General features: G+C 42.7%; 2 protein-coding genes and 1 non-coding gene across 3 annotated transcripts; 2 read left to right on the forward strand and 1 right to left on the reverse strand.

The window, feature by feature from the left end:
• The first annotated feature begins 57069 nt into the window (after positions 1-57069).
• Positions 57070-357959, forward strand: HIVEP2 (HIVEP zinc finger 2). The gene is made up of 11 exons (XM_040350578.1): positions 57070-57802; positions 142639-142770; positions 224570-224616; positions 257283-257361; positions 315812-315856; positions 319545-324926; positions 330768-330919; positions 336952-337127; positions 346010-346111; positions 350938-351818; positions 357092-357959. Exons 6-11 carry the CDS (start codon positions 319824-319826, stop codon positions 357875-357877), a joined length of 7200 nt encoding a protein of 2399 aa, XP_040206512.1. The 5' UTR covers positions 57070-57802; positions 142639-142770; positions 224570-224616; positions 257283-257361; positions 315812-315856; positions 319545-319823; the 3' UTR covers positions 357878-357959.
• On the forward strand, positions 285836-285942 carry LOC120938394. The gene has a single exon (XR_005749015.1). It is a non-coding gene; the product is annotated as a U6 spliceosomal RNA (small nuclear RNA).
• A 169981-nt stretch (positions 357960-527940) lies between the features above and the next one.
• On the reverse strand, positions 527941-532578 carry SF3B5 (splicing factor 3b subunit 5). Its single transcript, XM_040350579.1, has 2 exons — positions 532395-532578; positions 527941-528568 (listed from the first exon to the last, which is right to left on the reverse strand). Exon 2 carries the CDS (start codon positions 528449-528451, stop codon positions 528191-528193), a length of 261 nt encoding a protein of 86 aa, XP_040206513.1. The 5' UTR covers positions 528452-528568; positions 532395-532578; the 3' UTR covers positions 527941-528190.
• Between the last annotated feature and the right edge of the window lie 19501 nt (positions 532579-552079).

Below are 552079 nucleotides of genomic sequence, written 5' to 3' on the forward strand. Positions count from 1 at the left end.
AACATGGTCAAAAAGTAACAAAATCCAATTCCAAAAATATAAAAACTCACAACAGCAGTCAGTCATGGTGTGCTTTCACACTGGAACACGCCAAAATTGGAAGATACACACATTCAGTGCAAACTCGCCAAATGTCATTGGTTCAACAGACAAATGGCCACATGTGCTATCTGACATCATGGGTGATCAATGTCTGTGTTTTGTGGGAGCAAACCCTTCCTCTCAACTACTTGAGGATGGAGGAGGGGGTTGGACCCACAAAGCACAGACATTAGATATTCTGTGATGGCAGATAGCACATGTTGGCACACTGTGTGTGTATCTTCAAATTTTGGCGTATTCATTATTCAAACTGTAAAAATGTTTGTGGGGGCGGGGGATGGGCGGGGGGTGTTTCAGTCTTTGACACGGCCCATCATGTCAATAATGTTCTTAAAATTAGATTCGATGACCATCATTCTTTGCCGCATATTGTCCATTTCCGTGCTGCATTCCAAAAGGACATTTGTTACATTCTGTTCCATGAGAAACATCCTTTCACGCATATTGTGCATTTCAGTGCTGCACTCCATTACCTGCTGAATAATTATAGCAGCACTTGCACGTGAAAATATTGGCACACCATCCTCCTCCCCTAAAACAAAAAAAAAAAATGGCATTTACAATATTATTTTTCAATGAGGCCTATCTACATATGTTTTTTTGAATCAAGCTAGGGTGACACTGACCTGATGGGCTTCTCCTTTCCACCTCTTCGACATCTTCTATCACTCCTCCTTCTTCCACCACCTCCCCATCATCTTCAATCACTCCTCCTTCTTCCACCACTTCCCCATCATCTTGGACTCCTCCTTCATCCATCAATCCACCTTCTTTCAATTCGCCAAATTGTTCTTCCGCCACTTGCCCTTCATCTGCTATGACTTCTAAGTCCAAAATTACTTCTTCCTCCTCTCTTCCTTCCTCCTTTCTTCCTTCCTCCTCTCCTTCCACATCCTCCTCTCCTTCCACATCCTCCTCTCCTTCCACATCCTCTTCTCCTTCCACATCCTCCTCCTCCTCCACATGTTGAGATGGCAGATTTTGGCCTTGTCTGGCCCTCTCTGCCTCCTCCAAATGCTGGCGACTTCTTTCCCCTGAAATAAACCAAAAAAAATGTAGACTCATCAGCACACAGATATTGGAGAGCATAAATCGCACACATTGCTTAGAAGATGCTTTCATTTAGTTACTTTTATCTTTCACCAAACCTACATTTTGCAATTACTTCTATATGGCAAGCTCTGATCCTGCCCCTTTTTAGCAAAGTGACACACATGGATGTCCCCCCTAAACTGTATTTCTGGGAGACCCTACCAAAACCCATTTTTGATTTGGGGAGACACAGGTGCTCTGCATTGCAGATGTGAAAACATCTGCTTTATTACCATATTATTTCTAGAACTAGCTTTTACACAATGTTTACAAACAAAGTTTTTGGCCAGTGAGCCATGTCCAGGTGTGTTGTTCCTGGAATAACCGAGCCTTTCTGATAAACTATGTGATGTTACGTTGTTTACTAAGAACACTGTTTGTAAATATGTAGTTATTTATGTTCTAAAAAATAAATAACAACATGTCTTTAAAATTACAAGCAGGCCAAGGAGGCAGATGGTGAAATATACATGGCAACACATTATTGCAGACAATCACCACCCCCCCCCCCAACCCCAATATATATTTACTTACTTTTACGCAGAATTTTAAGTATTTTCTTCATCTGATGTGGCTCCCTCAATTTTAAGTCTGACCAGCGTTTCCTCAGCTGTTCCTTGGACCTGGTGATCCCAAACATCCTCTGCATTCTCCTCGCCACCTTGTCCATAATATGTGCCTTTCGGCGGTTAGGGGTCTTGTATGGCCCTAATTCACCATCATAGTCCTTTTTTCGCATGATGTAAACTAACTCCACCATTTCCTGGAACCGCATATTAGTGGCTTTATATCTTCTTTTCCTTGATCGGGACGTCCCTGCCTCTGTCCCTTCACTTGTGGCATGAGAGCATCGTGCCCGCTCGTGTGACATCGCCATCTTTCCTTTCCCACAGAGATTATGGGCGTGGAAAAGATGAATTCTTACGCCATGGGCGGAGAAGAGGGCGGCGTTTAATACATACGCGGAGTGTAGAGAATGCAAACAACGTGTTTACGTCCGTTACGCGGAGAATCTTCGAGCGCATCCAGAACATACACAGTTAACGCCATATTTCCTAAACTCATTGATTAGGGGCCTCGCAAAGGTGACGAGGGCGGGGTTTCATAAATACGCGGAGTGTTTAAAAGGTTTACGCCGTGATTACGCATCTTACGCGGTAATTAGGCGAGCGTGAGAAACGAGGAGCGAGAGACAGGAAGGTAAGGAAATTAAAAATGTGATCAGCAGAGGCCTTGAAAATGTAGACACATGGGATGGGGGTTTGGGCTGTTGGTTGCACCCTTTTTAAGCTATTCTGTCTATGGGGTACCACAATGTTATTTTGGTATCCAAATGCTTTTGGACACCTCACAAAATAGAGATGTGAACAATGCTGTACCTCATTGACAAGTTTTTGAATGGTGTATTCAGATCAGGCAAAGTATTGTTCAAGTGTTGGTTGTACAGAGGTCATTAGGAAGTGTCTTTTATGTCATCCATTGTCAGGGGTATGAGATTTACACATGAAAGAGTGCCTAGATGAAAACTGTCATTTGTAAGCATTGTTTAATTTAATATATTTAAAATATTTACTGCAATGTGAACAATGGCTCTGCATCTAGCAAATCAATGTTTGGTACAAGCAATGCGGCTGAGCTGCCAATCATTGTTTAAACAAGAGAGACTGTGTTTGGAATTAGATATAGGTAATAAATTTGAAGACACATATTAGATCAAGGTCAACGCTGATCCTTTGGAATATTTATTTTTCTGTGGTTTATGTTTTTGTAATCTAGACTCAAAAAGAAATATAATTTTGCAAAAATTGCAATGGACCTCCTACAAAGCAAGGAATCTATAGAGGCCTTACTTCAAAAATACCAGGACACGCCCATCCTGTGGAATTCAAAACACTCGTTATATTGCAATAAAGAGGTACGAGCGGCAGCACTAGAAGAGCTAGCAAATTATATGCAAACTTGGGTGCCAGGATGCACTGCCAACATGGTGAAGGATAAACTTGCCAACCTCAGAAGCACATACAGGAGAGCATACAAAGCTAATAAAATCAAAAAATCGGGAGCAGCAGCAAGACAAGCAAAGGAACCCAAACTGTGGTATTATAAACAGATGGCTTTTTTGCGGGACGAAATGGAAGGCAGGAAAACGATGTCCAGTCTTTCTTCCAACCTTTCCTCCATGCTACCTTCCAGCGGACATTCCCCAGATGACCACAGCCCTGCAGAGTCGGAGGAAGAGGGCCTGGCTGACAGAGATGCAGATCTGCCACCCTTCGATGAGGAGGTATAGTAGTTTCCTCTATATTTATGGCGTAAATAATTCTTGGTGGATTAATGATTAGATATTGTAAAAAAAAAACCAAGCTGGAAAAAAGCAAACAAAAAGGTGTACAGACAAATAGGTGTCAGGGATGACAACTGCAGGGGTCAGAAGTAGAGTGTATTCAAGTAATAATGAACAGAAAATACTGAACGAAAAACATGAAAATGAGTGTGGTTTTATTTAGCGAAATTGTAAAAAAATTCTTTTTTTTTCCACACAGGAAGAAGAGATCAGCCAGGAGGTGGCAGATCCTCAGGTGTCTGTCAGCCAGGAGGAGGCCGGGGTCAGTGGCAGCCAGGAGGAGGCCGGGGTCAGTGGCAGCCAGGAGGAGGCCGGGGTCAGTGGCAGCCAGGAGGAGGCCGGGGTCAGTGGCAGCCAGGAGGAGGCTGGGCCCAGTGGCCTGCAGCAGGTCCACCCGGCCAGGAGAACCACCACCAGCCAGTCTTCTCCCCCCCAGGTGAGGCCATCAGGCCGAAGGAGGCAGTTGAGGCCTGTGGAGGAGGCAAGCCTCCGCATGATCCAGGAGGCAAGCGCCATCATGAGGGCCCCCCTCAACCCCACAGAGGCCTTCAGTGCCTCATTGGCCCATGATTTAAATGAAGGGGAGGAGGACCAGAGAAGACTGGCAAAGGCCCTGATGAACCAGGTCCTTTGGTGGATGCAGAGGGGCCTGCTGACCCCAGACACTGGGCTATGTGACCCGGCCCGGCTTGCGGAACACCATCCTCCTGCTGCCACATCAACCCCACCTGCAAGACCCCGTGTTCGATCCGCTGGAAGGCTGCCTGGAGGGAAGGCTGGAAAGAGGAGGAAACGTTGATTTTCTGCCTTCCATTTCCTTCCACATAAAGGACATCTTGTTTGTACTACCACAGTTTGGGTTCCTTTGTTTGTGTGCTGCTGCTTCATATTTTTGTGTTTGGCTCCTGAGGCTTGGAAGTTTATCCTTCACCATGTTGGAAATGCAAGTTTGCATATAGTTTGCTATCTATTCTAGTGCTGCTGTTCTTTTTATTTTTTGTGATGACATTTGCCTGAATAAAAGGCCTTTTGCTTTCATTTGAAAACATGTCTATTGTTTGATATACTGTGGGGATTATTAGGCAGCAAACCTTTAATAAATATACAATGGGTAATTTACAAAGGACACACTCCTTGGGGGGGGGGGGGGACATTTGGTGTGCCAACATGGTTTAATATTCTCTAATGAAACACCAACAAAAAAAAAAAAAATTTAAAAAAACATGTAAAAAAAAAAAAGTTTAAATGGTGACATAACTAGAAACAAAAAAAGAAATTAAAAAAATGCACATTCCTTTACAAAAATGACTACTCTAAATTATGGAGGACCACCAACCAAAACACACGTCTGGCATAGAAAACATTATTAAAGGATTACATCACAAGCAAGAAATGTGACATTTCAGTATGGGACAACTCTATTGAAATTGCATCAGCAAGAGAACGGGGTTATTCTAGCAAGAGAAGAATTAATAAAACGAGGCTTTAAAATGTGGTTTAGTGCGCCTTTTTAAGACATTGTTCTCTTGCTAGAATAAAAGGTTTCTAATGACGAATGTGCCATATCCCAAAGAAACGCGAGTTTTACCTGAACGAGCGCTCCCGTCTCCTCATTTGGACTGAGCATGCGCGGGGTTTTTGTACGCTGCTTTTGTGTACAGACGACCGAACATGTCTGACGGACACGATTCCAGCAGACTGTTTTAAAGCAAGACCAGGAAACAGTTGTTCGTTGGAAAACGGTCTGGCCGACGATTGTTTGCTGGAATTCTGTACGTTACTGCCTACACACGAACGAACATGTCCGCTGAAACTGGTCCGCGGACCAGTTTCAGCAGACATGTTTGGTCGTGAGTACGAGGCCTAACTCTTCACTGTGTGCCCACATACTTTTTTTTTGTAGAAACACACTTCTGTGTGAATTGCACTTCACCTACCGTCTTAAGACCAGACTTCAGACCAGACTTTCACCTTACAATGTAGACCTAATACTTCTCTAAGGTCAGGAAGCGTTAGGGCTACCAATCCAAACAATTCTTGACAATCAAGTTTTCAAAGATATCAGGTTCAGAAAGAAACAATAAAACAATCCATAGTGCTTTTGATAAAATCACAATCCTTTATTATAATAATCATGCAGCACTCACATGGGCCGAACACCTCTCTATTCGGTTGGTAGCAGAACTCCCGAACAGGGGAAATGTTCTAACCCAAACAGCGAACCCCATTGAAGTCTATGGGAGCTAAACAGGAAAAATCTAAAGTGCCCATTTTGGAATCATATATGCAAGTAATTGGTAAAAGGGGTATGAAGGTTCAGGTATTGCCCTGGGGGACATATATCAATGCAATTTTTTTTTTTTAAAACTATCATTTTTTAGGAGCAGTAATTTTAATGATGCTTAAAGTGCAACAATAAAAAATGAAAATGTCCTTTAAATATAGTGCCTGGAGGGGGGGGGGCTTAGTCTGTCTGTAAAGTGGTACATCTGTAGCATATATACTGTAGAATATGCTGCAGCAAAAATGAAATGTATAAAGAAAAAAAAATTGTCAAATCTCATTTAAATTGACTCGTGGTTTCAATTGCTGGCACCGAGCTATTGAAAACAATAAAGAAAAAAATGGTGTGGAGTCCCCCCTCCCAGTCCATACCAGGCCCTTCAGGTCTGGTATGGATTTTAAGGAAAGTCTTATGCCAAAATGTAAACAAAAAAAAAACATTGTGGAGTCCCCACCAAAACCCATACCAGACCCTTATCCGAGCAAGCAGCCTAGGAGGTCAGGAAAGGGGGGATGAGTGGGCCCCCCCTCCTGAACCATACCAGGCCACATGCCCTCAGCCGTTCTGCTCCTGTGCAACCACCATGTTGGGAACCGGAAGCACTAATCAGTGTATTTTGACAGCTAGGAAGTCTCCCAGCTATCAGAACACAATAGCTCAGTGGGAATGACTTGGGTTATTTTTTATTTGTTTTAACCAGCTGGTTGAATGAAAAAGAAATGACTAAAGAATGGGCTACCTAACAAGCAAGGCACAAAACACGTAAGGTCAGCGTGAAGAAAAAAACAAATAATTAAAACAATGTCACTGTAAAAATATAAACCTAGCCTACCTTAAAAGATACTTCAGTGAGAAACTTGGCATTCACTTTCATTTACAAATTTTCATGCCTGGAGAGTAATTGGTCATCCTAACTCTGATCAGTGTTGCCAACCGTCCGTATTTTTATGGACAGTTCGTAAAAACGGGCACTTTTTTCCCCCGTTCGTAAATGTCAGTGGTTGCGGGAATGTGCCAGTAAAAATAGCCGAGATCGGTTCGGCTTGGGACTGCGCATGGAGATTGGAGGCAGGGGGTGATGGTGGCTGCGGTGGCAGCAGAGGGGGATGGAGACAGGGTGAGATTGGAGGCAGGGTGTGTTAGTGGCAGGGGGTGATTGGAGGCAGGGGGTGTTGGTGGCACCGTAGAGGGGGATGGTGGCACCGCAGAGGGTGGGGGATGGAGACGGGGGTTGTTGGTGGCACCGCAGAGGGGGGTGGAGGCAGGGGACGATGGAGGCAGGGGGTGATTGGGGGCCTGGGGGAGATTGGAGGCAGAGGAAGATTGGAGGCAGAGGGAGATTGTGGCACCGCAGAGGGGGGTGAAGGCAGGGGGTGTTGGTGGCAGAGGGGGATGGAGGCATCGGGTGATGTGATTAAATAATTTTTCCCTTATTATATCGAAAATAAAAATAAAAACGTTTTTTAACCTTAATATAGCTTAAATCACATTGCTATTTGCCTAGTGTACTTGTTTGTAGCCTAAATACTGAAATTTGCACCTAAAAATTAAATTTAGTAACTTTTGTGAAATGCCAGTAAAAACGTGGCTGTGCCAGTAAATTTTGGGTGTCGTGCCAGTAAATTTCAATCTGGTAGGTTGGCAACACTGGGCCAGATCCACGTACCTCCGCGCATTTTTCAATTCGGCGTAGCATATCTCAGATACACTACGCCGCCGTAACTTTCAGCGTATTTTCCGTATCCTGAAAGAATTTGCGCCGTAAGTTACGGAGGCGTGGTGTAAATGTGTCGGTGTAAAGGCGTGCAATTCAAATGGCTAAGTTGTGGGCGTGTTTTATGTTAATACGTCTTGACCCGACGTAAATTACGTTTTTTCTGAACGGCGCATGTGCCGTCCGTGGGGGTATCCCAGTGCGCATGCTCCAAATTAACCCACAACAAGCCAATGCTTTCGACGTGAACGTCATTCTACGCAAAGCCATATTCGCGAACGTTCGCAACGTACACAACGGAAAATTCGACGCTGGCCCGACGTCCATACTTAACTTTGGCTACACCTTATATAGCAGAGGTAACGTTACGCCGAAAAAGTCTTACGGAAACGACGTAAAAAAATGCGCCGGCCGGACATACGTTTGTGGATTGGCGTATCTAGCTAATTTGCATACTCAACGCGGAAATCGACTGAAGCGCCACCTAGCGGCCAGCGTAAATATGCACCGTAGATCCGACGGCGTACTAAGACGTACGCCAGTCGGATCTAGCCCAGCTTCAGGCGTATCTTGTTTTGTGGATACAAAACAAAGATACGCCGGAGCAACCTAGAAGTTACGTGGCGTATCAATAGATACGCCATCGTAACTGCTTCGTGGATCTGGCCCATTGACTCTGATGCAGAAGTCCATCATGAAGGCAGAACAACTAGTACTGCAGGCTGACTTGCTCAACTAGTTTCAGACCTTTCAGTCTGGTCTGAATTCTGGTCTGACTGGCTGGGTTGCGTTCTGGCCAGTGTAAGTAGTATATAGGGCATTGTACAGAGGTCAATAGTCTGTAGGGTAGTGTACAAAGATCAGTAGTATGTGAGGCAGTAAACAAAGACAACACAGCAATGTTCAAGTGATACAGGACATGATAAAGGTTCTTCAAAACAAAGAGGCGTGTTAACTAATCCAATCTGTGCAGTGTCTCTAAATCCATTCACAGCCCTGCGGCCCTCTTCAGATTTCAGAGATCTGTAATGCTAAAGAAAGCAGGGGACATCAATCTAGACCATTATCTCAATCACCATTTAATAATAAATAGTGTAAGGCTGCATTCACATCTAGGCGGACAAAATCGCGGCGTTTTGTCCCGCGAATTACGGCGACAAATAGCGGCGTTTTGTACCGTGATTTGCGGCGACAAAACGCTGTGATTGTCCGCCTAGATGTGTCCCTAGATTGTCCCCCTATGGAGATGGTTCCCATCTCCTATGCCGAAAGCCGCCTGAAAAAAAGGTCTGGGACTTTTTTTCAGGCGGCAGGCGGCAGGCGGCAGGCAGCAGGCGTGGAGATGTGAACCATCTCCATAGAGGGCAATGTTAAATCATCCCTCTGGCGTGTCGGGGTGGCAGCGGGCGTCACACTACAGGCGACAAAACGCCTAGGTGTGAATGGGCTCTTAACACTTACTCACAGCTGTAAACTCATAAGCATGTAGTAAATTCAAACTGACTTCAAGCTGGTCGTCCAGAAAACGCAAGTGTTTGTAGTACCACAGATTGGGGACATGCACTTTGTCTGCTGCTGCTCTTGACCTCTTTGATATGAGGATTTTATTGTGGTGCTTCTTGTACGTATTCTTCAAGATATTTATTTTATTATTGACCATGTCATAATCTGCCTCGGGGATCCAAGTCTTCATAAATTCAACGAATTTTTCCATTGTTGCCCTCCTTGCCTCGCGGCTATGATACAATCTGTGTTTGAGCTCCCACACATTTCTGAGCTCCCTGTATTTGTTAATGAATGTTCTCATAATGTCAGGATCTTTAAATTTCTGCATCTTTGCTGCAAGTTAAAACACAAGACAAAAACACTACAGGTCAGCCTAAACTGTCCTAATCTTATCCCAATATAGGCCTCAATCATAAAGCAGTATAGTTAAAATTTTACCTTAATTTCTGATGTTCGGAACTTCCGATCCTCCTTACTCCGCACACAGAACGTAGTTACGACACATGTGTGTTAGCATTATATACACTGTGCATGCGTGAAACTCCACCCGCGTTGCCCGCCCCTGACATTCTTTCTGGTATATTCCCCACCCCTTCTTTTTCGACGCACAGTGGAAGACGACATTGCGGAGAGACAGTTGGCTGTTATTTTAACTAACGACGAGGAAAGTCCGGAGCCGAAAACCTCTGGATCCAGGAGAGGATACAAGGCCAGTAATATGTCCTTTGCAGAAATGGCGGAGATGGTGGACATCTTACGGAGGAGAAATTATGATGGGAAAAATGGCCCATAAACAAACCCTAATCTCAGAAAGGCCAAAATAACGAGCAAAGTGGTGAGGAGTCAGTACCAGAAATTTGGGGTCCGAATATCAAAAGAGCAGCTTGTGGAAGATCAATCTCCTCCTTTCTCAAGTGATAGCGCACAAATCCTAATCAAGGAGCTCATGGTTATGAGTCGTGAAATGGACATTATAAGGAAAAAACTCAATTGTTTTGACCAACAAATTAAGAACATGATTGATGTGTTGGGGAGAGTCTAAAGATCTTCGTAATGCCACCATTTCAGGTTTTTGTGGCCTACTTTTAAAAAATGTTTGTGTACAAGCCAAATTTTGAAAATTCACACAGTGGGCCCGATTCTCAAAGAGATACGACGGTGTATCTCCTGATACACCGTCGTATCTCTGAGGCCCCGTACACACGGGAGGATTTATCCGCGGATACGGTCCAGCAGACCGTTTCCATGGATAAATCCTCTCAAGGATTTGCGCGGATTTTGATGCGATGGAGTGTACTCACCATCGAATCGAAATCAGCGCCGAAATCCTCTGGCGATGACGTGTCGCGCCGTCGCCGCGATGATGACGCGGCGACGTGCGCGACGCAGTCATATAAGAAATTCCACGCATGCGTCGAATCATTACGACGCATGCGGGGGATCCCTTTGGACGGATTGATCCGGTGAGTCTGTACAGACCAGCGGATCAATCCGTTGGGATGGATTCCAGCGGATAGATTTGAAGACATGTCTTCAAATATTTATCTGCTGGAAATCCATCGCATGGGAGAAAAATCCGCGGAAACAGATCCGCTGGATTGTACACACCATAGAATCTATCCGCTGAAACCCATTCGCTGGGATTTTTCAGCGGATGGATTCTATCGTGTGTATGGGGCCTTAGTTAGGCCGGTCGTATCTATGCGTAGATATGCCTAAGATCCGACAGGTGTAACTGTGTTACACCGTCGGATCTTAACTGCAATTTAAAAATGGCCCCTGGGGGCGTTCTCGCTGATTTACGGCGAGGATATGTAAATCAGCGATATACGCCAATTCACGAACGTACGCGGGCCCGACGCAGTCACTTTACGTCTTCTATGTAAGCGTTTTCCCGGCGTATACTTACCCCTGCTTCTGAGGTGCAGCCAATGTTAAGTATGGCCGTCGTTCCCGCGTTGATTTTTTTTTTTACGTCGTTTGCGTACGTCGATTCACAAAAGCGCTGGACGCTAGTTACGCTCACGCCGAAACCAATGACCTCCTAGCGACGTCATTGGGAGCAATGCACGCCGGGAAAATTCGCGGACGGCGCATGCACATTTAAATCGGCGCGGGGACGCGCCTGATTTAAATACTACACTCCCCCTAGCTGCGGAATTTGAATTCGCTGGGGGATTTACGATCCGTCGCCGCAAGTTTGGAGGTAAGTGTTTTGTGAATTACCCACTTGCCTCTAAAACTTGCGGCGGCGGATCTTAAATCTAAATATCCGCTAATATCTATCTGAATCTGGCCCAGTGTGTCAACATGTCCTATTTCCCATCACGAGATCTCAATGTACGTGTTTTGAGGGTACAACCCTTTCCTCGCAACTTTAGTAGGTGAGAGGAAAATACCCATTTTTATGCACACTGTGTGCATCTTTAAAATTTGGCTTGTTCAAACAATAAGTAAGTCATCCTCTTGCATTGAACACTGGGATAATGCCCAAAAAATAATTAATAGATGGTACTTAACACCATACAAGTTATCCAAAATTTATCCAACAGCATCCGACATCTGTTGGAAATGTAACGAGCAAACGGGAAACCTCCTGCACACGCTTTGGAGTTGCAAGACTCTAAAAAGTTTTTGGAACTCTATCTCATCCTTTATCGCCAATCTTACGGGCAACCTTACCAAGCTTACTCCTACTAACGCATTATTAGGTATAGATCTAGACAAATACCCCACTTTGTATAGGACTATTGTCTTACATATTTTGATAGCCTCAAGAATTACAGTGGCCTCTCTATGGAAATCCGCAGACGCCCCAAACCTACCAATGGTCATCACCAGATTAAACACCCAAGCTCAATTAGAACTATTATTAGCCTATAAGAATGATTCTATAATCCCCTATCGTAGAAAATGGAAAATGTGGTTAACCCACCCGAAAGCTTCCAAATATTTAAAAGATTCCTTACTTTAATAATCTTCCTATAGTCTGAAGAATAACAGTATAAAATACTGAATCTTTGGTATAGATAATGACTAACGGCAGCCTTTATTTCAGTTTTCTCCATCCCTCCCCCCCCTCCTTTATTTGTCTTTACTTTAGCTGTATAGGTGTACCACTGATCATCTTGGTGACCTCCCAGTCCTACAGTTTGTACCCAATTGGGGTAGGCTGGCCTAGGTCGCTGAGTACCGTATTCTTTTTCTGTTAAATGTTTGCCTGTACATGGTGATTATACTACTCAAGTTGTATATTGAATGCAACTATCTCAAGTGTTGTAAATTGATAAACCCAATAACAATTTATTGATAAAAAAAATAAATTTGGCTTGTTCAGGGCAGGGTGACATCACCCCATCATAGCCTTCAGTTTTTCAAAGGTTGAACTTTGTAAGTTCCATAGTTTTATATGTTTTTATTGTTTAAAACATGACTGTTTATGCAAAACAAAAAACAAAAATAAAAAAAATAACGTTTTGATTTTTCAACGCACATGTTTGCTTTTACAGAGTAAAAATACTTTTCTAATCTACAATGTGTGGCTTTTTCTTTCTATGCTCAATACCATTTTGAAAAATAAGTTCTTGTTTACAGTGACAATGGTGGTTATTTACTAAAGACAAATGTACTTGGCAGTTAAAGTGCACTAGGAGAACCTGGGAAACAGATAAAAGAAACACAAGCAATAATGACAAATCTAGCTTTTCACAGATTTTTTTTATTTTTTTTCATTTTTAGTCAAAAAAAATCAGAGATTGTCTGGCATATCGATGGCCCCCTACCCGTAAAGTAATCAACGTATTTTTCCTGTATTTCGCGTGCGCTTTGGGGGACCAAGCCAGTACGGTCAATGTCCAGGCCCGTCAGTGGATTGTCCGAAAGTCCGGCCTCAGGCCCAACTGTTGTAATATAATTCAAAGAATTTCTCTGCAAAAAATTATGCAGGATGCAGCAGCTGAAGATTATGTGATTCAGTTTGTATTTGCCACAGTCTGCCATTCCTGTGGAAGGAAACAGTGGAGTCAAACAAGAAAAAAAAAATTGTACTTTTGCACATAACATTGCAAGCAGATTACACAAAAACATTCTCGGCTGCGCAAAATCTATATTTTATATCTATATTTTTGGGGGATATTTATTACAGCAAAAAGTAAAAAATGCAATTTTTTTTTCAAAATTGACGCTCTATTTTTGTTTATAGCGCAAAAAATTAAAACCGCAGAGGTGATCAAATACCACCAAAAGAAAGCTCTATTTGTGGGGAAAAAAAGGATGCCAATTTTGTTTGGGAGCCATGTCGCACGACCACGCAATTGTCAGTTAAAGCGTCGCAGTGCCGAATCGCAAAAAGTGGCCATTGACCAGCAAAATGGTCCGGGGCTAAAGTGGTTAAAAAGACCAAAATCGAAGGCCCAATTATCAGATTCCTCACCCCCTCTGATGGCCCATTGGCAAAAATTTAGGGGGGGAGGGTTCTAGCTGAATTTGGGGCCTCTAAAAAAAGACTCTGCCACTCTGCCTGAATTTCATGAGAACAAAAACATTTGTACACATTTTAGGGGGGAGGGAGGGGGTTCTAGCTGAGTTTGAGGCCTCCAAAAAAGAGTCTGCCACTCGGCCTGATTTTAATGAGAAACTTACCGTATATACTCGAGTATAAGCCGACCCAAATATAAGCCGAGGCACCTAATTTTACCACAAAAAACTGGGAAAACGTATTGACTCGAGTATAAGCCTAGGGTGTCCATCTGCATGCCTCACCGTGCCTCACTTTGCCTCACTTTGTCCATGTGCATGCCTCACTTTGCCTCACTGTGTTAATGCCTCACTGTGCCCATGACTCACTGTGCCCATGCCTCACTGCGCCTCACGCTTCACTGCGCCTATGCCTCACTGTGCCCATGCCTCACTGTGCCTCACTGTGCCCATCCCTCACTGGGCCTCACTCTGCCCATGCCTCACTGTGTCCATGCCTCACTGTGCCCATGCCTTACTGTGCCTCACTGTGCCCATGCCTCACTGTGTCCATGCCTCACTGTGCCCATGCCTCACTGTGCCTCACTGTGCCCATGCCTCACTGTGTCCATGCCTCACTGTGCCCATGCCTCACTGTGTCCATGCCTCACTGTGCCTCAACTAAGGTACCTTGATCGGCGTTGTCTCCCGGCGCTGTGCCCATCTTTAGTCTTATTATGTCCCAGCGCTGTGCCAATCTTCAGTCTTATTATCTCCTGGCGCTGTGCCCATTTTGAATCTTATTATGTCCCGGGGCTGTGATGCATTCAGTGTAAGCCGTGCAGTGTAACCAAGCACCGCCACCTTCTCTTCCTCCTCTGTGACGGAACACTGACTCGGTTTCCCAGCAGTGAGTCAGCCTATCACGGATGAGGAGGAGGAGGCAGCGCTTGGTTACACTACACGGCTTATACTGAATGTATCACAGCGCCGGGACATAATAGGCTTAACCTCCCTGGCGGTATGATTAATTCAGATTTTAGGTGCTGAAAGCAGTACCATTATTTTGCATGTAAATTTGGCTTTTATAGGCCTGTAATTCTTAAAAATAACTCACTTAAATCTATCCAAACAAGAGTCTAGTAGACATCCAGGATATAATAAAATTTGAAACAAAAATGATAAATTATAATATAATAATAAATAAATATAAATAATTATAACAAATAATATAATAATAATAATAATAATAATAATAATAATAATAATAATAATAAAAATGATTACTTTTAATTTTTTGATGATGAATTTCCCCACAAATCACTATTGCTCAATTCTGCAAGTGATTCTAATTTATTATCACTGTTTTTTAGCTGGTCTAAAACCACTTTTGACATAAAGGGACACTTTTTGGTTGCTATGGACAATCTCCAGTTTCCAGGCAGAAAGAACAGTTTTTATTATATAAAAGTACATGCAGGACACTGGGCAGACCACTAGGGACAAAGGGGGTGTGTATTTTTTTCCTACAGTACTGTAATCTATAAGATTACAGTATACTGTATGTATTGTGTTTATTTACTTTTTAAAATTTGGCGCTGATCTCCGCCCCACGTGCATCGTAACGTCGCAGGGAATGAAACTCGGCGGCACTCGGTACTGTGAATCGAGCGAGGAGGACACCGCTCGATCACACAGCGGAGAGGCATCACAGGATCCAGGGACAAGGTAAGTAACTTGTGCCTGTGGACACTGCGAGGCGATCCCGAGTCTGGCTCGGGGTTACCGCTTTTGGTCCTGAAATTCCACCACAAGTCAGACTCGGGAATACCGCCAGGGGCGTTAAAGATGGGCACAGCGCCGGGAGATAATAAGACTGAAGATGGGCACAGCGCCGGGACATAATAAGATTAAAGATGGGCACAGCGCCCGGAGATAATAAGACTGAAGATGGGAACAGCGCTGGGAGATACAAGACTGAAGACGTATCACAGCGCCGGGGGATTAGGCTGCAGATGAGTACAGCGCCGGGAGAGACTTGAGTATAAGCCGATGGGGGAATTTTCAGCACAAAAAAATGTGCTGAAAAACTCAGCTTATACTCGAGTATATACGGTAACTTAATATAGTCCATCTGCATGACTTGTATGATGGCAGAACAGGTTTCTGGCATAATGATCCCGGGGGGGGGGGGGGGGAGATGCCTGTTGTGAACTTGAGGTCCTGCAGACTTCTTCCAGTCGCCAAATATCGCAACGTGGCAACTAGCCTCTGCTTGGCAGTGATGGCTTGTCGCATCACAGTGTCCTGCCTCATGATATAGGGGGACAGCAAATCCAACAGACGGTGAAAAACGGGGTCCGTCATCCGGAGATAATTCCTAAGGTTATCAGGTTTATTCTCCTGGATTTTCCGCAGCAGAGGCATATGAGAGAATTGGTCCCGCTGGAGCAACCAATTCTTCATCCATGAACTCCTCCTCACCCTGTTCATGGACTGAGTTCGGGTCAAAGTATTAACCCCAACACCAAGTCCATACGCAGCACGAACTCGACGATGAGAACATACTTCCAACATGGCTTTAAATCGGTCGGATGGTCAGAACAAACTAAACAGAACGCACTGAGGAACAAAAAGTCCTATGAAGAATGACCTGAAAAACAGAAACGAGCAGACAAGAACGCACTGTAAAACAGATACGACCTGACTACACGCCCTGAAAGACAGATACGAACCCACAAGCACCAACTGAACATTAAAAAACTATCTGAAAAGCACGGAGACTGAAAAGCACGAATCGGCTCTCACCAAACTAATTACTAACACGCGGTAACACCAGAAAGCATCCCAAAGGGTGGCGCCGTTGAGTTTAAACTTCCCCTTTATAGTGCCGTCGTACGTGTTGTACATCACCGCGTTTTGGACGGTCAGAATTTGGACTGACAGTGTGTATGCAAGACAGCTTGAACGGAATTCCGACGAAAAATTTCATCGGATTTTAGGCCATTGGAAATTTCGATCGTGTGTACGAGTCATTAGAGAGCCCTTACACGGCCTGACTTTTACCATGTCAAGTAATACTCAATTTAGATGCAGTACATCACTTGGTGTATGGATCGCCCGATGATGCTCAAATATGCTGGAGGTTAAAAGTCCTGTATCCTATAACGTATCCTAAAAGTTACAAACCATAACACGTTAGTAAATCAGTAAAAAGAAAAAGGTGAGTCAGTGGGAAAAACTACTGAGCACAGTGATGGATCAAGAAAATGAACATAGAGTTTTTGGGCCAGATTCACAAATGAGATACGACGGCGTTTCTCCTGATACGCCGTCGTATCTCTGTTTCTATCTATGCGACTGATTCATAGAATCAGTTACGCATAGATATCCATAAGATCCGACAGGTGTAATTGTTTTACACTGTCGGATCTTAGGATGCAGTACCGCGGCCGCCGCTGGGGGGAGTTTGCGTCGTAAACCAGCGTTGGGTATGCAAACTAGGAGTTAAGGCGGATCCACAACGTTTTTTTGCGTTTGCTACGTCGCCGCTAGTCTAGTTTCCTGTCGCAAAGTTTTTTTTGGTGCCCTAACTTTAGTCAGCAAGTGTATTGCTGTCTAAAGTATGGCCCTCGTTCCCGCGTCGAAATTCAAAATTTAACGTCGTTTGCGTAAGCCGTCCGGGAATACGGAAGTGCGCTACGCGCGTCGCCGTTCAAAAAAATGACGTCACGGCGCGCAAAGCACGGCGGGAGTTAAGAAACGGAGCATGCGCAGTAGGTCCGGCGCGGGAGCGCGCCTAATTTAAATGGCACACGCCCATTTGAATTTGCCCGCCTTGCGCCGGAGGCCGCCGGCGTAGTTTTCATCGCAAGTGCTTGGTGAATCAGGCACTTGCGATGAAAAATTGCGGTGGTGTAACGTATCTAGGATACGTTACGCCGCCGCGATTCTACGTGAATCTGGCCCAATGTTTCCCATTACATTTCAGCGAATAATTTTCTCTTGAACGAAGAGGCATTCTGGCAACACATGCAGCAAAAAAGTAGCTATTTTTGGGTATTTTTTTTATTTATTTTTTACTGTTAGGGTATTTAAGGGCAATAGGGTAATGCATGTTCTAATAACTTTGATGTACCCTTAAAATATCCTGTCTTTAAAGTACCCTATTAGTTTAAAGTTGCCATAACCCAAATCCAGCAAGCACCTTGTGCAACATAAATAATTATTGAGAAATATGTAAGATAAGAATTTTCAGGGATGAAAGATACAGCATGATCAGATCATAAACTAATAAAGTCATTCCTTGCATAACTGCAATCTAATTGTTTGATATTTGTCACCATGCAGACCAGTGTCAGGAGGCAGCAGCAGAATTTTTTGTTATTATTATGATTTTGCATGTGTACCTTTATTTAACAGGCAGGCCATTGTTTTTACTTTCAAGGCATCATCCCTTAAATTACAATTAAGACAGCTGTACATCTGGAACAGATACATTTAATAATTCACAATTGAGCCATTTCTATAATATACTGAAAGAGAAAATGATGGGTGCCTTCTCTGGATAATTGTAGGTGACCGGTTATAAATATCAGAAGTTGTCATCTACACTGAGAGGATATGCTCTCTGGATAATCTACACACATTTTAAGTAGATAATTAGTCCTAATTTACTGTATATTCATGGGTGCCATTTGCTTTTACGCTGATGGTATTGTAACTCACAAGAGGACTACTCAATATACTATTTGCATTACAATGCCATTTACTTACACAGTGAATTAGAATTTGTGCACTTAAAGCACATTATATTACCTTTTCATTTTCTTTAACTCTGTATTACTGACCTTATTGTACTTAAAGTCATAAAACAGAGCAAGAGTTTAACACTTTGTAATAATTAAAGCCCAACTCTGCCAAAATATAAACTGGAGAAGGGTTAGAGTCTTTATCAGGCTTTTTTCCCTATGTCTTTTACACATAAATATTTAGTGATTAATATCTTCAGATCTATGTCCTGTCCCTTAGTTTAGGACCCCTAAGTTCCCATGATGAACTTACAATTCCTTTGGTCTGATTTTCTAAAGGAATAGTAAATGCTTACCCTGCAAGGTCATTGTTCACTTAGCTTAGTGTAAAAAATAAAAATGTCCTTACCTTAGGTACCCAAATATTTGCAAAAAAATAAATAAAAAAATCACTATATTAAACCCACATCATAAAAAAAATATCAATAAATGCTGTATTACATGCTGTTCGTACTCACTCAGATTTTGCAGTTGTTGTGGCAGCTCTGCAAATGCTCAGTTTTCAGTGAGTTTCCATGCTGAGCATTTCTTCCCTTTCAAATCTGAGCAGCCTATGTGGGTATAGAGTCACACATGTGGGTGTATACACAGTAATAAATCACAGCCCACTCCCTCCCTCCTCCTCCATGCCCACTAACCAGTTAAACACAATGGGGGCAGAATATTACATGTAGATTGATGGTGGCTTTACCTCCCTCTTATTCTAAGACACGGGCTGGAGGGGCATCACACAGCTTGTGACTGTCAGAAATCTGCCCACACCATGTTACTGCCAAAAAATAATAAAGATTTGATATCAAATATATATTTGTATGACAATTTAAAACAGTTTATTGATCTTTTTTGTTAACATGTTACCAGCAACAGAGGACTAGAAGCTCCTTCTGCTTATATTTCCCTGCAGACAGGCTGGGAAAGATATGAGTCATGTGACAGTTGTATATTGATTAGGAAAAGGGTACTTAGATTTTTTTTTATTAAAATAATTACAATGCTATCCTTCATATACGAAAATGTAAATTAAACAGTGTGTTTAGTATCACTTTAACTACTATGCACCCTGCCCCCTCACCATCAAATGACGGTGGAGCGGTTTGGCTCTTGCTCTGGGATGACGTAAAATGACAGCGCCCAGTTTGGCCACAATCGCGGGCTCGCTGTGTTCCTGGGACACGGCACGACCCCAATCTCGGCGAAGAGCAACAGCCACAGCCGATCACATGTAGACAAGGAAGTGCTATTTATCGGCTTTTCCTCTCTCACACTGACAGAGTGTGGGGTGAGGAGAGCTGATAAGCATCATCTACTTACAGGAGAAATGTGCAAAGATAATCAAGGCACTGATTTTTCCTGGGGGGGAAATTGCCCAGATAATGGCTGGGCTGCTGTTAAATACTCTGGGGGCCTGAGGAGTTCCACCCCCATGGGCATGAATCAGTGAGCTAAGAGAAAGAGGGGGCTGCTTCCCCCTGGAGGCCTTTGAACTGAATATGGGACTAATGTGTGAGAGATTTTACCTATGAACTGTCCGTGTACCAGGATCCAGTGAGTAGAGACTCTTTTCTGTGTTTGATGGTCCCCAGCCATGAACTGTGGACTGTTCCATGTCCTATGATTAAGTAACGTGTGTTCGTTACGATACGCGCGAGGAAGAGGAGGATTGCTGGTGACTTTATCCGCTCGCGGCTGCAGAGCGGAGACCCGATCGTACTACACGCTGTTTATACAGCTCTGTCTAGCATTGCATCGGGCTGGTACTAGAGAGCACTATTCGTTACTGAGGTTTTACTATTGGACGGATGATTGAACCTGTTCCCGCTGTGGAGATTGGATATCTGTTTTTCATGCTGTTTTAAAATTGATTTGCGGTAAGAGTCAGTGTTACTCGTGGGTGGAGGTCTCCTGTCCAGTACCAATCACTACGCTGTGGATTTGTCTAGCACCTTTGGGACTCACTGCTCCTTCATCACTTTATTTGGGACTGTGTTTATGTCTTCAGCCCATTTTCTTTTTTTCATATACTACACTGTGGACTACCTTGATGCATTGACACTGCTATGAGGATTTCAGTATATGCCATATAAGTTTTCACTTATTAATTTATTGTTGTTCACATTTTATTGGTATTTTTATCAATTCATTTTCATATCACATTGGTATCTTATCAATTTATTATACATTTTTTCTAGCGCGACTCACTTTTTTTTCATGTATTTGTTTGATGTTGTATGACATCTTGAGACGCAGCTGTTACACATTTTGTTTATCTTGGTATGCACAATATTTTCTCTGTTTTGCTTGTTCCATGTCTGCCTTTAAAGTAGAACTTTAGGCAATACTTTTATTTTAATTTTGGATAGAATACATAAGGGTTATAATGCCTGTATGGTTTATTTTTGCCATTTTTTGTTCCATTGGGGAGATTTACCTTCACTTCCTGTCCCATAGTTAAAACAAGAAGAAATAGGAAATCCCTGCTAATAAACGGAATTTCTTGGGGACCCCCAGGTCACCAGAACTAGAACTCTATTACTTTTCTGGGGGACAATCCAACATTTGGGATTTAGTTTTACTTTCACTTTCAATGATAATGGCAAACAGGACAAATAGAGAGGGTGAATCTCCCTAAAGGGGATACAGACAACAATACAAACTTACAGGAGTTCTCAGGGCCGGTGCAAGGCTTTTTGTCTACCTAGGTGAAGGTGCATTTTGCATTTTGTAGATGTGGGTTAGTGAGTGGAGGGCTCTAAAAATAGTTTAATCTTTTTAAAACATGCCTGACTCCATTGTGACAACTGTAAAGATTGGTGGGTGGGATTATGGTGTGGGGTTGTTTTTCAGGGGTTGGGCTTGGCCCCTTAGTTCCAGTGAAGGGAACTCTTAAGGCATCAGCATACCAAGACATTTTGGATAATTGTATACTCCCAACTTTGTGGGAACAGTTTGGGGATGGACCCTTCCTGTTCCAACATGACTGAGCACCAGTGCACAAAGCAAGATCCATAAAGACATAGATGAGCGAATTATGGAGTGGGGAACCTTGACCGGCTTGTACAGAGTCCTAACGTCAGAACACCTTTGGGATGAATTGGAGAGGAGACTGTGAGCCAGACCTTCTCGCCCAACATCAGTGTCTGACCTCACAAATGTGCTTTTGGAGGAATGGTCAAACATTCCCATAGACACACTCCTAAACCTTGTGGACAGCCTTCCCAGAGGAATTGGAGCTGTTATAGCTGCACAGGGTTCAAATTCAAAATTGAACTCATCGGACTAAGACTGGGATGCCATTAAACTTCATGTGCGTTTAAAGGCAGGCGTCCCAATAATTTTGGCAATATAGTGTAAGTGTGGCTGAAAATAAGAGGTTCAGGAGCTCATGGAGAACATTTCAGGGAGGCAGAGAAACATTTTAATGAAAAAGAGATTACAGGGCTATTAATTAGTGAATGTATATAGATTATTTTTGGAGAGGAAGAAAATAGTTCAGTGTCAATTTAATAGAGTGCTAAGAACATTTATGAAGTGCAGTGTTTTAAATAAATATGTGTTATATCTAAAGCAGTGGTATAGTCTCTTTGGCTCCTATGTTACCACATTTCATTCATGCACAAAAGCACTGAAAAATTCAAACTACAATGTTATAATTTTAAAGTTAACATTTAAAAAATGGTGTAGAAGGAAGTACCAACAAGGCATGTTATATTTGCAGTTACTGTGCAAAGCATCTGGTAAATTCCTAACATTGTTACCGCATACAGGGGTTAAAATGTGGTTGCGCACCTGGTGATTGCTGCAGGAAATCATATTGTTTTTAATGTTTTGATCTATATTTTTTATACAATGAACCAAGAAGTTTCCTGGAAGAAGTAGGTGAAAGTTATGTAAAGAAATATGCTTCCTACATAAAATGTAATAAATATACTGTACAAAATACAAATGAAAACAGCTAAAATAAAAAAAATATATACAAATGAATCTCATAAAATTAGAATATCATCAAAAAGTTAATTAATTTCGGTAATTCAATTCAAAAAGTGAATCTCATATATTTGATATAGATGTGTTTCACACAGAGTGATATATTTTAAGCATTTCTTTATTTTAATTTGTATGATTATGGCTTACAGCTTGTGAAAACGCAAAATCCAGTGTAACACCCTCTAGGTAAGTAGGTGCTAGAGGTAGGATTTTTGTGGACAGGTAAATTTAGGCAGGCCTGGCTGTCAGTCAGTCAATTTTTTGTTTCATTCTGGGCTGGGAGTGGCTCAGGGTAGCATCTGGTGACTCACGGGCAGCATCACCAAGACATCCTCTTCTTTCCCAAAGATTTGGGAAAGAGAGGAGGAGAGGAGAGGTGGAGCTGTCTGGGGTATTCTAAGGATTCCAATCCCCAACTTGGATTGGCAGGGGGCAGGCCTCCTTAAATAACCAGGGTCAGCCCAGCTGGGGAGGAGTTGTCGGGTGGAAGAGCTGGAGTCAGAGAGTGTGGAGGCTGTCGGGGCCTTTGAGGGAGCTCTGGAAGGGGCAATCTTGGGCCTGGGCTCTAGTGCAGTCGGGACCACCTATAAGAACGCATGAGGAGGTCCTGGACCAGAGGCACAAGAGAGAGCAAGGAGAGTACAGCGGGAGAGAGCACTACTAAGAGACTCCAGGGAGGACAACTGGTCACAGCCAAGAGGGCTAGTGAATGAGGCACAGTCGGGAGGGCTGGGGAGCCACACCAGTGAGGACTGGGAGCATTCAGTCTGAGCTGGGTGCAGAACCAGAAGAGTGGACTGTGGTAAATGGGACAGTGGAGAGAGGCAGCTGCAGCCAGGAGGTCTGGCAGGGCCTGAAGATGGGTTACTGGGCTCAGTAGCTGTGTGTAGGACAGCTAGTACCAGAGACTCTGGCTACACTATATGGCCTGCGGTCCCTGCCTGCAAAGGGCAATTGCTAAAGGCCTGGTTTAGCCAGTGTCAGGACTAACAACTTTGTGCTAGCTGTACCAGAAGTTTAGAGAGGAAGCGATGTGCTGGAGGAAAAAACTAGCGATTAGAGAAGAAGTGATGTGCTGGAGGAGAAAGGCCTGGAGATTAGAGAGGAAGTGATGTGCAGGAGGAGAAATGGAGTGTATATACTGGACTTTATATGGTTGTCCCAAGCAAGTGCTATCAATTATACTGGGCATCCCATATTTCCCTTACCCCAGCCAAGTTCAATCCCCTTGATAAAATACAAAAAAACAAAGCATACGGACTGTTCTATGTCTCTGAGTATCTGAAAGGTGAATGCCGGGCTGGGCAGGGTGACAAACAATCCAACATTTCAGCAGCCCCTATGGGGGTACCACTACACCAGTATCTCAGAAAATTTGAATATTACATTAGACCAATAAAAAAGGGATTTTTAATAAAGAAATGTTGGCTTACTGAAATGATGTCAATGTACAGTAAAGTATGCACCCAATACTTGATCGGAGCACCTTTTGCATTAATTACTACATTTGACTTGGCATGGAGGCGATCAGATTAAGGCACTGCTGAGGTGTAATGGAAGCCAGGTTGTTTTCATAGCGGCCTTCAGCTCATCTGCATTGTGGGTCTGGTGTCTCTCATCTTCTTCTTGTCAATATCCCACAGATTTCCCATGGAGTTTAGGTCAGGTGTGTTTGCTGGCCAATCAAGCGCAGTGAAACCATAATCATTAAGCCAGGTATTGGCACTTTTGGCAGTATGGGCAGGTGCCAAGTCCTGCTGGAAAGTGAAATCAACATCTCCATATAGCAAGTTCAAAGTCAGCATAGCACTCTAGCATGCTTCCCTATGCTGACCAGCTTTTGGAGATGCTAATATCATTTTCCAGCAGGACTTGGCACCTGCCCACACTGTCAAAATTACCTGGTTTAATGACCATGGTATCACTGTGCTTGATTGGCCAACAAACTCGCCTAACCAAAACCCCATAGAAAATCTGTAGGGTATTGTCAAGAGGAAGATGAGAGACACCAGAACTAACAATGCAGATGAGCTGAAGGCCACTATCAAAGCAACCTGGGCTTCCATAACACCTCAGCAGTGCCACATGCTGATCGCCTCCATGCCACGCCACATTGATGCAAAAGGAGCTCCCACCAAGTATTGAGTGCATAATATACTATGCATGGACATACTTTTCAGTAAGCCCACATTTCTGTATTAAAGTCCTTTTTTTTTTTCTTTATTGGTCGTATGTAATCAAATTTTCTGAGATACTGGATTTGGGGTTTTCAATAGCTATAAGCCATAATCATCAATTAAAATAAAAAAATGCTTCAAATATATCACTCTGTGTTTAATTAATCTATTTAATATATGAGTTTCCCTTTTTGAATTAAATTACTGAAATTAATTCACCTTTTGATTATATTCTAATTTTATGAGATGCATCTGTATATAAAAAATATTATTTTGCTAGATTCTTGGATCAGTGTTTGTGTATGTGTGCATAAACAATGTAGTATTTTTTTCGCAGATTTGCCTTGCCACCACCTAATCAGCAGCAGGGAAAAGGGGTGAAAGAAATTTTAGGGCTGCAAAGACAAATCACAAGACTCTCTACAACTCATGCAACATGCAGCCATGTTCTCTTTCTTACAACTGTCAACTTTTGTCTCCAATAACAATTCTAAGTTTTATACCTTAAATTAATAAAGATTTCTTTATTGATATGTGCCAAAAACTTTAAATACGGCTGTGGTGGGGTGGATAAGTTCTTTCCTGTGAAGGCCATTGACAAAATGAATGAATGAATGAATGAAAAACTTATAAAGTGCGGCGCATGCGAACTGAATCGCTTCTGGGCGCTAGTTGTTCATGTCTCATGACATCAAAAGAGCAGAGTTTTGATCCGTCTTCTGAAAGTCAGGTGGTTTTCCTCCAACCGAATGCTGGTTGGTAAAGCGATCCATAGTCTAGGACCCTGAAAAGCAAACCTTCTTTCTCCTTTGGACTTGTATTTGGTTTTTGGAACCTTGACCAGATTTTGGTCGGTGGATCGCAGAACGCGATTCGAATTGTGAGGTTCTATCTTGTCGCAAAGATATTGCAGAGCCTTCCCATGGATGCACTTATGTGTCAGGCAGAGTGCTTTAAATGCAATTCTGTCTTTTACTGGCAGCCAGTGAAGGGTTCTCAACGAAGGTGAGATTGATTCCCATTTTTTTTTCCCAGTCACCAGTCTGGCGGCCGTATTCTGAACGACTTGCAGACGGGAGATTTGGTACTTTGGGAGTCCGAGGTACAGGGCGTTAGCATAGTCCAGTCTGGAATTCACGATTGTTCCCACCACGACTGCTACGTCTTCTTTGGGGATAAATGGAATAAGTCTGCGTAGTAAGCGCAACAGATGGTGCGCTCCGCTGACTACTGACCCTATTTGTGCGTCCATTGTCATGAAGGTGTCGAAGATGACCCCGAGACTTTTGACTTTGGAGCTAGGGGTGATGATTTGGCCCAGAATGGGCGGGGGTGTCCAGGTTGTTGCCAGTTGACTCTTTCGGCTGGCGTGAAACATAAGAAGTTCTGTTTTTGAACTGTTGAGTTTAAGATAACTCTTTGTCATCCAGTTTTCTATCAAAGAGAGACATTTCTCTAAACAGGGATGATGATCCTTTTTGTTGCAGATGCGAAAATACAGTTGCGTATCGTCTGCATAAGAGTGATAGAGTAGTTCTTGGCTACTGATAATATCAAAGAGAGGGCGAAGATAGATGTTGAAAAGCACCGGTGACAGGGGGGATCCTTGGGGGACTCCACATGACACCGTGCGCTTTTCCGACGTGAAAGAACCCAATTTAACTGTTTGTGATCGGTTTTCAAGAAAGGAAGAAAACCATGGTAAATCACCTTCTGCGACTTCTGCTACCTTGGCTAGTTGCATCAGTAACAGTTTGTGGTCTACCGTGTCAAAGGCTGCGCTTAGGTCCAGCAGAACCAGGAGACAAGATTCTCCTTCGTCTGCGGCCTCGAGGGCATCGTCCCATATTTTGAGTAAGGCCGTTTCTGTCCCGTGTCCGGGACGGAAGCCTGATTGTAATGGATCCAGTAGATTGTGGGTATCTAGATGCTGTTGCAGCTGTTGTACCACTACTTTCTCCATTATCTTGGAGAGAACATTTAGGCCTGTTATGGGACGGCGGTGAGTTGGGTCCTTGGGATCCAGGTTAGGTTTTTTCAAGATGGGCTGGATTGTGCCCTCTTTCAACAGGGATGGCACTGTGCCTTCCTTAAATGACTGGTTTATAAGCTGTGTGATGGGTGGTGCCAGGATGTCGGCACATTCCTTCAGCAGTTTGGTGGGGATGATATCATTGGGGGATGTGCTGTTCCGCACCAATGATATTTTTTGTGGTATCGATGGAGATCGGTTTCAGAGTGAACTTTGTTGATTGTAGAGCGTTTCTGTGGGTGTTTTGTGGTTGATTGACGGTGGGGTTGAGGGGGGTATTGTTTTGCAAGATGCTTTCCCGGATTCTTTCAATTTTGTTGATGAAGAAATCCGATAGTTCATTACAGAACTCTTGGGTGTCTGAGTTGGGGACTTCAAGACATCCTGGATTCATGGTCTGGGTGACCATCTTGAAGAGTTCGCGGGGGCGGTTTAGGGCGCTGTTAATCGCCATAGAAAAATGATGTTTCTTGGCTTTGAAGATTTCTTTATGATATCGTGTTGTTATTGCCTTGTAGATGATGAGGTTATCCTCTGCGGGGCTTCTTTTCCAGGCGGCTTCCGCCCTTCTGCGCTCTTGCTTCAGAAGCGACAGCTGGTTGTTGAACCAGCCAGACTTTCTTTTTCGGATGCAGGCTTTGCGTTTCGGTGCTACTAAATCGGCTGACTGTAGCAGGGCTGCGTTTATGGCATCCAGTGTATCTGCGGCTGTTTGATGTGGATGGATTGTTTTGATTCTGTTTCCCAAGGTAGATTTAAAGAGTTCCGAATGGAGCTTCTTCTGAGATCTAGCCCAGTGTATTGTCACCGGCTTGGGTGCTTTTATCACTGGGGGAATTTTGGAGATTATGAAATTGATTGCATGGTGGTCTGTCCATGGCAATGGTTCATTTTCTAAAATGCTTATTTTCAGATTTTGTCTGAAAATTAGTTAGAGTGTGTGCCCTGAAGCATGTGTTGGCCCGCATATAAGTTGCTGTAGCCCTAATCCCTCCAGGTGATCGATGCAGGCGTCCGCAATGGGATCCTGTGCGGAGTTGGCCCACAGATTAAAGTCCCCGAGCAGGAAAAGGTGTTTGCTGTTAAGGGTATAAGTGGATATAAACTCCGTTAAAGATGGCAAAAACTGCGATTTTGGCCCAGGTGGCCTATAGCAGAGGAGAATGTGAACAGTCTCCTGGGGGGAAGTTTGAAGTTGAAGAGTAAGGGTTTCCATGAATGGAAGAGGATTTTGAAGGGCTGGCTTAGTGATTGTAATGTGATTCTTGTGGATCACCGCCAGGCCTCCTCCTCTTTGCCCTATTCTGTTTTCCGTTATAATGCGATAGTTTTCTGGCACCAATTCTCCGAGAATGGTGTTGCAGTCGTCTGAGAGCCAGCTTTCTGTAATAAAGAGGCAGTCTAGATCGTTTTGTAGTAAGAAATCGTGGATTTCTAATCGGTGTTTTACTGCCGATCTTGTGTTGATCAAAGCACATGATATGTGCTTGAGCTGGGTTAAATAGTTAACATTTTTGATGGTCGATCGTCGATCGAATCTCAAAAGTTGCTCTATTTTTAAGGCCTTTTTGGTGACGGCTGGTAATGCTGTTGCGAATTGTCTCAGACCCCGAATAGAATGCGCAGAGTATCGCAGATTAGCCATTGTCGCCAGTCACATTGTCTTCAGTCTTTCCTAATTGCGGCGGCCGCGAATGAGGCCTGGTCTGGCGCGGATGCGGGAAGAGCCGCGAGACGCCGGACGTGATGGGTGGAAGACTGTCCAAGTGAGCCGTCACTCGTTGAGTCTTCTCTCCCCGATTGGTCCAGAGGAAGGCGAAAAACCCCAGGCGTGCTGTGCCAATCTGCAGCGATCGGGGGAAAAAATTCCTTCCTGACCCCTTAACGGCGATCGGTGCAACCCTGGATCAATTGGCTAGGGGGGTCTTAGTCCTGTTTTTTTGAGCTGTGTCTGCAGCACCTGAGAGCTGGGAGGACCCTGCCTGGCTGCACTATCCCTGGGGAGAGCCGACTCGTTTGAGAGCGTCCTGCTCTCACTATCCCTGGGGTGAGCAGACTAAGATGAGAGCGTCTGCTGCACCGCTGAATCTATATAGCAAGAGTTCCAACTTTATTACAAAAGGAAACAAAAGGACATTTCTTTCAAAGTGGTGAAGGTCAGTTCACTGGCACCCTACAAATGAGCATCCTTTCCTTAAATATAATTTAGGTTCTCAACATCGACCGTCAACCACCTCATTTACAACTACTGAAAATAACAGAGGCAAATGCAAACACAGGAGGTAACATCTAGTTACAGGAGCTCACCGAGATTTTATAAACATTTCCTTAACCTCCCTGGCGGTCTTCCCGAGACTGACACGGGGTTAGATTTTCTTGCTACTATCGGTAACCCCGAGTCAGTCTCGGGCTTGCCTCGCTAGATCCACAGGCACTTTTTACTTACCTTGTCCCTGGATCCAGCGATGCCACCGCGCTGTGTGAGCGAGCGGGACCTCGCTCGATTCACATAGTGCCTCCGTGTGACGCCGATCTCCGTTCCCTGCGACGTTACGACGCACGGGGACGGAGAACGGCGCCAAATTCAAAAACGTAAACAAACACTATACACACAGTATACTGTAATCTTATAGATTACAGTACTGTATGTAAAAAAAACACACCCCCCCTGTCCCTAGTGGTCTGCCCAGTGTCCTGCATGTCATTTTATATAATAAAAACCTTTTTTTCTCCCTGCAAACTGTAGATTGTCCATAGCAACCAAAAGTGTCCCTTTATGTCAAAAATAGTTTTAGATCAGCTAAAAAACAGCGATAATAAATTATAATCACTTGCAGAATTGTGCGATAGCGATTTGTGGGGAAATTCGTCATAAAAAAATAAAAGTAATGACAGCGACAATTCTGCAACTGAGCAAATTTCAGTGATTTTGATTTGATTACATTATTGAATAATTTTTATTATAATTATATTATTATTTGTTATAATTATTTATAATTATTTATTATATTATAATTTATAATTTTGTTTTTAAAAAAATGTAATACACGGGATGCCTATTAGAATCTTGTTTGGTCAGATTTAAGTGAGTTATTTCTAAAAATTACAGACCTACAATATAAAACGCCAAATTTCCTTGCAAATAATGGTACCGCTTTTAGCATGTTTTTTCTGAAAGAATCATACCGCCAGGGAGGTTAAAGGGGTTGTAAAGGAATTTTTTTCCTCCCTAAATAGCTTCCTTTACCTTAGTGCAGTCCTCCCTCACTTACCTCATCCTTCCATTTTGCTTTTAAATGTCCTTATTTCTTCTGAGAAATGCTCACTTCCTGTTCTTCTGTCTGTAACTCAACACCGTAATGCAAGGCTTTCTCCCTGGTGTGGAGAAAGCCTCTTGAGGGGGAGGGGCGAGCAGGCAAGTCAGGACACTCTCTACTTTGCAGATAAAGAAAGGAGCTGTGTGTTAGTGGGCGTCCTGACACTCCTGCTCGCCCCCTCCCCCTCAAGAGGCTTTCTCCACACCAGGAAGAAAGCCTCGCATTACGATCAGGGGTGGACTGACCATTCGGGCACTCAGGCACTGCCCGAGGGCCCCATGCCACTAGGGGGCCCCATCTGGGTTGCCAGCCTCAGTAAAGCCAGGGACAGTATGTAAAATTCTGTGTTTTTTTTAAATCACAAGATTATTAAATCACAAGATTAAGCAGCCCTCAAAATTTCACTCTTTTGCTCGCATTTTGCGAGTGGAATTTGTTTCAGGGCGAGTAAGGAGCTGGGGTGAATCAGGCTGACAGTTTCCTGGCTGAAGCGATCATCCAGGAAACTGTCAGCTGAAAGACACAGAGAGCAGCAGGGCTGGACTGCCCTGGCGCCGCTTTGAGCCGAGGCTGCAGCGCTCTCCTTCTCCCCCTCTTGTATCACACACAGCATCTTCCGTTGTGTATCATGGAGCGGGGTCTGTGTTTGGCGGCGCAATGTGACAAGGTCTCGCCCACCAGCTAATGTGATAGTAGATTGAATCGGTGTTCTGCCTATCACATTAGCTGGTCTAGGGGGGCAGGACCTTATCACACAGTGCCGCCAAACACAAACCCCGCTCCATGACACACAGCGAAAGATGCACGCTGTGTGTGTGATACAAGAGGAGGAGGAGAGCGCTGCAGCCTCGGCTCAAAGCAGCGCCAGTGTTTGTGTGAGGTGAGTCTGAAGTGATGATGGGGCACAGTAATGGGGCAAAGTGATGGGGCAAAGTAATGCGACAATTGATGGGGCAAAGTGATGGGGCAAAGTAATGTTGCAATTGATGGGGCACAGTAATGCGGCTATTGATGGGGCACAGTAACGCGGCAATTGATGGGGCACAGTAATGCGGCAATTGATGGGGCACAGTAATGCGGCAATTGATGGGGCACAGTAATGCAGAAATTGATGGGGCACAGTAATGCGGCAATTGATGGGGCACAGTAAGGCTGCACGTGATGGGGCAGTGTAAGGCTGCAAGTGATGGGGCACTGTAAGGCTGCAAGTGATTGGGCACTGTAAGGCTGCAAGTGATGGGGCACAGTAAGGCTGCATTGATGGGGCACTGTAAAGCTGAGTTCACGGGCACACTGAGGCTGCACAAATGGGTACTGATATGCTTTATGTTACTATTGTTAAAGTTGTTAATATTTATTTTTGGAACTTAATTCTGCTTAAAATATTTAACAGTGTAATTTCATGAGATAATTTACAAGGGCGTGTTTAGGGGCGGACTTAGGGGTGGGGCAGGGGAGGTGTTGGGTGGGGCAACTGGTGGCGAGTAACTCTTAAGGCCTGGCTAGTGGCTCAGGACTTGAAATTTTGAGCCCTGGTGTAAGTATACTGTGTGTGTGTACTGTGTGTGTATATTGTGTGTTTGTGTATACTGTGTATGTATACTGTATGTGTGTGTATACTGTGTGGCCCCATAATCTATTTCCTGGGGGCCCCATTATCTCCTATTGCCCAGTGGCCCCATAATCTCCTATTGCCCAGTGGCCCCATAATCTTCTATTGCCTGGGGGCCCCATAATCTCCTATTGCCCGGGGGCCCCATGAGTTGTCAGTCTGCCCCTGATTATGGTGGTGAGTTACAGACAGAAAAACAGGAAGTGAGTAGAAGTGAAAAGAAATAAGGACATTTAAAAGCAAAATTGAAGGATGAGGTAAGTGAAGGTAAAGGAAGATATTTAGGGAAAAAGAATAATAAAGTGGAGTTTAGTGTGTTTTTAGTGTTGGGTTTTTCTGCTGTCCAGGGCTTTATAAGAGAGATTTCCCCTCACTTTCCTGCTGACGATGGTTTCACTAGACAGTAAGTGATGGAGAATCTAGCACTTCCAAGAAGGGCAAACATGCAGCCCCGGATGATTTGGTTGCCCACTGACTGGGCCATTTTTCGTGATTCGGCACTGTGTCGTTTTAACTGACAATTGCGCGATCATGCGATGTTGCTCCAAAACAAAATTGACTTCCTTTTTTCCCCACACATAGAGATTTCTGTTGGTGGTATTTGATCACCTCTGCGGTTTTTATTTTTTGCTCTATAAACAAAAAAAGGCCACAATTTTGAAAAAAAAAACAATATTTTTTACTTTTTGCTATAATAAATATCCCCAAAAAATATATATAAAAACTTTCTCAGTTTAGGCTGATATGTATTCTTCCACATATTCTTGGTAACAAAAGCGCAATAAGCGTATATTGATTGGTTTGCGCAAAAGTTATAGAGTCTACAAAATAGGGGATAGTTTTATGGCATTTTTATTATGATTTTTTTTTTACTAGTAATGGCGGTAATCTGCTATTTTTATCATGACTGCGACAATATGGCGGACACATTGGACACTTTTGACGCTATTTTGGGACCATTGTCGCATATCATTTAAGGATCAAAATGTAGGTACTTTAGAGGAGATTACTAAACACCTGTACTGAGCACTAACAACGCTCCCTATGTGTAAGTCTAATTTCCTCTAAAATACCAAGTTTTATATTGGTTTAGTAATCTCTTCAAAAGTACTTACATTTTTGATCCGTAAATTATACCCAAGGTTATGGATGTTTAATATATTACTATCTATCAAATGCTATTAGAGATGTCTATGTTACATCTGCGCATATGTTTTTTATACTGAGTTATCCATGCTAATGTCTTCTTGTTTTTGTCCAGTTTGGTTGTCCCCGCCCCTATGGCCTTCCGGGGGGATATTGAGGCTCCGTTGTCCCGTTCCTGTGTGGCCACCAAGCGCCGCTCACCCTGTCCCTTTCTGACCGATTGGAGAGTCTGCAGCGAGATTTTCTGTCTCCCTGCTGCCCCGCCTCTGCTGCCGTTCTCTTGGCCACTCGCCGCCACGTTAGGCCGCCGCCTGTATATGTGTGTACCCTCTTTTGCTATTCTCCTGGTTGTTCTGTCCAGCAGATAGAGTGTTGGATCCCTGCCCGGGATACTTACCTGGTAAGCCCCTGCTATATTATGTATTCACTTTTTAAATGTACACCTGCAGTCATTATCGGCCTTATATTATATTTGGCCGAGTGTTAGTCACGCATGCTGCTTTGTTCATTTCATTTGGCATGCATGCTTACACTTTATTAGAAACCATGAATCAGACCGAGACAGAAGTACAGTTAAATCACACTTGTTTTATAATAATAATAATAATAATAAAAAAAAGATAAACAGAATAAATTTAGTCAAAACATAGCCAGAGTTCAGGAATCGGATCGGAGACTCAGACAAACCAAACGTCAGGGAGCCAGAGATGAACGTAGTAGAACAGCAAGCAGGATCAGGAGCCAGAAGGGATGTCAGCCAACCAAAGTCTTCAACAGGAACGAATAAGTCTCTGTGATGTTTGACCAAGGCGAAGGCAGAGAGCAACTGAGCTGGACGGCTTAAAGAGGAGTTCCACCTAAAAATGGAACTTCCTCTTAACCCACTCCTCGCCCCCTTACATGCCACATTTGGCATGTATTTTTTTTGGGGGGGGAGTGGGGGCTTCAGGAGAAGGGGACTTCCTGTCCCACTTCCTCCTTCCGCCGAGGGGCTGGAATGGCGATTAGCTTAATCGCCTTTTCACAGCCCCTCCCTGTAGGCGAGCGCCTATCCAATTGGACGGCGCCGCTCGCGCATGCGCAGTGGGTGCCCGGCCGTGAAGCCGAAAGCTGTCACTGCCGGGTGCCCACACTAAGAATGAAGACGCCTACCGGCGAGAGGGGGGGCGAGGAGTGGAGCCGTGGAGCAGGTAAGTGTCAGTTTATTAAAAGCCAGCAGTTACACTTTTTGTAGCTACTGACTTTTAATAAACTTAAAAAAAAGGTGGAAAACCCATTTAAGTTGGCAGGACTGACGAGCAGGATCATCAACAGGTGAGTCATTGTGGAGAGATAGGAGCTGGTAATTAGCTGACACCTGAGTGGGCAGCTCTGAGAAGGAAGGGCTGAGCCCCGCCCTAAATGTACCCCCTCATCAATGACCCCTCCCTCTTGTAGGACCACTGGGCTTGAGGGGAAAACATCGATGGAAATCACGGAGGAGGACAGGGGCATGTACGCCTGAGGAAGAGACCCAAGAGCGTTCCTCCGGACAATACCCTTTCCAATGCACTAGGTACTGTATGTGCCCACGGAACCTACGGGAGTCAACAATGGACTGTACGTCATATGCCTCATGGTTCTCAACCTGTATAGGTTGAGGACGTGGCATTGAGGTGGTAAAGCCGTTGCAGACCAAATGTTTCAATAAGGAGACATGAAACACATTTGAGATACGCATACTAGAAGGTAGGTCCAACGCGTAAGCTACTGGGTTATTCCTGCGAAGGATAAGGAAAGGCCCAATAAATCGAGGTGCGAACTTCAGAGAAGGAACACAAAGTTGAGATTACGAAATGACAGCCAGACCCTGTCCCCAACCTGGCAGGAAGCCTCCTGGACTTGTGCCCAAGTGGAAAGAAGACCACGGAGATGCTCCTCTAACGCAGGAATACTCTGAGGAACAAACGAGTCAGGCAATCAGGCAACTTTGAAGGTTGGAAACCATAGTTTGCCATAAAATGGGACACTCTGGAAGCAGAATTCAAGGCACTATTGTGAGCAAACTCTACCTACGGTAAGAAGTCTGACCAGTTGTTATGATGGTCAGAAATATAGCAACGTAGGAATTGCTCCAAGGACTGGTTGGCTCGTTCTGCGGCCCCATTAGGCTGCGGGTGATTCGCAGAGGAGAAAGCAAGTTGAATTCCCAACTCACCAGAACCGAGACACAAACTGACTACCCCTGTCTGAGACAATCACCTTGGGTAGCCCATGTAAGCGAAAGATCTCCTGAGCAAAAATGGAAGCCAGTTCCTTAGAAGTAGGCAACTTCTTAAATGTAATACAATGAGACATTTTTGAGAACCGGTCAACCACCATAAGGATAACTGCGTTGTCCTGGGAGTTGGGTAACTCCACAATGAAATCCATAGACAGGTGGGTCCAGGGCCTCTCTCCAATGGGTATGGGTTGTAGGAGGTCCACTGGAAGGTGTCGTGGATTCTTACTCTGACCACACACGGAACAGGCAGCTACGAAGGCGGTTACATCAGCACGTAGACTAGGCCACCAGAATTGTTGGGAAATGGCCCAAAAGAGTTGATTCCTCCCAGGGTGGCCAGCAGCCTTGGGAGAATGGAAAAGTATGGAGCACGCCGGTCTGGAGACTCTCTGGGACAAAGAAGAGGTCACGCGGTTTCTCAGGAGGAGTATCGACCTAAGCAGCAAGAATTTTGTCACCCAAAGGAGAAGTGAGACTGATGCAAACCGTAGCCAGAATACGATCAGGAGGAATCACAGGAACCGCAACCGACACCATCTTGGAAGTGGAGGAAAATTGTCATGACAAAGCGTCAGCCCTTACATTCTTAGTACCGGGAAAGAATGAGACAATGTAATTAAAACTTGACAAGAAAAGAACCCATTGCACCCTTCTGGGAGAGAGGCATTTAGCCTCAGACAAGAATGTGAGATTCTTATGGTCAGTAAGAATGAGACCCGGCACAGTGGTACCCTCAAGGAGATATCTCCATTCTTTCAGGGCTAAAATGATCGCCAACATCTCCCTGTCACCAATCTCGTAATTGCACTCCACAGGTGACAGTTTCTTGGAAAAGTAGCCACACAAATGCATAGCACTCTCAGAGCTAGGACGTTGAGACAGAAGGGTGCCAACTCGTCTCAGAAGCATCAACTTCAAGGATCAAAGGCAACGTAGATTCAGGATGTGCCAACACAGGAGCAGAAACAAAGGCAGCTGAAACTTTCAAAGGCCTTAATGGACTCCGGAGACCAACTCTGTGGGTTACCGTCTTTTCTGGTCATATCAGTCAGGGGCATGACAAGACACTAGAAGTTATGAATAAACTTCTAATAATAGTTGGCAAAGCCAAGAAAACGCTGCAGAGGACTTTAACCCATGGGTCAAGGCCACTGTACGACTGCTGAAAGTTTCTCTGGGTCCATCGAAAAACCAGCAGTGGAAATTATATAACCCAGGAATTTAACCTGTTCACGATGGAATTCGCACTTCTCCAATTTACAATAGAGATTGTTCTCACTTAGTTTCTGAAGCACGCGACAGACATCTGTGTGGTGGCTCTCCAGGGACTTGGAAAATATGAGCATATCGTCAAGATAAACCACCACACATAACTGCAACAAATCTCGGAGGACATTGTTAATAAACTCCTGGAAATCTGCCAGAGCGTTACAAAAGCCAAAAGGCATTACGAGATACTCATAATGACCTGTTCTGGTATTAAACGCAGTTTTACACTTGTCACCCTCCTTAATCCTGACAAGACTGTATGCCCCTCTCAAATCAGGGGGCTCCTGAAAGACGGTCAAATAACTCTGTAATCAACAGAATCGGATAGGGCATAGACCCAAATAATCAATACAAGGTCTCTGTTGACCAGTCTTTTTCTTCACAAAGAAGAAACCAGCACCAGCAGGAGACAAGGATTTGCGGATGAAACCTTGAGAAAGTGCATCTGCAACATACTCCTCCATGACCTTATCCTCCAAGACCGACAAAGGGTAAACCCGGCCACGAGGGGTATGGCACCAAGTTGAAGATCAATTGCGCAATCATACGACCGGTGTGGAGGCAAAGTACCAGCTTGACCTTTGTCAAAGACATCGCTAAAATCGTGGTACTCCTCTGGCAGGGAGGAGAGTGAAGAGGTGCACAGGACCTTGGCTACCTTCTGGAAGCATCTCTTACTGCATTGTGGCGACCAGGACAGAACCTCCGCACGGAGCCAATCAAAAGAAGGGTTGTGCCTCTGTAACCAAGGATAACCAGTAAACAGTGGAAACTTAGGTGAGGAAATAACTTGGAATTTGATTATCTCATGGTCAAGAGCCCCTACGGCCATGGACAATGGAACAGTCTCTTGAGTCACATGGGCAGGCTGTAGAGCTCTCCCGTCAAGAGCCTCAACGGCAAGTGGAGTGTCACGCAACCGCAGCCGAATCGAGTGCTTCAATATAAAGGCAGCATCAATGAGCAGCCCCAGAGTCAATTAAAGTCTGTATCTCGACGGACGACTCAGCCCAAGAAAGGGTAATCAAAACCAGGGGCTTATCCTTCTGGGAAACTGGAGATGAAACAACGCCACATAAGGTCTGTCCGTGGCAGGACCTCAAGGTTCGGGCGTTCCCTGGAAGGGTAGAACAAGACTTCAAAAGTGACCAGCCTGGCCACAATAACAACACAGTCTCTCCCTCCTCCTAAGGGCTCTCTCATCCGCAGAGAGACGCATGAAGCCCAAGTGCATGGGTTCACCTTCACTGACCGACTCGGTATCAGAAGGCATGGGAGATGAGGGAGGCAAGGGTGGGACTGCAAAGCTCGGAGACAAATGTACAGGAGGCTTCTGCAAGCGCTCCTTAAAAATAGGATTTTTGTACTCACCGTAAAATCCATTTCTCTGAGTTCATAGACGGACACAGCCTTCTTTGACATTAGGGTTATGCTTCTTCCTACCAGGAGAGTTTAGGCAGAATTTAACAGCACTTAAAGTGTTAAAACCTTTCCTTTGTGCCGCTCCTCCCAGGGGGCGTGGCTCCCCCAGGCATAACCCACACCCTGATCTAGGAGCCTCAGTCCGTAACAAGCAGTACAAACCAAGGAGGGGTGGGTGCTGTGTCCGTCTATGAACTCAGAGAAATGGATTTTACGGTGAGTACAAAAATCCTATTTTCTCTTCCGTTCATAGACGGACACAGCCTTCTTTGACATTAGGGACGTCCCCAAGTAGTGTCAAAAAAATTCGAGGGGTGGGAAAATAACACAGCAAACCAGGTTACACCCCAAACAAAAACCGGAGTTGCTCAACGGAGAAACTCCAATCATAAACTGCCGCCCGTAACACCTGCGGCTGAAGGAGGCATCAAAAGATGCACACACATCCACCTCGTAAAACTTAGAAAAAGCATGGATTGACGACCAGGATGCATCCTAACACCGCTGTAACACAGAGGCATGATTATCCCGGAAAGCCCAAGAGGCCCCGATCGCCCTGGTCGAATGCGCCATAACCCGAAAGGGGGGCGCAGGCCCCTTTAGGGCATAGGCCTGAAGCACCATCCGTCGGAACCACCTAGGAACGGTGGCCGACGAGACTGCCAGGCCCTCTTGTAGGGCCAGCCACCGACACGAACAGTAAGTCCGACTTCCGGAACGGAACCGTAACATATAAGTACACTCGTAGGGCCCGAACCACATCCAGAGGATGCAAAGTGGCTTCCTCCTGGCATTTTGGCCGAGGACATAAGGATGGAAGAACATTGATGTCCCCATCAATGCGAAAAGCCGAAACGACCTTAGGGAGAAAAACGGCTGCGGCCGCTGCACCACCTCATCCTTACGGATGACCAAGTAGGGAGCCTTGCAAGACAAGGCCGCCAGATCAGACAGACACCCGTCTGATCGAGGTAATCGCTACCAGAAATAAAATCACCATTTGTGACAATAAACAAAAAACCTCCCGAATGTCCTCAAAGGGAGCATCCCGAAGCACCTAAAGGACTAAATTCAAGTCCCATGGGGGTAATGGAGGGCGCACCGGAGGGGCCACCTGCCAGACCCCCTAACCCAACGTACGCACCCAGGAGTGCGACGCCAAGGGTCGCTGCAAAAACAGCCAGAGCAGAAATCTGGCTCCTAACCGTACTTAAGGCGAGAGCCCGAACCACTCTCTGCTGTAAAGACAGCAGAACCCTGTACATCACGTATGTACGAGGGTGCCATTTCATCTCCTCACACGCAGAGATGTAGGCCTTCCACGTATGATGGTAAATCCTACGTGAGGTAGACTTCCGTGCAGGCAGCACGGTAGAGACCACCGAGCCCAATAGGCCTCGGTCCTTCAGCCCCTGGCTCTCAACAGCCACGCCGCTAAAGCCGTTGGCTGTGAAACAGGGTGGAAGATCGGACCCTGTAACAGAAGATCAACTCCCAGGGGAAGACGCTAGGGGGCATCTGCCACCAGACGCACCAGGTCCGCGTACCAGGAACGACGCGGCCAATCTGGGGCAATCAGGATTGATAGAATCCCTACAGCTTCCACTCTGCGCAGCAGGCGAGGAAGAAGCTTCCGAGGAGGTAAGGTGTAAAGCAGACGATAGTGACCCCAAGGAGCCACCAACGCGCCTGACGCATCCGCCCACGGGTCCTTAAACCTGGCCACGAACCGTGGCACCTACCTACAGAGACGGGACGCTAGAAGGTCCACGTCCGGAGTGCCCCACTTTTTGGCACAGACCCCGAAACACCTGCGGGTGGAGAGACCACTCTCCTTGGCCCAGTGTAGTGCGACTTAGGAGGTCGGCTAGCCAATTCCGTACTCCCGGAATGTACCCGGTCGATAGAGCCGGAACGGATCCTTCGGCCCACCGAAAGGATGTGCGCGACCCCCGTCGTTGCAACAGAACTCCGTGTGCCTCCCTGATGATCAACCTATGCCACGGCCGTGGCGACATCGGACAGGATCCCGACCTGTCGGCCCTGTAGATCCAGGGACCACCTGGCAAGGCAAAGCTTGATTGCTCGGAGCTCCAGAACGTTGATCAGTAGGCAGGACTCCACCTGCGTCCAGTGCCCCTGGGTTGACTGGGTGCCCCCTCCCCAACCGGAGAGGCTGGCATCCGTCGTGACCACTGTCCAGTGGCCTGCAGAAAAACGACTTTCTGGCCCAAAGCACCGGAAACGCCAGCCACCACACCAGGGGAGACATGAGCAGATGACTCAATTAAATCTGGCAATCCAGAGATGACGGATGCTTGTCCCAACGTGACAGCAATTCCCACCGTAGTACCCTGGTGTGGAATTGAACATACGGAACCGCCTTGAAAGAGGCCACCAACGGACCCAGAACCTTCCTGCAGAATCGCAGAGATGACCACTTCTGGGTCGGCAACTGCTGCACAGCAGATAGCAGAGTCTGAAGTTTTTCCGTTAGGAGAAAAACACTCCCGCCCCGGCGGAATCCAGGACTAGTCCCAGGTATTCCAGTCCCTGAGACGTAATCAACCCTGATTTCAGGACAATCCAGAAACCAGCCGAACACTCGGAGAGCCTGACACGTGATAGACACGGCTCCACCAATGCAGAGCTCGAAGAAGCTCGTAGGAGAATGTCGTCCAGACATCCCATGATAACAAACCCCCGCTGTCACAGCCGGGCCAGTATCGGGACGAGCACCTTGGCGATAACCCGCCGAATGGGAAGGACACCAATTGAAAATGGTCCCCCCGACCGCAAAGCACAGAATCTCTAGTGCTTTGAGGATATGCAAACATGCAGGTACACGTTCATGATATCCAAGGATGCCAGAAAATCCCCCCTGATGGAGTGCTGCTATTACCAAGCGAATCGACACCACCTGAAAGTTTGCACCTTGACAAAACAAACGAGGGACTTGAGGCCCAGGATTGACCGGGCCCCATCCTTAGTGGGGACACAAACAGAATGGAGTAAAACCCCTGAGACCGTTCCAACGAGGGAACTGGCACAATCATTCCCCTGACCAGAAGATCCTGGACAGCTCCTGACAGAGCCAACCGGCGAACCGGAGGAGGCCAGAGGCCGGAGGGAAAAAACCTGTTTGGCAGACAAGAGAGAAACTTGTACCCCAAGGAAACCACTTCGCAACCCCAACGGTCAGAGAGGAGAGACCTCCACGGAGCCACGAATGTGCGAAGCCAGTCTGCCACCCCAGACACGGGTGGGAGCAGACCTTCAGGCGGAAGCAGGTATGTCCGCAGACTTGTTAGGCATGCGGTATCAGGTGCGCCGCTACCCCGCGGCAGGGATTTAAGCACCATGTAGACCTACCCCCACCGCACAGGGCGGGCGAAAAAACACTCGGAGGTAGGCAAGGAGGGTCCTTGCACAGGGTGAGGTCCCTAGCCCTTCCCAGACTGTGGGAACAGCATGCGCTTACCACCCGTGGCATCCTCAAGATGCCATTCAGGGAAGTCCCAAAAGGACCGTTCACCCTTAAAGGCCATCACCAAGGCCTCCTTAGAGGACTAGTCCGCAGACCAGCTCTTCAGCCACACAAGGCGGCGCAGAACCTTGTTCAGCCAGGTCCCTAGAGGATTCGAAAGCGTCCCCTTCTTCCAGCTCCTGCAGTAGGAGCTTCGCCCTTTTAGTCGGGGCCTAACCAGGGGCCCGGCCAGAGCCGGCCTCACCGCCGAACCCACCACCGTGAATAGAGAGCGGGCCACGGCCTCCACTCTCCTATCAGCGGGATCCTGAAATGCAGGAGCCCCTTTCACAGGCAACGTGGTGGCCTTGCGCAGTCTGGACACAGGGGGGTCCACAGGCGGAGGAGAGCTTTTTTTTTTTAAAGTCCCCCTCAAGGGGGTAACGGGTTGCAAAGTTTTTTGACAAACTTTTTGCGGTGCATCCCATTCCTTGTATAACATATTGTCCAAATAAGGAACACAAGGAAACACTTCAGCGGTGCGTGGCGGTCTGCGGAACCCAAAAGGTACTGACACGGTGGTGTCTCCGCCACATCCTCAATTTTTAGAGTCTCACGCACTGCAAAAACAAGAGCTCCAACAAAATTCTTGCCAGCAACTGACTCTGCAGCAGAGTCATCCTCACTATCCATGTGGGTTAAGCCCGCAGCCTCTGACATAACAGAACCAGAAAAAACAGCGATTCTGTGTCAGAGACATCCCCAGAAGCAGGCACTAGCTGCTTCAAATCTGGCAAGAAACCCAGGACAGCCAACATAACAGATGTGGCAGGGGAAGACACGTTAAGGGTTAACTCAGGCATAGCTGGAGAGGGAGACCTGGCTCAGGTTCCATAGTGTCAGCGCTGAGTCACCCGCCCTAGAACTGAAGTTCCCCTGGAGCAACGGGGCCTGTCGTGGACGTCCCAAAGCTGAGCTAAGGGCCGGCACACGCTCGATGGCCGAACATGGGGGGACTACAAGGGTCGAGGACCCAGCCTGTCACCCAGTCGGCTGTTGATAGAAGAATCACAGGATTCAAAAATGCAGGAACAAAATAATAAAAGCGAGAAAAATCGCAAGAAAAAAAATCCAGAGTACAGGACTCCAGAAGTGCCTGACTCCTCTCCTGTTGTTAGGCAGAAAAAGACTGAGGCTCCTAGAGCAGGGTGTGGGTTATGCCTGGGGGAGCCACGCTCCCTGGGAGGAGCGGCACAAAGGAAAGGTTTTAACACTTTAAGTGCTGTTAAATTCTGCCTAAATTCTCCTGGTAGGAAGAAGCATAACTCTAATGTCAAAGAAGGCTGTGTCCGTCTATGAACGGAAGAGAAAGAGAGTCTTTCTCTGAGTCTGGAGTCAGTGATGATGGCAAATGTGATCAACTTCTGCAGCTCAGTGGATATATCTCGGGCTGCTATCTCATCCTTGATGTTATCCGAGAGACCATGAGAAAAAGCAGCCACGAGGGCCTCATTGTTCCAAGCAACCTCTGCTACCAGCGTACGGAATTCAATGGCGTAATCGGCAACAGTTCTGGTTTCATGTTTTGGGGTTCTATGTAATTGAAACAAATGATGATATGTAGGAGAGAAATGTCACAATTGGCTTTGGTGCTCCAGAACGCCTGAAGGTGCTCCCTGCATGTTGGGCCTCTGTATGTGGCCACGCTGTGTAAAAGTCTCACACATGCGGTTTTGCCATACTCGGGAGTAATAGCAGAATGTGTTTTGGGGTGTAATTTGTGGTATGCATATGCTGTGTGTGAGAAATAACCTGCTAATATGAACATTTTGTGAAAAAAAAAAGAACAAAAAATCTTGATTTTGCAAAGAATTGTGGGGAAAGAATTACAACTTCAAAAAACTCACCATGCCTCTTTCTAAATACCTTGGAATGTCTTCTTTCCAAAAAGGGGTCATTTGGGGGGTATTTGTACTTTTCTGGCATGTTAGGGTCTCAAGAAATGAGATAGGCTGTCAGTACTTCAGGTGTGATCAATTTTCAGATATTGGCACCATAGCTTGTGGACTCTATAACTTTCACAAAGACCAAATAATATACACCAATTTGTAATTATTTTTACCAAAGATATGTAGCAGTATAAATTTTGGCCAAAATGTATGAAGAAAAATTACAAATATTCAAAATTTTATAACAGAAACGAAAAACAATTTTTTTTACAGAATTTTTTCTTTTATAGCACAAAAAAAAAAAAACGGTGATTAAATACCACCAAATAAAGCTCTATTTGTGTGAAAAAAGGGACAACAATTTCATATGGGTACAGTGTTGTATGACTGAGTAATTGTCATTTAAATTGTGAGAGCACCGAAAGCTGAAAATTGGTCTGGCTTTTGTAGCACTACCCTCGAAGTGGCTGCTGGTTTGATTTGGGTGGCATGTTACCTCTAATTCTCCGACCTCTAGGGTACTGGATGAGAGCTGTAAGAAAGTCAATGTCCACACTGTAGGTATCTTTTTCTGTGCTTTATTACCGGGGTAAAAATGGTAAAAGTAGTAGTAGGTGAGAAGATAGAAGAAGTGGTAGGTAATTGATTCAGGCGTATAACTGTGTTTCGGAAGCAGTCCTGCTTCCAACGACAACTTTTGTCGCCACTCTAGTCAGAGTGGGTATAGTTCATCTGGATAGGCCACTCTCACCGGCCTTGCAGAGTGTCACTCTGAACTTTAGCAAAGTCTCTGCCACAGACCTTCCCAAAGGTGGAGATATTCTCGGTCCAAAATCCTTCTCAACACTGGATTAAGCACCCGGATCTCCATTGAACAGCTTGTTTGATTTTAGAACTGATAGGCGACCATTGTCCAGCCTCTCAGAAACAATGTGTCCTTCGATGAAGCAGTAGCCCTCTTCCGAGATACCAGCCTCATGCTCGGTATTCCCTCAGACAGGTTCTTCATCGGTCGGCTTCCTCCCTCACTCTGCAACCGCAGACTCAGTCTACCTACTGAGCCTATGAAGCAGATTATTTGCTCCGGACCAACGTGGTCCCGGAGCCAGGAACACTGCAACACACACCCCAGCCAGGAGGGCCACACACAGGGGTGGTGGGACCACTGCCCGGGCGAATGGCGGCAACGACGACCCCGAACCAATGGCGTCTGCCCTTTAAATACCCCTCTTCAGCATGTACAGTGAGGCAATCAACCCTCCTGATTGGCCGCCGGGGAAGAATATCCATAATACCTTAACCCTACTGCTGCCACCTGTCGGTCCGGGGTGGGACCAGCTCCCCAGACGACAGTGAACACATACAGCACAGCCAAAGCTGGAACAGAGGCCCTGAATTTAGCCAAATAAACACAGTCAGAGGCGACTAACTCTCTGACCACCCTCTAAATTTACAGCAGCACCAGCGATGAACAGTAGCAGGGCGCTACACTTTTTTATGCATTTTCACATTGGAGTTAAGCCATCCAGGACTTTTGTTCGACCCCTTTTACATTTATCACCTAATGGGATGCATTGGCTAATGCCCTTATTTATGATACTTATAAACTGTCCTTTGTTCCTAAGATTTTATCACAGTTCATGCCTTCTAGCAAGGTTCATAGTTTAGGGAAGTTGGCTCTTTTGAAATTCAGTGTCTTTGTAATTCCCCTTGTGTTTCCTATTTGTGTGATTTATACTGAAGCCAATTGACCTTTGATCGCTGTTTCCTAAATAGCTCCTTATTTCCACATTTTTGATCGGGTCTGTATTGTTGGTAATCAGTAGATCCATTAACGCTTTATTTCTAGTTGGTGCGTCTACCATCTGAACCATGTAATTGTCCTGCAAGACATTTAGGAACTCGCAATGAATGCGTGGTTCCCAGTCTATGTCTGAAGAATTACAATCCCCCATTATGATAACATTTCCCACCCTTGCTGCTAATCCAAATTGTGATAGGAGATCCGTCTTCCCCTCCTCCCTTAGATTAGGGGCCTATAGCATACTCCTAGTATTATTTTCCCTTTAGCTTCATCCCTTTGGCGCTCTACCCATAAGGATTACACCTCCTCCCTAGCTCCCTTAGTGATGTCATCTCTCACATTCACTTGTACATTATTCTTGATATATAGGCATACACCTCCCCTTTTTTAACATCTCTATCCCTGCAAGGGTATACTCTTGAATAGTTGCCAGCCAATCATGAGAGCTGTTGAACCAGGTCTCTGAAATTCCCACAAAATCCAAATCCTCCTCGTACAACAGTATCTCTAGTTCACCCATCTTTTCTGCCAGGCTCCTGGCATTGGTGAACATGCCACGTTAAAAACCCCTCTAACTTTTTGGCCTTCTTTACTCCCAGCTAATCTGCACCCTCCTCATTTAGGTTCAGTCCGTCCCTTCTATAGTACTGGTGATCGACTGAGAAGTCAGCCCAGTCCTCCAGGAACCCAAACCCCTCCTTGCTACACCATCTCCTCAGCCACTTGTTTACTTTGCTAATCTCCCTCTGCCTTTCTGATGTGTCTTGATGTACCTGTAGTATTCCTGAGAATACTACCTTGGAGGTCCTTTTCCTCAATTAGCTCCCAAGTCCCTAAAATCATTCTTTAGGACACTCCATTTGCCTCTGACTTTGTTATTGGTGCCAACAGGGTCTTCCCCAGCCCCCCCACGGTAATCTGTCCACCAGATCTGTGATGTGCCAAACCCGAATGCCCGGTAGACAACATACAGTTCGGCGCTTCAGGTCTTTGTTACAGATTGCCCTCTCTGTCCTTCTAAGAATTGAGTCCCCTACCACCAGAATATATCTTTCCTTTCCCTTTGCTTCCTCCCCACTCTCACTGGAGGAGTTCTTCCTCTGGCAGCTAGGGGAGTCCCTCAGCTCCAGCAGTGCTGGTCCCTGACTGGTTTCACCAATGTCACTCAATGGAGTATACTTATTGGGATGCTCCAGCCCTGAATCGGCCTCCCTGGCACTTCCCCCTTCCTGACTGTCACCCATCTAGTGCCTGCACATCTTTGTCTCATCCCGCCTCTGTGCTGGCCCCTGCCAGCACCTGCCGTGTTCGTCCCCAGATCTCCATTAGTATGGAGGGTCTTCTCAGTGCTGACAGTAGCTTCCCTAGATTCAGAACCTGGGCTTTCAGGGAAACAATGTGCTTACATTTTGCACAGCAGTAATCGCCCTTGATCGGATGATCAAGGAATGCATACATGCCGCAAGATGTACACGAGTCGCATCTCTACACCTGCCGGCATCTATACCCAAATTACCTAACAACTAGCTTCCTAACACTAATACTCAACAATACAATACACAAGTATTCCAGTAAACTTTATTAAATTATAAACACACTTGTTGTTTGATTTATTACTGCAAGGTAGTGCAAAGATGTCTGAACCCAGAGTGTCAGGTGGGTTGGAATGTTTTCATGGTCATGGTGATGCAGATGAGCAGGTAAATCCAAGCAGTCCCCAAGGGGGTCGTGCTGCATTTTGAGGCTCATCCGGAATGCCATCTGCAGCCGATCCTTAGTCGACCTAGACAACAGCCACAATCCATGTGGGAAGCTGCTTCAGTGACCGCTGTTGTCTGGGGCAAAAAGCCAGGGAGCTCAAATGGAGAGTGATCTCTGGGGGTGAACACACTGAGAGAGAGTTTACAAAGTGGGTGAGAGCTCTGGCCCCAGGACATTTCAGATATGGAAGCTGAGTACGACCTGGACCAAGTCAGGGTGCTGTTGGAATGGCAGGAAGAGATACATGTGTGCTTTCAGGGGGAAGGGACACATCTAGTCGAAGGGGTGATTGCTAGTGTAATCCAACTTAAAGTGGAGGAAGAGTCTGCTGAGAGGCAGCCATTGTCAAGGGCTCAGGAGAAGGGCCCCTTATCTGTGTGAGCCGACTCTCAAGGGGCCAATGCTGCCCCTTTGTCTTTCTACATGGATATGAGCCGGCTAGTTGACAGCTTAGTGAACAGCGGGTCTGGAAATGCCAACCAGAGCTATTGGAGACTCAGGTTTTTCTCAGGGCAGTTACTGACTTCTATGGTGAAAGATGAATTTGAAACCTGGATGCTCTTCAGGCCATGGAAGAATGGAGTGTTTCAGAGGCTGTGAGATGGCAACGGCTCAGTGAGAGTCTTCGGAGCCCAGAGGCTGATGTGATCCATAATCTGAGGATGGGAAAAAAACTTGTGTTACCATGGACTACATAGATGCTCTGTATTCTGTATCGGGAGGGTTGAAACTACCGCAGACCTGATGTACAAATTCAACCACACTCACCAACAAAAGGGGGAGAGTCTGTTGGAATACATATGCTGAGTAGACAGAATGTTGCACCAAATTATCCTCAAGAGGGGTATTGATCCCAGGGGTGTTGATCAAGCTCGTCTAGACTAGGTTTTGCAAGGGGCTCAGTCAAACCATCCTATTGTATAAGTTGTTACCAAAGAGAAACAAGGTGGTGCCTACGTACCCTGAATTGATAAGAGATGTACAAGAAGAGGATGCTCTATTAGAAGAGAAAAGCCAAAGGACGAGAGAATGAAGCTCTATTTCTGGAAATACAGAGAAAGCGGTGGCTCGAGCTGTTCATTGGGAAATGGGTTTCTCGGACGAGGATAGTGGAGCTGAGTCTGAACTGGTGGGGCTGGCCATTCCTGACAATAATAAGCCAGTAAGTGAACTTCGGCCAATCGAACTGATGGCCCAGGTAGCTCAGGCCCAAACCCAGATGTATCATGCCTTAATGCGAGTGATGGAGACCTAAGCAAAGGTGCAAGAACAAGGGACTCGACAAGGAGAGCCAAAACGTTCCCATGGATGAGAAAAGAAATGTTACGGGTGTGGAGAAGTTGGACACTTTCAGGCTGAGTGTCCCAAGACTAGCATCAGCCCTCAATTACTTCACAGAGGTTCTGAAGGCCTTACAGAAGTTACTCTTCCCTAAGCCTGGCGGGAAACTTCAAGGGACCTCAGTGAAAGAGCTAGTTGAGAGTCCCGAGGGAAAACTGCACTCCAACGTCAAGAAAAAAATCCTCAGGGAAGGAAGGACAAGTGCAAGAAATCAATGCACACCTTACTGAGTGAGTAGCTAGACCAACTCCACTGATTTCAAAGAGGCTGATTAGAGCACAATCTATAGAGTCACCCACTGGAAATCTGCCAAAGAACCTAATGGGGCCCTCCCCTATAGTCTCGCTACAAGTAGAAGGAAACTATACTCAAGCTCTACTGGATACTGGAGCCCAGGTGACGTTGCTGTACCGAGAATTTTACCACAAGTACTAGAGGCATATCCCTTTGTGCAAACTGGAGAAGTTAGAGATTTGGACTTTTGACACATTGGCTGTTGTCTGTCCCCGATCACCTGGGGCAGGCCGAAATTCCTTGTTGATAGGCACCAACACCAATCTTGTGAGGAGACTACTCACTCCACTAGCTGTGCTCCAGTAGCGAAGATTCATCCTCAGTTGCGGTAGGCTTTCCAGCGAGTACTGCAGGAGAAGAAGGCCCCAGCGGAAGGGATAGGAAGACTGTGGCGATAGGATACCCATTAAGGGTGTTGCAGCCTGGTGAGAGGGCCTGCCTGAAAGCCACAGTTAAGCTGTCATGGTGTTATGTGGTGCTAGAAGCTGATTCAACAGAGGAGGAGATTGGAATCGAATTGATCACAGAGATTATACCCACTAGGGTCTTATTAAGAAGCAGGTGGTGAATTCCTGTCAGTGTGAGGAACATCACTGGTCACCCAATCTGCCTGAAGTCCCGCATGGTGATAGGAAAAGTGAGTGCTGCCACCACAGTGGTGGGAGATGATCTAGTCCAGAAGGGAAATGGAAGAGAGACCACCGTCCACTGCCCAAATCTGCCCTCCGGATGGGAGGAGTAGATCAAAGCTCAATAACTTGGTTGGAGAAAGTTTTCCAATGATTACACATGGATGGGCTGAAAATGTCATTAGAGAAGTGTCAGTTCTACCAGACTACGGTCACGTATCTTGGGCATGTGGTCTCAGCCGGGGATATAGCTACAGACCCTCAGAAGTTGGAGGCTTTTACTTCCTGGTCTCGCCTGAGCACCGTCACTGAGCTGAGATCATTTCTGTGTTTCTGCTATAGAAAGATTTGTGAAGAACATCTCACAGATTGCCTGACCGTTGAATGAGTATTTACAGAAACAAACAAAGGGGGATCAGCATAAGGCTCAGAAGGGAGGCCCCAGGAAGCCACGTGAACCTGTTCAAGAGCAGTGGATGGCAAAGTGTGAAAGGGCTTTTAAAGGACTGCAGGGGAGCCTTGTTGAAGCACCTGTGCTGTCCTACGCTGATCCATCCAAACCTTATGAATTACACGTTGATGCCAGCAGATATGGGGAGACTCCGCCCAGTGGCCTATGTGAGTCGCAGTCTCACTCCCCCAGGGAGAAAAACTATCCTGTACACAAAGTGGAGTTCTTGACCCTCAAGTGGGCTGTGGTAGATAAGCTACATGATTATCTGTATGGGGCTACGTTCGTGGAGAAAACAGATAACAACCCATTGACTTACCTACTGTCCATTGCCAAGCTGGATGCAACTGGACATTGGTGGTTGGCTGTTCTGTCTGAATTCCGGTTCAGCTTGAAATACCGGCCAGAAGTGGGAAATTGAGACACTGACGCTCTTTCCTGAAGGCCTCACGCCACAAACGCTGGCCAGAAGAGTTGGGTCCATTTACCTGGAAAGAGTATTGGTTGTGTTTCAAGGAGCAGAGCAAAAACACAGAGGGGCAATAGGGGCTGAAGCTGTGAGAGTCACCTCTGTGGCAGTGCCAAGATATTGCTGTTATTTGACCCAAGTGAGCAGCCAAGAACTGCCTCAGCTAACAAGAGAGGACATGAGATGTGACCAAGGTGAAGATCCATTGGGGAATCTTATAAGGAAATCTTTATCCATCAACTGTGTTGATCGCTCTTTATGTTAGTCAGGGATCAATTTTACTGGCTGTCTATGAGAACTGAGCGCTCTTTATGTTAGTCAGGGTTCGATTTTACTGGCTGTCTATGAGAACTGAGGTGGAAAGCTACTGTCGCTTTTGCATCAGATGCATTCAAAGAAAGACCTTACCAGGCAGGGCAGCCCTGATGGGCCATCTTAAAAGCCAGGAGCCAATTGAGTTGGTATGCATTGATTTCTTGTGTTTGGAACCTGACTTGAGTGGGCGGAGTAGTGTCCTGGTTGTGACAGATCATTTTACCTGTTATGCTCAAGCTTTCCCCACTCAGAATTTTTTTTTATTGTTGGTAATGGTGGCAATCTGCGATTTTTATCGTGACTACGACATTATGGTGGACACATCAGACAATTTTGACGCTATTTTGGGACCATTGTCATTTATACAGCCATCAGTGCTATAAAAATGCACTGATTACTGTGTAAATGACACTGGCAGGGAAGGGGTTAAACACTAGGGGGCGCTGAAGGGGTTAAGTGTGTCCTAGGGAGTGATTCTAACTGTGGGGGGAATGGGCTACCAGTGAAACAACAGTGATCCCTGCTCCCGATGACAGAGAGCAGTAGATATCTGTCCTGTCACTAGGCAGAACAGGGAAATGCTTTGTTTACACAGGCATCTCCCCATTCTGCCGCTCTGTGACACGATCGCGGGACACCAGGGGACATCGAGTTCACGGGTCCCGTCAGGATGGCCACAGAGCACGCGGCGGCTGCACGTGCCCACAATGCCACGATTTAAAGGGGACGTACCTGTACACCCATTTGCCCGTGCCATTGTGCCAACGTATATTGTTGTGCACTGGTCGGCATGTGGTTAAATGCATCTCTTTAGAAAGAAAAGCTTTTCCTTAAAGTAGAACTAACGGCAAAACTTGTTTTTCTATATTGGATAGCTATGAGTTTGACTCGAACCCATGTTCGACTCGAACATCGTCTGTTCGATCGTTTGTCGAATTTCGAACGTTATGGGCCGTTCCCACCAAATTCAAGTGGCGCGTCACGGCCCATAATTCACTGTGAATCGCAGTGCATTGCTGGCTGATGATTGGCCAAGCATGCACTATGACCCGCATGCTTTGGTCAATCACAGCACAGAAAAAACGGACAGCAATAATTGGCCAAAGCCAGGGGGCCCCACGCCTTTCCTTTTTTTAATTTGGGTGCGGGGTTCCCCTTAATATCCATACAAGACCCAAAGGGGGAGGGGGACCCATGCCATTTTCTCAATGATTTTCATCCATATTGCTGGGACCAGACATTACATTAAAGCCGCAGGCAGTTTTAAATGACTTTTTTTCCTATAGAAATGTCATTTTGTGCAGGGACAGTTCTAAACATGGGAAACCTGTGACACTTCACAGGCATACTATAGACACCCAGCAGGTACGATATTTAAATTAATATTTAATTATTTTATTTCACTTTAAGCATCATTAAAATCACTGCTCCCGAAAAAACAACCGTTTTTTAAAACTTGTTTTGCATTGATACATGTCCCCTGGGGCAGGACCCGGGTCCCCAAACCCTTTTTTAGGACAATAACTTGCATATTAGCCTTTAAAATGAACACTTTTGATTTTGAACATTTGAGTTACATAGACTTTAATGGGGTTCTAAAGTTTGCGCAAACGTTCGATCCTTTCGAAGGTTCTGATGCAAACCAAACCGGGGGGTGTTCGGCTCATCCCTAATTATAACCCCTGCCAATTATTTTTTGCCAACTTGTGGAGATTTCCCTTGACCGCTTGTCCTATAGCCAAAACAGGAAGTGAGAGGGAATGCCTGCAAAGCGATGGAATCCATAGTTGACCCCAGGTCACAAGAACTAGGGTGCCCATTGGAAGATTTTCCCTCTATTCCTGTTCTGGTGATAACCCAAAATTTGGAGCTTTCTTTTACTTTTACTTTTGGTGATAAAGGTAAACAGGGCAAAAGGAGGGGGTGAATCTCCCTAAAGGGGGCACAGACAGCAACAACAACTGATCCCTCTCTGCTCTATCCAAACAAAAAAGGTTTTAGTTATACTTTAAAATGATTTATAAAGGTTGCAAACAATGGGGACCTTCAACACCAATCTATTGCACTGGAAATAGGTTCTCCGTGTGACATTTTTGGTGCATTGACATACATTTTTCCATTCAAGAAGCCTGTCAGAAACAGTGCAAATCAGTGCATGTGGTTTAAGAGCATCTGGAGCGAATAAGCTAAACTGGAAATACCCTGCCATAAGCTTCTACCAATAAAAAACAATCAATGTTGTTCTTCCAGCAGAAAAATGTAAGCATTGCACTGCTTCTATGTGTAGGTTGTGTATGTAGCAGTGTAGCTGACAGTGGAATTGATTTACTAAATTCAAATAGACTGTGCACTCTGAAAGGGTATTTGCTCCAGAACTTAGTAAATTAAGTAAAACTTCACTTTGCAAAGAATATGTAAATAAAATAATCAAATGCAGGAAAGTAAAAAAACAGCATTTTTGCTTGCACATAATTGGATGATAGAAGTCAGCAGCGCTTCACCTCATTTACTAAGCCCTGGAGCAAATGGCCTTGCAGAGTGCAACTACACTTCAAAGCTGCACAGTCTATTTGTAGTGTGATATGCAGCATTTAGCTGACACACACTGTGGGTTGACGTCTATGTGTATGTTATGTGTATTGTCCCTTGCAGGGTGACTTCTATGTGTATGTTATGTGTATTGTCCCTTGCAGAGTGACTTTTATGTGTATGTTATGTGTATTGTCCCTTGCAGGGTGACGTCTATGTGTATGTTATGTGTATTGTCCCTTGCAGGGTGACTTCTATGTGTATGTTATGTGTATTGTCCCTTGCAGAGTGACTTTTATGTGTATGTTATGTGTATTGTCCCTTGCAGGGTGATTTCTTTGTTCATGTTATGTGTATTGTCCCTTGCAGGGTGACTTCTATGTGCATGTTGTGCGTATTGTCCCTTGCAGGGTGACTTCTATGTGTATGTTGTGTATTGTTTCCCTTGAAGGGTGACTCTAATGTATAGTGTATGTTGTGTGTGTTGTTTCCCTTTCAGGGTTACTCCTATGCATATGTTATGTGTATTTTCCCTTGCAGGGTGACTTGTATGTGTATGCTGTGTCGCTTGCAGGGTGACTTCTATGTCTATGTTGTGTTCCTTGCAGAGTGATTTGTATGTCTATGTTGTGTTCCTTGCAGAATGACTTGTATGTCTATGTTATGTTCCTTGCAGGGTGACTTGTATGTCTATGTTGTGTTCCTTGCAGGGTGACTTCTATGTCTATGTTGTGTGCTCTGTCCCTTGCAGGGTGACGTGTATGTTATGTGTATTGTCTCTTGCAGGGTGATTTGTATGTGTATATTATGACGCGTTCATGGTGACTTGGATGTGTATTGTCCCTTGCAGGACGACTTGTATGTGTATGCTATGACACTTGCATGGTGACTTGGATGTGTATTGTCCCTTGTAGGGTCACTTGTATGTGTATATTGTGTGTTGTGTAACTTACAGGGTGACTTCTGTGTGCATGTTGTGTGAATTGTCCATTGCAGGGTGACTTGCATGTCTATGTTATGTGTTCTGTCCCTTGCAGGGTATTTCCTGTGTGCATGTTGTGTGTTCTGTCCCTTGCAGGGTGATTCCTGTGTGCATGTTGAGTGTTCTGTCCCTTGCAGGGTGACTTGCATGTCTATGTTATGTGTTCTGTCCCTTGCCGGGTGATTCCTGTGTGCATGTTGAGTGTTCTGTCCCTTGCAGGGTGACTTGCATGTCTATGTTATGTGTTCTGTCCCTTGCCGGGTGATTCCTGTGTGCATGTTGTGTGTTCTGTCCCTTGCAGGGTGATTCCTGTGTGCATGTTGTGTGTTCTGTCCCTTGCAGGGTGATTCCTGTGTGCATGTTGTGTGTTCTGTCCCTTGCAGGGTGATTCCTGTGTGCATGTTGAGTGTTCTGTCCCTTGCAGGGTGTCTTGTATGTGTATATTGTATGTTGTTTCCCTTGCAGTGTGACGCCTATGTGGATATTGTATGTTGTGTCCCTTGGAGGGTAATTTGTATATGTATGTTGTGTCCCCTGCAGGATGACCTGTATATGTGAGTTGTGTCTATTGCAGGGTGATTGTATATGTGTGTTGTTGTTTGTATTCCCCTTGCAGGGTGACATGGAGCAGTGAGTGTTGTGTTGTCCCCTTGTGCAGTGAGTGTTGTCCCCTTGCAGGGTGACATGGAGCAGTACGTGTTGTGTTGCCCCCTTGTGCAGTGAGTGTTGTGTTGTCCCCTTGCAGGGTGACATGGAGCAGTGAGTGTTGTGCTGTCCCCTTGTGCAGTGAGTGTTGTGTTGTCCCCTTGCAGGGTGACATGGAGCAGTGAGTGTTGTATTGTCCCTTATGCAGTGAGTGTTGCTGTGTGCTGTGGTTCCTCCTCTCTCTGAGGGAAGCACTGGGGGATCCAATGACGTCAGAGGCTGCGCCAGTGTCAGGAATAGCCCTGTCTATGTGTGTGTGTCTGTGGGTCTATGTGTGTGTGTGTGTGTGTGTGTGTGCAGCGTACAGGAGACTCCTCATCTAGCACAGCCCCCCCTTGTACCCTGACAAGCCTCTTCCCTCCCCCTCCCTATGCTCTCAATAGCTTATTTTTAGACTCGTGCATTGCCAGCAAAATAGACATTTTTTCTCCCTGCAGAGCCCGCCACAGTGGCAGAGCTGAGCAGATGATCGGGGGGTGTATGCAGCACAGCACGGATCTCCATCATCCTCCTCCTCCTCATCACAGCGATCAGCTGATTGGGGGGACATGCCAGGTGGACGTCACTGTGAGGAGAGCAAAGCTGTCAGTGTGATCACACACAGGTAGTGTATATCTCCTCTTATGTATCACCCTCTCCTATAGATCACACACAGGTAGTATATGTCCCCTCTCATGTATCACTCTCTCCTATAGATCACACACAGGTAGTGTATATCTCCTCTTATGTATCACCCTCTCCTATAGATCACACACAGGTAGTATATGTCCCCTCTCATGTATCACTCTCTCCTATAGATCACACACAGGTAGTGTATATCTCCTCTTATGTATCACCCTCTCCTATAGATCACACACAGGTAGTATATGTCCCCTCTCATGTATCGCCCTCTCCTATAGATCACACACAGGTAGTATATGTCTCCTCTCATGTATCACTCTCTCCTATAGATCACACACAGGTAGTGTATATCTCCTCTTATGTATCACCCTCTCCTATAGATCACACACAGGTAGTATATATCTCCTCCTATGTATCACCCTCTCCTATAGATCACACACAGGTAGTATATATCTCCTCCTATGTATCACCCTCTCCTATAGATCACACACAGGTAGTATATATCTCCTCCTATGTATCACTCTCTCCTATAGATCACACACAGGTAGTATATATCTCCTCCTATGTATCACCCTCTCCTATAGATCACACACAGGTAGTATATATCTCCTCCTATGTATCACCCTCTCCTATAGATCACACACAGGTAGTATATATCTCCTCCTATGTATCACCCTCTCCTATAGATCACACACAGGTAGTATATATCTCCTCCTATGTATCACCCTCTCCTATAGATCACACACAGGTAGTATATATCTCCTCCTATGTATCACCCTCTCCTATAGATCACACACAGGTAGTGTATATCTCCTCTTATGTATCACCCTCTCCTATAGATCACACACAGGTAGTATATATCTCCTCCTATGTATCACCCTCTCCTATAGATCACACACAGGTAGTATATATCTCCTCCTATGTATCACTCTCTCCTATAGATCACACACAGGTAGTGTATATCTCCTCTTATGTATCACCCTCTCCTATAGATCACACACAGGTAGTATATGTCTCCTCTCATGTATCACTCTCTCCTATAGATCACACACAGGTAGTATATGTCTCCTCTTATGTATCACCCTCTCCTATAGATCACACACAGGTAGTATATGTCTCCTCTCATGTATCACTCTCTCCTATAGATCACACACAGGTAGTATATGTCTCCTCTCATGTATCACTCTCTCCTATAGATCACACACAGGTAGTATATGTCTCCTCTCATGTATCACTCTCTCCTATAGATCACACACAGGTAGTATTTGTCTCCTCTCATGTATCACTCTCTCCTATAGATCACACACATGTAGTGTATATCTCCTCTTATGTATCACCCTCTCCTATAGATCACACTCAGGTAGTATATATCTTCTAGGTATGTTTCACCCTCTCCTATAGATCACACACAGGTAGTATATATCTTCTCTTATGTATGTATCACCCTCTCCTATAGATCACACACAGGTAGTATATATCTTCTCTTATGTATGTATCACCCTCTCCTATAGATCACACACAGGTAGTATATATCTTCTCTTATGTATGTATCACCCTCTCCTATAGATCACACACAGGTAGTATATATCTTCTAGGTATGTTTCATCCTCTCCTATAGATCACACACAGGTAGTATATGTCTCCTCTTATGTATCACCCTCTCCTATAGATCACACACAGGTAGTATATGTCTCCTCTTATGTATCACCCTCTCCTATAGATCACACACAGGTAGTGTATATCTCCTCCTATGTATGTATGTATCACCCTCTCCTATAGATCACACACACAGGTAGTATATATCTTCTAGGTAAGTATCACCCTCTCCTATAGATCACACACACACACACACACACACACACACACACACACACACACACACACACACACACGTAGTATGTATCTCCTATGTATGTATCCCCAGCTCCAGGATCACCCTCTCCTATAGATCACACACAGGTAGTATATGTCTCCTCCTATGTATGAATCAACCTCTCCTATAGATCACACACAGGTAGTATACAGCCTAGGTATGTATCACCCTCTCCTATAGATCACACACACACACATAGTATATATCTCCTATGTATGTATCCCCAGCTCCAGGGTCACCCTCTGTTCTGGATCACACACAGGTAGTGTATATCCTAGGTATGTATCACCCTCTCCTATAGATCACACACACACACACACACACACACACACACACACACACACACACACACACAGGTAGTATATATCTCCTATGTTTGTATCCCCAGCTCCAGGGTCACCCTCTGCTCTGGATCACACACAGGCTCTGCATGCTCTGTCCTGATCACTGAGGGATTCCCTAGCGATCCCAGCTGATGACAGATCCCTTGCAGTGTGTCCTAGGCATCCTTTCTATAGATATTTGTTGGTTGGCTGCAGCAGGGATCCCCCCTGAAAACACCACCCCTTTCCATGAGTAGAGCTCCCTCCCTCCTCCTCTTCCTGTGAACTCTCCCTTACCCTCTCTCCTCTGTGTGCCTGCCCCTGATCAGCACACACACACACACACACATACACACACTGACACACACACACACACAGTGACAGGCAGGCACACTCACACACCATGCTGACACATAGATCATGCACACACTGACAAGCTGCTTGTCTCGAGGCAGGAGAAGAGCTCCTCTCCGGCGATCAGCAGGCTGGCCCTCTCTTCTTCTCCTTCTCCTCTCCTCCAGTGACAGGCAGTGGCTGCACATCTAGAGGAAGGATCAGAGGCTGATCAGGAACAACTTGTTACACTTCATGATCATTGCTCTCTCTGGCTTCCCTGGGAAGGAAAACAAGAATAAGACTCATCAGAAGAACAAAGTCTCCAGGATTTGTGTGTTGTTTTTTTTTGTGTTTTATTGTTGCTGCTCTTCTATTATTTTTCGGATTGATTTTTGGGGATTGGACTGTGACAGCTCCAGATCCGGTGAGTCACTGCTACCTCCATTTGCATGTAATGATGTGATCTCATTAGGCTTGCTGCACAGCACTGTAAGGGGTTAATCTCACTCCTATGGGTCATCCTGATAAGGTACATACCATGGCTGGGCACAATGCGACAATAGCATGGCATCTGTCATCAGTCTTGTGTATATTGTATATACAGTATATGTGTGTGATCCTGTATTTAGAAAGAGATCTGGATATTTGTAAACACCTATTCCATGTATAATAAATAAGAGTGCATGTTATTATATATAGCTGGGCAGTATCCTTTCCTTGCTCCTGGTTTCCTTGGCAATGCTTCTAATACTGCACTATGGATTTCCTGATGGAACCTGTGCCTGTTCTAGGACTCCCTAGGATCTGTAAACAAACCCACCCTTCTGGATTTGGTTGTCACAAGGGGGGGGGAACCCCAATGATGCTGCATGGATGGTTAGCCCAGCTAGTGATTCCAGCAAGCTGGCAGAAGAAGGGGGGAGGTCAGTATGGAGAGAAGGTAGCTATTATGGTGCTTTGGGCCTTCAGGTCATCTCAAGTGTTAAAGTCATAACTGATCACCAAGTCCTGATTGGGACAGGCTCAACCTGATAATATAAATATGTTGACCCAGATTATAATCTGGCTTCTATACAATAATGATCAACTAATATGTACAAATTCAGCAACTGGCTCCCCACCAGCTTTTTACATTGACCTCTAGCCACCTTTGAATAGTGAAAGCACTGGGTATGATCATGGATGTCTATGGAGGAAACTCAATGGATGCAGCTAGATTGTCCCACCAATGCAGTTTGATCAATTGGAAATGGGTCTTAGTTTATTTTATTAAAACTCAACATTTAATAAACATGGCTCATCAAATTCATTTGGGATAAAGCGGTGAGAATGATAAGCCTCCCACACCCTTCACACAAGTATTCGGATCACTAGAGTGTTTTACATTTGTTCGAGATGGTTGGGAAATGTGGGGAATACCCAGGCTGTAAATGTATGCAGATTAGGGGGAGGTTTGCGTAATATCCACAGGAATTTGTATGGCTCCTAATGACAGCCAGGCAGAGAGAGGGGGGCAAAGATCAGCAACTGCCTGGGCTCAGTCTATTTAAGGTTTTCTACTCATCTCTATGAACAGAGCAAGGGGATTCAAGGCTACAACCTGACTTCTTAAACTTCTTGCTAAAAAAAAAAAAAAAAAAAAAAAATTGCTTCCTTCCTCCCATTAGTACACCATGGGTGAGAGCTTGGCTGCTCTGTTGTTTTGACATGCCCAGTTCTGCCCTGATGTGACTGATTGCCTTTACAGTACTTTGTATGCTGCACAACTGGCAAAGAGTAGGCCAGTGTCAGTTCAGCTCATCAGAGTATGTTCATTTGGGTCTCTGATTTCTTCCTATTTTTCTCATTTCATATTCTTAGAGGTTTGTGTTTGGAAAGTGTATGTATAGCAGCATATAGGCACTCATACTGGCTCCCAGTCATAGTAAGCCTTTCATTGCTGTTTTACTCTGCTTGTCTGCATACAGCTTGCGCTGTTCAAATATTTATCCTGTACTGTATGTATGCCAAAAATTTACGTAGGGATATATATATATATATATATATATATATATATATATATATATATAGATATAGATCTATCTATCTATCTATCTATCTATCTATCTATCTATCTATTTATATATCTATACAGATCTATCTATCTATCTATCTAGATAGATATTATAAATATAGGGATATATATATATATATATATATATATGCCAATAATTAACATAGTAATATATATATATATATATATATATATATATATATATATATATATATATATATCTATCTATCTATCTATACAGATCTATCTATATATATATATAGATATATATTATAAATATAGGGATATATATATATATATATATATATATATATATATATATATATATATATATATATATATATATGAATATACATATAAATGTAGGGATATATACAATGTGTGTGTGTGTATATATATATATATATATATATATATATATATATATATATATATATATATATATATATATATATATATATATATATATACAATTATTATTATTATTATTATTGTACAAAACTGATATTGTGCCGACAGTTTGCACAGCACTTTACTTAAATAGAAATATATATTATTATTATTATTATTATCATTGTACAGAACTGATATAGCACCAAAAGTTTGCGCAGCAGTTTACAATATAACGGAAGACAGAACCGTTACAATCCAAAAAAAAAAAAAATACAAGAGATACAATACAAGAGAGTTATGAGAGAGCTGCTCATAAGAGCTTACAATCTAATAAATTAAAAGATATTGCAATTAAACATATAATGTACTACATATATAATATGTCAAAACACATACACACACATATCTATATAGTATATATATATATATATATATATATATATATATATATATATATATATATATATGTGTGTGTGTGTGTTTATATATATATAAATATATTATATATATATATATATATATATATATATATATACACAGTATAAATATAGTATATTCCATACCATGAACATCATGCACACATAACTTTTATAATACATATATATATATATATATATATATATATATAAAACATATATGTGTGTGTGTTTATATATATATATATATATATATATATATATATATATATATATATATATATATATGTATTATAAAAGTTATGTGTGCATGATGTTCATGGTATGGTATATACTATATATATATATATATATATATATATATATATATATATATATATATATATATATATGTATATCAATATATATATGTGTGTGCGTTTGACTTGTATGGTTGGTCGCAATACCTTTATTAATGGTAGCTAATTTATTTAATTCCTATATGGTTACTATTATTATTGCATGTTGTATAGCTTGTGTTAGTAGTGATATTGGTAAGACAATATGGCAGTTGCTTGCTCAGTGTGCATGCCTAGTATAAATAAGACAAACATGTTTTGCAGGGAGAGGAGCAGGCCACCTCTTCCACATCCACAGATGAGAGCTGTCTGTGTTGCCTTTGCCTGTGTGTCTTCAGATGCCTGTGTGTTCTCAGGAGTGGGTGGAACATTGGCCCGTTCCGGGAATGTTCCATGACGTGTAATAGTCACAGGAAGGGGGTTAACAAGGGGCTCTGCCTGCCATCAAACCAGATGTTCTCCCTCTCCTTCTGTCTCTCTTCTGTATTTGCAAAACATTGCCCTGCAGGGATGGAATAAAACTCGCTTTCTGTCTGGATATTTGTAATGATGCATCTATACTAATAGCAGCGATCCATTGTAGATAGGCAGGCGTGCAGCTGTCTCCAGTGACATGCTGGGAAGTTGTGCACTGAGGCGGTTATACACCATCCCAGAGGGATTTCCTATTACAAAAGAATGGTGCTGTCCTTGCTTGCTCAGGGGTTCCTGTACTGGAACTGGAAAATACCTAATTGCTGCATACCTTTACTCACACTTCTCTTTTCTTCCTGGAGACAAAGGCACATCTATCTCATTGCTCTTATCTGAAACGTTTGTTTTTATGCCTTTAAAGGCTTACCGTCATGTTAATCACCTCAATACCACCATGTTTCTTCATTTCCCCCTCAATTGTGGCAAAAAAAATGAGATCGCCTTTGGTTGTCTGATTTCTAAAAAGGGGTCATTTCGAGGGGTGTTCATACTGTCCTGGCATAGGCGTGCGCTCAGGGTGTGCCAGGTGTGCCTGGGCACACCCTAATCACCCTGTGTGGTGCAGATTGCATCAAAATATACTGCGTTAAAAATGCAGTAACGCACAGAAAAATACAGCATTAAATGGCACATAACACACCGAAATATACAAAGTTAAACATGCACTAATGCACAGAAATATGCTGCATTAAACGTGCAGTAACACACTGGAATATACTGCTTTAAACATGCAGTAATGCACAGAAATACACCAAAGCTCCCTAATGGGGCTCCTAAAAGAAAATAAATATATAATAAAAATTAAAAACTATTAACACTGTCCACTGCCCTACTGACACAAATCTCTGCCCTACTGACACCGTCCACCGCTCTGCTGACACCATCAGTATACTGTATATACACATGCAAATAGGTTTGAGCTTTGGGGTGCACACCCTAATGCAATAGGCTGCGCACACCTATGTGTCCTGGTATTTGTATTTTACCCAGAAAGTAAGGGGGACTGTTTTTTTTTATTTTTTATTTTTTTATTTTACATAATAAAAAAATAAAACACAGTGGGTATTAAATAATAATAATAATACGTAAGTAATATTAAATACCATCAAAAAGAAAGCTCTATCTAGTATAAAATGTTTTTGGGTGCACTGTACCCAATTTGTTTTGGGTACAGCATAACCAAGTAATGGTCTGTTAAGTTATAACAGTGCTGAAAAATGGAAAGAGGCCTGGTAATAAAGAGGTATATACAGGCTGTAAATGTAAACCACGCAAGTGTGTAAATAAAATGTCATATGTATACAAGGTACATTATAGTAGAACGATTCCTAGAGAGGTCCCCTGTAATTACAAGTAGCAACTGATACTATAGAGCAGGGATCCTCAGACTACGGCCCTTCAGCTGTTGTAGAACTACACATCCCATGAGGCATTGTAACACACTGACATTCACAGACATGACTAGGCATGATGGGAATTGTAGTTCCTGAACAACTGGAGGGCCGTAGTTTGAAGACCCATGTAATAGAGAATACAATTTGATTGAGTATTCAATTATTTTTTTTTTATCTCAACATTTATTATAGTACTATGTATTTTTTTATGATTTCAATGATAGGCTGGATAAATAAATGTGGCGTAGAAAATAACTAAGCATTTTTGCATATTTTTGTTGACTTGCTTGTGATTTAGTACTAACTACACAAGCAAGTCAACAATAATATGCAAAAATGCTCAGTTGTATGGGACATATTTATAAAGGCCACAGACTAAAGCACATCCCTGTTTGTTGTATTTTGGTTGCATTTTTTTTATGTTATCACCTATGCTTTTTTAAGTATACTAATGTTAGCATAACTGAGACCTATCCATAATTTAAATAGCAAACTGCGTCTTTTCAGAAAAGTTTGTAAAATGGTGGAGAGGTGGTGTGTCACACGAAGCTCTCTCTACTCAATGGTGGGCCTCTGATTAGCCACATAATAACAGCCAGGGAGGTCCCCACTTCTTTAGAGTCCAAACAAATAAAAATAGCCCTAGCATAACTGAGACCTACGCAGAATTAAAAAAACAAAGTGTTTGCGTCATGTCAAAAAAGTTTGTAAAATGATGGAGAGGTGGTGTGTCACACTACGCTCTCTCTACTCAATGGCGTGCATCCCTGGTTACCCACATAATGATAACAGCCAGGGCGGTCTACGCTTCTTTAGAATCCAAAATTATAAACAGTAACAAATGTCACCCAATCACAGAGGGATTTTAATTTTGGCACAAAAGTAGCTATGCTACGGTGGCCTTTTCTTAAAACAGTTTTGAATTGTGCATAATTCTCATAGGAAATAACACATAATACCACATCATACAAAACAACACATATTGCCACATGTGAAGTCCCAAACTAAGAAAAAAACGCTGCAAAGACTTTCTCATTTTAGATATAGGAGTCTTTATAACATTTAACTATTGTTACAATTGATTTTATTTATTGCTGAAGGGTGCAAAGCCTTTTATAAAAATGCGTTGTTTTGTTGGAAAAAACACAAGGATCACAACATTTTATTTTCATGAAATTCCCCCTGTGGTATAGCTAAATCCCAGTGTGGACCTGCAGTGACTTAAGCCGCGTACACACGATCGGTCCATCCGATGAGAACGGACCGATGGACCGTTTTCATCGGTTAACCGATGAAGCTGACTGATGGTCCGTCGCGCCTACACACCATCGGTTAAAAAAACGATCGTGTCAGAACGCCGTGACGTAAAACACAACGGCGTGCTGAAAAAAACGAAGTTCAATGCTTCCAAGCATGCGTCGACTTGATTCTGAGCACGCGTGGATTTTTAACCGATGGTCGTGCCTACTAACGATCGTTTTTTTCCCATCGGTTAGGAATCCATCGGTTAAATTTAAAGCAAGTTGGCTTTTTTTTAACCAATGGTTAAATTGTAAACCATTGTAAACCTCCAAAAAAAAACCCCTGCAAGACAAAAGGCATAATGAGCTACTAGCTCATTATGAAATACTTACCTTAGAACGATGCCCTGCAGTGCTGTCCGCACTCCGCTCCCACGGCCAACATCTTTCACCACAGTTTCTTCCGGGTTTGCGGGCTCCAGCGCTGTGATTGTCCAAAACCACGATAACGTTATGTGCGTGGGTGCCACCAGTCACGGCATAGGTACTGAGGAAACAGGACGAGCGGACAATTTCTTCAGTGCGCATGCGCCAACGACGTCGGCAGCAGCACATATAGTGAATATCTCCTAAACTGTGCAAGTTTAGGAAATATTTACAGTACCTACAGTTAAGCATTATTATAGGCTTACCTGTAGGTACAAGTGGTATAATAGAGTTTACAGCCACTTTAAATAGGCTTTGACAAATACTGGAAGCTGATTGGTTTCTCTGCAGAGCTGCACTATATTTTGCACTCTCCAGTTTTAGTAGATCAAACCCAGTGCGTCAAGTGTCGGGTGATCTCACAACTAATAATGTTTACTGAAGTTTAATAATAATTAAAAATCCCATTAAACATATCAGACAGCTTGGATATATTGGTACAGACAGTTAAAACTATGATACAAGATGATCGTTTACCCATAGCTGGCATGCCAGATGGATCGAGTGATGATCTGATGTGTATGCCACTTCTCCCAGAGATAATAATACGTTGAGCAGGTTAACAAACATATGCCAATCAATACTGTTCCCCCAGTAATAAAGAGCAGTGCCAACAGCATCTGGCAGCACCACTCCTACCCATTCCTTGTGCCCAGCACAGCTATCAGAGGGTTGTCAGATTGTGCCTGTATGGACGACCACCCTCCTGTCTATAGAAAAGGCTGACAAGCTTTCTGATTGCCAATCACCAGCTGACTGTTGGAAACGATATGATCCGCGCACAGACGCACATTCCTGGCTGAGGTACACATACTTTTTTTTTTTTTACATATACTCAGTTTTTTTCATTGAATGCCAAGAAGCTTTTCAAGGAAACTCCCACATAATCTGCGAGTTGTTTTTTTTCAAGGCAGCTTAGTGATAGAGCATGAATCAGAATGTCTCAAGCTCATCTGGGATGTATGCTGATATTATTCATGTGTGATAAGAATCCCCGGAAGGAGAAGTCAGTTAAGTAGGTACTCCTTCTTAGGAGGTACTCGTATGTACTTGATAAAAGATTGGTTTGGGTGTGTGTGTGTGTGTGTGTAAATCATCAAAAACCTAATTAGTCCCAATGCATGAGAGTGTGCCCTCTTGTTTTTCACTAAGTGGTGCACTCAAGCTGAGAAGCACACAGAGCACTGTGTGCCTCCAACTACTCTGCACATGAACAAATATATGGGAACAGATCTGGCACATCTTTGTTAAGGGAAACATGACCATATGTATTGAAAAGGCTGATTTCTTCGTTATCTTTTCATTAATAAATTGACACCACAGACTTCTCAGGCCTCGTACACACGACCGAGTTTCTCGGCAAAAACCAGCAAGAAACTTGCTGGGAGATATTTTTTTGCTGAGGAAACCGGTCGTGTGTACATTTTCGTCGAGGAAACTGTCGAGAAACTCGACGAGCCAAAAAGAGAGCATGTTCTCTATTTCCTTGACGGGAATGGAGAAAATTGGCTTGTCGAGTTCCTCGACAGCCTAACAAGGAACTCGACGAGGAAAACAATGTGTTTCGCCCGTCGAGTTCCTCGGTCGTGTGTACGAGGCTTCAGTATTAGCTCTGCCTGTAGAAGGTTGACCACCAAGCAACATTGATTCTCGTCAATACTACCTATACTACCTAACAGGGATAGTACACACTTCAACAACCTTCCTGTTTTCTTTTACTATTCTCCATGTTAATATAAAAAAACAAAAACATTTCTTTATTGTAGGGGTTGACCGATTATCGGTGTGCCTGATATTCACGTTTTTAGAAGTATCGGTCAAAAAACTGACCAGTATTACCGATATTGCTTCAAAGGGGTTTTACCAGGGTGATGCCTGCAACAGCAGGCATCACCCTGGTACCATTCTTTAGAGTGGACAGTAGGCATTATTGTAATAACAACCGATGCGGCTCAGATGCCACTTGGCTGTTATTACAAGCACCGCCTTCCGCCGCTTGCCAGGGCTCTCCCGTCCCACTGGGAGGCCCGAGCAACCAGCCGACACGTCTGCCGGCTGACCGAAGACCTGAACAAATCCGATGCTTCGTTCGGGTCTCAGATCTAGTAAACCAGAAGCGATGTCATGACATCACTTCACGGATTACTGGCATCTTAAAGGCGCCAGTTTTAAAACATTGAGGCCCGGATTCTCGTACGATTAACGCCGGCGTATCTCCAGATACGCCGTCGTAACTCTGAGTCCGAGCCGTCGTATCTTGGCGCCTATTTCAAAGAATCAGATATGCCAGAATTTGTATAAGATATGACCAGCGTAAGTCTCCTACGCCGTCGTATCTTAACTGCATATTTATGCTGGCCGCTAGGGGCGTGTACGCTGATTTACGCCTAGAAATATGTAAATCAGCTAGATACGCCAATTCACGAACGTACGCCCGGCCGTCGCATTACAGATACGCCGTTTACGTTAGGCTTTTCCCGGCGTAAAGTTACCCCTGCTATATGAGGCGTAGATGAGGCGTACCAATGTTAAGTATGGACGTCGGGCCAGCGTCGAATTTTTCACGTTTTACGTCGTTTGCGTAAGACATTCGCGAATAGGGCTGGGCGTCATTTACTTTCACGTCGAAAGCATTGGCTTCTTGCGGGTTAATTTGAAGCATGCGCACTGGGATACTTTCACGGACGGCGCATGCGCCGTTCGTAAAAAGCGTCATTTACGTGGGGTCACATTAAATTTAAATAACACACGCCCACATCTTCCACATTTGAATTAGGCGGGCTTACGCCAGCCTATTTACGTTACGCCGTCGCAACTTTGGTTCGAGAATACGGAGGCGTAACGTAAATAGGATACGTTACGCCCGGCCAATCCGGGCCAAAGTATTCATAAACGCTGATCTTGAAGTTTTGATGACTTTGAAGGGCAGAAGAGGGGTTTGGGGTCCTAAACCCCCGATCTCTCCATAACGATTACCTCTCACATGCCTATTACTGTCACAAGGGATGTTTACATCCCTTGTGATTGCAATAACAGTAATAATAAAAAAAAAAAAAATAAATGACAGTGTAATTTTTATATCTGCTATCGGCAGGAGAGGTGGTCAAAATATCAGTACCGAAAAAACGACATTGGTCAATTCCTACTTTATTGCAACACTTCATCCATTTTTTCTCACAACTGATGTAGAATCTACGGATCCATGTGAGTTATCAAAACAGGTATTCCCTCATCCTAAGGTTTCGCCTACAGCATCATTCCATAAAAACAGCTCTCAGGCCCCGTACACTTGTCCGAGAAACTCGATGGGCAAAACACATCGTTTTGCTCGTCGAGTTCCTTGTGAAGCTGCCGAGGATCTTGGCGAGCCAAGTTTCCTCATTGACTAACGAGGAAATAGAGAACATGTTCTCTATTTGGCCCGACGAGATCCTCGTCGGTTTCCTCGGCCAAAAGTGTACACACGACCGGGTTTCTCGGCAGAATACGGCTCCGATCGAGTTTCTGGCTGAATTCTGCCGAGAAACTCGTGTGTACGGAGCCTAAGTGCTATCCTATGGAGTATAATAGGCATTTATTAGGTGGGGTTTGTTTTCTTGTGATTTTTATAATTATTTTGTGCGGCATTGTAGAAGGAATTTCTAGTAATAGGCAAGTCAGTCCTAAACTGATGTATGGGTTGAGTAACCCAGTTACTTCTTTTATCTTCATGGTTTTCAACAGCAACCATTACAGAGCCTCACACACAAGTGAGTGGTTGAACCTTCTGGCATAAGTCCAAACCTTTGATATCTGGCTTGAAAGGACTGATGTTCAAAGTTTTATAGACCTTCCAATGGAAATGAGCAAACTGAAGAAAATCTGTTCTCATACTAGGCATAGGAGGAACCATAGGCAGACTGTACTAACCTTCCATTTGTTACCCCGCCACCACAGTACACCTTCACAGATTGCTAAGTTTCGAGTCGGTGTGAATTTCCTTTGCTGAACTCCTCTTGCTTCTGTTATTGTCAGTATATACTCCTTTTGAAGTCAGTGTGACTGATAAAATGAAAGGTGCATGCAGCAGATTACCAAGATAAAGAGACTGGATGAGAGTGGCAGATGAAAGTATATTTTTGCATGTATTGTTACCTAATCGCCTTTCATCCAAGACAGAAACATTTTAGATTTCTCTTTATTTTTTTTATTTACAACTACTTCAAGCTCCATTTCTTTGGTGTTTGACTCATTTCTTAAGGCTGATGTCAGACAGGCGTTTCTGATGACAGAGACAAATCACCATCATCAGGATCCCTATGGAGTTGCTCCCTCTGTAGGCAGATGCAGCGTAATATTACTCTCTAGTTGGCCCAAATGATCCTGACTGTTCAGTGCTAGCAATGGGAGCGCCATCTTGCTGCCTTATCTATGGCAGGATCACTAGCAAAAGAGTCGTTCATCTGACATCAGCCTGATGCCCCGTACACACAAACGGTTTTCCCGTTGGAAAACGTCCGATGAGAGCTTTTGGTCGGGAATCCCGACCGTGTGTATGCTCCATCAGACTTTTTCCAACAGAAAAACCTCTGGGAAAAGATAGAAAGCAGGTTATCTTTTTTCCCGTCAGAAAAAAATTAGTTCGGAATTTCCTATCGTGTGTACAAATTCCGACGTGCAAAATTTTGACTCATGCTCGGAAACAAATCGACGCATGCTCAGAAGCATAGAACTTAATTTTCTCAGCTCGTCGTAGTCTTTTGGCAGTCAAAAGTTCACCAAACTTTTGTGTGACTGTGTGTATGCAAGGCAGGCTTGAGCGGAATTCCGTCGGAAAAGCCATCCATTTTTTTTTTCCAACTGCAAAACCGCTCATGTGTGCGGGGCATGAGTGTTTTGGCTAAACATGCACATGAGCGGATTCATTTTTGGGGCATGTGAAACTGGAGCATCAGTAAACCGATTTTTAATGGAGTTAGCCATGTTGGGAACTGTTTGTTGTTTCTCTGTGGGACTTGTGTACCCTCACGTTGCCAGCATCTCCAGTGACTGGCTGTCTGCTGCAGATTTATATGTGAGGGAGATCACCATCTTTATGGTGAATGCAAGTGCACATTTCTCAGAGGTCAGTCCATGATAACTGGAGGTTATAAAAAAAAGCCTGCTAAAAGCTTGTTTAAAGCTACAGCCAGGGGAACTTGGGGGAACTCAGTTCCACCACCTCTGGCTCAGACCCTTTGGTGCCTGCTCACCACAATCACTTGTAAACACAGAAGTCGGGTTTCTGTGTTTACAAGTGACAGCTCTGCACTCTGTAAGTAACCCCCTGAACTCTGCACTCTGTATGTAATGCAATCCTGGTATTTAATGCCCCTTTAAGACCCTCCTACTGTTTGTGAAATCTGAACGGGGTCGTGGTTGAGTTCCTGCACCTTTTTTCTGAGAAAAAAAAGCTCTGGCTACAGCCAATGTTCCATCAATAACTGTATACAGCACTCCTAGACTGGAGTTGAGTAGTTTTTGTAAGGGATTCAAGAAAGCTGCCGAAAGCTTGTTAAACAGTTTGTAAATGTTACTAAATCCGATTATCTTTAGAGTAGCATTACAAGATTAAAGTGAAACTAAACTCTCCATGGAACCTTTTCCCCCGATCAAGGTACAGCATACATACATGCCAACCATTGTAGAAAAGTCCTCCAAAGCATTTTTTTTGTCAAGTCATCATCAGGTTTTTAGAAGGTAGCGTATACCTGCGCTTGTCCAGTTTGTCCTTTATTCTCAGCATCCTTGCCGAGATGACATCAGTCTCTAGCTCCGGCATAAGTGCTTGTGATACTTCTTCTTCCAGCAAACCCAACGTTCTTGGATTTGTTGATGGTGTCACTGATGGGTAGAAGAAGGAGCGGAGTAAGTAGGTGCAAGGACACATCCAAGTTGGCACCAGCTTAAAGCGGTTGTATAGTTAAAAAAAATGTATTTGTTTTCCACCTGTAAAGGAAAAAGCATAATGAGCTTGTACGCACCACATACTAGCTGATTATGAAATACTTACCTTAGAACGAGGCGTCGGTACCTCTGCCGATCCACTCAGGCCACGTACACACGGTTGGTCCATCCGATGAGAATGGTCCGACGGACCGTTTTCATCAGTTCACCGCTGAAGTGGCCTGATGGTCTGATGTGCGTACACACCATCAGTTCAAAAACCGATCGGGTCAGAACGTGGTGACGTAAAACACACCATGTGCTGAAAAAAACGAAGTTCAATGCTTCCAAGAATGCGTCGACTTGATTTTGAGCATGCGCGGGTTTTGAACCGATGCTTTTGTGCACTAACCATCGGTTTGGACCGATGGTCAGCCGTCCATTGGTTCGATTTTAAAGCAAGTTCTCGAATTTTTGTCCCAAGGACAACAGACCGATGGGCCGTACACACGGTCGGTTTGGACCGATGAAACTGGACTTCAGGCCGTTTTCATTGGTTTGGACCGACCGTGTGTACGTGGCCTCAGAAGGAGATGACATTTCCCCTTGGTGTGTCTTCCGGGTATTGCGGCTCCAGCGCTGTGAGTGGCTGGAGCCACGATGTCGTCACTCCCATGCATGCGCGCGGGAGACTTCTTTCCGGCAAGGTCCGGCGTCTGCCGGGCCTTAAGCCGAGAATTCCCTGTGCGCATGCGCCACTGCATTAAGCGGCTTATTGCAAGGGGAATATCTCCTAAACCGTAAAGGTATTTTTTTTTACCTACAGGTAAGCCTTATTATAGGCTTACCTATAGGTAAAAGTCAAAAAAGAGACTATACAACCACTTTAAGAGGGAGTGAAGAAGTGCGGACGACATTACTGTACAGTTTGCTGAGATACACATTCCTGTATTCACCATTTCTAAACCATCTGGAGAACCTTTTGGAATGTGTTTTTTTTAGTTTATTTGGTAGTGGATGACCAAGTTTGTCAGTTCTTGTGTAAAGGAGGCCTAAATATTTCCTAACTTCAACAGGATAATATTTTTTGACAGTTGTACATTGTATAGGACAGTGTTTCTCAACACCAGTCCTCAAGGCGCCCCGGCAGGTCGCGTGTTTTTCAGGATTTCCCTCAGATGAAACAGCTTTGGTAATTACTAGGGCAGTGAAACTGATAAAATCACCTGTCCAAAATCATGGAAAACCTGAAAACATGACCTGTTGGGGCGCCTTGAGAACTGGAGTTGAGAAACACTGGTATAGGAAACCAGCTTTGGAATGAGTTGACTTGTAATGTATAGTCTTTTAAGCCATGCCCCTCATTTTAAAGTACAGCTGACATTAGACAAGTGTGGCATTTACCATTGTTGACCTCCTTCTCAAAATGCTGTCTGCCTGGCTGTTATATGTATTAGTCCCAGACTGGAACAAGCATGCAGCAAAAAAAAGTCAGGAAAGCTTCAGAATTTGTAATCTCAATGTTTGACCACTGACTCAAAAACGACTGAAGCCATCGCATCATCACGACAGCCAATTAACATTTTCATAAAAGGGTCAGCTATTACATTCTGTGTATGCCTCTTCTGACGGGTTTACTTTACTACTAGATTACCTTTAGCATTTGTAGATACATATTGTTGACAGACTTTTCCATCTTTGATAATTCAAAACAGCCTTTCAACTAATGTGTGGGAAAATACAACACTAAAGGTGTGATAACTGCTACCGGTATAAATGCCCAACATTCTTCAGTGTTGATTTATTTTGTGACCTTTAGGGATTTGAGTACATATGTATCTCTTTATCACGCCTTTGATTTTTTTTTTTTCTTATGAAAAAATAACAGTGGCTGGTAGCGCTATAGAGCAGGCCAATAAATATATGCAACAATGTATGATATTTGCTTTATGTTGCAGTTGTTTGACAGTTTTACTGGGTAAAATAAATAAAAAAAGACCAAAGGTTCCACTTCTTAAAAATAATTGAGTACAGAAAAAAGGAACAGAACTTGAATGGTTGCCAGTCTTTACCACTATGGTTTAACCTTTTATTCTCTGAGAAATGGTGCAAGACGTATGATAGGTCACTGTGGGCAACAGCTATGTTTGTTCCCCTTTCCTTTCCCTGTAAACATTTTTTTTTTGTTTTATTTTTTGTTTTCAGAGCAGTCATATGACTGCAGTTTTCTACTCTGAAGGCAAGGGCTGCATTGGAGCGCCACTTCTGCCAGGTTAAAGGGGTTGTAAAGGTTCTTTTTTTATTTTCTAAATAGGTTCCTTTAAAGCGGTAGTTCACCTGCAAAAAAAAATTTAAGATTAGATTGATGCTCATTTTGTCTAGGGGAATCGGCTAGTTTTTTTAAAAACAAAGCAGTACTTACCGTTTTAGAGAGCGATCTTCTCCGCCGCTTCCGGGTATAGTCTTCGGGTCTGGGCATTCCTTCTTGATTGACAGGCTTCCGACAGGCTTCCGACGGTCACATCTATCGCGTCACGATTTTCCGAAAGTAGCCGAACGTCGGTGCGCAGGCGCCGTATAGAGCCGCACCGACGTTCGGTTTCTTTTGGCTACTCGTGACGCGATGGATGTGACCGTCGGAAGCCTGTCGGAAGACTGTCAATCAAGAAGGAACGCCCAGACCCGAAGACTATACCCGGAAGCGGCGGAGAAGATCGCTCTCTAAAACGGTAAGCACTGCTTCGTTTTTAAAAAAACTAGCCGATTCCCCTAGACAAAATGAGCATCAATCTAATCTTAAAATTTTTTTGGCGGGTGAACCTCCACTTTAAGCTAGTGCATTGTTGGCTCCCTTAACTTTTCCTTCGATTTTCCTTCTAAATGTTTTTTTTTCTTTGTTTTCTTTGTTTGAATTTCTCACTTCCTGTTCCTCCTCAGTAAGCTGTTCTGGCTGACTAACCCCTAGCCAGAACGGCTCGGATGATGGGGGCAAGCTTACTTAGGAGAAACAGGAAGTGAGAAATTCAGGGAAAGAAAAAAAAAAACATTTAGAAGGGAAATCGAAGGAAAAGGTAAGTGAACCAACAATGCACTAGCTTAAAGGAACCTATTTAGAAAAAAAAAACCTTTACAACCCCTTTAATAACGCAGCCCCAATTGGCTGATAATGCTGCTCCCATCAGAACTATTGGAAGTTGAGCAGAGGGCGTTGACAAGCTGGGCAGGATAACAGGATGTGGAAAGGCTGTACATCACCACTTAGGCCTGTAGTCCTGATGCAAGAGTGCTGACAAAAGGGTGACACGGGCATTGGTGCATTGCATGCAGGGCATTGATCATTGTCAGGTTATTAAAAAAATGAATTCCCTCTAGAATGTTTTCACCTTACTTGTTATGATGGCTTATCTTCAATTTACATTTTCACCTGGGCAGCGCATCCAGCATTGTCCTGCTGTGATCCTACTGTTCAGGTGTCACAGCCTGGATGCCATTTTGGTCTTCCTTAGTGATTGTCAGCGGGCTGCCAGGTTAGGGCAGCTGGCCCCTGATGAAGCGCTTCAGCTCCGCCCATGGCTGCTGTGTCCCATGGCTGCTGTGTGTTCCCACTCTTAAAGCCTCCTGGGATATAGGTACATGGTTAGCCTGGTTGAAAAAGTCCATCTAGTTCAACCAATAAAAGGAAAACATTTTTTTTTTACAATACTATGTACACAATCCCACAATTGATCCAGAGGAAGGCAAAAAACAGCCTCAGCAAAGCATGCTCCAGTTTGCTCCAGCAGGGGGAAAAAATCCTTCCTGATCCCCAAATGGCAATCAGATATTCCTTGGATAAACTTTACCTATAAATGTTAGTATCGAATTATATTATGTACATTTAGGAAAGAATCCAGGCATTTTTTAAAGCAAACTACTGAGCTGGCCAGAACCAGCTCTTGAGGGAGTCTATTTTCACAGGTCTTACACACGACCGTTTTCCTCGACAGAATCCATCAAGAAACTTGGTGACAGAGCTTTTTTGCCGAGGAAAACGGTTGTGTGTATGTTTTTCGTCGAGAAAACTGTCGTGGAACTCGACGAGAAAAAAAGAGAGCAAGTTCTCTTTTTCCTCGTCAGGAGTCTCAATTTCCTCGTCGTGTTTCTCGTCGGGCTGGTTTACGACGAGAAACACGTTCGTGTGTATGTTTAGAAACCCGTGCATGCTCAGAATAAAGTATGAGATGGGAGCGCACTTTCGGTAAAAGTAGGGTTCGTAATGGAGATAGCACATTTGTCACGATGTAACAGACTGAAAAGCGGGAATCGTCTCCCACCAAACTTTTACTTAACACGCAGTAACATGAGATTAGTAAAAACAGCCCCAAGGGTGGCGCCAGTGGAATCAAACTTCCTTTTTATAGTGCCGTCGTACGTGTTGTACGTCACCGCGTTTGAGAACAACGAGATTTTGTCTTGACAGTGTGTACGCAAAGAAAGCTTGTCAAGATCTTGACAAGCCTAACAAGGAACTCGTCGAGGAAAACAATGTTTAATTTACAACGAGTTCCTCGGTCGTGTGTACGAGGCCTCCCTGTGTTATACCTTTCCGTATTTGGAGATCCAATTTGTTTTCCTCCAGACGTAAAGAGTACCCCCTTGATGTGATGACCTTAAAGTGAATAACTCAACACCAAGTTCACAATATGGACCACTTATTTATTTGTAAATGTTGATCATATCCCCCCTTAAAGCGGGGGTTCACCCTTAGAGGGCACTTTTCCCCCTTAGATTCCTGCTCGTTATTACTAGGGGAATCGGCTATTTATTTTAAAATATGTGCAGTACTTACCCGTTTACGAGACGCATCCTCTCCGTCGCTTCCGGGTATGGGCTTCGGGAATGGGCGTTCCTTCTTGATTGACAGGTTTCCGAGAGGCTTCCGACGGTCGCATCCATCGCGTCACGATTTTCCGAAAGAAGCCGAACGTCGGTGCGCAGGCGCAGTATAGAGCCGCACCGACGTTCGGCTTCTTTCGGCTACGAGTGACGCGACGGATGCGACCGTCGGAAGCCTCTCGGAAGGCTGTCACTCAAGAAGGAACGCCCGCTCCCGAAGACCCATACCCGGAAGCGACGGAAGAAGATGCAGCTCGAAAACGGGTAAGTACTGCTTATATTTTAATATAAATAGCCGATTCCCCTAGACCGAACGAGCAGGAAGCTAAGGGGAGATTTTTTTTTTTTTTTTAAATGGGTGAACTCCCGCTTTAATCTCCTCTTCTCAAAAGAGAATACATTTAGTTCCTCTAATCTTTCCTCATAGCTGAGCTCCTCCATGCCTCTTATCAGTTTGGTTGCCCTTCTCTGCACTTTCTCCAGTTTCCCGATATCCTTCTTGAGAACTGGAGCCCAAAACTGAACTGCATATTCCAGATGAGGCCTTACTAATGACTTGTACAGGGACAAAATGATATCTCGCTCTCTGGAGTCCATACCTCTCTTAATACAGGAAAGGACTTTGCTCACTTTGGAAACCGCAGCTTGGCATTACATGCCATTATTTAGCTTATGTTCTTCTTCCAGAACACCCAGATCCTTCTCCACCATTGATTCCCCCAGTTGTAGTCCCCCTAGAATGTATGACACATGCATATTCTTAGCCCCCAAGTGTTTGCCACACAGTTGCTCAATTAAACAGCTTGTAAATATGTGATGGGGATATCACAGGAGGCTGTGGGAGAAGAGAAATGTACATCATTCTTGCATAGGTGAAAATAGTGGTGAGTGGCCAGGACTGGACAAAAAAAAAATGAACAAAGTCACAAAAAAATCTGCGTTTTTTTTTTTTAACTGCAGAGAGAAGGAGGGAAACAGGGACCATTCAAGGGAGCAATAGTTTGCTTTGGGGAAATGCCATTGACTGCATACAAAATGATAGGATGACCATTTACCTAGGTATACAGTATGTAAAAAAAAATTATATTCAAAGCAGGTTTAAAAGCACAAAACCATATACTCACTTTTCGGGTGTACATTAATCTAAAATGTGCATTAAAAGTTCAAAACCTAGCATTTAGCAATAATTTTAGCACTTCTATGAGGTTTTTAATAGGGGGTTATTTCAGCTTGGCATGTGAGTTCCCGGGTGAAAAAGTTTAGACTGCAGTTATACATTGTTATCAGGCCCTCAAAAATAGAATGAAATAAAAAATATATAGATCCGGCGTGCTATAATGCCATACACACGCACACCGGAAATGTGTCCAATGCGCGTAATGAAAGGCGCACATTGTTAGTAGCTAGGACAATCTTGGTGTTACTTGGTTTGCGTTACTTTTTAGCAAAGATGTTGTGCTCTAATTCATTACCATTGTATGTTGAATATTTAGTTTGAATTTCTGCATAATAAGTTATGTGCAATAGCACTAGCCTTGATACAAGGGCTTGTACCTGTCATTTAGCTGCTTTCACCTCTGTGATTCATCATGTAAATCATGAGAAAACCTTCTAAATGATCTTTTGTAATGCCATGTGATGAATCACTATAATGTCAGACAATTCTGCCATGTAGTTTAAATGACACTTGTTCAGGTGTATTTTATCGCCTCTGTGCTCACACATAATATTTATGGAATTCCAGACTGTTGATCTGCTGCAACAGGTAAGGGATTTCCTGACATACTTGAATAACTGCCCAGTGTACAGAATATGGCTGCTTGGTCAGGTTTAATTGATGGTCTTGATGCACATGGTAAAAGTAATTGAGTAATTAACAAGTGAAGCAATGTGCCAGTGCATAGAACACCATGTTTATTTATTTTAGCTGTTTATATAGGGCCATCAATTTACGCAACACTTTACGTACTATACTTTTACATCGGCCCCTGCCCTCAAGATGCTTAAAATATAAGAATATAAGGAAAACCCAATCCAAGGAATGGGCAGAAGGTCGGACTTTGAGGCAAGCGGAAGTATATAAAATATATTGTTTATTACAAAAATGAAAAAATATTTTACACAATAGCAAGGTATATAGAAAAACGAATAAATACAATTATGGATAAAAACTATATAAATTCATGAGTAGTGGATAAATCCTTTGAAGTCTCCTACGCGTTTCGCCATGGGGCTTCTTCAGGACGAGACAAACAGGATTTTTAGCTAATATGTAGAACTATAAGAAATAACTATAAAATATAAGGTCCCTATCTCACGTACATATACTTGAGGGCCAATTTAGACAGCATACAGTTAACCCAACAAAATGTCTTTGAAGTGCAGGACAAAACCCATACAAGCACAGGGAGAACATGAAATCTCCATGCAGGAAGTGTCTTGACCGCAATACAAACTGAGCACCCTAGTCAAAGGCAGAAGTTCTAAACACTTAGGCCCTGTACACACGGACGGAAATCTCGTCAGGGGAAAAACTTCGCTTTTCCTGATGGGATTCCTGGCAAGCTTTTCTTGCTAAACCGTGCATACAGATGGCCATTCAAAAGAACCACCATTCTTTTGAATGGCAAGAACGCGGTGACGTCATCGACTACGACGAGTCGGCACTCCTCACATTCGATGCCATCGCTTCCATCTTGCTACACCCCACACTAAACTTGTATGCTACCGCGCATGCGTTGAGCTCTTATCGTGCATGCGTGGGTTTTCCCGGGACAGGTAAGCATACAGACGACCGGTTTTCTCGGCAGGAAACCCAACGAGAAAATAGAGAGCAGGGTTCTCTATTTTCCCGTCGGGATTCTTGGCTGTGTTCCTGACGGGAAAACTGCTAGGGAGCATACACATGGCCGGGATTCCCGGGCCAAAAGCTCCCCTGACAGTTTTACTGTCAGGAAAACCGGTCGTGTGTGTGAGGCTTTAGGGCTCATGTACACTGCAGCTCAAAAAAAATTATGCTTTTTGGACTCTTTTGCATGCTTTTATTAAGCTTCCTTGAGCTTCTCTGATCTCCTTTGAGATTTTTTGAGCTGTTTTGAGCATAAGCATTTTTTTTCACAAACCCTCCCCTCCCCTCGGTCCATTTTACCCCCAAAAAAATTGTGTGTGTCTTTGATCTTTTTCATGCTTTGTAATGCCCATTCAAGCTTTTTTGTGCATTTCTTGGCACTTAGGCATCTTTTTTGCTCGAAAGCTCCTCTCAAAAACATGAGTTTGGTAGAGTTTATTTTTTCTGTCTGTAAGTGCATATGCCTGTAAGCTCCTGAAAAAGCCATAGTGTGCATGGACACGTTGGCTAACATGGAGGGGAGTTTCCAGGCTGAAAAAATGACAGCTCGAAAAAGCTCAAAGTCTGTAGGAGCCACTTCTTTGACCCTTAGGGTCTATGCACTCTGGCTTAAAAAATGGCAGTGTTCTTGGCAGAAATGAATGCTAGTTTTGAGTGTTTTTTTGTACTAGCATTTAGGAGCAATTAGCATTTTTTTCTGCCAGAAAACTGCTCTCAAAACGCATGCTCAGGAGTGACGTCATTGCGTCTCCGCACAATCACAGCACCGGAGCCCCGATACCCAGAAGTAACCCGCAGGAATTTCTCACTTCCTGTTCCTCCTCAGTAAGCTTGTCCCCATCATCTGAGCCGTTATGGCTGGGGGTTAGTCAGCCAGAACAGCTTACTGAGGAGGAACAGGAAGTGAGAAATTCAGACAAAGAAAACAAAGAAAAAAAACATTTAGAAGGGAAATGGAAGGAAAAGGTTAGTGAACCAACAATGCACTAGCTTAAAGGAACCTATTTAGAAAATATAAAACAAACCTTTACAACCCCTTAATGGCAGCCAAGATGCTAGCGATAACAAATAGACCCATAGAACAAAGTAGAGATAGTGGCCGGTTCTTAAAATGAAATGGTAATTTTCATGAGGTTCCAGGTTATTGTACATTCAAAATAGAACACGGTGGTCCTCCCTGGAGCAAACTTAAAGCGGACCTTCAGTATTTTTTTAACCTTCCATCTATTAAATATTCTGCACTTCTTTTTTTAATTTTGCATAGTAAAACCTGCCAGTAAATACCTTCTACAGTCCACTTCCTGTTTCTTGTCTGGTCATTAGCCTAGGCTTACGACATCATTCACAGCTCTCTCTCTGACACTCGTGAGAGTTTTCCAGGAAGGGAGGGGGGATGAGTCATAAGAGGGCCAATGAGAGCTTCAGAGCTGGAGGTTTGCCTCTGTGTGTCTGTGTAAATCCAGGAAGTGAACAGGCAGCAGCTTCAGCTGCCCACAGTTAAAATGGATGCAGCCAGCCTCAGTGGAGGGAGATTTCTGCAGCATATTTGGCAAGTACAGAATCACAGTATATATAAAATAATATGAAAAGTGGTTGGAGGGAAGCTTCAGAATGGCAAAGATGTTTTTATTACAAATTTTGTGAGCAGACTGCACTTCCTCTTTAAGCTGCTAAGCCCCTATGAACAAATGCAAGAAAATGTTCTCCCCTGGGACTTTACTGCAGCAACATACAGTACATGTGTATATGAGTATTGATGTATATACAGTTATCTTTTAATGTATTGTACAATAAAGGATATTGTTTTTATGCCAGACATTGTATGTTGCTGCAGTAAAGTCCCAGGGGAGAAAATGTTCTTGTATATTGGTTATTGTACATTAACCCATCGCATTTTAGTAAGGCAAAATAGTTCATGTACAGGGGTACAGGGACATCACTATGCACTGGTTTCAGTATGTGGTAATTTTATAACTGGTGACCATTGCAGTTACTCATAATAAAGTTACGTATAACATTCTTGAAAACTTTCTAGGACCAGGAACCTATATGAAAATATGACTTTAGGTCTGAAAATGACAAGTAAAAATGAAAAGAATTTAAATTGTTCTTCTTTTTTTCTTGTTGGCTCGGTAAGACTTTGCATACCAGCTGTAGCGTTGTGTAGTGGAATGTCCATGTGTGACGCACATTCAGTATCTCCCCGACTCCCCTGACCTGTTGAGCAGCCCTCAAGGCATTTGCTCAAGTCAAAGCCGGAATATGCAAAACAAATGTTTCAAGGAAAGAAGAAAAGTACAACAGATATGTATTTGCTGCTAGGGAAGAAAAACAAGTACTGTCTGAGAAAATACCTGTTTGCCCCATTTTGTTGTGCCTTATATAAACAGAAACTTCTAGAAACCAGAAATTCCTAGTCAGTCTTCCATGAACTCACGCACAATTTGGACAGAAAACCACACTTGGGTTCACACTTGAGAACACAGCGGCCCACAGCAGGAGCCCGGTGTGTGTCCATTCACTTTTTCCGGTCTGATTTCAGTCAGAATTGTGGCCTGAATTCAGACCTGAAATGGACCAAAAGACGCACAGGACTCCTGCAATTCGCTCCGGAGATGCGTGAACCCGGCTCCATAGAGAGCCAGTCACAACCTCCTGCTATGCAAATTGGAATGTGAGGAAACCCACGTCCAATTCGCAATAGTGTGAACCCAGCCTCATGCCGCGTACACACACGATTGGACATTCCGACAACAAAACCGTGGATTTTTTTTACGATGGAATATTAACTCAAAGTTGTCTTGCATACACACGGTCACACAAATGTTGGCGGAAATTCCGAACGTCAAGAACGCGGTGGCGTACAACACTACGACGAGCCGAGAAAAATGAAGTTCAATGATTCCGAACATGCGTCGAATTGATTCCGAGCATGCGTAGGATTTTTGTGTGCGTCGGAATTGGCTACAGACGATCGGAATTTCCGACAATAACTTTTGTTGGAAAAATTGAGAACCAGCCCTCAAATATTTGTTGTCTGCAATTCCGACAGCAAATGTCCGATGGAGCATACACACGGTCGGAATATCTGACCAAAAGCTCACAGAACATGTGTTGTCGGAAATTCCGACCGTGTATACACGGCATTCAGTTATTTTCTCACACATTGCGTGAACACGACTTACTTCAGGCCTTAAAGCCCAACTCCAGGAATTACAAAAAATCTACCCTTGCTGTGGGGCCCCCTGCATTGCAAGGGTTAAATGCTCATTAATTCTAGAGGATGAGGAATATAGGGGGTTATCCTCAAAAGAGATACTCCGACTTAACTGCTGTTCAGTCTGTGTGTAACTTTGGAAACGATCCTCAAAAGGCTTTTTCCAAAGTTACACAGAAGATCCGGCATGTGTAATTGAATTACACTGCCTAATTTTAGGATGCAGTACCGCATCCGCCGCTGGGGGCATTTCGAGTCGAAATGCCGTTGCTAGTATGCAAATTAGCACTTAAGGCGATCCACAAAGCTTTCTAGCTTCCTTTTTGCGCCGTAAGTGTTATTTTGCAAGTGTAAAATTAGGGCTCGTTTTACAAAGTGTAAAGTTAGTAACACCTTGTAAAGGCCCATTCCAGCGACGGCATTTGGTATGCTTTCCCGAGGGAGAACTCCACGGCAATTTGTAAAAAACAAAACCGGCATGGGTTCCCCCCCAGGAGCATACCAGGCCCTTAGGTCTGTCATGGGTTGTAAGGAGACCCCCCCATGCCGAAAAATTGACGTAGGGGGTCCCCCTACAATCCATACCAGACCCGTATCCAAAGCACGCTACCCGGCCGGCCAGGAAGGGAGTGGGGACGAGCGAGCGCCCCCCTCCTGAGCCGTGCCAGGCCGCGTGCCCTCAACATGGGGGGGTTGGGTGCTCTGGGGCAGGGGGGCGCACTGCGGGCCCCCCCACCTCAGAGCACCCTGTCCCCATGTTGATGAGGACAGGACCTCTTCCCGACAACCCTTGCCATTGGTTGTCGGGGTCTGCGGGCGGAGGCTTATCGGAATCTGGGAGTCCCCTTTAATAAGGGGGCCCCCAGATACCGGCCCCCCACCCTAAGTGAATGGATATGGGGTACATCGTACCCCTACCCATTCACCTGGAGGCAAAAAGTAAAAGTTAATAAACACACAACACAAGGCTTTTTAAAATATTTTATTATTCTGCTCCGGACGCCCCCCCTGTCTTCGTTATTAGCTCTTTTACCAGGGGGGGCTTCTTCTTCCACTCTCCGGGGGTCTTCTCCGCTCTCCGGGGGGGGTTTCTTCTTCCGCTCTCCGGGGGGGGGCTTCTCCGGACTCCGGGGGTCTTCTTCCATCTTCTCCCCTCTTCCGCTCTTGACTCGGCGAACCCCGGTTCTTCTGCAGCTCTCCGGTGCCTTCTTCTTCAGCGCTGGCTGCCTGCTATGTTTGTGTGTTAGCTCGATTTCAAACAGGCAGCCAGCGCGGTCTTCTGTGGCGTCAGGGTCTTCTCTTCCTTTCTTCCGATGTTGCCTCGTCGCCTCTTGTCGCTGTAATGATGGAAGCGCGCCTTGCATCACATTTATATAGGCATCACCGTCCCATCATGCTCCGGCAGGTACCCACGTGGTGGGTGCACGTGGGTAGGCACCCACCACGTGGGTACCTGCCGGAGCATGATGGGACGGTGATGCCTATATAAATGTGATGCAAGGCGCGCTTCCATCATTACAGCGACAAGAGGCGACGAGGCAACATCGGAAGAAAGGAAGAGAAGACCCTGACGCCACAGAAGACCGCGCTGGCTGCCTGTTTGAAATCGAGCTAACACACAAACATAGCAGGCAGCCAGCGCTGAAGAAGAAGGCACCGGAGAGCTGCAGAAGAACCGGGGTTCGCCGAGTCAAGAGCGGAAGAGGGGAGAAGATGGAAGAAGACCCCCGGAGTCCGGAGAAGCCCCCCCCCGGAGAGCGGAAGAAGAAACCCCCCCCGGAGAGCGGAGAAGACCCCCGGAGAGTGGAAGAAGAAGCCCCCCCTGGTAAAAGAGCTAATAACGAAGACAGGGGGGGCGTCCGGAGCAGAATAATAAAATATTTTAAAAAGCCTTGTGTTGTGTGTTTATTAACTTTTACTTTTTGCCTCCAGGTGAATGGATAGGGGTACGATGTACCCCATATCCATTCACTTAGGGTGGGGGGCCGGTATCTGGGGGCCCCCTTATTAAAGGGGACTCCCAGATTCCGATAAGCCTCCGCCCGCAGACCCCGACAACCAATGGCAAGGGTTGTCGGGAAGAGGTCCTGTCCTCATCAACATGGGGACAGGGTTCTCTGAGGTGGGGGGGCCCGCAGTGCGCCCCCCTGCCCCAGAGCACCCAACCCCCCCATGTTGAGGGCACGCGGCCTGGCACGGCTCAGGAGGGGGGGGGGGCGCTCGCTCGTCCCCACTCCCTTCCTGGCCGGCCGGGTAGCGTGCTTTGGATACGGGTCTGGTATGGATTGTAGGGGGACCCCCTACGTCAATTTTTCGGCGTGGGGGGGGTCTCCTTACAACCCATGACAGACCTAAGGGCCTGGTATGCTCCTGGGGGGGGAACCCATGCCGTTTTTTTCTTTGAAAATGGGCATGGAGTTCTCCCTCAGGAATGCATGCCGCTGTCATTTTTTTTATCCCCGACGCAACTTTAAGCCGTCGCGATCCTCAAAACTCGGCGTAACGTAACTTCGCGCATGCGCAGTACGGCCGGCGCGCATGCGCAGTACGGCCGGCGCGGGAGCGCGCCTCATTTAAATGGGACTCGCCCCATTTGAATAGGAACGCCTTGCGCCGGCGGAATTTTAGTTACACAGCCTGAAATTTCTAGATAAGTGCTTTGTGGATCAGGCACTTAGGTAGAAACTTTAAGGCAGTGTAACTTAAATTGGATTTTTTAAGTTACGTCAGGTTTTTGTGGATCTGGCCCAAGGTGTATTACTTGCCTTACTCCTCACTCCAGCAGGCTTTGACCTTCTCCTCTGCTTCAGGTTGGAGTTAATCCCTCACTTTCCTTTATGGACAACATAGGGCAGTTGGCCCTGTGTAGTACTTGATGACATCATTATGCAACCGCAACCCAGAGTGCTTTTTAGAAAAGGCTTTGGGGGACGAGTTGCACAGAAGGAGGAAGCCTGCCAGAGATGGAAGTAAAGCAGGTATTACACCGTATATTATACTTCTTGTTCAAGCACTTCCTTATGTAGAGTGACAATGCTCTGTTATGTCTTGAGGTTGTGCACCTGCATTGTCACCCATTAGGCAGCTATTGTCCTCTGTTGTCCCCCTCAGGAAACCCACCATGAGAAATACCATGTGCCCATCACTGGAGTGCATCCATGTAGATGGGAAGGCAGCATTGAGATACAACAAAGGTTGAAAAAATGAAAACAGGTATTTTACGGGGGAGTTGTTCATGATACACAGTATTTTAGCAAACAAAATACCATTGAATTAGGATTTAAAGTGGTTGTATACCCCACTTTTTGACTTTTACCTACAGGTAAGCCTATAATAAGGCTTACCTGTAGGTATAAAGAATATCTCCTAAACCATGCGCAGTGGGGGTCCTCGGCTAAAGGACCGGCAGCCGCCGGACCTTGCCGAATTGAAGTCTCCCATGCGCATGCGCGGGAGTGACGTCATCGCCGATCCAGCCAATCACAGCGCTGGATCGGCGATACCCGGAAGACACGCCGGAGCAAGATGACATCTCGCTCGGCCTGGACCAGGTAAGTTCTCTTCACCTCGTTTTAAGGTAAGTATTTCATAATGAGCTAGTATGCGGTGCATACTAGCTCATTATGGCTTTTCCTTTACCGGTGTAAAAAAAATTACAGGGTATACAACCGCTTTAAATCTACCGTCATAATTAGCTGGCTAGAAACCATGTAAAGTCCTCTACCTTAAAGTTGGTTGCTTACATACTAATGCATCAAAAGTCATACAATATTGCATTTTAAATTATTTTATTACTAAAATATCACTAATTCAGTTGTTGGTGTGGAAAAGGGGACACGATCATTGTGATAGATAATATGTTCTTAAAGAGAGACTAATCTATATACTTTATATAACAGGATGTCAGATCACAGCATCAAAAATATCCCCAAAAATTGGGAAATTTGGAGGAGGCTGAGATAGAAGGTACTTTTTAAGTTAAGAACACATACTTTATAAACCACTATTTCGTGTCACTTTAAGAATTAGTTGTTAAGTTAGTTTAAAAAAAAAAGATATTTTTGGAAGTGCTGTATGTGGATTGGACCAGTTTATTACAGTGCATGGTGGTATAAAGCAGGAAGACTGGTAGATCTGTTATCTGTCAGTTGTCTGGTCTTACTGGATGATGAAGACATATTTTGTCTTAAAGTGGTTGTAAACCTTTGACACAATATATGAACATAACATATGTATCCCTCTATCGTGTGTGCTTGTCTCAATCCAAAACACTGAGGCCGGGTACTCACGAACAAACATGTACGGTGAAAGCGGTCCGTCGGACCGTTTTCACCGTACATGTCTGCCAGAGGGCTTCTGTACGATGGTTGTACACACCATCGTACAGAAGTCCGCGCGTAAACATTACGCGGGGCGTGTCCGCGTCGTCGCCGCGACGATGACGCGGCGATGACGCAGAGACGTGGGCGGGCCTGCCATTTAAAGGCTTCCACGCATGCGTCAAAGTCATTCGACGCATGCGAGGGACGGCGGGCGCCTGGACATGTACGGTAGGTCTGTACTGACGACCGTACATGTCCGAGCGGGCAGGATTCCAGCGGACGGTTTTAAAACACGTCCAGGAATATTTGCCCGCTGGAAAAAGGCCCGGCGGGCAAATGTTTGCTGGAATTCGGCCCGCTCGCGCCTACACACGACCAAACATGTATGCTGAAACTGGCCCGCGGACCAGTTTCAGCATACATGTTTGGTCGTGTGTACGGGGCCTAAGTGTCATTTCTGTCTGATGCTTCGTTCCTCTGCTATCAGCATGAATCACTACTGACACATTTTCCTAAGAACAAGAGATAAAAATGTGACAGGGGAGGGAAATCCAACACCTGTGATCACCCATACCAACGCCTGTGATCGACAGCCTTAGCTCTGTTGCTGTGTGCTGTGTGAATAGGGGGTGTATCCCTTCCTTCCAATCAGCTGTTACAGAGCTCTGCAGAGTGTAACTTCAGCTCCATGACCCCTGCTTTCTGAAATCTCAGACAAGTTGTATAAATTCTAGACTTTGAGTTTGAAGGGATGTAGAGAAGAGAATGCTACAGAGAAACAGGTACAACGTATGTATCCAGTCACTTCATTGGGTAAATGGAAGGATTTACAAGCACTTTGCAAAACCTGCGTATCTTTTGAGAAGATTGTAGTTACATAATTGATTACCTGAAGAAATGGTTATGTTTGAGGGTTTGCTTGTATAACCCGTAGTCATGAGACATATCATAGCTCTGCTGTAAGCCGATATTAGCTGACAATAAAGATAAACAGTTTCCGATGTCCAAATTCCTATTCTGATTGTGCAAGCTTTTGTTTTTATAAGAACATATATTCAATGACTAATAATGAGAAGTCTGGAAAGAGCGATGTTGTTATTTGTGTCAAAAACCTTGTGGGTAAGGAATTTAAGTAGAAAATACTTTTAGAACAAAAAAAACTGCTAATAAGACTGCTTTAAACATCCATATAATATCCATGGATACCAAAGACTATGAGCATGTTATGTCTTGACTATACCAACATTTGACCTATTGTTAACCATGGCCTGGTTGCTGAGGGCACCATGATGACTTCTTTAATATTCTACATACAAGGACATGTTTTAGACATCGTTTTTCTAACAGAGGTTTTCTGCTTTTTTCTACATCTTTTATATGCGAACCAGTCAGACAAGCATGTTGACAGATCACATGCTGGAAAAGATGCAACACTGCCGACTTGTGTGGTGACCTGTGTTTTTCTACACAAGAAGAACTCAGTTCACCACAATACAATGGTGATGGGCAATGTCAGTGTGGTGACTGGCATATTTCTACACCTGATCCACGCCAGTTTATGCAAGGGTACATGGAAAACCATTGTTTTCTATGTGCCCTTTACCCACTGGAAAAACGATTGAATCATTCATGAGACACTTTTGGCCCTTCTGTGCAAAAATGTGCAGCAGTTATGGTGGAACAGGATCACCAGTAAAGGATTATTCATTTTATAGCTTTTTCTTTATAAAAGGGTGTTCGTCATATACTGTACACAGTAGCTACCTTTTACCAGCATTTCTCAATATTTGCCTTCTTCCCATAAGCCCTGTACACACGGTCGGGATTCTCGTTAGGAAAAAAAACATTGTTTTTCCTGACGAGATTCCTGGCAAGATTTTCACACGTACACACGTACGATTCAAAAGAACCGCCGTTCTTTTGAATGGCACGAACGCGGTAACGTCACCGACTACGACGAGCATGTGCTCGTCACATTCGATGCCGTAACGCCATCTTGCTTCAACCGACCTATGCCTTGGAAGCTACCACGCATGCGTCTAAATCATTTCGAGCATGCGCAGGTTTCCATGGAGACAGGTAAGTATACAAACACTCGGGTTTCTCGGCAGGAAAACACTGCCGAGAATCACAGCGAGAAAATAGAGAGCAGGTTCTCTATTTTTCTCGTCTAGATTCTGGGCAGTTTTCTTGACGAGAAACCTGAAACCCTCATACACACGCACGGTTTACTCGGCAAGAAAGCTCTGCCAGCAGTTTTCTTGCTGTTTCTGCCCAAGAAAACCGTGCGTGTGTACGAGGCTTTAGAGCTAGGATTTAGGATACTGGGCCAGATTCACGTAGAATCGCGGCGGCGTAACGTATCGTATATATATGTTACACCGCTGCAAGTTTTCATTGCAAGTGCCTGATTCACCAAGCACTTGCGTGAAAACTTAAGCCCGCATAATTCAAAGGGGCGTGTGCCATTTAAATTACGCGCGCTCCCACGCCGGACCTACTGCGCATGCTCCATTTTGAAATTCCAGCTGTGCTTTGCGCGAAGTGACGTAATTTTTTCGAACGGCGACGTGCGGATCGTACTTTCGTGTTGCCGGACGTCTTACGCAAGAAATTATTTTTTTGAAATTCGACGCGGGAACGACGGCCATACTTTAACACGGGCTGTGTAAAGTTAGGGCAGGTAAAACTAACTTTGCAATGGGAAACTAGACTAGTAACGATGTAACGAACGCGAAAAACCGTTGTGAATCGCCGTAAAACCTCATTTGCATACCCGACGCTGGAATACGACGCGAACTACACCCAGCAGTGGCCGAGGTACTGCATCCTAAGATCCGACGGTGTAAGACAATTACACCTGTCGGATCTTAGGGATATCTATGCGTAACTGATTCTATGAATCAGTCGCAAAGATACTCTGAGAGATACGACGGCGTTTCAGAGAAACGCCATCATATCTCTTCTGTGAATCTGGCCCACTCTGTGTAAACTCCATGTTGGGTAGTGTTGGAATTCACATAGGACTGGTGATCTTCTTCTCCTCATTTGTCAGTGTTCGGGCCTGGTGGGTCGTTTAGACGTACTGCATCCTGCCATGATGTCACCTGCTTTCCCATACCATAAAGCCCCTTATATTTTAGATTGCTTTGGTAGTTTACTATGGCGTTAACTGGTTACATCTATTTTCACCCCAGAGCTGGTGAAAACTGCCTAAATAAATTTTACAAATATTTACTTTTGGTTAGCAAACACCTGATATACAGTATTGGCCAACACTGTGACCATTATTTTATTTTACTACCTTGCTTGGATGATCCACATTGAAAACTGCAAGCGATATCAAATCCCAAGACCTGAGATTCACTTGTGATTAATACATTTTACAACATACGGTAATTAGACATCAAAAATACAGATATAATAGTGTTAGGGGGCTACTGTCCAACTTTAAGCCCCTTTCACACATGCGGACCGTTCATTTCATTAGTTCAGTCACATTTTATATATATATATATATAAAAAAAAGATGAACTGTACATCAGTTTACATCAGTTTCTCATCATTTTTTTATGTCCACCACCAATGCAAAAATTGTCAGTTCGTCCGTTTGCATCCACTTTCCGTACGTTGTGTTTAGCAGCTGTTATGTATTTTGACCAGTAATTTGTGTTGGGAACTTCTGCTCCAGTAACAATGGCAATAAGTTACTTTACAGGCAGTAAAATATTCTATATTTTTCAAGGTAAGTTTACCGCTACGCTGGAAAACGTGAATGACTATGCTGTAAATGCTTGCTTTTTTTTAAAGGAGTTGTAAAGGAAAACATTTTTTTGCCTAAAATTAATGTCTGCAAGGTAGACAGACAGAATAGTGTAACGATTCTGTTAAAAAACGAGTAAATACCTATTAAATTCCTTCATCTATATCACCTCCGGCGTTCTTGTTTCTGTTCTCTCATTCACTTCCTGGTTTGCGGCATTCGTTCATGTAAGAACTACATTTCCCAGTATGCATTGTGGCACACCCAGTAATTCACACCTCCTTGAAGTCTCTAAGGCCCCCGTACACACGTCCGAGAAACTCGACGGGCAAAACACATCGTTTTGCTCGTCGAGTTCCTTGTGAAGCCGCCGAGGATCTCGGCGAGCCAACTTTTCCCATTGACTAACGAGGAAATAGAGAACATGTTCTCTTTTTGGCTCGACGAGATCCTCATCGGTTTCCTCGGCGAAAAGTGTACACACGACCGGTTTTCTCGGCAGAATACGTCTCCCATCGAGTTTCTGGCTGAATTCTGCCGCACAGATGTAGTTTCCAGGAGGGGGCGAGCACGTTACTGACCACCGCAGTAAAGCCTCACTTCACGGTGGTCAGTAACAATCAGACAAGCAGGAAGTGAACAGAACAGAGAAGAACTAGAGGAACTTCTGAGCAAAAACGAACAACGAGGAAGTGAAAAGAGGAATGTCTGCAGGTAAAGGATGCTTATTATGAATAAAAAAAATTCCTTTACAACCCCTTTAAGCAATTCAAGTGTCAGAAGTGCTCACTGTTGTTACTTATTGGTAAGGTTAATAAGTTACTATCTCAACTATGTGTAAATGACAGATACACACAAACAGCCAGGCCTGATTTAACCATAGTGTAGAAGCCATTGTGCAAAGTTACAATCTGCATAAAGACTGTGGGCTGTATGGTTTCACAATTTAGATACTTGTTTTGATATCTAAGACTGAAGCTGGCCTTTTACCTTGCAGAGGTATAGGACATGCTAGGCTGAAGGACCTTGTATTTCTTTATCTTTCATCATTAGCAATAGTAATAAAAATTATGCTTTACTAGATATGGTAGAATTAATGTAGACATTTTTAAAAGGAAACAATGCTGCTTAAAGCGGAGATCCACCCACCCCTTCAAAAATTAAAAGACAGCAGCTACACATACTGCAGCTGATGACTTTTAAAAATCGCATACTTACCTGTTCTGGAGTCCAGCGATGTTGGCACCGCTGGACTGCCGCCGCCATTGAGAGCAAGGGAACCTGGCAGTGTACCATTACGGCTTCACGCCCGCGCGAGGCACCACTGCGATCTCTTACTGGCCCAGAGACGGTGAAGGGAGCCGAGCCTCTGAGGAAATTCCCTGTGGCCCTGTCCCCTGGAAGTGGGGACAGGTTACCTGTCGAAGACGGGTATCAACTCCACCTTCCCCCTGAAAGGTGCCAAATGTGGCATCAGAGGGGGGAGGAGACAAATGAGCGGAGGTTCCACTTTTGGGTGAAACTCCACTTTAAGGGCAAAGCCTTGTGTTAGTCTTTAGCACCTTTAAAATGGGTGCCAACCATTACATTTTATCAAGGGATCACAGACTCATTCCCTGCTGAGTCGGATTGAAGCAGATATCCATGTCTATTCTGCTTTTTCCTTCATCTTGTATCTAGCCCCTATGGTGGCTAGATATAAGCAGTCTTTCATCTGCCTATACCCACCTATGTCTGGTCAGTTAAAGCATATTTTGTGGTAGATCTTGCAAACCTGATCAGACCTAGATGTGGATATACAGTATATGCAAGTTCGCATAGCAATGCATTTTTGATCCATGTAATTTAGGATCAGATAGGGACTGACAGATCGCACACGTGAAAGGGGCCCTAAAACCATTTTCTGTGTCCCTGTGGAAAAATGCCTCTCAAGCACTTTTAAAGCCAGGTCAGGTTCACCTTAAAGATGAACTCTAAAAATAGTGGTTTACATCTAAATGTCTGTCTCCATATACCCTTTCTGAAGATCAAGAGATTGAAACTGCTCTACAACTAGAAACTACAAAGAGCTGTGTTTTTCGTTCTTTTTTCAGTAAATTTTTTAAGGAACTTGCCATTTTGTGGACCTAGCATAAGCTATATTTTTTACGTAAGGTACATGTCCGCTGTGCAGTTGTGCTCCTTGAATGTGGCCCAACAGTTATCTCAAATGTACATTGTTCTCAGAGTGCACTATACGCCTGACAGGCTGTTTAGAATGGGTGTGAGATCAGACTCCAGCTGCCCTAGATGTGCAAGGGATCATGGGGATCTAATTTATTTGTTGTGGCGGTGCCCCAAGCTTCAATTATTCTGGTCAGGGGTCATGGCTCTTATTAACAGGGTTTATCTGACTTCCATACCTATTGGCCCAAAACCATGCCTTCTTGGGATTATGGACGATATCCCTATGAACGATAATAGCAGGCAGGCCATATCGAGAGCTCTATTTCAGGCCCGTAGACTAATCCTTCGGCATTGGAAGGCGGTTGATCCCCCAACGTTGAAGGAATGGATTACCCAAATGGGTGACATCATAAGAATGGAGAAGTATGTCTATCAACATAGGGGTTACTCGAGAAAATTTGAGGGACTGTGGGCCCCATGGTTGGATTCCCCTGGCCTGTCCCTGGTCGATTTGGTCATGGATAGGTTGCTTGTATAGCTGTGATACAGAGAGGGCGGGAAGTACGACTCATGGCTTATACGCGTTTCAAGTGCTGGGGGGATCTTTTACGGGACTTGTGTCTTTAAATGGTAGTGTTAGATATGTGTAATGTGTTATGGCAGAGGCTGTTGTGCTTATTGTTTGATTGTATTTTTTGAGCTGTCACCTGAACTGTTGGAATGTTTTGGTGTTCTATTTGTGAGCTGTGAAATTGCTGTGAATTTCTTTTCTGTTCATTTCAATAAACATCTTTGATTTAAAAAAAAAGGTACATGTCCGCTAATAAATATGTACGTTTAACAGAAATGACACAGTCATGTAAATCATGTGAATTGCACAGACTCCAATAAATGTTGGGAGCTAAAAAAGCATCTGGTACTTCTGAGAATGGAGGAGAATGACTTAACCTCCCTATCGGTATGATTCTTTCAGAAAAAACATGCTGAAAGCGGTACCATTATTTGCAAGGAAATTTGGCGTTTTATATTGTAGGTCTGTCATTTTTAGAAATAACTCACTTAAATCTGACCAAACAAGCTTCTAATAGGCATCCCGGGTATGACATTTTTTTAAAAACAAAATTATAAATTATAATATAATAAATAATTATAAATAATTATAACAAATAATAATATAATTATAATAAAAATTATTCAATAATGTAATCAAATCAAAATCACTGAAATTTGCTCAGTTGCAGAATTGTTGCTGTCATTATTTTTTTTTTTTTATGACGAATTTCCCCACAAATCGCTATCGCACATTTCTGCAAGTGATTATAATTTTTTTTATGACGAATTTCCCCACAAATCGCTATCGCACATTTCTGCAAGTGATTATAATTTATTATCGCTGTTTTTTAGCTGATCTAAAACTATTTTTGACATAAAGGGACACTTTTGGTTGCTATGGACAATCTACAGTTTGCAGGGAGAAAGAAACGTCTTTATTATATAAAATGACATGCAAGACACTGGGCAGACCACTAGGGACAAGGGGGGTGTGTTTTTTTTACATACAGTACTGTAATCTATAAGATTACACCATACTGTATGTAATGTGTTTGTTTACTTTTTTGAATTTGGCGCCGTTCTCCGTCCCCGTGCGTCGTAACGTCGCAGGGAACGGAGATCGGCGTCACACGGAGGCACTGTGTGAATCGAGCGAGGTCCCGCTCGCTCACACAGCGTGGTGACATCGCTGGATCCAGGACAAGGTAAGTAACTTTGCCTGTGGATCTAGCGAGGCAAGCCCGAGTCTGACTCGGGGTTACCGCTCGCAGCAGGAAAATCTAACCCCGAGTCAGACTCGGGAACACCGCCAGGCAGGTTAAAGGAGTTGTAAAGGCAGAAGGTTTTTCTTTTTGCATTCTATGCATTAAGATAAAAAAAAACTTTTGTGTGTAGAAGCCTCCCCAGCACCCCCTAATTACGTATGTGAGCCCCATATCTCTCCAGCTCTCCAGTATTGTCCACGAATTTCTAAGCTGCCCAGGACACTCCTCTCGATTGGCTAAGACACAGCAGCGGTGCCATTAGTTCCCACGGCTGTCAATTGAAGTCAGCCAGCCAATCAGGGAAGTTAGGGGGCTGGGCCAGGTCGGGGCTCAGTGTCTGAATGGACACACAGAGCTATGACTTGGCTCGGGTGCCCCCATAGGAAGCTACTGACTGTGGGGGCACTCGATAGGAGGAAGGGGCCAGGCGCAGCTAGGAGGGACCCGAGAAGAGGAGGATCCGGGCTGCTCTGTGCAAATCCAACTGCACCAAGGAGGTAAATGTAACATGTTTATTATTTATTATTTTTTTTAAAACAAGACTTTACAATCACTTTAAGCCCGGTACACATGGGCCGAAAATTGGCCGGTATCAGCCAGTTCAACAAAAAACGGCCAACGTTCAGCGAATGTGTACATCAGCCTGTGAAAAACAGCAACTGATCGGCATCGGATCAGGGCTCACAGCCAATGGCTGCAAGCACTGACCGCTGGGTTGAACGAAAAAAATTATAAAAAAATTACAATAATAGTGTGTACCAGGCTTTATTCTACAAGGCAGTGCTGAGTCAGTCAGTAGTGTCACACAGGAAATTCTTAGCACTGTGAAAGCTACTACTCCAGTGACTCATATGGGTTCATTTACTAAAACTGGAGACTGCAAAATCTGGTGCAGCTATGCATGGTAACCAGTCAGCTTCTGCTTGCTCAATTAGGCTTTGCCAAACAAACCTGGAAGCTGATTTTTGGTTTTGATGAAGAGCTGCACTCGATTTTGCACTTTCCAGTTTTAGTAAATCATTCCCATAGATTTCCCTGGACTAAATGTTTAATGCCCCGTACACACAAGTGTTTTTTTCCGACGGGAAAACTGCTATGAGAGCTTTTTGTCTGGAATCCCGGCCGTGTGTATGCGCCATCGCAGTTTTTCCAACGGGAAAACTGCAAAAAAAAAAAAAAAGAGCAGGATCTCTTTTTTTCCCGTCAGGCCTCGTACACACGACCGTTTTCCTCAATACAATCCATCAAAAAACTTGGTGGGAGAGCTTTTTTGCAGAGGAAACCGGTCGTGTGTATGTTTTTCATCGAGGAAACTGTCGAGGAACTCGACGAGGAAAAAAGAGAACAAGTTCTCAATTTCCTTGTCGGGCTGGTTTTCGACGAGAAACACGATTGTGTGTACGCTAAGAAACCCGCGCATGCTCAGAATAAAGTATGAGACGGGAGCGCACCTTCGGTAAAAGTAGCGTTTGTAATGGAGATAGCACATTTGTCACGATGTAACAGTCTGAAAAGTGCAAATCGTCTCTTACCAACCTTTTACTTAACATGCAGTAACATGAGATTAGCACAGTGTTTCTCAATTCCAGTCCTCAGGCCCCCCCAACAGGTCAGGTTTTCAGGATTTCCCTCAGATGAAAAGGCTGTGGTGATTACTAAGGCAGTGAAACTGATCAAATCACCTGTGCAAAATAATGGAAATCCTGAAAACCTGACCTGTTGGGGGGGCCTGAGGACTGGAATTGAGAAACACTGGATTAGCAAAAGCAGCCCCAAGGGTTGTGCCAGTGGAATTGAACTTCCCATGCCATTGTATGTGTTGTACGTCCACGCGTTTGAGAACGAGGAGATTTTGTCTTGACCGTGTGTACGCAAAGCCTAACAAGGAACTCGCCGAGGAAAACGATGTGTCTTTTCCGACGAGTTCCTCGGTCGTGTGTACGAGGCCTCAGGACAAAATCCTGGAGGGAAAAACGTTCGTCTGTATGGTTTTCCGACGGGCAGAAAACCATGCATGCTCAGAATCAAGTATGAAACGGGAGAGCTCTTTCTGGTAAAACTAGCATTCGTAATGGAGATAGCACATTTTGACGCTGCAAATTATTGCTTTGTTTAATGCAGCAGATGAAAAGCGCGAATCGTCTCTCACCAAACTTTTACTAACACGAGGATCAGCAAAAGCAGCCCAAAGGGTGACGCCGTTGGAATGGAAATTCCCCTTTATTGTGCTGTCGTACGTGTTGTACGTTACTATGCTTTGGATGGGCGGACTTTTGTCTGAGTGTGTGTATGCAAGGCAGGCTGAGATGAACTCTGTCCGGAAAACCACTGGTTTATTATACAACGAAAAAAAATGCTTGTGTGTACGAGGCATCGTTGACTGAATGGGGAGGATCACGGGGATTGAAAGTGTATGTTTATGTTAGTGACTAACAGGGCTGTGGAGTCGGAGTCGGAGTCGAGGAGTCGGAGTCGGGGGAAATTTTGGGTACCTGGAGTCGGAGTCGGCAAACAATGCACCGACTCCGACTCCGACTCCTACTAAATTTAGATTGGAATAAAAAAAAAAAAAGCAAGTTTAAATGTCCCAATTCACAAAAAGTTATAATTAATGACTTCTCTACTGTAAGAATAAAGACCAATGCATGCAGTGCCTCATGTAACCGCAAAACTAACACGTTAAGTGACCGTGAAGAAGCATGCTTTTCATGTGCTTCACTATATGGCACGCAACGCACAATTAGGAGCTGCAATACTTATACTTTCCATAGTGTTGTGTTCTGCTGTTACAGGGAACGCAGCGTCCATGTGTAACCTAGCCTCTCACTGATAAGGGATTAAATAAATATGTTTTTTGCAGGACTAGAGAGAGACACTTGTATAAGTGAAGGGAATGGAGGGTCAATAGTTCAAGACTGAAGCTGTAAACCATTGGAAAAACTGCTGTCATTTAGCTAAGGCTATAAAAACTTGTAAACTCCGATTGTTAGCTTAAACTTTAAACATGACTATGGGATTCTCCTAGGAAAATCATGTTTTAGAATAAAAAAACTTTGTTTTCATTGTGTCTGTCTTTTGCTTAAACTGTGCAATACAGTAGACCAGGGGTCTCAAAGTACCGGCCCGCGGGCCATTTGCGGCCCGCGGACCGGTTTTAAATGGCCCGCAGGCAGGGAGTGTCCCGCGGAAGTGTAGATCGCATGAAGAGTAGCGCAGGAAGCGTCTGTCATAAGTTCACTAGTCTCTCATGTCACACTGCTACTCCCCGGCGGCCCCTTCTCTCTTCTCGTCCATCCCCATTTGCTTGTGACATCATCTGAGATGGACGAGAAGAGAGGGGGGCTGCCGGGGAGTAGCACGTCAGGGCACATGGCACATCAGGGTACAGGGCACATGAAACAGCACATCAGGGTACAAAGCCCAGCACATCAGGGCACATGGCACATCAGGGCACATGAAACAGCACATCAGGGTACAAAGCCCAGCACATCAGGGTACATGGGGTACCCTGATGTGCTGGGCTTTGTACCCTGATGTGCTGTTTCATGTGCCCTGTACCCTGATGTGCCATGTGCCCTGTCCTGATGTGCTGTGCCCTGATGTGCCATGTCCTGTACCCTGATGTGCCATGTGCCCTGTCCTGATGTGCTGTGCCCTGATGTGCTCTCATGTGCCCCATGTTCCCTGGTGTGCCCCATGTTCCCTGATTGTGCCCTGATATGCTCTCATGTGCCCCATGTGCCCTGGTGTGCTTGTATGTGCCCCATGTGCCCTGATATGCCCCATGTGCCCTGATGTGCTCTGATTGTGCCCCATGTACCCTGATGTGGCCCATGTACCCTGATGTGCCATGTGCCCCATGTACCCTGATGTGCCCCATGTACCCTGATGTGCTGGGCTTTGTACCCTGATGTGCTGTTTCATGTGCCCTGTACCCTGATGTGCCATGTGCCCTGTCCAGATGTGCTGTGCCCTGATGTGCCATGTCCTGCACTGTGCCATGTGCCCTGTCCTGATATGCCCTGCCCTAATGTGCCGTGCACCCTGATGTGGCCTGTTGTGCTGTACCCTTATGTGCTGTGCTCTGATGTGCCCTGTACCCTGATGTGCTGGGCATTGTACCCTGATGTGCTGGGCTTTGTACCCTGATGTGCGCTGTGCACTCATGTGTGCTGTGCCCTGTGCCCTGATGTGCTGTACCCTGATGGTGAGTGGTCAGTGTGTAGTGTAGTGGTCAGTGTGCAGTGTAGTGGTCAGGGTTAATAATGCGTTCGCTGACACCAGTACTGTTTTTGAAGTTTGAAAGTTTGCATGCGGCCCCCCATGGGATATGGAAACTTGTCTTGTGGCCCTCAGGTAATTTGAGTTTGAGACCCCTGCAGTAGACTGTTGGCTTCCCAGCCAGTAGTCCTTTGGTAGGTTGCGTTTCTTTCCCTCAAGGAATGTATAAAATACATTCGCATATTAATACAGAGGAGTCGGAGTCGGAGTCGGAGTCGGAAGTACATAAAACTGAGGAGTCGGAGTCGGAGTCGGAACATTTATCTACCGACTCCACAGCCCTGGTGACTAATGCCTTGTTTCCAAGGAACGGAACGGTTCGGGTCAGTAAAAATGGAGCGGTTAGAATGGGACCGGTCTATTCTCGTGAGCGTTTCCACTGCAAATCGGACCGTCAGGGTTTAGAAAAATGCCTAGCGCGTCCACCAATCAGTGGAATGTATTGTATCTCTGCCCTAATGGAACCGTTCCATTTCCTATGGCCCCACATCCGAAGCAGGACCCAGAATGGTCCGGTACGGTTCGGTTTAATGGCACACTTTCATAATGGAAACACCCAAAATAGCGAACCGTACCGAACCGATCCGCTCAGTGGAAACGAGGCATAAGTGAAACTAATCCAGCCCCCCCCCCCCCCCAACATATACTTCAATTTCCTTCACACTCCTACTGCTATTCTCGGTGTCGGGAGCTGAGGAAAGCACTATGGAGGAGCGTATGATTCGCTCTATGAAGCAAACACTGGGCCAATCAGTACTATCACACAGTGAGTTCATAGCACTATGTAAGCTACTGCTCCAGGGACTCGTAGCTTACACAAGACTTTTCTTTTTACTCCATGTGACTGAATGGAGCACCGGGGAGGAACGAAAGGAAAGAGATACTGGGGAGGGCTAATTTAAAGTGATCCTGTTGCTCCACCCTGCATTGTCAAAGCACAGGTTCCAATGAGGTATTAAAATGGTCAGCAGCTTGCAGTGTCTAGCGTGGCGCCAAGTTGACCAAGGCTACTGTAATCTGTATGTACTTGACATGTTAACTTTATAGGTGTAGTCCTATATGTTTTTTATGTAATGTGTGCTTTCTAAATGTTTTGCATGTCTCTTCTTGGTGTGGCAGTGAACAAATACTTGCTAAAACTTTTATTTATTTTTTGCTTTCTGTGTTACTATGCTGACGTCAGTTTAGCATTAGCCCAAGGCCAAGCCAATTTACACTTCCAAGTAAAGTTAGTTGCACATGAGGCTGATACATGCCTGCTGCTCTAGCACACCTTGGATGCTTTCACACACCTTGCTTCCAAGTTCTGCCTGCTGACATCAGTGCGTGAAGCTCAGCTTGACAGGAGAGGGGAAGAAGTGAGAAGGCCTGCTAACAAAGCTCACAGATTTCTACCAACTTAGCAAGTTTTAGAGGAGCTGCAATTTTTTACACGCTCTTGTTTAGCACATTGTGTTACTGTGGAAGATTTCTTCGCTTCAGCATTTTGGAAGTCGGGGAAAAAAAAACACGTGTACTGTGAGCTAATTACCAGTTTTTGCCTGGCAGGAGAGAGAGGATGTTGCATTGATTGGAAATAATTAGCATAGAAAACAGTAAGGGTGCGCTTGCTCAAATTAAAATGTGCTTAATGTCAGAAAAATGAAATTTGTTTCTTTAAAGGTGTGCCTGTGCAGGAATAACAGATCGACTTCTGTTGAATCAGGACGGTCACACACTGATCAAAATCCTGGTTAATCCCTGCTGAAGTGGACGAATATTCGCCTTTCTAGCTTCTTAAGAAACAATTAAAGTGATTCTAAAGGATACGTTTTTTCAATTTGAAATAAAAAAAAGATGTTATACTTACTGGGCTAGATTCAGGTAGAATTAGGCGGGCGTAGCGTATCTCAGATACACTACGCCGCCGTAAGTTTGAGCAGCAAGTCCTGTATTCACATAGAACTTGCGCTGAAACTTACGGCGGCGCAGTGTAACTGGGCTGGCGTAAGCCAGCCTAATTCAAAATAGGCTGGTTGGGGGCGTGTTCTATGTAAAATACTAGTGACCCCGCGGCATGCGCCGTCCATGGACCTATCCCAGTGCGCATGCTCCAAATGACGTCGGCAAATCGTCATGCTTTCGATGTGAACGCAAATTACGGCCAGCCCCATTCACGGACGAGTTACGCAAACGACGTAAAATTTTAAAATTTTGACGCGGGAACGACGGCCATACTTAACATTGGCTGCGCCATGTATTTGGTGGAATAACTTTACGCCTGAAAACCCCTTACGTAAACGGCATATCTTTACTGTGACGGCCGGGCGTACGTTTGTGAATCGGCGTATCTAGCTGATTTACATATTCTAGGCGTAAATCAACGTACGCGCCCCTAGCAGCCAGCGTAAATATGTAGTTAAGATACGACGGCATAGGAGTTTGAGCATACGCTTAAAGTTGCGACGGCGGAGATTCGGACTTACGATGGCGTATCTACTGATACGCCCGTCGTAAGTCTATGTGAATCCACCCCACTTTATTTTTCGCTCCATTAAACGCACCTAGGTTTTAGAGGAGGAAAACAAGAAAAAAAATATTCTGACCCAAATGGTGTATTAAAATATTTACCAGTGCCCATGAAATATAGCCTGACCAGTGCCAATTAAATGTAGCCTTACCAGTACCAATTAAATGCAGCCTTGCCAGTCCCATGAAATGCAGCCTAACCTGTGCCAATGAAATTCAGCCTTACCAGTGCCCATGACATGCTGCCTTACCAGTCCCATGAAATGCAGCCTTACCAGTCCAATGAAATGCAGCTTTACTTGTGCCCATGAAATGCTGCCTTGCCAGTCCAATGAAATGCAGCCTTACCAGTCCCATGAAATGCAGCCTTACCAGTCCCATGAAATGCAGCCTGACCTGTGCCAATGACTCCTGGTCCCTGGCCCTGTTGTGGCTTGCTGGTCTGACACCTCTCCTGGTCTAACACAAAATTACATTGCGTGGGTGTGCCTCTGCGCACTGGGCCTGCTCACCTCTTACAAAGCTTCCTGGGCTTCTTCTACCCGGACCGGGCCTATTTACCTAGATATATGATCATCATGCATGCTGCTGGGGCCCGGCCGGGCCCAAAAACGATGGCCGCTGTGGACCCCAGTGAGTTCCAGCAGACGGTGTGGGGCGGGTATTCGCTCCATAAGGCACGGAGACATTTTTTTACCGCATTTTTTTGGGGGATGGTATCTCATCTTGGGCATGTCAAAGTTTAATCTGGCTGACATGTTCATTACAAAGGCACTGTATAAAGTGGAAGAATCTTTTGGTATTGGCAAGAGAAGCAGTTTCTTTCACCGCTTCTGTTTGCTTGTTTGTATGCATTATTTTCTTTTGACTTTCCTTCAACCTTCAAACCCATATTCATATTTTTAGAAATACATTTTTCAGTTTTTCTTAATGTGAGTATAAAGAAATAACTGTCAAAAAAAAAAATAGACCATCATTCCTAGTTCTACTTCAGAACTGTGTAGGATGCCCAGTGGCCCATGGGTATATTAGAGCTGCGCATTGCTGTGTTTGTAAAGACAGTCTTATACTAAGAATAGACAGCGGGGTATTTTGTAGAAGTAATACATCTTAAAATATGCTTCAAATTATACAGCAAGCGATCTTATTTGTATACTGCGGTTTTGTAATAATAAAATCTTATTTTAGAATGTTTTTAAACTAGTCTAAGCATTTGATACTTAAGTGTTTTGGGTGCCAAAGGTTAACCAGAATGTCTCCATTAGGTCCAACAAGGGATTTGTTCAAAAATGAAGCTGTGAATAATGCAGAAAAAAAACGACGGTTCATTTTCTGTAGAAGTGGTTTGCATATAAGATACTGTACTACATTTTGGTTCATTTGGTTCATTTCTTTGTATTACTTTCAGATGGGAATAAATCATCATCATGCACACATTAGATGAATAATTCATTATGGATAGATCAATACCCAGAACTTCCAAGGGGCACTGTGACCATCACTGCTCCCCAAAGAGGAGTGCCATCTGTTGCCTACAAAAATATTTTGGAAATGTATCCATCCAGTAAACTCTTAGAGCCGGTTCACACACAGGCGACACGACTTTGGGGGCGACGCGGCAAGGCGATCTCAAGGCGTCTTGAGAGGCAACTTGCAAAATGACTTCAGTATTGAAGTCAATGCAAGTCGTCCCGAATCGCCCCCAAAGTCGTACAGGAACCTTTTTCTAAGTCGGAGCGACTTGTGTCGCTCCTATTAGAACGGTTCCATTGACTACTGTGAACCGCGACTTGTCAGGCGGCTGAGTCGCCCCAGTGTGAACCGGGTCTAACCAAACCTACGACTTCTTGGGCTTTAATAGCAAGTTGGAATTCATAACTGGAATTTAGACTGTCTGTGAACCTGCATACACAGTTAAAGTCATTGGAAACGACCACCTTGTAAAACAACCCATTTCGTTTAAAATAGTAATGAAAGGCAAAACATTTTTGTATAGAAACTAAAAAAAAAAACACACTGGCCCAGATTCACGTAGGGAGCGCGTATTTGTGAGCGGGCGTAACGTATCCTATTTACGCTACGCCTCCGCAACTTTGACAGGCAAGTGCAGTATTCACAAAGCAAAGTTGCGGCGACGTAGCGTAAATAGGCCGGCGTAAGCCCGCCTAATTCAAATGTGGAACATGTGGGCGTGTTTTAAGTTAATTTATTGTGACCCCACGTAAATTACGCTTTTTACGAACGGCACATGCGCCGTCCGTGAAAGTATCCCAGTGCGCATGCTCCAAATTAACCCGCAAAAAGCCAATGCCTTCGACGTGAACGTAAATGACGCACAGCCCTATTCGCAAACAACTTACGCAAAGGACGTAATCAACAGAAAATTTGACGCTGGCCCGACGTTCATACTTAACATTGGCTGCGCCTCATCTAGCAGGGGTAACTTTACGCCGGAAAAAGCCTAACGTAAATGGCCTATCTGTACTGCGATGGCCGGGCGTACGTTCGTGAATTGGCGTATCGAGCTGATTTACATATTCTAGGTGTAAATCAGCGTACACCCCTAGCGGCCAGCGTAAATATGCAGTTAAGATACGATGGCGTAGGCGACTTACGCTGGTCGTATCTTAGACAAATTCTGGCGTATCTGATTCTTTGAATCAGGTGCCAAGATACGACGCCTCAGACTCAGAGATACGACAGCGTATCTGGAGATATGCCGTCGTATCTCCTACGTGAATCTGGGCCACTATGAATACCTTTTTTCCCTTTTTTTTATAAGTGATTACATTCAATCTGTTCTCTGCTACATACGAGCTGGGGGGAGCAGAAGCAGCAGTACACTAAGCTTCCCAGTGAAGTTTTTTAGGACAAGCCTAATCATTGGAGGAGAACACACTGAGTTCCCATCATAGCTAGAGAACTGACTGCAATGTGTTCTCCTGCTTAGTGTGGTCAGTTTGTAATAGGAAAGCAGAGGGACTGGCAGAAACACCAGGGATTTCACATAAAGGAAGCAATACAAAGAGAACAGGATACTCTCTCATACAAGTACATGATACGGTAGGCACATTACAGGAATATGAATTGTTGGTGTAACAAACGCTTTAACTAAAGGGGAATTAAAGTGTATGTATAGCCAAAACTTTTTACATTTTAGCTTTTATTGCTGTATTTGTCTCTGCTGGGGAAAACTTCCCCCACCATAGCTCCTTCTGACCATTGTCTCCAGTACAAAATGTGATAGGAAATCCAACATTTTTTTCATTGTCACAACAAAAGGAAGGGGCATTCTTCAATGGGGAAGCCTGTTTCTGGTACAACTTTCTAAAGTCTCACACACATGGTCGGACTTCAAACAAACTTTTCCGTGGATTTTTGTTTGAAGGGCGTTGGCCGTGAACTTGGTATGCATACATACGGCAGGACTTTTTCAGCCAACTTTCACCAAATCATGTGGTTTTTCTGCTCTTTTCTGCTCTTTACCGCCACCCTTTGGTCAACTTCTGCTATTGTTGGTTTATTTTAACATTGGTTCTGAGCATTCATGTTTGTACTTTGGACTAAAGTCTGATGGATTTCTGTACACACGATAGGACTTTGAACCGTAGGACTTTTGTTGCCGAAAAGTTTGTCCATTTGCAGAGCGAACTTTTGTCCGATGAAAACCGAAACAGTTTGTCCGATGGAGCGTACACACGTTTGGATTTTTTTTAAAACCTAGGAATTTAGAAGTTTGTTGTCAAAAAGTCAGACCGTGTGTATGGGGCTTAAGAAGGGATAGCCTTTACTTTGGAGGGGTCTTCAGAGACATTCTTGCTGTGTTTCTGGACCAGAAATTAAAGGAAAATATTACGGACAGAACACCAAAACCAAAAAGGGAGACTAAGGAATAATCTGCATGGCCAATAATCTAAAGTTGGTTTATTTTTGGATTGGTAGTGATGGTATGTAAATACCTCCTGTTGAGAATGCACATAGTAATTTTATCCTATTTCCTTATTGACCTGATATATCTTAAAGCATATCTAAACCCAAAAATGAAAAATGTTTTATATTGTACATAAGCACTTATTAGATGTGGTAGCTGCATTGTTTTCTTTTTTTTAGGCTTTTTTCCTTATTTTTACCGGTTGATCTGACCAATAAATCTATTATTTGTTAACTTTTGTTACCAAAGGATCAAGCTGCCCCGCTAAAGTGGCAGTTATAGGTTTGAAACAAAGCATCTAACACTGACTGGGGTGCTTACAGTTGTTACCTTTTTATTGATTTATGTAAAACCTTTATCCACAAAAGAAGAAGAAAAAAAAATGTAACAAGTCTTAGCCAGAGTTCATCTTTGACCCTTTGGTGGAGTCCATGAAAGATGGTAACAAATACAAAAAATTCCGCGCTACCTAAAGTGGTAAGCAGCTACAAAAACCAATAGACAAAATGGTAAAAACAGGAAAACATATAAAGTGTAGCGCTAAACATATGAAAATACACCAAGTGATATGAACACCATGCTCGACAGTATAATTGGAATAATCAGTAGACAAATGTCTATATGAAGAAACATAAAAAAAAAAGTCTCTAAATATGCAAAAATAATAATATTGCAAAAAGTTCAATGTAAATCAAGGTGCTGGTTCTCCCAAAATCTCGAGTGAAACAAATGAAGTGAAGATGGCCACCACCAACCTAGGAGAGGCTTACCAGAAACAGTGAACCCTAAAGAGTCAAAGGGTCAACTAGACATGGTATAAACCACTGTAGAAGCTGAATCCTCTGCTGCAGTTCCCACACAACGTCTCACACACCGAACCACTGTAAGGAGGGTATGTTGATAGTGGGTGCTCAGGTCTCGCTGCAGGGTATCAGTCACGAAGGCTTCGTATCTCAGCACCTTCTCCTGAGAGCACGGTGTTCATATCTCTTGGTGTATTTTCATATGTTTAGCGCTACACTTTATATGATTTCCGGTACAAAGAAAGCTACCTAAAGCGGAGTTCCAGCTGTTTATTAAAAGTCAGGAGCTACAAAAAGTATAACTTTTTAATAAACACCCATTAATCTGTCCCATGGTTCAGTGATGCGGCCATCCTAAGCATTGGTTCTCTCCTCTCTGTGGCGCTGGCATCACTACTGTGGGCACCCGGTAGTGACAGCTTGCGGCTTCACAGCCATGTGCACACTGCACATGCGCGAGTCGCGCTGCGCATCCTGAGTGGTCGGGCAATCTAGGTGGCCCGAGCGGAAGTGGGAGCTGGGTACCTGTCAAAACTAGGTACCCGCTCACCCCCCCCCCCCCAAAAAAAAGGACATGCCAATTGTGGCATGTTATGGGGTCAGGGTTCCTTAAAGCGGAAGTTCTACTTTTGGGTGGAACTCAAACCCAAACAGGAAAATCTGTCTGTATATGCAGTAAAGCATACTTGTTATACTAACTGTGTCAACTTTCGAGAGCCAATCATGACAGTTCATGCGAAAATATCCAAAGGGACAAGCACGAAAATGTTTCTCATACGATAGCAGAACAAACGATTTTTGTATAAGTGTAGTATTTGTAAAACAAAAATCATGTGACCAAGACCACACATGCTCTGAAACGAAAGAATACATTACAATATATTACATTATTTCTGAAGTTGTGTTCTGAATTTTTGTAACTTTAGCAACCTATTGGTTTTCAAAATGAGACCAGCATGCAAAAAATTGACAATAATTTGTCCGATATCCTTATCGTGTGTATAAAGGTCTGTAGACAGCTTTCGAGAGCCAATCACAACAATTCATTCAAAATTATCAGATGGGACAAGCACTACAGTTGTTCACAAATACAATACAAATAGGCTACATCACTTCTGAATTTTGATTCTGTCGTACGAGAATTTTCGTAACTTTAGTAAACTCTTAATTTTCGATGTGGAGGCCAGTAGCAAGCAAAATAATCTCATCGTGTGTATCAGACATTAGGGTCAGGAATCACATGCAGCAAAAAACTAAAAATCTAAAGTTCGAACCTTTCTTAAGCCTTGTACACAGGAGGAACTCGACGGGCGAAACACATCGTTTTCCTCGTCAAGTTCCTTGTTAGGCTGTCGAGGAACTCGACAAGGCAAGTTTCTCCATTCCCGTCAAGTAAATAGAGAATTTGCTCTCTTTTTGGCTCATCGTGTTTCTCGACAGTTTCCTCAACGAAAATGTACACACGACCGGTTTCCTCGGCAAAAAAATATCTCCCAGCAAGTTTCTTGCTGTTTTTTGCCGAGAAACTCGGTCGTGTGTACGAGGCCTCACACCATGAAAAATTTGTTTTTGTTTTCTGTTCTGCTGTGGAGCAACTGACCTGATCTGACAGGAATAAGGAGGGACTGACAGAGGCTCTAACCATCCACCTTCATCCACATGTTTGCTGTGTCCCTTACATGACTTCTCAACTTGCAAACAGGACTTCTTATGGCTTTCTTTCAACAATTGCTTTCTTCTTGCCACTCTTCCATAAAGGCCATATTTGTGAAATGCATGACTAAAGCACCGTACACACGATCAGGCTTTTGCCCGACCAAACTCACATCGGAATTTTGACAGGCTTCCATCGGAGGAAAAGAGAACATGTTCTCTATGAAAACTCTGATGGAATTTCTTGGAATTTCCAATGGAAAAACTCTGATAGGCATACACATGGTCGGAATTTCCGATGGAAAAAGTTAGTCTGACTTTTTTCATCGGATATTCCGATCGTGTGTACGAGGCATAATAGATGTCCTGTGGCAAATGCATCGGTAAACAAGGTTTGTAATTGGCACAACCTGTTTATAACGTTGTAGAATCATTATTCTGTTATTTGGAGCCTAGTAGCATTAGTTCCCAAATTATGTGTTTAGACTTCCTGGGGATTCAAGAAAACATCATATGCAAACTGCGCTTACAAACACATTAAAATAAGTCATGCAAGCCCTGACCAGGAATAGACCATCACCATTGAGAAAGTTCCTGCCATCTAACCCAGAGGCGTGCATTAACTCAAATACATCATTGGTGTTTATTTAAACCACCTCTCCATAACTAAGTAAATAAAGTGAAAACAAGCAGCCAGTAAGTAAAATCCGGAAGGCAATCATAAAGTGGTTTAAGATCTGTAAAGTACCTGTTTTTAAAAGTGTACAGTATGTCTGTGCAAAATAAAATGAAAATAAAATGAATAAAACATATTTACTTGGGCCCGGATTCACATGCATTGGCTCATATTTATGCCGGCGTAGCGTATCGAATATACGCTACGCCGCCGCAGCGCACAGAGGCAAGCACAGTATTCACAAAGCACTCGCCCTCAGTCGCTCTCAAATCTACGCTGGGTTTCCTCAGCGTAAACCAGCGTAGGTGGAAGTGGGCGTGAGCCATGCTAATGAGGCGTGACCCCATATAAATGAAGGACTGAGCGTCATAAAGTTACGAATAACGTACGGCGCATGCGCCGTGCCGTGGACGCATCCCAGTGCGCATGCTCAGAATCACGTCGAAACAACTGCCTAAGATACGTTAAATCACTGCCTACGACGTGAACGTAACCTACGCCTAGTCATATTCACGTACAACGTAAACGACAAAAGATACGACGGATTGTGTTCCCTGGTCCATACCTTTGCATGAGTTGCGCCTCCTATATGGGGAAGAACTTTACGCCGGACGTACGACTTACGGAAACTGCGTATATTATGCGCTGGGCGCAACTACGTTCTTGAATCGGCGTATATCCCTCATTTGCATATGTGCATAGAAAATCAATGGGAGCTGCAAATGCGCCCAGCGTAAATATGGCGATACGACGGCGTAGGAAAGTTACGTCGGTCGGATGAAGCCTATTTTCAGGCGTTTCTCAGTTTATGGGCACGGCGCATAGATACGACGGCGCATACTTACACTTACGCGGCGTATCTGGAGATACATCGGTGTAAGTGCTTTGTGAATCCGGACCTATTTCTCTGCAATGTACACAACAAAATGTTGCAAGTTATCCGTAGATCCTGCTTAAAATTCAGTGAGCTCCTAACTTATTGAGCTGAAATGAAATTCCCGAACAATGTTGTAAGCCATGCATGTGCTCTTCTCTGCAGGATTACAGAACAGCTTTCCCTCTTCTTATTTCCATGACATATGGGGAGATGTTCTCTAGTGCAGCAGGCAGGAACTCGGATAGGGCTGACAATACCACTTGGGATTTCAGTGCAGCAGAGGAAGTGTTGTCAGCTCACTACAGGAAGTGGTATCTTACTGGCTTTGGTGCAGGATTAATAGGTCAACATGGTACTTGCAGCCTTTTAACTGCTTGCCGACCAGCCGCTGCCATTATACTGTGGCAGGTTGGTGCTCGAATCACAGTAGGTGGACATTGGCCTCTTAAAGAGCTCTAGGGGGCGCCCACTGCGCGATGCCGGAGCCCTAGCGCTCCTTAGAAAGCCAGAACATGGATCTATTAATGTAATGATCAGGAACAGCGGCCTCTCTCTACTCCTAGTCAGTACACTCCCTCCACAATTAGAAACACCTCCCTAGGACACACGTAACTCATTGATCGCCCCCTAGTGTTAACCCCTTTCCTGCAAGTGACATTCATACAGTAATCAGTGGCTATTTTTACCTCTTAACGCTGTATGACTGTCAACGGTCCCAAAAAAGTGTCAAAAGTGTCAGATATGTCTGCCCGCAATGTTGCAGTCCCGCTAAAAATCGCTGATCACTAGTGAAAAAAAAATTCTAATAAAAAAGCCCATAAAAGGCCCTATTTTGTAGATGCTATAACTTTTGTGCAAACCAATCAATACATGCTTATTGCAATCTTTTTACCAAAAATATGTAGAAGAATACATATTGGCCTAAACTGATGAAGAAATTCGTTTTTTTTTTTTTTTGGGGGGGGATTTTTATTATAGCAAAAAGTAAAAAATATTGGGTTTTTTTCTTAATTGTCACTCTTTTTTTGTTTATACAGCAAAAAATAAAAACCGCAGAGGTGATCAAATACCACCAAAAGAAAGCTCTATTTGTGGGGAAAAAGGACATACATTTTATTTGTGTATGTCACACGACCACACAAATGTCAGTTAAAGCTTCGCAGTGCCGTATCGCAAAAAATGGCCTGGTCATTAAGGTAGTAAATCCTTCCGGTCTTAAGTGGTTAAAGAGACAAACCGTTGAAAACACATATGTATTGCACAGATGTACTTATTTATTCCAAACTTTTCCCAGACATACTTTCATTACTAGTGAATCCCGGGTGTTGTAAGCCAGTGTACCTAATTAAGGGTAAATATAGAAAAATCCAAACTTAAGCCTCAGGCCCCGTACACACGACCAGTTTCCTCGGCAGAATTCAGCTTCCGAGTTTCTGGCTGAATTCTGCCGAGAAACCCGGCCGTGTGTACAATTTCGCTGAGGAAGCCGTCGAGGAGCTCGACGAGGAAATAGAGAACATGTTCTCTATTTCCTCGTTGTTCTATGGGAGCTCTCGGCCCGCCGAGCTCCTCGGCGGCTTCAGGGCTGAACTGGCCGAGGAACTCGATGTGTTTGGCACGTCGAGTTCCTCGGCCGTGTGTACGGGGCCTCATACACACGATCAGACTTCCATCAGACTTTTTCATGGATTTTGTTTCGAAGGGCGTTGTCCGTGAACAAACACGAACGTAGTGACGTAATAGACATACTACATGGTTTTTCTGCTCTTTTCCGCCACCCTTTGGGCAACTTCTGCTATTGTTGTCTGATCTTAAGCATTGGTTCTGAGCATGCATGTTTGTACTTTAGACTATAGTCCGATGGACTTGTGTACACATGATTGGATTTGCTCCATTGGACATTTGTTCTCACAGCAAACATTTGTCCAATGAAAAAGTTTGTCGGATGGAGCGTACACACGGTCCTATTGTCTGCAAAAACAGGTCCGTCTGAGGTTTGTTGTCAAAAAGTCAGATCGTGTGTACGGGTCTTTACACTCCTAAACAATCCTATGCAAATACCCTATGGTGAGTACTATGGTCACTACAACCCTGCCTATGACAGTGCTCAGGATTGATGATTAACTCCTCAGGAGTTGAGTACTATATTCTGGGAGTTCAGTGAGAATCAGTGTTGCCAACCATCAGTATTTTTACTGGCAGGCAGTAAAACAATTGGCACCTTTCTCCTGCCAGTAAGTGCCAGTGACAGGAAAATGTTGCCAGTAAAAAACACGGCTTTGACGCTCGGCTCCGAACTGCACATGTTTCGGTCCGGAGCCGGCCGAGACCATCCGAGTGCATGCTACAGTGTGTTTGGGTGGTGCCCGCGGTGAAGTAGGGGTCTGGCGTAGGTGGTGCCTGAGCTTGTTGTGTGATGTCATGGTGCAAGGGAGTGGAGCGAACAGAGTCTCATGTGCAGTTCTGTGGGACGGGAGCAAGGCAAGCCAGGAGCGGGACTGTCAGTGCTGTTTGGACTGGAGTGGACGGAAGGGACCACCTGGCATGGAGAGAGCCTGTCACTGTGACTCAGGAGGGGATGTATCATGTCAGTGAGGTGTCATCATTATCTGTGCTGCTGCACACTGCTGTCAGGATCACTGTAAGCCCCCGTACACACGTCCGAGGAACTCGACGGGCAAAACTCATCGTTTTGCTCGTCAAGTTCTTTGTGAAGCCGCCGAGGATCTCGGCGAGCCAACTTTCCTCATTGAACAACGAGGAAATAGAGAACATGTTCTCTATTTGGCTCGACGAGGAACTCGTCGGCTTCCTCGCCTGAAAGTGTACACACCCCGGGTTTCTCGGCAGAATTCAGCTCCAATCGAGTTTCTGGCTGAATTCTGCCGAGAAACTCGGTCGTGTGTACGGGGCCTGAGAGTCAATTTCATGTATATGCCCATCCATTTTTTGACCTCCTGTCTCCTGTCCCTGAGCTACTTACTTACTATATCAAAAATAAAATAGGAAACATTTTTTTTTGCTTTAATATCTTCCCTAAATCACATTGCTAATTGCATATTGTCTTTGTTTGTAGCCTAAATACTGAAATTTGAACTTAATACTGTAATTTTGTAACTTTTGCAAATGCCAGTAAAAATGTGGTTGTGCTAGTACATTTTGGGTGTCGTGTCAGTAAATTTCAATCTAGTAAGTTGGCAACACTGGTGAGAACATGCACATGTGCCCATATCTGAAAGTACCATGGCTGCAGCATAGAGTAGACTCTGGACAGGAGTGTAGGCAGGTAAGTGTAGGCGATAAAATGAAGGTAGAAGGTAAGTGTGGGCAATAGATGGTGTTTGGGGGTAACTTGAGCTTTTATTTCCAGTTTTGCTTTTAGAGATTTTTTTTATGGCTCATTAAACAGCATAGATCTAATAATTTTATATTTAAAGGTCAGTCAGTTCTCCTGAATGTGCTCATCCATTAGCTCTTTATACCATCTGGACACTTCCGTGGTGAGATTTCGATTCTGAAGCTGCCACAAGGAAAGTCAAGGTTCTTCTATTGCAATCTCCATAATTTAATAGGGAAAAATTGAGCAAAGAGAGTGAACATTTTTTCCTAGTCACAGCTGGAACTCTCAAACAGAGTGCACAGGAGAGATATGAAGATGGAGAATGATTAGATCAAATATCAGTTCACTGGATGGATCCTTTTATATGTGGTGCCATATAACTCATCTTTCCGGGATACATTTAACTTACGTTATTCGTTTTTATCATTGTAATTGTGTCATAATAGCTTTAATAAAGTTATGTCATAGTGATCTCATACTCAGGAGTAACCTGGATTTATTGATTGCAGAGCTAGAGATAAAACGATTGGGCTTTGATTTTCAGATAAATGTTTTGCATTTACCGTAAAACCTTGGATTGCGAGCATAATCTGTTCCAGAAACATGCTTTTAATCCAAAGCACTTGTATATCAAAGCGAATTTCCACATAAGAAATAATGGAAACTCAAATGATTCGTTCCACAACCATTTATTCATGAATCCTTCAGTTTATAGTCCATTGAAAAAGATTATAGCAATGTGATAAGTTGTGTAACCATAAAATGTCCATCCACAAATGGAAGCCTCCCCAAGGGGATTAGAAGCAAAATCTAGCAGGAGCTACAGAGTATAAAAGAGAAGAGAGGCGCCTCTAAGTTGTAACTTTATTAAATGTAAATTGTGACATGACGCTACTTGTATATCAAGACATTGCTTGTATATCAAGTCAAATGTATTTCAAAATGTTGCTTGTCTTGCAAAACCCTCTTAAACCAAGTTACTCTCAAACCAAGGTTTTTCTGTATCTATATTTATTAGACATGTGCACACTGAAATATTTATTTTCGTAATTTTGTTTTCGTCCGAAAAATACATTTATTTAGTTACTCCCGAAATTCGTTTTTATTTATTTAGTTTTTCGTAAAAAAAATGCATTTGTCCAAAAATCCAAATTAAGGTCGAATCTGTCATTGAAGGCTTATGGTGTCTGTCGAATGTTCTAAAAAAAAAAAGAAGATTCGACAGAATCTTAAAAAAAAAAAAAAAAAATTAAACTCTTCATGTCTCTCTATGTCAAATCTGTCATTGAAGGCTTATGGTGTCTGTCGAATGTTCTAAAAAAAAAAAAAAAATTTGACTCTTCATATCTCTCTATGTCGAATCTTTGTGTTGTACTTATTTAGTCAAAGAAATAGACAAGCCCTGGTTCACACCATGCAACTTGAGAATTCAAAGTCACATTACAAGTCGCACCCCTTTAGCGGCAATGGAAACGCTCAAATCGCTGCAAATTTGAAAAAAGGTTCCTGCACGATTTTTGTGACTTGCATTGCATGGTGTAAGCCGTGTCAGAAGACCATCTTCCTGCTTTACTGTGAGGCCCCGTACACACGACCAGTTTCCTCGGCAGAATTCAGCTTCCGACCGAGTTTCTGGCTGAATTCTGCCGAGGAAACTGGTCGTGTGTACAGTTTCGGCCGAGGAAGCCGACGAGGAGCTCGACGAGGAAATAGAGAACATGTTCTCTATTTCCTCGTTGTTCTATGGGAGCTCTCGTCCCGCCGAGCTCCTCGGCGGCTTCAGTGCTGAACTGGCCGAGGAACTCGATGTGTTTGGCACGTCGAGTTCCTCGGCCGTGTGTACGAGGCCTCAGTCTTCCGCTTTACACCATCTGCGGCTATCGGAAATTACATCTGGGCTCCCACTGAATGGATTGTAGATCCAATTAGGCATTGATTGACCCCCTGAGTAAGGCCCATTTCATACAAGTTTTTCAGTCGGTTTAGCGCTAATAATAGCGCCTAAATACCGTCTGAAAAACTCCTTCCCTGTAGTCTCAATGTGAAAGCCTGAGGGCTTTCACACTGAGGCGATGCGCTGGCGGGATCGCTCCAAAAGTCCTGCTAGCCGCATCTTTGGAGCGGTGAAAGGAGCAGTGTGTTTACCGCTCCTTCCCATTGAAAGCAATGGCACCACAGTAATACCGCCGGCAATGTGTCTCTGCATAGGATTGCCGGTGGTATTAACCATTTTTCGGCCGTTAGCGGGGGTTAATACCGCATGGCTAGCGGACGAATACCGCCGCAATTCCACGGCAATTCAGACAGTATAGCGCCTCCAAAAATAGCAGCGCTATACCGCCACTGCACATCCCGCCTAGTGTGAAAGGGGCCTAAGGGCGGTCACTGGTTTATTGGTAAGCCTCTAATTTTGTTTGTGTGGTGAGTGTCACAGGTGGGTGTTTGACTTACAATTTCAGTATAGATTTTTCCATGGGACTTTTCTTTATGGACTTCAGTTTGATATTTCAAGTTAAAGGCGATTTTCAGGCGTTTTACAGGCGCTATTTTTAGAGCTAAAACGCCTGAAAAGCGCCTTCAGTGTGAAAGCCTGAAAAGCCCCTTTCAAGCCTCTCCACTGGGGTGGTGCGCTTGCAGGACCAAAAAAAAGTTCTGCAAACAGCGTCTTTGGTGCGATGCGGGAATGGTGTAAACTTAAACAGCCCCTGCCATTGAAACCCCCTGTTAACCCCTTCTTTGGGGTTAAAAGCATCCCGCCCGCAGAGCGCCGGTAAAGTGAAGCTAAGACTAGCAGCGCTTTATCGCTAACGCGGCCCACTCCCCAGTGTGAAAGGGCTCTTTGAGATATGCACTTTTTTCATTGCACAGCATTACACTTTATTTATATGCATTATAACACTTGTTCAGTGGTGCACTTTGCCTATATATGTCTAATGTGCCCCATATTTTTTGCTATGGACTTTATTCTGACATTGGTATATGCATTTTTTTTTTTTGATTACACTTTATCAAACTTTATGTTTTGCATCATATTTGTTTAACACTGCACTATGTTTACATATTGTTGTAAGGTAGGCATCCCAGCTAGAAATTAATAATATTTTCAGTAAAGTCGATTTTTCTTTTTTTTTCTAATGCCAACAGTCTTTCTGTCTTTCTCCAATGCCATGCCCTTTTGTACACCTAGTGCTCTCTGTGGTTTTCAGGCACCCCCTGTTTTTAACACTGATGAACCTCTGCTTAAAGTGGAACTTTACTCTTTCAATCAACATTGACTATTTTGAATCCTTACTGCTAGCATTAGTAAATAAATAGGAAAGTATCAGATTTACTTGTTTTCATTATTTATTTATTTTTACATTTCTTCAGTTACTTCCTGGTTTTCAGGCCTAGGCAAATGATGTCATACATCCCAGGAGTCTTCAGGAGAGGAGGAGGGGTTTTCTTAGCTGAGCACACCCTGCTGCCTGCATGACTGAGCTAAGGGCAGATGGATTCCAGGAAGTAAATGCTACATGAATCATCTGCCCTTACTTAAGATGGCCATCTCTAGAAATGCTAGAGGGTGTTTTTAAAAAGGATTTCTCAGCAAAATAAAGCATGTAGAAATAGATGTATGGGTGAGTTTGCTTTGAATATTAAAAATGAATTAAATACTGTTTTTGGTTTGTGGTGCTCAGATGCAGTGTAGTTCCTCTTTAAAGTGGTAGTAAACCGCTGATATATATTTTTTAACCTGCAAGGCAATGTCATAATGTGCTAGTATGCATCTCATACTAGCACATTATGTGAAACTTACCTTAGAACGAAGCCCTCCAGCGACACGCTGTCACAGCTGAAGGCGCTTACATCTTCACCCGGTCTTCCTTACGGGTTCGCGGACTCTGGCTGTGTGAGTGGCCGGAGCCGTGATGATGTCACTTCTGTGCATGCGCATTGGAGCCACAGCTTATGGCACGGGACTCTAAAGGAACGGCACAGGTATGCTGTTCCTTCAGAGCGCATGCGCTGGTGACGTCACCGGCTGCATCTCCTGTAATATCGCCGAAATATTTAGACATATTTACTAGGGTTGTCCCGATACCGATACTAGTATCGGTATTGGGACCGATTCCGAGTTTTTTCCGCGGTTACCCCGCCCCGATACACAAATAGAATACTTGCCATCCCCCGTCCCCCCCCGCGACCGCCGCAACCGAAGCCACAATCCGCCGCCGCGATCCGCCGCCGTTACGCCGCATCCCCGCTACCGCCGACTGTGTAATACGGGCGGGAACATTACAGCTTTGAATCGCTGTAATGATTTGCGCATAGACACTCCCCCTTGCTCGGGTGAACTGCCCAATCCCGAGCAAGGGGGAGTGTCTATACGCAGCGCGGGGCCAATCATTACAGCGATTCAAAGCTGTAACGTTCCCGGCGTATTACACAGTCGGCGGCAGCGGGGATGCAGGTAAGTGGAACATGGCTGGATGGGGGGAGACGATGGCTGCATGGGGGGAGACGATGGCTGCATGGGGGGAGACGATGGCTGGATGGGGGGAGACGATGGCTGGATGGGGGGAGACGATGGCTGGATGGGGGGAGACGATGGCTGGATGGGGGAGACGATGGCTGGATGGGGGGAGACAATGGCTGCATGGGGGGATACATGACTGGATGGGGGGAGACGATGGCTGGATGGGGGGGAGACATGGCTGCATGGGGGGGATACATGGCTGCATGGGGGGATACATGACTGCATGGGGGGATACATGGCTGCATGGGGGGAGACATGGCTGGATGGGGGGAGACGATGGCTGGATGGGGGGAGACGATGGCTGGATGGGGGGAGACATGGCTGGATGGGGGGAGACGATGGCTGCATGGTGGGATACATGGCTGGATGGGGGGAGACGATGGCTGGATAGGGGGGAGACATGGCTGCATGGGGGGGATACATGGCTGCATGGGGGGATACATGGCTGCATGGGGGGATACATGACTGCATGGGGGGATACATGGCTGCATGGGGGGAGACATGGCTGGATGGGGGGAGACATGGCTGGATGGGTGGAGACATGGCTGGATGGGGGGAGACATGAATGGATGGGGGGATACATGGCTGGATGGGGGGAGACATGGCTGGATGGGGGGGAGACATGGCTGGATGGGGGGGATACATGGCTGGATGGGGGGAAACATGGCTGCATCTGTGGGGGGACATGGCTGCATCTGTGGGGGGACATGGCTGCATTTGGGGACACATTTAAAAAAAGTATCGGTATTCGGTATCGGCGACTACTTGAAAAAAAGTATCGGTACTTGTACTCAGTCCTAAAAAAGTGGTATCGGGACAACCCTAATATTTACACATTTAGGCGATATTTACAGTACCTATAGGTGAGCTTTATTATATGCTTATCTACAGGTAAAATTCATGCATGGGAGTTTACTTCCACTTTAAAGAGTAAGTTAACCTCCCACCCTGTGGGTGATAAGCTGTAGCCAGTACAGTGGCCCGGGGATTTAAAATCCCCGCCCTTCTCCCTCTTTTTTCTGCATCACTTCCAGGACAGATCAGAGCGATGCCCTGTGCTGGTGCTGACCAATCAGATTTGCTCTCGTCCTGGAAGCACAGCAGAAAGGGAGAAGAGTAGGAATCTTGAATCCCAGTGTGGAAAGCTCAGCACCCATGGAGGTAAGTACAGAAGAGATTAGGGGGGCTGGAAAGGATGTTCAGTCTTAGTTCACCTTTTCATTTTTCTTTTCTAAAAATGTAAACAAACCCTTTACCTACATTGAAATGTGTAAGTGTGATTTTTCTGACAGCATTTGCTCTGTTCTTTCATTCATTGGTATATAGGTCTTTTTTTTCCATTCATGTGAAATTGTGACTGCCAATGGGCAGGGTTAATGTGTTTTCTGCATGTGTCCCTGGATCTCTGTTGAATTGCTCCCATGTACATTGTTATGTAGGTAGGTGTGTGCTACAATTACAAGCCTACGTTGCTTTTGGAAAGAACAGGATATGAAAAATTATGTAAAAGGAAATCAATGGCACCGGAAAAATATAGACAGTGCTGATGGAAGTGTTGTGTTGTACATATGCTCTCATGTATGGGTTATTGTACTTTGCTTTCTTTTTTTCCACCAAACAGAGAATGCTGTCATCACTCCTTTCTATGTATGGCTTGTGAGCCACTTTTTCCACCGCACCCATAGACAGTTAACATGAAATGATGTTATGCTTGGATCAAATTCATAAAAATTGTAAGAAGGGTTATGTTCTAAAGTAAGGTTTTTTTGGCCCTGTTATTAAATGTCTTAATATTTCAGGCATGTGTGTGAAAAAGATTGTTTAAATTATTCAGCTTCAGATTGTGAGATGATTAATAGGTTCAGTGTAATATTCTTTAGCAAAAATGTAGGATCTCAACTGGATGCAGTCATTTAGTAATTATTTCGTTTTTACAGATTTGTATTCAAAATTGATTAGTCCTGCTACCTTTGACATGAAAGTGTACCTGGCTATACACATATAGGCTGAACGAAAAAAAAAAAAAATATTCCTCCCTCGACTTTAACAGCATGGACGGATGAATCTCCCGCTGCAGGATTTTGTATTCTGACAGCTGGTGGTGTCGGTGTACTTGTCAAAATCTCCATGTATGAGACTTCCGGTGACTCTCCAGCAGCAGTAATTGCAGATTTTCGATGATTTGGCAGTTTTCACAGAACACTGACATCGTACAGGCATACCCCACTTTTAAGTACGCAAAATCAGGCTCACTTCTGCATAGAAACCAATGAGCTTCATAGGCATGCACACAGGGTGTGCCAGGTGTGCCTGGGCACACCCTAATGACCCTGTGCTGAGCAGATTCCCCCTGCTACTTGGCTGCAAAAAAAGGAACTGGGGAATCTCTGTCCTCAGTCCTTTTCTCTGTTTCAAAAGCAAGACATCAGGGGTCTGTTTAGACCCCTGATATTTCACCAAAGCCCCCATTGGGTTCCAAAAAAAAATGTAAAAAATAAAATAATATTGTAAAAAAACTGAATATATTGTAAAAAAATTGTAAAATTGTAAAAAAGTAACAATAAAAAAATAAAAAATAAAAACTAACATCAGTCTCTGTCCTTTCCACATCATCCACCTCTCTACCGGCACTGTCCATTGCCCCATTGCTTTGGGGTGCACACCCTAATGTAATAGGCTGCACACAACTTTAATGAGCTTCCAGGTTCTATTACCAGGCTTAATTGAACAAGCTGGTGTTAGAAGCTCATTGGTTTCTATGCAGAAGTGAGCCTGATTTTGCACTCTCCAGATACTCTCGATAGTAAATTAACCCCATTGTGTACTTAAAAGTGGGGTATGCCTGTACACACTATGGTACATGACAAGTTGGCTGTTTTGACACCGGCTAAGGAGTAAAAAAGTTGTCGCTGATTTGTAGGCAGCCATGTTGGTTACTAGCGGGCAAAACTATGATTAAGCACCTTCATACAGTGTGAAACACGTCAGGGGCTTTTCCTGTTTTCTGTAACAGGAAGTAACTGTATTGGATTTCATCTGCTACACAAAATATCAATAAAGATGCCTTTAACGGTGTGCGGCCGTCCAGGATTTTTTATTTCTTCCTAGTTCGTTGCAGAACCAGCACCTGTAAGTTCCTAAAAAGGCATGTGCTTTAGAGGACTGGGGCTTAGAGCGGCAATCCTTCTTTTTTACTAGCGGGCAGACTTACAATGTCCACTCATTATATCATGTACCGTAGTGCAGTGGTTCTCAACCCTGTCCTCAAGTACCCCAACAGGCCATGTTTTGGGAATTTCTCTTATATAAAATAGCTGTCCAAAATACCAGGCCATTGAAAGCACCTGTGCAAGATAAAGGAACACCTGCAAACATGGCCTGTTGAGGGTACTTGAGGACAGGGCTGAGAACCACTGCCGGTGTTTTGTGAAAACACCCAATTCGTCTAAGGCCTTGTACACACGACCGAACATATCCGCTGAAACTGGTCCGCGGACCAGTTTCCGCGGACATGTCCAACCGTGTGTAGGGCCTAGCGGACAGTTTTCCAGGCCTAGCGGACAGGTTTCCAGCAGACAAAAGTTTCTTAGCATGCTAAGAAACTTGTCCGCTGGAACCATGTCCGTCGGACATGTCCGATGGTTAGTACGACTCATCGGACATGTCCGCTGGTTATGACGTATAACCAGTGGCCCGAAATCCCACGCATGCGTCAAATTGATTTGACGCATGCGTGGAAGCATTGAACTCGTGTGTTAGAGAACGTCGGTGTCTTATACGTCACTGTGTTCTCTGTCCGCAGGGATTTTGGTCTGATGGTGTGTACACACATCAGACCAAAAGCTCCCGTTTTCATCGGACATGTCTGCTCGTGTGTACAAGGCCTCAGTCTTCTGTTTTGAGAGAACACGGGCTGTCAGAGTACCCAAACCGTGTCTGCATCTGATTTCATCAACAAAGATGAATTGAAAAATTTACATTTGTTGATTCGGTGTGGTGTTGACGGAGCCACCCAATGGAACAAATTTCTGCCAATCCAAAAAGGATCAGCCAAAATTGGGTGTGAGCATGGCCAGTTTTATATCCAGGATGAATCAGCCAAAATACAATGTGTGTGGCCAGCTTTATAAATGACAAAGTAAGCCATAAACAAGCATCAAATTCAGGTGCCCAAAAAAGCCCAGACATAGTCCCTTAAAGCACGTTGGAGCCCTAGGGACAAAACACAGACATCCCAAGTTGCATTATTCACTGAATTTGCATAGGTTGGCCACAGTCAGCTCCAATTTTTGCTGTTAGCCTGCAAAAGAGAGAGAAAATCCATGAATTCTCTGGAAGAGATGGAAGTATCTTCACTTTGTTCTTTATGCTTTAGTATGTTTTAGCAAGTCAGTCAATAAAATGACTCATGTGTGGGTATGTTACAATGTTACTTCCTTTACATTAATAACTTGTTTTTATGGAATAACTACACTGATGACATTTACTACCTGAGACCATACGCCATTTTTTTGTTATCAAGATCTCTGAAAAGTATGACACATATCATGGCTAGGATTTTACTGGTTGGACTTTGCTATACTGCTACACCTCATTATGGTAAAGTGAATGAGAAGCATGAACATTGGTCTGTAGCTTCTTTGTATATTGCTGCACTGGTGCCTATGCTATAACATAATTAGACGTATGAATACTGCAGTAGTATAATTTTACTTTGCTATTTAAGTAGAATTGCCAAGTATACTTCAACCACAAGGTCATTTTTTATCCTTATATGGCACAACTATGTTGGGCAAACTCCTTTTGTTGAAGAAAAACCATGTTTTTGGCAGAACTAGCGAAAAGGAAAATGCAGAACTGGCATCAGCCAAAATGCACTGCACCTTTCACAGTTAATTTCTTTGTGTGGAATGTATTCTTTTGGGATATCACTGCCAAAGAGTGTGCTTGGGCCCAGAGTCTAAGCATGACGCATGTCTGAGGCTGAGGTACATTTGCTTCTTTAAGCGAAATTTGAACGTCTTTTGTAATATTAATTTATGTTGTGTAAGATATTTTATTGACACGTTGAACAGGATAATCTGCTGTCGAAAGAGATTTGAGGGTTTTTGGTTGGTAAGTTTAACTATAGGAGATCTTTAGATCTAGATATAAATTCAGAAGTACAATAGGCCTTTAACAACAATGTGTGAATGAATAAGTCATGGTCACTTTGACATTTCCTTTGTGTTCTCTTTTGATTACCTTCCTCCTTAATCAAAGTCACCGTTCAGTGACAGCCCTCCTTATATTTTTTTATAAACATATTTGAATAGCTTTTAGATTTTGTCTGTCTACTCTGTTCATATTGGATTCTTCTTCTATAGTTTCTTGAAATGGGTGCAGGTTGTCCCTGACAACTGTTTTCTATAGAGCAGTAGACTCCTATTTTGATGTAACCCACGCAACGTTTTTTAGAATTTGGTGGTCTCCCAGTGCTTGTGTGAGGCATTACCATGGATTTCAATGCTGAACCCAAAAGGGACTGGTATACCGGGCTTTTAAATTAATAATTACATTTTGGGGTAAATATTTGTTAACTGATACAAATTTCTTATGTGTTTTGGAGACTTCAGGGACCAGATTTGGCATGTAAATTGCTAACATGCTTTATCCTTTATGAGGGAGAGACATAGATTTTCTATCAAGGAGAAAGTAGTAGGGGTCATGAGATTCCATGGTGAGATCGGAGTCATGAACTCCACAAAGCACCAGTGGAAGAATTACTGGAGTAACACCCACTATAACAGAGATATCCATTTTGAATGGATCCATTCAGAAAAGGCAGCATGTCAGATCCCAGTAAAAAAAAAAAATTGCTGTGAAGGTGACATTCAGGCAAGTAATTTTAACGAACGTTGTGTCACATAAGTGTGCTCTGGGAATGACAGGTTTTACTTCAAAGACTTTATATAACTTCTATGTTAGGTTAATAGTATGAATGAGTAGACTGAAGCTGTTCAAGATTAATATGTTTTTAAGTACTATCCATCCTAATGTTTACCTATTAGTAAGCCTTACTTCAATAAACTTAATCCTGTGCTTATGTCCCAGAGCTATGATCTGTAGTAGTTATGTGCTCTAATTATAACTAATCAACATATGTTTTATAATATATGTGTTTCATCAAAAGAACGTTTACACTGTGTACACGAGGTTGGTTTACTAAGGGAAAATTGACTCCTCACTTTTCAAGGTAAGTCTCCCTTAGCTTAATGAATGAAGCAAAGCTCTCTTGTATTTTTTCACTCAGTCATGTGCAAGTAATGCCTCGTACACACGGTCAGACTTTTGACCGTGCAAAAGTCCGCCGTGAGTTGGTCGGAAGTCCGACGGACAAAAAGAAAACAAAATCTCTATCTAAGGTACGTCGGACTTCTGACCAAAAAAGTCAGATGGAGGCTACACACGGTCGGACTTTCCCGAGAAAAAAAGCCTGTCTGACTTTTTTTCTCAGAAAATCCGGCCGTGTGTATGAGGCATAAGAAAACTTTTTTTCATTGCATGTGATTGAGTATTCTTTGCAAAGTGAACTTTTACCACATTCAGCAAGCTAAGGGAAAATCCCCCTACAAAGTGAACAAACTATTTTTACCTCTTTTAAATCAATTCCAGTGTCTATATTATCATTTTTGCATTTCTTTATTCTTGTAAAAAAAACAAAAAGAGCGAACATGTAAACTTATTTTTTTTTTTTGTGAAGTTCTGATCTTATGGCTGGATGATTGTGCATTATTTAAATTACACGTTCATTACCTTAAGCTTTTCATTTTGTAAGACCTGTGGCCGCTATTACCCTGGCCACCAGTCTTCTCACATCCCTGCTGTAGTTCTTCTTACAGGGAGCGGTAATAAAATTCTGTCCCTGTTCGATGTAGTGGGCGGATACAGGGGTCTCAGACTCCTGGTCTGAACAGTCCACTGCTGAGGCAACTTCTGATGGACAGGCCTGCTCAGCCTCAGTGCTGCCCACACATCTGATTGCCACTCCATGTAGTGCGGATTCCCTGCATAGATGTGACTTACGGACAAATAGTTCCCCACCCAGGTCCAGAAGTAGCTTATTGTTCTAAGGACATTATTACATCACTGGGACATAACATCCGCTATTACAAAAAAAGTTAGCCATTTTCATGTTATAGTGCAGAAAACTTCAGTCACTCCATCAACTGGACACTGGTTGATTTACTAAAGGAAAATTGTCTGTTTGAGGGATATTGCACTTTTCAGGGGTATAGAACAATACTTTTTTTTAGCTAAATCAAAACATAGATGTGATTTGTAAGCCACAAACTAATGAATTAACATAGTAGTGCAAAGTCCATTTATACAAATATATCCTCTGAATCGTGCAAAAAATCAAATGTGAAAAAAAGGAAAGTTCAATCTGTAGAGACCTTTTTACAAAAGCCCCAGAAATGTGAAAACATCATATACACAACTTATTATATTGTTATAATCATTTTATATGGACTATAGACTGAAAGACTTATGAATAAATGGTTATGGAACAAATCATTTGAGTTTCCATTATTTTTTATGGGAAACTTTGCTTTGATATACAAGTGCTTTGGATTACAAGCATGCTTCCGGAACAAATTATTACAAGCATGCTTCCACACTCCATATAATTCACAAGTGTCCCCACATTCCAACCTCCTGTGCATTCTCAACCAAGTGACACCACATTAGGGAGCCCCCTACCAGATGATGTGGATCATTGGAATAAATCAGTGGTCTCCAAACTGCGGCCTGAGGGCTGGATGCTGCCCGTTTGCTTGCCTTTATCCGGCCCTTGGGGCAGTATCCCTCCCACTGATATGAGACACTATTCTGACATCTGACACTGACAGTGGAGAACTATTTCTCCCACTGACACCACTAATGGGCCACTATTTCTCCCTATGATACCAATGATGGGGCACTATTTCTCCCACTAATTCCATATGTCTATTCTAACTGATGCTAGGAAAATTTCCACCCCACTGGCCAAAGTCTGGCCCTCCAAGAGTCTGAAGGACAATAAACCGGCCTTTTGTTTAGAATGTTTGAAGACCCCTGGAATAAATGGTCAGGAGCGCTTTTTTAATCCCCTTTAAAAGGGATCCTCCAGACACCAAACACATCTCCCAGCAGGATTACTTCACCAATATTGCAAATATGTCAGGAGATAAAATATATATGCCCACAGTGTATTCCGTAAAAATACTATTTATTAAAAAACATAATTAATTTTAAAAAAAGTGCCTCCGCACTCGCATTGATAAAACACACAACAGCAATTTATACATGGGCAAGGATAACAAAACCACATATAGCGGACGTAAAAATACTTGTCCAAAGTAGTAAGCTGTAATGGCCGCACTGGTCAGCAGGCGTGCGTGGTGACAATTACATTTTCAGGGAAATTGCCCTAGAATTTTGTGAATGTGGTAAAGGTTCGCTTTGTAATACCCAATCACTTGCAAGGAAACAAATGAAACAAAAACATAATTTTTGCTTGCACATGATTGGATGATGGGAATCAGCAGAGGTTCACCTCATTCACTAAGCTCTGGGGAAAATTGCCTTGCAAACTAAGTGGTCTGTTTGCCATTGGTACATCAATCCCTCAGTCTCCCATGCACACCTTGTCAAGGAAAATGAAACAAAATATAAATATTTACCATTAGTTTGCCATTGTCGTCCGCGAACAAATCCTTCTATTGTTTTCTGTTGGCTGACAAATACAGGACATGTGATTTCCAACACGTGATATGATCCTTTTACTTATTTTACTGGCAACTCCTTTTTTTTTATTCTTCACACTCTGGCTGGTCCACAATTGGTCCACAATTGGTAGTTCGCAGCACGGTTTTGTTTTAGTACCCACATTTTCCAATACATTGTACTGACTGATACTACTGCTTACTAGAAGATCTCCTATTATATAATTTTCCTCTGTGAGTAACAGACGCCGGGGGAGAGGGGGCACGTATTATTTATTGTGCAACCAAATTATTATTAAATGCAAGTGTCCTGAATCCTGAAAAGGAATGGGGAAATCAACTAAATGATATGTTGCATAAAATTCATGTGCATGCAGTCCTGTTAGAACATCCCATGTGTGTAAATTCCTTCCCGGGGAAAAAAATCTTCAACCGACCAACAGGGATAATGTGAATATCTTCAATAACAAACACTCCTTCAAAGATAAGTAAATGGCCGCTTACCAGATCGATGAGACCCCAGTGGGATCAAACAGGCTCTGCACACGAGAATATCCTCGGCTGGATCCGGGTGCTTACTCCCACCCTGGGTGGAGCATCAGCAGCTGACGTCACCACGCTCCCAGCTGATCGGCCTGAGCCGAAGCTGGCTGTACTTTTTACTCAGGACTCTTGAACTTGTTGTTCAGAGCTTTTTAGATGTCAGTATTTTGTTTCCATCGAGTGGAATAAAGAGAAACCTTTTTTTTACCAAAGTACTGCACCATATAGCCTTTCTTTTTCTCCTCACCTTACGTTCCTCAATTATCCCCCGTTTAGGAGATTCCTCCTCTCTATTTGACCTGTTTCTCATTATCATTGAAAGTGAAAGTAAAAGAAAATCCCACATTTTGGGTTGTCCCCAGAAATGTAATATACGAGTGTTTCGCAAGATGAGCTATATCTTAAAAAAAATTCTGACTTGATTTGCGAGCGTGGTCGTGCAAGACAATCAGGACTCAAGCCGCTTGTGTATAAATTACCGGATGTGGCCAGAGGTCCGGGGGCGCTCATTTTTATATCCCTTTCCTGTTTTATACAGTTCAACTACCTTTTCCCGCAGATCATTTGACAATTCTTTTGCTTTCCCCATGATTTAGAATCCAGAAACGTCAGTGCAGCACTGGATGAAAGATGCAAGGGTCTGTAAGGAGTCCAGAAACAAATTGACCTTTTATACACACACACTAATTACAAGAAAACAGATCACAGGTGGGGATGGTTACCTTTAATAGCCATTCAAACCCCTTTGTATCAACTTGTGTGCATGTTATCAGGCCAAAATCACAAGGGTATGTAAACTTTTGATCAGGGTCATTTGGGTAGTTTCTGTTGTCGTTATGATTTAAAAACAGTAAACACATTTGATTCATAATAAATGGCTTCAGCCAAACACTAACCACGAGTGATATAAAGTTTTTTGTGTTATCATTCACAATCTCTGAAAAAAGGCCAAGAAATCATAAATGCTGCCAGGTTGCTTATGAGCACAACTGTATATAGATAAATGCAGCACACTCTCAATGGAGGCATCTGTTCTATTCATAAAGCATATAATCTAATTTTATGTAATGCTTGCCATATTTTTTTTTTATGGTAAAAGGTGCCTACTGTGCTGTGTGCCCTATTTATATTGTTGTGTATGTGCCATGTAGAAGTCACGTAGCTGAGAGGGCTGGAGGGGTGTGGTTTGTTGGTTTTGGGAAGAGCTGTTGGATCAATAATTTCTGTTTCTTGCAGTCATCACAATTATGTATTATAAGAAAAGTAGCTATACATACAGGCCTAGTCCAAGAATTGTGATTTCATGTGAATGGGGGTATGACTGAAGTCATAGCATGCTTTTATATCCACAATTTTGTCCATATTTTTGTAGGAATAGTTCATCCAAGAGAGTACCAGACACAGTGATTGGATTTATTTTCACTGTCTTCTCCAAAACCGTGTAAAATGTCCACATTGATGGGCTTTTGTACACATCAGAATTGTTTCTCCCCCTATTGAAGTCAATAGGAGAAGTAGATGAACGCAGTCTGATGTAGCTTGAAAGGAGGTCACACTCAGATTAAAAGAAGGTCAACTGCAGTTAAAATGCACCTGTCAAAGAACTCTAAATAATCTCAAAACTCACATCAAATGCAAGTATAACGAATCTGAAAGCAAGCTGTATTATTTCATTGAAAAAAGTCCACAGGCCTTCGACACAGACCTGCATTATTGCATTATTCCTGATCAGATTGATACAGTCTTAAATTTAATTGGAATTAAAAACTGTCAGTGAAATAAAATGCAATTGCCAAATGTTTTTTCACCTTAATGCATAGAATGCATTAAGGTGAAAAAACATGAACCTTTACAACCCCTTTAACCCCCCTGGCGGTATTCCCGAGTCTGGCTCGGGGTAAGATTTCTGTACCAAAAGCGGTATCCCCGAGCCAGACTCCGGCTCGCCTCGCAGCAGCCACAGACAAAGTTACTTACCTTGTCCCTGGATCCTGCGATGCCTCCCCGCTGTGTGAGCGAGCGGGTCCTCGCTCGATTCACACAGTGTCCCTGTGTGCCGCCGATCTCCGTTCCCTGCGATGTTACGACGCACGGGGGTGGAGAACGGCGCCAATTTTAAAAAAGTCAATAAACACATTATATACAGTATACTGTAATCTTATAGATTACAGTACTGTATGTAAAAAATACACACCCCCCTTGTCCCTAGTGGTCTGCCCAGTGTCCCGCATGCACTTTTGTATAATAAAAACTGTTCTTTCTGCCTGGAAACTGTAGATTGTCCATAGCAACCAAAAGTGTCCCTATATGTCAAAAGTGTTTTTTGAGCAGCTAGAAAACAGCGATAATAAATTATTGTCACTTGCAGAATTGAGCGATAGCGATTTGTGGGGAAATTCGTCATAAAAACATAAAAGTAATGACAGCGGCAATTCTGTAACTGAGCAAATTTCAGTGATTTTGATTTGATTACTTTATTGAATAATTTTTATTATAATTGTATTATTATTTGTTATATTTATTTATAATTATTTATTATATTATAATTTATGATTTTGTTATTCATAAGGATTACAGGCCTACAATGTAAAACACCAAATTTCCTTGCAAAATAATGGTACCGCTTTCAGCACCTAAAATCGGAAATAATCATACCGCCAGGGAGGTTAAGCTTTGACACTGAGGCCGGGTTCACACTGGTACGACATACCCCCCGACAGTAGGAGCACATGTCACATTATGTGTGTAAACATAGGGACGCATTAACTGGTCTGACAGATATTCGGTCCTACTTTGAAAAAGGCTACTGCACTACTTTGGTCCAAGTTTGGTCCTACTTCAGCCCATTGAATACCATTGAAGTCAGATCAAAGTCGGATCCTTGTCCTAATCTTCTGACTTGTGACATTCAACATGGTGATTACAGCAGCAGTAAAAGGAATTTATGTCACACTGGGATTGTATTGATTGGTCAAAGGACAATCTTATGCTGTTCATTCAAGTCGGATGGAAGTAGGACCAAAATAAGACTGATGTTGTAGGGCAAAGTAGGATGACAGTTGTACAACAATTGTGTTGTACCAGTGTGAATCCGGCCTAAAACCTGGAAGCTGATTGGTTTATTTGCAGAGATGCACCAGATTTTGCACTCTCCAGTTTTAGTAAATTAACTCAAATATGTACAACTTACAAGACTTGTGGTTATTATATTTTGACCCTCGCTCCTAATTTTTTAGGAAAGGGTATCGCTGATGTGATTTTTCATGTGAGGAGCTATTATTTACTGTAGCAGGATACTTTTACAGAAACCGCGAAGGTCTCAGATAGTGACTTGGGTTGACAAATACAAAGCAATGCATTGTGTAAGCTTTTTTTGGCAGTACACTACCACTGACTGTCATGTACTGAAATAAACGCTTAGTCACTGGTGACTTCTGTTTATACTGGCAGGTTTACAATGTGAAACTGGAGAAGCATTAAGATACCTTCAGTCAGGTGACTGCTGTCTTTTTAACCTCTCAGCTTTCTAGAGAGGCCTGAAGAGCACTTGTTTCTTTTTGGTCACCAAAACCCAAGCTGGTCGTATAGCCACAGATAACAAATGTGTTTTTCCTGTCCACATTAAGATTATTTTACACCATACTTTTTGTCCACATAGATGTGTTTCTTCAGTACACTTTCGCGGTGATGTTTTTTTTTTTTTACTTTACACAGCTAATATGTTGTAATCTGATGGTTTTGATATCGAGTTCACTGTGATCTTGCACTTTATTTTGTGTCCTCACTCATTTTTTGCTGTATAGTAACCTTAATTGGAGAGTATTATTTTTATACATATTTTTTTTTTTTTGGGGGTTCTCAACCTGTCTATAATTACTTTATCATTAATTACCTAAAAAAAGTCCTTAAAACAGTGGAAAGAGACATGGGTCTGTTTAAAGAGAGATGTCTTTACTCCCCTACTGAGGGAGGCCATCTACATTGTATACATTTGTACATATCATGCATTATTTTAATGTTTTTTTTATTTTGTATATTTTTTTAGGTATTTTAATATATTTATTACGATAATAAACATTGTATTTTCTTTATTTGAGGTGGTTGCTCACTGATTATCAGTTGTGTTTTTTTTAGTCCTGTTTTGAGCATGCCCTATGCTATTGAGGACTTTGACAGTGCTGGTTGTGTTTGTCATCTCATTGAAGGAACACCCTTTACTTTTTGTAGGTTGTGTAACAACTTTTACATTACACTGGTTCAAACAGGGTAATTCTGTTTAATGAATTACATAGGTTTGCATTCTTTGATGTAGTAAGATAAAAAGAAATGGGACAAATCTAACTCAAACCTCATAAGGATAACAGAGCAGTCTTGATAAACAAAGGTCATGGTACTCTTCTATAACCTCCAAAGATACGTTATCTTTAGAGTCAATGAGACATAGATACCGGTACCTTCTAACGAAACCTTTTCACCATAAACACACTATACAATCAGCAAAGATGGTTATAGGACAGGAGGTCTAGATGCATGCTGATTGAAATATTAAAGCGGTGGTTCACCCTCCTTATCATCATTCTAGCATTACATTCGGCATCGTAGCGTGAGCTACAGTATGCCGGTCTTACATTTTTTATCCCCGTACTCACAGTGCTATTGCACATTGAAAATTCCGACTCCCGCGGGGAATGGGCGCGCCTATGGAGAGGGAGGATGATTGACGGCCGGCTCTGGCACGTCACGCTCCCCGAAGACAGCCGGAGTAGGTCTCGGCTCTTCACGGCACCTGCGCACAGGCTATGCGCAGGCGCCGTGAAGAGCCAAGCCTATTTCGGCTATTTCCGGAGAAGCGTGACGTGCCAGGGCCGGCCGTCAATCACCTTCTCTCACCATAGGAACGCCCATTCCCCGGAATCTTCAATGTGCAATAGCACAGTGAGTACGGGGATAAAAAATGTAAGACCGGCATACTGTAGCTCGCGATTTTTTTTTTTTTTAATAGGGTGAACCCCCGCTTTAACACTAAAGATATGATACAAGACGGTATGTAACCAGATTTATTTAGTACTTTTGGGAAGGAACAGAGGGTGGGAGATGTGGTCTCCCTCCACGACACAGTTTGATCCCAGTTGGGGTGTTGAGGAGGACCAGACTATACTCCTAACCTGGTTCCTAATATGATACGCTCTGTTTAAAAGGTCCGCTCATATATTACTACATCCTATTGTACCAATTGTATCTAACCATGTGCCTTGCTAACTATGGTATCTCAATGTCTGTTGATGTATACAACTGTTCTTATGTTGTATGATCTCTGTTATCTGTAAACCTTTTAATAAACATTATTGGAAGAAAGAAAAAATAAATGGGACAAATATATTAATAGGTGCTAAATGTAATAGTTCTTATATTACAATTTTTAGGAATATTTAGAAAATTCAGAAATTAGCTGATCTTCCATGTGAACTACTGAACAAAAAATATATTATATTATCGGAAACTTTTCAGCCAAGCTGCTCGATTTACCCATTTGACGCCTCCATCTTATTCTTCTTGTCTTGGATATGCTTATACAATTAAGCCATTAAGAACCACTTGCCTCTTGGTTTCTCTAGTTTTAAGGCCATGTGGTCAGGGTCTCACCAATTAGGAATGTGCCTAGTGGAGAAAATGTTGTGCTGCCCCTCTCTTGAGGGGAGCAATGCATGGTGCTACCCCTACTCTCTATTTCAGAGGGCATTGTGTATCTCAATGGTTGCTGCTTTTGAGAGTGTTGTAATCCCTTCCAACTACTAGCCATGGTCCCCTAAATGTTAGTACTTAGTTATATACCTTTGCTACACTGCCAAAGCACTTTATGGTTGAAATGAGAAACTGACATTACCATAATCATTTTGTTAATTGTTTTAAGGATGCTGATCAAGCACCTGTGCCTTTGTATGGCTACAAGGTATGATCATAATAGAGCCAGTGTTCTCCAGGTTCAGCTTTTCCAAGCTATGCTTCCATGTGGAGTTACACTGGAAAGCCACAGTGTATCCCCTGCTGGATCCTTAAATGCCTAAATACTGGTTCTGCCTGAAGGGAACATTTTCACCAAGGCTGTGCCCTTAATTATAAAGTGACTAATGCATTGTGGAAGTCAATGTGATTAAATGACAGCATGGTTAATTGTGGTTTCTCCATAATCAACCCATTCCTATATAAGAGAAAGTGGCTGTGACATATGGTTGGGAGTCTCCAAGGTTACAGCTGTCCCCATATGGTTGCTTAAAAGCTCTTTGCCAACAATCAGTTTTTAAAAAAAAATGCAGTAAAGAACTGATTTTCCAAAGAAACATCATTGCAAGGTCATCAGTTTTACTAAAAAATCGTATCTCCCAGTTAATTCTTGCTAATTTAAAGTAGAAGTCCAGTCAAATACTATAATAACTAGGCTTACATCTGCTCCCACTCTATTCTAAGCTCTATACTAACTACCCTGTAAAGGAAATATGTGTGTACTTACCATTTTGAGGGCACTCTGGTCCAGTAACATGATCGGAACCCAGCGCTGGCTTCAGTCTAGAGGAGGGACAGCTATCAGCTGATGACCCATAGTCCGAGCAGGCTCTCCAGCCGTTGTCATCGATCTCTCCTCTTCACTGAAGCCTGCCACTGGAGGGATCACCTGACCAGACTGGAGAGCCTTCGAAATAGGTAAGTATAGGAATTTTTTCTTTACAGGCTAGTTAGTGTAAGGCCTCGTACACCCGACCGAGGAACTTGTTGTAAATTAAACATCGTTTTCCTCGACGAGTTCCTTGTTAGGCTTGTCGAGAAACTTGACAAGCTTTCTTTGCGTACACACTGTCAAGACCAGATCTCATCGTTCTCAAACCTGGTGACGTTCAACACGTACGACGGCAGGGAACTTTTACCGAAGGTGCGCTCCCGTCTCATACTTTATTCTGAGCATGCGCTGGTTTCTCAGCATACACACAAACGTGTTTCTCATCGAAAACCAGCCCAACGAGGAACACGACGAGGAAATTGAGACTCCCGTCGAGGAAAAAGAGAACTTGTTCTCTTTTTTTCTCGTCGAGTTCCTCAACAGTTTTCTCGATGAAAAACATACACACGACCGTTTTCCTCGGCAAAAAAGCTCTCCCACCAAGTTTCTTGATGGATTCTGTCGAGGAAAACGGTCGTGTGTATGAGGCCTAAGGCTTATGGTGGGTTTAAGGTTTAAGCTTAGGTAGTATTTGACTGGATTTTTACTTTAAAGATACCCTGAATAGCTCAGTCTACATGCGTGCATTGTTTTCGTAGGATCTTAGGAATGTATATCCTGTTATTTAAAGAATAATAAACGTTTTTTTTTTATGTTTTGCCTTTAGTTCCACTTTTTTGTGTTTATTTTTATACTGATAGCAGGGGTTCATGGAAACTGGTTTATCACATGGGGTTTGAGTCTTTTTTTTCTTTTGAGTTAGGTAGGTATGAGTTTCCGTTTTCTTTTGAGTTAAGTAGGTATCTGGCATATTCTTTTATTCATTGTCTCATTCAATTCACTTTTTTTTCTACTGATATCAGTAAGTAGGATTTTGCTGTTTTATAACACTCTTTGTTATATGTGTTTTTGCTCCAAAAATGTTTTACATAATAATCATATAGATAAACAAGAATGTCATTAAATATGCAAAAAAGTGTGCTTGATGACCACATGAAAAGTCACCCATGGGACTTTGGTCAGGTAAACTAGATAAAATCCCTTCATTTTTGTTTTAACGCAATAACAAATCAGCAAGCGTAATAATGATGCTGTAGTTATCACCTCTTCTGTATTAGAGCCCAGCAGTCTGAAGTTGTACCCCTGGAAATGAGAATCTAGGATGCTGTGCTTTATTACCTCATTGATTTTAAAGGTAATAAGGAGCCTATTTTTCCCTCTCATTGATAATTGCCTGCCTTCACAGATAAAACTTATAGAAACATCTAACAATGATATCTATGGGGCAACATTTATGGACAGAAGAACCTGGGATACTAAAACTTGACTGTTTCACATTACCTACGCTGTTTATTTGCATGGCACAATCTATACTTGCTTGTTTCTTTTCTCAAATATTTTAACTGTTGCCAGTGTTAAATGGATTTTTTTTAAATGTGGTTAGAGTGTGGTTTACTCATAGCACCTACTCCTTTTGCCGGGATCATCATCAGGCTACTTGCTATCAGCTCAGGGACTTTTGATGCAGAATGAGGCGAGTGTGCAGTAGAATAGGGACTTTAGGACTTTATTTAGGGGTAAGGTTTAGATTATATGTTTGGAATAGAGTTGGGGTTTATGTTTTAACAGCTTACTTTAATGGTTAAATGTTGGGGTGGGGTGGGGCTTAGTGCTAAGGGCATATTACAGGGGTTTGGTTAAGGGTTAAGGTTTGGAGGGGTTAAGTTTGTTGTAAGGGTTTATGTTAAGGGTGAGGCGTTAATGGCTAATATTAGAGGTCAGGTTAGGGGTGGGTTTTTGGAGTTAATTATTAAGGGCTCTTGTTAGGTGTTAAGAATTAATAGTGACATTATGTGCCATAGGTTTATTTTAGTTCAGTAGTTTGTTCAGGCAGGAAACTGTTAAATATACTTTAGTGTGGGAAGTAAAATGATGGCCCACTCACTATTTACACTGGTTTTCAGTGCTAGGACCCTCTGGTCGAAAACTGCCCACACCCATCTCCCAGTCCTGATAACAGATGCATTGTAGTATACTAGTTTCCTTCACACTGCTGCAATCCAAGGACATAGACTTGTATATTTTACGGGCATTTGCCAGACCAGTGATTTCACTGTTCTCTTCTACATCTGCTAATATTGATTTTGCTATTTTATAGTTAAATACATTTTGCATGATTTCTTTGGAACAATATCAAAATTAAGTATTTGACTTCCCGTGTTTATTAAATAGTTTTAGGCTCATAGTCAAATGTTCTCAGACTAAGACAAGAAAAAAAGCTCTCAGTTTCTTCTTTTTTTTTTTTTTTTTAAACATTGGGGTAACTGTTATAATTATTTAAATATTTCTAATTGCAATCTTCTAATTTTACCTAATTTAATTTGTTGGTATTAATGGACATTGGGCAATGCACAGTAGATACATATATATGAGTAAATGATGATTACGTATCTTAATATTTTCTTTATATTCAATGGCTGATTTCAAATCTTGCTTCCATCTTCAATTAGATTTTGATGTGCTTTTTTTTATCTTAAGCATTGCTGTCACTCTTCTGTGGATTTAGTAGCTAGTTTTACCAGCTCTACGTTTGGCAGATGATTAATTTTCAGCCATTTGTTGTTGAATTAACCCTCTTTAGAGTTTATGCATTCATGGCTTCTAAAAGCTATGAATAGAGGTAGCAAGGTGTTTTACAGTACTACTCGATGAGTAATAAAAGGAAAACTGTGTGTTCCACATAGAATAGTAGAGGTACACTTTGCATGAAGTGGAGGATATTTTCCCAACAAAGGGGTTCTGAGATACCTTTAAACATCAGCAGCAAGTTTAATCTATTGTAGTTAAATTGCATTGAAGACTGGTGTCCTTTGGTATTACTATATTAGCAATTGCAAGAACACATGCAAATTCACATACCAGATCTTGTCTGATGCACCAGGAGCATGGCAGAATGATGCAAGGAAGCTTCCGAAAATCTGAGGCCCATATTTTATGTTGGGTGGGTGCAACATTTTTGGAAGAGCTAAATCACATACTTTCACAGCAGTGACCATATTATTTGGCGTCTATTCTCATTGTTCTTAACAACATGATATGAATTTGAAAGGTTTCTTTATACTAAGAACCATAAGGGTCAAGAATACTTTCTGCAGTTGTCTACAGAGTGCCTTCAAGACTTCCAGGAGATCCTATCCAATGATCTTCTTCCTGGAAGCATGCATTTGCATAGGTTTAGGTACACCCTCAGCCGCCATGGAACGTGGCAATAGATTGGTCAGTCAATGGGGATTACATTGTGGTATGGAGGAGCGTTTCTACTGTCCCTATACCCCGGAAGTTGTTTTTTGTTAGGTTGTCTCAGCTCTTTTACCAGTTGTGGTAATGCAGCAGAAGTAATATTAACTTAATTTTTTTTTTCTTACAGGTTTGTTTAAAAATTATTTTTAAGTTCTGTAGTTGTCTAGTTTGTTGTTGCATTCCATTTCTCCCAGCAAATTCCTTCTGTACATCTTGTACTTGTACTGCAGTGACTGTAATAGCTATGTTTGTAATGTGGGATTGAACGTACTCCCTCTCTTTCTCTTGATGTTTGCTCATCTAATAATAATAATATTGAGGGAAGCCTCAATTAAAGAGAAAAAAGGAAAAAATAAAACAAAAGGGTACCATCATCCATTGAATCGAGAATGGGGGGGTGGAGATGATTCCCCAAATCAGTCTCCAAATTTTGAGGAAATGGACTATCTTGGTACCGAGCAAATAATAAAGAAATTGTATAAAATTGTATTTTTATTTTTAAATATAAAAAACGTATATGTATTAGGTATAGACAAACCACACCATTTCCAGTGTTAACAAACAAGAACAGTTAAAATTGTAAAAGCTAGCGGCCGAAAAGCGCTGCAAAAAAGACGTTAAAAATAGTGTCTCTTTACCACCGATGCCCCCAACGCTTAGGTGTGGAAGTAGCCTAATGTAATATTTGATATTTTTGTTCTAGATATCCCCCTGATGAAAAGGTAATACACTGCAAAACATGTAGAGCACCATTTGTTCCATGAGGACTTATTGTTATCCTCACTCTGGAGCACACTAAGCATACTAAGTATCAGTCCTTTTGTATTAAGATACCCCTGTATACAATTTTAACTGTCCTGTTTGTGAACACTGGAAATGGTGTGGTTGGTCTATATCCAATCCATATAATTTTTTTATCTTTATTAATAAAAATAAAATGTTATACAATTTCTTTATTATTTCTTCGGTACCAAGATAGTCCATTTCCTCTAAATTTGGAGACTGATTTGTGGAATCATCTCCACCTCCCATTAATATTAATCAGATATTTCTTAATAATACTTAACAATAATCTTTCTTGAAGTTCCACAGTGATTTGTGGCACTTGGCATCTTTTATCTCGGTTACGTGAGCAGCTTTAAGAAGAATAGCTGCTTGATGAGATGGCCATTGGAAATACATTTGACTTAGTGACGCTAGTGACGCTATTGGAGTTCAATCAGCATGCTATGTCGTCTATAACAAATGGCTCTTGCAGGCAGTATCTAATTCATATAGCTAGTCGGTATTGTTTGGAGTGTCACAACTTTTATCTATGTTCTAGCCAATAAAAAGTAATCATTTTTGGGGGGTTTTAGATATTCTGCATTTTACTGAATAGAATGCAATTGCTTCTATATTGACAGAATGGTACCAATTTAAGGAAGTTGACAGTCCCAGATCTTAGCAATATAGCCATGGTATTGGTCAAATGTGAAGATACTCATGGTGATAGTTGGCTAAATCATTGAGTGGAGGATCAGTAAGTAAAAGTGCTCTTACAATCCCCTGGACCTGTGATGGCGAACCTTTGCAACCCAGATGTTTTGGAACTACATTTTCCATGATGCTCATGCACTCTGGAGTATAGTTGAGTATCATGGGAATTTTATTTTCAAAACATCTGGGGTGCCAAGTTTTGCCATCACTGCCCTAGACGATACAAACAATAAACCATTGTAGTGCAGGCAGCCCCACTGCAAGTTAAGACTTTTAGTTTTCCTTTGAATTCAGTTTAAAGGAGTTGTAAATAAAACATTTTTTTTGCTGAAATTACTGTTTACATGATATAGAGACATGATAGTTAACTGATTCCTTTTAAAACGATTAAAAATAGATACAAATCAATCATATAATGTACCTGTAGTTTCTAGTTTCGTTTTTGCATGTTTCCTGCCTCTCTGCTGTACAGAGCTACAGAGCCAATACAGGGCAGTGATGGTTTGGAAAACGAAACTGTGGGGTTTTGGACACACAGTAATCACACCTCCTTGATTAGTGACCACAGAGAGAAAGCTCCCAGTACTGTGGTTATCAGGAAACAGACAACCAGGAATTGTGGAGATCAGAGAAGAATTACAGCAACTTGAGAGCAAAAACGAACAATGAGGACATGAAAACAGCACTGCATTAAGGTAAAGGAAGGTAAAATTTCCTTTACAAACCCTTTAATTCAATTATCATGTCCTAGGTCCCAGTCACACCTGCACATCATGCTAATGCTCATGGTCTATGTGGTGCATTTTTTGTGTGACGGCATAGGGCAGCCCATAAATGCGACAAACACGCCAAAAAGAAGCATCTTCACCTGGACTTTGTGTGTTTTTATAAACATTTTACGCATTTTGGTGATGCGCATCAAAACAATTATTTGCACTGTGGCCGCAACACACAGATGTGAATTGGACCTTTTTGTAGTAAAGATAAAAATCTTTTTTTTTTCCACAAATATAGCTTTCTTTTGGTGGTATTTGATCATCTCTGCGGTTTTTATTTTTTGCGCTATAAACAAAAATAGAGCGACAATTTTGAAAAAAATTCAATATTTTTTACTTTTTGCTATAATAAATATCCCCCAAAAATATATAAAAAAATATTTTTCCTCAGTTTAGGCCGATACGTATTCTGCTACCTATTTTTGGTAAAAAAAATCGCAATAAGCGTTTATCGATTGGTTTGTGCAAAATTTATAACGTTTACAAAATAGGGGATAGTTTTATTGCATTTTTTTTTCTACTACTAATGGCGGCGATCAGCGATTTTTTTCGTGACTGCGACATTATGGCGGACACTTCGGACAATTTTGACACATTTTTGGGACCATTGTCATTTTCACAGCAAAAAATGCATAAAAAATGCATTGTTTACTGTGAAAATGACAATTGCAGTTTGGGAGTTAACCACAAGAGGGCGCTGAAGGGGTTAAGTGTGACCTAATTTGTGTTTCTAACTGTAGGGGGGTGTGGCTGTAGGTGTGACATCATTGATTGTGTTTCCCTATAAAAGGGAACACACGATCAATGACGGCGCCACAGTGAAGAACGGGGAAGCTGTGTTTACACATAGCTCTCCCCGTTCTTCAGCTCCGGGGACCGATTGCGGGACTCCAGCGGCGATCGGGTCCACAGGTCCCGCAGTCACGGTCATGGAGCTTCAGACCGGGGTCGCGGGCGTGCGCCCGCGACCCACGTCTGGGCACTTAAAGAGGACGTATCTGTACGTGCTTGTGCCCAGCCGTGCCATTCTGCTGATGTATATGTGCAGGAGGCGGTCCTTAAGTGGTTAAAAGCAAAATGGAAGGATGAGGTAAGTGAAGGAGGACTGCACTAAGGTAAAGGAAGCTATTTAGGGTAAAAAATTTTACCTTTACAACCCCTTTAGATGAAAAAAAAAAAAAATGATTTAAATAAAAAAATATATATATTTAAAAAAAATAAAAATCATCGATTTATATCCACCCTGCCCATAGGAGTTTCTGTGGATAAACCTTTGCTAAAGCAGAGTCTACTGCAGGTTATTAGGAAACTCAAGTTCTTGTCACAAGTTTGGAAAACAAAATAAACATATTATATAACGGCATTACATTTGTAAATAATAAACAGAATTTTATGTATGTGCAGGTCCACACTTTAGGCCTCAGGGCTCATGGCCTCTACAGTGGCCTCTGAAGGGCTCTTCAGGGGATGTTAGCAGGTGGCGAGGAGGCATTGTTATCGCTTCACTGCACGTTTTAACCACTAAAAACCAGCCCTATTGCGCTGTAGGCACCTGCATTGCACATGCTTGCGGGACATTTACAGCAGCTGCTCTATTCAGTTAAATGGCTTGCATTCGTTGGGCAGTAGATGGGGATGGGGGGGGCTAATAAGGCCTAAGACCTTTTGCGCGTGGGTGAGAAACGGCTGTGTGTAGCTGAACATAGTTGTATGTGGGCAATGCACACGGCTGTGTAATGATTCATCATGCAGACCTGTAGAATAATAAAAATAGAAAACTTTACATATGAGTACAGCAGTTTTTGCACATATGCATGTATATGTGGGTACATACAAGCGTATACGCATACTGGCAGCTAGAATAGGATGAGTAAGAATTTTACATGCATTATATACGCATGCTGGATTTGCACTCCTGTACATGCATGAGGTGTTTACGGAACATACCTTGTGTTTCTTTCTGCATTAAATCCTGTATATAAACATCCGTAAAGTAATACATCCGTGTGCTAGAGGCCTAATTGAAGGAAAAACACTATGTGCAAGGAAGATAGTAATCTAAATAATAACGACAAATGATTATATGAGGCGCAAACCCTGTTTCTGTATTTTGCTGGCACATTCAGTATTTTGCAAAATGTCAAAGGAATCCACACGAGGAATGAGGTAAAGCATGTCTTCCCTCAAACCGGGCCTTTCCGTTTCCCCCTCTATGAATGACATGCTGTCTATAATATGTGCAGGTGGCACTCCCGTGTCAGTCCACAGTCTGAATCCAAACGTCCTGCGAAAGGAAATGTGAAACAGGTTGCCAGGCTGTTGAAGAGGTTGCTTATACTAAATGCCAAAATGTCCTTTTTATGAGAGAAGTGCGGTTATTCTGAGTGGAATGTGCTTTGCTTGAAAACAATGGTGTCATTATCTGCAGTATCTTTATTGCTTCATCCAAGGGGCAATGACTGGAAAATCCCTAATCCATTACATAACCTTAAGTCAACACAAGGGAACATGAGGTCGATGGTAAATGTTAGCTGTCAGGGCACTCCCCTCGCTTCCGTTGGCTTCCACTCTTACTTTTGGACAGATCTTGTTACCTTTATGTTTGAAGGCAATCAAACCACTTGCACCGGATGTATTAAACTGGGTTTTGCTAGACAAAGCAACATTTGCAATGCAGTGAAACACAGAAGACAAATGAGTCAATGTCTGTCTTTTCTCATTTCAAACTTATGACTATATACTGTAGTTATGCAGCTGTTTTTTTTATTGTTTTTATGTTTATATGACAAGACACCCAAATTATTCAAGAGACATTTTATTATGTTCACAAGACATGCAGATGTCAGAATTTTTTGATTATTATCTAAACCCAAAAACTAAAATTTAAGGAGTTCCAAGCACGGCCTATTTTTACATGCAGCTTGCACCAATGTACCTATGTATAGTTACATTTCAATGCCCCTGGAAGCTGGAAATTACTGCAGTAGAACTCATTACCTCAACAGGCTTCTGGGTCCCATGCTGAGTGGCCGGCCTGATGCTTTGTGAACACATGAGGTTGGCCGCTCAGCACGGACACCATTTAGAGAATGCTTTGCATATTTTCTGAATGAATGCAAAGCATTCTCTGATTGGGTGAGGTGGAGAGGCAGAATGGTGACATCCCGCTCTCCACCTTGTCCAATCAGACAACAATTTGCATTCATTCAGAAAACATGCAAAGCATTTTCTGAATGACGGCTGACGGCTGTGCTGAGCATCCAATCTCCTGTGTTCACAATGCATCAGGCCAGCCACTCAGCAAGGGACCTGGAAGCATGTGGAGATCACTGAGGTAACAAGGTCTACTGCAGTGATTCCCAGCTTCCAAGGGCATCGGCCAGGTACAGTATATACATAGTTACATTGGTCCAAGCTGGATCAAAGTAAATGTATAAAAATATACCATGCCTGGAATTTTTCCATTAATATATTGCAATTTACCAGTCCTTCGATGTGGTGGCTGCGCTGTTTTTTTTTAAAGACTTTTTATCCTTTATTTTCACCTAGTGATATGGTCATTATTAGATCCGATTTAGCTCCTATTCACATTTGAGTTTTTTCAGCTTATTTCCTTATGGCTGACTAAGCTTAACATGCAGAGGTTTATTTTTAACAATGAGAGACAGAATAACATCAACAATATCCAGAAAAAACGCATTTCAATAAAGTTATAAATTGATTTGCATTTTAATGAGTGAAATAAGTATTCGACCCCTTCGCAAAACATGACTTAGTACTTGGTGGCAAAATCCTTGTTGGCAATCACAGAGGTTAGTTTTTTCTTGTAGTTGGCCACCAGGTTTGCACACATCTCAGGAGGGAGATCCCACTCCTCTTTGCAGCTTCTCTCCAAGCCATTAAGGTTGTGAGGCTGGCGTTTGGTAACTCGAACCTTCAGCTCCCTCCACATATTTTCTATGGGATTAAGGTCTGGAGACTGGCTAGGCAACTCCAGGACCTTAATGTGCTTTTTTCTTGAGCTACTCATTTGTTGCCTTGGCCGTGTGTTTTAGGTCATTGTCATGCTGGAATACCCATCCATGACCCATTTTCAATGCCCTGGCTGAGGGAAGGAGGCTCACACGCAAGATTTGACAGTGCATGGCTCAGTCCATCGTCCCTTTGATGCAGTGAAGTTGTCCTGTCCCCATGGGCGAAAAACACCCCCAAAGCATCATATTTCCACCTCCATATTTGATAATGAGGATGATGTCCTTGGGGTCATAGACAACATTCCTCCTCCTTCAAACACGTCAAGTTGAGTTGATGACAAGAAGCTCGATTTTGGTCTCATCTGACCACAACACTTTCACCCAGTTCTCCTCTGAATCATTCAGATGTTCATTAGCAAACTTCATATGGGCCTGTTCATGTGCTTTCTTGAGCAGGAGGACCTTGCGGCGCTGCAGTATTTCAGTTTTTTGCAGCATAGTGTGTTACCAATTTTTATTCTTGGTGACTATGGTCACAGCTGCCTTGAGATCATTGACAAGATTCTCCCGTGTAGTTCTAGGCTGATTACTTACCATTCTCATGATCACTGAAACTCCACGAGGTGAGATCTTGCATGGAGCCCTAGACTGAGGGAGATTGACAGTTATTTTGTGTTTCTTTCATTTGCAAATAATCGCATCAACTGTTGTCACCCTCTCACCAACTTGCTTGGCTATGGTCTTTTAGCCCATTCCAGCCTTGCGTAGATCTACAATAATTTCCCTGACATCCTTGGACAGCTCTTTGGTCTTGATCATGATGGAGAGATTAGAATCTGATTGATTGTTGCTTCTGTGGACAGGTGCCTTTTATACAGGTAACAAGCTAAGAAACAAACTCCCTTTAAGATAGTGCTCTTAATCTCAGCTTATTTCCTGTGTAGAAGACACCTTGGAGCCAGAAATCTTGCTGATTGTTAGGGGATCAAATACTTATTTCACTCATTAAAATGCAAATCAATTCATAACTTTTTTTAAATGCGTTTTTCTGGATATTTTTGTTATTATTTTGACTCTCACTGTTAAAATAAACCTACCATTAAAATTATAGACTGAACTTTTTTTTTTTTTGTCAGTGGGCAAAGGTACAAAATCAGCAGGGGATCAAATACTTTTTTTCCTAACTGTAAAACAACTGTAATACAACTGCAAAACAATTGTAAAATGGATGAATAATTTCTGTAATACGACTGCAGTACATCTGTAAAATGACTGTAATACAACTGTAAAACGACCGTAAAATGCCTGAAAAGTGTCTGAGAAAAATCACCAGGAGTACACTCTACTCCATACAGGTTTAGTTACTAATTTTAGTAGAACAAAAATGCTTGCGTTGTGCACTTAAAAAGTTATCAACATATGTTTCCCTTCTAGATGCCCGCGCGATTCATGGAAATATAAGCAAGGCTGCCCCAGACGTCACCTCTGCATGCTGCTGTGACATGACCCGCAAGATTAGTTGCCTGCTTGGGAACTCTGAGACTAAAGAAGACGGCAACTAAACCTGTAAGTACCTTTTAACAAAATCTGATTTAATCTGGGTTATTTTTAGCACTGCTAAAGTGGTGTTCTGAAAATAGAAAAGGATCATAGATATTTGTATTTTCACAAGGATGAGCAATCATTGACACTCCAGCCTTTGCTGAAATGAATGAATGATCTGCATAGGAGCTGTAGTGGCAGCAGCTGGAGGACTAGAAGCAATTAAAATAAGATCTAAAAACATTCCTGCAAAAGTATACAATGTTTTATATACTTTATAAATATCTATCTATATCTATAGATAGTTATATCTATAGATATATATATATACAGGGCTTTTTTTCTTAGAGAATAGGTGCAGGAACTCCCCCTTTCTGAGTCACCTCTTTTCTCTGCCCCTACCCACCTACAAGCACCATTCCTTGGTTTAACCTCTTAGGCCCCGTACACATGAGGAGACAAGTCCTATGAAACCGGTCCGCAGACTGTTTTCATCGGACATGTCTCCTGGGAGCTTTTGGTCTGATGTGTGTACACACCATCAGGCCAAAATCCCTGCGGACAGAGAACGCGGTGACGTAGAAGACACCGACGTTCTAAAACACGGAAGTGCAATACTTTCATCAATTCGACGCATGCGCGGGATTTCGGGACGCTGGTTACACGTCATAACCAGCGGACATGTCCGATTAGGTGTATTAACCATCGGACATGTTCGACGGACAAGTTTCTTAGCTTGCTAAGAAACTTTTGTCCGCTGGAAACCTGTCCGCTAGGCCGTACACGCGGTCGGACATGTCCGCGGAAACTGGTCCGCGGACCAGTTTCAGCGGACATGTTAGACCGTGTGTACGGGGCCTTAGGCCTTGTACACACGACCGAGTTTCTCGGCAAAAACCAGCAGAAAACTTGCTGGTATTTTTTTTTTGCCGAGGAAACCGGTCGTGTGTACACTTTTCGACGATGAAACTGTCGAGGATCTCGTCGAGCCAAAAAGAGAGCATGTCTTCTTTTTCCTCGACGGGAATGGAGAAATTTGGCTCGCCGAGATCCTCGACAGCCTAACAAGGAACGCGACGAGCAAAACTATGTGTTTCGCCTGTCGAGTTCCTCGGTTGTGTGTATGAGGCCTGACCCACCTACCAGTACTGTAATTTGTATGGAATTTGGTAATGATAACAAGAAAATCACTAAAATAGATCCCCTGCAGCCAGTAACAATAAAGCCTTCCCCCCCAGCAACAATAGATCCCCCCCCCCCGGCAACAATGGACCACCCACAACAAAATTCCCCCCAAGCAACAATAGACTCCTGGCATTAACAACACCTCTCTCACAGCCAGTATCAATAGACTTTATGGTATCCAGCAAAAATAGACCCACTCCCTCATCAGTAGATCTCTCTCAACAACTGACCCCAGCAGTATAAGACCCATCCTCAGCAACAATAGACCTCCTCAACAACAATAGACCCCTAGTGCTGGAGGTGCCGGAACTGCGTTCCCCCGCGTTCCCACTGAAAAAAAGCCCTGTGGACCACATACAGACAAGAGTTTCTTTGGGAGTGACAATTGCTAAAACTGGTGCACACAGAATCTGGTGCAGCTTGTTCAACTAGGCTTTGACAATAAAACCTAGAAGCTGATTGGTTATTATGCACAGTGGCACTTTGTGTGAGCACCAGTTTCAGTAAATCTCCCTCAATATGTGTTGGGTTAGAGCAGCCCGTTCAAATGCATTAAAATGTTGCCAAATAAGTGCTTTTTTTGTCAAAACACACTGCACAGAATGCATTGGTACTTTGTTACCATGCATTCTGAGTTACTAAAACACAGTGTGCGTTAAAGTGCTGTTGAGAATTCAGCAGCAGTAGTATTAAGAAGAGTAAGCTAAATACATGAGCACTAACAGTATGCAAATCACTATCAAGACGTTTCACAGTATAAATGAACTTTTTCAGCCTTAGGCCCCGTACACACGTCCGAGAAACTCGACGGGCAAAACACATCGTTTTGCTCGTCGAGTTCCTTGTGAAGCCGCCGAGGATCTCGGCGAGCCAAGTTTCCTCATTGACTAACGAGGAAATAGAGAACATGTTCTCTATTTGGCTCGACGAGTTCCTCATCGGTTTCCTTGGCCAAAAGTGTACACACGACCGGGTTTCTCGGCAGAATACAGCTCCGATCGAGTTTCTGGCTGAATTCTGCCGAGAAACTCGGTCGTGTGTACGGGGCCTATGATAGAATGTAGAGGGATTTGAACGTCTTCTGGTTTTTATTGCTGTCTGTGTCCCCATTAGTACTCTCCATTTTCCAAAATCAATAGTGAAAAGAAATTCCACATTTTGAGTGATACCAGATCAGAAATAGAAAGGAAGTCTTCCAACTGGTTCTGGTGACCTGTGATTTCACTTACTGAGGAGGGATTTCCTCTGGCTTTCTGTTGCAGCTATGCGACAGTGAAGAGAATTCTACCCAATGGGACACAGATGGCAAAACAATACTGACAAGAGATTTAACCCCTCTTCCTTGCCTTTAGATCTACTTTAAGTCCCATCTTTTTCTATGGTAACCCTTAAAAATGTGTGATTGCGCTATTTTTTTTGTTCCATTTCACTGGTTAAATGGAGGCTGGCTGGTTAAAGCGGAACATCACCCTAAAAGGGCAATTCTGCTTTATGTCCTCCTCCCAATCTCCAATAACACTTTTGGATGTTTTTATTTTTTGGGGGTGTATGCGGGTACCTAGTTTTGGTAGACACCCACTCCCTACTTCCGGCCTGATCGCCTAGGCGATTCCACCAGAAGTTTTCGAACCCCCCCCCCCCCCCCCTCCACCCTGCCTGCAGACTTCTGGGACACATTCCAGGTCCCACCAGGCTGCGGGACCATGCACAGTAGAAAGCCAGCTGTGAAGCCACAAGGAGTCACAGCCGGTTTCCCACACTAAACATGCTGGCTCCAGTGACCCGAAGACCAACCAAGAACTGGCCTGGGTAAGGATGGTGCTGGATCCATGAAGAGCTATGTTTTCTTTTATTAACCCCTTAACGCCCGCCGCACGACTATTTACGTCCGCAAAATGGCACGGACAGGCAGATGGGCGTATATATATACGTCCTTGCCTTCTAGCGGGTGGGGGGTCCGATCGGGACCCCCCCCGCTGCGTGCGGCAGGCGGCTTCCCTCTGGGAGCGATCCGGGACGACGGCGCGGCTATTCGTTTATAGCCGCTCCGTCGCGATCGCTCCCCGGAGCTGAAGAACGGGGAGAGCTGTATGAAAACACGGCTTCCCCGTGCTTCACTGTGGCGGCGCATCGATCGTGTCATCCCCTTTATAGGGGAGACACAATCGATGACATCAGACCTACAGCCACACCCCCCTACTGTTGTAAACACACACTAGTTGAAGCCTAACACGTTCAGCGCCCCCTGTGGTTAACTCCCAAACTGCAACTGTCATTTTCACAATAAAGAATGCAATTTAAATACATTTTTTGCTGTGAAAATGACAATGGTCCCAAAAATGTGTCAAAATTGTCTGAAGTGTCCGCCATAATGTCGCAATCACGAAAAAAAAACGCTGCTCGCCGCCATTAGTAGTAAACAAAATTTTTTTTTATAAAAATGCAATAAAAATATCCCCTATTTTGTAAATGCTATAAATTTTGCGCAAACCAATCAATAAACGCTTATTGCGATTTTTTTTTACCAAAAATAGGTAGAAGAATACGTATCGGCCTAAACTGAGGAAAAAATAAAATTTTATATATGTTTTTGGGGGATATTTATTACAGCAAAAAGTAAAAAATATTGAATTTTTTTCAAAATTGTCGCTCTATTTTTGTTTATAGCGCAAAAAATAAAAACCACAGAGGTGATCAAATACCACCAAAAGAAAACTCTATTTGTGGGGAAAAAAGGACGCCAATTTTGTTTGGGAGCCACGTCGCACGACCGCGCAATTGTCTGTTAAAGCGACGCAGTGCCGAATCGCAAAACCTGGCCTGGACATTTAGCTGCCTAAAGGTCCGGGGCTTAAGTGGTTAAACGTCGGTAGCTACCGTATTTGTAGCTTCTGAATCTTTTTTTTTCAAAAAGGCTAAAGAACCTCTTTTATATTTGACTTTAATATAAACGATATACAGGATTCCTGTACTTTTTAACAGCATGGCTTATAAAATAATTTCTCATGGATGATCATTTTTTTCATGTAGAAATAGGGGTTTACTCCAATCTAAGGTGTTTGTCATCTGTCAAAGCAGCTTCAGAAAGTGGCAATGCAGCTTTAGCTTTTATAATTGAACGTGCTAACAAATCTATTATTAGATTCAACTTCTAGTAAATAATCCTTGAAGCCGCATTGGTTTTAAGAAATCTGTACAGCTTGTAAGAGCTTCTAAGGCAGTCGAGTTAATGTTCTCTGTAGGCCGACCTCAACATGTAACCCCTACACCTTTGAGACAATCTGGGATGCTTTTATGGAGGAGGGGGATATCATATCTCACAATCAGACACTGACACACTACATCAAAGGATCTAGTAGCAGGAGCTACATCTGCCCCGTCTTTCTGTTTTTTTCTATTTTTATACACTTGATCAACTAGTAAAGTCCCAGCTGCTCTTTGTAGTAGATCCAATTTTATTTTATGGGTGCACGGGCTGTCTATTACTGCTTTAACTGTAAATACGTGTGAGCTATATAATACACTTCGAAGCTTATATATGGTGTAATACAATTTTCAATGTAGAATTGGTAAAATTCGATTTAATAGTAATTGAGGCTCCAGTGTTTTGTGTGTTTTTCCCATATATTTATATATCTGGGCCCGGATTCACGGCGGCGTACGCCATCGTAAGTCCGAATGTGCGCCTTCGTATCTACGCGCCTGATTCATAGAATCATTTGCGCTTGAATTCGGCCAAGATACGAGCGGCGTAAGTCTCCTACGCCGTCGTATCTTGGGTGCATATTTCCGCTGGCCGCTAGGTGGGGCTTCCGTTGATTTCCGCGTTGAATATGCAAATGAGCTAGATACGCCGATTCACGAACGTACTTGCGTCCAGCGTATTAAAATACGCTGTTTACGCAAGGCATCCAACCGGCGTAACTTTACCCCTCATAAAGCAGGGGTAAGTCATGTTAGGTATGGACGTCGGAACAGCGTCGTATTTTACTTCGTTTGCGTAAGTCATACGTGAACGGGGATGGGCGTAGGTTACGTTCACGTCCACTAAGCATTGAGCCGGCGTAATTTACGGAGAAAATTAGACGTGATACTGAGCATTCGCACGCATGCGCTGTTCGTTATGTGCGTCATTTACGTAGGGTCACGATTCATTACCATACAACACGCCCCCTACCAGCCTACTTTGAATTAGGCGGGCTTACGCCGGCCCATATACGCTACGCCGCCGTAACTTCTTTCTGAATACACTACTCGCCTGACTAAGTTACGGCGGCGTAGCACATATGAGATGCGCTACGCCCGCCTAAAGATACGCAATTCTTTCTGAATCCGGAACCTGGTGTATACTCGTCAACTAAGCTTCTCATGGTGGGGGACTCCAGCATTTGTATCTGCTATAAAGGAAACATCTGGTAGAGCTTTGGATGTGATGAAGCCTTCATTCCTAGGCCCATATATTACTTCAAAGCCAAACCTCAGTGTTTAGCTGTCCACAGGCATTTTTATATCAGAGCCGACTTATCCTAGGCGGACTCTCTCTCCAGCTCTGTGTGGTATGCAAGGTACATGTGCTGTTTGTTTTGGAGAACCCATTAGGGGACACCCTTCTAGGAACTGACTCAGACAAGCAGGTGCTTTGTCTGTTTTATACCATGGGCTTACTGTACAAAGCCTTCTTGCAATGATGTTGTGTTTAATTGCTATGTTGACTAAAAGTGCGGGAAAAACCTGCTTGGACCATTCCTGTGTGTGTTCCTGTTTTAGAGGTCACTGTTTAATGCATGGTTTCCTGCTGCCAATGCCAACTAAGCCTGTCCCTATTTTAATATGTAGGCATGTTTTGAAATTGCTTATACTGTATGTATGTGAATATATACAGTATCTCACAAAAGTAAGTACAACCCTCATATTTTTGTAAATATTTTATTACATCTTTCCATGTGACAACACTGAAGAAATTACACTTTTCTACAATGTAAAATATTGAGTGTACAGCTTGTATAACAGTGTAAATTTGCTGTCCCCTTAAAATAACTCAACACACAGCCATTAATGTTTAAAATGCTGGCAACAAAAGTGAGTATACTCCTAAGTGAAAATGTCCAAATATATACATATATATATGCTTGATTTCACACATTGCCTGTAGCATATATAATACAGCATGTGCATACAGTGTGAGCATGAAGATTTATTTGATAATGTATAATGGAGATCATTGGCTATTTTATTTAAAAGCAGACACAACTGTCTATATTTACAATCGAGACTGGCTTGAAGTGTCCAAGGCAGTACCAGATGTAATTGAAAGTATATTTGAACTGTCACCTTGTAAAACAACCCATTCAGTTTAATATAAAAAATGTAAGGCAAAACGCGGTGGCGGTATAGCGCCACAAAAAATAGCGGCGCTATACCGCCGTAATTGCCGCGGGATTCGGCCACTAGCGGTGCGGTATTAACCCCCGCTAGTGGCGGATAAGGGGTTAATACCTCGGTTTCTCATTGTTTTTAATGGGAAGGAGCGGTATACATTCAAAGATGCTGCTTGCAGGAGATTTTTTTCTCTCCTGCCAGCGCATCGCCTCAGTGTGAAAGCCCTCCGGCTTTCACATTGAGGTTGCTGGGCAGGAGTTTTTCAGGCGGTATAGCAGCGCTATTTTTAGCGCTGTACCGCCTGAAAAACTCTTTAGTGTGAAAGGGGTCTTAATCTCAGCTTTGTGTGAATGGCTGTGCATGGGCACATGTTAGAACAAGCCTGACTATTGGAAGACAGGCAGCCAAAAAACTGACTACACAGGGATGGGTGAACTCTCATGTATATATATGTGGTCAGTTTGCAATAGGAAAGAAAGGGGGACTGGCAGGATCACCAGATATTTCACACAAAGAATGAACAACAAAGAAAACAGGATACCTTTTAACATAAGTACATGATACGACAGACATATATCAGGATTAAGAAATGGTGGGGGTAATAACACTTTAAAGCTGGACTTTAGCTTTGGCAAGTTTTACATAATTACATTAATCCAGCTTGGACTAATGTACAATAAGTATGTATGTGGCAAACCTGTAGGATCCCCAAAATATGTGTAGGAGATACCGCTACTACAGTAAATGCCTTTAGCTTCCAGATCCTGAGCTGAGCAGCTGCTTACTGAACACAGGTGATTGTTTGCTTGGCATACGCACCAATCAGAAAACACTTTGCATTTCCTCAATGAATGTAAAGTGTTCTCTGATCAGAAGAGGTGGAGATTGTTATGTCAGCACACTGCCTCTCCACCTCTTCCAATCAGAAGATGCTTTGAATTATTAAAAAAATACAAAGTGTTCTCTGAATGGTGTCCATTCCAAGCAAGAGACCTCCTATTTCCACAATGCAGCAGGACAGCCTCTCGGCATGGAACCTGCAATATGGTGGAAATCACTGTAGTAATGGTACCTACTACCGTGATTTCCAGCTTCCACGGGGATCCCACAGGTATGATACATGCATACTTATGCCGCGTACACACGATCATTTTTCGGCATGAAAAAAAACAATGTTTTTCCAACTTCATCATTAAAACGATGTTGCTCACACACCATCGTTTTTAAAAAATGCTCTAGCAAAGCGCGGTGACGTACAACACGTACGACGGCACTCTAAAGGGGAAGTTCCATACGGATGACGCCACCCTTGGGGCTGCTTTAGCTGATTCTGTGTTAGTAAAAGACGATTCGCGCTTTCTGTCTGTTACAGCGTGATGAATGTGCTTACTCCATTACGAATGGTAGTTTTACCAGAACGAGCGCTCCCGTCTCATAACTTGCTTCTGAGCAAAACGTTGTTAACCGCTTGGGATCCGCGCTATAGTCAAATGACGGCTACAGCGCGGATCCGAAAATCCAAGTGGACGTCAATTGACGTCCGCCCCTTTGCGCGTTCCAGAGCGCGCAGCGGGGAAACTCTGTGTTGGCCGTGTGCCTTGGATGCCCGGGATGCCTACAAGACTCTTGTTTGGTCAGATTTAAGTGAGTTTTTCCTAAAAATTACAGGCCTACAGTACAAATCACCAAATTTCCTTGCAAATAATGGTACCGCTTTCAGCACCTTTTTTCTGAAAGAATCATACCGCCAGGGAGGTTAATGCCGAAAAATGATCGTGTGTACGCGGCATTACATTCATTCAAGCTGGACCAAGCTAACTAAAAAATAGTTCTGTGCAACAAAGGTTTTATGTGACAGGCTCCTGCACATTTTTTGACCACATTGAATGGATTTTTTCTTACATTGTTAATAATAATCATTCATTAGCAGGGATGAGCTTTATAGGAGTAATCTGTGTTGTTTGATTCCGATAGTGTTATTTTTTCTCCTATGGAATATGCAGGCCTTGGCAATATGCTTTTGCTTGAGCTATATTAGGGAACAAGATTTTGCTTCTGATACCACTTCGGGCTTTGTAACTCCAATTTGCATGAAAATATATGATTTCGAATTTTTTAACATAGTGATTCATCTTCCAGATGTTCATAGCTGCTCTGGATATATTTAGTGAGAGTTTAAAGCAATCTTCATGGTGGCTATATACAGCACAATAATAATTGATATGGGTATTATATATATGCAGTGCTGTCACATGAGAGTCGTGAGCAAATATGATATTTAAAAAAAAAAAAGAAAAAGAATGGCAGCAGAGTAAAGGCCCGTACACACGATCAGATTTTCCTACAACAAATGTGTGATGAAAGGGTTTTGTCGGAAAATCCGACCGTTTGTACGCTCCATCGGACAATTGTTTCTCGGAATTTCCGACAACAAATGTGGGATAGCATGCTTTAAAACTGTCCGGCAACAAATGTGTCTTGTCGGATTATCCTATTGTGTCTACACAAGTCCGTCTGAATAAAATTCAAAGTACAAACACGCATGCTCCGAACCAATGCTAACCATAACACAACATTAGCAGAAGTTGCCCAAAGGGTGGCACTAAATAACTGAAAAACCATGTAGTTTCGTGTATGTTGGCTGAAAAACTTCTGCCATCTGTATGCATACCAAGTTAACGGCCAACGCCCTTCGCACAAAATTCCACGGATTTGTCCGATGGAAATCCGATTGTGTGTACGAGGCTTTAGGCTGGCTATACATGGGTCAAATTTTGAAAGAATTTTCTTTTGAAAATCAAAAATTTGGTGCGTTTTGTGATCCAATGGTGCCACCATTGATTTAGATATTCGACCAACCAAGCCTTCAATTTAACCTCCTGTTGCTACAGAAAATAAAGCATGCGGTTGTGGTGCATTCCCATAGACCTTCATTAGGGCTTGTTTAGACTTGCATTCGCCGAACATTTTTTGCCACAGCTGTGAAGCACAAAGCGGTGGCATGTATACAGTCATGAGCAGCTGCATGTCACTATTCAACCAAGCGGTCAGGTTGGGGGGGTATGTGGTCAAACCGTGGCTCAACCTCCTGGTTTAACTGCCCCCTTGGACGCACATGTGAATGAACTCGATACACAGGATAATCACCCCCACCTCCTTCATCAGCCGTTGTCATCTTCCCAACCCCTACTTCTGGGTTTTTAATCTCTTGGTTGGATGGTGGGAGACTCCCAGTTAGCAGTCCCCACATTGTGCCTTGTTGGTTTTCACCCCTGTAATGCTGGGAGTGAGTGTTTAGCATTTTTTAAGTCCTAGCAACAAGGCAGACATTACATCCCCTCATCCTGCCTTTTTGCAAAGACATGAAAACCATTGGATGCTCACTTTTTCAGCCAGGTTTCACAGGAGGACCCAAATGGCCTACATGTATAAAAAAATACAATGAATGAACATTTTACAAAGCTGCACCGTTTTCCAATACCTACTGGGGCCCATTGACTGCATAAGCTATGGGGAACCGTTATAAGGTGGACTTCATCTTTAACACTAACAGGGGTGGTTACAAATCTATAGCCCAATTTTGGGCAGGGCAAGAACACCTTACCTCATATATTCACTACCTAATCCCTAAAATAAATAGAATGAAACCTAAAATCCAAAGGTCCTATTAATTCATCTGAAGTTGCGGTCACATGATGTTTGGGTCCTGAGACTCCTCTACTCTGTTTACATCTGGCTGGTATTTCTAAGTGTCCATCTCCATGAAGCGGACAATTCCTGTCGATGGATGTTCAAGTTTCAATGTCAAGATTCCTATGGCAGAGACTTCAGAGAAAGAAGAACTACAGGGAGTGGCAATGGGACCTGTCCCCAAGAAGACAACCAATGGCCATAACAATCTGGTCCATAGGTTAGGACATACAATTTCCAGAGCAAGGAAGAGGTGAGTATTGAAGACTTGATCTTGATATGTGATACGACAAGGTGTTTGTGGAACCCTTCAGGGACATAATGCTGGAGTTGGGGTTTAATGATTAATTTACAGTAAAGATGCTGTATCCATATACTAAACAAACACAACAAACTCAAGGCTATACATGGTAATTGTGAAACTTTGACATACTAAGTTTAGTTACCTTTCTTTTTAGTAATGTTCTTTCGTTTTTATTTCCATATTGCAACATACCGTAGTGACAGTTATAGAAAGCTTTGGTGCCATTCCTGCAGAAAAGTTACAGGTGCAATCAACCCTACAATGACGCAGATTGTGAACAGACAGACATTTCAAAGTACAACATAGACCAAATGACCTTTTCAAGTAAAAAGCCAACATCTTCTCACCTGCACTTGTTATGTTCTTGTTGATTTAGTTCATGGAATGGGCACTTGTAGTCTGGCTAAATACACAGTAGTGAATAGTTACTGGTGACATCCTTTCAGGTGAGTTCTTATGTAGAAAATACTGTTTTTGATTGTAGTTTTCTATATAATAATCCCATTACTTTTCTGTGAAAGACATGTTTTGGTACCCAAGCTTTCTTTGTGTAAGCATTTCTGCAAAAAATTTTACTTTTTAAATTCCCCAGTTATGATTAGGGACCGTCATGTCTGAAATGCGTGAACTGTTACCATCTTACTATTCCTGCTTTTCGTGATTATTTAGTAAAATGCAATCTAAATCTCATTTGTTACCATTCATGAGTGCTAGACACTTTACTAGTTTGTACCCTTCCCTCTTCCCAATCTTAGGTAATATATGTATTCACTACACATATACATGCAGGTTTTATATGTATTACATCACTGTCTTGTGCACATTTTCTCCTTTGTAAGAATGGTTTTATTTCCTGTGGCAAGGGGATGTGACCAAATCCAGTGATTGTCGTGGTCTCTTAAAGCAGTGGTCATCAACCCTGTCCTCAGGGCTCACTAACAGGCCAGGTTTGCAAGATAACTGAAATACATCACAGGTGATATCATTTGCTGCTCAGTGATTGCAGTATTCTAGTCTGCATCTGCCCAAGGTAATACATAAAACCTGGCCTGTTAGTGGGCCCTGAGGACAGGGTTGATGACCACTGCCTTAAAGGGCCTTAATATGCACCTTTACCCAGATTTAACAGGCAGGACAGAGCTTTAAAAGCCATCACCAGCCTCTCTTGCTGTTTGTACTATGAAGTAATTCATTTAAAACTATCTCGGAGATCATAACAAATACTCTAAAGTACAGTTTCCGTTAGTTTCTTTGAGGGTTAGCAGGCTGCAAAGATTATGTTGTGATAGAAAGTAATAGGTACAGATCTCAGTGCCTCTGTTGTAAACATTAAAGGTTACTTTTTCCACAATGCCTATAGCTACAGAGGTGAATGTGGGCTTGTTTTTAAAGTTCTTTCACTGCTGGTTTAGAATATGTGAATACTTTAGCATGGTTCACTTTAAAGAATAAATAAAATAACAAAGTACAGGCGGTCCCCGGGTTACAAACAATATAGGGACTGTAGGCTTGTTCTTAAGGTGAATCTGTTTGTAAGTTGAAACAGGTAACATTTTTAAGTGTAGCGCCAGCCAAAAAATCTATTTTTAAGCTTTTTGGATAGCATAGGGAAGCATTATCACCCCTGTAACATTTGTTTTGCTGTCTGTGCCCCTATTCAGAAGATTTCATCTCACTTTCTGTCCCAATGACAATTGGATTTAGAAAATTCTGGGTTATTAGGGAAACAAGGATTGGTGATAAAGCATCAGTGGAGACACCTTTTTCCCATATTAACTCTTACAGGAGAGAGAATTTCCCTTCCTAGGGATAGATTTTCTCTCACATCCTGTTGTCTCCCTCCCTTTGTAAGTAGGAGTCGTTGGTAAGTCAGATGTTTGTAAGTAGGGGACCGCCTGTATAGAATATGTCAGTACAAATTCCCTTCTATGCTGAGCTCCATTCAGTTTAGGAACTCCTTCCTAATCTGTTGATGGGATGCTCCCCATTCTTTTGTGTCAGCATGTGTCCTGAACTGCAGAAAGTACCACAAATAGATAAACTGTAGTCCAATTCCACAGAGAGTAACTATCTAGACGTCCCTAGGGGTGAACAGTCAGCTATTCAAGGATCTAATCAGAAAACAGAACTTGGGATCTAAATATACAGAAACAGGTTGAAACAATTGAGAAGTGAAGCTTGAAGTATGTCATTTTTGTTTTTTAGTTACACTTTAAAAGATAGTGAGCAAATCAACAGTAGGCAAACTTAAACATGAGTGGGACAAACATAGATCTATACTCAGATAAAGAGGTAAAAAAAAAAAAAAGAATGGCGTAGACATGAAGGACTATTTGGCGCTCCTTCTGTCCCTCATCTATCTTCTGTCTGTCTTCCTGAAACACCATGCGCCAATACATATGTGCCCCCTCAGGTACTTTCATTAATATTCATAATTGTTTTTCTCGAAACCATATGGTAACCTTGTTCTTTGATAAAATAGATATTACAAATATGCTTTTTTTATTTTTTATTAAGGCAACATATGATGATGTTGTCATCACCCTTCATATTTTAAAATGGGTGAATAAATGAATAAAATGATTTGGAAAAACAGGGCTGAATGTAGATAATCATGAAGCATTTTAAAAAGGAAAGCGTGGACACAATGTGCAGCTAAGTAGGGGTTTTCACACTGGTTTTCTTGCTGGCGTACAACACTAGAGGTTTAGCTCCATGGAAACAAGAAGGCTGTTTGCATTGAAAAATACAAATGAATGGATGGGAAATGGTAGTTTGCTGTGCCCTTTTCTGTATAATGGCCACAAGAAAATTATTTATAACAGCACATATTTCCACTCTATATTGTGCCTTACTTTGAGCACATTTTTGTAGTTTAATGTGCTGTTTCCATTAAAGGAAACCTGTCATAGGAAAAACATGAAGGCTACAATGGCTGACCTCATTTAGAAAATTATATTTGCCTATCTGGCGCTGGCTCTGATGCTTACAGTATCACAGACCTTAAAACAAGTTGGAGTTCTGACTTTATTTGCTGCATACTAGGTCAGTAAATTGGTAAGTAAAATAAGCCAGACTAATGCTGGCCATACACTATTTGAAAAATTGGCCAAACTAATTTTCGAAAAACGAACATTCGGCTGGGGGGCAAACGATGGTGCCATCATGTAATGAGCGATAAATCGTTCAGTGGACATAAATAAATGCATTTTTGTTCGTTTTTTTACATATACTTAGTGCAGACAGTTCGGACGGGAAACACATTAACCTTTCAATTTATTATTTATTCGGCAGAAAATTTCCAAACTTGTCCTTCGTTTTTTTGGCTCAAAAACATCCCAACGATTACCGATTTTGTGCCCATTGACCAAAAAACGAACAAACTGTCTAAATGACCGAATTTTTTTTTATATCACGGTGTCCAGTGTTCAATCATTAATTATGTGTCTGTTTGTAAGAAATAAAAGGTGAGGTATGGTGTTTTTTTATCATCATAATTAGTTTTTCTATAGTATCTTAGTGATTTTAAAGCAGTGAATAAAAAAACAAAACAAAAAAAAAACATGATGTTAAGTGCCGGTTCACACTACCACGATTCGGATCCGACTTGTGTTGCCCCAAGTCGCGCGGCATGAGAAATTACATGTTGGTCAATGGGAGCCGTCTCAATTTACACTACTGAAGTCGCTCCGACTTCAGAAAAGGTTCCTGTACTACTTCAAGGTGACTTCTAGGCGAGTTGCACCCATTGATTTCAATGGAACTCGCCTCCAAGTCGGATCCCCTGTCTTTACTGAAGCAACTTTCCAGAAAGTGAAAATAGTTTTCTACGACAAACCCCTCCCTCCCACAGAGTAGATTATAATGTGATTGGCCACTGGAAAAGTCGCCTGTCCTGGAGGCGACTTGAAGTCGCGTTGGTAAGTCACTCCAAGTAGCGTTGAAGTTGCGCTTAAGTCATCTCCAAGTTGCCTTGTAAAGTCGCGCTGGAAGTCGTGTTGCCCCAGTGTGAACCGGCACTAAGTGTATTTCAGCTGAAGATATAAAGCTAAACGCTTAAGTATGACCTTAATTGCATACTTACATTAGTCTAGCTTGGCACAATGTAAGTATGCATATTTCATACCTCATGGGCTGCAGGGGTACCTGACAATCATTGTAGTAGTCAGCACTACTACAGGTATAGCCAAGATTTTCTGGGTCCTGTTGGGGTCTGTGCTAGCAGCTTCCCCTTATGCACGTAAAGGAGGTGTTCGCTTGTTACCACTGCCATAGAACTCCTTGTCGGTTTTTTCAATGAATACAAGGTGCTCTTTGATTGGAGGAGGTGAAGAGGATGGATGGTGCTGACACAATCTCCACCAATGTCTAATCAGAGAATGCCTTACATTCATAAAAAAAAAAAATGCAAAGCCTTCTACTAATGACAACAGTGTCGAACGAGTGTCCTCCTCTAGTCAGTGTGTGGAGGGGCTATCACTGTTGTAGCACCAACTACTGTTGTAATTTTCACTTTCCCCAGAAGTCCACCAGGTATAAGATATGCATGTTTACATAGTATGCAATATATATTGTGAAAATCCTGCGAGCTACTAAATTAAAATGATAACCCTAGCAGCTGACTATGCTGCTGGTACTGTTCACACTCTCATAAATGTGCCAAGTATATTTCAAGTTTAAATTAAAATTTAAAGTAGCGTGGCACTATTTAAATTAGTATGCAATACAGCAAATTCTTGCAGTTCAGTATTAAAAGGATGAAGGGTGATTTTAACCACTTGAAGACCAGGCCTTGCTCTGATGTTCTTGGCAATACCTCACACGTGTGGTGCAATTGCCATTTATCTAAGCATGCAGGACCAATGCATGCAATCACCTTTGCACGTGAGCATGGGGGGGGGGGTGCTTTACATTTTGATTATTTATTATTATTTTATTTTTGTATACTGTTTCTTTCTTTTTTTTCAGTTTTTTTCTTACTTTTATTGCTGTCACAAGGAATATAAAAATCTCTATTAACATCAAGAGGCACTGAAAGGTACTCTTTAAGGAGAGATATGCTGTCTATTATTAGACCCCAGATTTCTCCTCTGCCCCTTTCAAGTATCTAATCACACCAAGATTGGTGTGATCACATGCTTTCCAAGTTTAAAAATTGCGCCGTTTACATCCGGGGGAAACCGGACGCGACAAAAATGTTTGTCGCTTCCCGGTTTCCTATACCATAGGGCTCATTGGAGACCTTCTGGTCCTCGACTAGCTCTATGGAAGTGCCGGCTGAACACTCAGGTCTCCCGGTGGGATGGGAAAGCCACGGAAAGGCTGCAGAAAGGGGGGATGCCCCCACTGCTAGTTATAATTGCAATCCAGCGGATAATTAGCTGCTAGGATTGCTTTTACAAGAAAATTGAAAGTCGACTGAAAAAAACAAAACTGTGATGATGCCTGTAGCTGCACCCATCACCCTGGTGTAACTACTTGAAGTCAAATGATGTACATATATGTGATTTGGTGGCATATATGCATGCAGTCCTCCTGATAGCTAAGTAGCACTTTTATTTAGCAATAACAGGCTTAGTGGTATATATTATGCATAAAGCTTGTAGATTTGCCGCATAGATATGATGTTCTATGTCTTCTCTGGTAGCATATGCATGGTCGCCCCATAAGTGGGTGCTCTGGTTACCACATCATATTTGCTCTTTAAACTGCCTACAGCTTATGAGGGGTTGAGAGCCATGCCTTTTATCAATTTGACAGCTATGGCATGCTTGGCAGAAGGAACACCACTTACATAGTGGCTGTTTCTTTATATTTTCCTCATACTATATGCAAGACTAATACGAAAACAGTGTTGTTTTTACTGAAAGGATGATTGTTCTGATTTTGTATTAGGGTTATCTCATGTAATTGATTTAACCAGAAATAGCTCTTTTTCTTTAAGGAACAGAACCTAATAATTTTTCCAATTTACACCTGATTGTGTCCAGTAATGGAATAATTGTCTTCTGCATGAATGCATATTGGACTGCAAGATGTGTATGTTGATCATGTTTGTCTGGTGACATATAGTATTTAGGGTGGACTGAAGATTGTATTGCTTGAAACTTTTCTCATGTAATTACATGATTACAGTGTTCAGTTTTCTTTTAGCACGCTAATAACAATAGTAAGTGACGGAGGTAATTTACCCAGTTTACAAGAGAGACATAGAAGCAGGGTTGCATTGGTAAAACTGAGCCTTCTAAATCTTGGTGACTTACTTTTAAAGTAAAAAAAACATCATCTTAATGCCTGCTGCCACCAATAGTATAACAAAGTTATAAAAAATTATTTTATTGATTAAGTAAGGCATATCCTCTCTATAATAACAACTTCTGAAATCTCACAACATAGTACTTTTAGTCTTGTAATGGCTTCTTTTCTATACTGAAATAGCTTACTCTGATTTCACTGCACACTTTGAGCTTCTCACAAGTTGCAACAAGCAAGCTAGATTCTGCCTCGTTTCCTGGCCGGAGAATGTCCAACATCATCTAGAGTTTTTCTCCCCAACCCTACTACTGATTCATTGGAGTTCAGTTCCTTAAATTATGGCGGCTCAGAATTACGTGTGGGTGTTACCTAGGGCAGGTTCCATGCAAAAGCACCCAATCTTTTGGACTACCATCTGATCTTCAAGGCATTCTGATATTTGCTTAACTCCTTCAAAGAGCCATGATGCTGTTTGCATCAGGCCTAAGGGCTCTTGGAAGGACTACAGAGGCAGGGCAAGGTGATGTTTTCAGGAAGCTATGTACAGCACCCTTCCACCAGCCATGATTTTCCTGCATTGCATAGATCCATAGAAGATCACTTTTCAGACTGGCGGCAAGTTCTGCCACACGCATGAACTAGACCTTATAAATTAGAATGTTGTCCTGTTCATTGAATTAGTAGTTTGGAATGGTTGCTTAATTTACTTTTGATTAGAAGTAAGCAAAAATACTGTAGCTACTGAGTTTTAATAAAAGGACACTTACCTGTCCAAGGATCCAGCACTGTCCTCACCCTAGCCTGCTCTTCGTAGGATGTGGGAAGCTGGCTGTGACTCCCTGTGGCTTCACAGTTGGCTTCCCACTGCACATGTATGAGTTGCGCTGCGCTTTGCGAATTGACCCATAGCCTTCTGGGGCCTGTTGTCCCTGGAGGTTGGTGGGGCAGGGGTGGCAGGTTAAATGGGTACCAGCACCCCCCAAAAAAAAATAGGGGGTGGGGAGGATTACAAAAGCAGAACTTCTCTTTTAGGGTGAGGTTCCGCTTTATGGTATAACATGATGTTCTTTCCTTTTTCACAGTTATGTCTTGTTTTTTGCATTAAACCATGATGAACCTGTCTTTTCTGCCTTGTTAAATATTATTCATAGGAGCAGCTATTATTAGGAATTCTGTTATGGTAGATGATCTAGTTTCTTCCTGGGTTGACACACTTTGTATTGATCAGGGATGGTGCAGAACCTGTTAGTGTGTGCTTTTTTCAAACTCCGATTTTTTGGCTGAGGTGAGAAGAGGTTATAACCCCTGTTGGGTATTAAATGCCTTTCATAGACGTGTGTGCACAGGGTGTGCTTGGGCACACCCTTATCTATCACCCTGTGCGACGCAGATTTCCCCTGCTCAATGCCCCTACCCCTATGGCAGCTGAACCTATAGAGAAAGAGACTCTCTGTCCTAATTTCCTTTCTCTGCTATTTCCCCAAAGCCCCTTGATGGGGATCCTAACAAATTGTAAAAACAATAATAATAAAATAAATGATATTATAATTAAAAAAAAAAGAATAATAGCAAAATAAAATAATAAAAACAAAGAACTACTGACCTCATCCACTGCTTTACTGCATGTGTGTGTTTGAGCTTTGGGGTGCACACCCTAATGCAATAGGCTGCGCACACCTATGATGCCGTCTGTATCCCATATAACCTTTCTCTTCCCCTTCTATGTAGTCACCATGATAGGAAGCAAGGGGAAATCTCTTTAAAAAAGAATACATACAGAAATAAGATTCCCCTTACTCACTATTCCCCTGAGTAAGATTCCCCTTACTCACTCTATCCAAAAAATTGTTGGTTCCGCTTTAACTATGCTTGTTCCTCTGGCAATGATTATTGCGTTAGGTTAGCATCCCATTTTCAAAAGTGTAAAGTAAAATTTCAGCTGAAAGCTAAACATATATTTTGTGGTGGCAATATAGAAGCAGATGTTTTTCAGTAAGTTATCTATTCCTGACCGCACATTTGTGGACTTAAAAGAACATAAGAAATTAAGGTCATGGGCAGCGAATGAGCTGAAGGCCCAGACATAAAATCAAGCAAAGTCTTCTGTACTAGACTCTAACAGCTTTATCACCCTGCCACAACTCTTCAGCTGCTCCAACTACAGATGAACAGAAGAGCCTGTGTAATGGAGAACAAGGTAAGCAGTGTTCTGTAAAAGGGGATGCTCTCCCACCGTATGTCACCTGGATTACTTACAAAATCCTCATCTGGCTACCAGCATAACAGACCGAATAGAAACAAGATGTTCATGCAAAGGAACATTTCTACTTTTTTTTTTTTCTCTAATAGTTGAGACACCTTGTTCATGGTAAGGCTATAAAATATGGATTTACTAGTGTGAGATGTGAACAAGGTGATTATTACATCTGGAGAACACAAGATGATGGTAAATAGGCCACCATGATGGCAATTTAGATAAACTAAATGACTACAAGCAAAAAAATATTGTATTCTGGTAACGGAATCGGCTTAATGGCCTGCGATGAGCTTCAGTATATGAATTATTATTATTTTTTTATTTCACATGCTTTTATTTATTTTAGTCCTCACAATAACATGCAGGTTAAATTGTCCAGCAAAAGTGACACTGAGAGCCGATTCACACTGGGGCAGCACGACTTGCCAAGTGACTCGGCAAGGCGATCTGCCCACGACTTCAGAGGCGACATGCAAAATGAATTCTGTAATGAAGTCAATGCAAGTTGCCCTGAAGTCATCCCAAAGTAGTACAGGAAACATTTTTTAAGTCGGAGCGACTTGCGTCGCTCCTATTAGAACGGTTCTATAGTACAGAGCGCCCCTGTGTGAACCGGCTTTTAGATGAGTTTGGATAAACCATTTGGCTCTCCAATGGGTGCCTACATTGATTGTCCATATGGTTTAAACGTTTTCTTTATTGGTCATTGAGGGACAATAAACAGTTGGTTTATACTACTGCTCCTAGGAAGTTGGGACGCGGACAAACGAACATTAAGCCAGTTACTGTATACCCTACCTCCAACTGTCAATGTTTTTTGCTAGTGTCTGAGGAGGTTTGTTATATCTATATTTTTGCTAGCATTTTTTTCTTTAGCTAAAATACTCGGTGCACCCTAAATATTGTTTCTATTATGTATTCAATCAAGACTTCAATTATGTTGCTAGAGGTAGCTATCCACTTTGAATAGACTAAATATTGCTACCTCACAATTGGTATTGTTGGGTGCCATTTTAAAATTCCCACCATTTTAATGTGGTAACTGAGGCTAAGGGAACTGAGAGTTGATCTTATCCTCTAGGATTTTCCCACAATTTAGCCTAGTACTGCTACTCTTTCTTCTAAAACACCCCTTAGATAATCTCGTCTCTGATCTAGTTTGCAAATAATGCCCAATTGTGTGAAAGGTAAATGAAAAAAACAACAAAATGTTTGCTTATATTGGATTATGAAAGTCAGCAGAGTTTCACCTCATTCACTAAGCTCTGAGGTAAATTTCCTTCGCAAATCGAACCAGTATATTTGCCTTTAGTACATTTTTTCTCTGTGTAGTATAGGGTTTTTCAACCAGGTTTCCATGGAACCCTAAGGTTCCTTCAGAAGTTGCTAGGGGTTCTTTGAACAATAAGCAGTCTCTGCCTCTAAGGCCTCGTACACACGACCGGTTTTCTCGGCAAGAACCAGCAAGAAAACTGCTTCTTGCCGAGATTACCGTTCGTGTGTACGAGGCTTTCAGGTTTCTCGTCAGGAAATCTGTCCAGAATCTTGACGAGAAAAAAAGAGAACCTGCGCTCTTTTTTCTCGTTGAGATTGTTGTCAGCCTGTTTCCCGACGAGAAGCCAGAGAGTGTGTATACTTACCTGTCGCCGTGGAAACCCGCGCATGCTCGAAATGACTTTGACGCATGCGCGGTAGCTTCCGCGGCATAGGTAGGGTGAAGCAAGATGGCGGAGACGGCATCGAATGTGACGAGCGCATGACGTCACTGCGTTCTTTCCTTTCAAGAGAACCGCGGTTCTTTTGAAACGAGAGTCTGTACACTCGGGCGGCAAGAGATTCTTGGCAAAAATCTCATTAGGGAAAACAACATTTTTTTCCTGACAAGATTCCTGTCCGTGTGTACAGGGCCTTAGATAAGTTCTCACTGACACCATTGATATTTTTAGCTATCTGTAAGACGGTAATTTTTCCCAATAACCAGAATTTGCCACGGACCATCACACCAATGTATTGTGAATTAAAGACATTTTTACCAGTGGTTTTCCCAAGATCCAAATTTTATTTTAAGGTTTCTTCTGTGTTGAAAAGATTGAAAAAATCCTGGCGAGTACATCAAGTTTGGAAAAGGAGACTCTTGCTTCTGCTGCACGTGTTCAGTCCAAACCAGCACACTAAGTTTAAAGTGGAGTTCCACCAAATTTTTTACTTCCGCTTTAAGTGACAGTGACCCCCTGACATGCCACATTTGGCATGTCATTTATTTGTGGGGGGGGGGGCGTATACCCTTTTTTTAGAGGCATCCACCTCCCACTTCCTCCCAGGGCTCCGTGTCGCCGATAGGAAGTTCACCTCTCCCTCCTCCCTCCCTGTAATCATCTGGGACACGTCGCAGGTCCCAAAAGATTGTTGACCACTACTGTGGGCACCTGGCTGTGGCTTCACATTTGCAGTGCATGCCCAGGTGTGAAGCCACAGCCAGGTGCCCACAGTAGTGATTCCGACACCGCAGAGAGGAGGGGGAGTTTCCCTGCATCGCTGGAATGTGGGACAGGTGAGTGTCCGATTATTAAAAGTCAGCAGCAACACTTTTTGTAGCGGTTGACTTTTAAATGGGTGGAACTCCGCTTTAAGTCACTTTTCTGATTAATACTATAGCCTATTGTACATTCACTTTGTGTTATATGACCCAGTCCACTACTTTTCTTGTTTCTTTGTGTCCATCAGCTCCTTTAGGTTGGCAGTGGTGAGAGAGTGCACAGCGGTTGTCAAAGGGCTGCAATTTAACAATAAGCAGCTAAAAAATAAATATTTTTCTGTTAAGCAAAACACCAGTACAATAGACAGCATAGACTCTTCAAATTGTTAAAGTCTTGTCCCTGCATGACATGACTGTATAATTACATTTATGCTGGTACCGCAGATGACTATACTGATAAAATTGCAGTCACCTGCCAATTTTTTTTTTAGGTTACCTATGTTTATTCTCATGTATCATTGCCAAAACATACTCCTTACCTTGCATAGCTGGATGTTCAACACATTTGGAAGAAACTTGATATAACAGAGCTCCAGGGATGGTAAAATAACGCAGCAAGTCTAAGTGATAATTTAGTTATTCAGTGGGATCCAGCCAGTGTCTGGATAGGCACACTATGACATTTGTAGTTAAAGTGAAGAAAAGTTATTTTCTGAAACATTAACAAAATGTAATGGTAAAGCCTGAAACTTTTAAAAATGTTACATTCCGTTCTCAAAAATAATTACCCTTTAATAAGTATATGAATAGTTTTATAGTTTTTTTAATGACCTTTCACAGATTTGTTGCAAATGTAATATTATTGTAACCCTTTTGTAAATTGTTTGAAGTGGAACTCCAAGAACAAGAAGTTAAATCCAGGTTGAAATTTGTATATAAAATCTATTTTACCAGCCCAAGAATTTATATTTTGTTCAGCTGGTCCTGTCATTCACACAACCTTTTCCACTACATAGTTAAGAAAAATCAATCTGCTACTTCTTTGTTTAGCTGTACTGCTGTCCCAAGCTGGCCATAGATGGGAAGAATTGTGAATGAAAATTCTTAGTAAAAGAATGTTGTGAGAAAGTCTGTTCATCTAATCATTAGCGGGGTAAAACGACATTCGCTTTTGACTGCAGTGACGAGAAGATTCAGAGCAGGAAGGAATTTTTTTCTCAAACTATAGGATTGATTTTCTAAAACTGGAGAATGCAAAATCTGGTGCAGGTCTGCATAGTAACCAACCAGCTTCCAGGTTTTTTTGTTAAAACCTAACCACTTGCCGCAAACCGCCATAGCTGTAATTTTTTTCTTTATAAACTTTTTCTTTTTATTGCATTTAGGTGTAAATGTTTGATCTGAGGTATTTTTGACCCCAAATCTCACAATGAAGAGGTCACGTCCCTTGTAATAGGAATAAAAGTGACCCCATTTTTTTTTAAAAAGGACAGTGTAAAAATAAAAAATAAAACGTAAAATAAGTAAGAAAAATAATAAAAAAAAATTAAACCGCCCCATCCCACGGAGTTCGGGCGCATACATAAGTGAAAACAGTGTTCAAACCACACATGTGAGGTCGTTAGAGTGAGAGCAATAATTCTAGCACTAGACCTTCTCTGTAACTCAAAACTGCTAACCTCTATAAATTTTAAATGTAGCCAATGGAGATTTTTAAGCGCCAAACTTTGTCACCAATCCATGAGCGGGCGCACCTTTTAAGCATGACATGTTGGGTATCAATTTACTCAGCATGAAACATTATCTTTTACAATATAGGAAAAAATTGGGTTAACTTTACTGTTGTCTTATTTTTTAATTAAAACAAAGTGTATTTTTTCCCCAAAAATTGCGCTTGTAAGACCACTGCACAAATACTGTGTGACATAAAGTATTGCAACAACCGCCATTTTATTCTCTAGTGCATGTCAGTGTGTTACAATGCCTCATGGGATGTGTAGTTCTACAACAGCTGGAGGGCCGTAGTTTGAGGATCCCTGCTCTAGGTTGTCTGAAAAATATATATAATGTTTGGGGGTGCTAAGAAATTTTCTAGCAAAAAACCTTGATGTCAAAAAGAGACTCAGTGTGGTTAATTGAACAAGCTGAAGTTAGAAGTCGATTGGCAGCCATGGACAGCTTCACCAAAATTTGCACTCTCCAATTTTTGTAAATCAACCTCAGTGTGTATGGTTTTTTGTTCAGTAAATTCCATTCATTCCAAAATCAAATATTAAAAGCAAATGCTCTTTCTATTGATATTCAAAAGTTCTGAGAATTTTCCTAAAACTTTTCCTAAGAATATACATTCAAAATTCTATCCATATTCTTTGGCCAGCTTGAGTTAACTCCCTGCTTATTGGACAAAGATGAGACTGTTGATTCGTTATCCAATGTGCAGGTTGAGGGTGGAGATTAGACATAGGAGGCTTTAAAGCGATAGCAGTAAATATAGTTGTCAACTGGGCTTTCAGATAGCATTGTGTAAACCATAGGAATGGCTTTAAATAATTAGAAACTTAAACAGGGGAGGTCTAGAGTTTGCCATAGCTAACCTCCCCTTCTGAAAATAGTATTTTATTGGCCCCTATGCTGATCCCATGGCTTTACTTTTTAAATCACCAACTTAGAAAAATTATGCAAGTTAGGAGCTTTGACTTTACTTTGGCATGCCTGTGTGTTTCTTCTTCAGCCAGTGTCTCAGAACAAATTGAAGCCAGAGTTAGCCAGATAAGTAGCATTTAAAGGGGGAAATCACTAATGGTGACCCCCTGTATAATTTTTTAGTATATGTTTACATGGACCTTTGCTTTAAGTCTGAGATTTTTCCATTGTTATTATTTCATTATGGGATCAATACATACAACTGTATTACATATCACAAATCACCTCAATGACTAAGTTACAAAATATTTGGTCTAAATAGGAAAAGTATGTCAATGTAACTTTAAAGGGGAGGTTCACCCTAAAAACGACTTTCTAGTACTACATTGGCCCCCCACATTACAATACAATTATGTCTATTATGTTTTTTTGTATGCTGTACATACCTTGGTACAGCTAATTCACCCGTGGCTTCCGGGTGGCGAGTCCCGCGGGAGTGGGCGTTCCTAACATGCTGTTGATTGACGTGATGACCAAAAACGAGCTCCCCCCGTCGCGTAAGCTGCGTCACGATTGCCGAAAGGAGCCGAACGGCGGTGCGCAGGCGAAGTATAGCGCCGACTCGCCATTCGGCTCCTTTCGCCAATCATGACGCAGCTTACGCGATGGGGGGAGTTCGTTTTTTGTCATCACGTCAATCACCAGCATGTTAGGAACGCCCACTCCTGCAGGACTCGCAACCCGGAAGCCACGGGTGAATTAGCTGTACTAAGGTATGTACAGCATACAAAAAAACATAATAGGCATAATTGTATTGTAATGTGGGGGGCAAATGTAATACTAGAAAGTCGTTTTTAGAGTGAACCTCCCCTTTAAGCAAGGTAATATTCTTACCAGAAAAAACAAGAAAACTGCGCTGCAACACAATGATCTTAAGGCAGCAGCTAACGTGCGAAGTACACAATAAACATAAAAAACAAAAAAAACAAAAAACGTCCCCTTTGTGACGAAACGCGTTTGGGAGGCTACGCCAGTGACGTCACCACGCTCGGGAGGAGGGCTCCTGCATGCCGGCCGGCATTTACATTTTAAAACACCTGCTGTTTTTATTTCAACTTGCTGTAAGTACATTACTTTTTATTAAAATTTGTTACCCAACGGTATTACGCTATATGCGTCCTTTCTTTTATATAATTTCCTGCATTGGAGCGATCGATTTCAAAGCGGTCGTGACGCTGCTGGCTTTTTACCTGTGATCCCTGAGGAACCCAAAGGCCGTGGCTGGGCTATAGCCAACTGCTCTGGTTACTTGCCATCTGGTAAGAGGCTCATTATTCTCGGTGGAGGGACTTCACGATATGTATACATGTCACCGGGTGATTGAAAGATCCACCTTTTCAACACTAGCAACATCTTAAGGAACCATTGTCTTTGAATGTTTTGAAAATCACATCAGTAGCTTCTGCATATGAGGATTCTTTTGGACTTTCTGTTAATCTCTGCTTTTTTTAAGTAGGGGTTTATTACTTAATATTCTTACCAAATATATGCAATGCCAAATGCCAGTTGGTAAGGCCAGTTTATAAAAACTTGAGAAAACATCTTATTGTTGTTTATAAAAACCTATTAAGATCCCATTGCAGCTCAAGTAAAAAAATTAGAGCAACATGGGCTAGTTGCTATTGATAATATATTCAGTTCTAGTTTCTTCCAGTTTTTTTTAACTGCCCTACAGTAACGTATTTCACATACCCACGCAGAACTTTTATTGAGAACTCAGATTATTTAATTTCGAAAGACAGTGTAGTGAATTTACTAAAGGCAACTCTGCAAGGGCATCTGCTCCGGAACTTACTAAAAAGGGGGAAGCTATGCTGACTTCCATCATCCAGTCATATGCAAAAATACAGTTTTTTTGTTTTTATACTATTTTATTTGCATGTGATTGGATATTCTTTGCAAAGTGAAGCTTCCTCTCATTTACTAAGCTCTAGAGCAGGGGTCTCAAACTGACGGCCCTCCTGCTGTTGCGAAACTACAAGTCCCATCATGCCTCTGCCTGCAGGAGTCATGCTTGTAACTGTTAGCCTTGCAATGCCTCATGGGACTTGTAATTTTGCAAAAGCTGGAGGGCCGCCAGTTTGAGACCCCTGCTCTAAAGCAACTGCATTTGCAAAGTGCACTGTCTATTTGCATTTAGTAAATCAACCCCAGTGTGTGTTGAGCATGCCATCTTATTCTTACTTAAAGCTGAACTAAGTTGCCATTCCCAGAAGTACTTATCATAACGTACACGCTTACTTCAACTATAGTTAGTAATCTCTGTCAATGATGGAAGATCCATGCTCCTTATTGCCATGTGCTATGCCTCGTCTTCTATTTAATTATGATCCCATGGAGGGGATATTATATTGGTGTCAGATTGAGATGATAATCTTCTTATGTTCTTTCTATCCCTGATAAAGGGGGCACGTAGACCCCAAAAATGCATTGGATATTTCTTAATCCGTACCCCGGACCTTTAATGGAATAAAGTTGTATCTGGACCTCTTAGCAGTGGCACGGCGCTTAACTTTCAACCCTTCTTACATTGCACTACCATCCAAGGAGACTATGGAGATCATTTGGGGTGTAGAAGGAACCAGATCATTTACACCAACATTAATACCTTAAGATAACAATAACAGTAAAATAAACCTACGGGTCCAGCTCTATCTTTCCACTTTCCTCTACTCTTCTATATTGGCATATTCTTTCTTTACCCATTGGGTGGTTACTGATGAGGTAAATCTCGTACATGTGCACTAAAGTTACATAGATCTATCATCAGGCTCCTACAGTGTGCACTGGCTGTGGTGAAAAACAGCTAGTAGCCAGGTTAATGAGTTTTTTTTTAGCAGAAGAGATATACATATTCTCAGGTCTGCCAACAAACTTGGTGTCCAGTAATCAGCTCTGTTGTAATAATCAGAGATTACATAAGTCATCTGGAAATGTTCCAGTCTATCTGATTGATGTCCCGATGGTCAGTGCATGTTGGTTGCAAACATTTCTATTTATACACACTCAGACTGTATGTATGGGTATCTTTTAAAGTATATGCTATATTTATTGATTATCTGTATGCATTGTTTCAAATGTGATAAATAATGCACTTGTATCCAGATCAAAGCAGGCTGCTTTGCACTTTAACTGACACCTAGTGATGGCAAACACTTTAAAGAAGAATGCAAAAGACATCTACAGTGTCTAAGATAGTATGTATAATCAATTATTAACTAGTAAAGACTGTGAAGAGCTACCTTTCTTTTATTTTATGCAATAGAACAGATCCATGTATGTAAGCAAGTAATTTTAGGAATTTGATTAGTATTATATGTCAGTGTTGTGGGACGTCTATATTTGTATCATTGTGATTAAAATGGATAGTCCAGTAGTAGTTTAGAAAACACAATTGTTCTATACAGCCAGAATTTGTGGTAGAAATAATGATAATCCCAGTTCAAATCAGAATTAAAATACTGCAGCTGCTGACTTTTAATATTAGGACACTTACCTGTCCTGGAGTCCACTGCCGTCCGCAGCAGAGGACGAGTGATCGCTTGTCACTCTGCTGCCCCCCCCCGCTATCCTCGGTGAGGGAACCAGGAAGTGAAGCGCTCCGGCTTCACTGCCCGGTTCCCTACGGCGCATGCGCGAGTCACGCTATGCCTGCCGATTGGCTCCCGCTGTGTGCTGGGAGCCGAGTGTTCCCAGAACACAACGGGGGGGGGGGGACGGGAGGTGACGTCATGACCGCAGTCTGCCCATGTGGCCGGAAGTGGGTGCAAATACCTGTCTTTAGACAGGTATCTGTACCCCCCGCCTGAAAGGTGTCAAATGTGATACCGGAGGGGGGGAGGGTTCCGATCAGCGGGAGTTCCACTTTAGGGTGAAGCTCCGCTTTAAGGCAAATAAACTGCAACACATTTTAAACACAGTTTTCTGAAACCCATCTCCATTTCTACCAATTTTTTGGCTGCTTTTATTATTTATTGTTTTATTGTTGTTGCCCTTGTAGGACAGCTTTCCCCACTTCAAAATAAAGCAAAAAAAAAAATTTCTGGAGTTCAAAAGTATAAAAGATATGTGAAGGTTTTACTCATTTTCAAAAATCAGAGTAGTAATGCTGCTATCATGAACTTGAGGCACAGTTGATAAAAAAAAATGTGTTTGTATGAGGGCACTGTTTCCACAGCCACAGAAACCACATTGACTTGCTCTTGTGATCAAAGCTGTCAAGTGATAGCCTAATCACGGGGTTATAAAGAGAAATGGAGCCCCTAGGGTTGTAAAAATTTTAACTTCTAAATAATATTATTTTTTGTGGGATTAGAAAAAGTGGTGTGGATAAGAGACTAGACATGGGTTGTGGCTGAGTTTCTGATGCAAAGGCAGTGGAAGTCCTTATCATTCTCTAGAACTTTAGTAATGTTTTCCTTAGAGCAAATATTATAGGAACTGTACTGCATAGAACACTGATATCTAATAAGGGTGTACTACTAACACTAATGGTGACCTCATACCAAGCATGGTTGGACTGAACAGTGCCTGAGTTTGTCCACCATCCCCTCTCTCCTGCTGGTCTGCCTTCACACTGGGCTATAAGCACGTGTTCCTGGTCACATGTACATCACCACCTCTGCCAACTAGTGTTCATTTTGGCACCAAATTTTGATTTAGTTTCACACGGGCGGATCCCGCGATGACCCGTTGTTTATATATCCGCTTGCTTAGCGGGGATAGCCCTGTTGAGCCTCACTGAGCCGGCAGATGACAGGGCTGTCCCTGCACAGGGAAATACAGGGACCGCCCTGTCAGACTGCCCTGTCAGATCTCCTCTCTCCTCCACAGAAACGGAGAATAGCAGCGACTGATGAGATTGGGTGTCAGCGGATGTAAGGGATACATGTATGTCCCATTTTCATCCATAAACGGATTGATGAAAAAGCGGACATACGGTCCTAAGTCTTAGGACTAAAATGGCATTTTAGTTTTAGTCCCATTTTAGTCTTCTGCACTTGTTTTAGTCGTATTTAGTCGACTAAATCTGTAATGCATTAGTTAACATTTCTCTACAATTTCCAGAAATATGTTATTATTTATGGTATTGAGGTATGAACATGCACTACAGACCAGTGTTCATTTTGACGTCAAATTTCAATTTAGTTTTAGTTCTAGTCTGTTGACTAAAATGGCATTTTAGTTTAAGTCCCATTTTAGTTGTACTTTAGTCAGCTCAATTGTTTTAGTTTTACTCGTATTTTGGTAGAATAAAATAGTATTAAAGCGGGAGTTCACCCAAATTTTTTTTTTTAACATTAGATTGAGGCTAATTTTAGTAAGCAGAATCGGGTGTTCTTTTTAAAATGAATGCAGTACTTACCGTTTTAGAGATCGATGTTCTCCCGCCGCTTTCGGGTATGATCTTCGGGACTGGGCGTTCCTATTTGATTGACAGCCTTCCGACCGTCGCATACAGCGCGTCACCAGTTGCCGAAAGAAGCCGAACGTCCGTGCGGCTCTATACGGCGCCTGCGCACCGACGTTCGGCTACTTTCGGGAACTCGTGACACGCTGTATGCGACCGTCGGAAGGCTGTCAATCAAATAGGAACGCCCAGTCCCGCAGCCCATACCCGGAAGCGGCGGGAGAACACCCGATTCTGCTTACTAAAATTAGCCTCAATCTAATGTTAAAAATTTATATTTTGGGTGAACCTCCACTTTAATTTAGTCGACTAAAATGTTTAAGTCGCTTTAGTCGACAAAATTAACACTGCTGCCAACCAGTAATGCATGCTTATGTGCTCAGTCATCTATGGAGATTTCTGTGCTCAGGCACAGTATATATTTTTTTCACATTAGGGTGAACTGTACCAGACTACAAGTGAACCGTGTCCAGAACACCTCTTTCAAGTGGTCCCATGTATGGTTCAGAGCACTTGCACTACACCCACTAACCAGACCAAGGGGGTGCAGCATGCCCGAGCCAGTCTGAGTGTACCCTAAGGTGCATATTTATGAAGTAGTGACTCTGGCATCCACCAAACAAAGTTGAATCTTCCAGGTGTATGTGTTTTAACTGACAGTGAGGGATTCACCACCAATGAATGTTTAGTAATAGTCAAATTTACTACTTTATACATAGGCCCTGAGTATTGTGCTTTGCTCAAGACGTGCCAGTTGAATTGCTATAAAAAGGAATCCAATATTTTTATTTTACACAATATTTTCTCATTTATTTTAAAGTGTGCATTCATTATTTATATATCTTTCCTTTATAGGAATGTCCTGAGGCTTGAGACTCTTGGCCCATGCCCAATGAGTTGCCTCAGATACCCATCCTGTTTTAAAAAATACTGTTATTTTTGTTTTTCAAAAAGGCTGACTAGGTTTTATAGTCTTTTCTAAAAGTAATCATATGTTTTTAATAAAAAAAAGAAAAAAAAATGAAAAGAAAAGATGTAGCTCTTGAGTGTGAGAAATGTGTGTGGGAATTATGTATATCTGCATCATTCATTGTGGGTTTGGAAACTTATTGGATGTTGTTTTCCAAGAAATTAAGCTGCATGCAGAGCATTAAAAAAAAACAATACAGCAATGTTCATAATATAGAGGCAGTCCACCTAATAAACACAGGTCATAACTAAGCCAGTTGACATCCACAACTTAGCAAGATACTGATATGGCTAGGGGTGCCTGAGGACAGCTTTGACAAGTGCCGCAGCAGACTGACAGAACATGTGCAGAACACAGAAATGTGAACCTATTTCTCGGTTCTGGAGCTAAAAATAATTAGTGCTTGTATTTTTAGCGAGACAAGAAAAGCAAAATCTGTGTTTGTCTGTGGCCTCATGGGCATAGTCTCCTTCCTGCTTGCTAACTAGATGGATTTATGAACGTGTTTGTTTTATCTGGTTTTATCTTTAAGCCTTGTACAATCATTATATAGTGGACAGAGCGTTTTGTTACTGACGTTTGGTTTACTGGGGCACCCTGCAATGCTGCCATCGCTGTAAATAGTTCATTGCTATTTTGTATAGTTCTAATTTATGAGAAAAATTACTGAAGATAGGTTTAGATCAGGCATGTCCAAAGTCAGGCCCGGGGGCCACTTGCGGCCCTTGTTTCATTTTAACCACTTAAGCCCCGGACCATTTTGCAGCTAAATGCCCAGGCCAGGTTTTGCGATTCGGCACTGCGTCGCTTTAACAGACAATTGCGCGGTCGTGCGACGTGGCTCCCAAACAAAATTGGCGTCCTTTTTTCCCCACAAATAGAGCTTTCTTTTGGTGGTATTTGATCACCTCTGCGTTTTTTTTTTTTTTTTTAAACAAAAATAGAGCGACAATTTTGAAAAAAATGCAATATTTTTTACTTTTTGCTATAATAAATATCCCCCAAAAACATATATAAAAAAAAAATTTCCTCAGTTTAGGCCGATACGTATTCTTCTACCTATTTTTGGTAAAAAAAATCGCAATAAGCGTTTATCGATTGGTTTGCGCAAAATATATAGTGTTTACAAAATAGGGGATAGTTTTATTGCATTTTTATAAATTTTTTATTTTTTACTACTATTGGCGGCGATCAGCGATTTTTTTCGTGACTGCGACATTATGGCGGACACTTCGGACAATTTTTACACATTTTTGGGACCATTGTAATTTTCACAGCAAAAAATGCATTTAAATTGCATTGTTTATTGTGAAAATGACAATTGCAGTTTGGGAGTTAACCACAGGGGGCGCTGTAGGGGTTAGTGTTCACTTAGTGTGTGTCTACAACTGTAGGGGGGTGTGGCTGTAGGACTGACGTCATCGATCGAGTCTCCCTTATAAAAGGGATCACTCGATCGATACGCCGCCACAGTGAAGCACGGGGAAGCCGTGTTTACATACGGCTCTCCCCGTGCTTCAGCCTCGGGGATCGATCGCGACGGAGCGGCTATAAACAAATAGCCGCGCCGTCGTCCCGGATCGCTCCCCGAGGGAACCCGCCCGCCGCACGCAGCGAGGGGGGTCCTGATCGGACCCCCCACCCGCTAGAAGGCAAGGACGTATATATACGTCCTTCTGCCTGTCCGTGCCATTCTGCGGACGTAAATAGTCGTGCGGCGGGCGTTAAGGGGTTAATGTGGCCCCACTGGTAATTTGGATATATATCTCTTTTGTAGCCTCCAATGAATCTACGAGCGCTGCATTCATGTCAATGGTGGGGCTGCATTAATTGCAATGGTGAGGCTGCTGCATTCATGGTACTGGTGAGGCTGCATTCATGGTACATGTGAGGCTGCATTCATGGCAATGGCAATGGCCGATAAATACAGTATATTAAAAAAAAATGCCCAAGCTCATCTTTAGACTCTTCAACACACACAGCCACAAAGGAAAGAGAATTCTTGTTGGGCAGTGTATTAGTTAATTTGCATTTAATTTTAATGATTCAAATAATGTCAGGAAAAATGGTCGGCCCTTACGCATGTTCACTTCATTAAATCTTCGAAAATCTTGAAAAAAGTTTGGACACCCCTGGTTTAGATGGAAACCAGTGTCTAACCTAAAAACCTACACTGATCTTGTACATATTAACATACTTTAATATGGCCATACATGTCTTGACTTTCTGCCAATTCCTTCTAAATGAACTGAAATTTGAGCTGTTGGCGGCCCTGTCTGTACCACCCGGCTCAATAAAAGTCAATCAATCGACTTAGCTGGGTGGAAAATTCTTGACCGAACAGTGACCAATCAGTTGTAGCCTATTTGAGTATTCAGACAGCTTCGGCTATCTGAATACAACAGTCAGCAGGAGAGATTCTGTTTAATGTGGATGGAGGAATCCTGTCTGAACATTTTTCAGGAACTGATTTGTGAGAAATTAATGTTTGAATGGCTAGCCTTAACCACTTCCATACTGGGCACTTAAACACTCTCCTGACCAGACCAATTTTCAGCTTTCAGGGCTCTCACACTTTGAATGACAATTACTCAGTCATGCAACACTGTACCCAAATGATTTTTTTGTCCTTTTTTCCCACAAATAGAGCTTTCTTTTGGTGGTATTTGATCACCTCTGGGTTTTTTATTTTTTGCGCTATTAATGAAAAAAGACCGAAAATTTAGAAAAAAAATGTTTTTTTCTTAGTTTCTGTGATAAAATTTTGCAAAATATTAAATTTTCTTCATAAATTTTGGCCACAATTTATACTGCTACATGTCTTTGATAAAAATAACCCAATTTTTTGGGAAATTATTTGGTCTGTGTGAAAGTTTTAGAGTCTACAAGCTATAGCGCAAATCATAATAAATTATCACATCTGATCACACCTGATGTTTTGAAGGCCTATCTCATTTCTTGAGACCCTAACAAGCCAGGAAAGTACAAATTCCCCCCAAATAACCCCTTTTTGGAAAGTAGACATCCCAAGGTATTTAGTAAGAGGCATGGTGAGTTATTTGAAGTTGTCATTTTTTCCCAAAACACTTTGCAAAATTAAGATTTTTATTTTTTATTTAAAAAATTTCTCAAAAGTGTCATTGTAATTGCTTATTTCTCTCACATGGCATGTGCATACCACAAATGACACCCCAAAATACATTCTGCTACTCTTCCTGAGTAAAACGATACCCCATGTGTGAGACTTTTCCACTGCCTGGCCACATACCGATGCCCAACCTGCAGGGAGCGCCATCAGGGGTTTTAGGAGCATAAATTGCACATCTAACTAGTTGACAACCTATTACACGTTTGAAGGCCCTGGAACACCAGGACAATGGAATTACCCACAAAATGACCCCATTTTGGAAAGCTAACACCCCAACGTATAATCTATGAGGCATAATGAGTCTTTTGAACGGTTCATTTTTTTCCAGAAGTTTTTGGAATATGTGGAAAAAAAATGAAAACGCATTTTTTTACACAAAGTTGTCCATTGATAAGATATTTCCAACACATAGCATGTACATAGCAAAAATGACACCCCAAAATACATTCTGCTACTCCTCCTGAGTAAAACGATACCCCATGTGTGAGACTTTTTCACTGCCTGGCCACATACAGATGCCCAACATGCAGGGAGCGCCATCAGGGGTTTTAGGAGCATAAATTGCACATCTAACTAGTTGACAACCTATTACACGTTTGAAGGCCCTGGAACACCAGGACAATGGAATTACCCACAAAATGACCCCATTTTGGAAAGCTAACACCCCAACGTATAATCTATGAGGCATAATGAGTCTTTTGAACGGTTCATTTTTTTCCAGAAGTTTTTGGAATATGTGGAAAAAAAATGAAAACGCATTTTTTTTACACAAAGTTGTCCATTGATAAGATATTTCCAACACATAGCATGTACATAGCAAAAATGACACCCCAAAATACATTCTGCTATTCCTCCTGAGTAAAACGATACCCCATGTGTGAGACTTTTTCACTGCCTGGCCACATACAGATGCCCAACATGCAGGGAGCGCCATCAGGGGTTTTAGGAGCATAAATTGCACATCTAACTAGTTGACAACCTATTACACGTTTGAAGGCCCTGGAACACCAGGACAATGGAATTACCCACAAAATGACCCCATTTTGGAAAGCTAACACCCCAACGTATAATCTATGAGGCATAATGAGTCTTTTGAACAGTTCATTTTTTTCCAGAAGTTTTTGGAATATGTGGAAAAAAAATGAAAACGCATTTTTTTTACACAAAGTTGTCCATTGATAAGATATTTCCAACACATAGCATGTACATAGCAAAAATGACACCCCAAAATACATTCTGCTACTCCTCCTGAGTAAAACGATACCCCATGTGTGAGACTTTTTCACTGCCTGGCCACATACAGATGCCCAACATGCAGGGAGCGCCATCAGGGGTTTTAGGAGCATAAATTGCACATCTAACTAGTTGACAACCTATTACACGTTTGAAGGCCCTGGAACACCAGGACAATGGAATTACCCACAAAATGACCCCATTTTGGAAAGCTAACACCCCAACGTATAATCTATGAGGCATAATGAGTCTTTTGAACGGTTCATTTTTTTCCAGAAGTTTTTGGAATATGTGGAAAAAAAATGAAAACGCATTTTTTTTACACAAAGTTGTCCATTGATAAGATATTTCCAACACATAGCATGTACATAGCAAAAATGACACCCCAAAATACATTCTGCTACTCCTCCTGAGTAAAACGATACCCCATGTGTGAGACTTCTACACAGCCTGACCACATATAGAGATCCAACATGCAAGGAACACCGTCAGGTGTTCCAGAGACACATAGCATGCACATACCAAGAATTACACCCCAAAATACATTATGCTGAGCAAAGCGTAAACAAAAGATTACCTTGGTAATAGTAGCGCAGTTCTACACAGCAGGATAGCACTGGTCCAGGCAGCAGGCAGGGACTTGGTCAGCAACGTCCAGGCAGGGATACTGCAGGTGGTCAGTTCATGCAACAGGCAGAGGCATGATGGCATAGGTCCTACAGGCAGAAGGAGGGCCTCGTTCAGGACAGAATGGGGACAGGGGTAGAGGCTTCTCCCACCCAAATCTCTTTGAAGCCTCCGGGCAACCAGACCCTAATCTAGCATGAGAAAACAAAAAAGTTTTCTTCATCCAGAAAAACTTTTCTGGCGCCCCTCACATATGTGAGACCCCTGTGTTGAATCCCACTAGTCCAGTAGCAGGGTACAAGATCAGTCCAAGAGGCAGGCAAAAGGCATGGTCAAACAGTCCGAGGTCAGTTCCAGATCAGGCAGAGGCAGTACAGAATCGTTAGGCAGAAGAATGGTCGAAAAACAGTCCAGGGTCAATTCCAAATCAGGCAGCGGTATTGCAAAATCATTAGGCAGAAGGGTGGTCCAATAACAAGCCGGGGTCAGTTACAAAAGCAGGCAGTGGCATAAGGGGTGAGAAGGCAGGAACGGAGGATTACGTTTACCATACTAAACTAATACTTTAGTTTAGTATGGTAACGTTTGAAACAGTCAATTATACAGAGGCCTGGTTGTGAAGGACACTCTGCACAATAGTAAACTGTGTCCCGTCTGATTCCTGCACTGGTACACACTCTACATTTTTTTTGAGCTCGTCGGCCTGATGCTGTGGGAGGGACCTTATCCGGGAAGTGCCGTTCGGAGAGCCGACTTAGGACATCTGATCGGATGTGTTGGGGCAGGTCGTTCGGGAATATCAGGGAAGTGGTAATTTCCTCCAGGTAGCCAAGGAAGGGTAGGGGGTTTTGGGTTGATTTGCGGTAAACAACATGGGAGTTGTAGACGGCCAAATGAAAAAAATAAATTGCTACCTTTTTGTACCAATGGTACGTGCGTCTTGTGGCAAGGTATGGTTCCAACATTTGGTCGTTTAAGTCGACTCCCCCCATGAACAAATTGTAGTCCTGAATGCAGGTGGGTTTTTGGATGGTGGTGCCACGCCTTCTGCAGGTTTCAACAAAAGAATCGTTGTGGATGGAGGACAACATATATACGTCTCTTCTGTCCCTCCACTTCACTGCCAGAACCTCCTTGTTCCGCAGACTCGCCGATTCCCCTTTCTTCAGCTTTGTATTTACAAGGCTTTGCGGAAAGCCTTTCCGGTTCTTTCTGGCGGTGCCACATGCTGGCGTCTTCTTTCGGTGCAGGTTGTGGAACAGAGGAAGAGACGTATAGAAGTTGTCCACGTACAGGTGGTATCCTTTATCAAGGAGGGGGTTGATGAGTTGCCAGACAACTTTCCCACTTGATCCCAAGTAGTCTGGGCAATCGGGGGGATTCAGCTGGGTGTCCTTCCCTTGGTACACCAAAAAGGAATAAAGGTACCCTGTGGCTCGTTCGCAAAGTTTGTAGACCTTCACCCCATAGCGGGCCCTTTTGCTGGGTATAAATTGTTTGATTTTAAGTCGGCCACAAAATTTTACTAGGGACTCGTCGACACATACGTTTTGTTCCGGGGTATATATTTGGGGGAATAATTGCGAAAAATAATCTAATAAGGGGCGAATTTTGAAAAGCCTGTCAAAATTGGGGTCATTTCGGGGAAGGCACTGTGTATTATCATTGAAGTGGAGGAACCTCATGATTAGAAAATATCGGGATCTGGGCATTGTTGTGGAGAAAATTGGCATGTGGTAAATGGGGCGTTTTGACCAAAAGGAATGTTTTTCATTTTTTGGGTTGAGTCCCATGCAAAAAGTGAGGCCTAAAAAAATCCTGAACTCATCCACTGTAAGGTCTCTCCACTGGAAGGGACGGGCATAGGACGATGTGGGGTTCTTGATGATAAATTGTTGGGCATACAAGTTGCACTGGGCCACAATGCTAGAAAGCAGTTCCTCAGGGAAAAATAAATCGAAAAATTGAATTGGGGAAAAATTGTCCGTGTTTACCTGGACTCCTGGCTGGGCAGTGAAGGGGGGAATGTTGGCTTCTCCGGAATTTGGAGGAAGCCACAGGGGGTACTGAAGGGCATAGGGAAGGCTGGCATGGGTCCTTGACCTTTGTTGCTGGGGTACTGCGGTGCTGGTGGATGGCAATTCGGTAGAGGTGGATGGCACGACGGTACTGGTGGATGGCACTTCAGTATCGGTGGATGGCATGTCGGTGCTGGTGGATGGCATGTCGGTGCTGGTGGATGCCACTGCCTCCTCACCAGAGCGCCTTCTTTTGGCGGGCTGACCATCTTCCCCCTCTGAGCCTGTCGCTGTTCCACTGGTGTAGATTGGCTCATAGTCTACGTCCGAATCCGATTGGGAATCAGAAACAGGGAGCTCCACATTGCTCTCATCAGGTGCAGAAATAATCTGAAATGCCTCCTGTAAGGAATAGCGACGTTTTGACATTGCTGGCGGTGTGTGTGTGGCACAGATGTACACTGAGGTGGCACAGATGGGCAGAGATGGGGACTGAGGTGGCAGAGATGGGGACTGAGGTGGCAGAGATGGGGACTGAGGTGGCAGAGATGGGGACTGATGAGGCTGCACAGATGTGTACTGATTGCACAGATGTGCACGGATGAGGCGGCACAGATGTGTACTGATTGCACAGATGTGCACGGATGAGGCGGCACAGATGTGCACGGATGAGGCGGCACAGATGGGCACTGAGGTGTTGCAGATGGGCCCTGATCACAGGTGGGCACAGGCGGTACTGATGGCACAGGCGGTACTGATGGCACAGGCGGTACTGATGGCACAGGTGGTACTGATGGCACAGGCAGTACTGATGGCACAGGTGGTACTGATGGCACAGGCGGGCACAGGTGGTACTGTGGCACGGGCGGTACTGATGACACGGGCGGTACTGATGGCACGGGCGGTACGGACGTTACTGATGGCACGGGCGGTACTGATGGCATGGGCGGTACTGATGGCACAGGCGAGCACAGGTGGTACTGTGGCACAGGTGGTACGGTGGCACGGTGGCACGGGCGGTACTGATGGCACGGGCGGTACTGATGGCACAGGCGGTACTGATGGCACAGGCGGTACTGGTGGCACAGGCGGTACTGGTGGCACAGGCGGGCACAGGCGGTACTGTGGCACGGGCGGTACTGTGGCACGGGCGGTACTGTGGCACGGGCGGTACTGTGGCACGGGCTGTACTGTGGCACGGGCTGTACTGTGGCACAGGTGGGCACAGGTGGGCACCAGGTGGGCACTGGTGGTACTAGGTGGGCACTGGTGGTACTAGGTGGGCACTGGTGGTACCAGGTGGGCACTGGTGGTACCAGGTGGGCACTGGTGGGCGCTGATGGGCACTTTTTTTTACTTTTTCACTGTACTGTACTGTTACTGTCACTCACTCTCTCCACACACGCGGCGTCTGTGTGTGGAGAGAGCGCCGGCAATGAGAGATGATCTCATATGTTTACATATGAGATCATCCGTCATTGGCTGTCCAGATCGCGATGTAAATAGCCGCTGTGATTGGCTATTTACCGCGATCTGCGTGCGGCTGTATCCAGGGGACGCGGCGATGACATTAGTTCCCCGCTGCGCGCTCGTGAGCGCGCGCGGGGAACGAGCAAAGGGGAGGCCGTAAAAACACGGCCTGTTAGGAATTTAGAGCCGCGCTGAGGCCGTACAAAGTCGTACGGCCGTCAGCAACTGGTTAAGCCTGTTTACGGCAGCCGATCTGACAGAAGCCGACTTCTGTAGAAGGGCCAAGACGGAAAAGCACAGCAGGGGAGATCTTTGTACTAACATTGGATTGTTAATACAGCGGCTCCAACCTGAGCTGTTAGGTCAGTAGTGTGTATGAGGCTTTAGTCTAACTGAAATCTGATTGGTTGTCATTTGCATGCCATGTTAACAGTTAACATAGAAAACTATGTGCCAGAAAAGCCAGAATATAATTTGGGTTAAAAGTAGAGATGGATGTTTAGCAATGTAGCATTTTGTAATGAAAATGTGAAAAAAACATTGTTATATGCTCATATAATCACGTACTGTGAAGGGTGATTAGCCTTGTACTGTGCGTGATGACGCTGAGGGAGTGTCCACAGCCAAGAACCTCAGAGGGAGAGGAGCAGAACGCTACAGTTGGTCATAGTCGGGTTAAGATGAATAATACAGTTTCTTCAGCTTCCCCTAGATCTAAGGAGCATTTAACTCTTTTGTGTGGCTTTATTTTGTCTAATTACTATAGTCAGGCTTTAGGGCTGCATTTACACCTTCTGGGAACGAGGTGAGAAATGTGTGTTTCTGCCTGTGTTTCCAGAAACGTGAGAACATCCAAAACGTGCATCGAGCTTGCGGTGCTATTGTTTTCTAAGGACACCCTAAATGCAGATAGCAGTCCTACGACAAAACACTCATTGCAAAATGTTCTTGGTTCAGTGCCAATAAAGGTAAATGAGCTACTTTGTTGCATTTGTCAAGTGAATGGGCTGTCCTAGGCTCTCATATGACAAACGTGACGAAAAAACACGGTAACAAAAACGCAATGTGTCGCACAGGTGTGAATTCTAGGTATTGGATAATTTGACATAGTTTCACCCTAGGTTCATATATTTCGGGGCCTTTAAAGTCCACTAGGGCAGTGGTCATCAACCCTGTCCTCAGGGCCCACTAACAGGCCAGGTTTGCAAGATAACTGAAATACATCACAGGTGATATCATTTGCTGCTCAGTGATTGCAGTCTAGTCTGCATCTCCCCAAGGTAATATATAAAACCTGGCCTGTTAGTGGGCCCTGAGGACAGAGTTGATGACCACTACACTAGGGGATCTCCCTTCTGTTTCTAGGTGAAAATAAAGGATAAAAAGTCTTTAAAAAAAAGAAAACAAGCGCAGCCACCACTAAGGACTGGTAAACTGCAATATATTAAAGAAAAATTCCAGGCATGGTATATTTTTATACATTTCCTTTGCTCCAGCTTGGACCAATGTAACTATGTATATACTATACCTGGCTGATGCCCCTGGAAGGTGAAAATCATTGAAGTAGAAACCGCTACCTCAGTGATCTCTTCTTGCTTTGGGGTCCCGTGCTGAGCGCCCGGCCTCATGCATTGTGAACACAGGAGGTTGGCTGCTCATGTGACAGTCATGTGACAGTGACGATACGCGTCAGACACTAGGACAACGGACGTGACGTTTGCACGGTGTGAGCTCGCTGATCGTTTCTGATATACACTGCATTACTGTTTTAAATGTACCCTGTTTGTTATATGTTTGAATAAACCGAGTGTTTAAAACATATTACACTAGAGAGCTTCCTCTATGTTTTCTCTACCCTGCCTGGTGACACACTTTGGAGCTGCCTTACCTTGCTGACCACCCAGCCTGGAAGAAAGCCTTAACCCCCTAGGCGCCACACTACTGGAAGGACGGATAGGAGTTATCCCTTCTACCACCGAGTGATTCCATTGGTTTTATTGAAAGCTGCTTACCTTGCAGCCGTAAGGTAATTTGCTAGCACACCTTCGGGTGTCACCATACACCGAAGATTCACCAACAAGTCACCTTGCCACCTGCTGATGTCATTTAGCACCCAGCACTTCACTCGCGCTTTGCAATTTATTTTGATTAAATTGCATTACCTCCTGGACTGAGTCGCAGTTGCATCATCCATCATTGGTGTATATCAGGTATGTTCAGTCATTCATGTTGATGGGAGCATAACACCATCCTGCGATTTCCTCTGCGACTGCATATATTATCTTTATGCTGCGATTCTATTTCTGCACCCAGCACTCTTCACCTCTTGGACTGAGTCGCAGTTGCACCATTTACACTTTGTAACAATTGGGCAATCTTGCGGTTCCATCCACAATTCATATGATGTGATTTTACTTACATTATACAGTCACCTATTTGTAAGTATTTGCACTCTTATTCAGTTCACTGTTTTATTCATCCATCATTGTTGTATATTAGTTATGTCCAGTTATTCATTTTGATTGGAGCATAACACCATCCTGCGATTTCCTCTGCGACTGCATATACTATTATCTCTACGTTGTGATTTTATTTATGTACCAGAGTCACCTTATCTGCACTGTTTGCACATTCATTCAGTACACCTTTGGATGCACCTTATCATAGCATTTATAGCAATTTTTATCTTTCAGTCAGTCTATTTGCATATTTGAACATTCATTTATTAATTATACTATTTTGGTTATTTATACATTTTTACCAATTACACCATTCTATGCTATTGGAGCGCAACACCATCTCTTGATTTTTCCCATGTCTCACTGTGGGTAGTGGTTGGCCCATACGGTAGTTGCCGCACCTTTACCCTCTGCACACATAGTTTCCACTGTAGCGCAGGAATAACTACTTTACCCATCACCACTAAGGACTGCAATATATTAAAGAAAAATTCCAGGCATGGTATATTTTTATACATTTCCTTTGCTCCAGCTTGGACCAATGTAAATATGTATATACCTGGCTGATGCCCCTGGAAGGTGTAAATCATTGAAGTAGAAACCGCTACCTCAGTGATCTCTTCTTGCTTTGGGGTCCCGTGCTGAGCGCCCGGCCTCATGCATTCTGAACACAGGAGGTTGGTTGCTTGGCACAGGTGCCATTTAGAGAATGCTTTACATTTTTTGAATGAATGCAAAGTGTTCTCTGATTGGACAAAGTGGAGAGGCAGGGCACGGACGTCACTCTCTCAACCTTGTTCAATCAGAGAACATTATATGTATTATGACTCTATAAGGCCCCTTTCACACGGGGCGGACCGCTGAGCTGGCAGATGACGGGGCGGTCTCCACACACTGTGCAGGGACCGCCCTGTCTTTTCTCCACTCTCCCCTATGGGGGGATCGGATGAACACGGACCGTCTGTCCGTGTTCATCCGATCCGCAGACGGAAGGAAAAATAGGGTTTTCTGCCGTCTGCAGAATCGGATCATTGCGGAGGCAGGGGAGATCGGGGGTCAGCGGATGTTCATCCGCTGACATGTGCGATCTCATATGGACCAATGTATGTTCCTTTTTCATCCGCAAACGGATGGATGAAAAAGCGGACATACGGTCCGAACGTGTGAAAGAGGCCTTACTCTATGTTTTTATATGATTATATAGTTAATATATTTGTCATACATTTATATACTTGTATATTGAATAAATGTATTTATATATTGCATTTTTGATTGTGCTTGTCTATATGACGTTGTCTTTATGTTTGACATATCTGTAGAGCTGAACTCCAAATTTAGCAAATATCATCTACATACAAAAGGCATGTGCATTCTTCCTAGAATCTTGGTGTGCTTTGTGTATTTCTTCCAGATCTGTGCATTAGCCCTGGTTCACACTGGGCTGCGGGAGTGAAGCCGTGCGAGTTCAGCTGAACTCGCACGATTTCACTCCCGCTGGCAGTCCCGATTTCGGCCGCGATTTAAGAGACATCTGTGCAGGTTTCGCGGTCCTAAATCGCAAAAAGTAGTACAGGAACTACTTTTTGAAATCGGTGCAGAGCCGCAGATGCGGCGTCGCACCGATAAGGACAGTGTCATTGCCGGCAAATGCCGCCGATTTGAGATGCGATTTCACAAGTGAAATCGCATCTCAAATCGAAGCAAATCGTACCCAGTGTGAACCTGGGCTAAATCCAGTGTGAAAGTTTGTCTCTGTACATGAGCTTTCTGTAATAAAGACCAGTCATTTTAGCTCTCTCTCCTTGTGCGGGTGACTGGTCTTGTAATCATCCTGTTGCACACCTTTATGGAGGACACATCATTTTAGCTCTGCTAAAACGTCTAAAGCCAGCCCATGCTCAATGTAAGGTCTGCCATTCCATAATGGGTCCATAGGGGCAGGACCCCGTTTTCTGGTCCTCGGTGCCCCCTGGTGTTTCCAGGTGGAGTGAAGCAACATGGATTCGCCTCTTTACAATTGGCTCTTCTATCCAGTACAACATATGTTACCTCCAAGGTTGGGTGGAAAGGCAGAAAGGTCTGAGACATGGAATGTTGTTTAATACACCAATGAATGACTACAAGGTTACCGCTTACAGCCCTGATGAAGGAGCCACATAGTATCTGAAACGTGTCGGGTGGTGGACCCCAAATTGTATTATCATCTTGCTGTTTCAGTTGGTGTATTTTCAGTTGTTCATATCATGTTTCTTGACTTTTACTGATGATTCATAATAAATATCTGGCTTTATCAATTGATCTGTTATGTGTTTGAAGTGCCTATAAAGTCCCACAACTGGGGAACCTCTATGTCTACATTCGTATTTAGGGATGTGACACACTCTGGATATTAATCACCGATACCCCCATACTCTTTAATTTTCTGCAGGCAGCCTTTAGTGGGTGGAGTCTGCCATGTCCCTCCTACAGCTCTGCTCTCTGCACAGGCTAAATACAGCCCAGTGATGATGTCACCACTAAATTTACAAGGTAATATCTGGGGTTGCAAGGGTATTTGGTGCACACAAATTGGATTTATATTCTTTGTGTATATTGCGATATATACAGTATTTAAAGTTTTTTTTTTTTACTCAATGTTTAGTTGAGAAAAACATAATCTATTTGCATTTATGGTCTATACATTTGCAATTCTATCAAGTTCCCTTTAAGCTGTTGGTAACTATATGGCAGTTATTTTACCCACTCACCTTTTTCCCCAGTACTATTGTAGTCAGGCCCGGATTGGCCATAGGGCAAACCAGGCATTTGCCTGGTGGGCCGGGGCCGCCAGGCTGCTCTTTGAGCCAATGCCACTCATGCAGCCTCTCCGCGGCCACCCGGCTGCCAGTTAAGCTCAGCCATCGTCGCCGTGGGGAGAAGCTAGATGAGACGACTTCGGCCTCCATGCCCCTGTATCAGCCGTCAGAGATGGGGTTGCGTGACTGTGAAGGGGGAGGAGCCAGAGCAGACACCTTGTTCTGTTGTGAAGTGCCAGAGGATTACAGAAAACGTGAGTGTAGTCCCCTGTAACCTGGATAGGAGGAGCAGTGGGGGGTGGCTGCATAATATAGAACAATCATTCTCTCCATCTTCCTCCTGCACTCCTGCAGTGTCGGAATGCCTGCGAGAGGTAGAGGAGACTGCAGGAGGAAGATAGAGAGAATGATTGTTCTATATGCAGCCGCCCCCACTGCTCCTGCTTCTTTCTGCTGCCCCCCTCGGGTCTCCATGTCACCTCACCCATGCTCTTTGCCTCCTCATGCTCAATGCCACCCCCAGTGCTCTTCACCTCCCCCATACTCTCTGCCACCCCCAGTGCTCTCCACCTCCTCCCATGCTCTCTGCCGCCCCCCCCCAGTGCTCTCTACCTCCCCATGCTCTCTGCCGCCCCACCATGCTCTCCACCTCCCCCATGCTCTCTGCCACCCCCCAGTGCTCTCTACCTCCCCATGCTATCTGCCACCCCCAGTGCTCTCCACCTCCCCCATGCTCTCTGCCACCCCCCAGTGCTCTCCACCTCCCCACAGTGCTCTCTGCCACCCCCCAGTGCTCTCCACCCCCCATGCTCTCTGCCACCCCCAGTGCTCTCCACCTCCCCCATGGTCTCTGCCTCCCTCCAGTGCTCTCCACCTCCCCCCATGCTCTCTGCCACCCCCCCAGTGCTCTCCACCTCCCCCATGCTCTCTGCCAACCCCCAGTGTGTTCCACCTCCCCATGCTCTCTGCTACCCCCCCAGTGCTCCCAACCTCCCCCATGCTCTCTGCCGACCCCAGTGCTCTCCACCTCCCCCCATGCTCTCTGCCACCCCCCCAGTGCTCTCCACCTCCCCCATGCTCTCTGCCGCCCCAAGTGCTCTCCACCTCCCCCAAGTGCTCTCCACCTCCCCCCTTGCTCTCTACCGCCCTCCAGTGCTCTTCACCTCCCCACAGTGCTCTCCACCTCTCCCCATGCTCTCTGCCGCCCCCCCCAGTGTTCTCCACCTCCCCCCATGCTCTTTGCCTCCTCGTGCGCTCCACCTCCCCCCATGCTCTTTGCCACCCCCATTGCTCTCCACCTCCCCCATGCTCTCTGCCACCCCCCAGTGCTCTCCACCTCCCCCATGCTCTCTGCCACCCCCCAGTGCTCTTCACCTCCCCCCATGCTCTCTGCCTCCCCCCAGTGCTCTTCACCCCCCCCATGCTCTCTGCCACCCCCCCCCCCAGTGCTCTCCACCTCCCTCCATGCTCTCTGCCTCCCCCAGTACTCTCCACCTCCCCCCATGCACTCTACCACCCCCAGTGCTCTCCACCTCCCCCCATGCTTTCTGCCACCTCCCCCCAGTGCCCTCCACCTCCCCCCATGCTCTCTCTCGCCCCCCCTCCAAGTGCTCTCCACCTCCCCTTGTGCTCTCCTCTTCCTCCCTGTGTTCTCTGCCTCTCCCCTGTGCTCTCGCTCCACCCCATGTTCTCAAGGTTCTTCCCTGTGCTCTCCAACCCCCCATGCTCTTTCCTGGTCCCACCTCACCCCCCCCACCTCTGCTGGGTTCCACCCCCCTCTCTCAGGGGATCTGTCAGGGTGGAGAGTGGGGAAGGGGCCAGTTAACATGTCATGGGCTGCTCAATCCAAAATGCCCGGGCCTATTTTTTGTCCCAGTCCGGTCCTGATTGTAGTTAACCCTTTAACCACAAGCCCCTAGTAAAACCAGCATAAAAAGTAACCCATGTGTGACAACAGAAGTGCGTCCTGGCTTGTACATAGTGTATGTAGATTCTCTAATGTGAAACAATGAAAAAAATGAATAATAGATGATGTATCTTGTCACTTGATATGGGCAGAGAGGTATGACATTGTTATATTGTTTTGAACACTGTTTTTGTTACCTAGGTAAGGTGCTGCCTTGCACAAATCCCTTGAGCCTAAAGTAATGCGCAGAGTTTGCAGTAAGGAAACTAGAATAGCTTGTCATTCTTGTATCTCCTGAGCTTTAGAGGAGTAGTACTACTCTGGGTTTTATTCCTTCAACAGATTATTGTATTTAATTTATTTTTATTTTTTTAAACTACCTGTTTTGGCATGCGTTCATGTCATACTAGGTAACGTGTATTCCTTTTAATCTGAGGTGTAATAGTGCATGATTGCCATTGTAAGCACGATAAAGTATATGGCACTACAGTGTCACAGCACCTAAAACAGTGACATCATTGATAATTTCCATATGATATCTTTGAACACGGCAATATAGTGCATTCATTACATGTTCAGCTGCTGATTGTAGGAACTGCTAAATTAAGTATACTGGTCGAATTCCTGCAGCCGCGATAACAGAGACAGAAGCACGTTGTTTCCCTTTGACAAAAGAACCACCATATTTTATTTCTCCTTGAAATTTTGATTTATGTTTACAGGACTTGGTGTATATGGTGAGATATCTGTGCTAAAACCCCTATATTGAAAAATATATAGTTGGCTAGATTCACAGACGCCGCCGCAACTTTAAGGCGGCGTAGCGTATCGTATTTACGCTACTCTGCCTTAAGTCAGAGAGGCAAGTACTGTATTCGCAAAGTACTTGCCTCCTAACTTACGGCGGCGTAGCGTAAATAGGGCCGGCGTAAGCGCGCCTAATTCAAATTGGGATGAGGGGGCGTGTTTTAATGTAATGCGATGTGACCTGACGTGATTGACGGTTTTTACGAACGGCGCATGCGCCGTCCGTGTACATATCCCAGTGTGCATTGCTCCAAAGTACGCCGCAAGGACGTATTGGTTTCGACGTGAACGTAAATTGCGTCCAGCCCTATTCACGGACACCTTACGCAAACGACGGAAATTTTTTAAATTTCGACACAGGAACGACGGCCATACTTAACATTGACTAGTCCAGCTATTTGATGGAATAACTTTACGCCTGAAAACGCCTTACGTAAACGGCGTATCTTTACTGCGACGGGCACACGTACGTTCGTGAATAGGCGTATCTAGTCATTTACATATTCTACGTCGAACTCAACGGAAGCGCCACCTAGCGGCCAGCCTAAATATTGCACCCTAATGCCTAATTGTGATGAAAAAAAACGACATTTTTAAAAACGTCATTTAAAATGACAGTGTGTGGGGAAAACGTTGTTTTATGTCTTCTGAAAAACGACCAAATTTTTTTTTGAACATGCTTCAATTTTTTGTGTCGTTTTTCAAAACGTCGTTTTTTGTGTCATTTAAAATGATAGTGTGTGGGCAAAACGACGTTTAAAACAACGTTTTTAAACCCGCGCATGCTCAGAAGCAAGTTATGAAGCGAGCTTGAATGCGTACGTGCTGAACGTAACCACGCTTTGCTAGAGCATTTTGAAAAAATGATGGTGTGTAGGCTACGTCGTTTTTTAAAATTAAGTTTCAAAAACGTCATTTTTTTTCATCACATAAAACGTCGTTTTTTTCTATCACAAAAAACGACCGTCTGTACGCGGCATAAGATACAATGGCGCAGGCTGTCGTATCTTAGCTAGGTTTAAGTGTATCTCAGTTTGAGAATACACTTAAACTTAGAACGGCGCAGATTCCGAGTTAGGTCGGCGTATCTACTGATACGCCGGCCTAACTCTCTCTGAATCTAGCTAAGTATGTATACAAACAGTGGCCCGGATTCAGATACAATGGTGTATCTATCAGCGGGCTTAACGTATCTCAGATACGTTACGCCGCCGTAAATTAGGGCGCAAGTTCCGTATTCAGAAAGAACTTGCGCCCTAAGTTACTGCGGCGTAACGTATGTGGTCTGGCGTAAGCCCGCCTAATTCAAATGTGGATGATGTGGGCGTGTTTTATCTAAATTAATTGTGACCCCACGTATTTGACGTTTTTTACGAACGCCGCATGCGCCGTTCGTGAAAGAATCCCAGTGCGCATGCTCGAAATTACGCCGCAAATCATCAATGCTTTAGACATTAACGTAACTTACGTACAGCCCTATTCGCGAACGACTTACGCAAACAACGTAATTTTTTTTAAATTCGACGCGGGAACGACGTCCATGCTTAACATAGGACACGCCTCATATAGCAGGGGTAACTTTACGCTGGAAAAAGCCTAACGTAAACAACGTAAAAAAATGTGCCGGGCGGACGTACGTTTCTGAATCGGCGTATCTACCTAATTTGCATATTCCTTGCGTAAATCTACAGAAGCGCCACCTAGCGGCCAGCGTAAATATGCAGCCTAAGATACGACGGTGTAAGACACTTACGCCGGTCGGATCTTAGGGAAATCTATGCGTAACTGATTCTATGAATCAGTCGCATAGATACGACCCCGCAACTCAGAGTTACGATGGCGTATCCGGAGATACGCCGTCATAACTGCTCTCTGAATCCGGGCCACTATCTATATGTAAATTGTTAGGTGGAGCAACAAAAAAAAGCTAAATATATAGTTTGTGAAAATGTGTAAACAAATGTGTAAAAAAAATTATGAACCTATTACTGTCCATAGACAAGTGTGCAATATAAAAACAATTGCCAATAAATAGCAAATATTTGATTATTATTCATTTTTTGTTCGCTTCAATATTTGCTATTTATTGGCAATTGTTTTTATATTGCACACTTGTCTATGGACAGTAACAGACAGGTTCATAATTTTTTTGGTAGCGCAATTATTTCTGTTACACATGTTTACAGGACTTCCCATGATGTGGACAGCAAGAATGGAGGTATCCTGTAAATAAAAGATGTACAGTTTACGTGTTATATCTTGTCTACTTCTAGGGATGATTTAAATTGATTGTAAAGGAGAAAAAATAAATAAAGTACACCCCTCACATTTTTTGTAAATATGTTATTATATCTTTTCATGTGACAACACTGAAGAAATGACGCTTTGCTACAATGTAAAGTAGTGAGTGTACAGCTTGCATAACAATGTACATTTTTTGTCCCCTCAAAATACCTCAACACACAGCCATTAATGTCTAAACTGCTGGTAACAAAAGTGAGTACACCCCTAAGTGAAATTGTCCAAATTGGGCCCAAAGTGATAATATTTTGTGTGACCACCATTATTTTCCAGCACTGCCTTAACCCTCTTGGTCATGGAGTTCACTAGAGCTGGTGGATGTTAGAGACCTTGCTCTCCTCCACCTTCCGTTTGAGGATGCCCCACCGATGCTCAATAGGTCTGAAGATATGCTTGACCAGTCCATCACCTTTAACCTCAGCTTCTTTAGCAATGAAATGGTTGTCTTGGATGTGTGTTTGGGGTAGGGATTATGCCCTGCTTCAGTATGTCAAAGTACATGTTGGCATTCATGGTTCTCTCAATAAACGGGAGCTCCCCAGTGCCGGCAGCACTCATGCAGCCCCAAACCATGACACTCCCTGCACCATGCTTGGCTGTAGACATGACACACTTGTCTTTGCACTCCTCACCTGGTTGCCGCCACACACGCTTGACACATCTGAATCAAATACGTTTATCTTAGTCATATCAGACCACAGGACATGGTTTCAGTAATCCATGTCCTTAGTCCGCTTGTCTTCAGCAAACTGTTGGCAGGCTTTCTTGTGCATCATCTTTAGAAGAGGCTTCCTAATGGGATGGCAGCCATGCAGACCAATTTGATGCAGTGTGCGGCGTATGGTCTGAGCATTGACAAGATGACCCCCCACCCCTTTAACCTCTGCAGCAATGCTGGTAACACTCATGCGTCTCTTTCCCAAAGACAACCTATGGATTTGATGCTGAGCACGTGCACTCAACTTCTTTGGTCGACCATGGCGGGGCCTGTTATGGGTGGAACCCCACCTGTTAAACCACCGTGCTGCAGCTCAGGTTTTTTTTACATTTCCGGTTGTGTCTATATTGCAAAACATTATCTTTTCTCCCTATTGGCCCACATATGGAAAAAACCTGGCATGGGCGTAAACCATTCCCTACTCTTTCCAAAACAAAAACATAAAACATTGGCTCAAATTGTTCAATATTAGTCATGCAAATTAGAAAGTCAGAACTTCTGCTCTGCATACTTCTTCCAGGTTTGTGCTTCAGAACGCAATAAAACCAGGCAACTGGTATTTTCAGAAGGAAAGTTCAGCAAAGAAAGATTCAATTTTGCTCAGTATAAGTTTTCATGAAGCCTAGGTTTGCATTGTTGCGAGTTCAGCTGTCTGACTTCAGGGGCAGTTTGACAGACATTTGTGCAGGTTCATGCACAGATGTCTTTACAAATCGCCTCCCAAAGTTGCCAAAAGTAGTACAGAAACTACTTTTGGGAATCGGTGCAGCACTGCAAAGTCGACACTGCACCGATTCGAATGGTGCCATTGCCGGCAACTTAACGTGTCAAATCGCATGCCGAATTGTACCAATGTGAACCAAGGCTAAAAGTAGCATGTTTTCCTCTAGGAGGTGGATGTGCTGAAAATGTATTTGATCAATCTCTGCTAAAATTGCAGTGTTTACAGGACTTCCCATAATGCTGCCAGCAAGAGTGCCGGTATCATGTAATGACAGTTTGCATCCAGGGACTACGTTTCAGTGGCATTTCTGGTTAGCACACAAACTGGCCACAGCTATTGTTTGTATGTGTCCATAGGTGGTCGTGTTTAGCAGCATTTATTTTAATGACTGGATGGGGGATATATTAATGAAATGTGAGGAAACTCTAATGCTAGGTTTACATCTATGCGATTGGTGTGGGTCGCATTTGTGTGGGCACAACAGCCCATTGGCTGCTGTACCTGCAGGAAATGCAAGAAAAAAAACCTGCACCTTTTTAACCCCTTGTCGCTGACGCCTCCTGGCCCTTTAAGGGGTTTAGGATGCTTGGAGGCAAGGTTTATGACCATGTGATCGCTGTGATTGGCTGTCCAGGCGGTCACATGATTAGAAAGATTTCTGTTAACTGCCGGTAACTGTGCCGCAGGGGGCACACCCTTGGCACAGCTGCATTAATGCACGCAAATATGCTGCCGCTTGGCGCCAAGGCTCACTTGCTGAGTTGTCATATATTTGCATGTTGCCCGCGCCAAAATGTTAAAAAATTGCAGCCGCAGGGAAATTGCATGGTGCTTTAGGAGTGAACGAGAATTCTATATAGCAGGACTAGGCAACCTAGGCACTACTACTGTTGTGGAACTACAAGTCTCATGAGGCATTGCAAGGCTCTGACAGCCACAGGCATGACTCCCTAATGCTGGTGCTTGATGGGATTTGTAGTTTCCCCACAGCTGGAATGCCGAGCTTGCCTACCCCTACATCACTGGAATGACAGCTCTGAGTCTGGACTCTCATGGCTTTTGGATATCCATAAGTGAGGCTTTTATGTTAATATGTTAAATGCCCAAATAATCATATGGGGCGACTGAAATGAATGGTCTGGCAACAGAGTCTCTTTAATATCTTTCTTGAGCAATAAAATGATATTGATGTTTGATCATAATAATTTTCCCTTGTAATTGTAACTCTTTATAATAAATCATATGCTTTGAGCTTGATGATAACATGATTCTGGTATTATTAATAAAAAGAAAAGCTTTGATCTTTTCTGCCTGTCATATTTAGAAACAATACAGAGACGATCGTGATTGCCAATACTACAATGCTGTGTGTGCTGCAGAGTTCAAACATTGCACTGCCACCACACAGCTGCAGGTCTCTAGTAAGCATATCTAAATGTGTCTGTTGAAGATTCCCTATGGGGGCCCTGTAGCTATTTTTAAGCCTGGATATGCGTCATCAGTGGGTATTTTCTCTAGTGACTCGCTGACATCAGTAGGTCTCCTCCTGCACCCTGTATCAGTGAGTGACTTATGATTGATGGGAGTCTCGGTTGCAGTTTAGATTTTTTTTTTTGTCTCTTGGGAATGAATAACAAGAATTTCAAGTTCTTCATTGAATGGCTGGGGACACTCGATTGCAGCGTAAGAAGATGCAGGCAATACAGATTGATTTCATTCTGAAAGCGATATGTAATGGTCATTTTAAGGAGAGGGTACAATGACGAAGTGTGGGGGGGGGGGGGTGTCAAAATGTCTAATCGGATGCTAAAATCTGTAATTCCTGCTGCTTTGCTTTGTGACAGAAGAAAATCCAGCCTAGTGTTTTAATTCTTTTCTTCAGAAGTGACTGGCTTGGAGTCTGCCTTTTTAATACGACCTTGGGTAGGTTTATCTACATGCATCCCCAGTATTAACGGTTTCATTGAATGCTGTCTTGATTCATCTTGCTTGTGTGACAAGGGGAACACTCTTTAATCATTGGCTTCATTAATCGCTGTCATTATAGACGATTTAGGACTGTAATTCTGGCTACAATACAGCACAGTTGTGTCTATGCATCTATAAATGTGCAAGTTCCAAAATTCTGGATTAAGATTTTTGCCCAGTCATTGAAAAATTCACAGGGGTTAGAAGTCTTAAAATAGCATGCAAGCTCCGAACCCGAAGCGTCGGCTGATTGGGACAGAAAGATAGTAAGTAGCACAGTATGGCTCTAGACTTAGCAGTACTACACAGACCTGTACCTCTCTGCAATTCATTACACATGGCACAGTGCCTGGAAAGCCTGTTTTGATTTTTGATATGATTCACAAGGCTACCGAGAGATGTTAACGTGGAATGGCCTACCTGTAGTTAATCACTGAAGGGTGTTTAAAGGCCAGAGGTGGCATTAACAAATTGATCTATTAAAACCTGACAAGATTAAGTATATTGGTGCTAAGTTCTAATTAAAACGTAATGCCAAAAAATTCCAGGTCCGTTCAAACAAGGCTGCATGGCCACACCCTGGGACCCCCCTCCTCCTTTTTTATGTGAAAAAATCACAATAAAGTATGGTGGGTTCAATTCATTAAACTATAATACTTACTTTAATGGCATTCTTTATTTTACCTTATGTAGTTCGCTTACCAAAATAGTTCATATTGAAACACATGGAGCAACACACGTGTATTACTGCATGCACTTAATGTACAGTTCACATAAATTGGGAGGATGGACGTGAGGGGGTTAATGTGCAGGATAATGGAGGGAAAGGAATTATCCCAGATAGCAAGCAATTTTGCTTCAAGTTTAAAATGACTTGCTAAGCTATTGCTAGAGTTGCCACAATTGCAGCAAGTCCGCAGTGCATGACTCCAGATTAACTTTCTGTGCAAATATTCTGCAAGTCTGCTGCAAGTTCTGGTTCAGTTATGTTGTGCATTAGTCATCCCACCACATGGGTCACTGTGGCTGAATGTTCATGTTTTAGGCTTTCAGAGCTCTTTCTGTAGACTCATCACTGCAACTTTGATCTTGCCAAGCAAATTTGCTACAAATTGGAAAAGTGTCAACTAGAACTTGTGCTTCAAATGCTCTGCAAGTGCACAACTTTCCAGGGAAAATGTGCAGAAAGTAAACAGACTTATAATTCTACACTGCCACAAATTAGTGGGAAGTTATCCTTGCTGTCTGGGTTATAGCTCAGTAAAGCGGGTACACCAAGCACCAACACCCAAACAAGGAAAGAAAAAGAGAGGGCCAGGGGCATCCCATTGGGACTCTGGTATTTAAACCTTGGCAAGTTATCCTTGCTATCTAGGATATTATAAGTCAGAGACGTGTTGGAGGTAAGTTGTACAGTTTGCACTCAGAGAAGAGGAGTGTGCGAAAGTCTTCTGTTGTGAGAGGAAGGGGAGGGCTCTCAAATGTAAACAGATCTCAATCAATGTTTGCATTTGTGGTCTCTGTGATTGCCCATTAAAGTGATTACAAGACACATTGCCACTCTGATTGGCTCTGTGCATTTTGCCTGTCTAACGACATCACTATCACAGGCGCATACAGATTTAAAATGTAAGGCAGTAGTGAGACCCTATTGCCAGACCATTAATATAAACATTTTTTTTTTATTCGTTTATAAGTAAATTTAATGTATTTTATGCATGTTATTTTTGTCTAAAAGCCTCTCTTGTGTAGACATTCAAAATCCCTAAAACTACTGCTTCTACCATCTTAGATTTGATACCAGCAGCCCCAGCAGACTTAGGCCCCATACACACGAGAGAATTTATCCGTGAATACGGTCCAGCGGACCGTTTCCACGGATAAATCCTCTCAAGGATTTCCGCGGATTTCTATGCGATGGAGTGTACACACCATCGCATTGAAATCCGCGCCGAAATCCTCTGGCGATGACGTGTCACGCCGTCGCCGCGATTATGACGCGGCGACGTGCGCGACGCTGTCATATAAGGAATTCCACGCATGCGTCGAATCATTACGACGCATGCGGGGGATCCCTTCGGACAGATGGATCCGGTGAGTCTATACAGACCAGCGGATCCATCCGTTGGGATGGATTCCAGCAGATGGATTTGCTTGGCATGTCAGCAAATATTCGATCTGCTGGAATTCATCCCAGGGGAGAAATATCCGCGGAAACAGATCCGCTGGTGTGTACACACCATAGGATCTATCCGCTGAAACCCATCTGCTGGGATTTTTCAGCGGATGGATTCTATGGTGTGTGTACGGGGCCTTAGAGCTTTCACCCAAGTGACAATTGTAGTACTCTCCTTCGCTCCTGCCCTGGCAGCTAGATAAAGGTTAAGGAGGCATGGAGGGATGAAGTTGTTCTAGGGAATTGAGTAGTCGTTTTTTTGCAGCAAACCCAGAGGTATTGAAAAGTGAAAAATTCAATAATGGAAAAGAAAGCACTGCAATTTAACATTTTAAATACTTGAATTTTCTGTGCTTTTTACCTGCAGTTTTTTTTCTTAAGTTGGTGGCAGGGATTCTTTAAGGGCTTTTTCACACCAAGTGCACTGTTCTGAAAAGCCATGTCAAATGCAGTCTCAAGGCAACACAAGGCAAAAAGCTTTGTTCCCTATGAGGCCAGTTCACACTACCGAAACGCATGTACTTTTTTAAGCGCAACGTGGTGCAACATAATCCACCAACTTGCACTGTGCTGCCAGCAGTAGAACTGAATGAAATGTCACTTGTGACAAAAAATGGGGAAAAAAAGTAAACAATGAGATGTGCTGGGATAGGTGCACTGGCACTGATTCCTCCCAGCGAACACCACCCAAACAGCATGACTGCTGGTGAGAATGAGTCCTAGATGGAAAAAGATCTAGGTCTGTGCTGTATAGCCAGAAAAGCTTCTTCAGTGGGCCTCATTTATTTAGTTAGCTTTCTTCATCACAGCTTGACTTTCCCGACTTTGCCCAACTGCCTGCATCCTGTCCAATAAGAGTACTACTATTGCCCACTGAAGCACTTTCACTGAATAAGGGGGTTTCAGTTGGGCAGGGATTAACCCCAAGGACAAGCCCTTAGCGTTTCCTGTTACTAATAGTGGTTACTTGTTAGCAAACATGTGTATTCGTTTTTGTCCGAATGCATTTTCGTCCGAATTTCGGGTATTTTCGTTATTGTTTTAACAAACAAAAACGAACGCGCAGAATCCGAAAAGAAAGATCCGACATAAAAAAATGGTTTATTTTCGTTTTCATTGACACAACAGTTCGATATAGATAGAAGATTCGACATGACTCTGACAATAGCAATCTGTGTCTATCGAACCTGTGGTAGAATGTGCCTAACCTTAACTCTATTGGTTCAAGATTATTCTACATAGAGAGGAAAGATTCAACATTATAGAGACAGTGTTGGGGTAGATCATTCGACATGAACGACGAAGATTCGACAAAGCAGCGAAAAACATACAAACGTTAAATCTGTCATTGAAGGCTTATGGTGTCTGTCAAAAGTTCTAAGAAGATTCGACAAGCAGCTAAACTGTATGACGCCGCAATCATACATTTTCAGTCAAATGCTCTGCCCATAGGCTATAGAAGAATTTGAATGTTGACTAGTAATAATAATTCATAAATATAATTATTACTAGTGTCATACAACATTAGAATTCTTCTATAGCTTGTAGGCGGAAGATTCGACGGGAAATGTACGATTGCGGCGTCTTACAGTTTAGCTGCTCCGTCGAATCTTCTTAGAACATTCGACAAACACCATAAGCCTTTAATTGACAGATTCGACCTTAATTAATTAGGATTTTTGGACAAATGCATTTTATAACTAAACAAAATAAATAACAATTTATTTTGGGTGTAACTAAATAAATGTATTTTTCGGACGAAAATGAAATTCCGAAACAAAATATTTCAGTGTGTACATGTCTACTTGTTAGTACTTGCTCTCAAGGTGGACTTTTTGGGCTTGTTCACACTGTGACTTAGAGGGGTAACATTGTAAGTGGTTCTGAGCTTTCCAAGTGCCCCCCCCCCCCGCCCAATTATTTATCTTAATGTACTGAAAAGCTCCATGCACACATTGGTGGTCGCTGCCTATTTTGTGCTTGGTCTGTATCCCATATGGTTCTGAGAATAGCCCTGGTTTAAACTTTTAGGTTGACTAATTGGTTAGTTTTAATAAACCATTCATAGATAGATAGATAATTAGATAAATAATTATGTCAAACTTAAAACGAAAATTTAATTGGCATTTATTTTGGAACAAAAAACTGTTCATGCTGGGATTTGTAACCATTCAATTGCCTAAAGGTTAGAAATTGTTTGAATCTAAGTTATCAGGATTGTGTTTGTGTATCATTTACAGGAGAGCTAAGATGTAGTTATTAGTAAGCTCACTTGCAGCAGCAATATAAAGGCTACAATCACAGACTGTCCATGTGACTTGTAAGTAAATAGGTAGCAGGTCATTTCCACTGTCATTATGATGAATTGCACACTGCTGCAAAGCCAGTTTAAAACAAAGACATTATTTAAGGTGTCCTATTTTGGAAATGCCTGTGTTTTTAGCTCAAGGCAATGCATGTTTTGCAATGAAATTTCAATGTTTCTTTGTCTTTACAATATTTTCATTGGTTGGCCATTCGGAAAAAAACATTATAAACAGCGTTTTTGGATCACTGGTGTAACTTTACATGTGGATCTGATTTATAGTTTTCTATATTAGTTTACATTTATTATAGATGGTTAGTATTTTACTTAGCTATTGTACTGCATCCTCTTTGAAGGAAATGTGAATTATTTTTAATGCATAATATGCAAATTTAAAACACATAAAGCATAATTGTGAGCGGTTTCTTGTGAAAAGTACAATAGTAGGTCTCGAATGAAGGTAGCAGGTCTACATTTTGTATCAAAAATTACTTGTAACAAATAACAGTCTGAGATGAATCTACAGGTGTCTATAGACATGAGATGACTCTCATTCCGGAGGAATTTAAAGCTGGCCATACCCAGCTCCAATTTTGGCTGAATCAGCTGAAATTCAAGCTGTCAGTTACCTTGTTGGCACCATCTTGAAAATTGAGTGGAAAATTGTTGGCCGAACAGTGACTACAGCCAATCAAATGCAGCCACTGTTTGGTTATTCTGACAGTCATAGGTGCTGTGGCTACCTAAATACAGTGGTCGACAGGGGAGTTTCCTCCGTCCACGCTGTTTAACGTGGATGGGGGAGTCGAGTGATGTGTTTAGCCCACTGTGGTTAATGAGAGAATTCTAATTGTGTGTGATTATAGAAAGAGATGACTCAAAGAGTGCAGATCCTCTAATTGGGACTTTAATGTTGGGTGGCTGATAAATCTCATAGACAGTAGTATTCAAAAAAACATATAGTTTAATATTTTTCAAAGATAAAAATACCACTACAGGGGGTCCCCGTGTTACGAACTTTCCTCCTGTTTGTAGATCGGAAATGTTCGTAAGTCGGCATGCGCAGACTGGCAATTACTGACATTTCCGATGTTTTCCAATGTTTCGTCCAATGCCATTCTGCGCATGCGCGCCAATTACAAACATTTACGACATTTCTCGAGGCTCTGTCTGGCCGTGCATGCACAGAACAGCAGACGGTTGGCCGAAAATGGCAGAGGGTCCCGCAGCGCCCGGTTCGTAAGTAGAAGTTCGTAACTCGTGCGTTCATAAGTCAGGGACCCCCTGTATATGACAATCAACACAAATTATTGTGTAGGCAAAAAATACAGAACACAATGCACAAGAAGATTGTAAGCGAGTTGCAGCAATATCCTTGCCTGGTGAGGGGAAACACCAATCTCCAAATTGTGTGTGTTGATTAGCCTTATAGGGGATCTTATATCTGTCAGGTGCCATCAGACAATCCACCAGTACTTTTTACAGGCAAGAAAGTGATTGGAGAAATTGAGACCCTTGGCTGATAACTGTTGTTTTTCTGAGATAGGCAAACATCTGGTAAAAAATGGTACACTCTAGCACAGCCATTTTCGACCAGGATTCTGGGGAACCCTAGAGTTCCACCAGAGCTTGCTAGGGATTCCTTGAGCTATGATCAATTCCTGCCTCTCTGATAAGTAACCACTGGCATTAATGATCTTTTTTAACTATCTGTAAGGGTGGGATTCTCCAAAGTGACCATCACATTAATGTACCACATGCTTTAGATAGAGCAATTATTAGCAGGGGTTCCCTGAGGTTAGAAAGTTATTTCAAGTGTTTCTCCATGTTAAAAAGTTTGAAAAAAGCTGCTTTAGCATGATAGGATTGCGATACAATGAAAGACAATTTTGTGATCAAGATAGTTAGTTAAAGCGGAGTTCCAACCACAATTAGCATTTTTTAAATGTATGTCCTTTCATCCTGCGTTTTTATACTATAAATCTGGTCACTTACTATTTTACAATCCGCCGCTGATCTGCATAGATATTCAAAAAAGATAGTTTATAAAACTATATCTACACTGTTGCCATTTTGCTTGTGGGCATTGTGAAGCCTACAGGCACTTACTTCCTGGAAGTCTTGGATTGGGAGTGATAATTGGACAGCGCACTGCATCTTGGGAAATGATGACACACAGATAGGCAAACATCCGCATGATTACATTATTTCCTGGGAAATTATGACACACATTTCCCAGGAGCATTAGAGGGAGATGATGTCAGAATCCTAGGTGGTTTCAAAGGCAGATTTCGTGGGACCGCATAGCAACAGGCATTTCCAGCTTAGTAAAAAAAAAAATTTTTTTTTTTTCTTTTTTAGTCGTAAGCTACAGTTTAAAGCAAAATTCTTTTTTTGATGGAACCTCCACTTTAAGGAGTAAAACACACAAATAATGTAATCATACAGATTTCCTTACTGTTAGTGTAGCTAAACATTATCATAGTTTTACCATAATAGCTTTAAGCTTCCCATAAATACCTACATGTAGCTAATCACCTAACAACCCACTTAGAATGCTGTTCAATAGGGGCTAAACCACATGGACTTTCATGGATTTCAATTTCATACTACTGAATGAGGTAACCAGTTATTAGTATTTATTGTATCTGCATCACATTAACTTGAATATGTTGAAAATTATGTGATTGCTAATAAGAGGTATGTGCTCTGCTTGAGAAAATGTCAATCCATCACCAACTGCGGTTAAAAAGAAAATCAACATACCCGATTGCTTTTTTACCGATGATTATTCATATGGGATACATGTAGAGATCCACATCCTCAGACATGGACACTGACAACTTATCCAGTGGATTTTGTATGGTTTATATAACAATAAAATATGTCTATTGTTATTGTTAACTAATTATATAAAACCCCTGGATCGACCATGGCCTTCCTTCAAGCTGGGACAGCTCGCTATTAAAACTTTAAGGGTACTTGACCCTCGCTATGCCGTGGCTTCTCACTTGCAGCTGACTCTCTGAACCCCCAATCACCTTGCCCATCCCCCTACCCTCTCATGCCTGCCCTTTAATTCCCCCCAACCCATCTGCAGCACCCCATTCCCTCCCTCCCCACCTGCCCTGTGGCTGCGTGGGTCACCCGCACTTAGTTGTTTTGCACCAGATGGTCATAAAATCAAGAGTAGTGAACTACTAGCTACAGAACCACTTAGGATAGACTGGTTCGCTCATCCATCCCCAAGACTGTGCCAAGCCACATAGCCACAACTCAGCCTTGGGGTTGGTTTGCACATCCTTTCCCAATTATCCCACACTAGGCATCTATATAGCCATGTGAACACTCTCCACTTCTCCTTTGTTGTTTACACAGTAAATATACTGTCTATGTCTTATATATTTTTTTCATTGTTGTCAAACTACGTTCTCCTCACTTGAGGCAAATGTTTAGGATTGTATGTTTTATTACGGAACAGACTTAATGGTAGACGCATGCTAAATTTCTCAGTACACAGGCAACACTGTGTACGGAATTTGTAACCTCCATTTTCTTACGACTGTCATTGATCTGTCAGTAACTTTTTATTGTATTTCAAAACTTAATAAAAACTTGTACAAAACAAAAAAACAAAAACAAATATAAATAACTTTGTTAAAGTATAACTAAAAGCAAACTTTTGGGAGTTTTGAAAAGAGTGGAGATGGGTTAGAACCCCTGTCAGGTTATTATTACTGTCGGTGTCCCTGTTCAGCAGATTTGCTCTCACATTGTCCTGATCACCAATGTGAAAGTGGGGGAATCCAAATTTTTAGTTGTTGCTAAAAACAGAATGTAGGGGAACTCTTATTTCATGAGTGCTGTCTAAGAGGAGATTTTGCTCATATTGGAAAGATGTCCTCTCACTTCCGGTTGAGTTTATTAGAGAGGAACTGAAGGAAAATCTCCCTAATGAGATCCAGATCCAGAAAACATTTTACTTTTTATGGGAATAAGTAATAAGGGGTACTAGTGTAGCCCGTTTTTATTCCCCTTGGAGGTGGGGGGGGTAGGATATCTGGGGCTATGGTACTATGTTTGGGGTTTGCAGACTTCCTGCTTGTTTCGCCAAACCTCCTGCAAATCGAACTTTGCCCAGTTCGCTCATTTCTAGAAATAACAAGCTATGAACGCTTTCCAAGGTATAACATACAGGTACAGAGAAGGTTTCCTCACCCCAAATTCCTAGTGCAGATAGCATGTTTCACGATGCAATATGAGATCAATCGAAGGAGCCTTTTACAGCTCTGTACCCCTTTGTTTATGGAAGAGATCAAAGGTCACCTAGATATGGCACCCTTTTTTCTATTTTGTATTTTTTTATGTTTGGAGAGTAATTGGTCACCCACCACCAGTATTATGCAGGAGTATGTAGGGCAGTGTATAGAGGTCAGGAGTATGTAGGACAGGGTGAAGAGGTCAATAGCATGTAGGGTAGTGTACAGAGGTCAGTAGTATATAGGGCATTGTACAAGGGTCAATAGTATATAGGGCATTGTACAGGGGTTAGTGGTATGTAGTGAAATGTACAGGGCTCAGTAGTATATAGGGTAGTGGACAGGGCTCAGTAGTATGTAGAACAGTGTACAGGGGGCAATAGTAAGTAGGGCAGTGTACAAGGGTCAGTGGTATGTAGAGCAATGCACAGGGGTCAGTAGTCTGTAGGACAGTGTACAGGGTCATTAATATGTAGGTCAATGTACAGGGGTCAGTAGTATGTAGGGCAGTGTATGGGGGTCAGTAGTATGTAGGGCAGTGTACAGAGATCCATAGTATGCAGGGCTGTGTACAGGGGTCAGTAGTATGTAAAGCAGTGTACATAGGTCAGTAGTATGTAGGGCAGTGTACAGTGGTCAGTAGTAGGTAGGGCAGAGTACAGGAGTCAGCAGTTTGTAGAGGAGTGTACAGAAGTTAGCAGATTGTAGGGCATAGTACAGGGGTCAGCAGTTTGCAGGGGAGTGTACAGAAGTGAGCAGAGTGTAGGGCATAGTACAGGGGTCAGCAGTTTGTAGAGGAGTGTACAGAAGTGAGCAGAGTGTAGGGCATAGTACAGGGGTCAGCAGTTTGTAGGGGAGTGTACAGAAGTTAGCAGATTGTAGGGCATAGTACAGGGGTCAGCAGTTTGTAGGGGAGTGTACAGAAGTTAGCAGATTGTAGGGCATAGTACAGGGGTCAGCAGTTTGCAGGGGAGTGTACAGAAGTGAGCAGAGTATAGGGCATAGTACAGGGGTCAGCAGTTTGTAGGGGAGTGTACAGAAGTTAGCAGATTGTAGGGCATAGTACAGGGATCAGCAGTTTGTAGGGGAGTGTACAGAAGTTAGCAGTTTGAAGGGCATAGTACAGGAGTCAGCAGCTTGTAGGGTAGAATATAGGGGTCAGCAGGGCAGAGGACAAAGGGTCAGCAGACAGTGTACAGAGGGTCAGCAGGGCAGTGTAGGGGGGGGGGGGGGGCACTATAATGCAAAATAAATGTTAATGTCTGACAGGTATACATCTGCGTTGTAAGCTGAAGACTTATATAACACTGCCAGCTTAGCACTGAGGACTGCTGCCTTTTCAGCCATACCCAGCCTTCAGTTACCTGTACTACAGCAGCACAAGTCCCACCAGATTCTGCTGTGGCTGCCTTACACAGACAAAGCTTGTGGTTGTACAGTGCTGGCTTCGCGGGGACTCCCATAGCTCAGTAATTGACACCGTCTCTCTCATTCCTGTCCAGCCCAACCCCTTATTTAGCATGTCCCTCAGCTTCATGTTACATATTATAGATTGACACTGTGGTCTGAGAGGTGGCAGGCACAGTTCAGAGGTGTTTGGGGTTGCAATCTAGCAGTTGATCACAACCACCTGACAGACAGATAGATGGGTTGCCGATCCCCATCTTAAAGGGTTAGTTCACATTCACCAAAACAACTATCTATGCAAGTAAGGGGCACATATAGATTAAAAAAAAAACTGTGCAGCTCTGATTAAAGTTGTGATAATGCCCTTATTATAGATATAGGCCTAATTATGTACCTCCTGAAGCCTGGCAGAAAAACTCCCAGAGATGGCATCATCCTGTTCTGCCTTGTTGCTAGTATGTTGCCAGGACACACCCAGCAATTACAGCTCACCCCCACATTTACAGGAGAAAATTCTCAAACCCACGCATATGTGTGGCCCACAATCTTTTCTGTCACAGCATTGCTGAGCTCAGAGCTAGTGCAAGAGGAGAGAGAGTGCATGCGAAATGTTTTGAATTGTCTTAGCAATGTCCTAGTAACAAGGCAGGAGAAGACGATGCCATCTGTGGGTGTTTTTTCCAGCCAGCCTTCGGGAGGTAGGTAAATGGCCTATCACAATATTCCCAAGGCATACGTTCCACAAAGATGGTTTAGTGTTCGTGGGTGCTGCAGTGACCCCAGGCCGGGAACCGTAGACACTCAATGCAAAGAAATGCTTGGTGGGCTGGTGACATTTCTTCATATGTAAATGGCCTACACCTCTAACCACTTTCTTACTGGGCACTTAAACCCCCTTCCTGCCCAGACCAATTTTCAGCGCTCTCACTTTGAATGACAATTGCGCGGTCATGCAACACTGTGCCCAAATTAAATTTTTATAATTATTTTCACACAAATAGAGTTTTATATTGGTGGTATTTAATCATTTGCACAGAGTGGCCCCGAAGCCCCGAATCTGGTCTTCTGGGTTCCCTCGGCCATAGCCATCGACTGTATCACTCAGCCCCGGCGCCCCGCGTCATCGTATGTGATTGACAGCAGCGCGAGCCAATGGCTTCAATCAACCAATGAATGAGCCGGGAAGACGGCCGAGAAGCCTGCACATTCACGGCGCGGGACTTTCGAGGGGTCAGGTAAGTAAAGGGGGGGTTATGGCCTTATGACAATTAAGGTCCGCATGTAGCCATCATTTGGCTATAGCATGGGTGGGAAAAGGCTAATAACGGCATTATCCAGCTTTGGTGAAAGCGTCACATGTTTTTTTTTTCTACAGGTTGTCCTTACCCTCCCATGCAGTTTTTTGATAAAGGTGAACTAACCCTTTAAAGTCTAAATTCTGTCATCTGTTAATGTAAATCTATTGTTGAGAGTTGGCACTCTTCTGTGGCCTTGTAGTTAAAAACACTGATTAAATCTTAAAATTCAGGCATTCTTCATTGCACGACCTTGTAACAGCTTACTGCAAGATTTTACAGCATTTGCTTTGCAGTTCCAGTAAAAGGATGCTTGGATTGCCTGGACATGAACATGAGTAAATCAGAAACATTTGTAAGCAAAGGGAAAAAAAAATGCTACGCATGATTAATGGATCTCTTTTAATATACACTGTTTTCAAAGGACAGTTTGTTTGTAGAACTTGTAGTACATATAGCTCTGCCGCAGACAGCAATCCCAAAGGATGTGCACAGTTTTTTCCTACTACTTAATGCATCAGCTGTTTAAATTACACCAAGCACTCCATTGACAAAGGCAATTTTTTTTATTTATTTTTTTGGAATTTCCTTCTTTCGTATAAAACTGATAAAAGGATGTGGGCACAGCAGGAGTGGAAAATCCGAGGTGTATTACTTCCAAGTCTTCTGCATTCCTTTAAAAATGCTTTGACCCACACAGCAAATCTTCCACATCTGCTGAAAGCCGGGGAATGAGGCTGCACTTGGACTTGAATATGTTCGGCATTTCCACTAATAACTCCTTAATGAATGCGTATTATTTTTCTGTGTTCGTTTCATGTACAGGACTTTTCCTTTACGCTCATGTAATCACTGATGTTATTTTTTATAAACCCTAAAGCAAGCTGTCTTTAAGGAACAGTCAAACCAAGAGTAAGATTTATTGCCTGGCTGCCTCTATAATTTACACTAATGTTATAGATCTATCTCTAGAGAGTCTGTAGTAGTTTGTCTGCAGAAATTAGATTCATGATATATTAGCATTACATTTTAACAGAGGAAGGGAGGTTTGTTTTACAAGGAGATAGACAGTATTGCGCCAGAAGTGGTCAGTTGTGCCAAACATTAGTCGGGATCCCTAGAAATGTTGTATATTAAATGTAAAAGTCAGAAAATAGGCACTTTGGTTTGTTAAGATACATTTATGCCAGGTTTTGTATAAAATGATGTTAGTGGTGCTCTTTTCGGATGTGGCTGACCCGTAGTGAACTGTTTGAAACTTTTGGCGTCAAAGTAATTTTAATCGTAGATAGGCACCTATACGTAAAGAACTACGTTTTTTCATTGGCAAACATGCATAAATGGATTTGCGTCTTTTATTTTAATTTTGTGTTTTTAGATCACTTGTATTCATTTTGTTTGAATTTGTCACATGAAACACTGCAAACGGGATCTGTGTGAGGAACATTCCTTTAGGTACATGAACTCAGTCTTGTCTGTGTTATAACAGTGATTCATTCCAAGCTGCAAGCTGTTCCCAGAGACTTAAAGCTGAACTTCGGTAAAATAAAAAAATACTCTTGCAAGGAGTGTCTTAGGACTGCTATGCATAACATCTCCCGCTCTTTCCCGTAACAGGGAGAGGTGTTTTTCAGTTCATGGAGATAGCCAGGAACAGTGCTAATGGTGTCCATACCTTTATCAAAATTTAGCTGGTTTAGCAGGGACCGGCTGAATTTTTATCCAAATTTGAACACTGAGGTTGTATAGAAGATGATCTACCTGTCTGTACAACCACCCTGTCAGATTTTTCACACTCGACCAGCGCCACAGACTATTGCCTGCATTGCTAATCAGTGTATTCTGACGGCAGTGAAGTCAGTATCTTAGTGGGGGGGATTCCCACATCCACATTGAGTGTGTGGATGATAAAATCAAGTCAGTTTTTTTTGTTCATCCCACTAGTTGGGACACGGGGCCACACGATGAGACTGGAAGAGAAGCGGTTTAACCTTAAGCTGCATAGGGGATTTTTGCTGTCAGGACTGTAAGGATGTGGAACTCTCTTCCACAATCGGCGGTGTCTGCAGGAAGTATGGATAGTTTTAAAAGACTCTTAGTCAGGCATCTTAGCGAAAACAATATAATGGGATATGATTTTTCACACGTACACATACCTACACAGGTAGAACAGGATGGATTGTTGTCTTTATTCAACCTTACCAACTATGTAACTATGTAGTTGAATGAAAAAATCTGACTAATCTGTGGAACTTCTGCTTTAAGGCTCCTGTTTGTGAAATTGAGCTTTTGGGGAGGAGGGAGCAGATACCTGATTTTGACAGCTACCTGCTCCCACCTCTGTTCTGGTCGCCTTAGGCAATTGGAAGCTCTCCCTCACAAAGTCTTCTGGGACACATGACAGGTCCTAAAAAACTTTGGGACCAGTCATAGAGCATAGCACAGCTTGTGCATTACACAGTGGGTACCCAGCTGTGAAGCCACAAGTTGTCACAGCAGGGTGCCCATAATAGAGAGCCTGGCGCCGCCAAGGGAGGACACGGGGGAACACAGTGTAACACAGGGTTAGTGCACCGCTGGATCATGGGATAGCTGAGTGACTGTTTATCAAAAGTCAGCAGCTACACTTTTTGTAGCTGCTAACTTTTACTAAACAAAAATATGACTGGAACTCCGCTTTAATTGATAACAGTCCCAAGGCAGAGAGTACAGGAAGTTATAATTTCATACGATTTCTGGCTGGATGTACAGCTACTTTTTTCACTTGTTAAACAGATATATTAAAACAACCTCAAGGGTATATTTAAAGCAGAGGTCCGGTAAAAAAAAAAACACTGTACCTGCCGACTTTTAATAAGGACACTTACCTGTCCTTGTCGCCAGCGATGTTGGCCCCCGGCGAGGCCGATCCTCGATCCTGGCAGCTCCAGGCGCCGCCATCCACAGTAAGGGAAACAGGCAGTGAAGCCGTGCGGCTTCACTGCCCGTTTCCTACAGCGCAATGCGCGAGCAGCGCGGCGCTTTGTGAATGGGCCGGCTGCTTTCTGGGATACACACAGTTCCCAGAATGCAGCGCGCCCCATTCACAAGAAAAAAACAAGTGTAGGAGGAGGAAGAGAATCCACCGCGGAGGATGAAGAGGCAGATTCAGGACTTCCGCATAGCAACAGCTATTTCGAGTAAGTAAGACATTTTTTTTTTTTTTTTTCATTTTTGGAGGAACATTTTTTTTCAGGGTGGAACTCCACTTTAAGAGCAAAAGGGAGTAAATACGAGAAATGTATTGTTAGAGTTTACACACACTAAAATGAATCTCAATAATATGTGTATAATTGCATTGCAAATTTACTTTGATTTCTTAAAGCTTTTACCTTTTCTCATTGGCTGTACAGGAAGTTACATAGTACTCTACCACAGTTTTTTTTCTATCATTTTTATATAGATTATTTATGCTACTTTTTTTTGACGTGACCCATAGTATTTAAAGGGTTTGTTACCCCAACACTTCATATTCCTGATGTATGCCTGCTGTATCATGAACTTTCATGAGAAAGTATCCTTTTCTCTTTCTATTGCTTCCTTTATGTGAAATCCCTGGGGTTCCTGCCAGTCCTTCTGCTTTCGTATAAAAAAATTACCACACAGGAGAGCACACAGTGGTCAGTTCTCTAAGGGCTCATGTATACGCAGACTAGTTAGACCACCGGCCGCAATTTTGCCACGTTTTGCAGCCAGCGGTCAAAACGTTCCTATCCTCTACACGATTCAGGAGAGGGAGGTTGAACCTCCCCTAACCACAGCCGCTTCTAGACTCTTCTAAAAGCCTATGTGTACATAGGTTTTTATGGAATTGAGTTTAAGAGCTTTGGCAACCACTGGAACCCCAAGAGATGTAATAATACACAAGAGATGTAATAAAGCCCATCATACTTTACTCCTAAATGAAATATCCCTTTTAGTTGGACTGTCCATTTGAAAAGGCCAAAAGTGGACATGTACTGATGCTGATAAACATTACAAGGATGTTATTCACATTACAGAGAAGATACAGTGTCAGATAAGGCCTTAAGAGCGTTTATCCAAAGATCCCAGATTTTGCTGTATTTACAGTTGAACTCCACCCAGTAAGAATACAGTGTTATTACCAATGTGCTTTTTTTACTTTGTGAAAATATTCTATATTCCATACATTTTTAAAGTCAGTTTTTACACTTGTTTACACTTGTTCTTCCATACCCAAACATGCCCCCCTTGTCTTAATTTTTTTGTTTTTTCTTGGTTTGTGCTACCTTATGGAGAAATGCCTCTCGGTTACATTTCCTCCTCAGTGTAGTTTACAGAAAAAGAGTGGTGACCTGCTTCTGTGGGTGGGTATGAGCTTCACAGCACCCAGTCACCACCCACCCACAGCTGTTCTTGTTTGCACAGCACTGTCCCTCAAGGCCCATCTGAACGCTACGTGGCATCTCCATGAGTGCATTTCCACGATAACTATAGTTCAGATTATTCCCTAGGAAACATGTCTGATGGGATGAACACAACCCACCTGGATTTTTCATCCAGCACCCGGGCACAGTTCACGTTACAAAAGACAATGACAATGTCACAAGAAAGAAAATAAGGAATACACTGGAAAGTAGAGCATTCAGTGGAAAAATGTAAAAGGAAGGAGGTCACTTGGCATCAACATTAAAATGACAATGGATAATAAAATTACAAAAACTCACAGCAATCAGTAAGTAAACCACAATATGTCGAAAAAGTTAGGAGACAAGTCCCACAACCATATATAGGAAACAGAAACAATAACTCCTAACTGCAGTCGGGACAGTGGGCAAGCTAAGGGCATCAAGGAAGAGACAGCTGTTGTTGTAGGTTAGTCACATATAAAATATATCCGATGAGCCTTCCCAGATAGCAAGCAAGTGTGCTGATTTGCTAATCTATTGCTACACTTCCAAGGGCTTCACAAGTTTGTTGCACAATTGCAGCAAGTCTGCGTTGTATGATACCAGATCATTTTTTTTTAAAACATTCTGCAAATCTGCTGCAAGTTCTGGTTCAGTTATGTTGTGCAATAGTCATCCCACCACAGGGGGGAGACTTGCAGAGCTCTTGCTGAAGACTCACCACTACAATTTTGCTCTTGCTAATTTGCTAAACACTTGCTACGCAAATTTACCACAAATTGGAAAAGGGTCAACTGAAACTTGTGTTTCAACTGCTCTGCAAGTGTACAACTTGCCAGTGAAAATGTGCAGAAAGTCAACAGACTTACAATTCAACACTGCCACAAATTTGTGGCAAGTCATCCTTGTTGTCTAGCTCAGTAAAGCGGGTACACTAAGGACCCAAACAAGCAAAGAAAAAATAAGGGTGGGGGTAGGTGTGGCCTTACAGAAAGAGAGAGTTCAACCTTACAGATAGAGAGTTGAATAATAGGCTGGTACAGTTTAATCAAGCATCAAGGGAGAAGCAATGATTCATCAAAGTGAGGTGGTAAGTAAGAACGTTCCCAGGGTTGTAAAAATGTTTTTATGTGCACGAGGAGGGAGCAGTAAGGGTCCTAAGTGGGCAAGATCCTGGAGTGTTGCTGTAACAAGAAAACCGGGCTAGAAGTATTTCATTGGTGAATGCAATAGACAGAACAGTTGGGGTTACCTATTGTGGTGTAATAGTTTTGCTAGCCAAGAAAACCAGCTCCTGCAGTAATGTTTGTGTATAACTGGACAACTTGAGGTCAGATGGAGCTGGACAGTCAGTGCTATCATGTACAAATGAAGCTATCTGCTAGCAGAATGTCTTAATGGCAAACATTTATTCCTGTTTTTATCTGATAAAACATGAATTCTGGGAAGGCATAATTATGCATGCATTCAGGCCAGCAGATGTATTCTCAGTAGAGACGTGAAGTGTTAATTAAGAAAAATAAGAATAATAAAGTGTTCTTTCCTCGTTTGTTTTGTGAGTATTGATGCCCAGAAAGAGTCTGGAACACATGACCAGGTAAGCAAACAAACGCTCTCCAAGCAGTTCTAAAAATATACTCCATTGTCTTGCATTTAGCAGCTTGACGATCATGCCTCTCGCATAGGTTGCAGCCTGACAATCATTTGACACATTGGTGCCCCGTGTGCAGTCAGAGTTCTAGTAATACTTTGATATTTCTTCTCCCCCCGCAGTCATGTACAAAGAGCAGGTCTGTTAAGATCATGAAATTGTGGTAGATGATTAATCTTTTGGGCAGGATCCCAAGTTACTTACTCACTAAAACACAAATGATTCCCCAGATCTATCTGAGATACATTTTCTGCCGTCCTTTAAGGATTCTGCATTGCTGCACTATATTGTGTATATCAAATCAAGCAGCAGATGGAAGGGTGAAGGGTGTATTTGATAGGCTCTCATACATGTGCAAGTCTGATCTCGTTCTTCGTTTCAAGCCACTTCCTGGGGTTTTCTCAGGTAATGGCAGAGATTCAAAATACTGTACTTCAGCATTTTTCCTTGATGTGAAAGAGGAAGAGCCAGTGAGCAACATTCAGCATTTTGCCAAACCCTTTACATTTCCATAATTTCTGTGTATGCCCTATGATTGTTGGGTTTTGTTGTTTATAATAAGACTGACATATATTTTTTTAAGAAGAACCATAATAAATCAGCATCTATGGTCTGTATAAAGTGCAGAGGTTTCTGTGTGTAGTGGGAGCTCCATTATGGAAGTTCACACTTAGTAAGGGACACCAAGATTTGGAGGCCTCCAATTTTGGTCTGTAACTCCTTCGATTAGACACAATAAAAAAGCAGTTAAAAAACACTAGTGCCAGCACCCTTTTGTGGTGATGAGTTACATGTTCAGTGTATCAGTTTGAATGGTGTATCATTTGTGGTATAAATCTTCCAAAAATTGTTTAAAATACACAATATTTATTGCAGGATATTATGCGTATATCATGCATTTAGAATTGCCGAAATATGTCATGGGTTTTGTAGTATGTATTTCTGTGTTTAAAACTTCGTATGAGTATGCAGCTAAAGAGTAGATACAATTTTCTTTGACACAAATATATAAATAATCCTACACAGAACGATACATCTCTTGTTTTATCAATCACACTGTTATGGTATATGGCCTTATTGTTGAATTAACTTATACCAGTAAAACATATTTGTCCTCATTCAATAAAGGGTTCTATTTCTTTAGTGCGGAAGCCTATAGAAACCAAAATAATCCATAATTTACTAGGCTGATTTTAGAAGAAGAAATTATTACAATAGTAAAGCCCCGTACACATGATTGGAATTTCCGATGGAAAAAGTCAGACAGACTTTTTCCAGCAGAAATTCCGACCGTGTGTATGCCCCATCTGACTTTTTTTCTGAAGAATTCCATTGGAGTTTAGATAGAGAACATGTTCTCTTTTATGCCAATGGAATGCCATCACCTGATGATGTCCTTGGGATGAAACGCGTTGAGAGGACCCCACTGTTGCTACTACTTTGCACAAAGCGTTTGTACATCCATCTAAATGTAAGTGTTCTTGCTACATTACATTTTCAACGTTCAACACAGAGTTACGCTATGTGGATGTTTTTTTCTTCCTAATCTATGGTACACACCCTTCCATACACATCCGGGATTTTTTTTTAGGCCATCATGTCCTGTGAGACCATCGGGCAACCAGCAATCTTCGTCTGTGGTATACTCCATTCCTCTGCCGTTTGGTCACTTTTTCTACAGCCATTGGAGACACATACAGGATTGCCTAGGTTCCATTGTGGTTTTACCACACAAAGCTCTGTTTGACCCATCTGAACGTAGGTTCTCCTGGGTTCAAACTCTCTGGTAAGCCCCTTACCTATCGGTGGTGGTTTCTCTTTACTTTAATTCATTTCAACGCTCCTTCAACTCTAGCACCTCTTTGAAGTTATCACCAGGCTTTGGAATTCACCAACTACAGAACACCTCCCCATTTCTTATGGCGATGAAAAGAGTGGGAGTTGTTGTCGCTGATTTTTTTTTTTTTGTTTGTTTTGTTGTAGTGTGAAAATGCTTCTCCTCTATGGATACAGTATGGTGAGTGAGTGTTGTCGCCCTAGTGCAGGATGCGTATTTTTGGAGTGTAGGTTTTATCAATGTGAGTGGTTTTAAGATTTTTTTTTTTTTTTTTATGTGAACTGTTGACCATCATGGAGTCTCTTTTTCTGTCTATTCTGAGTAGCATTTGAATCAATTGGAAGTGGTTACTTGAGAAGTTACTTGACGTGCTGGAAGCTGTGGCTTGATGCAGAACTGTGTATGACCTCCAGTAGCTTAGGAGGTCCGTCTGAATAGGTGACAGTACACCCTTTGTGCACTGGTGGCGTGGTCACAAGGAAGAGGATCCATAAAATAATGCATCGGGAGTTGTGTTGCACATTTAATATTATTTACTGTATGTGTACATTTTTGTACTGTCCCTAACACAGTACCTGGTTTGGTTAAATATTGGCACTTTGAACATTATCCAGGAAAAGTTTATTTCACCTATAAATTATGTGGTTGTTTTACATATGATATGTATTGCACCGTTTATGTTATATAACTGGGATTATTTTATATGATTACATTTATTCAATGTAGAGAGTCGCTCTATTTAATGTTTAGGTGTATTATTTTGATAGTGTGTGAATCACATTTGTGCCCGCAGGCTTTGAGTTCAGGGGAAAGAATTTACACATCAGCACAAGCATTTTTACATCAGAAACATAAAAGTGACACTAAACGAAATTCGTATTCTCCAAAAATAATCCATACAGTTCCACTACTTAATGGCCTGTAATCCATTTTTTATTTAATTCGTAGTCATTACTGTTACTTTTGTATGTTTGGAATGAGCAGTGCATGTTAGCTGCAGTCATGTGGACTGCACTATACACATTAAACATCCCATAGTCCTTAGTAGAGGGTGGCTACGTTCCTACATACAGTGGGATTGTAGAAAAAAATTGTAGCCACCCTCTAACAGGAAGTCAGACCACCGTACCAAAAGATAAAAAAAGGTATTTGGAGATCTGGAGTCAGCTGGGAGCAATAGATGGTGCTCTTTTGAGTATTTAAACAAGAGTTTAGTGTGACTTTAAACCTTGTAAAAAAGACTTGACATCAGACAACAGCACAACGAGGCACAGATAGACCACTGCTCAGTTGTTATGCCATGACATGCTTTTACCCATGAAGGACAGGCTCAAATCAGGACCGTGGTCATCAGAGATTGTCAAACATGGCACAAGCTAATGTTGCAACCTCAGTTCAGTAGAGCAAAATTACACAGTCCAGTTCAAAGGAGGTGAGAGCAGCGAGAAGGAAGGTTGATTAAAGGCCTCATCTCCTGTGGCTGTTTAAACTAATTTGATTATTAATGAAACAAATGAATTTAATTTTATATTGGAAGAGCTAAGGATGTGGACCATTACAGGATATATCACTGTACGTTTGCATACTTCATAGACTCTATGTCAGTGCGCAAGAAAGCTTGTATATATGCTGGAATCTATTTTGATTTGTTCATGCTTACAAATACATTATTGCATGGTGGCTTTATTGCATTGTATGACACAATTATGTTTTGTGTTTATTGAGTAATTGCTTCTCTTTTATCATGGTGAGGTGACTTTTCACACTGGCTTAACTGAAGGTTGTCAAGCAAAATTACATTTGATAGTTTTCTTTTATGGTATTGCTGAATTGATACGCATTTAAGAACATGGGTGCTGAACCTGTAGCCCTCCAGATGTTGCCAAACTACAATTCCCATCATACCTTTGCCTTTGGGAGTCATGCTTGTAATTATCAGCTTTGCAATGCCTAATGCCTAGTAGTTCCCCAACAGCTGGAGGGCCACAAGTTAAACACATGTGCTTTATATTAGAAGATACTGCTCTTGCAGTAACTACCACATATTATATTTTTATTATACTTTATATTATCCTTACAAATTAAAATGTTTGTTTTAACAAACCAACTTGAAATGCAGTTTTTGTAATGGCCCTTTAGCAGCCATTGGAGGACACAACGTCATGCATGCTTGCTAAGCAGTGTGAAAATGTAACATTTTCACACCATGTTTTTTTTCAGGCATCATCCAGGGTCAAAATAGAATTCCTGGACTAAGATTATGCCCCAAAATTTACAGGACTATGTCAGTCCCAAGTCCCATGCAAGTTGCCTTTATGATCTGAGCGGTGCACACAAGTCATACACAGCTCACCACCCTGCCTTTCACTTGCAGTTTGTGTGGGTGATGAGTGGACAGAGGAGACTTCTACTCATGGCACACTACTGACATCATTTCCACAGATAGCGCATATCAGCATAAGGCTAGACATACAGTACATGTCAAGATTTCTCTCATTCAGCCTTGTGGGCTGAACAAGATAAATCTATCGACTCCTCTGTCCACGCTAAACAAAATGGTTAGAGGTACCCCCCTGCCTGCCGTTGTATTTTAAACACTTGTAGCCGCCACAGCTGTCTGAATACCTAAACAATGACTGCATCTGATAGGTCAAAATGTTTTCATCTGGCAATTGAGTTGGGTGGTGCTGACAGGGCCACCTATGACTTAAATTTCAGCCGATTCAGCAGAAGCATAATACTGCAAAAATGACCCTTTCAAAGTCTGAATTTCTGTTGTTTTTAAACTAGCGTGAATACCTTCTACTTGAATCCCAGTAATTATCTTAATATATGTAGAATATATAGCATATATATATATATATATATATATATATATATATATACACAGTATATATATATATGGAAAGATATTGGTTATTGTTATACTCTAACGTGCCATATCCCTAATAGCGAGAAATCCGAGAAATCCCCTGGGACTTTGTAGGCACTGAATGGTATTACAATAAAGTATTTAAAAAAAAAATAATTAAAATTGAAAGCATGGAATAAACATGAACAAATCAACTGGAGATACATCATGACAGTAATACATGACAGTACAGATTGATAGCCTTCACCCAACTCATTTCAGAGTTTTTTAACATCTCCTTCATCAGAGATAATGAAGTATTAATTGTCTATGAATGCAAACACAAACAATCAGTCAAAGTTCATTTATATAATGGCTAATGGAAGATCTCCAACTCACATTTGTTCCAGTCATATACATGTACCGGTATGTATTAAAAACAAAGCAAAAACACTGTCTCAAAGAGTCTCCTATAGTTTCACCCACTAATGCAGTTGTTACAGATTGTAGGTATACACAAGAAGCCAGTTGTTGCAAAGGGCCTAAACCAATAATGGCCCAGTTGGGATTTGTTCATGTTTATTCCATGTTTTTTTCGATTTTAATTATTTTTTTATTCAATATATTTTATTTTTATATTTTAAATACTGTATTGTAATATATATATTAAAGTTTGGGGTTGTTTAGCTCATTGTAGAGCTCACCAGTGAGTAGAGTCCTCCCAAGTTATGCTATTTAGGGCTCTTATTAAAGAGAAAGAAAATGTCCAACAACACAGACCGTTACCCATGGGGGGTGGGGTTTCCAGTAGCAACACAAAATGACACGTCAAGTCAGATTCAGCCTCCTGGCCTTGTAACACAGCGTTCCTGTCTTCCTGTATGAATGTTGTACCTCGTTCAGCTCTTTCCTCACAGCTTCCCTGCTGCTCAGGCTGGGCCCCCTGTCTGTTCTATCACAGACTGCACCATGCAGTCATGCACACACTTGTGGCTGCTCCCTTGCATCCACATAGACTCCTTGGGAGGGTGGAGCCCAGATCCCTGGTCTTGACTCTCCAAAAAGTCCCACACATACTTGTATAATTAGTGTGCTGGCAGTTCCCAAAACCTGGTCCCAGGATTGGAGATTTACATAGTTACATAGTTAGTCTGGTTGAGTAAAGACACAAGTCCATCTAGTTCAGTGTTTCTCAATTCCAGTCCTCAGGCCCCCCCCAACAGGTCAGGTTTTTTAGGATTTCCCTCAGATGAAAAGGCTGTGGTGATTACTAAGGCAGTGAAACTGATCAAATCACCTGTGCAAAATAATGGAAATCCTGAAAACCTGACCTGTTGGGGGGGCCTGAGGACTGGAATTGAGAAACACTGATCTAGTTCAACCTATAAAAGGGAAAAAAACACTCCTCCCGCCCAGATCACTGCGAAATCCCTGGGCTCAAGGTCCCTCAGGGGAAAGTGAAATCACAGTTTCTTCTTTTGTGGTGATGGTTTGGGGGAAGGTCCTTCATGAAGACATTGTTTGATAACTTTGATATGAAGGAGCTCAAGTGGCCCGAAAAGTGATTAGACTTAAATTCTACAGAATGTCACTGGAATGTCGATTATGAGCCAGGTTGAATTGTCCAACATTAGAACCTGACCTCACAAATGCTCTTTTGGTTGATTGGGCACAAATCATCACAGGCGCCCCAATCTTCTTGAAAGTCTTCCCAGAAGAATGAAGCCTGTCCAACAAGATCATATAGGTGTGGTGTTCAAGTATCCACAAACTTTTGGCCTAGATTTAAATTATCATACATGTTATTCGGAATACACAAAGAAATGGTTTTAAAAGTGCCAGGGTTTTCTGTGACATTACTGAGATTTAATAACATGATTGAGAGTGATCATTACAAATTATTTAAAGACCATCCCTAAACTAATTTCTCTAAATGTGATTTAGAATTGCAGCACATGTTTTTATTGACTATCTACACTTGAGTTGAGATGCATAAGGATCTACCGTGCCTCCTTTGAAAATAGACATCTGGGTAATAATAAAAGTTTAATGTTTGGTTGGCAACTCAGCCTATCATGGATTTATGTAAAATAGTCAGTAATCCTTAGTAACACTTTCCGTTATATGAAGTGTAAAGTTTAAAAAAAGCTCAAACTCGTTTTCTGTTAAAAATTATTACATGAAATATTAACTTTTACGCCTACTTCTTGCTCACTGCTTTATTAACATTTGAAAATGGAAAATCCATTTTCATGGCTGCAATCCAGTTGGCCTAATGTCTTTACAAAATGCCACTTTTAAGAAATAATAAAAACAGAAGGTAGAGGGAAGAAAAGTTATCCACATTTTAATAATGAAATAGTACAGCTGACTGAAGCATGTTTATAACTTACTGCTTACTGCTTTCTGATTGGTTACAGAGACAGGTAAGTTAAAAATGTGCTGGTTTGATTGTTAGGTTTACTTCTGAGGTGAAAAATAGTCATTCATATTGTGCCTAGTGAATATATAAATTCCTGGATTATTTTATAGAACCCTGATGACTGAAACACAACTGTTTATTCCATTGTGAATATTTGTTTGTGTGTGCATGAGGCTATTTAATGTACATAATGATGATGTCTCATATTGTTTAAGTACACCATCAACACACACCATTTGTGGCTGTCAAGTTGCCAAGCCAATTCATTTTAGCCACCCAATCTACTAGATGCTTTTTAGCTTTCAGATGTAAAACCTATTAGAGTTCAGTTTAATGGGAAGGTAAAGCCTTAATTGGACATAAATAGATTTAACAGTCCTGGTGTTTATCATCTTTCACTGGTTATACAATCTAATTTTTTTTGTAGCAGAAAGGTTTTGCTTATTACTAATCATATATATATATATATATATATATATATATATATATATATATATTCCTAGGAAATTTTAAACGGTAAATAGAAGTAATGCACACCTCAGCAGTAATGTACAAAGTGATTAAGAGTATTTTCAAATACTTGATATTTAATTAATATATTGGTGGTATTATTATTACTTCTATTTTTATTATTATTATTATTATTATTATTATTATTATTAAATATTCAATCATTATCAAATACATTTTTGCATAACAAGCCTCTTGAATGAGAAAAGGTTTACTTTAAGGGCCTATTTGCAAAACATTTTCCCAAAGAATACCAGAAATGTCTACTTATACAATATATTACAGTGAATACATTTATGTGGTCTTTGAAATACATTATTTGTATTACATTTTCAAAGAGTGAGTCTCCCCAAAAGTTTCTGTTTTGGGTAGATGCCAGAAATTTAACACACCTGACAGTACCTTATCATTCTCTGTAACTTTGGTGTGCTCCATATGCTTTAGTTCCATATTCTGTAAACTCTGCATTATGAATGGCTCCCATTACCCCTTTCCTATATTATAAAGAATCTATCGTATTTATCTGTGTATAACACGCACATGTGTATAACACGCACCCTAACTTTAAGAGGGAAGTTTCATGAAAAAAACTTTCCACAGCCCCCTGCGTATAACACGCAGGCACAGTTTAGTTTAAAAAAGTGAGTGTTATACGCCAATAAATACAATAATAAGTAGTGCTGGAAGATGCAAGGTTAGATGAAAACACCTAATAATCCCAGTGCATAGAAATGAAATCTGGAATTATGGAATTGAGATTTCTTTGAGGTTTGCTAGGGTGATTTCTCCATTAGTGCACATAGACCAATCAGGTTTCATCCCCAATAGGCAGATCACAGATAACATCAGGCTTGTTACCAACATTATCCAGGATGCAAATCTCCATGCACGCCAAACATGTCTTCTTAGCCTTGATATTCACAAGGCGTTCGACAGCGTCAGCTGGACATACCTAAATTATTTACTACCCAGATTCGGAATCTCTGGAGCATTTTTGCAGGGGTTTAACGCTCTTTATAGCTCCCCACAAACACGCATCCGTTTACCTGGTATCAATTCTGACTTCTTCCCCCTGGGCAGAGGAACTAGACAGGGCTGCCCATTATCCCCACTCCTCTTCGCCCTAGCTATGGAGCCACTTGCCCAGGCTATTAGAGCCAACCCAGACATAAAGGGCTATGCTAAAGAGCATCAGGAATATAAAATTAGTCTGTATGCTGACAATGCACTGATATATATTACAAATCCCCATACCTCCTTACCCGTGCTGCTTAAAGTTCTAGAACTCTTCCACAAAGTATCCGGACTCAAAATCAATCTAAGCAAGTGCTCCGCTCTACCTATCAACATCCCCCCAGACTCACTCACTCTTCTCCAAACCAACTTCCCCTTCACATGGATCTCATCCTCAATCAAATATTTAGGTGTCAACATCACCCCACTTCATAATGGTCTATTTAAGGCCAACTACACCCCCTTGTTCGCACGCATTACCACCCTCCTGAATGCCTGGTCCAACTATCATATTTAATTTTTGGGCAGAGTTTGTGCAATTAAGATGAATATACTCCCCAAATTATTATATTATTTTCGTACCATACCAATTAATGTCCCTAAATCTAAACTCGAGGCACTACAGAGGATCATTAACAAATTTATATGGGCAGACAAGAAACCGAGATACAGCTACGCTTTGCAATATAGATCTCAACCCAAGGGTGGTTTGGGTCTTCCCAACTTATGGAAATATTTCCTAGCCGCACGTCTCTCCCAAATATCCCAATGGTTCTCCCCAAATAAAAATATCCCTTGGATGAGCTTTGAGACCTCATCTATACAACCGTTGCACCTACAGGGGATTCTTTGGTCCAAATATATTCTTTACCGAGACCTCATTAAACGCAATGTTATAGTAGCTCATGCCTTCAAACTCTGGCAAACTTCCAGAGACTTTTTTTCTCTAGCTTCAGAAGTCTCCCCACTCACATAATTTTTAGGTGACCCTAGATTACCCCTTGCATATACAAACAGTCATCTGTTTTCTGCCTGGATTGATCGGGGACTAACATCTCTGGGTTCGCTGCAGTCCAGGTGGACCTTTAGATCTTTTGATTCCTTCCAAAAGGACTATAACTTCCCCTCTTCAGAATTTGAAAGATATCTGCTGATCAAATCTTTTTTTCGCTCGCACTTCTCACTTTCCACAAATCCTAATATCACGATATTCGAGAGAATATGCAAATCTACATCCAGAGACAAAGGCATGATCTCTAAACTCTATAATTTCCTTAATGACTTCTCTGCCCCAGAAAAATCACATCCCATGATCCAATGGGAAACAGAATTAGATATCACCCTCTCGCCTGACACATGGCACTCCATGTCGGAAAACCTCCGTAAAAGCAATAAAGCGGTATCTTGTAGGCCGGGTACACACGAACAAACATGTACGGTGAAAGCGGTCCGTCAGACCGTTTTCACCGTACATGTCTGCCAGAGGGCTTCTGTACGATGGTTGTACACACCATCGTACAGAAGTCCGCGCGTAAACAATACGCGGGGCGTGTCCGCGTCGTCGCCGCGACGATGACGCGGCGATGACGCGGAGACGTGGGCGGGCCTGCCATTTAAAGGCTTCCACGCATGCGTCGAAGTCATTCGACGCATGCGAGGGACGGCGGGCGCCTGGACATGTACGGTAGGTCTGTACTGACGACCGTACATGTCCGAGCGGGCAGGATTCCAGCGGACGGTTTTAAAACACGTCCAGGAATATTTGCCCGCTGGGAAAAGGCCCGGCGGGCAAATGTTTGCTGGAATTCGGCCCGCTCGCGCCCACACACGACCGAACATGTATGCTGAAACTGGCCCGCGGACCAGTTTCAGCATACATGTTTGGTCGTGTGTACGGGGCCTTAGAGAAAAACCTACAAAGCTATTTACAAGGTGGTACTTCACACCATCAAAAATCCATACCTTCTACCCATCAGTCTCCCCTAATTGCTTCAGGGGCTGCCAGACAGACGGTACTTTACTCCACACATTCTGGAGCTGCCCACGTCTCTCACAAATCTGGCTAGAAGCAGCCCACAGACTCGAAGCCTCTTCCAAACACAAGATTGCCCTCACACCACAAATCTGCCTCCTATACGGTAATGCCCCAAACATCCCACCCCCATGCACCAGACTCCTTCACTCTCTCTGTAGCTCGGTGCAATGGATGATAGCACTTAACTGGAGGTCTGAGGAATTAATATGGTCACAGGTTCTTGATAGAATGGAGCTATTGAGACTTTCAGAGAGAATATTTCACACAATTAACGATAGCCTTCACATCTTTGAAGACAAGTGGTCGTACTGGTAATTCTCTGTGGTTGCTTCCAGTATTGTGATATACTCTCAATTTCTAAGTAGTGTTACCATGATCATTTTGAACTTACTCAGGGATTATTCAATGCAAGATTGTTCACATGTTGCTTTAATATTTGTATACCTTTGAAAAGATTTTGTACTTTATATCTTTACCTATGCTTTTACTACAATTTACTACTCAGTAAACTTTTGTAAACAAAAAAATAAATACATTTGAAACCATCGTTCAGCGAGATGCAACTAAGCATTGTTTTAAATCTGACCTCTCTCAGACGGTGGCTCTAAGCAGAGTTGGTAGAAAATAATAATGTATTCACTCAGAAACATACCTTGCCACTGAATTCTGGGTTAACTTGTAATGCAAGCAGTACATATAACACTGGATAATTTTTTTTAACTGTATATACATCAATACAATTGATATTATGGCTGCCAACTACCTCCAAATATGACTAATTGTTATACTAATTATTAATGTTTTAGTATATTGTTTTAATATTCTTTTTTTTTCCTTTTTGTCTTCTAGACCTAATGAAGCTCACTTGACTCTGGTATATACAGACAGGCCTAAAGGTAAGGTAATTAGGGGAAGAAGCTATTAGTAGTGTATTTATTTATGATCTATATTGCTCTTCATTTTCTGATGCACAACCCATAAAAAATGAGCACAAGTCTCTGGTGCATTGTATTTTCAAGGTCACATATATATATAGGAGTGGAAGAGGACTCCAGTGGCAACCTGTGAAGCTCTGGTGAACTTCATTCCCAAAAGAGTTAAGGCAGTGCTGGAAATCAATGGTGGCCACACAAAATATTGACACTTTAGGCCCAATTTGGACATTTTCACTTAGGGGTGTACTCAGTTTTGTTGCCAGCGGTTTAAACATTAATGGCTGTGTGTTGAGTTATTTTGAGGGGACAGAAAATGTACACTGTTATACAAGCTGTACACTTACTACTTTACAAAGTGTAATTTCTTCAGTGTTGTCACATGAAAAGATATAATAAAATATAAAAAAAAATGTGAGGGGTGTACTCATGTATGTATGTGTGTATATATATATATATATATATATATATATATATATATATATATATATATGTGTATTAAGGATTGAGATTTGTTGCAGATCTGGAGCAAGTATTTTTTACAGGTCTGGTTAACCTTATAATATCCTTAAAGCATACCTCACAACTTGGAGTTGGGAATGAGGGACACTTATAGGCAAAAGTATGTAGGCATAGGACACACCCCCTTTAGGAAGGAATAATACAAAAAAAATATTAGTTAAACCCACAAGTGCTTTTTTTACCACTACTATTCCTTTATACTGCATTTTGGAGCAGGTACTCAGTTTTACAGGCACCTAGCTCCCACTTCCTCCCCTGGCTACAAAAGCGGAAACACACTTTAAAATTATAAAGTAGACAAAGGTGACGTGTGCATATACAGATGTGTTTAGACTTCCCTGGCAGTTTTGTACCCTAGTTTTGTGTGTGCCATATACACATCAGTATTACACACATAAAAATACAGTATATTCATATTCGTGTGTGTACTATAGCACCAAGATTTTAGATATTGCAGCTGTAGCATTCACATTTTGACCTTCTTGTAGTCTCTTAAATTATGCAACACGCTATCCTGATTTCTGGCATCTAGCCACAACAGTTACATTAAGTCAAAAGAACACAAGTTGTAAGTATAGATATTTCTCATAAGGTTACTGGTTCATTCGTAAATCAGATTTTTTTGATTACTGTAGGTAACACAAAATAGATAAACCAAGTTTCTCTGTATATGACAGTGATGCTAATTTATAAAGAAGTGTATCAATAATGAATTCCAGCCTTTTTTTGGAGCAGACACTTAGATATATTAGTTTGAAATACATGGCACACATAATGGCCTAATAGAGAATGACATAACCTGTATTGCTGACATTGACAGATAGCACGAAGAACAGAATATTATGCGTTTGTGTGTGTGTATCTGTATGTATATATATATATATATATATATATATATATATATATATATATATATATATATATATATATATATATATAAAACTATATCTATAGAGACAGAGAGCGAAAGAGATATATATCTTTATAGATACATATATAGAGAGAGAGAAAAAGAGAGAGTGAGTATATAAATATAAAATAAATATAACATTCTGTCGTTTGCAGATATAACTATCATGTTGAATCAGCTTCTTCCTTGTACATATATGTTAAAATTAATGGTAAAGTTTGCCATCTTTTACTTTGAAAAGAAAATATTTTTTTTTCCTTTTGATTGCCAAGTACAAGTCACAGTGCAGGTGACGGGAAGTATCTCAAGGAAATGTTTGCTCTCTTATTGTAGTCCATGGCCCAGTGCCACCTTTCATATGGAATTATGGTGTTGTGCACCCAAAGTCTGCTGCTTAGCTGACCATCAATCATATGGTCTGCTTTTGCGTAGCACTGTTCTCTGAAAAACTTCCCAAAACAAAAGTCGCATACAAAGCAACCTCTGCATACAACTTCAACCATCTTTTATTTTGTTTGCTTTGCTGCACATACATAAGTATGCATTTTTACATTAAAGTATAACCAAATGCAAAATGTTTTTTTTTTTGTTTGTTTTGGGCAGAGTGTAGAGGGATTAGAATAATTGTCAGGTTGTTGTTTTTTTTGCTGTCTGCGTTTCCATTAAGGAGATTCACCCTCTCTATTTTTCCTGTTTACCATTATCATTGAAAGTAAAAGTACAAGAAAATACCAACTTTTGCGATGTCCCCAGAAAAGTAATAAAAGGGAAATCTTCCAATACAGACATTAGTTCTGGTGACCTGGGTGTTCCCAAAGGAATTCCCTTAATTTGCAGGGATTTCCTCACACTTCCTGTTTGGCTATGGGACAGGAAATGGAGGGAAATCTCTGCAATGGAACACTGATGGCAAGAAAAAATCCATCAGGGGTTATAATCCTCCCTTACTCTATCCGAAATGAAAAAGAGTTTTAGCTATAGTTCTACTTTAAGGCCTTTCCGAGGGAAGTTTTCACTATAACAAATGATTATAAATGACATTGAATAAGTGTCAACAACTTACTCTCCTGAGAACACCTAATATTCAGAGCCGGTTCACACAGGGGCGACTCGTCAGGCGACTCAGCCGCCTGACAAGTCATGTCCCGTTCAATGGAACGGTTCTAATAGGAGCGACTCAAGTCGCTCCGACTTAGAAAAAGGTTCTTGTACGACTTTGGGGGCAACTCGGGACGACTTGCATTGACTTCAATACAGAAGTCATTTTGCAAGTCGCCTCTGAAGTCGTCTTGAGATCGCCTTGCCGAATCCCCCCCAAAGTCGCGCTGCCCCTGTGTGAACCGGGTCCTATGCTCATCACTAACCTTTCTGATATATTTTTTCACACCCTTGCTCCTCTTTCACTGTAGAAAAAGGTATCTTCCATAGAATGACTGCCGAGAGGCAGCAGTAATATATTTGTTGTACAGTAGTTGTACAATTTCAGTGTTTTTTGAGATTCTTTGGTGGTTCATCAGATGATTTTATTTCATTTGTAGAGTTGTTGGTATGACAACGTTTATGGCCATTCTGGTTTGTGGTCAGACACATGCAACACAAGTCTTTGGTATTTTCCTGGAACAGGAACCGTTTTTAGATTGCTGGTTTTGCGCAGCCTTTTTTAACCTAAGATCAGAATCATTCTGAGATCTTCAGAGCTTCCAAATTCAAAAGCTTTCGTTTTTTGCTTTAGTTCATTCTGAAACCTTTTTGTGAAAATATTTGACACTGAAATAATAATAAAGATTCTTAAAAACACTGGGCAGGCTCGCATGAGTGTTTGACACACAGTAAACACAGAAATGTCATCAGTGAGCAATAGATCACTAGTGCAGTGATCTGTTGCTGCAGAGGGAGTAGGCAGAACTGGATAAAGAACTCTTGATGATTTTTTTTTTTTCCACAAAAGATTTTTATTGAAGATATCAAAAATTGTGTGTACAATACAATTAACATAACAACCAAAATCACATCCATGACAACTTTGTACAGTGAAATGACAGAGATTATTAGTACAGCATGAGTCATGGTACATAGAACAGCGAGGTTCTTATTTAACCAAATATTTCCTATAAGCTGATGAACATTAAATGAACAGCCAAGACATTAACATCTTAAGGTAATGGCACCTAAAATGAGTCAAGAAACATTGTAACTGATACCGCAATATCGTTGAGACCAATATCAACAGGTCTAACCTTGGCCATGGAAACACCATTAGACTTCTAAGTTGCAGGGACAGTTCCAGGTACTTGTGATGCGGTGCCTAGATTAATTTTGGTTGGCTATATCGCTATGGGGATAGAAAAAGAGTGTAGAAAGAAAAGATGAAGGGAGAAGAAGACAAGGTATGAGGGGATAAGACTGGAGAAGGGAAGGAGAGGGGGAAGGGGGGACAAGTGGTGGGGGCCGCTCTTCAGCCCAAGCCCCCGGCTCAACTCGAAGTATACGGAATAACCACCAAATAATCTAGGTAGTTGTGTTCAGTAAAGGAAAGTAGGAAGTATAGCTTTCCGTAGTCTTGAAATTAGTCCAACAGGCCCAGATCTCTGTGAACTTCTGTCAGCATACTTGGGAAGTGCAAATCAATTATTCCATCTCCTCTATCTTAGCAACTCTGGTCATCTTGATAATTTTCATTGAATTTTTTCAGTAACCACAACCTAGTGTTTGAAGTCCCAGCACTAAATCCATCAGGACATTCACATATCTGGGGAAACCAGTGAATTACTGTTTTGCAATGCATTTGAGATGGCACCTGGCAAGTGAGTGGTTAAGGAGTTAAGTGATTACATTGAAATGCACAACTACCCATCTAGTTGCAAATCTCAAATTGTAATACAATAAGAAAAATAACAAAAATTAGATATACAGTGCGAACATTTGAAAGTTTCATTAAATAGCTTTAAGGTACACTGTAAAAATAATTGGGTTCACATATATACGAATTAGATGCGGTTTGAACCGCATCCAATTCTCATGACATGTGAATGTGGCCGGCTCTGAATGGAGCCGGTTCACATATGTCTGGAACGTCCACGGTTTCAAAAGGGGTCCTGTGTGTTTTTGGTTTCGGTTCAGGTGCAAATTCGGGCAAAAATTTGCACCTGAATCACACCTGAACCAGGAAACGCACCAGACCCTGGACTGGAAACCGCAGCCCCACACATGTGTACCCAGCCTCAATGTGTGTACATGTTCTTAATATCAAAATTATATACACCAAACTGAGCTATGAGCAGTAGCAAGTTAGGTTTTGTATTATACAGCTTTAAACCTACCAAGGATTATTCACTGCTGGCTGGAGAGGGAATTCCTTAACTAGAGAAACTGTGTATTGACTCCAGCACTTCTCTGCTGGAAAAGTGCTGGTCTGGTGTTGGACAGAATCTGGTAATCAACACAAATGGTTAACTTTTATGGTAGTATTTTGGCACAAAAATATTTCAAATGCAATGTTTTTATCTTCATCCAGTTTGAAGCATATTTACTGCATCCCCTTTGTAGCATGAAATGTTTTTCTCTCTATAGGAACAAACTCAAATTTGTATTCTACAATGTGGACTGATGTCTTTTTAAATCAAGTGAAAAAATGCTATAGACTGGATCTTCAGGGAGGGGTAGTCCCTTGATCTGTATTGCAGATGTTTCCCCTTTCTGCATATTTATAAGCTATAATTTCACATTTGCGAGATAGATTATTACATTGGGTGAATAAGTATGCATCGTAGGAAACGCCAGTGTATTTTGAGTAACTTTAATATGAGTCTTCTTTACTCTTTAAAAATGTTTCTTGACTTAATATAGAAAATATTTCAAGTTTTAGCAAAGTGCCTGTCAACAGAAGAAACACAGGAGATCAGGGGTATGCTGGGAGAGTTCAAATTTTTTTGCATCCCTATATGATCTTGCTAAGAAAAGTTATGACCTCATCGTAACGGAACATTTCATAACTTGCCTGCTTTTAAGCAGTTTTTGTCTCCTGTCTTTTTTTAGAAATATTCAATTTAAAATACAATTTATTAGATATGCAGAAGACATCTCTATTCTAGACTTGCTTATGAAATGTGGGATCAGTTTTTGAGGCTGGTTTATTTGCAAAAGACATTTATTGTCACTATGAGCTTAAAGGAGATTTTTTTCTTTTAAATAAACCTACATATTCAACTCTATGCTACAGCACCTTTGTGATGCTGCAGTTGTCCCATGTCAGCTCTAAGCCCTAGAACTGAGCAATCACATGATCACCGTTCATTCAGTTCTCAGTCAGCAAAGAGTGAAGAGCAGTGACTGTCTGTCACCACTCTCTGCTATGCCCTTTTTTATGTAAACTTTATGAGGATGTATTTAATATGTATTGTCATAGTGTCGCCCAGTGTTAGTACTCCTGCAGCCCACTCTAAACAACTGACTGTGGCAGACTGACGCTAGTTGAGTCCCGTCTGGTAGTGGAAAACGTTCTGTTTGTCAGAGCTTTTGTCTTTTACAAATAAAAGAGCCACACACACTGCTCCCAGGGGAGTCATGCTGAGGAGCTAAGAAAATGAGCTGTGGTGGGGTCTGTTTACTTGGGGATATACAGGAAATAGAATGATGGGTAATATGCATTATATCATTAGACAAAATATGTGCTTATTAGCACAGGAGAAATGGCTGTGCGCATAGCGTACATCCAAATTTCCCTGACATTGTGGCGAGCAACTGGAGTGCCAAGTAGAGGAGGAGGCAGGTGCAGCTGGCTCCAGCTCTCAGCTCCATGCTAAAAGATGGACCCAGCTATCAATCAGGCAGCTAGGTGGCTCACAACATTATATGACTCTGTTACCTCAGCTGATAGCAGGGAATAGCCCGCTGTTAGCCGACTTTGGGTTACATGCATGCAAAAGTAAGTGCAGTAGAAAAGAAGGACCAAAAAAGTCATTGATTACAAGCATAATTCGTTCCAGAAGCATGCTTGTAATCCAAAGCACTTGTATATCAAAGTAAATTTCCCCCTAAGAAATAATGGAAACTCAGATGATTCATTCCACAACCATTTATTCATAGGTCCTTCAGTTTATAGTCCATTAAAAAATATTATAGCAATGTCATAGGTTATGTAACCATAAAATGTCTATCCACAACTGGAAGCCTCCACAAGGGGATTAGAAGCAAAATCCAGCAGGTGCTAGAGTATAAAAAAGAGAGGCGCCTCTAAGTGTAGCAATGGTTACATTTAATAAAGGTACAACATTTAGCAACTCACATGGTTGATGATAAAAAGAGGCACATCTAAGTATGCAGTCATCCCGGGTAAAGTTGTCTGCAATCGTGACCGGGAAGACTACCGTGCAGTAGAGCAATCTGAAAGCGAGGCTTGAACCGCTCATGGAGTGCAGCGTGGAAGGGACAACATCAATGGCGGTGAGGAGGATGCTCTATGTGGACATCTTTACCCCGAATGCCTGCATATGTAGATGTGTCTGTTTTAATCACCAACCATGTAAGTTTTGAAATGTTGTACCTTCATTAAATCTTACCTTATTGCTGTCTTTTGCTTGTCTTACAAAACACCAAGGTCCCCCCACCCCCCATTAGCTGGAAATTTAGCAGTTTCTGTCTTGTTGTTTTAATATTTCCTACTGCTTTTAAAAATGTTGAAGTTTTCTTTTTCTTTTTTGGGGGAGCAAGGGGTGCAAATAGCTGGTCTTGCCTAGGGCTCAAAATAGTCTAGCACTGGCCCTGTTTACATATACATATTAATTTCGTAAAGGTAACCTCAAATGGGCTTTTTAGTTCTGCAACGTTTCTTATCGGATAGCAACAGGGATTCTCTTATTTTCTGGGGATTGATTTTTTTAGCTTTCCATTGGCTAGCATAGTACATTATTTAGACCAATGACAAAATTGTGATTGGCAGATAATATAGGTCATGTAAGCCAACTTATATTGTTCTGGCTTTGACAAAATAGAATAGAATGCTGTCCAGTGCGGCCAATCAGGTGTCAATGTTCATTTTGTAGCCTGAACTGGAATAATGAAACCTGGAGCGGGAATTTGCTAAAACAGGATCAGACAGAATCTGGAGCAGCTGTGTATTGTATCTTCAGCTTGTTCAGCAGTGGCGGCCTATCCATATGGGGCGCAGGGGAGCCGCCCCCCTAATCCATGCGCCTGGCCCCTAAATTATGTGCAGGGTGCCGGATACATGCATTCTAATCGGGTTTTTTTTTTTTTAGAAGCCCGTGATTAAGAGTCAGAGGCTCTAAAAGCTTCGAGAATGGGTAGGCTCGGGGCCGCAGAGCACCGCGCCCCAACACACCTAGCTGTGCGACCATAGCAAATTTATATTTTTTTAATATCATCCTGATTCTCCTCCTGGCCAATCAGGAAGCGGGTCCTGAGACCAGACACAAAATTGGCTGAGAGGAGAAGTGACCCTATTGGCCACCAAGGACGAGGAGGGAGGAGACGCAGGGGAAGCCGCTCTAAAGCCCAGGAGGAAGAAGCATGCAAAACTACTACAGATTCTGGCTGTTCCAGTCAGTAAAATTCCCCCTGTGTAATCTATATGGCAGCTATAGGCAACAGCTACACTGCTCTTTGTTCCAGATGTATTTGATTTAAATTAGCCTGCTTGTTATAACTTTATGGGTATTGGAGTTTATCCGAGCATTTCAAGGTGGTTTTGTAGGTGTAAATCGATTGAAGTTTCCAGGCCCATGCATTAGTGAATACAAGTATTTTCTCACCTATTACAGCTGAGGACAGCCTGACCTGTGTAGATTAAACATTAGGCTCTCAGAAAGTTCCAAGAAATAAAGCTGGCAGCAGTTTAGTAAGCTGTTAAAAGACGCTTACTGTGTTTTCTCAGGTTCACGGTTACTATTACAGGAGAATTCCAGCTTATACAGCATTGCATTCATGAAATAAAAAGTAGCAGAACTACCACCTTGTACCAAATACTGTTTGTGATCTAAGGAAAGCTGTAACAAGATATAAAATGCATTACACACCAAAACACCCATCTGTTATTCTTATCTACAGCTCAGGGTTACCCGCTGTGCCCCAACCATCTTTCTATCTCCTTGCAGAATTGGATGCTCTATATCTATAACGTCACTCTGCTGTTAAAGGTTACAGACCAGTAATGAGCAGAAACAAAGATTAGCCAGAGGATGCAGAAGAAACAGAAATGAAAGGGTACCTGGTTCAGTGCATGTTTAAAAAAAAGACTGTTTCCTATAGTATGTCTGACACATGGACATCAAATTAAGAATACTAAGACCCACAGGAACACTATACCTACAAGTTATTTGACAGATGTGTAAACATTTTATTTATTTTTTTCAGCCCTAATGTAGTCCACATTACTTTACATCACTCCCTTAGAAGAAATATTTAAAACTTTAGAGCCCCCCCCCCCCCCCACACACACATTAATCCCTGAGACCCACAACCCCTCTTAAAGCTGAACTAAACCCTTCTATCCTATACAGCCAAGGATGCTGCCATCTTAGCCTCTGTTTGATCTACAGTTGTGATGGTGATGCACATGTGATCAGTCGTGACACGAGCCATATGATGTCTTGAAAGTTCTCAGAACACAAGCAATTGTTTCAGCTATCCTACATGCATGCCTTGAATGTAACCATTTTGAGAACTGTTACATTTATGGGTTAAGTTTTGCTTTAAGCTTTAAGCATGAAAAACCTTCACTTCTGTAATTTACATTATTTTGCTGGATGACAGCCAACTATAACAATTTATTAAATCATATTAGAAATAAAACAAGTACAGAATCTTCACTTCATTACATCTAATATGTGAAGTTGAATAGCGGTCATTGACAAGCATTTATAGCTGGGGTGTAACTTCACTTTTCATTGCTTATCATCACGGACATCTCAGAGCACTAGTGATGAATGCCATTGTATCATGGAGTTATATTATTACACAAATCTCTTTTACATCAGATACCTAGTATTTAGACACATTTGGAAGTGGCAGAAGTGATATCCTTCATGTTCAGGTTTCATTAACACATCTGCTCAGTAACAGCAGATTGTCTTGCGTCAAATGCTATTTTAAGTGAAAAGTGATTAACACATTCAAAGAGATTTGTAGCACTGTGACCAAGAGTGAACCATAACAGCTAATATTGCATGTACTGTAAGTGCAAGAGTAACAACCTCTACAACACCCCTGGTAGCATGTAGTGTAGAGTCAAGAATCAAAAGACCAAGGTCAGCAGCCATCAGCTGTGATTTGTTGGACAACGTGATGTCTTTCCTAAAGAAGATGAACATACCGGTACTTGTTTTGTCCATAGAAACATGTTAGGTTCTGTATAAAATAAAAAGCAATTCCAGGATAAAAGACTAAAAGGCACAATTCTTTTACATTTATACACATTTCTTTTTTATATATATATATATATATATATATATATATTGTGACTGGCTCTAAACGACTGTGACAAGTTGGGAAATCTGTAGCTCATTGATAACGCCAAACTGTGAGTTTACTCCACACCAGAAGTATGTTTCAGGGCTTTTTCTGCCAACTTTTTTTTAAAACAAAGCAAAAAGAAACAACATTTCACATGGATATCTTCCAATGCAGGGGGTTCTCACAATCAATGTGATTAACAAACAATTTCAGCTTTACTGCTTAGGCCTTCTGACCGTCAAACACACAGTTCCAGTGCTCATGCACAAAGCACTGAACCTTTGTCAGCTCTGACTGTTTCTTCTGCAGCTCCCAGCTGATACATCCTCATAGGCTTGTGCCTTTGTCTGTTCAACCTGGACAGTATGGGGCAATGTGCTCCTCAAAGCTCCCTTCACACACTGACCCCCTCAGGAGGGTGAAGCCACTGACCTCTAACTCTATCTCAAACACAGCTGCATCATTAGTGTGCCTGTTTCCTAGAAAGTCTGGCCCAGATGGCCATTTTAAGTAGTGGCACAGTCTCGACCTTCCACAGACTATAAAATACCATCTGTATCTTTATACAATACCAAAGGAGAGGCAGTTGTAACCAAAAGCTCCATTTAACCAAAGTTGCGCAGGAGTCTGTGGAGTATGCTAGAAAATTCCTTAAAGTGCACCCTCCCCAGCCTTCTGGTCTACGATGTACTTATGTCCGAGGAAGAATGGGGAATTCAAATCCCAGGACTGCTGGACCGGCTGCAGAAGCCCTGATATTGTGGTTTTATTGCTGTCTCCTTCCCATTGGAAAAACTTCCTGTCCAGAGACCACTTGTTTCCAGGAAAGAAGTGGGGATAAATCACAACTGAGCATCGAAAGGTTGTAACCCGTCCCCACTATATCTGAATACATTGTGAATGAACAATCTGTATTTTAGCACATAAAAAGTATAAAAAAGCAAGAAAAAGCTACTAGAAGGCAATGTAAAGAATAATTTCCCTTCATTGGCTTGATTAGGCACCAAAACATATAATAATGTGTGCAGGAGCCTCAAGGACCTTCCAACTTTCTGAGATGGTAAACCTAATAGCTAAAAGTATGTAAGGAAAGGACACACCCCTATCACAACCCAATCACATGGAGTGGAAAAATTATTGATTAAACCAGACCCGACCCCCGAATTGTGGCCCCTTTGGCTGTCCCTACCAGGCCCATGATGCCCCCACTGTCAGCATGCTCCTCTGAGCCTTTTAGCTTCTTCACTGAAAAAGCTGTCAGGCTCAGAGAGGCATGCTGACAGATTTCTATGTGGTGAGGTGCAAGAACTAGAAGGGAAGAGCCTAAACAGGTGATCGGAACAGCACCAAGACTTGCTTCTAGTGGGAATAGCATTGCCTAGGAGATGTCCCAACGTACTACTGCCACTATGCTACCTGGCCAAGTTCTTCTTGTGTTTATTTATATTGAGCAGAATAATTTTTAGCCATCCTCACCTGTCCCAATTTCTCATGTGGCCCCTTGGGAAAATTAATTGTCCACCCCAGGATTAAACCCACAAGTGCTTTATTTTACCACTACTATTCCTTTATTCTGACTTTTGGCTATGCTAAGGCCACACACCATCAGAGGGCTGCAGGTTAGGCACCTGAAAATGCGATACGTAGTGGATTATCTTATAAAATGTGTGTCTGCAACCAACAAGTATAGCAGAGTAAGCAGAACTTTCAGCTCAACTTTTAAATTCATCCTGCTTACTACAAGAAATATTTTTCACACAGGGCCTATAAATTGCAGCACTTCACCTGTCATAAATGAAACCACTAAGCAGCCTTCAGGGTATCACATGGTCGTTTTTGTATTGAATTTGCATGCAATATGGGAAGTGGTTTCATTTTTTTCCACAGGATACCTTCTTTTGGCATTTATTGTTTTCAACCCACACAAATTGCTTGAGTTTCAGTCACTGGTGGGGAGACAGGTTGTGTTTATTTTTACATACTCTTCTTATCACTACCTGTGACAAATGCTATATTTAGGTGAGGATTACTTCTGCTTTATTTTTACACACAAAAAATTGTTTGAAAATATATTTTGAATTACTCTCGTGGTTTTCCAGAGAGTTAGTTCTTTCATAGGAAAGGCTTAGACTAGTGAAAGACAGGCATATTTTCTCTGATACTGACTGGGCAGGGAACCAACATTTGGTTCAGAAAAGTCAGAGTAAAGATAGACATAGAAAAAGTTTGTTACTTTAAATGAGGCCCACATAGACATGTGCCTCCTTCCCTGTTCAATTGCAAAAAGGAAAGAGTTTGGGACTTTAGATGAGGCGTGTACCCATTAGTCGGTGCAGAGAGCATAACCTTAGTATATATGCATAAGCAAGATAGATACACATTAAGAACAATCTTTATTGGATTGTCTGTCAACATTTGTAACAATGTTGTAACATGATAAAACAATATCTCAAATAAGGTTCCACAGCAATGATACAGCCAAAATACACAACAAAAATCAAGACAAACATTGCATACATGATGAAAAACTAAAGGGATTGCAGCACAGTAATCTCAACGCGTTTCATGAAAACATCACTTCCTCAGGAGAAGGCGCAATTCATCTATCTATGAAGAACATATATGTGAGCATCAGTGTCACTATATCTGAATAGTAATGAATTATTAGCCCAACTCTCAGAAATAATTGTGTAAATACTCACGAGAACAGCTCCCATTGTCAGTACCAGGCACCGACTACTAAAGCTCATCCCATAGGTGTCCACTATGGGAACTGAGGGGGCCATGCCAATACACAATAGATTGCAGTATGAGGACCACAGAAAATGACAGATATCCATATAAAATCATTGGTGGTAAATTGTTCGTCCAACAGGGATTCTATGAAAATATTAATAGATGTATATATATTGGCCCGGATTCACGTAGCACTTACTCTGACGTATTTACAGATACGCCGCGTAAGTGTAAATGTGCGCCATCGTATCTATGCGCAGTGCCCATAGAACTAGATACGCCTGAAAATAGGCTTCCTCCGACCGACGTAACTTTCCTACGCTGGCGTATCTTGGGCGCATATTTACGCAAATATGCAAATGAGAGAGATACGGCGATTCACAGAAGGAACGTGCGCCCGGCGCATAATATACGTGGTTTGCGTAAGCCTTATGTCCGGCGTATAGTTATTCCCCATCTATGAGGCGCAACTCATCATGCAACGGTATGGACCAGGGAACAGCCGTCGTATTTTACGTTGTTTACGTAGTAGTACGTGAATAGGGCTGGGCGTAGGTTACGTTCACGTCGTAGGCATTGAGCCGTCGTATCTTAGGGAGTATATTCAACGTGATTCTGAGCATGCGCACTGGGATACGTCCACGGGACGGCGCATGCGCCGTTCGTTCGGCCCATCATTTGCATGGGGTCACGCTTCATTTAAATGGATCACGCCCACTTCCACCTACTTTGAATTAGGCCGGCTTACGCCTAGGATTTTACGTTATGCCGGCGCAACGTTGGGAGCAAGTGCTTTGGGAATACTGTGCTTGCCTCTCTGTGTTACGTCGGCGTAGCACATATGAGATGCGCTACGCCGGCATAAATATGCGCTGATGTATGTGAATCCGGGCCAATATGTATAATTGTACCACAGAAGTGTGGATAATCAATATATAAATGAATAATTGAACCTATAGGGCCGTCCAAAGGGATTCCAAGAATAATAATTGATAAATATGTAGTTGAAACACAAAAATTTGTATTATCAATATATAAATGAATGATTGAGCCTACATATGAGTAAGCAACAAAACCTGGGGAATGCCCAGGAAATAACCAGGCCTCCTTACCGACCAGCCTGCAGAACAACCAAATTAACCTGTCTAACAGTATGCGTTAAAAACAGGGGTTTTGTCCGCACGCATTTGCAAACGCATGCGTGAGCCACAGAGCCGCACCAAGGCACCCTGTAATCTGTGGTCCTAACACTAAACAATGAGTGTCCCCACAGTGGAGGCACATGCATTCTAATGGATAGATGAGGGCAGGTGGACTGAAGGGGAGCTACCCCTCCTTAAAGGTACAGGAGCACACCAAACACCCAGCATATAGCACAATGGCTGCATAGGTGCTGGTGTACTGCTGGACCAATATAAACACCACAGGTGAAACAAAAACGTGTCCACCACCCCCATCTATTGCTGGCAATCGCAGTAAGTGGCATTGGAAGGCTAAAACAGATAACAACAAAACCTGGGGAATGCCTAGGAAAAACCCAGGCCTCCTTACCGACCAGCCTGCAGAACAACAAATTAACCTGTCTAACAGTATTTGTTAAAAACAGGGGTTTTGTCCGCACACATTTGCAAACGCATGCGTGAGCCACAGAGTCGCGCCAAGGCACCCTGTAATCTGTGGTCCTAACACTAAACAACGAGTGTCCCCACAGTGGAGGCACATGCATTCTAATGGATAGATGAGGGCAGGTGGACTGAAGGGGAGCCACCCCTCCTTAAAGGTACAGGAGCACACCAAACACCCAGCATGTAGCACAATGGCTGCATAGGTGCTGGTGTACTGCTGGACCAATATAAACACCACAGGTGAAACAAAAACGTGTCCACCGCCCTCATCTTTTGCTGGTAATCGCAGTAAGTGGCATTGGAAGGCTAAAGCAGATAACAACAAAACCTGGGGAACGCGTTTCATGAAAACATCACTTTCTCAGGAGAAGGTGCAATTCATCTATCTATGAAGAACATATATGTACATATATGTCAGTGTCACTATATCTGAATAGTAATGAATTATTAGCCCAACTCTCAGAAATAATTGTGTAATTACTCACGAGAACAGCTCTCATTGTCAGTACCAGGCACCGACTACTAAAGCTCATCCCATAGGTGTCCACTATGGGAACTGAGGGGGCCATGCCAATACACAATAGATTGCAGTATGAGGACCACAGAAAATGACAGATATCCATATAAAATCATTGGTGGTAAATTGTTCGTCCAACAGGGATTCTATGAAAATAATAATAGATGTATATATACTATGTATAATTTTACCACAGAAGTGTGGATAATCAATATATAAATGAATAATTGAACCTATAGGGCCGTCCAAAGGGATTCTAAGAATAATAATTGATAAATATGTAGTTGGAACACAAAAATTTGGATTATCAATATATAAATTAATAATTGAGCCTATATATGAGTAAACTACAGTAGGGTATCAGACAAGGAAACGGAATGAAAAAATCATTATTATAAAGTGCCAGTGTGCATAGTGTAGAATGGCTCTTAGAAACACGGAGCCATGTGAACCTGTACCACTGTGTATATAAACTAATATAATATATAGTGAATCAGGGAATGGTGTTTAGGGATGTAAAATCACAGTGGGAATAATCCCAACAGGGGGTGAAAGGGGACCTTATATATATATATATATATATATAGATAGATAGATAGATAGATAGATAGATAGATAGATAGATATATATATATATATATATATATATATATATATATATATATATATATTTATACATATATACCGTATTTATCTTACTATAACGCGCCCCGGCGTATAGCGCGCACCCCCGAACTTGAAGGAAAATTCCTGGAAAAAGTTTGGATGCCCCTCGTCGGTGTCTTGCCCGTCGTCCATCGCGTCCTGCGCGTCGTCCATCGGCGGCCTCGTCCGGTCCGGCGTCCTTCTGCGGCCATCGTGGTGTCCTCCCCGCTCGATCCCCGCTTGCCACGCTGTGTTTGAACCACTGCGCTGACATATACCGAGCGCAGTACACTCGGGTATAGTCGGGCAGGCTCAGCTCCTCTCACGTAAAGGACATACAGGACGCACAGGACGTGACTGCGAGAGGAGCCGAGCCTGCCCGACTATACCCGAGTGTACTGCGCTGGGTATATGCCGGCGCAGTGGTTGAAACATAGCACAGGAAGCGGGTATCGGCGTATATCGCGCACCCACGATTTTGCCATGATTTTCAGGGCAAAAGGGTGCGCGGTATACGCCGATAAATACGGTATATATATAACAGAAAAGTCAGAGTGAAGGTCCATAAACTGCATTCTGCTCAGTGACTTTGGAAATCCTGGATTGGATTAGTATGACAGCCAAGGGACTATTATTTCCAAAAGCAAGCATTTGCAGCCTCCATACTTCTTCCATACAGGTATTATTTTTTTGTAGACAAGTGAGAAGAACGTGATCTGTGATAAGATATTGTGGGTTCCTACAAGTTATTGGCAATAGCTGTTAATTTTTAGAACTACATTTAGGGTTCAGAATTTAGGGTTCTGTAATCTGATACCGTATTGAACCTATTATTTTCGTTGCAAATGACGGTGGCGTGCAGTGAACAGTAGCAACAAATCAGATGTCAGCTTTTGGTGTCTGAAGATGTTAAGCTGTTTAAAGCTAATTCCTCATTGGTGTCTATGGTTTCATATGTACTGTTGTTGCTCTTTGCAATATATTTTTCAATTTGTTGAGGTGTTTTCTCATTTTGTTTTAAACATATGTTTTAGCTCTTAGGTGTTCTCTAATGTGTGGTGGCTGGACTAGGTAGCAGTTTGCTGATCGTTGTGATAACTAGGTAGTATGTCTCAAGTTACAGCATGTTAGAAGCTGATCCAACAACTTTACTCACTTCTAATGTACATTCATGGTGTCAAATGGCTTGCCTGCTGAAATGATCTGTGATTGGCTGCCTGTCCAGGCTTCAAGGAAGTAGTGGATTGATTTATGATATTGGTTCTGTTTGCTGCTTATGTTAACTACTTAACCCCCGGACCATATTGCTGGTCAAAGACCAGAGCACTTTTTGCGATTCGGGACTGCGACGCTTTAACTGACAATTGCGCGGTCGTGCGACGTGGCTCCCAAACAAAATTGGCGTCCTTTTTTTCCCACAAATAGAGCTTTCTTTTGGTGGTATTTGATCACCTCTGCGGTTTTTATTTTTTGCGCCATAAACAAAAATAGAGCGACAATTTTGAAAAAAAATAATATTTTTTACATTTTGCTGTAATAAATATCCCCCAAAAATATATAAAAAAATTTTTTTTCCTTAGTTTAGGCCGATACGTATTCTTCTACATATTTTTCGTAAAAAAAAAATCGCAATAAGCGTTTATTGATTGGTTTGCGCAAAAGTTATAGCGTTTACAAAATAGGGGGTATTTTTATGGCATTTTTTATTAATATATTTTTTTTACTAGTAATGGCGGTGATCAGCGATTTTTTTTCATTACTGCGACATTATGGCGGACACTTCGGACACTTTTGACAAATTTTTGGGACCATTGGCATTTTTATAGCGATCAGTGCTATAAAAATGCATTGGATTACTATAAAAATGCCACTGGCAGTGAAGGGGTTAACACTAGGGGGCGGGGAAGGGGTTAAGCATGTTCCCTGGGCGTGTTCTTACTGTAGGGGGGGGTGGCCTCACTAGGGGAAACACTGATCTTCCGTTCATACATTGTATGAACAGAAAATCAGCATTTCCCCCGCTGACAGGACCGAGAGCTGTGTGTTTACACACACAGCTCCCGGTCCCCGCTCTGTAACGAGCGATCGCGTGTGCCCGGCGGCGATCGCGCCCGCCGGGCACACGCACGGGAGTCGGGGGCGAGCGGGGGCGCGCGCGCGCGCCTCCGGCGGCGCGCACGCGCCCCCTAGTGGCCGCTCGAAGAGCGGACGTATAGCTACGGGCTCTCGCCCAGGAGAGCCGACCTGCCGCCGTATAATGACGGTGGCTGGTCGGCTAGTGGTTAAAGGAGTTCAGTGATTTGCAGTGCCGTCTCCAGCTTTCATATTTAGGGGGGGCACATGGGGGGACAGGGACAAAAGTAGGGGGGCCAACTATAAAATGCAATTATATATATATATATATACATTATATATATATATATATATATATATATATATATATATATATATATATATATATATCCTGGGGCCCTTTACTACGATCCCACTATGGGCCCTTTCACATGTTCTGCAGTGAGCTCCCTTCCTACTATACTGGGGCCCCCCAGGGTGGCAGAAAACAAGAGATATATGTCACCAGCACACCAAGAAAATATAAGGGTCCAAACCAGTGGGAGAACTATCAGGGTTGCAAAGGTTGTCTTGCCACCGGGCCCTGGTGTTCTGCCACAGTGGGGGATCCCCAGCTGTCCTGTCCCTGCTATTTACAGCGCTGGTCTGGCATCTGTCTCCTTGGCAGCGGCGGCAGTCTATTAGGACCTAGTGCTGGTGACATTATGGGTGCATGCAGGGGAAGGCTGGCACTATTGGTTATAGAGAGCCGAGCCCCCAGCTGGTCACCTAGCAGCAGTAATGCTGTATAACCTTCTCTGTTGACATGCTGATCGGCATGTGATCCAGGTGATGCTCCCAGTCAGATCTAATAAACACAGTATTTATTAGCATCAAGAGTACAACCACATATATATATAATCAACCGTATGATCAGCAGCCATGCGGGCTCTATGCCTGTAAAGTGTGGGCTTTGATCAATAAAATCACTGATATTTATGACTAGGATTTGACTAAGAGCATCACCTGGATTGCATCCCGATCAGCATGTCAGAGAAGGGTCCACTGCTGCTAAGCAACCTGCAGGGAGCTCAACTGTCTACAACCAATAGAGATGGGCTTGGGTGTGTTTGAAATCCCACATGCCCGATCACGCCAGGAAGCCGACACTCCACAGTGCTAATCAATGTATGGGCTGCCTAAGAGCTAAGACCAGCCATAGACAGTTTAAATCTCAGCTGGTTCAGCAGAAACTGGCTGAGATTTGAACCATTAATGAGCAGATTCTCTTATGATTATCACTAGTGGTTGCTGTATAGTCACTAGTGATAATCACTGTTTGTCGGGAGAATATAATTGCTGGGCAGGAGGGATATTCCCCTGTCACCACTGTCTGTTGATGGGGGAATCATGCAAGTTTCTTTCCTGCAATCTGTGGATGCAGGAAAGAAATTTGCACCGTATATTACCTGCCTAACTGAAAGTGAAAGTAAATTGTGAATGTTTTGAAAGAACAGGAGAGGGGGAGGGAGACAGATGGAGGGGGAGAGAAGGGATGGAGATAATGTAGTTCAGTGATTACAGTGTACTGCAGTCTGCAGTGCACACACTTAAACACGGTCCATGCTAGAATATCTGGTTGTGTGAGCGCTCGCATTATGCAGTGTCGGCGAGCACAGGGAGGGAGAGGAATCCCCCGCAGAGCTGACTGGGGACGCTCTCCCTCTCAGAAAGCAAAATACAAAAATTGCAAAAAAAAATAAAAATTTTTGGGGGGGCACAGCATGATGTTGGGGGGTCAGGGCCCCCTTTGCCCCCCCCCCCCCAGGGACGCCTCTGGTGATTTGCTGCCTATCCAGACATCAAAGAAATAGTGGATTGGTTTCTGACATCGCCTCTGTTTTCTATTTATATTAAAAGTGGTCAGTGACTGGCTGCCTCTCCAGACTTCAAAGAAGTAGTGGACTGGCTTCTGATATTGGTTCTGATTGCTATTTACTGTATGTTAAAAGTGGTGACTATCTGTCTATCCACAGGGCCAGATCCATAGGGGCTATTGGAGCTGCAGCTCCAGACCCCTTCCTTGAGATAGGCCCAGCCCAATGGTGTAAGTGAGTCACTAATGCTGCCCATCCCTATCTGTATGCAGTGTTCACGTTTGATCCATATTTAACTTGTTTTAACAAAAAAAAAATGCATCTTCATTTTTTTTATTTCTATTAAAAGGCCCACCAAAATCCTTAGCACCAGACCCATGATGCTCTTATTCCGGCCCTGTCTATCCAGGCTTCAAAGACGTAGTGGACTGGTTTCTGACATTGGTTTTGTTTGCTATTTAGGTTAAAAGTGGTCAGTGACTGGCTGCCTATGCAGACTTCAAGAATATAGCAACTGGTTTTTGACATTGGTTCTGTTTGCTACTTATGGTAAAATAGTGCATCCAATAAATTATGGTTTGGAACCAAATATTTTATATTAGGTTGACCTTGCTCGTAAGATTGATATGATAATGTAAATCATGTTGGTTTCTGACTACCCAGACAGCCTGGAGCTTTGATAATTTCTTGGAAAGATAAGCATTGTATCTACCCTCCCCCACAACATACTTTTATGTATCCTGTTTTCCATCATTCATCTTTCAGTTTCTATGAGTAGATCACACATATCTTCAACATGATATCATGAAGCAGGTAGTTCCACACAGAAACCTGATCTGTTCTGTAAAATTGTGCAACGGCATTATTTAGTTTGATTGTTTGGTTGCCATGGGGTCAAGGAGAGATTGTAACATTTCTGATTGGGTAATTCAGCACTTAAGCCATATATATCTTATGTCAGAGATAAGGATGTCATGAAGATATGTTAACTTAATGAAGTTATTCAGAGGAAAGCCCTGGAGGTGCTAATGTATAGCTAAGTAACAATTGTTAAAGTAGACAAGAAATCACTTCACTTCCAGGCTAACAGGTTTTTTCATACAATAATACATTTTTAATTTACATGTATTTATGATTGTATTGTCATTTGCTTTGAAGGTTGCTAACCTCCCACAATTTTTTTTTTTACTAACTTTGAAAATTTATTGGCAGAGTAAATTCTTTAGTTACCACCTCAAGTATCACAGAAACATAGAAACACAGATATGTATTCCTTACATGTAGTTAATGAAGAATAGTAATCAGACCCATCATTCCAAAGAGCTTATGCTCTCATAAGTATAGCAAAAGATGTGTTGGTACCATAACAAGTTATAAAGTCACAACAAAGTCAGGATATTTTTGTTCCAGTGATTACGTAAGATTAAAAAAATATATATATATTTGGTTTTATTTAAGTAGATGGAAGTATTATTAGTAGGGTTGACCACTTTTTTAAGACCGAGTACAAGTACCGATACTTTTTTTCAAGTACTCGCCGATACCGATTACGATACTTTTTTTAATGTCATGTAACAATTTGACTAATGGGCACTGAGAGGGTGCACTGACGGGGGGCACTGACGGGGGGCACTGACAGATGGCACTGATAGGCTGCACTTATGGGCACTGATAGGCGGCACTTAGGGGCACTGATAGGCGGCACTTATGGGCACTGAAAGGCAGCACTGATAGATGGAACTGATGTCACTTATGGGCACTTATGGGCACTGAAATGCAGCACTGATAGATGGAACTGATGTCACTTATGGGCACTGAAAGGCAGCACTGATAGATGGAACTGATGTCACTGAAATGCAGCACTGATTGGCAATTGCATAATAAATTACATGAATGAGGAGAGGAGAGGAGAGGAAGGATTTTGCAATGCTATTTGGCATATAGCATTGCGAAATCCTTCCTTTCCTCTCATCATTCATGTCATTTAACTTCTAGTAAGTATGTGCTGCGACGCCCATATTGGTACACCTTGCACTTGGCTGCAGTATGCCAGCAGCGGACATCTTGTTTCATATTCAGTATTTATACCCCTTAAAATGTTCCACATTTTGTCATATTACAGCCAAAAATATAAATGTATTTTATTGGGATGTTATGTGATAGAGCAACACAAAGTGGCACATAAATGTAAAGTGAAAGGAAAATCATAAATGCTTTTCAGATTTTTTACAAATAAATATCTGAAAAGTGTGGGGTGCATTTGTATTTAGCAGCCTTTACTCTGATACCCCTAACTAAAATATAGTGGAACCAATTGCCCTCAGAAGTTACCTAATTAGTAAATAGGGTCCACCTGTGTATAATTTAATCTCAGTATAAATACAGCTGTTCTGTAAAGCCCTCATAGGTTTGTTAGAGAACCTTGGTGAACAAACAGCATCATGAAGGCCAGGGAACAGACCGGACAAGTCAGGGAGTTATGGAGAAGTTTAAAGCAGGGTTAGGTTATAAAAATATATACCAAGCTTCGAACATCTCACAAAGCACTATTTAATCCATCATGCGAAAATGGAAAAAGTATGGCACAACTGCAAACCTACTAAGACATGGCCGTCCACCTAAACTAAAGAAGGAGGGCATTAACCAGAGAAGCAGCCAGGAGACCCATGATAACTCTGGAGGAGCTGCAGAGATCCACAGCTCAGGTAGGAGAATCTATCCACAGGATAACCCTTAGTCGTGCACTTCACAAATCTGTACTTTACGGAAGAGTGGCAAGAAGAAAGCCATAAAAAGTCCAATTTGCAGCTTGCGAGTAGCCATGTGGGGGACACAGCAAACATGTGGAAGGTGGTGCTCTGGTCAGATGAGATCAAATTGAATTCTTGGCCAAAAAGCAAAACGCTCTGTGTGGCGGAAAACTAACACTGCACATTACCCTGAACACACCATCCGCACTGTGAAACATGGTAGTGGCAGCATCATGTTGTGGGGACGCTTTTCTTAAGCAGGGACAGGAAAGCTGGTCAGAGTTGATGGATGGAGCCAAATTCAGGGTAATCTTAGATGAAAACCTGTTAAAGTCTGCAAAAGACTTGAGACTGGGACAGAGGTTCACCTTCCAGTATGACCACGACCCTAAACATACAACCAGAGCTATAATGGAATGATTTAAATCAGGGGTCTCCAAACTTTTAAAGCAAAGGGACAGTTTACGGTCTTTCAGACTTCAGAGGGGCCGGATTCTGACCAGTTGGGGTATAAAATGCCCCAGGGCCAAGCAGCAGTGAGAATAAACATGGCCTCAGTGTTGGTGGGCAGTAGGAGGAGTAATAGTACTCCATCATTGCTATTAGTCTAAGAAATAGTGCCCCATTGTTGGTGCCATTGGGAGGAATAGTGCCTCATATCATTGGGAGCAATACTGCCCCAAGGGTCGGATGAAGGCTAGCAAAGGGCCACATCCGGCCCTCGGGCCGCAGTTTGGAGACCCCTGGTTTAAATTAAAGCATATTCATGTGTTACAATGGCCCAGTCAAAGTCCAGACCTATGTCCAATTGAGAATCTGTGGCAAGACTTGAAAATTGCTGTTTATAGACACTCCCCAACCAATTTGACAGAGCGTGAGCTATTTTGCAAAGAAGAATGGGCAAACATTTCACTCTCTAGATACCCAAAAATACTTAAAGCTGTAATTGCAGCGAAAGGTGGTTCTACGGAGTATTAACTCAGGGGGGTTGAATACAAATGCATGTCACACATTTCATTTGTAAAAAAAAATAGAAAACCATTTATCATTTTCCTTCTACTTCACAAGTTCTGTTGTGTTGGTTTAGCACATAAAATTCCAATAAAATACATTTACGTTATTGGTTGCAACATGATAAAATGTAGAAAATTTCCAGGGGTATGAATACTTTTGCAAGGCATTGTAAGTTATATAGCTAAATTATGACAAGAAAGTGGTTTGCTGCACTCTATTTGAAACATATTAATGGACATACCTCCTCTTAACTCCTGAAGAAATAGACCTACTCTAAAGAAACGCGCAAGGTTTAAAGCTCAGACTTCTCAGTTTTCTTCCTATCAGTCTGAATATTTTTAGAATTTTTTTTTGAAAATTTACTGGTAATAAAACTGTCAAAGTGTTTCTTACAAATTAAAGACCTGTTAGAAATTTATATAGGTTAAGGCTAGGAGGTATTATATGCTTACTATAAGGTGTTGATACCACTTATGCATCATGATCGTATATCTTATATCTTCACATACTTATTTATATTTTAATCTTTTGTTATAAATGAAAACCAAAATGTCCTGACTGTCATAACATTGTAGTTTGTTATGCTGCCACATTGTGTAATATGCTTGTATATCTTACATTACATGTAAGGTACTAAAACAATATGTAAATAATATTAAGTGACAATGCTGAAAGTACAAAAAAATATTGAAAACAACCCTTCCCCTAATATGAATGTAAATATACAGTAAAGCTAAACTCCGATAGATAAAACAGACACATAAATAAATGCAAGTCTGTTATTATTTAGACATTATTCAATTTGTTCCTTTAAATGCAAGTAGTAGTGTATCTAAATTTGACTTGCTAGTAGTCTATTGTACCATAGAGTATACAACTGGAGAGGGAGAAGCAGCACAATTAGCCAATGAGCTGTGCTGCAGTGCTGATATGCTAACAAAGGAGTGACCGTCTGACCTTGACCTGTAACCAACAAACTGGTGAACTCAGGCTGAAGTAGAAAATCCTGATCTGCATACTTGTTTGAGGTTACTGGCTGATATGCTAACAAAGGAGTGACCGTCTGACCTTGACCTGTAACCAACAAACTGGTGAACTCAGGCTGAAGTAGAAAATCCTGATCTTCATACTTGTTTGAGGTTACTGGCTCAGAAAGAATTGAAGAGTTTGTTGAATCAGATTCTGCAGACAACCTTTAGGTCATGGCGAAGAGTTGATTGTTGGGGACTGATTTTCCTTGCCGAGATCTTAATCAGCTATGGGGTTCTGAGAATGCATGTTTTATGGTTGAATTTGATTATCAGGTGTCCTAAATATGGCAATGTAACTATGTAGCAAAGTAGTAACACTACAATAGGTGGGAAAAGTAGACAAGCCTTTAATACACTTATACCGGTATATGATATTAAGCTATTGAGACCCACAAAACATTATCAATTTTGTATTTTGCTTTTCCTTTTTAAAGCAGAGTTCCAGGGACACCAACTTTAATTTAAATATATTCCTCAATAGCAAAAACATTTTTTGAATTTACTCTGTGTTCACAAAATTCGTTGAAACACATTTTTTTTCTTTTATACCCTGTACACAGGATCGGACCTTTGTCCGACCAAATTCACATTGGAATTCCGACGGAATTCCATTGGAGGAAAAGAGAACATGTTCTCTATGTAAACTCCGATGGAATTCATCGGAATATCTGATGGAAAAACTCAGATGGGCGTACACGGTTGGAATTTCCGATGGAAAAAGTCAGTCAGACTTTTTCCATCGGAAATTCAAATCGTGTGTACAAGGCCTTACAGTGTCTTTATTGAAAATTTTTCAAGAAATAAAAAATTGAAACCCATTTTTTACCTTGTAAATGTAGCAGTGACATGCTCACTGTGCTGTACATACAGTGATGAAAATAAGTATTTGAACACCCTGCTATTTTGCAAGTTCTCCCACTTGGAAATAATGGAGGGGTCTGAAATTGTTATTGTAGGTGCATGTCCACTGTGAGAGACATAATAAAAAAAAAAAAATCCAGAAATCACAATGTATGATTTTTTTAACTATTTATTTGTATGATACAGCTGCAAATAAGTATTTGAACACCTGAGAAAATCAATGTTAATATTTGGTACAGTAGCCTTTGTTTGCAATTACAGAGGTCAAACGTTTCTTGTAGTTTTTCACCAGGTTTGCACACACTGGAGGAGGGATTTTGGCCCACTCCTCCACACAGATCGTCTCTAGATCAGTCAGGTTTCTGGGCTGTCGCTGAGAAACACGGAGTTTGAGCTCCCTCCAAAGATTCTTTATTGGGTTTAGGTCTGGAGACTGGCTAGGCCATGCCAGAACCTTGATATGCTTCTTACAGAGCCACTCCTTGGTTATCCTGGCTGTGTGCTTCGGGTCATTGTCATGTTGGAAGACCCAGCCTCGACCCATCTTCAAAGCTCTAACTGAGGGAAGGAGGTTGTTGCCCAAAATCTCGCAATACATGGCCCTGGTCATCCTCTCCTTAATACAGTGCAGTCGCCCTGTCCCATGTGCAGAAAAACACCCCCAAAGCATGATGCTACCACCCCCATGCTTCACAGTAGGGATGGTGTTCTTGGGATGGTACTCATCATTCTTCTTCCTCCAAACACGGTTAGTGGAATTATGACCAAAAAGTTATATTTTGGTCTCATCTGACCACATGACTTTTTCCCATGACTCCTCTGGATCATTCAAATGGTCATTGGCAAACTTAAGATGGGCCTTGACATGTGCTGGTTTAAGCAGGGGAACCTTCCGTGCCATGCATGATTTCAAACCATGACGTCTTAGTGTATTACCAACAGTAACCTTAGAAACGGTGGTCCCAGCTTTTTTCAGGTCATTGACCAGCTCCTCCCATGTAGTCCTGGGCTGATTTCTCACCTTTCTTAGGATCATTGTGACCCCACGAGGTGAGATTTTGCATGGAGCCCCAGTCCGAGGGAGATTGACAGTCATGTTTAGCTTCTTCCATTTTCTAATGATTGCTCCAACAGTGGACCTTTTTTCACCAAGCTGCTTGGCAATTTCCCCGTAGCCCTTTCCAGCCTTGTGGAGGTGTACAATTTTGTCTCTAGTGTCTTTGGACAGCTCTTTGGTCGTGGCCATGTTAGTAGTTTGATTCTTACTGATTGTATGGGGTGGATAGGTGTCTTTATGCAGCTAATGACCTCAAACAGGTGCATCTAATTTAGGATAATAAATGGAGTGGAGGTGGACATTTTAAAGGCAGACTAACAGGTCTTTGAGGGTCAGAATTCTAGCTGATAGACAGGTGTTCAAATAGTTATTTGCAGCTGTATCATACAAATAAATAGTTAAAAAATCATAAATTGTGATTTCTGGAATTTTTTTTTTTGATTATGTCTCTCACAGTGGACATGCACCTACGATGACAATTTCAGACCCCTCCATGATTTCCAAGTGGGAGAACTTGCAAAATAGCAGGGTGTTCAAATACTTATTTTCTTCACTGAATCATGTACAGCCATCAGAGCTGTGGGAGGGAGCCATGAGGCTTCACCCACCATGGGCTGTCTGCAGGGAATTACAGAAGGGGCTGAGACAAGACCAGTCCCCCTGTACAAGCAGAGAGTATTGGTGACTGGTCTTTATTACAGGAAGTGTCTGCACAGAGGAAAAGTTTCATACTAGATTACTGCAGATATCTGGAAGAAATACACAAAGCACACCAAGAGTTAAGGAAGAGTACAACTGCCTCTTGTATTTAAATGATATTTGCCTATTGCAGAATTAAACTTTAGGCTCTGTTCACACCTAGGCATTTTTGTGCGTTTTTCTGCTGTAAGCCTCATCTCTAAAAGCGCCCAACAAGGCAAATCCCTTAATGTTCGGTTTCTAAAATGAAGGGGCTAGATTCAGGTAGGGGCGCGCATAGTTACGGCGGCGCATCGTATTGTATTTACGATACGCCGCCGTAAGTTAGAGAGGCAAGTGCTGTATTCACAAAGCACTTGCCTTCTAAGTTACGGCGGTGTAGCGTAAATGAGGCCGGTGTAAGCACGCGTAATTCAAATGTGGATGAGGGGGCGTGTTTTATGTTAATTCTTGGTGACCCGACGTGATTGACGTTTTTCCCGAACGGCGCATGCGCCGTCCGTGGAATTTCCCAGTGTGCATTGCTCCAAAGTACGCCGCAAGGACGTCATTGGTTTCGACGTGAACGTAAATTACGCCCAGCCCTATTCGCCAACGACTTACGCAAACGACGTAAAAAATTCAAATTTCGATGCGGGAACGACGGCCATACTTAACATTGCGTGCGCCTCCTAATAGCAGGAGTAACCTGACGCCGAAAAAGCCTGACGTAAAAAAATAGCGCCGGGCGTACGTAAATTTGTGAATCGGCGTATCTAGGTCATTTGCATATTCTCCGCCGAAAACGACGGAAGCGCCACCTAGCGGCCAGCGTAAATATGCACCCTAAGATACGACGGTGTAAGAGACTTACGCCAGTCGCATCTAAGGCTAATGTCGGCGTATCTTGCTTTTCCAAATACAGAAAGAAGATACGCCGGCGCAGATTTGAATTTACGCGGCGTATCTATAGATACGCCGGCGTAAGTTCTCTCTGAATCTAGCCCAAGGTGTTTTACTTGTACAGTTAACCAGTGCAAATCCTTTCATTCAGTATTGTTGCAATTCCTAACTTTATTGACAGTATGCTGTAATTCTGCACGTATGAAGCTTTATTCTTGACAAGAAATCGGAAAACCTACAAATTTGTACCCATCCAATAAGAACACACAGCAGTTTTGACACTCAGAACCCATATCAGTCAGCTGCTCTCTGTTCTGTTAAATAAAAAATAAAAATGGATCTTGCCCTTTTATTTATTCCTTCAGCTTGTCCGAGCGAGTGCTGCTTCTCTCTTGAAAGGACTAAACATCTGGAAGTACTGTAGCAGTCTTGGGTCTACTTTTTTAAGCATAGAAACAGATGATTGGCTGAGGTTCCAAGTGCAGATATTCCTGTTGATTTGCATTAGTGTACAAATGTAGGGATTTTCCACTGTCTTGTCAGAAGGGGAAAACCCGTTTAACCTAAAATTCAGTTTTTGCAAATGTGTTTATATCAGGAATTTAATAAATAAGATAAAGTGTAACCATTAGTTACAGTGTAAGAGTTAGATCAAACCTAATATTTACAGGAAAAGCTGACATTTGTATATAAATTTGTACAAATATTTGAGGAAATGGGACTTTTAGTAGCGATTGAGGATCTATTTCAAACAATTTTTATTTAAACCATGTTAATAAAACCGATATGCAGTTAAAAATCTATGTATCACATATTGTTAACAGGAATACTTAAAATCCCTCATACAGTTGTACCACCACCTTGGAATTACTCTCAGGCCTCGTACACACGACAGAGTTTCTCGGCAGAATTCAGCGAGAAACTCGGTCAGAGCCGGATTCTGCCGAGAAACTCTGTCGTGTGTACACTTTCTGCCCGATGGAGCCGCAGAGGAACTCGTCGAGAAAATAGAGAACATGTTCTCTATTTTCTCGTTGTTCTATGGGAGAACTCGGCCCGCCAAGCTCCTCGGCGGCTTCAGGTTGTTTGGCACGTCGAGTTCCTCGGCCGTGTGTACGAGGCCTATGTGTTGTGTATACACACTTTAAGAATACAATTACAATCACTCTCAAAATCCAACCTAGATGGTTCATTAATTGTATGTATAAATTAACAGAGTATCTAAGGAGAGGTTGTGAAAAGCTCTACGCGTTTCACACAAACAAACCCACTTCTTCAGAAGAGAGGGAGGCGTGACAATTGTACAGAAGTAATAACAACATAAATAGTACACTATATTTACAATTTGTGAACCTAACTCATTATTACTTAGCCACTCCCACCCAATAGTCTGTTATATCATCTGCAAAAAGCTTTATTGAAAACAAACATGCTCTGGCACTTCTGTTGGCCAGTGTGACCACTGAATAACGGTTCAATAGTGAAACACATGAGGGAACCAGGCCAGATTGTCAGCCTGCCAAGCTGGTTAAAATATACATACCAAGGTTCAGGGTTCCTGGAATACTTAAAGGGCTGAAAAGGTTCGTTTTTTTTTTTTCTAAATAGATTCCTTTAAGCTAGTGCATTGTTGGTTCACTTACCTTTTCCTTCGATTTCCCTTCTAAAATGTTGTTTTCTTTGTCTGAATTTCTCACTTCCTGTTCCTCAGTAAGGTGTTCAGTAAGCTGTTCTGGCTGACTATCCACCGCTCGGAAGATGGTGAAAAGCTTACTGAGGAGAAACAGGAAGTGAGAAATTCAGGCAAAGAAAAAAAACATTCAGAAGGGAAATCGAAGGAAAAGGTAAGTGAACCAAAAATGCACTAGCTTAAAGGAACCTATTTAGAAAATAAAAAAACTAACCTTTACAACACCTTTAAGGGGAAAGTCAAACTAGCTTACAGGTACTTGGAAGTTGTCTGTCAATGGCTACAATCCACTACCATTTTCTCGTTCTAAGGTTTTATTGAAAGATCAACATATGATAACAAGTATATTGTATCAAATTAAAGGTATTTTAGTAGTTACATGTAAAAAATTCACTAACATTTTAGTAGTTATAATACCACTTCACATTCTGCTTAAAGAGCAATTCCACTTTTTTGTTGAGAAAAAACAGTCAATATACATTGCAGAGATTTTAACAATCGTTGTGGTAGATTCTTACCTTTTATTACTCTGAAGAAATTATTCTGAAGAAGAGGGTCTGGTTCATTATAATCACCTAGTGCAGTCCTCAATGTTCTAATAAGAAAAGCTGAATCTTTTTAGAAATATTTAACCCTTGGGGAATAGCTAACCAAAACTGAACTTCAAAAACAGATTTTTTTTTTGGGGGGATATCAATATTGTTCAGAATGCCTCCAGTTTGCCATATTGCATTTGAATTTGAATCTTACAGAACATTACAGTGGCTGCAGATTGAAAAAGAAAGGTCATATTAAATATTTTTCTTTTTGCAATTTTTTTCATGAGAATAGAGTTACACTTTAAAATGTAAGGGTGTAAATATAAAGCTTATTTTCAGAATTCTGTATAATACATCTGCTGAAACTCCTTTATATACATAGTAGATTTTTGGCCGAGTGTTAAAAAAAAAAAAAAGAAACACATTCTGCTATTAACAAAGGAAAACAGTAAATAAGTCATGTTCCAGCTTTCTGGCAGCTTGCTGGAAGGGATGAATTACAAAACTGGCCTCCCTTGCTACAGTGATTTGCTAGAAATCTGCACATTCTCTAGATAAGGCTGGAAAGGGCTCAACTTTGGACATTTGGAATGTGAATTAGCGCGGTTTTCCTTTTTCATTGAAATCTGCAGACTGCCTAGGGAGTGCTAAAGTGCACAGAAATGGAGGAATCTCCTGGTATTCTGGGATTGTAAAGATAATAGCGAATCACTTGTAATAATTCCAAACTTCTGAAATGTCCTGGATAGACTGAATCCAGATGAGTTTCCTGGAAAGTCTTGTGATGTTTCAAAGAGCGCGGACCCAAAGCCAAAGCATATGTTTTCTTATATGTTAAAATCCTGATATGAGGCACTGTTTACATGTACTGGTTAGCGAAACATTACCATTGCCTGCTTGTTTTCATTTTTGATTGCAAGTAATATTGCGGAGACATATGTTGTGCATTAGGAGTTCTTGAGAATGGATTTTTGTACAAGCATGCACTGCAGTGACAGTGACAGCATCTCACTTTTGTGAAAAATCAGAGAAAACCTAAACGTACTGCCTGTAATGCACCTGCCTTATCACAAACGTTCATCAAGAGTTTGGAATCATTCATATGTATGTGTACGTAAAGAGCAGTTTTCACCCACGTGGGATGCACAGCTGTTCCATGCAGGCAGTCCCATTCAAGTCTATTGGAATGTCATAGCTGCACAGTCAAAGCCGCCGGTCCCAAATTTAAAGCTGTGCAGATGTGGGTTCCCAACACACATTTTCTTGGGTTGATTTACTAAAACTTGAGTTTGCAACATCTGGTGCATAAAAAATCTCTGAATAAAAGCCAATCAGCTTCTATTTGTTTACCTAGAATAACTTAGTTTGCTCTCTGCCTGTGCTGCACTTTTATCCATTTTCATCGCTTCTAGTTTTTGCTGAGAACTACAGAACCATGTCCCTCTATGTTATGTAGAAAGGAGAAGGGGAGCTTTTTATAGTCCTATCCTGTTTCTGTTGTCCTAGTATAGTACAGTAAGTGAGCATTGTCAGCCTAGAACAGCAAGGAATGTATTTGTAAAAAATGTGTAGCGCTATAGCACTGTATGTAAATTCATTCTGTGTGAATGGGGACAAAATCAAATGTCTCTCCAGGTTTTCATTCAAACAGAATACAGTAAATTTAGGAAATGTCTGCAATATGGTCACTAAATCGAGCTAACAAATATTTATTTCCTATAATCGTCAGCTCTGTCTAGTGGCCATAATGCAGCATTTTCTTGATTCGCCCTGTTCTATATAAATTAATAACATTCAACCCGGAGAAAAAAAGAGCCTAATAACATTAATTGTTGCACCCATTTGCAAAAAATAGCTCTGCACATTTTTTATAAACACGCTTGAAATGCAACCAACACTTCTAATGTCGCTTACACACAACCATTTTCCCTGTCATGCAAAAAAAAAAACAATGTTTTTCTTGACGTGACTCGTCATGATTCCTCTCAAGCCTGCCTTGCATACACACGTTCATGAAAAAAAAACGCTTGAGCAAAGCGCAGTGACGTACTACACGTACGACAACACATACGGTGGCACTATAAAGGGGACGTTCCATTCAAATAGCGCCACCCTTTGGGCTGCTTTTGCTGATCCTCGTGTTAGTAAAAGTTTGGTGAAAGACGATTCACGCTTTTCAGCCTCGTGCTTTTCAGTCCGTTACAGCGTGACGGATGTGCTATCTCCATTACGAACGCTAGTTTTACCAGAACGAGCGCTCCCGTCTCATTCTTGATTCTGAGCATGCATGGTTTTTTTCCCCTCTGAAAAGCATACACATGAGCGGTTTTCGCGACGAGAAAAAGAACGACAGGAAAAATAACGAGAAAAAATAGAGCAGGTTCTAATTTTTTTGCGGGCAGTTTTCTCGTCGACCGGTTTTCACGACCAATCTAAAAAATGGCAGTTTTCTCATCATGAAAAACGATCGTGTGTATGCGGCATTAGAACTATTTTTGTGTTTGGGTGTAGGTACAATTTAAATCACCAAGCCAGACCAATGCAGTTGCACCAGTGACTTGTTAATGTTAAAAACATATGCAGAACTAAATATCAAGAATTCTGAATTGTTTGCATGTTTTTTTTTTTTTTTTTTACATTTTGTACGTGAAAAAAGTGTTGTTTTTGAAATGTGTATTCCAATTAAGATGACTACTAATATGCTTTCAGTATGTATATAGTGCTTTATATAGTGTTATTTGTCTTTGTTTGCAGAGATTATTATTTCCTCTGAAGATACAATATAATACATTTTGTTTACGCAAGGAAAAAACTGCCCCATATGTGACAACATGTAAGTACTTTCCTTGTCACCAGTAAATTGTGTTTTTTTGTAAATACGTAATATCTAAGTATTGATGTCTAGTATTTGTTATTTCCACCCTCCATGCACATGCCTGGAGGCATGAAGAAAGTAAAACTGTAAAATCAAATTCAAACGTATATCACTTGGATTATTGTCATGAATTCTACTCTGGTCATAGCTCTTGATTTCCGCAGTTATTTTATTTGAATAACTGCTTTTTTATTCCACTCCACTGCTTGACCAGCGAACCCATCTTTTACTCCCCATGGAGATGTCCACACCTATTTTTTACAGTAGAGGAACAGTGCAGGTCAGCATAGCGTTAGGAGGTAAGTGCTTTTCACCAAGAGCTAAAGCCAAAGAACACCAGTATAAATGGTGTGACAGTAGGATCAATTTGGAATGTTGGTTAACAGGATGCAGATCTATCAATTTCTGCATGACCCAATGGGCTTTCCAGTTCCTTTTGCTCCTTTTGTATCTGTATTGGGTGTTATGCAGAACCTGACTGTATCATCGTCTGCATGAACCCTCCTTCACAAACTCCCATATCGTCTGCATGCACCCTTCTTCACAAACTCCTATTTTCAATTTCAAAGGGCTGTTGTCCTCCACTGGATGTCACCCAATCATTCGTTCTTAGTGGTAAGACTCTTGGAAGTCACTGGACTTTGAAAAAAATATATACATTGAGTATGCACACAAAGGTGGCTAGAGAAATAAGTTAAAATCTGACCTCTACACAAGATATGAATTTCCTATTATCTTTTGATACATTCTTTTGTGAAGTCCTGGTTTGCTAGCCACCGACCTGACTCTACCCATCCTCCTGCCCTCGCTTGTGCCAGAACAACTGTTTAGCGGGCAGGAACTGGTGATTGTTTTGGAAAACTCTTGGGTTCTTTGAGCTTATTGAAAGTACATGGGTTTCGCATGTCATGGTGCACGTTCAGTTGTAATACTCTAGCACAGTGTTTCCCAACTCCAGTCCTCAAGGCACACCAACAGGTCATGTTTTCAGGATTTCCCTCAGATGAAACGGCTGTGGTAATTACTAAGGCAGTGAAACTGATCAAATCACCTGTGCAAAATAATGGAAAGCCTGAAAACATGACCTGTTGGTGTGCCTTGAGGACTGGAGTTGGGAAACACTGCTCTAGCAATTGCATTGGATTTTTGTAGTAGAGTGGTTGACATCCTGCTCTACTGGCAACTGTTTTAGCGAATGCTTTATTCAATGACATGTACTCTTCTGTAATGTATATTGTTTCTCAATAAACTATTACTTGGAGGAAGAAAGTGGAACTTCAGAGACTAATGCCTTGTACACACCATCGTTTTTCCTGACGTGCAAAAAGCTGTCTTAAATATTAGAGGTCCGATTAAATATTTGCATCTTAGTTTTCACATTCAGATCTGCCAACATGCCTGGATCGGCACCTGGCTCAGCCTCTTAGCGAGAGTGAGGAGGGGGAGGGGGGGCAGAGTAGAGAGAGCCGGTGGCTGAAAGTCACGGAGCTCTAAGAACTGAGTTATCTGCGATATTTGATCGTTCGGTTCTCAGTGTTAAAGCTGGTGGCAGACAGATGCTGCATCCAGCTTGGTAAGTATGATTAAAAAAGAAAAAACCCATAGTTATCTTTTAATAGCTAGATTCACAAAGAGTTAAGCCGGCGTATCGTGAACACTGATTTACGCCTAGAATGCGTAATTCAACGAGATACGCCTATTCACGAACATACGCTTGCCCGTCGCAGTAAAGATACTCCGTTTACATAAGGCGTTTTCAGGCGTAAAGTTAGTCGGACAAATAGCTGGCCTAGCCATTGTTAAGTATGGACGTCGTTCCTGCGTCGAATTTTGAAAATTTTACGTTGTTTGCGTAGGTCGTCCGTGAATGGGGCTGGACGTGCTTTGTGAATACAGCACTTGCCTTTCTGACTTATGGTGGCTTAGCGTAAATACGATACGCCGTCTCAAAAATATGCCGCCCTACGTGAATCCAGCTATAAGTATGTAATTCACAGTGTTCACATTCTTACTTTATTCTTTTTCTTCTTAATAGGAAACTGTTTGCATTTATTTTTGTTTATCTATTCATGTCAGACCCTGTCCTTGAAGGAGCTTGCAATCTATAATTCTACCACCGAAATTTTCAAAACATTACCCTATGTAAATTCCACTGGCTGCATCAGCCCCAGATTTATGTTCCCAAAGCATGCTGCTGCTGGCAATTGTCATTTGTACTGCTTATTTCAGTACTACTAATAATCACTAGGGGAATATCAATGAAGAAACTAGTAGGAAGCTCTATTCATACAGTAGTCACACAAGAGATTCTCACATTTCCTCTTTATGTTGTTGGTAAAAAGAAACACATAAAAGTTAATCATATATCTTTTACTAGACCATAATCTGGTGTATTGGTGTGACATATTTCATAAAAAGAAATATGTTGTATTTGTTTTAAGTAGAACTATAGGCATAACTTTATTTTTCATGTTGAATAGAGTAAGGGAGGGTTCTAACACCTGTAAGGTTTATTTTTGCCTTCTGTTTCCGATTGGAAAGATTTCTCTTCACTTCCTGTCCCATAGCCGAAACAGGAAGTAAGAAAAAATCCCTGCAAATTAAAGAAATTTCCTTGAGGACCCCCAGGTCACCAGAACTAATATTGCCTTTGGAAGATTTGAGATTTTCTTTTACTTCTCCTTAACAGGGGGCACCGACAACAATAAAAACTATCCAAAACAAAACAAAAAAAACGTTTTGTCTTTAGTTAACTTTCAAAGTACAAGGTTCCTTCGTAAAACAAAATTAGCAATCAGTTGACAGTAGCTGCTACTTTTTAACTCACTTTTGAAAACTGACAACTGTAGATGGGTACATATGATTACATTCACATACACATCTGTCTTTGTGTGTTGCTTTATATCCCCTGTGCAAGCCCACAAAATACCTGGAGATATACTGGCAGTCCAGCATGTTATGTCCTGTACACACTCGGCAGGCAAAAAAACAATGTTTTTCCCGACGGGATTCCTCTCAAGCCTGCCTTGCATACACACGTTCAGGTCAAATACCGCCCGTCCAAAGCGCAGTGATGTACACCACGTCCGACGGGACTATAAAGGGGAAGTTCCATTCAAACTTTGCCACCCTTTGGGCTGCTTTTGCTGATCCTCGTGTTAGTAAAAGTTTGGTAAGAGACGATTCGCGCTTTTCAGCCTCGTGCTTTTCAGTCCGTTACAACGTGATGAATGTGCTATCTCCATTACGAACGCTAGTTTTACCAGAACGGGCGCTCCTGTCTCATACACACGACCGGTTTTCCCGATGGGAAAAAGTCCTCCGGGAATCCAGACGGGAAAAAATAAAGCTGGTTCTCGTCGGGAAAACTGCGATGGAGCATACACACAGCCGGTTTTCCCGCCCAAAAGCTCTCATGGCAGTTTTCCCAACAGGAAAACCAGTCGTGTGTACAAGGCATAACACTTCACTTTGTTTTATGTGGGAACGATGCTCACCTGCCTCCTAGGAAATTACAGCACAAAAATTTCACAGTATACTTGCCATCTATAGAGAAGGTATTGCAACTTCTATATACTGTATATTTGCAAATTTGTGCCACAAAAAAAAAACTTTTTTTAACCCCTTCACACCTAAGGGTAAAACAGATCTAAATGTCTAAGGACAATTTTGAAACTTTGACATATGTTAGTAAAACTGTACATATCGTCGCAACTACTTAGTGTATCCAGGTGGATTATACCATGATTTTTTTCAGGACAAATTGGGCTTTCTTTTGATGATAAATGCTGACGGATATCTCCTGATTTTTTTATTATTATTATTATTATTATGAATGGAAAAAACGTTTTTATTTTATTTAGCTGTATATTTCTTCCTATTATCATAATTTACCACCAAAGAGCAACCTAAAATAAATTCTCCTGCTCCTAACGATTGCAGTGATACCACATATGTGTATGTTAGTCGTTGTATGTACCCATAGTGCAGCCCAGAATCAAAAACATTTTTTATCCTGCCTAAAACACACTGACACTGATACCAATTTAATTTTTTTTTATTTAATACCCATAATATGCTGACCATGACCTTTGACCCTGATCTTGACCTTTGACCCCAACCTTGACCTTTTTATAAAAATAAAAAAAAATACACACTGGTTTGTTTACATTTCCTCTCTGTAGGTCGATTCATGTAGGATTTATGTACTATATGACAACACTCTCCTGCATGAAGAGGAAGATACAATAGTATTGTTCTCTTCATTCTAAAGAGTAAGTAAACACAGGGACAGGCTCACAGTGACGGATCACTGTGATAGCCAATCAGAGGCTATCACAGTGATCAGGTGACCTGGAACCGACAGTCCCAGGTCCCGATCATTAGTACGAGACTCGCTTAGAGTTTGATCTCTGTGCTGGAAGCCCAATCCCAGCGCAAAGGAAGATACGCATATATATGGCCTCAGAGAAAAAAGCCAACTTCTGTTAGGCCACATATATGTCTGCATTTGGCAAGAAGGGGTAAATGCATAAACTATTTAAAAACTGTAAGTGTGTTGTTAAATGTTTTTGTTGTTAGTTCTGTGGAAAAAAAACATTCATGCGCACCTTAAGCCAGCCATAGACAAAGCGATTTTCTTTCCTGCAACAAACCGTGTTGACAGGGAAATCCCTACAGGGAAGCCGCCCCTTCTGGCAAAACACAGTGATTATTGCTATGGGCTTTATAGTTCAAATATCGGATGGTTCATGCTGACCCAGCCAAGATTCCAACCATCCTATGGCCGGCTTTACTTAGTAGACTGTGCACTAAGCAAGTGCAATTGCTCCAGAGCTTTGTAAATGAGCAGAAGCTCAGCTTAATTTCATCATCCAATTATGTGCAAGCAAAACATTTTTTTTTTTCCTTGGACGTGATTGGGTATTCTTTGCTGGACGTGATTGGGTATTCTTTGCAAAGTGAAGCTTTACCTCATATACTAAGCTCCGGAGCAACTGCAATTGCAGAGTGCACAGTCTATTTGCCTTTAGTAAATCAACCCCATAGACTGTGGACTTTGCAAGTGCAGTTGCTCCAGAGCTTAGTAAAAAGGGGAAGCTCTGCTGACTTTCACCATCCATTCACTTGCAAGCAAAAAATGCTGTTTTTTTGTTTGTTTTTTGTTTCGTGTACGTGATTGGGTATTCTTTGCAAAGTGAAGCTTTACTTCATTAACTAAGCGCTGGAGCAACTGCACTTGTGCGCTGTCTGTTTAGACTCCAGTGCAGCGTGGAGATGCAGCGTTGCCAGAGTTAATAAAACAAGCTGTTAGCTTTTCTATCAGGGAATTGACCATGCCCATCTGCATCTTGCCCATACCACTCTGACACTATCTGCACTGCCTTGCCTTAGTCTCTCCCCTCTCCTCCTGCATACAGGCCTATGCCAATAGGGCATGTTAAAGAGAGAGCATGCTGGAAAGTGTAGTCCCAGAGCTGTTCCTGAGACTAGATAGAGGCTGACATTTATAACAGGTTCGCTCTTCCTGCTGTTTGACTCATAACACAGCACAGCTGCCATGGAAATTCACAATTCAGGAGAAAGCAATAAAAGTAAGGAATGTGCAAATCATCTGAACAAAAGGTATAGTTTAGATTAACCCTCTCCCTTCCACCAACTACTTTCATACTTGGGAAGTAGCGCCCACATGTGGACAGACTCTTGGCTGCTATGTTTACATTTTCTCAGCCGACTGTTGGCTTTCTTGTTGAAGAAATTTACCTCCACTTGTGTGGTAAAGTGCCAACCATCCCCTTCCTTATCCCTCTGTCTGACACCACCCTACCAAGGTTATCTACAATTCTACATAACTCACCCAAAAGTAGAATTAAGGGTTTGGTTGGAGGAACTCCAGTAGAACACTGGAACTGGCTTTTTCTAACAGATTTATCTTTTTAAATATTTTCATAAATCGACTCCACAGTTTGCCTTTTGGCCCTTTTTTGACATCCTCACAGTTTGGACATTACTACATGGTGTTTATGCCTATAGTGCAGTTTGGTTGTAACAAATATAAATGTAATGGCACTGGGTCAGTTTTAAATCTTGGACGCAATATCCCAAAAATCGTCATTATGGCTTGGATTCCATTTCAGATTCATAACAAACAAATATTTACAGCTTCTCAGCATCGGAAGGAAGTGGCATGAACTTCAGGTTTAATGAGACCAGCATAGCAATTCTACAGAAAATGAAAACAGGAGGTTCTAACACCTCTTGAGTTTGTCTTTGTGCTGCCAAAGAGCCAAGAATGAAAGAGGCAGTCAGGGAAGCATTTATTTTGTATCTGAGTTGTGTGGTGTGTTCTAGCAGAACATGTAACCTTGCCACCTGGAGTCCTCTGCTAGCTAATAAAACTGTCAGGAGAGACACTTATATAATGCTCTCCATTCTTCTAGTTGAGGGATCACCCAATATGAGTAGTACTCATTGTTTTTTTCTGAGATATTACCATAAAATCTTTATAGACCAGCTGACTTCCAGTATGAATACGTTACGTTTGGAATCTGCAGATCCTTTTATTTGTGACGGAAGTTGCAAAAAAAAACATTTTGAACGTTGAAATTTTCTTCTTTAATCATATTTTCTGATTTTACTCCCACGGAGAAGCATGGCCATTCATATAGGCTTTCATTACTTTAGTCGAGTTTTATATCCCTATGAAAACAAGCAAAGCCAATTTTGTCTCTCCTTGGAGTTTACGATGTGGCAGCTGCTGACAGGAACAAGCTCTCGCCTACCTTTTGTGGTTTATTTTGACATTCAGAAATGAAACATTACTGTAATACAGATCATTACAAAAATACTGAGTGGACTGACTTCCCTAATGGTATCCTAATGGTCACCTTAGAACTGTGGCTTGGCATCCAAAGGGGCAAGAGTATAGAGGACTGCTAAAGAAAAGAGTCTTGAATGTAAAGCTCTGTTGAGCTTGTTTGAAGCATCTCTTTGGAAAAAAAAATCTCATCCCTCCCACCTCTCTCTAAATGATCCTTTTAGAAAAAAAAAGAAAAACAAGAAAAGCAAAATGCCATTTTAAACTCACCTTATCTCTTTACTTTCTGGAGAGGTCCTTCTTTGGATGTCCACATCACCACCTATAGGAAATAAACACTTCCTAGTGCATGACTGCCATGCTGTTTCCTTCTGGGTTTTACAGGCCCCTGACCCTTTGCATAAAACCACCGCTGAGGAACCAAAACCCACATGAGCTGATTGGCTGCTTTCAAAGCGACTCTGTCATTATTTTAAAAACTAAAGTAAAGGGTCTTTTTGCAAGGACAAGAAATAATACATATCCCTCAGACTGTGTCTAGGATTCTTCCTCTCTGCAGAGCTAAGCATTGCGAAGAATCTTCAGCATCCAACACACTTCCAGGTATGTCAGATGCCTGGTGCGTGCTCTGCTCTCTTTCACCCACCTCTGCATTAATACTTTGTAGTGTAGGGTCCTTCTAATATCATCACAGCACAGAGGGATGGACCAAGAATCTGACATTCTCACGAGGTTCTTCATTCATGCTTAAAGCCACTAATCACAAATCACAAATCCTAGAATCCCCTCTGTTACAGCAAGTTATACTGTATTTTTTTTTAAATTATGCAAAAAAGAAAAATACCTTATTTTACAGTGCCACTGTGCAGTCACATGACCTCCAAGCGCTCTCTTCCCCTGATCTGAAGATTACAGTGGAAGGGGCTGAGATTCCCCTCATGGGGACAAGCCGGGAGTAGAGAGTGGGCAGGAGGTCACGTGAGTGCACAGAGGTGCTCTGAAATAAGGTATTTCCCTGCATAATAAAAACAAAACAGACACTGCACAGTATACCTTGCTGTAACATAGGGGATTCCAGTGAGGCATGGGCACAGTGAGGCATGGACACAGTGAGGCATGGACGACATGGACACAGTGAGACATGGGCACAGTGAGGCATGGACACAGTGAGGCATGCAGATGGACACCCTAGGCTTATACTCGAGTCAATACGTTTTCCCAGTTTTTTTGTGGTAAAATTAGGTGCCTTGGCTTATATTCGGGTCAGCTTATAATCGAGTATATACAGTAACTATGTAATTTATATGGGAAATATCTATGTCCAGTATTACTAACATTTTTTATTTTGTATAACGGGCTCAGGATGTGTTTGTAAAGGGCAGGAAGCCAACATCTTGACTGTGCTAGAATGTACAAACATACAATGCAAGACAAAGTACAGGGTTCCCAGACAGAGAGTTTAAAATTCACAGCTTGTGTGTTGCTTTAAATACAATTGCAAACAGTAATAACTTGGCCAACCTCTCTAAGTCATGAATTTCTGCATGTAAAGTGCTAAAGGTGTTTTTTTAATAGTAAATCATAATCTTCAGACAGGATATAAAAAGATTAAAAAATGCAGTGCAGTCATATTTCTTTAGAGAATTGCAACATGTGTCAGCAGCATCCACAGTGAGGTTTACTAATCTGAAACTATTTGTAATCATATCATTACTCATTTTCTAGAGAAGAGAAATATGGGGAGTGCACTGCTGAGCGTGCTAGGACAAGCCTATTCACTCTTCCATTAACCTGCACTGCAATTGCTATGAATGACCCCAGCATACTGGATCACATGTGTACTGGTCATATATGCATTTGATTTGCTGTCCAAGATACAAAGCTTTTTTGATGAAAATATCCGTTATTAACGCATAAAAAGATCAATGAAATCAAATCACATCCTGATTATGGATAAGAATGTGATATCTCCTTTTCTAAGGAAAACTCCAGTTAGCTTTTCCTGTTTCGAGATTCGAGAGACAGCCCCCTCTAAAGGCTAGCCATAGACATTCAAATTTCACAAAATTTCTGCTAAATTAGACGAAATTTGCTCTGTGGGTGGCCCTGACGATTTATCATGATGATGTTAAAAAGTGAAAGTGTATGCTGTGACCAAAGAATTCCGTAAAGTGTCACTAAAGGAAAAAAAAAAATTCATTTAAAATAACAAACATGTGATACTTACCTCCACTGTGCAGTTCGTTTTGCACACAGTGGCCCCGATCCTCGTCTTCTGGGTCCCTCGGCGGCTGTCTCTGGTCCTCCCCGCAATTACTAACCACAGTCATGCGAGAGCTTGCATGGTGGTCAGTAATTGCGGGCATGCTCCCGTGATACAGCGAGCGGCCATATCACTCAGCCCCGCCCCTCGGCGCACCGCGTCACTGGATGTGATTGACAGCAGCGCCAGCCAATGGCTGCGCTGCTCTCAATCCATCCGCTCTAGCCAATCAATGGCCAGGCTGAGCGGCGAAGAGGATATCGGGACCGCGCGGGACTTTCGAGGGGTCAGGTAAGTATAACGGGGGCTCGGGGGGGGGGGGGAGCAGCAGCATTTGATGTTTTTTCACCTTAATGCATAGATTGCATTAAGGTGAAAAAAAATATTCTTTACAACTCCTTTAAAGAAGGACCTGGGCAATCCCAGTAAAAGTTAACCCCCCCTCAAGGCTTCACAGCCAGTTTCCCTTAAAGCGGTTGGAAACCCCCAAAAATGTAAAAAAATTAAATAAAAACCTGCAAGATAAAGGCATAATGAGCTAGTATGACTAGCATACTAGCTCATTATGAATTACATACCTTAGATCGAAGCCCCCAAAGCCGTCCTTGTCTCCCCCTCCGGCCGCAGACATCTCTCCAGAAGGTTACTTCCGGGTGTCGGCACTCCGGCACTGTGATTGGCCGGAGCAGCAAAGACGTCACTCCTTGCATGCGTGGGAGGCGGCAAAGCCGGCATCAGCCATTGAGAAAACCGTCATTCTCAGTGCGCCTGCGCCGTTGTTGACGGCGCGCTTGCACCGTAGACAACGGTGTATTCCTTTTGGCAAATATCTCCTTAACCGTGTAGATTTAGGAGATATTGCAAACACCTACAGGTAAGCCTTCATCTAGGCTTACCTGTAGGTGTAACTTACCACAGAGGGTTTACAACCACTTTAAGGCTGGTCTCATTAGTTAAGATAACAGTTTTGATCAAAGGTTGTATGGCTCACAACAGCGGGAAACAAAGTCTTTGGAAGTTTGCAGTCAGGGTGTCCAAGATGAGGCGTCCTCCCACACACCAATAGACAAACGGTCATCGAGTAAAAGAAGCAACCGGCAACTCCATAACATTAAGCGTATTTATTGTGAAGCCTTTACAGTGAGTACAGTCAGCAGCAGACTAGTTTCGGAGATAAGCCTTGTTCACAGTGCACATGTATGTTAAAAAGCATGAACATTTATACATAAAAGACTGTCACATGACTACTGCTCCTCACCAATCAACAATGTGTTCAATTAAAATCAGGTGATTGGTTACAGATTGTCAACAGATGTGTAGATGACAAATGAGAAGCAAATAGTCTATCTATGATACAACACTTGAGATACAAAACATACAAAGACTATCTTTACATGTGAGAAAATACATATATTAAAAGCTCTATAAGAGTATCTTTAATGAAAAAATGTATAGATGAAAAAAAAAATATATTGCTTGATGTGAAATACTATACATAAAAGATAGTGCACATTTAAAGTGTATCACATGCGATGGGCATAATACAGTGTCCATTGCTCCAAGACTTTTTTAAACGTATTTCATAAAAAGGTCCACATCATAGCGATGGTTCATTTCCGCAGGTGCCCTTGTCTGTAGAAAAACAAGTGCATGTAAAAGAAGTGCATGGTGGGTGTCCCCCCCACATGTGCATAGTTTAACTCTTTCCAAGCCTGAGTACAAGAAGGATGCCATATTGCCATTATGTTCATACTTAAAGTGTTTAGACACATTTGATAAGCCTTTGTCTATCCTGTAAGATGCACCATGAAAATGTTCGCTGATTCAAATTCTCAGTGGTCTCATGGTGCAACCCATATATTGTTTGTTACATTTATTGCATTGCACAACATATACACCATTACTAGTGCCACAGTTGATATATTCACGGATCGTGAATTTTCATCCTGTGGCACATGAAATTACTGTCTTGTGTTGTCTGGAGTGTCTACTACAGAAACAGCATGTGTTACAGTAGAAATATTTGCCAGCACACCATGGAACAATGTAAATAGCGTCCAAACGGATGTTTTATTGCATGATCACAACACAAAGAGAGTGCAACGCTTCGGAGCCGCGCAGGGCCCCTTCGTCAGGCAATGTAAGAGCCCACAGTATTCAACCAAGTTTGTTGTGTTGCTGCGACAGACTTGGGGACAGAAGGCCTCCTTGCGTTTTAGTGCGGCGGCTTGAAAACCTACAGCCCGATATAAGTATTGGTGCCAAATCTCCATCCGTGGAAAGTATTGTTAAGTATTTATCTACAATGTTTTTTATTTTGTTATATTCCAAGGAGAAGGCAGTTACAAAAGTGTCTGAACTTGTTTTCCTGTCATTAGAACTCTTACTATTGCAATAGCTCTTTTTGCGACCAGCATTTCTCAAGAGGGTGATTCTATTTTTCTCCATGGCCAGACGGTCTGCTCTATCTATATTCCATTTGTCGTATTCTCATGAATGGGGTTGTGATGCTATAATGTTGCACTCCTTGTTAAAAACTTCCTCGGTAGAGCAGTTACGTCTGGCCCTGGTGAACTGACCCATCAGGATGGATTGTTTGGTGTGTGCAGGATGGCAACTAGTAGCCAGAAGCAAGGCATTGCCTGTACATGCCTTACGATAGGTACATGTTGTAACCAAACCCTGGACTGCACAGCCTGTTAAAGTAAGATCTAAGAAGTTAATGACATCCTTCTGACTATCAAAACTGAATTCCGAATTGAGATTATTTTTGTTTGCTAAGGATACAAAGGTGACACAGTCCGCAAGGGAACCATCCCATACAATCAGAAGGTCGTCTATGTAGAGACCGTAACTAACTATAGAACCTGTACATGGGTTGTGTTGGGAGAAGAGAAAACTCTCCTCCCACCAACCCATGTACAGGTTTGCTAGGGATGGTAAAAAACAGGCCCCCGTCGAGGCTCACCTACATTGCAGATAAAAGACTCAATCGAACATGAAATAATTGCGGCTGAGCAGAAATTCAAATTGGTGTCGTAAGTGCTGTAGCATGTGAGATGATGTTCAATGGCTTTGATTGCAAGATTGTGTGGAATACAGGAATATAGTGACTTCACATCCATGGTGAGCCGCTGGTACTCCTCTTTCCACACTTCTTCCTGTAAAGATGCCAGTACTTGTGTAGTGTCCTTGATATAGCCAGGTAATCTTAATGTTTGAAGATACTGGTCTAAACAATGACCCAAATGCTCAAAAAGGGAACCGATAAAAATATCTGTCTCTCCCACACAGTCCTTATCGGTACCATACATAACTTCTGTGGTCTCAGACTGAAGCTTTTCCATGGTAGATATAGCAGTTTGATCCTGAAAATGAAGAGTTGAAAAGGTTGTCTCCTGTGAGACACCTTCCTGGATGCTTTGAGTTGAGTCGACAGAAGGAAAATGTTTCCTCAAAACAATATTGCGTATAAATCTGTTGACATCTAGTAAGGTACTGAAAATATCAAAATGGGATTGCGGAGAAAAAGAGAGTCCTTTAGAGAGCAGGGAAATTTCTGCAGGTGTAAGAGAGGCCCTTGAGAGATTTATACCATTTTGGAAAGTGTCTGTGTCCTGGATCTCCTGTGTCGATTCTGTTGGCTTCATGTTTGCCTGGAGTGGGTAGTCCTTCTTGATGCTGTGTCTCCACAGTAACCCCTCACAGATTTATTTTTTTGCCATCTGTGTCCAATAGGGGTGATTTCCCTTCACGGCCTGTTCCATAGCCAAACAGGAAGTGAGCAGAAATCCCAGAAAATTAAGAGAAATCATTGGGGACCCCCAAGTTACCAGAACTTGTGTCCCCATTAAAAGATTTCCCCTCTATTACTTTTCTGGGAACAACCCAAAATTTTGGATTTTCTTTTACTTTCACTTTCAATGATAATTGTAAACAGGACAAATAGAGAGGGGGGAATCTCCCTAATGGGGGCACATACAGCAATAAAAACTAACAAGCATTCTAATCCACCTCTACTCTATCCAAAACTAAAACAAAAAAGTTTTGCCTTTAGTTATACTTTAACTGCTTGCCGACCAGCCGCAGTTTTACGGCGGCAGGTCGGCTCTGCTGGGCGAGATCACGTATATCTACGTCATCTTGCCGAGCAGCCAATAGGGGCGCACGCCCCTGACGCTGACACGCGTGCCCGGCTGGCGTGATCACCGCCGGGCACCCGCGATCGCTCGTTACAGAGCGAGAACCGGGAGCTGTGTGTGTAAACGGTCCTGTCAGGGGGAGAAATGCCTGATTGTCTGTTCGTACAATGTATGAACAGTGATCAGTCATTTCCCCTAGTCAGTCCCACCCCCCTTCAGTTAGAACACACCCAGGGAACATACTTAACCCCTTCCTCGCCCCCTAGTGTTAACCCCTTCTCTGCCAGTGGCATTTCTATAGTAATCAATGCATTTTTATAGCACTGATCGCTATAAAAATGCCAATGGTCCCAAAAATGAGTCAAAAGTGTCCAAAGTGTCCGCCATAATGTTGTAGTACCGATAAAAATCGCTGATCGCCGCCATTACTAGTAAAAAAAAATATTAATAAAAATGCCAACTATCCCCTATTTTGTAAACGCTATAACTTTTGCGCAAACCAATCAATAAACGCTTATTGCGATTTTTTTTACGTAAAATATGTAGAAGAATACGTATCGGCCTAAACTGAGGAAAAAATCGTTTTTTTATATATTTTTGGGGGGTATTTATTACATGAAAAAGTAAAAAAATATATTTTTTCAAAATTGTCGCTCTATTTTTGTTTATAGCGCAAAAACTAAAAACCGCATAGGTGATCAAATACCACCAGAAGAAAACTCTATTTGTGGGAAAAAAAAGGATGCCAATTTTGTTTGGGAGCCACGTCGCACCACCGCGCAATTGTCAGTTAAAGCGACGCAGTGCCGAATCGCAAAAAGTGGCCTGGTCTTTGACCAGCAATATGGTCCGGGGCTGAAGTGGTTAAGTATGCATCTTGGGCAGGATGAATGGTGGGTTCATTTTAATCATTAACAGGGGTTAGCAGTGATGTAAAAATACTGTTATACTTTAAAACTGAAAAAAGACTTATAACATTGTGTTTGAACTAAATGTGTGTGCCACCAGGGCAAAGGCTAGAAAGCTTGCTTTTTCCCCAGGAAGCACAGCAGACTTTTAGGAATGACATCAAAACAAATTGGTTTCATGGCCCAAACAAACAAATATAAAGGCAACACCTATGGTGCTAATATTTATCTTCAATTAACAGTCTAAATAAAAGTTTTATCTGAGTCCAATATAAAAGGTTGTGAATGTTTATTCTGGCTAGCAATTCATACAAAAATATCAGGCTGCGACAGTGACTCCTAAATCATAGATCATAGTGTGGCTGTGCTCTCATTATAGGTGTATTTTTATGATACATAACGTGTGTGTGTATATATATATATATATATATATACTAATTACATCATTAACATGTTAAAGATTATATAAGAATCGCATTACAGGAGAATGAGAACGCTCTCAATGGAGACAGCTCCGGGGCAACCGCAGAGCGCACTGCAGAAGGGCCCTGAGCATTTTTGGTTTAGTTTCAGGTCTGAATTCAGGCAAAAACTCGGACCTGATTTGCCCCTGAAATGGAGAACAGGGACGGACCGGACCCCTGCTGCGAGCTGCTCCACATATAGTGGGAACCTAGCCTAAAGCAGAGAATATTCTCATGTGCGTGCCTTTTACCGCCACTGGAAAATGCAGGCAGTACATGGCAACACATCTGGTGTAAGCAATTACTGCTTCTGCATGTTATTTATGTACACAGGGTAGCTGTAACTGCTGAATCACGTGACTGGACCATACACAGATCTTTTTTTTACAGGGTATACAGTATAGGTGGGAGATGGAGGGAGGGAATATTTTTTCAAATTGTTATAGCTAGGCTTTACTACCACTTTAAGGGCACTTTCACCCTGGGGCATTGGGGGCATCAGCATTATTTTTAGCGGAGATTTACCGTTGTTTTAGCAGTGCTTTTTGGCCAATAGCGGGGTGCCTTTAACCCCCGCTAGTGCCCGAAAAAGGATTACAAGTGCCCGCAAAGCGCCGCTGCTGAAGCTCTTTACAGGCGCTTTGGCGGCACTGCCCATTGATTTTAATGGACAGGGGCACTTTAGGAGCGGTGTTTACACTGCTCCTCATGCACCTCAAAGATGCTGCTTGCAGGATGTTTTTTAACGTCCGGCAAGCACACCACTCCTGTGTAAAACCCTCAGGCTTTCACACTGAAGTAACAGGAGATGCACTTTTTTTTAGTGATATAGCGCCTGTAAAGCGCCTCAGTGTGAAAGTGGCCTAAATCTCTTAGTACCATACATTTTGTGTTCTAGCTTGTGTACCAGACATTGCGTTTTAGATGTGTCAATGCTGTTATTAAGCAAAGGCTCAAATGGTCCACATTTATAATTAGCATTGCAAACATTACATGGTCATTTTGGCACACACTTGAATCATGACTCTAATTACACCAGAAATGTGTTGAAGCTGTCCCACGTTAAGTCATAAATATGTAGAAAAAAATGTAGAAAAAAATAGTGTTGAAATGCATTTCCTCTTTTTTATATCCTCATGAAGGTAAAAGAATATAGCAAAATCCCCCTCATATTACTTGAAGTGATAAAATGATTAGCCAATTTGCAAGGTAAATTTCACAAACATTATTCAACATGTATGGAAAAAGTATAAATGGTAGTACATCTCATATTTATAAACAAAAGGCAATCAAGAGACATTTTTAGGCAGGTACTCTTCTGTAACACTTTTTGATTGTTTTTTATACTATAGCACTGTCAACTGCTAAGGAATCTTTTTTGTAATTGTTTCTGGTTCTGGATAATGTTGCCAACAGATATTTATTGCTCTATTGTTTGATTAGGAAGTACTGTATCCAGTGCTTTGATCCTGAGTTCCTTTGGAGCGGGGTGGACTTTATTGACACCCCAAGGCAAGCAAAAAAACAATAGCCAATGATCTGGGTATTAAGTAAGGCCTACAGATATGCAGATATTCCATGATCCAATCATTAATGCTGAAGTTTCATTTGGCCAGCTTGGTTAACAATAATTATATCCATAGGTCACATCCATGGGGCTGCAGGAAAGTCTCAAAATCACCATAGCAGTCTGTTCCAAATCCAGCGTTGCTGGAGTGATTTCCTCTTTTGTACCGTTAAGACAGAGATATAGTCGCTTGGCACCTTCGCCATTCAGAAAATGTGTTTTTTTTTTTGTATATTTTTTTCAATGAATAGAAAGCCTTCGCTGATTGGATAAGGAGGGGCCAATCCCAGAGGAATATGTAGGTCTGGTTAGGTGCGTATATATGTCTGTAGATGTGTTTTTTTTTTTCCTTTTTCTTTTTTTCTTTTTCTTCTTTTCTTTTCTCTTTTCTCTGTCTCAATCTCTCTGTTTGTTGTGCTTAGGTAGAAGTGTATCAGGAATAGGGATGAGCTTCGAGCCTGTTCAGCGAACAACAAACAATTTGGGGTGTTCGCTGCAAATTCGAAAAGCCACGGAACACCCTGTTAAAGTCTATGGGAGAAATCTAAAGTGCTAATATGCAAGTTATTGTCCTAAAAAGTGTTTGGGGACATGTATCAATGCAAAAAAAGTTTTAAAAACGGCAGTAAAAGTGAAATATTCCTTTAAATGTCATACCTGGGGGGGGTGTAAAGTAAGCATGTGAAATAGCGCATGTTTCCCGTACTTAGAACTGTCTCTGCACAAAGTGTAATTTCAGAAAGAAAAAATATCATTTAAAACTGACTTGCGGCTATAATGAATTGTCGGCTCCTGGCAATTCAGAGAGAATTCATTCATAAAAAAAAAAAGTGTAGGGGCCCCCCCAAAGTCAATTACCGGGCCCTTCAGGTCTGGTATGGATATTAAGGGGAACCCCGCCGTCAATTAAAAAAGGATGTCCCCCCCTCTCCTGAACCGTACCAGGCCACATGCCCTCAACATGGGGAGGATGTCCCCAAGTTGATGGGGACAAGGGCCTCATCCCCACAACCCTGGCCGGTGGTTGTGGGGGTCTGCGGGCGGGGGGCTTATCAGAATCTGGAAGACCCCTTTAACAAAGGGGACCCCCAGATCCTGCCCCCCTATGTGAATTGGTAATGGGGTACATTGTACCCCTACCATTTCACAAAGGAAGTGTAAATAGTTGTAAAACACACACACACACACTGTGGAAAAAAGTCCTTTATTAATAAAAATAAATAAAAATCCAGCAGTGGTAATCCACTCTCGATCCGGCTCCTCGCTACAACATTGTCTGTATTCAGCGACGAGTGATCTCCTCTCCGGTCCAGTGATGAGAAGATCATCCGGGATCCAGAGCGCAGCATCGCCGGCCGCCTCTCTCCACCGGCGAATGACGCTGCTGAAGCTGTGTCATTTCTTATATTGGTGAGGCGGGCCACCTGTCACGTGACCCCGCCCCCTCTGATGCAAGGGGAAAGCCTGGGCTTCCCCAGTGACGTAGCAGAGGGTGCGTCAGAGGGGGACGGGGTCACATGACGGGTGGCCCCGCCTCACCAATATAAGAAATGTCACAGCTTCAGCAGCGTCATTCGCCGTGCTGTCTCCGGTGGAGAGAGGTGGCCGGCGATGCTGCGCTCTAGATCCCGGACGATCTTCTCATCGCTGGACCGGAGAGGAGATCACCCCTCGCTGGATACCGACAACGTTGGAGCGGGGAGCTGGGATCGAGAGTGGATTACCACTGCTGGATCTTATTTTATTTTTTTTATTAATAAAGGACTTTTTTCCACGGTGTGTGTGTATGTGTTTTTACAATTATTTACACTTCCTTCCTGAAATGGTAGGGGTACAATGTACCCCATTACCAATTCACATAGGGGGGGCCAGGATCTGCCCCCCGCCCGCAGACCCCCACAACCACCGGCCAGGGTTGTGAGCATGAGGCCCTTGTCCCCATCAACATGGGGACATCCTCCCCATGTTGAGGGCATGTGGCCTGGTACGGTTCAGGAGAGGGAGGGGCCGCACTCTGTCCCCCCTCTTTTCTGTGGCCAGCCAGGTTACGTGCTCGGATAAGGGGTCTGGTGTGGATTTTTGGGGGAACTCCACGCCATTTCTTTTTAAATTTGGGGTTGAGTTCCCCTTTAAACCCACACCAGACCTGAAGGGTCTGGAATGGATATTTGGGGGGAACCCCACGTCATTTTTTTTTTAATTGACAGCGGGGTTCCCCTTAATATCCATACCAGACCTGAAGGGCCTGGTTATTGAATTTGGGGGACCCGCACGCTTTTTTATTTTTTTTTTATGAATGAATTCTCTCTGAATTGCCGGGAGCCGACAATTCATTATAGCCGCAAGTCAGTTTTAAAAGTATTTTTTTCTTTCAGAAATGACACTTTGTGCAGTGACAGTTCTAAGTACGGGAAACATGCGCTATTTTACAAGCTTACTTTACACCCTCCCTAGGTACGAAATTGAAAGGAATATTTCAATTTTATTGTTTCACTTTAAGCATTATCCCGAAAAAAATGCAATTTTTAAAACTTTTTTTTTGCATTGATACATGTCCCCTGGGGCAGGACCCAGGTCCCCAAACACTTTTTAGGACAATAACTTGCATATTAGCCTTTAAAATTAGCACTTTAGATTTCAAATGTTCGAGTCCCATAAACTTTAACGGGGTTCTAAAGTTCACACAAACATTTGGTGTGTTCGCAGGTTCTGGTGCGAACCGAACAGGGGGGTGTTCGGCTCATCCCTAATCAGGAACACTTGATAATAGTAAGAAATTAATATGGAAGAATGGATAAAAATGTATAGTAGTTAGAATTTTACTACTCTTAACGGTCTTCTCTCTCTTTGCTTAGTGTTTTTGTCTATATAGATATACAGCGGTCATGTATTAGAGAGTAAGACCCTAAATTATGCGTGGGGAACAATCCTCACCTAGAATGGCTATGCATGTCTAGGTTACTTGTATATGCTATGAGTGGAACCTGTGTGTAAAAACAAAAATATCTAATAAAATGTGATTAAACAAAAAATGATCGACCCCTGCCCTATCAGAGAAAATGTTGTATTCACTGAAATGAATACAGCATGTTTTGTGAATTGAGGAGGTGCTGAGTAAAAATTTTCCTGCATTCAGTATATCAGAGGGGGTGTTTCTCCAGTACAGGAAAGCACTAACTGCATGAGGCACAGACTATTACAATTAATTTTGAGACTCCCATGCAGTCCTCCATGTGTCGCATATCAATAACTAACGGTAGCCAAACTGGCCCAATGGACATTTTGAAAATGATCACTCCTGGAGTTCTTCTTTAAGTGCCATATTGGATAAACAATCTCTAATGTTCATAGGTAATTTTTAGAGACAGGCAGTCAAGCATCTGCTGGAAGTGGTACTGTGACACTGGAGTGAGTCTCCAAGATATGTGAAAGTACTTTAAACTACATCCATGAGCCTTCTTGTCCTATCTACTGATAGTAGGTGGCTTTAAAGCAAACACAAGTGTTTCAGAGATCCCATTCACCATCTGCACTATTGCAATGTCACACTTCTCTCCAGCTAGCAACCTGAAGACCTTTGAAGTCTTTACTAGATGCAGGTCTTAGTGAAGCATTATAGCATTTCAGCTATTGCGTAGCCTGGATGATAAAGTATACTGTTTCATTTATTTTCCATAATATACAATGTGTGATTTGATGAGTCTGGGGTTTAAGATCATGAACTGGAAAATGAAATCTATGTATGTGTATAATGCGAGAAAGATCATTAGCTGTGAGAGAAAAAGCTGCCCTTTTTAAGCAAGATGTTGTTTTTCCTCCTGCGGTACAAGTTAGCTGTGATCCTGGTGAATGTTACTCCTTTGCAAGACTTGAACTTTATTGAATATGGTCCAAGAAAGACAGCTGAGTAATATGCAGGAAGCAATCTTTTCCTAGAAGTATGCAGTTCCAAAGCCTGACAAATTCTCCTACCACAAAAACACCAGATCCGGGCATGCAGTTCTCCTCGAAAAAAAAAAGAAAGAAAGAAAAAAAGGACTTGAGTAACTGTATATAAAACAAGCTTGATGAGCGAAGGAATGAAACGTTCATTATAGCTTCCAGAAACCAAATGTACTGCGTCGGAGAAGCTCCGCTACAGTGCTAAGCCCAGTTCAGAGGCAGCTGCTTCCTGACATTTCTGTAAAATATTGTGGAAAAACTAATGAAGGTGGTACAGTAATGGTTTCAAGCTTGGTCTGTGGAAAATATGACTGTGTTTCCATCAGCAATTAAGAATGAACGGGGCTGTTTTTCCCCTCTAGTGGGAGCAGTGTGTAGTTGTTGCACAAAGGAAAGTGGAGAGACAGCAGAGATGAGAGGTTGCTTTAGGTCAGCTGTACAACCATGTAGAAGGCGTAATGTACAGCATGGATGAATGCAGACAATGAGCCCATCTTTCCATTCAGGGGAACAGGATACCAGCACTTTCCGACTTTAACAGAAGATGCCAGATCTGGCATTTCAGCCAGCAATATATTACGACAGAGCTACTTAATTTCCTGAAATGTAATACATTCAAAATCACATATTGGAGCAGCTGCACAGGATGAAACCACCAACCGTACAAATATACTTGGTTCCTGCCTTGTTCTAATAGAAATGCTTGTTAGAATTATTACAAGACAGTCTTTTTACTTCCACTTGGGTCATGTATTTTTTAGACAATCTTTCAAGAATAGTCATTAAAATTATATGTTGATACATGTAAAAAAAGAGATCAGCTTGAAATTACTGGATTACCTATGTCTGTTTAATGCTTTAAAAAACATTGGGCCAAATTCTCAAAAGAGATACGCAGGCGGAACTGCTGTTCAGCCTGCTTATCTCTGTGCCTAACTTTGGAAACGATCCTCAAAAGGCTTTTTCCAAAGTTAGGCAGAAGATCTGACATGTGTAAGACACTTACACGGTCAGATCTTAGGATGCAGTACCGCATCCGCCGCTGGGGGCATTTCTCATTGAAATGCCGCTTTGAGTATGCAAATGAGGACTTAAGCAGATCCACAAAGCATTTCAGCATTGTGATTTCTGCGTAAGTTCCGATTTGCTTGCGCAAAACTAGGGCTGGTTTTACAATGTGGAAAATTAGTCACACCATGTAAAAGCCCATTCAAGCGACGGCATTTGGTATGCATTCCCGAGGGAGAACTCCACGGCAATTTGTAAAATCAAAACCGGCATGGGTTCCCCCCCCAGGAGCATACCAGGCCCTTAGGTCTGGTATGGGTTGTAAGGAGACCCCCCCTACGCTGAAAATTCGACGTAGGGGGTCCCCCTACAATCCATACCAGACCCGTATCCAAAGCACGCTACCCGGCCGGTCAGGAAAGGGAGTGGGGACAAGCGAGCGCCCCCCCCCCCCCTGAGCCGTGCCAGGCCGCATGCCCTCAACATGGGGGGGTTGGGTGCTCTGGGGCAGGGGGGCGCACTGCGGGGCCCCCCACCCCAGAGCACCCTGTCCCCATGTTGATGAGGACAGGACCTCTTCCCGACAACCCTTGCCGTTGGTTGTCGGGGTCTGCGGGCGGGGGCTTATCGGAATCTGGGAGTCCCCTCAAATAAGGGGGTCCCCAGATACCGGCCCCCCACCCTAAGTGAATGGATATGGGGTACATCGTACCCCTACCCATTCACCTGGAGGCAAAAAGTTAAAGTTATTAAACACACAACACAAGGGTTTTTAAAATAATTTATTAGTCTGCTCCGGAGGCCCCCCCTGTCTTCTTTAGCTCTAATACCAGGGGGGGCTTCTTCTTCCACTCTCCGGGGGTCTTCTCCGCTCTCCGGGGGGGGTTTCTTCTTCCGCTCTCCGGGGGGGGGCTTCTCCGCTCTCCGGGGGTTTTCTCCGCTCTCCGGGGGTCTTCTTCTATCTTCGCCGCTCTCTGCTGTTGACTCGGCGCACCCCGGTTCTTCTGCAGCTGTCCGGACCTTCTTCTTCAGCGATGGCTGCCTGCTATCTTCGTGTGTTAGCTCAATTACTAGCAGGCAGCCATCGCGGTCTTCTGTGACGTCATGTTCTTCTTCTCCCTTCTTCCGATGTTGACACGTCGCCTCTTCTCACTGCAATGATGGAAGCGCGCCTTGCATCCCATTTATATAGGCATCACCGTCCCATCATGCTCCGGTAGGTACCCACGTGGTGGGTGCCTACCCACGTGCACCCACCACGTGGGTACCTACCGGACCTGGTATCTGGTATTCGACGTAGGGGGGGTCTCCTTACAACCCATACCAGACCTAAGGGCCTGGTATGCTCCTGGGGGGGGGGAACCCATGCCGGTTTTTTCTTTGAAAATTGGCATGGAGTTCTCCCTCTCAGGAATGCATGCCGAGCGACGCTGTCAATTTTTCTTTTTTCTTTTTTGTTTTCCCGGCGCGTATTTTTTTTTTCACCCGTCGCAACTTTATTGTCCCGTCGCAATCCACAAAGCCCGGCGTAAATTACGTTCGCGCGCTGCACGTCGGGAAAATTACGTCACACGCATGCGCAGTACGGCCAGCGCGGGAGCGCGCCTCATTTAAATAGTAATCGCCCCCCGGAGAGGAGGACCGCCTTGCGACGGAGGCACTTAAGTTACACGGCGTGTAATTTCTAGGTAAGTGCTTTGTGGATCGGGCACTTAGGTAGAAATTTTAAGTCAGTGTAACTTAACTGCTGAAATTTAAGTTAGGCTACGTTTTTGGGAATTTGGCCCATTGTTCTGTCTATAATTTGTAATATGTACATGGGGGCTTCCATGTTTAATTTCTATATACTCTGTCCCAACTTTCTGCCTTACAGTGCTAGACTTTTTTTGGTGCATTCAATGGGGTTTCACAATACAAAGTTATACTCACTTGTTTGGTGTCTTCTAATATCCCCTGTGTGTTTTCGTGGCAAAGAAGAACTTTTAAAATCCGTTGCAGACCGTTTCCATTTTGCTTGTGGGCATTGTGAAGCCCGCAAGCAATCATTTCCTGGACCGGCGTCACCACATTGTCTCTTGGGAAGCATGCTCACAGGAGACATTGCGGCGAGCTCCCAGATGACATTGCGGCGCCGGGGGAAGGAGTAGAAACGCCTACACCCGCGGGAGGGAAAACCCGGAAGTGGCAGTATAAAAAGCAATACTATGGTATTTATACAAAAAAATAATGTATGTGGCTATTTAAATTATTGGTAGTGTTCTACATGTGCCGGTGTCTTGTCGATCTGGTTCCCCTATCAAGATGGTTCCCTGCCTGGCTGCACAGGCGCGGATAAAGGCCACGGAAATCGACGAACCTCGGGCGGCATCCAGGCTCATTCCTTAACATCCACGGATTGGAGGATGTTAAAAAAAGAGCCAGGAGGCCGAGCGAAGCGTGGACGTAAGGGCCGACTGGCCACTTACCTCAAATTTCTACGTCGCCCTGGAGGTTCAGTGATTTCCATCTGCAAGGATTGAGCCTGCGCAGTCAAGACAGGAACCATATCGATAGGAGGAACCATATCGTCACTGGGATATAGTTGTGTTTTTGGGTGGAACTCTACTTTAAGGCCCCTTTTCCAATCAGGTGTGCCTGTCAGTTTTTCAAGCGGATCTGATTGGAAGTTCTATGGACAAGCCGGATATAAACTGACTTGTGTCCTGGTGGCAGAAGTTGTGAGTTTTTTGGGGGGGGGGGGGGGTACTGTATTTTGAATACTGCCAGCAACAGAGAACATGTTAAAAGAGAATTCTTCAGAACCTCCAGAGATAGTAGGTACAAACTATAGAAGACCCAGAACTGTACATATGCATTATAGCAGTAAGTTGGAACTGTATTGTAGTAGTCACTCAGGATTAGAACCTGCACTGAAGTATGTCTTCGTAATTTTGATGCTGTATTGCAATAGCAACCAGAGTTCTGTGATTTACAGTCCTCAAAACCTGTGATGACATCTGATGACAGGTGGACTTTGATCACCTTGTAACTGTTCTTTGGTGCAAATGTATAGTTCTGATTTTTGGAAGCACATTTTTGTGGCTTCCTGATAGCACTTAATGCTTGCAACACTTGCCAAAACAATAAAACGGTAGATGTAACTGTATTTGTTAACTAAAAGCAAGCACTAAAATTTCTTGGGTGGAAATCAATAGCAGGATATGCTGAGCTATGACACAACTTAAAAGACAGTAAAGGATAGCTTCCAGATTATTGGCAAATAATATGCTACTGTCTCTACTAGAAATTTTCACATCAGAGACACAATACAAATCGTCCAAAGATCCTTTGAGTAACAAAGGAATTAGATCTGGTAAATTATTGGAAATCGCGTTTCAGCGCAACCTAATGTTGCTTTAATGTACAGGTGTGGTTTTTATTTTAGCACTCTGTATTTTCATCGGGGTGCAAAAAACAAATAATGTCATTAGGCACACATGTTCTCAGACATATATCTCCTGATATGAATTGATTTTCCTTCCTTCATTGCAGGCATTGCACTTAAAAGAAAACCATTCCTACTTCCACTCCCTAGGGGGAAGCACAATGGCCTTATGATAATGGATGGAACGTACACTTGATCATGCTCTTATAAAATAAAGTTTCTACAATGTAAGATGTAGTGTTTGCTGAGTCTCAGATTATTATATCGCAAGAGCTTTTTCATTTGTACAATGTCTTTACGTATAAGTATTGAAAGTTGGGTTGCATTCTAAGAACCTGTGGTAGATTTCTGTCAACATACCCTGTGTTCTTTTATTGTTTTAGAATATTTACTTAAAAGGACATAGGGAGAGTTCATGGACACTCTTTAGCATTCCATCGGGCCTCCGCACAAAAGTTGTTGGTGCTTGCTTCAGATTTATCTTCATGAACCCTTCCTCAGTGTGCTCCCTCCCTGGCCACTGTTCCATTCACATAGACAGGCACATGGGCGAGGAGATTTTGTATTGGACTGAGCAGACAAAAAGACGGGTGGTTTTCACATAAGAGGGGTAAAGCCTCCACAGAGAACAACCAAGCAGTTCATGCAGCAGAAACTGGACTCACTGCAAGGTATGCCAAAAAAACTGGTGTCAAGACTGATTGACATATAAACATACAGTGCAGTCAAATAGTCCCTCCACCACATATAAAACAGTGTCACCATATGGTAATCCGGATCGATTAACATGTGAGGTACATACTAGTGCATGATCACACAGTTTTTACAATCACTGGGTATGTAGCTCACGTGTTCCCCGGGGGTCACCCTAAATATCCCACTGTTGCAATATGAACTACAACCAAAAAATGTCAGTCCTGTGAAATGCAGCATACGTTTTGTAAAAATCTTCCCGTGTAATCAACTGTTCAATAGATTTTGGGGAATTTCATTCCAAAGCTCATATATTGGATGCATGCAGTCCATTGGTACCCATTGTCCATGGTAGGGACTTGAATGGTATGCGCTCAAATATATGGCTCTGATCTGGGATGGCTGCGCAGCATTGGCATGTATAGGTCTTCAACCATAAGGAGAACGTGCTGAGCTATGTTCAGTGTACTAGGTTGTAAAATAGGACAGCGCAAGCAGAGCTTACTTTGCCCCTGTTGTATTGTCCAGTTGTTTCAATCAGCATCCAATTGCTGCTACTGCAGCAGGCCGAAGGATTGTCTGATCTCTCGACATCTCCAGTTTCAGCTCTTGTATGTACTCTTCCGGCCTTGCTTGCTAAGCAGTTGTCTCTTAACCGCTTAAGCCCCGGACCATTTTGCAGCTAAATGCCCAGGCCAGGTTTTGCGATTCGGGACTGCGTCGCTTTAACAGACAATTGCGCGGTCGTGCGACGTGGCTCCCAAACAAAATTGGCGTCCTTTTTTCCCCACAAATAGAGCTTTCTTTTGGTGGTATTTGATCACCTCTGCGGTTTTTATTTTTTGCGCTATAAACAAAAATAGAGCGACAATTTTGAAAAAAATTCAATATTTTTTACTTTTTGCTATAATAAAAATCCCCCAAAAACATATATAACATTTTTTTTTCCCTCAGTTTAGGCCGATACATATTCTTCTACCTATTTTTGGTAAAAAAAATCGCAATAAGCGTTTATCGATTGGTTTGCGCAAGATTTATAGTGTTTACAAAATAGGGGATAGTTTTATTGCATTTTTATTAATTCTTTTTTTTTTACTACTAATGGCGGCGATCAGTGATTTTTTTCGTGACTGCGACATTATGGCGGACATTTCGGACAATTTTGACACATTTTTGGGACCATTGTCATTTTCACAGCAAAAAATGCATTTAAAGCGGTAGTTCACCCTCCTTCACCTCATTATTCCATTACTTTCGGCATCGTAGCGCGAGCTACGGTATGCCGGTCTTAAATTTTTAATCCCCGTACTCACTGTGCTATTGTTGATTGAAGAATCCGACTCCCGCGGGGAATGGGCGTGCCTATGGAGAGGGAGGATGATTGACGGCCGGCTCTGGCACGTCACGCTCCCCGAAGACAGCCGGAGTAGGTCTCGGCTATTCACAGCGCCTGCGCACAGGCTATGCGCAGGCGCCGTGAATAGCCAAGCCTATTTCGGCTATTTCCGGAGAAGCGTGACGTGCCAGGGCCGGCCGTCAATCACCTTCTCTCACCATAGGAACGCCCATTCCCCGGATTCTTCAATCAACGATAGCACAGTGAGTACGGGGATTAAAAATTTAGGACCGGCATACCGTAGCTCGCGCTACGATGCCGAAAGTAATGGTCTAATAAAAAAAAACATTTTTTTTTTTTTTAACAGGGTGAACCCCCGCTTTAAATTGCATTGTTTGTTGTGAAAATGACAGTTGCAGTTTGGGAGTTAAACACAGGGGGCGCTGTAGGAGTTAAGGATCACTGTGTGTGTGTTTACAACTATAGGGGGGTGTGGCTGTAGGAATGACGTCATCGATCGTGTCTTCCCTATAAAGGGAATGACGCGATCGATGCGCCGCCACAGTGAAGCACGGGGAAGCCGTGTTTACATACGGCTCTCCCCGTTCTTCAGCTCCGGGGACCGATCGCGACGGAGCGGCTATAAACGAATAGCCGCGCCGTCGTCCCGGATCGCTCCCCGAGGGAACCCGACCGCCGCACGCAGCGGAGGGGGTCCCGATCGGACCCCCCACCCGCTAGAAGGCAAGGGCGTATATATACGCCCTTCTGCCTGTCCGTGCCATTGTGCGGACGTATAGGCGTGCGGCGGTCGTTAAGTGGCTAGATACAGTGCCTCCTGTGTGAGCAGGTTGCAGGTGTTGTGAGTTCCAAATCATCGGCAGCTTGTCGTACACAGCTCTGTTCAGTGGAACAATTCCATCAGCTGTGTGATACTGTCATTCAGGGATTCCCAACACTCCTCAGCCATTGCTCATGCCCGTGGGGCATTAAATTCATCTGATCTGGAGACCAAATAGTAATGTCAATGCCTTTTACTATGTCATGCGTAGCTTCTTCAGGCTGAGCAGAGCCTGATGCAGAATTGAGAGTCTTGATTCCCATCAGGTCCATCTCTTTTGATTTACAGTGCATAATGATGGGCGGATCCATATCACCTATTCAGTCCAATAGCGCCTTTCAACCACTGCCATCCACTGTCAATCAAAAGAAGTTGGACCTAATAGTGTACTGGTATCCCTATTCCCCATCAGGTTTCATGCACCCAACAAGCACTACGGCTGTGGGGACCAGTTCCCCATCCATCACCTGTGACCTGTAATTTCTATATATATGGCCATTGCCATCACCAATAACTCTGGTCCAGGGATAGAGCCCTGTGTGGGAAGCTGTCACATTTGTGACATCTTCCAAGCACAAACATGCCACACTCCTGTCACTGGTGTACCTCTGGTCTTACTTCTTAGTCTGGGAACTGCTGGGAATTCGTTTAGGAATCTGTCGCTGCCATAGTGACTTAGGTTCTTAAGTGACAGTAGTTGCAACTATCGGAATTTGTTGCATGTGTTGATATTGCTTGAATTAGGCGAAGGTAGTTTCGAAGAGACACACCAATAGAAATGTGGTGTAGTGACATCAGGCAGTGGGAAGATACATAGGTAACTGACACACCCAGAAGGTTGCTGCAGATTCTTCAAGTGGCTCCAAATTTACAAAAGAGCAAAGACTGGCTACAGTGAAGGTGGTAATGATATTATAAATGTACTTACCAATGCTTTGTTTACGTTTTTAGTTAGTGAAAGTATGTCTTTGATTAGATAAAGATTTCATAATTGAACAATTAGAAGCAATATCCCCACTGAACTGCCTTTGGCAGTACATATACTAAAATATACTAAAATTGGAATGATGCAGAGAAGACATCATGGCCCCTATGCAAGTCAACATGCAAACTTGTGGAGCGCTTCATATTTATTGACGTTTTGAGCTGGATAGACCATGAGCTGTTTACTGATCACTTAGTACAATGCCTACTGTAAATAGCGTGATTGGTATTTATTAGAAAATTCCAGCTCTCTGGTAGGACCATTGCAAATATTGGTCTAATCCAGTGTTTCTCTCATGTATGCAAAATCTCAAGCACCCCAGACACATCAGAATCCACCCCCCCCTTCTGTCTTCCCACCCTTTCACATAACAGTCCTTAGTCCCTCCCTTTTATATCAGGGTCTTCATTGCCTAATCCAAAGACTTAGTATAGCTGAATATCAGCGGAATATTATATAAAGCACTTGTCCCCAACAACAAGGCCCACTGTGCTCTTATTTATTTTTTTTCTAGTTTCACTCACTACATTTTAATGTGCATATTTAACACATGTTTTACCACATTTTGCTGTGCTTTACAGCACGTTTTGCTATAGTGTGAATCCAGCCTTCACATGAATTAATTGTCTATTAAAAGTAATAGAAGAAAGGTAACGGAGATGATCAGGAGCAGAGTGTTTGGTAACTACTAGAGTGGATCATGTTGGTTTGAAAGTGGTTGGACAAATGTGATCAGGCCTATAAACGAGAACCTTCTAATCAACAAACACTAGAATTAGGCATTATTTTATGCAAGGAACAGCTGCCTATAATGAAGGTTAATGTGAAGTCTCAGTCGTTTTAAATGGCACCATGTCATTCTGAAGAATTTTTAGGCAGAAAGACTGGTTTGTTAAAGGGGTTGTAAAGGTAAAAAAAAATCCTAAATAGCTTAGTGCAGTCCTCCTTCACTTACCTCATCCTTCCATTTTGCTTTTAAATGTCCTTATTTCTTCTGAGAAATCCTCACTTCCTGTTCTTCTGTCTGTAACTCCACACAGTAATGCAAGGCTTTCTCCCTGGTGTGGAGCGTCATGCTCGCCCCCTCCCTTGAACTACAGGAGAGTCAGGATGCTCTCTACGTTGCAGATAGAGAAAGGAGCTGTGTGTTAGTGGGCGTCCTGACTCTCCAGGAAGAAAGCCTTGCTCAGTGTTTTCCATATATTCCAATGGCCCTAGTTTACATCAGTGCAGTCAACAAAAGTAGAACGTGCTGCATATGGATTGTGGCAAAATGTATCAATAACGCACCAGAACACGTCTTGAATTGAGAGTGAGAAAAACATACCAGAACGCATCAGAAATGCGCATGCAGAAACACATCCAAAATGCAGAAAGTGTGGTGTGAGCTGACCCTTAGTACGGTGAATGTATCCTTAGGAACCCTATTTTGAAAAGTTAAGATGTTTTATCATTTTTCATGGCTCCCCTGAAATATGAAAAAACACACTCCCTGGAACTCGTAAAGACTGGGTGGAAGATTTTGTGAAAGTGTTTCTCATGCATTCTAAAAGTGGTGAGGATTGCGCCAAATTCATATACCTGTATAGAACTTGTACTTTAGTTTGGCTGATGCTTACCACTTTTAGAATGCACACTTTTCACAAAATCTGTTTGAGCCAGTTTTTTTCTCTGTACACCTAAGGCCCCTTTCACATGTCCGGATCCCGTGAGGATCTGTACATGTGTATCCGCTTGCGCAGCGGTAATCGCTCCATGGATCCCCGGTGAACCAGCGGATGTCAGATCTCCACTCTCCCCTATAGGGGGGAATCGGGTGAACATGGACCTCTATCTGCAGAATCAAAGGATTGCAGACACTGATGAGATCGGGTGTCAGCAGATGTTCATCCGCTGACACCCACTATCTCATAGGGATTAATGTATGTCCCTTTTTTATCCATGAACGGATGGATGAAAAAGCGGACATACGGTCCGCAGGTGTGAAAGGGGCCAAACAGAGTTGGTCTTATTTGGCACCACTTTTACATTTTGCACATTTAATGCGCCATAACATAAAAGTTTCACATTTTAGAACTACCTGAATATGATGCGCAAGTCGCTGTCAAAACCAACAGTGTCGCAAATGCTTCATACATTTGGCACAATACATTGCCAAGAGGGGTTAACACATGACAATTGGCACGGTAGCTTTATTTAATCCCTCTACTGTCTGTAGATTGGGCATTTTGCATTTGAGAGTTTTTTCCAGGTGTGTGATACAAAAAATGTCTATGGGAAGTTTTTATTGATTCTTTTAGGTAAGGTCAGCTGTTAATTTGAATGGGAATCCTGAAGCAGGCCATGTATGTGAAAGGGAACTACAGTGTTTTTATATCCTCATTTGTTTAGAGCTGTGACATGTAAATTTTGCATGCAAATGTTTACAGTAACAGCTTGCCTTGAGTCACTGTTTAACATCATGGAAGTTTTTCTTGTCATTTTTCTTGTTTCCTGGAACAACACTGTTAGCGGTGGATTATCAAATTTTTCTTGATTTACATAGATCTCCATAATCCACTTTTTCTTTCATTGTGTACATTGGCATCACTGTTCTGGTACCTAGCGGTTCATACCATGCAATGAACCATAGGGTTTAACCTCCCTGGCGGTATGATTATTTCAGATTTTAGGTTCTGAAAGCAGTACCATTATTTTGCAAGGAAATTTGGCGTTTTTATAGTGTAGGCCTGTAATTCTTAGGAATAACTCACTTAAATCTGTCCTAACAAGAGTCTTGTAGACATCTTGGGCATGAAAAAATTTGAAAAACAAAATCATAAATTAAAATATAATAAATAATTATAAATAATTATAACAAATAATAATATAATCATAATAAAAATTATTCAAGTATGTAATCAACTCAAAATCACTGAAATTTACTCAGTTGCAGAATTGTCGCTGTCATTACTTTTATTTCTTTATGACGAATTTCCCCACAAATCGCTATCGCTCAATTCCGCAAGTGATTCTAATTTATTATCGCTGTTTTCTAGCTGCTCTAAAATCACTTTTGACATAAAGGGACACCTTTTAGTTGCTTTGGACAATCTACAGTTTGCAGGCAGAAAGAACAGTTTTTATTACCGTATTTATCGGCGTATAACAAGCACAGGCGTATAACACGCACCCTAACTTTAAAAGGGACGTTTCAGTAAAAATACTTTCCACAGCCCCCTGCGTATAACACACAGGCACAGTTTACCCTCTATTTTCAGGGTAAAAAAGTGAGTGTTATACGCCAATAAATACAGTATATAAAAGTGCATGCAGAACACTGGGCAGACCACTAGGGACAAAGGGGGTGTGTATTTTTTACATACAGTACTGTAATCTGTAAGATTACAGTATACTGTATGTATTGTGTTTATTTACTTTTTTGAATTTGGCGCCGTTCTCCGCCCCCATGCATCGTAGCGTCGCGGGGAACGAAGCTCGGCGGCACACAGGGATACTGTGAATCGAGCGAGGAGACACCGCTCGATCACACAGTGCAGCGGCATCGCAGGATCCAGGGACAAGGTAAGTAAACCATGCCTGTGGCTGCTGCGAGGCGATCCCGAGTCTGGCTTGGGGTTACCGCTTTTGGTAATGAAATACCACCCCGAGCCAGACCCGGGAATACCGCCGGGGGGGTTAAAGGATAAGTTCACTTGATAAAAATCCTAAATGTACATGTTTTTGCAGGTAAAAAAAATAAGTGAATAAGTGATTTTTTTTTCTTAAGAGCCATTGCACCCACAATCAGTGGATCATTGGTTGCAATTTGAGTCTCCTGTAAACACTTGCTACAGCTTTCAGCATGTACCTCTGTATGGGCTTTCTGTTATAAAGCTGTAGAAAGTGTCACTAGGAAAACACTCACCAGCACCTTCACGGCTCATTGAGAACTACAAGCCATCTGCCGTGGTGGTTGACGGTACTTGTAGTTCAATCATTCACAGGAATCTGTAAAAGAAAGCTGCAGCTGTGTGAGTGGAGCCATGAACAACCACGCTGTTTATGAAATCTTGACAGCGGGTGCGGGGGGAGGATCTCCTGCTTGCTGTCACAAGGGGTTTGCAAGGACTGGTGCTGTAGCATGTTATACCCTAATAATGGCAAGGTAGGGAGTCCCCCTGTCAAAATACAGGGGTTGATTTACTTAAACGGAAGCATGCAAAATCTGGTGCAGCTCTGCATAGAAACCAATCAGCTTGTAGGATTTATTGTCAAAGCATAATTGAACAAGCTGGAGTTAAAAGCTGATTGGCAGGAGCGGACTGACCATTTGCGCTGTCGGGCACTGCCCGAGGGCCCCATGCCACTAGGGGGCCCCATCAGGGTTGCCAGCCTCAGTAAAACCAGGGACAGTATGTAAAAATCTGTGTTTTTTTACATCTGTCCCTGAAATATGTATGTGTATACTGTGTGTGTACTGTGTGTATATGTATGTGTATACTGTGTGTGTGTACTGTGTGTATATGTATGTGTATACTGTGTGTGTGTACTGTGTGTATATGTATGTGTATCATTTGTGTGTGTACTGTGTGTCTGTATGTGTATTCTGTGTGTATGTATACTGTGTGTGTATATTGTATGTGTGTACTGTGTATGTATACTGTATGTGTGTGTGTATACTGTGTGGCCCCATAATCTATTGCCTGGTGGCCCCATAATCTCCTATTGCCTGGTGGCCCCATAATCTCCTATTGCCTGGTGGCCCCATAATCTCCTATTGCCCGGGGGCCTGATGAGTTGTCAGTCCACCCCTGCTAATTGGCTACCATGCACCATGGCACCTGATTTTACTTGCAAGATGCAACAATCTTTCTTTTTTTTTTTTCACCTGCTGGTTAAAAGAAAAAAAAAAAAACAGAAAGGGTGTACGTAGTTTTAGCTAGCGAAATATAACATTACTGTGTTACTTTCTAAGATAAAATCATGGTTGTTTCATTGATAAACCGTAGAGCCGAAGGCTGTACAACATTTACTAGAGTCAGCCATCTATCATAGCCTAAAAAAAATGTAGGGCTAGCCTGCACTGTTTGTGTACTGAGGCCTTGAAGCTGGGAATCACAGGTTTGTGCTGATGCAGTATTTCCTGGAGTAAAAATAGTACAAAATATCCCAGCAATGTTTACCTGGGTGACTGATTCCGGGCCTCTTGGAATTCAGTGTTTGCTAAGTCTTGCAAATGTTTTGTTCATTGATTCTATCTCTCTAACCTACTGAGAGATTAATAAGCTATACAAAAAAAAAAAAAAAAAAGATACGCCTTTAAAACCCCAAATTAGGTGATTACTAAATACTAAAACTGCTTAGCCAAGCACAATATATAAAGCAGACGGTGAAGTACTATTAATCCAGAAGAGACACAAATGTAATAATATCTTTATGTGTGCACATATTTTGGAAGGAACAAATAAAAAAATGCATTTAAGACAAGGAAATTGTGCAAGACCTGACCTCCGGATTTAACATCATTCAGTGCTGATTGCACATTAAAACTTTGCTATATTCTAGGACAAAACAAACTGACCATTTTATTGCAGCCTTTTCATGTAAAAATGCATATGTTTGTGTTAGTAAATGCAGCAAACGCATGTAAACATGAGCCCTTAGGCCTCGTACACACGACCGAGGAACTTCCCGGAAAAGACACATCGTTTTCCTCGACGAGTTCCTTGTTAGGCTTGTGGAGAATCTTGACAACCTTTCATTGCGTACACACTGTCAAGACAAAATCTCCTCGTTCTCAAACGCGGTGACGTACAACACATACAACGGCACTATAAAGAGGAAGTTCGATTCCACTGGCACAACCCTTGGGGCTGCTTTTGCTAATCTCATGTTACTGCGTGTTAAAGTGGGAGTTCACTCGAAAAAAAAAATTGACATTAGATTGAGGCTAATTAAGGGGAGCAGAAACGGGTATTTTTTTTAAAATCAATGCCGTACTTACCGTTGTAGAGATAGATGTTCTCCCGCCGCTTCCGGGTATGATCTTCGGGACTGGGCGTTCCTATTTGATTGGCAGCCTTCCGACGGTCGCATAGAGCGCATCACCAGTTGCCGAAAGAAGCCGAACGTCGGTGCGGCTCTATACGGCGCCTGCGCACCGACGTTCGGCTACTTTCGGAAACTCGTGACGCACTGTATGCGACGGTCGGAAGGCTGTCAATCAAATAGGAACGCCCAGTCCTGCAGCCCATACCCGGAAGCGGCGGGAGAACATCTATCTCGAAAACGGTAAGTACGGCATTGATTTAAAAAAAAAATACCCGTTTCTGCTCCCCTTAATTAGCCTCAATCTAATGTCAAAAATTTATTTTTTGGGTGAACCTCCACTTTAAGTAAAAGTTTGGTGAGAGACGAATTGCACTTTTCAGTCTGTTACAGCGTGACAAATGTGCTATCTCCATTACAAACGCTACTTTTACCGAAGGTGCGCTCCCGTCTCATACTTTATTCTGAGCATGAGCGGGTTTCTAAGCATACACACGATCGTGTTTCTCGTCATAAACCAGCCCGACGAGGAACACAACGAGGAAATTGAGACTCCTGTCGAGGAAAAAAGAGAACTTGTTCTCTTTTTTCCTCGTCGAGTTCCTTGACAGTTTCCTCGATGAAAAACATACACACGAACGGTTTCCTCTGCAAAAAAGCTCTGCCACCAAGTTTCTTGATGGATTCTGTCGAGGAAAATGGTCGTGTGTACGAGGCCTTACTCTCCTCTCTTAAACAGCACAATTTCTTTTCTTAGGATGGCTTAATATTTATTTTCTGACAAGGCGTTACATTCCGATACAATGGAGAAATATTTCCAGATATGGCCTTTCTAAAATGGCCCTAAGGGTGTCCTAATTTATTTCTTATTTGTTGTACATATACTGTTTTTGAAGAAAGCAAAGTTCTTGGAAGTCGTCTTCTTTTAGCTCTGATATAAACAGAGCGGAAACATAAGTGCAATTATTGGGTAAGCTGGGCCACAATGAACAATAAATGGTAGTCATTACCTGCATTTGTGAGATCGCATATCCTCTATTTCTCGCTTTTGGAAACAAGGGTGCAATTATCTCCTTCATAAGTGACAACATACATTTTTTAACTAGAATTTAAATAGAGCCCAGGAGTTCTCAGGATGTCTGCCTTCTTATTAGTATTTGTCAGATGCCATACTTTATGTAAGCTTTGCATGGTAGGCAGTGGGATATTTAAAATACATCATTAACCACTTCCTGCCCAGACCAATTTTCAGCTTTCAGCGCTGATGCACTTTGAATGACAATTGCACGATCATATAACACTGTACCCAAATTAAATTTTTATATATTTTTTCACACAAATAGAGCTTTCTTTTGGTGGTATTTAATCACCGCTGGGGTTTTTATTTTTTGCTAAACAAACAAAAAAAGATGGAGATTTTGAAAAAAAAAATCATGTTTCATATTTTGTTATAACATGCAAACAGGTAATTTTTCTCCTTCATTGATATGTGCTGATGAGGCAGCACTGATAGGCACTGATAGGCTGCACTGGTGGGCACTGATAGGCTGCACTGGTGGGCACTGATGGGCACAGATAAGGCGGCACTGATGGGGACAGATAAGGCAGGACTGATGGGGACAGATAAGGCGGTACTGATGAGCACAAATAAGGCGGCACTGATGGGTACAGATAAGGCAGCACTAATTGGTGGCACTGATGAGCACTGATAGGTGTTACTGATGGGCGGCACTGATGGGCACAGATAATGCGGCATTGATGGGCACAGATAAGTTGGCACTGATGGGCGGCACTGATATGCACTGGTAGGTGACACTGATAGGCACTGGTAGATAACACTGATGGGCAGCATTGTTTATGAGGCACTGATTTATGACATTGATAGGTGGCACTGTGGGCACTGATAGGTGGCACTGTGGGCACTGATGGGTGGCACTGTGGGCACTGGTAGGTGATGCTGGTGGGCACTGGTAGGTGGTACTGTTATACATTGGTAGGTGGCACTGACAGGTGGCACACATGTGCACATATGAGCTGTCCGCAGCTCTCCATGATTGGGACCAATGTCCCTCTGTCTTCCGCCGGTGATTGGCTCTTTCTTTCTCCTCACGCTATCAGCGTGCCAACCCACCATCAGAAGTTGTGTCCCCTACTCTCCCTTACATCACAGTGCACCCCCTTTCCTTATGCTGCTGCTGGGAAGAAGCTGGATGTATTGCTTGAAAGCAGAAAGTAGGGGTCTGGAGGAGGACCAGGGGAGGAATGGAGCTCGTGCGAGAGCCACGTGAAATAGCCTGGAGGGCCGGATTCGGTCCACGGGTCTTGTGTTTGACACATGTGCCCTAGAATATACATATCAGTCTCTTGGTAGAATCCATCATCCCAGTAGCCATGTGCAGGTGTGCTCCTGAGCCAGACTGTGTGTGTACATAGACCTCGCTCCCTTATCACAGGATTTGACTGACAGCAGCAGGAGCCTATGTCTCCAGCTGCTGCCTGTGTCTCCTGTGAGACCAGAAAGTGGAAGAACCAGCACAGCACTGGATCAGTGAGAGGTGCCAAGTAACTGTAACTACCTCAGCCCCGGAAGGATTTACCCCCTTAATGACCAGGCCATTTTTTGCAATATGGCACTGCGTTACTTTAACTGACAATTGCGCAGACGTGCAGTGCTGTATCCAATGAAAATTTATGTCCTTTTTCACACAAATAGAGATTTCTTTTGGTGGTATTTGATCACCTCTGCGGTTTTTATTTTTTGCGCTATAAACAAAAAAAGAGCGTAAATTTTGAAAAAAAAAATACATACTTTTTACTTTTTGCTATAATACATATCCAATTAAAAAATTAAAAAAAAAATATTTATTCATCATTTAAGGCCAATATGTATATTATTCTATATATTTTTGGTAAAAAAAAAACGCAATAAGCGCATTTTGTTTGGTTTGCGTAAAAGTTATAGCATCTACCAAATAGGGTATAGATTTATTACATTTTTATAAAAAACATTTTTTTTTTTTTTTTTTACTAGTAATGGAAATTAGCGATTTTTAGCAGAAATGCTACATTGCGGCGGACACTTTTGACACTTTTTTGGGTCCAGTGACATTATTACGGTGATCAGAGCTAAAAAATATGCACTAATCACTGTAAAAATTACACTGGCAGGAAAGGGGTTAACACTAGGGGGCGGTCAAAGGGTTAAGTGTGTCCTAGGGAGGTGCTTTCTAACTGTGGGGGGAGTGGACTGACTGAGGCCTCGTGCACACGACCGTTTTCCTCGATAGAATCCATCAAGAAACTTGGTGGGAGAGCTTTTTTGTCGAGGAAAACGGTCGTTTGTACGTTTTTTATTGAGGAAACTGTTGAGGAACTCGACGAGGAAAAAACAAGTTCTCTTTTTCCTCGACGGGAGTCTCAATTTCCTCGTCGTGTTCCTCGTCGGGCTGGTTTTCGACGAGAAACGCAAGTCTGTGTATGCTAAGAAACCCGCGCATGCTCAGAATAAAGTATGAGATGGGAGCGCACCTTCGGTAAAAGTAGCGTTTGTAATGGAGATAGCACATTTGTCACGCTGTAACAGACTGAAAAGTTAAAATCGTCTCTTACCAAACTTTAACTTAACACGCAGTAACATGAGATTAGCAAAAGCAGCCCCAAGGGTTGTGCCAGTGGAATCGAACTTCCCCTGCCATTGTATGTGTTGTACGTTACCGCGTTTAAGAACGAGGAGATTTTGTCTTGACAGTGTGTATGCAAAGCAAGCCTAACAAGGAACTCGTCGAGGAAAACAATGTGTCTTTTCCGACGAGTTCCTCGGTCGTGTGTACGAGGCCTCAGAGTAGAGAGAGATTGCTGTTCTTGATCATGCTGTACTCCCCTGTCAGAACGGTGATCTGTTTTGTACATAGGCCCCGTTCTGCCTCTCTGTAGAGCGATTGCAGGTGGCTGGTGGGCATTACGGCCACCAGACCCGCGCATCGGCTTCCCTGCCGTGCTGCGGGCGCGCGCGTGCCGCACGCAGTGTCTTGTGCACGAAACTATGTACGGGTACGTCATTTCGTGCAATAGTTCCGCCCTGCTGCAATATATATGTGGTGGGCGGTCCTTAAGTGGTTAATAAAAAAAAGTATTTAACATTTCTGAATATCTTTTTGAATATCTGTGAATAGCTTGTGAAAATGAAATGACTATATATCAAATGTACCGATACAGATACAGTTTGGAACGGTGATTTGACCTTGGTTTGAATGTTTGTTGTTTTTTTTGGTTGTTTTTGTTGTTGTTTATTTGTTATAGAAAATAAAAATCAGAATGGAAAAAAAACTTTAATCATGTATCAATGATTACATAACTTATTCTGGCCATACACTATACGAAAATTCATCCGACATTCGGTCGTTAAGAAAGATCTTTCGTTTTACGGGCAGTTAATGGGCACAAAATCGATAATCGTTGGGACGTTTTTGAACCAAAAAAACAGAGGACAAGTTTGAAAATGTTCTGCCGAACGAACGATAAAACGGAAGGTTAATGTGTTTTCCGTCCGAACTTTATGCACTGGGTATATGTAAAAAAAAAACGAACCATTTTTTTTTTTTATGTCCACTGAACGATTTATCTGTCATTACATGATGGCACTATCGTTTGCGCTCACGAACGAACTTTCGCTTTTCGAAAGTTCGTTCGGACGATTTTTCGTGGAGTGTATGGCCAGCATTAGTTTGTGCCTAGAGTTCAGATTTACCGGTAATTGAAAAAATAACTTTGGATTGGGAGAATGACTGGTGGAAAAGCTTTTGATGTGTTTACCTCCACCAGAAAAATACTACTATAGGAAAATATAAAAGGAAACAAAAGGAAGAGGCCTTATGGTTTATGGTTTATATTTGTTGTATAATAAGAAAAGCAGACTATTGCATATTGTTATTAGCCCATATTTCCACCAAATCTATTTCAAGGGAGCAATATGGATTATCCATTAGTTTGTCAGTTGTGATTTAGACGGCTCGGCTCGCTGATGTTTTTATTTTATCTAGGGCCAGGATACAGTACTAAAGTCCCTCATTTTCATGACTTATTTGCAATACAACCTCTGGGAATCTTTTCTAAGGAATGCCTTTAATCTGTCTACAATATATGCATTTTTTAACTGGTGGGGTATGGCAAAAACATTTTTCTTCTTTGTCAAACCTCCACTTGCAAAATCTGTAACCACATCCAGCACATTGTTCTAGATAAATGAGTATAACAGCAGCAGTGGAAAGATTTGACTTTGATTTTTCCGTCTGGGTGCCCTCCCCCTCAACTTTAGGGCTTGCCGAGGTTATATATAGAAACAGGAAGCTATTGGGCATCAGATAGTTAACCGAGATAACAGATTTTTAAAAAGGGAGCAAAAAAAAAAAGTGTACCTGAGCTAAATATAAACCCAGCTGTGTCTATTTATAAGACACTCTTTTCTGACACCAGATCTGCCTCAAGTTGATAGCTTGCTACGATTTCCTTGGCCTTTATGAAAATGCAGTTACTGCGTAGGAGGAGGAAGGCTGTCAGGTGTCACTTATGTTATCATGTGCTGTGATGGGTGAGCTCAGGCAGGAAGAACAAAGCTAAAAAAAAACACAAGTCTTCTCTTAATAATTTGCCCTTTGCAGCAACTGAGTCTTATCTGGCCACCCACGTTCATCTGGCTGCTGACGTGGTGCTCACTTCATTTGCACAAGATATTTTTATATCTTTTGTCTTCTTTTGAGGAACCGACAGAGAGGGCTTGCTGTGTAATGATTTATATCTCACTCCAAATAGGCTACCCTCAAATCTTGTCTCTGTGCTGCTGAAAGGAAGAATGCTGCTAGCAGAGATATTGTAAAACAGCAGGTTTGTTCCGCAGAGATATCTCTCAATTCATACAACTGACATATCTGTAATATTTTCTACTAGTTTTACATGTGAACAAATTTTAATTTTCTCCCCAGTCAATACTAAGGCCCGTAAACACGATCCAATTTTATGGCCATAATTGTCTGATGGACGCGTTGTGTCGGATAATCCGACCTTGTGTATGCTCCATCAGACAATTGTTGGCTGAATAACGACAACAAATGTTGGCTGTTCATGCTCACCAACTGTCTGGCAATAAATCTGTTATGTCGGTTTATCCGATCGTGTGTACACAAAGCGCCCAGAGGCGATTCAGCTCGCATGTGTTGTGCTATATAAGTTTCTCATTCACACGTCCAACTAAAATCCATAGTACAAACACGCATGCTCAAAACCTATGTTAAATATCATTATATTTAGAATTACGATTGCCCTAGGGTGGTAATCAAACACCCCTTAGTATAAAGGTGCCACATCCTTAATAATGTAGATATGTAGAAAGAGACCGTGAAGTCTGAGGCCCCGTACACACGACAGAGGAACTCGACGTGCTTGGCACGTCGAGTTCCTCGTCGAGTTTTGGGATGAAGCCGCCGAGGAGCTCGGCGGGCCGGCTTCTCCCATAGAAGAACGAGGACAACGAGAAAATAGAGAACATGTTCTCTATTTTCTCGTCGAGTTCCTCGGCGGCTCCATCGAGCCAAAACTGTACAGACGACAGAGATTCTCGGCAGAATCCGGGTTTTGACCGAGTTTCTCGGTGAATTCTGCCGAGAATCTCTGTCGTGTGTACGAGGCCTAAGACTAAGAAAGAGTGGACTTTGTAGGCACTACAAATTCCACTCTTTCTTAGTCTTAGACTTCACGGTCTCTTTCTACATATCTATGTTAAATATCAGACAACAATAGCATAAGTTGCCCAAAGGGTGGCGGTAAAGAGCTGAAAAACCACGTGGTTTGGTGAATGTTGGCTGAAAATGTTTTGCCGTGTGTATGCAGAACAAGTTCGCGGCCAACGTCCTTCGGACCAAAATCCACAGAAAAGTCAGATGGAAGTCCGATTGTGTGTACGAGGCTTAAGATATATTTATTTATTTTAGGTACTTATATAGCACCGTCAATTTACGCAGGGCTTTACATATACATTGTACGATCACATCAGTCCCTGCCCTCAAGGAGCTTACAACCTAAGGTCCCTAACACACATTTATACTAGGGCCAATTTAGACAAGATCTGATTAACCCAATTAATCCAAGGTTTTGTTTGATTTTAGGAATTAAAGCTGAACTCCAGGCAGATCTATGAAACAATGAAGTTATGTATTTAATTAGAAAAGTGTTATTTAAAGCAACTGGGGTAATTAATTGCCTTAATTTCAGCCTCCTGTAATTTCCAAAGTGGCTCCACCATAAAACGCATTCCCCTGTTTGTTTTGAGGTGCCCACTCTGCTCAATGACCTGTTAATATATCTTCTCCTAGGGTTAAATTCACTTTTTAAGCACTGATACATTACTTTACTTGAATGTATTTATTCCACTTTGACATCTATTGATGGAAAATAACTTACATCTGATGAGGCTGTGGTCCCCCTATGGGGCATGGACACAAGACCTTCCGTGTGCACAGGTGGTAAAAACCCAGTCTCAATGAAGGATAAATGTGGTCACTCTCTATGCCAAAAGCCTGGCATACACAAATCATACACACCTGTAATACACAAATATTCGTGTATCACCCTGTACTGAGAAAGTGGCAATCTGTAGCCATAAAACATGTTTTTATGGTAAAATACCCAATGATTATGGGTGCTTCTGCTGCTCGGATCGACTAACAGGCTTTTTTGAGATCTCCTTGAATTCACTTAAAGCAGAGTTCCACCCTATTTTGCAACCACGTCCGCATTTGTTGTCAATCTCTGTGCCATTCATTTTTGGATATTGTAATTTTTTTTTGTATAGTTTTAGTTTTTGGTATAGTTTTAGTACCTATAGATGAAAGAAATTGCTCCACTTCTATCCTACTTTGCTGCGGCACGATACGTAATTTCCTTTCTCATTGGCACCTGGGATACCAGTGTCTTCCTTCCGGGTTGCATAATTGATTGACAGGTTGCCATAACAATGGGGGAGGAACTTCGTCCGATGCTGCCATTGCTATAGCAACCTGTAGTACACTGTGCATCTCAATTTGTTCCCCATTACACATGCGCAAGTTCGGGAGGTGCACGCTGGGTAGCCAGCTGCACCCAATCCTTGAAGAAACTCCTAGCAGGCTTCAGATGTACAATACTCTGAATGGCCACTTACATTATCCAGGGGGTGCTGTAAGTGATGCTGGATTGTATTAAAACAAAGGACTACAAATATACAGCATGCCAAATTAGACTATAGTTGCAGTGATAATTGTGGGGGTGATTAAAAAAGACAAGATGACTAAAGCTTTGCTTTAAAGTGTTACTAAACCCACAACAGTAAATTCAGTGTGTATATGCAGTAAAGCATGCTTGTTATGCTCACTGTGGAACCTAAGGGGTAAATCCTCTGCATTGTGTAAACAGGCTGTTTGATCCTGTCTTCTCTGATTCTTCTCTTCTTCCACTGTTTCCAATCCATCTACTGATACTACAGAGCCTGGGGGCACTCTGCACATGCTCAGTTTGGTGTGTATTGCTAGAGAGTTATTTTTTTCTATGGGAAGGTGCATGTAATTGGCACAGGGCCAATCAGCACTCTCCAGACAAAAGTTCAGGTGATCTTGAGACTGATCTACATATCTCTTACAAAACACAAGTAATAACTCTGTGTAAGGCTATGCAAAGTTTTGTCTGGCATATCATGTTGCACAGTATTATATTCTAAACATTTAGATACAGTGCATCTTATTTCAGTGGCTCCTAGTTAGCACCAGTAGACTAACTAATAATATGTAAACCAAAATCAATCGGCGTAAAATGCTGTGAAGAATTGATGTGAGTAATTGATAATTATTAACGATTACTAAAGTAGCCGCTGTCACTTACACCTGTAAAAAAATATTTATATAAAAAAAAAACGTACATATAGTGCTCTCCGTTTTAAGCTAATTTAATAGTATAAAAAAATAGATACACTCACAAAAGAAGCACAATCAGCTTGTGAAAACTGCAACGCATTATCTCAAAATGGCCATGGTTTGAGGTCAGTATGCAAGCTCCGCCCCCTAGATGCGTGTCATCAGGGCATTGACTAAGATAGTCAACGCCCCGATGACACGCATCCAGGGGGTGGAGCTTGCATACTGATGTCACACCATGACCATTTTGAGAATTCAATACATTGCAGTTTGCACAAGCTGATTGTGCTTCTTTTGTGAGTTTTTTTTTATACTATTAAATTAGCTTAAACGGAGAGCACTATATGTTTCATTTTTATTGCAAATAAACACTCAATGAGCAAGACGGTCTGGGTTTTCTGAACCCATTAAGGAGTCTCTTACCACAAGAGGGCTCTGCATCCAGAGTGTGAAAGGCGTCTTGAGTGCACAACTGCTGATTTTACTTGTTTATGAGTTGAGCAGTTTGTGATACCGTTGGTGGAGAGCACTTACCATTGTCTGCACTTGGGGTGAATCACGGCTGGATTTTCTTCAATCAGTCATCCTTAATTGCACAACTTTTGATATTATATTATATTGTACTTTACACAGTTCATTATTCACGGATCATGTTATGTATGTTTTGAGTCACTCTATTTATGTTATAAGTCACCAAGTAGCGCAGCACTGTTTTTTATCTGAATAACTAATTAATATTATTATTATTATTATACAGGATTTATATAGCGCCAACAGTTGGCGCAGCGCTTTACAACTAATGATTGAGGTTACAAAATTATAGTTTTACATTGAGTTGATTTACTACTGTAGTAAAGAAGGTTCCCTGACAAGTGACAGTTCATTTATCTTAGTAGATAAGGTGAGCCAGTGTTTACTTTGAATACGCAATTGTGCGCAAGGGAAATGAAAAACATATATTTTTAGCTTGCACATGATTGAATTGGATAATTCCAAGCTAAGTGTACTTTGCTAAGTAAACAGCTCATATTGTTTAAGTAGATCAAACCTAAAATATACAGGTAACAGGTGTACTTTAATGCTTAGTATAGCGTATAACATATTATAGCTAGCGTGTGTCCTCTATTTGTGAACTTGCAGAACATCAAGTTATATAATTTTGCAAAGGTCCATGAGTTTCCAAAGCCTTTCCTAAATCTTGCATTAGAAAAGACCCTCAGAAAGGAACAAAAATGCACACGATCACAGTTTCTCTACATCCTCAGAAAGGAACAAAAATACACACGATCACAGTTTCTCTACATGTTTGCACTGCTGTTGAAGAGTTGTGTTTAAAGCAAGCAGACTGACTACCTTTTTCCACAATTGAAACCTTTGGGAATGAGTTGTTGGTTTTGAAGTTACAAGTAATAGAAGTGTGAACTTATCACACTATGTCTAATTTTAAAATAGAGCTTCTCAAACAAGTATCTCACCAGGGATTGTGAGCGTACAATGTTACCTGTCAAATTATACCTGATGAATGTCAGTAAATGCCTACCATTGGATCTGCTTTTCAATGGGATGGGAGCTTTCATGAGTTCAATCAGTTCAAAACGCAACTACATTTATTTTTATTACAGAATGGCCACAGTCTTTTTCTTAACATATACTTTAGACTGAGGCCTCATACACACGACTGTTTTCCTCAACAGAATCCATCAAAAAACTTGCTGGCAGAGCTTTTTTGCCGAGGAAAGCGGTCGTGTGTATGTTTTTCGTCGAGAAAACTGTTGTGGATCTTGACGAGCAAAAAAGAGAACAAGTTCTCTTTTTCCTCGTCTGGGAGTCTCAATTTCCTTGTCGTGTTTCTCGTCAGGCTGGTTTACAACGAGGAACACGTTCGTGTGTATGCTTAGAAACCCACGCATGCTCAGAATAAAGTATGAGATGGGAGCGCACCTTCGGTAAAAGTAGCGTTCGTAATGGAGATAGCACATTCATCACGCTGTAACAGACTGAAAGCGCGAATCGTCTCTTACCAAACTTTTACTTAACACGCGGTAACACGAGATTAGAAAAAGCAGCCCCAAGGGTGGCGTCAGTGGAATCAAACTTTATAGTGGCGTCGTACGTGTTGAACGTCACCGCATTTGAGAACAACAAGATTTTGTCTTGACAGTGTGTACGCAAAAAAAGCTTGTCAAGATTCTCGACAAGCCTGACAAGGAACTCGTCGAGGAAATGTATGTTTCATTTACAATGAGTTCCTCGGTCGTGTGTACGAGGCCTAAGGCTGGCCATACTTTATACAATTTTGTTGTAAAAATTTTCTTTAGATTTACCAAAACCATATAATATGAAGTAAAACTTAAACACTTTCAATTTGTATGCAATCAGGCAGGCCCCTGCACTACATAGTTGAAGATAAATCTAAAGGAACCTGAATAAGAATTGTATAATTTATGGCCAGCTTAAAGTGATTGTAAAGGCTTGTTTTTTTTCCTCAAAAAATAACAAACATGTCATACTTACCTGCTCTGTTGTAGTGGATTTTCCCCAATCCTCCTGTTCTTGGGTCCCTTTTCTGTGATCCTGGCCCCTCCCTCCTATTCAGTGCCCTCACAGCAAGGAGCTTGCTATTGGGGCACCCAAGCCGAGTCACAGCTGCCTGTGTCCATTCAGACACGCAGCCCTGACCTCGCCCGCCCCCTCTCTTCCCTGATCGGCTAACTGATTTTGATTGACAGCAGCGGGAGCCAATGGTGCCACTGCTGTGTCTCAGTCAATCAGGAAGGAGAATTTCGGACGGCCGAGGGACTCGTGGTCATCGCTGGCCAGAGCGGGACCTCAGGTAAGTAATAGGGATTGCTGGGGGGGGGGGCTGCTGCACACAGAGGGCTTTTCTTCTTCATGCATAGAATGCATGAAGATAAAAAAAACTTTCTGCCTTTACAATTACTTTATCCACTTTCCGACTGCCCGCCATCGATTAACGATGGCAGAATGGCACTCCTGCGCGAATCGCCGTAGCTGTGTAGCGGGCGCTTTAAGGAGTATAGGGGACGCGAGCCTGCCGGGTCCCTAAGGAGTTGATGCACGTGCCCAGTGGCTGTGATGTTCGCCAGGTTCCCGTGATCACTCCTGACAGAGAAAGAATAGGGATTTGTTTGTGTAAACACACAAATCCATGTTCTGTCAGGGGTAAGGAGACAGATCGGGCGTTCCTAGTATATAGGAAAAACGATCAGTCTCCTCCCCAAGTCAGTCCCATCCTTCCACAGTTAGAACACACTGAGGGAACACATTTAACCCCTTGATCGCCCCCTAGTGTTAACCCCTACCCTGCCAGTGACACAAAAGAGGGTCGCCCTGGGACTTTAAATGAGGTGGTCAAAGTTAGCCACTGAGTAACAAGAGTAGTAGCAGTATAAATATTTATTATAAATAGATGTACATACATAAATATTGTAACATACTAGCTCAGCCAATGGATCAGCACATGAAGAATAAGATAAAATAAATAAAATTGATACAGACATAATAGATGAAGTATATACATATGCAGGCATCCCTGCCAGTGACATTTATACAGTAATCAGTGCATATTTATGGCGCTGATCGCTGTATAAATGTCAGTGGTCCCAAAAATGTGCCAAAAGTGTCTGATCTGTCCACCGCAATGTCACAGTCCTGATAAAAATTGCAGATCACCGCCATTACTAGTAAAAAATATATATATATAAAAATGCCATAAATCTATCCCCTATTTTTGTAGACGCTATAACTTTTGCACAAATCAATCAATAAACGCTTATTGTGATTTTTTTTAACAAAAATGTGTAGAGTGAAAACATATCGGTCTAAACTGATGAAGAAATTTGTTTCGTTTTTGTGAAGAATAGGTTTGAAAAAGTAGCACTATTATAATCAGACAGGGCCACCAACTTTCTGTATTTACTGTGATGCCATATATGGGCAAACTGGGCAAATAAAGGATCTATTGAGTGGCCTTTTACCGCTGGGTTTTGTGATGTCTCCCCCATCAGTGGCCCACCAGATTTATACACTGGCACTACTGCAGAGAGATATTTTCTAAAAAATGTTTTATGGTGAATGGTGTTTATTCACATATATATTATAACAGCCGGTCAATAATATATGTACGTATTAGAATTTGTTTGTATGACTACTAGGAGACTTCAAAATCGATCAGATGACAAGCTGTATATCATATAATTAAAAAAAACAATCCTACAAATGTAACCAGACATTTTAATGAATGTCAAAATGGAGACATATAGACTTTACAGATTCAAGGTATTGAGAGAGTTAATAGCCTTGGAAGAGGAAATGTCTCTCTGCAATTGTGCAAGAGAGAGGTGTACTGAATCTTTACTATGCATACTAAGATCCCAGAAGAATTAAACTGTGAATGGAATGTCACATATTTTTATGAATGATTGTACACCCCTCTCCTGTGCACATGGAAGACATTGAATGAGTCATATATTTGTATTTGCAGCTATTATTCCACACAATTTAATATTTAATATAATCTGTATTTATGGCTAGTACAATATATGTCCTGTTTCTGCTCAATATATGAAGATATAATATATGAAGCTACAATATATATATTATACATTTCCTCCAAATATTAGTCTCATAGCAAAGGTAAATGGATATTACACACCACCAAACAATCTGCCAGGATATTATTGAGTTGATGCTTCCTGTATAGCGCTGGCTTCTTTCACAGGCGGAGTGATACCAAATGTACACCACTTGTGACAGGAACGATACAGGAAGCATTGGCTCTGCTCTTTACTGCAGCCGCATGCTTCCTCTAGCGCTCCTGTCACACTGATGCTCAGGATGGCGATCTGGGACAGCAGCCACCAGGGATACCCAGCAACAGTGCCAGCAGTACCCAGCAACAGTGCCAGCAGTACCCAGCAACAGTGCCAGCAATACCCAGTGCCAACAGTACCCAGTGCCACCAGGAATACCCAGCAACAGTGCCAGCAGTACCCACTGCCATTGGCAGCAGTACCCACCTCCAGTGCTAGCAGTACCCAGAGCCAGCAGTACTTAGCAGTGCATTACCCCATCCCATCAGTACCCACCACCAGTGCCAGCAGTACCCAACAACAGTGTCAGCAGTAGCCACCAACAGTTCCAGTGCAAGCAGTACCCAGAAACAGTGCCAGCAGTACCCATTAACAGTGCCAGCAGTGCCAGCAATACCCACCAGGGATACCCACCCGCAATGCCAGTAATACCCACCAGCAGTGCCAGCCCTGAAGGACAACCAGCAGTAGCCGCCAACCATACCTGCCCTAGGGACAGCAGCAGCCAGTGATGCCTGGAGGAATCCTGAGGAAGAATTAAAGATTGAGGTCAGTTGAGGTGCAGGTACCGCAGTGCATCAATGTAAAAGCAGCCCTAGGCCCCATTTATAAGATCGGCCCGATCAGATGCGCCTGTCCGTTTTTCAGGTGGACCCAATCAGATCCTCCATTTACCTATATAGAGCGGCAGATGTAGACGGATTTGTGTCCATTTACACCCGCCTATCTCCAATCTGATCCACTTAAAAAAACAGAAGGGGATCAGTCCCCTTCTGTCTGGGCAGATAGAACTGGAGGGTCCATAGAGTAGAGCGGGCTGTGTCCGTGTTTGCTCTGCATATGAAGAGTGGACACAGACCTGTCATCTGCCCGCTCTGCTCACTGTGGCCACGACCAGTTACCAAGTCGTTAAAGTGACCCTCGCTCTTCAAAAGGTTGGGCACCCCTGACATAGGGAATAAAGGATAAATCTGACTGGTCACTAAATTTATGGTAGAACTTTCTTTTCTTTAGGTTTTATGAAGAGGCCCCACTGTAATAAATTAATTTAGAAAATACTTTATGTGATTTATTTTGATACGTTTTACAAAGACTAAGTTTTCAAACTACTAATTTTTCTTTTAATTGTTACCTTGCCAAAAACGTGAAGGTATAGATACACATTTAGTGCATTAATGTAATAAAATACCAGATTAGCTTTTCATGACAGAATAATCTAGTCTATCATTTTTGTTTTATGTGAGGTCATCATTTTAACAGATAAAGTTACAATTCTCTCTCAACTGCTGTATTGGTTTATCTACAACCCTATGTCTGAATTTAAACGATGTCTGTGGAACACAGAATATGAAGGACCAACTTAATATACTTCCAGTTTATGGGAACTATGATCTACGTAACAAATTACTGCTGAAGCACGGATGATTGCACTCATATTTTAGGAAGATTTAGGATGCTCACCTTGCAGTGGATATGTAAATGAAACACTACACTGGCGCTAACACCAGGTGTTTGTAGCCTGACATCTGTGAAGGGATTTTAGAAAACATTATACTTATTTGGCAATCAAGTTACAAAAAGCCCATTGAACTTTATGAATGGTATAGCACAAGAGGTGGTTCATATTTCACATACTTCTGAAAAGAATCGGAAAAGCTCATCAAACACTTATGTTCTGGAACAATTTGAGCTTTCAGCTAAATATCCATCCAACAGGTCTGTCTTGAGTTAACTAGATAGTAGCATTTCAGATAAAATTATTGCTTTCTTATTAAGAAATATCGCCCAGCTATGTTCCAAATTTGTATAAGCTCAACTCCAGTCAATTTTTTTTTTATTTTTTCGTTTTGGATAAAGTGGTGACAGGGTGGGAAAGAAGACCGGGGAAGGGTCGGAAGGTCTAGTTGTAATCGATAGAGTAAGTAACATTTCTTTCTGATTATAGTGTCCTTCTGTGACTCCATTGAGGAGATTTCCTCTCACTTTTTGCGCACTTCGAAAAATGGATTGTGCCTTATGCTGCGTACACACGACCATTTTTCATGACGAGAAAAATGCAATTTTTTAAAATTGGTCATTAAAAACGATCGTATGTAGGCTCCAGAGCATTTTTCTCGACGTGAAAAATGGCCATTAAAAATTTAGAACATGCTCTAATTTTTCTCGTTGTTTTTCACATCGCGAAAAATAGTCGTGTGTAGGCTTTAACGACGGAAAAAAAAAACGTGCATGCTCAAAGGCAAGTTATGAGACGGGAGCACTCGTTCTGGTAAAACTAGCATTTGTAATGGAGATAGCACATTCGTCACGCTGTAACAGACTGAAAAGCACGATGACTGAAAAGCGCAAATCGTCTCTCACCAAACTTTTACTAACACAGAATCAGCAAAAGTAGCCCAAAGGGTGGCGCCACCCGAATGGAACTTCCCCTTCATAGTGCCGTCGTAGGTTTTGTATGTCACTGCGCTTTGCTCGAGTATTTTATTTTTTTCACAATCGTGTGTATGCAAGGCAGGCTTGACAAGAATCACGTTGAGAAAAACATTGTTTTTTTCCATGACATTAAAAACGGTTGTGTGTACGCCGCATTAGTCACTGGAGCAGAAAGTTATAGACAGTAATTAAAACATTGTCAGATGTTCTAAAACTTCCATACACTACTGTAAAAATATGGATTTTGCTTTTGTCCGCTTCACCTGGGAGGAAAACAGAGATGTTTATAAAAAACTGAAAAACTGACAGAGGCTCCAACCATTCCCCACTTTACCAAAAAATAATAATAAAGCAAATTGGCTCAAATTGAGTGAGTTTTTTTTTTTTTTGTTTTGTTTTTTTGCTCAACCAACAGGTTGAACAAAAGAAAAAACTAAATTCCTCCATCCACACACTTGATGTGGATGGAGGAATCCCTCCCGCTGAGCTATTGTATTCCCTGCCATTAGAATACACTGATCAGCGCCTCCGGAAATACTGTGATTAAGATATGACTGTGGTGATATTTTTACGTTTTCATTCCTTAATTTTGAACAGCTAGTTTTACTCAAATATTCCCAACATTAGGACGCTAGAGGTCTGATTTGTTCTAATTATTGTATAATACATTAAATGAGTTACATGTTATAGTAGGGGTGATTGTGATGGAAGCTGAAGGTCTTGCAACTCTAAAAACAGTAGGAACTCTTACAATGTCCAATTAAAATACCTTAAACTTTTGTATATTATCCTGCTTGAATGGGGATTTCCCAGTATTTTCCACCACAAAAGGTGGAAAAGGGACTTCCCAGTATTTTCCACCACAGAAAAATATCACTTTATATTGTAGAATTGGCCACCACACATAGTGGTGTCAAGCCCATCTTATGAAGTCACATGTTAAGCATGGGTGTCTGAAGTCAAGACTATATTTCCCATAATAGATTTTCTTTCTGGGAATCGGGTGCCATGATGTTTGTGAGCATGCAGAGTGCCCTGCTACTTGAGAACCAGTATGTAAAGATAGGGTGTGCTGCCAGCTTTAATGTCAACGATTTTGGAAGACACAAATAATACTGAAGACATACATTATAGGATTTGTGCCCATGCAATGTATGGACAACAAAGGGCTAAAGTCCACTGATGGCTGACATCACAACAGAGGCGCTCCAGGCTCTAGAAGGATCCACCCAGATGCCTGACTGACAGCTGGATCTGACCCTCAGCACTTGACTGAGAGCCATAGCCAGCTGCGCCCACCCCCTCTCCAGCCCGGTGCTCCAGTGAGTAAAATAGGAGCAGACAAGAGAGTGGTTACTAACAGTTCTGACCAAAAACTGAGCGAGCAGCAATCCATTGATTGCTCAGTTCTCAAACTTAGAGCCAGTCGGGGACAGCTACAGGATTATGCCAGCTTTGAGTTAAATAGAACTTTTAGGAGTGCCAAAAGACAAACCTCGAGGCAGGGCCGTCTTAATGGCATCATGGGCCCCTGGGCAAAGTAATGCTTTGGGGCCCTTACAATGGAGACCGTGCAGGTAAACAGACATCAAGTAGGTAGGAGGCAGACAAGCGGAGCTTCCTCTTTTCCCCAGATTATCCCCCCAGCACTCTGACCCCTCTACACCCTAGATATCCCCCCAGCACTCTCACTCTAACCCCTCTACACCCCAGATATCCCCCCAGCACTCTGACCCCTCTACACCCCAGATATCTCCCCAGCACTCTAAACCCTCTACACCCCAGATATCTCCTCAGCACTCTGATCCCTCTACACCCTAGATATTCCCCCCAGCACTGTAACCATATACCATAAGATACCCCTTGTATTGTGACCCCACTACATCCCTGATACCCCCTACACTGTGGCCTCTCTACATCCCTGATAGCTCTAGCACTATAGCCACCGAAGCTACTCCAAGCATTGCTACCTCTTATACACCCCAGATCCCCCATTGTTTTCCCCATACACCCTTGATATCCCCCAGCACCATTATTTCATCCGTGTAGTACACCCTGTTCCAGTGGAGATATAATGCATGTAAACATTTGGCTCTGTGCCTACCTCCAGCACTGCACTCACATATAACAATCAAGCAGGCAGAGGTGGGAGCATCCCTCCGGGCATTCCAAGCTTTTCGGTGCAAACAGTGCTGGACAGCTGGGCTCACCATGACACATCCACAATTCTACTTCAGCAGGTGGGATCTCAGTGCTGCTAACTTAGCAGCTCCCACTTCCACTCCTACCCCGCAGCCTGCGAGTACCGAGCAATAGAAGCTGCATAGGGCAGGGTCAGAGCATCACTGGCGCTCCGGCCCTGCCCCTCCTTGCTGGCTGTGATATAATAGGTATCGTTCTGCACCGCACGGTGCACCGCTGCCAGCCTGCCTCCCCTGTGTATCCATCACTCTCAGTGCCATCATGGGGCCCCCAATTTTGGGGCAGCGTGGGCTCAAGGACCAGCTGCTTTGGGGAAAGTGCAGGGGTCCCCCATGCAGCTGGGCACCTAGGCAGTGCCCAGGTGTGCCCTCTCATTAAGACAGCCCTGCCTAAAGGGTGTTCATGCCATGTCCCAGTTTGGCGTGGGTCAAAGGCCATGTAATTACATTTTTCACATGGATTAGAAGTTACCGTATCTTTTTATACTTTAAGCATTTGTGCAAACTTTCTTATTATCAGAGCTAGTAAACTTATTTGGCATTTCACAGGGCATTAAAATTGTTTATCTGGATAGATATTGATTTTCCTGTACCTAGTGTAAGTTGGGGAGGAAATAATAACATCTCAGTACTGTGGGTTAATTTTATTATCAGATTTTCCACATTTAAATTAGGAAGTGAAGTAATTTTAGCACGTGTAATGGACATGGTCTTGGATAACATTGCTGTGACCAATAAAAATTACATGCTTTCCTTCCTTATCCAAAGCCAGTACAAATATGGACACACATTTTATTTAATTAATTATTCTCAATATTGAATTATCTTAGGCAAAATATGCAGTAAATATATTTCAGTTTTTTTTAAATATAATACATTTCCTAGGGTGCATTAACTCCAAGATATTATCTTTTGGAAAAGCATTAAGAATTTACCCCATCATTGTTTTTGTTTTTTTAAAAAACCTTGTGCAGATGTGGTATACAAGGTTCTCTATGTGGAGGTTTTCTTCTGTTTTTTTTTATTCTATTATGTATTAATTTTCTTTACATTTTTTTAACTGGATGGACAGCTTTTAACTTGACTAAGTTTGTAACTATGTAACATCAGCTAATGCGAAGCCAGAAAAAGAAGTGGCTTGTAGTAACATAGTAAAGGTTAATTGGTTATTATAGGATACTGCACACAATTGGCACATTTTTAAAATGATTTGCTCACTCACTTGGTCTAAAAAAAAAATTGTTTGCCACAAGCTGATTTACAACGCCATCTCTGGCTTTGTATACAAACTTTCTCACTGAAGTGTTTATCAAACTAAATTTGAAATATAGAGGAACAGAGCTTATTGAAATTGAACAAATTGGTAGGGGTGTGCATCTAAATTGGCCTCTTAACACCACTGCCATTTCAGGAATACCTCAAACCTTTCTATTTTACTTATTTTTTGGGGGGTTTACAATGCCTTTAATGGTCATTCACATATGGAAGAATCCAAAAGGACCAGGACCTTTGTGCGCCCATTTATCTTTGTTACCATGCCCTACTTTGGCTACGACTATTAAATTCCCAATTATTTCACCTTGGTACTCTGATCTGACTAATAGTGGGTTATCATTACTATTATTATTATTATTATTATTATTATTATTATTATACAGGATTTATATAGTGTAATATAAGGGAGACAGTGCAATTACTATAAAATTGAATACAAGAAGGTTTGGAGGGTCCTGCTTGTGAAAGCTTACAATCTAGTAGGTTCTCTGACCAAGGCACAGATGCAACACTGCTTTGACACAACGCCTTGATTTGTTTAGGCATGCGGTCAGAGGCATACAATTAATTGGGGATTGAGAAAGTATATAATTTGCACCAGGGGCGGACTGACAACTCATGGGGCCCCCGGGCAATAGTAGATTATGGGGCCCCTTGGCAATAGGAGATTATGGGGCCCCCAGGCAATAGGAGATTATGGGGCCCCTTGGCAATAGGAGATTATGGGGCCCCCAGGCAATAGGAGATTATGGGGCCCCGGGCAATAGGAGATTATGAGGCCCCCGGGCAATAGGAGATTATGGGGCACCCAGCCAATAGGAGATTATGGGGCCCCCGGGCAACAGGAGATTATGGGGCACCCCGGCAACAGGAGATTATGGGGGCCCCCCGGCAATAGGAGATTATGGGGCCCCACAGTATACACACACACACATACAGACACACAGTATACACACACAGTACACACACACAGAATACACATAAACTCACTGAGAAGGTACCGGAGAGGCGGGGCAGCTATAATCTTGGGATTTTTAGGCCAAAAGGATGTTGGTAAGGGACATTTCAGGGACAGGTGTAAAAAAAAACACAGATTTGTGACATACTGTCCCTGGTTTTATTGAGTCTGGCAACCGTGATGTGGCCCCCTAGTGGCATGGGGCCCTTGGGCAGTGCCCGAGTGCACGAATGGTCAGTCCGCCCCTGATTTGCACTCACTATAGGGGCTCACTCAGTGTAAAGAATAGAAAGCATAGGGAACAAATAAAAATAACTCACAATCAGGCATCTAAGGGGCTATGCAAAATTACATAATACTAATAACAAAAATTATTCAATATTACATGGTACTGCATAGTTCTTGCCTTTAAATTGAAGGACACATCAGACACCACAGCTTCAAGAAAATTAAACAACTTTAAAGAAGTAGCCAGCAATTTAATGTTTCATCTCAGACTTAAAAATGCTTCACAGAATACATTTGAATCTTCTGTCTTAATGAAACTTAGTTTTCCAGAACTAAGCCTTTCTAAATCTAGTTGTGCATAGCTGTGAATATTTTGTGTCTAAAGGAGATAAATATGCAAAAACAGCTTCCTCAACAACTGTTCTTAAAAAAAAAAAGTGTTGATATATTTTTGAATCAAATGCCTTTGTGTGTCATGGATTCTGCACTTTGTAGTGTGAGCTGTTGCTTCATAAAAGTAAAGTTCTAGAACCCATCATACTTTTTCATGTTCAAGGGTTCTTTGGAAGATTATCATAATGATCCGAGGCGCTGTTTTGTTTAACTTGCTGGTTGTCTGTAAAACTACGACTCAAGTCATTTACACAAATGTGTAGAAGAAAGAAAGTGGCCACACACTGGAACAAGACATTTGCTTGACAGAAATCTTTATTGTTGCATGCCAGACAGATGACGTTGTGAACAAGCACAGTATAGCCGTGTGAAACGTTAACCTTGGTCCTGTATCATCTGTGTGGCATGCGACAATAACGATTTCTGTCAAGCAAACTTCTCGTTCCAGTGTGCGGCCACTTTCTTTCTTCTACACACTTCAGCAACAGTGGTGAGCTGGGGCGAGCACCTGGAGAGATATTGCACCTCGTTGGCTTGATCGGTGTATGCTTTGTGTTGTGGACTTTGGACATTTACACAAATAGCAGGAATTTAAATAAAGAGCTGTCTTGCTAACAAGGTGACCAACACATAATTTGGGTGTGACAAAACAGGCAGGCTGGTGGGAAGCTCACAGGTGCCGTACATCTAAAAGCTGGCACTTCTTGAGAGCTCATATCAGCCTTATAAAGGGCCACAAGACCCCTCTAGAACATTCTAGGTCACTTGACCTTTTCTTCACATGTCTTCCCTCACAGGTTCATGTGCAGGAAACTCGTTCTGCTGATATGAGAAAAGGGGGGGTGGCTTAAAACAGGCTTCCCCTTTTTTCCCTTTCACTCTGAACACAGGAGGTCAGTCACTCAGCACCGGCACCATCAGAGAACGCTTTGCATTTTCTCAATGTATCCAATTGGATGAGGTGGAGATCATGACATCACCGTCCTGCATTTCTACTTCTTTCAATCAGAGAAGAACACATTGTATTGATAGAGAAGGTGCAAAGCATTCTCTGAAATATAACTGTGCAGGCAACCTCTGGTGTTCAGAGTTCAACGGGGTAGCCACTCGGCACGGGACACAAATCACAGATGCTAGAGGAAGTCCCTGGCATTAGTGGCATCTACTACAGTGTTTTCCATCCTCTAGATCAGGGATCTCCAAACTATGGCCCTCCAGCTGTTGCAGAACTACATGTCCCATGAGGCATTGTAAAACTCTGACATTCACAGACATGACTAGGCATGGGAATTGTAGTTCCTGAACAACTGGAGGGCCTCTAGATCACTGTTTCTCAACCTTGTCTTTTCAGTCAAGGTGTCCTTTTAAATTCTGCACTCGAAAAACCCATTCTAAAATGTAAACAAAAGGAATGGTTTTACATAAGGTGGTGGCAACCAAAATCGTGGTACACTCAACATTAAAAGGTGATTTATTCTTACGAAGCAATATACCTATGCACACTGGTTCTGAGTAGTATTCCAGCATGTCTCTTCTCCCTCAGTTTCTCTTTCTTATTCAACTTATATGACCCCAGTGTTGATGGCGAAGGGCAGGGGAGGGGAAAACAAGGATACTGTGCAGGTACACAAAGTCCTCCTTATCACCCAGCAACTGACCAGCATGGTGTCCAAAGTTGTAATGCTACACAATAAAAACTTGTGGCTTTGTATAAATAAATAAAGGTAGGCTTGAGCCACTCGTCAGCTTGTTGACAATTTTTGGGCAATCTGGGGCATTTTTAGGAATTCTGCAAAGGCACCCCTGAAGAAACAGAAGGCACCCTAGTTGAAAAAGGCTGTTCTAGATGGACCCCACGGGTATGGTACATGCATCCATTTAGAACCAATGTAGCTCTGTATAACATGCCATACCTGGAAATATTTTTTTAAATATCTCTCTATATATATATATATATATATATATATATATATATATATATATATATATATATATATATATATATATATATATATATATATATATATATATATATATATATATAAACAAGTACAAGTAATTCCCTTAGTGCAATCAACCTTCGGTAAGTTACACCACGAGAACGTGAGTGACATAACGTGCAAAAAAAACTGTCCCTTTGAGCGGAAGTTGAAATAACATATGTCCAAGCAGTTTCAGTTTCATACTATTTGAGCTGATTGTGGCTCTTTCATCATGATAGAAAGCAAAACAGTCTTGGCAAGTAGAAACATACATCGGTAGTATTTTTTTTCTCTTCTACTCATCAATTTTATTTTACCTTAATTAGAAGGGGATTTTGAAATTTTAGGAAGAGGTAATGAATACTGATAAGCCTTTTGTGCTTATGTCAAAGATTTGGGCACTCATTTCCTTCATTCAATGCATGAGAGTGTACACAAAATATCAAGTGTCAAAGGTGCTAAGAACAATATCAGGTAAAGAATAATATGACAGAACAGAGTTCAGAGAGGCTTGCACACAGCAAATAGCGTACTTTCACTGCTCATTTCCTGTGCTTGTTATTCTTGGCAGCTGGGTGCAATGGCTTTCATTATGCAAACATGAGGTCTGCCCAAAAACTTGCATGCAAGAAAATTCAAAAGTTTAGTGTGTTGTCCCTTCCTTTTTATGGTTCTGTAGCTCCTTTCCTCTTAGTAGTAAAGCGGAGTTTTAATGCTAAACAAACACTTGTTTTTTTTTCTCGTTTACAGACAACTGCAGCCTAGCCATGTGTATGAAATTCTTGATGCAAACAGGTACTTCAGTTCTCTACTCTCTATTTACTCTCTTATGATATAGATGTCGTAGAAGTAATGTTTATTGCGTAGCGTGGAAACTATAATATAGGAAGTAGACATAAGTCTTTCATTGTGAATGTCTCTTGTCATGTGTCTGACCTGCAATATTGCTTCTTTTAGTTAGTGTAAGATCTCATCACAGAAAACCTCAGCCTATTCACCTTCTGTAATTTATGTTTGTAAAATAATCGCAGGTTATTACATCTACACAAAATATGACAGTGGTAATAAATTGTTTAGGTATGAACACATTCCGTGTTTTCTTGAATGGTTATAAACAATTATGGCTTAGGTCTTAAGATTTCCACATGACTGGAGTGTGTTAAACTGAAAGACTTTAGATGTTCTGAAATACTCTTTATTTAACCACGTACCATATATTTTGAAGAAGATTTCTTCAAAGGAAATACCTTAAACTGTTTACTGTAGGAGTTTAACTAGACAGTGTCTTCCTAGTATGGATTTTGGGGTTGAGGGGGACTCATACCTTAACCTCAGGGCTACAAGATGTACTGTTCCAGTTTAGGGGCATAAATCTTACATACAGTTTGCTATACAGTTACTGTGAAAATTAGATGCATAAAAGTTTTCAATTTTTTTTTCACGTTTTTCATATAGGGGTATAGAGGAAGCCTTTTTATAACACTGCATACAAGTTTATGCCACATAAGGTGCAGACCCTGTGGTTGATAATACGTATTTTTTTTTTTTGCTTTTGCTGCGTGAATTTTATTGAACATTTTAACATACATATATACAGTATACATATAGAGCTCATGTCTTATGTTAATTTTTTAATTAAAGTTCAAGAAAACCTGACCTGGTCTAAGACAGCTTGCAAGAACCTATGCTAGTCATCAAATCAATCCCTGCGTCCCTACTGGATACTAGGCTTGGACTGTGCATGGAGTCACCACTTCTACCAAAATCCCCCCCCCCCTTATGGTGCTAAGCTCTACCCATGGCATGCAACTATGAAATGCCAAATCTTTTACTAGCCACTGAAGTTACTTAGACAGGCATCATGGGTGTGGGCTTAGCACTAAAAGGGGTGAGTCATAGCTGTAAAAGCAGTGGCACTTAAAGCGGAGTTCCACACAAAAATTGAACTTCCGCTTTTTAGAACCCTCCCCCCTCTGGTGTCACATTTGGAACCTTTCAGGGGGAGGGGGGAGGGTATTTGCACCCACTTCCGGGAATACACTCCTGCGGCAGTCACGCCCCTACCCGCACCCCCCACTGTCTTCTGGGAAACACAATGTTCTCAGGAGAGAGCGGGGACCAGTGACGGCGCGCCGCGCTACTCACGCATGCGCAGTAGGGAACCGGGCAGTGAAGCCACAACGCTTCACTTCCCGAATTCCCTCACCAAGGATGGCGGCGGGTGCAGCCGAAGGATGAGCGATAGCCTCAGCTGCTGACATCACAGGCGCTGGACAGGTAAGTGTCCATATTTTAAAAGTCAAAAGCTGCAGTATTTGTAGCTGCTGGCTTTTAAAAAAAAAAGAAACGGCGGAACCTCCACTTTAATCTTAAAACGGGGGCGGAAGTCAAGGCTCCATGTACATATTGGGATAGATTTACTTAAACTAGAGAGTGCAAGATCTGGTGAACTGTGCAATCTGATCTAATTAATTAAGCTTTGACCAAAAAAAAAAAAAGGAAGCTGATTGGTTTCTGTGCAGAGCTGCACCAGATTTTGCACTCTCCAGTTTTAGTAACTAAACCCCATTGTAACTACGGTTTAGAGGGTTAGCACACACAGTTGGATTTGTAGATTAATACACATGCTTGCAGGCATAACAACATTGTTACCTTTGAAACATTTAGGTCAGGACCTGTTCACATTAGGAGGTGATTTTGTTTTGTATATCTGAAAGGTACCCATATACATTCAGGCACAATGTGAATAGGCATACCCTTGCAGTGGGCCTTATTTATGTCAATGGAGAAGAAGGTGTGAGGAGAATAAGTTAAAGTACATTAGCTACTGGAACGGGTGTTCTAACCTGTCTAATTTGTAGTTCTTCTGAGAGTGGGGGCACACATTGGCATGAGATTGTTGCACACCGATTAGTAGCACATCAGTATAATTGTTAAGAGCAAACAAAGAGAGTTGGATTTAAGGATTGCAGTGTTAAATATTTTGACCTTGTGGAATATTATTCATGTTTTTGGTATTGAGTACAGTATATATAAAATTAACCATATTGCTTATTTGCTAGCTAAAAGGAAAATCTGAAACTGCTTAGAACATGGGTGCTAAACCTGTGGCCCTCCAGATGTTGCAGAACTTCAAGTCCAATGAGGCATTGCAAGGTTGACCGTTACAAGCATGACTCCCAAAGTCAGAGGCATGATGGGACTTGTAGTTATGCAACAGCTGGAGGGCCACATGTTGAGCACTCATGGCTTAGAAACACTAAGGGTTTAATTTACTAAAGGAAAATAGGCTGTTTACTTTGCAAGAGAAGCTGCACTGTGAATGAAATTGGATGATGGAAATCAGCAGAGCTTCACCCAATTCACTAAGCTCTAAGGATAAATACCTTGCAAAGTGCAACTTCCCCTGTAAGGTGAGCAGTCTATTTGTCTTAGGCCCCGTACACACGACCAAGTTTCTCGGGAGAATTCAGCCAGAAACTCGATCGGAGCTGAATTCTGCCGAGAAACCCGGCCGTGTGCACACTTTCGGCCGAGGAAGCCGACGAGTTCCTCGTCGAGTCAAATAGAGAACATGTTCTCTATTTCCTCGTTGTTCAATGAGGAAAGTTGGCTCGCCGAGATCCTCGGCGGCTTCACACAGAACTCGACGAGCAAAACGATGAGTTTTGCCCGTCAAGTTCCTCGGACGTGTGTACGGGGCCTCAGTAAAACAACCCCTTTGTATCAGTAATCCACCTACCTATGCATGTAGCCTGTTGATATTATTCCAACCGTGTGTATGCTCCATCAGACAATTGTTGGCGGAATTAACGACAACAAATGTTAATGGCGGAATTAACGACAACAAATGTTGGCTGTTCATGCTCACCAACTGTCTGACAATAAATCTGTTATGTCGGATTATCCCATCGCGTGTACACAAATCCGTCCAACTAAAATCCAAAGTATTCTCAGAACCAATGTTAAACATTAAGACAACATTAGCAGAAGTTGCCCAAAGGGTGGCGCTAAAGAGCAGAAAAACCACATATTTAGGTTTTGTTGGCTGAAAATGTTGTGCCGTCTGTATGCAGAACAAGTTCACGGCCAACACCCTTTGGACCAAAATCCACGGATTTGTCTGATGTGAGTCCGATCGTGTGTACAAGGCTTTAGAAATGGTAAGCTGCCATATAATAAATGTTTGCTTTTGGGTTTAATACCACTTTAATTCTGGGTTGTCTGCATTAATAGTTCATTCAGTCTGCTATAGTTTTTAATCAAAGGCATGTGGACATAATAGGGGATTACTGAAGCTCACTTTATCTAAACACTTTCAGATTGCTCAGTGAAAGTTTCATTCATCTCTAGCTGTTGCCTAGGTTGTTTAAGAAGTTCATGTGTAAGATTCCAAGTTTTATATATTTTATTTCTCTACTAATACTTTTTTCCAGAACTTATTTTGATTCCTAATCAATGCTTTGTTTTGTACGTCTATTAGGTTCAACCATTGTGATGACTACATCTGCACTTTAGTCCAAAATTACCCACTGGAGTCTCCATATACCGGTTAATCAGAATCAAGAGCGTGGAAATCTGATGTCATGCATTACAATTTAATCTAATATCCACATACTACTACATGAAATCTTTCAGTAGCTGACTTGAAGAGATTTTTGGAAAAATGGGAGAAACATTTATTTAAAGAGCAAAGTCACTCGAACTCCATGTGTCTATATAGCATTAAAGTAAGCTAGCACTGAAGACCAAGTGAATCAAAATGGACTCTGGAGACACCGTGTTAGGGCAAGAATCTACCTCAACATGTGGAGAATCTGACATAGTACCAAACAGATGGTGTCAAGAGAATCCAGCTGTAGTTACAATGAGCATTTATGATAGCCAAGAAGGAGAAAGGCAATCAAAGGTTAACCATGAGCATCTCTCAAATCCTGCATCAGTACAATATTTTAGTTCCTTAAAAACAGGAGGACAAAATGAAGCCACACAGCAGATGCAAGAAAAGCAATTTCCGCAAAAACGCCCGGGTTCTTACACTCATCGGCATTCACTCTCATTTCCACAACATACTCTCCATCAACAGAGGTTGGTGCATAGCACAAAGCCTCACCAAAGTCTGGAAGGACATGCTTACCCTTATAGTCACTTGCCTGTTGCTCCAGAGGATTTATTCCTTAGAATGCATGGACACAGTGCTGCATTCTCCAGAAAAAAGTTTTCAGCACTTGCCTCATTCAGCCAGTATTCACAAAAATCTACTGAGCAATCAGAAGACATCCATAAAAAGGAGCAAAAGCCCAAAAAACCTGGCAAGTATATATGTCCGTATTGTACACGGGCTTGTGCCAAACCAAGTGTGCTAAAAAAACATATACGATCTCATACTGGCGAGCGTCCCTATCCCTGTGTACCATGTGGTTTTTCCTTCAAAACAAAAAGCAATTTGTATAAGCACAGGAAGTCGCATGCACATGCTATAAAAGCTGGATTAGTTCCTTTTGCGGACTCTGCTATGTCCAAACTAGATTTAGAATCATCTTGTATTGATGTAGAAACAGAAATACATTCTGACGGGGAGCAGAGTACGGACACTGATGAAGAGACATTGTTACTAGTAGAAGACTCTGAAAACTCCATTTCCCAGATTCCATTGGATCTGGCTGTCAAAAGTGGGGAACTTTTAGATCCAGGTTTTCACACATCAGAAGAATCTTTAAGTGGCTCAATGAAAGTGCCAATACTGATAATCCCTAAAAGTGGAATTAGTTTATCCAGTGAAAATCCTCATTTTATAACACCTGAATTAATGCACAACCCATCAATAAGCGGAAAAATGAATGAACCACATACCGCTAAACAAAAACTTGCACTAAAGATTACAGAAAAAAAAGGGCACGATTCAGAGAAGTCTTTAAATCTTTTAAGTCCTCACAGTAAAGGAAGCACAGACTCTGGATATTTTTCACGATCAGAAAGTGCAGATCAGAATATAAGTCCTCCAAATACTAATGCAACTTCTTATGAAGAAATCATTTTTGGCAAGTATTGTAGACTAAGCCCCAGGTCTTCAATGCAAAGTCAGGAAGCCAGTCTGTCAGTTGGTAACACTAGTGTGATGGAGGAGCATATCTCACAGTATATATCAAAGAGAGAAGAGCTTTTGGATCACAGCAAGTTAAAGACTATGAAGTCAAGATTAACTGGCATCCGTGTTTCTGAATTGCAGAAATCCCGGCTCATTACAGAGTCTCTTGAAAGTGAATCTAAACTGTATCCAGACATCCACCAGGGCCAAACAGTCTTTTTGGAAACTCCCAGTGATGCATCACCACTTATAAGAAGTAACTCAATGCCAACCTCCTCTGGAGTAAGTTTAAGTATTCCACCATCTATAAGGGGCAGTCACTCATTTGATGAGCGAATGACAGGTTCTGATGATGTATTTTATCCAAGTACAACAGGCATCCCACATCAAAGACTACTGAGGAGGCAAGATGGATTTGAATTACCGCTGGTCTTGGAGGGCCATTCTGATTTTGATCCATATGTCAGAATGCCTAAAAATGCACCTTCTGGCTACAGCAGAAAAGCTCTACATGAAAAAACTGTTTCCTCAAAAGAGAAGAAAATGCCATCAATGTATGAATATAGTGTCTCAGGAATTCATCCAAAAAGATGGGATGAATATGAAGCCCACAAACTGGGATATAGAGATGTTCAGTACATAGGTGGAATAAAGCCAGGAGTTGAATACTTTATAGATGCAATGACACCTTTACAATCTCGAGTTGGAACAATGATTGAAAATAGAAAGCGCAGAAAGGAGAAAAGTGTTGGAGACGAGGAAGATATCTCTGCTCCTTCAGATGCAGTGAACAGTTCAGCAGGTAGTCCTGCCAACATAGACTTTGATACAAAAACACAAGTCCAGGAACCTGGCAGGGCTAGCTTTTCTATTTCAGGGCAAGAATATGTTTACAGTGGGCCTCAAGACATTGGTCGATCACATCAACAGATGGGAAGTCCTGTACCTATATTAGATGAGTCTTCTTCAGACACTGATAAAATTATAGATATAACGAGTAGAAAGCCTCCTGGAAATGTTATATCTGTAATTCAACACACTAACTCTTTGAGCAGGCCCAACTCTTTTGAAAGGTCTGAATCTACAGAACTACTTGCTAGCCAGTCAGCTTGCTCACCATCAGAAACGTGTGACAGTGGGAACACAATGTCCTCTATGAGTCCAGATTGGACACAGGCATCAGATATCTCAGAATCTCCAGGAAGACCATCTCCATCGCAACATTCACAGCAGTCTTCATATCACATGCCACCCAAATTGGTTCGCCAACATAATATTACAGTGCCGGAGATTCGTGTTACAGAGGAACCTGATAAACCTGATAAAGAACCAGAAATTCCTGTTAAAGAGCCTGAAAAACCCCCAGAAGAATTTCAGTGGCCTCAAAGAAGTGAAACCCTTTCACAACTTCCTGCAGAGAAACTGCCACCAAAAAAGAAACGTCTTCGGTTGGCAGACATGGAAAACTCATCTGGAGAATCCAGTTTTGAGTCCACAGGAACGAGTCTGTCCCGGAGTCCAAGTCAGGAGAGCAATTTATCCCACAGTTCAAGTTTTTCAATGTCTTTTGACAGGGATGATATAATCAAATCAGCTGTATCAGCTAAACAGGATGAAATTGGAAGGCCTCCAGAGTTTTTAACTGTTCCTCCTGGAGCCTATTCTCTATCTGTACCAGGTCACCACCATCAGAAAGAAATGAGGCGCTCCTCTTCTGAACAGATTCCATGTCCTAGCCTTACTGAGATACCTGAAATTCGAAGCAAATCTTTTGACTATGGAAACCTAACTCATGCCTCTGGGCCTGGTGCTATCACTACAACTCTCTCTCCAGCCCGTGAAAGGAAAAAGTGCTTTCTTGTTCGTCAAGCTTCTTTTAGTGGCTTTCCTGAAAACTCCCAGGCAGAGCAAGAACAAACTGGAAGCCAAGAACAATGTGATCCACTGCATAGCAGTCGGAAGTCTTCACAGGTTGCTTGGCAGCTTTCTCCTTCATCTTCTACAAACTCTGATGAGGCTGGAAATGTAGATGTTGGTACTTCTCCACTACCTGCGTGTACCTCATCTCTGTATTCTCAGCAGTCTGTTTCTAGCTATGATGTGTTAAGAAGTCCTTTAGGACTGCAGTCATCCTATATTCCCAAGAGACTTTTGCCAGACCAACAACATTCATTTCCACATCATGAGAAAGTTTTATATCCACCAATTCATAGTACCTTTCAGTTACCTTATTCTTCTGTATGCATGGCTCAAGTACCAGCACCTCATCCACTTTTGTGGCCATCTTGCATCGATCCTCTGCAAAGACACTTCCAGCACCATTTGCAAAACTTGCAAAAAACGTATTTCAAGTCACCAAGCCAGTCAGAACTACACTCTTCCTATTATCTTGATACTGCCCAAGATTATACTGGATGCAAGCCTTATAATTATTTGCATACCATGGAAAAAAGCTGTCAGCCATATTTAGAATCCGGCTCATCTTTATCATCCTCATCATCATCATCGTCCAAAAAGTCTAAACACATTCTTTCAAAACTACAGAGAGATCACAGTGGCGGATCAAGTGATTCTTCCACTGACCAACAAATTTCTATCTCTCCTAGTGTTGGGCCTCTTCAGCCTTTGCCAGGGCCCATAGTTCCAGTTAGAATTCAGACACACGTGCCATCCTATGGGAGTGTTATGTACACTAGCATTTCACAAATTATTGTTACACATTCACAAACCAATAGCTCATCAATTGTTATATGCAAAGTGGATGGAAGCACATCGCAGAAGATAATGGCAACAAATGCATCCATGAGAGGTTTGGGATTCAACATAGCTCAAATGTTAGCTCCTTGTGGAGAACTGGAACAGTATCCTATATGGAAAGTGCCACAGACATCACCACTTGGCATAGAATCTACAATACCGTTATGTTTGGTGTCTACTTCTGACAGTGCATCTACTTTTGGAGGTGGCAAAAGGATGCTTTCTCCTGCCAGTAGTTTAGAACTGTTTATGGAAACAAAGCAGCAAAAGCGTGTTAAAGAAGAAAGAATGTATGGACAAATTGTTAAAGATTTAAGTGCAGTTGAACTTACTAATTCTGACATAAAGAAAAATTTGTCACGAACCTCAAAACCTCAGTTAGTGAGACAGGGTCGCACAAAAGAGCAAAAAGATATGCTTTCTTCTGCTCAGACTCCACCACCATCATTATCAAATTCTCCTCTTAACATTTCATCTAGTACAGAGAAGGAGTTGTCTGAGTCCAAGATTAGTGAAACCACTGAAGGACGAATGTCACCTGATGAATTTTATGATGAAGATGCTACATCTGATATGAGCTTAAGCCCTCCCAGGACATCATGTGAAACTCTTGAGGATGAACCTCCTAACGACAAAAAGTTGGGTGTAGGAATTTTAAAACAAATGTCAGAAAGTTCAGGGTCAAAAGATGGGACTGCAAGTATACTTGTTAAAGATGGATCTGAAATCCAACAAATACTCCAGTTTCCTAGCTTGCGGACTACTACTACTGTCAGCTGGTGTTTTCTTAATTATGCCAAACCCAGTCATTCAGAACAGGAATCACTGTCCTCTGTGTATGCTTCATGGTGCATTAGTTCCTGCAATCCAAACCCTTCAGGGCTTAGCACAAGAACATCTCTATCACTTTTGAGATCTAAGCAAAATAATACATTATCAATGTACACCACAGCTACTATGCATAGATCTGGAGCTGGAAAACTAACTTCTTCTAGAGGATGGAAACTTCAGTTTGCACAGGTAATGCTGCAATTCAGTATTATGATTTGATGATATTATGTTTTTTAATATGCTGAATAAGAATACACAACAAAATGATTTGCTAATACTTTAATTATATAGTAATTACTGCATGTTAAACATTACTATAACAGAAGCAATGCAATGATAATTTCAGTTTCTGGAAATTAATTATGGCAATAAACCTGAGGCTGTCTAGTGAAAGATAGCCTGAGGTATATTGCCATAATTTGTGTTTTACTATGATACTACCAACATTTATTAGGATTGCCCATGTACTGTGAAATATAGTGTTTGTGTACTTAACTTTGTATCCAATGAACCATTGTGCATTAACTCATGTAACGTTCACAGTGTAACCCTGGTTAAGGAATTCTCCGATAGTGCTAGAATGTAAAACATAGGCACTTTAAAATACAATTCTATATTTTATTCAGCTTCTTGGGCAGTCAATGCTAGACATGCAAGGAACAATTTATATTTTAGCTTTGCAGCAATACTTATCTAGCCTTTTCCCCCCAATACCACATATACTCTTATAAATTCTAAACCCCCGTACGCACGATCAGAATTTCCGATGGAAAAAGTCAGATGGACTTTTTCCAACAGAGATTCCGACCGCGTGTATGCCCCATCTGACTTTTTTCCGAGGAATTCCGTCGGAGTTTAGATAGAAAACATGTTCTTTTTTACTCCAATGGAATTCTGTCGGAATTCCGATGTGAGTTTGGCCAGGCAAAAGCCCGATCAAGTGTACGGGGCATAACTCACAGAAGCCTGTGATTTACAAAAAGGGTTGCAAAAGAAGATTCACTTCAGTTATCCAATCATGCAAAAAGCAAATCCCTGTTTACTTATTTCATCTGCACACGATTGAACAATTTAAGTGGGTATTCACACAATGAATTAAAGTGAATATTCACAAAATCTAGCTTTACTAAGGATAAATAAGCTTTCATTTTGCAAGGGAAGTTGCACTTTGCAGGGCAATTTTTCAGAGCTTATTGAATGAGGTGAAGCTCTGCTGACTTCCATCATTATCTATTATTTCATTTTTTATAACTTAGAATTTACATACAGTTGTTACTACTAATATTAAAGTTTCTGAATTCTGCTGTTTACACTGTGCAGTGATAATGAGCTATTGAAATGTAGATGTGCCCCAAATTCTGGTAAATGGTAAACATTACCTGAAACGAAAGGCTCCCATTCATCAGTGCCGGTTCACACTACAGCGACTTGGTATCCAACTTGTCAAAACTTAAGTTGCCCCAAGTCGCTGGACATAAGAAATTCCATTGAAGTGAATGAAAGCTGTCTTAATGTACACTACTAAAGTTGCTCTGACTTCAGAAAAGGTTCCTGTACTACTTCAAGATGACTTCTAGGCAACTTGTACCCATAGATTTCAATGGAAGTTGTCTCCAAGTCGGATCTCCATCTTAACTGAAGCAACTTTACAGGAAAAGAACATAGTTTACCCAGGCAAATCCCTCCCTCCCACAGAGCTGATTATTCTGTGATTGGCCACAGCCAAAGTCGCCTATCCTGGAGGCAGCTTTAAGTCGCGTTGTAAGTCATGCTGAATTCGTCTCCAAATCACCTTGCAAAGTCTTTTCTGAACAGTTGTTTCATTGTTTCATTCCTCCTTAAATCAGGTAATAATTTTCCAAGACCATTAATCTCAGTCAAATCAATTTTTATCTCATTTGGCTGTCAATGGAGGCTCTGACAAATGCTGGCCATAGATACTTTTTTTTTTTTAATGTTCAACCAGCGGGTTGAATGGAAAAAAAATTCTTGATTCCCCCGATCCACACATACAAGTTGGAAGGGGTAATCCTCCCCACTCCGTTATTCTATTCTGACAGTGTGGAGACTTCCATGCCATCTCAATACACTGATCAGCCATAAAGGGAGGAATGTATTGGTAATAACCACCTCCACATTGTTAAAATCATCAGTGGGGATTAAGCTTCTTCACGTGATCAGTCATCACCTCCCTTCAACAATATAAGGTGTCTCTATAGGGCAGACCCTACAAATGCAATAATTAAGAACATAAAATAAATAGTAGGCACCTTTCTTGCCGTCATTGATAAAAGGGTTTACATTTTTAGGGGGCAGTCAGTTCAAAAGTAAATACAAATCCACATCAAAGAATAAGGCCCCATACACACGATAGAATCCATCCGCAGATAAATCCCAGCAAATGGGTTTCTGCGGATAGATCCTATGGTGTGTACACGCCAGCGGATCTGTTTCCGCGGAGAAATCTCCTCTGGGATGGATTCCAGCAGATCGGATATTTGCTGACATGCACAACAAATCCATCTGCTGGAATCCATTCCAACGGATGGATCCGCTCGTCTGTACAGACTTACCGGATCCATCCGTCCAAAGGGATTCCCCGCACGCGTCGTAATGATTTGACGCATGCGTGGAATTCCTTATATGACAGCGTCGCGCCCGTCGCCGCGTCATAATAGCGGCGACGGCGCGACACGTCATCGCCAGAGGATTTCAGCGCGGATTTCAATGCGATGGTGTGTACACGCCATCGCATAGAAATCTTCTGAAATCCTCGAGAGGATTTATCCGCGGATACGGTCCGCTGGACCGTATCTGCGGATAAATCCTCTCGTGTGTATGGGGCCTTACAGTTGAATAAACATTAACAAACCAAGATGTGTAGATGTGGTCATTATCTTGTTTTCTGCATAGTAGATAGGAGTAATGCCCTGTAGACACGATCGGATATCTGATGGAATCGAATCCAATGGATTTTTTCGTCGGATATCCGATAAAGCTGACTTTCATCAGTCTTGCCTACACACCATCAGTCAAAAATCTGACCGTGTCTAACGCGGTGACGTAAAACACTACAACGTGCTGAGAAAAATGAAGTTCAGTGCTTCCGAGCATGCTTTGACTTGGTTCTGAGCATGCGTGGATTTTTCTCAGATGGAGTTCCACACAGACGATCGTTTTTTTATTGTTTTTTTATCCATAGGAAAATTTTAAAACATCTTCTATTTTTTTTCACCGATGGGGCCCACACACGATCGGTTTGTCCATTGAAAACGGTCCATCGGTCCGTTTTCATCAGACAAACCGATTGTGTGTACAGGGCTTAAGGATTTTAAGGACAGTAGAGGAACAAAACCTATATGGTAAGATTGCTTATCAATTGTGAGACTACATATGTAGTATATAGGGTAAGGTTTCCATGTAAAATCATGTATATTGATAAAACAAAAAGGCAACTGAAAGTTAGAATTAGAACTTCTGAGAGGAATGCAGAAAGAGTTCCCTAACCCCCAAAGTGAAAGAGTTAAGCCTCATACACACTAGTTTATTTAATTTTTTCGTTCAATTTAGCGGGTTGAACAAAAAAAAACCTGACAGCTCAGGTCGAAAACTGCTGTACTAACAATCCGATGTGAGATCTGCGATCTCTCCTGCTGAGCTATTGTATTCTGAAAGGAGGACAGCCCCCTGCCAGAACATTCTGGTCAGTGCTTTCAGCTATTGGCCAGCTTCTATCTGACCAGCTGCCGTACACTCGGGCCAAATGTCAACCAGTTTCTATTGAATCTGCCCATATTCGGTCAGTATGTCCTAGACTTTATTGGAATTTTGGGACCACTACAATACAAAGACAGTTCCTGTGTTTGATGTCAGTTGACAAAAATATGTGATAACAGGTCACTTGACTGATTTCGATGGCCTTTTGTGTGGTGAAGCTGATTAAATGAGTAAGGGTGGAGCCACTCTCCTAATGGAACAAGTGCTGTTCAGCAAATAGGAAAATAACTATATAAAGGTACATTAACTACAGCTTGAAAGGTTCAGTGTAATGATGAAGTGTGTTTCAATGGACCCAAAAGACATATGAATATTCTATTTATTTCAAGTTGTGGTAGATGTGGAAAAGCTCTCTATAAGTGTCCATTGTGAACACTTAAAGCTGTGAATTTTCACGGTTTGAGGCTCTAGATGACTCCATGATTGGGGTAGAAAGCTCATATGGTGATGAAATAAATATTAAGGATTGACATATATTAGTGGATTCACAGGAGTGATACGCTCTATAATAATCACCAATAAAAATTAAAGCCGTCAAAGGAATGGATTGCACTTTATTGCCCTCTTGTGGGGTGTAGATACAAACTCGGTATACGTATAAAGACACTATATAAGATCCTGAAAAGAGAGATGCCATTTAAAGATGTACAGTCTATACCACAAAGAGGAAGGAGATAGATTAGTGTCGACACCAAGGTAGAGAATTGGTTTCTAATGATTGTTTTATTACACCGTGTTGCTGGATCTTTGACACTTGTTTAGTTTATAGTATAGAGAGAACTTTAGGTGAATATTTAAATTCATACCCATTTCAAAATATAAATAAAGATTCAGATGTGTACTTGTTTGCTTACTGCCTTTTTCCCTTTTTTAATAAATGCGTTTAATTTGGTGGATGTAATTACCCACCTTATTTATGGTGAGTCTGTATCTAATAGTAGAAAATAAATATGTGTAAATTATTAAATTCCCCCACCCACTTGAGTGCAGTCTGTCATGTTAAGTATGTACCTACCTCCCTATTATAACAGTCTTCACTGTGCAGCCCTGTCCAGTGATACACAGCCATTCAACTGAAAATGTCCTGGTCAGCTCCTCCTTGTGAACACATGCTGCGGCCCTTTCCTATGGATTAACCGCATTCCACAGGATGACCAAAATAGTACTACAGTAGCTCACCTGTAGGCAGGCAGGGTCATACAGTAATGCCCCGTACACACAATCGGATTTCCCTTTGGAACAAACTCCGACAAGTTTTTCCAACGGAATTCCGCTCAAGCTTTCGACACACCAAATTCCGACCGTTGAAAACATGGTGGCGTACAACACTACGACAAGCCTAGAACAATGAAGTTCAATGCTTCCAAGCATGCGTTAAATTTTTTCCGAGCATGCATGTTTTTTTCTCCGTCGGAATTCCATACAGACGAATGGAATTTCCGATCTGATTTTTGAAAAAAAGAGAACATGTTCTCTTTCTAAGTCTGTCGGAATTTGTGACGGAAAAAGTCTGGTGGGGCATACGCACTGTCAGAATATCCGATGAAAAAATATGACTTTTTCCATCGGAAATTCCGACTGTGTGTACGCGGCATAAGGGTTGCTGAAACGAGGAATAACAAGTATTGAACACTGAGGGGTTTAGTGTGTTCTTAAGCCCTGGTTCACACTGGTGCGTTTTGACATGCAATTTGACATGTCAAATCAGGCGCATTTACTAGAAATGGCACCGTCCTAATCGGTGTGACGCCGCGTCTGCGATGCTGGACCAATTTCAAAAAGACGTTTCTGTACTACTTTTTGCGAAACTTGCACAGATGTAATCGTGGCCGAAATCGGGACTGACAAGCGGGAGTGAAATCGCGTGCGTTCAGCTGAACTCACACGGCTTCACTCCCGCAGCTCAGTGTAAACCTGGGCTAAAGGACGAATTCATTAAAAGTGAACTTCTTTAATTTAGGTTTTGAGGAACAATGTAAACAAAGCGTTGTGCATTTATTCTTACAACATGTTGTAAAGCACTGTGCAAAGTGTTGCCGCTATATAAATCATTTATAATAATAATAATAATAATAATAATAACATACTGATATGGTTACTTGTTGATCCTTTATGAGAGTCTGTGAACTGATCATAATGCCTATTGGTGCTGATAGTGTGGATTGTCGAATATTATATCCAGAGAGTAGTTCTGCATGATGACGAGACTGATATATTTGGAGATCATAGAACAACTTTATTTTTATGTCCTAGATGAAACCAGAGCCGCCCCTCCTTGTTAACAGTAAATTTGAAAAGAAGACTGCTGGAAATAGCAAAGAAAGGACAAAAGGAGAAAGTCATGGAGAGAAAGATATTTCAGCTAAACAAACAGAACCAATGCGGATTAAAATATTTGAAGGAGGGTAAGATAACAAGCAATAATTTATATGCAAGTAGAAGTAATATTGCACAATACAGCAATTTTCATTGTCTGAGTAATCTGGCCATAAATAATTTACTCAGTAGTCCCTGGTATTTTAACAAGAAAGGCAAATTGAGTGGCTACAGTTCTTAAGAAAAATGTCTCTAGTTCAGATTTGATGTCTGAAGGGATGCAAATAGGAACTCTGGCTTGGAGTATAAAAATGTATACCTAGGTAAGCATTGCAATTACTTGTGGGCATCAATGTATCCTGGTTTAGAAGAAGAGCTTACTTAAAGTGGAATTCCAGGATTCCACCTGCCTCCTTCCTTCTACCCCCCTGAAGCTCCTCTGTATTTCACAAAGCCTCTATACATACCTTTTTTGGCTTTGTGTTCTTGACAGTCTAGTGACATTACTGCACGCTTATCTTACCCTGGCAGTGGCAGGGTGGGAACGGCATTGTTTAATGTAATGTTAGGATGGGTGAGTGTCACTCAAAACCTAAAGAGGTTTGTGTGTATGACTCTGAACTCATAGGAAATGGGCAGAGTGGCATTTTACCACTCTGCCCTAAAGAGGATCCGATGTAAGACCAAGGAGGAAGCCAGGGACAATGCTGGAGCATGAAGAGGGTAGGTAGAAATTGGTATTTTTTTTTAAACAGAAAATCCTTTGTACAGAAGCATATAACTGGTTGTAAGCAATTGCTGTTCTGCTGTAAGTTCATATTCTGTTACATTTGCCATGCAAAAGTGTGACTTCTCTTTATTAGAATCTTTATTAGGATCTCATAAAAAAAGTGATTTGCATATGATAATGTGCAGTATAGTGTTTTATCTCGTGTGGTGTGCTGCAATGCTTCTCCTATTTTACTAAACAGCCATATAGTTAAACAGCATTTCCCTAATAGGATACATGGATTTCTCCCAACACCTATCTTATATCCTAGATTTCAGTACAAACTTGTTTTAAACCACAGTCACAATCAATGTATTAGCACACTATGTGAAAACTGCAATACAAAAAACTCTGCTAGTAATACTGTATATCTGGTATGTCCAAAGTCCGGCCCGCGTTCCGGTTTGATGTGGCCCCCACTTGGTATTTACATATACATTCTAATGTGGCCCCCCACGTATATCTGCATGATTTTTTTTTTATATACATCTTCAGCATGACAAATCCCGAGCGCCGCTCTCATTGTTAGGATGTGTAGTGGGGCGTGTAGCTGGGCGTGTTCATAAGTCTATTTGCCAGAGCTGCTTTGAAGGCGCTATGAAGCTGACAGCGCGCAGAGCCAATCACAGGCACTGTGACATTTGTCAGCTTCAAAGCAGCTCTGACAAATAGACTTGTGAACACGCCCAGCTACACGCCCCGCCACACATCCTAACAACGAGAGCCGCTCTCGGGATTTGTCATGCTGAAGATGTATCCAAAAAAAATAAAATAACGCAGATATACTTTGGGGGGCTACATTAGAATATATATGTAAATACACGCCGAACTACACACCCGGCTCATCCTAACAATGAGAGCGGCGCTCGGCACGCAGAGTCAGAGATTGGGGAAAATGTCACAGTACCTGTGATTGGCAGTGGCGCTACGCGCTGTCATCTTCCTTGCGGGCTCGGGCACATCTACTTGTGAACACGCCCGACCTTCCTTACAGTTAGTGAGAGGGCTAAATGGCTGAAGGAGACTTCGCTGCAAAAATACAAAAAAGTATATTAAACACCCAAGCTCATCTTTAGTGAGAGGCACTGGCTAGCTGACTGCAGAAGAAAATAATATTATTTAAAAAAAGTACATAAAACACCCAAGCTCATCGTTACAAAATGAAAAGTATGCCGTTTGCAATAAACTTTGTATAAAATATTTAATTTGCTTTTTATTTTAATGGTTCAAAGAAAGTCAGGTAAAATGGTCAGCCCTCTTGTTTCATACTTGTGAAAAGGTTATAATGCAGCAGGTGCTTAGATAGCAGAGAATGTAGGTACAGTATGTGTTAAAGCAAAAAGAAAAATGAATAAATACTCACCTACAGTATACTCCAACAATCCAACAACTGAGGTCCCTTGTTGGTGTTGGCATCTTTCCCCTAAGATTCTTCAGTGGGCCTGTCCTCGGTTGTTCTGATTGGCCGGGGGGGGGGAATTATGTCACTTATTATCTTTTTTTTTTTCGAGCGTGGTGAGTCAACATTTGTCAGGTTATTTTTATTTATATTTTTCACCTTATTCATGAGATTACCCTTCACCTCCTGTCATTACGATAATTATATAAGGAATGTGTTTAGGGGCATTGAAAACAATAAAAACTTGATAGGAGCTTTATCCCCCCCATGCTCTATTCACAAACAAATAAAACTTATTGACTGGAGTTGCGCTTTAATATAATATTGATATAGTTTGTAACCATGTAATCTTGAACTAACAACATTACAATAAATAAAAACTTTTTTTTTTTTTAAATACACAAGTTTCGTATTGCTTGCTAGTCAAAGAGAAAATGAAATATGTTTTTTTTCATAGTTCCTAACCTCTATCCTATCGCCCAACTATTACCTAACAGTGGCTTCATAGTTGTGGGATGGTTAGGCAGAATTAGTCATGGCCTTCCTTTGAGTCTCCCACACTGATGACAGCATTGTTGCAGCTATATTGCCATCTATCTGTAGCATGAAGTAATGCCTGGCTGGTTTTCAAGTTTTAGATATAATTTTCACGAATACACACACATGCGCAAAAACAGTGCTATCCACCCATTTCCAAATGGCCCCAACCAACACACTTTGCCAGTGCTTGGGCTCTCAGGGGCTCTCTTAGGCCTCATACACATGACCGAGAAACTCGTTGGAAAAGACACATCATTTTCCTCGACGAGTTCCTTGTTAGGCTTGTCGAGAAACTCGACAGGCTTTCTTTGGATACACACTGTCAAGACCAAATCTCGTCGTTCTCAAACGCGGTGACGTACAACACATACGACGGCAAGGGAAGTTCGATTCCACTGGCACAACCCTTGGGGCTGCTTTTGCTAATCTCATGTTACTGCGTGTTAAGTAAAAGTTTGGTAAGAGACGATTTGCACTTTTCAGTCTGTTACAGCGTGACAAATGTGCTATCTCCATTACAAACGCTACTTTTACCAAAGGTGCGCTACCATCTCATACTTTATTCTGAGCATGCGCGGGTTTCTAAGCATACACACGATTGTGTTTCTCGTCGAAAACCAGCCCGACGAGGAACACAACGAGGAAATTGAGACTCCCGTTGAGGAAAAAGAGAACTTGTTCTCTTTTTTCCTCGTCGAGTTCCTCGACAGTTTTCTCGATTAAAAGCATACACACGACCATTTTCCTCGGCAAAAAATCTCTGCCACCAAGTTTCTTGATGGATTCTGTCGAGGAAAACGGTCATGTGTACGAGGCCTTAGAGCTGGATACCAGTTAAATTAAAAACGCACCAAATAATTTTGCAGTTGGGTTGGTTCGCATATGTAATGGTCCATGCAAGCTTCTAAGCTTAAAGGGCCTTTATTGTGCCACTTTACCCATTTCTTTTTTAAGAGAGGTCTACTTTAAGCATGGATTGGCATGTCTATTGGCATGGACAATGTGCAAAAAATGGATTTAGTGTTTTAAATGATTGTTACGGTGTTCAAGAATTAAAACATGACATACTTTTAAACCATTTTTTGGCATTTTTTTTGTGAAGCCCCTTCTTCAAATGTATTTATTTATTGCTTTAATGCTGTGGAACCCAGTTGCACAGAGGGCCCAGCACTGACTATTCAGCGATTTAGGCAGGTAGTAATAGCAAAGATTTATGTATATTTGAACCACTTGAAAAAAATTCAGTCCTTAGATACATTGCTAAAGTTAGACTAGGATTATTCAATGAATTTGCTATGGTGCCTTTTTACAAACAGTTGGTATGTAACAAATGCAGTGTTTCCCCATTATAGTGGTTATACAGATGTAATGATGCTGAAGTTTTCTTGCATTTAATGAGAAACAGATGTTAGTAATGTGTATGTGCAAAAGTTTTCTTTGGCCTCTCATAGTGAGGGTACATACATGCAGATAGCTTATCTGTTTACTATGCTTAGCATGTACAGCAAAGAAGATATATTTAACTGTATTTTATTTCATGCACATCTTCCGTCCTGGGTAGAGGTCTACAGATGGTGGAGAAATAAAATAGGTCACAATATAGTCAGTTTCTTTCAGTGCTCATCATATGGTCATAACAAACAGTATTTTACAGTTTTTTGTTTTGTGTGACTGATTATGCTATATATATATATATATATATATTTGGAGCACTCAGAATCTGGTGCAGCTGTGCATGGTAGCCAATCAGCTTCTAACTTTAGCTTGTTCAATTAAGCTTTGGCAAACAAAAACTGGAAGCTGATTTCTATATAGAGTTGCACCAGATTTTGCACTCTTTAGTTTTAGTAAATAACCCCATGTTGGTAGTGTGGCCCTGCAAGTATCTCAAGTGATGCTGACCCTACATGTTACCAACATGTAATACAAGGGCCTACCTTATTAGATAAGAATGGAATGGAATATTTAGGTAGGTCCTTACATCACATAGTTATAATACACCTTTACGGAGAATAAAATAAGATTGTACATAACCAGCTATTCCTTTTTCCCAGTTAACCCATTATATCTTATTTATTTTGTTTATGCTCAGGCATGTTGGGTTTTCCCATTATGCATTTTATTCTTTGTTCTCATATACCCAATGTGTTCTCCATAAAAACTATCAGTGGGTATAGAAAAGTGCCCTGTATGCTTCATGTATCATGTAGAAATTTCAGTGGGTACATATCCTTAAATTTTGAGTTCATCAAAATGGTATCATATTTTAATGATTTTTTTATTTTTCCCAGTTTTCTTCAGTCAAACGTGCATTGTTTTCCATGAGGTACATTGGGGGTTGATATAGTAAAGAACCACATACTGTTCCATGAACAAAATGAACATTCACTGAGCTTAAAGGGTCACTAAAGGAATTTTTTTTTTTTAGCTAAATAGCTTCCTTTACCTTACTGCTGTCCTGGTTTTTATGTCCTCATTGTTCGTTTTTGCTTTGATGTTGCTGTAAATCCTCTCTGTTCTGGACACTTTCTGGTTGTCTGTTTCCTGATCACCACAGTACTGGGAGATTTCTCTCTGTGGTGACTAATCAAGGAGGTGTGATTACTGTGTGTAAAACGAAACTGGATTGGTGCTGAGGAGTTTTAGACAAAGTATCACTGCCATCTATTGGCTCACTGCCCTCTATTGGCTCTCTGTACATCAGAGAACCAGCAAACAACAGCAAAAACTAAACTAAACTGCAGGCACATTATATGATTGGTTTTTATCTATTTTTAATCATTTTTAAAAGGAATCAGTTAACTATTATGTCTCTATACCCTGTAAACAGTCATTTCAGCTTAATTTTTTTTTTCCTTTAGTGACCCTTTAATTAATAAGGTGAAACTGTGTATACATTTAATAACCTATTATGTGAAAAAAAAATGTTTGCTTGGACGATTAAAGTGAACCAGTCTCACAATATTTACTAAGCTGAGTGAACATTCACTTTGCAAAGTACATATTCACTTCCATATGTGACTGAAGGCCTTGTAGACCCTTTGCTAGCAAAAGAATAGAAATGTGACCATTGAGGCCTCCAAATTGCTATATAGCTAATCCATATTTAGTAGTTTAATGATCCACTGAACAACATTCTCTGAATTAAATGGTAACTTACATATGTTCAAATGGGTCCACTACACATCATCTGAGTATTATATCTGGGTATAGCAACTTCATTTTTAGATTCTACAAAATAATTTTTCTGCTACAAATGATTAAAGACATAGTAACATGAAAAATACTTGAATTAATGCTGTTTATAATTCACCTAACAAGTAAACGTGATGTGTAAACCACATTTCTAGATGATGGGGACGGAGCGTAAGAAGACACAAATGAATCATTGTTTGTCATCTTGTTGCCAACAGTTTCAAGTCTAATGAAGACTATGTATATGTGAGGGGACGAGGTCGTGGAAAGTACATATGTGAAGAATGTGGTATACGCTGCAAGAAACCAAGCATGCTGAAGAAGCATATCCGCACCCACACAGATGTACGCCCTTACGTGTGCAAGTTGTGCAACTTTGCCTTCAAAACAAAAGGTACTGTCTAATTTTCTGGCCTTAAATGCAAAGCTGGCATAAGTAGCTGAATCAGCTTACAAAAAAAAAAAAGATTGGATGATCATACTGATAAGTAAATCAACCTTAGTTTATAAAAATTAAATTACCAAATTATAACATGTTTAATACACATCAGTCCCCAAATGTCAAAGCAGAAGGATATTAATTCCTATTGGCTACCCTGTTTTACTTTACCCCAAACAATTCTTTAATTCTAAAAAAAGCCATTTGTTACTTCAAGAAGTATAGAAAGAACTTGAGTTCATGTTTTGAAACTATCTGTGCCTATTTCTTCTATACTCTGTGAGGCCTCGTACACACGACCGAGGAACCGGGCGAAACACATCGTTTTCCTCGTCGAGTTCTTGTTAGGCTGTCGAGGAACTCGTCGAGCCAATTTTCTCCATTCCCGTCGAGGAAAAAGAGAACATGCTCTCTTTTTGGCTCGACGAGTTCCTCGACAGTTTCCTCCATGAAAAATGTACACACTCAGCAACAAATCTCTCCCACCAAGTTTCTTGATGGATTCTGCCAAGGAAAACGGTCGTGTGTACGAGGCCTGAGAGTTCTTTTCATTATTTAGTAGTAGTTGGATTAGTCAGACATTATGTACTAATAGTGAACATTCCAGACCAGGACATCTTAACCACCACCATCAAAGACCAGACATCAAAGCAATATTAGTGATCGCACTTTTCCCTACTGAAGTTAAAGGCTAAGTTCACCTTTGCAGAAAAAAAATTTGCATTTACAATTTATTTCCTGCAGGAGACTTAAAAGCATGGCATCCGTGATCAGAAGATCACAAGTGCAATATGGGCTCCTGCAGACATGTTCCCCAGATTTCATCTAGTACCTCTGTGCGGGCTTTCTGTTTGTAAGCCAGAGGACATGTCAGTAGACTACAGTAGTGCTTATCAGCATCTCTGCAGCCCATTGAAAATACACATTTGTCTGCTCCAATGGCAGATGGTACTTTTAGTTTATTCATTCACAGGAATCTGTGAATAAATGACGTGGCTGTGTGGGTGGAGCCCCGCACAGCCGTGCTGTTTTCACAAAGTGACAGCAGGTGCGGGGAGAAGAACCCTCACCCGCTGTCACAGAGAGGGGGGAATCTGGGGGAGAGGGGGCAGGAGGTATTATATTACATGTTACATGTTCCACCCTAAATACAGGTGGAATATGTAACATGTTCCAAACGTGCACTTATCCTTTACAGTAGAACTAAGGCTGCTTTCACACTGGGACGGGGGGCATCGTCGACGATAGCGGCGTTTTAACGACGTTTTTGCAGAGGTATTCGACCGCTAGCGGGGTGCATTTAACCCCCGCTAGCAGCTGAAAAAGGGTTAAAAAACACCCGCAAAGCACCACTGCAGCAGCGCTTTGCCAGTGGTTCCATTCATTTTAATGTGCCGGAGTGGTGGAGGAGCGGTGGAGGATTGGTGTACACACCGCTCCTTCACCACTCCAAAGATGCTGCTAGCAGGAGTTTTTATAACGTCCTGCCAGCACATCGTCTTTGTTTGAAAAAGCGCCTGAAAAAGCCCCAGTGTGAAAGGGGTCTAAAGGTAAAACTTTTTTGGGGGGATAGAGCATGGGTTTAAACCCCTGTCAGTATTTTTTATTTATTTTTTTGATATCTGTGGCCCGTTGGCCAAAATGGGAAGTAAGAGGAAATCCCTGTTTGTCACTAGGGTCATCAGAACTAATGTCCCGATTGGAAGATACCTTCTATTACTGTTATGGGACAACCCAAAATTTGGAAATTATATTCACTTTAACTCTCAATGTTAATGGTAAACAGGACAAATAGAGAGGGTGAGTCTCAGGCAACAATACAAAACCTTACAGGTGTTCTAATCCCTCTCCACTTTATTCAAAACTTAAAAAAAAAATGGTTTTGCCTTTAGTTATATTTTGAGCAATACAACAGGGTCACCTCCCTGCCCTGAGCCTGTGATTGGGCAGTGAAAAAGTAGCAAAATACTGAATAGTAATCCATCGGTGCCCTCTAAGCAGCATGTTTACTGCCAGGATATGTGCATTCACCAGGCCTTCTTGGCTACTAGTGCTTCCACATCTTTATGCATGCAGAGTGCTGCTGTACAGAGGATAACCGGAGGCTTATATAATGTCAGATTCATAAGTAAATACTTTCAGCATTTAAAACAGGTTTTTATGTTTTAGTTAATTATTTGATGTGTTTTAGATCAGTCTGAAGTACAGCTTTTGGCTACATTCTTCTTCTTGACCGCACATAAAGAAACAAGTGGGTTATTTACTAAAACTGCAGTTCAAAATCTGGTGCATAGAAACCAATCAGCTTTCAGGTTTTATTGCCAAAGCTTAACCACAAGCCGACCAGCTGCCGTCATTATGCTGTGTCAGGTTGGCCAAATAGTCGTAGCTGTACGTCGGCCCTTTAAACAGCTATAGCAGGCGCGCATGCCCGCTGCACGGCGGGGGACCCAATGTGTGTGGCCGGCGGTCGCGATGACCGCCGGCGACGCGCGATCGTGGGGACAGGAGCCAGAATGGGGATTTGTGTACACAAATCCCTGTTCTGTCAGGAGAGGAGAGACAGATCGTATGCTCCTACTAAGTAGGAACAGCAATATGTCTCCTCCTCTAGTCAGTCACATCCCCCCACAGTACGAAACTCAAACGAGGAAACACATTTAACCCCTTCCCCACCAGTGACATTTACACCATAATCAGTGCATTGTTATAGCACTGATCGCTGTATAAATGTCACTGGTCCCAAAAATGTGTCAAAAGTGTCCGATCTGTCCACCACAATGTCGCAGCCCTGATAAAATTTGCAGATCGCCGCCATTACTAGTAAAAAAAAATTATAAAAATGCCATAAACCTATACCCTATTTTGTAGACGCTATAACTTTTGCCCAAACCAATCAATATACGCTTACTGTGTTTTTTTTTTATTTATTGGCCTAAACTGATGAAGAAATTTGTTAAAAAAAAAAAAAAGGAGGGGTATTTATTACAGCAAAAACTAAAAAATATATATTTTTTTCAAAATTGACGCTCCTTTTTTGTTTAACCTCCCTGGCGGTATGATTCTTTCAGAAAAAACATGCTGAAAGCGGTACCATTATTTGCAAGGAAATTTGGCGTTTTATATTGTAGGTCTGTAATTTTTAGAAATAACTCACTTAAATCTGACCAAACAAGATTCTAATAGGCATCCCGGGTATGACATTTTTTTAAAAACTAAATTATAAATTATAATATAATAAATAATTATAAATAATTATAACAAATAATAATATAATTATAATAAAAATTATTCAATAATGTAATCAAATAATCAAAATCACTGAAATTTTCTCAGTTGCAGAATTGTCGCTGTCATTATTTTTTTTTTTTTATGACGAATTTCCCCACAAATCGCTATCGCACAATTCTGCAAGTGATTATAATTTATTATCGCTGTTTTCTAGCTGATCTAAAACTATTTTTGACATAAAGGGACACTTTTGGTTGCTATGGACAATCTACAGTTTGCAGGGAGAAAGAAACGTTTTTATTATATAAAATGACATGCATGACACAGGACAGACCACTAGGGACAAGGGGGTGTGTGTTTTTTTTACATACAGTACTGTAATCTATAAGATTACAGTATACTGTATGTAAAGTGTTTGTTTACTTTTTTGAATTTGGCGCCGTTCTCCGCTCCCGTGCGTCGTAACGTCGCAGGGAACGGAGATCGGCGGCACAGGAGGACGCTGTGTGAATCGAGCGAGGTCCCGCTCGCTCACACAGCGCGGTGGCATCGCTGGATCCAGGGACAAGGTGAGTAAACCAAGCCTGTGGATCTAGCGAGGCAAGCCCGAGTCTGACTCGGGGTTTCCGCTCGCAGCAGGAAAATCTAACCCCGAGTCAGACTCGGGAATACCGCCAGGCAGGTTAAGTACACAATGGGGTTTATTTACTAAAACTGGAAAGCGCCAAATCAGGCTCACTTCTGCATAGAAACCAATGAGCTTCTAACCCCAGCTTGTTCAATTAAGCTTTGGTAATAAAACCTGGAAGCTCATTGGTTTCTATGCAGAAGTGAGCCTGATTTTGCGCTTTCCAGTTTTAGTAAATAAACCCCATTGTGTACTTAAAAGTGGGCTATGCCTGTACATCTACATGGATAAAGGCAATATACCGTAATATTTGTTGCTATGATTCTTTAGTACAGAGATTTGCATGCGAGACTTCCAGACTCCTTGTGTAATTCAATTATGATCTGTAGACTGTATAATGCAAACCTGTCTGCAGGGAAGGTGCGGCACAGTCATGACGGGGCAGACAGATGTTTGTGATGCAATTTTGACAATCACAATGTTTGTAACTGTGCTGTTGTGGCCTGCAGTGTGCAGAGAGATGACACAGGCATTATGATAGAGAGGTATGCAAGGAAAAGTGTGCTTTTATGGTCCTTTCAGTGGGACAGTTTCAAGTTTATCAATAATGTAAAGGCCCACAGACTCCCTGGTGGCCCACTTCATCCGTAGCTGCATTAATTATTGATGGAGTCCTGATAGCTAGTGTTCACATACATTCATTTGCAGAGAAAACGACTTCCATTTGATGCCACTGGTCCAGGGATGCTTTTATTAATTGAAGCTGGGATTTGCATTGAAGCCTTTGAAATCAATATTGTCTGTAATAGAAATCTTACATGATGCTGGCTTGGCCTTGCATGTAGTCATTAATTTTTTTCTAATGCACTTGGCTTTTTCTCTCTATATGAGCATCAAGTAATCACCAAAGTATGTACATCTGTTGAGTGCAAAGGTTCTTCCCTGTGGAGCTTACATTGGACACTAACTTACTTGTTCCTTGTTTTTTTGTGATTTTAAACACGTTAGAGGCACGTCATGTGTTTTCCCACCTCTCTGATCTTTTCTTTGCTCTACAAGCTCATTTATTGTTAGTTTGTTCATCTATGACATTTGTTTTTCTTTCTTTTTTAAAAAACGTACGTAAAATAATATTGTGAGAGTTTGTGACTTTTTCGTTGGATTGGATGTTACTTTTTTCCCCACATGTGGTCAGCCTGAACTGTAATAGTGTTGCCTTTGTCAATGTCCCTGACTTTATTTACTGCAGGTGTAGCCATAGACAGGCATATATTTAAGGGGCAGTGAGAGATGAGAAATCTGACTGTTGTCGAAATCTCTACACCTTCTGACTCGCAGGTAGTTCTAACCTAGCTCAAGTGACCATGAAATAATGACTTTTTAACAATAAGTGATTTTCCAACATGCTAAAAAAAACTGTCCAAAATTACTGCAGCGCTAAGTGTGTATTAATACATTTGGACACACAATAAAACTAAACATATAGTGTTGAGAAATTCTGTATCAATTTCTTCTTCCTAGATGAAACAGACCAATATACTAAAGTTGATCCACCCAAAACGTAAAGTCCAATAGCCAAAGGATTGGTATATATATATATATATGTAGAAACATTAAATGTAGAGGGAATAATCTATAGCATTATTTCTTCAATTTCAAACAATTGTTTCTTATTTCAAACAATTCCCACAACCTGTAAAAAAATAACCAGCAACTCACAATCGCTATTAGACTTACAGGGAAATAGGTCTAACAGATAAAATCTAAGTAGAAATAAGCTCATGTAGGAAGAAAATGAATATATAAAAAGTTCTTTATTGAGCAATAAGAATTGAACAAGCAAGAATAAAAACAACAACAGTGTATGTTCAATGCGATTCATCAAAATAGTGCCCTTACAATGTCTATGTGATTCCTCCCAACATTGACCCTATACACATAAATCCTGAAATTATATATATATATATATATATATATATATATATATATACACACACATATATATATATATATGTATATATTAACTTTTAAAAATTAAAGTCCAATATTGTACTTATCCACAAAGTAGTATGGAAGAAGCTGGCAACTGCAGACCAGGGAGTTTAAAATAATGGAAGAACCAATGATCATTTAAAACACTTGCCAAACCTAAATCAGCATGGCTTTACTGAGAGCAGATCATGTCAGACTTACCCCATTGATCATTTTGACTATATCTCAAATGTTTTGGACCCGGTTGGAGCTGTGGACCTAGCCTATCTTGTTTTCAGCAAAGCATTTTATAAAGTTCCACATTTTAAGGGATTTGCTTGTGAGATGTGCAGGTCCAGAATAGGTGAACTGTGACCACACTGTTTACATTTTTACCAGCCAAAAGGTACAAACTGTGCAGGAACAGACCTTTCATTCTGGCAGGCAGGGAAGCAGATTGAAAATGCGTTTTTGACAATAAGGAAAATAACCCGAGGGTGACTGTATGGCAACCCCTGGCTGTCCTGAGGAAGCCTTGCCACCCTGAGCTGTCGCCCACATTGGCTTTGCAAAAATCCAGCCCCAAGTGGCATACAGTGCAAAGAGGGGTTTTCTTTTTGCCAACGACATGAATGACAGGAACTTATCATTATGGAAATATGTCACCTGCTGGTGTCTCCTCAAAATGCTAATTGTTCTTGTCATGCTTTTGTTTTGGCTTCAGTACTTCAAGTCACTGATTTTGAACAAGTATAACGATAAGAAATGTTGACTTTTGCCCGAGTTTCATTTGCAGCTTGCCTGATTCTGGACACAGAAGTGTCAAAGCCAACAACGGCAATCAAAATATTTAGGGAATATACCTTATGACATGTGTACTTTTAGGCCACAAACACAGAGGTGTTTTACTGGTGCTTTTGCCCTAAAAATAGCGCCTGAAAAGCGCCTGTAAACTACTTCTTCTGCAGCCCCAGTGTAAAAGCGTGAGTGCTTTCACACTGGGGTGGTGAGCTTGCAGGACAGGAAAAAAGTCATGCAAGCAGCATCTTTGGGGCGGTGCTGCAGCGCTGTATTTAGCGCCCCTAAACCACCCCAGCCATTGAAATCAATGGCCAGCGCCGCCAAAGCACCATGCAAAACGTTTCGGCAGTGGTGCTCGTAAGCCTTTTTCGGCTGCTAGTGGGGGTTAAAAGCACCCTGCTAGTGGCCGAAAAGTGCAGCTAAAATGTTGGTAAAGTAGACAGTGCCTCAGTGTGAAAGTGCTCTAAGGGGGAAACACACACACAGCATCCACTGTAACATAGATCGACAGGAGTGGATGGACAGGTGCTGTTCAGATCTATAGAATATACTGTCCATCATAAAGAATTAGAAAGGAGCCACTCCCGAAACAGATGCTTTGGATCAGTTAACATTTCTGTGTATTTTGAGAAAAATATACTTTTGCAGTAGGTCCTACAAGAGTTAAATGCTTGTTAACTCTAGGAGGTAAAGGAATAGGCTGTAATTCTTGGCAAGGCTTTCTCCATGCTGTGCAACCACTCCCCCAAATAGTCTTCTCTTTAAAACTCCACCCAGCGGTCACACTGTGACATCATTACACACAATGCAGGACCAACAGTCCTGTATTGTTTTTGAGGTCAACAAGAACCTGCCCACAACCTGCAGCATCTGAAAAAGGAGGAGGGTGCTAAAAGACTGCCAGAGCAAGAAAGAAGGTAGGTATTACAGATTATTTCTGAAGTCCCAGACCTAATGAGCATCTTTTCGGCATGAGTTCAGCTGTAGTAAACCCATTACTGACAGATAATGTGCAGTCTGGCTAAAGGTGCCCATTGCTGCTCAATTATGGCCAAAAATAAATACAGCCACATGTATTTGAAATCCTCAAACAACTGCTTCTATTATTTCCTGCCCAATCTTTATGATTACTGTGTATACTCGAGTATAAGCTGACCCGAATATAAGCTGAGGCACCTGATTTTACCACAAAAAAATGGCAAAACGTATTGACTTGAGTAAAAGCCTAGGGTGTCCATTTGCATGCCTCACTGTGCCTCACTTTGCCTCACTGTGTCCATGTGCATGCCTCACTGTGTCCATGCCTCACTGTGTCCATTCCTCACTGTGCCCATGCCTCACTGTGTCCATGCCTCACTGTGCCCATGCCTCACTGTGCCCATGTCTCACTGTGCCCATGCCTCACTGTGTCCATGACTAGACTGACCATTAACATGGGAGTCTATAGAAGGGTTGCCCGGCTTTGAAAAAACAGTGCTGCCCAGCCGCAGGTCCCCCAGACAACAAACTTTGCACACTTGTAAAGGAGAAATGGGGCTACATGTGTACCAGGGGACTTAAGACCGGCCGGTACCGGGTCCCCAAAGTCACCGGAGAAATTACCATTTAACATGGGAGTCTATGGAAGGGGTGGCCGGCTTTGAAAATCGGTGCTCCCCGGCCGTAGGTCCCCGGACAACAAACTTTGCACACTTGTAGAGGAAGAGTGGACCTACGGCCAGGAGATCAGGTGCAAAAAGGTGACTCAAGTATAAGCAGAGGGAGGCATTTTCAGCACAAAAAAAGTTTATTTGTTTAATTTATACTTTTTTGTCTCTGAAATATCATGTTTCTGCACAATAAGAGAGGTCTAAAGGGATTGCAGGCCTTGTGTGCCAGAGCAGGGCAGGTTTCCCTGCCAGTTGTGCCTCTTTTGCTATGATTTCTTTGGGTTTTGCTCTACAGTATCAGCACCCTTAACCCTATAGTATTCATTCTGAGTATTTACTAAGTGAATTTGATATTTAAAAAGGGCTTATTGTACATATTTTGTACTTATTGTACATATTTTGTAATATTATTCCTATCAAATCAACTGTAACGTAAAAAGAATGTAATCCAAAAATGATTTGGGCAACTATCTGGATTTAGAATTATATGAACAACCTGTAAAGCCTTTTTTTTTATTCTGCTGCTAGCTGAAACTATATTACTTGTCTTGTTATAGGAAATCTGACAAAACATATGAAGTCGAAGGCCCACATGAAGAAGTGCCTGGAGCTTGGAGTAGCAATGACATCTGTAGATGATGCAGAAACAGAAGAGTCAGGTACGTCACCAGTTAATTTTGGTTCCTGGGTGTCTGTGTAAGAAGATAAATCGCCCACACTACTGCCTAGCATCGAAGGATAAATTTAGACAGCAAATCTGTGTGCCTGTGTGCTTATTAATTCAAAAGGATGCCAGCACTTGAAAACGTGTTCTAATAACAGAGCTGAAGCCTCGTACACACGGCCGAGGAACTCGACGTGCCAAACACATCGAGTTCCTCGGCCAGTTCAGCCCTGAAGCCGCCGAGGAGCTCGGCGGGACGAGAGCTCCCATAGAACAACGAGGAAATAGAGAACATGTTCTCTATTTCCTCGCCGAGCTCCTCGTCGGCTTCCTCGGCCGAAAGTGTACACACGGCCGGGTTTCTCGGCAGAATTCAGCCAGAAACTCGGTCGGAAGCTGAATTCTGCCGAGGAAACTGGTCGTGTGTACGGGGCCTGAGACTTCAATGATGAGAAATGTCTCTAATATGTCATAAATCTGTTATTATATTTGTTGGAAGATGAAATCTTCAAATGTGTTCCTTAACATAAAGACCTGTCTTGGGAGAAACATAGAGGTTGCTATTGTGAACTTCCTTCTGAAAAATGCTAGTTGCCTGGCTACCATGCTAACCCTCTTACCTCAGCTTACAAATCACCAAAGTCAGAGTAAACTTATAAACCACGATCTACTTTGTATACCTAGTCAATGACTCCTACCTGGAGGTTTGGCACGATAACCAAGTAATAAATATACAAAGGCACCTGCTCAATTTGTGATCCAAACAACAAAGTTGCCTTCCTTATAGTGAAAACTATATAAATATTGAACAAAAAATAGGAACTTTAAATGAACTTAGAAAGTCCATAAATAAATGTAGTACATCCCACACTAAACAAATGCGTAATCTTCTATATTCTGGTGAATAATTCCCCAATGGAACACTAAATGCCACCACCAGTGTGAGAAGTGCACACTCAGAGCCGGTTCACACTGGGGCGACTGACGAGTTGCGTCCCATTCAATGCAATGGAACCGTTCTAAAAGGAGCGATGCAAGTCGCTCCGACTTAGAAAAAGCTTCTTGCACGACTTCGGGGGCGGCTCGGGGCGACCTGCATTGACTTCTATACAGAAGTCGTTTTGCAGAGTCGCCCCCGAAGTCGCGCCGCGTAAGTGTGAACTGGCTTTCACCGTCACTTCAGTGACCTTTAAATTAAGATCAACAAGCGCTTTGGGGTAATTAATGAGTCTTCCAATTTGATCGTAACCTCTCTTTTAGATCCTCCAATGGTATTCTAAATGTGTTATCCTAAGGATATCACCACAATGGACCAAAAAAATGCTATAGTGTAGCGTAGTATTTTATTGTACCAAATTGATATTGTAACAAATAATATATTGCACACACGTATTTCCATGCCCTGACTCTGCACCAGTGTATACAGCCTCACAGGTATTGTTTCCCCTTTCGGGATTTTTGTGCGTTCCACCAACAGAAAGTGCAAGCCGGATGTGACATCAATGTAGAGCCGGATGTGACGACACTTGTGGGGCTTCCAACTAGTTTCGCAAACTGTGTCCTCAGGAAAGCGGTTTGCAAAACTAGTCAGAAGCCCCACAGGTGTTGTCACTTCCGGCTCTACATTGATGTCACGTCTGGCCCAAACTTCCTGTCGGTGAAATGCTCGCCAATCCCAGGAGGGGAAAGCGGCAGTGCACGATACCTGCAAGGATGTATACACTTGTGCCAGAAATAAGTTAGAGCAAAAAATTATTTGTTATCATAGTGATATATTTTATGGATCTTGATCATGTGACTGTGTTTCACACTGTAGATTGGGCATGCAGCTTAGCTAACTTGATATGTTTCCTTCTGGTGCTTTGAATTAATAGGACTCATTTTTCAAACAATGTCATTGCATACAAAGTGAAGTTATCTTGTTTGCTCATGTAGCCTGTTTGACAGGACAAGATTCACAATGAAAACAAAGAGCCATCATTGTTGCTATCCTGTTTAAAGAATATAACATTGTTTTTTTCTTATCCTTTTGTTTCAATACATAATGAAGTATGAATTACCAACAGGCTCATTCGTTGTGTTTTCACCTAAACTGACCAGCGAGGCATTTAATGTTTTTTTTTTGTCATTGTTACAGTAATAACATAGCTATAAAGTAAGCTTTGTGTAATAAAGAAGTAGATAATATTGAGCATTTCTTGCTTTGTAAACATAATTGCTGTCTTATTGGGGTCGGCTAAAGCCAGCCATAGATGGATTGAATCTATCAATGAGCAGGCTGATCGTTACCAAGTCGCTCCATTGATCAGCCAGCATGTTGTATTTCTAGCATGAGATTATTGCCAGCGGCTATCTCGGCCAGTTTAGCAGGGAGCGGCTGAGATTTGCTCTATCTATGGGCAGACTGATCGTTACCAAGTCGCTCCATTGATCAGCCAGCATGTTGGATTTTTAGCATGAGATTATTGCCAGCGGCTATAGCCACTAGCAGTAATCACTGTGTTATCCCAATAGGGATGGCTTCCCAGGTCCCCCCTCCTTCCCTGGGAGAACACAATATGGGGGAATTGAGACTTTCTTTCCTGAAACCCTGCTAAACCACTTTACCACCGGGCTAATTTTGGCACTTCTCTCCTTCATGTAAAAATCACAATTGTTTTGCTAGAAAATTAATCAGAACCCCCAAACATTATATATTTTTTTTAGCAGACACCCTAGGTAATAAAATGGCGGTCGTTGCAACTTTTTTTCTCGCACAGTATTTGCGCAATAATTTTTCAAACGCCTTTTTTTGGGAAAAAAAATGGTTTCAAGAATTAAAAAATAACAAAACAGTAAAGTTAGCCCAATTTTTTTGTATAATGTGAAAGATGATGTTACGCCGAGTAAATAAATACCTAACATGTCACGCTTTAAAATTGCGCGCATTCATGGAATGGCTCCAAACTTCGGTACTTAAAAATCTCCATAGGTGATGCTTTAACATTTTTTACAGGTTACAATTTTCGAGTTTCAGAGGAGGTCTAGTCCTAGAATTGTTGCACACGCTCTAACGCACGCAACGATACCTCACTTGTGGGGTTTGAACAGCGTTTACATATGTGGGCAGGACCTGCATGCTTGTTCGCTTCTGCGCGCGAGATAACGGGGACAGGGGCATTTTGAAAAAAAACATGTTTAATTTTATTTTTATTTTACTTAATTTTTTTTTATTTTTACACTTTTTTTTTTACATTTTTTTTTTATTCCTATTACAAGGAATGTAAACATCCCTTGTAATAGGAATCAGTATGACAGGTCCTCTTTATGGAGAGATGTGGGGTCAATAAGACCCCACATCTCTCCTCCAGGCCTACAAGCATGAAATCAATGAAAAAAAATCACTGATCACATGCCGACAGCCGCGATTGCGACTTTGTTTACTTCCAGGTACCGGGCGTGACGTCATAACGTCGTGCCCGGTCCTCCGACGGTCATAGAGATGACTGTGACCATCTGGTCACCAGTCATCTCTATGGTTCTGCAGCGAGTGCCGGCCGATTAGCCCTCCGGGCCCCCGATGGCACGGGAGAGCCCGGAGAAGCACCGGATGGCGGCGGGAGGGGGGGGACGTCCCCTCCCGCTGCCTATAAGAACGATCAAGCGGTGGAACCGCCACTTTGATCATTCTTATGGTGCAGAGAATAGGTGGCTGAAGAGAAGGATATCTGAATGATGCCTGTAGCTGCAGGCATCATTCAGATATCACCGCACAAACCCAGGGACGTCCTCGGTGGTCAAGAGGTTAAGACTGTTTTCCTATCCTAAAGAATGTATTTCAAATTCCCTTTTACTAAAGGTTGACCATACAGATAGATAAAGGAATTCATACTGTTTGTAGTTGTTATGGGCACAGTATATTTTTAGGCTTCAGTATATTTCAGTATATGTTCTGTATATTTTTAGGCTCACATGAATATACTGTGCAAATATGTATAGCAGCTTTCATTTTTTTGCCTGTTTCAAAAAAAATTGTCGTGGCGATGCAATGTTTTTTGATGCATTGCGGCCCCAGAACCTGGATGGATTGTCATAATGAAGGACTTTTGAGCTCTGAAACAGAATGTATACCCATCCCTTCAAAGGCCAAAGTGTATTTGACATATGCAGAAAGACAATTATTCTAAGCAAAAAAAAAATACTTCAAATAAGAACACTTTTTTGACTGGCCTAGGCAATGCTCAGATCTCATCCTAATATAAATACTGTATATTAACCTGAAATAAGAGGTCCTGCACAAAATCCAGCCAGCATTTCTGTATTAAAGCAATTCTTCAAGGCTGAGTAGGCTGACATCCTTCCACAGCATTGTGAAAGTTGGTGAATTAGAGGATTTAAGTGAATAATATAAAGTGCAGGTATTTTTCACATAGTGGTGGTTGGATTTTAAAAGTTTGTTAATTCAGGAAATTATTTAGAAAGATTCTGTCACTGGGTGGGGGAGGGGAGCAAACTGATGCATGTGTGAATTACAGGCATTTGACATAACCATGTTGGCCTCCCAAATCTTGTCACAGCCGAATGCTACTATTTTTACATGCAAAGCCCTGATACTTCAAGGTAGTATTGGTGCATGCCCTGTATATTCACTTCATTCCCTGCAGCAGTTTTCCTCCACTAGCAGAGTCTCTTTAAATATTTATTAAGGGTGCTATTTATCTAATTTGAGATTTTGGCTGTATTAATCAAAATTCATGTTTAATGCATATTATAAGGGTGAAAATGGTTAAATTTTATTTTAACAGCCAGCACACCAAAAACTTAAATGTCTTTTTATTTCAGGAAACATTGAAGAAATGCAAAAAGAAACAGAAAAGAGCAACATATCTATTGATCACCAGTTTTCTGATGCTGAGGAAACAGATGGTGAAGATGGAGATGACAATGAAGATGAAGATGATGAGGATGAAGAATTTGATGAGATCCAGGGAGATGTAACACCAAAAAGCAGGTCAAGGAGTACTAGTCCTCAGCCTCCCAGATTTTCAACGCTCTCTGTAACTGCTTCATCAACATCCCACAGGGCATCACCAGAAGGTTCTATGGGACACTCACCCTTAATGAGCTACTTGTCCACCATGCCAAGTATACAAGTTACACATCTCATGAATGCAGCTATGAGTGGGGACTCACAGATGGTGGATTATCAAAAGCTTTTCCTTACTAGCCGAGATCACGACCGGGACAAAATGGATATGCCTGGTAGCATGGATGAAGACTATATGCTTACTTCAGAACCCAGTTCATCTCCTAGAGATTTCTCATCTTGTAGCCGTTATTCCTCCCCGGGATATGATTCTTCACCCTGCAGAGATAATTCACCAAAGAGGTACCTGTCATTAAGGGGGGATTTATCTCCAAGAAGGCACTTATCACCACGTAGAGATGCTTCTCCCATGAGACATCTGTCACCCAGGAAAGACGCTGCATTAAGGAGAGAGTTGTCACCTCGAAGGGATGTATCACCAAGACGTCATATTTCACCATTACGGCCAATGTCCCCTGGGAAAGATATGTCCCCCGGAAGAGACCTTTCCCCACGGAGAGAGAGAAAATATATGGCCACATTTAGAGCACTTTCCCCAAGAAGACGTTTACATCATAACACAAGTTTGCCAATGAGTCATTATTTGCACTCAGAGTCCGGATTACTTGGCCACGGCGTAAGTGTAATTTTGCTTATTTTATTATTTCAATATTTTTCCAATAATGCTGCTGTTGATGTATGCTAATTAGGAAAAGTTATTTCCAAGAATCACAGAAATGAACTATTCTGGATTTAAAGGATACATTTAGGGAGGACTAAGGGCCAAAAAAAGAAATCTTCAAAGAGGATCAATCGGTCAATTATAAACAGCTTTATTATAGTATATTTAATAAAAATAGAACATGAAAAATTGCAAAAACCTCTGCAAAAAGTTAAAAAAGACAACGTTGTCAAAACCATTGGTGCAAGTGACTGCAGATAGATTATGATGTGGTTTAACCACAGTTGGCCAGTCTATGACTTCAATGGTAGTACAGGGCCAGATGGGATGTGGAGTCAATCAGTGGTGCATTTGCTCTGAAGATGTGTTCATGAGCGAAACATGGTTGCATGGTGTTTTAACCCCTGTGACATCCATTCCTAGACCAGACCCTGCAGACTCCCACACCCAAGTTATCTACCTGTGGGCCGACACTGCACATACAGAGCAGCACAAAACGAAGAGTGCTCTGGTGGACTACCTCCATGTGGATTCTGTCCATGAGGCATTAGGAGCATTCAGCATGGCTTGGGAGTGGTGAGATCGCACTGACTTACTTTGTGTATACTGTCCATAGGACACCTACTCACCCACATGTAGCCGGCTTCCTAGCAAGACACACGGCTCCTATCTGCACCTGTCGACCAGCTTACAGTCCAGCTTTACACAGTCAGGTTAGCGGTTCGGCTACCATTCAGTATATCGGTGCGCAGCCTCCATTCAGCCTTTACCTGTACCTATGGCTGTACTATGCAAATGCACCACTGATTGACTCTGTTTCAGCGGACATAGCCATCCATACATCCCTCATATACTCCACATCACATCTAGCCCTGCACTACCGTTAAAGTCACAAACTGGCCAACTGTGGTTAAATATACTATAATAAAGCTGTTTATAATTGACCGATCGATCTTCTCTGAAGATTTCTTTTTTGGGCCCTTAGTCCTCCTTAAATATATTCTCCTATATCTAGAGGATCACGCTACTGCACACTCGGTGTTATAATTGTTTGGGGATGATCTGACTGTGTATGGGGCGATGGTGCCTGAGTTATGCCGCGTATACACACTCAAAATTTCAGACCGTGTGTAGGCTCTATCGGACATTTGCTGTCGGAATTTCCGACAACAAAAATTTGAGAGCTGGTTCTCAAATTTTCCGACAACAAAATCTGTTCTCGTAAATTCCGATACATAATTCTGATACACAAAATTCCACGCGTGCTCGCTCTGAATCAAGTACGAGACGGAAGCGCCCCTGTCTGGTAAAACTACCATTCGTAATGGTGAAAGCACATTCATCACGCTGTAACGGACTGAAAAGCACAAGGCTGAAAAGCGCAAATTTGCTTATAACCAAACTTCTACTAACACGACAGGTATTGAACTTCCCTTTAATAGTGCCGTTGTATGTGTTGTACATGACCGTGTTCTTGGCGATCAGAGTTTTCGACAACATTTGTGCGACCGTGTGTATGCAAGACAAGTTTGAGCCAACATCTGTCGGAAAAAATCCACGGTATTGTTGTCGGAATGTCCCATTGTTTGTAAGCGGCAATAGAGTTTGAGGTATCTGATTCCTTATAGGATACTCTCCTTTGTCTCCAGCTGAGGTGATGACACTGTGATTTTTATCTTTTTCTTTATGTATACTTTAGGGGATACATGCAGATTTAGTGCACTTATCTTTAGTTGGCCCCCTCCCTGTGCTAATTATATTATAAATAGAATATATTTATAACACTGCCTTATGAAGATCTTCACTCTACAACATTTCCAGGTCTGTACAACCTTAAATCTTTCCAGTTGATCACTACACCCTAATCACATGCATGCCCCCGATCTTCATGCATTTGAGGGTACATCCATGTCAACAGTTTAATGGGCTGCAGATAGGCCAAGGAAATAGAGTTTAAAGTGGTTGTAAACCATTTACAACCACTTTTTGCTACAGGTAAGCCTATAATAAGGCTTACCTGTAGCTACCCCAGATATCTCCTAAACCTGCACGGTTTAGGAGATATCACCTGTCCCCTGATCGACACATGCTCACTGGCACGTACATTCTGTTGCTTCAGTGAGTGTGCCGCTACCGACGGCTCCCGTGCACATGCGTGGGAGTGATGCCATTGCGGCTCCGACCAATTACAGCGATGGAGCCCACAATACCCGGCAGCAACACCGGGAGTGATGTCGCCGGCCGGAGGAGGTAGGAGGACCGCTGTGGGGGCTTCGATGTAATGTAAGTAATTCATAATGAGCTAGTATGCTAGCCACTTTAAGCCAACCATGTGCGACTGCACATTAGCCTACTGGATGGGTTTCAGGAAAGCCTATGTAGCACTGGGCAAGCCACACAGTGTAAATATCTTGAGGGAAAACATTGATAAGAAAAAAAAAACATGACTGAAGCAGTAAAAAATAGTCCTGTATAAAAACAAGTATTTTGGAGTTGTTGCGCATAATTACAAACAGAATTAAAGCTGCAACTTTACTTAGCACAAAAACAGAAATATAGCAAGTCTTCAGAAAGTTGCTGTGGGGACCTTGAACTCTTCTTGAATTGTCATGGTAAACAAAAACATATATTGTACTCCAAATAACACCCAAACTTTTTCAGTCTTATGCCTTGTACACACGATAGGAATTTCTGATGGACTAAAATCTGATGGAATGTTTCATCAGAATTCTGATCAAGCTGTCTTCCATCAGTCTTGCATACACACTGTTAGGCCCCGTACACGCGTCCGAGGAACTCGACGGGCAAAACTCATCATTTTGCTTGTCGAGTTCTGTGTGAAGCCGCCAAGGATTTTGGCGAGCCAACTTTCCTCATTGAACAACGAGGAAATAGAGAACATGTTCTCTATTTGGCTCGACGAGGAACTCGTCGCCTTCCTCGGCCGAAAGTGTACACACGGCCAGGTTTCTCGGCAGAATTCAGCTCCGATCGAGTTTCTGGCTGAATTCTGCCGAGAAACTCGGTCGTGTGTACGGGGCCTCAGACAAAATTCCGACCTACACTACGATGAACCGAGAAAAATTAAGTTCAATGCTCCCGAGTATGTGTCGACTTGATTCTGAGCATGCATAGGAATTTTCTCAGACAGAGTTCCACACAGACGATCGGAATTTCCCATAGGATTTTATTCCAAAATGTAAAACATGTTCTGTTTTTTTACTCTGATGGAAAAAAATCCTATGGGCCCACACACGATAAGAATGTCTGATGAAAAAATTCCATCAGACTGTTTTCATCAGAAATTCTTATTGTGTGTACAAGGCATCAGATGTATTTACTCTGGGACTACTATTAGGATGTGTTTCTGGGATTCTGGTGCACATAACCTTTCAGAGCCGGTTCACACTGGGGCGACCTGGGATCCGACTTCAAGTCGCCCCAAGTTGCCCCAAGTCGCGCGGTCGAGAAAATGAATGGGAGCCGTCTTAATGTACACTACTGAAGTCGCTCCGACTTCAGAAAAGGTTCCTGTACTACTTCAATCCGACTTCTAGGCAATTTGTACCCATTGATTTCAATGGAAGTCGCCTCAGAAGTCGGATTACTGTCTTAACTGAAGCAACAATATAGGAAGATAACATACATTTCTCAGGCAAACCCCTCCCTCCCTTACACAGAGCTGATTGTTGTTTGATTGGCCACTGGAAAAGCCTCCTGTCCTGGAGGCGACTTGAAGTTGCCTTGTACTGTCCTGGAGGCAACTTGAAGTTGCCTTGTAAGTTGCCTGATGATTCATACTCAAGTCATGTCCAAGTTGCCTCCCAAAGTCATGCTAGAAGTCGTGTTGTTTGTAACAGTTTAAAAAACAGATAATGAATTGCTTTTTTGTTAGCAGTTTACTAATTTATGTTTTTGGCCTTTCTACATAGCACTGTTTGTTCCCATGGTAGAAATAGTGCATCTCATTCATTAGGTAATTCTGTCACACATATGGACAATGCAAATTGACCATATGATGAAACAAATAACAAGCATGAAATATTACCTTCTTGGAACATTTCATATTAAAATGTAGACTAGTACATATTAAGGCTGTAAACCTCGGTGGAAGAAAAAAACAAAAAATCAATCCCTGCAAGACAAAGGCAAAATGAGCTAGTATGCATTGCATACTAACTCATTATGAAATGCTTACCTTAGAACTATGCCCTGGATCGGCGTCAGCCCTCCGAGTACAGGGCGGACATCTTCCATCCGAGTTACTTCCGGGTTTGCGGCTCCGGCGCTGTGATTTGCCGGAGCCGCGATGACATCACTCTTTAGATCTTCTGGTCATTTTGATACATGGTCTCACTGAATTTTACTTCTGGTTATAGATTTCTCTGTAATTTTTCTTTATTTGAATGGCAAAGGTTTGTGACAGGTTTAGTTAAAACTTAGGTCAAACATTGAACTACCTAAATACCTTTTTTTATGCTCCTAGTAACATTCACACTTGCATATCATGTTCATAGATGAGGAAACTGTAACTAGCCGATTCCCCCAACTCCAGCTACCTAAAACCTTTGCCAAATAACTATTACAGAGAGCTGTTGACCAGGAGTTGTCTGTTGTTACCCACAGATCTTAAAATGGTTGCTGTATCCATCCAAAGCTGTCACGATGGGCTGATGGCCATTCCAAGTCTAGGTGCTGGCCCTGTTAACTAGAGTCAATCATGCTGATATGGTTGTATAACTAATAGGTGCTTTCACACTGGGGCGGTGCGCTTGCGGGGCGTTAGAAAAAGTCCTGCAGGCAGCATCTATGGGGCGGTTTGGGAGCGTTGTATACAGCGCTCCCAAATTGCCCCTGCCCATTGCAATGAATGGACAGCGCTTCAGAAGCGTTTTTAACCCCTTCTTCAACCGCTAGCGGGGGGGTTAAAAGCGCCCACTAGTGGCCGAAAAGCACTGCTTAAACAGCAGTAAAGCGTCGCTAAAACGAGTGACGCTTTATTGCTAACCCATTCAATAGGCAAATTAATTTCTGCTTTTCAAGTAGCAAAGAAGTTTATTAATCAGAGTTTAATTTTGGACTTTGGTTTTGGAAATCATGTATTGCACAGGAAAAAGTTTTTTTTTTTGTCTTTTATTCGATTTTGTGTTAAAGTTTAATAGCATTTTACATTGGTAAAGAATACAATATTTTGCCATATTATAAACTGTTCTTGTCTTTGCTTATAGAATTTACGAAAAATCTGGCCACAGTTCTCATATGTAGACCCACATCCAGAAGATCTTCCTGGACACCAAAGCTTTGGCCAAGACCCTGATGGCCACAAAGACTATATTTTCAGTCACCTTCCATTGCACTCACAACAGCAGATACGAGCACCTTTACCTATGATCCCAATAGGTGGGATTCAAATAATTAGTTCTAATTCTGCAATCCAAGCCAGTCCTTCTACAACTACACCCCTGCACCTGAGAAGTTCAGATGAGAAGACTATTTCAGTGTCCTGTATCCCACTGCACCTTGATAAACATTCTTCTCCTGATATTCCTCCCAGAGAATCTGGAGCTTCCCCTACTCTCTTACCTTCACCGGGGCAAAGCCCGTCAGATGAAAGTTCACAGCCTACTGAGAGGGAGCAAGAGGAAAATATACGCACTTGCACAAAAGCCATTGCTTGCCTGAGGATTGCTGCAGAGGAAGGTCAACCGCTGAAGCGGGACCAACTGTCTCGTCCTCCTGAGCCCAATCAAAAAACATTAGAAAGTGCACAGTTTAGCATTAGACACTTTAGTGGACTTGAAGGGGGCATGTCTCTTGCATGCTCCTCAGCCACCCCAGTTGACTTGCACAGAGAAAAAGACAGTTTTGGTACATCACAGTCTACGCAAGCTCATTCCAAATTCTACAGTAAGACCATGGACTTGACAAAATTAGGATTCCATGGCAGGAAAGAAGAGCCATCAAGCACACAGAACGTAAAGGACTCTTCCCCTGAATCCAGCAACCTGCAATGATTTGAATGGGCATGTAGACTATATTAAAGAATACCTTTTTTTTTCTTGTACAAAACATAGCATGTCTGATGTGCGTTACAGTTATTGTTCTTGAAAGTACTTTTATTATATAAAAAAACATATATATATATATATATATATATATATATATATATATATATATATATATATATATATATATATATATATATATATATACATATATATATATATACACACACACATATGTATATACTGTATCTTTACAAATAAGTCATCATGAGCCTGACCAAAATGAAACTTTAAACTCTTGTATTGGGTCTGGTACTTTTAATTGTACAGATGTTTGTGCCTTTTTCTTTACTTTGCTTATATTCTTATAAGCATTTTAGCAGTACCCTGTATATATTTTAGAATTTGTGTATCTGCTTTGTAATAATTGTAATTTCATTATTTTTTGGACACTTTGGTCTAAATGTACAAAGTTAAAAATAGCATCAATATATATGTGAGGTTGCACTAAAACATATTTTTATATGATTGAAATTCAACAGCTTTTATGTACAGCTCCAATCCTGTAATACTAATATTTATTTACTTTGTTTCATAAATTGTACATTTTTTTTCTTATTGTTGTGAACTGCTTTTTTCTATGTGAAGCATGGGGTTTACTGTTGCGTAATTAGAACAAAAAATGTATAGTGTAAGCAAGATATTTAAACTGAAATATTATCTTATTATGCACTTATGCATTGTAAACATCAATGAAAAAATAATGACAGTTATATCAGTCAGTTCTTTACTCATGTACTTTTTTCGTCCCTTGTTTGCTAAATTGACAATAACTTAAATGCTGATTGTGATTTTAAAATGATAGTAATGTAAAAGCATTAAAAGTACAGCCATGTGCTTATTGTGAGTTTTTTTTCTCCCAATGCTGTATGGCACAGTTATAAGTATATCACAAGTATATGGTCTTATGTGAACATGTTGCTTGATATTCTCCAGTCATACATATGGGAAACATTCCACCCCATGTATATGTACAAGTGCATCACTGGTACAATTTATTTGTAAATCTCAGTTGGACAGGTCACCAAATACATTTTTTGGAGTGTCTAAAAAAAAAAAAATCAAGGTGACAAAGCACATCTGACTGTGTGGAACTGGGTTATTGTGCTATTTAGTGGATTATAAATCTGTGAAAGTTTGTATATTGAATTACAAAACATTAAGGAGTGTTCTTTAAAAAAGAAATAAATATACAGTTACATGCATCAATTGTGTTGCACATTTCTCATGTCATGCTGTGAGTGGAGAAGACTGTAAGTTGTTCATTGATTTTTTCATTGCTTTTTTTTTTTTTTAACATATCATCCTCAGCATATCCTAAGATTGTCACCCACATTTGTTTCGTTGTATTTACTTCTACTGTTGGGTGGGGACAAATATGTTGAATGGAGGTAAACTAAAGCTTGTCACAGTGTATTAAAATAGCAGTCAAATCCAGGGTCCGGATCATACAGCCAAACCAACTACGGTATAAATTGGCAGAAGAACAACCGATAATAAATCAATTTGGCTTAAAAGGTCAGCTGACATACAAACATACTCTAAGGCCTCATACACACGACCGAGAAACTTGACAGGCGAAACACATCGTTTTGCTCGTCGAGTTCCTTGTGAAGCCGTCGAGAAGCTCGACAAGCCAATTTTCTCCATTCCCGTCAAGGAAATAGAGAACTTGCTCTCTTTTTGGCTCGTCGAGTTTCTCGACAGTTTCCTCGACGAAAATGTACACACGACCGGTTTCCTCTGCAAAATAATATCTCCCAGCAAGTTTCGTGTACGAGGCCTTAATCATTGTGACTTTCATGCCGTCCTGAGAGATTATCATGTTGGGACAATAGTCTAGGTGAACCTTAAAGCTTATCTAATTCCAAAAACAAAACTAAATTATATATGGTCATGTGAAATGTAAGTACACCCCATTGAGAATATTTACATTTTTACTAAAATTGAAACAGGCAAATATTTGATTTTAATTGAACTAGTGCCTACGGGTAAAGTTAATATACTTGAACAAATTACACATAAGCTTGACATTGTAATATCCATTCTCTTAATCTAAATAAGTAAAATGCAAACAGTAAGTAAATCCCTACATTTACCACCACCCCCAACTTGACACGTGAATCAGGTTTTGCTGATTAACCACTAGGCGTCCGCGCTATACCCGAATGACGGCCACAGTGCGGACCCCAATTGCTGGGAGCCGTCAATAGACATCCTCCCCTTCGCACGCTCCCCACGTGTGCTGTGATCAGAGTCACTGAGACTCGGGTGATCACAGATCGGAGTAAGGGGCCTATCCCAGCCCATACCACGTGATCAGCTGTTAGCCAATGACAGCTGATCACATGATGTAAACAAAATCTTGGTAATTGTTTTTTTTTCTCATCACGCTGACAGCATGATGAGAAAAAAAAGCCGACCAGTGGTGCCAATCAGTGCCTCATTAGTGCCACCTAGCAGTGCTGCCTATCAGTGTTACCTACCAGTGCCGATCAGTGCCCATTATTGCCACCCATCAGTGCCCATCACTGCCACCCATCAGTGCTCATCACTGCCAGCTATCAGAGCCACCTATCAATGCCACCTATTAGTGCCACTTCTCAGTGCCCACCAGTGCCACCTATCAATGCCCCTCAGTGCCACCCATCAGTGCCCACCAGTTCCACCTCTTAATGCTGCCTTATCAGTGCCCATCAATGCAGCCCATTGGTGCCCATTAGTGCAGCCCATCGGTGCCTATCAGTGCAGCCTTTATCAGCGTACATCAATGAAGGAGAAAAATTACCTGTTATCAACATTTTATAACAAAATATAAAACAATATAATTTTTTTTTAATTCAGTCTTTTTATAACAAAAACAAAAAAACACAGAGGTGATCAAATACCACCAAAAGAAAGCTCTATTTGTGGGGAAAAAGATGATAAAAATGTAATTTGGGTACAGTGTTGTATGACCGCTCAATTGTCATTCAAAGTGCATCAGAGCTGAAAGCTGAAAATTGGTCTTGGCAGGAGGGGGGTTTAAGTGCCCAGTAAGCAAGTGGTTAAAGTGATTGTAAAGTCTTGTTTTAAAAAAAAAACTCTGTGCAGTGGTTTTGCACTGGGCAGCCTAGATCCCCCTCTTATCAAGTCCCTTTTCGCTGCTCCTGGTCCCTTCCTCCTGTCGAGTGCCCCACAGCAAGCAGCTTGCTATGGGGGCACCTGAGCCGAGCTGCAGCTCGGTGTCCATTAAGCACAGAGCCCCCTCTCTCTCCTGCTTGACTAACTGACTTTGATTGACAGCCACGGGAGTCAATGCCGCCGCTGCTGTGTCTCAGCCAATCAGGAGGGAGAGTCCTGGACGGCCAAGGGATTCGTGGGCATCGCTGGACAGACAGCTAAGTATTAGGAGGTGCTGGGGAGGCTGCTACATGCAGAAGTCTTTTTTATTTTAAAGCATAGAATGCATTAAGATAAAAAACCTTCTGCCTTTACAACTCCTTAGGAACTTTACAGGCGAAACCTGTCAGAAAGTCATAAACTTCAGAGATCTGTGGTCTGGTGTTCGCTTTGCTATTGACATGTGTGGTGTCATCATGCCAGGACAAAAATAGCTCTCTAAGGTTATGAATGCCTATAGGCCTTGTAAAGGTTTTAAAAAGGTTACCAAGTTATTTGAAATTGATAATTCCACTGAGAAAATAATCTACAATGGCATATATTTCCAAATAATGCTTATTTGTCTAAGACTTGCCTAGACCCAGTATATTTAGCCTAAGAGCTTACTATTTGATTTTAAAACAAGTCTCCAAAACCCCCAAAATGCATTTGTAGGATCTCCAGGTAACTCATGTAACAGCTATTGTCAAAGTGCATGCATCTATAGTCAGAAAGAAATTGCACTAATTTAACATGTGTGGGAGGTGTTCCAGGAAAACACCTATGCTGTTGAAAAAATAACATTAGAGCAAAACTACAGTTTGTCATTAAATATACTGTATAAGCACAGGCCAAGCCTTCTAGAACAACGTGATGTAGACTTAATAACGAAATATATAATTGTTTGGCCACAGTGATAGTATACATGTTTGGGGCTAACCAAAGACAGAATTTCAGGAGAAAGATCTTACAAACTGTGAAGCATAGTGGTGGAAATCTTAACCACTTGACGACCGCCTAACGTCCAAAGACGTCCTCGGCTTTGTGGTGGTATGTCTGAATGATGCCTGCAGCTACAGGCATCATTCAGATATTGCCGTTTTCAGCCGGCGATTCCCTACACCATAGGAATGATCATAGCAGCTGTTTCGCCGATTGATTGTTCTTACGGGCGCCGAAAGGGGACGTCCCCCCTCCTGCCGCCCTCCGGCGCTTCTACTGACTCACCTGTGCGATCGGTGAGTCGGAGAATGGATCCGCCGGCCCCGGATGTTGACGATAGAGATTTACAGCAGACCAGATGGTCGCCGGAGTCTCTATGATTGTCGGAGGACGGGCGCGATGTTATGACAACACGCCCGGCCTCTGCATTCAAAAATACTGCGCCGCTTTGGCCAGGAAGCAGTGATCGTTTTTTTGTTTTTGTTTTTTTAGGTGAGATGTGGGGTCTTTTTGAGCGATTGAAAAAATTGCTGCGCAAATACCGTGTAAGATAAAAAGTTGAAATGACCGCCATTGTATTCTCTAAGGTCTCTGCTATAAAAAAAAAACATATATAATGTTCGGGGGTTCTGTGTAATTTTCTAGCAAAAAAAAATGATTTTTACATGTAGGCGCAAAGTGCCAGAATTGGCCTGGTTGTCAAGCAGTTAAAGATTGGATTTGCCTTGCTGCTTCAGAACATGGGCTATTTGCAGTCATTGGTTCAGTTATAAATTCTTCATCATATCAAAGTGTGCTTCATGAAAATTTGAGGCCATCTGTCCAAAAATTTAAGTTGAACTGGAAATGGATCCTCAACACAAAAATGATCTAAGGATACCAGCAAATCTACTACTTCTTGAAAATAAGTAATAGAGGGTTGTGGATTGATACATTTAAATGTTGTGGGGGTATTTGAAATGGGCATTTCATGCAAGAAAGTCCGCAAACATATTGTATCTGAGAAAATTTTGCATACCGAAATGGTCATAAATTTGATGTTGGAGAATGCAAAACACCTACATTAAAGTGTAAACCCGGTTCATGCAATTTGAGCCGGGCACATATATCTGCAGTGTTTGTTTGTCTCTCTTTAAAGCCCTATGTCCCATAGCTTTCTCCTGCTCTGTTCTTCTATTATCAGCATGATCGTTTCTGACAAGTTCTCTAATATTATGATAAAACCAGCCTGAAATTTGTGTCAGTGCAGGTGCTATAGATAGATTATCAGAGAGCTGTTCAATTCACAGCACAGCTCTGCAAGTCTTTGCCTATGTGGAGGGGGGTTTGTGACTTTCCTCCAATCAGCTGTCTTACGGTAAAACTTATGTTGGGAGATTTGTTTCATCTCTGTGTATCATATGAGGCTGTTCACTTCACTGGGTATATGTGAGGGTTTACATCCACTTTAAGTAATTTTTGCTAAAGGGGGCAAAACATGATTTTCGGACCAAGTGTGTGCTTACTTTTTTCACAGTGCATCATTAAATGTATCAATATTTTTGTTCCATATGTGATTAAGAAGGCATATTTTCCTTGTGTTCATGGTTTCAAATCTGCTACCAACTTAAAGCCCTATCTTCCCCCCAAGAAAATGTAAAATATGTTACGGTAGGCTACAAACACCAAAAAAGTATATTGTGTCGAACCAAGACTGAAAAAAAATGCTATGGGACTCAAAGGGGTTTATGCAGAAAAAGGCTCAGGGACTCAAGTGTTTAACAAAATGCATTGTACATCTATAAGTATTGCATTCAGGAGCACTGTACATAGATACATCTGTAAATATTTCTTGACCGATCTTTCTCCTTTGTCAGCTATAAGTATATATCCTGCATTGACATACAGTACTGTGTTTCCACAATGTGAGTCACTGTATTTTGGCATATCTAGTAGCAGTAAGTTGAAAATGAAAAATATTACAGTTTGACCATAAAGTCTTTAAAGGGGATCTATCACAAAACACTTAGGGTATTCAGTTTTGCTGGAAGCATCCTATGTCTCAAACTAGTCCTGATGCAGTAAAAGCAAACTTAACTGAATCACTATCATGGAATGTGCTGTGTGTTCATGGGAATAGATAATGGCTTCTGTCAAATTCCAAACTCAAAAGTACCGTATTTATCGGTGTTAAACACGCACCTTAACTTTAAAAGGAAAGTTTCAAGAAAAAAACTTAAATTTTAAATAAAGAACATTGAAGCAAAATAAGGGTCAGTGCCCATCAATGCAACCTTATCAGTGCCCATCTGCAGCCTCACAAGTGCCAATCAATGCAGCCTGATTAGTGCCCATCATTTCAGCTTGCTTAGTGCCCATCTGCAGCCTCTAATATGCCCACCATTGCAGCCTACTTAGTGCCCATCTACAGCCTCTAATATTCCCATCATTGCAGCCTGCTTAGTGCTCATCTGCAGCCTCTAATATTCCCATTATTGGAGCCTGTTTAGTGCTTATCTGCAGCCTCTAAAATGCCCATCATTGCAGCCTGTTTAGTGCCAATCTACAGCCTTTAACATGCCCGTCATTGCAGCCTGTTTAGTGCCCATCTGCAGCCCCTAACATGTCCATCATTGCAGCCTGTTTAGTGCCCATCTGCAGCCTCTAAAATGCCCATCATTGCAGCATGTTTAGTGCCCATCTACAGCCTTTAACATGCCCGTCATTGCAGCCTGTTTAGTGCCCATCTGCAGCCCCTAACATGTCCATCATTGCAGCCTGTTTAGTGCCCATCTGCAGCCTCTAACATGCCCATCATTGCAGCCTGTTAAGTGCCCATCTGTAGCCTTTAACATGCCCATCATTGCAGCCTGTTTAGTGTCCATCTGCAGCCTCTAACATGCTCACCATTGCAGCCGGTTTAGTGCCCATCTGAAGCCTCTAACATGCACATCATTGCAGCCTGCTTAGTGCCCATCTGCAGCCTCTAATATTCCCATTATTGCAGCCTGTTTAGTGCTCATCTGCAGCCTCTAAAATGCCCATCATTTCAGCCTGTTTAGTGCCCATCTACAGCCTTTAACATGCCCGTCATTGCAGCCTGTTTAGTGCCCATCTGCAGCCCCTAACATGTCCATCATTGCAGCCTGTTTAGTGCCCATCTGCAGCCTCTAACATGCCCATCATTGCAGCCTGTTAAGTGCCCATCTGTAGCCTTTAACATGCCCATCATTGCAGCCTGTTTAGTGTCCATCTGCAGCCTCTAACATGCTCACCATTGCAGCCGGTTTAGTGCCCATCTGAAGCCTCTAACATGCACATCATTGCAGCCTGCTTAGTGCCCATCTGCAGCCTCTAATATTCCCATTATTGCAGCCTGTTTAGTGCTCATCTGCAGCCTCTAAAATGCCCATCATTTCAGCCTGTTTAGTGCCCATCTACAGCCTTTAACATGCCCGTCATTGCAGCCTGTTTAGTGCCCATCTGCAGCCCCTAACATGTCCATCATTGCAGCCTGTTTAGTGCCCATCTGCAGCCTCTAACATGCCCATCATTGCAGCCTGTTAAGTGCCCATCTGTAGCCTTTAACATGCCCATCATTGCAGCCTGTTTAGTGCCCATCTGCAGCCTCTAACATGCTCACCATTGCAGCCGGTTTAGTGCCCATCTGAAGCCTCTAACATGCACATCATTGCAGCCTGCTTAGTGCCCATCTGCAGCCTCTAATATTCCCAAAGTATGTGGAGGAAAATGAAAGGCACATAGCGTGATACCGTAAAAACGGATAAGTTTAATGCACTTACAATTTGGTTGATAAAAAGGACATCAATGTGGAAAAGTGCATGGCAGCAGTAGAGTGGGACTCTACTGCTGCCATGCACTTTTCCACATTGATGTCCTTTTTATCAACCAAATTGTAAGTGTTTTTATCCGGCATTAAACTTATCCGTTTTTACGGTATCACGCTATGTGCCTTTCATTTTCCTCCACATACTTTGGGCAAGCTCTCCAATTCCCATGAGCCATCTCCCAGCTGAGGCTATCCCTTCCACCTGCCACTAAGTGAAGACTTCATTGTTATTTGCTGGTCGTTCGTTTTGGTGTGTCCCGGTATATCCTTCAATCCATCACCGTTATAAAGCTTTACTGATCCTTTGGGCATAAGCTCACTTGGATCCATCGCATCTGGTAAGCCTTCCTTTCAGGTGGCGGGCGTTATCACCAACATTCCAGTTTAATCAGAATCACTGTGGGTGTTTCATCACTGTTATTTGATTGATCATCTTGACTCTTGATTTCACGTTCACTTTTATGGACTTATATTTTTTCAGGCATCTAGACTTAGGTCTATAGTGTCTCATCACACTAACCACCATTATTATTTTTTATGATTTATGTACACATCATGGACTCACATGCCCATCATTGCAGCCTGTTTAGTGTCCATCTGCAGCCTCTAACATGCTCACCATTGCAGCCGGTTTAGTGCCCATCTGAAGCCTCTAACATGCACATCATTGCAGCCTGTTCGGTGCCCATCTACAGCCTTTAACATGCCCATCATTACAGCCTGTTTAGTGCCCATCTGCAGCCTCTAACATGCCCATCATTACAGCCTGTTTAGTGCCCATCTGCAGCCTCTAACATGCCCATCATTGCAGCTTGTTTAGTGCCCTTCTGCAGCCTCTAACATGCCAAACATTGCAGCCTGCTTAGTGTCCATCTACAGCCTCGTCTTTGCCAATCATTGCAACCTCGCCAGTGCTGGATTACACAAATCTGCAATCTCCTGTGTACCCGGCGCTCAGTCACTCACAGTCCCACCCGGCTCATATGATAGACAGAACAGTGGTTCAATGCCAGGCCAGGGGGCGGGACTGTGTGTGACTGAGCGCCAGATACACAGTATATCACGGCTCAGTGTAAGCAGCAGGAATCAGCGTATAAAATGCTATTTCCCCCTGATTTTCAGAGGGAAAAAGTGTGTGTTATACACCGATTAATACAGTATTTTGCTTAGTAACAGTGTCCCTTTAAGAGCTTAAAAAGAAGAACTATACTCACCCCCAGTCTAGCGATGTGATGTCCTGGAGCTCCCTCAGCGGCCACTGCTATCTTCGGACAATCTTCTTCTGGGTTCTGATCTTTGGCTGTTTTAAATTAGCTGAGCCAAGATGATGGCAGCTTCCTGGGTGAGAGTTCTTTCATCTTGGCAGATACCGAAATGACACACTGAGTTGCATGTCGGTACAGGCAACTCAGGTCGGTAAGAATACTTTAACCACTTCGCTGACCAGGCCATATTTTGTGATACGGCACTGCATTATTTTCTAACTGACAATTGCAAGGTCGTGCAAGACTGTACCCAAATAAAATTGATGTCTCTTTTGCCACAAATAGAGCTTTCTTTTGGTGTTTTTTTGATCACCTCTGCGTTTTTTATTTTTTGCGCTATTGCAAACAATTTAAAAAGAACATTTTTTTTTCTTTCTGATATGAAACACATCCAATAAAAAAAATGGTAAAAAGAATATTTTTTAGTATAGTATTCTGCTACATATGTTTGTTAAAAAAAAGTCCCAATAATATTCATTGCTTTGTGCAAAAGGTATACAAACTATGGGATGTATTTCTGGATTTTTTTTTTTACTAGTAATGGCAGCGATCAGCAATTTTCAGCAGGACTGTGACATTGCGAGAGACAAATCTGACACTAAGTAAAACTTTTTGGGGACCAGTGACACCAATACAGTGATCAGTACTAACAAGAAATGCACTGTCACTGCACTAATGACACTGTCAGGGAAGGGATTAACATCAGGAACGATCAAAGGGTTAAATGTGTTCCCTGGAAGTGCTTGTTAACTGTGTGGGGGATGCTTTGGCTGGGGGAAGACAGAGATCCGTGTTCCTGCTTAGCAGAAACACAAGATCTCAATATTCCCCTCTGACAGAATGGAGATATGCCTTGTTTACATAGGCAGAGCGCTGTTCTGTCTGCCTCGGGACTGATGGGCGGGTCCAATCACAGCGGGCGCGCCCCAGAAATCAGAATTATGTACAGGCAAATACAGTAAATGTATGTGGGGCAGTCCTGAAAGCGGTTAATGCGAAAGAAACATAGTATGTCTCTTCTTAACATAGTGCACATGTATGGACATGGGGATAATAATCGCATGCTAAATAAAATAACATTCAAGTGTTTAAATGTGGCACACAGTGCATTGTGGCAAAACACAAGAATAATAGCAGCATGCTTTGTTGGTGACAAGCCTAGAAGGCACTGAATTATGGTAATATGATCCTGTAAACAGCGGTAACTTCACAATTTCATAGGGAACAAATGGAAATCATGACAGTGCATGGTCAACAATCAGCCAGCTATTAAAATATGCAGATCAGAAATAGGTCATCATAAATTATACTAAATACGGTCGTGTGAAAAAGAAAGTACATCCCATTGAAATTATTTACATTTTAAAAATATTAATATATATTGTGACAGTATGCGAGGTGCGATACATGATCATAGGTACATTTCACCTCGCATACGTTCTATTATGAGAGACTGAACCGGAATCCATTCCGGGTTTTACAGCCTCTGGGCCTGGCTAGGATTCCGGTCCGGATGTCCACAATCAGCTGGACTTTAAATGTCCAGGAAGAGAGCACAACAGGGCTCTGGCTTGAAACTCAGGAAGGGACCTGAGTGAGGGGAGCGCTGAGTGCTGGATTGAAAAGGTTTGCTTTACTGCATGTTTTGTGGGTGTCAGGGACTAGCCCCACACTGTATAGAGAGGAGATCCTGTTTGTTTAGTTTAGCGCCGGACGGCAAGGATTTAATTTACTGTTTTGTTTATTTTAATCTGCAAACCGTTTATAAATAAAATCTGGCATCCGCCAGACTTAAAAGAAAGTGCCTGCTTACAGACTGTGATTTCAGAAAAGGTGATCCCCACGAGCTAATCCCTCACACGTGGTGGATTCAGCGGGCACTTTTCTGAAAATGGAAGAAATATTAAAGGCCCTGCTACAGGCCAATGCAGCCCAGCGGGAAACCAACCGCCAAGTCGCAGAGGCCGCTGCAGCACAACAGGCTGCCCAGCAGGAGATAAACCGCCAAGTCGCAGAGGCCGCTGCAGCACAACACCGCCAAGTCGCAGAGGCCGTTGCAGCACAACACCGCCAAGTCGCAGAGGCCGTTGCAGCACAACACGCTGCCCAGCAGGAGATGAACCGACAGTTCGCCGAAGCTCTGGTGGAACTGAAAAAGGGGTCCGCACCTCCGGTGTTAGCGGAACCAAAGATTGTACGTGCTTCCTACCACCTGCAAAAGATGACACCGGCGGATGATGTTGAGGCGTACATGGCGACTTTCGAGAGAGTCGCTGACCGCGAAGGATGGCCAAAAGAGCAGTGGGCGGGACTATTGGCCCCATTCCTAACAGGAGAACCCCAAAAGGCCTATTTTGACCTAGAACCAGATAAGGCCCAGGACTATGAGACTCTAAAGACAGAAATACTCGCACGCTTGGGTGTCACCATGGCAGTCCGGGCCCAGCGCGTGCATCAGTGGTCCTATTCCAGCAACAAGCCACCCCGATCACAAATGTTTGACCTGGTCCACCTCACCAGGAAGTGGTTGCAGCCAGAGACTCTGACCAGCCCTCAGATTGTGGAGCGTGTGGTAATGGACCGTTACCTGCGTGCGCTCCCTGCTACCCTGAGAAAGTGGGTCGGACAGGGGGACCCCAACACTGCAGCCCAAATGGTGGACCTAGTGGAGAGGTACAGTGCTACTGAGGACTTGATAAACCCACCTACGCCCCACTTCGGTGTGTCTCGGGGTGCAAGATCTCCCAACGGTTCGGGTAAGACTGTTCCGGGGTTCAAGAGTTTGGGGAGAGTGGATAAGACTGTTGTTACAGCAGATGAGACTGTAGGTCCTAGACCTGGAGACTGGCCAAAGAAGCCAGGAAGGTTTTTGGGACCGTTAAAAGGACTGGGGGTAGGGCAAATACGGTGTTTTCGTTGCCATGCATTAGGCCATATTGCTGCAGATTGCCCTCTAAATGATGAACCTATGCAATGTGATTATGTTGATAGGGTAAGACGCATTTCTCTGTTTGCACAGGTCGCATGTGTTGCGACAAGTCAGAGTCGCCTTGAAAAACAAATGTGCGTTATTTCAATAGATGGCAAGCCTCTTACAGCCCTGCTAGACTCTGGTAGTGTGGTGACCTTAGTCAGGAGTGCGTGTGTAGACCCCGCAAAACTACGCCCCAGTTGTATTGGGGTAATATGCATCCATGGGGACACTCGGGACTACCAGACAGCGGTGGTTGAGGTTGATACCCCCTGGGGCTGTGTAACACATTCAGTGGGGGTGGTACCTTCACTGCTCCATGAAGCCTTAGTGGGGAGAGACTTTCCTCATTTTTGGAAGTTATGGGAGAGTGAAGGGAGGCCCGTAGATAGCGCTCCCCCTACTGGGGAAACACGGGAACTCTCACCAGACCCGTTTTGCCAAAGGGAAGGGCAGGCTGTTGGTGGGATCGAGGAGGCCGGAGATCCTCCACCATTCCCTGCCATGGCTGGGGAACCGGAGGACTTAGAAGCTAGCACCCAGCCTGAGGGTAACGAACAGGAAACCTCGCCTGACCCTGACATGGAAAGTAGCCAAAATGTGGTACCCGACTTGGAGGTCAGGAGGGAGGATTTCTGTACCGAGCAGCTGCGAGAGCCCACCCTCATGAATGCCAGGGAAAATGTTAAGGTGTTGGATGGGGAACCGGTGGATCCTAATTGGGTGGTGTCCTTTCCCTACATGGCAATTAAAAACAATTTGTTATATCGGGTGATAAAACATGGAGAGGAAGAGGTAGAACAGCTACTGGTTCCCAAACCCTTTCGCAGGGTGGTGCTAGACCTGGCTCATGGTCACGTAATGGGGGGACATCTCGGGGTCGAAAAAACCAGGGAGAGAATCACCCAAAGATTCTTCTGGCCCGGTTTGCATGCAGAGGTCAAGGAGTACTGTGAATCGTGCCCCGAGTGCCAAATGTCAGCACCATCGCCCCATTTTCGCAGCCCCCTTGTTCCTCTACCAATAATTGAGGTCCCCTTTGAAAGGATTGGCATGGACCTGGTGGGGCCGGTCGTGAAATCTGCCCGAGGTCACCAGCATATTCTGGTGATCCTGGACTATGCGACTCGCTATCCTGAGGCCATACCCTTGCGTAACACCTCCGCCAAGGTTATTGCCAAGGAGTTAGTCCAGGTTTTTAGTCGAGTGGGGATCCCAAAAGAGATCTTGACCGATCAAGGCACCCCTTTTATGTCAAGGGTTACCAAGGAATTGTGTAGATTGTACAAAATCTCCCATCTCCGTACTTCTGTCTACCACCCCCAGACAGATGGTCTGGTCGAAAGGTTTAATAAAACATTGAAGAGTATGTTGAAAAAGGTGGTCGACAAGGATGGGAGAGACTGGGATTTTTTGCTACCATATCTCATGTTTGCCATACGAGAGGTTCCACAGGCCTCCACAGGCTATTCCCCCTTTGAGCTCTTGTATGGTAGGCATCCCAGGGGCCTGCTAGATATTGCTAAAGAAACGTGGGAAGGAGAGGTCAGCCCATATAGGAGCATCATAGAGCATGTCTCCTTGATGCAGGACCGAATCGCAGCCGTTCTGCCCCTAGTACGGGAACATATGGAGCGAGCCCAGGAGGCCCAAAGGAGGGTCTATAACCGGGGTGCCAAGGTCCGTACTTTCAACCCGGGGGACAGAGTGTTGGTACTGGTTCCCACGGTAGAAAGCAAGTTTTTAGCCAAGTGGCAGGGTCCCTTTGAGGTTGTCCAAAGGGTGGGGGAGGTAAACTACAAAGTCTACCAGCCAGGGAAAAGGAAACCACACCAAATTTACCATGTAAATCTCTTAAAGCCCTGGAAGGACCGAGAGACTTTACTGGCCACGTCCCCACTTCCAACAGACCGGATACCCGTGATACCTGACGTTCCCATCACGGATTCCCTGTCCGTAGCACAGCAAAGTGACGTTAGGGCATTCGTGCAGAAAAATAGAGACTTTTTCTCCCCCTTACCCGGACTGACCAACACGATCCAACATGACATAGTGACGGAACCAGGGGTTCGGGTAAATGTAAAACCATATAGAATTCCAGAGGCCCGGCGAGAGGCAGTTGCAGAAGAAATAAAAAATATGTTAGAGTTGGATGTGATCGAGGAGTCTCACAGTGAGTGGTCAAGTCCCATAGTGCTGGTCCCAAAACCTGATGGCAGTATTAGGTTTTGTAATGATTTTAGAAAACTTAACAGTGTGTCCAAATTTGACGCCTACCCGATGCCCCGGGTCGACGAACTTGTGGACAGGTTGGGACAGGCTCGCTACATAACGACCCTAGACCTAACGAAAGGTTATTGGCAGATACCGCTTACTGAATTGGCCAAGGAGAAGACTGCCTTTTCCACTCCTGAGGGCTCGTTTCAGTATAAGCGGATGCCGTTTGGTCTGCACGGAGCCCCTGCATCATTCCAGCGAATGATGGACAAAATTTTGAGACCACATCGCTCGTATGCAGCGGCGTACTTGGACGATGTGGTCATCCACAGCCCAGATTGGGAATCGCACCTGCTCCGTGTACAAGCGGTCGTAGATTCCCTTAGGGAAGCACGTCTCACGGCCAATCCAAAGAAATGTGCCATAGGCCTGGAGGAGGCCAAATACCTTGGGTACATTATTGGCCGGGGGATGGTCAAGCCGCAGACCAATAAGATTGAGGCAATTCAAAAATGGCCCCAACCAGTCAATAAAAAACAAGTGAGGGCCTTCCTGGGCATTACGGGGTATTACAGGCGTTTTATACCCAATTTTGCCACCATTGCCGCCCCCTTGACCGATCTAACGAAGGGTAAGGGGTCGGTCATGGTCAAATGGAACCCCGAAGCCGAGGGGGCATTTCAGAAGTTAAAACAGGCTCTTTGTATGGTACCCGTACTAGTAACCCCGGATTTTAGCCAGGAGTTTGTTATACAGACGGATGCCTCTGAGGTGGGACTAGGGGCCGTACTGTCACAGATCAGGGATGGTGAGGAGCACCCAGTGGTATACCTGAGCAGGAAGCTGAACAAGCACGAGAAAAATTATGCCATCGTAGAAAAGGAGTGTCTCGCCATTAGGTGGGCCTTAGACTCCCTGAGGTATTACCTACTGGGGAGGTCATTTAAGCTGGTCACAGACCATGCTCCCCTGAAGTGGATGTGTGACAACAGGGAGAAAAATGCTCGTGTGACAAGGTGGTTCCTGGCTCTACAGCCTTTTAAATTTGCGGTGGAGCACAGGCCAGGGAAGCTCCAAAATAATGCAGATGCCCTCTCCCGTGTGCACTGTATGGTTGGGTCAAGTGCTCAGCCGCAGGGGCTTGAGCAGAGGGGGAGGATATGTGACAGTATGCGAGGTGCGATACATGATCATAGGTACATTTCACCTCGCATACGTTCTATTATGAGAGACTGAACCGGAATCCATTACGGGTTTTACAGCCTCTGGGCCTGGCTAGGATTCCGGTCCGGATGTTTGGGTCCACTGGAGTCCACAATCAGCTGGACTTTAAATGTCCAGGAAGAGAGCACAACAGGGCTCTGGCTTGAAACTCAGGAAGGGACCTGAGTGAGGGGAGCGCTGAGTGCTGGATTGAAAAGGTTTGCTTTACTGCATGTTTTGTGGGTGTCAGGGACTAGCCCCACACTGTATAGAGAGGAGATCCTGTTTGTTTAGTTTAGCGCCGGACGGCAAGGATTTAATTTACTGTTTTGTTTATTTTAATCTGCAAACCGTTTATAAATAAAATCTGGCATCCGCCAGACTTAAAAGAAAGTGCCTGCTTACAGACTGTGATTTCAGAAAAGGTGATCCCCACGAGCTAATCCCTCACAATATATATAATTGAAACAGTGCCTACAGATATACTTGAACAAATATCACATAAGCTTGACACTGAACTATCCATTCTCATAATCTAAATGAACTAAGAATGCAAATGCAAAGAGTAATGCTCGGTACACACAATCTGATTATCGGACGAATCATCGTCCGTTTTTTTTTTGTATGCTAATCTCACGTCGAATCACATGAGTTTACTAATGTCACGAAAATTCTCGTACCGCAGAATAAAAAATCGGAAGTGATGTCATGTGTTGTAATGCATTTGTATTGCATTTTCGAACAACAGCTGTACTGATTAAACGAAAATCGTACGATTTGTCATCGTACGAAAAAAATTCCGTGCATGTCCGATAGAATAATATCGAATGAACTGTCCTGATCGGCTCTCGAAAGCTCTGTACTAATGATTTTGTACGATTTTCAGATCGTGTGTACGGGGCTTAAGTAAACTCCTACATTTAGCACCACCTTCAAACCATAAAATTTGGATCAGGTTTTGCAGGTTAGGTATGATGATTAGAACCTCTTTAGGAACAGCAAAATGGAAAAGACGAAAACTGGACAGCCGCACTCCAAAATCACTTAAAAAGAGATGTCTTTTATTTTTCAACTGTACATACAGTCACTGCAAACCAACAACATACAGTATGGCCGACGCGTTTCGCACTGACAGTCAGTGCTTAGTCATGGCAGAGTTTTGTCTGTTTGTCCATTCTGGATCGTGCACTCTTTAGGAACAGATGAGACCTGTCTTAAACCTCAGATATTTGTGGTCTGGTGTTCTCTTCGCTATTGACATGTGTGGTATCATAATGCCAAGAAAAAAAGAGCTCTCTAAGGCAGTGGTCATCAACCCTGTCCTCAGGGCCCAGTAACAGGCCAGGTTTTATGTATTACCTTGGGGAGATGCAGACTAGAATACTGCAATCATTGAGTAGCAAATAATATGACCTGTAATGTATTTCAGTTATCTTGCAAACCTGGCCTGTTATTGGGCCCTGAGGACAGGGTTGATGACCACTGCTCTAAGGTCTTCAAGAAGAAGGTTATGGGTGCCTATAGGCCTGGCAAATCAGTCAGCTGTTAAATTATACAGCTGATAGGTCTTTATTTTAGTTCTTCCTCTCCAATCTAAGAACTAAAGTGTGATCTCTATAACTGATCAGGTTGTGGCAAGATAGCCGTAAATGACATATTGCATATTGTAGAAAGCTTTAATCCAAAAATGGTGCAGATCTTACATCAGATAGGCTAGCTCAAGCAATTAGATGTGCTCAGAACAGAAAATAAAGACACACTGAAAAGAGGGTGGGACTATGTATACAGAGCAATTCCAAGCTATGCAGTGAGGAAGAGACACGATTATTGACCACTTGCTGACCACCCATCGCAGTTATACTGGGTCAAAGTGGCTCGGCTACGCAAATCACTGTAGGTACATGCCGGCTCGTGAACTCGCTTTTGTGGGAGCGCTCCCATTGGTCCGCCAACCACCTGCGATCGTTCCCTGCAGTGACAGAATCGAGATCTGCCTGTGTAAACAAGGCGAATCTCCGGTCTGACATGAGATATCACACAGATCCCGTCTTTCTGTTATGCAGGAAGACGGTTCTGTGTGTTGTCCCAGTGAGCCCTTCTCCTATATAGTTAGAACACACAGTGAGAGAATACAGCTAACCCCTTGATCGCCCTGATGTGCATATTTTTAGCACTGATTACTGTAGTAATGTCACTGGTTCCCAAAAAAGTGTCATAAATGTCCGATCTGTCCGCCTTAATGTCGCAGTCCCGCTAAAAATTGCAGATTACTGCCATTACTAAAAAAAAAAAAAAATGCCATAAATCTATCCCCTATTTTGTAGACGCAATAACTTTTGCGCAAACCAATCAATATATGCTTATTGGGATCTTTTTTACCAAAAATATGTAGCAGAATACATATTGGGCAAAACTGTAATTTTTTGGGGAAATGTTTTATAGCGGAAAGTAAAACAATATATAATTTTTTTTAAATTGTCACTCTTTTTTTCTTTGTAGCACAAAAAATAAAACCCACAGAGGTGATCAAATACCAGCAAAAGAAAGCTCTATTTGTGGGAAAAATTTTGTTACAGCATCGCACAGCAATTGTCAGTTAAAGCGACGCAGTGCCGTATCGCAAAAAAATGGCCTGGTCATGAGGGGGTAAATCCTTCCGGGGCTGAAATGGTTAAAGGCAAACAAACAGACAATGCATGTGAAACCAATATGTACACAGAAAACAGCCAATTGGGACAAAATGCTGGTTACAAATGCACATACTTGACAATGTGCAGGCAACATTGTGACTAAATGGGGACAACAAACAGGCAATCAAAACTATTTGGAGGCAACACGCTGATAATTGTGATTATATACGGGCAACAAACAGGCAATAGTGACAAAATACAGTATGAGCAATCGTGGCAATGTGAAGTTTACATATGTAGCCCAAAACAATGAAAATAGTATTAAATGCCCCTCAAACCTGTGTTAGTCGGACCAGAATTAGGATAGACTGGTGCTAGACAGACAGGATCGGCTTGTCGGGCTCTAGTAGACTTTGACAAAATGGTGACTGTTGGTACACAGACACTGGCTAGGGTGACCACATTTCCAAACTGCCATTCAGGGACACACCCCCTCCCCCACCTTCATCAAAAAAAGATGAGGGGGGGGGTGGAGGGTAATGTAGTCTCGGGGGTTGATGGGGAATTTGGCGGCAGGTTATTTGTCAGGTGAATGTACCACTTGCCACCAGATGCAGTGCCGCTTGCCACCCATAGCCTGACACCAGATGCAGTGCTGCTGTCACTCTCTCTGCATGAGCCACATGCGTAGAAGGAAAGGAGTGGCGTCACTATCTGGAGAGTGAAGATCACACCAGTCCCTGCTGCTTGCCGCTGGGTGCTGGAGAAGGAGGAGGTGCCGAGGTGGGTGGGGACAGCAGTGCTGCACTAGGCGCAGGCCTCAATCCCTTTCTCACTGTCTGAGAATAAATTGTTACTGGTTGCAAGATGCCAGGCAGCTCTGGCCCTAGCAACCAGTTGTGAAATGTAGTTATTAGTTAGTAGGGGGTGGCTGTGTCCTCTATTTCATTCCGGGACATTGTATTGTCCCGGAATGAAGGTGCCCGGGAGCCAGGACAGACATGTCAATTACTGGACAGTTCCGGGCAATCCGGGACACGTGGGCACCCTAACACTGGCTCCCTGTTGCGCAAATGTGAATGAGATGGGTAAAAGATGCATGCAAAACCTATTTTCCACCTGTAGAAAACTCCTCAGAAATGTTAAAATCATTAAAAAAGAAAGGTTCTTTATTATAACAAATATCCAAATATTAAAATCCATTAGCATAAAACCAGCTGGGGAATATAGCCTAGACATGGCACATAATAAAATGTTATTTACAGGTGTCCAGTAATGTGGTTACAAAGAATGATTTGTAAAGATGTTGATAAGTAATTTCTCCAACCTTGTTTCATGCTAAGCTGTGTCAGGAAGATATACTACTTGAAATAGAATGTTTATTCTATAACTCTGTGATTTCATGTTGTAAATCTTCCTGATGAAGCTTACTGAGAAACGATATATGGATATTTGTTATAATTATCACCTTTATTTTTTAATGATTTTCGATGTAAATACAATTGGCACCTTAAAAGTCCACCAATCTACACCAAAAAGTATCTTCAAACAATTGCACTGTTATTGTTCATGGCTTTGCTCTCTTTCTGAGGGCCAGGGTCAGTGGTGTATTTAAATTTTGTGCTGCCCTAGGCCTGACTAAACTTGTGCACCCCCTAATTTAAATATGACCCACCCCTTCTTGTCAAGGCCACACCCCTTTCTGTTTAAGACCCTCCCTGAAATTTTTGAGTGGGGACACTAGTTCTGAGGGCCTGTGGGGGGATGGATTCACTTAATTTGCATAGATTTCCTCTCACTTCCTGTTTGGCTATGGGGCAGGAAGTGAAGGGAAATCTCTGCAATGGGACAGGGATGGTAAAAAATAAACTGACAGGGGCTATAACCCTCACTTACTCTATCCAAAATGAAAAAAAAAAAGTGTTGCCCATAGTTTTATGGAGAGGAGTGGACTAAGAAGATCTAACCATGCCAATAGAGCAGCAGAAAACATATAGCACAGTGAGGAAGGTCTGTGGTCTAGGTCATCTATAGGACAGTCTTAATTAGAAGCAGCTTGCGTTACACTAACGGCCGGTGGGGACTCTTTCTGTGCTGCCCCTGCAAAGTGCTGCCCTAGGCCTGGGCCTTCTTGGCCTAGGCCAGGATACAGCGTTGGCCAGGGTACATTGAAAAGGTGGTGGTGTGTGTTTCTATGTTTGAAGCTATCTGAAAATAAGTGTGAAAGAAGCCCCTGCTGATGGAGAGTGTGATGATGCTGAGTATGTTATAGATCCACTGATAATGATGGAGATCTTATACCAATTCCCACCATTGTCATTGAACCATTAAAGTGTTACTAAACCCACAACAGTAAAATCAGTGTGTATATGCAATAAAGTATGCTTGGTATACTCTCTGTGGAACCTAAGGGGTTATTTCTCCACATTGTGTAAAAAGTAAAAAGTTTGATCCTGTCATCTCCAATCCTCCCCTTCTTTCACTGTCCCCAACCCATCTCCTGACTTGACAGAGCCTTTGCACATGCTCAGTTTGGTGTGTATTGCTAGAGATTTTTATTTAATTTTTTTCTTGGGAGGGTGCATGTGATCAGCACAGGGCCAATCAGCACTGTCCAGACAGGGGGTCAGGGGTGATGCAGGCTCCTAGGAAAACTCCTACTACAACCTTTAACCAGACACTGATAGAAGTCACAAGACTGCTATAACTGCTGATGATAAAAGGTAATGGGCAATTTATATTTACTAAAATAATTGCATTTTCATGTTCTATGTACTGTGGAAAACCAGATATAGTGAATGCAGGGTCCTGGGTTTAGTAACACTTTAAAGGCCAGTCTGCAGTATGCAGTAGAGCAGGGGTGTCAAACTCGATTTCATTGTGGGCCGTATCAGCATTGTGATTGCCCTCAAAAGGGCCGGTTGTATCTGTAAGATTAGATGTCCAGCGCATCCCCTCCCCTTACATTAGATGTCAAGAGCCACCCCACCATCAGAAGTTGACTCCCCCACTCTACCTTACATCACAGTGCACCCCCCTTTCATTATGCTGCCGCTGCAAAGAATCTGGATGCATTGCTTAAAAGCAGAAAGATGGGCCCAGATTCACGTAGAGAGGCGCATATTTAGTTTGTCGTAACGCATGTCATTTACGTTACGGCGGCTGAATTTTGTGACGAAAGTGCCGTATCCACAGAGTATTTGCGCCCAAATTTGCGCCAGCATAACGTAAATTTCGAGGCGTAAGGCGGGGTAATTTAAAGTTGGAAGGAAGTGGGCGTGCTCCATTGAAATGAGCAGTGAAGGGCCGGCCGTACTTCGCATGCGCGCACTAATCTGCACTTCACTGGGCATGCTCAGAACTCGGCCCGGCGCAATCAGTGAGATAGGAAAAAGGCCAAGCATACTTAGTGAGATACGCCCTGTGTATAAATAGCCCCAGACAAACGCCCTTCCATTGCAAAAGTACATCCCTGTGTTCCCCTTCCTAAAGCAAGGTGCTTTTGTTCTGTTGTCTGTTGGTGTTTGTTGGTTAGTGTAGTAGTGTTAGAGTAAAGATTTTTGAAGTAGGAGATTGTAGTAGCTGTGTTTTTTTTCTGAGTGTTTTTTTGTGTCTGTTTTTTTGATTTTGTATTAGCTGTCTGCTTGTGTTGTTTGATTTTGGTGTCTGGTTTTTGCTGTCTGATTTTTGGGTTTGTTTGTTCTGTGTCTTTTTGTCTCTGTTTGTTCTGTTTTTTTTTGTCTGTTTGTTCTGTGTTTTTGTGTTTGTTTGTTCTGTTTGATTTTTGTGTCTGTTTGGTGCTGAGTGCTGTGTGGTGAGATGGCTCCAAAGAGAAGAAAGCTGAACTTCTCGGTGCATGAGAAGCAAATCCTTGCCAAAGCCATCACCCGATTTGAGCGATATTTGCATGGCCCTGAGAGCCGGGACATCACCCCGGCCAGGAAGAGGGCGATCATCCAGGAGATTACGGATCAGATCAATGCGGGGGGGAGACGAGGACCACCAGTGGCATTGCAAGGAAGATCAATGATCTGAGGAGCCTGGTCCGTGAAAAGCTGGCCAAGATAAATGCCCATGCCAGGGGCGCTGGCGGGGGCCCACCTTGCACCGTCAGGTGGACAGAGGAGGAGCGTGCGGTGGCCCAGTGCTTCCACAGCCAGCAAGTGGTGGGCCTGCCTGGCTTTGACTCCGAGGAGGGCGCGAGGACAGGTAAGTTGTTTTATTTTTTCTATCTGGTGAGTAGCATGTCTGAGGGGGGGAAGGGAATATGTGCCAAGTGTGTGGATCCTCCAACCTGTGTATGTTTTGTGTCATCCACAGATGGCCAGGAGGTTGCTGGGCCATCAGGCCAGTCTGCACCAACCCCCGACAACAGGCTGCTAAGGAGCCCAAAGAAAGCCAGGAGTCCCCAGGGCAGGGGAGTGGACACAACTCACCTCATGAGGAGGTTGAGGGGGAGGAGGATGAGGGGGGGGAGGTTGTGGATGATCGGATGGACCTTGCCAGGGAAATCCTTTTGTCTTTGGATGATGCTCCCCCTGTGGCTCCCCCTGTGGCTGCCCCTGTGGCTGGCAGCAGTCAGGCCTCCATCAGGGGTAGCCCCGCCCACTCCTCCCCCAACAGGGCTCCCCCCCTCCTCCCAGGCCACAAGCCTCATCTTCAGGCAGAAAGGCCACCCAGAAGACCAGGGGGGTGGACAAGGTTCTGCCTGCAAATCTGCGGAGGGACCAGGCCCGTCAGACCCAACATCTGGGTCAGGTCACCTGGACTTTGGCCCAGATGGAGGAAAGCCTGGCCGCCATTAAGGAGTCGGTCAATGATGTGGGCACGAACTCGTTGGCGGTCATAACTTGCTTTTGTGACCTGCAGACCGCCACAGCAGGCGTGGCCCTACAGGTGAGTGCCCTGACCCAGGCTGTCAACGCCAATACCCAGGCTGTCCAGGCCAATACGGCAGCCCTCACTGTGGGCCTGAACAGGATAGCCGTGGCCTTGGAGGGCAGGTGGGCAGAGCCCAGGGGAGGCTCCTCCTTCCCCTGCACCCCCCCATGAGTCTCCCCTGAGGGCCCGTGGCCGTGGATAATTTGGGATGTTCTTTTGTTTTTTTGTTTTTTTTTATGAATTTCTACTGTGATTATGATTTGTTTTATGCGTGTGAATGATGTATGAATGTGGGGGTGACATTCCTGCGGAAAAAAGGGTGCCACCCTCAGTTGTGGTGGAGTAGGGATCCCCAGGACCAAGGAGAAGTGATCCCAGGTCCATGTGAATGGTGTATGAATGCACAGTGACATAATTGGAGCCTTGGCGTGGCGTTGCTGCTCCCTAGTACCGTGTGGGGTACTTGGGTCTAATCCAATTCGATGAGGATGTGGGGTGTGTGTGCTAGGGACCACAGTGGTGTGCATGCATGCATTCTCATTGTGCCATGTTTAATGTGTGTGTTTACTGTGCAAAGATGCCTTCTGCAAGGCGTCTCCTGGCTGCTGTTCCCTCAGTAGACGGGGGACCCTCAGTCAGGGGGGGATTGTCGGGTTCAGGGGTCAGGTCATCACGTATGTCAATCTCCAGGCCCCTTCTCACTGCGAAGTTGTGCAGCATGCAACATGCACCGATGATCTGGCACACAAAGTTTGGGGAATACAACAGGGTACCCCCAGACTTATCCATGCATCGGAAACGGGACTTCAGGAGGCCAAATGTGCTTTCCACCACTCCACGGGTACGTATGTGTGCAGCATTGTATCTTTCCTCTCCTGGGGTTTGGGGGTTTCCGGAATGGAGTCATGAGATGGGGTCCAAGTGCATATGCAGAGTCACCTGGAAGGGAAAAGACAGGAGGATGTTAGTCATGCATGTGCCCCTCGTGATGTCTGCATCATGGGGGGGGACAGTCATGCCTGACACCCATGTCACTCACCAACCAGCCAGCTGTCCCCATACACGTTCTGTTCAAATTGTCCTGGGATGTCGCTTTGACGGTATATGAAGCTGTCATGGCTGGATCCTGGGTGTTTGGCACGGACGTGTCATATGAGGTATTGGGCATCCACTATCACCTGTACATTGATTGAGTGCCAATGCTTCCGATTGCAGTACATGTGCTCTGTCTCATGGGGGGGCTGTAGTGCCACATGTGTGCAATCAATGGCCCCCACGGTGCGTGGTAATCTGGCAATTTTGTAAAAATCTGTCATTGTCTTCATTCGCAGGTCCTCCTGGGTGGGTTTGATGATTTGGTTGGCCATGCGTCTCAGGATTGCAGGGACAACCTGGTGCACACATCTGCTAATGGAGGATTGTGACATCCCAGCCGACAATTCACTTGTGCGCTGAAAAGAGCCAGTGGCAAGGAAATGGAGTGTTGCCACGACCTTCACCAGTGGCTCCAGTGCATGTGAGCGGTGTGTTGGGCTGGTGATGTCATCTTCCAGGGTTCTGGTTAATTCCATGATGGCTTCAGGGGTGAATCTGAAGGTGCGATACACCTCAGAAGCAGCCATGCCAAAGACATCTAGGCGTGTGCGGCATATCCTCTCCTGTGCCCTCCTCCTCCTCCGTTCCCTCCTCCTTCTGCGTTCCTCTAAAGTCACTAGTATAGCTATGAGCATGGATGCCTCTGGCATGTTGGCAGACAGATTGTTGTCCTGCAAGTGTGTGTGCTCAGCTCTTCCCTAACGGTGTTGCTTTAGCTGACCTTTACACGGCTGGTGCAAAGTTAAGGCACCTTTTATAAGGTGTAACTTTCCACCGTGAAACTAGCAGATGCGCACAGAGAGTAGCCTACGCCGCACACAAGCGTACTTTTGTGGATTGCCGTATCTCCCTCATTTGCATATTTAACTAGCAAATCAGTAGTGTGTCTAGCGTATTTTGCGCTCCAAGATGCGCCGGTGTAATCGTTTTACGTTGGACGGAAAAAAATGGTTTTCAGGCGTATCTCGTTTTGAGGATATGGCGCATAAATACGCGCGGCGCATTTTTCAATTACGCCGCGCATCTCTAGATACGTCGGCGTAAGTGCTTTGTGAATCTGTGCCTAAGGGTCTGGAGGTGCGAGGGCCACATGAAATGGCCTGGATGGCCGGGTTTGGCCCGCGGGCCTTGTGTTTGACAACTATGCAGTAGAGACTGTGCCATGGCATGTGACAGCTGAATATCAGTGATTATTAGTTATACATTTGTAAATGACAGACACTAAACAGTGATCACAGTTCAGCACACCAGCCTTTAGAAAGAGCAGGTTTAATTTAAATCGAAACTCCAAACAGCTTACTGTATTTATCGCGGTATAACGCGCTCCGACGTATACCGCGCACCCCTAAAGTTGCCCCGAATCCTGTGGAAAAAAAGTTTTTTTTGTACTTACAGTTTTGGTGTCTTGCGCGGCGTCCATCGGCGGCCTCGTCGGGTCCGTCTGCGGCTTCAGGTGTCCTCTTCGTCGGGTCCGGCGTCCTTCTGCGGCTTCGGGTGTCCTCTTCGTCGGGTCCGGCGTCCGTCTGTGGCTTCGGGTGTCTTCTTCGTCAGGTCCGGCATCCTTCTGCGGCGTCCTCGCGTCCTCCCCTCTCGTTTCCTGCGCCAAGTTTGAATACTGCGCCAACATATACAGAGTGCAGTACACTCGTGTATTGTCGCCAATGCTCGGCAACTCTCGCGCTGACGTCCTGTACGTCCAGGACGTGAGCGCGGAAGGAGTCGAGACTGCCCGACTATACCCGAGTGTACTGCGCTCGGTATATGTCGGCGCAGTATTCAAACTCGGCGCGGGAAAGCGGGTATCGGCGTATACCGCGCACCCACGATTTTGCCCTGATTTTCAGGGCAAAAAAGTGCGCGGTATACGCCGATAAATACGGTAATCAATCATGTAAAAACCACCTTACCGGCCAAATGCTGTGTTATTCTTTTTAGCCAGTTATGTGATCCAGCTCTCATTGCCAGAAAGAATGGCCACGCTTCTGTATTGCACCTAGGCTGTGCAGCATTGTAAATGCTTGTTAATCGGCTAATAAATTAGCTACCCCACATTGATGAGATGAAACTTACACTTTGGTCTCTTTATTTGATAGCATGCTTCCAATGTGAATAAACAGCACTAAATAGCCACTTCCTCTACCAGTCCTAAAGGGCAAGTGATTACAGAAAGACATATTCAAGTATTACTACTAGTTGCATTTACAATACATTAAATTACATTTTAAGTTATATACTGATATATATATATATATACAGCCCTCAAAATTTCCACTCGGCTACTAGCATTTGGCGAGTGGATTTAAGCTGGGGGGCGAGTGATGACAGGGCTGCATGACCAATCTCCCTCCAATCTGTGCCTACACTTAGAGTCTCGATGAGATTGGCGGCTGAAGAGGAAAGGTGCATGCTCGGGAAAAGTAGTCTGTTGAGCTGCGCACAGGCAGAGCAGTACACAGGTGCTCTCCTTACAATTCTCATTAAGCCATGGGACCTAACAGTATCGCCTCTCTGTGCCTGCCCCCCTCCCTCGGGCCCTGACCAATGTAGCTGGAGAGCAGAAAGTAATGAGTGAGGTGGAGGATTGCAAAAATGACCACTCCGGTGCAGCGCTCACTGAAAGTTGCCCTGACATGAGAGCGGCAGCCTTCTAGTTTGTGCAGTTTTCTTCTCCTTGTGCTCTATGTAGGTGTCCAACAGTTTAGCCTGAGCACTGTGAACAGACTGGTCTCAATGCGTGCTGTGCGCTGTCAGTGTGCGCTGTGCTATGGTGTCAATGGCTGTGCAGTTGTGTGGATCTCAGCGCTGGATTGTACTCCCTCCCGCTGTGCTGCAGCTCCTCTCCTCTCTGCCTGCCTGAATAAAAGGGGGAAGTGGGGAGTCTGGGGACATGCAAGCGTGGAGCCGCACACACAGGCTCCTGATGATGAGATGAATGGGAGAGAGAGAGAGAATGGATGGGAGTTGCAGAGGAGACAGCAAGAGAATGGGGAAGAGACCCAGTTCTAGTGCCCTGTCCCTCTGGTCTGCCCCCAGTGCCCTGTCCCTCTGGTCTGCCCCCAGTGCCCTGTCCCTCTGGTCTGGTCTGCCCCCAGTGCCCTGTCCCTCTGGTCTGCCCCCAGTGTCCTGTCCCTCTGGTCTGCCCCCAGTGCCCTGTCCCATTTTGTTAAAGTTGTTGTTGGTAATATTTAATTTTGTAACTTGATTCTGCATAAAACATTGTCATTCCATGAGATAATCTGCGAGGGCGTGTTTACGGGTGCAATTAAGCGCAGGGCAGTGTATGAATTAGGTGGGGCAACTGGTGGCGAGTAACTCTTGAGGCCTGGCTAGTAGCTCAGGACTTGAAATTTTGAGCCCTGTATATATATATATATATAGCATTGTCAACTGTGTATGGTATATTTTGCATTTGCCCTTAGGTGATCAACTTAAACAACGTAATAAAAAAAAATGTGCTATTAGTTATTCCACCTGTTCTAGTGCATTATACAGTACATTAAGGCCAAATGGTACATGGTGGCACTGGATGATTACATGCCATCTGGTGTTGTAATAAAATCGATTAACACTGTGCAAATTAATAACAGCGTGACTCACATGGGACTTCACATACAATATAAACTTTCAGAAACTATGATCATATTGATACTCACAGGATATTAATTCAATAAAGATTTCAGGTTTTAGAATTTTTTTCATGCAAAAAAATATTTGCATTGACTTGGCTGTGATAGACCTATAAGGAGCAAGTGAATGAAGACTTACTAAAATCCTGGTGTATCAACATATGGCAAAAATGATTCATAAGTGAAACCAGATGCAACACCATAAGAGGTTAAGAATCATCCCACAAACATGTTGTGAGTGTTTCATTGCCTAGATTTCCACCTTTTATTAGGAAAATCCAGTTTTAGTGCCAAAATGACATGAACTTTATGAGTGTGCAAATCCAGACAACAACCAGGAAACCAGAAAGTCCACTTAGTTCACATTTAATGTGAGATTTATGTAGTCAATTAGTGCCCTACTTGTCATAATGTCCCATACAAACTCCATGGTGTGCGGCTGAGGACACAGAGGGCTCAGAGAGATTGTAGGGCTTGAAGCGAACCACAAGTCTTTATTTTTTATTTTTTTGGATGTTCAGATTTTTTTTTACAAATCACTAAAGTGTACCTCCTTTTGGACCTGATACTGACAGCCTGAATAGTTTTCCTCTGCTTTTCTATGTCTATGCGTTCCTTAAGCCTCGTACACACGACTGGTTTTCCCAGAGCTTTTGGCTGGGAAAACCAGCTATGTGTATGCTCCATCGCAGTTTTCCCGACAGGAAAACTGCTGGAAAAAAAATGAGAACCAGCTCTTTTTTTTCCCACCGGGATTCCCGGCGGTCTTTTTCCCGGCGGTTTTCCTATGTTAAAAACTGCGATTGAGCATACAAACGGCCGGGATTGCCAACAAAAGGTCCATTGCAGTTTCCTGTCGGGGAAAACCGCTTGTGTGTAGGGGGAAAAACTTTTCCCCTCTCGATTCCCGCCGAGAATCCCATACGTGTGTACGAGGCTTAACCCCCTTGGCGGTATTCCCGAGTCTGACTGGGGGTAAGATTTCAATACCAAAAGCGGTATCCCAGACTCGGGGCCGCCTCGCAGCAGCCACAGGCACAAGTTACTTACCTTGTCCCTGGATCCTGCGATGCATCCCCGCTGTGTGAGCGAGCGGCATCCTCGCTCGATTCACAAAATGCCTGTGTGCCGCCGTTCTGCGTTCCCTGCAACGTTACGACGCACGGGGGCGGAGAACGGCGCCAAATTCTAAAAAGTAAATAAACACAATACATACAGTATACTGTAATCTTACAGATTACAGTACTGTATGTAATAAATACACACCCCCCCTTGTCCCTAGTGGTCTGCCCAGTGTCCTGCATGTACTTTTATAAAATAAAAACTGTTCTTTCTGCCTGCAAACTGTAGATTGTCCATAGCAACCAAAAGTGTCCCTTTATGTCAAAAGTGATTTTAGACCAGCTAGAAAACAGCGATAATAAATTATAATCACTTGCAGAATTGAGCGATAGCGATTTGTGGGGAAATCCGTCATAAAAAAACTAAAAGTAATGACAGCGACAATTCTGCTTACATTATTGAATAATTTTTATTATAATTACATTAATATTTGTTATAATTATTTATAGTTATTTATTATATTATAATTTATGATTTTGTGTTTCAAACTTTATCATACCTGGGATGTCTACTAGACTCCTGTTTGAACAGATTTAAGTGAGTTATTCATAAGGCCTCGTACACACAGACGGACAGTCCGCTGAAAACGGTCCGCCGGACCGTTTTCAGCGGACATGTCCGCCCAGAGATTTCTGTCTGATGGTTGTACACACCATCTGACAGAAATCCGTGCGTAAACAATACGTGGGGACGTGGCCGCGCCGTCGCCGCGACGATGACGCGGCGACGTGGGCGGCCCTGGAAGTTCAAAGCTTCCACGCATGCGTCGAATCAGTACGACGCATGCAAAGGGATGGTGGCCGATCGGACGTGTCCGGTGAGTCTGTACAGACGACCGAACACGTCCGACGGACAGGTTTCCAGCGGACAGATTTCTTAGCATGCTAAGAAATTTTTGTCCGCTGGAAACTGTCCGATCCGCCGGACAATTGTCCGGTCGGGCCTACACACGACCGAACATGTCTGCTGAAACTGGTCCGTCGGGCCAGTTTCAGCGGACAGATCCGGTCGTGTGTACGGGGCCTAAGAATTACAGGCCTACAATATTAAACGCCAAATTTCCATGCAAAATAATTGTACCGCTTTTGGTACAAAATTCCAGACATAATCATACCGCCAGGGAGATTAAGAGTCTTCCCTTAAACTGTCCATTGTGGCTCCCTCCTCTGCTTTATCCAAGGAGTAATTTTTTCCTTCTCCTCCAGAGTCTGTCTATGATATACCTGTAGCTATTTCTGCACATACAGCTCATGATGATGAGAAATCGAATCGATCACTTTTGGATTATCTGGTGCCTTAGGAGGTTCATTCCCCTGAAATAACATCCACACTTAAGATGCCACCTCAGCTCTTATTGAAGCAGTATGCATATTTTTAAAAATTAAAGGAGTTGTAAAGAAAAAAAAATGTCACCTTAATGCAATCTATGCATTAAGGTGAAAACACATCTGATGACGCCGCCCCCCCCCCCCCCAGCCCCCGTTTTACTTACCTGACCCCTCGAAAGTCCCGCTCTCGGTCCAGAGATCCTCTTCACCGCTCAGCCTGGCCACTGATTGGCTAGAGCGGATGGATTGGGAGCATCGCAGCCATTGGCTGGCGCTGCTGTCAATCACATTCAGTGACGCGGATGTAGCCTTCTAATTCTGCTTCCTGAAATAGCCAGCTATAGGTGGGGGCAGTGGCATCTTTTTTGTTTCACTGTTGTGTGTATTGGTCAGGCAACACACTGACACCTTTGCAGCCATTGAGCTACCTGCTGGGTGCTCAGTTTGCTCCTGTACCCTTAAGAATGGGTGGGCTCCCCTTCAGTCCACCTGCCCTCACCTATCCATCAGAATGTATGTGCCTTCATTGTGGGGACTCTCATTAGTTATAGTTAGGTACCACAGATACCAGGGTGCCGTGTCGTGGATCTGTGGCTTACGCATGCATTCGCAAATGCATACGGACTAAACCCCTGTTTTTAACGCATACTGTTAGACAGGTTTAATTGTTTGTCTGCGAGCTAGTCGGTAAGTTAACTTGTTTTTTCCCATGGATTTATACATGGCCCTGTTTATATCGGCTGTAGGCAGTCACCTGATCTAGTGTCCTATAAATCATCACTTCCCCTTCCTGTCTTTGCTCTAGTATAGGTCCTGTTTCCTGGTTGTTGGTGTTAACATTTTGTATTTCTGTTTGCTGACTTCTGCCTGTTTGACTACGCTTCATGGACTAATCCGTTGAATTATGCTGATCATTGTTGCCAACTCTGCCTTTTCCCAACCTTGCCTCTTGGACTACTCCTTTGAATTTACGCTGATCGTGGTAGCTGACTCTGCCTGTTCCTGATGCCTCTTCCTGGTATAAACTGTGGATTGCTGCCTTGGTTTACTGACTTCACTCTCTACTAACTGTGAGTTGCTTGTTTGGGGTTCCTTGAAATAGCCTGTTTGCACCATCTATTGTTCGGGTCCCTTGATACTGGCTGCAGGATCTCAACCGTCCCTCCATATGATACTGGAATAACAAGACTACCGGTCAGGAAACCGGAGTGGAGTGAAAGTTGGAATCTCCTGGCAGACCTGACACCCTGCTGAAATCTCCCAGTTCAAACGCCCCCCAGTACACGTCTTCTACCCCCCATTTCAAATACCCTCTAGCACAAGTGCTCTTCCCCATCCCCCCTCCCAACACAAGTCCCCTTAAATTACTATGCTTAGCACCCCCTCCCTCCGAGAGCAATACTGACACTCTGCCACCCCCAAAACTACCCCTTCCAACATAAATCCCCTCTCCCCCAATCTCCTTGTGGTGCCCCCCCCACCTCACATTATACCACAGTGCCCAGGGCAGTTTGCCCTCCTGCCCACCAATTGTCCACCCCCTGGTGACTGGTACTCTGCTGACAAGCTATTTCCCCCTAACAAAACTATTACTAAGAAGAACCATATTGAGAGGGCATTTGTTAACTTTGTGTTAACAGTTTGGGGATGGCCCCTTTCTGTTCCAACATGACTGCACACCAGTGCACAAAATGATATAAACAAGACCAAGAATAAATCCAAGGAAAGATCCAAGCTTTACTCACCGGCCAGCCCACTGACAACCAAATCAACCTATCTAACAGTATCCGTCAAAACAGGGGTTTAGTCTGCACACATTTGCAAATACACCCAACAGAAACACTTTGGGATGAATTAAAGCAGAGACTGCAAGCCAGTATATATATATATATATATATATATATATATATATATATATATATATATATATATATATATATATATATATATATATAATATGGTTGCATAAGTGTGCACATCCTTACACTAATACTTTGTTGAAGCATCTTTTGATCTTATTACAGCACTCAGCCTTTTTGGGTATGAGTATCAGCATGGCACATCTCGACTTGGCAATATTTGCCCACTCTTCTTTGCAAAAACACTCCAAATCTTTCAGATTGTGAGGGCATCTTCTGTGCACAGCCCTCTTCAGATCATCCCACAGATTTTCAAACAGATTCAGGTCTGGGCTCTGGCTGGGCCATTCCAAAATTGTAATATCCTTCTGGTGAAGCCATTCCATTGTTGATTATGGATGTATGTTTCATGCTGAAAGATGAAGTTCCTCTTCATATTCAGCTTTCTATCTGTAGCCTGAAGGTTTTGTGCCAATATTAACTAGTATTTGGAACTGTTCATAATTCCCTCTACTTTGACTAAGGCACCTGTTCCAGCTGAAGAAAAACAGTCCCAAAGCATTATGCTGCCACCACCATGCTTCAATGTGAGTAGGGTATTTGGTGATGTGCAGTGTTGTTTTTGCGCCAAACATAGCTTGGATGCCACTCCACCCCATAGCCCAGACATATGAAGAATATTGGAGATTGTTGTCACATGTACCAAACAGCTAGTAATTGTCAGATATTCCTGCAGGTCCTTTAATGTTGATGTAGGCCTCTTGGTAGCCTCCCCAATCAGTTTTCTTCTCGTATTTTCAAAAATTTTGGAGGGACGTGCAGTTTTTTGTGATGTCACTGTTGTGCCATATTTTCTCCATTTGATGATGACTGTGTTCACTGTGTTGCATGGTATAGCTAATGCCTTGGAAATTCTTTTGTACCCTTCTCCTGACTGATACCTTTTAACAATGAGATCCGTCTGATGCTTTGGAAGCTCTCTGCGGACTATGGCTTTTGTTGTAGGATGCGACTAAGAAAATGTCAGGAAAGACCTACTAGAACAGCTGAACTTTATTTGGGGTTAATCAGAGGCACTTTAAATTATGACAGGTGTGTACTAATTGAGTTCTGCAATGATTTATATTTGTCTCATTTCTTTTACATCACAGAAGCCTAATATTTTAACAGGGGTGTGTAGACTTTTTTTATCTACTGTATACTGTATATGTGTGTGTTATGCGATATTGGGAATTTCAGCTCAGCGGTAGAAGCATTTTTTAGTGAGTTCACGCCAGTCTGAACTGTGGTTCAGACTGGCACCCACCACTGTTAGAATACACTGATCAATGGGTGCAGCTGATTGGCTGATTGGATTAATTCCTTGTGCAGGGTTATCACATGTACACTGCTTGCAAATGTAATTATTCTTTAGAAGGCCAGTAGTCGTATTTTAAAAAGGAGTTAAGGTTAGCCATATAAGTAAAAAAGTTTTTCTTTAAATTGTATCATGAACTCTTCCATTACAATATCAGACATTTATGTATAATTCTGTCAGTGAAAGATAAGAGCCTTTATACTATTATTCCAAAAAGAATGCATTTCTGTGAGCTGAGTGATTTAAATCAGTTCTAATTAAATCAATCTCTGAGCTTTGCTTTGCTATTAAATAGCATTGATTTGTCATGCTTTCAGCACTTATCTCTTTCACAGGCCCATTAAAAATAAAGAGAAATTTTCTTGATGTCCAGTACAAGGCTTCAGTATACATTTTCGACAGGGTATGCAAAAAAATTAAGAAAACAAAACAATATATTAATAGACATTCCCCATTCTAATCACAGTGTTTGACACAGGAGCTACAAGTATAGTTCACATTGTATTATTTTACAGAATGGTTAGAAATAGTTTAAATCATTTTATGACATCTGTTAATACTACAGTGCCGGATGCAATAACAGCTGCAAAGACTGTGCACTGTAAATTCTACTATGTGTATTAAGAAAAAACTGATTTACAACAAACCCAATTGTATTTAAATATAAGTATTAAACATATTTACAAAGCCAATATATAAAACAAGTTCATCCTACTGGGCACTTTTACACCCTTCCTGCCCAGACCTATTTTTAGATCGGCACTGGTGGGCACTGAAGAGGAGACACTGATGGGGCTGTACTGATAGGTGGCACTGATGGGCACTGGTAGGCGGCACTGATAGGTGACTCTGATGAGGAGGCACTGATTGGCAGCGCTGACGGGCACTGATTGGCAGCACTGGTGAGCACTGATTGGGAGAACTGGTGGGCACTGTTGGGACTGCACTGATATTCATGACACATAATCAGTGCCCTGATTATCAGTGTCGATGCCCCTTTAACACAATCCGGTTACCGGCTCTCTTTTTCTATCCTCATGCTGTCAGCATGAGGAAAGAAAAGCCAATACCGTCTTGTGTTTACTTCTGTGATCAGCTGTCTTTGGACACAGCTAAACTCGTGGTAAAGGGCCACTGTGATTGGCCTTTAACCTCTGGGATCAGCTGAGCCTGAAGGACTTGCCGATCACAAAGTGTGTCGCCCGCATGCCCCAGGGGGCACACATTTACAGGAGGACGTCCATGTATGCCATCCTGCCAAATTAAGCCCACACTGTACCCGTCTTTCGGCTACAGCGCAGGCGGGATGTGGTTAAACAAAGTACGAAACACTTGTTCAAACTGCATTTTCTACATAAATTCTTCTAGTGATGAATGGACCAAGATACATTTTCTTCTAGTGATGAGTGGCCCAAGATACATTTTCTTCTAGTGATGAGTGGCCCAAAATACATTTTCTTCTAGTGATGATAGGACCAAGATACATTTTCTTCTAGTGATGATAGGACCAAGATACATTTTCTTCTAGTGATGAGTGGACCAAGATACATTTTCTTCTAGTGATGAGTGGACCAAGATACATTTTCTTCTAGTGATGAGTGGCCCAAAATACATTTTCTTCTAGCGATGAGTGGCTCAAAATACATTTTGTTTGCTACAGTCAAAAATGTGGAGGTTATAATGTTTTTGGGGATGAATAATAAAAATGCATTATTTTTGAACTTGAAAAGGCGCCTTGAATTGGGTAAATAAAAATAATGAAACAAATGATCAAGGCGGTATATTTAGAATCAGGGAGTTGAGACCTTATCCATTTTCTCCTTGATAAAAAATATTAAAAATCAAATAGGCATAATAAAAATATATTATTATAATAATAATATAACTACTTACTTCATAAGTGTCGTACGCATCATACTTTCATACAGACATGTGCAATTTTATTCAACATTTTTGTCGTACTAGTTCATTAGCTAGATTCAGAAAGACTTTGGCTGGCGTATCAATAGATACGCCAGCCTAAGTCTGAATCTGCGCTGACGCTAATTTAAGCGTATTCTGGTAACCAGATACGCTTAAATTAGGCTCAGATACGAGCGGCGTATGTGTCTTACACCGTCGTATCCTAAAGTGTAATTTTTAGGCTGACCACTAGGTGACGCTTCCATTGCGGTCGGCGTAGAATATGTAAATCACTAGATACGCCTTATTACGAACGTACGCCCGGCCGACGCAGTAATGCGTTACGTTCACGTAACGCATTATCAGGCCTAAAGTTATTCCATCAAATAGCTGGAATAGTAATGTTAAGTATGGCCATCGTTCCTGCGTCGAAATTCAAAAATGTTATGTCGTTTGCGTAAGTCATCCGTGAATAGGGATTTACGTCATTTACGTCCACGTCGAAACCAATAGGACCGTGTGGCGTACTTTGCCGCAATGCACACTGGTATATGTAGGCGGACGGCGCATGCGCCGTTCGTAAAATACGTCAATCACGTAGGGTAACCCCCCATTAGCCGAATTTGAATTATGCGCTCTTACGCCCGCCCTGATTTACGCTACGCCGCCGTAACTTAGCAGGCAAGTACTTTGTGAATCATGTACTTGCCTCGCTAACTTACGGCGGCGTAGTGTAAATGCCATACGCTACGCCGCCGCAACTATGCGCCCGCCTACCTGAATCCACCTACATGTCTACAGATCAATTTTCCTTAATGTTACTCTAACCATTTCTACAATGGTTAGCCAGGCAGTGGTGAGAGCTTTCATACTACATATGAGGTCTGTGTTGAGGCATAGTACATAGAAAGAAGGGGGGACCTTTATAGGGTTTAAAAAAAAACAAAAAAACTTTAACCTATTAGTCATAAGTGGTCATTGATGCCAAGATCAATTTCTGCAGCGCTGTATGCTTTGATTAACTGATTTTCCTACCTACCTAATTTTTAACACAGATTTTTTAAGGCTATACCTGTATACTGTACATTGGTAGCCAGATTCACGCACGGCGGCTTAAAGTTATGCGGGCGTAGTGTATGTTATTTACGTTACACCGCCGCAAGTTAGAGAGGCAAGTGCTGTATTCACAAAGCACTTGCGTCCTAAGTTACGGCGGCGTAGCGTAAATGTGCCGGCGTAAGCGCGCCTAATTCAAATTGTGAAGAGGTGGGCGTGTTTTATGTAAATAAAGCATGACCCCACATAAATTACGTTTTGAACGAACTGCGCATGCGCCGTCCGTGGACGTATCCCAGTGCGCATGCTCCAAATCACGCCGCAAATACTCATTGGTTACGACGTGAACGTAAATTTCGCCCAGCCCCATTCACGGACGACTTACGCAAACGACGTAAAAATTTTAAAATTCGACGCGGTTCCGACGTCCATACTTAACATTGGCTGCGCCATCTTTTTGGTGGTTTATCTTTACCCTGAAAACGCCTTACGTATACAGCGTATCTTTACTGCGACGGGCAAGCGTACGTTCGTGAATAGGCGTATATCTCGCTGATTTACGTATTCTAGGCGTAAATCAGCGTACACGCCCCTAGTGGCCAGCGTAAATAGACAGCTAAGATACGACGGCGCCGGCGGTCATATCTTAGCAACATTTAAGCGTATCTCAATTTGAGAATACACTTAAATATACGACGGCGCAGATTCGGAGTTACGACGGCGTATCTACTGATACGCCTTCGTATCTCTACCTGAATCTGGCTATATGTCTTTAATTTGATTTGTAGTTTTAACAAATACCTGCCCAGATTGGGATGAAATACATTGCATTTGTTTTAGTTTAACAACTCATTATAACTTTTTAAATTAACCAGATCCCCTCTGGAGGAATTTTTTAATTTTCTCACAATTCTAAAAACTGCCTAGAAAATTCGGTAAAACCTCCAGAATATTATAATATTTATTGACTATATAATCCAAAACAGAACCTCGTCAAGAAAAGGGTCTGATATTGATATTGGGGGGGCTCACACAAAAGTGAAAAGTGCCCCGCCCCTCAAATGTATCCATACTTGCAAGGAATGGGGGGAAGTGAGCACGAAAATCCCCCCCTCCTGAACCATTACATGCTATATCCCCACATGCCCCCTATTAAGGCACTGTGTCCTCATGTTGACCCTCTTGCCCCACAACCCTGCCACAGTGGTTTTGGGATTAATTGGGGTGATACTTATGAAAATTTTAAATGCCCTTTAAAAAAGGGGGCCTTCAGATACTCCCTCATATGAATGAGTAAGCAGTAAGTTCCCCTGGATACTCATTCACAAAAAGATCAAATAGCAAAAAACGCACCACACTATAATAAAAGTCCTTTGTTAAAAATGTTCCTTTATTCAATGTACACCCATTGTAGATCACATTATTTAGCAGTGTAGAAAAAACACCAACCCCCAGACATTGCAGCTAAACAAGGCGGCTAGAAGCTGGCTGACATCATTGACCAAATGTGGCCATGCCTGTTGGTTTATTTACAATTGGCAAAAAGCTAGCAGGCAACTGGATGTCGGTTGCTAGAAAGTGAATAACAATGTGCACCCTCTAGCGCATAGGTGGCAAACACAAGGCCTGCGGGCCAAATCCGACCCGCCAGGCCATTTCATGTGGCCCTTCTACCTCTCCTGCAGCTGCAGGAGAGCTCCAGCCCTCCTATGGTCCTACTCCAGACCCTAAGGCGGCGTACACACGGTCGAACATGTCCGCTGAAACTGGTGCGCGGACCAGTTTCCGCGGACATGTCCGACCGTGTGTACGGCCTAGCGGACAGGTTTCCAGCGGACAAAAGTTTCTTAGCATGCTAAGAAACTTGTCCGCTGGAAACATGTCCGTCGGACATGTCCGATGATTAGTACACCTAATCGGACATGTCCGCTGGTTATGACGTGTAACCAGCGTCCGGAAATCCCGCGCATGCATCGAATTGATTCGACACATGCGTGGAAGCATTGCACTTCCGTGTTTGAGAACGTCGGTGTCCTCTACGTCACCGCGTTCTCTGTCCGCTGGGATTTTGGTCTAATGGTGTGTACACACATCAGACCAAAAGCTCCCAGGAGACATGTCCGATGAAAACGGTCCGGGGACCGTTTTCATCGGACATGTCTCCTCGTGTGTACAGGGCCTTACTTTCTTTTTTTTTTAAATCAGAAATACGTTTATTGTACAAAAAAAAATAAAAAATTCAGTAACGTAGACATACACAGGCAGATCAAAAATGAATGCAGTTACCGGGGGAAAGTATCAGAGTACAGCCATACACTGGCATAAAGCAATTTTCCAATCAATACGTACACACATAGTAGACAAACGGATCCTCAGTCACTTATTGAAGCATGGAGGAAAAGATGTTGTAACATAAAGCACTGCACTTTATAAATCATAACCTAACAGATGGGTTCTGACTGGGTTCCATAATATCAACCAGTAACCTCAGTGATGAGAGGAATTAAACAAACTAAAAGAGGAGATAAAAGGGAAAAAAAAAAAATAAAATAAAATAAAAAGGAAGAAAAGAAATAGACAGATGAAAGGAATAAGAGTACTAATGCTGTAGTCCACCAATGTAGTTACATCACCCCCCAACTCCGTAGAGGAGTATTGCACCACACATCACCCCCATCACCCCACCATCAGCACCAATCACAACTCTGTGTCCTTGCCTTCCACCCTCCCTCTAGGCACTCTATCCCTGTAATAGTCTGTCCCTCACCAATTGGAGAGGACCTAATCCTGGAATGTCTAACCAAGGTTGCCACATTGAATAGAACTTCTTTAAAACATTGCGGTGTTGGTACGTTAGTTTTTCACGAATCAGTAGCCTATTGACCTGCTTTACCCATTGTCCGCCCGTTGGTACTCTCGAAGTAATCCATAATCTTGCAATCTCCTTGCGGGCAAGATAGAACGAGCGAAGCACAGCAATATGACCATTTGCCGATAAGACGGGTAACTCCATGGCACCAAGGAGGCACACAACTGGGTCGTGAATAACTGGTATCTGAAATACTTGAGATATAGTGTCAAGGACATATTTCCAATACCTGAAAAGTTTTGGACACTTCCATAGCATGTGCAGAAGATCTCCAGTATATGCATTACATTTTGGGCATAGAGGGGTGTCCCTGAGGCCCCACTTGTGTAACCAGGCCGGTGTTCTGTACACCCTATGTAATAGGTATTAATGGGACAGCCTCTGTGATTCAGAAACGGAAACCAAGGGAGCAGATGTCAGGCACAGCTCCCAGGTCTCCCCATCAAAAGGCCCCAGGTCACGTTCCCATCCTCTTCTACAGGGGAGTTTACTTGCGTCATGTGTGGATTGGAGTAATCTGGCATAGACCCTTGATATCATACCCGCCCTGTCATCCGTCGAGAGTACGTCCCTCATTAGAGGGTGCGCCATCAGAGCAAATGGGGACAGTCTACCTTCACATTGTACAGCATGCCTCAGTTGTAGGTACTGATAGAATTGGGAGTTATGTAAACCAAATTCCTCTTTTATAACTGCAAATGACTTAAATACAGTGCCAGAGTATAACTGAGTGATATAGTGAATTCCCGCTGCCTCCCATGGGCCGAAACCCCTTAGTTTAAAGAGTTCCTTAAAATATCTATTCCTCCAAATTGTAGTAAACTGACAGACTGTTTTAACTTTAAAAATGGATCTCACATATTCCCATAATTTATTCAGTAGACTAACGGTAGGAAGGGTAGTAGGGAATTGAGTGAGGCCTGCCTCTAGATATACCAAGGCTGGGAGATCCGAATCCACAGGGACTATCAGGGACCTAATCGGGTCAGAGTCATCCACCACCCCCCAATACCTAGATGCTGGAGCTGCGACGCTATAAAGTAGAACCTAGAATGTGGAACCGCCATACCCCCTTGGTCCTTCGCAAGTTGCAAAAAGGACAAACTGATACGAGCCGGCCCACTGCCCCAGATCAACTCCCTAAACTGGGTATCTATTCGGGTGAACCATTTGTGGGTCATCCAAATCGGGGAATTGTGAAAAATATAGAGAAGTTGAGGCGCCCATATAATCTTAATTAAATTATCTCTTCCGGTAACAGAGGGTGGCAGTTTCCTCCAGGCGGAACATTTCAGCCAAAGCTTCTGCAACATTGGGGACATATTGTTGTCAAGGTATTGAGTAGGGTCCGGGGGAACCTTTATGCCTAAGTATCGGAACTCAACTACAGCAATTACTCTCGCGCAGTCAGGCAGAGGACCCGTCAAGGGGTCCAGAGGCATAAGAACTGACTTGTTCCAGTTGACGCTAAAACCAGACAGCCCCCAAATATATCAGTGTGTCATCTGCGTAAAGGGAAACCACATCCTTCCTAGGCCCCCTCTGGAACCCCACTATATCCTGCGACTTTCTAATATGTATGGCCAGTGGTTCAAGAGCCAGGGCAAACAACAGGGGTGATAAAAGACACCCCTGCCGAGTGCCCCTAGCAAGACGGAAGGAGTCCGATACATCACCATTGATGCGCATTCTCGCCGTTGGGGAACTGTATAGTAACTGGACCCATTTCAAAAACGAGGGACCCACCCCAAACCGAGCCAGGACCTCCCAGAGATAAAGCCATTCCACACCGTCGAACGCCTTTGCGGCGTCCAAAGATAGGATCGCCCTATTGCCTATGTTGTCCCAAGGGATCTGCAAGTTCATGAAGAGTCTGCGCAAATTCTGTAGATCTCATAGGAATGAACCCAGACTGATCCTTATGTATCACTTTTTGTATACAGCTAGCCAACCTATTCGCCAGTATCCTGGCCAACAGCTTGACATCACATGTAAGAAGTGAAATCGGTCTATAAGAGTCTGGTGACAGGGCGTCTTTGCCGGGCTTTAACAGAACCACGACAAGGGCCTCATTCATGGAGGACGGGAGAGACCCTGTTTCAAAAGCACGATTGTAAACTTTAAGGAGAATAGGGATAAGTTGAGCCGAGTACCGTTTGTACACCTCGGAAGGTAGCCCGTCAGCTCCAGGTGCCCAGACATTTTTTGAGTGAGCCGGGGCTTCCAGTAATTCTTCCTCAGTCAGAGGAGCATTGAGCAGGGTAATGTCCGAAGCGGACAGGGACAGCAAAGGGTATTTGTTTAGAAACGAATGCATGTCGTCTCGAGTAGGACTGACCTTGGATGAATTAATATCCTGAAAAAAGTGCTTAAAAACGTTTGTGACATCACTAGTAGAGTAGCAAGGCATTCCATTGGCATTCATTATAGACGCAATATGAGAAGATGGCTGTTGTGATCTAGCTAATAGCGCCAACATATGCCCTGTAATCTCACCCTCCTCGAAGTGACTTTGTTGTAGGAAAAAGTGTTTATTCTCAGCTAGTTGCAGGGACAGGTCCTTAAGCAAAGTTTGGGCTGCCAGCCACGAGCGTCTTGCATCATCCGTGGGATCAGCAACATATCTGGCCTCAGAGGAACGTGCCTCTTCCAAAACCGACATCTCCCATTCCTTAGTGGAGGTTTTTAACAGGTTCTACTTACTTTTAAACAAGTTCAGTAGTCTTTTTTAGCACACTGTCTGCTAGGTTCAAATTCCACTAGTCAGGCAGGCTCCTCGAGACTAGTCCTTGCCTCTCTAGCTCGTCACAGGCAGCGCCGACACACAGCTCTCTGCGCAGCACTCCGAGTCCCCCCCTTCCGGCCGTGAGTGGAGTGACGTCACGCCGCTGGAAGGGACCAAGATACTCCTTCATAGGGGGAGTAAACAGGCTGCAAAGGGAGCCGGAAGGTGACTGTCCCGGATGCAGGAGTGCACTCGGCACACAATTTGTACAGTGCCGCCGGCCACGCTGGCGGCCGCGGCAGAGCTTCACCTGTGGCTGCGCCCCCCTCCTATACAAAATGGTATCGCCCAGGGCACCCGTCCGCCCCTGACTTGTACCGGCGGCCCTGTGTGACCTCCGCCGAACCCCCGAGACTCACTCAACGAACCCCTGGGGTTCGATTGAACCCAGGTTAAGAACCACTGCACTAAAGCCTCGTACACACGATCAGTTCATCCGATGAAAACGGTCTGAAGGACAGTTGTCTTAGGTTAACCGATGAACCTGACTGATGGTCCGTCACGCGTACACACCATAGGTTAAATAACCGATCGTGTCAGAATGTGGTGACGTAAAAGACAACGACGTGCTGAAAAAAACTAAGTTCAATGCTTCCACGCATGCGTCAACTTGATTCTGAGCATGCACAGATTTTTAACTGATGGTTTTGCATACGATCGGTTTTGACCTATCGGTTAGCAATCCATCGGTTACATTTTAAAGCAAGTTTTCTTTTTTTTTTAACCAAAGGTTAAATAACCTATGGGGCCCACACACGATCGGTTTTGACCGGTGAAAGTGGTCTGTCAAACGGTTCTCATCGGTTTAACCTATCGTGTGTACGCGGCCTAACTATAGTTAACTGAAACAGATCCAGCTGTGTAGAAGGCTTACATTTGGGTGAGGAACAGCCAAACTATGCTACTAAGGTAGGGTGAGGTGAGGTTGTGGAGGACAGTTTCATGTCACAGGTCATACACCATTGCAAGACTGAGCACAGCAACAAAACACAAGGTAGTTATACTGCATCAGCAAGGTATCCCCCAGGCAAAGATTTCAAAACAGACTGGGGTTTTAAGTAGTGTTGAGCAGAATACGCCATATTCGATTTAGCGATATATCACGAATATATAGCCGAATATTCGAGAAATATTCGCTAAATTCGAATATTCGTGATATTTTATCGAAATGAAATGTTTGCGAAATTTCGCTATTGCGAATGCGAAAATAATTGCGAAATTTCGACAACTGCGGTAGGAGCACTCTGATTGGCTCAGAATATTTGTGATATTTTATCGAAATTTCGCAAAATGCGAATGCGAAATTGATTGCGGAATTTCGACAACTGCGGTAGGAGCACTCTGATTGGCTCATTATGAAATTGAATATTCCTGATATTATATCGAAATTTCGCAAAATGCTAATGCGATATTTATTGCGGAATTTCGACAACTGCGGTAGGAGCACTCTGATTGGCTCTGATGCAAAAGAAGGGCGGAGAAAATAATCGCGCAATATTCCTATTGCCGAATATTCGGCAATATAAAATGATCGCTTCAGCTACTCGGCCCAAGGTCTCTAATCATACCAGCAATGCTTTTAGACGTCGATGGAGATCACTAGGATGTGATCTGTTCTAAAAATAAAATTGAAAAAATCCGAATATTCGGAATAGCGAATATTGACCGAGAAATTTGAGATATTCGCGAATACTAGAATATGCCATATTCGAGCCGAATATTCGCAATACGAATATTCGTGAGCAACACTAGTTTTAAGATCTTTGGAAGAAGCACAAAGAAACAGGCAGTATTGAGGACTGTAGATGCAGTACTTATTTCCCTTTGACATCAGAAGCTATCCAGGCTCCAGTAGTGCCATCAGCACAGAACTGAAGGAAACCAGTGGGACCCAGGTGCACCCATCTACTGTCCAAACAAGTCTGACCAGAAGATGTCTTTGTGGAAGAATTGCAGCCACGTGGAAACAAGGCTAGATGACTCCACTATGCACAAAAACATAGGAACTTGGGTGCAGAAAAATGGCAGCAGGAGCCAGTAGTGTATTTAGGTTTTGTGCTGCCCTAGGTCTGACTAAACTTGTGCACCCGATAATTTAAATATGACCCATCCCTTCCTGTCAAGGCCACACCCCTTTCTGTTTAAGACCCACCCTGAAATTTTTGAGTAGGGACATTGGTTCTTAGGGCTTGGGGGGAGGGGGCAAGCAATGTATTCCCTTGATTTGAATACATTTTCCCTCCACTTCCTGCCCCATAGCTAAACAGGAAGTGAGAGGAATCTCTGCAATGGGTCTGAGATGGTAAAAAGTAAACTAACAGGGGCTATAAAACCCTCCCCCCCTACTCTACCAAAAAAAAAATGTTGCCGATAGTTCTACTTTAAGCACAAATTTCTGATAATTTAACGGAGAGGACTAAGAAGATATAACCATGCCAATGGTGCAGCAGAAAACATATAGCACAGTGAGGAAGGTTTGTGGTCCAGGCTGATAGGAGGAAGCAACTTGCGTTACACTAACAGTGTAGCACATGCCGGTGGGTACTCTTTCTGTGCTGCCCCCCTGCAAAGTGCTGCCCTAGGCCTGGGCCTGCGTATCTTAGCTGTCTAGTTCCGCCGGCCGCTAGGGTCGTGAATGCTGATTTACGCCTAGAATGCCTAAATCAGCGAGATACGCCGATTCACGAACGTACGTTTGGCCGTCGCAGTAAAGATACGCCGTTTACGTAAGGCGTTTTCCGGCGTAAAGTTAGTCGAACAAATAGCTGGCCTAGCCAATGTAAAGTATGGCCGTCGTTCCCACGTCGAAATTTGAAAATTTTACGTTGTTTGCGTAAGTCGTCCGTGAATGGGGTTGGATGTAATTTACGTTCACGTCGAAACCAATACGTCCTTGCTGGGGGAATTTGGAGCCATGCACACTGGGATATGTCCATGGACGGCGCATGCCAATCACGTCGGGTCACGAGTCATTTACATAAAACACGCCCCCCTGTTCCACATTTGAATTAGGCACGCTTACGTCGGCCCATTTACGATACGCCGACGTAACTTAGGAGGCAAGTGCTTTGTGAATACAGCACTTGCCTCTCTGACTTACAGCGGCGTAGCGTAAATACGATACGCTACGCCGCCTCAAGGATAAGCCAGTCTTTCTGAATCTGGCTAAATGTGTTTTATTACGTGGTATACAGCATATAGGTAGTATATAGCGAATAGATATTCTCCCAAATGATCAGATAGGGAGTAACTGTAACTCGCAGTTTACTAAATAGGACCAAAGTTAGATTAATAATGAAAAGAATATTCGGGATGGCAAAGAACATGCATACACATTGGCTTTTTAACACAATGTCTTTGTGACTCCAGTCAAGTTAACCTGATGCTGCATAGTCACTGAAAGACTCTATACCAACAGAGAGTCGAGATTAGAGATGGACCAAACACACCACAGTTCGGTTCACGCCAGAACTCTCGAACATCGCTGAATTTTCGAACCCAATCCGCAAACTCCATTGAGTGAGTGAGTGAGTGAGTGAAAAACTTATATAGCGCTACACATGCTAACTGAATCCCCTCTGGGCGCTTGTTTGAGCACTTCTCCCTTGAGCTCAGAAGAGGTGGGTTTTGATCTTTCTCCTAAAGGCCAAATGGTTCTCCTCCAACCGAATGGAGGTTGGTAAAGTGTTCCAAAGTCGCGGGCCTTGGACAGCGAATCTTCTTTCTCCTTTGGACTTGTATCTGGTTTTGGGGATGTGGAGTAAATTTTGGTTGGAGGATCGCAGAACGCGATTGGGGTTGTAGGCTTTTGTTTTTTCGCATAGGTATCGGGGGGCATTTCCCCAAATACATTTATGCGTTAGACAAAGTGCTTTGAAAGCGATTCTGTCTTTCACTGGTAGCCAGTGAAGCCTTCTCAGTGATGGGGAGATTGATTCCCATGGTTTTTTCCCAGTCACAAGTCGCTCGGCCGTATTCTGAACCATTGAAGTCTATGGGACCTTTGTTGTAATATATGTTGTAATATGTTGGTCGATTTATGTGGTATGTTATATATATATATATATATATATATATATATATATATATATATATATATATATATATATATATATATATATTTATTTATAATGTCGTATTATTGTGTTATAAGTCCAAAATTGATCAGGCCAGATTTCAAACCTATAATTCAAAGAGACAGGATGAATCTGTTTTTACACATCAAACCATTACTCAGGCCACATGTAATCTAATTACTTATTAGAGGGAGCTTATTAGTATGCAAGGATGTATACTAATTAGTGACTCCGGGTGGGGTCATTTACCTGCCACTCTGAAAAACAGGATGTAGATTCTGGCCCAGATTCAGGTAGATTTGCCCATTACTTACACCTGAGCCGCTCAGCTGAATTTCTCTGCGCTGGAGCAAATTTGCCAAATTGCCACCTGATTCAGGAATCGTTTGTTCATTTAATTTACTCCTGTTTAAGGCAAAGCTGAGGGCGCAAGGCCGTGCAAGTCAAAGTGGGTGTGCCCCTATGTAAATGAGGAATTTTCGGCTCAGCAGAGGTTTGCGCCGGGCGCGCGCATGCGCAGTTAGAGCGCTGCCATCTGCGCATGCGTCAAACTGCGCCTAGCACAATTTCAGGGCAAATCCTGCTCAGCTGCTTGCACTGAGCAAATAAATAGGAGCAGACTTGTGCAGGTTCTTTGCTGAATTTCATCCTGCTTTTTCCTACCCCCCCTGAGCAAGGAAATTCAGCCCTTTTGCAAGACATGGCACCTCCCAAAGGTACCAAAAAAAGGAAGGCCAACTTTGTGGCTGCAGAGATGGACATCCTGATTGCTGCACTCCAGCAGCATAAGGAAGTCCTATATGGTGCCCAGCGGGCAAACACCACCATTGCCCAAAGGAGGGCTATATATGAAGCCATTGCCCTGGACATCAATGCCCTGGGTAATGAAGTGCGTACCTGGGATGACATCCAGAAGAAATTAAATGATATGAGGCGCAGGGTCCGGGATAAACTGGCCCTTATCAGGAAGCATACCGGTGGCACGGGAGGTGGGCCGCGATGTATGATCCAGCTCAATCAGGAGGAGCAGCTTATTGCACAAACGTTCGTGCAGGAGCAGGTGGAGGGACTTGAAGGGTACGACTCCACTGTTGGGAACTTGGGGACTGGTAAGTTATTTTTCTTTCATATCTGCTGTGCATCATGGGAGGGGGTACAAGTGAACATATTTGTGGGTAGAAGTGAAGATGTAAGTATTATTTTTCTTTCATATCTGCTGTGCATCATGGGAGGGGGTACAAGTGAACATGTGAGAAGTGTGTTGCACCAGCAAAATATTTCGTTTTGGTGTCATCCACAGGTGGTGATGAGGAAGAAGAAGCTGGGCCGTCTTCGGCTGCGGCTCGACCCAGCCCATCCAGACCAGAGCCAGGGGTCCAGTCAGGCCCCATGGACATTTTGGCTATGCTTGTCCAGGAGGAGATCATACCGGGGACAAGTATGGAGGAACAAGTGGTATTGGAGGAGGATTCCTTTTTCCTCATCCAGGAGGACTCTGGCTCCCTCCAGGAGGATACCACCATCCCTGTGCAACCCATCACCCCCCCACCCAGCACGTCATCCCCCTCCAGGGCAAGCCCCTCCCTTGTGGACCCCTCCCCTTCTCCCTCTGTCCCTGACCGAGCCTCTCCTCCCAGGAAGGCTCTGTCCAAAACGAGGCATATACCCTCCAGCCTCCGTGACGGTCTGCTGGAGGAGCAGGCCCTGCAGACCCGCCATATAGGGGCCATGGTGGGAGAGGTGCGTCGTCTGGCGGACAGCATGGCATCCACCTCCACCTCTATGCAGCATGCCCTCACCCTGCATGAGGACCGGGACAAACATGTGGCACAGAGCCTGGGGGAAATTAGTGGCAACTCTAAGGCCATAGTCACCTGCTTGGTGGCTCTGGAGACCACACCAGCTTTGTTAAGCAGGATGACAGCTGCGGTGGAGGCCAATACCGCTGCTGTGCAGGCCAACACCGCTGCAGTGCAGGAGGAGGCGAGAGTTACCCACCGGCATCAGCGGGATACCACCACCCGCCAAATGCGGATGTTGGCCCAGACCAACACCATCCTTGCCCGCCTGGCCAACGCCATGGAGGGCATGCAGCCACCACCTGCAAGGAGTGTGGAAGTAGGGGTTGATGCTCCTCCCCCCCTCCATCCCCACCCCATGCCTCCTCCGCACCACGGAGATTGAGGAGCCGGAGCCGGGGCACCCTTGGCCCAAAGAAAAAAACAAAAAAATAATGTAATGTCTACATTTTTTTTTCAACACAATATGATTTATTTTTTATTTTTCTATATGCTCAGGGTATGAGATTTTTTTTCTTTTATATGCTCAGGATATGAGTTTTTTTATTTATTCGTAGTCCCTACACACGGTGAGGAGTGTATACTACAGTGTGACTGGTGTGTGAATGGGGGGGGGGTGGCACTCCTGCTGGAAAAGGGGTGTCACCCTCTGCCATGTGAAAGGTGTATGAATGGACAGCAACATAATTGGAGCCTTGACGCGGCGTTGCTGCTCCCTAATACCATGGGGTATTGCTGGGTCTAATCCAATTTGGGGTGCATGTGTCGGGTGTGTGCTAGGGACTACAGTGGTGTACATACATGCATTATACTTGTGACAAGATCAGGGTGTGTTTAATGTGCAAAGAGACGTTCCACAAGACCATTCCGGATTGCTCTTCCCTCAGAAGATCTGGTAGTGTTTCTTGGGGGGGGGGGGGTTGCGTGGTTCGGGGGTAAGGTCATTGCGTAGCTCAATGTGCATGCCCCTTCTTTGAGCTAAATTGTGGAGAATACTACATGCCCCTACGATTTGGCATACAAAGTTGGGTGAATACAATAGTGTCCCCCCTGATTTATCCAGACATCTGAATCGAGATTTAAGGATGCCAAATGTGCGCTCCACCACCGCACGGGTATGTGCATGGGCTTCGTTATATCTTTCCTCTCCTGGTGTTTGAGGGTTACGAAATGGGGTCATCATGTGAGGACCCAGGGCATATGCAGAGTCACCTGGAAGGAAAAAGACAGGAGGATGTTAGTCGTGCATGTGCCCCTTGTGATGTGTGCATCATGGGGGGGGGGGCAGTCATACCTGACACCCATGTCACTCACCAATCAGCCAGCTGTCTCCATACATGTTCTGGTCAAACTCGGTTGGGATGGGGCTGTGTCGGTAAATAAAACTGTCATGGCTTGACCCTGGGTGTTTGGCACGGACATGCCATATGAGGCCATGTGCATCCACAATCATCTGCACATTTATCGAATGCCAATGTTTCCTGTTGCAGTAGATATGCTCGAGGAGCCGGGGGGGGCGTAGTGCCACATGGGTACAATCTATTGCACCCACAGTGCGTGGAAATCTGGCTAATGCATAAAAATCACTGATTGCCTTCTGCCGCAGGTCAGACGTGGTTGGTTTGATAAATTGTGTGCCCATGCGTCTGAGTATTGCAGGGATCACTTGGTGCACACACCTGCTCATGCCGGATTGGGACATCCCCGCCACCACTCCACCTGTGCGCTGAAATGAGCCAGTTGCCAAAAAATGAAGGGTTGCCACTACCTTCACCAGTGGCTGCACTGCCTGTCCCCGATGGGTCGGGCTGCTGATGTCATCCTGCAGGATTGTTACCAACTCAAGGATGATTTCAGGGCTGAAGCGAAACATGCGATACACCTCATTATCACTCATCTGAAAAAGGTTGTAGCGCCCTCTGTAAATCCTCTCCCGTGCCCTCCTACGAGTCGGCTCAGTCAATATAATATCAAGAACCATAGCTGCCCCTGGCATGTTGGTGCACAGATGTGAGGTCACGAAAATGTGGGTGCTCTGCTTGTTCAGCTCGTCTGTCTAGGTGCTGCTGAAGTTGCGCGCTCCTTCAGATGACATTTGGCCATCTTTTGCTAACTTGCCCCTGCTTTTAGCAGGAGCAAGTTTGCCCAGGGAAAAAAGCTTGCGCGCTTCCAGCGCAAGATGCGCATCACACGCGCATGTTTCTGAATCATCGGCAGTACCTAATTTGCATATTCGCTGAGGGAATTCCATGAAGGCGCAACTTACACCCCGCGCAAAATTGCGCGAAAATTGCGCTGGAACAGCTAGGCTGCGTGCGCGGGAAAATGGCCGCATTTCAGGCTTAACTGGTTTACAGAATCAGCAGCAAATTTGCATGGGAGCAAATCAGTACTTGCGCGGCGCAAATCACACTTGCTCCCGCGCAAGTGCTTCTTGAATCTGGGCCTCTGTCTTTCAGATCAAAGACGGCCAATCAAATTGCTCAGCTATTCAGTGGATTGAGAATATAAACTTGGAGGTGAGCCTTGTCACTCAGAGAATATTTTCCTTATGTATTCTCTGCATGAATATATGTTGATCTGGAAGTGATCAGTATATATATTCTCTAAGATGAGACTTTGAATTACTCTGTTGGATTTTTGTATCATCTGTGGAATTTGGACTTTGTTTGTTATTGGAAGTTAATTAAAAATGCGTTCTCTGGAGGGCCTGTGTGTTGCTGCGGAACAACCTAATTTAAAGTCATCATATAATATCTAAGATATCAATTATGTAAGAGGACTGGACACTATACCCTTTATTATATCACTACAACCTTCATTTGAAAAATCAAGTCTCAATTTTGAAGGCTTATGAAAGTTATAAAAAGAGTATGGGGCCCAGGTACTGCCCCGGGGGACATGTACCAATGCACCTCGGCTTGAAGGGGTTATACCGGGGTGATGCCTACAGCTACAGGCATCACCCAGTACCGTTTTTTAGAGCCGACCGTTGGCTTTTTTGGAATAACAACCAATGTGGCTAAGAAGCAACTCGGCTGTTACCCCAAGCAGCGGAAAAAATAATGTGTATATATATAGATATATATCTATATAGATATAGATATATATCTATATATATACAGTACAGACCAAAAGTTTGGACACACCTTCTCATTCAAAGAGTTTTCTTTATTTTCATGACTATGAAAATTGTAGATTCACACTGAAGGCATGAAAACTAGGAATTAACACATGTGGAATTATACATAACAAAAAAGTGTGAAACAACTGAAAATATATTTCATATTCTAGGTTCTTCAAAGTAGCCACCTTTTGCTTTGATTACTGCTTTGCACACTCTTGGCATTGTCTTGATGAGCTTTAAGATGTAGTCACCTGGCGCAGCACCCCATCACTCTCCTTCTTGGTCAAATAGCCCTTACACAGCCTGGAGGTGTGTTTGGGGTCATTGACCTGTTGAAAAATAAATGATGGTCCAACCAAACGCAAACTGGATGGAATAGCATGCCGCTGCAAGATGCTGTGGTAGCCATGCTGGTTCAGTATGACTTCAATTTTGAATAAATCCCCAACAGTGTCACCAGCAAAGCACCCCCACACCATCACACCTCCTCCTCCATGCTTCATGGTGGGAACCAGGCATGTCCATCCGTTCACCTTTTCTGCGTCGCACAAAGAGTTGGAACCAAAGATCTCAAGTTTGGACTCATCAGACCAAAGCACAGATTTCCACTGGTCTAATGTCCATTCCTTGTGTTCTTTAGCCCAAACAAGTCTCTTCTGCTTGTTGCCTTTCTTTAGCAGTGGTTTCCTAGCAGATATTCTACCATGAAGGCCTGATTCACACAGTCTCCTCTTAACAGTTCTAGAGATGTGTCTGCTGCAAAAGGTGGCTACTTTGAAGAACCTAGAATATGAAATATATTTTCAGTTGTTTCACACTTTTTTGTTATGTATAATTCCACATGTGTTAATTCCTAGTTTTCATGCCTTCAGTGTGAATCTACAATTTTCATAGTCATGAAAATAAAGAAAACTCTTTGAATGAGAAGGTGTGTCCAAACTTTTGGTCTGTACTGTATATATAATGTTTGGGGGTTGGTATGCCTTCTGAACTACAGAGATGCTTAGGAGGAGGAGCTTCAGGAGGTGGAGTCGGGTCAGGAATCACATTTTGTATGCAGCATGGGATATATAGCCTTTAGAATTTAAAAGTAAATGTTGGAGGAGAAGCTGCAATGCATGCAGGGAATCCAGGAAGTTGTCCAGCAGACAGACAGACATCACAGCATAAAAAGGAGATTGTTCAGGTAAGCTTACAGTCATAGCTCCCAACTGTCCCTGATTTCGAGGGACTGTCCCTCATTTGGAACAAAGTCTCTGTCCCTCTGTCCTCCTCATTTGTCCCTCATTTTGGTCTGATCTATATTGTTTTATCTAAAATGCACTACTCATCTATCAGTAAATATTTGCCAGTGCTAAACCTTACATCCAGTTTTTAAATTCCTTCATTTGTAAATTCCAAAAGCTAATATAAAGGAACTTGAAGTTGCCTTGTAAGTTGCCTGATGATTCATACTCAAGTCGTGTCCAAGTTGCCTCCCAAAGTCGTGCTATGCTAGAAGTCGTGTTGTCCCTGTGTGAATGGGCTCTTATTGATGTGTGTTTTTATTTACTATTGCTTTTAGCACCAATTGTCTTGTATACAGAGCAGCAAAATCTAGAATTCTGTCTTCTTCCAATGACGTGGTTTTACATAGAAACAAATATTTTTGTGATAAATCTACTAAAATAGTTAAAACTTTGTAGGTAACTAACATAATTGCCTCCCTAAGTAACTAAGATAAGTGTGACATGTTTATGCAAATTTAAATGCAAAATTTGTATTTATTTGCTGAATTAAACTTAAAATGTGCATACATCTGGTCACCCTGTCAGCCAGTGCTTAGTAAGACTCCCTGTGGCAGAAATCATAACAGCCAAATGTTTCTTGTAAGCCATCTAACAGTTTTTATTGTTGCTTTAAAATTCATTTCACACTCTTCCTTTTCAAGCATTTCTACTTTAGAAATATTCTTAACCTTTGTCTTTAAAGTAGTGCATGTTTAAGATAAAAGTATATGTTTAGATTTTCAATAATAGTGACAACAGGACCATAAAGCCAACCTCAAATCTTATGTTGGACACACACAGACATTCTAAGACAATTTTTAGTTCATTAAACCTGTTTAAACTATAATGGCAGCCTGAAAAAAATAAAAAAAATATAAGACATATGATTTCAATAAGTTAAATATTGTATCCATAGATTCTTAGTGAAAAAAAAAAAATCCTTCATGGCACACATGCTACATTTCTGAAAGTATGGACCCGCTGATTGGCAGCGGAGCTGATCTTGGTCCTTCTTCCTTAGTTTCCTACCTTTAGACTACTACCAGACTAATGCCCTGTACACACGATCAGTTCATCTGATGAAAACGGTCTGATGGATTTTTTCATCAGATATCCGATGAAGCTGACTGATGATCAGTCGTGCCTACACACCATCGTTTAAAAATCCGATGGTGTCCAACGCGGTGACGTAAAACACAACGACGTGCTGAGAAAAATGAAGTTCAATGCTTCCGAGCATGCGTCGACTTGATTCTGAGCATGCATGGATTTTTAACCGATGGACGTACCCACAGACAATAGATTTTTTTCTATCGGTTTTTTAACCATCAGATAATTTTAAAACAAGTTCCTAGTTTTTTGACTGATGGATAAAAAAACGATGGGGCCCACACACGATCGGTTCGTCTGATGAAAACGGTCCATCAGACCGTTTTCATCAGACAAACTGATCGTGTGTACGCGGCATAACTCTGGGGATATTGCCCACTGGGGCCTCCTTCTCCTGTATCTTCCTGTTTTCCTGGGAAGCTTTTCTCTTCATGACCACTACATTCACTATTACTACAATCCTTTTCAACCTTACTAAAAACCTCTTTCTTTCTATTTTAAGGATTTCTTCACCAGAATCTCCCCGACTTTACCTCCTACTCTACCATACCATGACAATTCAAAAAGCGCTACACCAGCTGTAATTATATGCTTTAATAAAAGGGACCATTATAGCTACATACATAACTCTATTTTTGACCCATTTTAGACACTGCACTTCTTACGCTTGCATATCCTGAATTTATTATCAAATTACTTTACTTTATGTATTTCTCCATTAACCTTGTGCATATTGTGATATTATTGACAAACCTCTTTGCGTGGCTTTGACAAATATAATGTATGTTGTACTATTGTACCAATTTATTTAAAAAAACCTCAATAAAAAAAATTGGGAACAAACCATTCTGTCAACATTTAACAGAACTACAGTGCCTTGAAAAAGTATTCATACTCCTTGAAATTTTCCACATTTTGTCATGTTACAACCAAAAACATAAATGTATTTTATTAGGATTTTATATGACCAACACAAAGTGGCACATAATTGTGAAGTGATGGGGAAATTATAAATAGTTTTCACATTTTGTTTACAAATAAATATCTAAAAAGTGTGTCATGCATTTTTATTCAGCTCTCTTTACTCTTATACCCCTAATTAATAGAGTGGAACCAATTTTCTTCAGAAGTCATAAGTAAATAGAGTCCACCTGTGTGCAATTTAATCTCAGTATAAATACAGTTTCTCTGTGAAGCCCTCTGAGGTTTGTTAGAGCACCTTAGTTAACAAACAGCATCATGAAGGACAAGGAACACACCAGACAGGTCAGGTATAATGTTGAGGAAAGGTTTAAAGCACGTTTTGGATATAAACAAAATCCCAAACTTTGAACATCTCACGAAGCACTTTAATCCATCATCCAAAAATGGAAAGAGTATGGCTCAATTGCAAACCTACCAAGACAAGACTGTCCACCTAAACTGACAGGCCTGGGCAAGAAGAGCATTAATCAGAGAAGCAGTCAATAGGCCCATGGTAATTCTGGAGGAGCTGTAGAGATCTAAAGCTCGGGTGGGATAATCTGTACACAGGACAACTATTGGTCATTTGGCCATGCACTCCACAAATCTGGTCTTTATTGAAGAGTGGCAAGAAGAAAGCCACTGTTGAAAGAAAGCCATAAGAAATCCATTTGCAGTTTGCAAAAAGCCATGTGGGGGAAACAGCAAACGTGGAAGAAGGTGCTTTGGTCAGATGAGACCAAACTTTTTGGCTTAAAAGCAAAACACTGTGTGGTGGAAAACTAATAATGAACATCACCCTAAACATGCCTTCCCCACTGTGAAACATGGTGGAGGAAGCATCATGTTGTAGGGATGCTTTTCTTCAGTGGGGACAGGGAAGCTGGTCAGAGTTGATGGGAAGATGGATGGAGCCAAATACATCTATATCTTAGAAGAAAACCTGTATCTGCAAAAGACTTGAGACTGAGGCAGAGGTTCACCTTCCAGCAGGACAACAACCCTAAACATACAGCCAGAGCTACAATGGAAGGGTTTAGATCAAAGCATATTCATGCGTTCGAATGGCCCAGTCAAAGTCCAGACCTAAATCCAATTAAGAATCTTAGGCAAGACTTGAAACTTGCTGTTCACATACGCTCTCCATCCAATCTGACAGAGCTTGAGCTATTTTGTAAGTGTCAGAACTATTGAGGTTAAAAGAATATAGAAGGCCTTTGCATCATAAATTTATTTTTCATATATATGCTATGAACAAACCACAAGCCATCTTGTTTGAAAAAAAATTCTAAAGAGGTTAACCTAAGTTCATTGTCTTTTGAAGCTAAGAAAATTTCAAAAGAGGGTTTGTAAGAGAATCTTAAGCCACGTACACACGGTCGGAATTTCCGGCAGAAAAAGTCTGATGGATATTCCGACTGTGTGTATGCCCCATCTGATTTTTTCTGACGGAATTTCTGACGGACTTGGATAGAGAGCAGGTTCTCTATTTTTCCATCGGAAATTCCGACTGAGTTTTTCCCTTTGGAAAGTCCGGCCGTGTGTACGCGACATTAGGCTCCTTGGATATCAGCTTAGATCATAAATTTAAGGTCTGGACACTTAGTAAAATAAATAAGACGAGGGCCCATGGCTAGTGTTTAGACTAGAGACTCATTTCAAATGAGCGCACAGACCTATTTTTTTCTTTTTTTCCAGGAATGAGAAAAGAGATAGGGCTTATTCACAAATGAAACATATTGCATACGCAATATATATATATTATATTATATAAGTTCATTATATTGAAGTAATTATATGCATGATTAACCACTTCCATACCAGGCACTTACGCACCTTCCTGCCCAAGCCAATTTTGAGCTTTTAGTGCTGTTGCACTTTGAATGACAATTGTGCATGCTACACTGTACCCAAACATTTTTTTTTTCATTTTGTTCCCACAAATAGAGCTTTCTTTTGGTGACATTTGATCACCTCTGAGATTTTTATTTTTTGTGCAACAACTAAAAAAAGACCGAAAATGTTGAAAAAAATGTAGTTTTTAATATTTTCTGTTAATTTTTTTGTAAATAAGTACGTTTTCTTCTTCAATTACGGGCACTGATATGGCGGCACTGATGGGCACCAATGAGGTGGCACTGATTGGCACTGATGAGGCGGCACTGATGGGCACTGATAGGCGGCACTGATGGGCGGCGCTGGTATGCGGCACTGATGGGTACTCATAGACGGCACTGATGGGCACTCATAGGCGGCACTGATAGGCACTCATAGGCGGCACTGATGGGCACTCATGGGCGGCACTTATGGGTGGCACTGATGGGTACTTATGGGTGGCACAGATGGGCACTGATAGGTGGGCACTGGGCATGGATGGGCACTGATAGGTGGGCACTGGGCATGGATGGGCACTGAGAGGTGGCACTGATGGACACTGAGGGGTGGCACTGATGGACACTGAGAGGTGGCACTGATGGCATTGCTGGGCATCACTTGTTTATCCCATATTGTGCCAGTCAGTGCCCATGTTGCCAGTCAGTACCCATTTGTGGGCACTGATTGGCATCTATTGTTCTAATTTTTTTAATGTTTTTTTATTTGCCCTCTTCCCTGGTGGTCCTGGCAGCTTCCCTGGTGGTCCAGTGTGGGCATCCAAGGGGGGGGCTGTGCTGATAAGCAATCAGCGCAAACCCCCCCTGTCAGGAGAGTCGCCGATCAGCTCTCTTCTACTCGTGTCAGACGCGAGTGAGGAAGAGCCGATCAACGGCTCTTCCTGTTTACATTGTGATCAGCCGTGATTGGACACAGCTGTTCACGTGGTAACGTTTTTTCACTGGAGGCTCTTTACCGAGATAGGAGATGCAGGGTGTCAGACTGACATCCGCATCACCGATCGCCGCGCTGCGCACCCCCACGAGCGCACGCCGGCATGTTATTCTGCTGGACGTCAATAGACGTCCAGTCAGGATAACACAGCCACTTCCCGGACGTCAATATACTATTGACCGGGCGGGAAGTGGTTACGTGAATCATTTTACATATATTGGTTTATGTATTTTAATATTTTTTCTTTAATATTATATTCAAAATGTATTGTTTGGATATTCATAAAACCCATTAATGCATATAGATTATTATTATGATAAGGGTTACCAATATGGAATCCTATGAAAAGTTTAGAAATTATACTATTTGCATAACCGGGAGGTTTTTCTGGTGCCATGACTTAGCTTTCAAGTTATGCAAGAAGTTAAGTTAATGACCTTATCCAAACAGTCTCACAACCATATATTTGAGTTTTAGCCAAGATGTCTTGGAAATTGACACATAAATGACAGTTGTTGATAGTTTATGGTGTTTTTCTTAGCTCAAAAGGTTATTCAGTTATTAAATAAAATCAATTCCAATAGAACACTGCCCCCCTGGTGGTGAAAATATTAAGAGTCCAAGATGATCGCCCAGATGAGGTTGTTATGGTTTTTGGGTGGGATAAAAGAGTATACACATAGATGGAGGGAGTGCAGAGTGCAGAGATGTAGGAATGTTGGAAGAAGTCCTTTGGCACACCTAACTTGCTTCTTAAAACAGTTCTTTAATCTCTGGTTAAGTATTAATCTTTTATTTTTACCTTTTGGTTAATTTAAATTGTTTGAGCATATACTTAACTAAATCAATCAATATTGGTAGTTCAGTTTTGAAGTGAATGGAATTCTAACTGCAGTACGAATATGTTTTGCTTTTAAACCAAGGGAGATACATATCTTAGTATATCTCACAAAACTGACTTTAAAATCTTAGAATTGGATTAGTTATAGTATGTGTTGAACCATAGATTCATTCTAAATGTAATAATAAGTCTTGATTCAATTGTCCGTGCATATTTAACCACTTTAAGACCGGGCATATTTTTCAAACTTGTTGTTTACAAGTTCAAATCATTTATTTTTGCTAGAAAATTACTTAGAACCCCCAAACATTATATATATTTTTTCTAACACCCTAGAGAATAAAATGGCGGTCGTTGCAATACATTTTATCACACCGTGTTTGTCAGCGGTCTTACAAGCACACTTTTTGGGGGGAAAAATCATTTTTTTTATAAAAAAATAAGAAAATGGTAAAGTTAGCCCAATTGTTTTTTGTATTGTGAAAGATGATGTTATGCCGAGTAAATTGATACCCAACATGTCATGCTTCAAAGTTGCACCGTTCGCGAAATGGCGACAAACTTTTACCCTTAAAAATATCCATATGCAACGTTGAAAGAATTCCACAGGTTGCATGTTTTGAGTTACAGAGGAAGTCTAGGACTAGAATTATTGCTCTTGCTCTAACAATCGCAGTGATACCTCACAAGTGTGGTTTGAACACCGTTTTCATATGCGGGTGCTATTCACTTCTGCACGCAAGTTTTTACCTTTTACCTTTAATTAAAAAATGTTACACTGTTCTTTTTAAAAAAATTGTGTCATTTTTTTTCCTATTATAAGGAATGTAAACATCCCTTGTAATAGAAAAAAAACATGACAGGACCTCTTAAATATGAGATCTGGGGTCAATAAAAAAAAAATATATAATTAAATGTAATTTGAAGGAAAACATTTTTTTTTAAGAGCGTTGGGCGGAAGTGATGTTTTGACGTTGCTTCCAAAGCTAATTACTAAGAATTACCAGGATTACATTTATCATTGAAGTATTGAGAATTTGTATTTTGTAATAAGAACTTGTGGTAACATTTATTAGCATCTGTATCCACATATATGTAGCGTTACCCCCGGAGGAGCTGCTGGATTTTTGGGCGGCACATTACCTCATGGCTCCTCCGAAATTCCTAGGGGTGAATGATGCATATTGCATATAGTAGAAGTAAAGGAATGTCCAGGACAGGTGCTTTTTGCTGTGCTCTTTATTACCCAGCCGGGTAAAAACAGTAAACTTATGGTGAGGAAAGTAAAGTTGAAGAAGAAGGGAGAATAGCGGATTCAGGCATGAGGATAGGGAAACAGTCCTGCTCCCAAGCGTAACACTTCTCTGCGACACTCCTGCCGGAGTGGGTTTAGCGTACCCAGACAGGCCTCTCTCACCGGCCTGGCAGCCGGAGTATCACTCTGAAAATTGTAGGATAAAGTCTCTGCCACAGACCCTCCTTGGTGAACTTGAACTTGAGGAAAAGTCTCTGCCACAGACCCTCCTCGGTGAGCCTCAGAAAGATACCTCTGCCACAGGCCCATCTGGATTGAATTATTGGAGATATCCCTCCTTAGATGAGTTACGCCTGGATCTCCTTCAACTTGTCGCCCAGGTACCGACTGACAGGTGATCAATCCCTCAGTGTCTGGCTACCTCAATCCCCGATGGTTTGTTCAGGCCCTTTTGGACCGCCAGCCTCTCAATGGCGCTCCTCAGACTGACTCACCACCGAACAGCAGTACAGCTTGGGATCCTCAAAGGTCGGAACCCAGTCACTCACTGGGTCCCCGTCGCTGTTCAGATACTCCGGGCCAGCATGGCCCCGGAACCAGGAACACCGTGTGGCACGCACGCCCCGGCCAAGTAGGCCATAACGCCGGGGGGCCGTGATGTGGCCACCCTAAAGGTGGGTGCCACACTGGACGAAGAAGACCCAGAACCAATGGTGTCTGCCCCATAAATAGCCCTCCCAGCATGCACAGCGAGGTCAAACCCTCCTGATTGGCTGCTGGGAAACTGCTCCACTGCTGCCACCTGCAGCACCGGGGCTGGAAGAACACCCCAGTACAACAGAATGAGCCCGCAGCACAGCCAAGCTGAGGCAGAGACCCTGTTTTGCACTCAACAATATGGATCAGAGTCTAAATACACTCTGATTTGATATTTGAAGTTATATACATTTTTGTATTATTACCAAATATATCTGATATTATTTTACATTGAATTTTAGTTAATAAATATACATTTTTAGCATATTGTTGTACTCACTTGTCTTCAAAATAGCACGGATAAACAAACTTGAATAAATGTGTTTGTTATCAAAAATCTCCTAAAAACATTGATTTGTACATAATTTTATAAATACAATAATGTTTTAATATTTCAGTATAAACATGCTGACAGAAGAATGGGCAAAAATGTCACCCTCTATATGTCCAAAGCTGGTAGAGACATACCCAAAAAGACTTGCAGCTGTAGTTTTAGTGAAAGGTGGTTCTACAAAGTATTGACTCAGGGTGGCTGAATACAAATACACACCACACTTTTCACAAATGTATTTGTAAAAATATTTGAAAACCATTTATCATTTTCCTTCCACTTCACATTTATGTGCCACTTTATGTTGGCCTATCACATAAAATCCCAATAAATACATTTACGTTTTCGGTTATAACATGACAAAATGTGGAGAATTTCAAGGAGTATGAATACTTTTTCAAGGCACTGTAAGTTGGCTTTGTTTTGTTGGCTTCTACCTACCCCAACCAATTATCAACAACATAAAATGTTATAAACATTTGCAGTTGCAGTGGTGCCCAGTGTTTATCACAGTTTGTTCCTCCTTTCTGTCAGAAACCATGAATCGGACTGAGACAGAAGTACAGTTAATTTACACTTGTTTAATAATAAAAGTAAATAGAATAATAGTAGTCAAAACATAGCCGAAGTTCCGTAACCGGAACGGATAGTCAGACAAGCCAGAAAGTCAGGAAGCCAGGGATCAGCGTAGTGGTACAGCAAGCAGGATCTGGAGCCAGAAGGAATGTCAGCCAAGCAAAGTCTTTAACGGGAATGCAGGATATAGTCTCTCTGATGTTGACCAAGGCGAAGGCAGAGATCATCTGGGCTGGATGGCTTAAGTAGGTAGGACTGACGAGCAAAAAATCATCAACAGGTGAATCACTGTGGAGAGATAGGAGCTGGTAATTAGCTGACAGCTGAGCGGCCAGCTCAGAGAAGGAAGGGCTGAGCCCAGCCCTGACAGTACCCTCTCCTCAAAGACCCCTCCCCCTCGGAGGACCAACATTTCCAAAAACATTGCATGTTAGACAAAAATAGCAAGAATGTTACATGTTATGATGGTGTGGTGGTTACGGTACTGAACCAAATTTTTAAAAATGTGTGCTTACATTTTTTTTTTGTCACTGTCTTTCTGTTTTTCTATAATCTGTTGCTGTTTCTGGTGCCTGAGGGCCCACTTGTGCACCAGGTATATCCTCAGAATTGACTTCTTTCCTTCATCTACTTAACTTGAAAACAGTACTGAATGTATAATTTCAAGCTGCTTTCTATTCCTTGTAAACACACTATCATCATCAGGTGTCAACTAATAATATCTGGCAGTCATCAGTAGGTATCAAATATTGCTGTACTTCACCATTAACAATACTGTTTATAGATCCCTTCTACCTTCCTTTGACTTTGATAGCAAAGGAGTGACAACATGAATAGATTTATTTCTAAAACTTTATTGTGAAGCTTAAATAGAGCAAATATGGGTCAGCCGGGTAAGTATTCTAAATAAAAAGTGTAGATCACCTAACACTAACATTTAAAACATTTAAAATGCTAACTTGTGCTGATAATTTCCATATAAAAGAACCACCATATTTCCAAGAATTGCTGTTGAAATTACTTTGCCGCATTTGCCAAGTGTTGAAAATAAACAATCCGTACAGCATGAAACTACCACATGCATGAGTTTGTATAAATAAGTATAGCAAAGGCACTAATGTGAATTATAATAATGGGACCTTCTCCACAAAGTTCTTTCAAACAAAGTAAAGATAGCTCAATAAAAAAGCATACTGCAAAGCGTTTTCTCAAGATAAGAATAAAGAAATCATTTCTAAGGAGAAGGTCAAAGACAAATATATCAGAAGATAAAAGATTTGGCCTTCCTTAGACAACCTTTTCCATTCAAGAAAGACATGTTACCTCATTTTACTATGGAAAAAGGGATAAGTCGGTCACAGAAATCTTACAACAATCTCAGAAAATGTGTGTGCTTTTTTCATTGCATCACAAACTACAGTTAGTGTGATTTTTGGTGATGTCTGTGTAGGTACTCATGTACCCAGGTCATGGCATGTTAGTAGTAGTTAGTCACATTCAGCTGGTTCTGTAACGTTGAAGATATTTTGTAGCTTACCAAACCCCTTTTTCAGTTTCTATAGTGCAGTGATGACAAACCTTGGAACCCCAGATGTTTTGGTTTTGGAACTACATCTCTCATGATGCTCATGCACTCTGAAGTGTAGTTGTGCAGTAGGAATGAGCCGAACACCCCCCCCCCCCCCGTTTGGTTCGCACCAGAACCATCGAACGGACCGATCGTTCGCGCAAACTTTTAGAACCCCATTGAAGTCTATGGGACTCGAACGTTCGAATTCAAAAGTGCTAATTTTAAAGGCTAATATGCAAGTTATTGTCATAAAACGGGTTTGAGAACCCCGGGTCTTGCCCCAGGGAACATGTATCAATGGGAAAAAAAGTTTTAAAAACGGTCGTTTTTTCTGGAGCAGTGATTTTAATGATGTTTAAAGTGAATTTTTTTTTTAAAAAGTCCTTTAAATAACGTACCTGCTAGGTGTTACTATAAGTAAAAAGTAATTTAAAACTGCTTGCGGCTTTAATGTAATGTCTGGTCCCTGCAATATGGATGAAAATCATTGAGAAAAATAGCATGGGTTTCCCCGCCCCCCTCCCCCCAGGTCATTACCAGGCCCTTTGGCCCTATATACTGTACTTTGAACAGCAGTATACAGGCGGTGAAAACAAGACAGGGATTGTAGGTTTGTTGTTAAGTAGAATCTGTTTGTAATTTTGAACTGGTACTTTTTTAAAGTGTAGCTCCAGCCAAAAAATAAATGTTTTAAGCTTTTTGGAAAACATAGAGCAGTGAGTGCGCAGTGAGGTAGGGTAGTACTGTAGTGACGTTGTACAGAACAGCCATGCTGCTATCACTGCTGTGGTTTTTGATGCCCCTCGGCCTCCTGACTGTGTTTTAAAGGTTCAACTTCACATCTATGCGATGCATCAGAGTATGTGCCTTGCTGCAGAACAGCCTATTAAAGCGGAGGTTCACACAAAAAGTGAACCTCCGCTTTTTGGATCCCTCCCCCCCTCCGGTGTCACATTTGGCACCTTTTAGGGGGGAGGGGGTGCAGATGCCTATCTGAGACAGGTATTTGCACCACTTCCGGGTTCGGATCCCCACGGGGAATCCAGCCTGTGATGTCACCCCCCCCCCCCGCTGTCTTCTGGGAAACACTGTTCCCAGGAGAGAGAGCGGCTACCAGTGACGGTGCGCCGCGATCCTCGCACATGCGCAGTAGGGAATCAGGCAGTTCCTGATTCCCTCACCGAGGATGGCGGTGGAAGCAGCCGAGGACCGAACGATTGCTCAGCCTAGGCTGCTGACATCGCGGGCGCGCTGGACAGGTAAGTGCCCATTTTTTAAAAGTCAGCAGCTGCCGTATTTGTAGCTGCTGGCTTTTAAAAAAAAAATCGACCGAACCTCCGCTTTAATTTGAGAATGAACTGCCTGCCACCCCTCAATAGCACCAAAGTGCATGGGCCTTTTTTTTATTTAATTTTTTAATGCCGCTGCACCAAAATGCATGGTGCTTTTGTTAGCATGCATTTTTATTTTTGTGATTTTTTATTTTATTTACACACACACATATATATAATGTGTGTGTAAATAAAATAAAAAAATCACAAAAATGCATGCTAACAAAAGCACCATGCATTTTTTTGAGAATTGTGAGAGAATCGTGATCTTCATTCTAAGATTCTTCATGATTCTAATTTTTCCCAGAATCGTGCAGCTCTACTGCCTTTAGGAATTAATATGAGAAACACCAGCAAATCTACTGAGTAGCTTTAGGTGCACACTGTACAGAGGACACAGACAGTACACCACGTGAAAATACTGCAGCTAGCACAATCACATGCCTGCCAGTATATTAGGAAGAGCGGATCTATCTAAACTCAATACAGTGTATAAATATATATACAACACCTGGGATGCATATATATACACTGTAACTCTAACTGACTAGCCTGCCTGCCTGCCTGCTCTATCTAACTCCAAAAAAATTACACTCTCTCTCTCTCTCTGTCTCTCTCTGTAAACCACCAACACACTACACAAGGATGACTTCCAGGCAGCATTATATAGTGTGGGGCATGTACTAAACCCCCTGAGCCATAATTGGCCAAAGCCACCCTGGCTTTGACCAATTATGGCTCACCGTTTTTTTTGTGCGCTGTGATTGGCCAAGCATGCGGGTTATAGTGCATGCTTGGCCAATCATCAGCCAGCAATGCACTGCGATGCCGCAGTGAATTATGGGCCGAGACACAGCACTCCAATTTGGTGAGAATGGCCCAAAACGTTTGTAATTCAATGAACGATCGAACATACAGTGTTCGAGTAGAACGTGAGTTCGACTCGAATACGAAGCTCATCCCTATTGTGCAGTGTAGGAAATGTATTTCCAAAACATTTGGGGTGCCAAGGTTCGCCATCACTGCTATAGTGGATTGGTTAGCTACGAGATGTCTTCAACTTTACCGAACAGGTCATTGACGGTGGCTAACTACTACTAGTTAGTAATTGTACTACTAGTGATGTTTCCTGATACATGTATGCAAATCTAAAAAAAATGATATATAAGAGCAGGAGCACAAGTGGAATTTTTAAGAGCTCAATTACTAAACTAAAATCACTAGAAATTAATTGCCAAGATTAGCAATCGATTCCTATAAAGATAGAATATAAAAGGGGCACAATTTATTTGTTCCCCACCCCCCTCTTTTCTTTAATTTTCAGCCATTTTAGTGTTTCTATATAGTGTATTTCCTCCATTTCACATATGCACTCTACTATACTTGGGCTTTTATTTTCTCTCCAATTGCGAGCTATTATTGTTCTAGCTGCCGTAGTCATGTGATGAAAAATATCCTTCTTAATGCTCTTTATTGATTCTGGCATCATAGATAACACTGAGGTATCTATGCTTAATTTCCTCTCTATTCCCGACACTTTCTGATATATCATATACATACATTTTAGTGTTTTGGTTTAGCTATTATAAAGTTAGGTACACTGCCCCTTTAAATTTTCTGCACATCTTGTGAACAGGTAAATGAATGACCAAGGAAACAGCAGAGGGCACCAACTAAGTACAGTATATAGAAAAAATACTTTATTAAAAGTCACAAGTGGCAACTCACAAGATGCATAAGGATAAGAGCATGTAATCCACCTGGTGCAGTTTGCTGTTGAGCCTCAGTGTGTCTTTAAGAGCCAGGAAGCAGATGCCGCTGTCAGGAGCTGTTCAGAACACCAGAAACAAAACCAGAAATCCTGGAGTGCAAAGACTGCTTAGGACGTCACACCAGGGGGGCCACAACTTGGGGAGCATGGCTACATGTTTCGGAGTGTAATATGCTAATATGCTTGAAGTCTGTTTCATACTTATGGACATTTAATAAATTGGCTGCTAAAGGTCTACAAATGAACTGAAGTAAATATACTGCGGCAGAATGGCTCTCCTGGGCAAAATCCCGTACATATACAGCTTTGCCCAGGAGAGTCACCAAAGGGCTCGCGAGCACCGCTGGAGGCACACGCGATGCATGTGGCCAGTAGACATGTGCATTCGCTTTTGTGCGAATTTCTGGGATTTTCGCGTTCGTTTTAACAAACGATGACAAAAGCACAGAATCCGAAATCCAAAAGATCCAACATAAAAAATGTTTTATTTTCATTTCGTTGCGACAACAGTTTGATATAGATAGAAGATTTGACATGATGGTGACGGTGGCAACAGCGATCTGTGTCTATCGAACCTGTGGTTGAATGTGCCTCACCTAACTCTATTAGTCCAAGATTATTCGACATAGAGAGAAAAGATTCGACATGAAGATTCGACGAAGCAGTCGCTGCAAGTGGACATTTATTGTCAAATGCTCCGCCCATAGGCTATAGAAGAATTCTAATGTCGGTTGACTAGTAATAATAATAATAAATATAATTATTACTAGTAATACAACATTAGAATTCTACTATAGCTTGTGGGCAGGGCATTCAACCAGATATGTACAATTGCGGCGTCGTACAGTTTAGCTGCTTCGTCGAAGCAGCTAAACTGTACAATGCCACAATCGTACATTTCGAGTCAAATGCTCTGCCCACAAGCTATAGTTGAATTCTAATGTTGGTTGACTAGTAATAATAACTAATAAATATAATCATTACTAGTCATACAACATTAGAACTCTACTATAGCTTGTGGGCGGAGCATTCGACTAGAAATGTACGATTGTGGTGTCGTACAGTTTAGCTGAATCTTCTTAGAACATACGACAAACACCATAAGCCTTCAATTGACAGATTCAACCTTAATTCATTCGGATTTTTGGACGAATGCATTTTTTAACAAACAAAATAAATAAAAACTAATTTCGGGAGTAACTAAATAAATTCATTTTTCGGATGAAAACAAAATTCCGAAACAAAATATTTCAGTGTGCACATGTCTAGTGATAAAATAAAAATAATGTGCTACCTGAAAATCACATTAAAACGCGAATATATATATATATATATGTAGCGCTACCCCCGGAGGAGCCGCTGATAAGATTTGGGATTGGCGTATTTAATTCCGCCAGGGGATTTACGATACGCCGCCACAAGTTTTGAGGTAAGTGCTTTCTGAATTAAGCCTTAGCCTCAAAAACTTGCGGCGGCGGATCGTAACCTATCTGAATCTGGCCCAGTGAATTGAAAAGAAAAAGAAAGTCCATATGGCTGCAATATGAGGAAACACCCAGTGATGGTCCAAAATGACAGCTGCTCTTTATTCCTGAGATCCGCAACTTTAAGTGAATTCCACCACCATAGTATAAGTAAAACTGCTTACCAGAGCCAAAGGTCCCTTTTGATATAGGACCAAAACCAGCATAAGTGTATAAACCCAGCAGACACGACAGAACACTGGATCCATGGCATGATGATACAATGATATAATACGACAAACTCCTCAGCATAAACATCAATTGGTATGGTTACATAGTTACATAGTTAGTCAGGTTGAAAAAAGACACAAGTCCATCCAGTTCAACCACAAAAAAAAATGGTATCATGCAAAGAAAGCAGATGCCTCGATAGTGTAAAACCAATGACTTGTATTAAAATATAAAACAAACAATAAAAAAACTCACATTTCGTAAGTGTAAGACCAGCCTTAAACCTGTTGAACCGGCCGGATGCAAACAGGAAAACCCGTCCGTATGGGAATCCGAGCAGATAAGGGTGATGACGTCAGTAAGCTGCTCGTTCCTCCCGACGCGTTTCGTGATAGGTCACGTCGTCTCGGGGCGACGTGTTTACTTGTAAACATGAACTACACCTCCTGCAAGAAAAAACCTACACTGTCCCAAAATAAGGACAGTGTCATGGATATGCAATTGTCTGGCAGCTTACCTGTTTTTCCATCTGTTCATTAGAGGTCTGACCCTGTTCTGGTTCCCTTTTTTATCACTTCCTCTTCCTGTCTGGTCCCACCCAGGCCATCCCAGGAAGTCTATATTAACTGTTGCACTGCAGACCTGCAGTGCTGTTCAATAGTGTAGTTTGCTAAGTTCCTGTTTGCAGTGTGCTATGATCTTCTTCCTGTGTACCGTTTTTGGCTTGTTCCTGACTTCTGCTGTTTGCCTGTGCCCCTGACCATTTGCCTGTCCCACGGTTACCCTTGTCTGCCTGTTGCCCTGACCTCGGCCTACCCATCACCACCGTTTGTCCTGCTGGATGCTTCTCCTCTCTCCCTGCGGAGTGTGACCTAGGGGATCCCGGGGGTCGCGACCTGGATCCAGTTGCGGCCAAGGCCATCCTCACCACTAGAGGCTCTGGTGAACACAAAACTGGGTCTTAGACTCCGCGCCCTAGGTGATCTTGGGTTCACGCTTCCTCTCTGCCAGCAGCAGTCGGCTATAGGGTTCACTACCCTGTGGTGCATCCCTGCCCCCAACGGGGTGCACTTGTCACCTGGCCACGGGTGACCTGACAGACAGTTTGGTAGGTGCATCTAAAACTCTTTTAATCACTTTGCCTCCAAAACTTGGTGCCTGCCTATAAATAAAGGAATAAGGGAGTGAACCAGCCAAAGTTTTATCTATACAAAGCACATGCCAATGGCGTTTGAAAATGTTTTCAATCTCTCTGAACTGACCATGAAAGTTAGAAATGAACCCCCAGTTCTGCCTTTTATCATTATGATAAGCCTTATCCATCAACACAGTGCGTCGAGGGACCAAAGCCACTTCTTAAATAGTCTCATCCAGATGTTGTTCAGTGCACCCTTTCTGTAAAAATGTATTTTTAATAATATCTGATTGTTCCAGAAAATCTGAAACATTGGTGGAATTGCGTCTTACTTTTAAAATTTGGCCCTTTGGCATATTCTTCAGCCAGTGGGGATGATGTCTACTATTAATGGGGAAAAAGCTGTTCCAGTCAGTTGACTTAAAGAACACTTTGGTGGTGAGAGTATCACCTTATTATTTATTGTTATTCTTATTGTTATTCTTGTTGGTGTCAAGTTCTAACATAAATTCATGTAGGGTATTTTCATTCCCCTCCCAAATAAAAAATAAACCATCAATGTATCGTCTGTAAAACAATAACCTTTCTCTTTTGATGGCAAACTCGGTTTTATCCTCCCACTCCCCCATAAAAAGATTCGCCAAACTGGGCGCAAATTTTGTACCCATTGCAACCCCCCTCTTCTGTGAATAGAAATGTTGGTTGTACCAAAAGTAGTTATGGGACAAACAGAAATCCAATATCTGTCCCAAAAACACTTTCTGTTGGTGCAGCAAATCGTCACATTTGCCTAGGGCCCAATTTAATGCCAGCAGAGCATCGTCATGCTGTATGATGGTATACAAAGAGGCTACATCAGCCGTTACCAAAAATACAATAGATTTGCAGGGGGTGTAGTTCATGTTTACAAGTGAATAGTCCAGTTAGGGGATTGACAAAGTTCATTTCTACAGGAAATAATAAATCCTTCTCAATTACTGAGTTTATCACATGTAATACCACCCATGTGGCTTATGTTTTGGTGTGTACGTGCAATCTCATGTATGTTGGATGCACTAAAAGAACCCTAAAAAAACGCACATCGGAATACCTCTATAACATTTCCATTGGTTTTAAATATCACAGTGTCTCCCTCCACCTGGTCCAGCATGGAACGCACGTGACGTCACGGGTCATGTGACTACTTCTCGGGAAACACTTCCAGGAGGGGGGTCACACAGGTAAAGCAAGGGGCTGATCAGCCCCTTACTTCACCTGTGTGACCCCCCTCCTGGAAGTGTTCCCCAGAAGTAGTCACGTGACCCGTGACATCACGTGCATTCCGTGCTGGACCAGGCCTCATCCTGATGGCCACAGAACAAGCCTGAGGAAAACAGACTCTGCATCTTCTACATCTGTGCAGCCCATGGACCGGGGACGAGGACTACGGGATCTTTATAGATGAGCCTTCCTTTGTTTCCTTTCCTGTAAGTGTGATTGATATTTGTGTCAATAAAATAATATTTTAATACTGCACTTTGGTGGCGCTTATTTTTCTCTACCCTTTCTTGATTAGAGCTTCAAACTAGGAATCTAAGGGGAGCAATCTAAGGGGAAAGTAATACTGGGCATATGCTAAGGCCCCTTAACCAAAGGGGGAGGGAGAGGCAGGCCTCCTATCACAGTTTGAAATGGTGGCAAGGATGGGAAGTGTCATTATAATGGGGCATTTTAATTATCCAGATATAGACTGGGAGAAAGGAACCACACATTCGTCTAAGGCTTGCCATTTCCTAAATATCTTGCAGGACAATTTCATGGGTCAGAAGTTGAATGCACCAACAAGAAACAATGCGTTACTAGACCTACTGATTTCTAACAATACAGACCTGATTGCAGATGTAGAAATACGGAGCAACTTCGGAACTTTGTCCCCATCAACATGTGGACAGGGTACTTTGGGGTGGGGGCATCAGAGCCCCCCCTGCCCCAAAGCACCCCCCATGTTTAGGGCATGTGGCCTGTTATGGTTCAGGGGGGCGCTCACTCGTCCCCCCTTTCCTGGCCTTCCGGGCTGCATGCTCGAAAAAGGGTCTGGTAGCCCACACAGTTATTTTTTTATATTGGCATGGGATTCCCCTTAAAATCCACACCAGACCCAAAGGGTCTGGTATGGATTGGGGGAGACACCCTATGCTGTTTTTTTATCTGAATTTTCTATTGCCTGCAATCTTTTGTTTACATTTTAAGGGAAAAGGCCCCTGGACAGCTGATTAATCAATGGTTATTAAGGATGTGGTGGCCGGCCTCCAGGCCTGCTTCTTACCAACCAGCTATTCTTCACATAAAATTTGAATTGGTCAATAATTTTTCGACTGATCCAAATTTTTTACAAAATGTGAAATTCATTTCAAAATGAATAAACAAAATGAAATTCGTTACTATTTCATTTGGGGATTCAGAAATATCTGACTCTCCGAATAACCCAAAATTTGACCGAATTAATATTTTGGACCAAAACAAATTGCACATGTCTAGTCTAGGCTACCCAGAGGCCTACAGCAACTCTGCAACTCTGCAACTCTGTAGTTATTGTGTGCATGAAACAACGATATCACAAACTCTCCATAAATGGGGCTTGAATGGGAGGGTTGCAAGAAAAAAAACTCCTCAAGAAAGGCCACATGCCAAAATGCATCTTGAAGATGTCAACCTCCATAGCAAACACTGCCAATCCGCAGAACAAACCAGTGTGCAGGGTCGACGCCATGGTCAGGTCTGCCCAAAAGGGCAGGGCCACTCCCAGGGAAGTGTCCCCAGCCCTAGGAATGATCAAAGGGCTTAAGGCAGAAATGCCAAGGGACGACACCTTGCAGACAACTCTGCAAACGCAAGCCCCTCCAAGGTGGGTGCACACAGGGACATGCAGAGCCACGGTCCCAATCCCTCAGAAATGCGGTGGGATAGGGCACATAGGGCCCCGCCAATGCCGAAAATGGGCACCCTTAGATGTCCGTATGGGGACCTATTGGCCAAAGAGCAGTTCAATCATCGGGACCACTCAGGCCAATCAGGACAACACTCCTATGGTGAAAATGTCCAACCAGCAAAAACCCAGAAACATAATGGAGGATATACAAGCTTCAAACTCTGCAGATGGGTGGATGCATTCATATCTGCAAAAAAAAAAAAAAAAAGGAAAAACAATTGTGTACACAATTGCTTTAAACCGATACTATTCAAAATATTTGCATACATTAATTAACATTTATTACAAATAATCAACCAAATAGAAAACAAAATGCAGCTATAATGATGCTAAAAACATACAAATAGGAATGCTCCTTACCACCCCACAAGCAGTACAGTTATGATAGCAACTCATATGCACTGCTCATACCAGAAATGAATGCAAACACATGCACACTGGGGATTGCACCCAAAAATGTTAATTGAAATGTGTTTATTATTAGTGTTATTTGCTATTTTTAAAACATAGGTGGTGGTGTAAAACGGTGTACCTGGCTGGTATGTCTATTTGCTTGTGATGATTTAATGGGGTTGATTTATTTAACCACTTAAGCCCCAGAAGATTTGGGCCCTTAGTGACCAGGTCGTTTTTTTGACTGACAATTGCACGGCCGTGCGACGTTGTACAAAAACAAAGTTGACGTCCTTTTTTTCCCACAAATAGAGCTTTCTTTTGGTGGTACTTGATCAAATATCCCCCCCTTTTTTTTTACATTTCTTCCTCAATTTAAGCCAATATGTATTCTTCTACATATTTTTGGTAAAAAAAATAAATAGCAATAAGCGTACATTGATCGCTTTGCGCAAAGGTTGTAGCGTCTACAAAATAGGGGATAGATGTATGGCATTTTTATTATTATTTAATGTTTTACTAGTAATTCCAGCTATCTTCTATTTTTATCTGGACTGCGACATTGCGGTGGACAGATCAGGCACTTTTGACACTTTTTTGGGACCATTGACATTCATACAGCAATCAGAGCTAAAAATAGCCACAGATTACTGTATAAATGTCATTGGCAGAAAAGGGGTTAACACTAGGGGACGATCAAGGGGTTAAATGTTTGTCCCAGGAAGTGTTTCTAACTGTGGGGGGATGGGACTGCCTGGGGGAGGAGACCGATTGTTGTTCCTAAGTAGTGATGGACGAACATCTGACGGGGCGGTTCGCGAAACGCTAACCGCAAACGTTCTCAAATGTTCGCGAACCGCAAGTTCACGGCGGGCCCCATTGACTTTAATGGCAGGCGAACATTAAAAACCTGCAGGTCATATTTGCAGCCACAAAATACTTACTAGCTGTGCACAAATAGTCCCACAACATGGACACTGACCTACCAGAAGTATTAAGCAAAAAAACAGATACAGAAGTAAGTGTCGGCCATTACAGGCCCCAAAAATTAGCCAACAGGCGTTCACTTGACAGCAAACAACTTTGTATTCTGTGGCTGGTGGTACATTAGGCATTCACCGGATACAGAAGTAAGTGTCGGCCAGTACAGGCCCCAAAAATTAGCCCACAGGCGTTCACCTGACAGCAAACAACTTTGTATTCTGTGGCTGGAGGTACATTAGGCATTCACAGGATAAATAAGTGCAGGCCCCAAAAATTAGGCATTTAACGGACATAAAAGGCCCTTTATGCCTCTGTATTTACCTAAGACAGGGACCATGAATTGTTATGGGTGGTGGCGGATATTTGTGGCCTGTCATGAGGAATTTGAATCAAACATGGTCTACTGGTCACATGTGTTAAATTCCTCCGAGATCCATGCCTCATTCATTTTTAGAAATGTGAGGTAGTTAACACTGTCATGAGCTAGGCGAGTGCGCTTATCGGTCATGAACCCCCCCTGCTGCGCTGAACATCCTTTCGGACAGGACACTGGACGAGGGGCAAGCCAACAGTTCCATTGCAAATTGTGCAAGCTCTGGCCAGAGGTCAAGCCCGTCCACCCAGTAGTCCAGGGGTTCATCACTTCTCAGTGCGTCCACATCGGCCGTTAACCCGATGTAGTCGGACACCTGTCGGTCTAGGCGTTCCCTGATGCTGGACAGCTGTCGATGAGTCGGCTGAAAGAATGATCTCAAATCATTAGTGACCAACACATCTTCAAACCGCCCTCTTCTTGCAGGCGCTGTTGGATTAGTACCCGCAACTGTTTCTCTGTGAGTGGAAATTCCTCTGCCAGTGCACGCAAAAGCAGAATGCAGCATTTCTCGAAGCAAGGCCTGGAAGTGCTGCATTCTGATAGCCCTCTGTGATTTTTTAAATGACCCTGTGGCAAAAGTCTCTAGAGAAGCGCAGTATATGTGGAAGAAGGTATATAACCCCCCGCTTCAATCTGTCGTTTTGGGGGGCCACTGGTTTATCGCACCAAAACTTTTTTTTTCAGTAACTTTTGTCTCTGTGTGTAGCAGAGGTAACGCAGCGAAAGAGGCAAAAATTCTGCAGTACCCAAATACACTATTATGAAAGTATATTTTTATATAACACCCCGCTTCAATCTGTTGTTTTGGGGGGCCTCTGGTTTATCGCACAAGTTATAAACCTTCTGCAGTACCCAAATACACCACCAGTCACAATGCTGCACAATACAAATCCACTATAATATGCTTTCTATATTAGAAAGTATATTATAAGTGTATTACACCCCTATATACTGCACACCAAACAATAGTACAACTATACCAGTCCTTAAAAGGACTTTTGTGGACCTGTTAGCTAACGATTTGTGTCACTACAGTCTGTCCCTGCTCCACACAGCAACCTCTCCCTACATTGAAAAAAAGCAGAATGTATCACATCAGTTATAAAACTTTTTTTCCAGTATCGTTTGTCACTGTGTGTAGCAAGAGGTAAAGTAGCAAAACAGAAAAAAAAATTCTGCAGTACCCAAATACAAAAGTCACAATGCTGCACAGTGCACAATACAAATCCACTATAATATGCTTTCTATGTTAGAAAGTATATTATAAGTGTATTACACCCCTATGTACTGCACACCAAACAATAGTACACCTATACCAGTCCTTAATGGACTTTTGTGGGCCTTTTAGCTAGTGATTTGTTTCAATACAGCCTGTCCCTGCTCCACACAGCAACCTCTCCCTACACTGACAAAAAGCAGAATGTAAAATGGCCATCAGATCCGGTCTATTTATAAGGTAGGGGGTATGTCCATGTGCTGAAATGTCTCAATTGGCTGTCCTGTACCACCTGATGGATGTGTCATGGGTCAAAGTTCTTCTCAATGTAAAATTGTGGACGGGCGCGAATATCGCCAGATGTTCGCCTGTTTGGCGAACCGCGAACAAGCAAAGTTTGCCGCGAACCGACCGCCGGGCGAACCGCCAGGCCACCTCTATTCCTAAGCATTAGGAACAACTGATCAGTCTCCTCACACCTGACATAATGGAGATCTGTCTATTTACATTGATAGACCTCCATTCTGTCTCTGTGGAGCGATCTCGGGTGCCCGGCGGACATCAGGCGACAGAACGCTTTTTTCAAAATTGTCGCTTTTTTTTTGTTTAAAGCGCAAAAATTAAAAACCATAGAGGTGGTAAAATACCACCAAAATAAAGCTCTATTTGTGGGGAAAAAATGACATACATTTTATTTGGGTACAACGTCGCACGCCCGGGCAATTTTCGGTTAAATCGACGCAGTACAGTTTTGCAAAAAATGGCTTGGTCAGGAAAGGAGGAAATCCTTCCAGGGCTGAAGTGATTAAAGCATATTAGAAGTGTAATACAAGCATTTTTACAGAGTGATAAGGATTAACATATGTCCTATGTAAAGAGTTAAGTGGTCAGAGTATGTAATATACAGTACATCCCAGCATGCAGAGTGCAGGGCTGAAGAATATGTCATATACACCACATTGTAATGAATGCAATAGTCATGAGTATAGTCCAGAGGCCATTTATATTAAATACCTCCTTCCTTAAGCAACACACCCAAAAGTAACCATCCACTGCTCATCTCTGCATACCCTCCTTACCACAGCTTACCTCTGCACCTGCTGTTTACAGCTCTCCTTTGCTCCCCTCATATACAGATATCCCCTTTTCACAGCTCACATCTGCATCCAATTCCATAGCTCACTTCTGGGTACTTATCCACAGCTTGGGTCTGCACTCCTCATTCACAGCTCACCTCTGCATTTCCACCGACAGCCAATTTTTGTGCCTGTGTCCAGAGCTTACATTTGTATCCCCATACTCAGCTCACCTTTGCTTCCTCATTAACAGCTCACCTTTGCTTCCTCATTAACAGCTCACCTTTGTGTCCAAACCCACAACTCACCTTTGCATCTTCATCCACAGCTCACCTTTGCGTCCCCATCCACAGCTCATCTTTGCGTTCCATCTACAGCTCACCTTTGCATCCCTGTCTCAAGCTCCCCTTTGCGTCCCTGTCCTAAGCTTACCTTGGCGTCCCTATCCACAGCTCACCTTGGCGTCCCCATTCACAGCTCACCTTGGTGTCCCCATTCACAGCTTACCTTGGTGTCCCTGTCCACAGCTCAGCATGGCATCCCAGTCCGCAGCTCACTCTGGCTTTCCAGTCCACAGCTTACCTTTGCAGTCCCGTGTTCAGCTCACCTTGGCGTTCCCATCCACAGCTCACCTTGGCATCCCTGTCCACAACTCACCTTCGTGCCCCCATCCACAGCTCACCTTCCAGTCCCAGTCCTCAGCTCACCTTTGTGTCCAAGTCTACAGCTCACCTTGGTGTCCAAGTCTACAGCTCACCTTGGTGTCCAAGTCCACAGCTCACCTCTGCAGCCCTCCTACACATTTTGCTTTTGCTTTTGCCCACTTCTACATGCTTTTGCCCACTTCTACATCTCACTCCTGCACCCCCTGTCCAAGGTTTACCCCAGCCACAGCTCTCAACTTTGCATGCCGGCTACATATACAGCTCTCATCTTGGCACCCAGCCCCCACCCAACCCCTAGCTCTGACCTCTGCACCTAGTACCTCTTCACCCATCAGCCCTATTTGCTCCCTCCTGCACTCACCATTTGTCCTCCAGGATGGTTCTATTAGGCACCCGCCAGCATGCAGCATGGGATATTTTGTTAAAAACTACAGCACAGCACAGCACTCTTCCTGCATTGCCAGTAGCAGTGTACAACCTGGCTGGCAAGTGGTGTTGGCACCTGAATCACCTGTTGAGAAATGTGGGGCATGTGCCCTGAGGTTATGAGAGATTATATCGTAGCAGGAGCAAAGTCAGAAAACACTGCAACCCAGCACCCCCTAGATCCGACCATGATTTTCTCCAGGGCTTAGTAAATGAGGTGAAGCTTTACTTTGCAAAGAATGTACAATCACATGCAAGGATAATTTAAAAAAATGATTGGATGATAGAAGTCAACAGAGCTTATCCTTATTTACTGAGCTCTGAGGCAAATGCCCTTGCAACATGCACTGTCCATTTGCCATTGGTAAATTAAACCCTTTAGGCCTAAGAGAATGCATGAATACACTTTTGGAAACAGAAAAACAGACACACAGCTTATCCACACCTCATCCACAGTGTCCAAAATGGCTATTCTTATTGAACTATCAGAGCAAAACAAGATATTTTCTAGATTGTGAGCTCTAACGAGCAGGGCCCTCTGATCATTCCTGTATTAAATTGTATTGTAACTATAATGTCTTCCCTGATGTTGTAAAGCGCTGCGTAAACTGTTGGCGCTATATAAATCCTGTATAATAATAATAATAATAATAATATTACTACATTAGACATTATGCAAAATATACTGCAATTACCTAACTATGAATTGTATACCTACAATGTTCTGGATGAGCTCCAACAAGCCACATCTGTGCTCCTATTATTTTTTACTTGCGGCCTGATGAAAACCTCCACCTGCACCACTTTCTTTGGTCACTCACAATCCAGTGAAATCCTCAACTTTTTTATCAATTGAAATTTGAGGAATTCACCATACATACGGATTTATTTTTCTCCGCGCTGCATCTGCTCTCCAGGCAATCTGTTAAAAAATGAAACAGGAAACCCCCACAAACACCTGGGTGTAAAGGATGCAGATCTCATGTACTTCCATGTACTTCCCTTCCCATGTTAATCACTTAACCTCACCTCTAGAAGAAGTGTGTCTGATGCCGCGTGCACACGATCGTTTTTCGCTACGTTAAAAATGGCCATTAAAATTTAGAACATGCTCAAAATTTTCGCGTTGTTTTTAACGTTTTCAACGTCGTAAAAAATGGTTGTGTGTGGGCTTTAACGACTTGAAAATAACGCACATGCTCAGAAGCAAGTTATGATACAGGAGCGCTCGTTCTGGTAAAACTAGCGTTCGTAATGGAGATAGCACATTCATCACGCTGTAACAAACTGAAAAGCACAAAGACTGAAAAGCGTGAATCAGCAAAAGCAGCCCCAAGGGTGGCGCCATCCGAATAGTACTTCCCCTTTATAGTGACGTTGTATGTGTTGTACGTCACCGCGCTTTGCTAGAGCATTTTTTTTCACGATCATGTGTAGGCAAGGCCAGCTTAACAATAATCGGGTTGAAAAAAATGTTTTTTCTAGACCATTAAAAATGGTTGTGTGTATGTGGCATAAGACTTTAACAAAGGAAGGCTATAGGCAACTTTTAAGGAATAGCCCACCTCTAGTATACTAAGGAAAAGTCCAGTACTCTGCTTCCACAGTTCATTTATACAAAGATTGTGTCTGTACTATTTAACTTTTTGGCACAACCTGCACCAGTGATTCGTCACAAATTGGGTTGAAACCCAGTTTACGTGAAACAGTTTTTCCAACTTTGATCATAATGCTTGTATTAATAGACTTTCTTGGCAAAAAACTTTACAAAACATTACAACAAAGGCATGTGAATTTTGCAACATTACTGATATAACAGTACAAAATGTTCCTCCATAGTATTCCCCCCCTTGTAAATTGTTTTCATATGCCGAGACTCCCAGATGCACATTTTAAATCACAACGGGGGTGCATAGGTTCAGAGTCATTCAGCAGCACAACACGATGCATCTTGGCAATAAACTTTGTGACACTTGGTTATATCTCCCAACTCCAAAATTTCCTTCATGATTGGTCTCCTGACAAATACATTTAATAGTAAGGGATCATAAAAAGAGAGGCACATTGATAAATAGTTTTGAAAGAGATATCTGAAGCATGCCTTCTATAATAGCACTCTTTACAAACAATGAAAGATCAGTGCTGAAAGTACAGTACATTATTCTGATCAAATAACTGTAAAGTTTCAAAAACATATCATCTATAGGTATCCCTAGTGCGAATGTGTAAGATCCTATTGCTGTGCATTGCCTTTTTAGGCATTCAAAAATCCACTAGTGTACGGCCAGCTTAAAGGGATTATAAATGCAGAAGTTTTTTTTTATCTTAATGCATTCTATGCATTAAGATGAAAAAAAACTGTGTGCAGCTGCCCTCTTCAGCCCCCCCCCCCCTAATACTTATCTAAGCCCGTCTTTATCCAGTGATGTTGCAGGAGCATCTAAGCTGCCAGCTGCCTGCTGCTGTGAATCAAAATCATTCAGCCAATCGGGAAAGAGAGGGATCCGGGTCGTGGCTCTGTGTCTGAAAGGACACAGGGAGCTGTGACTCGGCTTGGGTGCCCCCATAGCAAGCTGCTTGTTTTGGGGGCACTCAACAGGAGGGAGGGGCCAGGAGCACAGAATAGGGACATGAGAAGAGGAGGATCTGGGCTACTCTGTGCAAAACCAACTGCACAGAGGAGGTAAGTAAAACATGTTTGGTATTTTTTTTTTATTAGACTTTACAATCACTTTAAAGCGGGGGTTCAGCCAAAAAATTTTTTTTTAACATTAGATTCAGGCGAGTTGTTAGAAGCACAATCGGATGTTTTTTTTAAATCGTTGCCGTACATACCGTTTTATAGATATACGTTCTCCGCGGCTTCCGTTTATAATCTGCGGGACTGGGCGTTCCTAATTGATTTACAGGCTTCCGACCGTCTCATACAGCGCGTCACGAGTTGCCAAAAGAAGCCGAACGTCAGTGCGCAGGCGCCTTATAGAGCCGACTCGCAGTCCAGCTTCTTTCGGCAACTCGTGACACGCTGTATGCGATGGTCGGAAGCCTGTCAATCAATTAGGAACGCCCAGTCCCGCAGATTATACCCGGAAGCCGCGGAGAACATATATCTATAAAACGGTATGTACGGCAATGATTTTAAAAAAAAAACACCCGATTGTGCTTCTAACAACTTGCCTGAATATAATGTTACATTTTTTTTTTTGGGTGAACCCCTGCTTTAAGAACATGGTTCTCCAGTGCACTTCAAAATAGAAGTTATCATGTATGGCTCCTGGCAGCAAAGACATTAAATCATGCAAATACGGGGCCTTAATGTCACTCCTTGTTTGCAGTTACTGTACAGTTATAGACACGCTGAAAGAATATCAGGGCAATGTATTCTCAATGCATGTAGTTTGTACACTGGAGGAGATGTATGAAACATTATTTGCTTTGAGCGTCCAATCATTTGCAGAGAAAAAAAAAAAAAGGGAATGTAACTTTATACGTAATTGGAGTGAATACCGCTTTACAAAGCTAGGTGGAAAATGTACGCCTTTATTATATCAAACCCTATGGTGTTGATTTACTAAAGACAAAAAGGATGTTCACTTTGCGATGGAAGCTGAACTTCGCATGGGGATTTTGCCCTATAGCTTAGTGAAGAAGGTGAATTTTCACTTTGCAAAAGATATGAAATAACACATAAGGAAAATAAAGAAACAGCATTTTTGCTTGCACATGATTGGAGGGTGAAAGTCAACAGAGCTTCACCCCATAATAAATAGAAGCCCTTTCTGCTCCAGCCATCCCACTGTGTTTATCTCTCACTTACATCAACCATGGAAGCTGTAATTTTTTTACCTTTCTATTTGAAATTTAAAAAAAAATGCTTTCTGCAACCATCACTTCCTGTAGATTAAATCCCATAATGCACTGTTTTATGCATTACAGAATAAGCATGTATTACTACTCGGGAATCACACCTCTCTCATTACTATACCCACCTCTTGTTTTATTTCCACCCCCTTTCTTCCAATCTGATTGTACAATCTCCTTTGCATATACCATCATATATGTAGTGCAAAAGCTTGCCTGATTTGATACAAATTAAATAGATTGTTCAGGTAAGTCCTCCTGCTCCGTAGTTTTTGGTAAAATTAAAGGAAAATGTACAGCGATTAAATTGCATAGTGTATGGCTATCTTTATATGTAGCACCCTCTAGTGTGATAGATATACATAGTGTATAGATGCACATAGTTTTTAGTGTAGGGAAATGTAGTCTGGCTGACAGCCAACCCTGGATTGAATCTTGGTCAGGGCTGAGTGATTCAGGGAGGCTGGATGACTCAGCAAGCAGCATCTCTGTTGACTCCTCCTCCTCTCTGGAACCTTGAAGAAGCTTCCAGAAGTAGAGGGTATAGTCTAGGAGGAGCTGTTTGGAGTATTGGTGAGGTCGCCAGCCAATCTCCAGCAAAATAGGCTGACAGGGGACAGGCTACCTCATAAGTACTCATGAGTCATGCCAGCAGGGGCAGTCAGGTGGAAGATGAAGAGTGCTGAAAAGGCTGTCGATGGCCCTTGAGGGTGCCCCCTAGTCTGGGGGGGTTAATCTCAGGTGCTAGAGGGACCCTCTACAACACACGGAGGAGTCCTTTCCTGGAGGCACCAGAGCAAGGATAGGACAGCAGGAGCAGATCAGCACATCCAGGTGGTCCAGCTGGGTTGACTGGTGAGTAATCAATCTGGGATGACTGTGGGGAGAGAGAGTGTCAGTCTGGGAGGACTGTGATGAAGTAGCCAGGAGGACTAGTGAAACGGGCAACTGCAGGCAGGCGGGCTGGTAGTGCCTGAAGAGATGGTGCTGGGATCAGTAGCCACAGGAGTGATTAAGCTGGACACTGCAATTTTGTTACACACTTGAAGGGGCCTTGGGTCCTGCCTATAGGCAGCCTACAGGCTTTAGCTCTAAATCTGACTGAGTGCTCTGTCAGATCCCCAAGCAGTGTGCCAACTGGAATTCTGCAAGCAAGAGTACTGGAGGAAGTGATAAGTGTATATAGACTGTGTATAGGAGAAGTTGTCCCTGAAGTTTTTGAAGTCAAGGGGGCATCCCACAATTTTCCAATCCCTATCCAAGTTATATCCCCTCAGTAAAACAAAAAAAAACAAAAAAAAAAGTACTGGACTGTTTCCTGACTGTGAAGTCACTGTGAGAAAAATTCATTGGGCCTGGCTGTGCAGGGTGGGGGATCCCAATCTAGGCGGTAGTGGATGGAGACACTCAGCTGTTAGGCCCCATTCACATCTCTACATAGTGGGGACTCGCGCTCCCTCATGCATTTTCTTGTTACATAGTTACAGTACATAGTTTTGGGTGGCGTATTGGAGCGTTTCCACTCAACATACACAGGGCAGCCCATGCACTTGAATAGGCTGTCTTATGCAAAGCTTAGTAAGCTTTATAGATTTCTAGGACACACTTCTTCCATTTTCAACACTACAGTTCTGCTCCACATGGATCCAGGCTGTTATGTGATTCAGCTCCTGAACAATCTGCCAAATGAGCGATCAATACAAGAATAAGGTACAAAACAATATGTCAACAGAGGAAGACACTGGCTGTGTATTCAGTGAGAATTATGTTTAATAATTAAATGTTTGTTCAGAGGTAGGTGGTAGCAATCTCCTGGAGGAGAAGGGCAGGTGCAGGGTTTGTGTTAATGTGTTAATGAGGTCAGCTGATGAACTTCTTCCTGTGTCTTAACATAAGGGACAGATTCTAGGAAGAAATTGAGTTTTTTTTTATACAACAAACTGGGGGCTGATGTAAAACCTGGCCTAGAAGATAGAGAACGCTGTACTTTTAATAAATAAGTGAACTTAGACTTTAAGCTAATTAAGTGATGCCTTAAAGCTGTATGTGATATTACAGAGCAACATAATTTTCACTGACATCCTCAGCATACTGTGGAAGCTTATTTTAGGGAGTGGAATTTGTTTATCAGCATCTTATCTTAGTACAATGTTATTTGACTCAGTAAAAAATAGTTTTTGCAGGTGTTTTTTTCAGCAACAATAAATGTGTTTTCATCAAGCAGTACTTCTTCACCCATGGGAAGATAAGCTTGGTGAAAATTGTAAAAAAAGTTTTACAAAAAAGTATGGTTTGGCCAGTAGTAAGGCCGCGTACACACGGTCGAACATGCCCGCTGAAACTGGTCCGTGGACCAGTTTCCGCGGACATGTCCGACCGTGTGTACGGCCTAGCGGACAGGTTTCCAGCGGACAAAAGTTTCTTAGCAAGCTAAGAAACTTGTCCTCTGGAAACATGTCCGTCGGACATGTCCGATGGTTAGTACACCTAATCGCACATGTCCGCTGGTTATGACGTGTAACCAGCGTCCCGAAATCCCGCGCATGCGTCGAATTGATTCGACGCATGCGTGGAAGCATTGCACTTCCGTGTTTGAGAACGTTGGTGTCTTCTACGTCACCGCGTTCTCTGTCTGCGGGGATTTTGGTCTGATGGTGTGTACACACATCAGACCAAAAGCTCCCAGGAGACATGTCCGATGAAAGCGGTCCGCGGACCGTTTTCATCAGACATGTCTCCTCGTGTGTATGGGGCCTCAGAGTAAGTGTTTTGTAATAATGAGATCATGCCCTGTACGTGCAGAGGCTGTTTCTGTTGGCCTTACCATCCCTTTGTCCTGCAGGACCTGCTTTCCCCTATGACCTTTATGCACAGCACTTGTGAGGCACCTTAGGCCTGTGTGTCATTTTTTTTATTTTTTTTGGAGGGTAACTGTCTAGCTATTTATAAACTATTGCAATGGAAGTGTGGTGCTTTTGGGGTACGCAATTTATCGAACAACAATGCAGAATCCTGCTGAATACAAAGAGCAGCTCCAACAACAGATCCCCGCCAGATTAGCTTTATACATTTTCAAAATGGTAAAAACAATATTTCACGTGAAGAAAATGGCAAAATATCCCAATGAACTTTTATAAACCAGCCCCAATATGTTAAGTAAATCAAATGAAAAAGACACCCAGTAAGGCATTCTTCTCACTTTACACTTACAGCTTTGAAGCCAGTTACAGAGTGACATCATTCAGAATTTAGAGGAAAAATAAAACTCTAAAGCTAAGAAACGCTGGGTAGGAATGGAAAAACATGTGAGGGAATAAAATAGACAGTGCATTTTGGGAATTAGTTACAAAAAAATTCCATACATCAAGCTTCTCAATCTGCGCAGAACAGATGTCAGAAGCTTGCTAGGAGGACTGTTAGAAGAACACTAGGTACAAAGCTTCCTGGCATTAAACCAATGAGTGTAAATGTCATGCATGTCATAATTTCCTTAAGTAACAGGCACAGGCATTATGTTCACACTGGAAGTTTTTAAAGCATGTTCCTGCACGGAGGAATAGTGCAATTAGACAGTCAGGAAGGTATAATTACTGTTAGAACAAGTTGGCATGTAATTCTGTCTAAAATCACAATTTAGACACTTCTTTCCTGAAGCAAGCAAACCTTTTCTGAATTGCTTGTTCTTTAAATGGCATTGATCTTTGTACTCATCATTACAGTTTGAGCTCAGATCTATAGCTACTTTATCAATAAGGTGTGAAAGCCCTTCTCCAGGGCTTTTGCTGTGTCATCTGCCTCAGACCTTCAACAATCAGTTGTTTATCTAGGCAGAGAGTAGCTGAGTGTTACTTTAGTGTAGCTTTAGCCTTGAAAGACTTTTATGTTTGTTCTCAAGCTGTACTAAAACAGCAAATTAGTGAGGTGACCCATCTTGATGAAAGTGCCAAAATCCCATCATAGTTATTATGTTACATACAAAACATACATATTAAAGTTCAAGTAAACCAAAGTTTTATTTAGTTTTAGATAAAAATAGGAAATCGGGTGATCACATCTCCAAACTGCCATTCAGGGACACAACCCCCCCCCCCCTTCCCAAAAATAAACGAATTACAGCACAGCCGGGGCAGGGGTTAACCACTAGGGGGCTAGGAAGGGGTTCGAACTGTATGGGGGCTGGGCTTACTGTGAAACGACACTGATTGCTGCTCCCGATGACAGGGAGCAGATGATCAGTGTCCTGTCACTAGGCAGAACAGGGAGATGCCTTGTTTACACAGGCTCTGTGACACGATCGCGGGACACCGGTGCACATCAAGTCCGCGTGTCCCGCGGGCACAGAGCTCGCGGCAGGGGCGTGCGCCCACTGCCAGCGGCGCGTGTGCACCCACACGGCGGCAAATTTAAAGGGACGTATATATACTCCCATTTTCTTATCCGTGCCATCCTGCTGACGTAAAAGTGTGTGCGGTGGTCGGCAATTGGTTAAACAAATAAGTGCTAATTGCGATTACATTGAAATGTGCTGGGTATAAGAAATAAGGACTCTTTTTTCCTCATCTAAGATTTAGTGGGATTTAGGGCATAATATTAGTCATTTATGGTTATTATAGTCCTTATAAGATCACACATTTGTTTTCACAATATCTATAACACAATTTTACAGTATGTGTTTACAATGTATTTTCATGTTAGCTGTGACCCATATAGCAATGGGTCCATCTGGATAGTGTAAATGCTGTGACACATTACAATCCAGAGCTTTTAGATAATCCTGTGTCGAACACGTCAAAACATTCTGACACTTATTTTGTGTCTGTATATAAAGGTTCATTGCATTCAGTTGGGCAAGGCTGCGGTGTAAGCAGTGATCTGAGGATAGATGTGAATTAGGTACCCTCACAGCAGCTGACCTTTCCATCCTTCTGATAAGTTGTCAAAACATATTTATATAGGAGTGAAGAGATCATTTATTGCCAACCTATTAAAAAAACAACAACCCTATCAACAGGCAGTAAAGCTGCGTACACACGGTCGGACTTTCCGAAGGAAAAAGTCAGATGGGAGATTTTCATCGGATATTCCGACCGTGTGCATGTCCCATCAGACTTTTTCCGTCTGAATTTCTGACGGACTTAGAGAGCAGGTTCTCTATTTTTCCGTCGGAAATTCCAGACAGAGTTTTGCCCGGTCAGAAGTCTGATAACCCTGATGCATTTTGGATACACTCCACCAAATGTCAAGGAGGACAAATGTCAGCTTTTTAATTAGTGGCTTGTCGATAATATGGCTGGGGGTAGGCTTACACCATTAATATTTTCATAGTGGTTTCTCATCAAAGTAGATGAACTCAGACTGTGATGTCATAATAGTTGGGAATTATAAGCAGAAACATAAGGAAAATTAAATGATTCTATAAACATTTTTATTGAAAAACAGATGTGCACATCAAAGTGTATTCGATATTTGTATTTTTAAAACTGGTTACTCGAAAAACAAGTAAATAAGAAGACAAAAGTAGAAAAAGTTAAAAGATGAAAGATGGAAAAGAACAAAATGATAGGAAATTAAAATGATAGGTCGATAGCCTCACAGATGCAGAGAATTAAGCAGACTGTGGAAAATCACTCTGGACCACCACCTTGTAGAGGCTGCTCTAGAGAAAAAAACAGAGATCCAAAGGCTTATTACGTTTCCTTCTATACTATACAGCTAACGTGATTGCTTCTAATCACTGGTGCATTTTTTGGGATTCCCTCCCATTTGTAAAGATAAACACTAGAAGGACAAATGTCTGCTTAACAGTGGAAGGCTTTCTGGCGAGGGACAAACTTACACAATTAATACATTTACTAGTACTGATTAAATATAATAGTAATCTGGTGTAGATAAATGTAGGTTGTTCCAATGGCTTGTCATCAAAGTAGCTGAACCCAGACAGTAATGTCATAATCATTAATTATAATCAGAAACATGCACAGAAAATAAAATTATTTTATGAATGTTCTTAGTGAAGAACAGATGTGCACAATAAAGGAAATTTAAGTGAATACATAAAAACATATAAAACACAAATAAAACGTAAAATAGATATGAAAAGAGTAGCAGATGTTAGTGAAAGGCATCCGACAGATACAAATAACTAAGCACAGAAAACCATTCCATGGAACCACAACATTTTTATTTTGTTTCTCTCTATAACATTCAGTTAATGTGGCATTCATCCCTCCAATGAATTGTCCCTATTTCCATTTTAGAATATCTAAAAGGCCTGGTTTCAAAATTACATGTTACATAGTTCATCAGTTAAAAAAAGACTTATGTCCACCAAGTTCAACCAAAAGACCAATAAACTTGTAAAGGAACCCCAAATGGGACAGGGGTTAACGCTGTTTACGATATTCCATTCCGAACCAAAGACAGCTTATCGACACTCCACAATCCAGCAGACGAACACGGCCCATATGGATTCCCCAGAAACGAGACACACAGCTCTGTTCTCTGGTTCAACAGGAATAGCCTTTAATGGGAAACTCAGGATTCTTATATACAGTTAGAAACCCCAAGGAACAATGACTTAACTCCACCCACAACATGACACAAGGAGCTCAATACACATCTTTTAGGAGACAGACATTCTGTCTCCGAGATAATCTACAAGAGCTAATTACTAATCATTTACCCAGACAAGGTGACTCCGAGATAAGCTCTTCTCACCTGCTATACAATACACATTTATCATCAATAGAAATTCACACAATATAGTGACAATTAGCATCACACAATGAAAGGTTCTTGAGAGCCAGACTAAGGTTCATTTACATCACAGTAGCAGACTTAATTACCACCTTAACAGTCTGTGTTCCCACAATGAATGAGTCACTCTTCTATTGGCCTGTTGGGTTCAGAATCAACAACCTGTAAATAGTTCTTGAAACAAAGGAGAGAAGGATATGGGAATCCCACCTATTTATCAAATATGTAGTACTCACCGATATTGTAGGGGGGTGCAATCAAAAATATAATGTACCAAGAGAGAAAAAAAACAAAGAAAAATGACTGCTGCACACCCTTAAGAGTTATTACTACGTTTTATTAAATATCAGAAAATAGAGCATAAAAGGCATTAAAAACACACAGGTAACCAATAATGGTATAGTACCCTAGAAGTGACCTGGGAATACACTCACAAAAGCGAGACGGCAAAACTCAGTGACAAATTGAAAACTGGAGCTTGATCATCCAATAAGGAGATCTAAGTCCATAACTCACCCATTCACCCTCCACACAACACAAAGAGACCCCCCACCCCAAGCACATATAAAACCCCCACTGCTATCAATAATCCTAAAGATTTCCACACCATGCGGTGGTTCCCTGTAACTACAGGTGAAAGTACCACCGTCTAAGTGGGAAAAGTTGCAAAAAAGAAAAAGCTCAAAAATGGGGACATGAGAGGGATCCACTATATAGTGGTATAGTAATACTGCTCAATTGGAGATAAATGGCAAGTGATAAATCAGATGAGAGAGATATAGTCCCAGGGACCACAGACAATTCTACTAGGCTGGAGAAAAAAAATGGTATATATATATATATATGTCTCTGCTCTTCAGATGGGTCGCCGCATCTGGCGTAAACAGTTATTCAATTTCCATCAGATAGTAACTGATAAGGAGGCATTCAACAAAAATATATATTTGAGACACTGTAGTAGTGATCATTAAGTATCAGAGTTCACCTATGCTGCACTTGAGAGGACTATGCAACAATGTAGCCACAATTGATTGACGGGTTCCCATTACTTATGGGTAGTGTCCATTCTAATATATCAAGTAGATATGTCCATCAGATATTGAAATCTTGTTGAACTGCTAATAGCAATTAGGCTTACATGAATATTGGATGTGTTGATATATACACTGTTGGTGAGCAGATAATTGATCAGCATTCCACAGAAAATAAACGGTTGAAGTTGTACTCACTGTTGGGCTGTTATGTGTAGCTCAGAGTTGTAGCTACCACATCAAATCTGTACTCACGTGCTGCCAGAGAAATTTGCAGCCGAGCCATCCATCCATGTGTAGCACACAGAGCCTGAAGCACTCCTCATCAGTGCAGTAATGATAGGTGAATGATATAGTAATGTCCAGTATAAAACTGCAATTATACAGTGTCTTCAATGATGTTAGGCAAATACCAATCTCCAAAGTTGAGAATAAAGAATGTATTAGGTCTCCATGGGGTCAGTCTCTCCAATTTGAGCGTGCAAGTAATGTTCAGATTGCACTGTTCATGTCTCCATGTGATACTTTTCCTTAAGCTGCTTAGTGGCTCAAGGTAACCATGTTACCGAGCTCCAAAAGAAAAAAGAAAGCACTGAGGTTCAAAATGTGCATCGGGGGGTCCCTGTACCCCAAGAGTTTACATGTTTCGTTCCTTTAGAACTAGGAACTTCGTCAGAACTGGGGGGCTATTGATCTTTACCTCCTATAAAAAGGGAATTCAGAGCTATCCATAATTAACCTAGATGTCAATCAGGTGTAATCAACCCATTATCTCATTTAACCATTAGGTTTACCTGGTGCTCTACATATCAATTTTAAATATACAATTAAAAAGAAACCCATAGCCAAAAACCTATGTTGGTGTGCGCTGTCACATACAATCTATTCCCAATAGGAAAAACGCATTCATACACACTGCATCCATGCATCCATATAGTACATGTCCAAATAATATTTTTTAAAAATTTGAAACATATCGTATCCAAAAAGATCCATCCACATACCATCCGATTCCTATTTCACAAATATATCCAAATCGCAGAGGGAATTCTTTTCCATATTCTCTGGCAAGTGCATTTAACCACCAGGCAATACACTGCTTGGAATCTCTATGGAACCAGAAAAGGGATATGGATGGAGCACAGATAGAGAGGTGAGGGGTATATACATACCCAGTGCGACTGGAACACCCGGTCAGTTTCTATAGCTATGCATATCATATCCCATAGTAGATCAATATTCCCTACAAAAGCATAGGGCGTATCCCTATCAATTCTACACAATGCATATGCATGCGCTATACTCTTCACATATAGTATTTATTGAAAAAGTGGATCGTGGTCGCACAAACATGACATTCAACATACTCACTACATGTGTGCGCATAATACATACACTCAAGCGTCTATATAATACCGATCGAATAATCACATTTTACATCCGGCTTTCCGGCTTTTCTATGTTCCATGCTTGTCCATATCGCATGGTTTGTCCCCAAGTCTTCCGATTTTTATTTCACAGTCAGACTTATATAGTACATAGAGCATTAGATCGCAATGGTCACAGACAGCACCTCACCTTCAGGATCGGTGTTCAAAGTGTAGTAAAAGACGTGTCTCTATCAGTTATGCATGAATTACAAAAAACATTGCAATTACAAAATACAATTACATGAATTACAAAATACAATCCAAAAGAAATATCCATTTAGCTTCCTTTTGTTGTAGGAAAATCCTACAACAAAAGGAAGCTAAATGGATATTTCTTTTGGATTGTATGATGCCTAAGGGGTTAAACAGCGACTCATCTTTGCAATGTTTTTTGTAATTCATGCATAACTGATAGAGACACGTCTTTTACTACACTTTGAACACCGATCCTGAAGGTGAGGTGCTGTCTGTGACCATTGCGATCTAATGCTCTATGTACTATATAAGTCTGACTGTGAAATAAAAATCGGAAGACTTGGGGACAAACCATGCGATATGGACAAGCATGGAACATAGAAAAGCCGGAAAGCCGGATGTAAAATGTGATTATTCGATCGGTATTATATAGACGCTTGAGTGTATGTATTATGCGCACACATGTAGTGAGTATGTTGAATGTCATGTTTGTGCGACCACGATCCACTTTTTCAATAAATACTATATGTGAAGAGTATAGCGCATGCATATGCATTGTGTAGAATTGATAGGGATACGCCCTATGCTTTTGTAGGGAATATTGATCTACTATGGGATATGATATGCATAGCTATAGAAACTGACCGGGTGTTCCAGTCGCACTGGGTATGTATATACCCCTCACCTCTCTATCTGTGCTCCATCCATATCCCTTTTCTGGTTCCATAGAGATTCCAAGCAGTGTATTGCCTGGTGGTTAAATGCACTTGCCAGAGAATATGGAAAAGAATTCCCTCTGCGATTTGGATATATTTGTGAAATAGGAATCGGATGGTATGTGGATGGATCTTTTTGGATACGATATGTTTCAAATTTTTAAAAAATATTATTTGGACATGTACTATATGGATGCATGGATGCAGTGTGTATGAATGCGTTTTTCCTATTGGGAATAGATTGTATGTGACAGCGCACACCAACATAGGTTTTTGGCTATGGGTTTCTTTTTAATTGTATATTTAAAATTGATATGTAGAGCACCAGGTAAACCTAATGGTTAAATGAGATAATGGGTTGATTACACCTGATTGACATCTAGGTTAATTATGGATAGCTCTGAATTCCCTTTTTATAGGAGGTAAAGATCAATAGCCCCCCAGTTCTGACGAAGTTCCTAGTTCTAAAGGAACGAAACATGTAAACTCTTGGGGTACAGGGACCCCCCGATGCACATTTTGAACCTCAGTGCTTTCTTTTTTCTTTTGGAGCTCGGTAACATGGTTACCTTGAGCCACTAAGCAGCTTAAGGAAAAGTATCACATGGAGACATGAACAGTGCAATCTGAACATTACTTGCACGCTCAAATTGGAGAGACTGACCCCATGGAGACCTAATACATTCTTTATTCTCAACTTTGGAGATTGGTATTTGCCTAACATCATTGAAGACACTGTATAATTGCAGTTTTATACTGGACATTACTATATCATTCACCTATCATTACTGCACTGATGAGGAGTGCTTCAGGCTCTGTGTGCTACACATGGATGGATGGCTCGGCTGCAAATTTCTCTGGCAGCACGTGAGTACAGATTTGATGTGGTAGCTACAACTCTGAGCTACACATAACAGCCCAACAGTGAGTACAACTTCAACCGTTTATTTTCTGTGGAATGCTGATCAATTATCTGCTCACCAACAGTGTATATATCAACACATCCAATATTCATGTAAGCCTAATTGCTATTAGCAGTTCAACAAGATTTCAATATCTGATGGACATATCTACTTGATATATTAGAATGGACACTACCCATAAGTAATGGGAACCCGTCAATCAATTGTGGCTACATTGTTGCATAGTCCTCTCAAGTGCAGCATAGGTGAACTCTGATACTTAATGATCACTACTACAGTGTCTCAAATATATATTTTTGTTGAATGCCTCCTTATCAGTTACTATCTGATGGAAATTGAATAACTGTTTACGCCAGATGCGGCGACCCATCTGAAGAGCAGAGACATATATATATATATACCATTTTTTTTCTCCAGCCTAGTAGAATTGTCTGTGGTCCCTGGGACTATATCTCTCTCATCTGATTTATCACTTGCCATTTATCTCCAATTGAGCAGTATTACTATACCACTATATAGTGGATCCCTCTCATGTCCCCATTTTTGAGCTTTTTCTTTTTTGCAACTTTTCCCACTTAGACGGTGGTACTTTCACCTGTAGTTACAGGGAACCACCGCATGGTGTGGAAATCTTTAGGATTATTGATAGCAGTGGGGGTTTTATATGTGCTTGGGGTGGGGGGTCTCTTTGTGTTGTGTGGAGGGTGAATGGGTGAGTTATGGACTTAGATCTCCTTATTGGATGATCAAGCTCCAGTTTTCAATTTGTCACTGATTTTTGCCGTCTCGCTTTTGTGAGTGTATTCCCAGGTCACTTCTAGGGTACTATACCATTATTGGTTACCTGTGTGTTTTTAATGCCTTTTATGCTCTATTTTCTGATATTTAATAAAACGTAGTAATAACTCTTAAGGGTGTGCAGCAGTCATTTTTCTTTGTTTTTTTTCTCTCTTGGTACGTAAATAGTTCTTGCAGACATTCTTGAATATATTGTGGATTACAGACCTATGTTAAAGCAGTCCAAGATATGTCCCTTATTTCCTGGCTCATATTTTGTAAGAGCTTCTGGGTCCCACGGCCAGGCCCGGATTTACTCCCTTTGCCGCCCCAATGCCGGGTCCTTCAATGCCGCCCCCCCCCCCCATTAAAGGGGGGGGTCGACGCGCGGGGGTAAGCGATTTTTCCCAGACAATGACTGGTGTTAGTGCTTCAATCATCCCTGCACCATGGTTGTTATGGTGTCAGGATGATTGAAATGCATTATTTCTATCATTACATTGTAATATAAAATGAAATAGTTAAACTCAACATAAAGCAGAATGAGTGTGAGACCTGAGCGTGTCACTTGCCACCGTTGCTTGTCACCACCAGATGGGAATGTCACTTGCCACACTGCCTGCCACCAGATGGAGATGTCACTTGCCACGCTGCCTGCCACCAGATGGTGATGTCACTTGCCACGCTGCCTGCCACCAGATGGGGATGTCACTTGCCACACTGCCTGCCACCAGATGGGAATGTCACGTGCCACAACTGCCTGCCACGAGATGGGGATGTCACTTGCCACACTGCCTGCTAGCAGAATGGGAATTGCCACAGTTACCTGGCTGCCACTCAAAAAGTATCAGTTTGTCACTAATTGCATGTAAAATCAAGCCCCCCTCCAGCATTGCAGAGTACTTGCAGCCAGGTACAATGCTGTCAGCCTCTCCTCTCCCACGCGGGGAAACTAGCTGCAGGTTAACCGTGAAACAGGCACATGAGACTCGAGTGAGAGATGAGAGTGAGGGCGGGCGGTGAGAGATGACGTAATTGTCTCTCTTCTGTGTCACGCAGCCTGTAAGTAAGGGTGGAAGTTGGAACAGCAGTGCGAACAATGAGAGAAGATGTAATCTCTCTCCGCCACCGCACGGCCCGCACCACTGAAAAAATTCCTTGTCTCCTCCACCACGCGGTGCCGCCCCTGCACACAGTGCCGCCCCGAGGCCTGGCCTTGTTGGCCTTGTGGGAAATCCGGCCCTGCCCATGGCCCTCCCGTTACAAAACTAACCTTGCATCCCCAGAATCCTAAACTCAATTAATTCAGAGGATGTAAAGAAAAAAACTTATCAAGTATATCCCAATTTGCTAGAAACTGAACTTTAAAAAATTCTTCCTCATCCCCAAAAGCAATTGAATAGTCCCTTGATCAACAAAGAGTCCACACCTGTCTGTAAAAAAAAAATAAAACATGTCTATATGACATGTTTCTTACATCATAATATTTCAGCAGTATAGTAATTCCTATTTACTCATTTTCTTTTTTTAATCTACCCACACATAGGGGGTTATTTACTAAAGGCAAATGCACTTTGCACTACAAGTGCAACGTGCACTTGAAATTGCACTGAAAGTGCACTTGGAAGTTCAGTTGCTGAACTTCCACAGGAGGTTCCACATTTCTTTCTATAATGCTGAACCTTATCCAGCTGATGACATATTCTAATCAACAACACGACTTGCCTTTATTCTTTATATTTTTCTAGCGCTGATAAATATACAACTAGATTCATTAATGTTGTTCACTGCACTTCTGGTAAGTCCCTTTAGATTGTATACATAATGTTAATTAACTAAATTATAGAATTTTCATGAGACTTACCAAATAAGGCAGTGTGTAGCAATCCATAGTTACTTGACTTTACAGAAAATTATGAGTTTTGATTGACTGGGGCAACAGCACATACCACTTGAAAGGTAATAGGAATATTTTAGGAATTTTCTTTCACCTCCTGCAAAGTGAGTTTTCCATTCCACCCTAAAGCAGAAATGTGGCCACAACATGGACATGCAACTGTTTGCATTTTCTTAACAAGCAAAAACAGAGCTGTGCCCCTTAAATACATGCATAAAAAATATATATATACATGCATATCAGTCCACAAATTATAAGTCCAAAGAAAATATATAATCTTCAATAAAGTGCAATCTTCAAAGTGCAAAGTGCATAAAAACTTTTTAAAGTGATAAATCCACAATGCTGTGTTGCCCTCTGTGTCCCTAATCACCAGCAATAGCTCAAATCAAACATGTAGAGAAGGGGTCTCCAAACTTTTTAAACAAAGGACCAGTTTACTGTCCTTCAGACTGTAGGGGGGCCAGGTGTTGGTGTCAGTGGGAGGAATAGTACCCTATCATTAGTGTCAGAGGGAGGAATAGTGCCCAATCAATGGTAGTGGGAGGAATAGTGCCCCATCATTGGTATCAGTGGGAGGAATAGTGCCCAATTAATGGTAGTGGGAGGAATAGTGCCCGATCACTGGTATCAGCAGGAGGAATAGTGCCCGATCATTGGTGTCAGTGGGAAGAATATTACCCCATCATTAGTGTCAGTAGGAAGAATGGTGCCCCAAAGTTGGTGTTAGTGGGATTAATAGTGTCTTGTATCAGTGGGAGAAATAGTGCCCCAAGGGCCGGATAAAGGCAAGCAAAGGGTCGCATCTGGCCCCCAGGCCGCAGTTTGGACACCACTGATGTAGAGAGATCTCTCATGTGTTCTGAGATGGTGAAATGCTGATCCTTTATATCTCTCCTCCTTTTCTCCTCCATCACTTTTACCAGGGTCAATGCATTATTTCATGCCATACAATTATAGAAGAATTTCCATAGTGTTAAACCGTTTTTATTTTGTTAAATATCTTTAACTTACAATGTTGCAGTGAAAATAGAGCATGTAAATTGGCTATGGCTATGATGGCCGCAGCATGCATTCCAACAGCCGGATATGATGCAATTGGATGTCCTCTCTTGATGCCTTTCACCATCCCACTGGGCCTCTTCAGAAGCTTCTAAAGTGGGTCGAAACAAACATATATATCTTTATGCATGTATCTAAGAATTTACAGGGGCAGCACTATGTAATTTCCAAAATTTGTAAATAAAATATAAAACAAGCTTTTACTGATCTCCTGTAGCTGAATCCACTGTGGAATAATCTATCCTCAAAATTTGAAGTCAACACTAGGGTTGAGCGAACCCGAACTGTAAAGTTCAGGTTCGGTACGGACTTTGGGTTTTTCCCGAACCCGGACCCGAACCCGAATAATTGGAAAAAGTTTGGGTCCGGGATCGGAGTTCGGGAAAAAAAGAAATGCGCGGAGGTCCCCGCAAATTCAATAACCAGACCCTTTGGGCCTGGTAAGGATATTAAGAGGAACCCCGCCGTCAATTAAAAAAAAAATGACGTGCGGATCCCCCTAAATATCCATAACCAGACCCTTCAGGTCTGGTATGGATATTAAGGGGAGCCCTGTCGTCAATTTAAAACAAAAATGACGTGCGGTTCCCCCTAAATATCCATAACCAGACCCGTTATCCGAGCACGTTGACCTGGCCGGCTGCAGAAAAGAGGTGGGGACAGAGTGCGCCCCCCCCCTCTCCTGAACCGCACCCGGCCACATGCCCACAACATGGGGAGGATGTCCCCATGTTGATGGGGACAAGGGTCTCATCCCCACAACCCTTGCCCGGTGGTTTTGGGGTATGCGGCGGGAGTCTTATTAGAATCTGGAAGACCCCTTTAACAAAGGGGACCCCCAGATCCTGACCCCCCCCTGTGTGAAATGGTAATGGGGTACACTGTACCCCTACCTTTTCACGAAGGAAGTGTAAATTCTTGTAAAAAAAACACACACACACACACACCGTAGAATAAAGTCCTTTATTAATAATAAAAAAAAACTCCAGCAGTGATAATCCACTCGTTCCCAGCTTCCTGCTTCAACGATGTCCTGATCCTGCGACGGCTGCGGGTGATCTCCAGCAATGAGAAGATCCAGCGACGGGTGATCTCCGCTCCAGCGATGAGAAGATCCATCCATCCGGAGCGCAGCATCGCCGACCTCCTCTAATCGCTGGACACAGCCCAGCGAATGACGCGCTGAAGCTGTGACATTACTTATATAGAGGAGGCAGGGCCACCCGTCATGTTACCCAGTGACGTAGCAGAGGGTACGGGTCACGTGACGGGTGGCCGCTCAACTCTAGTCCGCTCAACTCTAGTCAACACTTCTCAGTTTTACTTTCACATTTTCTCTGTAGCTCAGCTCTCCCATTCCCTGGCAATCTGACAGCCTTATAATCTCTAATGTAAACACAGAGCAGGTGCACAGGAAGAGGGAAGAGAGCAGAGAGATTGAAGGACTTTACTGGTTGTGATTCGTGCTTTTGCTTTGGGCATGAACTTTATTTGTCCCAATGGTGCTCAGAGGCTAAAGGGTAGATGTATTACACGTATACATGCTCACTCTCCATCCCCTTCCCTCACAATTTTTTCCCCAACACTCCCTGATATATATATAGTGTGTGTATTGTACAGTATACATTATGTGTGTAAAGGGAAGATGCAGGCAATAAAGCTGGCCATGCAATTTTCGTTCCTTCAACCATGGGGTGAAGAATAGAAAATCCCTTACACAGGCAGTATTGATAGAGGAATTCTTCCCACTGCGCTGTTGAATTCTGACAGTGGGAGGTTTCCCCACCATCAACATACGGTGATCAATGCTACTGGCTATATCCAGTGATCATACAAAAAAACCTTCAGACTGGTTGTACAACCAGCCTGCCCATACATGGATCGAAATTAAGCCAGTTCCTGCTGAGCTGGCCTAATTTCAATCTGTCTATGGCTGGCTTAACTACACTGCAAACAGTAAGGAATTAAATACAGGGATCAAGTGGGTAAAACTGATTACTATATTTGGAGTTAAAAGGGAATATATTCCCTTTTGAGACAAGAGGTCAGAACTGTATCCAGGTTTTATTAGTCTTCTTCTTCTAGAACTACAGATTTGTGATTTTTATTTTATAAGTAGATGCTTGCCCTTTATTTGAGAGCCTACTCAAAAGTTAAAATGTGAGTTACTGTATTGTGATATAATGGGGGTTATTTACAAAAGGCAATTCCACTTTGCACTACAAGTGCAACTTTCAAGTGCAGTCGCTGCAGATCTGAGGGAGGACATGCAAGGAAAATAAAAAACAGCATTTTTGCTTGCACATGATTGGATGAAAAAAATCAGCGGAGCTTCCCTTAATTTCAGAGCTTGCAGTGCACTTGTAGTGCAGAGTGGATTTCCTTTTAGTAAATCAACCCCAATATGTTTTATAAAATATTTAACCACTTCCCGACCGCCGCATGTAAATGTACGTCCACAGAATGGCACGTACAGGCAAATGGGCGTACATGTACGTCCTTGCCTTCTAGCGGGTGGGGGGTCCGATCGAGACCCCCCCCCCCCCGCTACATGCGGCGGTTGGATTCCCACGGGTAACGATCCAGGACGACGGCGCGGCTATTCGTTAATAGCCGCTCCGTCGCGATCGCTCCCCGGAGCTGAAGAACGGGGAGAGCCGTATGTAAACACGGCTTCCCCGTGCTTCACTATGGCGCTGCATTGATCGAGTGATCCCTTATGTAGGGAGACTCGATCGATGACGTCAGTCCTACAGCCACACCCCCCTACAGTTGTAAACACACACTAAGTGAACACTAACTCCTACAGCGCCCCCTGTGGTTAACTCCCAAACTGCAACTGTCATTTTCACAATAAACAATGCAATTTAAATGCATTTTTTGCTGTGAAAATGACAATGGTCCCAAAAATGTGTCAAAATTGTCCGAAGTGTCCACCATAATGTCGCAGTCACGAAAAAAATCGCTGATCGCCGCCATTAGTAGTAAAAAAAATAAAAATGCAATAAAACTATCCCCTATTTTGTAAACGCTATAAATTTTGCGCAAACCAATCGATAAACGCCTATTGCGATTTTTTTTACCAAAAATAGGTAGAAGAATACGTATCGGCCTAAACTGAGGAAAAAAAACATGTTTATATATGTTTTTGGGGGATATTTATTATAGCAAAAAGTAAAAAATATAGAATCTTTTTCAAAATTGTCGCTCTATTTTTGTTTATAGCGCAAAAAATAAAAACCGCAGAGGTGATCAAATACCACCAAAATAAAGCTCTATTTGTGGGGGAAAAAGGACGCCAATTTTGTTTGGGAGCCACGTCGCACGGCCGCGCAATTGTCTGTTAAAGCGACGCAGTGCCGAATCGCAAAACCTGGCCTGGGCATTAAGCTGCCTAAAGGTCCGGGGCTTAAGTGGTTAAACTATAAAGATATTTCAATTTACTTGATAGCTTGTCCAGACATAATTGGTATGCTGCTGCAAGTGATACAAGGTCTCTGGGTTCAGATAAAAAGTGGGTGATTCTGTTTTGACACGTTTTTATTTCACCCAGTGAAGCACTTTTAGTAGGTTAGGAAAACATATAGTTCATTTATAGCACCAAGGATTGAGTGCAATAAAGTTTAGATTAAATAAAACTACTCTTCTCCACTAAATAAACAGATCATTTGCATGAAGCAATAAAGGCTTACCGCAGCCAAAAAAAAAAAAACACCCCAAGGAGACTCAGACAGCAATAAAAACTTGTTTTAACCTTACCCAGTACTATCCAATCATGAAAAAATATGTGGCTATTGTTAGGCACATACTTGTTCCAAGCCAGTGACTCAAGGTCAACAGAAAAGATCGAAAAGGAATTTCAATTATTGCTAATTTACACAACAATTGTAGTAAAAATGCATTGTTTGTAGCTATGAAACAATGACATATGTCCAAGAAGAATGTTTCATATCCCTAGCTCCTCTCTTTTTTGGTAACATATTTTTCAAATACACCAAGAAGCCCTAGCTAAGTCTTAATTGTGGGAAATCTCAGGGCCCATGAATTCACCCCCTATTTAAAGTGTAAACTCCCATAGAATAATTGTACCTATAGAGAAGCCTATAATAAGGCTTCCCTATAAGGACTGTAAATATATTTACTGTATATATGCAGCCGATGATGTCATCGACGCATGCGCTCTGAAGGAACGGCCACCCGCGTGGACCTGGAAGGAAGATGGTTGAAGATGGATGCGGTGACAACTTATTGGCGGAGGGCTTCCTTTGCAGGTAAGTTTCACATAATGTGCTAGAATGCAATGCATACTAGCACATTATGCCTTTACTTTGCAGGTCAGGAGAAAAAATAAGAAATAACCCTGTGGCTTACTTTCTCTATAATTCAGATGGAGCTAAATCTTTTCAATCACTTTTGGAAGGATATAAATGACTAGTCTCTAAAAGTTTCAAACTCACTTCAACTAATATTAATAATCATAATCATTTCTGTTCTGCATACCACTTTGTGTCCTGTAAAGCTAAATAGAAGGACCTGGGTTGGCTTTATACAAGGTGGACTAGAAATTGATTCTATAAGCTTCGAAAAGCTTGATCAGTTTTTAGGCAATTTATCAAAACCAGACACAAATAGCTGGTACTTTTGAAAATTCAGTGATATAAGTTTAATTCTAAGGCCTCGTACACACGACCGAGTTTCTCGGCAAAAACCAGCAAGAAACTTGCTGGGAGATATTTTTTTGCCGAGGAAACCGGTCGTGTGTACATTTTCGTCGAGGAAACTGTCGAGAAACTCGACGAGCCAAAAAGAAAGCATGTTCTCTATTTCCTTGACGGGAATGGAGAAAATTGGCTTGTCGAGTTTCTCGACGGCTTTACAAGGAACTCGACGAGCAAAACGATGTGTTTCACCCGTCGAGTTTCTCGGTCGTGTGTACGAGGCCTGACTATTTTCAGCCAATCCTGGCCTTAATTGTAACAAAATATAGATGGATCCTTTAGGCTTACAGTATATACTCACAAACCAACCCAAATAAGCAAGGCACGGATAATGGTAATCACTGAACCAGATTGCTCATGGGATCCAAAAATCACATATATAAAAACATCAACACTTATAAAAACTGCTAACCACTACTGACAACATTGCATGTAAACAAATAAAAAGAAAGGAAAAGAAAAATTGTGAAATTAGATTTGAAAGTCAATGGGGTTGATTTACTAAAACTGAAGAGTGCAAAATCTGGTGCAGCGAGCTGTGCATGGTAGCCAATCAGCTTCTAACCTTAGCTTGTGCAATTAAGCTTTGACAAAAAACAAACAAACCTGGAAATTCAATGATTTCTATGCAGAGCTGCAACAGATTTTGGACACTGCAGTTTTAGTAAATCAACCCCATGTCCCAGCTAAAGTTAAAATCTAGGGGCATTCTGGTCTTAAGCTTAAAAATTTAAAAAGCTATATACCTAAGAAAACAATGGCGTCAATCTTCCCAATGTATGGATCAACATAGCTGGAAAAGAACTCATATTGCCCCTATGTACAAAAAATATTTGGAGGTGGCTGACAGCAATAAAAAAACGGCTTCTGAGCCTCTACCTTCAGCCAGGCTTTCATCTGCTGCACAGCCATAAGGGGATTGATTCCTGTAATTGCAACTTTCCCATAAACAGATCATACAGATCACCCTCCTTGTGCAACATGCCTTCCTGGACCCCCCTGTGTGCCCCCCCCCTGCAGCACTTCCAGCTTCCCTTCTCTCCTCTCGCATCAGCTGCTGCAGGCACACAGGGGGATGTTTCATGATTCAGAGAGTGGGAGAAGGGTCCAGTAAATATGCCAGATTTACCATCATTTCCTTTCCCGAATGAACACAATGGGGTTGATTTACTAAAACTGGAGAGTGCAAAATCTGGTGCAGCTGTGCATTGTAGCCAATCAGCTTCTAACTTCAGTTTGTTCAATTAAGCTTTGACAATATAACCTGGAAGCTGATTGGTTTCTCTGCAGAGCTGCACAAGATTTTGCATTTTCTAGTTTTACTAAATCAACCCCAATGAGTGATCAGTACCGATCACTAACGGTCTTTACTCATAACTGAAGCGTAGTAAACTGTGTTTACTAAGCTTCAGTTTGTGAATGAACAGGAGCCTCGGTACAGAGCGCTTTCTCTTCAATCACTGTCCAGAGCAGCTGAGGCTGCACAGAAAGGTACTGAGGAATTTATATACTTTGTCCCTCTCTCTGTCACAAAAGTGAGATATTTTACCAAAGCCCCCTCCGCAACAATGTGAAAAAGTAAATGACATTTTTTAAGACATTGTAACAATTATTAAAAGGTTTTTAAAAAGTGTAACACAAAATGTATAGAATATTCACACAGGTTCTCTGGTCCATACAGTGTGAATGAGTGGTTTGTTTGTGTGGCTGGAGCTGCCTGTTACTCTATGAGGATGCAGTGGCCATACAAACACAACCCTAGGTGCTAATCTGACAGGTGTGCAAGTGTGAGAGAAAGGCCCCAAATGCACACTATCAGCTAGATTCACGTACGGCGGCGTATCTTTCTGCCGGCGTAGCGCATCCCATTTGCACTACTCCGACGTAAGATAGTGAGGCAAGTACTGTATTCACAAAGCACTTGCCTCCTAAGTTACGTCAGCGTAGCGTAAATGGCCCGGCGTAACCCCGCCTAATTCAAAATAGGCAGGTAGGGGGCGTGTTGTATGGTAATGAATTCACGATTCATTACCATACATGTAAATGAAGCGCCGATCGTACGGTGCATGCTTTCGACGTGACCGTAACCTACGCCCAGCCCCATTCTGAATCGGCTTACGCAAACGACGTAAACGACGTGAAATTCGACGGCTGTCCGACGTCCATACTTAACATTGGCTGCGCCATCTTTTTGGTGGTTTATCTGTATGCTTCAAAATGCCTTACGTAAACGGCGTATCTTACATGCGACGGGCTAGTGTATGTTTGTGAATAGGCGTATCTACGTCATTTACATATTCTCGGCGCGACTTCAATGATATTCAATGGGCTGAAGTAGGATCAATGTAGGACCAAAAGTAGTACAGGGAGCATTTTCAAAGTCGGACCGACTTGTGTAGGACCAGTTAAGACAGCTCTCATAGGGAAACATTGATTTTCACACGTCATGCTACATGAGCTCCCAATGTAGGACCGTTTGTCGGACAAGTGTGAACCCAGCCTCAAAGACACACCGACTTGTGTCAGGCCAGTTAAGACGGCTCTCATAGGGAACCATTGATTAACACATGTCATGCGAAATGAGCTCCCAAAGTCAGAGCGTATGCCGTACCAGTGTGAACCCAGCCCAATACCTAATTTACACACACAGCTTTATTTATTAACTCAATACAGTTTTATCTATCAGATTTAGTAGGAATTTTGTAAGATATGTTGTAATTGTGTCCACCAATTATGATTTTAGTGTACTTTTAGCAAACATATTGCTTTGATATTTTGAAGGGGGTTCCTGTCAAGTAAGCTGTAGGAGGCCCCGTGTTTTTTGGAACAGCAGCCCTGGATCCAACTGTATGTAGAAACAATAAAGGTGATGGCACCATGACTTAGAGGGTAAACGTGAACCAAAAAACGTATCAAACCATAAACCACATGCAAATATAAAAATTTCAAAGAAAGTTCTTATGATAAGAGAAAGTCCCTCTATGATGAGGTGTTTCTGGAGTGAAATCTAAAGGAGACTGGATGGAAGGAAACCAAACAAATGAATCCCATTGCTAGCACACCTGTTAGATGGAACCAGTCTATAATAGAATATTGATATTGTGCCACCAAAAACAAATAATTATGGCCATATAGCGCAATCCAGTCTCTAGGGTGGGCAGTCATATAAAGAGCTCCAATGTCAAACTTTGATGAGGCAATGAACAAGCTACGCCAGCCATACCACCATGTTCTGCTCTCCAATTAAAAACTGACCACACTAAGCAGGAGAACACAATGTGGTCAGTTCTCTAGCTATGTTGGGAATTCAGCCTGCTCTCCTCCAAAGATCAGACTTGTCCTACCCCCCACAGCCTTTTACTGGAAAGTGTGTGGATCAGTGTACTGCTGTTTCTCATCCCCCACCTCTTTGCAGCTGAGAACAGAGGGCCAGATTCAGAGACAATTACGTTACTCCGCGGCAGTGTAACGTATCCCATTTAAGTTACACCACCGCAGGTTTACAGCGTAAGTGCCTGATTCACAAAGCTCTTACCTGTAAACTTGCGGCGGTGTAACGTAAATGCGCTCGGCGCAAGCCCGCCTAATTCAAATGGGGCGGGCACCATTTAAATTAGGCGCGTTCCCGCGCCGAACGTTCTGCGCATGCTCCGTGTTTAAATTTCCCGACGTGCTTTGCGCGAAATTACGGCGCCCCGACGTTTTTTTTTAAATGCGACGTGCGTTACGGCGTTTCGTATTCCCGGACGTCTTACGAAAAAAAAAAAAAAAATTTGATGCGGGAACGACGGCCATACTTTAACATGGCTGATCTAAAGATAAGCCATGTTAAAGCGGGTGTAACTTTGCGATGGGTAAAAACGACTAGCGACGACGTACGGGATTGCGACGAACGCGCGGATCTTCGTGGATTGCCGTAACTAGTCATTTGCATATTCTACGCCGGCCGCAATGGAATCGCCACCTAGCGGCCGGCATAGAATTGCATCCTAAGATCCGACAGTGTAAGTCAATTACACCTGTCGGATCTTATGGCTATCTATGCGTAACTGATTCTATGAATCAGTCGCATAGTTAGGACGGGCGGATCACAGAGATATGACGGCGTATCAGGAGATACGCCGTCGTATCTCTTCTGTGAATCTGGCCCAGAATGTATATGATCACTTATATGCAATGCTGTGAAAAAGTATTTGTCCCCTTTCTGATTTTTTTTTTTTTTGCATATTTGTCACACTTAAATGACTCAGATCATAATATTTTTTTTATTATTACACAAAGGTAACCCGAGTAAATACAAAATGCAGTTTTTAATTGATGGTTTCATTTATTAAGGCAAAAAAAACTGTCCAAACCTACCTGGCTTTATGTGAAATAGTAATTGCCCCCTAAATCTAATAACTGGTTGTGCCACCCTTGGTGACAACAACTGAAATCGAGCATTTGCGATAACTGCCAATGAGTCTTTCACATTGCTGTGGAGCAATTTTGACCAACGCTTCTTTGCAGAACGGCCTGTGTAAGGTCATGATGCAGTATCTCAATTGGATTTAAAGGGGTTGTAAAGGTTTTTTTTTTTTTCTAAATAGGTTCCTTTAAATTAGTGCATTATTGATTCACTAACCTTTAACTTCGATTTCCCTTCTAAATGTTTTTTTTTCTTTGTCTGAATTTCTCACTTCCTGTTCTTCCTCAGTAAGCTGTTCTGGCTGACTAACCACCAGCCAGAACAGCTCATATGATGGTGGAAAGCTTACTGAGGAGAAACAGGAAGTGAGAAATTCAGACAAAGAAAAAAAACATTTAGAAGGGAACCCGAAGGAAAAGGTAAGTGAACCAACAATGCACTAGCTTAAAGGAACCTATTTAGAAAATAAAAACAAACCTTTACAACCCCTTTAAGTCTGGGCTTTGACTAGGCCACTCCAAAACCTAAATTTTGCTTTGTTTGAACCATTTGAAGGTGGACTTGCTGTTGTGTTTTGTCCTGCTGCATAACCCAAGTGCACTTGAGCTTGAGGTCACAAACTGATGGCCAGACATCCGCCTTCAAGATTTTCTGATAGAACTCAGAATTCATGGTTCATTAATTATGGTAAGACGTCCAGGTCCTGAAGCTGCAAAGCAGTTCCAGACCATCACGCTACCACCACCATGTCTGACTGTTGGTATGATGTTCTTGTTATAAAATTCTGTATTCGTTTTATGCCGGATGTAACGGGATGCACACCTTCCAAAAAGTTAAATTTTTGTCTCATCAAGATGTTTTTTGGTAAATGCGAGATGAGCCTTTGTGTTCTTTTTGGTCAGCAGTAGCTTTAGCCTTGGAACTCTGCCATGGATGCCAATTTTGCCCAGTCTCTTTCTTATTGTTGAATCATAAACACAGATCTTACCTGAGGCAAGTGAGGCCTGCAGTTCTTTAGATGTTGTTCTGAGTTCTTTTATGACCTGCTGGTTGAGTCCTCGTCATGGAATAATTTTTGTAGGCCGACCTCTCCTGGGAAGGTTCACCACTGTTCCAAGTTATCTCTGTGAATAATGGCTCTCCCTGTGGTTCACTGGAGTTCCAAAAACCTTAGAAATAGCTTTGAAACCCTTCCTTGACAGATACATGTACATCACTTTGTTTCTAATCTGTTCTTATTTATTTTTTTCGATTGTGGCATGATGTGTGGCTTTTTGTGATCTGTTTGCGTACTTCACTTTGTCAGACAGCTTCTATTTATGTGATTTCTTGATTCAACAGGTCTGGCAGTAATCAGGCCTGGGTGTGGCATGGGAAATGTAACTCTTCTTTCCAAAAAAATTTGCTTAATCACAGCTAATTCATGATTCAGCATGGGAAGGGGGCAATTACTTTTTCACAGCACTGTAAAAGGGGAAAAAAGGGTGTTTATAATGTTTTATTTCTATACACACATGTTCTGCCTTTCATTTCTATTTTAAAGTGAATGGGTTGTTTACAAGGTGAGGCTAAGTTATAATTCCTTTTGCAAAGTGAACAGCCTATTTGCCTTTAATAAATCAACCAAGTCCACCCAAAATTATATTTTAGTTATAGGTTAAGCCTGATGGGCTGAGTCAGCCTCTATTTTTTTTTTTTTTTTTTACAGATAATTAATAACCCAACAGGGAGATCGAATCTTTATGCAATAATGTCTGACTGTTTCTTTCCTCCCAGGAACTTTGGGTGTTCTTGTTCAATTTGCATGCTTCAGCACGTCCTCTTGCATTCTGCATAATATTAAACAAACAATTCAGCAGATGTGAAGACCCAAAAGAGCTCTCTACAACATCTACCAGGAACTGATGTTTTTTATTTTTTTTGGAAAATTGACTCTGTAATTGCTACCTGTGGCTACCAAAGGCCATCCTGCTGCCCAACACAAAATTTCAAAAAATAATGTTTGACACATTCTAGATGCTATTACCGACCTATATTTTACCCTGTTGTGCCAATAGATCTTCAACTCACTCTGTGGTTGTAAGACTCTATTTTGTTCTATGGCTACAATATCGTATTTCTAAACTTCAAAATTTCAATACGTTTATTGAAATAATAAAAACAATGTTTACATTTAATAATCCCTTAATTAGCTTTGGATATTCATATCAAGGGGACCCGAGAAGAGGAGGATCTGTGCTGCTCTGTGCAAAACCAGTGCACAGAGCAAGTAAGTATGACATGTTTGTTATTTTAAAATTTTTTAATAAAATACAAAACCCTGTAATATCACTTTAACTACTCTGAGGCTACTATACATTGCTCTGTTGATATGCTGCTGTGTATTCAATTATTTGCATTGCTGATATTTTTCTTGCTTACATTTAGTTGTTTTTCTTTTATCACTCAATATAGAGGTGCTATCAGTGCATGTAAAATGAAGTCACTAAAACAGATGTTACATTCAGAAAGTTTAACAAGACCATATCGTGTTAATAGATTTGTAATTTTATGAAATGAAAGAAATGAAACAACACTGACACCCAGAGGTATATGGCTATATTGATGAGTATTGCAGTAAATTATGCTTTCAGCTTTAGGGTATATATAAACACACATGTAACTATATACTGTATACATATATATATATATATATATATATAATTAATGTATATAGTCAATAGATACAGTATCTCACAAAGTGAGTACACCCCTCACATTTTTGTAAATATGACAACACTGAAGAAATAACACTTTACTACAATGTAAAGTAGTGAGTGTACAGCTTGTATAACAGTGTAAAATTGCTGCCAACTTAAAATAACTCATCAGCCATTAATGTCTAAATCGCTGACAACACAACTAAGTACACCGCTAAGTGAAAATGTCCAAATTGGACCCAATTAGCCATTTTCCCTCCCCGGTGTCTTGTGACTTGTTAGTGTTACAAGGTCTCAGGTGTGAATGGGGAGCAGGGGTATTAAATTTGGGGTTATCGCTTTCACTCTCACATACTGGTCACTGGAAGTTCAACATGGCACCTCATGGGAAAGTACTCTCTAAGGATCTGAAAAAAAAAAGAATTGTTGCTCTACATAAAGATGGCCTGGGCCAGTGATGGTGAACCTTGGCACCCCAGATGTTTTGGAACTACATTTTCCATGATGCTCATGTTCTCTGCAATGTAGTTGAGCATCATGGGAAATGTAGTTCCAAAACATCTGGGGTGTCAAAGTTCGCCATCACAGGCCTAGGCTATAAGAAGATTGCCAAGACCTGGAAACTGAGCTGCAACATGGTGGCCAAGACCATACAGCGGTTTAACAGGACAGGTTCCATTCAGAACAGGCCTCGCCATGGTCAACTAAAGAAGTTAAGTGCACGTGCTCAGCGTCGTATTTAAAGGTTGTCTTTGGGAAAATTACATATGAGTGTTGCCAGCATTGCTGTAGAGGTTGAAGGGGTGGGAGATCAGCCTGTCAGTGCTCAGACCATACGCCGCACACTGCATCAAATCGGTCTGCATGGCTGTCATCCCAGAAGGAAGCCTTTTCTAAAGATGATGCAAAAGAAAGCCTGCAAACAGTTTGCTGAAGAAAAAGAAATACTGAAACTGTGGTCTGATGAGACCAAGATGAACCTATTTGGTTCAGATGGTGTCAAGTTTGTGTGGCGACAAACATGTCAAGCATGGTGATGGGAGTGTCATGGTCTGGGGCAGCATGAGTGCTCCCGGGACTATGGAGCTACAATTCATTCAGTCAATCATGAATGCCAACATGTACTGCGACATACTGAAGCAGAGCATGATCCCCTCCCTTCGGAGACTGGGCCACAGGGCAGTATTCCAACATAACTGTCAGGGCACTGCCCTTTACGGTCACATTCCCCAGTTGGCTCTGGGTGGAATTGAACCCAGGGCCTCTCCGTTGTTGGTCCAGGTCTTTGCCTCTGAGCCACTTCTCAAGTTCATATTCTGCTTGCTGTCCATCAAAGCCTGGTTCTGGACTATGTGCTGATTGCCTGTCTTTGAATCTCCCTGCAATCTGCACCTGTTTATCCTGGTCCAGCTGAGGCAGGTTTCCTAATCAACCAGGGTATAAAGCCCTGCCTCACTATGAGGCAGGTGTCAGTTCATTGTTCTCTGATAGTCCTGTCTGTGCCAACGGTTCCTGTGATCCTGTAGTTGTCTTCAGCCTACAAGACTGAGCCCGGCTTCTGACCCTTTTGGCTTACGTACCCTGGATTGCTGCTGTCTCCAGCCCTCTGACCCCGGCTTGTACTTTTGGACTTTCCCTGCCTTCTCCATCCCTTGACCCACGGCTTGTGCTCCGGACTTGTCTTTGGTTCCTGTCTGCAAACCCTGAACTTTCTGTCGGTACTTACCTGACTCTCTCTGGAATCCTGGGCCACGGCTATACTTCGGCTATCCTTGGCAAATCCCTATCAAGCCCCCGTGCACAGACTCACAGCCCAGGTAGTGTCTTACCTTATTACTGTGGGCTGTGTGTATTTGTAAGGGTGAGCATACAAACCTGCAAAATGGACTCCACTCAAGGTAAGCCCTTACAATAACGACCCCAAACACACCTCCAAGATGACCACTGCCTTGCTAAAGAAGCTGAGGGTAAAGATGAGAGGGAGGAAATGCTCAGAATAGAAAATCACTGAAAACTGAGCATGTGCAGAATTGCCACCAAAGCTGCAAAATCCCTAGCTGAATTGGGGACATGAACAGAAGGTGGAGATAGAGAGCAGCAGGATTAACCAGGTCTAGTTACAGAAAATGTATCTCATAGTGACTAAGTGAGTATGAACAGCATGTAATACAACATTTATTGATAGTTTTTTTAATGTGGGTGTAGCACTACCCCCGGAGGAGCTGCTGGTTTGTTTTGGGTGGCACATTTACCTCGTGGCTCTCTGTAAAATCATGCAATGATATACATATTACATATTATATATCTATATTGTAACTTATACTATATAACTATTGCATCTGTATTAATATGTATGAGTCCCGTGTTTGCTAATATATATGACCAGAGTGTACTAGGCTTAAGGCTATAATGCTAGTTATAAAGACAGACGCATTTGAGTTAAACAGTTACATTTATTTCCTTCAAAGTAGGAATATCACATTCTAACAACAAACATCTATAGCCTAATAATAATACTGGCAAATAATAATGAAAGATATTTAACACTCCTATCTGTGACCCTCACTGGTTAAATCGAGAAGGCCTCGGCCACATGGCTAAGCCCAATATGGCCGTCAGAAGCAGAGTCCCAGGATGACGTAGACACAGCCTCATGGTAGGCTTGCCTCGAAGGGAATAGAGAACTGTGTCACAACCAAACTCACTTATCACTCATTCAAACTTCCTCCCATTTGCCTTTGGACCAATCACTGTTCATAGGGTTGTAGTGTATTGTCTTACACATATGAGCCAGGCCCCCCCTTCTATGCAGACTTTGCCTGGGGCCACATTCCTCTGTGCTTTTAAAGATTGCAAGTGTAATTTTGTTGTAAAACCAGCTGAATTGTTCTGCAACACTCTCCGAATTCCTATGGGTGTATGGTGCATATAGCAGAAGTAAAGGAATGTCCGCAACATGTGTTCTTTGCTGTGCTCTTTATTACCCAGCCGGGTAAAAACAATAAACTTGTGTTGAAGAAGGTAAAGTTGAAGGAAGAAGAAGAATAGCAAATTCAGGAGTAGTAATAGGGAAACAGTCCTGCTCCCACATGTAACTTCTTTGCACCACTCCTGCCTGAGTGGGAATAGCGTATCCGGACAGGCCTCTCTCACTGACCTGGCAGCCAGAGTATCGCTTGAACCTTTGAGAATAAGTCTCTGCCACAGACCCTCCTAGAATGGATTCAGTGAGAAACCTCTGCCACAGGCTCTCCTGATTGTAGTTACGGAGATGTACCTCCTTAGTGGAATTACGCCTGGATCTCCTTCTAATTTCTTACAGGTACCGACTGACAGGTGACCAGCCTCCTAGTGTCCGGATACCTCGATCCCCGGTGGATTGTCGAGACCCTATTGTATTGCCAGCCTCTCATTGGTTCTCCTTAGATGGACTCTCCACCGAACAGCTATACCGCTTGGGATCTTCAGGATTGGGAACCCAGTCGACCACTGGGCTCTCTGCCACGACTCAAATGTCCCGGACCCACATGGTCCCGGAACCAGGAACTCTGCGTGGCACGCACGCCCCGGCCAGGTAGGACATAACGCTGGGGCGCCGTGGTGCAGACACCCTAAAGGTGGATGCCGCACTAGAAGAAGAAGACCCAGAACTAATGGTGTCTGCCCCATAAATACCCTCCCCCAGCATGCACAGCGAGGCTCAACCCTCCTGATTGGCTGCTGGGGAAGAGCACCCAAACCTTGACTCCACTGCTGCCACCTACTGCACTGGGATGGGAAGAACACCCCAGTACAACAGTATGAATCCACAGCACAGGCAAGCTGAGACAGAGACCCAATTTGAACATCTTAACCAGATCAGAGTTTAACTACACTCTGATCTCCCTCTAAATTTAAATAGCACTGGTACTTTGAAGTAACCAGGCGCTACATGGGTTTAGTAACACTTTTAGGTTAGGAGTAGGGCCAAGTTAAGTGGTATGGTAAAAGTAAGTGTCAGGGATAGGCAGTAGCTTGGAAGGCCATGGGCACTTACAATAAAATTTAAGATTCATGTCTAAATATACAGTATAGGGTTTGAGAAGTTCTCATGTTTCTTGGAGCTAATGCATTTACATATGCTCTATATATTTAAAGCAGTATCAAACCTCAATAAAAAAATATCTTGCAGCCTATCAGTCCTTAAATGTGGTGGCTTTTTTCCTTTATTTTCAAATGGTGATCCAGCCAGTAAACACACTTCCTGTCTCAGTGTGTGTCCACTCTGGATGGAGGAGCAACAGAAACACCTTTGAACAACAGCATTGTCAGTCAGGGGAGATGTTAAATACAACAACAGATTAATATTAATTTGATTAAGAAATTAAAGCAGTTTTATTAGAACAAACCAAATGTTGAAGTGGTTTCTTTCTAGTTGGTTCTGTTTTCACTAAATAATGTAATTATCTAGTAATATGGATAAAATGTGAAAACTGGTAAGCCGTTATTCATGTCATTGAAAAAAAACTGTGGGCCTGATTCCCAAAAGAGATACGCAGGTGGAACTGCTGTTCAGTCTGGGCCAAATTCCCAAAAAAGCTGCCTAACTTAACTTTCAGCAGTTAAGTTACACTGACTTAAAATTTCTACCTAAGTGCCTGATCCACAAAGCACTTACCTAGAAATTACACGCCGTGTAACTTAAGTGCCTCCGTCGCAAGGCGGTCCTCCTCTCCGGGGGGCGTTTAAAATTTAAATGAGGCGCGCTCCCGCGCCGGCCGTACTGCGCATGTGTGTGACGTAATTTTCCCGACGTGCAGCGCGCGAACGTAATTTACGCCGGGCTTTGTGGATTGCGACGGGACACTAAAGTTGCGACGGGTGAAAAAAAAAAAGCGCCGGGAAAACAAAAACAAAAAAGAACAATTGTCAGCGTCGCTCGGCATGCATTCCTGAGAGGGAGAACTCCATGCCAATTTTCAAAGAAAAAACCGGCATGGGTTCCCCCCCCAGGAGCATACCAGGCCCTTAGGTCTGGTATGGGTTGTAAGGAGACCCCCCCTACGCCGAAAATTCAACGTAGGGGGTCCCCCTACAATCCATACCAGACCCGTATCCAAAGCACGCTGGCCGGTCAGGAAAGGGAGTGGGGACGAGCGAGCGCCCCCCCCCCCCCTCCTGAGCCGTGCCAGGCCGCATGCCCTCAACATGGGGGGGTTGGGTGCTCTGGGGCAGGGGGGCGCACTGCGGCCCCCCCCCACCCCAGAGCACCCTGTCTCCATGTTGATGAGGACAGGACCTCTTCACCTGGAGGAAAAAAGTTAAAGTTATTAAACACACGACACAAGGGTTTTTAAAATAATTTATTAGTCTGCTCCGGAGGCACCCCCTGTCTTCTTTATTAGCTCTAATACCAGGGGGGGCTTCTTCTTCCACTCTCCGGGGGGGGTTTCTTCTTCCGCTCTCCGGGGGGGGTTTCTTCTTCCGCTCTCCGGGGGGGGTCTTCTCCGCTCTCCAGGGGTCTTCTTCTATCCTCGGCGCTCTCCGCTGTTGACTCGGCGCACCCCGGTTCTTCTGCAGCTGTCCGGTGCCTTCTTCTTCAGCGCTGGCTGCCTGCTATCTTCGTGTGTTAGCTCAATTACTAACAGGCAGCCAGCGCGGTCTTCTGTGACGTCAGGTTCTTCTTCTCCCTTCTTCCGATGTTGACACGTCGCCTCTTCTCACTGCAATGATGGAAGCGCGCCTTGCATCCCATTTATATAGGCATCACCGTCCCATCATGCTCCGGTAGGTACCCACGTGGTGGGTGCCTACCCACGTGCACCCACCACGTGCACCCACCACGTGTCCCCATGTATCAACATGGGGACAGGGTGCTCTGGGGTGGGGGGGCCCGCAGTGCGCCCCCCTGCCCCAGAGCACCCAACCCCCCCATGTTGAGGGCATGCGGCCTGGCACGGCTCAGGAGGGGGGGGCGCTCGCTCGTCCCCACTCCCTTTCCTGACCGGCCGGGTAGCGTGCTTTGGATACGGGTCTGGTATGAATTGTAGGGGGACCCCCTACGTCGAATTTTCGGCGTAGGGGGGGTCTCCTTACAACCCATACCAGACCTAAGGGCCTGGTATGCTCCTGGGGGGGGAACCCATGCCGGTTTTTACTTTGAAAATTGGCATGGAGTTCTCCCTCTCAGGAATGCATGCCGAGCGACGCTGACAATTTTTCGTTTTTGTTTTCCCGGCGCTTTTTTTTTTTCACCCGTCGCAACTTTAGTGTCCCGTCGCAATCCACAAAGCCCGGCGTAAATTACGTTTGCGCGCTGCACGTCGGGAAAATTACGTCACACGCATGCGCAGTACGGCCGGCGCGGGAGCGCGCCTCATTTAAATGTTAAACGCCCCCCGGAGAGGAGGACCGCCTTGCGACGGAGGCACTTAAGTTACACGGCGTGTAATTTCTAGGTAAGTGCTTTGTGGATCAGGCACTTAGGTAGAAATTTTAAGTCAGTGTAACTTAACTGCTGAAAGTTAAGTTAGGCAGCTTTTTTGGGAATTTGGCCCTATGTTTTTCTCGACGTGATTACTCTCAAGCCTGCCTTGCATACACACGATCGTATAAAAAAAATGATCGAGCAAATCGCGGTGACGTACAACATGTACGACGGCACTATGAAGGGGAAGTTCCATTCGAATGGCGCCACCCTTTGGGCTGCTTATGCTAATTTCCCCGCCTCATAACTTGCTTCTGAGCATGCACGTTTTTCCCCCCTCGTTAAAGCGTACACACAACCGTTTTTGAAAAACTACGAGAAAAAATAGAGAAGGTTCTAAATTTTTAACGCCCATTTTTCTCGTCGAGAAAAATGCTCTGGAGCATACACACGACCATTTTTCACGACCAATTTAAAAAAATGTATTTTTTTCGTCATGAAAAACGGTTGTGTGTATGCAGCATCAGTTTTAAATTCCCGGTTTACATGTGAATAGTTAAAACAACCAGTAATAAGAACTTAATTTCCATCCATTCCGTTCCGATTCATTTTCAGCTTTTAGAAGCATTTGAACTTCAGCACAGTCATATATCTGTGATGGAAAGAAAACAACAACAGGCGCCACTTAGAAAAGACTGTAAACTTTTAATGTATAAACAGCATCAAGTTACTCACATAGAAGTTACTGTATTTAGGCATAAAGATGGGGTCCATAGGACAGTCAGTCTCTTGGCCGTGTTGGTGAAGTCCACTTGTAGCAGCTGCTGTGTGTTGCAGAGATGAATGCAGGTGCTTGTTTTCACAAACAGGAAGTTTCCAGGTAAACTGTGCAGCAGCTAGATAGATGGCTGAAGCGCACGCTGGGACACAACGGCGTGCAGAGGGCGGGGATGACGTCACAGGACCCAGAATGCAGCACGTTTCAGTGCTAGCACTGTGAGTTCTGGGGGATCACAGCGCGCACCTTTCTCAAGCTAATTGGAAAAGCTGTGAACAGCCTGCTTATGTATGCCTATGGGGTGTTGCCACCTAGTGGAGAAAAAGTGCAAACGACCTCAACAAAAATGAGGGATTATGCACTAATACTGGCAAATAGTTTGGAACAACAAGATGATAATGGGGTATGCACTCAAATATAAAAAAAAAATTGTTTCAGAAGAAAAGGGGGGGGGGGGACCACAGTTAGACTAGAATAAATATCATATAGATAGAGAATATATATAATGAGTGTATATGTTGTGGGTATATGTATACCACACATAAAAAAGACTAGTAGTCTTACTGTGGTCCCCCCCCCCCTTTTCTTCTTAAACCAAAAAATCCCCCTCACTTTTACTCTCCTTCCCTTGCTCATCTGAGGAAACAAACACCTGAAGCTTGATACACATGCAGATACACTTGCACAAAGCTTAAAAAAATGTTTTTTCAGAAATACAATCTGCTCAGGTGTGAATGCAGACTCAGGATTCAAGTGCCAGTATGCTCAGGTGTGAGTATGGGCACCATTGAATAAAATGAAAATCTTAAGCCCCATACACACTATGGGCCAGATTCAGGTACAATAGCGTAACTTTCGGCGGACGTAGCGTATCTCAGATACACTACGCCGTCGTAACTTACAGCGGCAGGTCCCGTATTCAGAAAGAACTTGCGCTGTAAGTTACGGTGGCGTAGTGTAACTGTGCCGGCGTAAGCCCGCCTAATTCAAATTAGGAAGAGGTGGGTGTGTTTTATGCTAATTTCTTGTGACCCCACGTAAATGACGCTTTTTACGAACGGCGCATGCGCCATCAGTGAACGTATCCCAGTGCGCATGCTCCAAATTACGCCGCAAATAGTCAATGCTTTCGACGTGAACATAACTTACACACAGCCCTTTTCGCGAACGACTTACGCAAACGACGTAAAACGTAAAAAATTTGACGCTGCCCCGACGTCCAAACTTAACATTGGCTACGCCTCATAGAGCAGGGGTAACTATACGCCGGAAAAAGCCTAACGTAAACGACGTAAAAAAATGTGCTGGGCGCACGTACGTTTCTGAATCGGCGTATCTACCTAATTTGCATATCCGACACGGAAATATACGGAAGCGCCACCTAGCGTCCAGCGTACATATGCAACTAAGATACGACGGTGTAAGAGACTTACGCCGGTCGGATCTTAGGGAAATCTATGCGTAGCTGATTCTAAGAATCAGGCGCATAGATACGACGCCGCACACTCAGAGTTACGACGGCGTATCTGGAGATACGCCGTCGTAACTTGTACCTGAATCTGGCCCTATCAGTTTTCCTGCAGGCTTTTCTCTTCAGGTTTACCAAAACCATGTAGTGCAAAGGCCTGCCTGATTGCATCCGAATTGAAACTCTTGAGTTTTGACCTCATATTAGATGGTTTTGGTAAATCTGAAGACAAAAACCTGCAGAAAAACTGATAGTGTGTATGGGGGTTTAGTGTTGCGCATTGAATCACTTTTGGTGAAATTTCTAATTGTGCTTCAGATTGCTGAGGTGTAAACAGGCCCTATAACTGGTTTTTTTTTTTTTGTTTTTTTTTTTTTAGACAATGCTACAGTAACTGCATTAATGCTGAACAACCACAAAAAAAATGATATATTATTCTTATATTTTAGAAATAAAAACATCAAAAATGCATTGTATGTCAATAGCTTATCTTAAATTACAATCTATCGTCAGAGAACTGTTAAAGCACCAAACATTCCAATTTAAAATCAAATCTTAATTCATTGCCAGGTACTAAGACCACAACAATCAATCAACAATTTTTTACATACCCATCAAAACTTAAAATTTCCATCAAAATACATAACATAACATCAACAGTCAAATATTTTCCTTAAAGTAATTACAAACATCACGCACTGACCTTCCATCCTTCCCCAAAATACAAAAATACCCACGACCTCCAACATATTTTAACTACAACATTCTTTCTCCATCCTCCCTATACCAACAGAAAACACTCCCTCCACGCAGTTCCTCCACCACATCCTGTACTCAAACAGACCCCATACACCTCCTGCAAAGACACATTCTTAAAAAGATATTCTCAACACTCTCTGCCCTCATACACCCCTCCCTTGCATATATTTCACAACACCTCCTCCTCTGAAATTCTCTTGGCGCTGAACACCTAAGTACAATTATCCATAAAATATCTTTCTGATGATTAATCAACTCTTTATCACTCACATTCTTTCATATCCTTTCCACCTCACTCACCCTCAACTCTCCTAAGCATTCCATCTCTTCTTTTTCATCCAACAAACAAATCACCTTTTTACTTTCAACCCACACTTCTTTTGATACTTCTTCCAAATGTTTTCAGTTTGTAAATGAACAGGGAGACTGTGCAGAGCTCTTCCAGTTCATTTGTTCTGTGCAGCTGAAGCTGCAGTGATGGGGGTTGAGAACTGTGTCCTCAATCTCGTTTTTCTGTCTATTAAAATTATACATTGGGGATCTGTTTGAACCTCTGATATTTCACCAAAGCCACCAAACAGGGTGGCTAAAAAAAATTGTAAAACAATAAGAAAAAATAAAACTACTGGCAACATCCACTGCCCTACTTACACAATCCAGTACTTTACTGACATCATCCTCAGCCCGACTGCGAAAGTTCATTGCCCTACTGACACCGTCCACTGCTCTACTGACTGACATGGTCCATTGATTTACTGACTGACACCACCCACTGCCCTATTGACACCAACCTCTGCCCTAATGTTATACCCACTGTTTTACTGACACTGTCCACTGTCCTACTGACACTGTCCACTGCTCTACTGACAGCATCCACTGCCCTACTGACACGTGTCTAGTTTTCTACTGACTGGCACTATCCACTTATAAGGTAGGCTAAATTTATATTTTCACAATGATCCTTATTTTATTATATTTTCTTGTTTTTTCTTACTATTTTGTTAAGCCTTGCTAGTTCATATCTATTTTTTTTTAAAAGGGTGGCTCTCAAAGGCTGCTTTCCCCATTGTACACTGTGCCACTGGGGAAAAAGCATGACCCTGTGCAGGCTATTTAGTAAACTCAGAGGGCCAGGCTGGTCAGGCAGGGGACCACTTAGGCCTTCTGAGGTCTGGTGACACCTACACAGGGTGAGAGGGCAAGCCCTTTCCCCCAGCAGCACACTTTCTGCCCAGACCCTCCTTTTTCTGCTCAGTCCTGCTCAACCATGCATATGCACAAGGTTGGGGCAATTAGGCCACACTCTGAGCTGCCAGGTGAAAGTAATGGACTGGCTTGTATGTAAATCATTATGTAATCTTGTTATTGGAAAAAGTGGACAAGATCCAATTAGCTTAAATAATATATAGCGCACCTCATCCCATATAGTATTGGATGAAAAACATGGACAGCAGTGGGACTATAACGGTGCTATATAGAGTAAGTTCAACTTATAACAGATCATTTTTAATATTTTATTAAAAATATCATAAGAGAATGATACATCACATGACAGAGAAATTTAAAAACATATGTATTATATTGTATTAAACATGCGATTTCCGGGTCGCTGGAGATCCCAATAGAGACGGATAGCTGGTCGATTGATATGATCGCAGCCAGGGTGGTAATACCCAATATATTTCGCCTATCATCAGGCTTCCTCAGGGGTGAGGCTAGGACCAATAAATAGCCTGCTCTATCAATAGTTGAAAACACATGTTACATATAAGACAGAATCGCATAGATTACAGTACAAGTGATTATTTAAATCAAATTTATTTGCTTTCATTTAGGGAGGACATGCTGACCTGGTACCCCGGATGGGGAGGAGAAAGGAAAATCTCTTTGATCCTGCCAGTAACTTGGGACACCAATATGTTCCACAACCAAATTGGGCGTGGAGCCTTAATCCAAGATAGCAGCTCTGTGCAGGGGCATTGGCTCAGCCACAGGAGGGGAGAGGGAGACCCAGCTGTAGGGAACACATAACGCCTAATGAGTGTAGTGTTCCAAAATTGAGTTTAAAATCAACTGTGTATTTATATAGAATCTGCACTTACTAAGTTTAATATATAGAAGCACCTACGGGGGCAGCCGAAGATACCAGATCTGTCAAATCACCCACAGCGCTGAAACAAGCCTGATCAGCCTCTTATGTAGTGTACACAAAAGAAGAAAGGAATAGAAAAGGGGACATTATCAGTATGCACAGGCATGAAAACAAATCATGCCAAATTGATTACAACGAATCATAATTAAAAAGGTTTAAAGCATCAAGGTTAGAAAGCAACACATGCCAAGCATAACACTCAGGATAGGCAAAGCTGGCCATCCAATAGTAGAGAATAGGAAGAGTAGCCTGAGTTATTTTCCCTGGATAAACAGGGGATTCTAGGAGAGGCTGTCCCCGTGTGTCAGTGCAGCAGGGTGGATGGACCACACTGGCTCCTTAAATCCCCCCTCCCGCACACCCGAGCGTCTGACGTTATCGGGCGTGCGCAGACACAGAGCATCCATGCGCATGCACCAAAATGGGCTTAACCCAGTCGCTACAACCCCCAGAATCCTCTGCGGCAGTTTAGAGTCAACTGGTTTAGGACCACAGGCGGCGCACACATCTCCAACCCGACACACAGCCGGGACAAGTGCGCCAGGGGGAACATCCCGATGGAGGGGGAACCCAATGGCAGCAGAGGGGGGGGGAGGAAGAGACATACGGGAATAGTCATAGGTAGAAAAATAATGGCAATAAAACATATGCAGGGACGAAGGATTGGGCATTCATTAATGAAGCCCTTGGGTCAGAGGGCCCACACACCCCGTGTAGTAGTGGAACCCCATGTGGTAGTCGGGGATACCTCTGGTGGTAGTGGGGTAATTTCCCTCTTTTTCCCCTCCAAAAACCTTCTGGACACCCTCTCATACCAGCCACCTCCTCTGCCTTTTTAACCTTCCCCTTCTGCACCTTCTAGTAACACATTACCATTTGCCAATGCTCCACCTGCCCCGTGCTAGAAAAGGAATGCACAGATGAAGAAGACTCTATCCCAGCATCCTGACTCAATGGGCTAGTGCTATAGAAATCCTCTATATTTTGAGAGGGAGGGAAGCACTGCTGATTGCTCAATCTTTCTCTTTAGGGTGCACTGCACGACTTAATCTCCTCTCTCTCTCTCTCTCGTTCTCCACCCTCAGCCTACAGGGACTTTTATTTTGTCTCCTCTACAACAGAGGGACCAGTCCAAGTCATGGCATCATCGGGTAAAAGCCTGGCTCAGATTCTTGAGCACGTAGGACAAATGTAGCTGATGCTAGTGTCCAGGGCTGGACTGGGACAAAAATTTGGCCCTGGACTTCATCCAGACTTGCCCACTTTGACAGGTCTCTCCCATGGTGGCCGGACAACTCCCGCACCTCTCGCCACCCAAGTCCCCTCTCCCCCTTCACTAGCCACTAGCTGTTCTACTTTATTAGAGTAGAATGGCTGGTAATGGAACTTTTATAGGCGGTACCAGTGGGGAAGCTAGACATTATTTCACCCAGGGAAAAGAATCAGTTCGGTGCCCCCCCTCATGGGACAAGATTAGGCAGAAGTGAGAAACTCCCAGGCCATAGCTGTTGAGTCAGCTGTCTGTCCCCTCCCCCATGCTCCTCTGTCGTCGTCTCTGCTCCTCTGGTCCTCCCCCTGCTTCTCTGTCCCCCCCCCAGGTGAGCGCTGCGGGAAGGGAGAGACAGAGAAGTGGAGGGGGACTGCGGTCTGCTTGTCACTGAAGCCGGCCCACTGAGCCATAGGCCCACCGGGAAACTCCCTGTAGTCCCGATGGCCAGTCCATCCCTGCTAGTGTCGCATTTAAACACTGCCTGGCCAGGTAAATGGCGCTGCCACAAATATGGCACCTCCTTACAATCTGAAACGTTTTGTCCTCTCAGACAATAATAACGGCATGTTACTCACATTTGACAATGGTCCTTTATATGCCAAAACCCTGTCAGCAAAATAAAAATTGTTTGGGGTACTAAAAGTAACTCAAGTTACTCCCCAGAGAAAAGACTGAGGGGGTGAGACACCCCCCTCCCCCCACAAACTCCCTCTTGGTCGGCCTTAAAAGTGACCAAAAACTTTTGGTAATCATTAAAGGTACCTAACATTTGTCAGCTTGGTCTGTGCAAAGAGAGAATCACAGTATCTGAACAAAAATGCCTTTATCTCCTCGTCTCTAACAAAGTGATTATACAGATACACCATTTCGAAAAGGCACAAATTAATCTCACTACTTAGGAATGTTATCCCTTCCAGTTTCTCACCCCCGATTTGTTTTTCTCTGGCCAAATATGTCTGCAGGTCTTTCGCTTCCAGAACCAAACATCATACAAATTGGAAGCATTACGGAAAGGTCTTCAACAATCGTCTTTTGCAAAAAATAAAGACCCACAGACTTGCGTCTCACTTTGGTAATTACCAACAATAAACCAACACTCGCTTACTATTTCAGCCTTCCAAAATTCATCTCTGCATGCCCCCGATGGAGGCCCCTTTGATATCACTTCTTCTAAGTTAGTACGAACAGTTAACATATGTAATGGTCATGTGCACCTGTCTGACACTACAAGGTCCTTCTGTCTTTCCTCTGTTAAATCTGTCCCACTATTGTCTTGCCATTGCTTCCAAGCTTAACATGTTTTTTTATTATTACATTTTTTCTGCTTTTATGATCTAGTGCTGGATGTGTTGGCACATAATACATAGTCCATGTCGTGAGTGAGCATCAGAGAGTGGCTATTTTTCCACAGTGGTAATGTGTACACTGAAAGTAGCCACTCTCATAAAGGAAACTCCAACTGGGAACATTTCACAAATATTACAATTACCTTCATGAATGTGCTGACAAATGCTGTTGGTACAAAAGTACACCGATCGCAACCAACACAGGTATTGAATAACATTTTTAGTTTACTAATTTGGGTTTGATTTCGCTTTAAGTAACTAACATGCAATATGTTTAGAGTGTTGTTTGTGCTATTATTAAAAATAACCCACAAAAACCCTGGCACTGTGAATGCTGCAGGGATTGGCGTGAAGAGTATTTCCAAGCAGGCAGCTGCTCCCATTTCAGTGCCTGACACGGAGTTTTCAAGTTAAAGGCTGTCAACAAATAACCGCACTGACAGTTTCCCTTTAGCTTGTTCGAGTTGACAAAAATCTAATGGTGCATGGAAACTCAGGGCTATTCTTCCATAACACCAAAGAATGAGTGATCAGTCTCGTATAACTGACATGCTAACTGGTTCAGTCAGTTCATATTAATGTCTCTTCACCTACCATTGTCAAATATTTGCCTAGTTAGCTGTAGGGGAAGAAATCTGCCACCAAAAAACAGCTGTATACAAATTGTTTTGGAGAGTAAAATAATTCAAGGGTTTTTTCCTTTCTGTAGTTTCATGAAGACATTTTAATAGAATGCTAAGTATCATTAAGTTGCTTGTAAAATGTTAAAATATGTAACTGTAGCAAACTAATGCAAAATTTCTTGCACTTGTTACTGTAACTTCTAGAGTTTGGGTTAATGCCAGATAGTACAACAATATTTTATTGGGTCAGTGGTCTAAAATGCAGGTGCTTATATATGAAACTTTACCAAGTGAGAATCCACACACTGTTAGAGTCTCCAGTGCTAATGCGGGCAAAGAAAAAAGTATTCTTACATCACCATTACGCTCCTTGACTACAGAGGCTTTAACTATTTAAGAACAATGATTTCATATCTATAGAGCAGCCTTTCCTAACCTTTCCAGCACAGAGGAACCCATAACTTTACGGTCTCAGGGAACCCCTGCTAAAAAATGACAATATCTACAACTCAGAATACATTTGTGTGATGGTCAGTGGGAAGAATGACCTTCTTACAGAATGCTAAAAAGATCAATGATATCAGTGAGACTTATCTAGGAGGCATACATTGCTCATAACTCAAGGAACCCCTAGCAACCTCTGAAGGAACCCTACAGTTCCATGGAACCCTGGTTGAGAAATTCTGCTATAGAGAGTGCACAATAGCGGCTTAATGTGGCTCTGTGTAATGTGAAGTGATGCCAATATTAGGGCCTCAGGAGAAGCCTGAGAATACTTCTTGTCATTTTCTGCTGGGCTGCATTGCTCTCTAGTCAAGAGGTCTGAAGGCATCATGCTTTAACTGTAAAAATAATATGGAAATCTCCTTACCATCAAGTGTAATTTAATTTACAACAAGTTGGGGTTGATTTACCAAAGCTGGAGCGTGCAAAATCTGGTGCAGATGTGCATAGAAACCAATCAGCTTCCATTTTTTTTGGCAAATCTTAATTGAACAAGCTAAAGTTAGAAGTTGTTTGGCTACCATGCACAGCTGCTCCAGATTTTGCATGCTCCAGTTTTATTAAATCAACCCCATTGTACACTCCACCACAAAACACACCACACAAGTCAGGAAGCAGGTACTTGCATTATCATTATTGAAGCCAAAGGAATTGGACACATAGATACATAGCATACATAACTGTTGGGGTACTGGTGACCTAGCTGCCAGGGTAGGAAATATCCTAGCTGCCAGGTGAAGAACTCCTCCAGTGAGAGTGGGGGGGAAGCAAGGCAGATGGAGTGTCCTAAAGAAAGATTTTAGGGACTTAGAAGCAAAATTGAGGAAAGGGACCTCCAAGTTAGTGTTCTCAGGTACTACCGGTACCTCAAGCCCCACCAGAAAGGGAGATTAGGGAAGTAAACAAGTGGCTGAGGATCTGGTGTAGTAAGGAGGGGTTTGGGTTCCTGAAGAACTGGGCTGACTTCTTAGTCGGTCCCCAGTTCTATAGAAGGGACAAACTGCACCTAAATGAGGAGGGTGCAGATCAGCTGGGAGTGAAGATGGACGAAAATTTAGAGGGGTTTTTAAACTAGGTGATGAGTGGGAAGGTCCAGGGGTAGAGATAGTCAGCAATGAACATATTCCAGAGGGTAGTATTGGGGGAATTAGTGGTAGGATGACTAAAGCACATAAACCCGAGGTAAGTATAATAACAAGTCCTATTTTCAATCTTGGAACATCCAATAAGAAGACAGGTCTAAACTACGTGGCATGTTCACCAATGCCAGGAGCCTGGCGGACAAGATGGGTGAACTAGAGATACTGTTGAACGAAGAGGAAATTTCAGAGACCTGGTTCAACAGCTCTCATGATTGGCTGGCAAAAAATCAAGGGTATTCTCTTTATCGCAGGGATAGAGAGGGTAAAAAAGGGGGAGAGGTATACCTATACAGTGCCTTGCAAAAGTATTAACCCCCCCTTGGCTTGTTACCTATTTTGTTACATTACAGCCTTTAGTTCAATGTATTTTTAACCTGAATTATATGTGATGGATCAGAACACAATAGTCTAAGTTGGTGAAGCAAAATTAGAAAAATATATACATAAAACTATTTTTTTTAAATACAAAAATGATAATTGGCATGTGCTTATGTATTCACCCCCTTTGTTATGGAGCCCATAAAAAGCTCTGGAGAAACCAATTACCTTCATAAGTCACATTATTATTATTATTATTATTATTATTATACAATTTGGTACAAGAGGAATCAGAGGGTCCTGCTCATTAGAGCTTACAATCTAAAAAGGGAGGGTCAATTGATACAAAAGGTAATAGCTGTGGGAGATGAGCTGATGGAGGAAGTAAAACAGTGTTAGTTGGAAGTAGGATAGGCTTCTTTAACCACTTCCTTACTGGGCACGTATACCCCTTCCTGACCAGGTGAAATTTCAGCTTCTGGCACTGCGTCGCTTTAACTGACAATTGCGCGGTCGTGCGACTTGGCTCCCAAACAAAATTGGCGTCCTTTTTTCCCCACAAATAGAGCTTTCTTTTGGTGGTATTTGATCACCTCTGCGGTTTTTATTTTTTGCGCCATAAACAAAAAAAGAGCGTCAATTTTTTAAAAAAGTTATTTTTTACTTGTTACTATAATAAATATCCCATTGTTAAAAAAAAAAAATATATATTTTTTTTCTCAGTTTAGGCCGATACGAATTCTTCTACATATTTTTGGTAAAAAAAAAAAATCGCAATAAGCGACTGGTTTGCGCAAAAGTTATAGCGCTTACAAAATAGGGGACAGAATTATTTTTCATTTTTATTATAATTTTTTTTTACTAGTAATGGCGGCGATCTGCGATTTTTTTATTGGGACTGCGACGTTATGGCGGACACATCGGACACTTTTGACACATTTTTGGCGCCATTCACATTTATACTGCGATCAGTGCTATAAAAATGCACCGATTACTGTATAAATGTGACTGGCAGTGAAGGGGTTAACACTAGGGGGGCATGGAAGGGGTTAAATGTATTCCCTGGGTGTGTTCTAACTGTGTGGGGGGAGGGGGGTGACTGGGGGAGGTGACCGATGCTGTGTCCCTATGTACAAGAGACACAGATCGGTCTCCTCTCTCCCTGACAGGACTTGGAGCTCTGTGTTTACACACAGAGCTCCACGTCTTGTCCCTGTAGCCGCCGATCGCGAGTGCCTGGCGGACATCGCGGCCGCCAGGCACGCGCATCGGCCTCAGGAATGCGGCGGGCACGCGCGCGCCGCCGGCGGCGCTCGCGCGCCCTCTAGTGGCCTGGAAGAGCGGAGGACGCATATATGCGTCCTGTTAGAGATTTAGAACCACCCTGCGGCCGCACATATTCGTACGGCCGTCGGGAAGTGGTTAAAGAGAAGAGTTTTTAGGGATTGTCTAAATATGGATAGATTAGGGGACAGTCGGACAGATTGGGGTAGGGAGTTTCAAAGGATGGGAGAATCTCTGGAGAAATCCTGGAGGTGAGAGTGGGAGGAGGTGACAAGTGAGCTAGAGAGCAGGAGGTCTTGGGAGGACCGAAGAGAGCGGCCTGGTTGGTATTTTGGGACTAGGTTAGTGATGGTAATTAGTGAAATGATGTCCACCTTAGTGCAATCTAAGTGCCACATGATCTGCCATTACATATACACACCTTTTTGAAAGGCCCCAAAGGCTGCAACACCTAGGCAAGAGGCACCACTAACCAAACACTGCCATGAAGTCCAAGGAACTCTCCAAACAAGTAAGGGACAATGTTGTTGAGAAGTACAAGTCAGGGTTAGGTTATAAAAAAAATATCCAAATCTTTGATGATCCCTAGGAGCACCATCAAATCTATCATAACCAAATTGAAAGAACATGGCACAACAGCAAACCTGCCAAGAGACGGCTGCACACCAAAACTTACGGACTGGACAAGGAGGGCATTAAGCACAAAGACCAGAGGTAACCCTGGAGAAGCTGCAGAGTTCCACAACAGAGACTGGAGTATCTGTACATAGGACGACAATAAACCATACGCTCCATAGAGTTGGGCTTTATGGCAGAGTGGAAAGAAGAAAGCCATTACTTTCAGCAAAAAAATAAATGGCACATTTTGAGTTTGCGAAAAGGCATGTGGAAGACTCCCAAAATGTATGGAGGAAGGTGCTCACTGTACTGCTAAGGAAGTCAGAGAAAGTGCTCTCTGTAGTTCATTATGAGAAAGTACAGTAGGTTCCACAGTGCCAGAACTCTACTGCGGTAACTGCATATGTTTTTCTTTAAAGTTGATCCTCTGCTGGGGTCTGCTGACAGCTTACATCCCATTCTCCAGCTTCCACCTTGAGGGGGTCTGCAGCAGCTTGGTTAATTCCCCTGTATGTGTTTCAAATGATTGCTGAAATTCACATTCACTGCTTTACACATTTTTTTTAAAAAGTGTTTTTCAGAAAAAGCAAGGTTGTTATTGTGCATTAAGGTCAATGCACCTGACAACCAGTGAATCCAGAGGAAATGTGAGTTATATGAATATTGCACTCACCCTATTTTCTCTTTTCCACTGATTCACCTCATAAAATTTTCAAATTAAATGGTTTCCAGACTCCTTTAATCTAAGCCAAATGTCAACAGCAATCACTTATATCTTAGGGTATTACAGACAGTATGTATCAAAAGAGATTTTTTTCTTAGATCAGACGGGAGCCAGGAATCAATCCAGTGATCATTGATATAAAACCATAAAAAGTTATATCACCACATATCAACACATACAAGGATATTATAATAAGGTCCAGATTTCTGCACAGGCCACACAGAAAATACCCAGTTGTCCATGTATCATGCTGCTAGTAATCAGCAACGTTGTATGGCAGTGTGCTCATCATTTATAGCCCTAGCAAAGCCGGTGCATTTTCATTGGTGGCATATTGTACAGTGTATTCACAGAGCAGGCACACTGGGTCCATATCCCTGTAATAAGGAAAATTAAAATGACTAGGTGTCCCAGGAGCCGCAGTTAAAAGTTAATGTGGTTGTAAACCCTCCCACACAACTTTACTGTTTTGTAATCCTCATAAAAACACTAAAGTGAAAAAACAAAGAGGCAAAGTAACGGAGGGCTGGGCATGACCAGGTGTATGAGAGACCAACAAAGGGTTAAGAGGGAAGAGAGGCTAAGAGGTGGTGACAAGTTGGAAAGTTTCTGTGAAGGAGCGGAGCAGTAAAAAAAGGGGACTTCCGGGATCAGTCGGGAAGAAACAGACAGAAGGAGGCAGTTTTTCCTACCCACCCTCCCTGTGTTTTTTGTCTTGGTGTTGTTTTTTTTTTTTTTCTTCAGGATCAATGAATTCGGTTTCTCATAGCAGCGGTGTAACAGCAGTGTCCTTGGTCTTTGATGGTGGAAGAAAACAGATGGGATGGAGGTGGTGGGTCCATCAGTGGTATGGGCCTCTCTGGGGTATTCCAGTGGAACGGTGTCTGCTGAAATACGGTTATTGGTTGCACTGCGGGAAAAGGGGTGTCTCCGAGCTGTGATACGGCTGGAGGCCTGGTATGGAAAAAGGTCCCGCAGTGTAGTGGTGGTAATGTTAAGTTTGGGGTGCCATCAAAGACCAACAGGCTGTGTGTGTTGAAAAAAGTTGCCGTTATAAATGTTATTTGAATTATTTAATTATTTAATTATTTTGGTTAATAAAAAGGCTGAAGAGGATGTTCTGGGCCACTCTGTGCAAAACGAGCTGCACAGTGGAGGTAAGTATGACATGTTTTTTATTTAAAAAAAATAAAAAAGGAACTTTTAGTCTCAAATTCAAACTTTAACAGACATGCAGACATGCCACAGGGCTCTGTCAGACCTTATAGCCCTGTGGCGTGTCTGTGCATACTTGAGATACAAGCCAATATCAGGCTGGACATGTCCTCCTCACCTAGGTATTTACTGCTTAAAAGAAATCACATTGTGTAAGGGAGGGGGGAAGAGGCAGATCAAAGAAAGTCATATTGATAGGTGAAGGTCTGCTTTAATGTTAGCTAATCTTCCCCTTGCTCTAATTCACTTTACGCTTTGTAGGCTTGTGATGCTGTGATGAAGGTACCAGATCTCCTCAGATCAAGTCATTTGCCTCTGACCTCACGAAAACTGTCAGCAGCAAAGTCTGATATATTTCCTGCTGATCCACTTCCACTCACTGAGGTACAGCTGAGATGCTTCTTTCACACCACTAACAGGTTTACCATGCTGCATACTCTTCTACCCACTCAGTCTGTACCTCTAGAGATTTCTTCACACGTGGTTCTCCAAGACTGCTGCTGTTGTACGTTTCCCAGCTTCAGCTGTTACAGCTGCCTAATGCAGACAAAATACATTTTCTGAACTACGAATTGTGACAGAGGAAGGCTCTGTCATTGTAGGAATATAGCAAAATGTGACACAGGACTGGTATTTAGGGCTAATTTGTGGTTTAGAATGATCATTTCTGAGTAGAGAAAGGTTGTATTTTTGACTTTCTCTAGATTCTGTAGTTCTGGATCGGAACAGTCAATCTTGTGTCCAGAGTTTACCAGGTGTCTGCAATCTGTGCAAGTACACAGGTGTGCGGGGTCATTATATACTCAGGTCTGTGGATAGGTCAGAGTTTCCATTTTGGAAACAGCTTTCAGTTTGGAGACCGCTTCCAGTTTGGAGACCTCTCCCAGTGTGGGAGACAGAATGTCTAACCCAAGGTCAGGGGGCCCCAGCTGGAAGCCACGAGACAGAGGTCTCATCGAGGGGTCAGGGGGCCCCAGCCTGAAGCCACAAGACAGAGGGCTTAACGAGGGGTCAGAGGGGCCCAGCCAGAAGCCACGAGACAGAGGTTTCTATCACGTACCTGGTGCTGGAGGCCAATGGAGAGAGAGCTTCCCTTGTGGCTAAGTTCCAGACTCCCCTGAAAATGAGAACAAGAGGAGTCAGGCTCAAAATAGCACAGGTCGCCAGTAATGTTGCTTGCAGAGAAACTCAGAAGGGTTTCTGATGTGCTAAGTAGTAGCTGCAGACATGTGGAACTGGCTCCTGTAAGACGTGGCAGGTCTGTAGTAGCACAGATAATGGGAAGTCAGTTTGAGCCAGAGTTCAGAGCCAGGAGGATAACATAGCAGGCAGGATCAGAGGGGAGACAAGGTCAGACACAGGAGACAGTAGAGAATATCCGTGGACAAGCCGGGGGCCAGTTCAGGAGATAGGCAGGAGAATAGTAATGACAAACGGGGTTGATAGCAAAGAACCTTCAGAAACAAGATTCACAGGAACACAATACAAGCTGAAGATCAATCAGCAACTTTGAACACACTTACTTATATAGACCTGTGTGAGGTGCTGGTAGAGATGCTGGGTCCTAGAGCCCTTCTCCAGCTGTTGGTGTCTTGACGGATGCTGGGTCCTAGAGTCCTTCTCCTACCATTGGTTCCCTGACCGTTTCATCGAGGGGTCAGAGGACCCAGCCAGAAGCCAAGAGACAGAGGGTCTCATCAAGGGGTCAGAGGAAAGAAGGTCTCAGTTAAAAGGAGTCAGGTCAGCTCCTATTAGGGGTGTCAAAAGGACCCCAATCCCAGAGTTGGGTCGTGCAGCAAGACACTGTGACTGAAGGCTAGAGAGCCAAGGAGTGCTGGACAAGACAGTCATAGGGTCTTGTAAGAGGAGCATCAGTGCTGCCAACAAGTGAGCCAGGTGGCTCTGTATTTTCCTTTATGTATGTTATGTGGCAAAAATGCCCTGCATGGGCAACTTATGTACGTATGAACTTTGACGTTTATTGAATAAAAGTGGGCTGCCATGCCCTAAACTTCAGTTTTGGACTGGCGCAACTCATTGAAAAAGCCCCTTTCGCTTGAGTTTAATAACCTCAATCTCAAACAATATGGTAGGTAATGGTATAAACAAATATATGACATTAATAACATCATATATATATTAGACAAATTACATAAATATTAAAGAGCCAGGCCCAATAAAGAACAGCATGTTACCTCCCTTTGACATCTAAACCAATCTGCTAGAAGTGTGGGAACAGTAGCCTTTCCACCGCTAGCCCCAGGGTTCCTTTTGCAGGTGTCTGATACTAAAGGTGGGGTAATTCATTTGTATCACATGTGTCTTTTTACCAGTAGCTTATTAACCACTTAAGGACCCCTTCACGCCGATATACTTCGGCAGAAGGGCACGGCTGGGCACAAGCACGTACCTGTACGTCCTCTTTAAGAGCCCAGCCGTGGGGTCACGAGCGCGCCGTCAGCGGCAGGCTCGCATCCCGGTCCGAAGCTTCGTGACCGAGCCCGTGGGACCCGATCGCCGACGGGGAGAGGGGAGAGGTGTATGCAGGGCCATCTTTAATTTTGATTGGGCCCTGGGCAAACATTTTCTTGGGGCCCCCCCTCCATTCTGAGACATACAAAAAAATAGCAGATAGATGCAAAATCAGTTTACTGCAGCAGATCACGAAGCGATTGCAATTGTTTGCCAGAGTTTACAGCCTATCCTTACCACTCACTGGCTGGTTGCTAGAGGTTACAACACATCATTTATGCTTGCCGATTGGTTGCTAGAGGTTACTGCAAATTATTAGTGCTCACTGATTGGTTGCTATAGGTTAATGCACATCAATACCACTCACTGAGCAGTGGAGCAATCCCAAATAATTGAGCAAGTAAAGCGGCACATTAATACACATACTACAGGAGAGGGTCAGAGAGTGCAGACATACTGCACGAGATTACCAGAGACTGCGGACATACTGCACAAGATTACCAGAGACTGCGGACATACTGCATGAGATTACCAGAGACTGCGGACATACTGCACAAGATTACCAGAGACTGCGGACATACTGGAGTCTGCATGAGATTACCAGAGACTGTGACATACTGCACGAGATTACCAGAGACTGCGGACATACTGCACAAAATTACCAGATACTGCGGACATACTGCATGAGATTACTAGAGACTGCAGACATACTGCAGGAGATTACCAGAGACTGCGGACATACTGGAGTCGGCATGAGATTACCAGAGCCTGTGACATACTGCACGAGATTACCAGAGACTGTGACATACTGCACAAGATTACCAGAGACTGCAGACATACTGCACGAGATTACCAGAGACTGCGGACATACTGCATGAGATTACCAGAGACTGACATACTGCATGAGATTACCAGAGACTGACATACTGCATGAGATTACCAGAGACTGACATACTGCATGAGATTACCAGAGACTGTGACATACTGCACGAGATTACCAGAGACTGTGACATACTGCACGAGATTACCAGAGACTGTGACATACTGCACGAGATTACCAGAGACTGACATACTGCACGAGATTACCAGAGACTGACATACTGCACAAGATTACCAGAGACTGCGGACATACTGCATGAGATTACCAGAGACTGCGGACATACTGCACAAGATTACCAGAGACTGCGGACATACTGGAGTCTGCATGAGATTACCAGAGACTGTGACATACTGCACGAGATTACCAGAGACTGCGGACATACTGCACAAAATTACCAGATACTGCGGACATACTGCACAAGATTACTAGAGACTGCAGACATACTGCAGGAGATTACCAGAGACTGCGGACATACTGGAGTCGGCATGAGATTACCAGAGCCTGTGACATACTGCACAAGATTACCAGAGACTGCAGACATACTGCACGAGATTACCAGAGACTGCGGACATACTGCACGAGATTACCAGAGACTGACATACTGCATGAGATTACCAGATACTGTGACATACTGCACGAGATTACCAGAGACTGTGACATACTGCATGAGATTACCAGAGACTGTGACATACTGCACGAGATTACCAGAGACTGTGACATACTGCATGAGATTACCAGAGACTGTGACATACTGCATGAGATTACCAGAGACTGTGACATACTGCACGAGATTACCAGAGACTGTGACATACTGCATGAAGTTACCAGAGACTGTGACATACTGCATGAGATTACCGTGAACTGCATGAGATTACCGTGAACTGCATGAGATTACCGTGAATTGGGGCCCAGATGACAGTTTTGCAGAGTGCATAGAGGACACAGGAGGCTGTATTTTCGCACCAGCCAGTAGAGAGGGGGCGGGACCGGGTACTCCACTCGGAACAGAGCGGCTGTAGTTAGAGCCAGTGATCGGAGTGGGTGCATCAGTGGAGCTCCCGGCCCCGCCCCGGACCTCTGTATTCCCCAGCCAGTATAGAGGGGGCGGGGCCGGGAGCTCCACTTACGCGCCCACTCTGATCACAGCTCTAACTACAGCCACTCTGTTCTGAGCATACAGGCTACATGGGGTGGGGTCAGCGCGTCTGTGGAGCTCCCGGTCCCACCCTCTCACTGCTGGCTAGATCGGGAATACAGCCTCCCGTGTCCTGCGTGCACTCTGCAAAGTCGGTGTCAGGGCCCCAATTCACGGGTAGCGCAGGGCCCCCTACTGTTCCCTGATATAAATTTAAAAAGTTACGTCGTTTGCGTAAGTCGTCCGTGAATGGGGCTGGATGTCGAAACCAATGATGTCCTTGCGACGTCATTTGGAGCAATGCACCCTGGGATATTTTACGGACGGCGCATGCGCAGTTCGTTCGGCGCGGGAACACGCTTCATTTAAATGCTACACGCCCCCTACCCGCCGAATTTGAATTCCGCCTGATGATTTACGTTACGCAGCCGCAACTTTACACGCAAGTGCTTTGTGAATAAAGCACTTGCCTGAAAAACTTGCGGCGGCGTAACGTAAATCAGATACGTTACGCCCGCCCAGTTTTACGCCGATCTACGAGAATCTGGGCCTGTATATCTATTTCCTCAATCTATTGTTCTACATTTGAACACATGCAGTAAATTAAGTCTATGACACTACATATTTATTATTTAACAATTTATGTAATAGCAACATTTATCACAAGCTTTCTTGAGAAGACGAAGGAAGCCATGCAGAATCATTATTTTATGCCCCATCAGCCAAATGCACACCCAGAACACATCCATAAGGTTTTTTACAGGTGCAGCACTGTCCTAAAAGGAGGAATAATCTTTCTTCTTTTTGGGATATGAGATGGAATAGGACATGAGAATATTGTGCTACACTATGTTATAAGGAAGTTTTTTGTTAGTTTTTTAAAGGAATAAACAACAAAACGTATCAGTATACTTCCTGCTATGTGAGTGTGTGTTAGGCACTCCTTTGTCCACAGCCTTGTAGTTGTACATCTATTGTGTGCGATCTAAGGCACTGATGTCTGGTAATGGTAAGTCAGGAATCATAAGTCAGTATTGGGGAAAGATCAGCTGCAGAGAGATCACAAGCAAAACTGGTGACTACTAGCCCTTTGCCTTCTGGATGCCTTTTGTTCAGAATAGCTTCCAGAGTCCAAGTCCTCTTTATTTACAGTTTAAAGCAGATCTTCAGCCATAACATGAAAGTGCCTCCTGCTTACCCCCTTTAAAAAGGGTTTAGAGTTTAGACCCACCCCCTCTACACGTAATTTAGAGAATGGTGTGTACTATGTCGGCTGTGCCGTACATATCCCAGGAGGGAGGCTTAACTGTGTAATTCACAGAGGAGGATGGGGAAGGCTTAGTTGCGGAGATAACGTGGCGGTGTGGGACCAAGCTGTGGCAGGGCATGAGAGGGTCTCAACGGAACAATGCTGGATCCGCTAGATGGGTGAGTATCTGAAATGGTCAGCACCCATTTCCAGGTAAGCGTACCTTCCGACTTTTTGAGATGTGAATGAGGGACACCTATCAGCAAAAGCACGCAGGTATAGGAATGCACACCTTGCCACACCTTAAAGGAGAATTGTAAAAAAAAAAAGATTGGTTAAACGCACAAGTGCTTTTTTTTACCACTGCTGTTCCTTTATATTGGCTTTTGGAATTTACAAATGCAGCAAATGAGAAATAAGATGAAAGGTTAATGCTGGAAAACACCTTTTGATAGAGATCAGACCAAAATAAGGGATAAATGAGGAGGAATAAAAAAAAATTGAAAAAAAAAATGAAGCAGTGAAGCCGTAAGTGAGGATGGAGGCGCCAGGACTGGAGTGATCGCCGTCGGGGGACCGACATCGCAGGCGACTAGGACAGGTAAGTGTCCTTATTAAAAGTCAGCGGCTACAGTGTTAGTAAAAAAAAAATGCGAGTGGAATCCCGCTTTAAAGAGATGAACATTTTATCATAAAGCGTCAAACACATGATTGTCTGCTCACCAATAAAGTCTAGGCTGGTATAAGAGAGACAGTGAGGCCTTGTACTCACGACCGGATCTGTGCGCTGGAAACTGTCTGCCCGACAGTTTCCGGCGTACAAGGCTGATTTGTGTTTTGTTCCGCTGGCGTGTACACACCAGCGGACCAAATTCCCGTCGTACCGGAACGCGTGCACGTAAACTACGTACGACGTCACTATAAAGGGGAAGACCAAAGTTAATGGCGCCGCCCTCTGTTCCTCTTTTGCTAGTTACGGGTTTGCTCGTGTTAGTGAAGGTTTGGTTAGAGCTGATTCGCGCTTCTCGGTCTCCAGGCTTTGACAGCGTGTATTCACGGGTTCAGTGCGTGTGCTTGCGGTAACGTAGTTGTCATTCGGCTATAGGCAAGCAGGTTGTTTCTGCTTTAGCAGTTGCATCCTGTGCGCTCGTATCTGTTTGTCACGCGTTTGTCGCAGGTAGTGCTGGATTTGCGAGTGCTTTCTGTTTCAGTGTGTTCTTGACTGACCAGCCGGCCGGTTTGAAGCCATGATGGAGCAGCAGCGTCAATTTTCGCGAGTTGGTGCTGTTTATGGGATGGCTGCTGGATATGTTCATTTGTCCAGTACTTTGGCCAGAAACAGGGGGCGGAGGCGTTTCTGGACCAAGAATTGGTTGCGCCAGCGTGACCAGTTCTCACATATGCCTCTGCTTAGGGAACTCCAGGAGAATAATCCTAATGACTTTAGGAATTTTCTCCGCATGACGGACCCCGTATTCAACCGTCTGCTGGATCTTCTGTCCCCCTATATCACGAGGCAGGACACTGTGATGCGCCAAGCCATCACGGCCGAGCAGAGGCTTATTGCCACGTTGCGGTACCTGGCGACTGGGAGGAGCCTGCAGGACCTCAAGTTCTCGACAGGCATCTCTCCGCAGGCGCTTGGGGTCATCATACCGGACACGTGTGCTGCCATCATCAAAGTTCTGCATGAGGAGTATATTAAGGTAAGTTTCCTGGCTGTAATAATGTTGCCAACTAACTTTATTTTTATTTTCCCAGATATGCTGTGTGTTTAACTAACGTTACCTTTTCTCCCTATGCATGTTGATATCAGCTTTACATGTTTTATTCTTGGCCTACCTGCATATTTGTCCCTTACCCAATATTAACCTGTCCAGCATGCTATCCTAGGGACAAACCCACCTTGCCATTTTTTCAAACATGACTTTTTGGTTTTTGTGTCCCCCCCCCCCCCTTCAAACTTTTATTGTCCCCATCAGAGGGCTGTGGAGTCTCTTAATGAAGTGGCCCTATATATTTCATTTCCCAAATTCTCCATGCACATTTTTCTAATGCAATTTTAATACTGTGAACTGTCACAAGGATGCTTGTAGGATGTATTTGTTACAAAGTACTAAATCTCTAATTTTGTTTGTCCCCACAGCTACCCTCCACACCACAGGAATGGCAGTCTGTGGCTTCCCAATTTGCCCAGCGGTGTGATTTTCCAAACTGCGGTGGAGCAATAGATGGGAAACACGTCCGCATTGTGCCCCCACCCCGCTCGGGGTCGTACTATTATAATTACAAGGGTTATCATAGTATTGTGTTGATGGCGGTGGTGTCGGCACAGTATGAGTTTCTATATGTGGACGTGGGGAAGAACGGCCGGATGTCTGATGGGGGAGTGTTCGCACGGACTGATTTCTATGATCGTCTCCAAGCTGGTGGTCTGGCATTGCCACCAGATGAAGATAATGTGGAAGGACTTCCGTTTGTGTTCCTAGCGGACGAGGCTTTCGGGCTTGGTCCTCACCTCATGCGGCCTTTTCCCCAGAGGACCCTCACCTCAGAGAGGAGTGTGTTTAATTTTCGGTTGGCCAGGGCTCGGAGGGTAGTCGAGAATGCCTTTGGGATACTCACCAACCGGTTCCGCCTGTTCAGGACATCGATACATCTGGCGGAATATAAATTGGACACCGTTGTATTTGCCTGCTGCATTTTGCACAACTTTTTACGCAGGCACTCCCAGACGTACCTACCCGACATCGGTTCTGAGGCAAGACTACCCTCAGATCCCCTTCCCGGGCTGGACACTGGTCGCGCTGGCTTGGCCCCCCAATCAGCTCGTGAGGTACGCGACAAATATGTTGAGTACTTCATGGGTCGGGGGGCCATTGCTATGCCAGATCATATTTCTTTCTAATTCGGCCCCCAAAGAAAGGAATATTCTAAAAAATAATAAATAATTAGACCATTGGACTTTATACAGTTGTTTGTCATTAATGCTTTTTCTCTTTTTCTGTCTTCCTGGTTCTCTAACTAACTTCTTCAATTGTAATGCATAATAGATTTCTCCACTTTTAATAACTAACCACATTTTGCACAGTATTCACTCATCTACAAACAGGGTATTGAGTCTAGAAATAAGAAGCAACTCCATTTGTAAATGTTGAGGTCAAGTTTTTTAATTTGTGCTTGTTCATGACCCCAAAAATAATTTTTTATTTTTTTCATTACTCCCTGCTTTTGTACTTAGGAGTCTACAAAATTTTTTTAAAGTTTTTTTTTTTTTTCAGGTAATTCAACCAAAAATATTATGCAGATTATACATTTATTAACAAGTTCACTTTTTTTTTTCTCAAATATAGTTAGATTTATTGTTTACATATATATATATATATATATATAGATTATATTTGGTGGGGTGTTTACCGCCTTAATATTTTTTTTGGGCATATTTTTTATGCACAAAAAACAATAATTTTTTTACCATTTTTTTTGTTTTTGGTGTGTTTTTCTAAAAGTAAATTTTTAGGTGAGAATTTGGAGTCAAATCTCTACTTCACTAAATTCAGTGATTAGAGAGATTTATAATTATATATATATATTTTTGAAATTTTTTGCCGTTGTTTATTCTTTATGGTCTAAACTTTATAGTATCCCAAAATGTTCAACATGGTCAAAAAGTAACAAAATCCAATTCCAAAAATATAAAAACTCACAACAGCAGTCAGTCATGGTGTGCTTTCACACTGGAACACGCCAAAATTGGAAGATACACACATTCAGTGCAAACTCGCCAAATGTCATTGGTTCAACAGACAAATGGCCACATGTGCTATCTGACATCATGGGTGATCAATGTCTGTGTTTTGTGGGAGCAAACCCTTCCTCTCAACTACTTGAGGATGGAGGAGGGGGTTGGACCCACAAAGCACAGACATTAGATATTCTGTGATGGCAGATAGCACATGTTGGCACACTGTGTGTGTATCTTCAAATTTTGGCGTATTCATTATTCAAACTGTAAAAATGTTTGTGGGGGCGGGGGATGGGCGGGGGGTGTTTCAGTCTTTGACACGGCCCATCATGTCAATAATGTTCTTAAAATTAGATTCGATGACCATCATTCTTTGCCGCATATTGTCCATTTCCGTGCTGCATTCCAAAAGGACATTTGTTACATTCTGTTCCATGAGAAACATCCTTTCACGCATATTGTGCATTTCAGTGCTGCACTCCATTACCTGCTGAATAATTATAGCAGCACTTGCACGTGAAAATATTGGCACACCATCCTCCTCCCCTAAAACAAAAAAAAAAAATGGCATTTACAACATTATTTTTCGATGAGGCCTATCTACATATGTTTTTTTGAATCTAGCTAGGGTGACACTGACCTGATGGGCTTCTCCTTTCCACCTCTTCGACATCTTCTATCACTCCTCCTTCTTCCACCACCTCCCCATCATCTTCAATCACTCCTCCTTCTTCCACCACTTCCCCATCATCTTGGACTCCTCCTTCATCCATCAATCCACCTTCTTTCAATTCGCCAAATTGTTCTTCCGCCACTTGCCCTTCATCTGCTATGACTTCTAAGTCCAAAATTACTTCTTCCTCCTCTCTTCCTTCCTCCTTTCTTCCTTCCTCCTCTCCTTCCACATCCTCCTCTCCTTCCACATCCTCTTCTCCTTCCACATCCTCTTCTCCTTCCACATCCTCTTCTCCTTCCACATCCTCTTCTCCTTCCACATCCTCCTCCTCCTCCACATGTTGAGATGGCAGATTTTGGCCTTGTCTGGCCCTCTCTGCCTCCTCCAAATGCTGGCGACTTCTTTCCCCTGAAATAAACCAAAAAAAATGTAGACTCATCAGCACACAGATATTGGAGAGCATAAATCGCACACATTGCTTAGAAGATGCTTTCATTTAGTTACTTTTATCTTTCACCAAACCTACATTTTGCAATTACTTCTATATGGCAAGCTCTGATCCTGCCCCTTTTTAGCAAAGTGACACACATGGATGTCCCCCCTAAACTGTATTTCTGGGAGACCCTACCAAAACCCATTTTTGATTTGGGGAGACACAGGTGCTCTGCATTGCAGATGTGAAAACATCTGCTTTATTACCACTGTTTTTAGAATGAATCCTGTTTGCCTTTCCCATTCTCATTTTTTTTTTCTAGAACTAGCTTTTACACAATGTTTACAAACAAAGTTTTTGGCCAGTGAGCCATGTCCAGGTGTGTTGTTCCTGGAATAACCGAGCCTTTCTGAGAAACTATGTGATGTTACGTTGTTTACTAAGAACACTGTTTGTAAATATGTAGTTATTTATGTCCTAAAAAATAAATGACAACATGTCTTTAAAATTACAAGCAGGCCAAGGAGGCAGATGGTGAAATATACATGGCAACACATTATTGCAGACAATCACCCCCCCCCCCCCCAACCCCAATATATATTTACTTACTTTTACGCAGAATTTTAAGTATTTTCTTCATCTGATGTGGCTCCCTCAATTTTAAGTCTGACCATCGTTTCCTCAGCTGTTCCTTGGACCTGGTGATCCCAAACATCCTCTGCATTCTCCTCGCCACCTTGTCCATAATATGTGCCTTTCGGCGGTTAGGGGTCTTGTATGGCCCTAATTCACCATCATAGTCCTTCTTTCGCATGATGTAAACTAACTCCACCATTTCCTGGAACCGCATATTAGTGGCTTTATATCTTCTTTTCCTTGATCGTCCCTGCCTCTGTCCCTTCACTTGTGGCATGAGAGCATCGTGCCCGCTCGTGTGACATCGCCATCTTTCCTTTCCCACAGAGATTATGGGCGTGTAAAAGATGAATTCTTACGCCATGGGCGGAGAAGAGGGCGGCGTTTAATACATACGCGGAGTGTAGAGAATGCAAACAACGTGTTTACGTCCGTTACGCGGAGAATCTTCGAGCGCATCCAGAACATACACAGTTAACGCCATATTTCCTAAACTCATTGATTAGGGGCCTCGCAAAGGTGACGAGGGCGGGGTTTCATAAATACGCGGAGTGTTTAAAAGGTTTACGCCGTGATTACGCATCTTACGCGGTAATTAGGCGAGCGTGAGAAACGAGGAGCGAGAGACAGGAAGGTAAGGAAATTAAAAATGTGATCAGCAGAGGCCTTGAAAATGTAGACACATGGGATGGGGGTTTGGGCTGTTGGTTGCACCCTTTTTAAGCTATTCTGTCTATGGGGTACCACAATGTTATTTTGGTATCCAAATGCTTTTGGACACCTCACAAAATAGAGATGTGAACAATGCTGTACCTCATTGACAAGTTTTTGAATGGTGTATTCAGATCAGGCAAAGTATTGTTCAAGTGTTGGTTGTACAGAGGTCATTAGGAAGTGTCTTTTATGTCATCCATTGTCAGGGGCATGAGATTTACACATGAAAGAGTGCCTAGATGAAAACTGTCATTTGTAAGCATTGTTTAATTTTATATATTTAAAATATTTACTGCAATGTGAACAATGGCTCTGCATCTAGCAAATCAATGTTTGGTACAAGCAATGCGGCCGAGCTGCCAATCATTGTTTAAACAAGAGAGACTGTGTTTGGAATTAGATATAGGTAATAAATTTGAAGACACATATTAGATCAAGGTCAACGCTGATCCTTTGGAATATTTATTTTTCTGTGGTTTATGTTTTTGTAATCTAGACTCAAAAAGAAATATAATTTTGCAAAAATTACAATGGACCTCCTACAAAGCAAGGAATCTATAGAGGCCTTACTTCAAAAATACCAGGACACGCCCATCCTGTGGAATTCAAAGCACTCTTTATATTGCAATAAAGAGGTACGAGCGGCAGCACTAGAAGAGCTAGCAAATTATATGCAAACTTGGGTGCCAGGATGCACTGCCAACATGGTGAAGGATAAACTTGCCAACCTCAGAAGCACATACAGGAGAGCATACAAAGCTAATAAAAGCCAAAAATCGGGAGCAGCAGCAAGACAAGCAAAGGAACCCAAACTGTGGTATTATAAACAGATGGCTTTTTTGCGGGACGAAATGGAAGGCAGGAAAACGATGTCCAGTCTTTCTTCCAACCTTTCCTCCATGCTACCTTCCAGCGGACATTCCCCAGATGACCACAGCCCTGCAGAGTCGGAGGAAGAGGGCCTGGCTGACAGAGATGCAGATCTGCCACCCTTCGATGAGGAGGTATAGTAGTTTCCTCTATATTTATGGCGTAAATAATTCTTGGTGGATTAATGATTAGATATTGTAAAAAAAAAACCAAGCTGGGAAAAAGCAAACAAAAAGGTGTACAGACAAATAGGTGTCAGGGATGACAACTGCAGGGGTCAGAAGTAGAGTGTATTCAAGTAATAATGAACAGAAAATACTAAACGAAAAACATGAAAATGAGTGTGGTTTTATTTAGCGAAATTGTAAAAAAATTCCTTTTTTTTACACACAGGAAGAAGAGATCAGCCAGGAGGTGGCAGATCCTCAGGTGTCTGTCAGCCAGGAGGAGGCCGGGGTCAGTGGCAGCCAGGAGGAGGCCGGGGTCAGTGGCAGCCAGGAGGAGGCCGGGCCCAGTGGCAGCCAGGAGGAGGCTGGGCCCAGTGGCCTGCAGCAGGTCCACCCGGCCAGGAGAACCACCACCAGCCAGTCTTCTCCCCCCCAGGTGAGGCCATCAGGCCGAAGGAGGCAGTTGAGGCCTGTGGAGGAGGCAAGCCTCCGCATGATCCAGGAGGCAAGCGCCATCATGAGGGCCCCCCTCAACCCCACAGAGGCCTTCAGTGCCTCATTGGCCCATGATTTAAATGAAGGGGAGGAGGACCAGAGAAGACTGGCAAAGGCCCTGATGAACCAGGTCCTTTGGTGGATGCAGAGGGGCCTGCTGACCCCAGACACTGGGCTATGTGACCCGGCCCGGCTTGCGGAACACCATCCTCCTGCTGCCACATCAACCCCACCTGCAAGACCCCGTGTTCGATCCGCTGGAAGGCTGCCTGGAGGGAAGGCTGGAAAGAGGAGGAAACGTTGATTTTCTGCCTTCCATTTCCTTCCACATAAAGGACATCTTGTTTGTACTACCACAGTTTGGGTTCCTTTGTTTGTGTGCTGCTGCTTCATATTTTTGTGTTTGGCTCCTGAGGCTTGGAAGTTTATCCTTCACCATGTTGGAAATGCAAGTTTGCATATAGTTTGCTATCTATTCTAGTGCTGCCGTTCTTTTTATTTTTTGTGATGACATTTGCCTGAATAAAAGGCTTTTTGCTTTCATTTGAAAACATGTCTATTGTTTGATATACTGTGGGGATTATTAGGCAGCAAACCTTTAATAAATATACAATGGGTAATTTACAAAGGACACACTCCTTGGGGGGGGGGGGGGACATTTGGTGTGCCAACATGGTTTAATATTCTCTAATGAAACACCAAAAAAAAAAAAAAAAAAATAAATGAAAAAAACATGTAAAAAAAAAATAGTTTAAATGGTGACATAACTAGAAACAAAAATAAAAAATAAAAAAATGCACATTCCTTTACAAAAATGACTACTCTAAATTATGGAGGACCACCAACCAAAACACACGTCTGGCATAGAAAACATTATTAAAGGATTACATCACAAGCAAGAAATGTGACATTTCAGTATGGGACAACTCTATTGAAATTGCATCAGCAAGAAAACGGGGTTATTCTAGCAAGAGAAGAATTAAGAAAACGAGGCTTTAAAATGTGGTTTAGTGCGCCTTTTTAAGACATTGTTCTCTTGCTAGAATAAAAGGTTTCTAATGACGAATGTGCCATATCCCAAACAAACGCGAGTTTTACCTGAACGAGCGCTCCCGTCTCCTCATTTGGACTGAGCATGCGCGGGGTTTTTGTACGCTGCTTTTGTGTACAGACGACCGAACATGTCTGACGGACACGATTCCAGCAGACTGTTTTAAAGCAAGACCAGGAAACAGTTGTTCGTTGGAAAACGGTCTGGCCGACGATTGTTTGCTGGAATTCTGTCCGTTACTGCCTACACACGAACGAACATGTCCGCTGAAACTGGTCCGCGGACCAGTTTCAGCAGACATGTTTGGTCGTGAGTACGAGGCCTAATACAATCTGCTGTCTTCATAAAAATGCACGAATAGTTGACCAACATCTGCAAAAGCTACAGGAAGATGTTAACTCACAGTGATTAGTCATGAATTCAGAAACATAAGATAGGGGACATGTGTACACAATACATCATATTAGACTTTGACTGCAAAAAGTCAGACCACAAGGAAAGTCAAGAGTGAAGGCTTCAAGGACATAGCAGAGCTTAGTAGTCAGACAACATGCCAGAAGCAGCAGGAAATCCCCAGGGAGTTGCTCCAGCACTCTGCCCTGATGAATATTCAGACCGCACTCTGATTAGATTAGTATCCTGGTAAAAGACATGGCAAAAGCAACAAGTGGCAGATGACAAATTGTAAAATGTGCCGTTCAGAGAGGACACAGCATGGGTGACCATCATTTATATTTCTAGCACTCCATCTAGTGTACTGTTTCAGACAAGCACACTCATTAAATTGCAGACAGTGTTTTGAAATGTTCTGCTTTAAAGTCAAGTAGGAAACATATAATACAATGTCAAATGATAACCATTGAATGTAATAAAATGTTAAATGCATCCTTCTTCTCCCATCACAGATAACCTTATAGGAACAGGATACTATAATGCCTGTATTTAAAAATATTTCATAATGTCAAAGTAATAAAAGGTATTTGGTCCAAATAATTTACAAATACATTTGGAAAAAGTCCTGTTTTCATAAGTACTCGCTACCTTAAAGTGGTTGTAAACCTTCATATATTATATACTATAAAGGTTTTACCTGTATATCTGCTGTCTTCCCTTTTCAAAAGTGCAGATCCTTTTAAAAATCTTTCAGCAGCACATAGGGGTGGGTGGGAAGTCTGGACATACACTGTGTGAGAGCTGATTGAAGGAAAGGGATACACCCCCCTCCATATAGGAGGCAAATGAATGAAAGAACATTCAGAGCTGTAGTCTGAATAAATAATCTCCCTGCTTATCTCCATCTCAGCTCCCTGCCCAACACAAATTTTTAGCTCATGTTATCTCATGTGTCAGGGAATGTCTCAGAAGTAAGTCATGCTGATAACAGAGGAACAAAGCACCAGAGAGAAATGCCACTTAGTGCTTTGAAGAGAGACAAGTAAACACTACAAATATATGTGCTTAGTTCGAAATTCATGAATGGAGTTTACAACCACTTTAACCACTTGCATAAAAAGCATGTACCTGTACGTCATTCTACTTCAAGTGGCTGTACAGGGGTGATGCCTGCAGCTGCCATTGGTCAGCTTTCTTCTAATCACAACCGATTCGGCTAAGCAGCCATTCGATTGTTATCACAAGCAGCCGGAGGGGAAAAGCCAATGTAGCACCAATAATTAAAAATAGCCCAAAATACATCCCTGGGAGTTACAGACCAGTTAGCCTAACATCAGTAGTATGTAAGCTCATGGAGGGGATGATAACGGACTATATACAAGATTTTAGTACAGAGAATGGTATCATTCGCAGTAATCAGCATGGATTCATGAAGAATCATTCTTGCCAAACCAATCTATTACCCTTCTAAGAGGAGGTGAGTTGCCATCTAGATAAAGGAAAGCCCATAGACATGGTGTATCTGGATTTTGCAAAAGCATTTGACACAGTTCCCCATAAACGTCTAATGTACAAAATAAGGTCCATTGGCATGGACCATAGGCTGAGTACATAGATTGAAAACTGGCTACAAGGGTGGTGATAAATGGGGAGAACTCGAAATGATCAGGGGTGGGTAATGGGGTCCCCCAGGGTTCTGTGCTGGGACCAATCCTATTTAATTTGTTTATAAATGACCTGGAGCATTTTGCGAGTGGAAAATGAGGTCTGGCGAGGAGCTGGGCTGCCTGGGAGTGGGGGGCGAGCACCGCGGCGGGCTGTGTTGATTGGGAGCTGTTCTCCCTGCGATCGTCCCGATGGCAGAGATCACGGAGGAAGAGGAGAGCTGCGGATCACAGAGTGGTAGTGCCCGCTGTTAGAACTTACATTGAAATTTCCTCCGCTCTGCTCGCTCACACAGCCCCGCCTCCTCCTGACCCCACACCTGTGATAGACAGAATGTGGGTCCAATGCTGAGACATGTTGTTTATCACAGGGCGCAGGGTCAGGAGGAGGCTGGGCTGTGTGAGCGAGCATAGCGGAGGAAATTTCAATGTAAGTTCTAACAGCGGGCAATACCACTCTGCGATCCGCGGCTCTCCTCTTCATCCTGTCATGATCTGGCCGCCAATGGGGGGCACAATGACTCTTCAATAGGGGGCACAAAGACTTCGCAATGGGGGGCACAATGACTTTGCAATGGGGGGCACAAGGACTTTGCAATGGGGGGCACAATGACTCTGCAATGGGGGGGTACAATGACTCTGCAATGGGGGGGTACAATGACTCCGCAATGGGGGGCACAATGACTCCGCAATGGGGGGCACAAGGACTTCCGCAATGGGGGGCACAATGAGTTAGCAAGGGGGGCACAGTAAGGCTGCAATGTGGGGCACAGTGAGGCTGCATTGATGAGCACAGGTGAGGCTGTGCTGAGGCGGAACTGATAAGGTTGTTGTTAATATTTATTTACGTAACTTAATTCTGCTTAAAACATTAAGTGTCATTTCATGAGATAATTTATGAGGGCGTGATTAGCGGCAGAATTAGGGGCGGAGCAGGGTAGGGATTGGATTGGGCAACTGATTGCGAGTAACCCTTGAGGCCTGGCTAGTGGCTCAAGACTGGAAATTTTTAGCCCTGACCTGAAGGATGGGGTAAACAGTTCAGTCCCTGTATTTGCAGACGATTCTAAGCTAAGCAGGTCAATAACTTCTCCACAGTATGTGGAAACCTTGCAAAAAGATCTGAACAAATTAATGGGGTGGGCAAATCCATGGCAAATGAGGTTTAATGTAGAAACATTTTAAATAATGCATTTGGGTGGCAAAAATATGAATGCAATCTATACACTGGGGGGAGAACCTCTGGGGAATCTAGGATGGAAAAGGACCTGGAGGTTCTAGTAGATGATAGGCTCAACAATGGCATGCAATGACAAGCTGATGCTAAGAAAGCAAAAAGAATAATGGCATGCATTAAAAAGGGGATCAACGCCAGAGATAAAACGATAATTCTCCAGCTCTACAAGACTCTGGTCCGGCCGCACCTGGAGTATGCTGTCCAGTTCATAGCACCAGTCCTTAGGAAGGATTTACTGGAAATGGTGTGAGTACAAAGAAGGGCAACAAAGCTAATAAAGGGTCTGGAGGATATTAACTTTGGGGAAAGGTTGTGAGCACTGAACTTATTTTCTCTGGAGAAGAGACGCTTGAGAGGGGATATGATTTCAATTTACAAATACCATACTGGTGACCCCACAATAGGGACAAAACTTTTTTGCAGAAGGGAGTTTTACAAGATACGTGGCCATGTGTCATTAAAATTAGAAGAAAAGAGGTTTAACCTTAAACTACGTAAAGGGTTCTTTACTGTTATGCCGCGTACACACGATCGGAATTTCCGCCAAGAAAAACGTGGATTTTTTTCAGACAAAATTTTGGTTCAAACTTGTGTTTGATGGTCGGAGCCCGAACGAAGACAGAATCGGCTTTGATTGGATCTCGGATCTAGTAACCTGGAAGTGAAGTCACAACGTCATTTCTTAAAAGGCACCAGATTTAAGAAAAATGGAAGTATTCAACACACCCAAACTTTTTGAATCCTTATAAACCTCAGATCCCTCCAAAAAAATACTTGATATGTGACGATTGCTGTCAAAGGGACGTGTACATTCCTTGTGACAGCAATAAAAGTGATACATTTTTTTTAAAGGGACAGTATATAAATAAAAAATAAATTAATTAATTTAATAAGAAAAAAATAATTTAAAAGCGCCCCAACCCCCTGTTCTCGTGTGCAGAAGCAAAAGCATACAAAGTCGTGCCCGCAAATGTAAATAATGTTCAAACCACGCACGTGAGGTATCGCTGCGATCGTTAGAATGAGAGCAATAATTCTAGCACTAGACTTCCTCTGTAACTCAAACATGGTAACCGTTAAAATTTTTAGGTGGGAGGGCTTAAGTATAGTTAGACCTTTGTTAAGAAAAGGCACAGGTCATATCATTTTTTTTTTAGAATTGGCGCCTATAGAGATTTTTAAGTAGAGATGTGAAAAACAGTGTGCTTATCTGACAAAGTTATAAACAGCAGCAAACTCAAAATGTTTATACAAACACAAAAATCATGGTCAAGGAGGTGGAGTTGCGCTAAACAAAATAAATAAATAAATAAGTGAATAAGTATGACTTATTAGGTCATAAACAATGTGGAAATGAATGTGAGAGTCCAACAAAATATATATCAAATAATTCTAGTGAAAAAATAAAAATAAAAATGAAGTCCCATAATAATCAAATTCCATGTGGTGGGGAACTATCACACAAGTGAAGGAAAATCTGGATCACAGCTCCCTGAAAATGCTGACCCTTACCGAATTATAAGATCCTAATGGATCAAGCCGAGCGAGTAGCCAAACACCTGGGCTGCACAGGGGATCAGAGTCTTGATACGATCCTCCCAATAGTCCACCAGCGGAGTATCCAGAAAAAACAAATAAACTAAAATAGTGTAATACTGTATAGCACCTATACACAGGACATCCCCCAGTGACTGGTAAACGAACAGTGTGACATAAAAACCACCACCAGAGTACACACTGACCCTTACCAGAGCCCTGGATCCCTAAGGATCAGAAGTGGCAGAGGGGATGTGAACAGCAGATAAAAGGATCTTCTCACAGAGCGGTCCTCGGACTCACCAGGCAGTCAAAGATCATGAAGAAGAAAAACTCAACAGTGTGGCATAAAATATTGCAATGACCGCCATTTTATTCTCTACGGCAGTGGTTCTCAATTCCTGTCCTCAGGACCCACGAACAGGCCAGGTTTGCAAGATAACTAAAAAATATCAGAGGTGATATTGTTTGCTGCTCATCCATTGCAGTATTCTAGGCTGCATCTCCCAAGGTAATACTTAAAATCTGGCCTGTTAGGTCCTGAGGACAGAAGCTGAAAACCACAGCTCTAGGGTCTCTGCTAAAAAAAGATATATAAATAATGTTTCTTTTTAGCAATTATCTAGCAAAAAATGCCAATTTAAACTTGTAAACAAGAAGTGTCAGAAAAAGACCTGGGGCCAGATTCACATAGGAGGGCGTATCTTTGTGTGGGCGTAGCGTATCCTATATATGCTACGCCGCCGTAACTACGGTACTCGAGTAACTATGGTACTCGCCGTAGAGAGGCGAGTACCGTATTCACAAAGAACTTGTGCCCTAAGTTACGGCGTAAGGGGGCGTGTAGGGGGCGTGTTGTATGGAAATTAATCGTGACCGGGGCTCAAGTCCTGCGGGAACGCGTGGGAACGGAGTTCCTGTACTTTTTTCACAGCAGGAACGCAGTTCCCTTTGCAGGACTAGAGCAGCCACCCGAGCCACCTGAGCCAATCCTTCACTGAGCGGCGATGCCCAGCTCGAGTCACTGTCAGGGGAAGATGAACCTTAGTAATCCTTTATGTTACTGGCTGCTTCCTGTATATGGATTCATCAGGTAGTGTGCGGGTATTCCGTCACTTCCTCGATGCCGCAATGTCTCCTGGGAGCTTTTGTCATTGTTCCCAGGAGACATTGCGGAGGTCTTCCGCGAGTTATCGCGGGATTTAGAAAGAACTTGCTTAAAAAAAGAAAAAAATGCACTTTAGTAATTATGCATATGAGCGTATAATTTTTTTTTGGTGGGGGAGTGGATCTTGGGTGGGAGTTCCCACACTTTTTTCCCCAGGACTTGACCCCTGATCGTGACCCCACGTAAATGACGCGCCTAACGAACGGCGCATGCGCGCGCATGCTCAGTATCACATCAAATTTTGTCCCAAAGTTACGCCGGCTCAATGCTTAGTTGACGTGAACGTAACCTACGCCCATCCCCATTCACGTACGACTTACGCAAACGACGTTAAATACGACGCTGTTCCGACGTTTTCCGGCGTCCATACCTTAACATGACTTACCCCTGCTTTATGAGGGGTAAAGTTATGCCAGTCCTACGCCTTACGGAAACAGCGTATTTCAATACGCCGGGCGCAAGTACGTTCGTGAATCGGCGTATCTAGCTCATTTGCATTTTCGACGCGGAAATATACGGAAGCGCCCCTAGCGGCCAGCAGAAATATGCACCCCAAGATACGACGGCGTAGGAGACTTACGCCGCTTGTATCTTGGCTGAATTCAAGCGCAAATGATTTTAAGAATCAGGCGTGTAGATCGACGGCGCACATTCGGACTTACGACAGCGTACATGGAGATACGCCGTCGTAAGTCCTTTGTGAATCTGGGCCCAGGTTTTTAAGTGGTTAAACGCTTTGTTTTGTTTTTAATTTTATCCAATCACTTCAAGTGAAATGTTCTGCAGTATATTTCTTATTGAAAACACCAACACTAATGTTTTTACATGTTGCCAGGTCCACAATGCTCTGTTTCTCCCAAATTTTGGGTAGGGTAGTGCGCAGCTAAACATGTCAAGGATGATCAGAAGAAATGGACGGCACCTGAGTTAAATATATCAGTGCCACAGCAAAGGGTCTGAATACTTAGGACCATGTGATATTTCAGTTTTTCTTTTTTAATAAATCGGCAAAGATTTCAACAATTCTGTGTTTTTCTGTCAATATGGGGTGCTGTATGTACATTAATGAGGACAAAAATTAACTTAAATGATTTTGGCAAATGGCTGCAATATAACAAAGAGTGAAAGATTTAAGGGGATCTGAATACTTTCCGTACCCACTGTATGATTTTAGAACTACAGTTCATTGCTAAGGCCCTTTCAATGCCCTCTGTACACATTACATTCAGTGTTAATCTGTAGGAGAAATGTGATCTTTATTTTCTTATTCCTGATTTGCCGACCTCGCCCCACGATGTTATTTTCACTTTCACTTTGGCTATACAGCCGGAATTTACAGATTTCGTTTACATTAATAGGGACTTTCTTTCTGTGGGAGGGCAGGACTGCCCCCTGCTGTCTGTGAGTGGGTATACATTGTCTGAATAGGTTTTTCAGCTATCATAAAGATTTCAATAAAACATTAAATTGTACATCCCTTATTAAAATAGTAAGTGCACTGGCTTTTAAAAGCTCAGACATCTGTGGGTATAACAAGAAGCCTGGCATGTCACAGATATCCGCTTTATTTTTAGGCCCTTATGCACACTGTGCATTAAAGATGCTGCTTTTAGGGGCATCTAGCAGGTTTTTGTTTCCTTCCTCTAAGCCATGCACACAAAGACGTTTAGAAGCAGAATACAAATGCATATAAACAGATGCATATAAATTAGGGGACCAGATTTTTTATTGGCAAATGGAAAACTATTTTAAAAGCATACTCTCCTCAAATGATATATGCAATGTATGTGGGAAGTGCTTATGGAATGATTGCATGATTATAAACGTTATTTCTCACACTTCATCCATGAGATTTAAAAAAAAGATACTACTTAGAATTTTTTGGGACATGACTATCAAATGTTAAGATAAGAAAGAGAAAAAACAGATTGCAGAACTGTTTTATGGAACTGTTCGTTACATAAAAAATGCAGGCCTAAGGAGCGTGCTCCATAAATGCAGAGCCCCGAGAGCATGCTACATTACCTACAGAATACAGGGCTCAGCAGTGCATAACCTACACAATGCAGGGCTCACCAGTGCGTTCCCTACACAATGCAGGGCTCACCAGTGCGTTCCCTACAGAATGCAGGGCTCACCAGTGCGTTCCCTACAGAATACAGGGCTCACCAGTGCGTTATCTACACAATGCAGAGCTCACCAGTGCGTTATCTACACAATGCAGGGCTCACCAGTGCGTTCCCTACACAATGCAGGGCTCACCAGTGCGTTCCCTACACAATGCAGGGCTCACCAGTGCGTTCCCTACAGAATACAGGGCTCACCAGTGCGTTATCTACACAATGCAGAGCTCACCAGTGCTTTATCTACACAATGCAGGGATCACCAGTGAGTTCCCTACAGAATGCAGCGCTCACCAGTGCGTTCCCTACAGAATACAGGGCTCACCAGTGCGTTATCTACACAATGCAGGGATCACCAGTGAGTTCCCTACAGAATGCAGCGCTCACCAGTGCGTTACCTACACAATGCAGGGCTCACCAGTGCTTTACCTACACAATGCAGGGCTCACCAGTGCGTTACCTACAGAATACAGGGCTCACCAGTGCGTTCCCTACAGAATACAGGGCTCACCAGTGCGTTACCTACACAATGCAGGGCTCACCAGTGCGTTACCTACACAATGCAGGGCTCACCAGTGCGTTACCTACACAATGCAGGGCTCACCAGTGCGTTACCTACACAATGCAGGGCTCACCAGTGTGTTACCTACACAATGCAGGGCTCACCAGTGCGTTACCTACACAATGCAGGGCTCACCAGTGCGTTCCCTACAGAATACAGTGCTCACCAGTGCGTTACCTACACAATGCAGTGCTCACCAGTGCGTTACCTACACAATGCAGGGCTCAGCAGTGCATAACCTACACAATGCAGGGCTCACGAGTGCGTTACCTACAGAATGCAGGGCTCACCAGTGCGTTACCTACACAATGCAGGGCTCACCAGTGCGTTACCTACACAATGCAGGGCTCAGCGGTGCATTAACTAAAAAATATGTATGTGTATATATACACATATAACCAAGCTAATGGGTGTAGTAAATCAACAAACTTTATAAATTAGTGACTGTGTAACAAATTGTGACAACCAAATCTCTAATATACAGTCTCTTACAAAAGTGAGTACACCCCTCACATTTTTGTAAATATTTTATTATATATTTTCATGTGACAACACTAAAGAAATTACACTTTGCTAAAATGTAAAGTAGTGATTGTACAGCTTGTATAACAGTGTTAGGCCCCGTACACACGACCGGATCTATCCGCTGGGATTGATCCGCGGATCAGTTCCAGCGGACAAATCCAGTCGTCTGTACGGCCTAGCGGATATTTATCCGCGGAGATTCCTCGGCCCGATCGATTTCAAGCGGATTTAAATTTCTTAGCATGCTAAGAAATCTATCCGCTTGAATCGGCTCCAGCGGATTGATCCGGTGGTCTGTACAGACTCACCGGATCAATTCGTCTGCTCCCCTCCCTCGCATGCGTCGTAATGATTCGACGCATGCGTGGAAGTACTTACCTTCCAGCGTCGCGCACGTCGCCGTGTCATCATCACGGCGACGGCGCGACACGTCACCGCGGATGAATTCCGCACGGATTTGGATCCGATGGTGTGTACACGCCATCGGATCCAAATCCGGAGGAGGAATCTCCGCTGGAAACGGATCGTTTCCAGCGGAGATACGGTGGTGTGTACGTGGCCTAAGGTTGCTGTCCCTTCAAAATGACTCAACACACAGCCTTTAATGTGTAAAACTATGGGAACAAACGTAAGTGAAAATGTCCAAATTGGGCCCAAAGTGTCAATATTTTGTGTGGCCACCATTATTTTCCAGCACTGACTTTACCCTCTTGGGCATGGAGTTCACCAGAGCTTCACAGGTTGCCACTGGAGTCCTCTTCCACTCCTTCATGACGACATCACCAAGCTGTTGGAGGATGGAGACCTTGCGCTCCTCTACCTTTCATTTTAGGTTGCTCAATAGGGTTTAGGTCTGGAGACATGCTTGGCCAGTCCATCAACTTTACCCTCAGGGAGGGGATCATGTTCTGCTTCAGTATTTTACAGTACATGTTGGCATTCATGGTTCCCCCAATGAACTGTAGCTCCCCAGTGCCGGCAGCACTCATGCAGCCCCAGACCATGACACTCCCACCACCATGCTTGACTGTAGGCACCTGGTTGCCGCTACACACGCTTGATACCATCTAAACCAAATTAGTTTATCTTGGTCTCATCAGACCACAGGACATGTCCTTAGTCTGCTTGTCTTCAGCAAACTGTTGCAGGCTTTCCTGTGCATCATCTTTAGAAGAGGCTTCCTTCTGGGACAACAGCCATGCAGACCAATTTGATGCAGTGTGTGGCGTATGGTCGGAGCACAGACAAGCTTTAAAAATTCTGGACTTTGAATGGATGTAGAGATGGTAAAAGTGCAGATAAACAGGTACAACCTATGTAGGAGGCTTTGTTTCATCTTTGTGTATCCCCTGAGGGAAGTCACTTCACTGGGTATATGTAAGGATTTACATATCCTCCCCTGTGACAGCATACAGGGCTCTACTTGACAGAAGGATGTCAGCGGGAAAATTGGGTGAGTATCTGAACTGTGCCTAGAACACCACTGGAAAGCTGGGGCAGAGAAAAAGAAAAGGGGGGGTGACGGGGGACACTAAAGGTCCTCTTTAAGTGTCAAAAAAGGAGCCTATACTGGGTAGCTGTTGTGTGTTATTGTTATGAAAGATGTCCCTGTTTAGGTCCCGGGGGCAGTTCAAAGTAAATGTAAATAATGAGAGCTCCACAGCTTTGTAAAAAGTCCAGTAGAGATCTATCAATCTTGAAAAAGGCGTTCTGGGGCCTCACAACTTTCCCATCATCAAAGAGACAATATAACATATTTATAATGTATGTTAAGGATATGCCAGGGCTTTTTTTCAGTGGGAAAGCGGGGGAACACAGTTCTGGAACCTTTTGGTCTATTGATGTTAGATGCTGGAGGTACTATGGTCACTAGGGGATCTATTGTTGTAGGGAGTCTAGTGTTGCTGGGGAGGTTTATTGTTGCCAGTGAAGGATCTTCAGTTTCTGGGGGGAGGGGGTCTATGTTGTTGGCTGCAGGGTTTTTTTTTATTGCTTTTCTTGTTATCAGTGTCAAATTACATACAAATTACTTGGTTCTGTATTCCTTAAAAGGACAGCCACTAACACACAGCTCCTTTCTCTATCTGCAAACGTAGAGAGAGTCCTGACTCTCCTGTAGTCCAAGGGAGGGGACGAGCACGGCACTCCACACCAGGGAGAAAGCCTTGCATTACTGTGTGGAGTTACAGACAGAAGAACAGGAAGTGAGGATTTCTCAGAAGAAATAAGGACATTTAAAAGCAAAATGGAAGGATGAGGTAAGTGAAGGAGCACTGCACTAAGGTAAATGAAGCTATTTAGGGGGGGGGGATTGTACCTTTACAACCCTTTTAAAGTATAACTAATATCAAAACTTTTTTTTTTTTGGATGGAATGAAGAGGAATTAGAGCCTCTGTCAGTTTTTATTGCTGTCTGTGCCCCCGTTAGGGAGATTAGCCATCCCTATTTATCCTGTTTACCATTGTCATTGAAAATCAAAGTAAAAGAAAGTTCTAAATTTTGGGTTGTCCCCAGAAAAGTAATAGAGGACACAAGTTCTGGTGATCTTGGGGTCCCCAATGTATTCTTTTAATTTGCAGGGATTTCCTCTCACTTCCTGTTTTGGCTATGAGACAGGAAGTGAAGTGAAATCTCCCCAATGACAATGTTGTCTTTTTTATTGGTAGAAGAAAGGTATTTATATCTGTGTGGGTTTTTTTTCATTCAATAATTGACATTTATAAAGCTATTTTGTATATAGCTAATTTAACCACTTCAATACCAGGCACTTTCACCCCCTTGCTGCCCTGGGCCATTTTCAGCGCTGTCGCATTTTGAATGACAATTGTGCGGTCATGCCACACTGTACTCAAACAACATTTTTATATTTTTTCTCCAACAAATAGAGCTTTCTTTTGGTGGTATTTGATCACTCTTGGGTTTTTTTTTTTTTTGCGCTACAAATAAAAAAAAGACAGAACATTTTGAAAAAAAAAAAGTTTTGCTTCGTTTCTGATATAAAACGTTGTAAATAAGTATGTTTTCTCCTTCACTGATAAGGCTGCACTGATGAGGTGGCACTTATATGCAGCACTGATAGATAGAACTGATATGCAGCACTAAAGTGTAATTAGTGGATAAATATCAATATTTCTAAGCACCTCGTCCCAGTCAATTAATCAATAGAGAATATAAGAGGAAAAAGGGTACCTGCGGGACCCGGGGACTATTGATCGGTGCTAGTAGGAAATCAAAAACAAAGAAGTATAGAAAAATATTTTATTTTTAACAAATAAATATATATGGAATAACATCAATCAAGATGAATAAATACGATCTCCAATAGGCTGGACACAGAAGATCGATTGAAGCATTGGCTTGTATGTTAAATCAGTAGAACCAATCTTATGATTGGTTCTACTGATTTATTTGGAACAGTCAGGTATTTATGAATTTGTTCATTTTCTACCTATATACTGATCCTATATATATATAAAATTAAAGATAAATTACATATATTTCCTATATATTTTTTCTGTAGGCTGTTTTATATGTTATGGCCCTGCTATAGTCTCTGGTGCCTCTTGAGGTTTTGGTTTTCCGCTGTGAGGTGGCTGTCCGGATGTGCTGGTTTATCTAAACATACATAATCTTCTAATTCTTTTATTCCTGTCTTTTTGGTAAGTGTAACCTGTGCCGATTTTTTAGCATTAAATAGTTGAACATACACCTTCTGAATTAACTTGAATTTTGTAAAAAAAAAAAATTCCCCCTTGTTTATTATAATTTTATGCACTAAATCTTTGCATCTATTTTGATACTCTGTGTATTCACTGCAGTTAATTAATTTATTTGTGTTTTCTTTGATGCTCAGCATTGCTTATAATGCTCCTGAGGAAGCTCCACGTTGAGCGAAACATGTCGAGCAAACATACAAGCCAATGCTTCAATCGATCTTCTGTGTCCAGCCTATTGGAGGTTGTATTTATTCATCTTGATTGATGTTATTCCATATATATTTATTTGTTAAAAATAAAATATTTTTCTATTTTTCTATACTTCTTTGTTTTTGATTTCCTGCTAGCACCGATCAATAGTCCCCGGGTCCCGCAGGTACCCTTTTTCCTCTCATATTCTCTATTGATATGCAGCACTGATGGGCACTCAAAGGTGGCACTGATGGGCACTGACAGGCGGCACTGATTAGGGGGCACTGACAGGCAATCACTGATGGGAAGAGATTGGCATTTTTAATGGCTGATTGGCATCCCTGGTGGGCTCTAGTGGGCACCGTTGATGGGTCTGCACTGATAATCAATCCGCTAATTATCAGTGCAGACCCCCACTGATAATCAATCCGCTGATTATCAGTGCACTGTTAGGAGAGCCACTGTTAGGAGAGTGCCTTGTCAGCACGAAAAATTTGATCAGCTGTGATTGGACACAGCTGATCACATGGTAAAGAGCCTACGTCATCAGCTCTTTACAGGGATCAATTGACGGCGGCACAGTAGCTCAATTGTTTTGACAGGACGTCATATGTTGTCCTCGTCTTTTAAAGCCGCTAGGGGGCGCGCTCACCCGCCGCGTTACTGGGAACACGATGCGCCCAGTAACTGAGCAGGACCGTGGATCTCTGTGTGTAAACACAGAGATCCACGTCCTGTCAGGGAGAGGAGACCGATGCTGTGACCCTTGTACATAGGGACACAGATCGGTCACCTCCCCAGTCAGTCCCCTCCCCCTACAGTTAGAATCACTCACTAGACTACACATTTAACCCCTTCCTCGCCCCCTAGTGTTAACCCCTTCCCTGCCAGTCACATTTATACAGTAATCAGTGCATATTTATAGCACTGTTCACACATGTGAATGGTCCCAAAAATGTGTCAAAAGTGTCCGATGTGTCCGCTATAATGTCGCAGTCCCAATAAAAATCGCAGATCGCCGCCATTCCTAGTAAAAAATAATAAAAAAATAATAATAATTATGTCTCCTATTTTGTAGGCGCTATAACTTTTGCGCAAACCAGTCACTATACGCTTATTGCGATTTTTATTTAATTTTTTTACCAAAAATATGTAGAAGTATACGTATCGGCCTAAACTGAGAATTTTTTTATTTTTAAATGGGATATTTATTATTGCAAAAAGTAAAAAATATTGTGTTTTTTTTTCAAAATTGACTCTTTTTTTTGTTTATAGCACAAAAAAAATCAAAACCGCACAGGCGATCAAATACCACCAAAAGAAAGCTCTATTTGTGGGGGAAAAAAGGATGTAAATTTTGTTTGGCAGCCACGTCGCATGATCACACAAATGTCAGTTATAGCGACACAGTGCCGGAAGCTGAAATTTCGCCTGGGGAGGAAGGGGGTATATGTGCACAGTAAGCAAGTGGTTAAACCATTTTACCTCTTTGTTAGCAATAAAAACTGACAGGGGTTCCATGTCATGAGATAAAACACTGAATAGTTTTATGAGATAAATACAAAAAAGAAAAAGCAGAGCTGCGCAACACAACTTCTACTTTTTCTTTTTTGTATTTGTTTTAATGTATGGTCTTACATTATGAGCTGCGGTATTTACATTTCAATGTGTTTAGTAGCGCAGTATATCCCATTTTTCTTTATGAGATAAATACCTCACATTTTGATGAAATAACTCATGCCTTATTTTAGTAGCATTTTTTTTGTAAATTGCAAAAACATTTTTGAAAAATGCTATTAACTATTTTAACTCAGATCTGGAAGAGGAAAATACCTCTTCGTAAATTAAGCCCAAAGTATATTCAACATGCTACTGCTGTACTTGTACTCCCTCTGCTGGTGAAATTGAATTATTGCTGTGTCTTATTTATACCATCAGTGTGAACAAAAATCCAGGATATGTAGATTTAGGCCCGGATTCACAAAGCACTTGCGTCGACGTATCTCGAGATACGCCGCGTAAGTGCAAATATGCGCGGTCGTATCTATGCGCCGGACTCAGAAACTAAGATACGCCTGAAAATAGGCTTCATCCGACCAACGTAACTTGTCTACGCCATCTTAGAGTGGGTGCATATTTACGCTGGACATTTTTGGCGCTCCCATTGATTTTCTATTCACATATGCAAATGAGGGAGATACGCCGATTCACGAACGTACGTCCGTCCGACGCAGTGCGCGTAAAGTCATACATCCGGCGTAAAGTTATGCCCCATAAAGGAGGTGTAACTCAGAAGCATCCATGCAAAGGGCTGCACCAGGGAACACTAGCCGGCGTATTTTACGTAGGACGTGAATATGACTAGGCGTAGGTTACGTTCACGCCGTAGGCAGTGATCCGACGTATCTTAGGCAGTTGTTCCAACGTGATTGTGAGCATGCGCACTGAGATACACCCACGGGACGGCGCATGCGCAGTTGGCGATACGTATCTGTCTGGCGCTCGGCCCATCATTTGCATGGGGTCATGCCTCATTAGCATGGCTCATGCCCACTTCCACTTACGCCGACTTACACCTGAGAAACCCAGCGCAGATTTGGAAGGAAGTGCTTTGTGAATTCAGTGCTTGCCTCTCTGCGCTGCGTCGGCGTAGCGTAAAGGAGATACGCTACGGCGGCATAAATATGCGCCAGTGTCTGTGAATCCGGGCCTTAGTCTTTTTTATTATTATTATTTATTAACCCCCAATAGGACAAGTACAAAAAAAAATTCTCACTTATCTATGCCTGAGTGTGAACAGCATTATTTTTACTGACAGTCTCATCGACTGTGACAATATATTTTATCAGCGCCCCAATCCAATATTATTTGCATCGTACTGTATCAGTTTAAACAGAGTTTTCAAAGGTGTTTTTTTATCAGCAATGACAACTGTGTTTTCATCAAGCGGTACTAAGTCTGCTTTGTCCTGGAGCAGTTGATTTGTAAAAATTGTAAAACATTTAAAAAAAAGGTTTGGTAGAAATTGACCAGCACTGACCAGCACTTGGACAGTATTGTAGAAATGAGAACCCACATGCAAATCCACCTCCTGTACTTGCAGAGGCTTGCTGTTTCTGTTGGCCTCACCATCCCTTTGTCCCGCAAGGCCTGATTGCTTCTCATTTTAGGCTTGTACATAATTTTTTTGTTTTTTTGTGGGGGTCATTGCCTAGCTTTTATTAACTACATCAATGGAAGTGTGGTGATTTTGGTGCACACCAGGGGTCAAGTCCTGGGGAAAAAAGTGTGGGAACTCCCACCCAAGATCCACTCCCCCACAAAAAAAAAAAAATGATACGCTCATATGCATAATTACTAAACCGCATGTTTTTTTTTTTTCGATCCACTGTACCTTTGTAATCCTATATGTCACTGGCCGCTTCCTGCATATGGATTCATCAGGTAGTGTGCGGGTATTCCGTCACTTCCTCGATGCTGCAATGTCTCCTGGGAGCTTTTGTCATTGTTCCCAGGAGACATTGCGGAGGTCTGCCGCGAGTTATCGTAGGATTTAGGCCGGATTCACACCTATGCTTGCGAATTGAGTGCGGCTTAAACCGCATCCAATACGCAGAACATTTCTAAATACATTGTTTTCAATGAGGCTGGTTCACATATGTGCGATGCATTCGCACTGCGCATTGCAGAAAAAACATGTGCTTATTTTAGGCATTGCGGTGCAGCTCAGGTGCGAATTCAGGCCCATTATCTTCTATGGGTACGCAGCTGATTCGCAGATGTGTTCATTTCTCTTCAGGATTTGTCTCATTCAGCTCAATACACTTCCCCCTCCCCTCTCCCAGGTCTCCAAATTCGCAGCTAATCTGCAGCTAAAACGGAGATGATCTGCTGAACACTTCTCTTATCTCTCTGCAGAGATAAGAGAGCTGAAATTCACACCGCACAAGTGTGATTCCGGCCTTAGAAAGAACTTTAAGCAAGTTATTTCTAAATCCCGCGATAACTCGAGGCAGACCTCCGCAATGTCTCCTGGGAACAAAGACAAAAGCTTCCAGAAGACATTGCGGCATCGAGAAAGTGATGTAAAACCCGCCCAGTACCCGATGAATCCATATACAGGAAGCGGCCAGTAACATAAAGGATTACTAAGGTTCGTCTGCCCCTGACAGTGACTCGAGCTGGGCATCGCCGCTTAGTGAAGGATTGGCTTGGGCGGCTCAGCTGCTCTAGTCCTGCAAAGGGAACTGCGTTCCTGCTGTGAAAAAAGTGCAGGGACTCCGTTCCCACGCGTTCCCGCAGGACTTGAGCCCTGGTGCACACCATTTAGGGCACAACAATGCAGCAGTGTGTTGTATACAAAGAGCAGCTTCAAGAACAGTTCCCTGCCAGATGAGCGTTACAAATATTTAAAAAAGTAAAAAAAATATTTCCCATGAAGAAAATAAAAAAAAATATCCCATTAAACTTTTATAAACCAGCCCCAATATGTTAAGTAAATCAAATGAAAAAGACACCCAGTAAGGCATTCTTCTCACTTTACAGTTACGGCTTTGAAGCCAGTTACAGAGTGACATCATTCAGAATTTAGAGGAAAAATAAAACTCAAAGCTAAGAAACACTGGGTAGGAATGGAAAAACATGTGAGGGAATAAAATAGACAGTGCATTTTGGGAATTAGTTACAGAAAATTCCATACATCAAGCTTCTCAATCTGCACAGAATAGATGTTAGAAGCTTGCTAGGAGGACTGTTAGAAGAACACTAGGTACAAAGCTTCCTGGCATTAAACCAATGAGTAGGTATGAGCCCGATGTTCGAGTTGAACATAAGCAGAGCTTTTTTTCTCAAAAAATAGGTGCAGGAACTCAACCACAACCCCGTTCAGATTTCACAAACAGTAGTTGGGTCTTAAAGGGGCATTAAATACCAGGATTGCATTACATACAGAGTGCAGAGTTCAGGGGGTTACACACAGAGTGCAGAGCTGTCACTTGTAAACACAGAAACCAGACTTCTGTGTTTACAAGTGATTGTGGTGAGCAGGCACCAAAGGGTCTGAGCCAAAGGTGGTGGAACTGAGTTCCCACAAGTTCCCCCTGAAAAAAAGCCCTGAACATAAGAGTGTTCGCCTGTTCGCCAAATAGCGAACAATTTGGGGTGTTCGCGGCAAATTCGAAAGCTGCGGAACACCCTTTAAAAGTCTATGGGAGAAATCAAAAGTGATAATTTTAAACGTTAATATTCAAGTTCTTGTCATAAAAAAAGTGTGGGACCTGGGTCTTGCTACAGGGGACATGTATCAATGCAAAAAAAGGTTTAAAAATGTCAGTATTTCAGGGAGCAGTGATTTTAATAATGCTTAAAGTGAAACAATAAATGTGAAATATTCCCTTAAATTTTGTACCCAGGGGTGTCTATAGTATGCCTGTAAGTTGGCGCATTTTCCCGTGTTTAGAACAGTCCCTGTGCAAAATTAAATTTCTAAAGAAAAAAAAGTAATTTAAAACTGCCCGCGGCTATAATGATTTGTTGGGTCTCGGCAATACAGATAAAAGTCATTGAAAAAAACGGCATGGGTTCCACCCCCCAGTCCATTACCAGGCCCTTTGGGTCTGGTATGAATATTAAGGGGATCCCCGAACCCAATGTTCGTTGATGGGGACAAGGGCCTCATCCCCACAACCCTTGCCCGGTGGTTGTGGGGGTCTGCAGCTGGGGGGCTTATCGGAATCTGGAAGCCCCCTTTAACAAAGGGGACCCCCAGATCCCGGCCCCTCCTAACGTAGTACATTGTACCCCTACCATTTCACAAAAAAAAGTGTCACAAATGGTAAAAAAAACACACCGACACAGCTTGGGGCAAGTGCTTTATTAACCTCCCTGGCGGTATGATTCTTTCTGGTTTTAAGTGCTGAAAGCGGTACCATTATTTTGCATGAAAATTTGGCGTTTTACATTGTAGGCCTGTAATTCTTAGGAATAACTCACCTAAATCTGTCCAAACAAGAGTCTAGTAGACATCTCGGGTATGATAAAGTTTGAAAAACAAAATCATAATATAATAAATAACTATAAATAATAATGTAATTATAATACAAATTATTCAATAATGTAATCAAATCAAAAACACTGAAATTTGCTCAGTTGCAGAATTGTCGCTGTCATTACTTTTATTTTTTTATGACGAATTTCCTCACAAATCGCTATCGCACAATTCTGCAAGTGATTATAATTTATTATGGCTGTATTCTAGATGGTCTAAAACCGCTTTTGACATAAAGGGACACTTTTGGTTGCTATGGACAATCTACAGTTTGCAGGCAGAAAGAACAGTTTTTATTATACGAAAGTACATGTAGGGCACTGGGCAGACCACTAGGGACAAAGGGGGTGTGTATTTTTTACATACAGTACTGTAATCTGTAAGATTACAGTATACTGTATGTATTGTGTTTATTTACTTTTTTGAATTTGGCGCCGGTCTCCGCCCCCGTGCGTCGTAACGTCGCAGGGAACGGAGATCGGCGGCACACGGGCACTGTGAATCGAGCGAGGACGCCGCTCGCTTACACAGCGGGTAGGCATTGCAGGATCCAGGGAAAAGGTTAAGTAAACCATGCCTGTGGATGCTGCGAGGCGATCCCGAGTCTGGCTCAGGGATACCGCTTTTAGTATTGAAATCTTACCCCGAGCCAGACTCGGGAATACCGCCAGGGGGGTTAAAAAAAAGATAAAAAAAAATTCCAGCAATGTAATCCTTCCTCGGCCCGGGATACGGGGGACACGCTGCCACTATCCGATTCCGCCGAATGACGATAGACCCGCCGTAACAGCTCTCAAATAGCTGAGGGAGGGGCCACCCGTGGCGTGCGCAGGTGACCCCTCCCACCTCTGACCCCTGAAGGGTCTGGTATGGATTTTGAGGGGGACCCCTACGCTATTTAAAAACAAAAAAACTGGCACAGGGTTCCCCTTAATATCCATATCAGACCTGAAGGGCCTGGTATGGACTTTGGGGGGACCCCCATGCAATTTTTATTTTAGTTCGGGATTCCCCTTAATATTCATACGAGACCCAAAGGGCCTGGTAATGGACTGCCATTTTTTTTATTACTTTCATCTGTATTGCCAGGACCTGACAATTCATTGTAGCCACGAGTAGTTTTAAATGTCATTTTGTGCAGGGACTGTTCTAAACACAGGGGGACATGCGCCACTTTACAGGCATACTATAGACACCCCCCAGGCACGAAATTTAAAGGAACATTTCATTTTATTGTTTCACTTTAAGCATTATTAAAATCACTGCTCCTGAAAAAACTGCAGTTTTTAAAACTTTTTTTTGCATTGATACATGTCCCCTGGGGCAGGACCTGGGTCCCCAAACACTTTTTATGACTATAACTTGCATATTAACCTTTAAAATTAGCACTTTTGATTTTTCATGTTTGTGTCCATAGACTTTGAACACATTTTTTGGCTGTTCGCATGTCCTGCTGCGAACTGAACCGGGGGGGGGGGGGGGGGGGTGTTCGGCTCATCCCTAGTCACCAGGAGATTTGCAGAAGGTAAATCCTAATAGGAACACACACCACTGGAACTTGACGGGTTCCAATGCTTACTTACTCTGTCCAAAGAAAAAGCTTTGGCTACATACAATATACATTTTACATTTATCAGCATGGATGCCTCATACTCTGATGGGTATAGTGATTTTCTATAAAGAAGCAGTATGGGGATGTCCAAAAGTAGGCCCAGAAAAAAAGATGGGCGGGCAAGACAGAAGACCAGGGCTGGAGCAATTATAAAGAACAATAGTGTGGCTGACCACAAATAAGTGTTCAGAACCTTAAAGTGGATCTTTACTGCATCTGAGCACCACAAACAAAAACTATTTAAATAAATTGTATTATTCAAAGCAAACTCCCCCATCCATCCATGTGTCCATACTTTATTTTGTTGAGAAATCACTCTGAAAAACACACCCTAGCAATTCTGGCCATGGCCATCTTAGCTCAAGCATGCATGCAGGAGAGTGTGCTTAGCTGGGAAACCCCCTCCTCCTCTCCTCCCCTTCTAAAGACTCCTGAGATGTATGACATCATTTGCCTGGTCCAGAAGCAAGGAAATAACTGAAGAAATAAAAAAAATAAAAAAAAAAATAACCTCTTGCGATAACTTTTTACTGATCTGTGATATACTCTACATCCAACTAGAAATAATTAGCTCCTACAATTTTTCGGATGGACCTGATGTTGTTTATCAATAAAAGGTATATTTAGATGGATATCGCACAACTAGGAGGAGATTTGGATTGCTTTATGTTGTTGTAACTATATAGCTATTGTCTTACAATTCATTCTATTTGTAAACTTTGATTTCCTAAAAAAAATAAAAAATAAAAATGTATTATAATAAAACGTTAATGATATACGGTACTTTCCCATCTATTTACTAATGGATTAAAAATAATCAATGTTGATTGAGACAGTGAAGTTCCATCTAAAATCAGAACTTTAGCAATCTAGATATTTACAGTCTCTCACATGCTGTGCAGGTTTCTTCTATTATTTTACCATTTACAGTGCCTTGCGAAAGTATTCGGCCCCCTTGAACTTTGCGACCTTTTGCCACATTTCAGGCTTCAAACATAAAGATATAAAACTGTAATTTTTTTGGAAGAATCAACAACAAGTGGGACACAATCATGAAGTGGAATGAAATTTATTGGATATTTCAAACTTTTTAACAAATAAAAAACTGGGCGTGCAAAATTATTCAGGCCCTTTACTTTCAGTGCAGCAAACTCTCTCCAGAAGTTCAGTGAGGATCTCTGAATGATCCAATGTTGACCTAAATGACTAATGATGATAAATAGAATCCACCTGTGTGTAATCAAGTCTCCGTATAAATGCACCTGCACTGTGATAGTCTCAGAGGTCCGTTTAAAGCGCAGAAAGCATCATGAAGAACAAGGAACACACCAGGCAGGTCCGAGATACTGTTGTGGAGAAGTTTAAAGCCGGATTTGGATACAAAAAGATTTCCCAAGCTTTAAATATCCCAAGGAGCACTGTGCAAGCGATAATATTGAAATGGAAGGAGTATCAGACCACTGCAAATCTACAAAGACCTGGCCGTCCCTCTAAACTTTCAGCTCATACAAAGAGAAGACTGATCAGAGATGCAGCCAAGAGGCCCATGATCAGGGGGCGCTGAAGGAGTTAGGGTTCACCTAGTGTGTGTTTGGCATGGACCGTAGGGCGAGTACATGGATTGAAAACTGGCTACAAGGGCTATTGCAAAGGGTAGTGATAAATGGGAAGTACTCAGAATGGTCAGGGGTGGGAAGTGGGGTCCTCCAGGGTTCTGTCCTGGGACCAATACTATTTAATTTGCTCATAAATGACCTGGAGGATGGGGTAAACAGCTCAATCTCTATTTGTGGACTGAACTAAGCTAAGCAGAGCAATAACTTCTCTGCAGGATGTGGAAACCTTGCAGGAAGATCTGAACAAATTAATAGGGTGGGCAAATGCATGGCAAATGAGGTTCAATGTGGAAAAATGTAAAATAATGCATTTGAGTGGCAAAAATATGAATGCAATCTACTCACTAGGGGTTGAACCTCTGGGGGCATCTAGGATGGAAAAGGACCTGGGGGTCCTAGTAGACGATAGGCTCAGCAATGGCATGCAATGCCAAGCTGCTGCTTACAAAGCAAACAGAATATTGGCATGCATTAAAAAGGGGATTACCTCAAGAGATAAAGCGATAATTCTACCACTCTACAAGACTCTGGTCTGGCCTCATCTGGAGTATGCTGTCCAGTTCTGGGCACCAGTCCTCAGGAAAGATGTACTGGAAATGGAGAGAGTACATAGAAGGGCAACAAAGCTAATAAAGGGTCTGGAGGATATTAGTTATGAGGAAAGGTTGCGAGAACTAAACTTATTCTCTCTGGAGAAGAGGCGCTTGCAAGGGGATATGATTTCAATTTACAAATACCGTACTGGTGACCCCACAATAGGGATAACACTTTTCCACAGAACGGAGTTTAAGAAGACACGTGGCCACTCATTAAAATTAGAAGAAAAGAGGTTTAACCTTAAAGTGCATAGAGGGTTCTTTACTGTAAGAGCGGCAAGGATGTGGAATTCCCTTCTACAGGCGGTGTCTCAGCGGGGAGCATCGATAGTTTAAAAAAACTGTCAGGCCTTGTACACACGACCGAACATGTCCGCTGAAACTGGTCCGCGGACCAGTTTCCGCGGACATGTCCGACCGTGTGTACGGCCTAGCGGACACGTTTCCGGCCTAGCGGACAGGTTTCCAGCAGACAAAAGTTTCTTAGCAAGCTAAGAAACTTGTCCGCTGGAAACATGTCCGTCGGTTAGTACACCTAATCGGACATGTCCGCTGGTTATGACGTGTTACCAGCGCCCCAAAATCCCGCGCATGCGTCAAATTGATTAGACGCATGCGTGGAAGCATTGCACTTCCGTGTTTGAGAACGTCGGTGTCTTCTACGTCACCGCGTTCTCTGTCCGCGGGGATTTTGGTCTGGTGGTGTGTACACACATCAGACCAACGGACAATTCAGCCTTGTCCGCTGGAAACGGTCCGTCGGACATGTCCGATGGTTAGTACACCTAATCGGACATGTCCGCTGGTTATGACGTGTAACCAGCGCCCCAAAATCCTGCGCATGCGTCAAATTGATTAGACGCATGCGTGGAAGCATTGCACTTCCGTGTTTGAGAACGTCGGTGTCTTCTACGTCACCGCGTTCTCTGTCCGCGGGGATTTTGGTCTGGTGGTGTGTACACACATCAGACCAACGGACAATTCAGCCTTGTCCGCTGGAAACGGTCCGTCGGACATGTTTCATCGGACATGTTCGGTCGTGTGTACGGGGCCTTAGATAAGCACCTGAACGACCACAACATACAGGGATATACAATGTAATACTGACATAAAATCACACACACAGGTTGGACTTGGACTTTTTTCAACCTCACCTACTATGCAACGGTTGGGTTCAGAATGGGTGCTAACCTTGCCATCCTGGTCACACCATTCTTCTCCCAACAGTTTGGTCTCTAGTCTGGCTTCTCTCTCTAATGATGACCCTTCACTTTACTCTAATGCCGCGTACATACGTGATGTGATGAAAAAAAAACGACACTTTTAAAAACGTCATTTAAAATGACCGTGTGTGGGGAAAACGTTGTTTTATGTCTTCTGAAAAACGCCCAAAAAAAATTCGAACATGCTTCAATTTTTTATGTCGTTTTTCAAAACGTTGTTTTTTGTGTCATTTAAAATGATAGTGTGTGGGTAAAACAACGTTTAAAACGTTTTTAAACCCGCGCATGCTCAGAAGCAAGTTATGACGCGAGCTTGAATGGAACAGAGTGCCGTCGTACGTGCTGAACATAACCGCGCTTTGCTAGACCATTTTGAAAAAAACGATGGTGTTTAGGCAACGTCGTTTTTAAAATGAAGATTGAAAAACGTTGTTTTGTTTCATGATAAAAAAACATTGTTTTATTTCATCACATAAAATGACCGTGTGTACACGGCATCAGTGAAGACATTCGTTTAGAGTGGCTGACATGCACAGCTGCTGGAGATGCCAGTAGCGGTTTTCTCTGGCTATATGGTGCAGCTATTTGGTGCAGCTATTTGGTAACTTTATGAAAATATGCATACAGAGCCCATTCTTTCTTAGAACATAGCTGGATTATTGATATCATTATCAAAGAAAAAACTGAAATTTGACATCTTTTTTGTCTTTTTCATTAAACTGCATTGCTTTTTACCTGGAAATTTCGTGAATACAGTTTTAACAACACTTGTTAATTTGAAACTATAAATGGCTTTTTGTGATTTTCCCTGTGGCTCTGCAGAAATAGCTTAGCCCGCATACATTCAAAGGAAATATAGGGAGCTACCTTTACAGTGGGGCCTGGACTTGAAGAGCTTGTACGATTCTGGGGAGGCCAGCATATCTCACTCATATTTGCAGTACAGAGAAAACTACTTGGCATAAGATGCTCTCACTCTCCTTTTAAACACATTTTTTGCTCTTGTACACTTAGCTATGAGTAAGCATCTCACGATGTGAAACTGGTGCTTTGCATACTAGCTCATTATGCCTTTGTCTTTTTTTTTTAAACTGGGTTTACAACCACTTTAATGCGGCTCAAAGATGTTCATTAATCATAATCCAGGACAATTTAGCCTTTAAAAAGTCAAAGGGTAGGGTTGTTGTTTTCCAAGATCTGGCTATAGTAATTTTTGCTGCCATAAATATATAATTTATCAATCTTCTGAAATGTTTTGGGATCTTCGCCATTTGGCTGCAAAGTAGTCCTGGAATTCCACTTCAAGTCAGGGGAAAAAAATAAAAAGAAAGAATAAGTGTACTTTAAAACCAAGTGCATTCATCATATTTTTATTAAAGGCCCCATCATGGACCATTTCTACCAATGCAGGCACAGATATTCATTGGGCTGCCATTAAAGACTAAGGGCACTTCAAAGCAGTGACATGTTTAGCCGGTTAACGCCCGCCGCATGTATATGTACGTCCACAGAATGGCACGTATAGGCATATGGGCGTACGTCCCTGCCTTTCCGCGGGTCGGGGGTCCGATCAGGACCCCCCCCGGTACATGCGGCGGTCGGAAACCTGCGGGGAGCGATCCGGGACGAGGGCGCGGCTATTCGTTTCTAGCCGCCCCCTCGCAATCGCTCCCCGGAGCTGAAGAACGGGGAGAGCCGTATGTAAACACGGCTTCCCCGTGCTTCACTGTGGTGGCTGCATCGATCGTGTCATCCCTTTTATAGGGAGACACGATCGATGACGTCAGACATACAACCACACCCCCGTACAGTTGTAAACACACACAAAGTGAACACTAACTCCTACAGCGCCCCATGTGGTTAACTCCCAAACTGCAACTGTCATTTTCACAATAAACAATGCAATTTAAATGCATTTTTTGCTATGAAAATGACAATGATCCCAAAAATGTGTCAAAATTGTCCGAAGTGTCCGCCATAATGTCGCAGTCACGAAAAAAAAAAAAAAAAAAAAAAAATTACAAAAATCGCTGATCGCCGCCATTAGTAGTAAAAAAAATTAATAAAAACTATCCCCTATTTTGTAAACGCTATAAATTTTGCGCAAACCAATCGATAAACGCTTATTGCGATTTTTTTTTACCAAAAATAGGTAGAATACGTATCGGCCTAAACTGAGGAAAAAAATAAAAAATTATATATTTTTGGGGGATATTTATTATAGCAAAAAGTAAAAAATATTGCATTTTTTTTCAAAATTGTCACTATTTTTGTTTATAGCGCAAAAAAATAAAAACCGCAGAGGTGATCAAATACCACCAAAAGCTCTATTTGTGGGGAAAAAAGGACATCAATCTTGTTTGGGAGCCACGTCGCACAATTGTCTGTTAAAGCGACGCAGTGCCGAATCGCAAAACCTGGCCTGGGCATTTAGCTGCCTAAAGGTCCGGGGCTTAACCGGTTAGTGAGTCTAACCACATAAAATATCAGACTATTTTTATTTTGCAGTGCATACTATATATCCGAGTGTTGTTCAAAAGATATGCGATGCTGGAAATGAACCTTAAGGCTGGTTCACACGTATGCAAATTGAATGCGTGTTTTTTCGCATAGCAGGAGAATGTGACTGGCTCTGGTTCACATATCTCCACAGTGGGTCCAGTGCGGTGTGCAGGAAAAACACGCGCTTTTTTTTTTGGTGCGTTTCAGTCTCGATTTCAGCCCAAAATTTGGACCTGAAACGGTGAACCAGCACGCACCGGACGCCTGCTGTGTGACGAATGCGGCAACGGTGTGAACCAAGCTTTAGACTTAATTCCCAGCTTTGCAATTTTTTCACTGGGAAAATAGGCATAGGTGTGAATTCAGCCCAACTGGGGGGGGCCCTTTCGCACAGAGACTGATCAGATCCACCTGTCAGTTTTTCTAGGCCATACATTATGCAATTTTCTTACTAACACTAATTGTGTAGATGAGGGAATCCTTCCCACAGCACTAATGTGTTCTGCTGGTGGGAAATCTTCCCCAAGGCAGAAAACAATGACTACTGGCAGCTATAGCCATCGGCACTGATCAGGCAAAAAAAAAAAACTGACAGGCTGGTTGTACTGAAATAGATCAATGGATCTTCCCATAGATCGATAGAAATTCAGCCTGTTCCTGCTGAACCGGACAAATTTCGATCTGTCTATAGCTGGCTTAAAGCGGTTGTAAAAGGAAAATGTTTTTTCTGGTCCTCCGCGCAATTACTGGCCACAGTCATGCGAGAGCTCACATGGTGGTGAGCAATTGCGGGCGCGCTCCCGTGATACAGCGAGCGGCCATAGCCGCTCACTGTATCACTCAGGCCCGCCACATCACTGGATGTGATTGACAGCAGCGCCAGCCAATGGCTGCGCTGTTCTTAATCCATCAGCTCTAGCCAATCAGCGGCCAGGCTGAGCGGTGAAGTGGATTTTGGGACCGCGCAGGACTTTCGATGGGTCAGGTAAGTAAGACGGGGGTTCCAACAGGAGATGTTTTTTTTCCATTTACAACTCCTTTAAGGGACTTTAACCACCTTTGTACATACTCACAAGGAAACCTCAGTAAACTTTGCTTTAACGTTTTATTTTCAAAGTAAAAAAAGTAAAAGGAGGAAACATTTTACAAACATATCAGGGTGTGGTCAATGACAGTGTTCCTCTAATCCCTCTTGATAGGCTTGCACAGCACAGGGATCGGTCAGGACAGAAGAAGACAATCCAAAGCTGAATGGAGAAAGCTCCCAGTACACAGCAGTGTCCCATGTTCAGCTCCCAGTGTCAGTGATGCCCCCCATCTTGCTCTGCCCCCAGCCTCAGGAGTCATCCGGCTTGTCCACGGGTGGCCCACATGGCTGCAGCATTTTCTCCATTAGGTTGAAGCGCACCCGGGCTTTGCTTTCATTCTCCGCAACAGCAAAGTAGTTGAGCAGGTCAAAGTGGCCCATGTAGGAGCAGTACGAGTCCCTGTGCTGGTTAACCAGCCATTCCCACTTAGTGGTGTCTGCATGGCCCGTACCGATATACTTGGATTGAAGATGCTCCAGCTGACTGTGAATGGTGTATCTGTCCGTCATGGCTTCTTAAACACCTGGCAAGCAACAAGTACAACAGGCGGTGTCACTCGGAGGGGACGGGTCGGAAACACGGGCACACCACTTCTGTCACTGTTCCCACGGCTGTTGGTTCTGATTCTGTGATAACAGACACAAAACAACATGTCATTTCAATGTCAGGTTCATACACTTATGTAATAAATAGATATTGCTATTGTGTGCATTCATTTATGAATAGGAGCTGTTCAGGCTCTATGACCTGGAAAAATAAGTTGTCATGTGGGATGAGGTGAGTGTCTGAAGGGAGAGGTGGCCCCGACATGGTGTGGCTACTTAATTTGAAATAATGAGCTTCTTTAACCTGGTCAGTCAGTCTGCAATCTTTTTTTTATTTTATTTTTAAACTTTATTACCACCTGATCCTGCCAATAAGTGTTATTTTTCAGCTTCCGCTTTGAACAGCAGAACTAACTACAACTTTTAGGTCTTTCAGTCAAGGGGCTGTAAAAACAGGCAGCTGAGCCATGGTTTCCACCGCCAAGCTGGCTACTCGAAGGTTGCTGTTTACATGCCGCAGCTGTTGCATTTTCAACTTGAGGTGCAGAGTTTGACAAGTGGCACAATTTCAATGGGGCCATGCAACAACCACATGCAATGCTATGCATTTGTAGGGCAGCATTATAGGGCAAATCAGGCAATATAGTGCCCCCTAACCGCCTGTCAAATGCCCTCTAAAAAAGCAACAAAAACATGTATTGCTCTTAAAGTGGTTAACCCACTTTGGGAAAAAACAAACCTGCAAGACAAATGCTCACCTGAGATCGAAGCCCCCCGCTGCGGTGCCCGTACACATCACCGGTCGGCAACATCACTCTCGGGGGGTTGCTTACGGGTATCGCGGTTCCGGCGCTGTGAGTGGCCGGGGCCGCAATGACGGCTCTCCCGCGCATGCGTGCGGGAGCAGCCAGTAACGGCACACCCACTGAAGCAACGGCAATTACATGCCACTGCTTCAGTGTGCATGTGCCGATTACATTGGCACATGCAAATATCCTGGGTAGCTACAGGTAAGACTTATTATATAGGCTTACCTGTAGCAAACAGTGTGTTGCAAGAAGCCTTAGAAAACCGAGCCGAGAGCTCTTTATTGTAGAAGACACGTTGGGTTTCTCCTGCAATAAAACTTACTGTCCCGCTCCCAGTTATTTACCGATTTTGCACTGAGCTGCACATGTGCATCTCAGTGTGCGCTACCGGCAGACCACCAGACTCCCAAAACACTGGCCTATAACCCTTTCGCTGCCAGGTCCATCCATACATCATAGGGACCTAGGGTTGCCACCTCATGCCTTTAAAACAGAACACATATGAATTACACAGGTTCTGAGGCTAATTTAATTTAGATAAGGCTTCACTTGAGTTCAATTACCACCTTAATCAGACACAGAACCTGTGTAATTCATATGTGTTCTGTTTTAAAGGGATGAGATGGCAACCCTATAGGGACCCGACATCGGTGGGTTTCACACACAATCCAATGACTGCATCAAACTCCTGCCTGTTAGGTGGAAGCATCCGGGCGGCTGCGCTACTGGCCGATTGCTTCCACACACCCTTGGTACTGGTGTCCCCCCTTACTCATCTGTGGGCCCGGGACCATCATGGCGGGTGAAAGGGAGGAGAACGGACGTTTTTCCGCTCTCCTCCCCTTTTTGCTGTGACCAGGTGACAAGTCAAGTATGACGTCACTTCCAGGTCTTTTAGTTCAGCAAACCACAGCCCTGTATGCTCTCACTCTGTGATATCACCAGCCTGGTACAACACAGAGCACATGCAGAACTGGCTGACAAGGAGGAGTTTCAGAAAGGCTTCTTCACAGCAAGAGCTGTGAAAATGTGGAATGGACTCCCTCCAGAGGTGGTTCTGGCCAGCTCATTAGATTGATGTATAAAAAAGGCCTGGATTATTTTCTAAATGTACATTATATAACTGGGTACTAACATTTATAGGTAAAGTTGATCCGGGGAATATCCGATTGCCTCTCGCTGGCTCAGGAAGGAATTTTTTCCCCTGCTGTAGCAAATTGGATCATGTTTTGCTGGGGTTTTTCACCTTCCTGTGGATATAGGATTTTATAATCCCCCTTTATTATTTGAACTGGATGGACTTTTTTCAACCAGACTATAACTATTCAGCGGTGAGCCGCGGTTATACTCTGCTCTATCCAGTCACACTTTTTTTGTGTAGTACATTGTTACTCTGAGTAATGTTTTAAATTTTAATAAAAGTGATCTAAGATTTTTATATGAATGAGTACTATTGGATCCCTTTTAGATTTTTGAGCTGCATACGTCTGACCAGGAGGGAAAAAAAATCCACGTCGAGCAACTGCTGCAGTAAGCCGATCCTGGTTTATTAACCACTTAAGGACCGCTGCATGACTATATACATCGGCACTTTGAAGATCGATATCTCGGTAATGGCAGCAAGGTATCCATCTCTTCAGGCGGCAGTCCGGTTAACGATAATGGCGGTCTCTGCGGCAGATTCACCGCAAGATCACCGTTCTTGGCGGCAGGAGAGGGCCCCCCTCCCGCCGCTTACTAGAGCCGTTGGTAGTGGCGGAGGCAATCTGGTCCTATCTGTTGCTGGGTATGGACACGAGTGAGGGCAAGATGGCCCCCACCCATCTCCATACCACAGCAGGGCGGAAGTGACATCAAAACGTCACTTCTACCCATACGTCTTAAATGGCCATTTTTGTCTTATTGCATTTTAGTCGAAATATGACATATGAGGTCTTTTTGACCCCAGATCTCATATTTAAGAGGACCTGTCATGCTTTTTTTCAATTACAAGAGATGTGTACATTCCTAGGAATAAAAGTGACCCAATTCTTTTTTTTTGTTTTTTAAATAGTGTAAAAATAAAATCAAGTAAAATAAGAAAAAAATGTTTTTAAAGTGCCCCGTCCCGATGAGTTCACCGCGCAGAAGTGAACGCATACCTGAGCAGCGCCTGCATATGAAAACTGTGTTCAAACCACACATGTGAGTTATCGCTGCGATCATTAGAGAGAGTAATAATTCTAGCCCTAGACCTCCTCTAACTCAAAACCTGTAGAATTGTTTTAGACGTCGCATACGGTGATTTTTAAGGGTAAAAGTTTGACGCCATTCCACAAGCGGGCGCAATTTTGAAGCGTCACATGTTGGGTATCAATTCACTCGGCGTAACATTATCTTTCAAAATATAAAAAAATAAATTGGGCTAACTTTACTGTTGTCTTATTTGTTAATTCAAAAAAAGTGATAAAAAAAAAAAAAAAAGTGCGCTTGTAAGACCGCTCCGCAAATACGGTGTGACAAAAAGTATTGCACTGACCGCCATTTTATTTTCTAGGGCGTTAGAAAAAAAATGTATAGTGTTTGGGGGTTCTAAGTAATTTTCGAGCAAAAAAAATATTTTTAACGTGTGAACACCAAATCTCAGAAAGAGGCTCAGTCCTTAAATGGTTAAAGGGAATTGTATGAAAGGTCCACATTTTCAGGTGAGCGGCCAATCTGTGTGGTGGCGGTTCTTGTTCTCACAATTTCCCACACTAAACCGCCACCCCCCCAGTTTTGGTCCTGCCACTGTGGCCAGATTCAGATACCAATACCTCACAGGTTATTAGTGATTTACTTTTTAGAGCCTCCTTTTTCAGCCATTCAGTATATTAGAAACAGGATTGATCCTGCAGCAGGCGTGTCTGTGAACACCTCACCCTCCATCACAGGCCAGGGTTCCCAGATCAGCAGATCTATGACATGAACCATTACTGCTGAGCAGACTCAAAGCTCATCCAGCTAGTCGCTGGCAGCCATTGCAGAAAGAAAAAGCAGAGAGAAAGCGAGTGTAAGGGGCCCATTGTGTATCCTGTGTGAGGTCAGGGAATTAATAGGAGTTAGAATAATGTACTCACCAAGATCAGAGATGTGGGAGCAGGTGACCCCCTCAACACTGGTAAACAAGGATCGTTCGATCCGCTGTAGATGTTGATCCTTATCGGAAGACAAGCAAGGACCGACTGCAAAACACAATCCCGGAAATGTCCTGGACGCTGCAACCACGAGAAGATCCAGGCCTGTACTATCTGCGCATGCGCCGACTCCCGAGCTCACAGGAAAGCGATCAGGGCAAGGAGTCGAGCGCCGATCTTGATCCTAACAAGTACATGCGAACACCGGGCAGCATGGGAGACGAAGTTTTGGAGTTCGCTATGTCCCGCCCATGAAATTCTGCACCCCTTGTGTTTCACATGCATTTATATGGTTATTTGTTTTTTTGTACTTTTTGGGCTCGGCGCTCGGCTCCTTAGCTTTCCTGTGAGCTTTGGAGTTGGCGCATGCGCGGATGCGATAGTGTTAGGAGTTCTGTCTATTGAATGGGATTACCCGCACAGTTGTTATAACATAATACATCTGGTATATGACACGTATTGCATAGTTCACTCACCTATTGCTTTGCATCATTTATTCTTTCGTTTTTATTTTGCTTTTTTATTCGCTTGCTTTGAAATTTGCACCGTTGCCTCTGTCACCTCTACATTCAGTAAAGCCAAAGGTTTAAACCACAGTAGGCCCCCTACTGGACACATCTGTGTACTGCAGGCATCCTCACCTACCGAGGTCTAGTTATTATTCCCCCATCTTACATCTCCTGTAAGTGCTCCTGTATAATCCACCTAGGTTTAGGGCAGGCTCATCCCTGAATCACGCAGGAATGCTGACTGTGTTCCTGTGCAAATCAGTGCTGTGCCATTTTCAACCCATTCATCTGAATGGGCTGAAATCGCATCGGAGTGCACAAAAAGTTGGCAGGTACCAAAACACACTGCACCAGAGCGCATGGTACTGCAGGAATATTTAATATACAATCTGCGTTTGGGGTGCTGTTAAAGCGGAAGTCCACCTTAAAAAAGAAAAATAGCCAAAAAGGCAAAAAAAAAATGATACTTACCAGAAATGGCTGTTACTAGGCAGATCGTCCTAATCTGCCACTTCCTCCTCCGCTGTGATGTTCTGTGTTCTCCTCCTCGCGTTGCCTCCTGGGAAATGGAGGCATGCTGCCTTCTGGGACACGCAGGACACACTGACCATTCACAAAGCGCTGTGCGACTCACGCATTCGCAGTAGGAAATAGGCAGTGAAGCCGCAAGTAGGGTTACCACCTGTCCAGGATTCACCTGGACAGTTTGGGTTTGGAATCATGCGTCTGGGCTTCAGACTGTCTGAAACCCGGAAACATTATTTAGACTGAACTATGGCTGCAGTTGTCTAAGCTGAGAGTGTCTGTTACACTCTTTCACACTGCCCATAGCAAGCACTAACAATTCCCCCCCAAACACAGACAGGAGAGGAGAGAGGGCTCAATCTGCACCCCCACCCCCCACTACCCCTCTGTGTCTGCCCACACTCCAATTCCGGGCGCTAAGGCTTAGAAAAGGAAAGTTTGGGGCCGAAATTTGAAGTCCAGCAGCATCTGGATGAGAGGTGCTGACTGCCAAGTCACCATCCATCCCTGTCTGTGACTGAAGTCTCCTTCCCCTTCTCTCTCCTGTGTGGAGTGAGTACACTAAGGCAAATCAGGGTTCTCAGAGCACCCCTTACATCAGATTTCCCCTTTACACCAGAGACCACACTGTTCCCCCTTATATCAGAGTCTTCTCCGTACATCAAAGTTCTCAATGTTCCCCCTTAAATCAGGGTTCCCAGGGTTACCTTATGTTAGAGGCCCCAGAGTTCTCCCTTACATTAGAGTCTGCAGAGACCCCCCTTACAGGGAAAGGGAACTCTGCGAATTCAGATGTAAAAGGGGAACTCTGTGGATTCAGTAGTAAAGGAGGACTTTACAGTTTTTCTCTATTGTTTTGGCTCATTTCTTGAAACAGAAATGACATTCTTAAAACTCTAAGATCATTTGGCAAAACAGTCTTACAGTTTAGCACAACACTATAACTCACGTGCAAAAGCTCATATCTCTCCCAAAACTGTTCACTCATGCTTCAAAACCATATTACTGTAACTCAAAAACATGTATAAAAAGACACCTGGGCTGACCAATAATTAATTAGTGCACAGGGTAGTTCAAAATCAGAACCGTATCCCTATGCACCAAAATGAACAGGTGTGATTCCTTAAGGTCATGCATAAACATGAAAAAAATGGGGATTAGAGATCACCAAGAGACCTTATAAAGGAACACCATGCACCTAAAAAATCAACTTTATTGAATATTGTTAAAATAAATTAGTGCAAAAAACTACCACTGATGAAAACATTAAAAATGACAACGATGTCAAACAACTCAGAGACCTGCCGGCAGCACACCTCATACACCCACCACATACTAACCACACTGCAACAAGTCTATGGGGATACACAGGCTCTTCCACAGTCAATGGCATAAGAAAAGAATGGGATTAAATGGTAAAGCCACTCAATCCACACAGACCAAAACTCTGGTAATCTTCCAATGAAAGGGGTGTAGTAATCCACGTAGAATGCCGCTGAGGCTAAATGTTCAATTAAACCGCAATGAGGGTAATAAGGGCGGGATGGAATCAGGGCTCAAGTCCTGCAGGAACGCGTGGGAACGGAGTTCCTGCACTTTTTTCACAGCAGGAACTCAGTTCCCTTTGCAGGACTAGAGCAGCCGAGAGCAACCGCGCCAATCCTTCACTAAGCGGCGATGCCCAGGTCGAGTCGCTGTCAGGGGCACGCAAACCTTAGTAATCCTTTATGTTACTGCCCGCTTCCTGTATATGGATTCATCGGGTAGTGTGCGGGTATTCCGTCACTTCCCCGATGCCGCAATGTCTCCTGGGAGCTTTTGTCATTGTTCCCAGGAGACATTGCGGAGGTCTGCCGCGAGTTATCGCGGGATTTAGAAAGAACTTGCGGTTTAGTAATTATGCATATGAGCGTATATTTTTTTTTTTTTGGTGGGGGAGTGGATCTTGGGTGGGAGTTCCCACACTTTTTTCCCCAGGACTTGACCCCTGGATGGAATGTATCTTGGATAGGGTCTATGGATCATCACCAAGTTCAAATCACAATGGGAGCAGATCAGGGAAATCATGACCAGGCATTGGCACATTTTAACCAAGACTCCATTATTACAGGAGATAATCGGTCCCCACCCCTTGATGGTGGCAAAATGTGCCAGAAATTTACAAGATCGTTTGGTCCACTCAGAATTCCGAAGGACCCCCACCACCAACTGGTTGACCAAGCTATGTATCAAACCTAGTATGTATACATGTGGGAGGTGCAGGATTTGTCAGTTTGTTGATAAAACAGATACTTTTACAAATGCAGAGAGCACCAAACAATTCAAGATTAGACAGTTCATAAATTGTTCCACCACAAGGGTGATTTACATGCTTACTTGTCCATGTGGAAAGGTCTATTAACCACTTAAGGGCAGAGTCTCGTTTTGAGATTTGGTGATTACTGGTTTAAAACAGTTAAGTTAGCCCATTTTTTTATATTGTGAAAGATGATGCTACGAGTGAATTGATACCCAATATGTCACGCTTCAAAATTGGAATGGCGACAAACTTTTCACCTTAAAAATCTCCATAGGCGAAGTTTAAAAAATTCTACAGGTTGCATGTTTTGAGATACAGAGGGGGTCTATGGCTAGACTTATTGCTCTCGCTCTAACGATCGTGGTTATACCTCACTTGTGTGATTTGGACACCGTTTACATATGTGGGCGCTACTCACGTATGCGTTTGCAACTGTGCGCGAGCTCGTCGGGACGGGGCGAGTTCAAATTTTTTTTTCTTATTTATTTTACTTTTTATTTTTACACTGTTCTTTTAAAAAAAAATGTGTCACTTGTATTCCTATTACAAGGCATGTAAGTATCCCATGTAATATAAAAAAACATGACAGGACCTCAGATCTCCTATTAACATTAAAATGCAATAAAAAAAAATGTAATTTGAAAAAAAAAAATGTCCCTTTAAGAGCTATGGGCGGAAGTGACGTTTTGACGTCACCTCCGCCCTGTAATGGTATGGAGCTGGGTGGGGGCCATTTTCCCTTCACTCAGCTTCACACCACACATGGGAACGGACGCAATCTCCTCCTCCACTGATGGTGGCTCCGGTAAGCGGAGGAGGGCACCGCAGCTTGTGAGGGGTGGCTCTCTACCGTCACCGAATAAAGTGATCTTGGGTCGAATCCGACACAGAGACCACTTTTATCTGAAAGCCGACCGCCCGCTCTTGAAGAGGATACCGGGATTATGGTCTCTATCTGCTGCCATAACAACAGTATTCCTCTTCAAACAGCTGACGTATAATGACGGCAGGCAGTCGGCAAGTGGATAATAGTATAAACAAAAAAGAGGTTGAACGCCCTTTGGTGGCACATTTCAAACACATCCACATAGGGAACCCAAGTGGTCTGAAGGTTAAAGGTATCTACGTCTTCAATCTTCCGCTATGCAGGGGAGATTTTGACACCATATTATTACAGAAGGAGAAGATGTGGATCTTTTTGTTGGATTCTATGGTGCCAAAAGGACTAAACAATTCAACTCAATTTACCTGTGTAAACTCTTTTGTGGATTTTACGTGATTAGATCTATGATGGGTCCATCCCTGCTGCTACTTTTACTATTTTGGATTTGTCATTTTCTGTAATTTGTGTTATTTTGTATTGCTTACTTTTCCTTTTGTCCCTTTTTTTTGTCCCAGGTAAAAGTCTTTCATCCAATTTTTGTATTTATGTGCCTTTATAACCTATTGAGATTGTGTGGATCGCTCTTCATATGCACTTTGTATGTAATGTGAATGGTGGTGAGCGTCAGTGAGGGAAGTGTACTCTGAGGACACCTGGTGGCTGTAAATTAATATGTCAGTTCAAGGTGAGATATTTAAGGGGGTTGTAAAGGTACCATTTTTTTCCCCTAAATAGCTTCCTTTACCTTAGTGCAGTCCTCCTTCACTTACCTCATCCTTCCATTTTGCTTTTAAATGTCCTTATTACAGTAATGCAAGGTTTTCTTCCAGGTTTGTGTTGTGTTGTGCTCGCCCCCTCCCTTGGACTACTGGAGAGTTAGGACGCTTTCTACGTTGCAGATAGAGAAAAGAACTGTGCTAGTGGGCGTCCTGACTCTCCTGTAGTCCATCGGAGGGGGCAAGCATGACACTCCACACCAGGGAGAAAGCCTCACATTACTGTGTGGAGTTACAGACAGAAGAACAGGAAGTGATGATTTCTCAGAAGAAATAAGGACATTTAAAAGTAAAATGGAAGGATGAGGTAAGTGAAGTAGGACTGCACTAAGGTAAAGGAAGCTACTTAGGGAAAAAAATGTGTACCTTTACAACCCCTTTAAGACCCGACCCATTGGCGCCTCCTTGCTCTGAAGAAGTTTGCTGATAAGCGAACGAAACCGGTCAGCGTGATGTCACCACGCAACTCTGGTGACCCTACATGATCCACCCTCCCAACTATTGGGGAAACAGACTGGCTTTGTAGGACTTCAATCTCTCTGGGCTATTGGACTATGAAATAGGAGCTGGCAAACACGGGCTGCACACAGCATGAGGATTTGCAACAACCCCCCTTTCTGTGAGACATGGGGTGCTGAGCATACTGATGTACAGCGGCTATATGTTGCTTAGTGAATGCTATATGGGACTTGTGTGTTGAATCCTCACCGGTCTTTATATATATCCAGCGACATCTGGCTGTGAATCTCCTGTTGTGGGGTTGTCTTATACCAACTTATGTAACCGGTTCTGCTATTTATTCATAGACCCAATCCAAGATACAGCCAGCTGCTCCCATTTCCATCCCACACTTATCTCCCCATCCAGCCTGTATTACACTCATTGCAGTTTAATTGAACATTCAGCGGCATTATTAGGTAGATTCACGTACATAGGCTTATCTTTAAGACGGCCTAGCCTAGCCTGTTTAGGCTACACCGCCGTAAATTAGTTAGGCTAGTAGTGATTTTCAAACCACTAACCTGCTAATCTATGGCGGCGTAGCCTCAAATGAGCGGGCATAAGGGCGCCTAATTCAAATGATTTGGGGGGGGGGGGGCGTGTTGTATGGAAATGAGGCTTGACCTCACGTTTTTTTTACGTTTTTTGACATTGCACATTCGCCGGGCGACTACATTTCCCAGTGCACATTGCGGCTAAGTAGGCTGTACGGGCCTATTGATTTCGACGCGGACGTAAACGACGTAAATTCCGATTCGCGGACGACTTACTCAAACCACGTAAAAAATTCGAACCTCACGGCGGGAACGGCGCCCATACTTTAACATTGTTATTCCACCTCATAGGTGGAATAACTTTAGGCCGCCTAAGGCCTTACGGAAACTACGTTAATCGACTGCGGCAGGCTCGCGTACGTTCGGGAATCGTCGTAAAAGCTCATTTACATAATCTACGCCGGCCGCAATGGAAGCGTCACCTAGCGGTCAGCCAAAACATTGCAATCTAAGATAGGACGGCGCAAGCCGTCCTTCTCTTAGATATGTTTAAGTGTATCTCTGTTAGAGAATACGCTTAAACAAACGCCGGCGTAGATTCAGAGTTAGGTCGGCTTATCTACTGATAAGCCGGCCTAACTCTTTGTGAATCTACCTATATATGTGGATTGCTACACCCCTTTGATTGGAAGATTACCAGAGTTTTGGTCTCTGGAAATTGAGTGGCTTTACCATTTTAATAATCTCATCCTTTCTTATGCCACCGACTGTGGAAGAGCCTGTGTATCTCCATGTCTATACATCTGTATTGCAGTGTGGTCTGTATGTGGTTTTCTGGAGTTGTTTGACAACATTGTAATTTATAATGTTTGCATCAGTGGTAGTTGTTTGCACTAATTAATTTTAACCATATTCAATAAAGTTGATTTTTTTAATTCATGCTGTTCCTTTATAAGGTTTCCTGGTGATCTCTAATCCCCTTTTTTTCCCATAAATAATTGAACTAAATATAAAATACACAAAAGTATTATATTTACTATCTAAAAATTAATAACATTTTGTAAATGATGTATAAAAAGGGTCCAGCAAAAACCAACATAAATGTTAATATCATTTGCAAACATTTTGGCCCGGATTCACATACATCGGCGCATATTAATGCGGGCGTAGCGTATCTAATATACGCTACGCCGATGCAGCACACAGAGGCAAGCACTGGATTCAGGAAGCCAGTGCTCCCAGTCGCTCTCAAATCTACGCTGGGTTTCCTCGGCGTAAGCCAGCGTAGGTGGAAGTGGGCGTGAGCCATGCTAATGAGGCGTGACCCCATGCAAATGATGGGCCAAGCGCCATACAAGTACTTAAAACGAACGGCGCATGCGCCGTCCCGTGGTCGCATCCCAGTGCTCATGCGCAGAATCATGTTGAAACAACTGCCTAAGATACGTCGAATCACTGCCTACGACGTGAACGCAACCTACGCCTAGTCATATTCACGTACAACGTAAACGAAAAAAGATACGAAGGCTTGTGTTCCCTGGTCCATATCCTTGCATGAGTTGCGCCTCCTATATAGGGAATAACTTTACGCCGGACGTACGACTTACGCAAACAGCGTATATTATGCGCCGGGCGCAACTACGTTCGTGAATCGGCGTATCTCCCTCATTTGCATATGTGCATAGAAAATCAATGGGAGCGGAAAATGCGCCCAGCCTAAATATGTGCCCACGATACGACGGCGTAGGCAAGATACGTCGGTCGTAGGAAGCCTATTTTCAGGCGTATCTAGTTTTGTGGGCACGGCGCACAGATACGACGGCGCATATTTACACTTACGCGGCGTATCTCGAGATACGTCGGCGTAAGTGCTTTGTGAATCCGGGCCTTTATTTTAATTTTTTTGTTAGGAAAGGTTGGAAAACAAATCTTTTATTCGAGTAGCAATATGAATTGCTGTACTAGTTGCTGATCACTAGAGGGCAGTGTGGGTTTGTTTTCCATATTCTTCCTATTCTGAGTACAAAGAGAATTGGGTGAGAAGAAATTGCTGTGAAATTTCCTGGTATATGAGGTTGGTAGGATTGAATTACAGAATGTCACATAGTAATAGCCGAGGTGGTAAAAATAAGGATTTCATTTTTGTCATCAAAATACTTTATTGACAGTAGTTCAAACCATCAAACTATATTGTTGTTTATTTTATTTGCATGGCTGTGACACACTTTGAATGGTATTAAACCCAAAAGCAAAAATGTATTATATTGCAACTTACTAATCCTTAGATGTGGTGGCTGCATTCGTTTTCTTTTCTTTTTTAGACAATTTCCTTTATTTTCACCTGTTGATCTTGCCAGTAAGTCTGTTATTTTTCAACGTCCCCTGCCCAAGCTGTCCAGCAAAAGTGATAGTTAGAGGGTTGAGACAAACCATTTACCACTGACAAGGGTGCATATGATGGTCGACTTTTGTTAGCCCGAGTATAGCTTCAACTTGTTAGTCAATTTCATCGAAATCTGCTAGTCTAAGGCCTGGTTCACACCTATGCATGTTTTAGTGCGTTTTCAGTTTGGCAGAAACACACTGCAGTCCATATAACATGGTTTCCTATGGATGTAGTTCAGATCTGCGCCTTTTATTAGTTAACCTTAACGTCAATCATCTTTGACACTGCCTACACCATATTAAAACGATAGTAAACCTTGTTTTTTTTTTTTAAAACAAAATAACAAACATGTTATATTACCTGTTCTGTGCAGTGGTTTTGCACAGAGCAGACCATATCCTCTTCTTTTCCAACACCAAGTGCCCCCACAGCAAGCAGCTTGCTGTGGGGGCACCCAAGCAGACGTGATCCCAATCCACAGCCCTGTGTGTCCATTCACACATGGGCTCGGCCTGGCCCCCTCCATCTCCTGATTGGGTCACTGGCTGTGATTGACAGCAGCAGAAGCCGATGGCTCTGACTGCTGCCAAAAGCCAATCAGGAGTTCGAGTTCCCAGAGAGGCAAGGCTCTCGTGGACATCACTGGATCGAGAGGGAGCTCAGGTAAGTATTAGGGGGGGCTGCTGCACACAGAAGGTTTTTAACCTTTATATATGGAATGTATGAAGGTAAAAAAAACTTGTGCCTTTACAACCACTTTAATGCACAAAAACTACACATTTAGGCCCAGATTCTCAAAGGAGATACGACGGCGTATCTCCAGATACGCCGTCGTATTTCTGAGTCTGAGCGGTTGTATCTATGCGCCTGATTCTTAGAATCAGTTATGCATAGATTTGTATTAGATCCGACGGCGTAAGTCTCTTACGCCGTCGGATCTTAACTGCATATTTACGCTGGCCGCTAGGGGCGTGTACGCTGATTTACGCCAAGAAATATGTAAATCAGCTAAATACGCAAATTCACAAACGTACGCCCGGCCGACGCAGTACAGATACGCCGTTTACGTTTGGCTTTTCCCGGCGTAAAGTTATCCCTGCTGTATGAGGCGTACATGCGGCATACCAATGTTAAGTATGGACGTCGTTCCCGCGTCGAATTTTGGAAATTTTACATCGTTTGCGTAAGTCGCTCGCGAATAGGGCTGGGCATCATTTACGTTCACGTCGAAAGCATTGGCTTCTTGCGGGTTAATTTGGAGCATGCGCACTGGGATACTTTCACGGACGGCTCATGCGCCGTTCGTAAAAAGCGTCATTTACGTGGGGTCACATAAAATTAACATAACACACGCCCACATCTACCACATTTGAATTAGGCGGGCTTACGCCGGCCTATTTACGCTACACTGCCGCAACTTTCGTTTGAGAATACGGCACTTGCTTGTAAAAGTTGCGGAGGCGTAACGTAAATAGGATACGTTACGCCCGCACAAAGCTACGCCGTTGTACGTGAATCTGGGCCCAAATGTTCAATAAAGATTTATTGAGAGCTATAAAACAGGTTTCGAAAATATTTGTTGAATTTCGTTTATGAATTTATTTTTCTAGTCATGTGACTGACACAGCACCAATCAGGGCTGGCCAGACACAGACTCACACTGTAAAGCAGGGGCGGACTGACAACTCATAGGGCCCTCGGGCAATAGAAGATTATGGGGCCCCCAGGCTTACAGATGGCCACCACACCAGGAGGCAGTGCAGAGGCGGGGCAGCTAAAATCTCGGGATTTTCACATCAAAAGCATGTCGGTTTCGGACATATCAGGGACAGATGTAAAAAAAACACAGATTTTTACATACTGTCCCTGGTTTAACTGAGCCTGGCAACCCTGATGGGGCCCCCTAGTGGCATGGGGCCCTCGGGCAGTGCCCGAGTGACTCAATGGTCAGTCCGCCCCTGCTGTAAAGATCATTCATCAGCAGAGTAATGGAAGCCCCACCCAAGAATATTTCCCTGCAGGTGCCAAAGGACAGGCAAAGATCATGTGACCACACACCAATGCTGCAGGAATAAGATACTCAGAGGATTTAAAATAAACATTTGCAGTGGCATGATATATATAATTTATGTAAATGAATTACTGTATAGCAATTAACACTTCTCTGTTTAGTATCACTGTAACAGCTTGTGCATCATTAACCTCTTGTCCACCGGCCACCATCAAATGACGGTGGGAGGAAGACTCTATTGTTCTGTGCGGACGTCATATGACGTTGCGCCTTCCCAATCCATTAGGGGGCGCGCGCCCACCGCGTCACTGGGGACCCAATGCACGTGCCCGGTGGCCGCGATGGCCACCAGGCACCCGCGATTGCCCAGTAACTGAGCAGGACCGTGGATCTGTGTGTGTAAACACACAGATCCACGTCCTGTCAGGGAGAGGGGACAGATGGTGTGTCCCTTGTACATAGGGACAACCATCGGTCACCTTTCCCAGTCAGTCCCCCTCCCCCCACAGTAAGAATCACTCCCAGGGAACACATTTACCGCTTGATCGCCCCCCTAGTGTTAACCCCTTCCCCGCCAGTCATATTTATACAGTAATCAATGCATTTTTATAGCAGGGATCGCTGTATAGATGTGAATGGTCCCAAAAATGTGTCAAAAGTGTCCAACGCAATATCGCAGTCATGATAAAAATCGCTGATCACTGCCATTACAAGAAAAAAAATAATAATAAAAATGTTATAAATATATCCCTTATTTTGTAGCTGCTATAACTTTTGCGCAAACCAATCAATATACGCTTATTGCGATTTTTTTTTTTACCAAAATTATGTAGAAGAATACGTATGGGCCTAAACTGTGGAAAACATTTGTTTTAAAAACAAAATGGATATTTATTATAGCAAAAAGTAAAAAATATTGTGTTTTTTTTTTCAAACTTGTCCCTATTCTTTTGTTTATAGCGCAAGAAATAAAAACCGCAGAGGTGATCAAATACCACCAAAAGAAAGCTCTATTTGTGGGGAAAAAATTTAATTTGGGTACAGTGTTGCATGACTGCGCAATTGTCATTCAAAGTGTGACAGCGCTGAAAGCTGAAAAATGGCTTGGGCAGGAAGGGGGTGAAAGTGCCCTGTAGGCAAGTGGTTAAAGGGACAATAAACCAAAAAGTGATAATTCACCTAAAGGTTGAGTCCGGGGGCTTAGTCAAGCCCTGCCTACAGTATATATGTCTCAGTGGTTCCAATGGCGAGATCTCTGTGCCATAGTTTATAACTCTCTTCCCAGTCATTTTAAAATTGCAGCTCTTATGTTTCAGATTAATTTAAACCCACTCTTGCATCGTCATTCTGCATCATATAAGTACCTGATGGGCAGCTGCCCTCTCATTTAAAGGAGAAAAAACGAAACTATTGGCACTTGGTGCTCTAACCATTTCAGAGCAGGAATTGATTTTCTGAGGCTAAGTTACTAATTGTGTGTTGCTATATATACAGTACATCAGTAATACAGTTTTATTTGCATTATAAGCTCACAGATGCAGAATCTCAACTTTATTGAAAGCATGGTAGACTTCCATTTTCTGTTGTGTCCATTGCATTTGTGGCATTAGTCTAACTCATTCATTTTAAAATATCCATTGGATGCTTGTGCTTTTCATAGGACTGTAAAATTATTTAACCACTTAAGACCCGGACCATTGTGCAGGTTAAGGACCTTGCCCCTTTTTGCAATTCGGCACTGTGTCGCTTTAACTGACAATTTCGCGGTCGTGCGACGTGGCTCCCAAACAAAATTGGCGGATGCGGTCACAGAGCTTAGGACTGGGTCGCGAGCGCGTCGCCGGCGGCGCGCTCGCGACCCCACGGCTGGGCTTAAAGAGACACGTACAGGTACGTGATTGTGCCCAGCCGTGCCATTCTGCCGACGTATATCGGCGTGAAGGGGTCCTTAAGTGGTTAAAGTATAGTTTCAAGGAGGTGTTAGAGGTTATACATATCCTTTCCAACCCAAACACACCTGTCAAATAATGTTTTGTTTTGTACATGGAATGTACAAAATGTATTTTAATTTCGGATAGAGCAAGGAGATGTTATAACCCTGTTGTTTTTTTTTCTTCATTTGAGTCCAATTGGGGAGATTTTCCTTTGATTCCTGTCCCATAGCTAAAACAGGAAGGCCCTCCAAAGTGAGGGAATGCCGGGGGGGGGGGGGGAACCAGGGTCACCAGAACTAGTGTTCTCACTGGAAGATACCCCTTCTATTTCTGTTCTGGTGCCAACTCAAAATGAATGTGTCGACCAAGCCCTGCGGTGTTGCACTGTTTTTAAAATGGTGGCAGCGGCTGCAAGGAGAAGATCCTCCACCTGATGTCACAGGGAAGGGCGATCGGGGGGGGGGTAGGTAGGAGCAGGAGCATAATATACGGGTGGAACATGTAAAATGTTCCAAAGGTGAACTTATGCCGCAAACACACAGTTGGTCTTTAGACCCGGCCAAACTCTGTCGGAATTTGCGACGGAAAAATAGAGAACCTGTTCTCTATCTAAAGTCCGTCGGAAATTCCGACGGAAAAAGTCCGATGTGGCATATACATGTTAGGAATATCCGATAGAAAGCTCCCATCAGACTTTTTCCATCAGAAATTCCAACCGTGTGTACGTGGCATTAGCCTTAAACCGCAAAAACTGCGATCCAAACGATCCTTTATGTTTATAAATCAGTAAAAAAATGATGTATTCTCTGCTGGATCAGTTGCAAGTTCATGGTTATGAGGGTGAATGGTATTTTTGTAACTATGTTGCTATATCATCCATTATATATAGCACAATGTAAACATATTTCATACATAAGCTCAGTAATGTGATAAGCAAGAAAAAGACAACCAAAAAACTAGTGTCATACGATAGCTTCTATAAGTAGCGTAGTATTTCAGCATGATCTCATGGCCCCATTTAAAGAGACAGCTAGAAAAAGAAAATGATTATGCAGGCCGGCACATGTCATCAAGACAGATTGTATCTATAATAAAGTATTATACTGTACACTACCAGCGTTGTCAGTACCACATCACATTTATAAATAGATGAGCATGGTCATAAAAGGTTCAACGGGGAAATGTCTAGACTTTGTCCATTTTTAAAATGGTGACACCATCTGATTCAGTAACAAAAGGTCCCCGTTTCTAGCATGCCTTTCTCCAACAATATTGATTCAGAAAGATTTATGCTGTAAATAAAATAACCTGTTGTAGTGCCATTCATTTTCAAACAGCATAACATAGACTGTACAGCTTCCACAACAAGATCTTGAAAATTCGAACTTAAAGCGGATGTGCCAGTATAAAAAAATATTAAAAGCCAGCAGCTACAAATACTGCAGCTGCTGACTTTTAATATTAGGACACTTACCTGTCCTGGAGTCCAGCGCCGTTCGCAGCAGAGGATGAGCGATCGCTCGTCTCTCTGCTGCTCCCCCCGCCATCCTCAGTGAGGGAACCAGGAAGTGAAGCGCTCCGTCTTCACTACCCGGTTCCCTACGGCGCATGCGCGAGTCGCGCTGCGCCCGCCGATTGGCTCACACACTGTGTGCTGGGAGCCGAGTGTTCCCAGCACACAACGGGCGACAGATGGGAAGTCAGAAAAACCCGTCGTTTGCCCATAGCGTGTGGCTGGAAGTGGGTGCAAATACCTGTCTTTAGACAGGTATCTGCACCCCCCTCCCCCCTGAAAGGTGTCAAATGTGACACCGGAGGGGGGTGGGTGCCGATCAGCGTGAGTTCCACTTTAGGGTGGAGCTCCGCTTTAAAGTAGAAGTCCACCCTAACACTAAAATCCCTGCATCTACAGACATCCACAATCTAACACTACCCTATCTAACCCTGTAAATCAGTATACATACCTTTTCTGAAGCCGATCCGACCCGATCCCACGTTGAGCTGTCAACTGGGGCTTCGATGTGGAAGCGAGTGTAAAGGACACAGCTAACAACGAAAGCCCCCATAGTAACTCTATGGGTGACGTCATTACCTATTCATTTCACAGCCATTGTTGGGTGTGTCCTCTGCAGAGCTTCTTCCACTGGAGACCGGATCGGCTTCAAAAAAGGTATGTATACTGATTAATTCTTTACAGGGCTAGATAGGTTAGTGTTAGATCATGGATGTCTGTAGATGCAGGGATGTTAGTGTTAGGGTGGACTTACACTTTAAGTAATGGTAAAAAATACCTTCAAGTGGAACTTTAGTCAGAAAATTATGTCCTGCTAGATCACATCATGCTGGCCCCTTTTGCAGGTATTGTCAGGGCTTTTTTTCTCAGAAAATAGGTGCAAGAACTCAACCACGACCCCCCAAAACCCCCTTTTACCCACACACACATGCTCCAAACCGCAAATAGTGAGTGTGGTCAAATTTTACTAACAGTGGGAGGGTCATAAAATAGAAGGAGAGCATTACGTACAGAGTGCAGAGTTCAGGGGTGCTCTACACACAGAGTGCAGAGTTCAGGGGTGCTCTACACACAGAGTGCAGAGTTCAGGGGTGCTCTACACACCGAGTGCAGAGTTCAGGGGTGCACTACACACAGAGTGCAGAGTTCAGGGGTGCTCTACACACAGAGTGCAGAGTTCAGGGGTGCTCTACACACAGAGTGCAGAGTTCTGGGGTGCTCTACACACAGAGTGCAGAGTTCAGGGGTGCTCTACACACAGAGTACATAGTTCAGGGGTGCTCTACACACAGAGTGCAGTTCATTCTTCTTCCACAGCTACCTACCTCTGCATCCTCCATCCACATCTCACTTTCAGCCCTCTTCAGCTCTGACCTCTGCATGCAACCGCCTCCCCTTCTCCAATGCCCCCATCTTCTCCTCACCTCCTTAAAATCTCCACCATCTTCCACATGTCTTAATTTTGTTGCTTTATTAAGCCAAAGCACCTAGTCGGCTCTAGTACCTCCCCGCACACTGTAGTTGGCTCCACCTCTCTTACTTGCTGGGAGATCATCCAGTAGGGGTGTTGGCATCTGCACTGCACTCCAGGCACCGGCATATCCCTTGTCCCCATCCTCCACTGGAAGCCACTCAGGAGATCAGATGTGTGGAAGCCGTTGGGAGACAAGCCGTCACTTGTAAACACAGAAGCCGGACTTCTGTGTTTACAAGTAGTAGTGGTTAGCAGAGAGCAGAGGGACTGAGTCAGAGGTAGTGGAACTAAGTTCCAGCTGAAAAAAACCCTGGGTATAGCTGTTTAAAACATTAAAATTAGGGCATGTACTGTTTAAAATCCTGTAATATGCTGTCTCTCCCTGCTCTGCACATGCTCAGTTACTCTCTATTTTTTTGGCACTGTGACAAAAAAGTAGAAGCTGATCTGCTAAATATTTACTGCTGCCCAGAGACTCTGGGCTTCAGCAAAATGTCAGCTTTCGGCAAGACTATAAAATGAACAATGCTGGAGGCAATTTGCAGCACACGCTAATTTTTTTAATATAGTTATTAAAGTGGAATGTATGTGCCTTGCTAAAGAACATTGGACCAGATTCACAAAAGAGATACGATGGCGTATCTCCTGATACGCCGTCGTATCTATGCGGCTGATTCATAGAATCAGTTACGCATAGATAGCCCTAAGATCTGACAGGTGTAAGTGACTTACACCGTCGGATCTTAGGCTGCAATTCGAGGCCGGCCGCTAGGTGGCAAATCCATTGCGGTCGGCGTAGAATATGCAAATGACTAGTTACGCCGATTCACGAACGTCCGCTTTGCCCGTCGCTCTAAATTTACGTTGTTTCCGTAGAGATACGTTGCGTAAAACTAAGGTTGCCCTCTAGGTGGACTAACCAATGTTAAGTATGGCCGTCGTTCCCGTGTCGAATTTTTTTATTTCACGTCGTTTGCGTAAGTCGTCCGTGAATGGCGCTGGACGCCATTTACGTTAACGTCAAAACCAATGACGTCCTTGCGACGTCATTTAGCGCAATGCACGTCTGGAAATTTTAGGGACGAAGCATGCGCAGTACGTTCGGCGCGGGAACGCGCCTAATTTAAATGGTCCCCGCCCCATTTGAATTAGGCGGGCTTGCGCCGGACGGATTTACGCTACGCCGCCGCAAGTTTACAGGTAAGTGCTTTGTGAATCAGGCACTTACGATGTAAACTTGCGGCGGTGTAACGTAAATGGGATTACGTTACGCTGCCGCAACTTCTGTGAAAAGGACATGTTAAAAATCTTTTCTCGTTCTTTGGCTGCAGCCAACTGGCACTCTCCGCTGTCACAATACAAAGTCAAGAATGGGGAAGGGGGGATTCCTTCATCCACCTGGTTTATGTGGATTAAGATGAAAGAAAAGTCTGAATTTAAAAAAACCAAACCCTCTCTGGCCAGCTTTAGATCTACAAATATTTAACAAATCAATTGAGCTAATTTGGAGTTTTATCAGTAAAATGTAAAGTGTATCTGTCTATAAGTACAGAATTTTTTTTTTTCATAGATTGGTAACTATTAATTATGAAAAACGTCATTGCAAATTGGGTAACGCTGCCTTGAAAAAGTATTCATACCCCTTGAAATGTTCCACATTTTGTTATATTACACCCAAATACGTAAATGTATTTGATTGGGATTTTATGTGATCAACACAAAGTGGCACATAATTGTGAAGTGGAAGGAAAATGATAAATGTTTTTTCAAAATATTTTTATAAATAAATATCTGAAAAGTGTGGCGTGCATTCAGCCCATCAGAGTACTTATACCCCTAACTGATTTGTGAAATTTCAAAGGCACTTTACGTATATTAAATAAACAACCCATAGGGGTTGATGTACTAAACCAGAGAGGGAAAAATCTGGTGCTGTTCTGCATAGAAATCAATGAGCTTCCAGATTTGATGTTCTCAAAGCTTTTTGTGGGGGGAAAAAAATAGCAAATAAATAAAAAATAACATAGCACATATATAATTGCAATACTAATCATATTGTAATCGATTGTTATTAAAAAGTATCTTTCCTTTTCAATCTGCAGCCAATGTAATTTTCTGAGAATGCATTGCAATATGGCTACCTGGGGTTTTGTGTACACAGGGTGTGTACTGACCACTCCCCAGAAACATAATTTCCTGCTTGTGTGATTGGCTCACCAATTTTCCCAGCAGTCTGCCTAAAATACAAATCAGATTTCAGGCATCTCCTGCAACAAAAGAGATACTTTCAATAGGAACACGTCTAAAGGGATGCAGGCCCAGCAGATTCCCTCATTAGTGCCCTGTATCGGCACGCCTAGTTATGAAGCCACTCCCATTAGACCCACTCAGAACAGAGGCACAGAGAAACACAGAATGATTACTTCAGAATAACAAAAGGTAGGAATCTGCGACAAAGGTTGTTATAATCCTTGCAATGTACAGTACATAGATCAGAGGGGAATGTTTTAATTGAACAATCTGAAGTTAGAAGCTGATTGGCTACTATGCACAGCTGCATCAGATTTTGCATTCTCCAGTTTTATTAAATCAACCCCATAATGTTCATCCATAAAAAATAAAACATTTATCATTTGACATGTGGTATGGTGTAAATGTATCTGTCAATTCAGAATCTGAGAAGAATCTTTACTAATACATGCAGCCTTATTCATAGCCTGGTGCAAATTACACTGAGCTATGGCAGCCAACTGGATTTCAGTTTGCATTGCAGATTAATAGGAAGTGAAATCAGATTAGGTGCTTTACTTTGTACATCATGGGTACTCTTTGACTATTTTTAGGGCTAGTTTAAACTTGCTTCAAAACATGGCTTCGGACACGCTTTGTTAAAGCTCTCTGAATGCCAGTTAAAGCTTATGTCACTAAATAAAATAGTTAACTTACAGTCCTGTTTACACCTTGCTTCAATGAGGCTTCGGTGGGGTTTCGATGAGGCTTCTGTGGGAATTTGATGGGGCTTCAATAAGGCTTTGATGGGGCTTCGGTGAGGCTTTGGTGGGGCATTGATGGAGCTTCAATAAGGCTTTGGTGGGACTTTGGTGAGGCTTTGTGGGTCTTCAATGAGGCTTCGGTGGGGCTTCAAGCTAACTTTGTCATAGACTTCTATGTAGGCTTTGAAGACGCTTTGAAGCACCACTAAAGCTACATGGGTATAATTTTTGAAGCAAAGCAAAGAAAAATCAAAGTGTAAACAGGACTATAAGCTAATCTGTTTATTTAGTGACAGGGGCTTTGACTAGCGTTCCGAAAGCTTTAACAAAGTCTTGTTTTGAAGCAAGTGTTAATTAGCCATTAATGTGTGTTGAAGCCAAAGCAAGTGTAAATGAGCCCTTATTTTGTATGCTCTTTTAAGAATAGCTTATTTTTCTAACTCTATCAACATGGGCACAGGTAAGACTTAAAGTGGAGGTTCACCCTCAAACAAAATTTCTGACATCACATGGAGTCGAGCCATCCTACCGACAGAATGCCGGTGTTTTTTTTTTTCTCAGCACATACCTCTTTATCACCTGACGGCAATCCCACGGGAGTGGGCGTTCCCAAGCGCTGCCTGTGATTGACAGGCTTCGGATACTGCGCGTCACAGGTTGCCGGAAAAACCCGACCGTCGGTGCGGCTCTATACGGCGCCTGCGCACCGACGTTTGGGTTCTGTCGGCAACCTGTGACGCGCAGTATGCACCGTTCGGAAGCCTGTCAATCACAGGCAGCGCTTGGGAACGCCCACTCCCGCAGGAGGTGAAAATCGTGATAACAAGGTATGTGCTGAGAAAAAAAAAAAAACACCGGCATTCTGTCGGTAGGATGGCTCGACTCCTGTGTGATGTCAGAAATTTTTTATAGGGTGAACCTCCACTTTAAGCCCCACACACACGGTCTGACTTTTGACCTGCCAAAATCACATCGGAATTCCGACAGAAAAAGAGAACATGTTCTCTATCTAAACTCTGACGGAATTCCTCGGATTTTCCGATGGAAAAAATCCGATGGGGCATACACACGGTCGGAATTTCCAGTGTGTACGGGGCTTAATTTTTAGGTAAAGACACATGCTAAACGTATATAAAATGCAGCAGAAATGCTTATAGGTTGTATTCTTAGTAATTTATCGTTTTTGATGTTTTGTTTATTGTAACTGCCATAATAGATGATGTTATACAGGATGGGGATATTTAGGTTTTGTAGACATCAGCTGGTGTTTTATAAGGCAGCAGCCAATGTCAGAACAATTCTACAACAGGTTATTGCTGCAGCCACATCC

The sequence above is a fragment of the Rana temporaria genome, chromosome 4 (assembly GCF_905171775.1).
Source record: "Rana temporaria chromosome 4, aRanTem1.1, whole genome shotgun sequence".
NCBI lineage: Eukaryota > Metazoa > Chordata > Amphibia > Anura > Ranidae > Rana > Rana temporaria.

What these genes read in the sequence shown, in the direction of transcription:
- HIVEP2 (XM_040350578.1), top strand. Translation starts at nt 319,824, where the DNA reads ATGGACTCTGGAGACACCGTGTTAGGGCAAGAATCTACCTCAACATGT. An exon ending in TGCAGAAACAGAAGAGTCAG is followed by an intron (nt 346,112 to 350,937) that starts GTACGTCACCAG and finishes TTTTTATTTCAG; the next exon opens with GAAACATTGAAGAAATGCAA. An exon ending in CCGGATTACTTGGCCACGGC is followed by an intron (nt 351,819 to 357,091) that starts GTAAGTGTAATT and finishes CTTTGCTTATAG; the next exon opens with AATTTACGAAAAATCTGGCC.
- SF3B5 (XM_040350579.1), bottom strand. Translation starts at nt 528,451, where the DNA reads ATGACGGACAGATACACCATTCACAGTCAGCTGGAGCATCTTCAATCC.